This window comes from Puma concolor, chromosome B1, assembly GCF_028749965.1.
Source record: "Puma concolor isolate L17-30 chromosome B1, mPumCon1.1.hap2, whole genome shotgun sequence".
Classification (NCBI taxonomy): Eukaryota; Metazoa; Chordata; class Mammalia; order Carnivora; family Felidae; genus Puma; species Puma concolor.
Window position 1 is genome coordinate 35,336,228 of NC_141670.1, and position 528,176 is coordinate 35,864,403.

The 528,176-nt window shown below is 47.1% G+C and overlaps 8 protein-coding genes, 3 long non-coding RNA genes and 1 other non-coding gene across 40 annotated transcripts; 3 read left to right on the forward strand and 9 right to left on the reverse strand.

Moving 5' to 3' along the window:
• Nucleotides 1–34,269: 34,269 nt before the first annotated feature.
• On the forward strand, nucleotides 34,270–249,944 carry PEBP4 (phosphatidylethanolamine binding protein 4). 5 transcript variants are annotated; one of them, XM_086703479.1, is made up of 7 exons: nucleotides 34,270–34,469; nucleotides 46,923–47,059; nucleotides 54,082–54,208; nucleotides 153,504–153,602; nucleotides 236,450–236,495; nucleotides 238,754–238,867; nucleotides 249,643–249,944. In XM_086703479.1, the coding sequence occupies exons 2-7, from the start codon at nucleotides 46,929–46,931 to the stop codon at nucleotides 249,795–249,797; spliced, it is 672 nt and encodes a 223-aa protein (XP_086559605.1). In that variant the 5' UTR covers nucleotides 34,270–34,469; nucleotides 46,923–46,928; the 3' UTR covers nucleotides 249,798–249,944. The 5 variants fall into 5 exon arrangements, with proteins under 5 accessions (XP_086559605.1, XP_086559607.1, XP_086559604.1 ...); XM_086703481.1 differs by lacking the exon at nucleotides 34,270–34,469 and adding an exon at nucleotides 46,410–46,432; XM_086703478.1 differs by lacking the exon at nucleotides 34,270–34,469 and adding an exon at nucleotides 46,614–46,745.
• On the reverse strand, nucleotides 122,184–132,585 carry LOC147581569 (uncharacterized). 2 transcript variants are annotated; one of them, XR_015250040.1, is made up of 3 exons: nucleotides 132,260–132,585; nucleotides 130,586–130,690; nucleotides 122,184–122,875 (listed from the first exon to the last, which is right to left on the reverse strand). It is a non-coding gene; the product is annotated as an uncharacterized LOC147581569 (long non-coding RNA). The 2 variants fall into 2 exon arrangements; XR_015250039.1 differs by lacking the exon at nucleotides 122,184–122,875 and adding an exon at nucleotides 124,651–125,787.
• Nucleotides 145,796–146,088, reverse strand: LOC147581570 (signal recognition particle RNA). The gene has a single exon (XR_015250691.1).
• LOC147581571 (uncharacterized) lies at nucleotides 224,010–270,690 on the reverse strand. Its single transcript, XR_015250044.1, has 4 exons — nucleotides 270,343–270,690; nucleotides 231,725–231,762; nucleotides 231,461–231,555; nucleotides 224,010–225,213 (listed from the first exon to the last, which is right to left on the reverse strand). It is a non-coding gene; the product is annotated as an uncharacterized LOC147581571 (long non-coding RNA).
• EGR3 (early growth response 3) lies at nucleotides 266,712–272,406 on the forward strand. 3 transcript variants are annotated; one of them, XM_086703475.1, is made up of 2 exons: nucleotides 266,712–267,264; nucleotides 268,585–272,406. In XM_086703475.1, exons 1-2 carry the CDS (start codon nucleotides 267,111–267,113, stop codon nucleotides 269,592–269,594), a joined length of 1,164 nt encoding a protein of 387 aa, XP_086559601.1. In that variant the 5' UTR covers nucleotides 266,712–267,110; the 3' UTR covers nucleotides 269,595–272,406. The 3 variants fall into 3 exon arrangements, with proteins under 3 accessions (XP_086559601.1, XP_086559603.1, XP_086559602.1); XM_086703477.1 differs by lacking the exon at nucleotides 266,712–267,264 and adding an exon at nucleotides 267,375–267,552; XM_086703476.1 differs by lacking the exon at nucleotides 266,712–267,264 and adding an exon at nucleotides 267,615–267,748.
• Nucleotides 272,407–290,319: 17,913 nt separating this feature from the next.
• Nucleotides 290,320–305,371, reverse strand: LOC147581572 (uncharacterized). Its single transcript, XR_015250045.1, has 3 exons — nucleotides 305,082–305,371; nucleotides 296,163–296,274; nucleotides 290,320–293,686 (listed from the first exon to the last, which is right to left on the reverse strand). It is a non-coding gene; the product is annotated as an uncharacterized LOC147581572 (long non-coding RNA).
• Nucleotides 290,593–333,278, forward strand: BIN3 (bridging integrator 3). Its single transcript, XM_025933043.2, has 9 exons — nucleotides 290,593–290,697; nucleotides 313,610–313,658; nucleotides 320,383–320,423; nucleotides 320,856–320,917; nucleotides 324,061–324,197; nucleotides 324,754–324,794; nucleotides 329,180–329,321; nucleotides 329,537–329,671; nucleotides 332,396–333,278. Exons 1-9 carry the CDS (start codon nucleotides 290,690–290,692, stop codon nucleotides 332,540–332,542), a joined length of 762 nt encoding a protein of 253 aa, XP_025788828.1. The 5' UTR covers nucleotides 290,593–290,689; the 3' UTR covers nucleotides 332,543–333,278.
• On the reverse strand, nucleotides 333,209–348,271 carry CCAR2 (cell cycle and apoptosis regulator 2). Of its 4 annotated transcripts, none has more exons than XM_025933026.2 (21): nucleotides 348,112–348,271; nucleotides 347,138–347,232; nucleotides 346,768–346,859; nucleotides 346,248–346,339; nucleotides 345,929–346,043; nucleotides 345,629–345,758; nucleotides 345,351–345,447; nucleotides 341,015–341,134; nucleotides 339,026–339,248; nucleotides 338,825–338,938; nucleotides 338,296–338,459; nucleotides 337,672–337,843; nucleotides 337,354–337,584; nucleotides 337,019–337,240; nucleotides 336,273–336,417; nucleotides 336,071–336,150; nucleotides 335,564–335,710; nucleotides 335,276–335,387; nucleotides 334,989–335,177; nucleotides 334,632–334,837; nucleotides 333,209–334,377 (listed from the first exon to the last, which is right to left on the reverse strand). In XM_025933026.2, exons 2-21 carry the CDS (start codon nucleotides 347,193–347,195, stop codon nucleotides 334,333–334,335), a joined length of 2,754 nt encoding a protein of 917 aa, XP_025788811.1. In that variant the 5' UTR covers nucleotides 347,196–347,232; nucleotides 348,112–348,271; the 3' UTR covers nucleotides 333,209–334,332. The 4 variants fall into 4 exon arrangements, with proteins under 4 accessions (XP_025788811.1, XP_025788810.1, XP_086559581.1 ...); XM_025933025.2 differs by having other exon boundaries at nucleotides 336,071–336,153; nucleotides 348,112–348,270; XM_086703455.1 differs by lacking the exon at nucleotides 348,112–348,271 and adding an exon at nucleotides 347,542–347,625 and having other exon boundaries at nucleotides 336,071–336,153.
• Nucleotides 348,272–349,256: 985 nt separating this feature from the next.
• Nucleotides 349,257–353,952, reverse strand: CB1H8orf58 (chromosome B1 C8orf58 homolog). Of its 4 annotated transcripts, none has more exons than XM_086703471.1 (7): nucleotides 353,766–353,952; nucleotides 352,094–352,605; nucleotides 351,573–351,737; nucleotides 351,329–351,464; nucleotides 351,087–351,199; nucleotides 350,763–350,869; nucleotides 349,257–350,200 (listed from the first exon to the last, which is right to left on the reverse strand). In XM_086703471.1, the coding sequence occupies exons 1-7, from the start codon at nucleotides 353,812–353,814 to the stop codon at nucleotides 350,089–350,091; spliced, it is 1,194 nt and encodes a 397-aa protein (XP_086559597.1). In that variant the 5' UTR covers nucleotides 353,815–353,952; the 3' UTR covers nucleotides 349,257–350,088. The 4 variants fall into 4 exon arrangements, with proteins under 4 accessions (XP_086559597.1, XP_086559598.1, XP_086559600.1 ...); XM_086703472.1 differs by having other exon boundaries at nucleotides 350,763–350,845; nucleotides 353,766–353,951; XM_086703474.1 differs by lacking the exon at nucleotides 353,766–353,952 and adding an exon at nucleotides 353,356–353,705.
• A 5,616-nt stretch (nucleotides 353,953–359,568) lies between these two features.
• On the reverse strand, nucleotides 359,569–373,108 carry PDLIM2 (PDZ and LIM domain 2). 3 transcript variants are annotated; one of them, XM_086703470.1, is made up of 10 exons: nucleotides 372,953–373,108; nucleotides 371,418–371,512; nucleotides 370,545–370,696; nucleotides 367,750–367,819; nucleotides 367,489–367,640; nucleotides 367,254–367,332; nucleotides 363,659–363,747; nucleotides 363,266–363,411; nucleotides 361,707–361,824; nucleotides 359,569–360,135 (listed from the first exon to the last, which is right to left on the reverse strand). In XM_086703470.1, exons 2-10 carry the CDS (start codon nucleotides 371,508–371,510, stop codon nucleotides 359,958–359,960), a joined length of 1,077 nt encoding a protein of 358 aa, XP_086559596.1. In that variant the 5' UTR covers nucleotides 371,511–371,512; nucleotides 372,953–373,108; the 3' UTR covers nucleotides 359,569–359,957. The 3 variants fall into 3 exon arrangements, 2 of the variants coding, with proteins under 2 accessions (XP_086559596.1, XP_086559595.1); XM_086703469.1 differs by having other exon boundaries at nucleotides 372,938–373,092; XR_015250042.1 differs by having other exon boundaries at nucleotides 359,996–360,135; nucleotides 363,266–363,503; nucleotides 372,938–373,093.
• Nucleotides 373,109–376,452: 3,344 nt separating this feature from the next.
• Nucleotides 376,453–406,951, reverse strand: SORBS3 (sorbin and SH3 domain containing 3). Of its 10 annotated transcripts, none has more exons than XM_086703459.1 (22): nucleotides 405,252–406,951; nucleotides 401,200–401,354; nucleotides 395,952–396,108; nucleotides 395,587–395,659; nucleotides 393,675–393,868; nucleotides 392,742–392,805; nucleotides 390,054–390,092; nucleotides 389,530–389,623; nucleotides 387,762–387,846; nucleotides 387,425–387,511; nucleotides 387,272–387,325; nucleotides 386,385–386,471; nucleotides 385,785–385,831; nucleotides 385,242–385,381; nucleotides 384,965–385,017; nucleotides 384,792–384,838; nucleotides 384,492–384,606; nucleotides 382,962–383,087; nucleotides 381,472–381,777; nucleotides 380,571–380,671; nucleotides 379,911–380,017; nucleotides 376,453–377,296 (listed from the first exon to the last, which is right to left on the reverse strand). In XM_086703459.1, exons 2-22 carry the CDS (start codon nucleotides 401,304–401,306, stop codon nucleotides 377,235–377,237), a joined length of 2,145 nt encoding a protein of 714 aa, XP_086559585.1. In that variant the 5' UTR covers nucleotides 401,307–401,354; nucleotides 405,252–406,951; the 3' UTR covers nucleotides 376,453–377,234. The 10 variants fall into 10 exon arrangements, with proteins under 10 accessions (XP_086559585.1, XP_086559584.1, XP_086559586.1 ...); XM_086703458.1 differs by having other exon boundaries at nucleotides 395,587–395,704; XM_086703460.1 differs by lacking the exons at nucleotides 401,200–401,354; nucleotides 405,252–406,951 and adding an exon at nucleotides 400,464–400,483 and having other exon boundaries at nucleotides 395,587–395,704.
• Nucleotides 406,952–409,682: 2,731 nt separating this feature from the next.
• Nucleotides 409,683–512,864, reverse strand: PPP3CC (protein phosphatase 3 catalytic subunit gamma). Of its 5 annotated transcripts, XM_086703465.1 has the most exons (16): nucleotides 512,501–512,863; nucleotides 471,394–471,591; nucleotides 470,945–471,069; nucleotides 458,936–459,047; nucleotides 446,615–446,760; nucleotides 444,587–444,726; nucleotides 438,263–438,340; nucleotides 438,082–438,176; nucleotides 434,224–434,349; nucleotides 433,423–433,494; nucleotides 420,643–420,669; nucleotides 419,645–419,726; nucleotides 418,928–419,025; nucleotides 412,069–412,098; nucleotides 410,509–410,712; nucleotides 409,683–410,085 (listed from the first exon to the last, which is right to left on the reverse strand). In XM_086703465.1, the coding sequence occupies exons 1-16, from the start codon at nucleotides 512,547–512,549 to the stop codon at nucleotides 410,075–410,077; spliced, it is 1,593 nt and encodes a 530-aa protein (XP_086559591.1). In that variant the 5' UTR covers nucleotides 512,550–512,863; the 3' UTR covers nucleotides 409,683–410,074. The 5 variants fall into 5 exon arrangements, with proteins under 5 accessions (XP_086559591.1, XP_025788701.1, XP_086559593.1 ...); XM_025932916.2 differs by lacking the exon at nucleotides 409,683–410,085 and having other exon boundaries at nucleotides 410,210–410,712; XM_086703467.1 differs by lacking the exons at nucleotides 409,683–410,085; nucleotides 412,069–412,098 and having other exon boundaries at nucleotides 410,210–410,712; nucleotides 512,501–512,864.
• Nucleotides 512,865–528,176: the final 15,312 nt, after the last annotated feature.

Here is a 528,176-nt window from a genome sequence, read left to right on the forward strand (position 1 = left end):
TATCTGGGCCCAGCCCCTGACCCCCAGGGCCCTTATTTGATCTGCCTTCGGGCTCTCATTCTGAGTATGGTCCTGGCTTCTCCTCCTCCCTGGTGACTCACTTGGCTTTGGAATTTCACTCACTGTTTTTTTCTGACGCACATCCTGGGAGCCTGGCCTAAAGCCAGGGAACAGCGCTGTTGCTTCAACCCTACCGGTGATTAATTCTGGCAACCTGAGCTGGAGGCTGTATAGAGGGAAGCAAGGCTGGAGAAGCAAGATGGGAGTTGGGGGTGTTGCTGGGCAGTAAGCCTTTCTTCCTGCTTCTGCTCATTTGCACTCAGGTAGAGATCAAACAACAGAAAAGCTATTAGCTTGTAGTGTCAGACGTACCTGGCTGGCCAGCCACGGCACTAAAGAAGATTGAGCAATTAGACTGGCCACCGTGCTTCTTGGAATCGGTTTCTGGACCTCAGTTTACCCTTTTGTGAGTCTTAAAGGTTGATAGCCCCTAACTTTGAACGCTAAGAACAATGGCCTTATAACTCGGTTGGTGGAGCTCTCACAATGGCTGGGACTCTGTTATCTTCCTGTTTTGACTTTGATGGGAGGGGTGGGTTTTGGCTGGGATTGTGGAGAGGGCTGGGATTCATTTCCAGGTCTGCCATCACCTCTACTTGTCCCCATCAGATGCCTCAGCAGGAAAGGGAGAGGATCACCATGGCCTCTGGGTCTCTGGTGCAATCTTCGGTAGCATACATTGGTCCCCTGGGTTCTGTGTGGTATCTTCACTCCTCCAGAAGCTGGTTGCTTTTCCCCTCCCCTCCCCAGACTGTTCTCGATCTCTTATCTTCCACAGCTGCCCAGGGCTCAAGGATTCACAGTCCCACTGTGTCCCTTCCGGCTCCTCTCCTGAGAAGTAAAGGGATCTGTGCCAATCAGATCAGCTGACCCCGGGGAGCCTGTACATGGGGCAGGGCTGGGGGACACCCTCAATGTATTTAGGGAACAAAGGTCTCACCCCTTTGTCGAGCCTCAAAGAGTGACTGCAGTGAAAAGAGCCAAGGGCCAGGTCAAGGGGGTTTGGCCTGTCAGCAAAGACGTCACCTAGGGTTCTGGTGGACACCCTTCTCGCTGCTGGGGTAAATCTTGTTTGTAGGGGGCGCTAAAAAACCATGCTTTTGGCACTACTCAGCCACACTGGGGGGACCATGACCATTTGGGAAGATGTGAAGAAGTAAAGGGTGGGGTTAGGAAATAAGTCTGTACCTTGATACCCATACCGATGATTATAATCAGAATATTTTTTTCAAATTAAAAGCACTGTTAATAAGACAATACATCATGACCAGATAAGTTTAAGAGTTTAGAATCCCAAGTGAGACTGAGTTCAAACCAAAGGAGTTCCACGTACAGGTTTTGGATATCCCATATATTACATTCTATAGTCATTAATATTTTTAAATGATATAATATATGGTGCATTAAAAATCACACATATCCAAGTTATAATAAGGACCCAAACAACTGTGAACCCCTTACTTGACTTAAAAAGTCTAACCCAACACTGAACGGTTGAAGCCACACGTGTGTGACGCCTCATTCCCACTTTGAATCTCTCCACACGGGGACCCCTATTCTGCATCTGGTGTTTGACATTTCCCTGAAGATTTAAAATATTTCCTATCATGTTGTGTGGACATCCCTAAAGATATACTGTTTGGTTTGCTTGTTTTTAAGCCTTGAGAAATGATATACTGTCTGTGCATCATCTTGTTGGACTTGACTTTTCTCAGCTTTATGTTACTAAGATATGGTCACCCTGATGTGTGTGGCCATGGTGCCTTCATTTTCACACCAGTGTTAATTCCCAGGGCAATGGCATGTTATTCTCCTGTCCAGTTTTTTGCTATTATGAAAACTACTCCTTTGAATATTCTTGTGCTTGTTCACATTCATATGTTCAAATATTTCTCATTGGGTAGGTACCTAGAAATGGAATTGGTAGGCGATGGGGTACGTGCATGCTCAACTTGACACAATTGCACTGAAGTGTCTTCCCAAGTGGCTAGAACACCTGCAGTGTAGAAGTGTTCCAACCGCTCCTAATTCTCATCTCCACCTGATTTTTCAGATTTAAACTTTGGACTCTCTGTGGGGTGCCTAATGGTATCTCAGCAGTAATATTCTGTGTTTCTCTGATTACTAAGAAGGTCCAGTGTGTATCTTCGTTGGTTTTGGTACATTTGTGTTTCTTCTGTGAGGTGCCTGTTCATGTCCTTTGCCCATTTTTTTGACACTGTCATTTTCTTATAATCAGCAATTTGTATGAGTTATTTACATAGTCTGGAACTAACATTTTTCAGTTATATGAAAAATATTATATATTATATATTAACATATATTTTTAAGTATCATGTATTTTAATATACAAAAAACATTTCTAGTTTTTCAGCTATACATGCAACAAATATTTTCTCCAGGAGTGTGGCCTATTATATGACTTTCTTTATGGTGGCTTTTGATGAACATACATTTTAATTATATCGCAGTTTATCAAGTTTTCTTTCATGGGTAGTATATTTTGTCTTAACAAACCCTTCCTTATCCTAAGGTGATAAATATAGTTTTCTATATTTTTCCTCAAACACGTTAAGCTTGTCTTTCCTGTTTAGATCTTTCTCTTGTAATTGATATTTATCAGTTGGGGTTTTTGCTAAGAAAAAAGCCCCAGTACTTTATTTTAAAAATATTTCTTTGGGACGCTTGGGTGGCTCAGTCAGTTAAGCGTCCGACTTTGGCTCAAGTCATGATCTCACAGTTCATGAGTTCTAGCCCCTTGTCAGGCTCTGTGCTAACAGCTCAGAGCCTGGAGCCTGCTTCAGATTCTGTGTCTCCTTCTCTCTGCCCCTCCCCCACTTGTGCTCTGTTTCTCTCTCTCAAAAACAAATAAATTAATTAACTAAACATTAAAAATATTTCTTTGGATTAACAATAATTAACAAGGGCTCATTAATAAATAGTAATAATTACAGAAAACTTGAAAAATATGAAAAATTGAGATTTTTTGCCACCAATTGATACAGATATCTAAACTACATAATCGGTATATAACACCATTCATAGAGCATTATCCTCTTTTAAAAATTTTTTTTTGTTAATATTTATTCATTTTTTTGAGAGTGAGAGAAACAGAGCATGAGCAGGAGAGGGACAGAGAGAGAGGGAGTCACGGAATCTGAAGCAGGCTCCAGGCTCTGAGCCCTCAGCACAGAGCCTGATGCAGGACATAAACTCACATACCATGAGATCATGACCTGAGCTGAAGTCAGATGCTTAATCAACTGAGCCACCCAGGCGCCCCATTATCCTTTTTTAAATCTTATTTTTCCTGACTTTATAGGTTCGTAGTAGAACATTTAGAAGTAGAAAATAAATAAAGAAAAATGAGTGTGTGTTTCACACTCCTCTGAAATTGTTCAGTGTGCCTCCCAAACACCCAACCTGGTTCTTCAGGAGCAGAGGTCTCCACTGGCAAGATCATGGCCATGACCCTGCCCATGCAGACTCTTCAGGTGCATCATCCTTGGTCAGGAAGAGACTCATGTGCATCCCCTGGAATAAGCATATCAAGAAGGGGCCCCTATGCCCCAACAGAATTCCAAACGGGCCACTCCAATTCCAAAAAAAAAACCCCTGTGAAATGAGTTATTAAATGATAAATAAGTCATGCCTCCACCAAAACCCTTTTTTCCTTGAGGTAGAAAATAAAAAGATAGTTATAATCACTATCACCAACACCAATTGTTTGTCCCCCACATTTTACTTATACTTTACTATCGCCATATTATCAGCCCCAGAGTTTCAGCTCTTTGTAAAGAAAGCTATCCGAACTCTATTTCATTGGGTTGGTATAAAAGTAGTCTACAAATTAGTGCAAACGTGTCTACCTGGTGTCTGTATACCCACCACGGAGGGGGCAGGGAGAGCTAATCAGTCGAACCAATCACCATACTCATTATTGTTTTTCAATGTTTGTTTGTTTGTTTGTTTGTTTGTTTATTTTGAGAGAGAGAGAGAGCACAAGCCAATGAGGGGCAGAGAGAGAGGGAGAGAAAGAATTCCAAGCAGGGCTCCGGGCTGTCAGCACAGATCCCCACCCGGGGATGGATCTCACAAACTGTGAGCCAAAATCAAGAGTCGGACACTTAACCGACTGAGCCACCCAGGCACCCTGGTGGTACTCACTATTTCTAAACTGAAGCCAGAAGGTGCCTCGCAATCCACAAGAAAGATGGTGCCTGTACCAATGGACTGGAGTTTGCACAAAATCTAGAGTCTAGTTTGTGAGGTAGTTAGTTCCACCTTGGTACATCAAAAAGACTTGAGAATGAAGGAGAGGCAGGAAGGGGTAAGGGACGGCTGGAAAGAAGATACTGGAGCAGAGCCTTGCGCCAACAGGTGGAAAGGCCAGAAGACCGGGGAGAGGTTTCAAAACAGGCATTGCCATCTTGCCCAGGCCCGCCCTGGGCCCGAATGATGGAAACGAAGGTAAGAGCCGCGAGCCAGCAGCCTCTGAGTTCTTCCCGCATATGGGTTAGGTGAAATGCTGAGAGAAAAGAGCTGGGGATCACTGGGAGCAATGGAAGGTTTCTCTCTTTCAGTTCGGCTGCACAAATGCTCAGGCAGGCTCAAGTGATTAGCCTCTCCAACGACGGACATCACCTTCGACTGGGGCCCTTGGAAACCCGGTCGGGAGGCCTGGGGTTGAGAGAGAGTGGGCAGAAGCGTGAGCTGTACCTGAGCACGAAGTGGTCCAGACTTTGGGCTGCCTGCGCTGAGCAGCACAGTGCTGCTGGAGCTGGAGCTCAGCTGACTGGGCTCAGGGCCAAGCTTGGGCCCTAAACTCCTCTGGAGAACCTGGCGCTTTCCTATAAGCACATGCCAGCCAGAGCATGCCTAGTGCTCATTCTGCAGACCCTGGAGAGCAGATAAGAACTGCTTCAGCGGCAGGTAGGAGGAGAGAGGGGCTGCATGGTCGGTACCTACCTTTGGTCCCTTTCCATCCTCGCCTCCCCCCTCCCCGCTCCCCCCTGGTGCCCCCCTACCTTACAGGAAGAGCCTGCACCAGCTGCAGCTGTGAATTCCTGGCAGGGACAGTGGCTAATTCGAATGAATCGGGCTGGCAAAAGACTCAGCTCTCAAAACCAGCCTACTTGGAACAATCTCGAAGGGCCAGCCCTAGTGAGGAGAGCATCTCAAGGCTCCATGGAAGCAAAGAAGAGGGTGGGGGTGGGGAGGTCACTGCATCTCAGGAGGCTTCCGCTGGAGAATGAGCTCCCGGTAGGGTAACTCGCCAGACTTGTGGCGCTCTTTCTTTTAGTGAGCTATCCAGTTAAAAGTATGTGTCAGCACAACCAGAGTTAAAAAGATGGTTCACTCGTATCCGTGGTTGAATCAGCTCCGGCCAACAAACATTTATTGTATTAGTTACGGCAGGCACCGTGCCAGGCACTGACAATCAGCTTTTACAATAGGAAATGAGATTGTAACCAAGAAACATATTCTCCCAAGCAGACCTTTTGTGTATACTGCAGTCAAATTCTGAAAAATACATTTCTAAATTTCAGAGGTCAGTAGATGGTTTAAAATGTGAACAATGTTTGGGGGCTTAAATTTCTGCAGATAAGGTATCACACTTGGAAGAAGGAGCAGCTGAGAGCAATTCTGTGTTTTCTTTTGATGACTTATGGCGACAAGGGAAAGTTAAAAATAGGTGACGTGAACCAATGTTGTCTGGGGGTCATAGCTAGGGGATGAGATGCACTTAATGTAATCATGCAGAAGCACGAAGTTGTAATTTGGGATTTCTCAAGTATTTGGGGACATCACACAAAGCTGTTAGAAGATTGGATTCCTTGGAATTTGGAGCTCTGATTTTAAATATCCACAGAGTTTGTTTTTAAAAAAAACTTGGTATTGGACATTAGTTCAGACTTTCACTTTGAAGCTAGCTAGGATAACAATCAAAATTGTCCTGATGAAATGATCTGACCCTTCTTTTTTTTAGAATTATTAAGGAATTTGACGATTAAATGAATTCTTATTTCTCTTCACACTGGTAAGATAAATACACAATTTTTTCACTGTTTGTCCTCATAAATATTCTAATGTAACAACTGAGCATTTAAAACCAGAAGGATTTTCATTTACCAGCAAGAATTTTAGCAAAAAAAAAAAAAAAAAAAAAAAAATAGGCAAAGCACACGCAAATATAATTTCCTTTTTAAAAGGAAACAAATAGGGAAACAAACATTTTTTAAAAAGGCTTAACCTCAGTTATTTTTAAAAAGTACAAATTAGATAAATTTTTAATCTATCAAATCAGTAAGAATTTTTTTTTTTTTAAAGACTTTTTATTTATTTTTGGGACAGAGAGAGACAGAGCATGAACGGGGGAGGGGCAGAGAGAGAGGGAGACACAGAATCAGAAACAGGCTCCAGGCTCCGAGCCACCAGCCCAGAGCCCGATGCGGGGCTCGAACTCACGGACCGCGAGATCGTGACCTGGCTGAAGTCGGACGCTTAACCGACTGCGCCACCCAGGCGCCCCTAAATCAGTAAGAATTTTTTAATGATAATACTCAACTCCCTCTGCTTGATGGAAGTGTAAGTTAGTACAATTCTGAAAAACAATCAGATTATATATGTGAGGGCCCACTCAGAACCCCTGAGTTGGTATAAAGATTATTTTAAGGTTATTTTGGGGGGTGGGGAAGAGAGAAAGCACAGGTAGAGGAGGGGCAGAGAGAGAGGAAGAGAGAGAATCCCAAGCAGGCTCCTCTCTACTAGCACAGGGTCCGAGGTGGGGCTCAAACCTATGAACTGTGAGATTGTGACCTGAGCCAAGATCAAAAGTGGGATGCCTAACTGACTGAGCCACCCAGGCACCCCTAAAGATTATTTTAAATAAAGATTATTTAATGCATGAAGACATTTGAGAGGCAACAGTTGAATAAAGAAGGCCTCTCAGGGGCACCTGGGTGGCTCAGTCAGTTGAGCATCTGACTTCAGCTCAGGTCGTGATCTCATGGCTCGTGAGTTCGAGCCCTGTGTCAGGTTCTGTGCTGACAGCTCAGAACCTGAAGCCTCCTTCTGATTCTGTGTCTCCTTCTCTCTCTGCACTTCCGCTCTAGTGTTCTGTCTCTCTCTCTTTCAAAAATAAATAAACGTTAAAAAATTTTTTAATAAAAAAAAAAAGAAGGCTTCTCAGAGCTTCCTTTGTCTGACTAAAAGCAGCAGACTCTGGGAAATAAGTCTGCCATAAATTCTTTCTTCAGGGCAGACCTATTCCCAGAATATATCAAATAAAACCTACCAGAAATCTCTTTGCTGGGGCATTTGTATGGCCCTGAAGGAGACAAAGGCAACTCATACCTGACAGACAAACACCATCACAAACTTTCTTATCTCTGAAAGAGATTGTTCTGAAAATCCATTGTCTTTCTTAAAAAAACAAACAACAACAACAACCAAAAAATTTATTCTTCCTGTAGAAGCCTTTTCTCCTCCTTCCCTTTTCCCTAATAAGTTAGGTAGATAAGCCTTTAACTTTAACCACTTAACAAGCCAGCCACTTCATTTGTTGGTTCCCACGTGTACCCCAAAAAACCTTTCCCCCTCTGTTACTCTGCCTTTTGTTGGTTTAATTTGCAGGCTTAGCAACTAAACCTAAAAGGCAGAGGGAAAGTATCTTTCCCCTCTTTTACGTATGTATTAAGAGGCTCAAAAGAACACATATACTTTGATCCAAGAAAACTCTAAGAACAAAATCTAGGGAAATAATCAGAAGTCAGGAAAAGATTTATGTGAAGGATGATCTAGTAAAAGTCCATGTCTCGTGGTTTTTTGGTTTGTAAACACCCATCTTCTCTCTGTGTTCTCATAACAGTGAAAGGGGGCGTTGATCTCTCTGGAGTCTCTTTTAGAGGGCCCAAGTGCCATTCCCAAGGGCTCCTAATCACCTCCCAAAGCAAATACCATCATATTGAGAATGAGGTTTTTGGGCACTCAATCAGTTAAGCGTCTGACTTCCTCTCAGGTCATGATCTCACTGTTGTGAGTTCAAGCCCTGCATCCGACTCTGTGCTGACAGCTCAGGGCCTGGAACCTGCTTCAGATTCTGTGTCTCCTTCTCTCTCTGCCCCTCCCCCACCTCAAAAATAAATAAACATTAAAAAATTTTTTGAAAAAAAAGACAATGAGGTTTCAACATATGAATGGGGTGGTGGTGGGGGAAACATTCAGTCTAGAGCCCTAAGTGCCCTACAACAGGGGAGGTTTTAAAGAACTGATGATATATTCATAAGATTAAATGTTTATTGCATACACACACACACACACACACACACACACACACACACCCCACAGGATGCCTGGTTGTTTATCGGCGTGATCTCAACTAATAAAGAAAAAATCATACATGAGAAAAAGCATGGAAAGAGATATCACCAAATGTAAACTAGTTATTTCTGGATGTTGAAATGAAGGGCCTTAAATTTTTCTTTCTGTATATTTTAGTATTTTCCAGATTTAAAAAATAAGTATGTTAATACTTTTTATAGGGGATGGGGGCAGAAGCAAAAAAAAAAAGTAATTATTAACCAAAATAATAAACAAATCAGTTAATGTTGAGGGAGGAAAGGTAGCACAGAAAGAAGGAGACGTTTTGCCAAGTCTTTCTCTTCAGCTGTAAAATGTCACTAAAGCAATAAATGCAGGTAGTTTTTTCATAAGGTACAACAGTATTTTAATTGTTTTATTGAATCCCATAGGCCAGTGATAAAAGAAAAGGTAATGTAACTCAAGTTGAAACACAAAGTTGCAAGTTGATGTGTTAAATAACTTGGTGCATAAAAGGCTAATAAAATAGGCATACTAACATGGATATAGATCATGACAATAAATAAAGGATATAGGAATTTAGGCAGTGAGTTGCTTATTGCAAATAGCTTTGTAACATGCTTTTCAAAGATAACAAAACATAAAAGGAAGTTAAATAAAAGGTATCTTCCTGGGTGGTTTAGTTGGCTAAGTGTCTGACTCTTGATCTCAGCTTAGGTCTTGCTCTCAAGGTTGTGAATTCACAGAGCTCTCATTGGGCTCTGTGCTGGGCGTGAACCCTACTTCAAAAAACCAAAAATCCAAAAAAAGATGTCTTCCATAATTTCAACATCAGAGTAGCAATTCTTTTCAGTTCTTCTATCTCCATGTTATTGCTTTTTATACATGTTTTGCTTTTTTATCAGTCTTAAAAGATACTAGATTTTTTTTCTTGATTCTAGCCTCATGTTGTATGGTATACGTAATATTTAAAAATTTTTTATTGTACATATTTTCAAACATACAGAAAAATTGAAAAGAAGTAGTTTAATAAATGCTCATCCTCATTACCAAGATTTAACGATTGTTAACATTTTTCATGGGGGTTTTTTGGCCAAAACTTTTCAAAATAACTTGTGGATGTTGGGGAGGAACATCTTCAAGGTCCTTCTAGCTGGACTAAGATCAAATTGACCTGAGACAGATTAACAGGAGAAAATCCTTTTTTTTTTTTTTTTTTTCATATGCTTGGGGAATCCACACCAACACGGAATTTCAAAGACAGGCAGACAGAATGAGGTACTTGTCACCTGAACTTAGGAAAAGGGGCAGGGGTCTGGGACTTCAAAGGGAAGGAATGCAATTCACAGGAAGATGATAAAGAGTAAATGTTTGGTAAACAATGTTGGCTGGGGTGGTGGAGGGGGCGGGTCTGGGGGGGAACTCCGGCCACTCAGAAACAACTCACAGGACTTTGATCAAACAGGCCTTCCAAGGTTCCTCCCTGTCTAGAACACTTGGTTCACATCATAATGTAGTTCTCTATGGTGACAGCTCTCTTCCTCCACCTAAATTCTTTTTAGGCAGTTGAGGGGGAGGTAAAGAGATTTTCCTGAATCTGTTGAGTTTTGATTGCTTTTTTCTTTAATTTTTTAATGTTTTTATTTATTATTGAGAGACAGAGAGACACAGAGCATGAGCAGGGGAGAGGCCGAGAGATGGAGAGACCCAGAATCTGAAGCAGGCTCCAGGCTCTGAGCTGTCAGCACAGAGCCCGACGCGGGGCTCGAACTCACAAACTGTGAGATCATGACCTGAGCCAAAGTTGGATGCCTAACCGACTGAGTCACCCAGGCGCCCCTGGTTTTGATTGCTTTTAACTCAAAATCATCTTCATGCTAAGGTGGCCCATCTTAGGGTAGCTGTCCTTGGCCTCTACATAGACATTATGACACTTACTCTGAAATACTTTAACATGCATTCTGCTACATAAATAACCACAAAACCATCATCACCTTGAAGTAAATTAACAAAAATTCTTTCATATCGTGTACTACCGAGTTGGTACTCATAGTTCCTGAATTGTCTCCAAATATATTTTACAGCTTTTTTTTTTTTTTAATCCATACCTTTTTAACAGTTGCCTAATATTATCACCAATGGATACACCATGATGGAATTAACCAGTTCTTCTGGAGTTAACGCATAACTGTCAAGGAGCTTCTTTCTTTGCAAATTTGTTCTTTCAACAAGTGTTTCTTGAGTGCCGGAATTATGGGGTAAAAGTCATTTTCCTGCCTTTGAGTAGCATGTTGTCGGTGCAAAAGGAGCCTTTATTTCTTCACTGGAACATTTCTAAATTAGCAGAAACAGGAGAAACTGAATCAAATAGTGAGAACTTGCATCTTGATATGTATTTTTTCTTTAAAAAAAAAAAAGTGTTCTACTGATAATGCCGTAACAACAGAAACAATGCTTCTGACATTTACCCCAACTGAAAACGACACTATTCCTTCTTGGGATTTCTCCCTCCCCCCACCCCATTATTTTTCTTTTTAGTATTTCATTGAGTAGAAAATGATATTGCCTGTTCTTTATTCCTTAATGAAGCAAAATGGATTTTTCTTCTCAAATCCCCCCACTGCCTCTACTTGGCTGTGCTTTCAGGGTCCTTTCCTTTTGTCCTTTTGTCGTGGCTTTCCCACCTCCCAGGCATCCTTGCCCCTGGAGAGAGGAGACCTTGCCCTGGAGACCCGTTGGGTGGTCCGCAGTCCTCTGCCTGCCACGGTATCTGTCTCAGCCTGCAGAAAGTGTCTTACTGCCTCCACACTCCCACTCCGGGAGCCCCTTGGGGTAATGGGGGGGGGGGGGCAGGACTTGTCCTGTCCCAGGGAATGGGAAGAGAGATCAGAGGAAGGAAAGGGGCCACCCAGCTGGAAGGATACTTTGGATTCAAGCCTTCTCAAGCTGGCTCCGCCATTTTCTCCCACCCCCCACTTTGCTGTGTTCTTAGAGCATCCCACGTACCCTGTGTGAGGGATGGGCTTTGCCTGACCCTGCCTCTGTTCCTTTTCAGGGCTGTGTCCCTGCCCAGAATGTGCTACCCATTCTCTCCTCCATCCCCAGTTTTGCCACCCCTCAAAGCCAAAAACTCAAGCTTTAAAATTTCCTTTCACTTTGGCACTTGGCTCACACCTCAGCCACCTCGGCTGCCGCAGCCTCTCTCTGTCCCTCCCCCTCCTCACCAAGGCCATCTACCAGCTCTCCCAGGGGAGTGGACTCCCCACTTCCTTCGCTGCTTCCCAACTCTAGGGGGAGTCACCTGATCACTCAGGCGGGCATGCACGACCACTCGGCATCCTGAGGGGAGCCATTGGCTGACTGGATTGCAAGGGGTGTGGGCACAGGCCCAGCTGCACAGTACAAAGCCAGGATTCTTTCCCGGCAGTCCTGAGGGGATGCAACACCAGCATCTCGCCAGCTGGCTAGGGAAGTCCCCGTCGGTGTCCATTCTGCCTGTCAAAGGCAGACACGTGTGGGGCACGTGGGAGACCAGGCGGACAGCAGCTCCCTGGGGTGGGGGCTGACGTGAGTGTGGAGGAGGGGGGCAGTTCTGCTTTGCATTTCTGAATGTGATGCATCAGTGGGACAACTGTTTGCAGATATGGGCCGGACCCTCAGGAGAGAGGAGGTGCCAGACAGGCAGGTTTGGGGATCCGCAGCGTGGTCAGAGCTTTAGACCGTGGAACTGGGCCTCTGCTTCTAGGAAGACAAAAAGAGGTGCAAGGGGGAAAACGGTGGTGCAGGAGATACCCCCATTGAAGAGGGGCAAATGGGGCACTTGGCGAGTTAATCACTTCTGTTGTCATTTTCTCCACAGGCCCTCAAAGTGCAGGGGACGCCAAGCGGTACCTATTTGTGCACAGTGCCCGGCCAGATGGCTCCCTGCAGCCCTTTCTCTCCCCCTGCTGGTCATGTGATTCAATTAGTAACAATTCCCTATGGAGGGGCTTGATGACCAATTACAACTCTACTGGGTACGCTTCACAGGCCAGGACTCTTCCTGGCCTGGTAGATTCTGGGCCTGCAGGGAGCCTAAATTTTTCCCTGACCACTGTTGCAGTGACTAAGGTATTATCTTTTAGCAGGGCCTCAGGGGGACGCAAATCAGAGCTGTGAACTGGGGAAGCATCCCCATGGGGCTGCACTATTACAGGTGGACTCTCTGAGCCTAGAGTTTTCTGCAGCTTGATGCCGTGGTGAGATCCTTGGGCCACTCGAGTCTCAGCTCCAGAGCTGTGGGCACCAGCTTGTCTGGTTTTCTCACCCATAACACTAAAAAAGCACAAAGAGCAAGCAGGCCACCCTGCACCCCGCAACTTGCCTCTGCCTTGTGACTGTGCTTAATATAGGTCAAATGAAAACAGCTCCCAAAATAGACCTTCTCTGAGAAGCAGCTGCACTTGTGAAATGCTCCACAGAAAGGGAAAAGGTGTGGGTGACAGGGGAGTGTAGTTCTCCTCAGGTGTTATGTAACCTGGACCTGAAAATTGGGGCCAAATATCTGTGGAGAAAAATCGAGTGTGCCCCTGTCCCCGCCCCGCCCCACCCCACCCCACCCCACCCCATCCCCCAGGCTCAGGAAGCAGCCCAACCCTTACATACATCAGCAAGCTCGCAAGGAGCTGGTTCTGTCCTGGGCAGCAAGGTCACCCCTCAAAGCATCACTCTGGGGAGCTGTCATGCACACCAAAGTGATCACATGACTCCCATCAGAGCTGGCTGGAGGCCCCAGAGTGAGGAAGTGACTCGCCAGGCAAAGCTGGTGCATGGGTGGGTTTCATCTGTCCCAAGTGGTGGGCCAGAAGGCTGCGGAGAGCAGGACAAGCCTGTGTTTGTTTAGGAACAGAAGCTAAGAAAGAGGAGAAAAACTGCCGTGTCGCCCCTCCTTCCGCAGGTGCAGCCTCTCTAACCCTGCCCCCCACCCCTGGCTTCCCCTCCCCCACTGTCCTCCCCCGAGCCACCAGTGTGGCCCAGTACTCGCCATGGGTCTCTTCCTTTGCTTTTCTGTCTTTGCCTCAGTAGAGAGGAGGCGGTTCTATGATGAAAAGAGTGGCGCCTCCACCATTATTCACTTTCTATTCACTCAGGGATAATTTAGTAAGGGCTGCCTATGAAGGGAGGCGACAGAGGATCAAGACTTCCCTGAAGAAGTGACTTGAAAAGAGACAGGAAGCTGAGAAGGGGGCTAGCCAGGCAGGGGGAAGAAGTCAAGGGTGTTGAGGAAGCACCTGACAGAGCAAACAAGACACACGTGCAAAGGCCCAGAGGCAATAGGGTGAGCATGTCTCCAGGAGACAGTACAGCTATTGCAGTGACTGGGTACAGTCAGAAGCTGGAGTGTGGTGCAGGGTCACAAAGGCCTGGGCAGAGCCCTCTGGGAGCTGTGGAGCTAGGGTGGCCCTTCAGAGCTTTCCCGGAAGCAGGGCAAGGGGAGGGGGGTCGAGCCTTTACCCCTGTATTAATCATGCCTTTTGATTTGCTGGATTTTCTCATGTTTTAACATCTGGCTGATCCTAGAGAGCCCTTCCCACGGCTAGCTAACTCCTAGAGATAGAAAACGACCTTCCTGCGAGCATCACTTCCATATGCAAACCAACCAATCCAGAGCTCACACCCCCAACCACCTCCTTAATAGGACTCTTAAAGGACTGTTTCCCTCAGGGCCATTCTTCCCCTGCCCTAATCGCCTCAGGGTCCAGCACCAGATGACTAGGGACAGCCCTCTGCCCTAGAGTCCAGAAAATTATTCAACGAGCCAATCTTCAATCTGCTTTCATGGCCTTGCACTGCCTTTCCCACGAAGCCATAGTAAAAGTTATCGCCCACATTTCCCCCTATTTCTCCCTTGCTCCCTCTGCCTTCTGATGGAAACTCTCACTTCCCAGTGTGGCCCTGCATGGTGGGTGCGCCTTGGCTCCTGTTTCCAGGGGTCTGTGAGTATAAACTTCTTCCTTGAAGACAGTCCTCTGCATGTCTCTGTGTCTTACCATATCTCAACAACCTTTACGGAAAGATAAGGCAAGAAGGTGGATTCTCCTGGAGTTCTGTCGGCAAGCGTTGTAGTTTTAGAAGACAGGAGACTGCAGAAGACAGTCAGCAGGAATTCTAAGTGGTCAGGGAACGAAGCAGCGGTCAGCGTACGGCCTCAGGAAGAAGGCACACCGAGAACAGCGTGTCCTGGAGCAGGAACAGGACCCTTAGCCGTCAGCTGTAATGCCCGTGCCTGCCGGGAGGTGGCGCTCCCAGCTCCTCCTCCGTGTCTGTACTCTACTTTCCTAAGCCGCGGGTTGCTCCGCCTTGTCTCAGGACTGCAGGTTATGAGGTCTGTTAGAAAAGGGTTGTGTTTCTTCCTTAAAAGGAATTTTAGAGCAAAAGGGGCTTGAGAAATCATATCATTTTACACATTAGATAAATATAAGTGAGCTTGAGATGTCAGCTCACATGAAGGACAGGTGGCTATTTATGGAGATTCTTTTCTCTCTCCTCTGGCGTCTTCTACCCATCTATTCTTTCTCCGATCTACTTATTGAGTGTAGCTTCTGGATTTATGACAGCATGACATTCACTTCAGGACATTTTCAAAGAAAGAAAAGGATTAGGATGCACACACAAAAACAAAACTCGCATGCTTGCCCCCCAGAAATAGCCATGCCTCTCTTTACACACTCAGAATCCAAAAGCAACCCCTGTAAATATTTTGACTTTTTTCATCGAGGCTTTTTACTTCATCTTAAGGCCATAACCTATATACGGTTTTTGGAATGTTTCCCTTTTTTTCTTTTTATGACATTCATTCCATTAAATATATCAAATACATATAAAAGCAAAAACTATCTAAAAATCAACCATAATGTAATCTTACACCCCAGGTATCCCACTAAGTAAAATTTATGTAAAAATGGGCATCAGATTTTAGATAGTGCTTTGGAACTTGCCTGTGTGTTGCTTAACTTTATGTTGTTCTATGGAAGTCTCTGTGCCCCCTTGGATCCACTGTTTCTCTGTCCTGTGGTCTGTCCCGGAGGAGGCCGACTATAAAGCAGCCTTGCCCTCTGGCTTCCAGGTGGGTCTGGTGAGAGGAAGGAAGCCTTGCAGGAAGATGAGACGATGGGAGCAAAGTGAGAGCAGGTATTTTTCTCAGGCAGCCTCTCTGTGGGTCATCTTGGGCTGCCTCCAGCCCCCTGTTAAAGGTCACAGCTCCTCTCCTTGCAGACTTTTCTACAGGATCTTCCTTCTGGATTCCTTTAATAGCTTCCTCCCCCAGGGCCAGGACTAGGATAGGGTGAGGCCAGTGCCTCTGGCACAAACATGTGAGGAGGCACTCACTGTCTCTTGCACGACCCTGAGGGGGAATGTGTCCTCGAATCCTGCATCCTAAGCACCTCCCTGAGCTTGCTCTAGTCCTCACCCTCCCCTCCCCAAAGTCCTTGAGGTCTAGTTTGCTGTTCCTAGGCCCTGTACTTCACCACCCACCCCTTAGGATTCCCTGGTACCCTGCCCTCACCTTTGTAAGTAGCCCCTTTATTAATCCCCCCTTGATTCATCCCAAATAATTTGAGTGTGCCTTCAAGTTCCTCCTGGGACCCTACTATATATAAGTGTGTGTATCTTTCCATAGCACTTGCTATTTTTTACATTATTTTTAATGGTTTATTTTCTACATGAAAGACAATCAGTTAAAAAAAAAAATCTCATGCCCTCCTTTTAAACTTACTTATATGGTTTCCAAACTATTGCTAAGACAAATAATGCTGCATTTCCTTCAGTGAATTCCTGGTAGAATTTCTGGGTTAAGGCTTTTGGTATTTATTATGCATCAAAATGTACCTAGTTTCGACTTTGCGATCTTTGTTGCCAGTGAGCAGGAGCATTGTTTCAGTCATGTTATTTATTTTTTTATTATGATTTTTTTAAATGTTTCTTTATTTTTGAGAGAGAGACAGAGTATGAGCAGGAGAGGGGCAGAGGGCGAGGGAGACACAGGATCTGAGGCAGGCTTCAGGCTCTGAGCTGTCATCACAGAGCTGGACGCAGGCCTCAAACTCATGAACCACGAGATCATAACCTGGGCGTAAGTTGGATGTTTAACTGACTGAGCCACCCAGGCGCCCCAGTCATGGTTTGTTTTTTTTTTTTAATTGTTTGTGACCTTTACTCATTTTTCAGGGCAGTAGTACTTTATTCATATTGATTTATAATGACTCTTTATATATCAAGAGTATTAATCTTTTGTCATTTGTTGTAAATATTATCCCCTACTTTGTTGCTTGATTTTTATCTTGTTTATTTAATAATTTTACGCTTGTAAATGGGCCTTCAGAACTTTCAGAGTTTTCTCTCTTAACAGACGTCCATTTCTTGCTTTTGGCTTTATTCTTTGCTTTAAATCATAACAAGGCCTTTCTCTCCCCAATATCATATAAATATTTTATATTATTTTTTCCTCATTCTTTTATAGTTTCATATTTCATGTTTAATGACTTGAACTGTCTGGAATTAATTTTTCTTCTGAATAGCCCATTATCCTAGCCTCTGTACTTCCCTAATTTAAATCTCAACTTCATTATGTATTAAATATTTACCCATACTTAGATTTGCTCCTAGGTTTTCATGTCTGTCTCATGGAGCTGTTTATTCTTGTAACAGAACCATAATGTTTTAGTTATCCTAGCTTTACAGGAAAAAAATAAATAAGACATTCTCTGTCCCTTCCACACCCCATTAACATTTGTTCAAAAAATTTCTTGACAATACCGTGAGATCATGACTGACCTGAGCTGAAACCAAGAGTCAGATGCTTAACCGACTGAGCCACCAGCCTCCCCAGTAATGGATATTTTTTAAATACGAAACTATTTCAACTAGATATGTAGGTATCTCTCCACAGTCAATTTTCTTTAAAAATTCCAAACTTCCTTCATATTAAATTTTTATAACTTTCTTCACGTATGTGTTGGTTTAACGTAGATCTTATTTTAATATATTTAGAAAGAGCTTCCTATTAAAGGTTGACCTAGATATAGTTGTAGTTTGTTTTTTTTTTAATTTTTTTTCTAACATTTTTATTTATTTTTGAGACAGAGAGAGACAGAGCATGAATGGGGGATGGGCAGAGAGAGAAGGAGACACAGAATCGGAAGCAGGCTCCAGGCTCTGAGCCATCAGCCCAGAGTCTGACGCGGGGCTCGAACTCAAGGACCGTGAGATCGTGACCTGAGCTGAAGTTGGATGCTTAACCGATTCAGCCACCCAGGCGCCCCAATATAGTTATAGTTTTTTAGAGATTTTGTGTTTAATTAAAAAAATTATTTATTTAGGGGCACCAGGGTGGTTCAGTTGGTTAAGCTTCAGACTCTTCATTTAGGCTCAGGTCAAGATCTCAGGGTTCATGAGTTGGAGCCCTGAGTCTGGCTCCATACTGATAGTTCAGAGCCTGCTTGGGATTCTCTCTTTCCCTCCTCTGCTCGTGTGCATGCACGTGCTCTCTCTGTCTCTCTCAATAAACAAATAAATGAACTTAAAATTTTATTTATTTAAATTATGGTAAAAAATATGTATCATAAAATTTAGTACCTTAACCATTTTATTTATTTATTTATTTATTTATTTATTTATTTATTTTGATGTTTATTTTTGAGAGAGACAGAGACAGAATGCGAGTGGGTTAGGGGCAGAGAGAGGGAGACACAGGATCGGAAGCAGGCTCTAGGCTCTGAGCTGTCAGCACAGAGCCTGACGCGGGGCTTGAACTCACAAGCCGTGAGATCATGACCTGAGCCGAAGTCGGATGCTCCACCGACTGAGCCACCCAGGCGCCCCATTACCTTAACCATTTTAAAATATACAGTTATGTGGCATTAAGTACATTCACATTGTTGTGTATTCATCTCCACCATAACACCCCAGATCATTTTTCATCTTGTGAAACTGAAACTCCTTACCTATTAAACACTAACTCTCTATTTTTCCCTCCCTTCAGTCCCTGGCAACCACTGTTCTACTTTCTGTCTCAATGAATTTGAGTACTTATTCTAAGTAGCTCATATGAGTGGAATCCTAAAGTATTTATCCTTTTGTGACTGGCTTCTTTCACTTAACATCATGTCTTCAAAGTTCATTCATGTTGTAGCCTGTGTCAGAATTTCCTTCCTCTTAAAAGCTGAATAATATTTCATCATAAATATATATCATATATATCATATTTTGTCCATCCATTCCTCTGTGGATAGACACTTCGGTCGCTTCCACTGTGGGGCTGTTGTGGATAATCCTGGATGAACATGAGTGTGCAAACCTGTCTTCAAGGTCCTGCTTACATCTCTTTCGAGTATTGCTATTCTGCAACGTCCTCAGGAACTTTCTGGGCGTAATCTGAAACCAGCCTTGGTACAGGGAGGGCAAGGAGAGAAAGAAAGAGACAGACCACTCTAGAGTAGTAGATGGCAGATTTGATAAGCAAGGGAACTTACTTACGAGGCCTTCTTGGGCAGACGCACGATGAACAGATCTCTACACCTGCCTGCCAGGATCTGAAAGGTTTGTATAGAGGATTTAACTGGGTTTAGTCATGTATCCAGTCCAGATAGTCTCAACACCACATTTCTATCTCGAGGTTGTATCCTTGGGGCAGTTTCTGGGAGCAGAGAAGGCAAGTGGAACACACATTCCAAGGACAGGAAAGGGGTGAGAGCCTCCAATTGCCCAGGTCTAGCTTACTGGTCAACTGGTGGTCATGTCTTTCTTTCTTTCTTTCTTTCTTTCTTTCTTTCTTTCTTTCTTTCTTTCAACATATAGTATTATATTAGTTTCAGGTGTACAATACAGTGATTCAACAATTCCATTATGTCACCTGGTGCTCATCACAAGTGCATTTCTTAACCCCCATCATCTATTTACCCCATTCCACCACCTGGTCATGCCTTCTTGGTACACTCCTCAAATGGATATATACCCAGAAGTAGAATTGTTCTATCATATGATGGTTTTATTTTTAATTTTTTTGAAGACCTTCCATACTGTTTCCCACAGTGGCAGCACCATTTTACATTCCCACCAGCAGTGCATGGGGGTTCCGGTTTCTCCACACCAACTTGTTATTTTCTGGGATTTTTTGGGAATATCCTCCTAATGGGTGTGAGATGGTATGTCATTGTAGTTTTGATTTGCATGCCTTTAATGAACTAGTGATGTTGGACATCTTTTCATGTATTTGTTGGCCATTTATACATCTCATTTGGAGAAATGTCTGTTCAAGTCCTTTGGTCATGTTTTAATTGGGTTGTTTGTTTTTGTTGTTGTTGAGTCTTAAGAGTTCTTTATATTTTCTGGATACTAATCCCTTATCAGATATGTGATTTGCAACTAGTTTCTCTTATTTTGTGAGTTTTTTTATTTTGTTGATAGTGTCCTCTGATGCACAAAAGTTTTTTTTTTTTTTTTAATTTCCAGGATGTCATCTCAGCCATATTAAGTCTTCCAATCCATGAACAAGGGGCATCTTTCCATTAATATATGTTTTTAATATTAAGAATGGACATTGGAAATTATCAAATTTTTTTTGGAACGGAGATGATAATTTTTTTTTATTCTTTTTTTAGAGAGAGAGAGAGAAAGCAATTGTGAATGGAGGAGAGGGGCACAGGAAGAGAGAGAGAGAAAAGCTTAACCAGGCTCCATGCTCAGTGCAGAGCCTGACATGGGGCTCGATCCCACAACCCTGGGATCATGACCTGAGCTGAAATCAAGAGTTGGATGCTCAACCGACTGAGCTACCCAGGTGCCCTGAGATGATAATTTTTTTTTTTAAAGATTTTATTTTTAAGTAATTTTTACACCCAACATGGGGCTTGAACTCACAACCCTGAGATCAAGAGTCACATGCTCTTCTGACTGACCCAGCCAGGTGCCCCTGAGATCATCATTTTTAAAGGGATAATTACATTAACAGATGTATTACTATTCAATCACCCTGATTTCCAGGATAAAGCTAACCTGCTTACAGCCAACTATTCTTTTTATTGCTGGGTTTGACCTGCCAGCATATTTGGCATTTTTGCTTTTCTATTCATATGAAAGATTGGTACTTACTCTCTTTTGGACTTGGCTAGGTTTTACTGCCACACTTGTGCTAGTTTTGTAAAATGTATTGGGAAACTTTATATATATTTCTCTAATGGTGAACATTTTTTTTGACTTGGCAAATATCTGTAATCATTAAGTTTTTATAGCAAGTATGAATTTTGCACAGGTTCAGAGATTCAGATATGTAGCTGTCAGCTCTCAATATCAGATAGTTAGTTGAAGATGCTCCATTTCTGCTGATGAGAGAAAACCTAGTCATTTTAGCCACTTTTGTATTGAAACATGTCAATTTAGAGTATAAGCTGAAATCCACTCCCCCCGCCCCTTTCTCCCTTCCCCATGGTGATCTGAATTTTAGGAGGCTGACTTATCTTTCTAGCAAGCAATGAGTTATTTGGTCCTGGAGCCACCTGCTGTCTTTGGTTCCTGTTGCCATGTGTGGGCCTCTGCACAGATGTGCCCAGCCCAGTTCTAGCATCTGCTTGGCAGTGAGCCCACGAATACTGTGTCTCTGTTGTCCTGACACGACTCTCCAGATTTCCTTACCTGCCTACTCACTACTTCTATGGGTCCCTGGGGCTTGTCTGCTTTCTCTCAACTGTCCAGGGTGGAGGGGGCAATCCCCACTTGCCATCCACCCAGATGATCCTCTCAACCATTTGATTTTACCCCCTTTGTTCTGCGTCCTCCAAGGCTTGTTGGGCCATGGAAAGCCAGCCTTTAGGCCTCTTTGCCCTGGGACTCCTTTCAAACTATTCAGGGTTTCTCTTACCCTGCCCCTCGGTTTCTACCAGGAGACAGCCAGGGTGCTGAACACTCTTTAGAGACTCTGTTTGGTGTATATCAATACCACCTTCAGATCTTGGGTGAGAAATCTGTCCTTTTGTGATCCTAAACTCTGTCCTCAGCGATTTTGTCTATAGCCATTGATTTGTAAAGTTGAGTTTCTAAAAATACAAAACAAAATAAAAATAACTTCTATCTCAAAAATCTGGCTCTTGAAAATCAGGTGTTTTTGGCATTCAGGCTCTGTCTCTCCTAAAAAGTAAAATGTGCCTTGAAACTCAAAGCTGAGCAGCTACTTTCTTGTTCCACCCTCCCTGCCCTATCCATACAGCAGTGAATGCCTTTGAGTTAAGGATGGATGATGAGCTCTGGGCAAGTAGGAGAAACTGGGATTTACTTGCAAAAAAAAAAAAAACAAAAAAACAAAAAAACACCGCACCAATTGATGTTAAATAAAATATCCTGCTATTTTAGAAATCATCTTCTCATAAAACCACCTGGCTCTAGTACATGTCCAGAAAGTAATTCTTTATTATCATTTTCAAATTTCCATTACTATTTGTTTCTTTGTGTTTTTAATTTTTTGTAAATTTGAATATCTTCATATTTTCTGAAAAGTTAACTGGTTTACAGTGTTTTCAAATTGATTAGCATAGTGCTATACATGTTACTCATAACCTAAAATACCTTCATATTTATGATTATAAATCATAAATTTATTTTGATTCCTTACATTATTGGTCATTTCTCTCTTTGACCTGCCTCTGTCAGGAGTTCAGTTGCAGAAATACAGTCCTTCTAACTGGGGTAAGCAGAAAGGAAGCTGTGTCAGTGTGGAAAATAACTTACACAATTGTTGGGGAGACTGAAGAAGCAGACTTAAGGTTGAATTCTCAAAGACAACTTCCAAAGACACATGTGGAACTTAGGGAGCCCCTTCTGTGTACCCCATCCCCCCACACCATTTTTTAGCACTTTATAAGAATCACCTAGTGGTATCTCACAAAACCCCATGAGAAAGGATAAAAACAAAAACATTGAGTCCATGGTCTCCATGGTTACAAATAGGCCAAAAGGCAGGGGACCAAGATCTGACATCACCTTCCAGGTACGAGGTAACCATAGGCCAAAGCAGAGTTGGGATGGGCCATCCATTGTTGGTGGCCACTGCAGGCATGTACCTAAGACCTAAAGGGACAGGGACAGCCAGTATTTAATAGCAGGAACCAGAATTCTGGACTAATCTAATTCTGAGATCAAATTACTTTCTTGGTGGGAGATCCTTAATTTAATTCTACCCTAGAAAGATGAAATGTGCTTCCAAGATGTGGTTGGATGAGGCTGTACCTGGAGTCGGAGGTGGAGGGAGAATTTGTTAAGGCAGGATGAAAACAAGGAGGAGAATAAGGAGGCATGTGTTAGTGGCCCTGATATCCTCCCATGCCCAAGTAGTTCAAAGAGAGTAAACAATGGATTCCCAAACCTGGAAGCCAGGCAGGGTCCCAACCATCTTTATACAGAAACTTGAGGACTGGTGGCCTGGCTTGGACCCTCCATCCAAGCCACACACATGTTTACCACGCCCCATGAGCTGCTAGACATCGTGGCTACGAGGTTTGTGTGATGCCGGCCCCCTGCACTCCGGGGCCAATCCAGGATCCATGTACATCCATGTTCTCACAGAACTTACACGTTTCAGACTTGTAGCCTCTTGAGTCACAGATTCCATGCTATAGAGTCAAGCTTCCTTGCTTTAATTCCTAAAATGAACCCCATGCTTCAAGCTCTCCTTACCCGACACTGTGCCTCAGTCCACCAGGTTTTTGAGGAAATAAACAAGTTCATGTTTACCCTATCATACCCTCTTCCTCTCAGACTTCACTGGTCCAGATTGTTAAAAAAAAAAAAAAAAAAAGTTAACTTCTTCAGCTTGTCTTCGTTTTTTTTTAACGTTTATTTATTTTTGAGAGAGACAGAGACAGGGTGCATGTGGGGGAGGGGCAGAGAGAGAGAGGGAGACACAGAATCTGAAGCAGGCTCTAGGCTCCGAGCTGTCAACACAGAGCCCAACGGCAGGCTCAAACTCATAGATCATGACTTGAGCTGAAGTCAGAGGCTTAACCGACTAAGCCACCCAGCCGCCCCTGTCTTCATTTTTTTTTTTTAAATATAGTACTCTACCAGGATCATTTTATTTTTTAATTTAATTTTATTTTTAAATTAATTAATTAAGGAATTAATTAATTAATTTTTTAAAGTAAGCTTAACACCCAGCACAGAGCCCAACCTAAGGCTTAAACTCATGACCTTGAGACCAAGACCTGAGCTGAGGTCAATAGTCGAACACTTAGCTGACTGAGCCACCCAGGTGCCCCTTTATTTATTTACTTTCAATGCGTTTTATTTTTTTAAAGTAATTTCTGCACCCAACCAACATGGAGCTCAAACTCACAACTCCAAGATCAAGAATCACATGCTCCACTGACTGAGCCAGCTAGGTGCCCCCAGCCTGCCTTCATATTTAAAGTTCTTTCCAGTTCCTTCTCATATTTCATATATTATACACCCACACGATACCCCAGGAACAGCATGGCTTCTTTGTGACTGTGGGCAGTGGACAAAAGGAAAGAGCAGGAAGTGTACTTTCTCAGCTGAGCAGCTCAGCAGGGCTGGTGCTGTCAGGGGTAATCAGTCTTATGAAGCCCAATGCAAAGACGAGTTTAAAAAACAACCCACAGCAAAACTTAAGCACAAACAGCATATTTGCATAATCTCAAAGTATTTCCTCACAAATATTTGTAATTACGAAGAGGAAAATAGTAAGTCTACAGTAGAGAATCCTGGAAGACACCACCTTAACCAAGTGACTAAGGTCAATATCATCAGTAATAGATCAGCATCATATGCCCTCTGATCTGATGCACTGACAAGGGCAGGCCACCTCTGTGATCTCCTTCTCAATAGAGCATGACCTCAGTCTAATCATGAGAAAGCATTCTCCAAAGTATCTAACCAGTATGCTTCAAAAAACGTCAAAGTCATGAAACACAAAGAAAAAGTGAGTGTCTTAGTCCTTTGGGGCTGCTATAACAGAATACTAAGACTGGGTGGCTTATAAACAACAGACATGTATTTCTCATGGTCTTGGAGGCTGGAAAGTCCAAAATCAAGTTGCCGGCAGATTGGGTGTCTAGTGAGAACAGCTCTCTGGTTCATAATGGACACCATCTCTCTGTGCATTCAGATGGTGGAAGGGGTGAGGAAGGTCTCTGGGTCTTTTATAAGGACACTAATCTCATTCGTGAGGGTTCCACCCCCATGACCTAATCATCTCCGAAATGCCCCAGCTCCAAATACATTAAGGATTAGGCTTCAACGCATGAATCTGGGGGAGAGACAAAATCCTCATCTGTTGCAATGAGGAGCTGTAATAGACTGGTGCTAAGGAGACATGACAACTAAATACAGTGTGGGGTCCTGGACTGGATCCTGGAAGAGAAAAAGGGCAGTAGTGGAAGAACTCATGAAATCCAAATAAATTCTGTAGTCTAATTAATAGCATAATACTAAGGTTAGTTTCCTAGTTTTGATCATTGTTCTTTGGCCATGCAAGATATTAGTTAACATTAGGTGCACTGGGTGCAGGGTATACAGAATATTCTCTGCACTATTTTTGTAACTTCTCTGTAGTTATAAAATTAATTGGAAACAAACAAACAAAAATCTACAAACTCACAGGAGTGTGTTGAGCTGTAGGATCCCAGAGCCTTTCCTTGGTGTTTGTCTTCATCTGGGAGGGCACCCTCATTGACAGTTAGCCTTGGAGGAGAAAGCTCCAGGAGATGACATCCCTCCATATCCTCAGTTCCAGGCACAAAGTAGGCATTCCGAGATTTGTTGAGTGCAAGAATGAATGAATGAATGAATGAATGAGATCCTAGTTTCCATAATGGAAACAGAATTGGCCTCCACTATGAGAATATTCAGAGTAACTGTAATTGTTAACATCTCTAGCCAGTTTGGTGTCCTGAGGAATCTAGGCAAGGTGGCAGAGTGGAATATAGTTGGTTTTGAGCAAATTTCCAGGTTGTGACATCTCTGGGCTCCTTTGAACGGTTTGAGGTCCTTGCGTTCATCTGAAAGGCATTGGAGGGGCAGCCAAGTACAACTCCCAAGAAATCTGTACTCCCAGTCTCTTTCTGTGGTACACCTGCCCCTTTCTGCTGGCTTATTGGTTTTTTGTTTTTTTTTTGTTTTTTTTTTTTTTTTTGAGAGAAAGAGAGAATGAACAGGGGAGGGGCAGAGGGAGGGAGAGAGAATCTTAAGCAGACTCCATGCTCAGCATACAGCCCAACGTGGGCCTCCATCCCATGACCCTGAGATCATGACCTGAGCTGAAATCAAGAGTTGGACGCTCAACCAACTGAGCCACCCAAGGGCCCCTTATTGGTCTTTTTCTGATTTGAGTTGTAGGAACTCTTTATGAATTTTGCATGCTGAGTTTTTATTGGCTGTATGCAATGCAATATTTTATATATCTGGGGCCTCTTTTTAAAAAAAAAATTTTATGTTTATTCATTTTTGAAAGACAGAGAGAGACAGAGCACAAGCAGAGGTGGGGCAGGGAGAGAGGGGGACACAGAATCTGAAGCAGGCTCCAGGCTCTGAGCTGCCAGCACAGAGCCTGACATGGGGCTCGAACTCACAGACTGTGAGATCACGACCTGAACTGAAGTCAGATGCTCAACCGACTGAGCCACCCAGGTGCCCCATATCTGGGGCCTCTTGATGAAAAAAAATTTTTTTTGTTTAAAACCTAGTCACATGTAGGGGTGCCTGGGTGGCTCAGGTGGTTAAACGTCTGGGATTCAGTCTTTCTCTCTGCCCCTTCCCCCTCCTCTCTCTCTCTCTCTCTCTCTCTCTCAAAATAAATAAACGTAAAAAAAAAAACCTGGTCAAATATATCACTTTTTTCTTATAGTTTGTGTTTCTTCTGTCATATTTCCTTCCTACCTTAAGATCATAAAGATACCCTCTTATATTTTCTTCCAAAGGTTTAAAACTTTCTATTTTAATATTTCATTTTTTTAATCCACTTGAAATTTGTTCTGTGTAAATTATGGTATCATATCTCATTTTATTTTTACATATGGAAATTCAGTTGCCCTGGCACCATTTATTGGATAGCCAGTTCTTTCTCCATTGACTTCAAATGTCACTTCTGTCATGTAAAGAGGTTTGTATAAGCAAACAAGACTACTGAGTGTCTGCAATGGAAAATTGCTTAGAGTACATTCTTCCAGGTTTTCTGTGATTCTGCCTCTTTCATTGACCTGAGCTGTTTTATAACTCCATACATTGTAGATAAGTAAAGACAATGCAGAACAATTCTTGTCTATAGATGTGTAAATAAGTTCTGTGTGGTGGAGGTTCAACTGACTTCCTACTCCCTTTGTGGAAGAAGCCAGTTTGCTGCCATTTGCATGTCCATTTCAATATTCCTGATCTACCAGTGAGTCCATTCTTTGGATTGCCCTTTGAACTGAATGTAAGGTCTTACCAGTTCCCTCATTAATGATGAGCTAAATAAAAATTTTAAGATGTGTTTACTTTACATCTGCACGAAAGTGTTGATTTTACCTTATTTGAAATTTATCCCTTAGCAGTCATATACCAAGGATATAGCTTTAAGCAAACCCAAAGGGAAACCATTACTAGGTAACAAGTATTCACTTATATAAGTGCTTGCTTGCCACATGAGCCTGAGCAGTTGCAGTGGGCTCCAATTCACAAGTGTGTAAACCCTTTTTTCAGGAACACAGCCCTGCATACGGAGGCAGGCTTGTGCATGTGACAGTGCTTTGGGTGGCCAGAGGAAAACCAAACAGAAAACATATTCAGATATGTGTCCTCAGTAGTGCAAGGAAACTTTCCAACACTATAATGATGGTGTAATCAACACTGTGCATCTGGAATGAAGGCACCTGAATCAGCAAAGCAAAAGATGTGAGCTCCCACGTGTCCACTGATTCCTCAACAAATGTTTACAGGCACTCAGTAACACTCAGTGTACTGAGTGTTTACAGGCACTCAGTGCCTAAACAAATGTTTACAGGCACTCAGTAACACTCAGTGTACTGAGTGTTTACAGGCACTCAGTGTAGCACTCAGTGCCTAAATGCAATAAATAAAGAAATGAAAGTCTCTTTGATCAGGTTGAAACTAATCACCTAAGTCCAAAGGTGGAACTAACCCCACGGGCCCTACATGAGGTATATGATATGATAAAATATCATGAAATAATACAATATAAGAGGGGTGGTATATTCCTTAGAAATGAACAGGTCAAAAAACAATTTGTGATGCTGTCTCCTGTCTTGGCCTGGAGGAGAGTAAGGAGTTCCACTTTTCCCCATTGCAGGCAGGGCACATTGTCCCTGCTGGCAGAGAAGGGCTGGCATCCTTCTGGCCACCCTATGCTCTTGGGGCAGTCATCTGTGAGAAATCTGGTGAATGTGGCCAACTGGTTGTCCTACAGAGAAGAAATTCCTTCAAGGGTCTTTGGAGGAAGTCATGGTGTCATCTGTTTATAACCCAAGGACTGTATGCTCTACTAATTGAGTAGGCAATCTGATAACCAAAAGAAGACAGTGTCATTACCAAGTGGCATCTACCTGGGGAGCCCAAGCCACTCAAAAGGAGGTTTTCCCAAGGACCCCTGCCAATACAAAGACACAGTAGCTGCTATCAAGGAATTTGTAGCCTACCTGAGAATATAAGATGTATAGAGCTAGAAAGCCAAATAATGATATGTCAGTCTAAGTGTTGCAGGTCTGGAGGATGACTTGTGGAAAGCTTGAAGAAAGAAATGAGTATGATGTGGGCATTGAAAAGAGGTCAGATTTGGAAGCAGCACAAAAATGAATGGTGGGCATTCCCAGGGCAGGTAGAGTGGAATCCTGGAACAGAGTGAGGAGTAAGGCAGAGGAGGCCCAGAAGCAGGGCAGTGGGTTGGGGGGAGGGGGGGGGGCGGGGAACCTGATTGCTGGGAAGTGTTATTTCTCAAGCTTGAATAGGACCTGGAAAGAAACTCCCCACAGCAGTGCTTTTTCCTAAGAAACGGTGGTCAGACTGGGTCCCCATGTGAACAGTGCTCCTTCCTTAACCAGCCAGGATATCCCCCTTAAAACCCCTAATTTTGGAAGACTTTCCCTCTCACACCTATCAAAAAATACCCAGGCTGTATGTGCAAATGGCCTTTCAGAAAGATCCTTTTCCTCCCATCTGACTGTTCTCCCATAGGATGAATTGGGGAGGTCCCTGGTGACCTGGAGGGAACACTAAAAGTGACATACAAGGGGCACCTGGGTGGCTCAGTTGACTGAGCATCCAATTCTTGGTTTCAGCTCAGGTCATGATCCCAGAGTCATGGGATTGAGCCCCACATCTGGCTCCCTGCTGAACATGGAGCCTGCTTAAGTTTCTCTCTCTTTCTCTCTCTCTCTTTCCCTCTGCCCCTCTCCCCCCCTTACACATGCATGCTCTCTCTCTCTCTAAAAAATAACATTATAATTTTTTAAATGTTTGTTCATTCTGAGAAACAGAACACGAGCAGGGGAGGGACAGAGAGACATGGAGACACAGAATCTGAAGCAGTCTCCAGGCTCTGAGCTGTCAGCACAAAGCCCGACGCAGGGCTCGAACCCATGAACCATGAGATCATGACCTGAGCCAAAGTCAGATGCTCAACCAACTGAGCCACCCAGGTGCCCCTCTAAAATAAAATTTTAAAAATTGAAAAAAAAAAAAAAAAACCTAGAAAGTGGCACACAAAGCTTGGCAGAAGGAGGCTAGGCAATGAAGCTAACTTCAGCCATATTCACAATGTTGTCAAGGAAACATCAAACCCTAGTCCTCAGAGTTGGAGAGGATGGGTCAGGAAAATGTGGAGGGAAAGGGCACAGGCTTAGAGGCATCATGGCTGGCTTCAAATCCAGCCCACCATTTACTAGCTGTGTGCCTTGAGCAAGGTTCTTATATTCTCTGTGCCTCAGGTTCCTTGTCTGAAAAATGCAGCTATCACTCCATACCTCATGAAATATCTGTGAAGATAAAAAGGGATAACACATATAGAGAAGGTGGAAGAACAGATACCAAAGGCTCAGCAGAGATAGGTTAACATCAATTAATACAGTGACATCTTGACTATTTACTAGCAGAATCATTTAAAATGCAGATAAAGGTATGTTCACAGGTTCATGTGATATACATACATGTATACACATATATACACATACATATATATACACATATGTATACACACACACACACACACACACACACGTATATATCCTAAGCAGAGCCCTAATGTAGAAAATAGATCAATACTCCCAAACCTCCCAAAGCTCCTGAAGACCTCCAAAGAATACAGATTGAAAACCACTGATCCAAATCCATCCTTTTATGAGAATGGAATCCCTTCTACAATGGCCCTGGCAGAGCATCATGGGGCCTATCTAAGCACTTTGCTGATGGGTTCCTGTGGTTTTCCAGGTGGCCCAACAGGGACCTGGTCATCCTGTCACTGGGAACTGGAAGCTAGAAACCTGCATGTGGGTAGCTCGGTCCATCTCCCCTCTGGAGCCATGGAGGATGAGGCTTTCCCCAATCCTTTTAACTGAATACACTTGGGATTGCTTTGAGAAATAATCACACCTATAGGTGCCACATATAAAATAAGGCAGTCCACCTGAGTTCCCAAAAGATGCACCTTGATCTTAGCAGGTACTTTCCTTACAAAGACCCCTCCCCAGATAAGCATCCTGGACAAGACCCAGGAGAAGAGGATCTTGTCCCTCTGATTTTTCCTATGAGGTCTCAAATGACTTTCCCAGGGAGCAGCAAGAGTCTGGCCTTGTCCTAGTCCTGCTCTTTATTCCCTGGCTGATGTCTGGGAACACTGAAATATGGGCCAGGCCTCTGGCAGCTCCCTTACCGCCAGAGGTTTTGGACTTAATGACTTGGCTGTCTTTACTGCCCCAGGGGGCAGTCCTACAGCATTCCGCCCTCCAACTAAATCACTGCTCAGAAGGGACTGATCGGTGCTCAGGCTTGTTGGAGAGGCACTCTGGAGGCCCCATCCATGAGCACTGAGCCAGGGGCAGGTGTGAGGCACGTTGGGGTGGTTGATCTAACCAGACTCTACAATCAGGGAAACAATCAGATGTCAGAGCTTGGGGCTCAGGCACGCTGGATGGATGTGATGCATAAATTCCAGTCCCCTCAAGGAAAAAAAAAAAAAAAAATGAGCTGAGTAAGTAGCCCTTGAGACTCACTGAAATTACCCTCTCCACTGTGAAGTCTTCCTCAATCCTAATTGCTTTTATTTCCTTCCAGTGTCCCCACTATTTGGAATATTTTCTTATAGCTCTTCTCACAGGATGCCTGGTTTCACTGTTGGTTGAGTAAATGCTTATCTTTCCCATTAAACCATGGAGGCAAGCATTGTGGTGTATCTATCCTAGAGGAAATCCCCAGAACTCGAACACGTCTTTGTACATGGTTGGGCCCAGTGGATGTTTACATTGAACTGGCAGCTATTCCAGTCACCTTTCCCAGAAGGGACCAAGTAAATCTGTCTTCAGACTCAGATAAGTCCACTTTTTCTCCCTTAATTGTACACAGATGTAGGGGCAAAGATGATGCACCCTTAGAGGTACATAGTACTTGGCCCAGAAAGGACCCCAGTGAATGTCTGTCAACTGAATGACTTAGAGAATGGATGACACATGGAGAAAAGTGTCAAAGAAGGAGGATACAAAATGGCCTGTGTGATCCCTGCACTTTGGGTGAGTTGAGAATCAGAGATGGAGCTTGTTGCAACAAAGGAACGTTTGCATCAATAGGCCTTTGGACTGAAATTGGGAGAGGTAAATGGCCCAGGACATCCTAGTGAGGATAAGAACACAGGATTGGATTCAGACAGTTTTGAGTTGGGATCTGGCTCTTCTGTTTACTAACTATATGACACCAAGCTTCAGCTGTAAAGTGGGGACACTAGTGCCCACATCATAGGGCTATGGGGAGGATTAAATGAGATAGCACTGGTTACATGCTCACACACTGCTTGGTACCTGGTCGGTGCTCAGTCAACGTCATTGGGATAGGCGCGGTGGACCAAGTTGTCCAAGAGTACAGGGCACATAGAGGCAGAGAGCAGAGGTAGAAAAGACCATCTGTTTCTAGTCTTTCCTTTCTGCAGAGTTCAGGAGATAACAGGGGCATCTGAACTCATGTGGCATTTTACAACATCTGTTTACCCTGTAGCTTCCTCTTAAGGCTCTCCTGGGATGTGGAACCAAGAAAGTTCCAAAGTCTCAATTTAGTACAGTAAGATGATGAAAGCTGACACTGACTAAGCCATCCCCTCTACAGACCTACAAGGACCCCCTTATAGGGATTGTCTGGAAGAGACACTCTTACTGACCTGTTACTGGTTGGCCTCTCATGAGATGCTATCTTGCAGTTCTGATGGAACGTGTTTCTTTTTGTTCTCATCAGATCTAGTATGTGTCCTGGTTGAAGGGGGGAGAAAGATAGAAACAAATACATGAAGGGTCAAGTACTGTGTTCCCCCTTCCCTCCTCATCTGCACGACAACCATGAAACATGTATTAGTGTGCTCATTCTAAAGATGGTGAAGTGGGCCAAGACAGTAAGAAGCTTGACCAAGGGGGTAGTCCACAGTTCAGACCCAAAGCCCATGTTCTGTCTCAGGAAGAGGAGCTCTGCCTGGTTCTGCAGTCTGTTCTCTCTTCCTTAGGCTCCTTGGGCTGGAAATGTTGGTGCCAGTGTGAAGGGTTTCTACCATGACCTTGTTAATATCACAGAAGCCCAAACCAAGGAGTGGGTTAGTTGGTGGGGCCTGTTGGAGAGGAGATAAGTGCATAAATTACCTCTTATTCAAGCAAGAATAAACTGCCCAGCATGCTTGGCTTCCCTACCTGCATCCTGTCCCCTCTCCCACCCCACTGGTCACCTGTGCTCAATGCTCCAGCAATTCCATCCTGCTCTAGTCCACCAACTGCTGGGGCCCTTCTATGCCTCAGTGCCTTTATTCATGAGATACCCTTTCCTGCTTCTCTTTCAAAGCCTTATCCAATTCTCACTCCTGTAAGATAGTCATCGCTTCTGTCTTGATTGCACTGTGGGATTTTACTTTTATTTACTTATTATTTTTTTAAGTAGGCTCCATGCCCCATGTGGTGCTTGAACTCATGACCCTGAGATTAAGACTCACATACTCTACTGACTGAGCCAGCCAGGGGCCCCTGGCGTGTTTTATTTATATAGGTGACCAAGTGAGACACAGAAAGGCCAATGCCATTGAAATAATTATTTACCATTTCCAAGAGAAAGGGGCATACCATACCACCTGGAAAAGCATTGGGGCAAATCAGAAGGGGATGAGGGAAACAGCTGTCCCAGAGTCTTTATTATGTTTTCCATGGGAAGGAAGGGGTGAAGCAGGGCAGTTTAGGATTGGCTAGTTTGAATAATGCCAACAAGCTCTGAGCTAGGCAGGTGGTGTCCAGTTGCCTGAGGCCTGGCCCTGGAAAGGGGTTTATTGGCTTACTGGGTGAGGGCTGGATAAAGGAGGTTGTTGGAAGGTATAGACTCAAGATTGTTAGTTTGCATATAAAGGTGTGTTCCAAGGTGAGTTGTTCACAATCTCTAAGAATCAGCTAACCCTGGAAGGGGCCATCTCTCCCCAACCAGCAAGGCCCTCAAGATGTCAAACCATCATAAGATACATAAAATAAAACACATAACTAATACCCCTTCCTCTTTGCCCTAGGGGTGCTTCCATGGCCAAACTCAGCACACTGTTGGCGATTTTGTCATTGCAGTTTATTTGATGCTTATGTTCATTGCTCAGCCTTGAGCTCATCAGAAGCAGGGTCTGAGTCTCATTCATGTTCATACCTTCAGCATCTGGCAAATGCCTACTGCCAATGTATATTTAATACATTGGTTCTCAGGCCTGGTTGCTCATTAGAATCCCATGAGAAGCACTTTGAAAATACTAATGTCTAGGACTTACCCTCAGAGATTCTGATGTAATTCATCTGGGATGTCTAGATTTCCACTAACTCCTTGAATTTCATAGGAGGAATTTTCCAGAAGGATATCAAGGTTGTGGTCCCAGATGTGGTCATTTAAAACAGCAGGAGGGGCGCCTGGGTGGCTCAGTTGGTTAAGTGTCCGACTTCGGCTCAGGTCATGATCTCATGGTTCACGAGTTCGAGCAGCCTGGAGCCTGCTTCTGATTCTGTGTCTCCCTCTCTCTTGGATCCTCCCCCCATTCATGCGCTGTCTCTCTCTGTCTCAAAAATAAATAAATGTTAAAAAAAATTTTTTTAAACAGCAGGAAACCCAAGTCCTGAAAGTTAGGGACTTGCGTTGGGCTTGATTGCCTGTTACAGGAGCTTCAACTGCCCATTTTGGTAGAACATTACCTACTGAAAACAGTCTACACAGTCTTGGCAGCTCCTAGGCTTGAACAAGTGTTGTCCTTCTGCATTCCTCTGAGGCTCCAGGCTACACTCGTTGGAGAAGAGGCTCTTACTCCACCCCAAGTAAGGTTCCCAATTCTGCCTCTCTACTTTCGGTGTCTGTGCCTTTTGCTCTACACTGTTTGTGTCTATCTGTGACTCTGGTCTCAATAGTTTCTCTCTTTATTCTTCCATAGCCATCTCTTTGTGCATCTCTGGTGTCTCTTCAGCCTGTCTCACAGTGTATCCTGAAAGGTAGAAGAAATGGTAAGAGAATTGTCTCCAACTCCATGATTTTTGCTCTTGACTTTAGAATCCTTGGAAAAGGGAATGCTGGAAACCCACCCATTCTTCTTTTCCTATTCTTACCCACTCCTCAGGTTAGCTGCTTCCTGGAACTTCCTGGAACTTTCCCCAACTGTCTCCCCAACCGCCAACTGCTGCCTCCTCTCCTGGCACTCCAGGAGCCTCTCCCAAAACTCCCATACTCTCAACACTGGCAGACCCTGATCACCTTAAGGGCCCAATCTGTGGGGCATCCTGGAGGGAACTTGCTCCCCACCTTGTCCAGCCCAGAAACCTGCCAAGATTTCTCACCTCCCTGCAGCCACTACACTGCTCTGGGTAAGTGAAAGGGGCTCTTCACTCCGGTCGATGCGAGGAAGGGACTTTCCATAAGGACCAGACAGACAGACAGACAGAGACAGAGAGAATGAGAAGTTCTCAGGGATGAGAACTGTGGCCTAGAGAATTTAAGAGAATTAGTGTTTAGGTCATATTTCTGATTTCTTTACCCTTGTATGGTTTGAGGCCATTACTCAGGGCATTTCTGCATGCTTGTGTTTGAGCATCAAACATTTCTCTAACTTTCCCAGAAAGGACTCCTTGGCACATTTCTCACTACTAGAGTCCTGGACTGGGATTAGTGTTGCTGATTTCAGTTCAGCTAGGCCTTACTTCTAACAGACTTAGAAGTTTCTTTCCTTTGCGAGGTCCTGATTTCATCCTCCAAGGAAGAAGAATTCCTCTTTCTTCTCATGTGAAGACATGTGGGCAGAACTAGAAATCCAATCTGTGCACCAAAGGAGGGGAGGAGGGTAAATCTGCAGCTCCAGTGGGCTCTACATTCAATGCTCACCTCCACGAGGACAGACAGAATATTCATTCTTCTGAGGATGATATGGCAGCAAATGAACCTGGAAAATGCTACCATTTCATAGCGTATCTGGGCCTTTCCGTTCTGTGGATGAAGTGAGTCATTAATACATACATCATAAGGCTGAGGCAGTGAGCTTATTAGGTCAACAGTTGGTTGCTGAGACCAACAAGCTGGGGTTCTCAGAGAGGAGACTTCATGTTCCTGGAGTGAAGTGGCCCAAGCCCCCAACTTCTGGTTGGAGGTCCAGCAGAAACCTTGGATAAAATGAGTGTTTGGGTCAGGGGCCAGAGCTGGGTCTTATAGACACTCTTCTAGTCTCCTCACTCTTGGGAAACATAACTGCTAGAAAATTCAACTCTGGAGCTCTCTCTGCCACTGTCCCCTTGCCCCACCCCTGTCAATACCACCAGTTCCTGCATTTTCTGTTTGAGAAGTTAAAGATTTATAGTTCAAAACGTGACTAGAAGGAGAGCAAGCATTTCTTAAAATAACAACAAAAGTTACATTCTGATACTTTTACATTCCAAGACAGTTTCTACATTGGTCATCTGAAATGAAAGTTACATAAAAAGCAACATTTTCTAGTGGAGAACTAAAAGACTTTAGGAGAGTTTGTGGTCCTTTTCTACTCTTTACACATGAAAGACAACAAAAGGCTAGAATATTCTGTTTGCAACATATTGTTTTTGAATGTGCTGTGCTTGCTTATTTTTTAAGTGTCTACTCTATTGAAAGTACTGTGGGGGGTACAGAAACAATTAGGGTGCTCACAGGATGAAATATCTGCACAGGAAACTAAAACAGAAAGAAGATATCACTGAATGCTATTAAGGGAGAAACAAACACTGCCCCTGAAACTGAAGTGAGACACATATTAAATTTGTGGAGGCCTATGTCCACCGCTCTTTCCCTTATTTTCTTCCTTATTTATTTAAAAAAAATTGAATGTTTATTTATTTTTGATAGAACACAAGGGGGGAAGGAGAAGAGAAAGAGTAAGACACAGAATCTGAAACAGGCTCCAGGCTCTGAGCTGTCAGCACAGAGCCCGACGCAGGGCTCGAACACACAGACCATGAGATCATGACCTAAGCTGAAGTCAGTCGCCCAGCCGCCCAGCCAGCTGACTCAGCCACCCAGGCTCCCCTCCTCCCTTATTTAAATGGTAATAGAGCACCTGCTGTTTCTCAGGCACTGTGCTAGGTGCCAGACACAGCACTTCACAGGACACATATGGTTCTTCCTCCGTAAAGGTAACAGTCTAGTGGTAGATAAGCACAAGTAAATGACAAATAAAAATGGCTGGATACATACTATCATGGTGGAAGACTGTATGTGGGTAGGAGAGGATATCTAAGAAGGTTCACTGAAGGAAGGTTCACTGATGTTTAAATAACACCTGAAGGATAAGCAAAAGCCATCTGGGTCATGTGGTGGAAGAGAATGGCTCTCCTTACAGAGAGAACAGCTTGTACAAAGGCCTTAGAGTCAGAGAGAGTATAGCCAATTGGGAATGTGGAAAGTAGTCTACACAGGCTGATCAAGTGGTCTATACAGTGAGGAGAATGGATTAAGTCAGTTTTCTAAAGTGGGCTCTATAAATCACTGGTTCCTTGGTGTATTGTGTGTGTGTGTGCACTAAAATATATATAAAATTTACCATTTTAACTCTTTTTAATTACATTCACAATGTTGAGACTTTATCACCCTATGTATTTCCAAAACATTCATTACCCCAACAAAAAGTCTGTAACTATTAAGCAGTAACTCCTTACTGTGAGAAAATAAGTTTCTGTTGCTTAAGCCACCCAGTCTGTGATATGTGGCTATGGCAGCACTGACAAACTAATACATTCATCTTGTTCCAGATCTTCGGGAAAAATTTTTGAGTCTTTCACCATTGAGTATGATGTTAGCTATGGATAGTCCATATATGGCCTTTATCATATTGAGGCTGTTGAGTTTTTATCAAGTTTTTATGAGTTTGTTGAGTGTTTATCAAGAAAGTTGTTGAATTTTGTCAAATGCTTTTTCTGCATCAAGTGAGATAATCATGTGGATTTTTTCCTTCATTCTGTCAATGTGGTGTATTATATTGGTTGATGTTCATGTGTTGAACCCTTCTTCCATTCCAGGAACAACTCTTACTTGGTCATGTTGTATAATCCTGTTAATATGCTTCTGAATGCAGTTTGCTAGGGTTTTTACATCAATATGCATAATGAATATTGGTCTTTAGTTTTCCCTTCTTGTAATGTCTTTGTCTGGTTTTGGTATTGGAATAATGTTAGCCTGACAAAATTACTTAAGACATATTCCCTCCACTTTAATTTTTTGAGTTTGTAGTGACATGTTTTTATTCCCTTTTTATTTATTTTTGGTATATTCTATGGGTATATTTTGTGGGTATCATGACTATCATATATAACAACTTAAAATTATAACAATCTAATTTAAATTGGTACCAGCTTACCTCCAATCGCAAAAGATAGCTACACTCCCCTACTTTATGTTACTGATGTTACAGATTACATTTTTATATATCTGTACACTAACAAAGATTTATAATTACTTTTGTGCATTTGTCTTTTAAATCCTATATTTAAAAAAAGTGGAGTTACAATGCAAAATTTATTGGCTTTTATGCTTGCCCATATATTTACCTCTACCTGAGATCTTTATATCTTTATCTAACATCAAGTTACTATCTACTGTCCTTTCATTTCAACCCAAAGGACTCTTATTAGCATTTTTTTTTTTTTTTTGCAGGGAATTTCTAATGGCAATGAATTCCCTCAGTTTTTATTTAACTGGGAATGTCTTAATATCTCCCTCATTTTTTAAGGGCAGTTTTGCTGTATATAGAATTTTTGGTTGACAGGTTTCTTCTCTAAATATTTTAAATACAGTTAACCCTTAAATAACATGGGTTTGACCTTCATGGATCCACTTATTTGTGGATTTTTCTTCTCTTCCTTGTGGTTTTCTTAATAACATTTTCTTTTCTCTAGCTTACTTTATTGTAAGATTACAGTGTGTAATATGTATAACATTGAAACTGTGTTAACCAACTGTTTATGTTATCGGTAAGGGCTCTAGTCAACGGTAGGTAATTAGTACTTAAGTTTTTTTGGGGGGGGGTTCAAAAGTTATATGCAGATATTTGACTGCATGGGGGTCAGTGCACCTAACCCCTCTGTTGCTTGAAGGTCAACTGTATATCATCCCAATGCCTGCAGCCTCCAGGGTTTCTTCTGAGAAATCAGTTGTCAGTCTTGCAGAGGATACCTTGTACATGACATGTCCCTTTTATCTTGCTGGTTTCAAGATTCATTTTTTGGCTTTTAACAGTTTGATTATGTGTCTTGGTATGAGTGTGTTTTAGTTTATTCTACTTGGTGTTTCTTGAGCTCTTTGCATTTGCAGATTCATGTGTTTAATCAAATTTGGGAAGTTTTTGGCCATTATTTCTTCAAATAATCCATCTGCTCCCTTCTCTCTTTTCTCCTTCTGGAACTCTCATAATGCATACACCGGTCTACTTGATGGTATCCCATGGGTCTTTTAAGCTCTGTTTATTTTTTTTTCATTGTTTTTTCTTTTTGCTCCTGATCCCAGACTCAATAATTTCAGCATTCTTATCTTTAAATTTATGGATTATTTTTTTTCTCCCTGCTCAAATAAGCTATTGAACCCCTATAGTAAATTTATCACTCAGTTATTTTATTTTTTTATCTCTATAATTTGTTTTGTTGGTTTTTATAATTTCTGTACTTTGTTGATATTCTGATTTTGTTCATATACTGTTTCACTGTCTTCCTGATTTCCTTTAATTGATTCATGTTTTTCTTTAGCTCTTTGAGTATATTTAAGACAGTTATTTTAAAGTCTTTAATAAGTTTGATGTGTGAGCTTTCTCAGGGACTGTTTATGTCAACTTATTTTATTCCTTTGAATGGGCTACGTTTTATTGTTCTTTGTGATTTTTTTGTTGTTGTTGAAAGTTGGGTATTTGAAAGAAGCAGCCACTTTCCCCTGTCTTTTCAGACTGGCTATGTGCCAGAGAAGACCTTCACTGATTAGATGGGCATGGTCTGGGCCCAGGGGTGAGCCCAAGATGAGAACTTTAGACCTTCTTTGTTTTTTTTTTTTTTCTGAGCATGTGTCTTGCCTGGACATGAATGTGGCTTTCTCAATTCCCCCATATACACAGCTTCTTTTAAATGTTGTAATTCCCCCCCCCCCCCCCCAGGAATCTCACCCTAGCTTCTTTTGGGGACTTATATTGTCCTTTAGATGTCTTCATCAATAATGTCTTGCCCCAAGTATCTGAAGATCTGTAGTATCCCTGCAGTTTTCATAAACAATTTCCACTCCTTACTCTCCCTGAGATCTCAGTTAGACAAAACAGAGACCAGTACTTCAGGCAATCCCTAGACAGGTTAGAACACTGCAGTAAGGTTTTCTTTGCTCCCTCTGATTTGAGAGAGGAAATTGGTAACTGGGCTTCAGTGTCCTCTAAACCAAGACTGGATTATTCTGAGGACAGTGTAGGGGCAAAGACAAGTGAAAATGCCATGTAATTTCTTACCATATGGAAGGCAACGCTTCCTTGACTGAGAATTCACTTGGTTGCTCCGATCTTTGACTGTTTTCCAGAGCTCACAGCTCAGCCAGCTTTGGGTTTAATTTGTTTTGTTAGTTAGCTGGTTTGGTTTTGGGTTGTGTGTGCGTGTGTGTGTGTGTGTGTGTTTTGAAGTTTCCATAGAGGAATGAGAGCTTGGAGCTTCCCAGTACATCATCTTGCTGATGTGACCTGGCTGTTTTTTCTTTAAACAGCTTTATTAAGATATATTTCACATACCACACAGTTCACCAAATTGTACAGTATAATTTAAATATGTATAATTTAATGTTTTTTAAAGTGTATAATTCAATGGTTTTTAGTATATTTACAGAAATGTGCTATCACCACTACAATGTTAGAACATTTTCATCACCTCCAAAAGAAACCCTATACCCTTCAGCTATCACCCCCATCTCCCCTATTCACTCACCTGCCCACCCGCAGCTCTAGGCAACCACTAATCAATTTTCTGTCCATGTATGTATACCTGTTCTGGACATTTCATATAAAAAGAATCATACAATATGTGTTCTTTTGTGACAGGCTTCTTTCACTTAGCACAATATTTCCCCACATTCCCCTGCCCCAGGGTGTGTAGAAGGCACAAGGTACTGAGAAGATAAATGGGAGTGGTGAGCGGCAAGGGTACACAGTGGAGCAGGCAGACTGGTTCAAAACTGGAGTTACATCCAACAGCCAGAACATGAAGAGGATGGAAAAAAAGATGGTGGTGAGTGAATAGTAGAAGCAAAGAATCACAGGAAACTAAGCACCAGAGAGAAGCAAGTCAGAATAAGTAAAGAAAAAGGACAGTGGTCAAAGGATTGGAGTTCAGAATAAGATGAAAGACTGAGTGTCGTGGGAATAGCAAAGTGAGAGAAAAAGAAGAGGTTGTTATCAGAATAGCTTCTTGGATTTAAGATTTTAGGGATGGAATGTTTTTTAGTGATGACAGTGTCCAAGAAGTTGCCATCAGAAAAGAGGCTGGAGAGGAGGGCAGAGAAGGTGTTGGAAGAGGATATGGATGTCACCCAATGTTGACATCAAGACTTGGAACAGGGGAAAGTTTCCATGCCAAGTAACAATGTCTTCAGTGAGCAAGGAGTGATAGGAAGGCAGATAATACCAATTAGGATTGATTCAGATGGAGTAAGCCTCAAGAAGTGTAGATTTTGACAAGAGGACTGAAGAGTCATGGTATAGAAGCAGCAATGGGGAATGAAGTGCTAGTCAATCTTACCTCCCAGTCCCCAGACATGTCGGGGGTGAGAAACTGAGCATTCCACACTTTGAAGAACTTCAAGAGAAGCAACTTTTCAAGGGTCAGGGAGATTCGGGTTATGGCAAGAGGTGGAGGTGAAGGGATATCAATGGGGAAAGCAAAGTCGTTTCAGCAAATGATGTTGGGCCAATTGGATAGCTACATGCAAAAGAGTGGAATTGGACCTCTGTCTAACACAACATATAAAAATTAAGTCACAATGGATTGATGATGTAAATGTAAGAGCTAAGATTGGAAAACTTTTGGAAGAAAACGTAGGGGAAAATCTTCATGACATTGGATTTGTGATAATTTCTTGGATATGACACCAAAAGCACAGACAACAAAAGAAAAGATAGATAAACCATACTTCACTGAAATTAAAAACTTTTCTGCATCAAAGTACACACTCAAGAAAATAAAAAGACGACCCATAGAAGAGGAGAAAATGTTTACAAATCAAATATCTGATGAAGGCCTATGATTTTTGGCACCAATCCCAATGTGTGAGTTTTTTCTCTACATCAAGAAATTCTCTAACACTAGCTGGATGTCCTACAATTCAACTCAATTCTGACACTATTTACCTGGAGATACCATTAGATCCCACAGGATAAGGGCTTGGTCCTACAAGACTGTTCCCTTACCCTCAGGTGCCAATTGTAACTCCAGACTATTACCTGAGCTTCTGGCCTACCAGCTGTAGATTAGAGGTTCCGACAACCTCCTACTTGGGTTCAATTAATTTGTTAGAGTGGCTCACAGAACTCAGAGAAACATTTAACGTACTAGATTACTAGTTTATTACAAAAGGATGTAACTCAGAAACAGCCAGATAGAAGAGATGCATAGGTCAAGGTATGTAAGAAGGGACACAGAGCTATTCTCTGAGTTGTATCCTTTCCCCAAATCTCCAAGTGTTCACTAACCTGGAAGCTCTCCTCACCTCTATCCTTTTGAGTTTTTAATGGGGGTCTCATTACATAGGTATGATTGACTAAATCACTGGACATTGATGATTGATTCCACTTCCAGAGCCCCTCCCCTCCCTGAAGGTGGAGAAGGAGAATTAAAAGTCCCAAACCTCCAATCATATGGTTGATTTCACTGGCAACCAGCCCCCATCTTTTTAGGTGCTTTCCAAAAGTTACCTCATTACCATATAATTAGGTATGGTTGAAAAGGGGTTATTATGAATGTCAAGACATCTTTATCACTCTTATCACTTAGGAAATTCCAAGGGTTTTAGAAGCTCTGTGCAAAAAAATGAGATGAATATCAAATATATATTTTTTATAAATCACAGTGTCTAATATCCAAAATATATAAAGAACTTGTCTAACTCAACAATAAAAAGATAACCTATTTGAAAAGTGGCAAAGGATTTGAATGGATATTTCTCTAAAGAAGATACATAAATAGACAAAAACTCATGAAAAGATGTTCTACATCATTAGTCATCAGGAAAATGCAAATCAAAACCACATGTAATACCATTTCATGCCCACTCAGATCACTATAATCAAAAAGAAACAATAAGGAGTGCTAGTGAGGATGCGAAGAAATTGGAACCTTCCTTGCTAGTAGAAAGATAAAATATAATGGCCGCTTTGGGAGACAGACTGGTAGTTCCTCAAAATGCTATACATGGAATGGTCATATGAGCCAACAATTCTACTCCTGGGTGTAACTCAAGAAAATTGAAAGCATATTTTCACACACAAAAACATGTATACAAATGTTTATAATAGCATCGTTCATAATAGCCCCAAATAACCCAATGTCCATCAAATGATGAGTGGGTAAATAAAACGTGGCATATCCATACAATGGAATATTAATCCAGCTATAAAAGATAACGAAGTACTGACAACATGGATGAACCTTGAAAACATGCTGGGTGAAAGAAGCTGGTCACAAGAGAACACATACACAGTTGATCCTTGAACGGCATCGGTTTGAACTGCATGGGTCTACCTATATGTGATTTGTTTACAGTACAGGCCTACAAATGTATTTTCTCTTTCTTATGATTTTCTTAATAATGTTTTCTTTTCTCCAGCTTACTGTACTGTAAGAATACATGTAACACAAGATATGTGTTAATCAACTATTTATGTTATCAGCAAGGCTTCCAGACAACAGTAGGCTCTCGGTAGTCAAATTTGGGGGGAACCAAAAGTTATACACAGATTTTCAACTGCACAGGGGATTGGCATCCCTAACTCCCATGCTGTTCAAGGGTCAACTGTAGTATGATTCCACTGAAGAGTAGATTAGTGACTCGGGGGACTGGGAGAGGAAGGAATGGGGACTAACTGCTAATAAGTTCTGCTTTGGGGCTTCTTTTGGGGGTGATGAAAATGTTCTGGAATTAGGTAGTGATGATGGTTGTGCTACTTTGTGATGGTTGCACAACCTTTAGTGATTTCTATACTAAAACCACTGAATTGTACATGTTAAAAGGGTGGATTTTATGGTGTGTGAATCTCAATTTCTTAATGAAAACGAAAGGAAAATAGCGAGGGGGAATTCAGTTACTGTAGTTCAGAGATTCCAGAGGGCACATGTGGAAAGGTTTTGGAGGGAGGGAAAGCATGAGTGGCTGTCTGGATAAAGAAGGAAGGTAACATCTGGGCAGTGATAGGGGTGAGGGGCTGTTAGGCACAGGAGGCTTGGAAGGATAGAAGGGGGTGGGGGTCAAGACTTCTAGGAGCACTGGCCCAGCAGATTCCTGGGTTTGGAGGGATCAAGGCATCTCAGGAAGTCAACAGCCTCTGCCTACCTGATAGTGTTGGGATGTAGTACCAGCCCTGGTGACTAAAGGAAGAATAGGGGACTCCCAGGGTGGCCACCTCAGGATCTAGAGATGGGAGTTTCCAGAAATAAAGCAGTTGAGAAAAACAGGCTGGCAATGGGAAAGAGACACAGCACCTTCCTGGGCTTGAATGTGGTTCCTAGATCTTGGACTCCACATTTGAAGTGAAGTTCTGTGAATCCCCAAGAGAAAGATCAGATTCGAAAATACCGAGAACCACTGCACTCTGTCAGATCTCTTTGCAAAAACAAGCCAGAGAAGGTTAGATAAATAATCAAACGGGATCTAGGGCCAGGCGCCAACTTGAGTGGTTATTTCCTGCTGATGTTTATTGAGTTAGGAGCTATTAAGTGAAAATAAGACTATCAGAAACAGAGGTGGTGGGTTTGTCAGGCATTCAAACAGTAATTTATTAGACATCTAGACTCGCCAGGCACTGTGCTGGGAATGCTGGATGCAAACTCAGTACAGCCTCCAGGAAGCTTGTAGATTGAGGGGCGGGGGAACCACAAGCAAATCTTTAAGGAAGTAATTACAAAAGAATTCATTGCAAGCATATAAGCACAAGGAAAGGAATAAGGAGCTATGATTCTGTATAAGAGGAATTTAACGGAAGCTAGGCGTCAGGGCATTTCTCTGAAGAAATGGCATTTTGACTATCCACCAAAAGGGGGTGGGAAGTGAGGGCAGTGCAGAGGAAGGCCCTAGGGCAGGAAGGAGCTGGAGGGATGAGCGGGAGTTAAACCTCAAGCAGCGGAGAGTAGAGAGTCACAGCTAGAGAAGCAGGAGGAGCCAGATCATGCAGGCATAGGAGATTCTGGGCTGTGTTCCAAGAACACAGGGAATAGAGGGGGGCAACAGAAGGGAAAGAAGGGCGACAGCCAAGCTCCAAGAGGGGGCAGTAGAGGAGAGTGGTTAATGGTTAAGGAGCAAGTAGTCTGGAGGCAGATAGCATGGGTTCAAATCCCAGGTCTTCCACTTATGACTCATGTGACCAAGGTCCAAGTTAGTTAACCTTTCTGTACCTCAGTCTCCTCCTCTGTAAAATGGGATAAGAATAGCACCTACTCCAAAGGATCATATCATAAGGATTCAATGATAAAAGCTTGCCACATACTGAGTAAGGAAGCATTGCTGACCTGAGCAGACTCAGCAGGAGCAACCCTACCCTGGGGACTCTTCCCCACCTCCAGACAGCATTTTTTGCGTTTTTTTTTTGGTACTAAGAGCTATTGGTATTGAGGAAAGTTTTGGCTTCTCTAGCGGCTTCCACTTTGAAGATCAGAGTCTCTTGGCCTTTGAAGACCATTCTGGCAGCATTGTCCTTGTGGCTCTGGCTATCCTGTGAGCTCCATGAGAACAGGGGCCATGCTGTCCCTACACCATAGAGCAGACACAGGGCCTGGCACATGGGAGGTGCTCAGTACCTGATAGCGAAATGGATTGGGAATGCATACATGATCGAGCATTCCGTAGGTGAGGGTCATCCCCTCACTGAAGGGCTTAACATAATTTGTTCAATTCCATTCTCACCGCCATCCTGTGAGGAGGCTACTAGGAGGCTCCTGTGAGGAGGCTACACCTCCAGTAGGGAAGATCTGGGGAATGAGTCCTCTGTGGGGGAGCTGTAGTCATACATCAGGGACTCTAATTATTGAGAAATGTGTTTAATTTATAGCCCCAAAGAAAGGCTTTTTGCTAGAAGTTGGGATCCTGGATGCAGGAATTCAATTGGAAAGCCAGCTATGCTTAAATAGTTTCTCTAGGGGCGCCTGGGTGGCGCAGTCGGTTAAGCGTCCGACTTCAGCCAGGTCACGATCTCGCGGTCCTTGAGTTTGAGCCCCGCGTCGGGCTCTGGGCTGATGGCTCAGAGCCTGGAGCCTGTTTCCGATTCTGTGTCTCCCTCTCTCTCTGCCCCTCCCCCGTTCATGCTCTGTCTCTCTCTGTCCCAAAAATAAATAAACGTTGAAAAAAAAATTTTTTTTTTTAAATAAAAAAAAATTAAAAAAAAAATAGTTTCTCTAAAGCTTAAGCTGTGTAAACTTTATAGCTATGATCTCATCTTCCTTAGCAAGGCACGGGAGCGACGGGTCATTATACTTGTTTATGAAAGGGAGAAATGGTGCATCTTAGAGAGGCATAGTCCCCACCCCCCTTCCCAAGCAGCCTGGCGGGGCTCAGAGCAGAACACGGGAGTCCTCAGTTCCCAGCTGCTAGAACATTCCCCAGCACACCCCCACACCCCATCTCAGAGAAGACAGAGCACAGATCAACTGGAAAGGCCGTGGGAGAACTGCCTGTGATCTTCCCCTGCCCTCTCTGGTTCCAATCAGAGTCCCACACACAACTTCCTACAGGCTGCTCCCCCCTTCCGCCCAGCCGGCACCTCACTGGCACCGTGCAAGCTGCTCCCTTCCCCAGCAGCCCTGCCGGTTTCTTCTCCAGAGACTATTATTTTGGGAGACTGCTGAGTTCAGCACTGCTGCAAGGTGCAGTCGGAGGAGCCCTTCTGTCCTCAGCTGGCCCTTTGGAGCTGGCCTCGGGGCCAGGGCGGCCCTAAGTGCGGCAGCCCTTCCTGCACAGGGTCACTGCACCCAACCACCGACCGTCCGTCAGCCCCAAGGCTGTCAAGGCAGGTGGCGCGGGAACTGTGGGCAGGAGAAGCAGAGCTGTCTCCGGCGCACAGCCCAGCCCAAGCCCTGCTCCTGGAAAAACAACCAAGGTCTTGCTCTTGCAGGCTCCCCGGAACCCGCCCCCAGCTTAAAGCCTGGGGTCATCAGCTTCCCAGAGTTTGCCTTAAAGCCAAAGAAGCAGGCTGGCCCATGGCCCACTGATCACACACGGGGCGAGTGGTGGGGGACAAGATGAGGATCTGGGTGGGGTGAGAGGCTTATATAAGCCCTTCTGCTTCGCAGCTTGCTCTCTGCCCTGGCAGCCGGGATTAGAGGACAGCAAAGCCTTGCTCTGACAGAGGAGGGGCCTCAGCCAGGACTGCAAATTGAGCCCGGGTTGGAGTAGGCCCAGGTCCTCCCAAGGTATTTGTGTCCGGGTGGCAGATTAGCTGCGGGAGCCCAGGCAGCTGCCTGCCCTTCTCCTTCTGCTTACCAGAGGTCCCTGTTCCTTCAAGTGAGTCCCCTGGGGTGGGGGCCACAGGGTGAGAAGGGCGCCCCCTGCAGAGGGCCCCGCAGCTCTAAAAGTCCCTTGTGTTCCAGGTATCCATGGGCTGGACAATGAAGCTGGCCACGGCGGCACTGTTTCTGGGTCTCACAATGGTGGTCCCCAGAGACGAGGAGGACGGCGACATGTGTATGTACGAGGCCCTGTCTGACACCGATGCTGTCCTCTGCAAGTAAGGCTGGTGGGGCCCGGGAAGCAACCAGGCAGGGCAAAATGGGGGTTGAGATCTCCAGGAGGGGTGTTTGCAGAACCAGGGAACATTGTCTCCTAAGTGGCCTTCGTGGGCAGGTAGATAATCACTGAGCCCTGGAGACCACCTCAATGGAGGCCAGCATTAAGGGAAGAACTGGAGACAGGCTCCTACCTTCCAGACAGTGGTCTCCCGGAGCCAGAGGGTATATACAGATACAGTCAGCTCCCCTTTATACTCCAGGGGGGGCCTCCAAACCTGAGGGGCTGGCCTCACCCTCCCTGCTGGCACCCAAGAGAGACCATCCCTCCCCACAGCCCGGAATGCTCCCTTCCCCCAACAAAGAAGCATTTTAAAGAACAGTGGCAGTCCACAGAGGGTGTGGGATTGGACCCTCCCTGTGTGAGAAGTGGCTGTTTGCTTTTCAGTAAGGAGGCGCTGGGAGTGTGGGGCAGGTGGGCCTTTAAGGAGCGTGGCCACTGGGTGTTGTCTAGAGAGGAGGCTGGGCCTCAGAGGCGGGCTTTTTCCCTTCTGAGGACCCAAGCTCCTCCTGCCTGTGTCAGAGTTCAGCTCTCTCCTCACTGACTGCCCATTAGAAAAGCCAGTCTTAATTGTCCTGGGCTCGTGGCTCGTCCTGAGGGCTGCCCAGGCCGCTTTGCTGCCAACCCCTCTGCCAGTTTGGTGACAAAGGAGCCTGGCATCCCACTGAAGCCATCGGAAGTGAGAGAGGAGGGAAGAACTCTTATTTCCTGCTCTGCCTCCTTGGGTACACTTGAATTCTTACAAATGTTAACTTTTAGAAAGATAAATACATGTTTTCCCTGAAAAAGTTAGGTAGTTAAAACCCCTCCCTCTCCCAAAAGCTAACACACATTTTGCTCTGTGCTCTTATCAGTACATTTCTAAAACTCTGGCCAAACAGTTCTAAATGGAGTTTTGAGTGGGAGGAGCGAACACGGCTGCATCTCACATGTGGGCTCCAGTCCTCTAGGTACTCTGCTGAGAGGAGCCTCCCTGGGGGTGGGTAGCCGCTTAACTCTGGTAGGGCAGAAGATCAAGTCCCCATGAGCCCGGGAGGTCAGCTGGGCAGGGCCACAATAAGGCCCCATTATGGAGTGCCTCCGTGCTTCCCACGTTCACTGCGGCACACTTAGAAAATGACCATGTGCGTGGTCACTGGGGGCGGCCCACCTGGGCCCCGGCTGCCCTAGGCTCTGCCCTGCAGACATCCACACGCTGGTGCCCTGGGGGCCTGTGCACTATGGTACGCCTGAGGGCTCTGGGGCATCCATCGTATGCCAGGAGTTCTGCTGGTGCCTAGACTCCTTGGCTCATTTCGCTGTTATCGCGAACCCACCAGGTACATATCACCATCCTCATATTGCAGACGAGGAGTCCCCAAGATTAAAGAACCGGTCCACAGAGCTCACACACCTCGCCAGTGGCAGAGCCTGGATCCAGCCCCCCTTGTTTGGCTCTACACTCAATGCCCTTTCCCTACCCGCCTTTGGAGCTTCTCAAACTGGAGTGAAGGGGAGCTGTCTCAGGGCACTTGGGCTGTTATAACAAAGTGCTAGGGCAAGGTGCCTTAGGAACAGCAGAAATTTACTTCTTCTCCTCCTGGAGGTTGCGAAGTCCCAGATCAAGGTGGCAGCAGTTTCCACGTCTGGTGAGAACCTGCTTCCTGATTCACAGATGGCTGTCTTCCCACTGTCCCCTCACACAGTGGAAGGCCCCTCCCGGATGCCCCACCTCATAATGTCATCACACCAGGGGGCTGGGGTTCGGCATATGAATTCTGGGGGAGGGGCAACTGCAACTCACTCCATTACAGGAGGTACTCTCAGGACTCCCTAGAGTCCACCAGGAGACCCCCAGCTTGAGAAACACAAACTTGCCACACTAAGGTTGTGTGCTAGGAGATGACTGGTTATAAACTGTCACTGCGAAAGGGGAGGTTTGTCTTTATTACCTCTGAAGGCCTTTGTTGGTAAAAGATCATCACTAACTGAGAACACATCATGGATACATCAGACCCCTGAGGAGAGATCAGGATGTCCTGTGCCAGGGCCCCCTCACCTGACCTCTTCAAGAGATCTCCCCACCCCCCAAGAAGCCACTCCTCTCATCATTAGGTAGAATCTAATAGAGAGAGAGAAAAAAATATATATATTATATATATATTTAGGGGGGGGGCACCTGGGTGTTTCAGTCGGTTAAATGTCCTACTTCAGCTCAGGTCATGATCTCACAGTTCATGGGTTCAAGCCCCGCATTGGGCTCTGTGCCAACAGCTCAGAGCCTGGAGCCTGCTTTGGATTCTGGGTCTCCCTCTCTCTCTGTTCCTCACCCATTCGTGCTCTCTCTCTCTCTCAAAAATAAATAAACATTAAAAAATTTTTAGAGAGAGAGAACGCACACCTGACCACATGCACAAGTGGGGGAGGGGCGGGGGGGGAGGACCTTAAGCAGGCTCCGAGCTCAGTGCTGAGCCTGATGCAGGGCTGGATCCCAGGACTTTGGGACCATGACCTGAGCCCAAATCAAGAGTTAGACGCTCAACCAACTGAGCCACCCAGGCATCCCGAATAGGGAATTTTTGAAGTCAGGCCTTAACACCTGAGGGTATTAATCTAGAAAGGAGGAAGTTCATGTACAGGGACAAGTGGTAGGAAGACACCGTTAAGGGAAAAGCTCTTCCGGGGTTACAGCTTACCGACCCCTGACAAAACCCTGAGATCAGAACTCAGGTTCAGTCTCAGCAGCGAGAGAACGACGGTCTAACCCACACCCTGTGGGTGCGTCTATTCAACAACGCCCTCCCGCTGCGTCAGCTCCCCTGGCTGGGAGCCCCCCCTTCCCCCCATCCCGCCAAAGCCCTCTGGCCTGTGCTGAAAGCCCCCCCCCCCCAGAAGCTGCATCCCCACTGGAGGCAGGGGTTGCCTTTCTTTAACTTCACCCCATCCCGTCTAGTGTTGTCCTGCACACTGCATGGAACGAGTCTAGCTCCTCTTCCTCTTTTTTTTTTTTTAATGTTTATTTATTTTTGAGAGACAGAGAGATAGAGCAAGAACAGGAGAGGGCAGAGACAGAGGGAGACACAGAATCTGAAGGGGGCTCCGGGCTCCGAGCTGTCAGCACAGAGCCTGATGTGGGGCTGGAACCCACGAACTGGGAGATCATGACCTAGCTGAAGTTGGACACGTAACTGAACCACCCAGGCACGCCTAGTTTCTCTTCCTCTTGAGTCTCCTTCAGACGTTGGGGGGTTACGCTGCCTGCCTCCACCCGCAGCTCTTCTCAGCTGGGCTCCCATCTTCATCGTCAGTTCCTCCTCGGGGGGCCTTGGTTCTGGGCCCCACTTCTGCGAGCAGAGGTTGGAGACAGGCCCATTGCTCTTTTCCAAAGGTGGCGCCCCACACTTTGACACCGAGAACTGTGTGCCCACCGAGCCCCCTCGGACCTCTGTCCAGGTAGCCTCACCTCCATGGGCCTGCTTGTCAACCTCGCTTTTAGGCCACTGGAATTCTGAGCCCTTTCCACAGGTATAGCCCGGGAGCCGTCTCTCTCTGATCCGCATCTTACAAAGCTGAGGGTACTTGGGTCACTACTAGTCGGAAGCCTGGAGACACGGAGTGACTCCCTAGGGAAGCTGTGTGGCGCAGCAGACGGCAGACAAGCCGCTGGAGTAGTTCTCCACCGCTGCACAAGTCACCCCAAACGTGGCGGCCACTCACACTTGTGTCCCATTTGCTCTGGGCAGCGCCCGGCTGGGCAGCAAGGGCTCACCCGCGGCCGCGGACTGGCTGGGGCGGGGTGCTCTGCTCCCGAGCTCGCTAATGTGGGTGTTGACAGGCCTCGGGCCCTTGCCATGTGGCCTCTCCGTGGGGCTGTTCACCACACAGCAGAGGCTTCCCACAGAGCCAGGATCTCAGGGGCAGAGCCTGTGAGACAAGCCACAGTCTTCTTATAACGTGATCTTGGAAGTGACATCCCGCGCTGCTGCCGGATCTGCTCTGTTAGAATCAAGTCACTAAATCCAGCCCCCGCTCAAGGGGAGGGGGGCTCCCACTAGGGTGGGAGGACCAGGAGGCGGGGATCTCTGGGGACATGACGCTGGCTGCCTGCCACACCCATGTCCCTGTCCCCGTAGTTCACCAACGATGAGACCCTGTGCTAGTTCCTTAACTTTCTTTTGGGCCTCGGTTTACTCATTTGGGAGATAAGAATAATGATAACAGCCGCTTTGAGGCATTGTAGGAAATGAAATAATGCCCATCATGCCATTCCCTTCCCTCCACCCCATCCCCCACCCCGCCCCCAAAGCGATGTGAGATAGTGACCACGCTGGGACCAGAGCCCCCTGCCCCTTCTCCCGCCCTCTCAGGTGCCTCTTGGTCTTGTGAAGTTGACCAGGAAATGTCCCAAATCTGGGGATGGAGATAGAATGTGTCCCATGTGAAGTACCCCACGAGCAGGAAGGGCACTGCAGGAAGATGGCACAAGGTGTCAAGTGTATTCTAACTAAGTTTAATTTTGGATTCAGTTCATCTCAGGCCTGTCCAGATCTTTCTTTAGGCTGATTTGATCATCTGTTACTTTTTGTTTTTACGTTTATTTATTTTTGAGGGAGGGAGAGAGCGCGAGGGGCAGAGAGAGGGAGACACAGAATCCCAAGTAGGCTCTGGTCTCTGAGTTGTCATCACAGAGCCCGACGCAGAACTTGAACTCATGAACTGTGAGATCATGACCTGAGTCAGAGTCGGACGCTTAACCAACAGAGCCACGCAGGCACTGCAATCATCTGTTAGTTTTTTTTTTTTTCTTTTTAACATTTATTCATGTTCTTTGAAAGGCAGAGAGAGACAGAGCATGAATGGAGGAGGGGCAAAGAGAGAGGGAGACACAGGAACAGAAGCAGGCTCCAGGCTCTGAGCTGTCAGCACAGAGCCCAATGCGGGGCTCGAACTCACAGACCGTGAGATCATGACCTGAGGGGAAGTCGGCCACTTAACCGACCGAGCCACCCAGGCGACCCCCATCTGTTAATTTTAATCAACGACCAATTTGATCGTTGTTATTAATCAACTTTGTGCCACTCACAATTCAAATAAATTTGCCTTCTGTGTCCTGATCCAAGCCTTTGGTAAAACTGCTGAACAGAACAGAGGCCTGCACACGGCCCCCTGGCATGGCCTGCTGTGTGGAGTAACATGTAGTTTTCAGATGCTGGGCTGGCAGCGCCCTGTGGTGTGACAGGGGCTGGCGGCAGGGACCTAATCCCTGGTTCCCTGGCACCTACCCTTTAGGCCCACTCACCAAACGTCAGCTTGCTGATTTTGATTAACTGTTTAAACACTTGCAGTAATTCTACCAGGATAAAATAAGGAAACCCGTTCATTTCCTGGGAAAGGCCTCTGTGTTCCTCCGTTTCCATCCTGCCTGCCCCGTGGCCTTTCCCAGTCCGGGCTATGTGCTGACTCTCCATCTCTCTGCCAGTGGAGGGTCCCCTCTCTCAGCCTTGGGTCTCGCCAGCTGCAGTGGCAGGGAGCTGTTTGGCAGAACAACCAAAATGTTGCCAGGAAGAAAAATGAAAACCCGTCCTCTAAAACTTGTTCAAAAGCCATTCAAACCATGGCCTCCAAAGGAATTACTGTAAACTTGCCAAGAGGTAGAAGAAAGAAGTGTGCTCAGCAAACTGGAAGTTCAGCTAACTGGCCTGAGGCTGGCTTGGGGGGGGGGGTGGTGCTGGCCCACAGGACGTCCTGTGTCTGCTCGGTGTTGTAGGCTCTGGCCCTCAGGAGCCACTGGAAGAGTGGGACAGGAGGAGAATGTGAGTTCCCTCCCACTGGGAGGCAGGCCTTGCCTTTCTCCCTGGGTCCAGAACTCAGGAGCTCCCCCTCCGGATCTACTCCCCCATTATATTCGCACCGGGTCTCCTCCAGGCTTTACCTCCAGCAAGGAAATCATGGCCAGCTCTGGGTGACCACTGGCAGGGTGTGGAGCTGGTCAGCCAAGCTGGACTTTGGGCAAGGCTAGGAATTCACCCCTTCTCTGTCAGCGAATCATCTTAACCCAATGCACCCTATAGAGATCCTGGGTCTTGATGATATAAAGTGACAGAAGGACAGAGAGGAAGGGCAAGGTTTTTGTTGTTGTTGTTGTTGTTGTTGTTATTTTTAAATATCTTTTTGACATCCCAGCCTGGTATACATCCCTGAGGCTCAGATACAGGTAAGCCCTTAAGGCTAACCCTGGTGAAGTTATGGGATCAGCCCTTCCAGTAAACTCAATTCTCAGAGCATTCTTGCTGTTCAGGCCTTCTTTGCAGGGAAAAAAATAGATAAATGGATTCATACTACAGTCTTAGTGACCAGATATTTTACCTCCTAGGAGATATTTGCATTTTGAAAGTGCAGGGAATGGTAGGTGGAGAGCCTAGGTTATTGGGCAATGCTTGACCCAAAGATGTGGATTATTTAACTATTGGTGAGGTTTCCAGACATACAGAGGATCTTGATTTGTTTAGGGTTGACGAACGTCTGTGCCCGTGAAGAAGGATGTGCTAATTTGCTAAACCTTTCTTGATGTAAAGAGAACCTCCCCGAAAAGCAATGTGCAAATATTGTTCTTATAAACACAATCCTACTTTAAAGACACGGACCAGGTTTGTCTAAGGATGCATGCTCTTTTTGAGAAGTCAATACAGATGGTAGTTCACACTTTCTGACCACTGACGACTTGCTGGCTCTGTTGTAAACTTCGATCACCTACTTTACTCCTCACACCAATACTTCAGGGGTGTCCCCATTCTACAGGTGAAGAAACCGAGTCACCAAGAGGTCAAGTAACTCTCAGGTCACACCAGTCACGCTAGTTAGTGACCACTACTAGTTGGTAGCAGGCCTAGGATTCCATCCCACTTGACTCTACATTTCCAATGGGGCTAGACTGAAGGCTTTGAACCTGCCAGACTCCCCCTGACTATCTCCTTCTCTCCACAGGGGCCTTGAAGTTTTCTACCCAGAACTGGGGAACATTGGCTGCATGTTTGTTCCCGACTGCAACAATTACAGACAGAAGATCACCCACTGGGATGAGCCCATTGTCAAGTTCCCTGGGGCCTTGGAGGTGAGTGAGCAAAAGCCTGGAGCGGGAGGGCCGTGGGTCTTGGTTTCCCTCTGAGCTTGCTCATTTGTGTGACTTGAAGCAAGGCCCTCTGGGTTGGGTCTGGTGGTACCAGGTAGCTGATGCCATAGGATGCGCCTGCCTCAGAGCAGCCCCATGGCCTTGGAGGAGGGTGGGGTCGGTTGGAGGGGGCTGCAGACCGGAAGCCTTAGTGGGACTGTGGGGCAGCTCTGCCAGGATCTTTCCCTGCTCCTGCAGCTCCTGGGCCCCAGAGCCTGGCTCGTCAGTTTATGTGGAGACCGGCTGATGTGTGCTTTGAAGTCAGCAGAGAAAAGGAAGAGAGAGGGGGTGTAGGGAGTCCTTTTCAAGGTTCAAGGTGGCTGGCGAATGGGGAGGAGCTAACTAGTAATGAGCAGGGCTTCTCATGTAGCTAAACAAGCAGAACAGTGCGCCTTGACTCCATCGTCGCAGTATGAAACACACCGAAACGTTTGCTCAAACTTGTCTGAAATAGAAGATTGAAGCTCTTTTAGGAATTGGAAATAACTATTCTTTCTTCTAGGAAATGGTTAGTACTATCTTGTTCTGGAAGCTTCCCTTGGTTTGGGGATGTAGTAAGCCTGGGGCAGGGCCATGGAAGTAGAAAGTGGACTGTGGCTGCCGCTCCCACTGGCCAGAGCATGTCCTGGGGGAGCTGCTCCAGTGTTCCGGTCACTGTTTCTCTCTTCATTGATTCCTGGGTCACACTGAGCCCCCACAGTGTCAGGAGAGGATGGCAACCTTGCTTTGTCTGCTGTGTTTTAGTAGGAGATGCCAATATCAACCTACATAAAAGGACTGCGATGTGTCCAGGAACCAGGTCACAAATGGGTGGAGGCTGAAGGGCCATGGTCAGGAGGTGACCACATGCACACCATATGCACAGCCTTCTGGTCCCCTTTGTGCACCGTGGCAGGGAGAGGCCACCGCCGGCTCTTCCCCTCTGTCAGTCCAGGCCTGATAGCAGTGACTACATCAACAACAAAATAACAAGTTCTGGGGCAAGGGAATTTGCAAGTTTACTCAGATGTGGAGGGTAGATGCTTCTCTTTCTTAAACTGTTTTCACTATCAGGGAACCAGTAGATTGTGATGTGTCTCACAATTGATGAGATTGAAAACATGAAGCTTTGACAGGCTATTGTGTTTGCAACCTTGAAAAACATCCTTTCTTCCGGGAGGCTAAGCAAGCAAGTGACGAGAAGGCCTCTGAGTCTCTCTCCCTCAACCCTCCCAAGCCTCACTCACATGAACATGCATGCACGTGAACACACACACATGCACATGTCAGCCCTCCTCCCTTGGAGACCTCTGGCCTGGAGCACACCAGTGGACATGTGGGAGAAGCAGAGGAGATATAGGCCACTGTGATTCTAACACTTGGAACAGGAGGTGGAGGGCTGCGGGGAAGGAGCCCAGTCCTGTAGGGAAGAGTATAATGCTGCCCGGTGGGGACTAGATGCTTGACCTTCACCATTAATTCACGTGTCCTTGGCTTTGCCACTGAAAAGTAATGAGATCAACCACATTCTCAGTCCAGTGACTGTCCTAGGAGAGATTCTCAGTAAAGGACTCCATTCCGCCTGATGTTATAGCATATGTCCACTAGATGGCAGTGCAGACTTTTCTGAGTACCTGGCGTACTTGGTTTGAAGCAAGTTTGGGAAATCTTCATTTGATTCCTTTTAGTTGACACCGATTGTCCTGGGGTGTGGGCATATAATGAAGAGAAAACATCACTCCCTCCAGATCATGAAATTTACCACCCTGTCTCAGTCCAGAGGTGGGGCAGGACAGAAAACCTGGAGACTTATGAAGGGCAAGGACTGTGGTTAAGAAAGCCAAGGAGAGTAGAGATTTCACAAAGAAAAAATTGGTCAAAGTGGTAGAAACAAAGGAAGGAAACGTAATATTCTACTACTATAGAACTAGAGGGTTTTGGGTTTTTTTTTTTTTTTTTTTTTTTTTTTGTAAATTTAACTGACATTTGACAAGGCGATTCAGGGTTATCAAAAAACACCATTAATCGAGTGGTACCCACTTTATGCTGGGTACTATTTGTGTGTCATTTCATTTAAAGTTTTCATCAAGTCTGCAAGTGAAGTAAGTATCTCTTTAGTTGAGACTGTTAGTGATGAGTGACGAAAGCCAACTCTAACCGGCTTGTGCCAAAAGAGGGAAGAAACTATTGGTTCACAAAATGAAAACTCCAGGAATAGCTTCAGGCATGGCTGGATTCAGGTGCCCAAACAATGTCACCAGAAATCTATTTTTCCCTTTCTCTACTTTTTTCTATGCTGGTTTTATGCGTAAATAGACTCTCCTTGTGGTGGCAAAGACAACCCCATTAGCTTCAGATTTGTTTTACTAGTTTATCAATCCCAGTGAAAATAGATTGACACTTTTCAACCATTAAAAATCCCAGGATTTGTCCTGCTTAGATCACATGCCTATCCTTGAACCAGTGACCTTGGGTAACCCCACTAAATCTACAAAAGCTGAGGGCAAATGAGGATGGTTCCCCCAGAGGAGACCACTGGTAAGGGCTCTCAGCAGAGACACCAGGGCACTGGCACAGTCAGGGGATGGGGGCAGCGTGGGGGGGCTTGCTGAATGGAAGCTTTCTTGGGACAGAAAGCAGTGTTTGCTAAGGAGAGTGGTGGTGAAGAGGTGGAGATAGGCCAGGGGTAATGAGAAATGATATGATAGCTAGAGCTTCCCTTAAGGTGTCGAGGGAACAAACACCTCTACAGAGAGAGAAACTGCAACAGTTGGAGAGGAAGGGCTGCTCTCTGGGAATAGGGTCTCTCAAGAGTGTGGGCAGGGGAGCCCGAGTCCTTAGTGACAAAGCATGGGATTGAAGGCATTTCCTCTGGGCCTGGGGCTTACTGAGAAAGGACAAGCAGGTTGTGACTGGCTATGTGGGGATAGTGCCTTGCTTCAAAGTGATTAAAGCAATGCCACCAAAGCAGCAGCTGCCAGTGGACATGTCTTGGGAGCCCCCCACCACCACCAAGCAAACCCTCAGGAGAGGTGCTGTGGGCCTGGGACAGTGCCTCTGTGCCTACTAGAGGTCTTCCTGCCTGTACATCTTTGTTCAGGCCACTTCCCATATTTGGACCCTGCCTACTGGGACACCCTGCCCGTACCAAAATGCTGCTGCATCTAAGAAGACTTCCCTATCTCTCTCTTGGCCCTATCCTCATCCCTGGCTGGTGTCTTCTATCTCTGAACTTTCTTAAAAAAAATTTTAATGTTTATTTATTTTTGAAAGAGAGACAGAGAGACAGAGCATGAGCAGGGGAGGGAAGAGCACAGAGAGAGAGGGCGGAGGGAGACACAGAATCTGAAGCTGGCTCCAGGCTCCGAGCTGTCAGCACAGAGCCCAGGGTGGGGCTCGAACCCATGAACCACAAGATCATGACCTGAGCCGAAGTCAGACACTTAACTGACTGAGCCACCCAGGTGCCCCCTCTCTGAGCTTTTTAAATACCCCCTACCCATCAGACCTAGAGTTTACTTCCTTCTGTCTTGTATTGTGATTGCTTGTTCATATCTCCCATAGCCTTGACAAGTTTGTAAGCTCTAGGAAAGCAAGACCACCCACAGCCCCTACCAGCATTGCAGGCCCCATGTTGACTGACTAGGTGAGGGGGTGAATAAATGAATGAATGAGTGGCTGCTGGAAGGATACCTCCTGGAGTGTGGTGAACTATAAGATGTGTGAGTCCCATGTTTGCCTTTTAAGCTGTTGGGTGTCCGGGGCAGCCTGAAGAAAAGCTGCTGAAGCCAGTACTAGTCTCTCCTCTACCCAGGGTGGGGGTGGGCTCAGGGTTGGGAAGAGGAAAGCCAGGAGAGAAATCCAGTGGGTTTTCCAAAAGGCAAAGTAGTGCAGGGAAATATGGATGGTCCCTGTGCCAACAACCCCAAGAGTTAAGAGAGGTGTTGAAATAAGAGGAAGCTTTCTCCCCTGGTGCTTTGACAAACATTAAGAGGCAAGCGTCTTAAAATGCATCCCTTCTCAAGATGATATAAACCGAAAGGCCCCTGAGAAGCTTCTTGACTGAGGCCTATTCTTCACCTTGAATTTAACCAGCTGGAATCCTTTTGAAGTGAAGAAATTACCTTTAAGTGGGGAATGTGCATTGCATTAGAGAGAAGGAACAAGGAGTCCTGGGGTCCCTCAGGTTTCCAGGCAGGCTTGGCTCCTCTCTCCGTCCCAGAAAGCAGGCAACTCTGAGTATCCTCCAAACAGACGGGACAGGCAAAGCCCTACCCCACCCTGGGCCTGTAGGGTCTGTGTTACTGCCTCCTGGGGGGCCACCTCCTTGCCCTCACGGGCCCAAGGTACACACGCAAGTCTGGACACATGTGGTAGAGTCACAGACTCTCCTTGCTGCAAGAGACCTCAGAGCTAACTAGTCCACTTCCCATCCTTCTCTTTACACACAGAGCAGAAAAATAGGGGCTGCTGGTCACAAAATGATTAGTGGAGGAGGGACATGGGGCTCCTGACACTCAGAGGAATGCTGGGTAGAGCAGCCCATGAGGGATGGAGTAGATTCTCTCCTTCAGGGAAAGAAGGGGCAGAGGAGGAGCACGCATACATGCCGGGGGTGGCCAGGCATAATTCAGCGTTAGGAATACGAAGTGATGCACTTAACAAATATCTATGGAACACACAGACACCATGGTAGTGCCTCAAAGTCAAAAAACAAAAGGCGCCACCATGGAGCTCCCAGCCTAGGTCGGGAGACAGACCTAGTGTTGCGGTGGATGAGCTGCGGTTACCATTGGGCAGCCAAGCCGAGTCAGTCTGGGGAGGCCTCCAGGAGGAGGTACCCGGAGCTGAACTGCAGACAGTGAATAATCAGGGCATGGGGGTGGGGGGGCCCAGATGGCCGGGTGAGGGAGGAGGCTCAGGAGAGGATAGGGCCACTATGTAAGGGGCCACAGACACTGCTTGCCCTGGTGTGGAGTCTGGATTTTATTTTGAAGCCAGGTTGGGGAGGGGCTGGGGAATGTGACCAGATTAGCAATTCAGGATGGTCAGTCTGGCAGCACAGGTGGAAGAATGGAAGAAAGAGGAGGTTGAAGGCAGGGAGAGCACCCTGCTGAAGCCCTCGATGTGAGGGCATGAACTGTGGCATGGATTTGAGAGATAGAAAGAATGGAATCCATAAAGCTTGGTGACTGAGGAGGAGTGGGGGTCGTGGCGGAGGGAGGGTTAGTGTGACCCTTGGGTATCTGTGATGACCGGGCAGGTGAGCAAGGGTGAGGCTTAGCATATAACTCATCCTCCAAAACAAGACGCTCTGGGGAGTGAGGGGAAGTGTGGTTAATAATTACCAGGTATGGTAGGGCACTGTACCATTATTTTGGCTTCCACCAAGGGACACAAGAGAAGAACTAGATCTATAGAGACAAAGGCCAGCAACTCTGCAGATGCTGAATCTGAGGACCCTGCGTGCACCCAGAGGCAGCTGCCCGCTGAGCTCGCTGGGAAGTGAAGGCAGGGCTGCAGGCCTAGATTTGGGTCCTCAGTGTCAGGGGGCGGGGCATGGAATCTTTGAGGTGGTGGGACTCACTCGGGCGAGGATATGGAGTGGTCAGCTACAGCCAGCCTGCAGAGGTCAGGTCAGACAGGCCACAGAAAAAGTGCATCCGACCTAACCCAGCCAACTATTGGGGAGCCCTGGCAGGGAGGGAGGACTGAATGAGGAGAGGACGTGGTAGTGTGGGCCACACACACCAGAAGTTTTCAGGGAGACAAAGGGCACCTGAGCTATTTAAGTGCTGGCAGGAAGGAGCCAGTGGAAAGGCAATGCCCCAAACAGCAGAAATTAGAGATAATGGGCCCATTGGAGAAGTTCATATCTGAGAAGGAGAACCACAGGGATGGTGGAGGTCAAATAAAGGGAACGAGGTATCCAAGTTCCTCAGAGGTCAAGGGTGGGAAGCACAGCAGAAGCTTCCAAGGCCCCAGGCCCCGGCACGTGGGTGAGCAGGAAGAGGAGGAGAGATAGGTGTGCTCGCTGTGCCCCAGGAGGGGTGAGGGGTCTCCCCAGCTGCTGGACCTGTGAGCTGGAGCACAGGTAGCAGAGTGCCTCACACAGAGGTGAGATGCTATCTGGAGGCCAGAAGGGCTTCGGGTGTGAATGCAAGAAAGTTGCACCTTGTGGGCATTTCAGACAGAGGTTAGGAAGGTGCAGGGTCAGAGAGGCAGGAATGGAAAGGGGTGGCTGCCAGGCTCAGACTCGGGGAGAAGCAGCCGCAGGGCCAGGCTGGGGAGAGCCACTGGGATTTGGCAAATTCCCTGGCACTGCTCTTGAGGATGGACAGAAGAGTTCCAGAACAGGGGCCTGGGAGCAGACAGTAAACCCAGAACAAGGTGGGGGGGTTCAGCAATTCACTGAGTGATGATTTAGGGGAGAATTCATGACCTGCAACCCTAACCCAATGCCTAACACGTGACATAAGCTTAGCAAATGGTGTCAGCTGTCATTGGAAGAGACAGATTTGTAGTCTGAAGAGTACAAGGAGTGGAAGGAGGCCTGTGTGGGTTTGAGGCTCAGAGCAGGGAGCGGGGCTGTTGGGCAGAGCAAGACCTGGGAAGGTAGGTGAGGAGGGCACCCGGTGCCCAGTAGAGGAGGCGTGCATGAAGGAGAACCTGCTCATGTGTCAGTTTATCCTTTGTCCCTGGACCAAGTCTGCTAAAATCACCCAGGCCTCTTGGCCATCTGCTGTGGCGATGCCATTGGTCATGACAGGACCCAGTGAAAGAGGGGCAATGCTTGTCACCATTTCCAACCCTTGCAGTCAGATTTTGAAGTTGCAGAGGAACTTCTCAGGTAGGATTTCACACGATCCTCCTAACCATGTTGGGAGTTGGGCAGAGTAGGGATTATTCCCATAACTGCAGATGAGGGGACCTCCCAAGGTCACACTTGCCAAAGTTAGGAAGGGGAAGAGCCAGCCTTAGATCCCTTCCAGTCCACTGACTTTCAGCTACATAGTGTTGCCTCTGGACTCCATCCTGTTACTTGAAAACAGATGGAGTTCTAGGTAGTTTCGTGCATAAGCATCCTTGCTGCAAACATTTTTGCTGCACGACTAATTGGCTAAGGCAATTTTGCTGCAAAAACTAAAATCATGAAAAATGAAAGAGGGACATTCATGAAAAATGACATAATGAAACATGAAAAACGAATAACAAAATTAAAAAGACTATTCTGAAATATAAAATATTTGAATACATTCAAAAGGCATAGTGTAGCTTCATGGCAACTCCACACAAATAACTGATTTTGTGGATTGTACCTAGGTACTTGTCTTCAAAGTCTTTCATTCGTTGTGTTATACATTTTTTTTCTTGTTGATTCGTCTCCTTTTTCAGCATCACACTTTTTTCACTAAAATGTCTTCCTGCATTTGAGAGAGGTATCAGTTTCCAAATACCAGGATGCGCATCTATAACTGAGCTTTGCACGGCGCTGTGACAGCCTTCTACACGGCTGTTAGTTCTTGGCATCTGGTCACATGTGCGCTGATCCACATTCCAAAGTTCTATGAGATATGTGGGTTGAAAACTCTGCGTCACTGTACATACAGGCCACGGTGAGGGCTAAGGTTATATAGTATAAAATGGAGAAATGAAACCAAACTGTCAAACAAACTAAACCGTCGGCCAGCTACTTTTCATCATCTTTTACGGCAAAATTGCCTTACGGCCGGCTGCTTATGCGGCAAAGATGTTTGTGGCAAAGATGCTCGTGGCGAAAATGCCCGACACGGCCTCCGAAGTGCACGCCGGACTTGGGGTGCCACTCACGCATCCGCTCGCTGGGGCGGGTCCTCGTGGGGGCCTCGTCTGTGCCCCTGTGCGGGACGCTGTTACAGGAGCCAGGCACACAAGAGAAAACACATCCCAGCCCTGCCCACGAGGAGCGCCTCCTGAAAGTAAGAATGTGAATGGTTGTCTTTGTAAGAATGAACTCGGAAGCGCTCGTATGGCGATGTTTTGCGCCTGGGTGGCTTCATTGGGAAACTTCTTGGCCTTGACCTTTATTTTCAGTCCTCTTTACCCCCACTCCTGGCCCTCTCCCCCCCCCCCCCCCCCCCCCCCCCACTTTTCACTGCTCTGGGGGTTGCAGAACCCACGGTCAGACCTGTGCCTGACCCTCCCGAGCTTTTTAATCGAACCGCCTATCCCCAGTCCACGGTGGGTCTCCTCCAAGCGCAGGCAAACAGGGTGTTTGCTCAGCGGTGGGGCATCTGATGTCTCCTGAAAGCTTCCAGTCAAGTGTGGGGAAACAGGTTCCAGATGTTTTTCAGATCAAATAATGTTTCTTTGAAAAACAAAAACAAAAAAAACAACTGTGTGGGCCACTCCTCGGGGTGGGGGGTGCGGGGCATGTGGGATCTGAAAGGAGAGTTCACTGGGTTTGCATCCTGGTTTTTAAAAAAAAAAGGTCATTCAGCAAGTGTCTGTGTGGGGCTCTTCATGCGTGTGTGGGATCTGTTCAGAGCTGACTGGTGGCAGTGTAAGCAGAGGCTTCTTGGATTTTAAAATAGCTGCCTGCCCCTGGTTGGAGGCATTTGGAGGGACAGATACTCAAATTTTGAATGTACAATGACTTGTTGCCTGCTGTCACTGGAGAGAAAAGATGGTGGCCTAAAGAGGAGGTTATAGGTGTGGACTTTGAGGTATCTCACTCTCTTTCCAGTGCACCCTCAATGCTGGTCAGTTTTAGGTTCACAGAAAAATTGAGTGGAAATTACAGAGATTTCCTGTATGCCCCTGCACAGCCCCCACTGGAGTGGTACATTTGTTACAGCTGATGAACCTACGCCCCCAGAGTCCAGAGTTTACTTTAGAGTTCCCTCTTGCTGTCATACATTGTATAGGTTTGGACAGATGTATAATGACATGTGTCCATCATTATAGTATCACACAGAGTAGTTTCACTGTTCTAAAAATCCTCTGTGCTCTGCCTACTCATCTCCCAACCCCTGGCAACTACTGATCTTTTTGCTGTCTACATACCTTTTGCCTTTTCCAGAATGTCAGAGTTGGAATCCTACAGTATGAAGCCTTTTTGGATTAACACAGAGCCTAGGCTACCATTTGGGCCTCCTGACTCCAGTGCCAGCACTTTCTTCACCATGCAAGGGTTTGTCCATCTTTGCCCAAGCCGGTGGCCAGTTTTCCTGTGGCTTAGCTTCCCTTTTGGGAATTGTGCTCCCCTCAACCTGACGTTTCTACTGAGACTTTGCAGCGGGCAGGATCCACTCACTCCTGCCCCTGCTGTCATCTTGGGTATTCCTGCTATCCGATTTCTTGTGTGTCTCTCTAACTAGAATGTAAACTCCCTGATGGCAGAGACCTTTGTATGCTCGAAGATGGCAAGAAGGAGGCAGTTTTTGTGCAGTGAGATCTGTGCTACGATATGGAGCTAAGTGCAGCGTGCTGGCAGGGGACAGGGTGGGGGGGGTGTCTCTTGGTAACGAGAGTATAAGTGTTCCAGTTTTCAAAGCACTTTTCCTTGTCATGACAGCTCTTATCTCCGATCAGTCCCAAGAGATGGGCCAGGCAGGTGTCTCTGCCCACACTGGGGATCCTTGGCCCAGGGTTAGCCGGAGAAGGCAGATGTTCAGCCTCAGAGCCCAGTACCCATCTACTTATTGCCTCACACCCCATTTGAATCTCCTCACAGCCTTGTGGACGTTAGCTTGCCCTAGTGCACAGATGTGTTAAGTGTAGTGATAAAGCTTGGACTCAAATCCCTGGCTCTTGTACTGTGCTCTTCTTTCCTGGGCCCCCTGCATCCCTGTCGTCCCCAAGCATTTACTACATAGCCACGTTTACTGACTGTTTTCCACATGGTCAGGCTCTGTGCTAAGTGCCCCACGAGCATTGTGGCACTAAAGCCCTACAGCCACCTAGCACAGTAGGTAGGATTACCTTCATTTTACAGGTCAGGAAACTGAGGCACAGAAAGAATCCAGAGCTCGTGAGTGACAGAGTCAGGATTTGAACCCAGGTCTGTATGGGCTCCAGAGCTCATCCCCTTGAGAGTAGGAGGCAACCTGTAGTATGCCCCAAATGGCCCGAGCTATTTCCCAACTGCCACTGCAGCCACGCAGCTCCAGGTCCAGGGCAGAAGCCAGCCCCTAAGGCAAGCGGGGAAGGAGTAGGTAGAGGAGTAGAGCTCCTGTTGTTCCATCACCTCCCTTTCCAAATGGGCCTTGAAATATCAAATGACTTAGCAAAGGGAGAGATGGGGTTTGGGGAGTGGGGGCGTGCAGGGGTGTGCACAAATCAGAGACCCTTGGTTTCTTCTAGGTCTACAAGTCTGTACTGCTAACCTAAGGGAGAACCAGGGTGAGCCATCAGACATCCTGATTTCCACGTCTTACTTATTTCTATTGCAATTGGGAATGCAGAGGGCTCATACCTGGGGTCTAGAGCACCAGATCTGCCCGGGCAGAGGCAGACGAGGCTCAGACGGGAGAAGGAGGGCTCCTAGGCGTGGCTCTCCAGGCCCTGCATGTATGAAAAGGCATACATAGCCTCCTGCTGTCTCCTGGGGCTGCAGTTGCAAGAGCTGACACCAGAGGGAGATCGGTGACTATCATCCTGCCCCAGGCAAGGAGAGCCAGCACACTGGCCAGGAAGGCATTGCCCCAGGCGGTCAGACAATTGAGACCTATCCGGTAATGGAGACATGCAGGGTCCTGGATTTGGGTTGGCTGTGCACGCCTCTGCACCCCTCGCCCCGTCTCTCCCTTTGCCGGTTGGTTGTGGAAATGCCCTTCTATTCAAATACATGTATCTCTGGACTGGAATTCATTAAACCAGGGGCCACTAACTTGAAATGTCCTCAGGGGCCAGGCCCTAATTAGGTGGATGAAACAGACAGTTGGAAGGAAAGCAGGGCCAGGCAGACAACGCTTACTCTGAGAATCCCCTCACATCCCACTTGGCATTAAAAAGATACAGTTGTGCTTGTGATCTTCTGCTCATCCCCAGTTTTCCCTGACCTGCAGGGACTGTTCAACTTCATGGGTATGAATAGTCCATTGGGAGTGAGAATCCATGGGTGTCAGAGCCATTCCTTTGGTTTAGAGAGCACTCAGAGTCTGAGGGGTTAGTATGAGAAGCAAGCAGGCTGGGCTTTGCATAGACCTTGTCTTATGTTGTAGCTCTGGTTCTCCTAACTCTGTGACTTTGGATCTTCTCTCTAAGATTCCCTTTCCTCACCTTAAAATGGGTATAATATCCATTTCTGGGTAAGACCCAGTGGCCAATTCCCAATCCTAATCCTTCTTGTCTCCCCAGGAGCATTTGACCCAGTGGTCACTTCTTCCTCCTAGATACATCCCCTCCCCAAGCCCCTGCCAGGACCCACACTCTCTGGATTTGCCTTCATCCTTCATGGTTCTTCACTTGTCAGTCTCCTTTGCTGGTTGCTCCTCCTCTCCCCAACCTTTTGGTGTAGGATATCCCAGGTGTCAGTGTTTGGACTTCTCATCTTTTTCTACACTTTCTCCCTTGTGGTCTCATCCAAGGTCATGACTTTAAATGCCATCCCTATGACATTCTACTCACATGGCCACTGAGGTATCTCACAGGCTCCTCAAACGCAATATATCCAACCCCAAGTGCCCACTGTCTACCCTCCCCCAAACCTGCTCCACCTGCTGCCTTTGCCATCTCAGCAAAGAGCAACTCCAGACTTCCAGCGGTGTTGCCTGAACATCTTGGAGTGATAACTGCTCTTGGTCTCCCAATATATATCCAACTCACCAGGAACCCCTGTTGGCTTTGCTTTTAGAGTATCTCTGGAAGCTGACCACTTCTCTTCTCCACTGTTAACACCCTAGCCAGGGCCACACACTCTCTACTGAGTCATCACAACAGCCACCTAACTGGTCTCTTGGCCACCATGCCTGCCCCAGACCCCCAGCATATTCTCAATGTAGCAGCCAGGATGAGCCGTTAAATCTGCAGGTCACAAGAATAGAATAGAATAGAATAGAATAGAATAGAATAGAATAGAATAGAAAAATAAAATAAAATAAAATAAAATAAAATAAAATAAAATAATTAAATTAACCTTCAGGTCACATCAGTTTACTCTTCTGCTTAAAATCCTCCATTTATCCCCAGCTCACCTGAGTAGCAGCCACAGTGCTCACAATGGCTTACAGAACCCTAAAACCTGGCCCATTTCCACCTCTCTGACCTCAGTTCCTACCATTTTTTGCCTTATTCACCCAGCGTCCTTTTTGTTTCTTGACCATAACAGGCATGTCTTAGGGCATTTCCCCTCTTATCTCTATGGCACACATCCTCACCTCCTTCACATCTCTGCTTCAAGGCCCTCTTCTCAAGGAGGCCTTCCCATCTCCCAGCCTTGGTACTCTTGGGCCCCCTAATCTCTCCCCACTTCTTTCTATCATATTTATTACCTTCCAACCTACATATAATTTCTTCATTTATTGTGTTTCTTTGTTTTGTCTATTCCCATCCCCACCCCGCAGCTAGGATATAAGCTTCATGAGGACAGGAATCTTTGGTTTATTCACCAGTCTGTCCTGTGCACTAGAAGAGTCTGTCACATGGTAGGCACTTAATATTTGTTGAATGAAAGTTATTGGATAAAGGTTATGAGAGATCATGTATTTACAGCCTTCAGTGCCGACACAGGGAGCATTCAGTAAATGTTAGTGGTTATAATCTTCTCCAATGCCCAGGTAACTAGTGCAGCCTGGAACATGACAGCTGAGGCAAGGTGATAGCTGGAGGACATGAGATTCAAGATAGAGGGTTGCAGTTTTTTTTTTTAAAGGGGTCTAAGGAGAGAAAATGGAGAGGGGGAGATGGAAGGGAAATATTTTATGCCTGGTTGAAAAGGAGTAGATCTACAAGGCTGAACACAGGACTATGCAAATAGTGGACACTCAATAAACCTGTGGAATGAATGAACAAACCCCTTGCCTTGTTAGCACATGCAGAGTTGACTTCAGAAACTGAGCAGAGACCCTCAGTAAAAAGTTTCAGAGGCTGGATTGAAATAGGGATGCCAGAAGGTGGTAATCACCTGAGGCTGGACCAAGGGGGCAGTCTGCAGTGGCATCTTCCCGGATGCTGGCTGGTGGCAACCACCCTCTTGCTTAGGATGACACCATCCTGCCTGGTACTTACCAACTCTTAGGCCCGTGGGGTGCTGGACAGAAGATACAGTCCATATCTCTGGGGAGCTGAAGTTCCAGGCTCCTTCTTCCCTCAGTCCCTCTTCATGAGAACTTGGTATTCGATGATATGCAATGCCAGCAAAACTGCCTCTAGCTCCTCATCTTGCAAATAGAGTGATGGTTAATTTCAGATTTGAAATCCAATCTCTTGATTTTTCACGTGCTGAGACTGGAGCTGCTCACCAGCTCTTCCTACATCTGGCGCTCCCCATCCTCCACCTCCCCCATCTCAGATGGGAAACAGAGCCACGTGAGGTGCACCTTTTTCAGTGTGTAATCGCGGAACAGCTATTTCCCTCTCCTTGTTCATTTCTTCCATTCACTAGCAAAAACCCTGGGGCCCTGTGGAAAGGTGCCTGCCAGGCTGAGAGCTCCTGAAAGGCAGGAGCGGCAGACAAGTCAATTCCTGTATCTCCCTGGCAACGATCTATCACCCAACTCCAGCCTTAGGACCATTAAACAAGCAAATTCAGAACCCCACCTCTACGTGAAACTCACGGGGTTTAGGGCAGTCCATGTAAAACCCAAACTACACAGTCATAAAATAACTGGAAAGCAACAGATAGGTAAATATTTAAATGATCGCAGAGTGGAGAAGGTCTGCCAAAGCATAGAAATCAAATGACAAAATCATAAAGGAAAAGAAGGAGAGATGTGAGTTACAACAATATTTGAAACTTCTACACTTTAAAAATGCCATAAACAAAATAAAAATCCAATGACAAACTGAGAGAACATATGTGCCACAAATATGGCAAAGGATTATTATCTTTATGCATAAGGAGCTCTTATAAATCAGAGGAAAAGATGAATACCCCATAGAAATAGAGGGCAAAGGATGTTAGTAGGTGGTTATAGAAATAAGAAAATTCATTAAAAATATAAGAGAGGATGCTTAAATTGAAGGAAATGTAATTTTTATAAATTGTACAGATTTCATTTAAACCCAACCAAATTTTCAGTTTGAGGGTATTTTTGTTTTTGTTTTTGTTTTCTTTTTTAAAGAAGAGTCTACATTACAGGTAGAAATACACATTGCTTCAACCTTTCCAGAGGGTGATTTGATAATGTGTATTAAAATCATTAGCATGTTCATTGTGTTTGAACAGTAATCTTAGTTCTGTGAATTTATTCTAATCTGGTTACTTAATCAGAGACATACACACAAATTTATGTAAAAGGCTGTTCACTGTAGTATTATTTAAAATAGCAAAAGAAAAAAAGGAGAACCACCTAAACGTTCAACAATAGATTGGTTAGATAGAATATGTTTTATCTATATGAAAGAGTACCATGAAGCCATTAAAAATCATATTCTCAAAGAATGTGTAAGGCTATTGGGAAGTCTCACAATATATTTTTAAGTGGAAGAAACCAAATGATAAAACAGTAATTTCACTAGAGTCCCAATTTTCAAAAATTGTATCCTTTTATGCATGAAAAAAAAAAAAAACTAGACGAATGGAGAATACATCAAAATGTTGACATTGGATCACCTCGAGTGGTGAGATTAAGGGTGATTTTTATTTTCTCCTTTACACTTGTCTGTAATTTCCATATGTTCTCCAATGAACATGTATTACTTTAATAATAAGAAAAAAATGCTATTTGGGGAGAAAAAGAGTGAATGCTAAGAGGAAAAGCTTCAGCTACCCAAATGGTCTGAGTGCCGGTTGCTGTGGAAACTGTAACTTTGAATTGCCCAACTTTTTGTGAATTACTTCTGTGCTCTGCAGGGTTAGTGCTAGGGCGGGATTCGGCGTTACTGGGTGTGGGCATGTGTCCAGGGAGATGGTTAAAAATGGAGGGGCCCTGCCTCAAATGAGGGTCCCCAAGGAGGACTCTGGGTTTCATTCTGGCTCCCTATCCGCTTCCAGGTGTCCCGCAAGGGATGCTGGGGCACAAGCTATCCTGCACGCACAGTGGCCAGGAGCCACCAAAGAGCTCCTGCTTCCCTGCATAGGGTTCCCCAAGCAGGAATATTTGGTGGTTCTCATGAGTCAGCCTTGTCCCACTCCCAGCCCAGTATCTGAAGATGGGGTCCCAGCAGTGGTGTGGGGAGGTAGGGCAAGTGGCTTTATTCTTCTTTTTGTGTGGATGATAAGCATGGGGATGCAACTGAGTCCCAGGGACATTTTCCTCAAGTGGAGTGTCTAAAGAAAATCCCAATCCCAGCTTGAGCCTTGGCCACTTGCTATCTTTCCTTCCTTCCTTTTGCCACCTGGAGAGCAGTTCCTGCATGGAAGGGGAGACAAGGATGAAGCACTAGCCCTGGGGCCTTCCGGGAAGCTGAGAGGCTGGGTACCCTGAGTGCAAAGTCACTTCATATGCCTATTCTCGGAATGAATGTCTCGCTGCCATTTGTGAATCCTGTTCCGAGCTCTAGGGTGTGGAGAACTGGTTGATTTATAGATCGAGGCAGCCACAAGTTGGAATTTTAAAAAGCAATGTGTCCTTTGAGCAGGAGCCCGGGCTGGGGGCTTTGCAGGCTGTCGCTTTGTCCCAGGGACCAGATGGAACTTGTTTTTCTGTTCACTTGGGGGTTTAACCCTTCGTGCACTCCCTCCCCTACAGCCCCATTCAGGAGTCCCTGCCTTTGAGGCCAGGAGTCAGCCATGAGGGAGAATCCATGTATGTGAGCTTAAGTGACATTTATTGAAAATCTTTTCAATCTCCTTTCTTTGCCGGATCATTTTGTTTTATTTAGCATTCACTGACATGTGCCAGACACTGTTCTAAGCACTTTAGAAATATTAACTCATTTACTCTTCACAATCATTATTATCTCTGCTTTACAGATAGGTAAACTGAGGCACAGGTAGGTTAAGCAACTTACCTAAAGTCACACAGTTGGCGAGTGATGAAGCCCGGATTTGAAGTCCAGCTGTCTGGTTCCCAAATTTGTGTGTTTAATTACAAAATCATGGCTGCCTCTCAGACAGCAGGTAAATGAATCCTATTTGTAACAGTTCAGAGCTCCTGGGGTGATTCTTCCTGCTTAAGCTGTGAGAGCATTGGGGACCATCAGAGTGAGATGGAGTCCAAGTCCCAGGTGTTTGTGCCTGAAATATCACTGCCATTCTGGGTTTGTCTGACTTGCTACCCTGGTGTCTTCTTCAGGCACATCAGGCTGCAAAACCCCTATTTATAAGGTCTGTGCAACGTAACGAGAAAAGTTCAGGGTTCAGTGCCCACCTCTACTCCACCGCAGCTTGTGCAAACCCAGTACTCACCAGTGGAATCTGGGGTCCCTGAGTTTGGATGCTGTCTTCTGCTGGAAGAAACTTTGTGTCATGTACAGCTTCCCTCCAGCAGGGTCCTGGGGTCTGCCTTTAGCCAAGTCTCTTTCTCATTTATGGAGCAGACCCATAAACAGCCACAATGAGCTTTGAACCTTTGGGAACGTTAGAACCCTAACGCTTCCCAGGCAGAAGCTGTTCCTTACCCTAGGGAAGTCAGCACGGTTCTTTGTCCCCTTTCTACAGAGGCAGGATCTGGACAGAGACTGGAGCTCAGCAGGGCCTGGGGCTAGCAACAGAGCTGCAGGCAGAGGAGGGTGCCCAGAGCACCCAAGCTGCTTGGGAAGAGGCTGTATGTAGCCTGGGGAGAAGCTAATAAGGCATCAGAACCTAAACAAAGCAGCATAGGGCTTGTCATCCTCACCAGGGTCTTAAGTGCATACGGGACACTCTGCCTCCTGCCACAAGGTTACAGGGGGCCCAGGGAACTTGTGATGGCCTATTAAGGAAGGATGTAGGGCAAACAATAATATAAAACATACAAATGGCAAACAATAATAGCACCCATGAGAGGGAGCTGTTCTTTCTAAGCTCATCTTCCAGACCATCACACCTTGCTCCTTTACATACTCAGACTTCTTATTTTAATCATGTTTTGTATGGCAGTGTTTCTAAAATTGGTTACATATGACCCTGCCTTCCTAAATCGTCTAGTGAACGTAATTTAACCTCTGTGAAATGACTCTATGTCATCGTTGCGAACGTTTGTCACAGATAGTGCCCTTGCTATGCACGGGCATGTCTTCTCTGTGGCGGCAGGAGCTGGTGAGTCTGTTCTAGCAGGCCTCATCAGTGTGCTCCCATGCAGCTGAGGCCAGGCCCCTGTGGGCAGATGGGGCCTAGCTCTGAAGGGGAGGCAGCCCCTGGTTATCAATCATCTAGGATAGGGAATTCAAACTCCGGTGGCTGCCTCAGTCACTCTGTGCTGTTTTCTCCTCACAATACTCCTGACACCAAATGTGTGGGTTTTTCCCACACCAACAACCAGTTTGTCAGCTCTCGGTCCGCCCCTGTAGCCCTGCATTTCAATTGAATTCTCACACTAACTACCTAGACTTAGTATCAGACTCCACCAGTTAAGGGCTCAGTCCCAAAGACCATCCCCCACTTCAGACGCAAGTCACAAGTATTGGGTGCCCGGAGTACCCACGCTTCTCTCCGACTTGGCTAAATAATTGGGAGTCCCCACTACACCCCCACTTTCAGGTTCCATAATTTGCTAGGACAGCTCACAGAACACAGGAAAACAGTTTACTTACAATTACCAGTTTATTATAAAAGATACAACTTAAGGAACAGCCAAATGGAAGAGATGCATAGTGCAAGTTATGAGGGGCGTTGTGCGAAGCTTCCATGCCCTTTCTGGGAGCACCACCCTGTCAGCATCTCAACATGGTCACCAACAGGGAGGCTCTCTAGATTCATCGTTTAGGGGTTTTCATGGAGGTTTCATTTATAAAGGCATGATTGATGAAATCTTTGGCCACTGGTGATTAACTCGATCTCTAGCCCCCCTCTTCTCCCCGAAGGTGTGGGGGTGGGGCTGAAAGTTCCAACTCTCTAATCATACCTTGGTCTCTCTGGGACCAGCGCCCATCTGGAAACTATCTCGGGGCTCCCAACCGTCAGTCACCTCATTTGCATACAAAAGACTTCTCTCTCTGGAGGCTCCAAGAGTCCTGGGAGCTGTGTGCCAGGAGTTGAGGACAAAGACCATAGACATACCTTTCACTGTGCCCCAGTTGTATTGGACAATGTGGGGAGCGGGTAGGTGGTATTGCAGAGGACTTCAGCTACGTGAAGGCAGGCTGGAGCACAAGGGGACACATCCCTTTCTAGGGCTCACAAGCTGCGGATCGACACAACGTACTCCCTGCAAGTGCATGGGTAGCTCCAGGAGGGCAAAGAGAGTTGGTCGACTAGACAGCTGAAAGCCCTGGCCCTAGAACTGTGCTGGCGCATGGCGGGTGTCAGATCCGGATTTGCTGACCGTGCAGATGCTGAGCACATGGCAGTTTGCACCTGGTTTCGTGCTTTTCTCTTCATCCGCTTGTCTTTGGCTGTCTTGGAGTCTTCAGTGAACACGTGATACATCTCTCATTTCACAGAAGTGCGGAGGCTGAAAGCCACCGTCTGTGTCTGGGCTCTGCCCTGGCTGGGAAGATGCAACAGTGCCCGGGACAGGGGCTCAGAAAGGGGTGAATGGATCTTGGGGAACAGGAGTCTGAGCTGCCAGAAGTCCGGCTGCCCCACCCAGTGTGGAGATTCCTTTTCTGGAGCTAAGTCTGCCTTGGAAATTCACGTCTTATTTTCTTTTCAGAAGGACAGCAGATTTTTTTTGTTTTTGTTTTTTTTTAGATCACTCACAAGTGATATCTGAAGGATCAAAGAAATGTGTAGGGTTATTTGCTCTACACAAAACCACCCAACACTGCTAAAATTATTTTAAAAATGTATTTTCCTCCTGTCATCTGCCCTTTTTTTTTGCTACTATTAAAGACAATTAGTATCTGTATGTCCCTTCTAATCTGTGGCAATATGGGAAAGCTGATAAGCAAGTATGTCAGAATTATTTCTAAACTAAGAGTAAATAGGCTCAAAATGAGGATATGGATCAAGTGCCTGTGTTTTAACCTATGAGCCCTGTGATGTACAAGATGCCTTTGGGTATCGTTTTCCGACGTGAGGAAGCAGCATAGAAGACTCATCGCAAGAGCTGTGGAGGTCTCGAAAGATTCGTGTTCAGATTCCAGTTCTGTATCTAACTAGCTAGTTTCTCAGCCTCTCAGCCTCACCTCCTTCATCATGAAAGTGGATAATAATATCTGCATTGAGAGGATCAAAGGGGAAAATGTACTCAAAGCAGCCAGTCTCAGTGCAGAGAGCTTTTACCACAGTAGGTGCTCATGCTCACTAAATGCCAGTTCTCATCTTCCCTCCTACCCTTTCTGATGCTCAGCTGTGTCCTGGACAGTGGAGCTGTGGGACAAGTGACCTCCAGATCAGTAGTTTCTATTGGCTCCCACATTGGGAGAGCCTGTTACAGGTTTCAGATCCCTCATCCTTGTCTTAGTGGGGATCATGACCCTCAGTTTGCAGTTGAGAAAGCCGAAGCAAAGAGAAGTTGGAAGTTAAGGATCTTGCCCAAGGTCACACAGGCAGGTGGCGACAGAGCCCAAACTGGAAGCCAGGTTTCCTCCTGTTGCCACTCGCCTGGGAACCATAGGTGGGAAGACTAAACTCTTCAGGTTCCTAACTCCCTCATGTGCCATGCCTGCTGTCCCAGGGTTGTTAAGTGGTTTGAGAAACATAAAACCCATGAAAGCTCTTTGAAAAATTAGGAGCAGTAGCCACGTGAATCCTGCCATTTTTATGCACTATTTTAATCCCTCTCTAATAACACTAGGTAGATGGGATGCCTGACACCCCTCCTCCCTCCATCCCTGTCCCTGAAGGGAAAAAGGAACCAGGACCAGAGCTGCTTTTCCCGGAGGGGCTGCTCAGCAGACACCATAGTAACGGGGTGAGTTGCAGGTGCCAGGAGCTCAACATCAGGCCCCGACCCGCAGGATGCGTACAAAGAGCCTTCCAGAGTGGAAAGCTAACAAACATATTTTCACCACTTCCTTGCCCAGACTCTGGCTTTTCAGAATGAATTATTTGGAAGGCCCAGCTGCCTCCTGTAAGCACTTCAGGCTGCTCAGACAGAGAAACAGGCTCCCTGCTCTCCCTGCCACTCCAGGGCCAGGGCTCCCACAACCGTCCTCAGGTTGGGGAATGACAAGGAAGGGAGAATGATGGCCAGATGCCCGGCAGCCCTTGGCTCCCTAGGTCTGGGTCTGGCTTGCTTAGGGCAGCACCTCCAGAAAGCAGGGCATGATAAAAGCCCACTCTACATGTCAGGCGCCGTCTTAAGTTCTTTATGTATTGTCAACCTTGAATCCTCACAAGAATGCTACCAACTAGGTGCTGTTATTACCCCCATTTTCCAGACGAGGAGTGCAGCTCGCCACAGCTAGTGAGTTTCAGAGCTAGCCTTCTAACCCAGGCAATCTGGCTTTGGTGGCCAGGTATTAACTGCCACGCTATTCTGCTTATCTAGAACAATGGACTTTAATGCATCAAGCCACATTTCCTTGGAAACATCCACAGTAGGGACTAGCAAAGGGAGATACGGGTTCAGTTTCTCTGTCTAGTCTAGTTTCCATGGTGAGGGTCATCCCTCTCTGCCTTCCTAAGCTTCTCCCCTCTGGGGAGTAAGGGGGCCTCCTCAGGGCTCAGCCCCTCAAAATTCACCTCTTTATTACCCCACAGAGCTCTCTAGCCTGTCCTGCCCTCTGTTCTGGCTGGTTGTATTTCAACCACAAATTTTCTCTGATGAGCAGAGAGTCTCGTATACACCAGACCCTTGAGAAAGACTTAGCAATGCCAGGAGAGGAAAAAAAAAAGGGGGGGGGGGACAATAAGGAACGAGCAGACATCCCAGGGGCCAACCTAGCTTCCTCCTGGGGAGGCAGAGCATGAGGGAAACATGTAATTCCCTTGGGCAAGGACATCTATGGTTGTCTTTCGAAACTTACCCTAAACCAAAGGTTAGAGAGACTTTTGTTTGAGACCCTTCACAATTGATATAGCTGTTTGATGGCTGAGAGGATAGAACTACCATTTTCTGAGATGGTATTTTTGTCTGCTCAGCCTGCCATAACAAAATACCATAGACTGGGTGACTTAAAAGACAGAAATTTATTCTCACAGTTCTGGAGATCAGAAATCCAGGATCAAGGTGCTAGCCAAATCAGTTTCTGCTGAGAGCTCTCTTGTCTTCTCTTGCAGACAGCTGCCTTTTCTCTGTGTTTTTGTGTGAAAGAGACACAGAGAGAGCTCCCTGGTGTTTCTTCTTATAAGGGCACTAATCCCATCATGAGGTCCCCACCCTGGTGGCCTTATCTAAACTGTACTAACTCCTAAGGGCCCCATCTCCACATGCTATCACATTAGGGGTTAGGGCTTCAACACATGAATGGGGAATGGGGAATATAAACATTCAGTCCATAGCAGATGGGAAAGACTGAGGGAGGAGTAAGTTTAGGGTGTGGGTGTATGAACTCAGGCGGTCTTATCTGAACATGCTGAGATATTGAGTGAGTGTTTATATATGAGTTTGATATTCACGACAGAGGCCCAGTCTGGAGATAGAAATGGATCTGAAAGTCTACCTCTCCAAGCCACAGTTTTCTTAACTATAGATCAAGATTAACAACACCCATCTCATAGGGTTGTTGGAAGACTTGAATAAAAAAAACCAAAATACTTGGTGATGTTTTTGTGCATATTAAAACCAGAGAACTAATGCTTGAGAGTTAAGTGGCTGAGATATCTCTGGCTAAAACTATGGCATAGACAGCTTGTCTTTTATACCTCAACCCTCCACACACTGTGTCCTATCCCACATGTCTTTTCCCCTTGGACATGGCAGCATCCTCTATCTTCTCTGTCTGCTCCCTCCCCCCACCTTGCGTCTCTGTCTGTTCTTCTCAAACACATCACATCCCAGCGTGGTGACTGATAGCAGCTTAAAGTGTTATCTGCCCCAGGGGACTTTGCAAGCGAAGAGACTGAACAGTCTTAAATTAAAAGAAGAAGGAGAATAAAAAGGGAAGAACAAGGAGGAGGAGGAGGAAAAAAGCTGTATTTTTTCAATTAGCAGAAAAAAATACAGAATTTACTCAATTTTAAGTTTTTTCCCATACTTTTCTTAAATCTTTCCCTTTATATCAATATCTACATTAAGCTTTCATATATTTAATATATGTACTTATATATAAATATATATTAGTATATTTAGTACATTGGGATATTTGATTTAGCTATGTATATATTTATATCTATCTATCTATACAGATCTCTATCTATATATACATATATCTAATTTTACATATATATGAAACTATATATATAAAGAGAAAAAGGGAAAGAAGCATCATATACTATGCATCAATTTAAGTTTAAGTTACTATGCTAAAGAAAAGTGACACTAATTGTGGATTGGGGGGCTTTGTATATTTGGTGGCAAGATGGTTGAGGCATTTTGTATCTCTGAAATTCTGCCACATCGTAAATTGTCACTTCCTAATCTCTGTGTAATGCTGGTTCTACCAATGAACACATTATGTTGGGAAAGTCTTATTAATTTCTGAGTCTCAGCTTAAACAAAAATAGAGAGGCCAAGAACAAGTGTGGGGGATAAGAAATGAAATGGGTGTTGTGGTTCTTAGGTATCCAGAGCTAGAAAAATCTCACTAGACAAAATGTCAGGAAAGTTGGTGTAGGAGTGTACCTGAGTCAGCCCCAAGAAACCCATGGTGGGAGGGGTGGAAAGAATCTGATCATTTGGATCGGCAGAGGCAGATCAAGGGAGACTCAACTTAGACTGAGGGTGCTCTCAGCAAGCAGGATGGAACCCTGATAACATCCCCACTAACACTGCAGCCCTCAGGTAGATAAGCCATTAGGTAAGAATTGATGGGGAAGCAGGGGCAAAATTCTGTTAATGGGTGTTAGCTCTGACTTGTACACTGAGCTAGTTCAGACCTTCATTATACCACATTTGGGCTATGACCGTAATTTTCTAAAACTCTCTCTCCAGATTAGCACATCTTCCTCCTCTGGGCTCCCGCGTCACTGTACAGTGTGAGGGCATTGATCTGACTCTCCATCAGGATGTGGTGTTTTGGAAACCTGTCTTATCTCCCCAACTACATTACCAGCAACTCTAAGGCAGCATCACACCACACATCAGACCTGCCCAGGGCAGAGGGAACACTCAATAGGTGGTAATTGGGAGCTCAGGCAAGCAGGCTGGCATGAAGAAATCTGCTCATAGGGAGCAGGGCTCATGCCCCTAGGTTGAGCTCAGGGCTAGGTCTTATGCCCTAGGAGGTAATCTCACAAAAAAGGCAGAGGAACCTCCATCAAGGAAAACTAGACAGGTTTCTGAAACGGAACTTAGGATGAGCTTATCAACAAATTGGGCATAATAGATGAAAGAATCAGTGAACTTGAAGATAGAGAGAAATTATCTAAACACACATAAAGAAAGAAAAGAAGGGTAAGGGACACAACACAGTGTCCAAGAATTGTGGAACAATAGAAAATGGTTTAACCTACTTATAGTTGGAGTCCCAGAAATAAAATACAGAGAGAATAGGGCAGAAGAAATATTTGAAGAGATGATGGCCAAGAATTTTTCAAAAGTGATGAAAGGCAGCAAATCATAGATCCAAGAAACTCAAAGAGCTGTAATCAGGATATAGAAACAAAACAAAACAGAGGAGCCTGGGTAGCTCAGTCATTTAAGCATCTGACTCTTGATTTCAGCGCAGGTCATGATCTCACAATTTCTTGAGTTCCAGCCCTGCATCAGGCTCTGCGCTGACACTCTGCACTGACAGTGTGGAACCTGCTTACGATTCTCTCTCTCTCTCTCTCTCTCTCTCTCTCTCTCTCTCTCTCCTCTCTCCTCTCTTTGCCCCTCCCTTGCTTGCACTCTCTGTCTCAAAATAAATAAATAAACTTAAAAATAAATCTAGGCATATCATGATCATACTGTTGAAAACTCTACTGACTGAGTCAGCTAGGTGCCCCTCAATTTGAATTTTTAAAAAATATATTCCATCTCTTCTGGGATATTGAAGCATCTCTACCTTCTTAAACATATGGAATGTAGTTATAATAACTTTTAATGTCTCTGTCTACTTCTATCATCTGTGTGGTTTCTGAGTCTGTTTCTATTGATTGATTCTTGTCCTCATTATTGTTTCTGTTTTTTGCTTCTTTGCATACGTGGTAATTTTTCTTTAGTTGTCAGACATTGTGAATTTTTACTTTGTTGCATGTGAGATATTTTGTATTCTTATAAATATTCTTGAGCTGTGTTCTGGGTGTAGGTAGGTTTATTGAAACAGTTGATCCTTCTAAGGCTTGTTTTTTTTTTTAAGTTTTTTTTTAAGTTTATTTGTTTTTTTGTGGGGGGAGAGGGGCAGAGAAAGAGGGGGACAGAGGATCCAAAGTGAGCTCTGTGCTGACAGGAGAGAACCCAATGTGGAGCTAGAACTTACAAACTGTGAGATCATGACCTGAGCCAAAGTCGGACACTTAACCAACTGAACTACCCAGATGCCCTAAAGTTGTTGTTTTTTTTAAAAATATTTTATTTCTTTTCTTTTTTCATTGAAAGAGAGAGACAGAGAGAGCATGCTTGAGTTGGGGAGGGGCAGCGAGAGAGGGAGAGAGATAATGCTAAGCAGGCTCCATGCTCAACATGGGTCTCAGTCTCATGACCGTGAGATCATGACCTGAGCCGAAATCAGGAGTCAGACACTCAACTGACTGAGCCACTCGGGCACCCCTGTAGGGCTTGCTTTTAAGCTGTGTTAGGTGGGACCAGAACAGCCTTTTTATAGAGCTAATTTGCCCCACTGCTGAGTGTTCTGCTTGCTGTCTTAGGAATTATGAGGTTGGTTTTTGGGGTATTTTGTTGTTGTTGCTTACAAACTGTTTGTAGCCCTGTGTGATCCCTGAAGATGTTTCCTTTTGTTCCTTTTGGGAGTTCTCTCTCTGGTCTGAGATCATTTCTTCACATGCACGTGCTGATCAGTGCTCAACTGGTCAAGGAGGATGGTCTGCAATTTCCAGAGGTATCTCTCTGCACAGCTCTCTCTCTCTCTCGCTCTCTCTCTCTTCCCTCTGAGTTCCAGGTAACTTGACCTCCTTGGACCTTCAGCTCAGTCTCCTCAACGCAGAGTGACTGTCAGTCTCCACCTGGGCCCCCTCCCTGCACTGCAGCCTGAGAACTGTCTGGGCAGTGATGGGGTAATTGTAAGATTCTCCTCCTTCATTTCCTCTCACTGATCACTGTCCTGCACTGTCTGATGTCCAAAGTCTGAAAACCACTGTTTCACGTGCTTTGTTCAGGTGTGTAGTTGTCTCAGGTAGTAGGGTAAATATGCTCCCTGTTACTCCATCTTGGCTGGAAGCAGACGACTTTTCCCTGTCTTCTAACTAGACCAGGCAGTAACCAACTCTAAATATGAAGGTCTGCTGCCTGCAGTCTTCCCGTTCCAAAATGCTGTCAGTCAGTGTTAAGTTGCAGAAAACTGAAGCTACACCCTAGCTATGTTAAGCAAGAAAGTACTTAATACAAGAAATTCAGTACCTACCAAATTGTTAGCTGGGCTAGAAGAATAGGCTCTGGTTTTGGCTTCCAGGATGATTCTCCCTGGAATAAAACCACCAAATCAGTCTACTGGAGGAGCGGCTTTTCCTGCCCCAGTGAGGAAGCCTGGGAATCAGGAAGCGGCCTCTGGAGGTGTTGACTTCAAAAGCATACCACAGCTACTACACCGGTGATCAGGAAGCTGCCACCATCTCTCAGGAGCCTCTCAGCTCCCATGAATCAGTAACCGGGCTTGAGAATGGTGAGTCTGAATGTCTCTGTCACTACATCTCTCTTCCAAGATTCATGAAGTTACCACCCAACACAGGAATTTTGCTGCAGAGAAGCCCCAAAGGAGTCCCAATTGTGGAGACAATTGCATCAGCCCAGGAAGTAGTAGGCCTGGGCTCCAGGAAGTAAGCCTCTGTCTCCCTTGTTGCATCTTTTTTTAAAAAATATTTTTAAATGTTTATTTATTTTTGAGTGAGAGAAAGAGCACAAGCAGGGGAGGGGCAGAGAGAGAGGGAGACACAGAATCCGAAGCATGCTCTGGGCTCTGAACTGTCAGCACAGAGCCTGACATGGGGCTGGAACCCATGGACTGCGAGATCATGACCTGAGCTGAAGTCAGAAGCTTAACCGACTGAGCCACCCAGGCGCCCTCCCTTGTTGCATCTTATTGGTGAATTTGAATTTCCACCCAGAAACCAAACTACATCGGAGTCTGGGAAATGCAGTTTTTAGCTTCCAGCCCTCACAATTCTGGATGGTACCCTTGCAGGAGGCTGAAGAGGATGCCTGCTGAATGGCGATCAGCATGTGGTAAAGAAGAGCCTGCTTCAGGAATGGGATGAATGTGGGAAGTTGGACCAAAATGCACAGAACCATAACTTATCAGGGCTGGGTTCCTTTTTTCCTTTGTGTCTTGATAATAGTCTCCTTGTGTGGAGTGGGGCTCTCTGGATGACTAGGGGGTTGTACTGTGGAGGAGGTATCCCAGAGATGGAGGAGGTCTGTGGGCCCTGGGCCTTCACCATTGGTGGTCCCCAAGTCCTCAACTGGTGGCAGCACAAGCAGAAATGGCCATATACAGCCACATCCATCAGGGTGACAGTTTTATCAATAATTTCCTAGTCTCATCTCTAGTGACAATGATCTAGTAACCTGATGTAAGTACCAAGCTTGACTGAATAGGGATTGGGAAGGAAGAAAAGCAAACCCTAAGGCAGGAGGAACACATGGCAGGTATTTTATTGCTGATATGCTCAGTTGTACAGAGCAGAGCCCTATCCAGGGCTTCATCTATAGTTGGGAGACCCTGGGTGGGCTTTAGGAAAGTCACAACCCCCCTAAATTATTTGCAAATTTACTTCTGCAAGGTGTTTTCTGGATTCCATACCTTCTTCTTTTTTTTTTTTTTTTCGTTCTCTTTGCGGCTCCATGATTTTAAAAGTTAAGATTCCCTGAGGCGATAGTCATTTAAATTATTTATTATTAAAAATATAATAATAATAATTCAAAAAATAAAAGATGGTGGCGCCTGGCTGGCCCAGTCAGTTAAGCGTCCAACTTCGGTTCAGGTCATGATCTCATGGTTCGTGAGTTCGAGCCCCGTGTTGGGCTCTGTGCTGACAGCTCAGACCTGGGAACCTGCTTTGGATTCCGTGTCTCCCTCTCTCTCTGCCCCTCCCTCACTCATGCTCTGATTTCTCCCTCTATCAAACATAAGTAAACATTAAAAAATAAATTATTTATTATTATTATTATCATCTGCCTCTGCAAAGCAAATTGTCTCAGTAGTTTTTGAAACTGTCATCGTTTCATTAATGTCACAATGCTCTATTATCATGCCCATTTTCAAGCTATGAAAGCTGAAGCCCAAGAAATTTGAATTTACTCTAATTCCAAATTAAACTGGCATATAGCTGGCACTCTGCCTGGAATCTTCTGGGTTCCTCAGGCTTCACTTAACCCATTCAATCATACTTCTTGCCAGCATACTATATCTAGTTTGATCACTCACTGACTGTCAAGACCAATTTTAGAAGCAGAACACAGGCTCCCACCTTTGGCTTGTTTATGGTAAGTCAGGGAAAACGAAAGGGGTCATCCTGTGTGCCAATGACAGACAAAGGAAGGGAATACTAGAATGAATAGCTTGAGTCAAGGAAGCATTCTTAGAAGATCTGAGCCTTTAAGCTACTTGATGTTTACTTGGTATTGTTGTGGATAAGAAAGGGCAGAGTGTTCAAGGTGAAGGTGGAGAGCTGAGCTCGGGGCTGAAGAGACAGCAGAAACCAACATTACTTGAGCACGTACGTAGTCTATGCCTGAATCTCATGGAGTCACCACAGTCCTAAGGGCCTGAGATATTATTGTCTCCAGTTTATTTACCAGGAAACTGAGGCTCAGAGAGTAAGTGGCTTATACACAAGGTTTATATACAAGGCTTAAATACAAGGTAATACACTTATGAATCATAATAAAAACCAAAAACCTGCCTGCAGTGGAGTAATGGAATAAAAAGAAACACCCAAAACTTCAGAAATTTAATCTAGGAAATGTGGACCTGGTTACATGTACCTATTTTATTATTTTTAATATTCTTGCCACTCTAGCAAAATGTTATTTCCTAAATTTCGGAATTCAAGATTGGTATTTTGTTGCTATACTCATAATGATAATAAAAAAATCTGCATTAAAATGTAACATAGAACGATGTACAAAAAATTAACTCAAAATGGGCCAAGGACCTAAACATAAGAGCTAACCCTTAGAATATTCTAACTCTAAGAATAAAATATAGGGGAAAATATCATGCCATTGGATTTGGTGATGATGTCTACGGCCATACCACCCTGAACGCGCCCAATCTCGTCTGATCTTGGAAGCTAAGCAGGGTCGGGCCTGGTTAGTACTTGGATGGGATTTGGTGATGATTTCTTGGATATGACACAAATAGCACAGACAACAAAAGAAAAAATGGACAAATTCAACTATATCAAAAGTTTTTAATTGTGTCAAAGTATTACAATCAACAGAGTAAAAAGGCAACCTACAGAATGAGTAAATAATTGCAAATTGTATATCTGATAACAGATTAATATCCAAAACATATAAAGAACTCCTATAGCTCAAGAACAACAAAAATAATCCAATTTTAAAAATGGAAAATTGAAAATAGACGTTTTCACAAAGATATACAAATGGCCAACAAGCACATGAAAAGATGCTCAACATCACTGATCATTAGGTAAAATGCAAATCAAAAAGACAATGTGATGCTACCACAAACCCACTGGAGTGAATGCCATAAAAAAACGGAAAGAAAAGAACAAGTGTTGACAGGGATGTGGAAAAATTGGAACTCTTATGTATTATTGGTGAGAATGTAAAATGGTGCAACTGCTAAGGAATGGTGAGTTCCTCAAAAACTTAAAACTATAATTACCCTATTCCCTAGCAATTCGACTTCTGGATATGTATCCAAAAGAATTGAAAGCAAGATATTTAACAGGTATTTGTATACCCAATGTGAACAGTATTATTTACAACAGCCAAAAGGTAGAAAAGACCCAAGTGTCCATTGACAGCTGAATGGATAAAGAAAATGTATATTCAGACAATGGAATATTATTCAGCCTTTAAAAAGGAATGAAATTCTTGGGGCATCTGGATGGCTTAGTTGGTTAAGCATCTGATTTCAGCCCAGGTCATGATCTCACGGTTCTTGAGTTCAAGCCCCATGTCAGGCTCTGTGCTGACAGCTCAGAACCTGGAGCCTGCTTCAGATTCTGTGTCTCCCTCTCTCCCTGCCCCTTTCCCCACTTGTACTCTGTCTCTCTCTCAAAAATAAGTAAACATTAAAAAAAAGAAAGGAAATTCTGACATATGCTACAACATGGATCAACCTGGAGGACATTATACTAAGTGAAATAAGCTAGACACAGAAAGACAAATACTGTGTGACTCCACTTATATGAGGTACTTGGAGTAGTCAAATTCATAGAGAAAGGAAGTAGAATTGTAGTTGCCAGGGAGGGGCTGGGGGAGGTGAGAGCAGGCAGTGGTTATTTAATGGGTAAGAAGTTTCAGTTTTGCAAAATGAAGAGTTTTGGACATTGGTTGCACAACAATGTGCATGTGCTAACACTACTGAACTATATACTTAAAAATAGTTAAGATGGGGGATGCCTGGGTGGCACAGTTGGTTAAGCGTCCGACTTTTGATCTCGGCTCGGGTCATGATATCATAGTTTGTGAGTTTGAGCCCCACATCAGGCTCTGTGCTAATGGTGCAGAGCCTGCTTGGGATTCTGTCTCTTTCCCTCTAGACCTCCCCTGCTTGTGCGCTCTCTCTCTCTCAAAATAAATAAATAAACTTAAAAAAATAGTTAACATGATAAATTTTATGTTAGATGCATTTTACTTTAATTATAAAAAACAGACCAAGTAAAAGATGTTACTTAGAAGATTATTTCAAATATCAAATATTTTAGCACCAAATAAGCTGACTGGTAAATTTTCATTTCTCATAAATTGGTTTAATTAAGTATGACTCTTAGTCACTCCACTTTCTTCTTACTTGGTTTTTTAAACTATAAAAGATCCTGATAGATCAGGGTCAGAATACCTAATTGTAATCCCAGCCTCATCCCTTCCCAGCTGTGTGAGGCAGGTCTGCTGGACTGGACTTTACTAAGGGCCTTAGTTATCTCCCTGAGACTGCTCTCAAAATAATTCCCAACCTTCACCTCCATAACCCTGAACTCTACAAAAGGAATATCCCATGGTGTGTTAAAGGCAATACCATTCTTAACCATATTGTCATCCCCACACCCAGACTCCTCATTCCCCAAACAGCATTACTCTCTGGGTGGTAAATAATTCGTGCCAGAGCAAGAGGCCAAAATGAGTATTTCATGCACTTGTACTTGTGTTTCATTGGAGGAAGGTGAGGATATGGGAGCAAACAGTTGGGAATCATGGAAAGCAGGAGGAGCCAAGTTGCATCCCTCCCACCCAGCCCTTTGCCCTGACTGCATTCTATTATATGTTCTAGGATGAGCCACTTATACTTTGTTTGTCTCAGCTGCCTCAGAAGTATTCATTCACTCATCTATTTGGCAAGTGTGTACTGAATAAATACAAAGGGAGCTGGTCCTTCTTGATCTTCTGGTGGTATCAGACTCTCTGTGTATCTTACCCCACTTAATAACAGAGATCTTGAGGAAAAAACTCTAGTCCCAAGTCACTGATGAGGAAGCTGGGTCTCCAGGAGGTAAGTCACTTGCCTAAGATGAAGCCTGCTTGTCAGTAAATGGTGGAATTGGAATTCAAATTCATCCTGTCTAATACCACACTCGCTCTTTCCACCACACTGCATCACTTCCTGCCATCTGCCCAGCAGTATCCAAACATGAGTAGACTCTAGACACTCACTGTCCAGTGCATGGCACACCATGAGGTTGTCGAGTAGAAGCACAAGGGTGCCACAGTGAACCAAAGCCCAGAGGAGGGAAGTAGGGAGTTGGAAAGATAGAGCTAATGGTATTGTCTCCATATGAAAATCAGGGAGTCAACCAGATTACTTCTTGGGTCATTGTCTTGGGATCTTTTCCAGCTCTGAGATTTGTGACTCTATGTCTTGAGGATGCTCCTGGTCTGGAGAATTGCTACCCACAGTGTGGCCCATGGACTAGCCACATTGGCATCCCCTGGCAGCTTGTTAGAAGTGCAGTGTCAGGCCTCATGCAGATCTACTGAATCAGCATCCACATCCTAGCAAAATTCCTAGACTCTAGAGCACCCATTGCTATAGCTTCTCTGCTAGATGTTCTCTTGCCCTCCACCCTTCAGCCTCTGGATGCTCTAGAACACAACTCTTGCTGGAGGCCAGGAGGCCTCTTCTCCATTCACATCTACTTCCATGGCCTTCTGTCTCCCTGACTGTTAAGGGTGGTGAGTGCCGGCTTACGTCTCCTCACTCCTTCCAGGGAACGTGAGGTCTTCCAGGTAACATATGGTAGTGCTCAGTGGCTTGCTCAGAGACCTCAATATTGCTTGGCTCAACCAAAAATAAATTGGAAAAGAAAATTGAACATTGCATCAATTTGAAGCAAGTTTATAAATTCTGCAGCTAAGCAATACCAATAGAAAATGATAGATCGCTGCAGAGCAGGGCGTCCCTGCAGTGATGTATAGTCACATTACCTGAAATACCGTATTACATGATTCTGCTTTATTACCAGTGTTGGTGGCAGACAGAAAAACAGATTACACTTGAGTTCAAATCGATAGGAACTTTATTTACTGGCCTTTTAAAAACATATTTCTGCACTTTATAAAAACATACGGTAGATGCTATTGATAGAGCTTGTCTGCTTGTTAAAAAGCAATTTGCCCAAAACGAGGCTTTTAAGCTGTAATTTACGGCATTACTTTTTACCTCCTTTTTTTCAGGGTCCTGTTTGCCTGGCTGTGCTTTGACGACTTCCTTAGACTTTTCTTGCCTTTAATATTCTCTCCCACTTATCATCTCCCTAAACTCCGAGCTCCCCAGAGCCTTAAAGCAGGAGGGAGAAGGAAGCAGCATCTCCTCTTGATGGAGGCTGGAGTCTCTCCCCAGAGTCCACCCTCCTACCCTCAGCCTCCTTGCTGTTCTGGGTTTTGAGGGGCCTCCTGTGGGTTCAGATGGCACAGCCTCTCCCTCCTTCTGTATTTCACTCCCATGGACCCTCCTTTGCCTCCCTCCTCCCTCTGAGAAAGGCACTTTTCTCCCAGAAGCCCAGATTGCAATCATCCTGAGTAGTAGGAATATCATCCCCATTACATAGCTATGCAAATTCATCCAAAGAAGTCAAACTCAGATCTTGGGACTCAAGATCAAATCGAATCAAGTCATTCTTGAGGCTGGAGGATCCCTGTTCTCTCAAGCTCTTAGCTAGGTGCACTCCCCCCCCCCCAAACTCAGATTGCTGTCACTGTCCCTGTTGCTGCTGGGTGAGGAGTGGGGGATTTGGACCACTAGTGCAGAGTGGTCAGTGCCCCCACCTGGCCACTGCACTGGGACAGGCGTGCTGTTTGGGGGCTGCAGACTTTCCCCAGGGCTGCCAAGCAGCAGAGCCCTGTATGGCTCAGAATAGAAAGGGGTCACACTCATCCTTCCCCTGAATCTTGGCCTTGACCTGAGACCTCACACTTCGGATGTGCTGAATGCTTTGTACACATGATGCCATTTAACCCTTACAATTCTGTGATGAGAAAGCCTGGGGTCAGGAAATTTAAGAGCCCCTCAAGGTACCCCAGTGATCAGATGCTGTGATATTGAGGGCCAAATTTAAATAACTTTTGGCTGCATTAAGTGGCCTCCTGATAACCAGCCTGGATTTAGGATTTGTCTTTTGCTTATTCCAGAAACGTGGCAATTTGCAGGCAAAGAAGGGGGAAATGTAGCCAGGTCATTGATCAGGAACCCTTGATTCCTCATACCCAAGCAGCTGGGTGCTGTATCAAAGTCCATGGTGGGGGGCTGCTTCTGATCAGGTCTATGTGTCTATCTGTGAAGTGCAGAAGTGTCCATTTGCAGCAGAGTCTATATTTGTCTAGTAAGGGCTTTGCTATTGAAGAAATGATTGACAAATGAGTGAATGAGTGAGTCAACAAATAAATACAACTTCCCTCCTTGACCTGTAATCCTATGTTAATGATGCGTAAAGGTCACAGAAGAGAAGCAAGCCTGACTCCTAACAAGGGATGATAAATCAACATCTTACACGATATGTGACTAGAAAGTGATGAGGCAGATTCTTGGAGGGACCCATAAGCTGGCACAAAAAGCAATTCCCAAACACAGGTGTTCCCGCACTCTTACATCCTGGCCATGTGCCTGGGACACAGGACTGGCTTCTCCAGAGGACCCCCAGGTGAACACAAAGGAGTATTCATTAGGATGTGAGTCCCGACTTCATTCAGAAAGTTGTTGTCACCTTTGCCGGAGCCGCTTCCATAGTGACAGCTCTGCAGAAGCCAGAGAGTGGTGGTAATGCCTGTGACTGCCCCATGTCCTTCTAAGAGCGGCATCTTCAGACTTTTTATTTGTTTGTTTCACCCTAAGACTAAAGAGTTCGGTTTCAGTGAAGCGTTTGCTTCAGCGAAAAGGCAAGTGTCAGCTTCCTGGAAGAGTAGAGAGGGCTCACAGCTGTGTCCTGTGCCTGCAGCAGAGGAAGGGGATCAACAGGGACTGGCAGCTGGAATAACTGAACTCCGCGCTCATGTTGTGGAAAAGGCCAGTCACAGCCTGATTTTTGTGTTTGATTTCAAAGGAAAAGGGAGGATGCTGGAGTCAGCCATACCCAGGTTTGAATTCTAATTCAATCCTGTACATCTGTGGGACCCTGAGCAAGTCACAACTCACTAAGCCTCGATTTCCTTGTCTGGAAAAGGGATAAATAAGAGATTGCCTCACAGTATCGTTAGAAAACTAAATGAGATGTAAAGTGCTCAGCTTTCATAAACTCTCCATAAGCAAGGGCTGTCTTACTAATTAGCATCAAGCAAGACCGTGCACATGCCCTAGGGGCAGGTAGTATCTGTTTTCACCATCATCTCAATCTTCACTCTTATTGCCCAATACACCACGATGTGCAAAGACACAATATTCCATTCTTTCTTATAAGAAGTGAGAAGAAGCGTATGCTTCATTTGGGAGAGTGCAGTGAACTCTGTGTTAGATGCAACCTGATCATTATCTAACAGTAAATGTTGCTGTGACTCAGGACAGAGATAGCACTGCAGGGCAGGGCTTTCTGGAATAGGTAAACCTGGCTGCACTTTGAAGGGTGAGTAGAAATTACATGAGCAGAGAGAAAAGGGGAAGACTTTTCAGACATGGCAGGGGGAGGATAGGCAAAAATTCACATCAGAGGATGCAGCAAAATTAAGGAGAGGACATCAGGAGAATATGGAGGTGGGGTGGACTGGAAATGGTTATGTAAAGACAGTGAGAAGCATACTCAGAGGAGTTAAAGGGAAGTCAGAAAGCACTCGGGGCTTTGCTGGGGATGTCCAAGTCAAGGAGACAGATGCTACCCTCAGAATGGATGCTGACCTTCTCCCTCTTCCCTTCCCTGATGTGCTCAACAGTTGTGAACTGAGTGAATCTCATCAATTAGCTCTTCCTTGATTAACCTCCCAGCTGGAGCCTTGGCCATGATTTGCACTTGCTTCCCCCTGAGAGCCAGTGCACTCCCCCATCCCACTGGAATGCACGTCCTGACATTATAATAAGCTCTGCAGAGAAGGAAATGCTATCATCCCGGGTGGTGACAGCGGGCTCCAAGCCCTGCCAGGTAGCTTTAGCAACTTTCTAGTCTTCCTTGTCTTGTTAATTAGGAGAGTCTATCTCACAGATTTGGGCTATGCATCTCAGATAGCAGCTCTTCAACCTTCATAACTGCTCTTAACTAGGTGGTAGAACCAGGTGCATTCCATATGCATTTTAGAGAGGCCCCTGTGTTTAAGATCTGTTATGTGAGCTCTCTCCGTAGTGCGGGAGCTAGAGGAATTGCTGGTGATGAGAAGCAGAGGGACACTTTTTCTACGTGCCTCTGCAGTTGCCTCCAAACTTGTTATCTCTTCAGCCCTTGAGCCAACGTGTGTCTACTCAATCCCCTTCCCCAGCTCCCTTCTTGTATTCAAGGGCATATGTCCAGCTGTCAGGGAGCCTTTGCACTTCAACATACATATTTGTGAACACCAGAGCTGAGAACTGGTGAAATTGGCTGATGGTGGAGATTCCCCCCTCTTTTTGTATTCCCCGCAAATAGTATACAGTGATCAAAGTTTAAGCCGCCCGAGATGAAATAATTGCTTAACAATCATATAAGGCGAAATGATTCAACAAATGACAATAAGGGCCTGTGATATACAGAACAGATGCATGCAGTGTACCATATTATAATGTGCTAGTACAAGATTGACAGCACAATAATAGGAGTGAGCAGCAATTCAGCCTATAATTCCAAACCAAATGTGAGGCTGTCCACAGAACTCAAATTCTAGCAGGCTGCAAAATTAGAGGTAACACCGCGCAGGGTTCAAGACGACTCATTAGCAGGTTGGCAGAGTGTTTCAGGAGCAAATTTGTCTGTCGAAGGAACTAATTTTGTGCCATCTTCAGCTCAACTTTTTTTTTTTTTTTTTTTTTTTTTAATGTGCAGATACAATCTTCCCTGGAGAGAAATTCAGGGGTGGGAATGTGAGATCTGGTTGTAGCCCATGGGGCACAGTGAGGTTGCTGGTGTCAGCTTTTGAGCGGCCACTATTGGACGAGTAGTGTGGGCGTCTTCGGCAGCGGGGGTGGGGGGGTGCGTGGAGCAGACAGCAGTGATGATGACAAACACTATTCAGAGTCATCTCAACATGAGAGAGTAAAGGGACTCCCGCTGGCTCTCAAGGGTTGGTCCCACATCAGAAAGGGTTTGGATCAAGGATACAATTAAGGTGTGATAAAGATCTTTCCACATCTTGAATTTCTGAATCTTTACATAAGCGTCATAATCTCTGCTCTGTACGGGTGCCCTCATTGTTTCAAGGGTGCCCAGGATTTGTTTAAGCAGGTGTAGTAAGGCACAGACCCAGAAACAATGGTCATGAAAGAAAAATTTTTATACCTACACATCCCTAGAAGCAGAAGGCATGGCAGAGGACACGCAGCACCAGACAGGAAAGCACCAGGGTCAGTCAGGAGGCACAGGGAATGAGAGGGGAATGTGGACACGAAACCTTTATTGTGGCTTCCACAGGAGGGTTGTCTGAGGAGGAGTAAATAGGTTTAAGACTGGCTAGTTTGAATAATTGTAGTAGGCTCTGGGGCATAGGGGCCAACCCAAGTCCTGTGTACCGGCCCTGGGGAGATTAGGGTAGGGGATAGTGGCTCAGGGTGTGATAAAGGAGATGGTTGAGGGGTAAGGACTCTAGTTTGGTTGGTTAGCCTATGAAAGTCATGCTCTGCTCTCAGGACTTAGCTAGCTCTGGGAGGGGCAGTCCCCCCAGGGGTAGTGAGACCCCAAGATGTCAAAGCATCAGGACATAGAATAAAAGGATATGATTGGCACACTTTCATAGCCCCATCAGCTACCTTCCATTTCCTACCATTTCCTCTCCCTGTCCCTTGCCCCAGACCCCTGGCGAAAGCAGGGCATGGTGACATCACCATCTGCACAGATGAAGAGCCATGGTATATTCCCCACCACCACCCCAAACCTGGACCTGCGAGGTCAGGAAGGAGAGAATTACCCTTCAATCAGTGGAACCCTTGCTAAGCTTCTTCTGGTCCCTGGCTGCTTGGGGGCTGCCTGAGCGTGGACAGCACCAGCCACATCTCCAGGGCTGACTCAGGGGTCCTCTCAATTCCACCAGTAACAAGCTGTGTGGCAGTGACAAGGCTGCTTCACATTTCTGGGCTTCAGCTACCTGGTCTTCAAAGAAACAGGCTTGATCATAGTTCTAAATGCTTTGTTTCAATGAAAAATTGGGGGAAAGGATAGAAGCAGCAGAGAAGCTAAGGAGATAGGGGCTGGCATGTAATCCTCACATAAAACCAGGGACATCTGCAAAACCAGAATAGCCACTCAAGCCTCCTGAGCTCCCCTCCTCCATCCGTCCTGTGGAACTCAGACTCTCGCAGTGATGGTGACTGACGATGGTAATGATGGTGACCATGATCATGGTGATAATGACAACAGGAGTTCAGCACCTGAGGGTGGCCAGGCTTCTAAAGTACTACCTTGTTTGGGGTGCCTGGGTGGCTCAGTCGGTTGAGCGTCTGGCTTTGGCTCAGGTCATGATCTCACAGTTTGTGGGTTCGAGCCCTGCATTGGACTCTGTGCTGACAGCTCAGAGCCTGGAGCCTGCTTCAGATTCTGTGTCTCCCTTTCTCTCTGCTCCTCCCCCACTCATGCTCTGTCTCTCTCCTTCAAAAAGAAATAAAAATACTAAAAAAAAAAAATTTAAAGTACTGTCTTGTTTAATTCTTACAACCCTAGGACGGAGTAGCCACTCCAGTTTAGAGAGATTAAGTGACTTGGGACTAGGTTAAGTCACTCACTGGCAGCCACACAAGCGGTAAGTGACAGAGCCAGATATCAAGCCCAAAGCCTCATTCCTAATCACTGTGCTCTGCTGCCTCCCTCTATCATGGGCAGATCATCCCAAAAGGATTTCATGAAGTGTGTCCCAAGTAGCAATAGATACCACTTCTAGGAGGGGTGGCCCCAAGGAGGGAGAATGAACCCCAAAGGAAAGGCATTGCCCCATGGGGAGAACCCTGCTTAGATGTCCTTTAGGATGCCTGACATGGCTCTAGGCAGTGAGGACACGTAGCCGTGATGCCCCCGCATTCAGGGTGCTCTCAGCCTGGTGGAAGCAGACAGATAAGAGACAAGTGAACAAATAGATACAGTAGCTGTAGAGAGCACCAGTCTGACAGGCTCTGGTCTGCCCGGTGTCAAGGTCTACAAGTTGGAAACCACCAGACGCCAGAGAAAGGTCGAATCTTTCATCAGGCCGGAAGGCTGCTGCTGCCTTCAGTGACCAGGCCAGCTCTCAGGACTCAGGGAGTCACCAACTGGATCCCATCAGGTCAGCAGGAAGCCAATGTCAGCAAAAACAGAGATTGCTTGTAGGGATTTGGTTATGCAGGTGATGGGGGTCTGAGAAGTCGAAGAGAGGATAGGAAGCAACACCAGGAAGCCATGGGTGCCCCAGGCTGAGGGACAAGGGAGGCTGTCGCATTACCAGTCCAAGAGATGCTGGAGCCCTGTAGGGCCTAGCAGACACAGCCAAGGCCAGAGACATTGCCCAGCACCAAAAGAAGGGGTAGGAATATCCTGGCTTCTCCCTCCTCTTGCCTTCCAGTCTGCCAGTGACTCTCAGTGACCCAGCCAGACTAAATCCTAAAGATATGGGAAGTCTAGGAGACTCCACCTACAGGGCCCAACTTTCATACTCCTTCCCCCTCCCCTCAGCAGAGCAGAGCTGGAAAGGCAAGGGGTGGGTCTGAGTTTGAGCAAGCAGGCCCAGGCCCCACACTTTCCATCACTGTGGGAAACAGCTTGGTCTTAGGGCCTACAAAATCCCTTGATGAGGCAGGGGAACCACTTGCTTTGAGTAGAGTCTAGAGTTGGGGCGTTTCCTCACCCAAGTCCCATTGGGCTTATGCCCTCTCTCACTGCTCCACCTTGGGCACCCCATACCCTGTCTCTGCAATGCCCACTAAAGGCTGCACATAAGGAGAAAGGCCTCTTCTAACCCCTGTCTCTCTGGGACATGAGGAGGAGGGGAAGGGCAAGTGAGGAGAGCTGCCTGGCCCTGAGTGTGAACAGCAGGGGTGGGGACAAGAGCACAGGAAATGGGAGATGTCTCCTAGAGCTGGCAGGCACCTACTAGTGACAGGCACCTGCTCAGTGAAGGGATGCGGACTCCACTCTTAAAAGGCCTCGCCATCAGGAACAAAGCAATGCGGTCCAAGTATAAAACAGAATATAGTGGAGTTAGGAGCAGTTTGAACAGTTTTCCACTCTAAGGTGGCTATACATAGCGCCTATCAGCATGTTTCTTACAGAGTAATAACACCTCACGTTTATGTAGCCTTTTGAGCCTCTCAGATTCACATGTCATTTGACTCTCACAAAACCCCTGCAAAATAGATACGGCAGGGAGAGTGAACAAGTGGACGAGGTGAGCCCCAAGGAGGGAGTGCTCACTGACAGGTGGAGCCAGCATGAGGCTCCTTTCTGCTCAGCTGGGTCATCCCAAAGGCCTGCATGCCCATGCTTCTTGCTCTGTCATCCCCTCCCCATCATCTGCTGTCTTCTGTCCCATCCCATGCCCCAGAGTCCACAGGGAGGAATGTAGCCTTGTAGACAGCTGGCCACATTCTCTTCCTCAGCCCTTTTCCCTGGGCCCATGTGTGGGTGCACCTATTCCAGTTTGCAGCCAAACTTAAGTGCATGCAGCAATCTGAACAATATTTTCAGCTGCAAGAACAAAAAATGATGTTTCGCACCACCTTTTATGCAAATGCAGCCTGTGTGATTTAGAACGTTACCATATTTTATGAAATAAACATACCAGAAGGTATTTTTTCCTTTGTTCTTTTGGGGAGGATGAAGAGATTTTGGTAATTAAAACTTCCATCGATCAATGCTTAGATCTCAGAGATCATTACATTGTGGCTACAGATGTGTGTTGAATCATGCGGTTTTGTTTTCAAGTGTATGTGTACCCCAAGGCCTAGAGTGACACCTTTCCCTGCATGAAGTAACCCTGCACTGCGCTCACCATCTTCCCTGACCAGCATGAGGCTGCACGATAATATGTGGGTGGGAGTCCTGGGCCTGCCCCATATCAGCTGTGTGGGATTGAGTATGTGGCTTAACCTCTCTGGACCTCCGTTTTTCTCTTGGTAAAGTGAAGAGTTGGAACTTGGCAATCTCCATTTTTTCCCCACATCTTTTGATGCTTCATGTTGTTGACATTCCCCTTGAGAGCCGGTCATCTTTGATTAACTAGCTGATTCATGTATCCAAGATACACTAATGGAGTGCCTTGTGTGTATGCCAGGCCCAGTGCGAGGCTTAGAAGTACGAGGATGTCTAAGGTCAAGTCCTGCCTCTGGGGAGCTCCCAGTCTGGTGGGCTAGACAGTCCAGAAGCAGACATATTGCATGAAAGCATGTTGAATGCCTTTCCAGAGATAGGAACTCTCATTGTGTGGCCTGCTGTCTTTCCTCACCATCAGCTGTAATGAGACCATGAGGGAACATTAGCTATAGCAAATCCTTTCCCCCCCGAGGAAGGGCCCAGTTCTCTTTCTGCCCTGAGAAATTGAGTACACGGAGGAAATACCATAGGTGGGCCCATAGGCACACTGAGTTGGGAACAAGAGCCATAATTTGTAGCTCTTGCTCTCACCCATTGTTCTCTGATAAGAAGCAGATCAGTGTCATTCTAAATGGCCCCTTAGAGCCTTTAGGGTCTGCCCATGGTGGCTTGACCATAATAGTGACTACAGCTAAAGAGCAAGAATACTCTGAGAAGGAGGGATATTTTTCCCTGGGCCTCCAGCATGGCCTGGGCATTCACTTCGCTGCTCTATTCCAGGAACTGCGAGCTTCCCGTGATGAAGCCAGGGAATGCCCCCCTGTTAGTTCTGGCATTCCACTCAGGGCTGGCTGGGAGTGAAGAGCCCCCGGGAGCAGCCTAGAGGCAGGAGAGCCTTTTCCCAGCTCGCTCTGACTCCAGGGGCACCAGGCACCCTCCTGTCTGCTCTGTGATCAGAATTGAGCAACCGGATGACTCAGAGCCTCTGCTGGTAGTGATCTCTCTAATGTGGCGTGTCAGGTAAACTGAGCAGAAAATCGAGAAAGTGTGACCGAGAGACAGGTGCCTTCTGCGGCACCACCCGGTTCCACCCCCTCTCAGCTGTCTGAACATCCACTGCCCTCCAGCCCCTCCCCCAGTTGCCATACAGATTTGACCTGCAGTGTAGGTTTTAAGCAGAGGCCCCCAAATGCCCTCCTACTACTGTATTCTCTAGCCTCCTGTTGGAGGGACTTTAACCCCTTCCTCCCTTGCCTACTCACCCCCGCTTTCCGCTCCACCCCTTCCAGGAGTTGCTGGTGCAGTCAGCCTCCTGTACTGGTGATGGGTTTGTCTGTACACACCCAGCCTGCAGTAGTGCTGGAGACCCTAAGAGTCTCCTTCCCCAGCCAAAGCTCATTTAAAAGGGAGTGTGGGAGGAGATAGCGGTGCTGGGGACAAAAGTTGAGCATAGGCCCTTTGATTACACTGCCTTCTTCCCTGCTTCCCAGTTACTGCTGAGGCATACACAGTGGCTGGCTGGCTGGCTGGACGGATGGTTGGTTGGGCAGATGGATGGACAAATGTCCCCCTCTATTGTGGGGTGGGGGAGCTGTCCTCTCACCCTGTGTCTGCCTCTCCTCCACTGAGCATCCCGCACTGCAGGTGTCTCTGAGGCAGTGTTTATGTAAGCAGAGCTTACATGTTCTACAGTTAGATCAAGAAGCTGTTGTCAGTTTGAGGAAAGCCCCTAGCTGCCCACATGCTTAGTTGTGCCCAGCAGGTTTCCTAACAGGACAGTTGCTCTGGGGTAGGTGGGCTCCCCAAACTTGAACTCACTGGGCTGGCCTGGGGAGCCTCAGGCTTTCAGGGCACTGTGTCTGGAACATGTGCCGCTCTTCTTCTGCCCAGTCTGGCTTCTTGGCAGTTTGGCTGTGGAGACTGTAGTAAGCCCCAGATCTGGCCCGCCATGCACAGGAATGTAGTAGCTAGGTTGGGTTGGGTTATTTAAGGGCAAAGAAGCCCAACCTCTTGAAGGCATGACAGTTCCAAGGATTACCATCCAACCTAAAGGCTCAGATGAGTTTCATATTGTCCTTCAGGTTTGAATCTTGGGAAAAACAGCTCTTTGATTATATGCTTGTTATACATTAATAGTCCCTTTATTCCAAAGTCCCCTGACCTCATCAGTATGTACATCCAAGGATAGGGAGGGAGGGAAAAAGTCTTTGAGCCACTAAAACAGTTGAAATGGCTCAGAAACCTATCCCTGAGGTCGAGGGGGCTCAGTTTGGGGTTTAGGGGGGAAAAAGGTTCAAAACATGATGTCCATTTAACATATGTATGGGGCAGAATAAAATCCCTGAAACTCAAACCATAATTAAAATAGCTAATAGGATGCCTGGGTGGCTTAGTCAGTTAATTATCTGACTCTTGGTTTCAGCTCAGGTCATGATCTCATGGGTCATGAGTTCAAGCCCCACACTGGGGGCTCTGTGCTGACAGTGTGGAGCCTTAGGATCCTCTCTCTCCCACTTTCTTCCCCTCCCCCTCTTGTGCTCTTTCTCTCTCTCTCTCTCTCTCTCTCTCAAAATAAATAAACTTAAAAAAAAAAAGATTTAAAATAGCTAATGTTTATGGAGGGCTTCTCTGTTCCAAACACATGCTATGTAATTTACATTTAGATCCCCTCCCAAAGACACTATGAAGGAGGTGCCGTTGTTACCCCATTTTAAAGATAAGAGAGATTAAGTAACTGCCCTAGGGTTACCCAGTGGCGGCCAAAGGAGAGGATCCACCGAGTCTTGAAGTCTTCCTTTCTCCCTTAACATCACAGAAATTTGCTTACGTTTTTTGGCCAACCAAACCAGGTGTTGGCTTTGCTCCCTGGAAGCTGATGTCTTACCTGAGACATCATGTTTAAGTGGTGGAGGAAACAATTTCTAGCTCATTCATTAACTTGCAGTTTATATACTTTGTGTACTGCTTATTTACCCAGCCTAAGTACCATAAGCATACTTTGTCATCAGGGAAGCATGTTTATGAAGTGCCCCTGGGCTGTGAGTTGAGGAAGAGATGGGATGTGTCACCACTGCATCATTGGGTAGTGACCTCCTTTCCTGAGTTTCTGGCTTCTCAAGTGCTCCCAAGTAATCTCATGTAAATCCTTTCCTGGAATGGGGCCTAAAGACAAATCCTGAGAAGCTGGAGAATGAGCTGGATACCGTCTGTTCTGAGTAATTCATTCATTCAATCCTTCAACAAACACTGGCTGAACCTCACTGTGGACACTGTGTACCGGTGATGGGGAAAGTCATTAAGATCTCACTCCTGCCCTGGAGGAACTTGGCAGCATCAGTAGGCGCATTACTGCAGAATGTATGGGATGTATAGGAGCTGCATAATAATAAAAGCAGTGGTCACACACAAGAGGACATTGGAGCAGAGTATTGAAGACCAGGAAGACCACATCTAGAGAGGTTGGAAAAAGCGTCTCAGGTGGAGGGGAGAGTAAATTGCAACAAGATGTGGAGAGCCTGGGGTGTGTTCTGAAGCATAGCATGCGACTTTGGCCGATTTCAGGACAGGGTGGAGGGTAGACGAGCAGGACAGGGGGGCCCTGGCAGCTGGCACAGGGCGTCCCGGCCCCTCGTCATGGCCACCCTCCCCCCTCTCAGACAGCAGAGGAGCAAGTCAAGACTGTGAACAAGGTTCCGAATATTGTGCCACCGTCAAGATAGAGCCGGAGTTTGTAAGCAGCTTCTTGTTTAAAAAGGGATCGTGTTTAAGATTATTACTAAAATAATATCCCACACGATTAGGGACTAGGGGTGGAGGGAGTGAGGTTACCTTTTGTGGGCAGAGAGAGAGAGCGAGAGAGAGCTTAAGAATCATTTTCTCAAGAGCACTGGTGAAAAGGCTGCACACAGCTGGCTCCGAGGGATAAATTCATTATTTCACCAACAGGGTTGACTGCCAACACACTGAAGGGTAAAGATGTAGAGGCTGTGGGTGTATGGCCCAAATGGGGAAACAGGAAAGCAGCCAGAGACCCCACCTAGAAAACAAAATGGGGAGGTAGACCACCAGACCCTCCATTTTTTAAAGCCCTGATGAACAACTGAAAATTACTTGCCCCTGGAAAAAAATAATAAATTCCACATTATCATTTCAATGGTTCCTCACATAAATACCAAAGAATCAGAAAAGCTGGTGCCTCATGTTGCTCCCAGAACCTAAGAAATGGTATCTTTCAGTTATCGGATTTTATTTCTTTGCCGCATTTCATTTTATACATATTTATTCACGCAGAACAGAAGCGCAGCGTTATTGAGGATGCCATGGGAGCGGAAGGAAAAGCTGTTATACATAAGAATGCACCGCATTTACATTGTCGCACTTTGCAACAATTGAACTATATGCAACTGGTTTTTTTTAATAAGAAAAAAACTGGTTTGCATTTAATTTGCTGATTTTTTTTCTAACTCTTGAATTTTCCTATGCCATAGAAATGTGAAAGGGGAGGGGTCAAGATCCTCGCAGATACAGAGGGTTGGGGGCTAGCAAGAGGCAGCTTTCATGGGGAGGGGTTGGGGATCCAGAGCAAGTTTATAACTATTTCTTTTTTAACAGATGCAGTTAACTGAACTGCAAAACATTCATCTTCCGATTTAATAACTCATTCTCCCTGCATGGAGACGGGGGTATTATAGTCCTGGATATTGCTTTTCTGGCTTTTGAGTGTCAATGATGAATCCCCATCTTCTAATAAAATACATTTTCATAGTAATTGAAATAATAATTTTTTGCCTCTTCATTTTCCCAGGTACTTAAAAAGGGGGCTTTTGACTTCTTTCCCTTTCCCTTGTCCTGACCTTATTTTCTTTTAACTGAAATTCCTTCTGCTGTTGAGATGCGGAGTCTGTGCTTCTGCCATCAGTGTCCCGGTGGCCTGCACGCTTCCCTCCCGCCCCCAGAAGCAGCCACAGGATGCAGAGGTAGACCTCCCCCATCAGACCATAGAGCTAATTAGGGGGACTGAGACATCAAGACCTAGAATTCTTGGCTGGGTTTGGCATCTCCATTTGCTTACAAGTTTAGGGGTCTCTATGGAGGGACAAATGTGATAACCAGGCAGCTGAGAGGAGCACAAAGAGGAGCAGGGAAAGGTCCTAGCTCTACACCTCCTGAAGCTCATGCACTAGGCTGCCCCCTAAATCTCCCCCCTCCCTTCCCCCCCCCCCCCCCCCCCCCCCCCCCCCGACACCCTCAAGGTCAAGATCTGGGACTGCCCTTCTGCATTCCACGTGCATCCCTCAGGCTGCAGGTGAACTCATCCTTGAAGAGTTAAAATGAGTATCAGTGTGGGAGCACCTGGTTGGCTCAGTCGGTTAAGTGTCCAGCTTCCGCCCAGGTCATGATCTCTCACAGTGTGTGGGTTCGAGCCCCGCGTCAGGCTCTGTGCTGACAGCTCAGAGCCTGGAGCCTGCTTTGGATTCTGTGTCTCCCTCTCTCTCTGCCTCTCCCCCGTGCATGTGCGCGCGCTCTCTCTCTCTTTCAAAAGTAAACATTAAAAAAAAATTTTTTTAATGAGTATCAGTGTGTTAAGGACAGTATTACTTTCTCAATAAAATTTATATATATATTAAAAATAAATAATATATTAAATATATCAAATAATCTGCAGCTCTGTCTGCAGGGTTACTTTAAATGCTGCATTGGTGAGATTGTATGGAAAAATGTGAAGTTGTGTCCTACAACATCTTTTCATCCTTTCCTCCATGGCTGACAATGACAAGAAGAGGGGGAAAAAAAACATAACTAGGACCGCAGAGGGTTTAAGAAGAACAATCGAGGTATGGCCTCTCTGGTAACTGTACCAGCTTTGGAAGATTTTCCTGGCCCTTTCTCTTCATACCCATCCAGGGAAGAATGATTTTGGTGAAAACTTGCTCAATTTAAGCTATAGTTTAATGTTGCCTGTAGGAATTCTCCCCTTTCTAAAGTGTCTAATCTTTCCTTACTCTAGTAAAAAGAATTTGGAAGTCAGGAATCAGGGTTTGGAGCCAGTCTGGACCAGGAAATCAAAGTAGCTGTCGGGTATATATGGTCAGGGTGACTGAAAGTGTTTGGAGGCACTGCCTTCCTTCGTAGCAACAGAAATAATACTTTTCTGCCTGTTTTCCAACGTACTTAGAAAAAGGCTTTTGACTTCTTTCCGTTTTCCCTGTCCTAATGGAAAACACATGTGGCCCTGGCCTGTCTGGAGGGAGTAGGCTTCACCCGCTCCTTACAAATATGCAGGCTGTGGTCAACACACTCAACACCTTTGTACGAACTACAGAAAGGAGTCCCCCCTTTTGGCCTGATTCATCCCTAGTCCAGGAGGCCTGGTTTGGCAAGGGGAGCACGGGCTGGATTTCAGCCCCCAGTCATGACCTTCCCTGGGGGGGCTTTTGTGTAGTTCACATTGCTTAACTCTACTGGCAGTAGATGGTAGCTTTTGAGTTAGACTCAGGTTCAAATCCTGACTCTACCATTTTCTAGCTGTGTTACCTTTGGCAAGTAGTTTGATTTCATACATTATAGTACCTATATTATAAGAATGGTACAAGGACTAAATGAGATAATATATGTAAATCTCTTGGTGCTAAATCTGTGGTGACTATTATTATTCTAGAGAGGCCTTTTCTGATCCTTCAGTATCCATAAGAGGCAAGAGTGAAAATACGTTTCCTAGGACAGAGATGGGGATGACAAAATGTGGGCCCAGGCCTGGATGTTAATTGTCCTTCAGGCAGAAGTGCTCGGCTACAAGATCTGATCTGGTAAATATCGGAGGGGCAAGAAAGGAGAGAAATCCAGTGGCTTGTGTGACCTCAGCTTCCAGACAGAGGCCAGACTTCCATTCCTGCTTCTGGAGTCATCTGTCCCAGCTACTCTTGCTTTTCTGTTTCTCCATCCCTTACCCCCATGACCCAGCAGCATTTCAGGGGATTAAAGGTTCCTGCTTCTCCTGGGACCTTGGAACTGGGGGTGCAAGAGCAGCCACAAAAAGTCTTTCTTGTATGTCCCTGTCCTCATTCTCTAGTGGAGCAGGAAAGGAACAAGTCCAGGGCATCTGCAGAGCATCTTCCTAAGTGTCCTCCCCCAACCCCCCCTCCCCCCCCCCCCCCCCCATCTAGGGCCATCTCGATGTCAAGATTTTTGAGATGAGGGTAGTTCTAGAAAAAAGCTCCTTCTCTGGCAGTGACCAGGGGCTTCTTTGGACAGGTGAGAAGTAGCCATCCAGAGTCTGTTAATCTACTGCTTGGAAAGACCTGTGGCCCATTCAATATTTTCTGCAGGCTTTGTTTTTTAGAATAGTTTTGGGTCCACAGCAACAGCGAGTGGAAAGTACAAGAAGTTCACCTATACCTTTTCCCCCACTATCAACATTCTGGACCAATGAATGTTACATTCATTGCAATCAGTGAATCTGTGCTGAGACATCATTACCACCCAGAGTCCATAGTTTACATTGGGATTCACTCTTGGTGTTGTACATTCTGTGGCCCTGGACAGATGTATAATGACACATATCCATCATTACAAGATCATACAGAAGAGTTTCACTACCCTAAATATCCTCTAAGCTCCACTTAATCATCTCTCTTCCCCCTGGCAACCAGTCATCTTTTTAGCTGTCTCCGTAGTTTTGCCTTTTCCAGAATGTCATATTGTTGGACTCATACAGTATGTAGCCTTTTCAGATTAGCTTCTTTCACTCAGTAATAGGCACTTGAGGTTCCTCTGTGTCTTTTCATGACTTCATAGCTCATTTCTTTTTAGCACTGAAATAATATCCCATTGTCTGGATGTAATACAGTTTATTTATATATTCACCTACTGAAGGACATCTTGGTTGCTTCCAAGTTTTGGCAGTTATGAATACAGCTGTTATAAATATCTGTGTACAGGTTTCTGTGTGGACATAAGTTTTCAACTCTTTTGGGTAAATACCAGTGAGCACAATGATTGAATTATATGGAAAAGTTACACTGTCTTCCAAAGTGGCTGTACCATTTTGCATTCCCACAAGTGATGAATAAGAGTTCCTATTGCACCACCTCCCCGCCAGCATTTGATATTGTCAGTGTTCTAGACTTTGGTTATTCTCATTGACATGTGGTGGTATCCCATTGTTGTTTTAGTTTACAGTTTTGTAATGATATGGTGTTGATCATCTTTTCATATGCTCCCCCTTTTTTTTTAAATTTGCCATAAGTATATGTTTTTTGGTGGCCTGTCTGTTCAGGACGTTTGCCCACTTTTAAATTGGGTTGTTTGTTTTCTTATGGAGGAGCTTTAAGAGTTCTTTGTATATTTTGGATAGCAGTCATTTATCAGCTATATCTTTTGCAATGATTGTCTCCCAGCCTGTGACTTGTCTTATCATTCTCTTGACCCCATTCAATTTCATGCCCTCTTCCTGCGTATCCAGCAGACCCACAGCTCCTTATCTCCTTGCACAAGCTGCAAGGAGGCCAGACTAACTGGAGGGGCATGGCCTCCTAGGGAAATGAGTGGGCCTGTGAACACCTTTACCTCAAACAAATACATGTTTATTCATTCCCTAAACACTTAACATTGTTTTAACTCCTAGGGATGTATCAGTGAACAAAACGGGCAAAGCTCTGAGAATTGTGGAGCTTACTTTCTGTTAGGGAAGACATATACTAAAAAATAAACATAGGGACATATACTGAAAAATCTACATAACCATATTATATAGCTTTCTGGAAGTAAGTCCAATGTGAAAACAATTTGAGCAGAACAAGGGAGATTGGAGATGCTGGCCTGGGGGAGGTTTTCCATCTAAATAAAGTGGCAGGATGGGCTTCATCAAGAAAGGGACATTGAAGCAAAGAGGATGCCAAGAGGGCACAAAAACCAGGCAGAGGGATCAGCCAGTGCAAAAGGCCACAAGGCAAGAGTGACCAGTGTGTTTGAAGACCTAGGACCTACAAGGAAGCTGATATGGCTGGAGTGGAGTAGAGGCAGCAATGGGAGAGGATTTCCTGATGGATTCAATGTAGGGGTGAGAGAAAGGAGAATCATGACACCAGGATTTTTGACCTGAGCCACTAAAAGGATGTCATTAACTGAGACGGGGAAGAGCAGGTCTCCAGGTAATGGTGGCTGAAGGCAGAGATGAGTAGTTTTTTGGACATGCTGAGTTTTTGCTATTAGATATCTTGGTGGAGATGTCAGGTAGGCTGTTGTACAGATGGGTTTGGAGTTCACGGGAGTTTGTGTACAAGATTCTGGGCTGAGTGCTGTGGGAAATAGGGAGAAGAATAAAACCCAATTCTTCCACTGCTACCTCTGTCCAGGGATCCCTAGAGGGCAGCACATAAAACAGCCACCCCCACCAGAAGGCAGCTCTTTCCAGTCTCCCTGGAGTCTTGGAGGCAGGTGAACAAATCTAAGCTACCAAAAATTACAGTAAGGAGACCACCCCAAACACTGTTACTGCTCATTAATAAGTCAGGAAGAAGGGGAAACCAGGCTGTGGCTTTCCTTTCTCCAGCAGCAGTAAAATAGACACTTGAGAGTTTTGAAGATTATCACAAGAGCTCCTCACAGTCCATTTGCCTTTCCATTCACCTAGAGGCAGGTAAAGGAAGAGAAGGAAGGCTGATGGGGGGGGGGGGGGGGCGGCGGTGCTGATAGCAGGGACAGTCACTTCCCCTCTCCCTGCTCCTTTGGCTGTGCCCCCAGCCACCTGTCAAGCAGCCAGATCAACCCCTGACAGGGCCAGGCTGGGCTGGGTCCTGCTCTCTGTGGTCTGTTTGTGCACAGGGCTAGCTGTTTCAAGAGAGGAGAGCTATTACTATTCACCACATACTAGACCAATATTAGGTCAGATCCCTAATATGAGTAACCCAGGTCCCAGGGTTAACATGCCAGCTGTGGTCCTCACTCTGAAGTATAGTCAGTTGCCCAAGTAAGAGCCATGTTTTCACATTAAACATCCCTGAGTCTCTCTTGTTCAAGTGGCAGATGGTGAATTTCATGCAATGACGTAAGCAGAGGCCCCTCTATTTCCAGCCTGGAACTCAGAATCTGTGGAAAAGCTGCATCTCTGCATCCTGAGCCCTGAATGCTGCAGCTCTTGGGGTCAGGATATGTCTGAGAGAGCTGGGGCCAGGAGTGGGGGGAGCAGCGAACTGGCCTTTGTCCAGAGTTGTCCAGCAGCAAAAGGGGGACCAGGGCGCTTTGGGAGGCCTGGGATGGATATGGAGGACAAGACCTGCCATACAACCTGAAAATCTAGTGCTTTAATAAGCCAAGGCTGATATTGGAACTGGTGTGCCCAGGGACCTCACAGAGATGGGCAGCATGGCGCAAGTGGGGGTTATTGATGGAATGTCTTTGCAGGCTCGGATCTGAGCAAAAGTAAAACTGAGTTATGACACCAGGGCCAGATTAATGAAAATGTGCATGGGAACAGCCCATCCTCAGTGATTTCCACCCAGCACTTGGGCATTTTCTGACCCAAATACGTTGACAAAGTCTAATGTCCTACATGCAGCCCTTTCACTGGCAAAGACAGAAAAAGATTTATAACACAATAATAACCTTCAGGAATTTCAGCCCACTCCTAGGCTGCTTGCCTTAGATCCCCAAGGGAACTGACCCCTCCAGAAAGGTCCTAGGACATTATTCAGGATTTGGAATTCTCTATCTGAGGGGCTTCCCAAGAAATGTGACTTGAGGCCTCATCTCCCACTCTTTCACCCTCTTTGCTCCTGGCACACAGACTTCCTTGCTGGGCTCTGGCCTCTTGCCATGACTTTGCAGCCTTGGGGTACCCAGTTCTCTCCCTTGGGGTGCCCTTCCCATTCTTCCCACTGGACTAACAACTCCTCTTCCATTAGGGCAAACTCAAGCCACACCATTTTTGGAAGCTTTGCATTCAAGCTGTACTTTAATAACATTTATTGCCCTTCTCCTCCTCCTCCTCCTCCTCCTCCTCCTCCTCCTCCTCCTTCTCCTCCTCCTCCCCCCTTCTCCTTTTTCTCCTTCTTCTCCTTCTTCTACCTTCTCCTTTTTTTCCTGAGCGTTTATCTGTATTCTAATTGGGAGCGTACTAATACTGTTTTGTGATCTGCTTTCTCCCTCCCCCTCACTTAAGGCTATATAGTTAAGGGAAAAGGGGGCAGTGTAGGGTAGTGGTTATGTGTGGGTGGGCTCTGGAGTCAGACTGTCTGGGTTCAAATCCTGACCGTGCCACCACAGTCCTGACACCTGAGCAAGTTACTGAAACTGTTTCCGTGTTTAGAACAGTGTGGTTTACACTGAATTTTAATCTATAATTTTGTTTTCTTCTTTTCTCACTCAACTGTGAGTTCCTTGAGGTCATAGAGTGACTCTTGTTCATCCTTCTGTCCTCAGCATCTTGCTCCTACATGATAAGCATCCCCAACATGTTCAATGCACGGAAGACCCCAAAGAATAGGGCCCAGCCCTAGGAATCAGATGGAAGGATCTGATCCCGAAACAGGATCAAAGATTTGCGTCTGAGGGGCCCTGTTTGTTTCCCAGATTAGCTAAACGGGATAATCAATTACGTTTTCTGAGGCTCCCGGTTCACCTTTTGTCGAACGGAGACGACAGCGTGAGTGCGAGACAAGCAGGACGGCTTACGACCCCGCTCCGCAAAGTAGGACTTTGAGATCAGTGAAGTAACTGTTTTCCTGATTTCACGGGGCTTCTCTCCGGCTCCGGGCGGCGACGGGCGCTGAGCCGCTGCCCTCATTTCGGGAGAGGAAGGAGCCGGACGGCAGGCGGTGCGCGGCTGCGGCTCGGAATTCGCGGCGCGCGGGGAGAGTCAGGGGTGCGCCCCCACCCCAGGTCCGAGCCCAGGAGGCCACCCCGGGCGCCGAGGCCACCCCGGGCGCCGCGGCCGCCCAGGTCCCCGTTATCAGCCTCCTCCTCCTTCCCCCAGGGCCCAATGTTGCGCCCACCAGATCCGGTGGGGCGGGGGGGGGGGGGGGGGCGGGAATCCTCTCCCCTTTTCCCGGGGATCCGGGCGGGGAGGGGAAGGTGGCGGTGGCTAGAAATGAGGCTTCCTTTGCCTCCTACTCTCCGGCAAAATCCGATCTTTTCTGAGCAGGATGGGGCGGGGGCGGGGGGCCGCGTGTGCGCCCGGGCGGAGGGAATTCCTTCCCCGGCGGGCGGCGACACCCGCAGCAGCGCCTTCCCTTTTTTTAGCTCTTCCCCGAGGCTCCTTCTCGGCGCGGCCGGGGGTGGCGGCGCGCTCCACCTCGCTCTGGAGAGACCGTCGCCCCGCCAGCCTCCCGGGCAGCGGCAGGTGGAAAGGGCGGCGAGGCGAGGGTCCCATCGCCGCCGCCGCTGCCCGTGGGTGGGCAGCCGAGCGCCTTGCTAGAGGGAGACCCGGGGTGATTCCCATCCGCCCGCAGCTCTTCCAGGGCTGCCCTGAGCAAGGAGCTGTTTTGTCATTTTGAAAAAACACCTTCCCCCCTCCCCGCCCCCCAGGCTGTTTCAGAAATGGCACTGAGTCAGACCTGAGTCACAGGAGGACGTGGGCCCTCTCCCCCCTCCCCCCGCGGTTCTTCCCGGTCCCGCCCCCAGCCCCGCTGTCTGCCCCCGCCCGGCTAAACACCCCCGGCGCCGCGGCCTCAGACACCGCGGGGGCCCCTGCCTGCCTCCCCCTGTCGCTGTGCTACCTGCCCACCCGCCCGGGGTGTGGGCCCTGCCGCGCTGCCCGTCGTTGCTGTGAAGACAGCTCGTCTGGGGACAGTAGTCCCGTCCTCAGACCGTGAAAAGGCCACAGTCTGTCCCCTGCCTCCGGGCACGGCAGGCCACCTGCCCCTGACCTTCTCTAACAGATGGTGTGTGCAGGGGGGTCAGGTTGAGAGGGGCGCTCAGCGGTGGCCACAGGATCTCCCATGGCAGTTCACTGTGATGCGTAACTTCCCTCGAGGACCTGGTCAGCTTTTTCCACCCCTGGCTACCTATTTTCTCACCCCTTCCACCCTTTCCTGAGCTCTCTGTGGAGAAGGTGCTACACAACTCTATTTTTAGTCCTAACAAGCTGCCTGCCTGAGCAGCTTCCATCTGCGGCACTCAGAGCCCTTTACAAATGCTAATGAATGGAAGCTGCTGCCTCCAGAGTAACTTAGATTCATCTTGCTTCCTCATCACCATCCCCCACACTCTCCCAGTGGGGAAACTGAGGCATGAGATTTAGGCTTGGAGAAGTGACCAAGGCAGTGTCAGAGACCCAAGTTTCCTATGGCCTGCTGGTCGTTCTGCCTTTGCTAGTGCCTTCTGACTCCTCTTAACTTCATAATCAGTGCTAGGTCCCGAACTAAGTTCAGAGGTCAGACAGTCCCTGTCTTCACCTGAGCTGAGGTCCAGTGGAAGAGGTAAACATAGAAGTTGATCATTACAGTACAAGTAAGTGGCCCCACAGAGCCGTTTTCTGCGGAGAGGGAGCATTATATGAGCCACAGAAGTCTCACCTAGCCAGGGAGGGAGGAGGGGAGTGGGGTTAGTGCTATTAGTGTCCTATTTTATAATCCAGTAAGGCTTCCTGGAGGAGATGACGCCTGAGCTGAGTCTATAATTGAGAATTGGAGTTAAGCAAAAGGCAGGGGGCATTCTGTGACCAAAGAACAGGGTAGAGAAAGCAGCAGTTTGGAGTTGCTGGAGGTGAAAGTGTTGCACATGGTGAGGTGGGAGGTGAGACTGGAGAGTATCTCTGTGCAAACAGGGAAAGGATCTGGTCGGGTCAGGGTCTTTCTTAAATGCATCGTTTTGGTGGCCAGGATGAAGAGTTTGATGGGAAAGGAGTAGAAGCCAGGAGACCAGAGATGATAAAAGCGTGGATCAGGTGCCAGGGAGAGGTGCCACAAGGAGGACAGGGTGCATTGGAGAAATGTTTGACAGTTACTTTACTGGAAATCCAGGGGGACACAGTCTCCCCGTCCCCGTGGCCCACTGTTGGACTTGCAGGACAAACATCTCCCTAGGACTTCAACCAGATACCATCACCCAGGTGGCATTTTTCCCTTTTTGAGCTGGATGCCAGGAACTCCTGAGGGGCAGGACCTGCCTTCAGTGTCTGCTGTGGCAACCAGCAGCTGTTACAGACAGTCTGTGTTTCTGAATGTTGGCTGAATGAATGGTCCCTTGATGGCATATGGGTCATAAAAAGGAATGGGAAATACTCAGCAGCTGCAGGTGGATGGATGTAGGCTTGCAGCACCCTCACCACTGCTCATCCTCGCCAAAGTGAAAGCCCCCTGCACACTTTGAGGGAAAGCCAACCCTCCCTGCGTGGCTTTCGCTGTGAAACAGAAATTGCTGCCAACTGCAGCAAATGCAGCTTCAGAAGCTGTAGGAAGCCTCCTTACCAGTTTCAGGGCCCTCCTCTCCAACCAAAAAATCATGCAGCCATTTTTGGAACACCTGAAATGTGTTCCAGTTGAAGCAGACGGTGAAGAACATGAGTGTGTGCATTGGCCCCTGGCATGCACCGAGAGGAGGGTGGCATAGAGGGACTCACCCACATTTGGCAAGTTTTGTGTATCGGGGTGGCAGGAATTTGAGGATAGGCCTTTGCTCATTTAATTCTCCATGTTGTCTGTATCATGTCAGGAGATTCCCAGTGCTGCCTTTTGCTGCAAATAGCTTCCCAATACTAAATCCCAGTAGGTCTACCCTGGCAATAAAAGGTCAGCGTGCTACTTAAGAGAGGGAGCTCTAGTCTAGGCTCAAACTCCCATCTCCTCCGGTCCTACTAGCTGTGTGACCTTAGAGAAGTTAAGCGATTCTGCCTTTTGAAACCTCAATTTCTCGTCTGTGGATTGGGTATATTCTAGAGTTACTGTGAAGTTTAGAAGAGTTAATGCCTATTTAAGCACTTAGAACAGTCTCTGGTACATGGTAAGTAAGCCCTCAGTACGTATTAATTGCTATGACTACTGACGGAGTCCTCTATCCTATATTTGGTATGGCTGTCCTTACAGCACCTGTACCAGCTAATCAACCCACATTGCTGTGTGGGTGTCCCATGAAGTCTTACCTTGGTCCCTTCCTTTAAGTCTTGGACACTTAGGTAGAGAAGTACTTACCCTGTAATCTCTGAATCGCTATTCTGGGGGCAAGAAAATATACTCCATTTAGAAGAAAGTCTCATTTGTGATCAAAGATGAGGTCTTCTTGTAGAGAATTGATTAGGACGTAGAATCATAGAATGTTAGAGCTGGAAGACATCTTGGAGGTATGAATTCAAGCTGATGTTTTTCAGAGACCTGGAGAAATTGAGTTACTTGTGTGACTAGTAGAAACTAGAGGGCAGGAACCCAGGTTTGCTCCCTGTGTCCCCTGGTCACCGCTGCTCCGCTTCCCCAGGCGCTTCTCTCACCCCACACCCACAGGCCATCATCCCAAGTCCTCTTGGTCTTTGCTTTTCCCTCTCCCATCTCAAGTCTGGGCCAGTTTCCTTTCCCTAGTCCAAACCGGATGAGTGTTCTGCTGCTGTGTCGTTCAGGGTTCAACCAGGGAGACAGATCCAGTAGGAAATACATAGTAGGGGTTGTTGCAAGGAGCCGGCTTGCGGGATTGCAGTGGCCAGCTAGGCAAACCCACAATCCACAGTGCAGGCCATCAGGAAGGGCAGGTCAGAAACTCTCTGGCAGGGGCTGACGCTGCATTTACTTTCGGGAAAATTCACCTGACTGAATCAGACCCACTCAGATGATCTGAGATGATCTCCTTTTCTCAAAGTCAAGTGACTGCGGACATTAATTCCAATTACAGAATACCTTCAGAGCAACACCAGTGTTTGAATGAATGACTGGATTCTGCAGCCTAGCCTTACTGACACCTAAAACCGACCACCACCGTCTTCTTGTGGTCTTGCTCTCTGTCCTCCTTTCAGCCTGACACACTGCTACTGAATTCATCTTCCAAAAACTCTGTCTTGCTCTCCTTTTCAGTTTTCCACCGTGGTCCCTGGGTTCTAAGAGAAAGCCCAGGTTGCCAACTGTATCTCCCGCTTAAACTGTCCATTCTAGTCAAACCAGTCTCTCCTTGGTCTCTGAGCAATAACCGTGTCTGTGGCGTTCCTTCCTCCCATTGCTTCTCACTGCCTGAGCCCCACCCCTCCCTCTAAGGCCATTCTGTTTGCTTCCTGTAGCCCCCTGAGTTCTGTCTTTCCCTCCTGCGCCCCAGGCACCCATTCTCAGCTTCACTCGCTTGCTCTTTAGCCAAGCAAGCAGAAGAGATAAACTCAGGGTTGGTGGGAGAAGGACAGAGAATCACTGTTAGTGCCCTTCCCTTCCCCGAAGCAGCCAGTACACTGGTCAAATCCTAACAAACTGCTCCTAAGATCTTATTACTAAAGTGAAAGATTGGGTCTAGGTTATTATAAATGGCAACTGAAACCATTTTCTCTCCATTTCTTTTCATTTTCCCTGCCCACCATGTCCACTCCACACCTCTCTGTCAAGAGAAGTTCTTAGTTCTTGCTATCTCTTTTTAATCAAGTCGGCATGCCTCGGACCTAAGGAGATTCAGAATCCAGATGGGCTGCACAACACTGATGGAGCCCGAATGCAAAACAGGTCCCTGACATCAGAGAGGCCTCCTTTTCATGTTTTAAAGAGATTCTCTAACAGGTTCTGCTAAATGTAATCTACATCAAATCTTGCCAAAGCAAGATGTTCATATCAGAACAGCAGAGCATGAAGGGTTTTGCCTGGCTAGGTTTGCGGGCAAGTTTCTGGAAAATCTGATATCACCTAATTTCCCTTATGGATGCAGGGTAAGGTATTTATTTAGCCTCTCTGTGCCTCAGTTTCATTATCTGTAAAATGGAGAGAATAATAGATATTTGTTTGTCCCAGATGAAACCTATCTCTTGGGTTTGTTGTAAGGATTCAGTTAGTCTGTAGAAAGCACTTGAAAAGCCTGGCACATGGAAAGAGCCCAACACACCTTAGCTGCTACAATTATTAGCTGTCACAGAGCAAATTAGATGTCTCCTTCTGCACATGCTGACATCAGCAGGCTAAGGTAAGATACTTTTATAATGTCCCCCACTCCACCATCGGGGGCTTGGAATCTCAGCTTGTGACTGGGCACGCAGATCAGGAAACGGCTCTGGCAACGAGGCAAGCACTGCCTTCTAGCTAGTTGTGTTACTCATCGGTCACTTAGAAGTCAAGAAGCCGAAGCCGGAGCCTTGCATTCCAAATTTAGCTCTATTTGAACAAATATCTATTCATTATTTCTTAATGTTGGATATGTTGTGCTAGGTACTGGGGGTGGTGAGAGAAGATGTGGCCCAGGTCCTCCGGACCTTACAAGGGAGGTAGCCTATGTGGAAACCGTCCAGTAGAGCCCGAGGCAGCGTGGTATGTCATGAATAGAGCCAGTGAGGGCTGTCTTGGAGTCATTCCTGAGAAAGTGCCGGGAAGCTGAGCTTAGACTAGGAGGGAAGACTCTGGCGACTCACCACTCTGTTCCTGTTGCCAGCACAGGACCTGGTGCACAGCAGATGCTCAATAGAGCTTTGTGAATGACTAGCTGTACACAAGGGTCTTGAAAAAAGTTTCATCGGGTAGGTAAGCTTTGAAGGGTTTTAAGCTTTGTAGACAGAGTAAGATTTTGAGAGGGTGAAAAAGATAGAAATGGATAAACAAAATGCAGTATATACACACCATGGAATAGTGTTCAGCATGAAAAAGGGAGGAAATTCTTACCCATGTTACAACATGGATGAACCTTAGGGACATTATGCCAGTCACAGAATGGATGAATAGTGTATAATTCCACCGATATGAGGCACCTAAAGTAGTGAGATTCTTAAAGACAGGGAGTACAAAAGTGGTTGCCAGCCAGGGGCTGGGGGGAATAGAGAGTTGTTTAGTGGATACAGTTTCAGTTTCCGCAAGATGACATAAGTTCTGGAGATCAATCGCATATCAGTGTGAATGTAGTTAATACTGAACTGTACTCTTGGGGCGCCTGAGTGGCTCAGTCGGTTGGACTCAGGTCATGATCTCGTGGTTTGTGAGTTCGAGCCCCGGCTTGGGCTCTGGGCTGACAGCTCGGAGCCTGGAGCCCGCTTCGGATTCTGTGTCTCCCTCTGTCTGTCCCTCCGCTGCTTGCACTCTGTCTCTCTCATTGTCTCAAAAATAAATAAACATTTAAAAAAATACTAAACTGTACTCTTAAAAATGGTTAAGATGGCACATTTTTATGTCATGAGTATTCTAGCACAGTTTAAAAAAAAAAGATGGGGAAGGAAACTGCAAGAACAAAGGAGTTAAAGAAGGTAAAGAGGCAGAGTGTAGGATGTGTTCAAGGAAAGGATGCTTAACTGATAGGATCAGAACTTAAAGTATAGGGAGGGAGGGACATGGTAGGAGATAAGGTCAGATGGAGGCCAAGTGGGCCTCGAATGCCATGCCAAAAAGAGTGGAGTTTAAAATTTTGACTTTGATATCACATATGGCTGAGGTGGGTCTTAACAATATTCTCTTTAACCTTGGCTACTATACAATCTTCATACATACTCCCAGGGCTAGTGTGCCAAGCTGTTATTCCAGTTCTATGCTAACTCAAACTCTTCTGCTAAGCAGACCCCAAGGCTTACCTCACCTGCAACAGTGAGGGCCCGCTGCACCTGGGTGCCTCTTGGTGCTTCCTCTGCTGCCTTTGGTTTGAACTGATCCCCCATGGAGTGTTTAAGCTCCAGCTGCACTAATGGAAACTAGTGACATCTCAGCCTGATTAGCCAGACTCCTTTCAAATGAATATTCGTAAGCATCTTCAGTGTTACAAGCTCAACACTTGACAAATTACTGGGTCTGAATCATAGACTACTTGGATTTCCCACCCCTGACTTTGTCCCGGGGTGCAGGCTCCAGGGTATGTGTGTGATGGCCAGATGATAGGGTTCCCTGGTAGGTGCTGCCTTGTTTTGCCTCATAGGCTGGGCTGTTCTCAGTATAAGAAAAAAACCTTACTTGTTAAAAGTAGAAATGAGTTGGCCTATGACATTTTGGAGTTTGTTTTCCTTTTTAAGTGTTTGGGTGTCATGGGGATACCCATGCAATGCTGACTTCTAGATGGAGCTGTGAACCAGAGGGCCAAAGAGAAGACCTCTCCATGTAGCTCTGTTATTTATTTAACATGCAATTTTAAGGCTCCAGTTATCTTCTCTATGTCTCCATTTTTCACATCTAAAATGAGTGTAATAATTTCTATCTTGCTTTCTAAGGATATCAAGAAGATGAATGGGGTACAGTTGATGACATACTTTGAAATCTGAATCACAGGGTGAATAGTATTGAATGTGAACATAAGACTATGCATTCTCCAAGGATTCTGGAACTAAACATTTGCCTGTGAGGGTGTATTTTGTATGCCCCTTATTGCTACATTTACCAAAATGAGAACAGAAGAAGAAAATTCTTGTTCTGAGATTGATATAAGCCTTAAACTAAGTGGTCATTCATTATAGCCTGACTAATTCCCTTCTTGAGCAGCGGTGCTAAAAACAGTTCAACTCCTTTGATGCCTTACTGTTTTGCTGCCCAGCCTCTGAGAAAGGAACTTGATAAGACATGCAGGAATCTTGACTGTTCCTTTCACCATTTCTGCACCCACACCGTCCTGCTTTGACCAGCTGTATTGTTGGTGCAGTTGAAGCTGCACCTTCTTACTGGAGAGGACCCCTCCTTAGTTATAATTGCAGAACAAAATGTTCCAGCCCTGGTCACCTCAAAGGATTCTACCTTACGGGCCCCGCGCCCTAGAAAATGGTGACAGAGATGGTTGGGATATCAACAAAGAGCTTGCCCCATCCTTAGTCCATTACACATGGCCTATGCACCAGGCACCAGGCACCATGGGGCATCTAAAAGTCAAGCCAAAGGGGCGCCTGGGTGGCTCAGTTGGTTGAATGTCTGACTTCGGCTCAGGTCATGATCTCGAGGTTGACGAGTTCGAGCCCTGCATTGGGCTCTGTGCTGACAGCTTGGAGCCTGGAGCCTGCTTTGGATTCTGTGTCTCCATCTCTCTTGCCCCTCCCCCACTCATGCTCTGTCTCTCTCTGTCTCAAAAATAAATATCAACATTAAAAAATAAATAAATAAAGGTCAAGCCATGAACAACCCCTATTTCAGGTAGTTCTCACAGATGGCTCTCCTCTTATCCCTTATGCAGTGCTTCCTGTTCATCTCCATGGCTCACTGTTCCCTGACTCAATACATTGCTCTACATGTGTACAAAATGAGACAGACAGAAACTCATCAGGAATACTTCAGTATTTGACCTCAGCTACTGGCTTCTCAGCTTAATAACTTACTTCCACCTCCCTCTTTCATTCTGGACTCTGAATCCTACTAGAATCAACTCTAAGTTCACCCAACTTAGGGTTCTCCTGTGGCTTCAGATGAAAAGTTCACCATATGAGTCCTGAGTTCAAGGACCTTACTGAACAGCCTTGCTCCTGATCCGCCATCTTGACTTCTCATTCTGGTTCTGGTATTTACTTGCTATGAATCTTTCTCACTGCACATAGGCCAGAATACCCTGGGCATCTACCCTTCCATTCCTGGTGGTTCTTCAAGAACTTAGCCCTGGCCATGAGTGTTTCTGAAATGAGTGATTGGGAGCCAGAGGCAGAGAGAAGAGTGTAGCCTTTGGTATGCAGTGGAGGCATTAAACCAAAGTTTGTGTATGTTTCTGCACTCAGCCATGCATGTGCATGTGGGCTTACACCACTTAATGCACTTTATTTTTTTTAATGTTAACTTATTTTTGAGAGAGACAGAGAGAGACAGAGACAGAGACAGAGCACGAGTGGGGGAGGAGCAGAGAGAGAGGGAGACAGACTCCGAAGCAGGCTCCAGGCTCTGAGCTATCAGCACAGAGCCCAACTTGGGGCTCGAACTCATGAGTCATGAGATCATGAGCTGAGCCGAAGTTGGATAACCAATAGACTGAGCCACCCAGGTGCTCTACCACTTAGAGCACTTTAAAAGTAACCCAAATATTTAAGATTCTGGATGATTCTGATTTTTTAAAAAGGAAGGAAGAAAGGGTGGGAGAGAGGGAAAGAGAGAGGGAGAGGGATTAAATACCCTTACTACAACACTAAGAGATGACTGGTGTAAATGCCTCCCAACTTTTATATCTATAAATTGTATCTTTATATACTTGTTTATAATTTAATTTTTCACCTAATCGTGTATCTATTTGTGTCATTAAACACTCATCTATTGTTTTTAATGACTGAATGGTATTCTAGGGGATTATGACTCTACCAGACTTCATTTCACCAATTCTCCTTTTTTGGACATGGGGCTGTTTCCAAGGATTTTTTTCCTTTCACTATTGTAAATAATGTGGTGTCGGGAAACTTTGGCCTAAATCTTTGACTACATTTTTTAATTCCTTAGGGTAAAATCCTGTAAGAAGAATTAATAGATCCAAGAAAATGCTCCTTTTCAGGGTTTTAGATATTCAGTGCCAAATCGGCCCCAAGAAAGTTAAGCCAATCTCTACTCCCGTAACTTCAACCCTTCACCAACACTGGGTATTATAAGTTGTGAGAATAACTACCAGTTGGTAAGTGAAAAATAGTATCTCCCTCTTGAGTACAAACTAGGTTGGATTTTTTTGTGTGTGCTTTTTAGCCACTCGTATTTATTTTGTGATTTCTCTATCCATTGTTGCCAATTTTTTTCTATTCAGATGTTTTTCTTCATGATTGATCAGAGCTTTTTTTAAATACATTAATAATATAATCCCCTCTATCATATAAATTGCAAATATTTCCGTGGTCTTTTGTCTACTTTTTACTATATTTATGGTGTTTTTGTTGTTAATGCTTTGGGGAGGGGTTGATGTAGAGGCATTGTACATTTTGGCATCGTCAAATCTATCATTCTTTTTGCTTTATGATTTCTATTTTGATATCATTGTTGGGAAGACTTTCCCCACGGTTAAAGCATTCTTTCCCATTTAGTTTAACTCTGAATTCTAGGAACAGAATACTTCAAGCTATTTTGTCTTCAGAACCCTGACCTTCAGGAAGACACTGCTTCCAAAAGACCCCCAGGATAAAAGGGAGGAATATGGAGAGTGTAGATCTGAACACAGACCCCACATCTAATTGACCCACTGAGAGCTGGGAAGGGAACTTAAACCTGTTCTAGTCTTCCAGTGACAGTCTGACAAGTCCAGACTCTACTTAAACATTTCACCCAGGGATTTTGCTTCTTGTTCAAATCTTTAGAAAAGTTCCCTAGGTTCAGAATAGTGTCAACGTTTCCCCAAGCATCCCTCTCTTAGGGGCTCTGCATGCCACCAAACCATGTGGCCTTTTCCTTGACATGTCCACCCTGTGCAAGGGCAGAGGGAGAGGGGAGGGGCTGCCTGCCCACCACGATGATGGCAGTGCTCCAGTCAGCAATGGGAACACTGGCTGCAAGGCCATGTGCTATTCACACCTGGGCCATGACACCTCTGCTGGGGTTTGAAAATGCCTTTTTCCCTGTGTGTGTGTGTGTGTGGTACATGCTCACTTGTACCAGCTTGCACACACATTTTCCTCTAGTTAAGCCTAAATGGGAAAAACTGTCCCTGTAATTTTGAAGAGGGGGAGGGAGCAAATAAAACCTTCAGTAGAAATAGGAAGAAAAAGATGTGCACTGAGCATGTGCAGAGTAATTTTTCTTCTGCATGCTTTATTAAAGAATTATATGACATAATTACATGTTATAATGTCTTTACACATATTTATGGTAATTACGTCAATGCACATTTGATGTTCTATAATTACAGTAAATACACAACAATCCTGACAAATCACTTGATCAAGAATTCAAATTCCCTAAGTGAAGACGGGGAGAAAAGACATTAACTCTTCCGCTTCCTGATTGCCCCAGTGCCTGATTATTCTTCTGCCTTTTCCTGGAAGTTTTGGAGGTTCTTTATGTCCCTGGGTGTCATCAAGGTACAATTACATTCATTTCCACCAGGGATGTTCCTGAGACTGGTCCCTACAGCAACACCACTTATTTTTATTATAGTTTCCTCTACAACACTGTTGTTATGCTGATTGTGTAGGAGGAGTGGGTGCCAGGCCCTGATAGAGCCCCAGGAGCAGGTAGGTAGGGAATGTGTGTTTGATGCCCTCAGAGAAGAGAATTGCCCTGTCAGATGCGGGGAAATACCAAGAAGGTGCCAGTCAGGATTCATCTCCTGTGGAAATTGGAGCCTTATGGACAGAAACAGCAGTGAAAATGAATACCACAGAAGCAAGTGCCCTTTCCTATAGCCTTTTGTTGATCTCTAAGCCACTTTTTAACTCCGTAAAAACTCCTGAAGGGTGGGACCGTGTCCAATTCCCTAGTACCTGGAATCATGCGTTGAGTTTTTTCATGGTGAGGCTCTGATATCACACACACACACACACACACACACACACACACACACACACAGCATTGCATGCATTAATTATACTAGATGGGTAGTTTTCTTCTCTTCTGTGAACACTTTTCATTGTCTCATCGTCTCTGGATTCAGGTGTTGCAGTGGGTAGGGGATGGGGGGTACTGTTCTTGCTAAGTAGTACCTGTGGCTAGTTTATCAGAAACCATCAGGCATAATTGTTGTCCCTACCAAGATGCCTCTCCTGCAATCTGTCTAATCCCTTGTAAGGTCTGGAGGAAGTGTTTCTTTACCTTTGCCCTGACAAGATAAGAATCATCCAGATAAAAACCATCCATAGATTCAGACCGTCATGTATTTAGCCCAGAGTAGGAGTGTTGGGTCTTCAGGAGGCTATAGAAGAAACCGAGGCCAGGATTTGGGCTCCAGATCCCCAAAGGGACATAACAAATGACTCACCATACTGGGTTTCTTTGGTGGAAGGAACTCGCTTGAGGCAGGTTATAGAATTAAAAGAAGGGCTAGTGGTTTGTGACCCTCTGTCTGGGGGAAAGGGCACCTGCCTACCTACTTCAGGGGCCTTGAACTACTAGATGTTAAAGAGTTTGAAAAGTTAAGAACTTTCAATAAATGTAAGGAATTTTTAGCAAACTCTTTCTTGTGCCTAGCACTGACTGCCTTTAGTATGGAAGCAAGAATAACACTCCTGTATGCGCTCACCGATTTCATCCCACCTCTGTGACCCGGAGAAACTAATTATCCCTGGAACAGGTGGTCTTGAAGGGAAATTGCACTGATCCCCCCAGGTGGAAAAAAGAAATCTGTTACACTGGTTCAGGCCAGTGTCGGAAAGGACTGAAATGAGAGCTAATGATTCATAAAAGTCGCAAACTTATTGACTAATACAGTTCTTAGTCATGAAGTCTCCATATTCCATACGTTCTGAAATCATAGCAATTACAGATTTAAATGAAGCTGGAATCCTTAGTGCGGAAAATGCTTGTTTTAGCCCCAGATGGGGGCTAGAGGTGAGTGACCCGTTACTCCCCTGGTAATGAAAGTGCCTGGCAGCCTGCAGGCTTCTCAGGATGGTAATTGCTGCGGGCTGAGATAGGGATCTCACTGCGCTAATGATGCCCTGTTCCTTTTTTGAGGCCTGACTCCACTTTTCCTGTAGCACCAAGATTGCAAAGGAATGCAGCACGGTAGGAATGAACACATTAACACGCACATCTTAGCATTTTGCATTTTTCAAAAATGTTGCCATCATGTTTTAGTCTCTTTTTTTTTTATTGTTAATTGCTTAGGACCTGGTAAATTTAGAGGGATGCCTCATCCATGTATTTCAACATGTGAGCAAGTGAAATGGAAACAGATGTAGCATTTTCTTTCTTTCTTATTTTTTTTTTTCTTTTCAGTGAGGACTTTGCACGGCCAGGAACCATAATTCATATTTTCTTCACACTCACAAAAGACTCTGCTGGAACCAAGTTTGTGTTGGGAAACAGATTTTTCCAGGCTCTTTCTGGTTGGGCGTTGTTGTGGTGTGTTTCTAACTGCTGTTCATTTACCAACTACTAGAAAAGGTGGGCTTGGAGGGAAAGTAGACCAAGGCTTGCTCCCTTTTACATGGGCTCAGAAAAGAAACTGGGAGGTCTGTGCTCCTTTGAAGGTCTTTGAAAGTGAGAAGGAGTAGGAACCCACAAGATTCATGCTTGTAATCAGAGCAAGGCCATTCATTTCAGAAAAGCAATTTCTTGCCTCAAAACAACGGGTAGGGGGAAAAAGAAGAAAGAAACTCAGCGCTTCTACTTTCTAGGGGTTGATGCTTTGGAGGTGGAGGGCAGGAGTTTGAAATTAAATATTCGGAAGAGAATCAGCAAGAGGCAAAATCTCCAGCTAGAGATGTCCATTAAGTTGTAGTGATGGGATTGCCAATAAAGTCCGTTTCAGCAGTGCCTCCCCCACCCCACCCCCGCCCCGCCATGTCGCCCCATTGCCACCGGTGGCATTTGGGAGTTCAATAATTCTCCCAGAGGGCCTGTGCTCTATCTCTACAGGTCTGTATAATCCTTGGCTGCTGAGCTACCAACTGCAGTCCCTGGGGACTGAAAAATTAATTTCTTTCCCTGCCCCACACTGCTGATCCCAGCTGGCCTGTGGCTCAGCTGGGACCTGGGGTCAGATGCACGAGACCACCAGGTGCTTGGAGTAAATGATCAGGGCCTTGGTCTGAGTAGGCTTCTAACAATACGGAAATGGCATTTTCCACTTAACTCAATTGCTGTGCACCTGGCTGTCTCTCCGCACCAAGATTCAATTATCAGGGCGGGTGAGTGCTCCCCCTTACCCCTTGTCCTCGCCTGCGCTTTCTGAGGAGCTGTGTAGTGTCCTCTGTTTCAGGCAGCTAAGGGTGATGGGATTCCAACAAGCAAGAAAGAGGAAGGATTTTTCTACTCATGTTCAGCTTCAGAACTAACTCTGATGTGCAGTAGGTGGCGCCATGGAAGAGTGCTGGAGCCGTCTACCTTTGTGGCCTTGGGCAAGTCACTAAACCTTCCTGAGCCTCAGTTTCCTCCTTTGTACAGTAACAAAGTGATAGCTGATGATCTGCGATCTCAGCATCCAGTTCTAAAATACCAAGGAGTTTATCCTACCATGTTCCACTGAGGATCCCAAAGTACTTCCTTGATAGGAAGGTGTTCGGTCTCAAAAATTAATTCAGAAGAAACTGGAGTACAAAGTCATGAATAATGGGCATTTGGTAAACCCAGTAATCAGGGTGGCTGGAGCTCAAGCCGGATTGTTGAACTTCCAGCCCAGGGTCTTCTGCATCCCCTTCCTCAGGAAGCCTGGAGGTCTCTGTAGAGTCCTACATGTCAGAACTTACTAGAGGCACCTTGCAAGCCAGACGTGGATGGGAGGGAGGAAGTATAGACTATCACCCAGGGCAAGATGCGTTTGGCATCGTCCCCAGAAAGTTGCCTCCCCAGGTCCCCAGCCTCTCGATCCTGAGTTTGTGAAGCTGTCAATGGAAAGCAGATCCAAGTGTTGCTGGTTCAATGATGCTTGCCCAAATGCTGTTTCCTAAGAACTGTTGGATGCCCAAGATGCCTTCTGAGTCTGTTTTCTTTTTCCAACAAGCCCGTTTCTTTTCCTGGAAGTGGGACATGGCATGACGCCGGTGGAATCTGAACCCAAGTCTATTCCAACTCCTTTCTAAACTTGGATCCCACTGCAATGAGAAGGTTTGGGAACCCAGCAGAGGCCCCTGCCTCCTACTCCTCCCTGAGGGTCCTGGAGGCTGTGGCTCTTAGTAAGCACTGTAGGCATGCAGCAGCCTTCGTGCTTATGAGCTACACACGGCTCCATATTTTAGTGCCTTATGTCATTTTCAAACCACAAAGGTATCAGTACCTCCATGATTGAAATGAAGAACTAAGACCAGAAGTAGTAAATGGAAGACTCCACATTCAGACCAAGGCCCATAACCCTTGTTCTTTTTACCACACACACACACTTGCTATGAAGATATGCTCTTTTTCACACCAAGGAGAACCCTTCCTAGGTGGCACAGCTTTGAGTCACTTTCTTAAAAAGGCAGTCCTGACCCCTGGGACAGATCATAGCTTTTGACTCACCATTGCTTATCTTCCTCATTATTTGAACATGACTTTCTTCTCTGGCTTCCCAGCTCTGCCAGCTGGCTGCTGTGAGGAGGCCGTGGCTTTGTTCTCTCCCAGATGCACTTCAGCCCCTTCCTATCACCAGGCCACCCCTTCTGTCCTGTTACTCTAGTTTGAAATGCTGGCCACTGGTACCAGCCTCTCCTCCCCTCTCCTTCCTGTCTATAGTCACCCCGGCTATCGTGACCCTAAACCAGGGGAGGCTCTGTCACGCACTGGCCCATGTCCTACACCCACCACTTCTCCTGGTTGAGCCGCGGATCTCTTTGTCTTAAAAGGGGGATGATAATAATAATGCCTTCTTCTCTCACAGGGTTTCTGGGAGCCCCATGAGTCAATATGTGTGGGTGCACTTGGTAAACTGTAAAGCGCCCAGTCAGGCCAAGTCCCTCTGTGCCCACTACCCCCACCCCAACATACCCTCTGTTTCTTTCCACCCAGCTTTTATCAAATGGCCACACATGCCCTCTCCTTCTCAGAACATGCTCAGGTCCTTTCTCCCAGCACCACCCACAAGCTGGTCACATTCCACAGCAACAGAAGACAGACTAAAGCCATGGACTCATGAACGTCTCAGCTTGGCTCCATGTGAAAGAAATCAGAAGATTTGATTTTTGACATCTTTTAATTTTTTTTTTTTTTTTTTTTTTTGCATAAAAAGTAGATGTGAAGAGTGAAGAGTTGTAGTAACACCCCAGGCCAAGTAACACGTTCAAGACAGCATGGCAGGTGACACACAGGATGTCAGAGAGTGTGACAGCAGCACTGGGGACGTGAACAGCATAATGCCACACGTCAGCGTTGCCGGCAAAGCCAGTATAACTTGGCAGTGGGCATGGAAGTACCGTCTGGGTCGGAAGATGCCAAGAAGGGCTGGTGTGTTGTCATCGGCACAGGCAGCACTAGATTCAACCAAGGCTGCTGAGCCGAGTTGCGTGTCTTCCACCCACCTCGCTGCCCTCTAACCGACCTCCGGTGGGTAGCTTCTCTTTCCGCTGCCTGTGTGGTGGGATTTCCACCTTCACACCTGCACGGTAAAGCCTCTTGAGAGCAAGGCCCACGTCCTCAATGCCTTTGGTCTCCACCAGACCAGAAAGATGTCTTGCAGGTAGAAGGCACAGAATATCTATTAACCAGTTGATAGCCATAATTTGTTTTTACTCAGTGCCTCAACTTCTTCACTTTTAAAATGGGAAGATGGAAAATACTTCCAATCCTCTTCTAAAGGATGGATAACAAGAAATACAACATCCATGGGGAATGTTTAAGTCAGTCATCTTCATTCCTTTTCTTTTCTATTCTTTTTGAAGGAGAGAGAGTACGAGCCTGGAAGAGGGGCAGAGGGAGAGAGAGAGAGAGAGAGTATCTTGAGCAGGCTCCATGCTCATTGTGGAGCCCTACTTGGGGCTCCATCCCACGACCCTGGGATCATGACCTGAGCCGAAATCAAGAGTCGGACGCTCAACCGACTGAGTCCCGGGCGCCCCTGCATTACCCATCTGTTGCCGCCTAAAGTCAGTGTGGTCCGAAGCACTGGCTGGGAATTATGCTACCTGGTGCTTTCCAGAGCTCTGCCGGCAGACTAGAGTAGGGCGAAGGGGAGTGAGATCCTCTGGCTCTGGAGTAGCGGTGCTGGCGCTTCTGTGAAGAGATCAGAGGTGGGACAGTGCACCTCTCTGCCTTTAAGGGATAGTTCTTAGTGGGAAACTATTCTACCACCTTGACAGTCCCATCTTTTTTTGCCAAACCCTTTTTTTCTTGGTGACACCCATCTTTTCTTGTCCAAAAACACTTCTTCCTTCCTACCTGCCTCTGCTACCACCAGAAAACCAGTGTCTCCACCTTTGGGACTCCCTCTCCTCCTTTCCACTTGCCTATTTTTCTCTGGCTACCAGACATTCAAGATTGATCTGTTTCTTATGGCTCCAAGTGGAATTTGACTACGTGCGTGGAAACAGCCAGGCAGAGCTGACAGCTGTCAGACAGCACAGCCCCTGACATACTACATGCCTTTCTCTGAGCCCCCTCAGGATTCCCCCTTTACGTTCCCTTTGGCTGGTCCCACCTGCTCATCCTCCCACGGTCCAGCTGACCTCGCCACCACGCAGCCCATCTCCACTCCCGACAGCCCTCCCCTGCCTTCCCACTCCTCACAAATCCAGGATGGGGCACCGAGAGAGCTTCACTCCCTTGGATAATGAATTGAGAACTTACAGCCCCTCGTCTCTCTCTGGCTGGTGACTGACACAAATGGAATTCATCTTTAATCATCTGTTAACTCGTTGTCTATTATAGCTCTTTAATAGCACCATAGATATTCTTAATGAAGCATGATTTAAGGTATTTACAGCACATGGACCGACAGACATCACTCACAGTGTGCAGGTAATGAGGCATAAAACGGCTTTTGAATTCCCCCCAAAAGAGAAAGCGACACAGAGAGAGACAGAGGAAGAGCTTTAGCACTGGGCTAAAAAAAATAAATAAATAAAAGCCTGTGTTGTAAGGTTTGTTTTTAAATGTTTAGGCATTTAAAGTCATTTTAGCTCTTTCGAGGTGTTTGGCTGGCAGAGTTCAGCAATTATCCCTGCTGAGAATGGGAGGCTCAGAACCCGGTCTCTCTCCAGCAGCCACCTCAGACCCAGGCATCTCTCCTGGCATACTTCAGGGTCTGGGGGAGGCACCAGGCAGGTCCCCAGGGTGGCCCTGAGTTCCTCCACGTGGAACGCAGGCCTTCCTCTGGTTTCTCCACTGACAGTGTTCCCTGATGGTGTTCTGGGGCACCACGTGTTAGAACAATAGTGGAACAGGTGGCAGGTGACCCCCCCCACCCACGGGAAGGGGTCAGGGGCTGGGGTTGCCTTCCTACCCACCGACATGCAGCCTGGGCTGCACTTGCACTTACACAAAATGAACCCTGAGATAAGTGGAGGACCTAGCCTGTCACCCCATCCAACCCTTCCTTTCACCAATGAGGAGACCTAAAGTTATCCAGCTAGTTTGTGTCCAAACGAGAACCAAGCCCAGGTCTTCTCTCCCTTGGAGATGGAAATCCCCTCACTACACAGCAGTGTTCTTTGTTCCTGCCAAACAGAGCCCACAAAAAAGACCTCACTTTAAGACAGGATTTAAAGGGACTAGAGAGATGGGGTGGGAGACTCTTTCCCAAGGATATGCTTTAAAGATCAGGATCTCCAAAGCAAAAGAGCCCCTTAAAGACTTGTGTGCCAGGGCATGAGAGGGTAGCACTACACACCCCAGCTTCCAGCTCTGAACCCTGCTTGTCAGCTGGCCCTAGAACAGACTTCTAACATTGCTTCTTCCCTTCTCTCTGCCCTAGAGGGATGGGCCAACACACCTTCCCTGTAGACAAGGGATGTTGTAAGGGAAAATAAGTAGCTTGGGGGATGGGGAACAGAGATGAACATCACTCACAGGGATAGAAGCAATGTACTTCTATCTTGAGGCCTGGTTCCCCAAAATTCCCTTCATTACATTGCCTTTGCAACTATCCATTGTCACTGGTACATGCTGTCTATACTTGGTCTGAACCCAAGGGAAGGGCCGAGCAAACACTATATGTCATATGTGTCATTTGCACCAAGTCCCCTTTCTGCAACTACCCAGTGCTGACCACTCGTGGGTCATGGTAGATACAGACAGGGAATAGGACCCCCCAGGCCCATGTGCTCCCTCTCAGGAGGGAGTGGAGTTGGGATATTCTGGTTTGGTGCCATGCCTCGAATCCGCCTTTGGTGGGCATAGACCTAGGCTCTCTGCCACTCTAGCCTTCTCTTCTCCCAGAAAGAGGGCTGAGAATCACAGTGAGGTGACTTTTGTTACCCCTGGGTTACAGCCAAATGAGGGGACTGAGGTGGGGAGGATCTCTCAGGATGGAGTTACAAGGATGCCCATGTTAGCTTAACTAAGGTTACTAGATCCTTCCCCAATCCAGGGTTCAGTGTTTTTAAAAGCAGGAGCCCCTAACTTCTAACTTCATTTTACCTTTTCCACCCTGGAGAAGGAGGCACAGAGGGAAGAAGGGATTGATTCATGTCACGTGGCATCAGAATTCTTGGTCCCAGCACTTCCCAGGCTGTTGCCCTCCTGCTAAACCAATCTGCCTCTTGAGTATGGTGTCTCTTCTTGCATCTCTGAGGGGCCAGTGACGATGAAAGAGTGACATTTTGAGGACACAGAGAGAAGCGGGTCTACTGTGCTCTTCCAAGGATGGAGGTCTGCATAGGGGAAGGGCATTGAGCTCAGCTCAAAGGACATTCCCCCTGGCCTTTCTAGCCGCCCCCCTCCCACTTTTTAATGTTTATTTGCTTTTGAGAGAAGGAGAGAGACAGAAGCATGAGTGGGGAAGGGGCAGAGAGAGGGAGACACAGAATATGAAGCAGGTTCTAGGCTCTGAGCTGTCAGCACAGAGCCCGACACGGGGCTCGAACTCATGGACCATGAGACCATGACCTGAGCTGAAGTCATCCACTTAACCAACTGAGCCACCCAGACACCCCTCTAGCCCTTTTTGATATGTTCTTCCTATCCCAGCCTCTGCAATCCAAGCCAGTATGTCCCAGACCTTGCCGACCACATCATTCATTCATGCATTGATTCATACATTCATTCCATGCCTGGCCAGACATTGTGCCAGGTCCTGAGGATAACCAAACATCTTGCCCAGAGGAACCCTTGGTTTGGTCAGAAGACAGATTCCTAAAGGAATGATATCTAGGGTAGGGTGGGGACAATGAGTGGTGCCTTATGGGGCATGAAGGTAGAATGAATCTGGGTGGAATAATATTTAGGATGGGTTCTCAACCTTAAGTTTGGCAAAGCATTTCCCCTAGTAGGGCACAGAGCTAGATACAGAATGAGCCAGCCTTCTGATACATGTAGACTCATAGAATGGCAGGATTGCAGGAAGCCCTACAGTTTCCCCTATAATATCCCCACCATGTGTTGGTGAACTTATTCTTCTCCCCTACCCTACACTTAGTCCCAAGCAGCCCATTCCATGTCTGCTCAGCACTGACTCTTAGAAAGTCCTCATTTGGGCCCAGTTGAAATCTGTCCCTCCACCTCTTCCACCAAGAAGGCTGCTTCTCCCTGTCAACAAAGAGAAGGCTTATGTTGGGATTTCAGGGCATGGGTGGCCGGCAGACCCCAGATCACCCAGGACTGGAATTCCATCCACATTGCTGTCCTCACCCCTGGACACTGGTCATTCTGGCTCCTTGTGACTCTCACTCACACATGACCCTGACTTCTACCCTTCTTCTACCTTCTGGAGAACCCTGGTTCAAAGTGCTGGGGGAAAATAAGATTGGCCCAGCCCAACTTTTCTTGGGCTGGGCAAACACTAGCTGGTTTATGGACTGCATGCCCCAGCCAACTGCCCACTGTGGTCCAGTCAACTAAGGACCATAGGTGGAGAGCAGAGAAGAAAGCATGGTCAGGTTTCAGGTACACCAGCCTCCTGCTGTGGGCAAGGCAGCAGCCCTGCCAGTCGGTTAGGGGCACACCCATAAAACCCCCTTAGCTAGAAAGGACTTCTCTGTCTCTGAACACCCAGAACCAGCATCATCCCCTGTCAGAGCTAATTTTCTAAATAGAAAAGAGTTGAGAAGTTAGAATGCAGCTTAGTGAAAGGGGGAAAAAAGCATGCAAAACTTTATGGGGAAACTTGAAATTTTCTAACCAGACAAAGCCTCGTGATTTGAGATTTCCTTGTGGCATGGCCTCATAATAATTTAAGTAACTTCCTTTTTCTAAGCTGAAAAACGCCAATTTATACAACATAAGTGTCTGTGGAGCATTCCTGGGGCCTCATCTCCGTGTTTCTTCAGTAATTATTTCTGGGACAATATAAGCACGAAAGTTCATGACTTCTGTAGTGGGCTTTTTCCCCCTGTTTCCTGACCACCTCAGTAAGGACTCTGCCACGAATCAGCACCTTTGTGCCGATTTCTGAGGAGGGTTTGAGATAACTGGTTCTGAAGATGCAGAAGCTGAGGCCCCGAGAGTGAAGTGATTGCTAGAAATGTCACTTCCAAGTGGCCATGGAAGAGACGAGAATGAATGGGGAGACAGGCCTGGGGCTCCTATGAGTGTCTTTTATTTTTTCTTCACAATATTGCCTTCACCCTTGATTTAGCATCCAGGCTCTTCAGGCTTCCCAGACAACTCAAGATGGCCCTTGTCATAAGCTAAAGTCATTACTTAAGAACCTTTCCAATAAACATGTATGTCTGAGGGTGAAACTAGCAAAAGGAGAAGGCTGCCATTCAGCCACAAAACATCTACTTGAGACCAGGCCCATTAAGGCTTTTTTTTTCTCTTTTCCAGATGGTTCTGTTCATGGATTGTCCACACAGCAGGTCATTGAGCAACTCAGGTGTGCCTTAGGCTCCCCTGGGCCTTATTTCTCTCGTTTTATTCCCTGCTGTTAAGAAACGTTTTTAGTAAAGCATGTGCATGACACTTAGATGGGGCCACTAGTTGCCTAGGAAACTGTCCATTCTACACATGTTCCCCTTCCTGGCATCATTTGGATCCAGCTGCCTCGATTGGCCTTCTCCCTTGGTCCTCCTTTGACCCCCTCCCCAATGTTATTATGCCAGCTGAGTATATCCTAATAAGGACTGGCTGTGTAATTTGTGGGGCCCAGTGCAGAACGAAATTGCAGGATCCCTAGAAGAAAAGTCACTGAGAATTTCAAGATGGCAAGGAGAGAGCATTAAACCAAGCACTGCCCTTGTAAGGGCTGCACCGGTTCTAGGCCTGCCTGGCACACACTTGCTGTGGCTCTGAGGGCTGTTGAGATCCTGGCTGGTGACAGAGGCAAGCTCTTTTACTTTATTGTAATAGCTTTCCAAAGCTCCAAGTGCTCAATCCTGAGATTTGTAAGGTTCTCCCTATTGACCTCCAGAGGGCAGGACTCATAATTGTAGGAACCAGGAATTACTTTTTGTTACCGATCTTCACTCTTCTCAGAACATATACATAATATTTCATATCTCCTTCAGTCCAAAAAGAACAGAATTGGTACTTTGGGTCAAAATGAACCATTGTCTGCCCAGCTGTGAATGCCAGCCGCTGTAGCCACTATGCCCAGAGACTTTGAGTGGCCCTGGTCTCCTCTCTGCTTCTAGGATCAAGCTTCTAGGATCTCTTTCTAAAAGTCACAATCTACCCAAGAGGCCATTGTGAATTGAGAGTCCACCAGTTTGTCCAAAACTTTTAAAGGGAAATTTGTATTTTCAAGCTGTGTCACCTCTTGGGTAATGAAGTAGATGAATTTACTGCTCACTGTGTAACCTAGCACTACCTTTTATCTATACTAACTGCTTGCTTTTTCAAGTGTCGAGAGTTCCCTCTAATTCTGCCTTCCAGGATTAGGTGAACAAGGCTGCGTTTGAACATTTGTTCTCTTACTGATTTACATTACTTTGATCATTCCTTATCTCCTTCTCCTGGCCTCATCTGGCCTCTTCCTCCCCATCTCCCCTCCATTATATTTGACCATTTTAGTGGTGCTTTTCTGCAAGATGTAAAACTGGAGACAGTGGCTCCAAGCACACGAGGACTCTACCCAAATGCAATGCACTAGTTTATGCATGTTTACTTCCAGTTGAGCCTGACCCTTTGTCAGGCTCAACTTCCAGGTCACAGAGGCCCCTTGGTGTCTTTAGGGAATGTGATATCCTTTTCTGAGTTGTCCTCCCAGAAGTACCCAAGATTCTTTCTGCCAGGGCCAGCCCGGATTTATCCCCATCCAGTGGCATTTTCATCTGCCACGGGATTTCCCGATCATCTGATTACGTGGGGGTTTCATTGCAAACTTCCTCTCTCACATAATGTACATAAAAGTGTAGAATAAAAGTCCTAGAATTGAGCCCCAAAAGGATTTAGTCTAGAAGTGAATGGAGAAAAATATCCTTCTGTTGCTTGTTGCTGTCTCTAAGCTGTTCCCTATCAATGACAAAATATTTGGCACGAAAGGTTCTTAATTTTGAAAGTAAACTTGTCAAAAGCTTTTGAAAGACTAAATATAATTTCCTTTTCCCGCCAATTTTTTACCCCCTCAAAAAGCTATAACAGATTAACAAAGCACTCAAGATCCCCAGTTTTGGAATCTGAGCTGGGTTGGATTTTTGCCTTTGCCACTTGGGCAAGGTAGTCAATTTCCCTTAGCCTCAGTTTTTTCATCTTTAAAATGTAAATAATAATGCTGACCTTATATGTTGACTCTGGAATTAAGTGAGGCAAGGGATTTGAAATGACTGGCATATAATAAGGCTCAGTTAATAGTAGCCATTATTTTCTTCTTATTTTTTTTTAATGTTTATCTATTTTGAGAGAAAGAGAGAAAGTGCGCAGGAACAGGGGAAAGGCAGAGAGAGAGAGGGAGAGAGAGTCCCAAGCAGGCTCTGTACCACCAGTGCAAAACCCAACGAGGGGCTCAAACTCACAAACCATGAGATCGTGACGTGAGCCGAAACCAAGAGCCAGAGGCTTAACCAACTGAGCCACAGGGGCACCCCATGTATTATTTGCTTGTTAATCTTTTATTACTAATTGCATCAATTTGTACATCTAGGGTTTACTTTTTATGGGAAGAGCATTTGCTTAAAGGTTAAGTCCTTGGCTATCAGCACCAGTGCTTATATATTTCATTCATGCATTCAGAATATACATTTATTGCACATCTCATGTATATAGAAGACACTAAGAGCCCACCACCAGTCCCTGACCTGGAGGAGCTCATACGGAGGTGATGGAAGCAAACGCACCAAAAATTCCTATCATTTTATTCAGCTTTAATACAGACATTCTCTCAAGGAACTGATGCAGATTATCTCCCATCAAGTCTTTAGCCAAAGGAGAAAATGTGGGTTTTTCCAAGATAATTCTGGAATTTTCTGAATAGGCAGGAGTAACTCGAAACCCTTCCCTTTCCAATATCCTAACAAGAGGACCAGGTTTTGGGGGGACCCCTGCCAGCCAGCAGTGCCATATTTTTCTCCATACCTGTGTATTTCAAAAATTCTTAGATAAAGGCCCCTCAGTCTTGATGATTCACTGAGTCTAGTTTTAAAGTAGATCTGGAAAATCCTGATCAGTTTATAGGGTAATCTGAAATGGGAAAGACAAGGAAAATTTATTTAGTACCTGAGAATAGATTTGCACTGTGATCATCATCAGAAGATGGTTCCCTGATTATCCACCTGAGCCTTTCCAGAATCTTTTTAAAATCATTTTATGGGTTTTGAGAAAAGGATAGCATACACAAACACACACAAACACACACACACACACACACACACACACACACACATATCACACAATTTTCCCCAACAAATGTCTACTTTGCAGCTGACCAGTCCCATTCTGTGGGTTTCTTTCAAATCAAAACACTTCCTTGAAATTGGAAGAAGCCCTAGAAATCACATGGCTGTGTTCCCTTAATTCATTTCCTTGTTTCTCCATCAAATTCTTTTTCTTTTTTTTTTTCAAAGTTTATCTATTTATTTTGAGAGAGAGTGTGTGTGCACAAGCTGGGTTTGGGGCCAGCGGTAGTGCAGAGAGAGAATCCAAGCAGGCACCATGCTGTCAGTGCACAGCCCACCATGGGGCTTGATCCCACAAACCATGAGATCATGACCTCAGTCGGAACCAAGAGTTGGTCGCTTAAGTGGCTGAGCTACCCAGCTGCCCCATCCATCAAATTCATTTCTTAAAAACTCAACAGTGCCTTCCTCTTTGGCCATTCCAAAGGGGGTTTAGGCAAGGGGGTAAGACCACTATTCTTAGCTTCAGAGGATGAAATGTGATACGTGGTACTAAGCCCCTCACATAGATAAGCTGGATGGTGGGAGGCAGGCACCAGAACAAAGACCCATTAGGTTGTTGTACTCACAGTTATGTCTTGTATAGCACCCTACAAAAAGATGGAAACCTCACATGCTGTGCTCACAAATCAGAGTGCTTCAAATCCACAAGTATTTGTACTGGGCTTTTAATAGTTAACTGTATTTTGCACACCACATCTTAATTGCCCTTTATACTTCTCCTAGCCCCATGCTAGCAGAATTCTTAATATTTTGTTTTTTTTTTTATTTTTTATTAAAAAAAAATTTTTTTTACGTTTATTTATTTTTGAGACAGAGAGAGACAGAGCATGAACGGGGGAGGGGCAGAGAGAGAGGGAGACACAGAATCGGAAGCAGGCTCCAGGCTCCGAGCCATTAGCCCAGAGCCCGACGCGGGGCTCAAACTCACAGACCGCGAGATCGTGACCTGAGCTGAAGTCGGACGCTCAACCGACTGAGCCACCCAGAACCCCAGAATTCTTAATATTTTGTAGGACTCCTTCATTCTCGTAATAGCCCTTCCAACAAGAGGTCATTGAGAAGATCCCCTCCCATTTTGCGTGTCAAAAGAGGCCCAGACTGACCCAGTCACATCCCTCATAACCTTCTTGATTCCCCAGTATTCCTTCCACACCCGGATACCACCTAGCTCCCTGGAGTAGGACATACCATGCCATCTCAAACGCCTCTGTCTCTTCCTCAGGGCCCCACCCCTTCACAGCACCTCCTCATTGGGTGGCCCGATCGGGGCTCCACCCACCTCAACTGGGACCCTATCCCCTGGTGACCAACACCACTTCCAAAAGGCTGAACCACCAGCCCAGCCACTCACCCCCATCTGGCTGGGCTTGGTCACCCCAAACAAGTGTGAAAACGCCACCTTTGCAGGCCGGAATCCGAAAGAAATTGGAAACCTGCTGTTAGCTTCATTCCCACTCTCTTCTCATGTTTGCTGTTATTTTTTAACACTTTTTTTTTTTTCTCATAAAAGCACTATCCTCTTCCCCAGAGCTTGCCTGTAGCGAAGGCATGGTCTGTACAACTGCAATTATTTCAGAGAACAGATGGAGTGAGGAGCAGAAAGTCTGTTAATAGTAATAGAAATGCTACATGTTAACCTGGACAGCACATGATGACAGTCCCATGACTACCCGTTCTGTTCCCACCAGCTGGGCAACCAAAGTAGGAATGAGATATTCACAAACACAGCCATCAGCCACGTAGCCACCTAAAGTTAGAACTCAAATTCCTTCACACTAGGGGCCTTGGCGACTGCTTAGGCCGAGAGCAGAGGAGGCCAAGCCATAGCTCGGTGCCAGGCCTGGCAGGATGGCCCCAGCTCCATTTCCACGGCCAAGGCTACCTAGGTCAGCCGAGGCCCAGGCCTGGCTTTTAGGCAAATGCTGAATTTGCTGACCCCAGCCAGGAGCCAATCCAACCAGCTCTTGGGAGGAAACATTGGGTCTGGCTGAGCTGATCTTACGTCCTGGGAGGCATGGGTACATGGGAGGCCTGATTCAGGAGCCAGATCCTCCAGCTTCCCCAGGCTGAAGCCAGGAGACAAAGGCAGAAGCTCCACAGAAAGGGACACAGTATCAGGGCCAGCAGTACACAGGGCTTGTCCAGCTATGGGATCAGAAGTCTTTTTCATTCTTCTAGAGCTTGAAAAATCCTGGCATAGGAAATGGATACATTCATTTCAAAGGATCTTTGTTAACCACCTACTATGTCTAAGAAAATATGCTAGGCACTTTAGGAACAACAAAATCACAACAGTCCCTACCTTCAAGAAAATCATAATCTAATAAGAGGGACCGAGACAAGCCCACATATAACCAGATACATAGCAGACTACGATAAGTGCCCAGCAAAAAGGTACAAACAAAATGTTATTGGAATTCAGATACTAAGGGCACCTTGTCTGGTTCAAGGAGCTCAGGAGAAGTCTTCATAGAGGAGATGGGTGGCATCTGAGATACGTCTTGAAGAATGGAAAGGATTTTCTGATGGGCACAGAAGTAGGAAAGCAAGTGTGATCCCTGGAGATCAGAAGGATCACCAGTCTTTGTGGGCATGTGTAGTGCTGTGGTGGGATTAGCCAGGCAGGTTACATGAGAGCAAGCTATAGGAGGCCTCAAATGCCAGGTTACACAGTTTATATTTAAGTCACAAATCTGGCAGGCTGTTCCTTAGATTATTGGGCAGTTGTGTGCTTGCAGGAGCCAATTTTGTGCTTCTGTTTTCAACTCCACATTCTGTGACCTCACGTTGGTAGCTTGGATGGACCACAGTGTGAATATTTACCCACAGAAATGAGGGAGCATTACAAATCAGGCTGGCTTTGTTTTTGTTTGTTTGTTTTCCAGACAACTGGTTTACCAAGCCAGCAGCAAATGAGTAGGAAAGGCGGCAGAGAGGTCAGAAGGCCAGGGAGCCCACTGTTGAAATACTAGAAGCAAGAGCTGGTGCAGACTCACCCACGGGTGTCAGAGAGAATCAGGAGAGGTGATAATGGAGTCTAGAGAGACCCTAAACTTGGAAACTAAAAAGGACTGGGCATGGTTGGAGAGGGAAGAGCCAAAAGATGATTCATATTTTGAATTTGGTGGCTGACAAAATGGCAGTGCCATTCATAGAAATAGGTAAGCCAGAGGAGGAACTGGTGAGTGGGGTGGAAGTGAATATAGCTTGGGAGGTGGAGATATCCTTCTGATAGATTAAAGAAATGATCCAACTCAGTGTTGCTTTTGAGCTCCTCCTTTCCCATTCCCTTCTGTCAATCTCCTCTTTTCCCTACCATGCCGTGCAGATAATATCTCAATTCGTCACTTGATATGCTGTGATTTCTGTGCCTGTATGGCTGCATGTGAGACTTTGGAATCTGAATAAGTTCCTTAGCTTCATTAAGACAGAAAAGTTGCAGTGGACCAGAGCACAGGCTTTGGGAAGTGGAGAGAGTGCAGTGAACTTGCCAGGACTTGAACTCACCACTCTGCCACCCATGCTCCCTTGAGCCCAGAATCCACAGCCAGAATCCCATGAGCCCAGCGAACTTCCTTCCCCCAGCCATCTTGAGCAGGCAGATGCTGTGGAGGGACTGTCCTCCCCAGAGTACTGGCCAGCGCAGTAGCAGAAGGCACTTGATTCAGAGATGCTGGAACGTGTTGCCAACAAATACGTCTTTGTAGTATGTGTGTTTTAGATTACACAAGTGTGCAGAGACCTAGGTGTGGAGGAATCCGTAACACGCAAACAAATACCATATTGTTGTAAATAGAAGTCCACCCTAAATATGCCCCTCTGCCTTCTGACCTGTGCCTGCCCTTCTGTGAAGCGAGAAGAGGGTGGAATTGAGAGACCAGGCACATGGTTTTAAATCCCAGCAAAGCCATTTGCTTGTTCACAATGACTGGCATTTATTGATCACTTGACATGTGCAGGGTGCTATTCTGAGCCATCTATTAACTCACTCAATTTGTGTAACAATCCAAGATAAAAGCATTGTTATTATCATTATCTCTATTTTATAACGAGCCCGAGGCCCAGAGAGTTTAGGCAACTTGCCCAAGTCACACAGCGACTGAGTAGGATTCACATCAATCACTAAAGTGTATTGCCTCAGACAGATCCTCTAATCCCTCTGAGCCGCAGTTTCTCCAAGGGTAGACTCAGAATGATAATCTCCATTTGAAGGAGTTTCCCATGCAGTGGCCCCTTGTTTCCAGTAATGTGACTCTGGCCACACCAAATCATGGCCTTCACTGACTGGGACCCAAGTCACCTGCAGCCTCCAACCCCAGCATTCAGCCCTTGCCAAGTCATCATTTTTTTCAACTACCACCACCACCATGAAGGCTTACCCTCCCACCTCAACCCTTCCCCATTCTGCATGGAAGTATTTGGTCCCTCACCTGCATTCCCATAGCCAGCATGTCACATTGTACTCTAGTTGTTTACACATCTGTCTCCCTTGTTAGTTTGTGAACCGTTCAAGGACATCTTTGTATAGACAGTGTAGGATGTAGCCCCAGGTAGCTGAACTAGTTGAAGGAATGAGGACCTTTGGCCTGAACAAAAGGTATTTGTGAGGCTATGGTAACTGCCTTCAAATGTCTGAAAGGCTGCCATGTGTAAGAAGGACAGGACTTGTTCAATGCAGTTCTTGAAGAAAGAACAGGATCAAGCGTGAGTTGTAAGGGCCAAGTTTTGGGCTCCATAAGACATAGCCCTTTCTATCAATCTGAGCTGTACTTGAATGAGTCATGTCCCCAGGAAGTGAGGGACACCCATCACTGGGAGCCCCATGGAGACACTGGACAGTTGCTGGCTAGGTTTGCTGTAAAGGAAACTCTGCCCCCAATTCGTTTCAGTATTTCAGAGTTCTGTAATCAGTCACATTTCCAGGCAAACATAGTCTCCCTGCGGACAGAGAGAGAGAGAGAGAGAGCGAGCTATATCTGTGCGTGCCCCAGTGTCCCCAGGCTAGACTGGAGGTGCCAAGGAGTTCCATCTCTCTGGGTGCAGGCAGCTGGAGATGGGCTATTTGGAGGAAATCCTCTGCCTGTCAAGGTAACTGCTAGTCCAGAGACCACTGGGAACAAACACTGAAGCTATTTGTTCACAGTAACAAAATTTGACCCATGGACCTTGCTTCACAGTCTTAAACACTTTTAATTCACTTTATTTTTAGAATAACCCTGTTGTGTGAGACACATATTATTGCCATTTTGCAGATCAGTACACTGGACCTGGGTAAGAGTAAATAACTTACCCAAATACATCCAGAGAACAACCGGGGCTAGAATCCAGGTCCTGTGTCATTTACTTGAGTAATTTCACATCAAGATGCCTTTCTGAAGATCAGCCTCTGACACTCACTTTTAAAACCAGCACAGTAAACTGATGTGTGTTTTAGGTAGGAATGTGTTTGGGTCCAAGGAAGAAAATTCCCTCCCACAGGAACTGAACAGGTTTGTTTGTTTCATGCAGCAAGTTGAGGGGCCAGGCAGATTCAACAGCTCAAGGACCCAGATTCTTTCCATCTTTCTGTTTCACCATCCTTACCACATAGGCCTTCAACTTCATGCTTGTCCCCTCTTTGTCATAGGATGGCTGCCACACATCCAACATCACATTCACATTCCACGCGGGAGGGAGGGGAATGGGTAGAGACAAAAGAGCCTGTGCCTTTTATTCAGGAAGATATCCCTGCCCAGAGACTTTCTCCTACATCTTCTTGGTCAGAATATGGCCCCCGCTTAGTGAAGGAAACACTGGGAAATCCAGTATTGCAGTTTTAGAGCCTCTACAGTAGAGAAAAGCAAGGAAGAGGGATAGCTGATCCATAGTGACTACACAACACCTTTTCCAAATTGTATCAAAGCATGACATGAGCCCCAGTTCCCAGTCTGAGGTGCCTCTATCACACAGCTCAGGAAGTGTCTTTGTGAGCAGCTATGGAGAGAAAGGCTGTCCCCCTGGATGCCAGCCTGAAATGTGAGTCTATTCCTGGGGATGAAAGGCTTTAGGCTCAAGGGGCAACACCCGAACTGCATCCTGGCGGGACCATCAGCCCTGGTGAGGAACAGCTGTTACACTCAACCTCCCCCAGGAAGAAGGCTCTTAACTAGATTTCCCATAAAGAACTTTGTGGGGGAGGTTCAAACACAACCAACCCACCATGGGCTAAATTTGTATTCCAACCAACATCATAATGAATAGTGGGAGCGGAGGGTGAGTTGTGTTTGTGACTTCAGCTTCTCGATTTGGTGCTTGAGCCCCTTAATCTTCAGGGCCTCAGGCACAAGAGACTCCAGCAGGTCAGGGGAGGCTGTCCTCTTTACATGGAGGGCACACGCTCTTCTCTGGGAGTGCACTAAGTAAGAGGAAAGAAGCCTGGATTTTAGTCAGTGGCAGATTTGATCAGGGACCTGGGAAACCAGACTTTAGGATTTTAGTTCTCACCCTTAAGTCTACATTAGTATCACCTGGGAAACTTCCAAATTGACACCAATGCCTTGACCCCATTCCAGACCCTTTAAGTCAAGGTCCCAGCCTTGGTAGCTTTGAAAAGCTCCCCTAGTGATTCTAATATTTATTGGGGTAAGAGCTACTGCCTTGGAGAAGATGGGTCTTCACTCAAGTTGACCACAAAACTTAATCATATCAGGTCAGCTCAGTCTCCCACTCAAGGACAAGCAAGTGCTGTATGCAGCCAGCCACATCCATAATCCTATCTGAAAATGACAGAAATGCAATCCTGGTTACTCCCCATTTGCTGTAGTTTCCAGGTGGGCTTGGTGACTCTGAGTCAAGGATTCAAGGACCCTGTTGTAAAATGTACTTGGGATTTGTTTTAGTCAGCTATGATAAGGCATGCAGATGGAAATGATGGTCATGAAGGAAGGTGTTTATACTCACAGATCCCTAGAGACAGGAGTCATGGATCACCACACAGGGCCACATGGGGAAGCACCAGGGTCTGTCAGGAGGCAGAAGGAGTGAGGAGAAAGTGTGGGTGAGAATCTTCATTATAATTTTCATGAAGGAAACAAAATGGGTAAGGGAGGATAATCAGGGTAGATGGGTTTAGGATTGGCTAGTTTGAATAGTTCCAGTGGGCTCTGGGGCATAGGAGCTGCCCCTAGTTGTCTGGTCCCTAGCCCTGGGGTGAGTAGGGAAAGGGGACAGTGGCTCAGCTCGATCAAGGAGGTGGTGAAGGGCATGAGCTCCGGGCTGACAGGCTTGCATTTGAAGAGCGTGCTCTAAGGTGAGTGTTTGCTGTCCAGGAAGTGGCAGCCCCTCCAGGGTCAGCAAAGCTTTAGATGTTAAAGTATCAGAAAAGAAAAAACATGATGAACATAAGCACTGTCTTCTCAGTACTACCAGGACTTGGGACTATCTACCCAAATCTTGTCATTTTCTGTTCAAATACTTTTCATTTCTCTTCTCTGTGAAAGGCAGGCACACATACTCATTGAATGGCAAGGTGGAGGGAGAGGGCCTTGAGACTCAAGGGTGCACCCCCAAATCAGCCCCTTTCCCCAGGGAATCTGCACTACAGAGAGTGTGGCTTGCTGGCCTACTCTGGGAATGACCACTCTTAAGCCATGTGACCCATCCCTCACATGATCAGCTGTTAACCGTGCCCACTCAGATCCACCCTCCCCCCAGCACCTGCAAGCATTTCATCTCTAAGCCCTGTGTCTGACCATGTCACCTCACACCCCCATTTACAAATCTTATTGGCATACGTGACCTTGCCATCTGCCTCATCACCTTTGCTGGCTGCCTCTGATGCCCTCCAGGCCTTGGCCCTCGACCTTGGGGACTCTGGGTTCCAGACACAGAATAACTCGCTCCCCCCCTTCCACATCTCTGTGGCTTTTGTGCATGCTGTTTCTTTTGCCCGGCATGGTTTTGCTCCTGGACAGATCTTCCATTCACCGGGACCCTGCTCAGAGGCAACTTCCTCTATGAGGCTATCTTTGGTCACCCCAGGCAGAGTTAGTCACCTTCTCAGGTTGGCTTCCACAGCACTAGCAGTGTGCCTGCTTAGAGCACAAGGGTACTTACATTATTTGTACATGCGTCCAGTGCCCCTTGAGACCGCTGTCTCCTCAGAGGCAGAGGCCATGTCTCTCTCATCTCTTATCCTCAGCCCCTCTCATATTGCTTAGTACATGGTGAGGGCTCAGTTAATGCTTGCTGAATGAATGAATGAACAAACAAGTGAACAATTGAACCACCTGGACCAGGTGCAATATTCGTTTCATGTATTCATTCAAAAATATTTATTGAGTGTCTTCTGTGTGCCACACATTGTAATCTGGGGGAGATATAATTGAGCAGAGACAGACACCATCCCTGCTTCCAAGGAGCTTATAATCCTGCGGAAGACGTAGACATTAATCAAAACGTGTGCCAATGAATGGGTTATTGACTGTAAACTGCAGAGAGTGTCTGAGGGAAAGAAACGTGAGCATGTTTAACAAAGAAACTTAGCATGGAACAGGAGGAGGGGGACCTTTCTCCAGAGAAGTCACCATGAGCTCTGAAGTATGAATAGGAGTTCACTAGATTAAAGAAGGTGGGCTGGGAGTGAGGAAGCATTCCAGACACAAGGAGAACATAGGCAAAGGCGGTGAGTGGGAGGGAGCATGGCAGACCCTAGAAATAGGAAGGCCCGTGAGAGCAGAGTAGAGTGCAAGGGGCAGGTGCACAAAATGACAAGGAGAGGTGGGCAGAGGTCAGATTATTCAAGACCTTGTGAACACATTAAGGTTGTGTGGAAAGCCAGTGAAGGATTTTAAGCACCAGGATCATATGATCTTCCTTGTGTTTTGAAATGATATTCTGGATCCAGGTGGAAAATTGATTAGGGAGTCAAAGTGAATATGAAGAAACCATTTAGGAGGCTATTACAGTAGACAAGAAGAAAGATGATGGCAGCCTGGGCTGACGTGGTGGTGGTAGAGAAGAGGGGGAGTGGGTGGAGTTGAGAGATGTTTGGAAGGAAGAATTGACAAGACTGCTGGTGGATTGGAAGCTGACTCCTGGGCTTCTGGTTTGCAATAGCAGAAGGGGGTTCCTTCACTCATGCAAACAGAAAACTCTGGAAGACCAGCAGTGTTGTTGGGCATGATTAGCATGAGGTGCTTTGAAACAGCCACAGGGAGAGAAGTGGGTCATGGTGCATAGGGTCTGGAGTTCAGAGGAGAACTGGGGGTCAGAGGATAAACATGGCTGTGGTTTGAGACTACTGTGAAGGAGGTAAGAGTGACAGATCTTAGAGAGCTTAGGATCCAGCCATGAGGAAAACGAGCCATGGGGAAGAGAATGGCATTCACAGAAGGCATTTCAGTAAGGAAGAGGTGGCCCACCTTGTGATATGCAGCTGAGAGGAACGCCAAGTATGATGAGGTTTGGAGAGTGCCCACTGCATTCGGTGACACTAGCAAGGGCTATAGCAGAAGCATCAGGGCAGAGTGGGTTAAAGAATATATGGGAAGTCCCAGGGATGAAAGTACAGCACAGGGAATACAATAGTGCTGTATTAACTCTGTATGGTGACAAATGGTGACCGCACTTACTGTGGTAAGCACAAGTAACGTATAGAACTGTTGAATCACTTTGTTGTACACATGAAACTAATAGAGTGTTGTATGTCAACCATACTTCAATAATTTTTTTTTAGAAAGAGTAAGTGGGAAGTAAGGAAGAAGAGATGGTATGTGTTGACAGCTCTTCCATGGGGTTTGCCTATGAAGTGGGGGAGAAGGTGAGCACAGGGAGATAGTCAATATACTGGGAGCAGGGACAGTCACCAATGGTCAGGATGCCCTTTGAGGTCAAAGACTAGTCCTGGTGGGCATAGTTGAAGAAGTAAGCTGAACAGAGAGGAGGTTGTGGCCAGAATTTGTGAATTTTGGAGATGGAGCAGCTTCGGATGATGAGTTTCAAAGTGTGACTGTTGATGGTTGAGATAGAGAAAGAGAAGATTGTCTGAGATAGGGAGGTGCGGGAACCAGAGTGGCCACGGCCCTGGACGGATGTTCCACAGGTTTGCTGAAGTCACTGTGATGACAGCAGGGTGTAGGGAAGAAAAGATCATGAGCAGGTACCAGTGTCTTTGATGAGTGAGGAGGAGCAACCATGAGCTCATAGGTGACAGCAAACAGGACAGAAAGAGAATGTATGGTTGAATGGCCTGAGCCACAAAGAAGGACGTGGCAACAGGGAGCAATGACACCTCCTGGTCTACTGACCCTGGGATTTGTGGGGCATAAGAGAACACACACCAGTACTTGAGAGTGCTAAGGTGAAGGGGCCCTCCAGGTGAGGTTCAGGCAAAGGCAAGGAAGTAGAGCAATTTATGGAGAGACAGAGGACAGAGGGGAGATGTGTGTTACTCAGTGGCATTTTTGCTGGGCAGAGTGGAAGTGTCTGAAGGTGGAGGAGGAGTGAGGACTGACTCTCAGGCAAAGAAGAAAAGAGTAGTTAGGGCATGATGGTGTGGTAGAGGACCAGTGGCTGGGAAAGAGGTCAGTGGGAGAGGCTTTGGCTGTTTTCAGGATGGGACGCAGGGGAGATTGGGGCTCAACAGTCTCTCTCAGCATGGGCAGTGAGGCAGGGGACAGAAGACTTGGCTCACTAGGCTTGGGGGCGTCAGTGTCAGTGGGTGCTTTCTGCTCACCTGGATTGTGGTGACTATCTGTAAGGCTGACCTTTCCCTGCTGGAAGAATCAGTGTCACCGGTGAGCTACAGTTAGTAGACAACCCTAAGTACAGATGGTAGCTGAGGGTAGAAACCAGAGGTTCAAGGATAAGGCATATCTAGCTCTGTCCCCTGTTCAGAGTAGAGTTCAAAGTCAACAGCCTCGTCTTCTCACTTTCCTTCCTTCTTTTCCACTCTCTCTACTGCTCCCATTTCCCCTAACCCCCGGTTGGGATACACCTATTAAAATTCCTTCTGGAACAATAAGATGAATTACAAAGGCACAAAGCTTTCTACAGACATTTCACCAAAGATATAGGAATAGTCAGTAAGGACATGAAAAGATGCTCAACATCACTGGTCATTGGGGGGAAGTGTAAATTAAAAACATGATGAGATGCCACTTTACACCTGCTAGAATGGCCACAATCTAAAAGACAGACAGTAACAAGTCTTGGTGAAGATGTGAAACCCTCAGACACTGCTGGTCGGGTTGCACAGTGGTGAAACCACTTTGGAAAACAGTTTGGTAGTTTTTTAAAATGTTAAACATAAATCTACCTTATGACCTAGCAATTCTACTGCAGATATTTTCCCAAGAGGATTGAAAACAAATACCTACACAAAGACTTGTAGCAAATGTCCATAGCAGCATGCTTCATAATAGCCAAAAAGTAGAAACAACCCAAATGTCCATCAACTGGAAACATGAGATGCATATCAACATCCATATGATGGAATACTATTTGGCAATAAAAAGGGATAAAGCACTGATAACATGTGACAACATATTTGAACCTTAAAAACATTATGCTGAGTGAAAGAAGCCAGGCACAAAAGATTACATATCATATGATTCCATTTATATGAAATGTTCAGAAAAGGCAAAAAGGAGATTCTAGAGACAGAAAGTAGATTAGTGGTTGCCTAGAGCTGGTTGGAGAGAACAGGGAGTAACTGTAAATGGCACAAGGTTTCTTTTTGGGGTGATAAAAATGTTCTAAATTTAAATTGTGCCGATAGTTGCACAGCTCTGTTAATTTACTAGAAATTTTTGAAATGTATGCCTAAAAGGAGTGAAGTTTGTAGTATGGAAATTATACTTCAATAAAGCTGCTTTAAAAAATTTACCTGGACAAGGGCACCCAGGTGGCTCAGTCGGTTGAGCGTCCAACTTTGACTCAGGTCATGATCTCATGGTTCGTGAGCTTGAGCCCCACATCAGGCTCACTGCTGTCAGCATGAAAGCTGCTTTGGATCCTCTGCCCCCCCCCGCCCCTCCCCCGCTCGCATTCTCTTTCTCTCAAAAACAAATAAAACTTAAAAAAAAAATTTTACCTGGACAAGTACAGATCTAACTCTGCTTCTCTATTGGCACCATCACCTGGAGGCACCGTGATTTTTTTAACGTGACTTCCCACTCCTTGCTCACGTCCTGTGCCATGGAGCCCACGGCCCAGTCCATCAATTGCCCTTGACCTAAGTGCCCCCCCACACATGGAATGAGGATTCCTGAGCTCTCCCTGCTGCAAAGGGACAAGGCCATTACCTCTCAGCCAGTGAGAGAGGGACTAGAGGCTGATATCTCCAAGATAGTACTCTATGATTACTATACATTTCACTTTGTTTTACAATTTTAGTTTATTTTTAGCAGGTTGTACAGTTGGCCCTTGAACAATGCAATCTTGAATTGTGCAGGTCTGCTAATCCACAGATGATTTTCAGTAAGTACAGTACAGGACTGCACATGTATTTTCTCTCATGATTTTCTTCATTGCATTTTCTTTCTCTAGTTTCACATAAGAATACAGTATGTAATACATGTAACATACAAGATGTATGTTCACCAGCTGTTTACAGTAGTGGCAAGGCTTCTGGTCAACAGTGGGCTATTAAGTTGGGGGGCAGTGAGAAGTTATACAACTGCTCAGAAGTCACCCCAACCCCGTGTTGTTCAGAGGTCAACTGTGTGTTCACGTGGATGAAAACCTGAAGTAGTAGAACTGGCATGTATAAGAGACCTCCATCCCATCTCTATATCTCATCTTTCCCATTACCATCACCACTTGCGTCCTCTGTTAGTTTTTTGGGTTTTTTTTTTTTTTTTTTTTTTTTAAGTATCCTGAGCCTGGGTGGCTCAGTTGGTTGAGCATCCAACTCTTGATTTCAGCGCAGGTCATGATCCTGGGGTCATGGGATTGAGCCCCACGTCAGGCTCCGCACTCAGCCTGTTTGGGATTCTCTCTCTTCCTCTCTTTTCTGCCCCTCTCCCTGCTCGTGCTCTCTCTCTCTAAAATTGAAAATAAATAAATAATAAAATAAAATATCCTTCCGGAGCTTGTTTATGCAAATACAAGCCACTGTAAAGAAATATCTTATTTTCTCTTTCTTCTGTAAAAGTGAGCTCCTAGATACACTGCTCTGCAATCCTGCTTTTTTCACTTAATTTATCTTGGAGGGCTTTTCTTATCAGATCTTAGAGAGCTTCATTGTTTTTAACAGCCATAAAGCATTCCATTGTGAGTATGTGCCAGTGTTTATTAACCAATCCCCAACTGATGGACACTTGAGTTATTTCCCACTTTTGCTATTACTATTCAGCTCTGTCTGGAGCTGAAATGAATACTTTATATACAAGTTATTTCATAAATGTGCAGATATCTTTTGGGGCGCCTGGGTGGTGCAGTCGGTTAAGCGTCCGACTTCAGCCAGGTCACGATCTCGCGGTCCGGGAGTTCGAGCCCCACGTCGGGCTCTGGGCTGATGGCTCAGAGCCTGGAGCCTGTTTCCGATTCTGTGTCTCCCTCTCTCTCTGCCCCTCGCCCGTTCATGCTCTGTCTCTCTCTGTCCCAAAAATGAATAAACGTTGAAAAAAAAAATTAAAAAAAATAAAAATAAAAATAAATGTGCAGATATCTTTAGAGGGACAAAAATCATAGACATGGGATTGCTGAGCCTAAAGGTAGATTGCCCCCACTTTGCTTCCCCATAGCAATGCAGGAGGCTTCCCCACAGCCTCGCCAGCAGAGCATACTATCAAAGTCTGAGATTTGCAGAATGTTTGACAAGGATATTGATTCCATCTTGCTTTCTTCAAGTAGAACTGCTTTCTGTTTTATTTTTTAATTTTATTCTGTTGTGGGAAGAACATGAGATCTACCCTTTACCAGATTTTGAAGTGTACAATACAGCATTGTTAACTACAGGCACAGTGTTGTTCAGAGCAGGTCTCTAGAACTTATTCATCTTGCGAACTCAAACTCTGTACCCACTGAACAGCTACTCCCCATTTCCCCCTCCCCTGACCCTGGCAACCACCATTCTACTCTACTTATATGAGTTTGACTATTTTAGATACCTCATATAAATTGAATCACACAGTATTTGTCCTTCTGTGACTGGCTTATTTCACTTAGCATAATGTCCTCATGGTTCATTCCTTTTGTTATAAATGACGGGAACTCCTTTTCTAAGGCTGAGTAATACTCCGTTATATGTATAGACTATAATGTCTCTAGCCATTCATCCACCGATGGATATGTAGGGTTTTATTTACATCCTGGCTATTGTGAATAATGCTAGGACCAACATGGGAGTGCAGACATCTCTTTGAGGCCCTGATTTCAATTCTTTTGGATAAATACCAAAGCAGGACTATTGGCTCATTTAAACAGGATTAGTTTCACATGATATCTAGACACCTCGGAATCCACTGAATGGATGTTAGAATCTGAAGGTGAGTAGACCATCTATTAGTCCCCTCCTTTTCTAGGAATAAGCCAGAGAGGAGAAAGACTTAGCTAAGATCCCAAGCCCGCAGTGCAGCAAGCAGGTCTGCGTGACACCCCCAAAGAAGTACAAAACAGTTTCATCATAGGCAAGAAGACATGTGGCAAGTACAACAATCTCTGGAGACAAATCCATTGTTGAAAGTATTGACTGCACATTCTTCTCTTTAGGCCGCACCTAGAAGATGGACCACCATGGCCAGATGTTAAGGTCATGTGCCAAGAGACTGGTTCATCTCTGTCACCCCACCTTACACCAGCCTGTTGGCTCCAAGGACCGGCAGAGAACAAGCGAGGGCCAAGTCAGACTTCCAAGGAATCTAGCTATGAACCACGCTCTTGAATAGCCTGTTTCCCAGTTTATCTGCTGAACATCACTCCACCTCTTAAATATTTGCTAGGGAGCTTCTGTTGGCAATTGGGGTCTTTGATCAGCACGGGAGTTTTGACCTGCTACATTTCTGACCTGGGCCGGTTCACCCCTCCTTAGGCAACCTGGTGGTCCCCGCTCCCAGGAGGTCATCATATTGCTTCCAAACTTAGTGCGGACACCCGATCAGCATAGCGCACTACAGCCCAGCACTCCTGGGCTCAAGCGATCCTCCTGCTTCAGCCTCCTAAGTAGCCGGGACTACAAGCACAGGCCACCGCTCAGGCACAGTTGGGGTCTTTGAAAGGGCTGAAAACCAGCTCCCTGATTGCACTGAGAGAGAAGGTATAAGACCATCACCACAGAAGCCCTCTCTTCCCTGCTAAGTTTTAGAAGAGGTCTGCTATGGGATTGCTTAACAGGGAGGGGGTCTAGGGTAAAACCTCAGGATGTAACCACCTCCGACAGAACTGTGCAGCAGGGACTCACCCACAAAGACCAGTCTCCTGGTTCACCACTTAAAGAAGCAGACACCAACGGGGCGCCTGGGTGGCTCAGTCGGTTAAGCGTCCGACTTCAGCTCAGGTCACGATCTCGGGGTCCGTGAGTTTGAGCCCCGCGTCGGGCTCTGGGCTGATAGCTCAGCGCCTGGAGCCTGCTTCTGATTCTGTGTCTCCCTCTCTCTCTGCCCCTCCCCCGTTCATGCTCTGTCTCTCTCTGTCTCAAAAATAAATAAAACGTTAAAAAAAATTTAAAAAAATAAAAGAAGCAGACACCAGTGTGGGAGAGCTTCAGGTGGGGGTCCGGAGGGGCAGTGACGAGCCGAGGGGGGAGGGAAGGAAAAGTAGCCTGCCATGGAAAAGAATTCCTCTGGGCATTGTTTGACCAGAAGAAAAATAGGGTTTAATGATGAGAAAATCATTTTAGATGATATCATTCACACTATTCTGCAGCTTATTTCACCTTCTAGTATATTTTAGATATTTTTCCATATTAAAAAATCATTTTTTCTATGTGTAAAAACAATGCATTTTATTGCACAAAATTGGAAAATGCAGAAAAATACAAAGAAGAATATAGTTCGTAATTATCCCATCACTTAGAGATAGCCAACGTTTTGGTTCTGATTTTTCTGGTCCTCTTTCCATGGAGGGGTATATATAGTTTTCCATGGAGGGATATGATACAGTTTTTGGTTAACAAAGACAATGAAATCATATTTTACATAAGATTTTGTAACATACCCATTGTTTCCACATACTCTGGGAATAAATATAAAAAGTATATATGTCCATGTTGTAGGCAAGATAGGATTTTAAAATAATTGGCATATCTTTGATTACTAATGAAATTGAATATTCATGTTTGTTGATCATTTGTGTTTCTTATTTTATGAATTGCCTATTCCTGTTGCTTATGTATACCTCTGTTGGGTTCTTATTCTCTTTCTTATTGATTTAAAAAGTACTTTACATATTAAGGATATTAATCCTTTATCATAGATTTGTAAATATTTTCTCCTAGCATTGTCTTTGAATTTTATTTTGCTTCCTTTTTTTTGTCATATAAAAGTTTCAAAATTATATCTAGTTAAATATATCAATCTTTTCCTTCATGCCATTTACTGTTAACAGTTTGATGTGTACTTTTCCAGACATTTTCTATGCATATGCAAATATATCTATAAATATATATATAGTTAGATATATAAAGTTTTCCTGCACATTTTAGATGATATCATTCACACTATTCTGCAGCTTATTTCACTTACTAGTATATTTTAGATATTTTTCCATATTAAAATATAAGGATCTAATTCCAACAGAGTATTCCATTATATGAATTTAGTAAATTTCATTAAATCAGTTTTTAAAGATTTTTTTTCACTTTCACATTTAAATCTGAAAATTTTTTGGCATATGAGAGAAATAGAGACTGAAGTTTATTCCACATGGTGACCCAGTTGTCCCAGCAGCACTTATAAAATAATCTATCCTTTCTCCACTTGTTTGATAATTTTATCACATATTAAATATCATATCTTTCGTTAAAGCTTGATCACCTATTAAATACACATATATTAAAGACATGGATTTCTGTCTAGCTTTTCTACTTTGCTTCCACTGCTTGTTTGTTCCTAATCAACACCACATTGTTTGAATTATTGTAGCTTTATAATATATTTTAATATCTACAAAATCAATACCACTTCCCTGTTTTTCAATATTGCGTTGGCTAATTTTTTTCTTTTTCTGAACTTTAGAATTATTTCATGAAGTTCCCAAAACATCTCTTTAGGATTTTGATTAGAATTGTATTAAATTAGGTAATTAATTGAAGGATGTTAACACATTGGCAAATGATTATTCCTTTTCTTTCTTTTTTTTTTTTTTTTTTGAGATGGTGGGGGAGGGAGTGTGCAGCACACATGCAGGAGGCGGAGGGACAGAAGGAGAGGGAGAGAGAGAATCCCAGGCAGGCTCCATGCCCAGCACAGAGCCCAATGTGGGGCTAGATGACCATGAGATCATGATCTGAGCTGAAATCAAGAATCGGAGAATCAAGAGTCAGGTGCCCAACCAATTGAGCCACCCGTGCACCCCCTGCAAATGATTATTTTAATTTAAAACCATAGCATGTCCCCATATCTATTCAAGTTTTCTTTTTATGCTTATCAGTAGTGTTTTGGTTTCTTTGTCTAAGTCGTGGATTTTTCATCAGGTTTATTGCTAGATATTTTATAGTTTTTATTACAATTGTAAAATGGCATTTTAAAAGTATATTTTCTGACTGTTATTAATAAGTACTGATTTTGTGTGCATGTCATAAAAACTCATTACTGAATATCAGTCTAGTTGTTTCCAACTGATTCTTTTGGATTTCTCATGTAAGCAGTCATGTCACTTGCAAAATAATAATAATAATAATAATAATAATAATAGTAATTAAAAGACAAAGAACAGGGGCACCTGGGGTGGCTCCGTCGGTTAAGCATCCGACTTCAGCTTAGGTCATGATCTCACAGTCCATGAGTTTGAGCCTCACGTCGGGCTTTGTGCTGACAGCTCAGAGCCTGGAGCCTGCTTCAGATTCTGTGTCTCCCTCTCTCTTTGCCCCTCCCCTGCTCATGCTCTGTCTCTCTCTGTCTCAAAAATAAATAAAAACATTAAAAAATTTTTTTAATAATAATTTTAAAAAAGACAGAGGATAGGTGTTATTTCTTTTACAGTATTTACACTTTGTTTCTTTTTATTTTCTTATTGCTTTGGCTCCCTATTCTTGGGAGTATCAGTTGTACAGTTTTTCCTTCTGGAATTCCATTGGAATCACACACACACACACACACACACACACACACACACACACACACAGGCTCTTTGGGATATGATCCTACTTTGCCCCTAATATTTTCATCTGATTATCCTTTCTTCTGAGTTCTTAGAATTTCCTTGGACTCTATCTTCAAATTCTCTCATTTAATTTTCTATAGCATCTAATATGTGGTTCAGTGACTCTTTAGGATTTTAACACTCAACCGTGTTTTTATCTCTAACCTACTCTTTGGCAAGTTGCCGGATCCCCCAGTTGTTGCAGCACACACTGCTTGTGGTCCTCTCCCTGGATGGTTGTGTTTTATTGATCCCACCCCACTCCTTCTTCAACAGCCCCACCCCTCGGGGTCCCCAGTTCCACCCTACCCATTCTTCTATTCTCACTGTACCTGTTCTCCCTGACAGGCTCATCTGTCGTCACGCCCACTACTCACATGCTTAGTCGTGAGAGAGCTCCTACCTCAGAGCTCCATGTCAGAGATGTCTCTGCCTGCATGTTTTAACACCAAACTCACTGTCTCCCAAATTTGTTACTCCTAATATTCACGGCACCATGGTCAACTAGTTGCCCACGATAGAATGTCAGGGTCGTCCTGAACGTCTCCCTCTCCTCTATCTGCCCTATCCAGTCACTTCACACTGTTGATGGGACAACACAAATGCCTCTTTCTGTCTTTATCACTACCACTCAACATTTTTAAGCTCTTGCAATCTCTCTTCAGGGTATCCCAGTTGTCTTTTTTTTCTCTCTCTTTTAGTTTTTTACTCAGTGTTACCATGCGCCTTCCCAAAGCACACATTTAATCATGTCAGTCATCTATTCAGTTTTGGTGGGTCCTATTGCAAAACAAATTCTAAACAACTTAGGACATGTAAGACTGTTTATTATCTTGTCCCAGTAACCTTTCAGCTTTGTCACCTGCCATTCCTTTCCAGATGTCTTATGTCCCAGCACACCAAGATTCTTGCCATTCCCCAAACATCCTCATGCCTTTGCACAGACCCTTCCCTTTGTCTACAGAGTTGTTTTCTTGACCCTTTACCTGCTTATTCTTCAAGATCAAGTTCAAAAGACAACTCGGTGTGCCTGGGTGGCTCAGTCGGTTAAGCATCCGACTCTTGATTTTGGCTCAGGTCATGATCTCACGGTTTGTGAGTTCAAGCCCCACATCAGCCTCCGTGCTTGTCGTGCAGAGCCTGCTGGGGATTCTCTCTCTGCCTCTCTGCCTCTCTCCCTGTCTCTCTAAATAAATAAATAAATAAATAAATAAATAAATAAATAAAAACTTCTTTAAAAAGACAACTCTGTGAAGGCTGCCTAGACTCCAGAGGTAGAGAGGTTTAGGCTCCCTCCTCTGTACTCCCTTAATAATTGGTAAATGTTTCTCTACTCAAGCATTCGCATGTTGTTCTACAGCTATGTCTGTGTCTGTCTCTCCCTTCAGATCAAGAGGAGCCCCAGCTCTTCTCTTTGTACTTTACTCACATCTTACTCTCCCACTCCCTTCTCATCCAGACTACTGAGCAGTCCAAGTCCCTATCAAGTGAAACCCACCTACCACTTATTTCTCAACTTCACTTTACCAGTGAAAAGCACACAGATGTGGAATGCAATATTACCTAGTAACCTTACGACCAACCTATGGTATAGTCAGTTTCTCACTTTCCAAAATGACTATTTCACACCTTCTTCTTTGTCCCCAAACCTCCTATAATCCCTGTTCCCCTGATGACCTTGCCTCTAATTCACTGAGAAAATAGAAGTAATCAGAAGACAATTTCCCCATTCCTCACCATCACATTTTCCAGTTCCCTTGCATCTGAACCTGTATCCTCTGTGTCTACCAGAGGCTGGTCCCTCCACTTTTGCTCTGGATTCTGTCTCCACCCACCTTTCCAGAGTCTTGGCTTGTGCAGTGATCCCCTTTTTCCTCTGTCATCTAGATCTCCCTTTCTTCTGGATCATTTCCACTGGCCTGCTGACATGCTTGACTATCATCTATCTCCTAAAAAAAATAAAAACAATTAAAAAAAATCTCTTGGCTCTTTCTTCCCATCTAGTAATAGCCACTCCATGTCTCAGCTGACCTTCACACTAAAATTATCATCCCGTCTCATCTCCACCTATTCCAATCAAACCTCAGTCCTTTCTACCTCACTGAAACTGGTCTTGCCAAGTTAACACTGTTCCCAAGTTGTCCAATCACATTGTCACATCCGTGTCTTCATCTTGCCATACCTTTCAGCATCATTGAACACAGTTCACCACCTCCTCCTTTGGGAAACACTTTCTGGCTCGGCTTTCATGATCCCTACTCTTCAGGTGTGCCCCCCCCACCCCGGATTCAGTCTCCTTTGTCAGATTTTCTTCTTTTCTAAACATTCGCTGTTCTAGAATCTGGTCCAGAGACTTCTCTTCTGCCCCATGTCTAACCTACCCATGAAGAATCTCATTATTTTATGGGTTTAAGACTGTCTATATATTAGTGACTCCAAAACTTATATGTCTACTCCTCATCTCTCCTCTAGACTCCAGACTCTAACTTATATACTTGATTATCTTTTCAGAAGTAATTCCAACTTAATATGTCTAAAACAGAAATCTCAATACCCTCCTTCAAACAATCTCATTGCCAAGTCTTTTATGTCACTAAATGACACCATTCACCCAGTTGCTCAAGCCAGAAACTCATGAAACACCCTCAGATTCTCTTTCTCCAGCCTCTACTGCCCCACTGTCCCATCCATCCACAGATTTTATCGATTCTCCCTAAAAATACTTCCCCAATCCATCTACTTGTTTCTAGCTCTATTGCTACTATTCTAGTCCAATATACCACCATCCTTCACTAAGACAACAGCCTCCTGACTGGCCTCCTGGCTTCATCTGTTACCTCCCACTCGCCATTCATTCTTCATCCAGCCACCAAAAAATCTTTGAAAAACATAAATCAGGGGCACCTGGGTGGCTCAGTCAAGTGTGTGACTTCAGCTCAGGTCATGATCTTGGAGAGCTTGTGAGTTTGAGCCCCACATCTGGCTCTGTGCGGACAGCTCAGAGCTTGGAGCATGCTTTGGATTCTGTGTCTCCCTCTCTCTCTCTCTCTCTCTGCCCCTCCCTGGTTCATGCTCTATCTCTCTCTCTCTCAAAAATAAATAAATATTAAAAAATTAAAAAAAAAACCATAAATCAGAGCGTATCACTCTCCTGGTTAAAACCCTCCATTGGTTCTGCATTGCACTTAGAATAAAACCCTCCTCACCCTACCAAGGTCTACCAAGCCTTCTGTGGGCTCTCAACCACCTCTCCAAACCTGCCGTGTCCATTCTCTCCATTGCTTGCTCCTAACCACATGATATTTTTTTTTAATGTTTATTTATTTTTGAGAGACAGAGACAGAGCACGAGTCGGGGAGGGGCAGAGAGAGGGGGGACACAGATTCTGAAGCAGGCTCCAGGCTCTGAGCTGTCAGCACAGAAGCCAATGCGGGGCTCAAACTCACAGACCGTGAGATCATGACCTGAGCCAAAGTCAGAAGCTCAACCCACTGAGCCACCAAGGTGCCTCCCACATGGTATCCTTTCTGTTCCTCGAATGCTTGCTTTTTCCCATCTGAAGGCCTTTGTAGCAGCTATTTGCCCTTCTTGGAATGCTTGCTCCCTCTCATCCCACTCTATTTTGTTTTAATCATAGTACTGATCACAATTGGGCATTTCCTTGTGGTTTTGGTTTGTTTGTTTTTTGAGTTAAAAAAAAAATCTGTGTCTCTTACCGAGAATAAAAGCTTCCTGAAAGCATGGCTCACGCTGTCTTGTTCTCTGTTGGATGCCTAGCCTGTAGAAAAATTTCCGGCACATAGTAGGTGTTCAGAAAATGCTTTTTGAAGGGATGAGTGAATCCTAGTATTCCTTGCAATTGGTACAATTCCTGACACAGACTAAGTTCTCCTGTGTTTGCTGAATTAATAGATAAGTTCCTCCAGCTATACTGTGAACCCCTCCCCCACTCGTGCTCTGTCTCTGTCTCTCTAAAAATAAATAAACATTAAATTTTTTTTAAATTTCTGCTTCCATCACAGCACCTAGCATGATGCTAGGGACTTCTGGATGCTTAGTAACTATGCTTGTTTGATTTATTCTTCTTCATAAAGGGAAAGCCAAACTTTTCAACTATCTACTTAATAGACTTCACTTGTCTGAGAGTAAACACGTGACATAAGAGGAATGGCACAAGAATGGGGATGGACTGGGTAGGGGTTGGTCAGCTCCTCTTGGCTGGAATAGAGATAAAAGGAGAGTGTGCACCTTGCAGCTTTCCTATCAGAATTCTAGTCATGGTGCTACATTTCTTTGTGATGAATCTGTTCCAGGGTGCAACCTACATCCTGGTGATGGTGGATCCAGATGCCCCTAGCAGGTCTTCCCCCAAGGCTCAATTTTGGAGACATTGGCTGGTAACAGATATCAAGGTAAGCAGGCCAGAAGGCGCTTTCTGATTCACTTGGGCTTATAGCTGGAAGATTACTGTTCTGGGCAGTTTTCAGCTCTCATTCAGGAGGGCTGGGGACTCAGGTTGCCCCCTACACTCAGCTGTCACAGCCCCTCCCAGGTTTTCTAACACTTTTGAAAAAGGTCCAGGATCAGTGGTGCACAGGTAAACCGGGTGGGGAGAGCCCTAACTTGTAGTGTTTGCTGATTTCTATAGTGTAAATACTTCCACCACGGCCAATTTCAAGTTACTGATGATTTAACGGTTAACTCAGATTTTCTGAAAATTTAACAGTGGCTCCAGCGCACCACCACGAGGGGCCTGGATTCGGAGGCACAGGGGTGACTGTGTGGTCCAGGTGGCAGAGCCGGCAGGGAGAGTCCTGCAGGGGGTCCTCCTGATGGGCTGAGGGGCAGTCTCCTTTTCTTTGTACAGAAACAAGTGGCCTCCCCTCATCTGTGTCCCTTGGTCATCACATAATTGTGAAGGACTCTGGCTCATCCTTTCTGGAGTAGGTCTGAGGAACACAGATCTGGAGGGTTGGTAACGGGCATTATGTAGGGCAGGGGGGAGGCTGTATTCCCAAACAAGTTTTGGAGACCCCAGGCTACACTGTATTAATCACATTCCTCACTGACGGGTTTTTTAGTGCTTTTAATATTCTAATGTGCACTATATAATCTGCATTTATTTTCCAGCCTCATTTGCCTAGTGAATCTTTTGTTCATGAGCGCCTGGCCGCATACTTTGGGAAAATCCATGCTAGCTTCAGCCGTTCATGCATCTGTGCCTAGAGAGTTCACAGATGGCCTTTGCATAGTCATCAAGCCGTAAGATAGTGGGAACCCAGGGGCACCTGGGTGGCTCAGTCCGTTAAGCATCCAACTCTTGGTTTCAGCTCAGGTCATGATCTCGCAGTTTGTGAGTTCGAGCCCTGTGTTGGGCTCTGTGCTGACTGCACGGAGTCTGCTTGCAAGTCTCTCTCTCTCTCTCTCTCTCTCTCTCTCTCTCTCTCTCTCTGTCTCTGTCTCTCCCTCTCTGCCCCTCCTTCTCTTCCTCTCTCTGTCTCTGTCTCTCAAAATAAATAAAGATAAACTTAACCAAAAAAAGATAGTGAGAACCCAGAACTAAAAGACTTAAGTCTGGATCTAGGTTTGACAGGTTCCCAAATCCGTCATCTCTATAAGTCACTCGGAGTCCCTCCGGGTATTTCCTCTTTGTCTGTAAGATGGGAACCATGTTACCTCCTTTATACGGTTGTCACAAGAATCCAATGAGAGAGCATACTGAGAGCACTTTGGAAAACAGAGAGCACCACAAATGTAAGGAGTTTGTGTTTTTCCTTCCCCCACTGTGGGTCAGAGGAAGGGGTATCGGTGTGAACTATCCATTGATTCTCCTGAGCAAGGCAGGGGCTCTCACAGCCCCTAGAGTCGGGGGCTGGTGGGAGAAGCTATCCTGTCAACCAACCCCTGCCCAATGACCATGGGCCCTTCACGGGGTGCTTAGGTAGACAGCCCATCCTCAGAGGCAGTCCTGGCTACACACAGCCTTGAAGGAGTCCCCTCCAGGGAGGCCTCCAGCAGGCTTTTTGGACAGTGCCTGAGCCAGGCTCCTGAGGGAAAGCAGGAACATTGCTTCAACACACTTCCCCTGGCCAACCACCCGTCAGCCTGATAAAGAGCCTTGGAAACACCATAAACATGCAAAGGGGCAGAGCTGGGGGATTTTCATGCCATCAAGGCTGGGAGAGAAGCTGAAGGCACAAAAGGGAAAAATACTGGATCCTGCCCCAATCTAGAGCATTGCCAGTTTCTATACTTGGGATTCCCAGGCAGTCATAAGGGGGAGAAACTCTCAAGAAAGGAGTACTGCTCCAGACATGACACGTGTAGTGCAGCTCTTCACACACCGGGCTGTCCATAAGAGGGTTCTACTGGGCAGTTCTGAGGCAGATTTCAGAAACTATGGTGGATGGGATAATTTCAGCATTGAGGGCACCTTGGGGCCATAACACTGCCTCTCTTCCAAGCCTGAAGCCCCCCACCCCACCCACTGCCCTCACCCCAGTATGCACTCAGGACAGTTCTCTCACAGAAGCTTTGCAGGGCAGACGTGGGTTCTCAGCAGCCCAGCTGAGAAGCAGAGCAGGTGGCAGGTGGCAGGTGGCAGGTGGCAGCTGTCCGGCAAGACCACTAAGCCACAGAGCTTATCAGGGCCACCTGCCCGGGTGTGGCCCCCAGCCTTCCCGCTTAGACCGGAGGAGGCTTGGGTTTCAGGCACATTTTCACCCACTTTCCCTGATCCAAGTGTCCAGCAGGAAGCAGCAGCTCTTGTCAGCTGTATCCACTCAGCCTGCCCACCAGCCCCCAGATTCCTTTAGCTGCATGGCCAGTATGAAAACCAGGCTCACTTAGGTCTCAGGCTGTGGCCCTTGGCCAAAAAAGGGGAAGGCTCTAATCAAACCCAGAAGCACTTCCTTTGTGTTGGCGTTAGCTGAGGCTGAGTAGGTCTCAGACATTACAGCATGTTCAAATCCACTGGTGAATGTGTTAAAATGCAGATTCCCAGGCACCACTTCCGTCAGTCTGGAGAGAACGAGGCATACAAGCTTAACAGGTTTCCAGAAGGAATTTAGCCAATTGAAGGAAGACCACAGAGTTCAGTCTGAATGCTTTGGTCATTGTTATCACCCATCTGGGAGCAATTTTCAAGTGACAATCATTTTCAACCCTTCCTTTTGATCCCCACGATCAGGGCATGTGAACTAGGCATTATCCCCATTTTATAGGTGGGAAAGCAAAGCCTGGAGAGGTTGGATGATGCAGTCTCTCAGCTAGGTGGGTCTTCATTCCAAGGCCCCCAACTCCAAACTGCACACCCTTCTGGCCATACCACATGGTCTGGTTCACACTACATCTCTCCCATCAGCTCCATGGTGGCAAGAAGCATGCCACCTTGCCCTCTGTAAGATGGCAAACGTAATCTCTGTGGTTCTCCTACCATTCCAGGGCTCTCCTTCTGGTTCCCTCTTATGGACAGATGCTTCCAGGGAACCTCCCCAAAGACTGCTATCTTGGGAAATCAAATACACCTGGCTAACATTCAAACCCTTCAGGAATTCTCATCCTTAATATGTTGGGCTAAATGTAAACCCAGTAGGGTGCCTGGGTGGCTCAGTCGGTTGAGCACCCAACTCTTAATTTCAGTTCAGGTCATGATCTCACGGTTCGTGGGATCAAGCCCCATGTCAGGCTCTGCACTGAGCTTGGAGCTTGCTTGGGATTCTCTCTCTCTCTCTCTCTCTCTCTCTCTCTCTCTGCCTCTCTCTTTCTCTCTATTCTCTTTCTCTCTGCCCCCTCTCCCCTGCTCATGCTCTCTAAAATAAAAAACTAAAAAGTGAGTCCTATATATTATCATTACCCTCAGCAGTAAGTGGCCTCAACAATAAGGCACACCATAAAGTCACTACAGACATAAAGTGATGATGGTCCTGTGATTCACAGTGACCACAGAGGTGGAACCCAGGCTGGCCTTGATATTAGGAACACAAACCTAACTGCGTGGTGGGTGGGCCATGGCCATGGGAGCCCCTCAGTAAGGACAATTTGGGGGCCATCTATCCAGGTGGAAACAAATAATTTCTCAGGAATACAGGAAACATCTGCAGCTCCCTGCCTTAAAGAGAGGCTGGCAAGTGTCTACTATAGGGTGGGATAAAGCTCTAGACCCCTGGACAACTTGTACAAAAACCAGAGAGAAGTCCACCAGGAGGAAGCAGGCATTCATGTTACCCTTTGTTCACTTAATTCAACAAATATGGGTTGGCCATTGTTTGCAAGCATAAAGGCAAGGACTCTGGAGCCAGACCACTGGGCTCCAATCTGACAGTATAGCTATGTGATCTTGGGGGGCAGGGTACTCAACCTGTCTTTCAATATGCTCACTTTAAAAGTGGGGTTACCAGTAGCCCCTGCCTCCTCACCCTGTTGTTATGGAGTTCAGATGAGTTGTTTTAAGTAAAGAGCTTAGAACAGTACCCAGAACACATAGCGAGCTGTATGTATCGTTGGTGGCTGTGATGTCACCCTTACTGCTCCTAAGTCAGGCACCAACACTGGCACTGGGGTTAGAGATGCAAACACAGCAGGGGAAGTCTCCGCCTTCTATGAGTTTCTACTCTAGTGAAGCAGAGGAAGGAGGCTGAGGCACAGGGGCTCTCTCAGGGAGGAGCTGGCCACAGCCGCGGGTTCCTATCAGCTTGGAGACTGAACGTCAGTCCTCGAACCTGGCCCGACCAGGACAGGCAAGGACTGCTGCAAACAGCATGCCGTCCTTCTCCGCCCCCTCTTTGAAAAATCTCTCATTGAACAAAAGATTTCCAACAGAGCATTGACACACAACGTTTCTCTCCCTGCCATGTCCTCAGCTTTTCCTTTAAGATGTTCTTGAGTTCTGATTCAATCGAACTAATAGTCTTCATGCTAAAGCCTAATTAAGATATCAATTAATTTGCATCATTCATTTCAGAAGAAAAGCTTATTGGTTCATCTTCTGTTTGTCTCTGAAATTAGTGCTCAGGGCTTTTCATGCAGATATTTTCATTAGACTTTTTATTGTTAATGGGAATATTGAACACAGGAAGATGGTATATTAATACCTTCCACAAAGAATATCATGATTGGTGACAAAGAACACTAAGAACAATTAAGGAGACAAGAGTGCCTTTTTTCTTCCAAAAAAGAAAATCTTCCTAGAAACCGTCAATGATTCTAAAATTCGCCCTGAATCTCTTTTTTGTTTCAAGAAAGAAAGCGAAACGGCAAGTTCATGTTTCCCTTTCATTCAGTGCCCTCAACCTTTGGCAGCTGTAAGCACAACCAATTCTGGATAGAATTAAAAGGACTTCTAAGGGTCCATTATTCTGTCTCCTTTTCTGTAAGGTTGAATTTTTCCATAATGGGAGCTTGTTTCCTAAAGGACCTCTAAGTGTGTTAGGTGAATAAGATACATGGGAAACCAAGTAAAGCGGGCAAATATCTTAGCCCCTTGCCTTCCAGTTATGCGGTTAGCACAGGCCAGGACACCTCTGCTTGAATCGTCGACCCCACTACTGAGTGATCTCAGGCAACTTACTTGACCTCTCTGAGACTGAAGCTTCTTGTTTGTATAACTGACAAAAATCATTAGGCTTCAGGGTTGAGATAGGAAGAGGAAATTACATATGCAAAGAGGGGAAGCCTCCCTAGAGAGAGGCACTACAGAAAATGGCAAATTTATCCTGCTCCTAACCAACTGAGCAGCAGATCCTGTAGAAATTTGAATATACTCTGTGTGTGTGCATGTGTGTGTGTGTATGCGTGTAGTATCAGAATATTATATATATATATATATATTTATATATATATATAAAATATTCTGATATTATATAGATTCCAATTCCAAATAGATATACTCTGAAGCAAGCTAATGATAATACACGGAAGAAGAATAAACAATCTTGATCAGAACCACAAGTTCTGATGAAGAGATCAAACCAAGGAAATGGAATTAATTAGTTACTTTCTTTAGACCTATATTTTCAGTTTTACAATGATATTTGTGCACTTGTCCATGCGTGCTTTGCCCTGTATTGTGAGGGTCCATTAATTTAAGTAATAAACACCTACAAGGCATGGCTTATGCTCTCTAAAGATCTATGGGCCATAAAGAACATTTGGTGATGGGGACAATACAGGGGGCCCTGGTTATAAAGAACATGGCCACCCTGAAGGGGCAGGGAAAGAGCCTGTACTTCTGGGTCAGATGAACCAGTGGAGCCTCCAGACTCTTCCACGTCCAGATGGAAATTCCTGAGCCTCAGTTTCTTCATCATTAAAATGGGAATGATATTAATATCTTTCTCCCAGTGTTGAAGAAGATCAAAACTCCTGAAACTGAACAGAATAGTAGGTCCTTGATAAATGTGATTCTCTCCCCTATGACCCCCAACTTGGAGATCTGACCATAGCAGCCACTTATAATTGAGCAATTTCCCTTAGGCTCTTGGACTCATCCTTGCAAAGTAAGAATTCTAGACAATGACACAGACCTTATGGTAAAAACAGCTCATCTTTTTGCCTTTGAAGACTGCAGGTGGGTTCAGGCCAGCTTGGAGGACTTGACCTGACCAGGATTTGCTTAGATGGAGGTAGCAGTAGTTGGAGCAGTGGGGGGTCAGTCCCATTATTCAGTCTCTGGGAACTGCCCTGTGTACCCCACCCCCACCAGACCACAGCCAGGGCAGGAGACTGGGCTACAAGTGACAGTCAGGCCTACAGTGTGCTTCCTGCCCCGTCAAGACTGCACTTTTTCCTCGACACCTTCCATTTTTATTTTTCACACAAGCCAGCACCCTTCGGCATTTCCTTATCACTCATAGTCCCCATCTTGCTGTCATTGTCCCACCCCAAAGATGCCTTCGTTCCCATTCAAAGTAATTTAAATAAAATGTTGCTACAAAGTGGAATATTCTCTTTTGATGAATGTTTTTAAAGCCCTTTAGGTTTTCATGGTAATTTGCGGTGTAAAATTATTTGGAGATAAGAGCCAAATTAGCTCTCGTATGCTGAGGTCGCTGTGTCCTGTTATCCATGTGAGCAGTGTTTAAATATAATCAGCCCTCAGACTAATGCAGCATAATTGTTCATTTGAAATAGCTTTTTTTACTCCATTCAATGAGTCATTAAAATATTCAAGGGATAATGCAGTGAATTGGAAATGAATTTATCATATTATCCCATACATACTGTAGTGCTTCAGGTAACTAAGGAGAAAGAGAGAGAGAGAGAGAAAATATGAATAAAATGTGTACAGGCAGGAAAGGGGCCAGTTTATACAGGAATATGGTCAACAAAGCTTTTTAGTTGGTTTATGGAAACTATGTAGAGAGAGGATGACCGGGAGGGTGAAAAAAAAAAAGGAAAGTGCTGTTCTTCGAAGAGCTCGTGCGCTCTCTCTCGCTCTGTCCCTCGCTCTCTCTCTCTCTCTCTCTCTCTCTCTCTCAGCACTCTGAGAATCTGTGCTCCACCATAGCTCCACTGTTAACTTATTTTTATCAAATATGTTTATATCAGAAAGTCGTTATGGAAACCAATTCTGCCATCCAGGAGAATTCCTGGATCAGGCAGAAAATTCTCTCTCTGTCTCTCTCTCTCTCTCTCTCTCTCTCCCCACCTCTCTCAGTCTCTCTCCCCACCCGCCCAACCCTGTCACACACATACTCACACTCACGCACATACACCTCGCTCACACACACCCATGGACACCCCCAGAGGGAACAGCACTGCCTTGCTTACCGATTCTGAGCTCAGCTCTGACGGGAACAGAGGGCGGCACCCTGGCTCCCCTTCATGGCCACTCTGTAAAATGGATAAGACTGAAACAAACAACCCTGCCCTGACACCAGGAACCTGGGCTTGTCACGGTCCACTGGCCTCGGTCCCCCACCCCTGACTGAGCACACGTGCTTAGGAAGAGACAAAGGGGGATGGTGGCAGCACATTCAAAAGAGTGATCCTTGCTTAATTTCAGGAAAGTTCTATTAGCGTGCACTGTTTATATCACACCTGGGAGAATGTCTTCTGTTCTGGCCACACTGTGTTAAGAAAGAGCAGCATGAGGAAAGCAACCAGAACGGCTAGGCTCTGTAAAAGCTGTGTCAGATGAGCAGGACCTGAAAGAGGCAGGGATGGGTATCCTGCTGGAACAGAAAGGGAAGACACAAGAACTGCCTCTACAAATTCCTTGAAGATTTCATTAAAAATTTGAAGGAATCTAGTTGGAAAACAGGGGAGATCCTGTTGTGCTCCACGGGGCAGAATTAGAACCGATGGGTGAAATTTACATGGAAGTAAATTTTGGCTCCATATAAGAAAGAACTTTCTAAGAACTTGAACTGCCTAAGAACTGAGCATATACTCCACAGAGGAGGGAGCTTCTTATCGCTGAAAGTACTTATTCATGGGTAACCCAGGGAATTCCCCTGCTACGTAGAAGATTGGAGCAGATGACCCGTAAGATGTTTCCACCTGCGTATTTCCTCTCCTGGCTAGTGACACTCTTCTTATAGCTTCTATTCATATAGCATATTAACAACAGCAATAATAACTAAAGAAGGAAGAGTAGAAAGGGAAAAGAGAAGAGGAAGAAAGAAAATAAGAAAAAACATCGGCACATTTAGCATGTGGTTTTGGGCACTGTGCTTTATTTACATGAACGTCTCATTTAAATATCTTAACGAAAGCCCTAAGAGGAAGGTAATAAAGACAAGAGAAGAGGGGTTGTGCAACTTGTCCAAGATTGCACAGCAAGCAGTGGCTGATTGGGATTTGAATTTAGAGCCTAGACATACGATCATGACGCTGTATGGCCTCTCCAGAGTTTAGGTGGGTTCTACACCCACTCTCAGGCCTGGCCCATGTGACAGCTGATGTCAGGGCCAGTTGTGGCTGCTATGAGTGCTGGTGTGAGTGGTGTGGTTTGAGGTGCCTGGTCCTCAGTCCTTAGCCTCTGTCCTTGGCCACACCTGCCTCAGCCATAGCACAGCCCTGATTCTGGGCCTTGGGGTGCAGCATGCACCCAAGAGGTAAATTCTCTGACTTATTGGGAAGCAAATTAATTACCTCCCTGAATCTGTTCCCTCATCTGTAAAAGAGGACAGTAGAATCAACCTTGCAGAAACACCGCAAAGACTTGGGAGAAAATGTGTAGAGCACAGCAACACAGCACCTGCCTCGTGGTAGGTGCTACTTACGTGCCGGTTCTCTACTGCTTCTGTCTGCTATCACCCTAAATCCTCCACAGGAAGCTTAGAAAGTAAGGAGCATATGTCACCTCCCAGATATAGGGCAAGGCCTGGCCGGGAGAATGGCCTGTCCATGTGGTTACCAGTTGAAAGACCTTAAGGGAAAAAGGCAACACAGGCATAGGACTTAACAGTGAAGTGTTGAGTCCAACTATTTAACATGCTGTGCTCAGCACTGTGTCTTTTAAATAACAATAATAGATGATAGACAAGAGAGACAGATAGACTTTTAATAAATAAATGTTAGAAGAATTTAAAATGTGATTTCTTTCCTGCTCTTCAGTTGGAAGGACAAGGCTAACATACAGGAAATGGAGAATAGAACTCATAGGGTATAGTGTCGACTCTACCTGGGCTCTTGAGACTCAGAGAGCTATAAAAGTTCAGAGCACTTTTCTTTCCCCTTTGCAGTGAGGCATCTACTCCTCCTTCAAGATTCAGCTCATGATAACCTCCAGCTTTGTCCTTCTTTGGGTTGTTATTATTTGTGAGTCTCTTTTCCTGATTAGACCATGAGTTCCTGGAGAGCAGAATTGTATCTTATGTCTCCAGCACTTAGCATGATACCCGGAACATAGAAGGCCCATAGTAAGTGTTGATTGAATCAATTGATGAAGGCATGAAGGTATGAAGGAATGAATATGACAATGAAGGAAGGATGGAAGGATGGGTGGGTGGGTAGGAGGATGTATGGATAGATAAGGTGACATCACTCTATGATGACTTCACAGTGGAGATACAGGTTGAGCTGGGCCTTCAATTGTGAGCAGGCCTGAAAAGTCAGAGGATACCAGAGACTGTATTCCAGGAAGGGAACAGAATAACTAAAAGCTCAGACATTTGAATGGGATAGGAAAAAAGAAGAATCATAAACATAAAAGCCAAGACACTTGAGTCAATTAAAGCCCTTATCACTTCTCTCTAGATGATTATTACAGAAGTCTACTAACTGGTCCCCCTCCTGTACCCCCCACCTCCACCAAACGTTATCTATTTTTCTAAAATCAAAATATGATGATGTTACTTCCCTGGTTGAAGCCCTTTGGTGACGCCTCAGTATCTGAGGACAGAGTCCTATCTGGCCCGAGTGTTATTTAAGACCTCTAAGGATGTGGCCCCGCCTGCCCCAGTGGTCCCCATTCTGAGGATGTGGCCTGCCTGCCCCGCCAGCCCCCATGATGCTCCTGCTGAGTGGCTTGTGGTATCTCACACCTTCTGGGTGGCTCAGGCCTCTGTGGACCGTTTTTGCTCCCCTCTCTGTAGAAACCCTGTCTGCAACCTGTAAACACTTACTTGCTTTGCACAAGTTAATTTCTCATGAGTTAAGACCTTCAAAGCCCAGAAAGAACTTAGATTTATGATCACAAAAGCATTTCCAGAAATAGGAGAGGAAAATGTAAACTCCCGAATTTAGGCTGGTGAGTGTGGTATCAATCCACACCAAAATTCCATAACCATTTGATAAACAGATGGTCCAAGACAACATAGAAAACAGTGAACACTGGGAGTCAGCATAGGGTCACTAAAAACAAGTTGCACCTCACCACTCAGATGTCCTTGCTGATAAAAGCACTGATCCAGTGGACCAGGAGGAGGTCCACAGCACAGCTTGACTAACCAAGGTGTTAGACCAAGTTCATCCTGGTAACCTTGTAGGCAAGGGGGAGAAATATGGCTTTGGTGACTATTGTAGGTGGGTTTGTGGCTTGTTAACAATCCCTGAAGAGTGTTGACTAATGTCAACCTTACGGGTGGTCCCTGGTGACACAACACAGGACTCTTTCATGGCCCCATCTTGTTTGCTATCTTTATAGATAGCATGCTCACCGAATTTGTAGATCACACAAAGTTTCAAGGAATTGCTGGCATGGTGGCTGACACAAGACAGTTAATTTTAGCAAATTGCAAGGATGGGCCTGCAATGAAAAATTTAAATGTAATAGGGGTTAATCTGAAGTTCTATATTTAGGTTCTAAATCAATTGCACAAGTACAAAATGTGGAAGATCTTGCATGGCAGGAGTTCATGAGGAAAAAGGCTCCAAGGAGTTTTAGTTAATTTTTAAGCTAATTTTAAGCTAATAATAGAATGTTAAACCATAATGCAGGAGTTAAGAAAGTTAATGTCGTCTTAGATCACATCAATGGAAGTAAAGGCTTTTAGATCATTGAAGATTATAATTTCCCTTTTTCTGCATCGGTCAGACCACCTCTGTTCACCCATTCATTCATTCACTCATTCATTCATTCGACATGTGTTCAGCACAGCTTGGGTGATAGTTTTTATTCAGGCACTGCAGAGTTTCAAAACTCTGTTTATAAAAGTTTCCAAAGTTGGGGCGCCTGGGTGGCGCAGTCGGTTGGGCGTCCGACTTCAGCCAGGTCACGATCTCGCAGTCCGTGAGTTCGAGCCCCGCGTCGGGCTCTGGGCTGATGGCTCGGAGCCTGGAGCCTGTTTCCGATTCTGTGTCTCCCTCTCTCTCTGCCCCTCCCCCGTTCATGCTCTGTCTCTCTCTGTCCCAAAAATAAATAAAAAACGTTGAAAAAAAAAAATTTAAAAAAAAAAAAATAAATAAAAGTTTCAAAAGTTTATAAAGTCAAATCCCTTCCAGGGAAGAGCAACCAGTCTGGTGAGAGGAGTAGAGAAGTAAATCAATGACTACGCACAGTACAGAGTGGGAGTGTCAGGGTGGAATTAAGTCCCAAGAACCTGGGGGAAGAGGAGGTGAGCCCCTCAGAGGAGGTGACCCTTGAGCAGAGTAGAAATTCGGCAGGTGAACGGTGAGGAAACAGTATGTAGGCAGAGGAAATAGCAGGAGCAAAGGTCCTGAGACAGAAACCGGCTAGGGGGAGGGGGGGAGTGGTTTCCAGGAACAGAAAGAGGACCAGTGCAGCTGGAGCAGAGTGATCAAGTGCACAGGAGGTGAGCAGTGAGGGAGGCTCTGAAGGACAGAGGGTCTTAACCTTGACCTCTCCCTGGTTAGAATCACCTGGGAGCCATTCTCCAGACCAGCTAAATCAGAACCCCTGGAAACAGAGGCTTAACAGCCCTTAATTTCTGTTAAGCTTTCCCAGATGATACAAATGTGCATCTGGGTGGAGGAGGGCGAAATGGGAGTCACTAGACAAGGAGTACAAAGTTGCAGTTACACAAAATGATTAAGTTCTAAAGATTAATACTGTACTGTACACTTAAAAATTTGCTGAGGGTAAATCCCATGTTGAGTGTTCTCAGCACAATTTTTAGAAATTTCTTTAAGTTTATTTATTTTTTTTTTGAGAAAGAGAGAGAGAGAGAATGCAAGCAGGTGAGAGGCAGAGAGAGAGAGGGAGAGGGAATCCCAAGCAGACTCCTCGCTGTCAGTGCAGAGCCCCCAATGTAGGGCTCAAACTCATGAACCGCGAGATCATGACCTGAGCCAAAATCAAGAGTTAGACACCCAACTGACTGAGCCACCCAGGTGCCCCTCAGCACAATTTAAAACAAACAGGAAAAAAAAAAGGAAGGAAGGAAGGAAGGAAGGAAGGAAGGAAGGAAGGAAGGAGGGAGGGAGGGAGGGAGGGAGGGAGGGAAGGAAGGAAGGAAAGAAGGAAGAAAAAGAAAGGAAAACGTAGGAAAACCTAGGAATGAAAACCACTGTCGCAGGGCTTTGTGTCCAGGCCTGTAGAGGGAGTTTGACACATGGTTATTGGAGGCCTTTAAAAAGAGGTTGATAACTGTTTTGTGTATTTTTGTTGCTGTTTAAGTAGTCTCTACACCCACCACGGGACTCAAACCCACAACCCAGAGATCAAGAGTCGCACGCTCTACTGACTGAGCCAGCCAGGCACTCCTGCTTTGTGTCTTTGAAAGATCACTCTGGGGTGCCTGGGTGGCTCAGTCGATTGAGTGTCTGACTCTTAATTTTGGCTCAGGTCATCATGATCCCAGGCTCATGGGATCGAGCCCTGCATCAGGCTCCACACTCAGTGGAGATTAAGATTCCCTTTCTCTTTGCCCCTCTCCACAGCTCCCATGTGCGCACGTGCGCACACACACACACACACACACACACTCTCTCTCTCTCTCTCTCTCTCTCTCTCAAATTAAAAAAAAAAAATCACTCTAACTGCTGTGTAGGGTGGCAGCAGGGTGGCCACAAAATGTTGTGTCACTCCTTTAGGAGGGATGAGGGTGATTTGTACCACGTGACAGCAGTGGGCATGGCGAGGACAGCTCTGGGGTCTATTTGAGGTTGAGGGCCTATTGAACTTGCCAATGGATTAGACATGGTGAGCGAAGGATGGTCCAAGGATGGCACCTAGATTTGGGGCCTGAGCAAATGGCAGTGCCATTTACTGAGATGGGAAACACTGGAGGATGGGCAGGTTGGGGTGTAGGAGGGGAGGATCTGAAGTTCTGAAGATCTGAAGCAAGCAGTTAATTCTGAGATGCTCTTTAGAACAACACCGGAGATTTCAAGTAGGAGACTGAAATGAGGCTGGAAGTCAGGGGAGATGCCAGAAGAGGAGGCCCGACTTTGGGCTACATCAGGTGTGTTTAGAGCCATGGGGCCTTTTAAGGTGGTCTCTTGAGGAGGGGAGTGAGTATATTGTCTTTGGAGATGTTCAAGAAGAAGCTGCCTGCCAGGGATTGAGCAAAAGGTTGGACACAGTTGGCTCTAGACTGCTTCCTCCAGCTCCCAGCTCCTGGGATTTTGTACTAGAGCCTGGCACCAGCCTGCCTAGAGCAGAGCACTGTGCTGGGAGACGAGTGCAGAGAGGCAGTGGACCAGGGCTGTGGAGGGCCTTGGAGGCCATGAGGAATTGGTTCTAGTTAGCAGAAAACTGGGTGACTCTTTGAAAGGAGCTCGGGATTCAGAGACAGGGGTCCTACACCACTTGCTAGCTGGATGACACTGCTCCAGGTCTCCCCCTCCGAGGGCCCCAGTTACTGCCAAGGAAAGGAGCCAGTTAGGTATTTGGGCCATAACATCCAGCTCGGAGAGTTTAATACCTTACTTGATCCTCTAATCAGCAAGCCTCAACCTTTCTTTCTGCCAAAATGTTGTTCTTATGCACAACACGCCCCTGGGTCTCTGAACACAAAAACCAAGCTCCACGTTCCGGGCAGTTCCCTGTGTGCCTGCTGTCCCAGTCAACAAAGTGTTTCAGAGTGCCGGAGAGAGTGGCGCTAGAGGGAGGATGTGGAAGCTGCTCCAACTGATTGTAAAAGGTAAACCATTCACTGGAGCTTTATTATTAGCAACGCCGGCCTTGGAACCTACGTCCCTAGTGATTTTCAACCCACAGCTGGAACTAGTGTCAGGACAGTGTGCAAACCTCAGCTACAGACCTTAGAGGATCAGAGTGGGCCAGTGAGCAGGGCGAGGCTTAAACAGCTCTGGTTTAGAAGAAAGTCAGCCGCAGCTTGCCGTATCAACTGAAGAAAGACAACCCCGTGGCAGGAGGCATGCTGGGGGCGGCTGCAGGAATCCAGTCATGCCAGGGTGAGCAATAGGCCTTGAGTAGTGGGCAGTAGGATGGGGAGGAAGGTCCAGGTGTTCCTGGCTCTCTCCTGCCAGCCTCAGCCCAGAAAGACTTGGTGGAGTCGGTGTGGGGCGATCAGAGACTGAGGGGCAGGAGACAGCAACCCCCACCCCACCCACCCCGCAGTGGGCGCTGTTGCTTCCCAGAGAGATGAGGAGGAGGAAACCACAGTCCAGAGCTCCCTGGAAGAATCCAGGACTCTGCTTGGGTAGGGGGGAGGGGCTGCAGGGAAGGACCTAAATCGGGTGGAAAGACAGACCCCCCAGAGCTCCTTGGGCTGCTACCCTGTCAAGCCCTTGGCTAAGAATTAGCTTTTTCCTTTCAAAGAGGGTGGAAGTCACTGTTTTCTTGTCTCAGTTGATGAACAGATTCTGGGTGGCAGGAGTCACCATAGAAACAGGTGCTATCTTAAGCAAATGAGCCTTATTAACCTTAAGAGTGGTGGAGTTTTCACAAGATTGCACATATAGGGTAGGAGGAGAGCTGAGTTTGGTTGGGGGAGGGCCACAGTGCTGGGGAGCCATGCTGTGGTGACTCTGGGTGTGGATATGTGTGTGTGTGTGTACATGTGGATGCATGTGTGTGGATGCATGTCTGCATGTGCTTTTGCAAAACCATTTCTCAGGGAGTGAGCTCATGTTCTGCCTTTTCCCTAACAAATAAACACATCCCCAACAGAAACTTTGATCTCCTTAGGAACTGGACTCCAGGTAGCAGAGATGAAGAGCCCAGCCTCCTCCCATAACTCTTTCCCCCACTGCTGTTTCTAGTCCCCACATTTACTGCATGTCAGGAACAGGTGCCTCCTTGAGGACCCGGCCACCAGTTAGCAGGGACCTCTGCTCCAGGATGCAGTGTGGTGCAGTAGTAGACTAGGAATACCTACATCAGGTGAACCTGGGTCCATATGGCTGTTCTGTGATTCTGAACCAATGACCTGCCTTCATGAGCCCCAATCTATAAAAGGCAGAAACACAGGGCTTATGTGAGACTCCAATGAGATGATGTATACTGACACAGAGTGTCCCCCGGTTCTCCCCCTGTGAGGAAGGGAATCTCGCCTCTCAAACACAGCTGTGACCTCACATAGGTTTTCCAAACCAAAGTATCTTTCCCCAGCATTACCTCATTGTACAGGTTTCCACTCATACCTGCTATGCTAGGTCCTGGGGGAGGTCAGGGAACATTAGAACAAAGAGCCTGCCTTCAGGGGGTTACCATCGTTTGGGGGCAGAAGAAAGACTTAAAAACTAAGGAACAAAACCAGGAAGTACTGAATCAGGTAGAGAGAAGAGCTACAGCAGCTCAAAGGGAGTGGGCAGGGAGAGGGTAGGAAAGGTGGGTGGCCAGGGCTCCAACAGCCAGGGAGGGCTAGGGTGGGCAGGGAGGATATGGCCAAGAAAGAGGGGCATATATTCATCTCTTGAGGCAAAGCCAGCCAAATTCTGGACTGCTCCCACGTTGTGAAGGATAAACAATGAGCTGACACTCTCCCACAGGATCTGGGAGATGTGCATTTTGGCTCCAAGAAGCAAGTCTGCTGCCCTCTGCAGCCCCACCTTGGGCAGGACACTCACCCTCCCCAATCTGGCTCCAATTCTGGGGAATGAACGTGAACTGTCATCCCAGGGGCTCTGAGGACTAGTCCCATGAGACCCTGCCATGTATACCCTACAGCCTGAGGTGCCACTTGCCCCAGGAGACAAGATGGAATCAGCCTACTCTGGGAGGGGCACAGCACTGGGGCACCTTTATTTTCCTTTGCCATGAGGAGTAAAGGGTCCCAACACATGCCTGAAGCTGGGATAGGGTTGGCATCATGGCTGAGGGATCCTCCCCTCCCTCACAGATTCTAGATCTCTAGAGCTGGAAGGGCCCTCAGAGTTATGTGATCCTAATCCTCCATTTTATAAATGAAGAAACTGAGGTCCAAGGTCATCTAAGCTTATTGTGCAGGATGTGGACCAGAATTGAGTCCTCCTGCTCTTTCCTTTCACGTCCCAGGTGAACGAGACTGTCCCTCTGGCTAAATGAGAGAGGCCGCCGCCTTGCATGTGCCCTGCGGGCCTAGGGCACTCACTGGGTGACTGACTGGGCCTCCTGCGCTGCTCAGGTCTCACCTCCTTTCCCTTTCCAAATCAAAATTTCGCATTTCATGAGCTTCACCTGGCCCCAGCCAAGGACTGCAACTGTAGAGGCTCTGGGTAAGATCTCCCGGTCCACCCATCTCTGCCTCCCAAACTCTCTCCCCCACTGACTTTAGAAGTGCTTAAAATTCCTTAATGGCAGGGAAAGCATTAGGCCACAATTGAAGGCAAGGCTGGAACGGCTGCTTATTAGGGGAGAAGTCATGGATTGGCTTAAGCCCCAGACTCAAAGTGGCAATAAACAATTCTGGAGTGTTGGCTGGGCCACTCATAGCAATCCAGAGCAGGGGGCCCCTGGGCAGTGAAGGAAAGTGAGATGGGGGCAGAGACAAGGAAGGAGGCAGATCTGAACCTAGCCGTGTCTCCCCAAAAGTTTCTCCTCCACCAGCTGCCCCTTCCCATGGGAGACGACACATAGACATTAATGCCATTTAAAAGAATTTTATTCCTCATAGTTCCTAAGACAAGGGGACATGCCATACGTGCCACACCATGCAGAGCCACCTGGGGAAGCACTGGGATCAGTCAGGAGGCAGAAGGAGCAAGAGGCGAGCATGGTCCACAGTCTTTTATCTGTGGTTTTTACTGGAAGGAGTGGGTGAGGCAGGGGAGGTGAGTTCGAGCAGTTTTAGGATTGGAGAGTTTGAGTAATCTCAGTGGGCTCTGAGCTATGAGAGTGGTCTCTAGTCTCCTGGTACCTGGCCCCAGGGTGATTAGGACAGGGGAATATTGGCTTGGTGTGTGACAGATGTAGGATGTGGTTGGCAGTATGGGCTTTGCATTGGCTGGTCTGCATAATGGGTTGTTTGCTATCTCTAGGAATTAGCTAGCCCTGAGAAGGACAATCTCTCCTGGATTAGCAAACCCCTGGAATACCAAAGCATCATAAAATACAAAAGAAAGAAAGAAAGAAAGAAAGAGAGAGAGAGAGAGAGGGAGGGAGGGAGAGGAGAGGAGAGGAGAGGAGAGGAGAGGAGAGGAGAGGAGAGGAGAGGAGAGGAGAGGAGAGGAGAGGAGAGGAGAGGAGAGGAGAGGAGAGGAGAGGAGAGGAGAGGAGAGGAGAGGAGAGGAGAGGAGAGGAGAGGAGAGGAGAGGAGAGGAGAGGAGAGGAGAGGAGAGGAGAGGAGAGGAGAGGAGAGGAGAGGAGAGGAGAGGAGAGGAGAGGAGAGGAGAGGAGAGGAGAGGAGAGGAGAGGAGAGGAGAGGAGAGGAGAGGAGAGGAGAGGAGAGGAGAGGAGAGGAGAGGAGAGGAGAGGAGAGGAGAGGAGAGGAGAGGAGAGGAGAGGAGAGGAGAGGAGAGGAGAGGAGAGGAGAGGAGAGGAGAGGAGAGGAGAGGAGAGGAGAGGAGAGGAGAGGAGAGGAGAGGAGAGGAGAGGAAGAAAAGACAAGAAAAGAAAAGAAAAGAAAAGAAAAACCTGATTAATATACCTGGAGCCCACTTCTCTCCAAAAACTGCTCTTTTTTAAAGTTCTGCTCAAAATCCACCTTCCTTATTACTCCAGGACCCCTCCCTTTGTCTGGCCTCCCACCTAGCACTTAGTCTGTGCCGCACAATTTAGCACTGGCTTCCACGCTGTCTTGTTTCCTAGTTGTCCCAGGGCACTTGCCCTAGTTTCCTAGCCCCGTGGGAAGACTCTGCTCGCCTTCCTCCTGCCCTGGCACACATCTGGCCCTCTACCCAGAACACAGCCATTCTTCTTGGCATTAGCCCTTCGCAGCCACCATCCCAGCCAGGGTACTCACCCTGACCACCTCACCTTTCATGCTGTCGTCTCCTGGCTAGGCTGTCAGAATACACTGCGTCGTCCCACCCACAGACAACAGCAAGACACTCTTCTCCCCCTCCTCTGACCACATGGACCCCGCAGCGGTCTGCCAGCAGCCTCCTCCAGCAAATAGACACCCTCCACCAACTGAGCACCCACCACTGACCACCGTTCCTGCTCACCACTGACGACTTCCTCCCACCTACAGACCTCTTCTCCTGCCATCCCCCTACCTGACGAATCCACTCCCCACTTCTCTCCCAAATCAATGTCCACTGAGTTTCCAATCTCTGCTTACAGCCCACCACATCCCCTTCAGAATCACTCTGAACTCCTGCCAACCAGTTCACTGACTTTGAGTTGGATAATTCGTCCCCCTGGGCCCTGGTGCCCTCTCAGGGGAAATGAGGAGCTGGCCTGCATGGTCCCCAAAGCCCCTTTCAGTTCTAACCATCTGGGGTGCTGGCATTCTCTGCAGAATGGCAGCATGTAGGCAAAGAATAGGGCTTTTGTGCTTGGCATGTCCTCTCCACAGAGCCAGGGCAGAATGCTGCCTGGAGGAAGCCCCCTTCTTATTGACCAAACTGTCCCTAGTTACGATAGCAAGGGACAGTTCCATCCAACTCAAATACAATTAACTGAGCACTCCTGATTCAAGATTCTGCTGGGCATCATGGGGACTCTAAAAGGATAGAATTAAATTCCTGCCCTCGAGGAACTCAGACTCACTGGGGAAATGAGTTACACACATATATACCATTCAGAATTGCCAGGGGAATTGGGGAACTTGTCATCAATATTTTCCAAGTTAAAAGAGCCAACCTGAGTCACTGCTTTTAATTTTTTTTAATGTTTATTTATTTTTGAGAGAGAGAGACAGAGTGCGAGCAGGAGAGGGGCAGAGAGAGAGAGGGAGACACGGAATCTGAAGCAGACTCTAGGCTCTGAGCTGTCAGCACAGAGCCCAATGTGGGGCTCAGACTCATGAACCGTGAGATCATGACCTGAACCAAATTCAGCCACTTAACTGACTGAGCCACCCAGGTACCCCTTGAGTCATTGCTTTTAATTCTTACTGTGGGTTTGCCAGCACTCAACACTAAGTATCTGACAGTATGCCTGTGTGAAGTCATCCATAAATATCGAGTGTCCACCATGGTGCAGGCACTGTACTGGGAAACTTGGGCTTGGAGACCCATCATACCTCTGGGATTTAGCCACTATTCTTCCAATTTTAAATATTCCCACCTTGTCCTCTTAACCATAGAAATGCTCAGAAATTTCCACATTTCAGCATAAGAACTATACCTCCTAAAATGTCTTTGATACTTAGAAGGATTAAAAAAATCTTTTCAACATGTCTGTTGATTTCGGGTTCAGAAAATAAGATAAATCCATTTATATCTTATACTAATATACAGTATAGAGTATTAATAAACCACCCAATAAATGTAAAGAGTTTCAATAAAAAAACTTTCAGAGAGAGTATGAAAGACTTTAATATATGTAGAGATAACATAAGTTCACACATCAGTATTTTCCAAATTAATTTTTATATGTGCTCTTTGTTGATAAGGAAGGGGTTTTTACTGCAACTTGACAAAATGATTTTTATTGGAACTTAAGGTTACTTTTAGATATTAATACAGGTTATAAAACTGTAATTATTAAAAAGTATGGTACTGGTGGGAGAAGATAGACACATCATTGAGACTGAATAGAAGGATAGGAAACAATTTAAAACAGCATTTGATAAAGGAGTCCTCTCAAAATCAAAGAGAAAAGACTGATTATTTAATAAATGGTTTGGGGATGACTGGCTAATCATTTGGGGGGAAAAATAAGCTCTTTCTCATACCATGATCAAAATAAATTCTAAATGGATTAAATATTTAAATGTTAAAAATTAGACCATAAAAGAACCAAAAGAAAATATAGCTTAATATTCCTCCAGTCTAAGATAGAAAAAACCTTAATATGTATTTGCAAAGGCAGAAGTGAAATGATTGACCGATTTGACCTCATAAAACCTTCAAACTTCTGCAGGTCAAAACCTCCATAGACAAAATCAAAACACAATCAACACAGTGAAAAAAAAGTGATATATAGGACAAAGGGTTACTATCCTCAGTAGATGAGGCACTTACAAATTAATAAGATCAAAATTGTACATAACTCACAGGGCTGTTGGAAGGAATAAACGAAATGAAGCAGTATAAGAAGGTGCTTAGGGGAATGCCTGACATACAGAAGGTACTCAATTAGTGTTCGCTGTTAATTTATTTTTTAATAAGTAGAAAAATGGACAAAAGACCGCAATAGGAAGTTCTTTAAAAAGAAATAGAACATAAACATAGGAAAAATGAAAATGTACACTGTTACAGAAGTCCAGTGAAAACAAGAAATCACACACCAACTGTGGCCATTAAACTGGCAATGTTTGAGTTTTTTTCTTTAAAAACCAGCAATAATAGCATCCGGTGTCCTCTCGTATAATGCTGATGGGCGTGTAAGTTATGGAAAACACATTTGCAGGGTTATTTGGTATGTATCAAAGATCAGATGCTTTCAAAATGAATGTATCCTTTGACCCAACAGTCTCCTAGAAACTTATACTAAGGAAATTATAATGAATGTGAGCACAGTTCATCCACAGTGCTGTTGAAAAACCAGGAACAACCTATCTGTCCAACAAGAGATGATTAGCAAATAAATTATGGCCCACAGAATATTATGCAGCCATTAAAACGGCTGAAGATGAATAGGTAAGGCCATCAGTAAAAATACTTGTGCCAAATGGTTGTGAAAAAATAAAAAGCAAATTAAAAATAATTATACAGAGCGTGACCCACTTTTGTTGCGTGGGAAAATAGGCGTGGCAAAAGGAAGCTGGACAGTATATGCACCAAAATATTCATAGTAGTTAAGTCTGAGTAGTAGGATTATGAGTGCTGTCTTCTTTTTTTCCAAAATGTTCTATTTTCCAAATATTTCCAAATTTTTTCCAAATTTTCTATCATCTATTGTTTTACAATCAGAATTTTAAATTTAAAATGCTATTTGAAAAAAAATTACATTGCACAGAAAAAAAATATGATTATCACAACTATGGGGAATGTAAAGAGAAGTGGGTAAGGTCCCTGTTCACAGGAGCCTGGTTTCTTTTGGGAGCATTTAAGCATCACTTCTGCTGCAGAGCCCCAAGTGCCACACCACCCCATGCCCCCTCCACTGCCTTACACCCCTCCCCACTGTAGCACCCCATGCACACCTCTGTCACAGACCTGGCGCCAGTCAGTACAGGTTTGCTTCCCTTTCCCCCTGCCGGGCTGGGAGTTCCTCACGGGCAGAACCATTGTCCTTCATCTGTGTCCCCAAGAATGCAGGGCCAGGTCCTGAGTGTTCATTGTTAGAGCAACCTAAGCCTAGAACGAAAAGAATGCCTACCAACATAACGTCAAGTGCCTGCTGAGTTGCATAGGCAATACGAAAACTCATAAGAAGGAGACGTTGGTTATGATTGGGATGAATAGGGAAGGCTTCATGGAGAAGGAAGACATTAAAAAACTCCCAGAAGCATGGCTAGGATGTGCTGGTCGCACTTATCCCTACCCCTAGCTCTTTCATCTCCACCTTATAAGCACCAGAAGTATTCCGCCCTGAGCCCTGAGAGGTGGCCTTCCCTGAGAGAGGGAACCCCAGAGCCACCCTTCCTTGCCACTGTTGGCCCCAAATGGTTTGTCTCTCCCGTAATAAGGAAACACTGATCTGTTGACATATCCTACTATCTCACTTGATGGATGTCAATACAGATTTCTGCTCATTTATTGGAAACCCTGTGTTAAGGCTCCAGTGGATTTCAGTGTTAGTCCCCCTAAGGCAGGAGCTTTATCTGACTTGTTCATTGCTTTACTGCCAAGACCCAGGACAGTGTTTAATGAATAGGAAGTGCTAATTAAATGTTTGTTGAATAAATTAAATATGATAACTTAAATATTGGCTTACAGGAGTCTGTGCTGTATTACACATATATGTGATGAATATATATATATATATATACACACACATATATATACACACACACTTCTGTAACTGCCTTGTGAATATGCATTATGTGTTTGTACATAAGTAGAGAACCCTAAAACAAATGTGCATGCATGTGCGTGCATGAGCACGCACACACACACACGCACACACACACGCACACACACACACGCACACACAGACTTTGGGAAAATATCAAAAGGAGAAGCCCACAGCTTTCTCAGGAGTCAATTGCATCCTTTGAGATTCCAATAAAATAGAATTTGGATGGTGTCACAGATAAATTTGCCTTTCTAAAAGCTCCCAAGTTAAAATTTGAGAGAGGCTTGAGCATGAAGACAGGATGGCAATGACTAGATATGAATCTGCTTTATTTGTGTGGCTCAGAAATCCTCTCAGTACCATTTGGGTTGAGGAAAGGGGACAAGATGGGAAGAGCTGAGACTCTTGCCGCCTCCAGCCTCCTCCTCCGCCTCACAGCCTGAGGTTCTACAGAAGCCCATGGGCAGTGCAGCCCCTTCTCTTCCACCCCAGCCCACCCCCAGAAGCCCATGGAATTCAGCGTTCTGGGGGTGGGGGGGAGGGCGGGGGGAGGGGAGGAGAGGGTCTGCATGAAGGCAGCATTTAGATTAATGGTGCCTGTGAAATTACCCAGTTTAGCTGTCTATTCTTCTCGGGGCCTCCGGCCAATCAAACGGTGCTGGCTGCAGCCTCCCCCACCTGCCCCCCCAGTAAAAAAGTTACTGCTGTCATATTGTTCCGACATCTTAAGCCCTGGGGGATCGTTGTGTGTCCCAGTCACTCACAGTTCCCAGTGCCTCGTGCTAAAGACTGTATTTAAGGGTAATATAAACAGTTTGATCTTTAAAGTACCCTGGATGCATAATATCTATACATAGTTCTTGAATTTTTATTCTAAAAACAATTAGCCAAAAAGCCCTTTTTATATGATATTTGCAACTACACTGACAGTAACAGCAATTAAACCCCGTCTGTTTGCTGAGAAAGGAGCCAACTCTCCATTTCTCCAGAAGCCTGTAAAATGTACAAATTCAGAACTAGAAAACTAAGCCTCCAAAGGTAGCCACCAGACCCTTTAAGGTCAGGCCCTAGCCCAGCTTTTCTAACCCTCCTCAACCCCACATGAGCCCATCATTCCAACCAGCACAGCAACCGCAAAACAGCCCTAGTGTTTTCCCCACTGCCAAGCCCTTGCCATGTATGCCTGCCAGGATGTCTTCCTTCCTCTTCCCTCTCTTACCCCACTCAGACTTCAAGGCACCCTTCAAACCGTCCCCCACGATGAAGGCTGCCTAGTGTACTGACCCCGACAAAGTGCTTCCATATGCCTTGTAGGGTAGTCTGTTCTGTGTCTGCTCCCCTTCTGCACTGTGATCCCCTTAAGGGCAGGACTGCATCCGGTTCTGTGCCTCATATGTGGAGAATAAATGAATGAGTGAGTGAATGAATGAATCATCAAACAGTCTGCACAACTGAAGGCTAGATTGGAGGCTAACACAAGGAGGGGGGCTTCCAGTATATGGAAGGAGGACTGTGTTTCTGGGCCTCAGAGTTAGAAATGGGGGGGGGGGTAGGCAGACTTCCATTTAGACATAAATGGAAGTTTTTTTTTTTAACATTTATTTATTTTTGAGAGACAGAGACAGAGCATGAGCGGGGGAGGGGCAGAGAGAGAAAGAGAGAGAGACATAGAATCCCAAGCAGCCTCCAGGCTCTGAGCTGTCAGCACAGAGTCTGATGCAGGGCTCGAACTCACAAACCATGATATCATGGCCTGAGCCGAAGTCAGACGCTTAACTGACTGAGGCACCCAGGTGCCCCTAAACCACAGTGCTTACTTGTATACATTGAGGTGGCTCTTCCTGAACACTGTCTTAAATTTCCTCCGTGTGCTTTCCTGGTAAGGGAAGCGTTTCTAAGTTCTTAACTTTTTCCCATGTTTTGCTTTCATTCAGCAAACATTTTTTGAGTGGCTACCCTGTGCCCCCCTCTATTCTTGGTACTTTGGATGCATCAGTCCACAAAACAAAGATCCCTCCTGTCATGGAGTTTACTTCCTAGAAGAGGGAGACAAACAGGGACAATAAGTAATCTGGTGCGTTAGAAGGTGTAACATAACATCTAAGTAATCTGGTGCGTTAGAAGATGTAACTACTTGGGGGGAATACAGTGCAGGACTGCAGAGCCAGAGTGCTCAAGGAGGGGCTCACGGAGAAGGTGAGATTCAAATGAAGACTTAGAAGAGGTAACGGAGAAAGGCAAGCAGAAATCTGGGAGGAGAACCCTCAGGGAGAGGGACGAGCCAGTGCAAAGATCCTGGGGCAGGTGCTGCCATGTCCCAGGAAGAGCTGGGAGGCCGATGTGGCTGCAGGCTTGTGGGGGACAAGTGAGGATGTGTGGAAGAGGAGATCCAGGAGGTGAGGGGACCAGATGAGGCAGGGTCTGGTGAGGGCTCAGGCTTGTTCTGTGTGTGTATCAGGACACCCTGGGGCATGTGAGCAGACAAGGGGCATGTTTTTTCTTGGGTTTTAGTAGGATCCTTCTGGCCTGCTTCATGTCAGGAAAAGGAGCAGGGAAACCTGTGAGGAGCCTATTGCAATAGTCCAGGCAAGAGATGATAGAGTGACCGTGGTGGTCTGCTGGCCATAGGGCCACAGAAGAAGCCAGGCCTGGCACCCTCTCTCCTGCATTTGGAAGAGGGCCGCAGCATTGAACACCTGAGAGTGCTCAGGGATCCGGTCACCTCGTAAGCATCAACAGGAGGCCATTCTAGGCCTGGCCATCCAGCACCACACTGAACCAGTAACTACCCTAGACTTTCCCCTAAGCTTGAATTTCTTCATCAGAAACGTGAGAAGAATGGGGCGCCTGGCTGGCTCAATCAGTGGAGCGTGCAACTCTTGATGTTGGGGTTCTGAGTTTGAGCCCCACATTGGATGTAGAGATTACTTAAAAATAAAAAAGTTAAAGAAAAAAAGAAAAGTGAGGAGGGTAGGCCCCATGTTCTCTGGGGCAAATTCCATTTCTAAAATTCTATAATTTCAGAATTTCTCCACTCTTCGACTCAGTGACAGCCTACTTTCGATTTTTCTAATGACTTAAAAATTTACATGAAGACACTTAGTGTATAACTCTTTCTGCTTAGTTTTTTGGTTACATTATTCCAGATAATACTCTTCTTGCTTGCCAAGAGAAGAAAAAAATGACATTAATTAAAGATTTGGTCTGTGTCCTAATCAAAAATTTTTAAAATGAATGTATCATACTGTACATTCTGTAATGTAGCTTTTTACTTAGCAATATATCATTAACATTTTCCCATGTCAACACATATTCTTCTAAACCATGATTTTTAGTGCAGAAGTAGTTTACCATATGGATGTACTATAATTTACTCAGCCAATCCCTTACTATTGGACATTAGGTTGTATCTGTTTTTTTATATTATTACCAATGCTACAATGAACAAAGTTGTGAATACCCACTCTTCATTCTCCTGTGTAGTGACTTTTTAGAATAAATTCTCAAGAGGCCGAAGGTTTCACACATTCGAAGGCTTTTTGCCATCCATACGAAAATGCCATCCAGAATTTCGAGATTCTATCCATTCAGAGTCTTGCCGATAGCATAGGAATAACCATCAAGACAATCCAAATTCAGAGTTCAAAGGAGACCTAGCAGTGCTGTGGTACGGCCCCTTCCTCTCCTGAGTGAAGAAACTGAGGCGCGAGAACGTGTGGGATGAGCTGGGGGTCCTGGACACTCCCCACGAGCACATGTGAGACTTGGGACGTAGCTGGGAAGCACCAGACACTATTTGTACCACTGCCAGGCCCTGCCAACCTTGGTGCTGCTGCCAGAATACGGGGGCTCCCAGAGCCCCCTGCCTCCAGCCACAGCCACCCCACCCCTCATCTGTCTTTCCCAGAGCAGGTGGCCTGTGCATTTTCTCCTTCTTGACTTCCTGTTCACCTGTCCCATGCAGACACTGCTCCTCCTTTGACCTTCGCCCTACCACGTCTGACGGAGGACTTGTCATCCTCATCCAGTGACGTCTCTGTGACCATTAGGCTAGAACTCCCATTTTGAAACACGCTTCTGAGAGACTGTGATCTTCCTCCCAGCCTCCCTCCACCTGACTTCCAGTGGCTATTGCTCCCAGGTCTCCTAGCACCCTTTTCCCATCAGACTTTCCCAGGATGGGCTCGTCCATACCCGCAGCTCACAGCACACCCCACATCTCCTCTTCCTGAGCCCCAGACTGGGTGCCTGTTGCCCATGTGTCTCTCTGGATGCCCTTCAAGTCCATTCTCAATGCATTTAAAGTGAAACGGATGCTCTCCCCACCGCTACTCCGCCACCCTGCTCCTGACCCCTCTCCTCCACAGCATGGTAGCCACCCTGGGCAGAAACCTGCGGCTCACCCTGGAGCTTCTCTTCTCCCTGCTTCTCCCATTCTCTCATTCAGCCACTTCCTGTGCCCCCTGACTCTCTGGAGCCCACACTGTCTTTTGCAGGCCCTCCCCCAAGCTCCCGTCTGGAGTAAGGCAGTCACTTCTCAACTGGTCACCTGCTTCTAGTCTCTGTGCCCCCAGCCTGCCCTCCATCCCATCCCTGGAGATGCCCCCTAAGAGCGGCTGCCCTCATCAGACTGGTCCCCTGCTTAACCCCCTGACTGCTTCCCACACAGGGTAAAGCCGCACACCTTGGCATAGCGTGTAAGGCCCTCCCTGACCAGCCTGGCCTCCTCAGCAGCCTCATTTGTCGCCCCCACATGGCCCTCCATTCCCACCCCAGCACTAACTTCCAGGACTCCTCCTTGGCATGTGGTCATTGAAGCTCTTCCCCACCCAGCCCACAGCTCAACCCGCTTGTCTACCTAGATCATCTTTCAAGACTAAGCTTAGGCATCTCGCCCTTCACAAGGCTTTTTGTGGCCTCCCTCGCTTTAGGCAGCATTAAGCCCCCTCTCCTCTTGCAAACTTCCATGACTCATGCATTCCTCCATTACAGAACTGAGCACAGAAGTGCAAGGACTAGTAGTAGTACCGGTAGCAGTGGTTTATTTCTCTGACTCCCCAGCTGGACTCAACTACTTGGGAGCAGAAGCCACGTTAATCCTTACCCTCAGGGAGAGTTTGTTGACTGAATACCAGCGGTAGAGAAGAATGAATGTTATCATTACTACTTAACGCCTCCTTTCCCTTTGCCATCATCAGCCAACTGGGAACCTGGACACAGAATAAGTTTTGACTAAAAGGAGAGGATATGAGGACTACGGACACAAAAATGACCTGACAAAACGCCGGTATCCTCTCTTCCTCTTCCGCCAATTCCCAGATCCGGAGGGTGTCTGCCAGGCGAGATCAGTTCGGGATTTTAAGAGAACTGTGTACTTCTTGCCTCTCTGACCACGTCCGCAGTACAAACTCTTCACCCTAACTTAGCTGTCACATCTAGAATCAGACCCCAACTCTTCAACTTCACTCACTGTGTTCAATTCTCCTAAAGATACTGCCCCTCTGCCCATCTGTGTACGTCCTGCCCCCGACCCCCTGCCAAGTTAGATCCAGGAGTTGTTCCCAGAGGAACCGGCCCCTGAATTAGAAGAGCCCAGCCCTCTTCTCTTGGTATGACTTCCCAGGTATTGATCATCCACTTTCCCTACCAGCTCCCTTGCCCGCAGCCATAGAGCTTTGTAAGAAGTCTGTGCTCTGACGAGTAGCCTTGGATCAGCCGGTTGAAATCCGACTGTTGGAGGAACTGAACAGAAAGAGATGGTTAAGAGATGGTTTCCTCTCTGCACCCTCAAAGCGCCATGGCAACTTTTTAAAAACCACCAAGAGATGGGTTTTCAAAGTCCAGAGACCTAGCCTCTTTCCGTAGGTCACACCATGATTCTCAGGAAAACGTGCCCCAGAATGCCATTCTCTTGTAGAGTACTCTTTCCCAGGTGCCACTAGTCCAGAACCGTCCACAGTGGATGGCTTAGTGGTTCCCTTGCTGGGAGACAAAGGGAGGATGATGAAGTTGGGGGGGGGGGGGAATAAAGGGAAGAAGAGCCAGCATTTATTCTGCCTCTGCCCTGGGCTGGGCACTTTCTGCACCTGCATTATGTCAGTTCGTTGTCACTACAGCACTGTGACACAGAAGGAGACAGGGAACAGAGGATTCACTTACCTTATCCAGGGTCATGTAGTTGGTAAGGAGCAGAGCCAAAGTTTAAACGCAGCTCCAGGATCCACTTTGAGCAGCAGCGTCCCTAGGAAACCGCACTCTGCCGGTGGTCCTGTCGCTGCCCTCTCTACCAGCACTCGCTAATGACTTCTGGATGCCAGGCACCATCTGTAGACATTCTCTCCCTGGCTCCTCACAGGACCCTGTGTGCTAGCTGTCGTTCCCATTTTAAATGAGGACGCAGGCTCAAGAGGGGTTCGGTGGCTTTCTCAGGTCACACCACTAACGAGTGGCCCAGCTGGGGCCATCTGAGTCTTGGGCACCGCTGACCAGGCCTGCCTCCCCGACTGGGCTTCCCCCTCCAGCGCCTCTCCCTAATCACAGGAGCAGCAGCTGTGGCAGGACATCAGGCCGCAGGCTTGTCCCAAACCAGGCTGGACCTTGACATTGGTCCACCTGCATCCTTGCCTTTTATCATCCTACCCCATCCCAGAGATGTGGCCTTCTGCAAAATCGGAGATTGCTCAGGATCCCCATTGGAGGATGCCTACAATCTTGATGTGGCCACAGTTCTGTTCTGGGAGCCGGGTAGGAGGAACCGAGGCAAGGTCTGGGCCAGGTTTCCTCAGGTGCCCCAGGAGGTCAGGGACTATCACTTGAGGAAGTGGCCACTCCCAATTCCACTGCCTAAGGCCTGGTGTCCTTGATGGTGGATGGTCAGAGAGATATTCCCTGGGTGAAGCCAATGCCATGGAGCGGCAGGGCCCCCGTGGGTCTATGCTAAGCTGTTCTGTTGTCTAAAAATGGATCCGAACAAGGTGACAGAGTGTTCTGGGCACACCGGAGCCCCGAGAAGTAGGCCCAGCCACAGGTCACAAGCCTGCAGCGCGTGTTTGTGGTCATGGGGAGGCGCTGCATGGCCCACCTCAGCCCCCTTGCCCAGGTTGTGTCTTCAGCACCCCCAAAAGATAACAGAGCCCCACATGGAGTTCCGAGCATCTCTGATGGTCCTCCCTTCCTGCTCCCTGCCTTTCTCCTGGTGTCATTGCTGTTGACAGAGGATTATGTAACCTCCAAGGAAGGGAGGCCTGGAGTTCTCCCCAAAGCGGCGAGTGAATCCGTTTTTGCTGCCGTCATTTTCTCAGCAGGAATCTGCTTTATGCAGACTGGATTTAGGGGTTTTTCCTGGATGCTTCTGTTTCATTTAACATGCAAGGGCTAATAACTTGTCACAATTCAATAAGGCGGTGGTTACAAACACCCGGGCGGCTGCTTATTTAAATGCAGGTTTGTTAATTAGCTTCTCTTAACAAGGCGTGTGCTAAATCAGGCACCCGGCTGGCAGCACCCAAGCCTGGCATGTCTCCCAAGATAGGAGGTTGGCTACGGGGTCACATCCAGTGGCTGACAGCAGGGCCAGAATCCAAGCCTCCCGGCTTGTCCTGGCCACCCCAGTGCCTCAGTTTCCTTAAAAAACAAGTTATCGATGACAAGTCTTAACAACTGCAAAATAGCCCCAGTTTGTCTCTTCCTGCCTGTCCAGGTCCTCTTTCCTGCCTTTGAGGCCTGAGCCCACCCTCCCCTCTGTGTGTGTTGTTTGTGTTTACTCCTGTTGCTATTCTCCCTGGTCCCCACCTCTTCCACTGAGCCTTCCTTCTCTGTTCCTTTCAGCCCTTTCTGGCACCTGTCTTCTGTCACATATCACTAGGTGCTCAGTTTTGGTAGTGGGGGTTCTGGTGTTGGGGACAGAAACAAAGATGGAGCACCTGCTCCATGCAAGGGTCCAGGCGGGCACTTACCATGAACTATCTCTGTAATCTTCACAACAGCCTGTTGCTGGGGTGCCCTTGGCCTCCTGGGCCCAGAGCGCTTACGTAGCCTTCCCAAGTTCACTTGGCAATCACTCGGGGACTCCTCCGGCCTGGCTCCAGGGCCTGTGCGGTGTCCACTCCTGGTGTGCAAGAAGCGCCTGAACAACAGGCGTGTTAAACGAGTACTACTCATTCCTTCTGTGGTCATGATCTCTTCTCTGAGATCTCATGGAGCACCCTAGCTGAATGCTGGTTGAATCCTGGAATCTGATTCTGCCAGAGCCCAAGCACCTGACCAGCAGCCTCCAGAAAGCAGCCAGGAGCCCCCGGGAGCCTTCAAGGAGTCTCTCCAGGGCAGTCCCAGCACCACAGGCTAGCGAGGACACTGAGGTGGGGCAGAGGGAAGGGGCCATGCAGAAACCCCAGGAGGCAAGCTTCTGCAGACCCTTGTCCTTCCTGCTCGGATGGTGCGCCACCTCTCCTCAAAGGGAAAGAGCGTTGAAAGCATTGAGAGAATTGCTAGGCATTGTTCCTTATGCTCACAAAAGGACTGAGAAAAGATCTAAATATAGAAAGGAAGTCAAAGTGAGGCGGGAATAGGGGAAACAGAGCCCTGAGTTGCCCCCAGATTGCCTACCCCGTCCCCACTGAAGCAGGAGCACCACCCAGCCCATGCCTCTGGACCCACGCCTCAGTGGGCCTGGCTCAGTGGAGAGGCCAGGCATACTCATCCCATACCCTCTGGCTGCGATTGAACCTGAGGTCTGAGCGGGAGGGCCGGAGGGGATCCAGGGCATCTTCCCTGTGATCCTGGGATATGGGCGCTGCAAAACTGACCCCGAGGCATGTTGCATGTGTGGGCTCTCTCCCAGGAGTATCTGAAGACACACTGCTTCCAAAGCTGGGCCAGCCTCTGATATCAGGAAGAATCCTTAAGGATTCTTGGAGGTCACTGACCCCAACCTGAGGAAAGAGATGGGCCTCTCACTAAAGAAGTACACAAAGAGGCACACACAAATGTATACAATTTTGCAATTTCCGGTCTCTTGGAAACCCCTTGAAGCCTGTTCATGAATCTTAGGTTAAGAACCTCTGCTTGAAGAAGACGTTCTAAGAGACCTTTCTCCTAATTAGAACCCCTGTGTGCCCCCATAAGATTTCCTGTGTGTGGTCCATGGACCCTGTGTAAAAAGTGAAGTGTCCTAAAACTCTCTGATGGATGGTTTGGGCCTTTTCATGCCTTGAAGGCAGAGGACTGGATCCAATGGTTTTTCAAGGACTTGTACAATGCATGTAGTAGATTCTCTACAGAATTGTTTTGAATGAATGAGTGAAAGGTTCCTACATGCTCTGTGATTTTGTGCCATACCATTTTTATAGTTCACCCCATCGCCCTGTGGTATTGAACCCCATGGTCGGCATCTTGTGTCATCAGGACAGTCCCTGGGGCCTCTGAAGAGGGAGTGCAGAAGGGCGTGCCAGGTCTGAGCTTCTGGGTCCTCTTCCCAGTGTCTCCAGCACCCACTCTGAGAGAACACCCCCACTCCTACACCAAGTCTGTTTCCCAAGCAATCTGCATCCATTCAAGGCTGACACAGGCAATAGCAAAGGAGCCAGAGAGGGACCGAGAAGACCTCACTCCAAATCCTAGCCCCGTGGGAAGCTGTCAAGAGCAAGGAGGGTCCCAAGGCCCACAGGGCCTGTTCACAGGGTCTGGTGGCAGTGTGGGTATCTCCAGCTCCAGGTTTCCTGGGCCTTGCTGAAATAGGCCCAGCGCTGCCACCTCCCCACCAACAGAGTGAGGAGAGCCTGCCATGTCTAAAGTCCAACATGGGTGCCTCCAGACGTGAGCTGGGAGCTCTGAACCTGAGCCAAACTCCAGGCCTAAAAATGTGAGGGTCTAGAATGGGGGCTAATGCCAGGCAGGGCCTTTGGTCTCCCAGATTTCTCCTGGTGGCTGGGCCACATGACATTGCCAACTGAGGCGGGGAGTGGCTGTGTGGGAGGCCGGGTACAGGGGGAGGGAACTCCTACCCCCGCCCAGGCCTTGGATCATTTGAAAGGCAAATGTGCCGGGTTGCCTAGGGAACGGGAGAAAAGGGACTTCCCTAGCACCGGTGACTAGTAAGGGATGGAGACGGGAGCTGTGATGCCGAGAAAATTGTTTCCAAAAAAAAAGTAACAAGCGGTGACTAAGCAGCCCTGGTTATGTAAAGCGATCCCTGAGGAAGTGTGGGGAAAAGCCTGGAACCCACCCCCGTGTCCCTCCTCCCCACTCCCAGCCCAGTTCCTGCTGCCTCCAGGAGTTTCCAACAGCCCCTCCCCCTTCCCTACCGCCACCACCCCCCCACCCACCTTGCTCCTCCACAAGGCTCTCACTGGCAAAGACGCCCAACATGGGGGTGGGGGGCAGGGCACAGAAGAGGGACCTGCCTTCATTGTCCCACAGGAAACTGCTCCTATCAGCTCTGGGACCACCACTCAGTCAGTACAGGGCACCCAGGGTCGGCCCAACAGGAGGCAAAGGGTCATTTGCCATCTCTGAATCAGAGGGGCTGTTCCACTCCGAAGACAAAGAGTTCCAGACTTGCTCCTGGACACACCTGGTTGCTATCTGTGAGCTTAGGCAAGTTACAGAACCTCTAGGTGGAAGTTACCATCTACCCCACAAGGCCGTGGAGGTAATGAACTCAGATGCTCATGTGCTGATGCAGGCACAGGGCGGATACATATGGGCACTCAACATGTGTCAGTTTCCATTCCCCTTAGCCAGCATACCTTAGAGACCCTCCGGTTCTTTCCTGGAAGGGAAAGTCTGAGGCTGATCATTAGGCTCACTAGGGATCCAAGGAGTTTAACCATCACTTCGAAGCCTTTGTCCACGGTCGTCCAGTGGATGAAGGGTTGCTGATCTGGCCACTTGATCTGCCGTCAGGCCTCATAATTCCCACCCCAGGTAGTTGCTAGGACCCTACCTCTGACTGCCTGAAGGGCATCCTCCTGAGAGCATCCCAGAAGAGCAGTGGGACCTTAAAGCATTAGCGAGATGTTGTCGCCCCAACAACCCCTATGTGCAGCCACTGGCTTCTCAAGTCTTCCCGACTCTGCATCCTCTGGGAAGAAAGAGGACCTGGTTGCTCTGGACAAATGGATTTCAAGGCATGAGCTACTCTGAGCCCCGGAAAGCTATAGAGAGGGTCTGGGAAACAAGGGTCTCTGTCACCAGTGAAGGTGACTGGGCCTGAGTAAGGAATGAAACTGCAAGATGTCTGTGAAGCGACCCCACTTTTAACTACACCCAGCAGACTACCACGCCACCCTGCCTCTCAGGACGGTTTACACAACCAGTCCAGACCCTCAGCCTGGAGTGAAAGCCGTTTCCTCTCATTTGACCTCCTTGGAAAATAAAAATAGCTATTCACCAGGGCGCCTGGGTGGCTTAGTCCATTGAACGTCCAACTTTGGCTCAGGTCATGATCTCGCAGTCTGTGAGTTCAAGCCCCATGTCAGGCCCTGTGCTGACAGCTCAGAGCCTGGAGCCTGCTTCAGATTCTGTGTCTCTTTCTTTCTCTGCCCCTCCCCCACCAGCACCCTCTCTCTCTCTGTCTCTCTCTCTCTGTCTCTGTCTCTCTCTCTCTCTCAAACATAAATAAACATCAAAAAATTTAAAAAAAAATAGCTAGTCACCTTCTGTATGTCTATATTTCATAAGCCCCAAACACAAAGAAAAATATCTTTTAGAGATCAAGGCCTACATTTTCCCAGAAGCCCAAGGGATTGGAAAAGGCCCTTGTTCCTTTTTAAGCACTTCTCTTGGATGGACCCTTAAAAGGTGCCCTGAGTGGTGGGGACAGACTTGCCATGGCTCTGGAGCAGCTGGGCTGACTAGTGGAGACCCCTTGGCCCTGTTGCCGTGTAGACACTCTGCTCCCCGCTGCCCGCTGGCAGATCCTGTTCCACTCTGTCCCACACTGTGCTCACGCCCTGGACTCAGGTGCAAATCCATCTCCTCCCAGGCCTCCTGAGAGGCAGGCAGTAGGGTTTTTTTCTGGAGTCCTCCACACCTCTTTTTGCTCTTGCATTTCAGCTGAGTCTCTTCTCCTGGAGCCTGGCCTTCCTTACCTTCCCCAGTGCTAAGCACCATGCTAAGCCACCAGTAGGTAATGGATAGGCATTTGCTGGGTGAACCAACATGCCCAGTGGAGAGACTGCTCAGCCCCCTGAAGAAAAGCTCTTCCTTTCTGTGAGGAGGCAGTCGGGGGGCGAGGGTGCAGCCCCAGCCCTCATCCCCTGGGCTTTTTAGTGCCCCCATATAATGGCGGGTCGGGGGTACTGGTGGCCTGTGCCCTAGATGACCCAAGACCCTTAGAGCTCTTTGCCTGGCACCTCCATAACACCATAAAAACCCCACTGGTCCTGAGTCAGAGTCCTATATGTATCTAGCCTGATCACCTGTAGCTGGGTGACCTCTGACAAGTCACTTACCTCTCTGTGCCTCAGATTCTTCAGCTGTACCTTGAGGCCGATACCAGTGTCCTCAGGGAGTAGGGAGAATGCCTGAGATGGCCAAGGTCTTCAGGAAACATTCGATAAGTCCAAATGTGGGGCACCTTGGACCCCACAAGGGTGTAGGGTTCTCCTGTGGGGAGTCAGGGTCCCTAAAGGTTTCCTTTCTTGGCATCTCAAACTCTCCTCTAGCCTGCACAGCCCTCACAGAGAGCCAGGCAACTGACTGGGTGAGGAAACCCCGACCCCCACCCCCCCCCCACCACCCCCACCCACCTTCCCACCACCTCCTCAGAGGCTCATAATTGATATTGTGAAGATTAGTCACCGCGCCAGCACAAGGCTGCCTCCCCCACAGCCCAGGCCCCCCACACAGGCAGACTGGCTGAATGCTTAATTGGAGTTCCTCACACCTCCGAGGACAGCTTCTGACAAGATGACAAGACTCAGAGCCCCGTGGCAGGCCCCTACTGAGGGAGGGTACTAACGACGAGCTGACGACCTTGCTTTCCCCAGAAAGGCACCCTTCAGATGGCCTCAGCAGAGAGAGAGAAAAGGCTGGGAACTTGCCTCAGTGCCCAGCACCCCCAACAAGACAGCACTTCCAGAACCTTCTCCCAAGAGGCTTGCTGGGAAGATCTCCACTCACATGTATTCATCTTAGCAGAAACAGTGGTTCCAACCACTTTACCCTCCCAGGATCACAAGAGAGGGAAATGGGGACAACGGAAAGGCTGGGAGAAGTCACTTGGGTGGAGCCACTCCTACTATGTGCAGGACAGTGGGAGAGGACTGGAGGAGGCCAAGGGACTACCCATGCCCGCTCCATGTCCACCCTCCTACGCCCATGCTTTTATGTGCCCCACCACTGCCTCGAAAGAAGACTGAGAGAGGCATCTTGGAGGCAGAAGGACCGGCCTCACTCATATGACTGTCCCTGCGTCATTGGAGTTATTGGGTCAGGGGAGTGAGGTCACTTGTCAGTTATCAGTGCTCAGCTGGAGCACAGCTGGGTGAGGACAATCACTACAGAGCCCAGAAGAACTCAAGACAAGCAGGAGAGCCTGGGTTCAGATGGGCATCCAGCTCCTGAGGTGCAGGGGCAGCACCCCACATTCCAGAGGCAGAAGGCACCAAGCAAGAGGAAAGGAACAGTGGAGGCTACTGCCCAGGGTACACTACTATCCAAAGGGTCCACCACAGGACTCTGTCAGCCCTGAGTGAGAAGGGGGTGAGTGACAGGAGGAATCAGGGTGTTACGGTGGCCCTGCGAAAGGGAGCTGGGGGCTGCAGTGAGGGAGCTGGCTATAATTTCTCTTTTAGGGCCTGGGGAAACCAGAAAGCAAAAAGAAACCTCCCACATGCCCTCAGCCTCCCCAGCCTTGCCCATCTAATTGGATTCCCTCTGCCTCCCACAAGGTTATCCTTAGCGCCAGGAAAATGCCTCATGGTTGGATGCTCTCCCCCCCGCCCCCCACCACCCCTCCTTAAGAGGAAGTCTGGGACTGAGAGCAGCTCTGCCATTCACAACATTTCCCGTGCCCCAGTTACCGCCCCAGCTCTGGGGGTGACAGGAGTGCCGTGCTGGGTGAGTGAGGAGAGGAGTCTGACAACCACAGAGCAGGGCAAGGCAGGCTGGGAGCCAGAGAGTGAGCTTGCCAGCCTTCTCCTTGCTGTGACCTGGAGACCCTGCCAGACAGAGTCTCAGCTAAAGCCTGCCCATCTCCTTCAGGGGCCTGCCTGTCCCCTGGGGGCCTGGGGGCTGTGCCTCCTTCTCCTCCTGCCCAGTTGGGCCCTGGCTCAGGCAATTCTCACAGATGCCACTCATACTCTCAGCCTCCCTGGTGCAAATGCAACCCCACCTGTCTTTTAGGGCTCTCCCCTCCCAGGGTCCACGACGCACGACCACAGTTGTCCTTAGCACTTGTGGTTCTCCAGCTGATCCTGGTGGCCCTGCTGCTAGAGAGTTCCCCTGAGGACAGAGCCACGCCCTGCACCTCCCTCCTATCCCTCTTGGGGTTGGGTTCAGAGAAACACTTTAGTGATTGGTTCTACACACTGTTCTAGGCCCAAGGCCCAGACTTCTTCCCAAAGGGCCTGCCTAAACTGTGACTCAGGGAGCAAAAAAATACAGAGGAACTTTTTCCTACCAAGAGGCATTTTCTCTAGTCTATGAGTTCCTGGAGGGCATCCACACAGCACCTGGTATCACACATCACAGGTGCTCAACAGAGGGAAGTGGGGTGATAAGAAGGCGTTATGACACTGCCTTTCTGCCTCATGGTCTGCACGGTGTCACTGATGTCCACTGAGGACAGCCAACCTCAGCCGAGCTTCTGGCCACACTTACCTGTCCCCGAATATGGCCTGGGGCTATCTCTCCACCAATCCCAGATGGCCTTTTGGGCTGAGCAGGGAGAAGACTCAAATGTCAGGTGAAGGTGCTGGCTACTGCCAAAGCCATACTGCACTCTTCTGTCCCAGCTCTGCCACCAACTGGCTGTGTGACTCTGTGTGACTCTTACGTCGAGTGCTTCCAAGGTGCCATCCAGCATCAAAAGATGTGCTTTATCCCATGGTCACTGAAAAGTGCCCTTTAGCCAATGTTTGCCACACACCTCGGTCTCCACTCTCCTTGCCCTATACCTATTTTAAGGAAATGTTATTAAAAAAACAAACACTTACATATGCCTGGTTTTACCATGTCAACATTCTCAACGCAGATATACCTCTCTCGCCCCACTGGCTCTCCTCTTTTCCTCCTCCCTGCACCCCTCACCTCCCTGCCTCCCTCCTTCTACCTCTAGCTCTTTGCTCTAAGCCACTGTGCCTCTGTTCCAGTCTCTGTAGAGGGAGGTGAAGCAGGAAAGGGGAAGGGGATACAGCAGCTACTGGGGGAGCCCACGTTTCTTCCTGTACAACCCTCATCATTCTGATGGCAAACAGCATTCTGCAAGAGCTTCTTTGGCCTAGGGTGGTAGGTTTTGTCCCCTCCAGAAGTTCTTCTGGAACGCCCACACCGTTTTTCCCTTCTGAAAGTGAGATGGGATTGGGGTGGGGAGGGGAGGTGGGGAGGATGAGGAGAAATGAGAGGTGGGCCAGGGGGGATGTGGAAGGAATGAAGAAAATTAAAGTGCATGAGGAAGGGGGCACGCCTGCCCTGCTGAACCTCTTTCGCAGCCTTTCTCGTGTTTTCTCTGGCCCATGCTGCTTGTCTGCGCAGTTGTCCTCTGGGCAGCCCCTCCCCTCCAGACCTCAGCCGCTGCTGCGCCCTGCCCCGCTCTACCAGCACCCTTCCCTTTCTCCACCCGAGCATGCCCTCCCCAGAACCCGTCACAAGCCATCCGTTTCCCCCACCCACCTGAGCAGTGGCCGTGTGCCACCCTTCAGAGAGCCCTGCCTGCTGGTGTGAGGCCACCTGCCAGGCACCTCCTGGCCCCTCAGTTCAGGTGCTCCGAGGAGGAGTTCGCTGACTGGAGCTGCTTAGCCACCACCTTGGGTGTCCAGATGAGAAAAATGCCCTGCCAACCCTTCTCCGTGTCCAGATGAGAAAAATGCCCTGCCAGCCCTTCTCCGTCTCCTGTTCATAACTGTTACCAAGCTTCTTATGCTGCCACCACCAAGTGATTGTGTTTTAACCAGCGGGGAGGTAGGTGGCGGAATCGGGGCTAGGGAGGAGTCGGTGTTTGTGATAGGGAGAGAAATAGCACCAAGAAAAGACAGGTGAAATCGCAGAGAGCGCTGGCCCCAGCAGGGAAGGGGGCAGAAGAGGGTGGAGCGGCCGCCTAGGTGAAAGGCCAGTAGTCTGAAGGCTAAGAGCTTGGCTGCTGGCCCACCAGGAAGGCCAGCAGACCCTGCAGCCAGCCTAGCTGCTGTTCACAGGGCCTCACGTGCTGGGTCCCCACCGAAAAGCCCCCCCCAACCACACGGTGTTGCTACCTGAAAGACTGTATCAGCCAGCTACAACGTGGATCATTCTTTGTACCTTGAAGAATGTTCATGTTTTCTACCAAATCCCATCTATGAGAAAAAGAGGGATGAAAGGATGGCAAAAGGTTTGCAATGGCTTCTGGAGGCCCATGTATCCCCAGGTCTCTTTGGTGTGATTCTTCCACCTACCACAGGAGCCCCAGCGTCAGCATTTCAGGATTCTGTTCTTTAGAGAAACTGCTGCCCCAAACTGAGGCTTTCTAAGTGCTGATGGGCCATGAGGGTGAAGAAGGGGAGGGTCCAAGTGGCCCCAGGGCCTTCCAGAGGTTATGGTGTCTGCCCTGGGCAGCCCTGGCCACAGACCCACCTACCTCCCCAGTTGGGAGATGCCCCTGTATATGCGTACGGACCCCTGTTGTTTCAGAGGTGAGCCCAGACGACCCTGGCCAGCCCTGGTAGGGACAGATGGGCCAGACAAGCTCCCTGCCAGCGCCTCCAGAACGGGAAACCCCCCAAGAGCCAAGGAGTCGGGCAATCCTTCCTGCCCACTCAGAGATTCCGGAAGCCCTTCAAGTCTGGAGAACCCGCCTCCCCAACCTCTCTCTCACTTCCTCTGTCTGTCTCCTCGCGACTCCTGTGAGTGCACAGGAGGGCTGAGGGAAGCCCCGTGTGCCTGTGATGAACGGAGCTAATTTCTGGTTTGCTGGTATGCCGCAGAGACGCTGCCTCCGTTCCCCTCCTTCCCAGCAAACCCTCTCCCACACACAGACAAATAGGCTGCATATTTAATTGGAATTCCTCACACCTACAGGGTAAAGCCTTGTCAGTAGAAATAGAGCCCACAGCCAGCTGGCTTCCCCCATTCCACCCACCTTGTCTCTTAAAAAGAAATCCCCCCCCCCATACGTGAACACCCACCCACGGGCCCTTGCACGTCCCTCCCAGCATGGTTGTAAAGGAAGGATTCGTTGGCAGTGACGCTCCTTTCCTGGGCTGCAACAGCTGGGCCCACCCCGCAGAGACCACCCAGAGGCTTCTCCCTGGCAGATGGACCCTGACTGCTTTCTCGTGGCCCACCTCCAGAACCCCCTGGCCAAAGCTCTTAGCGCTCCACAGTCCTTGAAGGGTACTGACAGGCACCGGCTGCTTGGCTATCAGAGATCAGGTGATACAGAGAAGGAAGGTGAGGGGAGCCATAAAGTCCTAGAACATTATCCTAGAAGAGACCTGGGAGCCCCCTCTCATGGTACAGTTGGGAAAACCTATCACACAGCTAATTTATGGCAGTGCTGGGCCAAACCTCGTTCCCGATTCCAAGGACGCTGCTCTGCCCCTGACCCTGTGGTGTCTCTTCCCATACAGGGAAGGGGGATGGGACACAGAGGCTACCAGGCCAGAGGAAGAGGGGCTCCTGGGGAGGAGCAGCTGAGAGACTGGGGCCATAGAAGGGCAGGGGACCAAGAAGGGGCTAGACACATCAAGGAGTCCTTACTGGGGAAAGTCAGCTGGGTTTATTTCCCATATGGCAAAGGAGAAAGAGGTCTGGGTGAAGGAGCTGGGGCAACGAAAGTTAAAGGCAGTGGCAGGCCTGAGGCTGCACTCCTTAGGACAGCCTCGGGGACACCCAACTCAAGCTCTGCCCAGGAACCACAGCTGGTGGTCCTCGTGGGGACAGATGGGCCAGAGAAACTCTCTGCTAGCATCTCGAATTCTGAATAGGAACCCGCCCACTACACCCGCTCCTCATGGTGTGACCTCGGCACTCAGGATCAGCAGTCTCAGCTGGGTTTGCAGGGCCTTGGGCCCCCATCAGTGAATATTCTTGTGCCTCTTTCCTCTCTGGCGAAATGCTTCCCGTCACATTGAGCCTGGCACAGGGCCACACCAAACCTGTGTGTCAGTGAGCAGACAGCTGCCTATGGGGCTCTGAGGAGCACTGTGACATCCTCATTCTCCCCCACAAAATATCATCTCGGTTTGCCTGAAAGTTCACCATTAGTGACTCATTTCTTTGGGTTAAACATAGCCCTCCCTTTTTAAACGCAGCTGCTCTAGGAAAGGGTAACTCATTGAGTTCTTCACACCCTAGTGTGAATGGGGATCTACGTGTGGGGCATAGAGGGGAGGAGTGGAGGTAGAGAAGGAGACAGGAGGAAGGGAAGCTACTGAAAGGGAAGAAAGCAAAGAAAGGAGCAGCAAAAAGCGGTCCTGGCTCCACCTTGAGTGCTGCCTTCCATAAGCCATCGCTGCCCCACATAAAGAACCCCTTTCTTAAGTGCTACACTCTGATTTACAAAGCATATTCATGTCCTGCTTGCCTGATCCTCATAGCTCTGTGAAGCCAGAAAGAGGGAGGTTTTTGTGCCCATTGTATGATCGAAGAGACTGAAGCTCTTGGGTCAGGAGGACTTGCCATCTAGCCAGTGAGCTGGAGAGCCAGGACTCTACACCCTTTGTACGGAAACCTGTTGAGTGCCCTCTAAGCTCACCTTCTCCCCAGCTCACCGACAGTCCTCTGGCCAGAACAGGCAAGGTCCCACTGGAAGAACAAGAATGAAAACAGTGCCAGGAAGGGTGCAGGGGACAGAGGTTGTAGTGCAAGGTGCTCCACAATGGGGGATGCAAGCACACCCCGCCTCACATCCTAAAACCCCCAACTGAGATTTGGCATGGATAGAAGACGTGGATGGAGGGCAGAGCCCCCACTCACTCACTAGTAAAAGTCTCATGCCAACATCAGGATGTCCCATAGCTCCTTTTGTTGACAGCCTCGTTTCCCAGGCATCCACACAAGGACCAGGAAGGCCTGGAGAGGGCTTTGCTGGCCTTGGACATGAAAAGGGGCTGGTTCTGGATGGAGTAAGGTAGGTTTGACCCAGAAAGGTCCCTAGAGAGACAGTGAGGGAACCAGGACTCCAGGAGCCCTGCTGAGAAACCCCACAGACTTCCAGGCCCAGCTTTTCCTGCCTCTCTCCTATCCCTTTTTCTATTCCCACCTCTTTCTTCCCTCGAGTCACGGTTCTGTCTTCAAGCTTTCTACCCTGCAGGAAGTGGTCTGTCCGCCATTTTGAAACTGTCCCCTGTGCCTCTCTCTTAACGAGCCAGGTTAAATATGCTGTAATCAAAGTAATAATACACCTGGGCTGGTTCTCGAGAGAACTGCCTTTTGTACTGCGATAGGACATTAATAGCAATTATTCTGCTTTGTAATTGGAGCTTTAAATACTAATTCAAACAGCCAGAGGAAAACCAATTAGTGCTAATTTATCTCTATGTGTTTTCCAGAGCTGGTGTCTGTCACACTGTGAAGAAATAGGTTGGTAATTAGTACAGTTGGGTGGTAGATAGAAGTAATTATCAGATTCTTTCATTTTTCTTTGGAAAAAAAAAATGGGTAGGGGGTAGGGAAGGCCAAGATAGGTTCTGGAAGTCTTTGTTCCCTGAAGTTTAGAGGGAGGGCCCACATTAGCTCTGGATCCCAGCTTCAGCATCCCAACTGTACAGGTATTTGAGAGACAAGTGGACTCTGGTGGAGGCGACTTTGAAGGCCTTAACAAAGACCCTCCAGCTAACAGGCTCATAGAAGTACCACCAGCAATGTTACAGGAAGCAGAGCGTTTCCTCTTTGCCTGGGGGAAACGTTTGTGAGCCCCAAACAGACCTCAGGGTAAAGGGGGCAGTGGGCTCTGGATCCCAGGCCAGCTTCTCAGTCTCCAGCCGTGTGGTCTGAGTGGAGGCTCTAAAACTCTGTGAATGTTGGTTTTCCCATTTGTAAATGGACAGAATGATATTTCGCAGGGTTGTTGTAAGGACTGAGTCAAATAAAATAACGTGCATAACAGGACTAGAACCCAGTAATGATAGATATGAGCTGTTGGGTGCTTACAATCTGCCTGGCACTCTTCTAGACGACCTTGTATGTGTTATTATTGCCAACCCTCCAAAGCCATGCGCTGACCCACTGGAGAGTTTTCTCTCCTATCCATACAGGTCACTAGCTATACAACTCAGGAGACGTTATCCATTTCATTAGGCCTCAGTTTCCTCTTCGACGTAATGGGGGTAATATAGTACCTTCCTAATAGAGTTATCATGAAGATCAGAGAAGACAATGATTGTGAAATCTCTTAGCCCAGTGGCAAGCATGGAGCAGGGGCTCCATTATCGTTATCAATAGTTTAATAGTATTGTTCCATTGCATGTGGCTTTGTTGTCATCTAAACAAACCCTCTATTGAATAGAGGTAGAGCCTGGGTGGCTCAGTCGGTTAAGCATCTGACTCTCAATTTCAGCTTAGGTCATGATCTCATGGTTCATGGGATCAAGCCCTGTGTGAGGCTCTGCACTGTCAGCACAGAGCCCGCTTGGGATTCTCAATCTCTCTGTCTCTCTCTCTCTCTTTCTTTCTCTCTTGGAATAAGTAAATAAACTTAAAAAAGAACAAAGAAAAAAAGAGAGAAGTAAATATGGCACTATAAATACATTTCATTAACTAACCCACAAGGATTTATCAAATGCCTGATATATATACTCACTACTATAGAGAGCCTGCTCACACCATTTAGAAATGTAAGGCCAGCACACCCTGAACAACAGAAGATGGGATAATAGTGGCCTTTCATGGAGCCTCACAGTTTACAAAATGCCTTCACATATGATTTCAATGCCTTTTCACAATTGAGTGAGTTTCAGAATTACTGAAATCCCATTTTACAGGTGGAAAATGAGGTTTGGAGAATTTACGTGATTTGCTCAAGAAAGTGGTAAAATCAAAACTGAAACCCAGGCTTTTTACTACAAAACCTGTGCAGGCACTGGCTGAATGCTTGTTGAATGGACGAATAAGTGCACTTCCCACGAAACCATAGCCTAAACTGCCAACAGGTGTCTTGTAGTCCTGTGTGAGGAGCAAGGCTAGTCAAGGAAAGGGGGGCAGAGACACAGACATCTCAGAGGAGAGGTGGGCAGTGGCAGAGCTGGATGGCTTTGCTCCACCTGGGCAAGGCTTCTTAACTTGTTGAATTAGTACTGACATTGAAAAATTGGGGAATTGCCTTTCATAATCTGGGTGAAGATCTGACAACCCAGGCTGTGTCCCGTTCTCACAGACCCCACCCCCTCACACACACAGGGGACCTGCCTGGACCCTGTGAGCATAAGAGGTGTGACCCCTGGGCCAGGCCTGCAAGGATCAGCAGCAGCAGGAGTGCAGGGAAGGGGAGGAGGGTGTAGAGGATATAGAGAGGGTGTAGCTTCGGCCAAGACCAGAGGAAGAGTGGAACATAACAGTGTTGGAGAAGCAGGGAAGAGACTGGTCTGCTGGGGAAGGGAGGGGCCGTGCTTAATCAGGTTTGCTTTGGCCAGCATGCAGCCGAGGGCATTTTTGCCCCAGACTACCTCCTGCAGTTACTGACTACTCCAGCAGCAGGGGCAGGCAAGGGCTGCCTTGCAACTGCACTCTGCCCACAAGCCACTCTCCCAGTCTGGGAGCTTCCTCCACCCCGCCGAAGGGGAGCCTTCCTTCTAATCACACAGAGACGTCCGCCATATGCTTGCCAAGCTGTGGGCTTCTACCCAGAGGGACTGTGTTTCCTGTGGGCTAGAGGCTGCCCTAGATTTAACGTGTCAGAGGCAATGTCTGAGAAGGTTAGGCTGGCCAAGGGGACAGGGTGGAGGAGAGGGAAGTCAGAGACACCGAGGGGAGGAGAGTGTAGACTAGTACAGCAGCAGGAATGGGAGATATGGAGAGAAGGAAAAGGGTGTAGGTATGTGGGTGTGGGCAAGTGACTACCTGGGTATGTATCTAAATAATGATAGTTACCTGTGGCTGGAGGAGTGCTGGGTGATTCTGATGTTCTTCTTTTTGGTTATCAGTGTTTTCTAAATTTTCTATAATGAGCATATTTCTCTTTTAATACCAAAAAACAATGAAACTTATTTTTAAAAAAGGAAGGGACATATGCTGGAGACATTTTGAAGGAAAAACTGACAGCATTTAATAAGTGGCTAGATAAGGGTGATAAAGGAGAAAGATGAATCAGAAATAACTCCGGGGCTTTGAGCCTGGGTGGCCAGGAAACTGGCAGAGAAAAGTGAGCTAGTTAGGGGAGTGTTACAGAGCAGGGAAATGACCCATTACGTTACAGACTGCGACGCCCCAGCTGCCAGCGAGACATTGGAGGTGTTCATATGGCAGGAGAGGCAGAGCCACCACGCAGAAAGGAGAACTGAGGCACAGAGGCAAGGAGCCATACCCACCAGGCTGCAGGGCAGCCCTGAGGTCAGGAACAGAACTCTGCAAACCCTCACCAGATGCTTGTCCAGAGTGGGGCGGGGCCTTTGAAAGAGAGGCCCCCGGATAGGACCCTGGGGTAGCCCCCGCTGTGGACCAGCCAGCCTTCCCGGCCTTGGAACGAGACCATTTGGTTGTGTGAGGAACATGGGCCTGAGAGAGGCCAGGACAGGCCTATTGCGTGACAAGAGAGCCTGGCTGGGAATGGAGGCTGTTGGGCCTGAGGCTGCAGAAGACAGAACCCCCTGGCTGGGAGGTCCCAAGGGTCCCAGTGTCATTGGTGATAGTGATATAGGGATGGAAAGCGAGGGAAGTCATCTCTGGAGGAACAGAAGCCATTTCTCACGAGAAGGGTCTGCCTGAATCATAGTTTCCAGCCCGCTGTCCACAAATGCCTTGTCAGTGCCCAGAAACCCATTCTGCCTGAGGCTGGCTTGACCGGGCTGCAGAGGCTTTGGACCTGCTGGAGCACCAGAGATCAATGGTCCCAAGCCACACGAACACCCAGCATGGGGAAAGGTTGTTCCCTCTGTCCTCCAGAACCATCTGCCTTGTATCTGCTGGTGACACGGTCTAGGGTGGGTCTCCTAAAAGGCTCTGAGTAAAGAGTTGCATCCTGACCAGCATCATCCAGTGGGCTAGCAGCAAACCCACCAACTCTTCCATTCAAGTCAGCCCTCATCCCTCTTCCTGCAGCCCTGTCCCCTGCCCCCCTGTGCCAGCCCACCAACCCTCCAGCACGGGCTGACACACTGAACCGCCATTGCCTTAAAAGACTCTGCATTGACTGAGCCTGAGGCCCCACCCGAGGCTGCGTCACTGTTTCCTTGGTAACCGAAGGGGTGGGTGAAAAGTAACACACAAAGCAAACAAAATGAGCTCCACCGGGGTGGCCAGGAGAGTCACCTCAGCATCTTGGGGCCACAGATGGGGGTGGAGTGCCCAGCTCCTCTCACTGAGGCTGCTCTGGGGGACTCACGCCAAAGCCCAGGCGAGGAGCACCTTACAACGTGGGGCAGTGGGGTGGGTGCTCTGGCTCTGCGCCAGGGAGAAATGAGATTATCTGGTGAGGGTCCCGCCTCTGCATGCACTGGGCACTAGTGAGGCTGAGATGTCAGCCCCAAAAAGTCATCAGCCAGGAGATAGCTCTGAGGAGCACAGAGCCATTGAGAAGAACTCGTGTCCAGTCACTGCCCACCGGAACTGACCTGATGTGACCCCAGTGCTCCCAGGGCTCCTACATTCACCATCCTCACTCAGGGCCCCAGGCCATTTGGGAAACTTCCAGCAGGTGCCGTTGGGAAAACCCTGACAGGTGTATGCCTGAGACTCCAAAGTGCCTCTCATAAAATTTTTTAATTAAGTTATAAATATATACATCAGGTACCCAGATCGTAAGTGTAAAACTTCAGTGTTTTTTTTACCCATTGTCTTAGTCCACCTGGGCTGCTAGAACAGAATGCTAAGACTGGGTGGCTTATAAACAACACACGTTTATTTATCACAGTTCCGGAGGCTGGGGATCCAATATCAGAGTGCAGCATGGTCAGGTTCTGCTGAGGGACTTCTGGGTTGTGAACAACCAAATTCTGTAAGCGTGCTCACAAGGAGGAGAGCCAGGAGGAGGGGAAGGAGCTCTTCTGTCCTCCCATAAGGGCACGAATCCCATTCATGGAGACCCCACCTTCATGACCTCATCTAATCCTAATTCCCTCCCAAGGCCCCATCGCCTAATACATTGGGGAGTAGGGTTTCAACATACGCATTTGGGGTACACAAACATTCGATCCATAACAACCATGCAACCACTACCAAGATCAGATGTGGAATATTTCCCATAAGGCTCCCACAAGCCTCTTCCCAGTCAATACCCCCGCCCCTAAGCTGACATTTTTCTGACTGCTACCCCCCATCAATTAAGCCAGTTGTTGAGCCTAATGTAAATGGAGCCAGAGAGTGGGTGCTTCTTCGTGTCCGGCTGGTTGCATGCTACCGTATCGTGAGAAGCAGCCAAATTAGCACAGAAGGCAGTGGTTTGTTCTTTTCTTTCGCTCTACGGTGTACCTAGTGTTTCTAAATTTCTCAAAGCCTTTCACGTTTGGGTTCTCCTCCCAAGTCAGCGGCTGGCTGCTGTTATGTCCACTAGGCCGTGAGTGACTGTGGACACCCATGGCCAGGCAAGCCCAGGTTGTCCTCAATTCCAGGAGGCACTGTTTTCTATCCCACTCGAGAAATCACATAGCAATGTGAGTGGGTATGATGGTATTATGGGGATAACCTTGAATTCCCTCTACTTTACCAAACAAGCTGGGGGATTATTCGAAAACTGCGGCACTTTATTATTAGTAACATATTTGTTTGTGATACATCTCACAACTGCTGGTACCACACCAGCGTGTCACAGCTTTTAGGCTGAGAACTGCTAGTCTAAGTGGTGTGAATTCAGAAGTAGAGGAAGGCCATTTCCTGCCCCCAAAATATCTCTTTCCTCTACCCCACTGCTTCCCCAGAAGTTTTCACCCCAGTCAATTTATTGTGTTTTATCAAGTAGCCCCAGTGTCCTCTTTTAAAATGCAAGAACTCCTGAGGGGAGAGAATGCATTAAACCCACAATGTCTTAGTGTGACTTGCAGGGGGGCTGGAAACTCACATGTGCGGAGGGCTGACTGCATGCCTTGCGTTGTGTGGTACAGTTTTCCTGCATTTCATCCCCACAGTGAGGTCATGAGGATGGTATTATTCTCCCCATTTTGCAAATGAGGAAAACTGAGGCATGCGGAGATTAAAGAACTTGCCTAAGGCCATGCAACTAGTAGGTTGCAGAAGCAATAATTCAGACCCAGTTTTGTCTCCTCTGGAGCCCCTGTTGAGGCTGGGTGGACCAGAAGTATGGGGCATTTGTGAGTAAGGAGAAAGAAGGACACAGAAAGGACAAGGGCAAGATTCTGTGCTAAGGAGAAAGGTGATAACCCTGGCCATAAATCAAGGTGCTAGAGAAAAATAGAGTACCTGATACTGGATTCCACATTCCCCCAGGCACTGCCACCCCAGAGCCAGTGGCACGTGCACCATCAGGGCTGTCTGCCCACCATCAATACTGACACCTCCTCCACTCTTGGTGACCACCAAGGCCAGGTGCCAGGTCACATCCCTACAGACATGTTCACAGGTGTTCCTGTCTCTAAGGGGTCAGTTCCTTCATGCACTTTTGGGGTGCAGAAGAATGCCTATTTGGAGACTTTATAGAGTGTTAACTCTATGCCAACCGCCCGAAATGCATTATCCCAATCTCTGCAGCAGCCCAGTAAGAATGGGTATTCCAAGGCCCCTTTTGTAAATGAGAAAGCCAGTGCTCCTAGAGTTCAGGAAATCGCCATGAGGCTGCAAGCTCTGTGAGGGCAGAGGCCATATCCCTACTGGATGTCACCTGTTGCCAGCATCTACCACGACACGTGCCATATACTGGGTGCTGTTACCTCTCAGTCGCTCAGAGGTGTATGACCAGGTCTATGTGACCCTGACGAGCATGTCCTCATCACCAGATGGCCTCACTGCAACAGGACTGGGCAGAGATCAGCATGAGGGTGAGGAAGTCCCCTCTGGAGAAGGAGGCATAGGCTTAGGAGGAAGAGTGTGTTTCAGTTAGGCCAAGGAACTAGCTGCCTAATATGTTGGTGTGAGGCAAGAGCTCTTCCTCAGAAATAGGCACTATATCACTCGTAATTCCACCATTATATGCTTACTCTCTTGGGTCTTACATGTTGAGGGTCGCGATTGCACAATTCACCAAACCCATTCTGTACCAGGCACTGTGTTAGGCTGTGAGATGACAAAATGGATACTACACAGTGTTGTACTCCGGGTCTAGAAAATGAGTGTGCAAAGCCCATGATTGATTGCCTTAGGCTATGGAGAGAGCCCACCTTGGGCTTGGGGCTAATATCTAGAAGGAACTTAGAACAGTACCTGGTATGGAGCACTGATGAGATAGTCACATATGCACATGCATACCCACCAGGGGTCTTGTACGGATCCCAAGATGGGGAATCTTGTGGAATGGGTTTCGGTAAGAGAGTGACAACGTTAAAGTCATTTTCTATTGTGCTAACTTTGGCAGCATCAGTGATGGGAGGGATGGACATATGGAGGGGCAGTGGGCCTGGAAACTAATTTAGTACATTCTGGAAGATTCACATATCATCAGCCAGCACCCTGGCATAGCTCAGCAGAGAATGACCTGGACTTGAGAAGAGACCACTGTAAAATGTGGGGTCGGGACTAGAGGAAAAAGTGTGTTCCAAACAAGTGGACAGATATAAAGGCAGCCTTCTCAACTTAGGTGGAGGTGCACACAGATACACACATACAGACATGCATGCATGCACACACATTAATTGTATTCAAGAACACGGAGCTTAAAAAAAATTTCATACCTGGGCCCCCTCCACCCAGTGGAATCCTGGTCTCAAGTAACAAGCACCACAGGTCATGTTTGGGTAATGGACCCAAGGCGTGCCCTGGACTGAAGCTTGGCTTTGCTGCCATTTTTAATTCACCCCTGGTATATTAAATTTCTTTGAATGATTTCACATAAGGAAAATGGGCTGGAAAAAAGTCAGTTGAGGAACATGCAAAGAAACTGATGAATTTCCCCCCGGGGAAGAGAAGCTCTGAAGACAAACTGTTAGTTCTTCTGGATGTAAACTCTGTGAGACCAGGGAGCAGGTCTTTCCCACTTTGCTCTTCTCACCTGGCAGCAGGGGCAGTGAAAGCTGAGCAATGAGTGAATGAAATAGCTGAAAGCAGTCATGTAGGAGGAAAAAGTAATGTTGGGTTTTTTTAAGTTTATTTATTTTGAGAGAGAGAATCCCAAGCAGGCTTCCCACTGTCAATGCAGAGACCAACGCGGGGCTCGATCCCACGAACCACGAGATCATGACCTGAACCGAAGTCAAGAGTCAGACACTTAACTGACTAAGCCACCCAGGCGTCCTGAGAAAAAGTCATCTTCCCTTTTGGGGCCCCAGGGGGGAACTACAAGCATGGCAGTTATTCCCAGGAAAGAGATGAACTTCCTAAGGACAGAATAGCAAACTTAGTAGATGATGCTTAGAGGTTAGGCTTCATAGGTTAACTTTAGTTACCTTAGTAGGCTGAGCACTGCTTAGCAGGTATCACCTGGTCTCCTCACAAAACCCTGTAAGGTGGGCACTCATTCCCATTTTTACAGATGAGGAGGAAATGGAAGCAAGGAAATGTTAAATCGCTCATCCACGGTCACATAGCTAGGACGTGACAGTATGGGATTTGAACCCAGGCACTCCTGCTCCAGTGTGCACTGCTCTTAAACACCCACTTCTAACCATGAGAGCTGCACAATGATGATCTGACCACTGTGGGAGGGGGTCACCTACCCATTCATCCCGGGAGGAGCCAGAGCCAAGAATGAACAAGTCTTGGTGAGGACGTTGGGTAGGGGATTCAAGCAGCAACCGGAGGGGGTGGACTAGATGACTCTCCAGACTTCCAGCTCTCAGAGAAGATAACTCTGTGTCTCAATCTGTTCGGACTGCTATAACAACTGCCATAGACTGGGTGGCTTAAAAGAAACAAACATTTATTTCTTAGAGTCCTGCAGGCTGGGAAAGTCCAAGATCAAGGTGTCGGCAGACCCAGTGTCTGGTGACAGCTGTCTTCTCCTTGTGTCTTCACAGGGCCAAGAGAGCAGAGAGAGGAAACAGACTCTGGCTTGTCACTTCTTAAAAGGGCACTAATCCTATCATGAGGACTCTGTCCTTGTGACCTAATCACCCCCCCAAAGGTCCCACCTCCAAATACCATGACACTGGGAGTAGGGTTTCAACATCTGAATTTGAGAGGGACATAAACATTCAGTCCATAGCACTCTGTCATTGAATGCTTATGCCCTTGGTCATTCTTGGGAAGGAAGAGTTGCTTGGAGTTAGTCTGTTTGAAGGGGGGAAAAATGCTGACCTGGGGGTCAGGACTCCAGGGTCCAGCCTGAATTGCAGGCAGCACTGTAATATTAGGTAAATTACAAAGCCCCCCTGGCAGAGGTTCCTCCGCTGTAAAACAAAGAGGATAGGAAATCTCTAATCCTTTCCACCCCAAGATCCCACCATTCTTTGATTTGATGTGGGGGAGGAAAAGGACGATTGCAGCAGAGAGATGGTCCCCACTCTGCTACTTACACAGAAGGAACTCTTCCTCTCTGGGACCCTGCGGTTCCTTTTCTCTTTAAAGGCATGATCATTGGAAGCCTGACCGAGAAGAAATCAGTTGGGTCAATATCAGGCCATCCATCCCCATGGAACTTGGCCTTTTCCTTCTTTAGGACTGAGAATCTGACAATCTAGGGCATCTCAAAATTGATCTTGCTTTTTCTCAACCATGGACAAGGACTGATGTCAGAAATACCCAGAAAAACTGATGGAGCAGAATTCTGGCTACATCTGTAGATAGGCATTTTGAAGGGCCACACTGCATTTTTGCTGGAATGATCCCTGCCACATGGTTTTCCACCCCTGTGTTGCTTTTATAGATGTATATTTATATACATATAAATATCTCTTTCCCTGAGGGACAATGAAGCTCAGCCAAGTGGGAATTCAGTGTGATCCAGTAGAATTTGTCACAAAGGAATTTCACTGGGGTGGGGAGCAGAAGTTGTATATTCAGGGCATCACCTGCCTAATAAAAAATTGCACAGCTCCCAAGAACACGAGATTTTTTTTTTCTTTTAAATTAATGTAATGAAGGGTGTGTTGTTTCTTCCATTTTTGCCTATTTAATTTGCTGCTTTTTTTTTTTTGAGACAATAAGCAAACTAACAGTAGGAGTTAAATAATTTGTTAAAGGGTGGGGACTAGAGAGGAGTTGGGGTTTGGAAAGGGGGTTGGGGGACTAGAATCTGCCAGTAGCAGCAATAAATGCAGAGTTATGCCTCAGGCATAATATATCAAAGAAAATATAATGCATCCAGCTTAAAACTAATGATTGCCATATAATTAGATGAGAAGCATTGTGCTATAAATGTGTATTCTTTAGCGTGCTGTGATTTTACTGTAAAAAAAAAGAGAGAGAGAGAGAGAGAGCAAGAGAGAGAGCGAGAAAGGAGACAGAAAAACACAGAGCCCAGCAACATACTATAAAAAGAACCTTCTGTTGACTTCTCTACTGTTTAGTATTCCTTGGCTGTTCTCCCTTGGGAGTGTGTAATTAGTACTTTATGAAGAGTACATTTAAAGCAGTTTAATATTCACCTCATTCAATCTGAAACAATGTGATCCATGCTTAGACAAATCAGTGCTCCTTGCTGACATAATCTGTCAGAACATTACCTCTGAAAAGACCTTTCAAGAGGTTTGGATGTTAATTAGTTGTCTATCATGTATAAACAGAGCAGTGAGCAGAAGGGGCTCCGACAGGCCAGAGGGATACGTTGGGAAATGCATTTTGTATGAACACGGCTTGCAGGGGGGTCTTCTGGCTCTGCCCGCCTCTCCCCACACCCCCGCCTCCCCCCTGTGTCAGCAGCCACATCGGCTTTGGACCTCTTCTGGGTGAGAAAAGAGCTTTCCAGTTGGCTTCAAGGGACACAGCTGGCCCCAGAGGGGACTGTGAATGCTAAAGGGCTTTCCCCACACACCACCCAGCCACCCCTGCCCCCTGAGGTCCTGTGGCTCCCCAGGACAGGACCACCTGCAAGGTGTGACAGGAAGCGTGACCTCACAGACCTGCTTGGGCTTTGGGGCCTGGCTGGGTCCCGCCTCCTGTGGATGGAGAGAGCCACAAGGAGGGAGAAGCCAGGCCTCCTGATCTTCCCACTCACCTAAAAGCTCTCCTCCTCTGGGAAGCCAGTGGGCAGTCCATGGTGCAAGAGAGGACTCGTACACATGGGAACTCACACACATGTAACTTCTTTAACATCCCGGACTCACAGAATGCCAGCAAGGTTCCAAGCCTACAGGGCACGTAGTCCAGGCCCTGCCTCCAGGGTGAAACTTTGGTTAAGTGTGTCCTGCAAGGACCAGGTCCTGCCTGTGTAGGGCTGTCTAGGGATTTGAACTAGCCGTCTTTAATTCTGGACTTAGCCATTCCAGTGTGAAGCGCTTCCTAACATACTGAAGATGCTTACTCAGTAGTAGGTCAGGACATCATTGTGTTGTTTTTGCCAGGCTCGTGATTCCGACATGGTGTGGCAGCTGGCAGCAGGAACCTCCTTACCTCCGACCAGGGGACAAGTGTCCCTGTCCACTCAGCTGTCTCCTTACTCCCAGGCACCCCACCTTCTGTCAGTGGCCTCAACCCCCACAGAGTCTTTATTCAACACCCATTCCATAAGCATCCACTAGCACTTACTATGGGCACTGCACCATGTTACATTCTAGGGCAACACAGATGAGTTCTTGGCATAGGAGGCATTTACAGACCAATAAACTTATCATTACAGTTTGGGGTAATTGTAAGTAGTGTTAAGGGAGGCAATATAATTTAGTGGTTAAGAGGGAGGGCACGGAGTCAAACTGCCTGGACCCAGATCCCAGCCTTCCCACTTAACAGCGAGGGCAGGTGATTTAGCTGCTCTAAGCCTCAGTTTCCTTGTCTGCAAGATGGGGGTAAGAATAACCACCTCATAAGTTTGTGAATATTAAATGGGATAAAGCAGGAAACCACCTGGTGGAAAGCATAGGGTGTAATAAGTATTCAACTAATGTTTGCCCCTCAAAATAGTACAGTAGGAACACAGAATGCCTAAGGTGGAAGAGGGGGCTACCAACTGTGCCCAGGCAGTCTTGGAAGGCTCCCTAGAGTAGGTGACGTTTGACCCGTGTTTTAAAGGACTTAGCAGAAGTTCACCAGGTAAAGATGTGATAGAAGGGCTTTTTCTAGAGAGGAATGTGCACCACTGGCAGAAGGGGCACAGAAATGAGCAGGGTGTTTGGGATCTGAAGACATGACCTTGTGCTTCGTGTCACGCTGCTGAGTTACAGCCTGGGAGGCTGGTCCCAGGTGAGGCTTTCAGAACCAGCCATGGGATGGCACAGGTACACAGAAAGGAGTGCTCCAGGTTCCATGGCTGGGTGACAGTGGGGTTCTTCTGACAGCTGAGGAACCTGTCACTTCTCCTTGTATTTCTCAAAAAGAAGCGTCAAGATCTCCAACACCCATAGCCTGGTATCTAACCTAAGCCTGAATGCCCAGACAGAACTAGGACATCACATCAGAGGAAGCAGGAGCATTGGCTCTGGTCTGTTCTCACCCCACTCCTGCCCCTGCAGTTGAGAGCCGCAGCCCTCTGCAGGGCCCAGGCTTGCTGGGAAGACAGGCACGCAGCCTCCAGCAGGACGCCAGGAATGCAGAAAGCGCTCAGTACGTGGTGGTTTTTATTGTTAATGAAAAGAGCTTGATCAGGTCCACGCTTGTTTCAGAGCTGCTGTTTTACTTGACAAGAAGCCTGGGCTCCGGAGGACCAGGTAGTCCCCAGAGTTCTCTCAGTGAAACTCTGGGCCTCCCTGGACCTCGCTCGGTCTTTGTGGGGTCCCCTGTAGCCCGGCAGACTCCCAGGTCCTCTCCTGCCCCTCAGCAGAACCCCGGGCCACTTCCTCTGAGACCAGGCCTCGTACACCCTGTAAAACATCCCAGACCCTAGGAGAATTCTGTCCCCCTACCACACCAAGGACAGGGCAAGCCAGCTTGAGCTGTATGTTCCTTCCCTCTCTCATTGATGTAACAGTGCTGTCAGCTCCCATCTAGCAGGTGCATGGACGGCACCCTCACCACAGCCCTCTGAAACAGTCACTATTACAGCCACAGGCAGGCAATAAACTAAGTCTGAGGAGGCTGAATGACTGGTCCAAAGGCCTATAGCTAAATGGGTTCTAGGCTTTTCTATTTCCAAACTCCCCTCCACCCACCTCTACCGCTAGATTAGGGGCAGCGGACTACAGCCTACAGGCCAGATCGGCCTGTTTTTGTGGGACCTGTGGGCTAAGAATGGCTCTTACATTTTTAAAGAGTTATATGTAAAGAAAGAACATGTGACCCAAACCGGCAAAGCCTCAAATCCCCACTCCCTGGGCCTTGGCAGAAAGTTTGCCGACCCCGCACTAGAGCCCACCAGGCCGCTCGGGCAACATTCGACTCAGTAGACACCAGAGACTAGGGATACCAAGTGAAAAAGCCACAGTCATTTAGTTAGTCATTTGAGCAGGACGGTCCCACCGTGTGACCCACCGCTTCAGAACCATTTTTTAAAAGGTGCTTACTGAAATGAAGTAGAGCTACAGGGAGCACCAGTAGTTTCTCTCTGTGCAGGCTTTATAATTTATGGTGAAACATTTCATACACAGCGTCTATTTCATGAAGTTATTCATATTTTGTGTGAAAATTGGAAAAGCTGAGTGATGAAATGACTAATTTAGGGGCCTCTGGTGAATCCTCTCCCCTGGCCTCATAACCTCCAGGCCAGTGTTCTTTTCCTCACGCCATGGCTGCCTCCAAGCCCCAGGGCATCTGGGAAGGGAAGCTGGGGTGCAGAGAGGCCATGTGGGGCTGCAGGAACCTGGCCACAAGGGGAGCAACCATCAGCCCCAGCCGCCTCCCTCCCTCATACAGATTGAATTGATATGCATCTCAGATATCTTTTCTCAATACAAGCTCGACTATCTTGGAGCTATTTCAGCCACTGAGTCACCCCTCAAGAAGAGCACCCCAACTGCTGTATCTCATCCATCAAGCCAAATAACTGTCCAAGAGGGCAAGAGTGCCTGGTTTCCAGGCCCAGCTGCCCCACCAGCTGGCTGTGTGATCTAGGGCAGGCCAGCATCCCTCTCTGTGCCTCCCTTTCCTCCCCAGGAAGTGGAGTCAACAGTCCCCACCCCCTCCTTAGCCCACATGGGACTCTGTGAGAGTGAATGAGATCATGTCTGTGTGCTACTTAGTGGAAGGAAGCAGCATGAGTACAAGGTAGTATTATTTTCTGGGGCGGCTTGGGCAGTTGCCATGAAGTTGCTGAGATGTGTAAGCATTTCAAGGCCTCAGGAACCAGTCCCAGGAACGCCATGGGAAGGCAATGTGTCAGAACCAGCCAGGGCTTCCCGGTCACTGAGATGTGAGTTCAAAGCCCAGCTCAGCCACTTACCAGCTTTGACAAACCTCCTTGTCACTTTTGGCCTCAGTTTCCTCACTGATAAAATGGGGATAATCCCAGCCACAGAGGATTGTTTGAGGAGTATATAAAATAATCCCTGGCAATGATTATTATTAATGCTCTGGACCTTTTGTCAGGACACCTCTTCATGTCTCCATAAACTGTCTCCAAATAAGTGTAGAGTCCCTCCACCCAGGTACCCTCAAGACAGCTTTCCATAGCAGGGATGGGCTGAGCTTCCCAAGTACTACCCCCTTTGGACAAAGGAAAGTGAGAGCTCAGGCAGTGAGCACAGGTCTCTCCCAGCATCCCCTAGCAGACTGCAACTTGCAGGGCCAAGGCCCCAAGGCCAGGGGACTGGGTGAAGCCAGATGTGCCCTGGAGCCCTCTCCCCTTGGAGAGTGGTAGAGAAAGGCCCCTGAGTTCTGAACCTACAGGGTCAACCTCCGCAAGCCAAAATTCCCAGCCTGGCCAGCTGTCCAAGGTCAGCAGGCCCTAACCCCCTTATCTCTCACCGGGTACAAAATAAAGGGCTTCAGTGAGCCTCCGGGCAAATGGTTCTTGGGACAGACGTAAATGAACTGTCTTCCTATCCTGTTTTTGCAAGGCAGGAAGGGACATGAAAGTGGGGGCAGTGGACTCACACGGAGAAGGTCTGCGTGGGAAGGAGTAGCGTTGGGGCAGTGGTCGAGGTTGGTGGGACCAAAGCCAGTGAGGAAGCTGAGCTCCATCCAGCAGAGGGTGTGAGAACCAGCCACAAACTGGCCGAGGCCTCATGCGGCTCACAGCAAAGCTGCTGAGCCAATCTGGCCAAGACAGTCTGAATTAGTCACCAGTTTTGACAAGGAGGTAAATTGGTTACATAACATCCTCCCTCACCCTCCATTGGCTCTCCTGAGCTGAGCTCTCTCGGGTGAAGGGCCTAAGGCAGGGAGGGTCCCTTTCTGGGAGCCTAGGGGCTAGGGTTGGCTCACAAGCCCTCCCCAGTCCTGCTCCAGCCCCACAGAGCCAGAAGGAGGCGCCAGCTGTTCACCTCCTGTCTGAGTCTTTGCCTCCCTGCCTCCAAAACAATCCCACGCTAGTCTTGCAACCCTAGGACTTTGGGCGTTAGCAGGGAAAATGCCCCAGCAAAGAGTTACATATGTTTCCCAGCTCATGGCAGCTCGGTGGCTCTCTGAGCACTAAAGCCCACTTCCCTACTGAATTTATCATAAGACATCACAGTGATAATTATGATCAATAAGCATTTAGGGAGCACCTCTTGTTGTGGCCCTGTTGAAGGCACTGTAGGGGCTAAAAGATGAATAGGACACATGTGTGCAGCAGCAGAAGCAGCTTGGAATGAGAATGCCTTTCCTCCACGGAGGAGGGCACTTGCACAAAGAGGAACACTAAGCAAGTGTCCCCATTGCCTGCTGAGCGTCAGATTAATCTCTAGGTAAGGTTTGGAGAAACCAGCCTTGACCTGAGAGACACCCAGAACGGTGCAGGTTTCTGGCAGCCAGATTTTCTCACTGATTTACTCATGCACTGCACACAGCTGAATGAAGAACAATAAATGTTTAACGATATTAATAATAGGTGATAGTGACAATGATGATGAGGAGGAGGAAGATGACAATGATGAAGCTACTGTTAGAGAAAAACATATGAGTCCCATTTTGGCCCCAAGTCCCTGGGCCTTCAGTTCTTCCTCCCTCCCAATCAACGCTCCTGTTACAGTCACTAGAGAATAGAAAACAGGAGTAGAAACTTGAGAAACATTTAAGAATCATTCGTGCACACCTTCTGACTCCAAGCAGAACTTGACTAATTCATCCAGGAAGAGTCACCCATTGCAGCAAAGGGGCAAACACAGGAGCCAGTGAGTGGAACCAGGGGCTTTGGGGCCCCTCCTCCCTCTCCCAACTCTAAGTCAAGGGAAAGTCCCCAGCCCAGGCTCTTGGGGGACAGTGATAACACCAAGGGCCACATTCCCTACTCATCATCCTACAATTAGGAGCTGTAAGAGATCCAAGAGATCATCTAGTCCAGCCTTCCCATGGTACAGATGAGAACACTGAGGCCCAGAGAGGATAAATGACTCACCCAGAGCCACAAAGCAGAGCTGGGACTCAAACGCCCATCTCCTTTCATTACCCTATAAAAACCAGACAGAAAAAGATGATGGGGGGCACAGATGTGGGGAAACTACCAGCCTTCCCTATCTGGAGAGGTCTGAGTGACCCCTACATAATTCCTGCCTCTCTGGCTGATATCAGGCAGCTCACAGCTTTGCACAGAGGGAGAAGCAGTTTCCCCAAGGAGCACGTGCAAACAACCATGATGCCAAGTCAGTCTGTACAGTTTCTAGAACAATGAGCCTTTCCTCTCTGCTCAGAAAGGCTTTCCTCTCCTCCCAAGAAAAGAGCTAAAAGGGTAAACTACCCTCAGGCCTACAGGCAAATTCCCGATGAGAAGTCTGATCCAGCTTCTATCTCCCAAAGATCTCTGTGGGTGTCTACTTGGGATAAGCTTTCCCAGCAATATTTGAAGCCAATTAGAGAAAATTAAGGGATTAAATAAGGAAACCTCATGTCGGTTTAGGCTACAAAATCGTTCACTCATTCAACAAACTTCTGCAGAGTATCTACTCCAAGAGGATTCCATGATGAAAGAGATAGGGCCTCTGCTCTTAGTCTATCTGCAGCCGGGTAGGCAAGAAAAGGGAGCAGCTACCACAGGGACTTGAATCACTACAATGGAGGACACTGGGGGAGCAGCAAGGAGGGAGGACTATCTGGAGTGGGGAGGTGAGAGGTGGGGGCAGCTGCACGGAGGAGAAAGCACCAGACCCTGGGCACTCAGGAGCCACTGCAAAGCCAGAAGCCCATCCTGAGCAGATGCAAATTGACCCATTTGCTTTCATTTTTCACTTTGCCGTTTGTCCCTCCTCTTCCCCAGAGTTCAGAGACATTCTTTTTTCCATGTGAACATACCTCCTCAGCCACCCCTAGCCTCTGTCTTTAGACTGTCCTTGCCCATCATTTTCCCCATTTGAGACCCAAACCCAGCCTATACCCTATCAATGAATAGGTAGATGTGGCATTAGAGGTTGTGGGGAGGGCCGCCACCAGACTCACCCTGGACAGATGTGCTCTGTTCCCCACACAGCTGTCTGGGCAGCCCATCTGTGCTCACTTCCTGCCTCCCAGCTCCAGCCCCTCACACCTCCCACGCTGGGGTGGGGAAGTCTGGTCCGAAAGCCTATGTGGAGGCCAGGCCGCCCGCCAGCACAGCAGAGCCCATAGCCCAGGACCCTGGCGCCCACCCTCCGCCCTCCTCCACAAAGAATGATGCCCTAGGAAGGGCTTCAGCAAGGTGATCACTCTGGAGGGCTCTGCCTTGGAGTTTAACCTCAGCCTCTTGGCAGCTGCGGGAGCTGTCTGGCTCTCAAGTTCGCCCAGCACTGTTTGTCCATGTTAAACACACCGACATCACTGATCTCATGTCATTATTTTGTCAAAACTAAGAAGTCTGCTTCACTCTGGCCAGGTATCTCCAAAGGAAGAAAAAATTATTTTCAAAAAGAGTTTGATGCAAGAGGATGTCCCAGCTAAAAGTCCATCCCAATGCCCTCGAATCACTGACTCCTTATAGAAGTCCTTGTGGCGCCCCACCCCACCCCCCTTCTTTGCTGGGAGGTGGGAGGAAATGGGAAATCGCTGGAAGAAGTGACTTCTCCGTTTCTGGGATGCTCACAACTCCCTCCTGCCCCCTGAGAAGGGTGTGTCTTTCTCTGGGACTATAGTGATAGTGCAGGTAGCTCTGGGGCTCCCATGGGCTGAACACTACTTTTTTCTTTCTTTTTTTTTTTTTTAAGAGAGAGCATGTACATGCAAGTGGGGGAGGGGCAGAGGAGAAGGTGACTCTCAAGCGGGTCCATGCCTACTGCGGGAACCCAATGCAGGGCTTGACCTCAGGACCCTGAGGTCATGACCTGAGCCAAAATCAAGAGTCGGACACTTAACCAACTGAGCCAGCCAGGCACTCCTGAACACTCCTTAACAGCAGGAACTGTAGTCCTGTGGCTCCCAGCCTGGATCTGTGCATGGTAGTGACTTGATAAGAGTGTGCTGAACTGGGCTGCTAAGCTACTCCCTGACCACAGGCCTGCATCAAACAGGCAGGTGAGGAATCTGATTAACCCTTTACAGTTTGCTCATAGGAAACTCAGATTGGCAATCAGGAAAGGAGAGACATAGCAGTGATATATCTACATGATGGAGAATGGGGATGGAAAATATTGGAAGAATGGGAAATTTCAGTGTAAACTAACAGGTATCTCCTACTGAACCCAGAGCCTTTCCCTGAATACTGGGTCCTGGTGCACTGGGAATTAGGCAGAAACCTGATAAATTGCTCCCTTTTCCTCAAAACAGCAATGTCTAAGGAGTATATACAAACTCCAGAATCCTGCGTCTCCTGAACAGTGGGATTGCCTGGGTGGAAACTGACTTCTCCAGGCAGAAATGAGCCCCAGAACAAGGGCTGGTGCCAAGCAGAAGAGCACAGAACTCACCCAGCCTCTCCAGTTGTAAGAGGCGATTGCCTTCCTTGACCGCCATTTTTAAATAAGAGGAAATTCCAATTCACCCACTCTTCCCACCACATCTGCAGACATACATAGATCCTGTATATGACTTTAGGTGAGGGGCAGTGCCGGTCTTTCTGCCAGGCTGGAAACCCATGAGCCATGGGTGTTGATTCTGCTTTTTTTGTTGTTGTTCCATTAAGATGAGCTGCTTCAGGGTGACCAGACAACCATAAACGTAGGTTACTTGCTTTTGAAACTGTTTTGCTAAGTGTCTAGAAAAGAAAATTTCTTTCACAAAGACCTCCATGTCACCACTTTTTCACTTTACAAATTGAGCCACCGTAACTGTGATAGAGTCCCTGAGATTCAGGTCCCAGCCTGAAAACTCTGATCACTTAATAAGTCTGAGCCTGCGTAGCAGAAAGAGAAGATGGATGAGTAAATGGCTAATGATGGATGGCGGCTAGGAAGGAAGGCAGGCTGCTAAGCCACTAAGCCAGAGCAGGCCAAAAGGCCAAGAGCCCCCCTGCTTCTCTGGGGCCTTTGAGGCAAGCTCTAGCCCAAAGGAGGCACTCCTTTGTTTTAAGAATGGTAATTTAGGCTCCTGTGGTTTCAAATACAAATACACACACACACACACACACACACACACACACACACACACCACTTCTCCTCTAAGGCAAGCCGCCTTTCCAGCAGCCCACTAATTATTTGGGGCCTCTCTCCCTACTATAGATTTAAGAGAAAGGTAAAAAGCCATATTCACCTGGATCCTTCCATTAGTTCATCATGATAGGGAAGCCCTAAGATTGTACAGATGTTCCTGGGTTTCAGACCCAAAGTTCCTGAACGCAGCTAGGGCTTGGAGGGAAGGGACAGGGCCTCATTCTGACCACCTCCCAGGAGTTGCAAATTGTCTGGAGGTCCTCAGAGATCCCCAGGTCTCACACAGCATAATAGTGTCTATAGGTTTCTGAATTGGGGACCCCAGCCTTTGCCCTCCTAATCTTGGGATCTTAGTTCAGGGTGGCCACCCTGGCCTACCTGAAGCCTATCTAGGAGCAGGAGGCTTGACCCCGGCAGCCCCTGCAGCACGGATTCCCTGGGACAGATTTCACAACCCAGCACTGAGTTTTACTACAAGTTTCAGACAAAGAAGGTGTGTTGGAGTTGAGAGCATGCTTCTGCCCGCTGCGTGGGTGTCAAGTTCAATACCTTCTTGTCAACACTTGAATGTGTTGAACATCACTCACAAGGGCATTCTTTAAGAAACCTATTAACTTAATTACCCAGGTTTTTTTTCCCCGCTCTCTCCCCCTATCCATGCATCTCATATAAAAGTTTGGCTTTCTTCCTTTCCGAGATATTTTTGATGTAACCTCTCTCCCCTTGGCACAATACCATCTTGTTTATTTCTCTAACAGTCAGAGTGGCTGCCACTGTACAGACTGCCTCCTTTACTCAGGTCTTAGCCCTGAGGGAAGCTAAGAGAGAGCAAAGTGTGACCCTGGTGGTGGCAACTGGGGGTGGGGAGGATGGGTCATCTTGCACCCTTTCTGATTGCCCAGCAGGAGTGGAAATCTAGAGGATGCAAACAATGAAGGGCAAACCAAGCTCCTGCAAGGTGTACCCCTCCTTCCTGCAGAAGGTGAGGGAGGAGTCACCCAGAGACACAGGCCAATCAACAAGCATTTATTAGACACCAGCCATGTGCCCACAACCATTTACCTGGATTTTAGAAGAGAAAATTCTGCCCAGATACATTTTTCCAAATTCTGGCCCCATGTACCTCCAAGCCCCTGGGAAAATGAAATAATTAATTTGTTATAAATCATCTCACGCTGGGAATCAGGAGAACTATGTCCCCAGACCCATGCTGCCTACAAGGGCCCTGAGTTGGTTCCTCAGTGAAATGCAGAGGGTGGGGGTGGAGGGGACCTCACTGAAGGATTTCCCTTTAGAAGGACTCCCTTTCGAACTCACCCTTGGCTCATCTGTGCTTCCACAGCTGCCTGAGGCTACCCACCTATATGGGGAATCTGCTCAAAGAAAGGGAAGGAGCGGCAGTGTTCAGACACAGAGGCAAATGGGGACCATCTCAGAGAGTTAATCCATATACTGTGTTTGGTGGCCCTGCCCTGGATGGTGACTCACCTGTCCAGGGAGGAGGAGATGGACAGAGGCAGGGGCTGGGGCAGGCATGGCTTTCAGTGCTGGGGGGTAGGTGAAGGTCATGAGCCTAGGGAAGGCAGCTGTGCTTCGAGGACAGACATTACACAGAGGGGGCCTCTTGCCCACAGACCTAAACCAAGAAGAGCTACACAGAGACCCATGTGTGGGGAGACGTGTGGGGGAGGTACCAACCAGCCAGACCTCATCGTATCGTGGGAAATCTGGGCTGCCAGCTATGATAAAGGAGGAACACACCCCACAGCTTTCTTGCCAAAACCATGCATAACCAAAAAGCAGTTTTCAGATCTTTCTAACCATCCTCACTCTCTTTCCTATTTCCGGGAAGCAAAAACACTGGAGCAAATTCAGAAATTCCAGCAGGACTCCGTGGTATCTGCCCTCTGTACCCACACCTTTCTCAGTTCCCTGACCCCAGATTGACATATCCCCAACCCCCACAATAGCACCCCACCCCAAACTCTCAGTGGACCAAGGAAGGTCTACAGAGCCAAGAGGCACTGATGTAGTGAGTCCTGTGTGTGGAATTACAGAGTTAGAAGGGACCCACTGGGTCATCTGATCCAGTTTCCTGGCTCCAGGCAGGTCTGCTTCTGAATCATTCTCTTGTAGTGGCCTCTCTGTTCTCCTGTAGTGTAAGTGATGGCAAAGAAAGGCCTGGCCTGCAGTTAGAGCTTCGTAGCTGCCCAGTCAGGGAAGGTTCTCTTTTCCCAGGAAGCTCTTGCTTCTGGGGAACCCCGAGACTACCTGATGTTGTTCCCACCTGTCTCTCTGACTCAGGGCTGATTAAAGTCTGGTGACCTCTGATTCAACCCCCCCATTTCTTCACTCACTCCTAGCGACCACCTCCTTCTGTGTGCCATTTAGTGCAAATGAAAGGTCAGAGAGGGGAGAGCTGGCGGAGACCAAGGATTTGACCCCAAGTTCCTAAAGGTTGGAAGGTTTACATCACAAGCCCTCAGTGCCCTCTCCCCCAAGGCATCCAGCATGCAGTTTCACTCTGATGCAACTCTCTACAAGGCGGGTCCTGTGACCTGAGATCCCCGAGGCTTAGATACCTTCTGAAGCAAAAGAGAAGGCATCCTCTTCTCTTTACACTGTGGTCACACCCCATCATATACTAGCTGGTGGGCTTCTCTCCCCTGCCCTCAGAGGTCTCCTCTCAGTGGTCCCTCTGACCTCAGCCATAGGCTTGGAGCCTCCATCACACGCAAGGAGCCTGAGAACAGCCCTCTCTCGAGGAATCCTTTCCTTCTTTCCAGATGTGGGGAGATCTGCTGTAGCAGAAGCTTGGAAGGAGGGCAAAGCAGCAAAGGCTGATTTATCTTCCTTCTACATACCTCCCTACTCAGTGTATGCACGTGTGTGTGTGTGTGTGTGTGTGTGTGTGTGTGTGTGAGAGAGAGTGTCCAAGGCATTCAAGTTGACTAAGAATCTAAGCATTGCCTAAGCCAGGGCCTGGGTCCAGGTGAAGCCCCTCCTCCTTTCTCCACCCAAGCTGGGACAGACATCCCCTCCAATGCCAGGGCCAACATCGCTGTGGGAGAGCGTGCATGTGGCCTGGGGCTCCTGCTCCACAGTGGCTGTGTGCACACACACTCATTCCCTGAGAAAGCCCCTGGGGCCTCTGTGGGAAGACTTTTCCGGGAGACATTTATGGCAGAAGAGGAAGTCTGGGGCATCATCAGAGCAACCTGGGCCAGGGAACAGGCACACGCCTGCCAGGAGTGGAGTCAGGCTGCAAACTTCCCCTAATTACAGAGCTTTTAACCCCTTTTCTAGTCACAGGCCATTCAATCAGACAGGGTCAGACTGATAAGCGGGGTCTCCAGAGTACCACTGCTGCCCCTCATAGCCCCCTCCGCCACATGTGCACATCTGTATATGTATGCATGTGTGCATGTGCATAGGTGCACACACATGTATGTGTGTACACACACACACACACCACCTGCCCTGCTGCTCATACTGACTCACCCAGATTGATGATAGCAGACTCCTGCCCAAAAGAAGCATGGAACTCAGAGCTGGAAAGAAACCTTGAGGTTTGGGCACCTTCCTCAAGAAATTATCCTCATTATTTTACAGAAGAGGCTACTGAGGCTCACAGATCCAGTATCCATGTTTATCCAACTCCAAGCCCAGAACCCAGGCCTCCGTGGCCTCTTACTGGTCAGGAAGCTGAGCATGGGAGAGAAGCTAGGTCCACACAAAGGCACTTAGGGGATGGGACATGGCCTGGACAAAGGTGGGGGTGCCCCCAGGGACCTCCCCAGAGTCGAGCACTTGGTATCACTTAGAGCTCTGATGTCTAGTTCACTAGCCACATGTACCTATTTAAAATTAATTAAATTTAATAAAGTGCTTAAAAATTCAGTTTCTTTACAGCAGTAGCTACATTTGAAGCGTTCAAGAGCCACATGTGGCTAGAGCTACTATGTAGAACAGTGCAGATCTAGAACATTTCCATCACCGCAGAATATTGTATTGGGTGGACTGTGCTGATCAGGCAAGGCAGACTGCAGGACCAGATGGTCTGAAGAAATCTGTTTCCTGGTGGAGGGCTGAGGTCCCGTTGGAAGGAAGGAGAGGAGGAGGGAGAAGAGGGCAGAACAGAGGACTCAAGAGAAAGATGCTGGAGAGAGGAGAGAGAACAGAGGAGGGGGAGGCTGGCGTAAAAGAGGAGGGGCAGGAAGGAAAGGGAAATCCTGTGTCTGTCCCTGTGGCTGGGGTCTGACCAACTGTTCTAGTCCTGGACGACTGACATATTCTCCCCATTCTACTCCAGAAGAGCCAGAAAACAGAGTCACAGACTGCACAACCAGGGGCCATAAATAGGGCGTCTGATAGCTTTCCAGACCTAAAGAGCCCAACCTGTCCCCAAACGGAGCACCTCTTGCACCCAGGACTCTCTCCATCCCCAGGGTGGTTTGCACCCCTGGGCAACTGGACTGGCAGAGAAATGTTCCTACCCCTTGCACCGGAAGGGCATGCCCTGGGGCCATTTTACAGCTCACTGCAGCAAAAATGTTTCCAGGAAGGAAGGAAGGAAGGAAGGAAGGAAGGAAGGAAGGGGAAAGGAAGGGAAGGAGGAAGGAAGGGATGGAGAATCTAGTGAAATAAAAATGCTTCTCATGCCACAAGCTGGGTGCGTTTTTCAAACCAGGAGACAATACCTTGATTCAATTCCATAGATGCATAATCCATTTTGTCACTTTCTCACACATTCTTCTAAGCGAACATTTGAGAGAGGGAATTGAACCAGGCAAAGAGTATCATGTCTGAAATCAGAAATGCCTGGGTTTACTTCCCATTGTGCCACCTAATGACCAGGACAGGTGGCTGCGCTCCCCCAGCCTCAGTTGCCTGCTTAGCAGGGCCATCGGGCTGATCTAGCGCACTGATAGGTGTGGAGCACAAGGACCAGGCAGGCACTTGTGTGTCAGTCCCTCCTCCTCCACTGCCCCAGGGACTTACCCGCATCCTCCCCCTGCCACAAGAGCAGGAGAGGATGTACAGAACAAGATCCCCTGGAGGAGCTCAGGGCCAGGGGAGAGGCAGAAGAGCCAGCAGCTGCAGATTAGGCTGAGGAGTCCACGCCATGCAGCACGACAGAGCCAAAGACAGTGTGAGGGAGGAAGCCCTAGGGGAAAGGCAGTTGAAGAAGGCTTCACAGACACAGAGAAGTATGAACTGGACTGAAAAGAGAATCTGTGGAGGGCCTCTGACACTGAGAAACCACATGAGCCAAGCTCATAAGGAACCTCAACTCTCCCTGAGAAGAGCCCCCAGCCTCAGATGGGAAAAGCCTCTAGCTTGAGCCTCGGGCCCTCCCTGAGTCACCTGGCCACCCCCATCCCTCCAGGTCCCACTTCCCCAGAGGGAGTTTTCAATGCCTCGTTATAGCCCACACCCCCTCTCAATGGCCCTTGGGGTCCCTAAGTCAGGAGGCTGCTGGAGAAGCAGCCTGTCCCTGTCAGAAGAGCTTCCTGCCTCCAGGCCTGGATGCGATTCGGGAGAGATGTGGGGAGATCTAAACTGGTCTTACAGCCAAATTTAAGCACATCCAGGGTCACCCGAGAAGATTCCAGCAAAGGGGACACAAGTCATCTCTTCAGAACTGATTTCCTTAACACAGCCCCCTTGTTATGAGGTGTAGGCAAAAGAACACTGGGCTATGAGTCAGGAGGTTTGGAGCACGGGCCAGGACACCTGGGTTGCATTCCCAGATATGCCGCCGACTGGGACTGTAATCTCAGGCAAGTCACTTAACCTCTCAAGGGCTTGCGTTCCCCACCTGCAGATTGGGGGGGGGGGGGTGATACTCTCTGCCCTTTCTGCCTCCTTGTAAAAGGAAGATTAGATGATACAGTGGCACAAAGGTGCCTGACACACGTCCAGGATGGTGGTGGTTGCTTTACCAACCATGACACCACCTCCCAGTGACTTACCTTAGCTGCCAGCTCCCTGCTCTCCCAGAGCAAAGACTTAAGACTTGTGCTTCTGTATGTTCCTTTTCTAGTCTGGTGCCCCCAGCTGAGAGGCTAAGTGTGACCTGGGAGCAGTGCTTTTTCTGCCCTACATTGAAAAGGGGCAATTGTGTCCAAAGGGAGGGGACGTGAAAATAGGGTATTGGCGAGGGGCACAGGAACCTGCATTCTTGGGAGTCTCTGCCCTCCAGTGACCTCAATTATCTGCAAATGGCCTGGAGGCAGGGCTGGGCCAGCGCCTGGATGGGAACACTGAGGCTGCAGGCTGACTCACTCATGAGTTTCTTGCCAGTGGCAGACCCTGTCATGGTGGCCCGTGGCTTCTCTGCAGGCTCTGAGCAGAAGACCACGATTAGACAGTTCCATAGCTCTGGGGAAGGCAAAGTGGACTGTCTCCATCCTTGGGGACTGCCCATCCCACCTCCCTCTAATGCTACCAGTCCCGGATCCCTTGACTCCTCCCCACCCCGGCCCCCACCCCCCCGGAGGGGCTTGTCCATGGCAAGTGGACTGCTGGATTGTGTATTTCCACTTCCCATTTCATCCCAAGTGATCTCATGTTCCCCTGACCAATTTCTACAATCAGATTTGGGAGAGGTGTGGGGCTCGGAAAAACTTGAGTCTCTTCATGGAGCTAATGCTGGGAACACAGGGGCAAGTATCTCTTTAAAAATACTCCCTGCATAGCAGGTCACACTGGCCTGCAGCCACAACACCCGGGGCTGTGATCTCATCAAGCTCCAGGAAGCCAAACAGGGTCAGGCTTGGCTAGTCCCTGAGCGGGAGACCTCCCAAGCAAAACACAGGTGTTGCTGGTGATTCAGCAGGCTGAACCCCTCCCTGCACAAGTCTAGCTCTTGTCAGGTGTTGGATGATTCTGTGAGCTCCTATCAGTACCTGGGCAGAAGGGGGCGTGGTGCAGGCAGCGGGTGCTAGACGCTCTTTCCTTGCGCCACGTGTTACAGGTGTCGACACCACCGTTCTTAAGAATCAGGGCGAACATGCTTCCTCCCTCCCCAACCCCTGCCCACTTCCTAAGGTTGGTCAGCCATTGACCTAAATTCTCGCAGCTGTTTCAAACAGATAAGGGATGGAAGAGGAAAAGGCAGCCCCCGAGGGGCTCAGGAACCAACTGGCCCCCACCCCGAACAGCTGGGGTCTGTGGCTGCCACCAGGCTCTGGGTCTCAGCCCTCAGGATGGTCCCTTCTGGTTTGGGAACGGGTGAAGATGAAAGGGGTCCATGAAATGAGGGCGGTCATTAGGCTGTTTTATGAGTACACAGATGTTCATTACACCCCAACCCCATCATTAGAGGCTGTGGCAGGAGAGAGCTTGGGGCCCCTTCTTTATTGCAATAGAAACCGAGGGGTTTCTCCCCTAGAAGGGACCTCTGCTTCTGCTTCTCAGCCAGGGGTCCTGCCCAGGAGGTCAGTAGCCTCCATTCCAGTCCTAACTCACTCCCTCTCCTACTCCTCCCTCAACTCAAGGAGGTGATACGGGCCCTGAAAGAGCCCACGCCCAGTACCTAGAGTCTGGAAATAGGGGCCTCTCCATCCCAGTGCACAGTTCTCCCGCCCCTCCCCCCGCCAAGCACCACTATCAGGTGGGGAGTCTTTCTGCTTCTTCCAGGAAGCCCTCCCTGCCCTCTGTAAATCCTCTTGCTAGCATGCATCACATCTGTAACTACCCCTTCATTGTGTTACTGTCAGACTGTAAACCACCCGCACACCTGCACCGCAGTTGGCACCTAGCACAACAGTAAATGTGGACTTCATTGATATCAGCCAGGAGCCAGGGCAGGTGACCTGGCAGAGAAAGAGGGATTCTCTGTGGCCCCCATCCTTCCCCCTCTGCCTTTTCCCACAGTGCGAAGGATCTGAGAAACTTGCTGCTTTCTTGAGGCCACAGTCGGCAAGTAACATAAACAAACCATCTGCCGTTGTCTAGACAGTGCCCCCACTTACCTCCCAAATGTAACCCCTTTGCACAAATCCCACTGAGCACCCGCTTGCATCTTTCCTTGCAGGCTGCCCCCTTCCTGTAGGGGAGCACCCAGAGAGAGAGTGGCGGGGCCAAACCCACTCCTGCAGGGGTCAGCCCTTCATGCATGACAGGACTGCAGGCTGGGAGGCTTGCCCCTCTTCCCCATTAGGGCTGCAAGCGCAGTGGTAATAGGCTGGAGCCCACCCTGCTGGTGCAGGCCATGGAGGCCGAATGGAGCGTGGCCAGACCCCACAGAGAGGAGGCAGCTTAATCAGCTGTCATTTGCGTTCATTAAAGACCCCTTGCTTGTGCACTGCAGCCTTAGATGCCAGGGCAATTGACTGCTCACAATAAAAAGTTCTGGGGAGAAGTTTGTCTCGGCTCCTTGTGGCCTAGCCTTGGGATCAGCCTGGCATCCTAGAATCGCAGACTCTTGGGGTGGAAGGCCTCTGAGGTCCAGCCACATGGTTCAGGGATAGGCAGACCGAGCCCCGGATCCAGAAGCTTGGGGAGTCAGCAGCTGTGGAGGCCCCTTGACCCTCTTTGGGATTCTTCCCTGTTGTCACCCCATCCCCTTTCCTCCCATCTCCTCATGGCCCTGGGCACTGTCACCTGGAACTGCTGGGCCCTCCTCAAGCTTGTGCAAAGACTCATTTCAACACACTTGGAGACTGATGACAATCCCCATGGGGCAGGAAGCCAAGCACGGCAACTGCCCCAAGCCTAGCTCTCCACCTGCCTTCCCATCAGCCCACGGGGCTCAGCTGAGAGGCCCCCCAATAGATGACCACCCCTAAAGGGACAGCCTAGTGACCCCGGCTCCACTGGCCTTGCCAGCGAGGGCTGTAGATCTCCTTTCTCTTCCCCAGGGTTATGTCAGTCCCCAAGCATTCCAGAGGCAGAGCAACTGTGAGGCCAGGGTGTTTACAGAGTTCAGTCTCGGTTGTTTTTGCATCGTAATTGCCAAGCTCCCCAGATTGGCATTTGCCTGCCGGGCACTGTAAAAGGTGACACAACAGAATGAGAGAGCAAGCCCCAGTCCTGGCAGACCTCCAGCAGGTCACATTCACATTTCCCTTGGCCCAGAAAAAGGAGCCTGGCCTGACACAGACAGGCAGGGGTGCAAAGGCCCACCACACAGGCCCTGGCATGGCCAACGAATGAGAGGGCAGACTGGCAGCTTGCCATGGATGACGGCTTTACTTGGGCATCTCAGAGGGAGGAAACCTGAGGAAGTCACTTAGTGGCAGGCCTCCTACTAGGACCAGGGCCCTAAAGCAGACCCTGACCCACACACCTGGGGAGCCTCATGCAACCCCCCTCTGGTCTACAGGCTACAAGGAAGAACAATGCTCTCTTGCCTCTTCCTTCCCGGGAGGTCCCTGAACACCTGGGGAATAAACGTTCCCCAAAGAGGGTCAGGAGTGAGGAGCATGATCAGGGAGAAAGGAGCTACCATGGGCGTGTCAAACATCCCCTGCTAGTGCCCATCAAACTGCACCCAGGTCCCCCACGCAGGTCCTCCACCAGCAGGAGGGACTGCCCTGCCCAACGCCAGAAACTCAAATGTCCAGAACAGCAAGTGACACTGAGAGTCACTGATCTGGGGCTGTTTCTGCAACTCCAGGTGGGGGTGCTAGAGAGAGGATGTGCCTGGTGTCTTCTCAGTCCTGGCCAAGCCCCAACGCCTCCAGTCCACCCATCTCCTCTGACCGCCCAGGAGTCTGACCAGTCCAAATAGTCAGACTTGAGAGCTGGGGCCACTTCAGGACCGGTCCGTGCTGCCGGGGAAGGGTGATTCCAAAGGTTCCGAAGCCTGAAGGAGACCTGTCAGGGACAAGAGCTGGGCTCGTTCCCACCATTGCTGCCACCAGTCCAGAGACCCCAGGGAAAGTGGGCAGAAAGGTCTGAGAGCAGGACTCTGAGGCAGCGCTTCTCAGACTTTAATGTACGTATGAATCACTGCAGGTTCTTGTTAAAAGGAAGATTCTGATTCACGTGTGTCCAGGGTGGCGCCCGAGATTCTGCATTTCTGACAAATTCCCGGGTGATGCTGCTGCTGTTCTGAGTAGTGAAGGGCTAGGGCAGCAAGGCCAAGTTCACTGTCAGCCCCTGTGGAAAGAGCAAGATGTGATTTGAATGAGACTTAGCATTTCTATTTATTGTCACACTTTCTTTTTTTTTTTTTTTTTTTTAAATTTTTTTTTTTTCAACGTTTATTTATTTTTGGGACAGAGAGAGACAGAGCATGAACGGGGGAGGGGCAGAGAGAGAGGGAGACACAGAATCGGAAACAGGCTCCAGGCTCTGAGCCATCAGCCCAGAGCCCGACGCGGGGCTCGAACTCACGGACCGCGAGATCGTGACCTGGCTGAAGTCGGACGCTTAACCGACTGCGCCACCCAGGCGCCCCTATTGTCACACTTTCTAATGAGTACAGGGTTTCACAGAACCACCAGGTCTTGCCAGCATCTTTTCTTGCTCAGCATCCTGATCCCCAAGCTTTTTTTTCCAGAAAGTCTGTCCGTCCCTCCCTCCCTTCTTTCTTTCTTTCCTTCCTTTCTTCCTTCCGTCCTTCCCTCCTCACTCCTTTCTTCTTTCTTCTTTTTCATAAGGTCTTACCAGTCCTGGGCCCTCTGGCAAGGAAGGAGAGAGGAGGCCCAAAATTATGGATTATGCTTTATCTTCCCACTAGAACTGAGTTTGGAAGCCTAAAGTAGGGCAGAGGAGGAAGAGAAAGCAGAGAACAGAGCCCAGGAGCCTGACTCCCACCACTGCTACCTGCCTTCCCCCAGGAGGCCACAGAGGGCCCATGACTGCTGGGCGCCCCCCTCTACACTCCATGCCCGCAGCCCCCCAGCCCCATTGCCTGCTTCTCTAGGACTACCAGCTTCTCTTAGGCGGCACGTGGAGAGGGAAGAATGGCCCAGAGGCAGCTGGCAGTTTCCTGAGACAGGGTTGGGAGTGGTGAGAAACCTCTCAGGCAAAAAGAGAGGAGATAGGACTAGTGGAATGAGGAGCCAGTGGAGAAGCTGAACCAGGTGCTCTGAGAAGCCTCCCGGCAATTGTGAAGGTGGTCCCCACCCCACAGAACCCAGGGGAGCCCCCATCAAGCTCTCGCAGCCACCCCGGAGTGGTCCAAACACCAGTGCCCCCAATCGTCCATAAGCCCTGGGGTACCCTCTCCAGGCCAGGTGGGCACTAGGGGACTGCTGGGCCCCCTCTGGTCCAGCTGCCCCTGGGAAGCAAAGGTCTGACCTGGGGTCCTCGTCTCAGATTATTGGCCCTCGCCAGTGTCTCCTGTCCTCCCTCCTGGGGTGCAGCCACCATAGATAGGCTCCAGGCCTGAGGATGTAGCTTGCTCCCTCCGGAGGGTGCAGTTTCCCAAGCCCTGTTTATTTGGGGGATTAACTACCCCCATTTCCCAACTGTTCTGCCTCTATACGGCACGGAGAGGCGAGTGGACCACCCTGCAGCTCGATGCTGGAGTGCTGGGAGGGGCAGGGTTGGTGCTCCCCACTCTGCTGACCACCTCTCCTGCTAGGGCTCCCCTTCCATCCTACCTCCCCACCCCATCGGCCCTCACAGGGCAGCACAACAGCTCTGTTCTTACTCACAAACAACAATCCTAATCAGCCATCTCTTTGTCCTGGTCTCCTGCCAGGGGCCTGGAGATTCCCACACCCGCTTGTCCGAATCCTGCAGTCCAGGCTTTAGCCTCACCACCAGCCCCTTCCAAACGCCCCATCACCCTGGTCTTCCCATCATACTCAGCCCCTGACATCCTGACATGCCCACCAGTGCCAGGTGGCCTAGGAGAGGGAGTGTGTGTGTGTGTGTGTGTGTGTGTGTGTGTGTGTACTTTGTGAGTATGTGTGTGTGACTATGTACATGTATATTGTATGTGTACATGTACATGACTGTGCATCTGTAGGACTGTGAATATACATTTGTGAGTGTGCTGTATGTGTGAATATGTGAGTATATATGTCAGTGTGTGAGTACATGTATGTATGAGCACATATTTTATGAGCATATCGTATTTGTGAGTGTGTATATGTGAGATGCGTGAGTGTGCATGTAAGTATGCACGTGTGTGCATGACTGTGAACATGTGTTTATGTCAGCGTGTGTGTGAGAGTGTATGTGCACAAGTGCACAAGTGCAGAGAGCTGCACAGCAACCTGCATGTGTGAGCATGTGAGTGTATGTGTATGAGTATGCATGTGTGTGTGTGTGAGCATGTGTATGTGACTGTGGACATGTGTGAGTGTGGGTGCATGTGTGTGGGTGCATGTGCATAAGGAAGCATGACAGCCGTATGTGTGTGAATGTGTGTGTGTGAGCATGTTGTGTTTATATGCGAGCGTGTGTGTGGCTGTGAACATGTATCTATGTGAGTGTGTGAGGGTATGTGGGAGCACATGTGCCTAAGTATGTGAGTGTGAGGGTCGTGTGCGAACATGTATATGTGAGCATGCATGTGGGGGGCTATGAGTGTGTGAACACATGTATGCGTGAGTGTGTGTGTGAGCAAGTGTGAGTCACTGTTCTTCCCTTCTCTCTCACCCTGCCCCCCCCACCTCCCTGCCAAGACCCAGCCTGCGAATGACCTTCAGACTTCATCTTCTCTCCCTGCTCCCATGAAGGAACCCAGCCCCTCCTCAGCTCCTGAGGCTCCTGGGCTCCTGTCTCAGCCCCTGCCACTCCCCTTCCTCCCCACCAGTTTTGGAAAAGTCTTGCCACTGTTTTGCTTCCCTTGCTCCCATCGCCCAGCAGTTTCTGGCCAAGTTTCCACCTGACAGCAGAGCCCCAGCAGCCTCCTGCCTCCCTCATCCAGGATCCTCTGTCTGCCCCATGAGGGGACTCCCATTGGAGCCCTTCCTTCCCGACAGCTCTCCCTCCTGTCCTTCGTTTTCTCTGTCTGCGTGTGTGTGTGTGTGTGTGTGTGTGTGCGCGCGCACGTGTGTGTGTGTGTCTGTGGGTGGGGGGAAGAGAAAGGAGCGAGGAGTGAAAGAAAGAAGGAAGCCGGGCTCAGATGGTGTCATTAAGAGATATTAATGCCCCTCATCAAGGCATATTAATAAACATTATGTGTCATGCGCTCCACACACCCCGGGTGAGTGCAGACCCAGCGGGACGGGCCCACGGTCACAGCCGAGCAACCTCTGAGCCCACGGCAGAGCCATCAGCCTCATGAGACCAACCCTGCCAGGAGACTTCTCAGGACTGCCACAGCAAGAGGGAGCTGGCAGGATGGGTTCCCGTCCCCTCCCACCCCCTGCCGCCCCACCCCACCCCTAGTGGGCAGCCCCGGGGAAGGGGGACCATGATGACCCTTACACTGGGTCAGCACTGGGAGACCTGAGAATATTCCACTTCCTAATTTCATCTTTACAACAGCTCTGTGGGAGACCAGGGCAGATATCATTATCATTGCCACTTCATAGGTACGGAAACTGAGACACTGAGAAAGTAAGCGTCTTGCTCACAGTCATGTAGCTAATTGGTAATGACATTGGACTGAAGCCCAGGTTGCCCTTTCGGACGGCTGTGTTAACGACTCAGTCACTAATGCGGTGGGGCTGCTTTTAACTGGATGGCACCACTCCCCTAGTTCCTGCCGCTGCCAAAAATCAGACCACGAAGCACAACTCCTTCAGCAGAGCAGGTGGCCTCCGTCCTCCAAGTGGTGGGTCTCCTGAGGGTCACTGCTCCTTAGCAGGAAATGTCCAGGAAGATGGGGACCAGAGGGAGCTAACCTGTGTAAAGACGCTGGCGGAGTGCCTGCGCATTGTAAGCACCCGGCAAGAGGTGTTTCCCCTTTCTTTATGTGGTGACCACGACCACATAAATATTAAATTGTTGGCTCCTGAGGAGGTTTGAGCAGGCGGAAGGCCAAATGGCCCGTTCGTTTTGTTTGTTTTTTAGCATTGCAGTCTGGTGCTATAGCAGGGTGCAAAACTGGTTATTCACTGTGACAACCACAGTGGTGTTTAAAATTACATAAGGTAGTCTCTGTGTGTGTTTAAGAAGATAAGAACTAGTGTTTAATAAGATCACTAACCAAAATAGTTAAGATGAGAGGAGTTGGGGAACTAAAACTATAAGTTTCAAGAAATCAGGGAAATATGCTTACAAAGAACAGCCAATTCTCTACATGCTTCCAGATAGTGGAGGCATTCCAGAGACCTGTTGTTGATTCTGAAAGCCTCGGTTTTTGTTCCATGTATCTAGAAATGGCCATCTTCAGTCTAAACTGACATCGATGCATAATAATTATATTTAGCTACCGACTCATGATATTGCTTTCAAACTATCTAATATGTCTTGTCTGTTTCTAAGTGGAGCAGGTTCAATAAGAACCCATGATCTTTATTCCATTTTCCTTCCCATTCCCCCTCTCTAACCCTGCTCCAGAGCTGCATCCAGAGAATCGGTGATCTGTGGTAGGCAAGGGGCAAAGAGGAGCGGATCTGCCTTCTCCTGAGGTCTAAACCAGTCTCTGAGCTTCAGAGACTGAAAGAGGTTCAGGAGTTTCCTCCACAAGAGGTCAGAGGGGAGTCCAGCCAGTGCAGGCCCCAAAAGGACCAGAGGCTCAAACCTGGTACCCGTGTGACAAGAAGCTTTGGGACCCAAATGCAAGGAAGGGAGCCATGGTGTTCTCAGAACAGTTATCTCTATACAGAATGATCTGGGGGATTCTTTTCCTTTCTAGAATTTTTTTTTCTTTTTTGTGTTTTAAAACTTTTCTACAATGAGCATGTGGTACTTTAATGATCTGAAACAAAATTATCATTTGTAAAAGAGAGGTGTTTGTGTTTGGAGTCCCAGACTCACCTGTTCTGAATGAGGCCACAGTGGTGGAGTTCAGCCCCACGCAGCTCTGACCTGCCACGTGGGTAGTGCTCCAAAGCCCGGCCCCATCCAGACACTTTCTTGACCAGAGACAGCTCCACTGGCCCACTCTGATGACTCTCCTGGGTACACGATTGCTAAGCATATGGAAGAAGTCTTGCCTAGGGGCTGTAGACCCAAAGTGTAGGTTGCTGGTGGTTTTGATCCTCAGGAGCATTGCCTGCCATTCAAACCTAACCCCAGTTTACATTTCCAGCCTTATCTTGAGCTTCTTCCAGACCCACCTGCCCTTTTCATGTCTTGTTTGCATATTTACACATTCTTAATATAGTTCCCTCAAATTAAGCTGCCCCTCCCCTATCTCTCCACTGGAAAACTAAAAAACCCCTACACGTCCTTCAAGGCCCAGAGAGAGTACAGCCTCCTTTCAGTGGATTTTCCTAATCACTACCCCCAGACAGTTACAACTTCCTTTCTCTGTGCTCCTCCAGCACTCCTCACAGACTTCAATTATTTAGGCCTATAATAGAGTTATTTCTTTGTTGGTTTACCTACCTCACTAGACCACGAGTTCCTCAATACCGTAAAATGGGTCTCATTCATATTTCTGTCTCCAGCACAGGGCTTCTCATTCATTGACTCATTTATCTACCCATCTCCCCAGCCATCATTCCTCAGGGCCAACTCCATGCTAGATAATACCACATACACACAGGTGCGAGACACTGTGACTTATTTGGAAACCACATGCACTTCCACATAGCCTGGAACAAAGGGCCTGGACCAAAGGGCCTGGACAGCCTGTACTTTTTAAGCCACAGACAACCTTGACCTTGGCCTTGGGAAATCTTGCCTCTTAACCCAGTGTCATGAAGAACGCTGAACCCCTGGGAAAGGCTCCTCTCTCTCATCTGGGTAACCACTTACTCCAAGAAGCAGATAATAACCCCTCAGCCACACCCCACCGCTCCCCATTTTGGCATCTGGATACCCGAGGAGGTAACTGACTCCAGATCTGAAGCCACACTAGGAGTCAAAACCCAGGGGTCTGTTGCGAGTCAGTGCCAGGATACCAAGTCTGCAGGCTACCCACTGGCACATTATCTAAAGACTGTTCACCACTCAGCCCCACTGCCCATGAAGGTGCCAGGAAGAGGACTATCAGGGCTTTGATGTTGACACTTCTTGAGGGAAACTGGGTACACAAAATAATTGGCCATCCTACACCCTGGAGTCTAGAAGCACTCAGCCCCCAAGAGGGCTCAGGTGAGTGACTCCTTCTCACCACTTCCCACAGACTCCATTTCACCTCCCTCAGCGGCCAGCCCTCCTTTCCCTGGCCTCAGGGCAAAAAAGCAGGCCACAGGATTAATTGATCACAGCCTCTCCCCTGAAGCAGGCACCGGTCTTCAGGGCTGGGTCCTCTCCGGGCTGGTGTTAGGTGGCAGCCACAGCCCCTGGAGACCTCAGAGCCCGGGAGCTGTCAGTGCCTTTTACTTACCCCTTCTTAATTGCAGAATACACAGATTGCTGGGTAGCACTTTCCAATCCTGTGCCTTTTCCTGGATCCTTTGCCACTTGGCAGCTTGCAGGCAGCTGTGCAAAACAGCAAAGGAACTTTCTCATTTGGTGCCCATGTCAGAGAGCCTGGAACTCTGTTTCCAGTTTCCCTTTTTTCTTTCTTCCCCCGCCGCACCCCAAGTACTGTTTCGTTCATTTCTCCCTTCAGTCTCCCTTATCCCCACAACATCTTTCTGTAACTCACCTTTCAAGTTCAGGACTCTTCTGACAGCGCCACCCACCCTGTGATCAAAAGTGAAAGTTACCACTCTGACTGAGGTTTGCAGCCAGGCAGGAGAAGTGATTGAATCTTCCTGTCTAGATTGGAAGAAGTGGGTGAAGCGATTAAATCATCTCCCGCAGACTCTACGAAATGTGCTGCTGACCCTCTACCCCAGGGGTCAGCAGGCACCAGTCCCTGGGCCTCCACAAATGCCCCGGTGGGCGGACAGTTGCCTGTAGGTAATTGAAGGGGAATGAGGAAACTGGGCTGGCCTCCATGCTGGGGGCCCCACCCACCAGACCTCACAACCCGAATCTGGCCACCAGTCTCAAGAAGCCTTTACCTAAGGCTTCTCCAGGCTGGGGAAGGGGTGCCTCTGGACCCTTGATTCTCAGGAAATGTCACTCTCTGGTGTCCCCATGGACAAGAAACAAAAGATAGAAGTGACTTTCATCTAGTTGGCGCATCTGTTTGTGGTACTCCAAGGGCTTAATATATCCGGGACCTCTGGGACCTGGCCCGGAAGGGCAGAAGGATCCAGGTCCAGACAGTAGCAGTGTGGTCCCGTCAGAAGATATGGGACAGAGTCAGGAGTAGAGGCTTCTAGTCTTGGCATCAAGGCCAGCTACCCATGACACCTTAGACAAAGCCTTCATTCATCTCTCTGCTCCTTCCACAAACGTCTGTTGGACTTACTATTTTAGCGTGGGTTCCCCCAAAGCAGAGCCAGAGACAAGGAGTCTAGTGCAAGTAGTGTATTTTCAAAGGGACACAAGGAAGCACCAGCAAGGGGGAGGGTAAGAGAGCAAAAGGAAGGCACTCAGTCAAGGTTCATGAGCAAACAAGTTCCACTATGGGTACCTGGAGCCAGTGTTGAAATATGCTGCTCCATCATTTCCCCCAAGAGATGAGGAACTGCAGTATTTGTGCCTCATTTTCTAGCAGCCATTGGTTAGGAGCTGTTGTCAGAGGATATTAACACCCCCCACCCGCCAGCATGTCTGCCCTATTGTGCAGGTGATAAAGCAGGCTCTGGAGGCCAGAGGTGACGCTGTGACTCTCTGACTCTTGGTCACATTTCACCTTCTCTTAAGCATCTCATATGCCAGCTCCCAACTAATGTCTATAAGCCCAGAAATTCCTCCAGAGTGTCCATAGAGTCAAGCTTCTTCTCTGCATTTAGAATAATTTGTGCCTCTTCCTACACCAAGCAGTTGTGCACATACCCTACATGCACACACATGCACACATGCACACATTCACACATGCAGGTGCACACATATTGGGGACCAACTTCTAAGAAAAAGAGGAGACTGTTCTTATATCCCGGGCATTTAAGGGTCCTACTGAGCAATCTTCCACCTCCACCTCTCCTCCCCTTGCCAGAGGATGCTAATAAGGAGAGAGTTGCCTCCCTAAGGTCATCTAGTCTCTAACACTTAGAAGGGCCCTGGGCATCCTCCTAAACACACTGCCCTAACACCTCAGGTGTTCCTGTCCTGATACCCTGAGAAAGCCATCTTGGGCTTTTCGGTGTTCTTGAGGATCAGAAACCCAACAATTTCTATGCTGTTTGTAATTTCTATAATTATTTCCTTTTTTTAACCTTAGCATTTAGACAAGCTCCTTTTGAAAATGTCAATCTGTCTTAGCTATAGTAAGGGAAAGGAGGTTTTGTCTGGGATGGGCCCATCTTAAAGAGGAGCAGCATACCTGGGGGAGGGGGAAGGCCAGGCAGGAGGGGTCCAGGTGAGGAGGCCAGGTGTCGGGGAGCTCTCAGCAGCCCCTTCCCCACTGCAGACTCTCTTTCCAAAGCTCTTGTCTGCTCAGACTTGACAGGTGTGGGATCTGTTCCTTAAATGCTAGGTTCATTGCCCACCCTCAGGCTCAGTCCTGTCTCCCTAGGAAGTGCTTAGACCCATAGATTCCCACTGCCCACCCCAGCCCCCCACCCTTGAAATATCCCAGAATCTCATCCATCCCCAGGGATTTCCAGCTTTCTAAGGTCATCTCAGGCTAGTTGTGGTACTCTAATCCATGAAGACATTTCGGAAGAGCTCATGGTTTCATATGGGGTTGGAGGGCGGGGCAGGCAACTATTTAACCATTTCCGCTGTGGCCCCAGTCCTCCACGTGATATCTGTGTATTTTAATAATAGTCTTCCTAAAACAGTGCCTCCTGGGGAAGTGATAGGGTCATCATGACGTTGTAGGAAAAGCATAAGATGTCACTGTGGGTCAAAAGACACAAGATCTTGAGCTAGTGGGTCTCAAAGGTCCGAGGGTCTAAGGCACCTTCCTCCTGGAATATTCTGAGATTCTCCCACTCACTTCTCTGTGGCTCTGGACAAGCAGTTTGAGCTCCTTGGAGTCTCAACTTTCTCACCCTTTGAATTTGGTTTCCTAAGGCTCCTACCACGTGTTGATTATATGGTAGAAATTTTGCCCACCCCCAGGACAGACCAATGGGGGAAGGCTTATACCCAAAGGAAGCCTAGCCCATCCTCAACCCAACTTGAGTACTTACCAGCCACACTGACCACATGCTCTGCAGGGGCGCCTCTACAGCCTGGCGCTTCCTTAGAGCCTTCCTGCCCTTCCTTCTAAGGACCAGTGCCTGTCTGTATAACAAGCTCCAGAGAGACCCTGAAAACTCTGAAGCCATCAGTGCCCTCTGCTCGCGCTCCCCCAGCAGCAGCCTCAGCTGAGCTCTCCGCCAGGGGAGGCAGGCAGGAAGGACTGCTGGCTTTACTCAATGAATCGGCGGGTGTGCGGGTGTGCGTGTGTCTGTGCCAAGCTGGCCCCAGTTGATGAGAAAAGACTCCCTGGAGTGAAAGGGAGGGGTAGGAGAGCCTTTCCACCCTGATCAGGGCCACAGATCAGACTTTCCATGCTGCTCTGCACAAACTCCCTGACCTTACAGGCCCCAGCCCCCACCCTCACCCCTCCCTGCACTCACACAGAGGAGAGAGGCCTGTTTATCACTCTGGGTGGGACCCAAGCCTGTGGGGAATTGAAAAGAAACAGCCAGCTTAGGTTGCTATTGTTTTGTTTAAACAAACCGCTGGCTGGGCTGACTTGGAGAGGAGTGAGGGGGAGGCTGGGAGCACAGAGCAGGCTGGGCTGGGCCGCTCTGGGCTTAGTCCCCATCTCTCAGTCGCCCTAGAGCCGCCAGAGAGCTATTTCGGGAGAGTGGGTGCTAAGGCTTGGGCCCTCACGTCCTCTCCTGGGAGAGATGGGAATCAGGGGAGGGGCCTCCGTTCCCCAACCCCTTCCCTCTACCCTGGCGTCCCCTGGCTTCTCAACCCCTGGCCACACCTGGGCCCCCTGCCAGCCCTGGGAAAGACTGCCCGATACTGGGGGAGTCGGGGACCGTGCGGAAAGCCAGCCAAGGCAGAGCTGGCCACGCACGGCCCTGCTGTCCCAGGGACTAAATTTGAAGGCTGCCTGGACGCTCTGGAGCAGACAAGACTGCACGAGGGGGCTGGAAGGGTGCCAAAGGACAGAGATCTCACCTGCCCAGGGTGAGGAAAACCAAGTGGGAAGGGGGCCCAAGGTGGAGGGACCCATTCTTCTGCCGTCCTCTGCCCTTTCTCCCAACCAGGGACGAGTCTGGGGGAGGGGATGTTCTGGCAAAGGAGGCCCAAAGTGAGAACGGTTGGTGGACAAGCTACAGCCCAAAGGGGAAGAGATCAGGGGGCTTCAAGAAGACGGGGGTGGGGCTCTGACTTTGTAGAAGGTAACCCGCACGAGGAGCTGGGTCACCCAACTGACCCCAAGAGTCTTCACAGAGAAATGAGAGATCTCTTAGCTCCGTGCTCCCAAACCCTCATCCTGAGCACCTCTGTGAGGGGAAGGAGCAGAGGCTGCCTCAGGAGGGCTTGGTGGAAAGACAGCCAGGGCACAGTTAGGTGTTGGCAGAACCAGTGAAGAGCCATGCTAATCACCATCATTAAGGCTATAAAACCCCACACCTAGGGGCCCCGAGCTGTGGCACAGACCCAGGGGCCCTGCTCCAGTCCCTTTCATCTGAGCATCTCCCAGTCCTGCACAAACAATAATTAGCACCCGCCCCCGGGATCGCCTCATTATCCCACAGACGCGGAGCAGAGGGGAAAAGGGAGGGGAAGGAAGAAGAGGGAAACTGAGGCCAAAGAATCTGCCCAGAGGTTGTGGGCTGAGTCCCATCAAGACCTTGCCTCAGAATCAGCGGTCCAACCTCCTCCTGCCCTCCCTGCCCTTCTGGTTACTCAGAAGCCACTGGCCTAATATTCTGAAGGCCCCAAAGAGAACCTGAGAGGATGGGCTGGCTTAGCAAGGCTGTGAGGATTGCCAGCCCCTGCCTTAGATCTGACCAGACCCCACAGGCAGAGAGTCGTGTCCTATGCCCAGTCTAGGGGCGCAGATGATGGGAGTGCCCTTCCAGAAGTGTCCTCTCATGTTCAGGGGGTCCGTCCCTCACCTCCAGGCCACCCTCAGCGATGCCTGTGTCTGTCCTCTCTCCCTGGACCCCCTGAGGCACCATTCCAAACCCTATAGCCGGTTCTGGCAACGCATCCCAGGAGCAGCCATACATGTTCCTACTCCTCCATCGTACTCCCTCAGGGAGAGAAAGAAGTCAGCAAAACCTACTTGGACTGAAGTGTGCTGGTATGGCCTTCCGCTGCCCCAGGAGTCTCTCACACCTGTGTCTGTCTCTCATTTCAGGGTGTTGATATGAAGAAAGGGAAGATTCAGGGCCAGGAGCTGTCAGGTGAGTATGACCCTCAAACACCCCTTGCCCCAGCCAGGGCAACGGTGATGACCACCAGAACCATAATGAAGCAACTCAATGTTGAGACTTCGCAGTGTGCAAGTGCCGGCCCAGGAGCTTACTTGTATGCTCTAATGTCATGGTCACAACGGTGCTTTGAGACCCCTGCCACCGGTATGTCTGTTTTAAAGAGAATGAAACCGAGGCACAGACCCACCTGTCCCATGTCTCATGACAGGTAAGGGGTGGGGCCAGCGTGAAAGGCAAGGGTCTTCAGGAGAGTGACTGGCAGAGATTGGTGGGTCCCTCTCTTCCCTCCGCCTGCCTTCCTGTGTTCCCCTGTACCCAGTCCCATGTGATCTCCTTGCATGGGGCTCTGTAGACCCCCCGGAAAGGGCTGAGCAAAAAGATAAATGAGCCTCATAGTTCTGTGAGGCAACGCAGGCCAGATAGGCCTGGCTTCAAATCCCAGCTCCACCGTTTACTGTCCACCTGACTTTACCTCTCAGAGCCTCAGTCTCCTCATCCAGAAAATGGCGACAACACCCATCTTACCAAGTTGTAGTGAGGGTCAAGGGGATATCACAAGGGAAAGCACTTAGTCAGGGCCTGGCACCAAGAAGTGGCTCGCCATGTGTATCCCTTCCCTTCCTCCTCATAATCTCTCGCCTCTACTCTTGGAGGGGGGATTCTTCAGGAAAGCCCTGGTGAGGGGGGTTCAGTCTGCCATCTCTCCTGAGGATAAATTCCCAGTTGCACTGAACCAGTGAGTTCCAACCACAGCCTTATGCACACAGACGCACGGACACCAGTCTTTGGCAGTGTGGCACACACCCACACTTCAGTGAGCTTGGCACCCAGCAGCCCCTGGCCTTGCTCAAAGCTGACCCGGCCGCATCTGCCCTCCACACACCATGCACGTGAAGGACACACGCTGGCACCCACCTATGCTCAGCAGCCTTTCTCAGCGTTGGCAGTGTTTGTGAAAAAAAAAATAATGACCCACATCTGCACACACACTGACGGAGACCCTCCAAAACAGCCTCAGCGAACAAGCACACTCTCCCAGCACTCGCACCTGCCCCAGCACAGACCCCAAGTCATACAAACTCACAGGGCTCCTGGCACACCCTGTGCTGTGCTCACTCTGAACACACGCACGCGTGCACACACGCACACGACACACACGTGTATCAGATCTGCAACCAAAAACTCAGGGAGAGATGAATAGTCAGGAATTCCCCTAGCTGCAAGCATGCTGGAGGCCCCAGTGGCCGGAAGTGCACCATGAGGAACAATTCCAACAGCTCCAAATGGCGAGTCCCTCTTGTCTAATGACCAGGAGAGGGAGGTGACCATAAAGAACCAAGCTCCCTCCCACCAGCATCCTCGCTGCAAACACTCCATCCCCACCCACCCCCAGGAAGATTCTTGGCTCTTTAGAAAGGGAGATGAGGCGAAGGGGAGGAGGCAGAGGCACACGGTTTGGCAGGAGGCCCCACTGGAACCAACCGCAAAAGTCTGGCCCATAAAACCCCTGCATAGACTTGGGGAAAGAATGAGCGATGTCCCCGCCCCACTACCCCCCTACCTTAGAAAAAGATCTGCCTCCTGCACCGAGGGCAAAGGGGAGGGAGATGGGCCTTCTCCTCCGGAAGAGCCTGAGTGGGCTCCCAGTGCCCCGAGCACCCAGATCCTACACTTCCATGATCAAACCTTTGAACCGAGTCCCACCCACCCCCGTAACCACTTCCAGATCCTCCGGATCCAGCCAAGAAATTGGCTTCTTTGGGAATTGAGTTCATAAGGAAATGCTGAAAAAATAAATAAAAATCCGCTGCCAAACACTCTCACAGAGGAGGATGGGTTTCTCTTGAGGCAGGAAATCCATCAGGATAGACTAAAACAGCAAAGGGATAACACCAACACCCACCAGCCAAGTAAGGCCCAGGAATCCCACCAGTGCCCAAGACCTTCAAGCAGCTCACACCTCCTCCTCCTCCTCCTCCTCCTCCTCCTCCTCCTCCTCCTCCCACCACCACCCAAAATAAGGTGTTTCCTAAAGGAAACTACTGAAGGTGAGATCCTGCGAAAGATAAATCCTAGTAGTTTGCAGTGGGGTAAGCCCCCGGCTGGGACCCCAGGAAGGTCAGTGGGGACCATGGAAGGCATAAAGAATTATCTTGAGAGAAAAGAGCCAGGGGGCTCTGGGCTCTGTGGGGTGTGGGGCCCATCCTCTGTCCTTCTTCTGCCCCTAGCCTACCAGCCTCCCTCCCCACCAGCACAAAGTGGCTTCCACCGCTACCAGTTCTTCGTCTATCTTCAGGAAGGACAGAACATCTCTCTCCATTCCAAAGAAAACGAAACTCGAGGTAAGGCCTCCCCATCTGTCAAAGCCAGTGTAAATTCTGGGGTGGAAGTGGATGCTTTGTGCATTAATGGGGAAGCTGGGACCTTGACTCCTTACCCATGAGATTTGGAGGCCGGAGTCAAAGGGTGGTGTTTCTTGAAAGTAGACTGGAATGAGTGTCCTAAAGATTTTCACATCAGATGTGTTCTCCCCTCATACGTAAGTCCCGCAGATCACGATGGTGGCTTTAGCTGGCCCGGAGCCAGGTAGAGAACCATTTCCCCCATTCAGCCTTGAATGGCATGTGCAGGCAGCTACCCCACAGCACTCCTGCAAGTAATTGTACGCTCTAATTGAGTCTGATCTGGGCAAGAGGGCCCTGGAATGCCACCCTGCCAGTCTGTCTTCGTTGGCCATTAATTGTTCTGTCTGCCCAGTATTGCCACAGTGGTGGGGCAAAAACTTCCCAGCCATAACCCTTCCACTAGCTTCTCTGAGCAGCCCTTCTGGCCTCCTGGAGAGGATCCACTCCCCGTAGCCTCCTGATGGCTAACTGAAGGTGGCCTTGGTCCCCCTCCAACCAAAGCTGGGGAGCAGGAAGGAAGACTCATGGACATCTGGACACTGCTACGCCTCAGGCGACTCACCTGACCCTGTGTGAGCCATGACCCCTCACTGAGCTTTAGATTTCTCTCCAGGAAAATGGGAAATAAAGTAATCTCTGTGCACTCTATCACCTCCCCCATTTGGGGGAAGGGAAGAAAATGTGGAACGCACAGATGACATCTTGGGAGTGCAAACAGCACATCCCCCAGGCTGGCAGGAAGGTGAGTGGGCGGGTGGATGTCATCAGCCATTTGCTCTCACCCAGTGACCTTGACCAACTTCCACCCACTGGGAAGCCAGGAAAGGTATTGTTACATGCCTGTTGCCCAAAGGCCCCAGAGGAGAGGAAAGTGGAGCCCCGAAAGGTATTGGTTGAGTGAAGGAGGCCTTCAGGTGTGCTGAGCAGGAGCCACCAATCACAGAAGGCTCCGGGCTGCCCTGAAAGCAGAGTTGGTGCAACCTTTCCGCTGGTGAACCCTCCCCAGGTGCCCTCAGCGTCTTGCCAATCTGTAAATCTGTTTTAAACCGCTTTCCCAAAGACACGCTTTCAAATTTGGATACAGAGAGAAAAGGAAAACAATAATGTGTCTTGCCCAAGCCAAGATGAATTTCTCCAGTTCCCTGGATCACTCTCACCAAAGACATCATGAGCCCCCTTACACCAGTCCAGGCACTGTGCTTTCTGAGGGCTGAGAACTGGCACCTGAGCCCACGACGGTCCCCCAAGAGTACAAGTCTCACAAAGTAAAGCATGCCTGAGTCCCACTGTTAAGACATCAAGATCACAATGCCCCCACCCTGGGCTAGGATAGTGCTCAGACTGTCCCCTGAAGGAGGCTCCGGCAAGATCAAGTGCTTTCTGAGGGGCGGGGTGGGAGGGGAAGGAGAGAGCAGTAGGTGAAGCCAGGAGGAGCATGAAAGGGGGCAAAGGGAGAAAGGAGGTGCCTACCGCAAAGACACTTGCCGTCCACCGTGGCTGGGGTCCTCAGGTTCCATCCTAGCCCGTCCTCCAGAAAACACAGTGGCTGGTGTGCCCTTCCTGTGACACTGGCAGCAAGCAAGGAAGCTCTAAACCTATGCGGCCTGACACCCACCATCAGTCCCTTTGAATCTTTGCCAAAACCACAGTTTCTTGTGCACACCCCCCTCCCTTCACGTGAAAACTTAGGAACTGGACTCCTAAGTTCTGGGCAGGGTCCCTTGGCTTCTGTGCCATTCTGCTTGCCACCAGAAATGGAGGTGGGAAAATCGTCCTCCCAGATGGGCCATCATAGGACACCTTCCTGTGTCTAGCACTGTGCTAGGGGCTTAGGAGAGGATAGGATCCCATAGCACAGGGAACGTTCCCTGCCCTCAGGGGGCTTACAGTCTACTTTGAAAACATTTAAATAACAATGCAGAGCAGCTTCTAATTAAGCACTTAATTGTGTGTTTCTGGCTGTAAGGACAACGGGAGATCAAGTGGATTTAGGGATAGTCCATACCTTCCTAAAATCCCCTTCCCTTCCAGAAGACACACCCTCTTCAGCCGGGAATAGTGCAAAGGTATTTTACTGCAGGGTGAGGAAATCTGTATTTGCAGTCTCCAGCTAGTGATTTGACTTTTGAGCAATTCAACTACCCTCTCTGAGCCTCAGTTCCCCCATCTAGAAAATGAGGGGTTGGATCTAGATGATCTACAAACCTATATGGCCCTGAGGCTACATGGAAGAGGTGAGGCATGGGCTGGGCCTGGGAGAAGGAGGCCATTTGAATCCTTGAGTGAAAGACAAAAGGCGCTCTGGGCTGGAGAACCACAGATGCAACGATTATTTTGGAAAAGTGAGAAGGAGCACCCCTTGTGAGGAGCAAGCCCAGCAGAGGCCTGACCTTGGTGGGTGCCGTGAAGTGCCGGTAGGTCTTGCCCATGGGAGAAGTAACACACGGCAACCCCTCTTTAGAGGTGACTACGCTGGAGTGGTGGGCAGGCCGGAGAGGAACAAGGGCACGGGAGACCACCAAAGGTGCGGAGATGCGTGCCCAGATGAACCCACGGGGCGTGGCAAATGTAGAAGCCGCCCTTGCACACTGTCAGAAGTCCAAGGCCAGGCGCTCTCTGAAGCACCCGCACAGCGCTTGGGGACTCGTGGAGCCCCAGGCTGGACCAGCCCCCAGGAGACCAGGATATGGAGCCAAGGAGTACAGGCCCTGGGGCTCACTTTGGTCTAGTTTTCTTTCCATGGGAAGGCGTCCTCGGAGGAACAGGGGAGTCCTAGGATATGTGTGCTGTAACCAACCACTTGTGTTTTCTGGATGCACAGGCAGGAACAGCTTCCAGAGACTGGAAGGGAAAGTGGGTTTGTAAGAGCCAGGTAGAGAGGCATCCATGAAGGGTAGTTGACTTGAGCCAGTCCTACTGGATCCTTTCCTCCCTAGGACTTAGGCATGGATGACAGTTTAGGTTGAGAAGCATGTGCGACATTATTCTAGTTGAATTTGTAGGACCGTGAGGGCCAGGGAACGTTGCTCAGTGCCAGGGGCTGAAACCCTCCGCAGGGTTTCTCTTTATTCCGTGACCTCAAGACAACATCTATAGGATCAACAAATGGGAGATCTTGACATCCATGTGTCACCTTGGACAAGCCACCTCACATCTCTGGGCCTCAATTTCTATATCCTCAAGATAAGGGGTTGGACTAGTTGGGTCTACCACTGAATGACCCATAACAGATTTGCTCCCAGCTTACCGAGTTCCCCCCACCTTGGAGTTCTGCGGGACAAGTGCAGGGAGCAAGTGACAAGTCTTGAAGAACCTATCCAACTCCACACACTTCTGGATGGAGGCCTTCAATCAGATATTGGCCTGCCAGGACCACAGCACAGGCCCTGGAAGGGCAAGCCAACTTTCTTCTAGTTTATGAAATCCTGCCTTCCTATTCCTCCTGCCTTTACACAGCTCCTTCTCCCCACCATTTTCCCCTCCATGCTGGGCACGATTCACACACGCCCTCTGCATTCGTTGGGATGACAGTAGGTGCCGAATGTGTGTGAGGCAGTGTTCTAAGTGCTGTGGGCACAGAATTGAGCCATGTGGACCAGGTCCGTGTTCCCATGGATGCATGGTGTCACCCAGTGTAACCCTGTGGACAGTTGGGAGTTCACAGAGCTAGTGAAGGGAGATAGTCAGATAGCTCAAGCATGACCACATCCCAAACAGGGAACAAGAGTGAAGCTGAAAGAGCCTGACCTGATGCCCTCTGACCATGGCTGGCCCAGTTTCACTGACATTTGTCCCAAAGGCCACACCGCCCCTTCCTAAATTTGGGCCTGTAACACATTGGACTTGTACCTCTGTCCAACCCCTCTCACCCAGCTCTAATCCCTCTCCCCTCCACCTTGTATGCCCAAAGCCCAATCTGGCCTCTGGGCTCATCTGTGATTCATGACGGTTTGCCTGCGCATCGGCCTCACAGCAGCCTTGGATTCGGCAGGTGGCTTCCACGTTGTAGAGGAACCAACCGAATGAGTTGAGGGGCCATATCTGAAGAGAGCCCGCAGACAGCGCTGGTTCGCACCTCATCCATGCACCCTTCTATACCACACGCTGCCACATGCCCACTAACTCCTGCTTAGTTCCCATCAGTGCCCACCGTGCTCCCCCTTTGCCTGCTGCTGATCAGGGCACACCATTTCTCCCCTTCCCCAAGCCTGGTGGCCCCACCCCCCTGCAGAATACGAGTCTTGCTGATGGCCCCATGGTGCCTTCCCCCGGGGGCAGTCTTCTCTCAGCTGACAGGACCCTGCCCTCCCCTGCTGCTGTCCATCTCCACACGCTCTTTAACACTTGGTTTTGCCTGCTTAGTCACCTGCTTTTATCTCTTTTGTATTACTCAATCATTTTTCACTTGCACAGGCCTCACTGCCACCATGAGACTATAAATTCCTTGAGGGAAGAGCTCACCTCTGCCATATGTTTCCTTTTTACCACCTGTCCCTGTGCTCAGCCCCCTGTGAACTTTCAGTCAATGAGGATGTTTGTGTATGGGACACACCCATGTACACACACACACACACACACACACACACACACAGCTGCACGTTCTCACACCCCCATATTCAAGTCATCATCAGCTTCCTTTAACACCCGGAAAGACAGCCGCCTCTGTGAGCACCGTGTCCACAAATGAGTTTTGGCATTCACATCCTCCTTGTCCCAACCAGGTGGGCAGGCAGGACCACTTGTGCCCAGCCTCTCCACCAGCCTGCCCTGCTCCTCCCTGGCTGGATCCTGTAGGGCGACCAGGACAGTGGCCATTCCTTCCGCCAAGCGAATAAGGAAACTGACGCCCAGAACAGTGAGTGGCTTGGTCAACCAAGGGTCCACAGTTAAAAGCAAATTACCTTTCTTCTGACTCCTGGGGCAAGGCTCTTCGCTCCTATCACTCACTCACCCACATTCCTCACCCTCACCCCTCTCTCTCCTCACCCAGACCACCTGGGCCCTGGTGTGGGGACAAAGAAAGAGCAAGTCCATCTTGAAGTCCCGAGTGTCCTTGGCCAGCAGCAGCAGCCACCCAAGGCAGCGTCCCCTCACACCCCCTCCCTGGAGAAGGTGATAGCCAAGCACTGTGTAGACACTAAAAGTCCTGCCGAGCTATGGCCTGTGTGGTGCCACACCTCAGCCACCTGGCCCAGAGGTGTCACGAGCCGGCCTCACGGCCTCAAGCTCCTCTCTCGAGTGAGTGGGGGAAATCCCCTTGCTGCCCCACAAGATGACATGCCAAAGCTTGTTCCAGAAGCATGTCCAAGGCGGTGAGCCCAGGATGGTGCCACAGCGCCAGGGGAGCTAATGGGCCACACCAGTCTCGGACGCCACCTCACCAAGGCAGCCTTGGAGGCCTGCAGAGAGACTGCGTCTCTGGGAGGGGTCCTTGGGTTCTGGACCAGGCAGCCATAACCCACTCCCCAGCATCGCAGACACCTGAACTGAGCAGCTCCTGGGTGAGCCACCCACCCATAGAGGTCAGAGAGGAGGAATGGGCTGAGGCTTGCCACATGGTGGGATTTAAGGCTTGCTTGTGGCCTCTAAAGGCCTGAGGGGCACCATGGGTGATTGAAACAGTAGGCACTGTGGGGAAATGTTTGAAAACACAGGCCAAGGGCAGGAATGCAGCAGAACTCCGAGAAGTGTCAACAGTAGGAGGCATTGATGTAGAGGAACTGAGGCTGGGAGAAAATCCACAGGCCTGGTGGCAGTGAGCTAGAAGTACATGGTATATAGGCAAACGTAGAAGGAAGAGTGCCCTCCCTGCAGACCATCCCCAAACACGCACACAGACACACACAAACACACACAGCCCACTGCAAAACAGCCCCTACCCCCTGCCATGACCTCCCATGGTGGTTCACCTGGCCAGGCCCCAGAACCCACCCCCCAACCCCCTGCCCCGGGCCCAGCCCCTGAATCACTGTGTGGGCTTGTGTCAGGCAGTGGGGCCCCACCCACCTGGCAGAGCGGGTAGGACTGGGGGCCTGGCAGCAGCCCAGATGGGGCCATCTTGGGAAACTCTCAGACAGGCACCCTGGCTAGGAACTGCCTGCAACCTCCACAGGCCGCAGGCAGCCCTCTTCAGGAAACACGCCCCAGTCAAGCCAAACATCAGTCGTCCAAAGCGGTATTGAACAGATCAGCAGGAAACCACAGATAATCCCCAAATTTCACCCAGAGTTCCAGCCAGCCACCACCAGCAAATACTGGAATGGAGCAGCGGAAGCTTAAACTGACAGCTTTGAGCCTCCTCTCTTGCTCCCTTCCCCACCCCCAGCCCCAGCCCCAGCCCCAGGACCAAGGGGGGCATCCTGGGTGATCCATTTCCCCGGGTAATTAGGAATTGCACTTCCACTCTCCAATCCTCCCGAGTGCTCCAGAGGAGCTGGGTGACCGCTCCCCACCTCGGAACCCCCCCCCCCAGCATCCCCACCCTCTCACTCCTGCCAAAGTCAAAGTGGTCCCCTCTGCCCCATGCCTCTCAAGCCAGCAGGATCAGCCACTCAGCAAATATTCTCCAGGAGTAATTGGATGTGATGGAACGAGGGCTTTTGAGCTCCTGAGTGGAAGTCTCTGGATGTCATTTAGTGGCACAAAAAATAAGAGGCCCAGGCCTCCCGCCTACCACCACCAGGACATCATTAATCTCAGCAGAAAGGCATCAGTGCCTCTATCACTGCAGCCAGCCCTGCGAAGAGCCAGACAAATTACAGACCTGAGCCAGGCACACGATGGGGCGGTTATTAGGCTGGCGTTCAATTTTTGTTTTTTCTTCGGGGCCACTGTCCCCTAGGGGGAGAGTCAGGGGTGGGGGACAGGGAAGAGGGTGGCCACTTTGGTTAGATACATCTCACCCGCCTTGGGAGACAGGGCCACTCAGTGCCAGTAGAGGCCCCAGCAGCTCAACTCACAAAATAGCTCAGAGGAGGCCAAGCCCAAGTCTCAGGACCCCGCCTCCTTGTTCTCCAGCCACAGGAGTGGAGGCCTCCCTCCCAGTGGGGGCTTCCCAGCCCCCACTTGCCAGGCTGAGCAGGAAACACTTGAGGGCCCCAGGAGGACCAAATGGCAAGTCAGGTGGGAAATGTCCCTGGGCTACAGGCAGGACACACAGGGAACACTGCCCTGTGCTATTGGGAAGGCCTAAGAGTAGGTCCGCTGAAGAGACGAGGGCGAGGCTAAGGATGGGACCCCATCCGCCAGGAGCTGCAAAGCTGTGCTGCTGGCCAAGAGAAGGCCTGAGAAGGCCTAGCTTGTTACTAGCCCAGGGTTCATTGTCTTCTGTTATAAAACCGTTGAGGACAGGAGCAGGGCCTCCATCCAGTATACCCCCGCCATGCCTAGTGGACACCGGGCTGCGGCTCCCAGTTGGGCTGTCAGTCTCCCCTCAGCCCAGAGTTCGCACATTCCAGCAGAGGAGTCGCCCATCGCATGCCCACAAGTCCTCCGAGGGGGAGGGGCTGGCCTAGGAGAATATTTCTCAGTCCCCCACAGACTGGGGAAGCTGGGGGCAGAGAGTGACTACAGGACCTGCCCCAGGGCAATTCCCACACATTCCAGCCATTGCTGCCCCTGGGACTCAGGGGCAGAGGATGAGTAACTGAAAGCTTGGAGCCCCTCTCCCAGGTGTTGAAGACACTGTCTAGGGGAGATCAGGCACACAGTAGTGGCTCCGAAACCTCCCCCACCTCTGCCCCACAGCTTTAGGTAAGCTGACCTAGCACTCGCTCCCCTTGGCCCATTTGTGGAACATCTGTAACATCTAACATCCTTCATCGCCAACATCTTCCCTATCAGCCCCAACCAGTGGGTAAGAGATCAGCTTCTAGTTTTTCGGAATGAGAACGGTGTGCCCTACGGTTGCGCAGGGAACAATGGGCACGTCACATGCAGCAGCCCCGCCCTGAGGAGACCCGGCCTGTGTTCCAACCACTGGGTGGTTCAGGAAACAGGCGTCAGACATCCTCCTCCTCTCTCCCTCCTGCCACAGAGCCCTTTGCAGTACGCTCACTACCCCTGCCCTGGACCCAGGAAGAGCCCATCCTGGGTGGCCCCAGGGTCCAAGGGGGGTGGCCTGAGCACAGCCAGCATCACCACCCTCTTCCTGCATGGCAGCAGCTTCTCTGCAGCTCCAGGATCGGAGCAGTGCCATACAGGATGGGACTTTCCTCCAAATGGTGACCACGAAGCCACAGCCTCCAAGCTCCCCATCTCTCCACACACACACACACACACACCCCTGAGGGCCTGACTCACCCCTCTTCCTTCTAGAACTTGCAAAGGGTCAGTTCCTCTTGCCCTTTGTGGCAGGAAACGGGGGCGTGAGGAGTCACAGCCAAACCAGGGGAGGAGGCAGCAGGAGGCTAGCAGCCAGCAGCCTGTACCCACTCTCCTGAGGGACACAGGGCCTGGTTTGAGGAGCTGCCTAAGAACCACAGTGTTGTCGGACATGTGACCGGGAAGGAGCTGTGAGGCTCCCAGGGCACTCCAAGCTCAATCAAGAGAAGTCCTCTGAATTAGGGAAGGGCAAGTCTGCAGCAGGGGAGCGAGGTCTCCCTCGGGGTGCAGGGGATTTCTTTCCACCAACTTGCCCTGATCTCGTGATGAGAGTTTCAATTCCCTCCTGGCCACCAAGGTTTCTTCCTGCCCTACTCAGTGGGGAAGGCCCCCTTGTCCCCATGCCTGCCACACACCAGTTCACCCATGAGCCCTTTTCCTGGCTTGCACATGCATAGACATGCATGCATGTACACGCATACACACCTGCACGCACTTTCCCAGGCTCCCTGGGTGTGAAGGCCACCAGGCCAGTGCCTCCCCACCTCGCCTCCTGGTGGAAGACCCCACAGCACTCAGTTGCCCACCTGTCACCCAGCAGCAGCCTACCCCCAGGAGAGACTTTCCCAGGGCCCAGCATCTCTCCCGAATCCGAGCATGGAGTCACCAGATCGGACCTAAGGGAGCATGAAGAGGCCCTTCCCTCCATCACTGCCCCTAAGAAGCATTCTCACCAGAACCCCATCTTGTGCCCCATCCTCCCATCTGAGCACCGGGGATAAAAATAGTCTCCCCTTATGAGGATTAAGTAAGTGTATGAATATGCGTGGAGTTTCTGGCACATAGGAAGCGCTATATGGATGTGTTATTACTATTATTATTATTTGCATTATCCTTATTATTGTCTTGTTTCTTTGGATTAAAACATTTTGGTTTTCCTTGAAAACCTCTTTGAAATGCAAACATCCCCTGCGGGGTGGTGTGGGGAGGAAAGGATGATAGGTGGAGTAACAGCACATCAAGGGACTTGCTTTCTTCCTTGTTAAAAAAGGGTAGTGGGTGGGGGTACCTGGGTGGCTCAGTCCAGGGTGGCTCAAGTCCAACTCTTGACTTTAGCTCAGGTCATGATCTCGTGGTTCATGAGTTTGAGCCCCGCGTCGAGCTCTGTGCTGACAGTGCACAGCCTGCTCGGGATTCTCTCTCTCTCTGTCCCTCCCTTGCTCTCGCACTCTCTCTCAAAATAAATAAATAAACTTTAAAAAAAAAAAAAGGTAGTGGGTCCAGACAGAGGACCACAGGCGGGTAAATGGGCAGCTCTGTCCAGGCTGCAACCCTCGCCCCTGCGCATTAAAGATTACTCTCCTCCACCTGTCCACTGCCTAGCTCTGCTCCAGGCAAGGTCTTCCTTGAGCACTCCCTCTCACTCAGGGAAGGGTGGTCGATTTACCCCTCACACACCAAAAAGAAAAAAATACAGGATGCCCAGTTAAATATGAATTTTAGATAAACAAGGAATGAATTTTTGAGTAAATTCCATGAGTATGTGGGACATACTTACAAATTAGTTGTTGTTTCTCTCAAATTCAGGTTACAGTGGGCATCCTGTGTTGTAGCTCGCAATCATGCACAGAGGGTGCCTGAGGCCCAGGGTTTGGGAAACAGAGCGTGGGAATATGCTTGTGACCACTTTCCGCAGCTTCTCCCCAGTGCCCCGGGCTGCGCCCTCCTTGCCCTGCTGCTAGGCCTGTCCACACTTGCCCCAGAAGAGGCCCCTCCCCCCCCCCACAACCCTGTGCTCTCTCTCCTTGAGGAGCACCTGGGCACCTGCCCGGGGACTTCTTACCCATACTGCAGGATCCAGGTGCTCAGGAGGAGGGAGAGCCCTAGCCATGTGCCCTGCCCCCCAACCTCAGCCACAGCCAGGGATCTGGGGAGGAGGTTGAAACACTGACGCAGACACTGGGGCCGGTCTCAGCCCCAGCAGCTGGGGTGACCACGTGTGAAGACAAGAAGCCTTTAAGGCCTCAGTCTTGGGGTGAGGAGAGCCCGCAGAAAAAGAGAGGTGGGTGGAGACAGTGGGTAGCCCACCCAATGGGGCATCTTTCCGCATGTGAGAAGGCAGAGTCATGCCAAATAAAGGGCCCTGGGGAAGGAAACCAGTCCAGATTCACTCCTCATTGTTCCCTGGGGAATAGTCTCTTCCCAGACACTCTGCTAACATCCATCTAGGAGCCAGAAGCACCCGGGCACTCTGCCCCCCACAGCCCAACGGCCAAGGTCCTTACTTGCTGAGGCCTCCACGTCCTCAGAGCGGCCTCCCTGTCAGGCCCTGCCGCTCCCAGGCCATGGTTCTCTCTCACGGCCTTCCTCTGGTCTGTCTGTCCTTCCAGGCAATTGGAAAATGGACAAATTCCTGAACCGCTTCCACCTGAGTGAACCCGAAGCGAGCACCCAATTCATGACTGAAAATTACCAGGACTCCCCAAATTACCAGCCTCCCGCAGGAGGAAGCAGTGAGCCCACGGACAAACCCAAACAGAGTTAACTGCCGGCCAGACATCAGGCTTTGTGTTGCAGGTGTGTGTGTCCACAGTGCCCATCAGTGATGGTCTGGGCATGGAACCCCTTCTCTCCCAAATTAAAAAAAAAAAAAAAATCATCCAGGGCTTACTGGCTGGATGTGTTGCTTCCTAACCTGTTCTCTTTCAAAAACTAAGAAGAAGAAATCAATCGATGTCCAGCACTAGGAACCTGGGGCTTTGCTGTAAATGCAAGTGTGTGGGGTGCGGGTGGTGCTGGGATATAGATGGATAGGAAGTGGGGGTCCCTAGGCCTCACCTGTCACTGAGGCACTGTGTGCCCTGGAGCAAATCACCTATCTTCTCTAATCTGCTTCCTCTGTTGTGAAATCGAGGTAGGAAGGAGAGTTGGGGCAGTTGGTTTGTCACCATGGTCCATTCCAACTCTGACAATTCAGCATCATTCATTGAACAGGTATTGGCACCAGGTATGTGCCTGACCTCTCTCACTAGATGCTGGGGATACATATGGGAACAGGGTAGGCAAAACCTAAGGCTTGCTTCATGGAGCTTACAGTCCAGGATGGGAGGGAAAGGTTCATCAGGTGACCACAAGCAAATTACAACAAATGTGCCAAGTGCTATGAGGGCATGAGGGGACCTGCTTTGTGGTGGAGGGGGCATAGTCCAGGCTCAGGTGAGGCCTGTCAGAGGAAGTGGTGTTTAACTTCAGAGCTGAAAAGTGTGGTAGGGGTTAACTGTGAATGGGGATGGGTGCCGGAGACCGTGCCAAAGAGAGGGAACACTGCCTCCGAGCTCCCGTGGCTGGCAGGGGCATGCGTGGCATCTTCCAGGCCCGTAGTGTTGCCACCTGGACAGATGGGCAAAGACCATGCCATGCCTCGCAGCCATGCTAAAGTTTTAAAGTGTACTCTCAGAGCAATGGGAAACCACTGAACAATAAAATAAGTAGATTGGAGGGGAAGAACGAGTACAATCTGATTTGTGCTTTCAGAAAACTCTGAAGAAACTCCCTGGTGTCTGCAAGGAAAGGATTTTCGCCCCCTAACTCCCCTGGATGTCCTCTGAAGGTCCCGTGGCTTTCCCACCCAGGGTCCCCTTGGAGGTACCTCTTTCGCTACGGTCTCGTTCCCAGGCTAAACTCAAGTTCCTCGACTCCCCCACCCCCGGCTCCAGTCCCCTCAGCACCCCCACCCCCTCACTGCGCCTCCACACTCGGTTTCCCTCCAAGAGTTAATAGCCCCCCTGTCCTTGGCCAGAATACAGCAATGTTGGTGATTCTTGTGTGCAAGGTGCCTTGAGATCCCCAGATGAAAGAGGCAGGCTGCAGCTGGACACAGGGCTGTTGCCTTCTTAGAGCCATGCCCCACATTAGCTGGAAGGCAGAGGGGCTCCGGCCAGCCACTCAGCCCAGCTGAGCACATCTTAAGTAGTTGGAGGATTTTAGTGGTGAGGCTCTGAAGGACGAGATGAGGTGGGAGACTGAGGTTGTGAAGGGAACCGGACCATGCTTCCTCCCACCATTGATGGATTTAGCTCCCATCTGGGTGATGGACACTAAAGTCGTGTTCTGTCGAAGGGCCTTCTGAGGCCAGCCCAGGCAGTAGGAACTCCCCGTTCTCCTCACCTTGGCAGGCAAGCTTGTCGGCAGCGCTAAAAGGAGAAGCAAAGGGAAGTGTCCATGTGCAGTGTCACAGCAGGCAGCCTCGGAAGGGACACTCTGGGTGTGTGCGTGAACCTCACACTCCTGAGCCCTTCTCCCTGCAGCCCCCACCCCACCAGGCCTGGAGTGTAATTGGCAGCTCCCGTTGGTGCCCAAGGCCAGGATAAATAGCAGGTCAGCTTGCTAGAGCAGCCCCAAATCGAGACACATCCTCCCCTCTTCTGCTTTTAATTCCTTGTGGCTAGCATGTTTATTTTGGGTGAGGAAAAAAAAATCGGATGTTTATCCTTCGAGGAAATTATCGGCTTGCTTTCCTTCCTCCCCCCCCCCCCCTTTTCTCCTGGTTTTTTGGGCTTTGAGTTCAACTGCAGGAGAGACCCCCACCCTCCTGGCCCCAAAACGTGAAAAAAGAACAAAGCTGGCCCAGGCTCTAGGCTGAAGCCAGCCCTGCCAGATGGCCCCTGAAAGCCACGGAGAAGGAGGTCCAATGCCAGGAAAGGGAAACCTAGAGGCCAGGGACACCTTGGAAAAGTCACCCTTGACTCAGTTCTCTGCCTGCACAAGACTTTGGGCCTCTTCCCCCTTTTCTTTCACTGCCTCCTCCAGGAAGAAACAAAATGAGCACGTAGATTGCTTCGAGATCTCTAATGAAGCAGTTAAGAAAGATGTAAGGGAGCATTAGTGAGCCCTATGCAGGGGTAGGAGAGCTGACATTATTATTATCATCATTATTATCAGATAGTGTTTGTTGAGCACTTTCTGCATGCCAGGCACTGTGCCCTAACAAGTGGCATCGCATTTAACGCATTCCTGCCCTGCTTCCCTGCCTTCACGCAGATTCTCTCCTTCCGTTGTCACAACCTCATAATGTAGCTGTTGCTCTTCTCATTTTATAGATGAGGAAACTGACATTCTGGTAAGTTGAGGAACGCACTCCCTGTTCCGTAACTAGTAGCACTGGTGTTACCTTAAGCCTTCTCACGCTAGGTACTCAGAGAGAAGCAGTACTCTCATTTTGCTCTCTGAGCTACATAAAATAAAGGCCAGACCTTCTATTTTTTCAGAAGTGAGGTGGGGCAGAAGGAAGGCTGGGAGTTTCAGAAGAATTTAAGGGGAGTCTCACCCAGCATCTTGCCTACCCCCAGCTTCAGCTATTCTAGACCAAGTGTGATTTGTGAGGAGGGCCAGCTTCTAGACGCTCATGGCAACAGCCTGGTCTGCCACCCACCCCCCACCACCACCTGCCCGAGGCAGCTACCCCAACGGTTTACCGCCCTCAATGCATTGAATCACCCGTCTCCCCAAGAACCTCACCTGTGTGAAACCTGCTCTCAGGGAAGGGAGAGACGTGGAAAAGGAGGGAAAGCCATATGGGAAGACTTCCCGGTGACAACGATGATGATAATGATGATGGCAGTGGTGGTGGTGATGGTGGGTCCAGGTTACCGCTGAGAAACCACGGGAGAGAAGGAAAGCCTGGTAGATGCTTTAAGTGGTGTAGTTTAAAACCTTTTCTTACTTAGCAGACCTAAATTCACATAGAATCTCTACCATTGATAGCTCTGGGACCTCAGGGAATTTACTCAACTATTCTGGACCTGTTTCAACTGCAAAAAAAACAAAAAACAAAAACAAACAAACAAACAAAAAAAACCAGTATAGTGAAAAAACCATGGAAATAAGTGCCTTTCCTAAAGATCTGTTGCAACAGTTAAATGAGATAGCAGGCAAGGCACCCAGGCGCAGTGCTTGGCATGCAGGCTGTTGAGTAAATGCGTGTTTTCCTCTCCTTCCCTGCCTCCACTCCCCTGCTCTGCTCCCCACCTGGGCCAGAGCAAGTAGTGTGGCTTCGGGTAGTGGGAAAGAGCCACCCTCCCCAGATGAGAGTCCTTCCCAAGAGCCCCATCCGAGTCTCAGTGGCCCCAGGGAAAGGGCTGACTGCCAAGGGATCCTCAGGCCCCAGCCCAGCATCCCCCTCCCAAGCTCAGCGAAACATTGGGAGGCTCGGATCAGGGAAGACAGCCCAGTTCCTTAGCAACTAACAAGCATTTCTCTGTAAAGACAAAGACCCTTCACTCAGAATGCTCCTTCCTACCGCGCCCCCCCCCCCCCCCCCCCGCCTCTCCAGGTGTCTGATGCACTTTGCAGGAATGGGGCTAGGGGCTGCCCACCCCCTGCCCAGGTTTAAGGCCTTTTGCCCCACCTTCCTGGCCATCCTGATATTACCTGTAATTATCCCACAGCACCTTTCATCCTGGTGCTAATTAACCTTCCCATTTACCCCCAGGAGCTGCTGGGAGACACGTGAGGCATCCATACACACACACACACACACACACACACACACACACGCCCTCCTGCATATACATATATACACAAATGCCCATATTCCCCCTTCAGAGACCCTTGCTCCATTTTCGAGATTAGGAAACTAAGGTTCTAGAGAGGAGCCAATTCCTTGAGGGTTCCCATTTGCCTTCTGAGTACTCAGAAGGCAAAACAGGAGCTGAATAGTCTGGCTCAGGGAGAGGGGGAGACAGGGTCCCCCTTAGCATCCTGGTGGGAGAGGGACCAGGAAAGAGAAAAGCCTTTGGAAAAGACTTGAAGAAAACTGAGCCAGGACAGAGGTCTCGGCTCAGTGCCACCTTGGGGCCACCAGACACAAGTTGTCATGCTTAACACAAAGAGGACATTTCAAAGGGAAGAAAGGAAATATTTTGATTAAAAAAAGAAAGGAAGAGAAAGAGGCAGAAAAAGAAGGAAATAGAAAAGAAAGGCATGGCCATCTGGTCGGATGTAGGGACCTGATTTTAGTACCATTCACTGCTGTGTGAGCCTGGACAAGTCAGCTGGCCTCTCTGGGCCTCACTTTCCTCATCTATAAAATAGCTTGGGATGGGTGTTTCCTGAGGTCCCCTCTAGCTGAAAATGCCGCAACTCTATGTGCCTATTTTGGGGAATGGTAGAAAAAGCCACGACTACTGTCCCTTTGGCCGGATAGGAGTGGGGATAGGTGAGAGGAAGCCACCAGAACCAGGTAGAACCTTGGGATTGAGAATAAAAAGGAGCCAAATGCATTTGGCTGCAGAAGTCCCTACCAGGAGGGCCAAACTAAAAGGTTTTAGTCTGAGGAGCTAAAGACCTTGGGATTTCAGGAGAACCTGCTCCCAGAAGCAACAACCAGCAACAGAGCTCATCTTCCCCAGATCCAGGCAGGAGGAAGCCCATTCAGAAAGCCTGGTGGAGGGAAGGTGGAGAAGCACACGGCCCTGTGTCTGCACCCAGTGGCCACAGAGCCTCCTGACATGTTCCAAATGAGGGCAGGACACAGAAGCACTTCCTTGATTCCTCACAATCTGGAGTCTGCCCCACTGGCATAAGTTATCTGGGCAGGGAGCAGAGGGTTCAGAGGAAAGAGGCTGAACTTATCAGAAAGGCAGGCACAGCAAGGTGTTGAGTTCCCACTTTCGTTTCCATTCTCTGAAGAAAATGGACAGTGGGCTGGACCCTTCAGGGCCTGGACGGAAGGGCGAACATGAGCAGCACCTTAAAGGAGCCCAGACGCCGTCTACCCACACACCTACACATTCATACACCCTCACCCACACCACTCACTTCACTCCCTCACATGCCCTCATGTCCGCTCATGTGCTTGCACACTCATTCGCGCGCACACACACACACACACACACACACAGAAACAGCTGGACGTGCACTTTCGAGTCACCATAAAGCAGCAGATCCTTTACAGAAGGCAATGGACGTCAGCCATTCTCCAGCATCGATGGGGGCTCTGTTGTGCGCAAAACAACGGAAGAAACTGAAAAAGAAACCTAGCAGGGCCCTGCTCACTGGAAGGTCTCCCTCAGGAGTCCTGTGATTGGGAGACCTAAGGACCTCAGCTCCGGGGGTAGGAAGGCGGGCTAACAAGTAAGAAAGGGAGAGGCACTGGAGCCAGGAAGAAATAGGGCAGCCTGTGGAAGGGAGAGGGGGCTTGAGGAGAGAGGCCTCACAGGGCTGTGAGGGTCCTGAAGTAAAGCGTAAAGGCACTGGGGGAGACAGAAAACTGGCTGGCCCCTAGCCCATGTCCCCCAGGTACACACTCACGTCTGCAGTTCACTACCCTGCCCTCAAACCCTGGCCCACTGATGGACCTTGTGTGCATTTGCCCACAAGGACGCGGGTCACCATTGTCCAGAGCTCTCCTGTCTTCCTCCCCCTGCACCCCAAGAACCAGGCCAGCCCACCCATACATATACAAACGTGCGTGCGCACGCTTACACACACCTCTACTATCCGCATCCTGCACACACATACTGTAAATATACCAGCCCACGCAAAATCACATGGTGTATGCACCCGCTAGACACTCCAGGGTTTCAACTCTGCCAAGCTCTTTCTAGACATCATGCAAGCTGTGTGTACATGTTGTTCAGCCCGGGCAGTTGTGAACATAGGATTCGCATGTACATGCAGTCTCCATATGTGCACACCCACATTGTTCACAACCTATGTACACACCAGCCCACCAGTGACACAGACACAGCACCCTTTGGAGTAGACTTAGGACCAGACAAATGGATTTGGGGCAGTGGCTGTGGACGTCATGTGTGTGTGTGTGTGTGTGAGCGTGCGCGTGTGCACACACGTTTGTGAGGGGTGGGGGGATTGGAGAAGGGTAAGGGGGAGGTTCTGGCAGAGGAGGGAAACCAGGCCTTCCCCTGAAGTCCACAAGGAAGGCACCCAGACACACACCCATCCTCCCAGTGGCCCTACCTCGCCTGCTGCCAGGCCAAGGAAAGGAGAAGCTAAAAGTGGCCAGTCTGAATTACTAAATTGGTCCTCAGCAGAGAAGGGGAAACGCGTCAGTTCCCTGGGGAAGTGGCCGAGCCCAGGGTGGCCACAGGTCCCTGGGCTTCTACTCCAATGGAAAAAAAAAAAAAAAAGTTGCTCAAATAGATCTGACGCTTTGTTTTCGAACCCAAAATACCCTGTGGTGGCTGCCGGAAGTGTGACCGCGCGGGAGGGAAGTGGGGCAAGAAGGGAGGGTTAGTTCGAGTTTCCATTGCGGCGACTTTTTCTTTCGTTTGGGGTCTAGAAGAAGCTCTCCCACCAATCTGAGAGACGGTTTGTACAAGAGGGGAGTGCAGCTCTGAGATTCGGGGCTGGGGTACCCACAGCCACAGTCACCCTTGGCCCACTGCCATCTCTTCCCCAGAAGCTGCTGAAAACTACTGCGTCCTCTGGAACTGTCAGAATTTTATCTCTGGCCACCTGGTGGCAGGCAGGAAAGCTGACCCAGGGAAGAGGGACTGATGCTGGGGGCAAGGGACCAAGTGACTTTGCCTTCAGAGACCTGACCTTCTTTAGCGGACTTTGATGTAATTTTTTAAAGCAAAGACTGTACTTATTCAGAATTTTTCAGAGGGCACACAATAAAGTAGCCAGACTACAGCACAGACCCACATGTTCTAATTTCTGACTTTATTATCACTGGCACTGAAGCTAGCTCCAAAATGCAAGGATGGGGAGAATTACTACATAAAACAGGATCTCAACATGCACTCCTCACTCTCTCCCTTTCTCCTTATTTTTTCTCATATCACCTACCACCACCTCCTATATTTTTGCTATCGCCCATCCCCACCCTAAACACTCACTAGGCCCCTAGTCTCCCCACAGCAAGGACTTCCCAATGCCTGACACATAGTAGGTGCACAACAGATCCCTGTCAAATGTGGACAGCAATCGGACAGAGGGGCAGAGTCATCAAACAGTTTGTTGCCTCACAGGGACTTGTTAATTCAGAAGCACAGAGGCTACACCTGTAGCAGGATAAGTGGTGGTAGAGGGGGCTGGGCAGGGGGCACATTAGGTAAACAACGCACAATCAGTAGTGGGTGCCTGCCTTTCTGGAACGTTTGGAAGGTGGGAGGGGACGCTCATCGCAGGATGACACAAATAAATGTAAGAAGATATACAGGATTGTGGCAACCTAGAAGTGGAGTTTGGTTATCACCTGGAGGGGGTGTCACAGGGGAGGCTTTCCCGAGTAAGCGGGCGCTGAACTGTCTGTCCCTCGAGGACATCACAGTCTAGGAGAAAACGCAACGCGGTGTGAGAGGTAGGGTAGCGTAGCGACGGGATTGCTTCTGGGAACTCCGAGGCCACGGGCTCCTGGCCCCTGGATACGGAGGATTCCAACTGGTGGCAAGGAGGCCCAGCGGCGCCGCTCTCCGCCAGGGGTGCCTGTGAACCCGGGCCGCAGTTCAGAGGCAGCCGCGCGCGCCCTCGGTCCCTGGGTGCTATTTACCAGCCTTTAATGACGGCAGGGTAATCACCTTAATGAAAAACTCCCTCCGGGCTCGGTGCAGCCAGACTGTGATGAGGAAACCGGGAGGCATTTCGGAGCCGCTGGTGACTCACGCTGAGTGTGCCGTAAGCCGGCCTGCCATTGGGCGCCAGGGACTCCCGGGTCCCCTTCCCGGCTCCGCCCACCACTCCAGGGCCGACCCTGGGCTCATCCTGGGCCTGGGCCGGCTCTCGTGGGCCAAGCCACCAGCACATCTGATTCGCCTGGCCAGGCCCATGGCGGAAACTCCTTTCCCTGCCCGTCCCGGGTCTCCAGCACCCCCTCCTCGTTCATGATCCGGGCTCCCCAGCTGCCTGGGTTTGGGAGGGGGCCACCCTGCGATGTGTTCAAGGCACCCCTGAAGATTCTGGGCTCTGCTGGGCTTTGTATCTAACCAGTTTCAACACCAATGCCTCAGTTTCCCTGGGCTGAGTAGCCTCAGCTCAAGATGCTCCACACCACCCCCCACCCTGCCCCCGGGTGGCTGGAGTATTAATTACAGTTTGTTCCTGACTTTGAAGATGAAAAATGCCAAGGATCATTACCACTCAATTAACGGGGCTATTACCACTTGAGTTTATGTATGATTAATCCTACCCCGCCCCCAACCTGGGATCCATGTTGCCTTGGACTCCCTAGGCTCCTTCTTTCTCCTGGATTTCACACCTGGAGTTATCCCCCTTTCCTATCTCTGCTCATAGAATCAGGAAAGGGGCCTGAAAGAGTGTCTGGCACATTCATTCTCCCACAAATATGTATGGAGCACTACTATAAGCCAGGTTCCAGCTAGGGATAGAGCAGTGATGGTCACAGACCCAAGCCCTTGCTTTTCTGGACCTTACATTCTAGAAGGTGCCAAACATCTGATGGGATCTAGCATATCCAGGCTCAGTACTGTCTCCCTTCTCTCCCTCTGCGGTTCCTCATCCATCTGCACAACACGCCATAATCAGGCCTGGGCTCGGCACTCTGAGAGACAGAAGTCCTGGAAGGACAATGCTAATGCCTTCTAGTGTCAGAGATGAAAAATAATAAGTTGATAGGAAAATGAGGGAGGGAGAAATCACAGCCCTTGGCACAGAATCCCCCTCCCCTACTCTCCCCTCCTGTCTGCTCCCCTCCTCACTATGGGTCTCAGCCCCTCCTCAGGGCCTTAATTAAGCCCCCCTCCCAGTTGGGCCTTCCCCTCTTCCTGGACAAGTCCCTTCTATACGCCCAAGGTGGTCCTTGCACCTCGGAACCCCCTGCCTGTGCCTCCTTTGGGACGCTTAGCAAGATTGCTTGGGCACGCTCACTTCCACAGAGCCTCACTCCTCATTCACTATAAGCTGCCTGCTCACTGACAGCAGGAGCTCAGTCTCAAGTCTGATTCCCTCCACAAACAGTGCCCAGGAAGTGCTCCCTAGACGTTTGCCTCACTGAAGCAAGAGAGCTAAGTCCCAGGCCTAGGAGCACTCCTGACAAAATGGAATTGTGGTGGACAAGGGGTCGCCCACTGTGCAGGGGGCGCTGGGGCAGTAGAAATGAAAGGACCAGGTAGGAAGGGTCAAATGGATCAGACCACTCCTCCAATAGACCATGTTTCAGAATCACCAAGGTGGGCCCTTGAACTGGATCAACAAGTTCTTACAGGAGCCCCCACTGGGGCAGGCCCAAAGACGACTGAGTTCAGTCTCTGCCCTCTGGGAACTTGGATGCCATCTCTTGTCTTCCAGTAACTTTCTGGGTAATCTTGGGGCAAATAATTCTAAACATCCCAAATAATTCTGCAGTATCTGAGAGAGAAAGATCGTGCCCTTTATCTTTTGTCCATCTGCCCTAAGCCCTGCCAGGGAAGCTCATGCCATCAGCCAAGCTGATGGGCAGACTTCCAATGGGCCCCAGCTGGCAGGTATTGTTCCCCCATCCCCCAGGGTGACAGGACAGGGCCTGATGGGGCAGCATCAGTCCTTTACCCCAGTGGCTATAAAAAAGGGTTTCATTTTCTAGGACAGCTAAGGCATGACAAAGGTCAGGAAGCCCTGCCTAAGCCATCTTGGTGAAAGAGGATGCCAATACAACTGAGGAGCTCAAACTCAGGGCCCAAACGTCATTAACTGCTTTTCCCCGGATCCCAGATTTTTGGCTGCATGGAACAGCAAAGAAGAACCCAAGAGTCTATCCCCAACTCCTCACCTTGATGGATGAGGCGAAAGACCCACTCGTCTGAGGCTGAGGAGGGTCCTGAGACAGGGAGCTGGTAAGAGGCAAAGATCTAAAGACCACAGCTCTCTGGTTTCCCAAAGGTTTTCCTTACGGGGCTGGGAGGAGAGGAACCTGCCAGCCTCTTGGATCCAGCACCTGGCCCATGGGTGAATCTGCAATCCAACAAGAAGCTGCTTGTGTGGGGGTCGGTGGGGGGAGAACCTATTCTCAGCTCTCTCCTTTTCTCTCTCACTCTTTCTTTGCCCCCCAACTGCCTCCCCCCCCCACCTCCGTCCCCTCGCAGTCACACATTTTCTGGTTCATTTCAGATGACAAAGTTCCTCTTTCCAAAAAGTCCCATCCCCCAAGAGTCCTTTCTGCTAAGACACCATCCCTCCCACCTGAGAAGGGGGCTGTCCCACAGTGGCCCCCAGGGGCAGAGACAGGCTCTCCGAGCACATGACTCCACTTACCTTCCATGAGCCCCTAAGCTACCACAGCAAAGTTCCCATTACAAGGCCTCATCCCCTGATCTATACCTCCTTCTCCGCAAGGATCCCAGACTTGGTTAGGAATGCTAACCCAGCCCCTCCCAACCCTTTCTACAATGGAATCTGAAACTCATGGGTTAACGGGGCTGGGAAGAACTTAGAGGTGGGTTGTCCGGTCCAGTTCCTACCAGAAGCCCAGGAACAAGAGGACCTGGTCTAAAGTCACATAGATCATCCATGGCAGAACTCAGAGTCCTGATCCCAGGCCAGGGCTTGTACTTTCCACTTACCCATATAGCAGGTTTTTTTCAAATCTTGCCTTCTACCCAAGACCTTCCTTCCCTCCCTGCCCCGGCCTGGCCCTAAAGTCTCATCCTCTTGACCCCTGTGGCAGTTACTCACAACCTTGGACCTGTGCCTAAGGATGGGTCTCCAGGACCACTTGGGGGCCCCTTCCCAGCAAATGTTACTTTGTGGCAAGACTTTCTCCCTTTTGGTCACCAGACTCGCCCCAAAATTGCTGGAAGCTTGATCAAAAACCACCCTGAGTCAACATGACTATAATAAGTTACTTTGAAGTGAGACACAAGCAGGTGTTTAAAATGGAAGCGCATGGTTGACACAGAGAGGCCCCTGTGGTCTCTGAGACAACCTAGGGTTACGGGACCTGAGCTCAGAGTGGCACAGTGGCCATTCCACCTACCGAGAGCCCCGCGGAAACACTGCCCACCCACCCCAATCTCCCTGAGTGCTGTAGCCCCTGACTCTCCCTGAAGCCGGGGCTCCTCCCCTACCCCATGCTGTGTCGAAGCTGGTTCTGGGAGGCACCATTCCAGTTGATCTTTCTTCTCCCCTTCACCTTCTCCATAGACTGTATATACATCCATCCTGTTACCCACCTCTGCCATCTCATTTCTTCCTCTGACAGCCACGAGGGGGACAAAGGCTGGAATGAAGAGCAGTTGCTTGGAGTCACAAAGCCCTGAGTTCAAATGTCAGCTCAGCCACTTCCTGGCCCAGTATCCTCCAATTAACAATTCAGACTGTTTCCAATGCGTTCATCTTTCATTTTTTCTTTAAAAGCAAAATGTTAAGGGCGCAGCCCTAAAAGCCTTTTCACTGGGTTGTTGTATAGAATAAAGACAATGCTTAACCAACTGAGCCACCCAGGCACCCACTAGAATAAAGACAATAAGTATGTCCACAGGGCTCCCATGGTCCCATCTTCTGTGGCTTCGGGAGGACCACCACCCTCAAAAGTCTTCATGGCTGTCAATAATAGTTCCCCTCCAAAAGCTTCTAGGCAAAGCCCACCTAGCCTCAGCTGACTGCCATTATCAGACAAATGGCAATGACCTCTAGAATGCCAGGGAGGGCTGGCCAGGGAGATTCCACCCATGACCCCTCCCCTGTGAACATCCTGTGGGGCACCCCAAAATGGAAAGCAACTGAATACCTTTGAGACAACTGTCATTCCAGAGCAATCCCACCAGGATGGGCCCTAGACATAGGTGCCTGGAATGATGTGAGGAACCGCAGACACTCTCTGTAGCCCAAACCTCCCATTCCTTGTAGTGACAAGGGCCTGGTAGTCCACAGTCAGACCTCATTCCACCAGCATTAGTGCACACCTACCATTTTCCAGGCATCAGGCTAAGCACTGGGCTTCATTCCTCTGGGTTATTTGTTACCCTGACCATTTTCTTTTAAAATGCAAATGGCTCCTGAGAAGAGCAGTACAATAATTGCTAGCACCCCAGATTGGATTAGCTGGGGTGGGGGCGGGGGTCTTGTAAGACAGCAGAAAAGGACTGGATATCTTTAGTGAAAGGGGACCTAAATGAAGTTCAGAGGTGACTGCGGAATTAAGGAGCAAGACAGAGCAACAACCTGGCCTTTTCCAGGGGTGAATTTCCAGGGCCACATCTACTCCTTCCTTTATCCTTCCGCCAAGACAAACACACCTGTCGCCCCTACAAGCAGTAGCAGCCCCCACAAATGTAGCCGGTGAGGCTACCTGGGTTCTGTGGGAGAAAGCAACCAAGGGGCGGCCTTGGCCCCACTGCAGAGGGGCCGGGCCTGCCTTTCACCATCTCCAGACTGAGGACGCCCTGAACCAGTGCCTACTCGCTCCCCGACAAGTCCAGGGCTTGGAGTTCAGGTAATTAGGCCCTTGGCAATCTCACCTGAGCCTGCCAGTAAAACTGAGACAATCACCCTCAGCCCCTGTTTAGGAGGGAGAGAGGAAAGAAGAGGGGGGAGGGAAGGAAGAAAACTTTCCTTCTGTACTAAACTCAAGCCTTGGCAACCAGAAGGGAGAAGGCCATTAGTCTATAAGCAGCCATTCGAAACACCCCACACCCACTTCATACCCAGGGTTGTCCCCTCCTGCCACAGAACCCTGGCCTCTGTCTGCCACCATCATCCAGGGTACCAGGGGGCACCTAGAGGGGCTACAACCTGAACAGGAGCGAGGCAGTGAGGTCCTATGCTGGCAGAGAGAGTCTTTCCCCTGTGTGGCTCCTTCCATGGCAAAGGAGGGACGCAAGAGTCCGCCACCCCACCCCAGGAGCCAGAGCCAGCCTCCAAGAAAGTCTAGAAGGATGCTCCAGAGTGTTAAAGTGCAGATGAGTGACTTCGTTGTACCCTGCCTTATGTCACTCCTGCAGAGTGAGGACCTTTTTTTCAAGCATCTCTAAATTGGCAGAGCGCCCAGCGGGTACCTGGCGCACAAAGAGGACTTTCTTTTCCCCCCCAAATAATAAACTTTAATACTTCTTGTATATGATCACACAGCTATGGGATACCCGGCCCTTTTTACTCCCTATATCATATCCATATCCTATATCCTTATGCTCACTCATAAGAGGGGAAAGCATTTTTCTGTCACACGGTAGAGTCGGGGGAGAATATAGTTCAACAATATTGCCGTTTATGGAATGCTTGCAAGGGGTCTAGCAAAAAGACTCTATGAGGATTACCTAGCTTAATGCTTCCTAAGGGATAGGTACTATTCCAATTTACAAACAACCAAACTGAGGCTAAGAAAGAAATTCAGAAATTTGCCCAAGGTCACACTGAAGTTTTAATGAATACTTATTTAATTGAACTGACGGCTCCCATTCTTTATCTAGAACTAGGAAGAAGGATGGGGCGCCTGGGTGGCGCAGTCCGTTAAGCGTCAGACTTCAGCTAAGGTGGTTATCTCCTGGTTGGTGGGTTGGAGCCCGGCATCCGGCTGTGTGCTGACAGCCCAGAGCCGGGATCTTGCTTCAGATTCTGTGTCTCCCTCTCTTGCTGCCCCTCCCCTGTTAGCTGTACTACGTCCCTCTCTATCAAAAATGAATAAACATTTTAAAAAATGTTTAAATAAAAAAATAAAAAAGAACTAGTAAGAAGGAGGGGGGGAGGCAATCTGTGCCCAAAGACCCTTATCCAACCTCACCAACAGGTAAGCAGGGGGTGCAGCCGGCCGACGAGCTCTGCTACTCGGGTGCAACAAGTCCAGCTACCCTAGAAGTGTTTGAGGGCCATCTCTGGAGTGGCTACACTTCTCCACAGCCTCTGGGGTCCTGGAAGCTTTCAAGGATCCCAAATTCTCCCACTGACTCTGCCTTTCCTAACGTGGGCCCCCATCGAACAGGACTAGGGTTTCCAGCTCCTTACTCCCCTCGCCTGGGGAGAGGTCTCAACAGATGGCGAGGAGGTGCATCAGGGCAGGGTCCTCCGGAGTCGAGCCTGACAGCCTGTAGGTCTCCGGCTTCCTTCCCGCCACCCCCGCAGGCTGAGCTGTGCCTTGCGCGGGGAAACAAGGGCACTGCAGTCAATACTGGGGCCTGCCGCACGCCCAAGGCCGCGGACCTGGTGGCGTCTCCTGGCCCTGGGCAGGAACCCGCAGAGACCCCTGCCACCTCCCGGTGCACGCTTAGCACAAAGCGCCACAGAAAAGGCCAGGTGCGGACGTTACTCGCTAGTCACCGCGGCTCCTGGCCTCTCGCTTACTGCCAGGCTCTAAGGCCAGAGGCCCGAGCCGCTGGCTAATTTTTCACGCCCCCCAGACCGCCTCCCTAGGTGACGCTAGAGTCTGTGCGGTTCCTTTAAAGGCTGCGGGTTCCGTTCCTCTTTCCTTTTCCACTGGATGCCAAAATATGCAAATCCGGGGACCGGAATCAGCAGCCAAATCGAGGAGAAGGGGCGCGGCCGGCGCGTCACCGGATCCGCTCCTTGTATGGCTCTTCCCGGCTTGGCCCGCCGCCCCGCGACCCTCCCTGCAGCCGCCCGGGCCCCTCCCGCGCCCAGCCGGGCTCACACTGCCGCCCACGCCCCCGGGCCGGCCGCTCGCCCCCCTAGGGAGGGAGCCGGGGGCGGGAGGCGCTGCATGCCCTGATTCCGGCCGGAGCCGGGGACCGCTGCAGAGCGCTCTCCCTCCCAGCGCCGCGCAGGCGGAGGAGAGCCCGGGGGCGCAGTGCCTCCCCTGTATAGGTGTGGGGAGCCAGGCGGGAGCGGCGGCAGGGGCGGGGTGAGGGGGCTCGCGGGCGGCGGGAATCCCTCCTTTCCTAAGAATCGGAGAAGATCCGGGGGAGGCCGGGCCCTCCCACCCCCAGTTCTCCGCCGAGCGGAGGGGAGGGGAGCGAGGTTGTCATCCACCCCCACCGCAATGTGCAGCTCGGGAGTTCCTCCCACACGTCCCCGGCCCGCGTGGCCCTCCCACGGAGTGAGGCCCGGGGATCCTCTCTTCCTCCTTGTCAGCACTCCCACTCCCCCTGAGAACTGCACGTTCCCCCAACCCCGACTCCCCAGTGGGGGGGGGGGGGGGGGGACACGGGATTCACCGCGCCCACACGGCCACCGAGGAGGGAATCCTCCCACGCCAAGCCGGTGCCGGTGTGATTCGGGGTCGCTCCCCCACGCTCCCTTTCTCTCCTCCCGCTCTCCCGCGGCCCGGCCGGAGCAGGCCTTTGGGGAACGTAGCAGCCGCCCCCGGAATCTGCTGCCGCTCCGGGAGGTGACAGCGTTCCGGTCGGCAAACTGGAGGCCCTTGACTGCGGGGCGCCGGCAGGCAGCAAAGGGGACAGCCCTGTGGAAGGCGAGGGGGAGGGTAGAGAGAGACTAGAGGAGGTGGTTCAGAGACTGTGGGTTCGGCAGGCTCCTGCTGCAACTCAGTGGCGGGCCCTTCGCAGGCAGCAATAGACAGGGACTGTGCCTGGGCCTGCTGGGCCCTCCTGCCATCCCGTGGCCAAAGGGGGTGTTTTGGAACCGTTAGAGAATTATCAGGGGTTTGGTGCACGTGTTTCCTGTTCCCTCAACTCCATTCCTACTTCTCCACCACTCAAACCGCACATCCTCGACCCCCAAAGTGCGGGTTTCTCGCCTCCCGCGCAGCCGCTCTGCAGCTACGAAGCTCGCGGCCACCGCGCTCAGCTAGGAGTCAGCGCAGGGTCAGGGGCCCGGGGAGCCGCGGGGTGTGGGCGGAGAATCAGAGTGAGGGCAGCTCGAAAGTGATCGGGATGCTGGATCAGCGATCCCTGACACGCTGGAATCCTCCTCAAAGGGACGCGCTCTCTTTCTCTCAGTCTCGGGCAGGGTCCTAGATACGAGACTCTAATGCGGCTGGAGCCGGGTCGAAGCGCACACCTTCCGGGTTCCCCAGAAGTTCCCAGGTTGCAAAGGGACCTCGCCCGGTGTTTCCAACTCCCCTTCTCCCTGCTTGGGGTGTTGGGGGCCACTTGCAAACAACTCCATCCCACCGCCCCGCGCGGTATCAGCGCGCTCTCCTAGAGCGCACCTAAAATAAACACACTGGCTGCTATTGCTTTTTCCACCCTGCGCTGCGCGCTTTACGCTTTGCGTTCAGTTGCTTCCCTCCTTCCTCTCTCCTCTCGAATTTTCCTTCTTTCTTCTCTTCTATTTCTCTCTTTCTCTCATTTTTTTTAAGATCCGCGAGCGTTGCGGGCGCCGCACGTTGGCTGCGGCCCGCTTCCTGCTTTCTAATGTTCCATTGTGAGGAGCTTCCATTGTGACGTCGCGCCCCTTCGGCTGGGCTTTGTCTGTCCATATATGGGCAGCTACGTCACGGAGCTTTCCCGGGGCTCAGATAAATAGGCTGGTGGAGTTCCCTGGCTGGGAGCTTTTGGGCAGCAGTGAGCTTGCTAGGAAGCGGCGGGGCTGGTGGTGGTGGTAGCAGCGGCAGCAGCAGCGGCAGAGGCGGCGGCGGCGGCAGTGGCGGCGGTGGCGGTGGCGGATCGGGGGGCGGGGGGGCCGCCGGCGCGCATCTGTTTGTGAGATCAATACTGAGGCCGCTTCCAACCCCTCGGGCCGAGATTTCCCCAGCCCAGGCCCACCCCCACCCCCCGCACACGCCCCCCCCCCCAGCTTCTTTAAGGCACCAGCTGAGGCACCCAAGAGGATTACCCCCCTTTGCCCTCTCTCCCACCCACCCCAAAAAGAGAAGATCCCCTCCCCTGGCCCACCCCTTCCCCTCTTCCCTCCCCCTCCCCCCGAACTTTCCCTCTCGCATGCTTTTCCCCTGCACCACGGATCGCCTCTCCGATGCCGCTTGCCTGGAAGCTGCGTTAGGAGCGAGCGGCGGCGGTGGCGGCGGTGGCGGCGGCGGCAGCTCGGGAGTGCTATGACCGGCAAACTCGCCGAGAAGCTGCCGGTGACCATGAGCAGTTTGCTAAACCAACTGCCTGACAATCTGTACCCCGAGGAGATCCCCAGCGCGCTCAACCTCTTCTCTGGCAGCAGCGACTCGGTAGCCCATTACAATCAGATGGCTACAGGTAAGGGCGGCGGGGAGGCGGCGGCGAAGCAGCGAGGAAGGAGAGGGAGAGAGAAGAGGAGGAGGGAACGAGCTATCGATGGATGGATGGATGGGTGGATGGATGGATGGATGGTGGATGGATGGATGGATGGATGGAGAGATGGGGGGCGCGCTCGGAATTTTCCAGGGGGCGAGTTGCTTTTCCCACCCACTCCTCCCGCCCTCCCCGATCGGGAAGGCTCGGTTGGCGACGCCACGATAGAGGCTTCGGTTCTCCCGGGTGGGGGCAGCCGCCGACCAGAGGGAGGTAGGTGCGAGCGGCTCTGGGGTTCTCCACTTAAGGGGCGCGATCGCCAGGCTGCGCGCAAGGCGTGGTGCTATCGCCCCCTTTCCCGGGAGGAGCCCAGCGTCCCTTTCACCCGCGCTCCCCCCCCCCCCTTACTCCCTCAGCCTCCCACCCGGGATGGAGCCATGTGCGGCGTGGAGTCCCCGCGGTGGGAGAGGTACTGCGACGCTGCCTTTCCGGGGCGTTCAGCAACGCCGTGGGGGTGTGGGGACGGCGGGGAGAGGGAGGGGGTCCACCGGCGCGGGGGCCGTCACGGGGGGCGATCCCTTGGCCGTAGAGCTTGGGAAGAGTGGCCACTCCCGCCATAGAGGCACGGGCCGGTTTTCCGCCGCCCTCCACCCTCACTAGCCGAGGCTGGGCTTCCCCCCCCCCCCCCCCCCCCCCCCCCCAGCAAGAGCCGAAAGCTCCTTCGGGCCTGGAGAAGGCTGGGGCCCAGGAAGGCTGCGGGAGAGCTCCCTTTGCGGGCAGAACCCCTCTACGCGCCGAGGACAAAGCGTCGGAGCGCTCCGGGTCAGCGACCCGGGCGCGGTGCGCACTGGGGGCTTCGTCGGGGCAGGAAAGGCGCGGCGTCCCGGCGCGGACAGGGCTAGGGGAAGAGGCCGAGTTGTGTGCGCTAGAGAGCGAGAGCCCAGCGCGCTCCGGGTCTGAAACTACCTGTAGCTGCAGCTACCTGCCTGCCCCACCTCGGAAACAACAACAATGCTTCTCGCGCGCGCGCGTGTGTGCGTGTGGTACGTGAGTGTGTGCGCGGCGTGTGCGGTGTGTGTGCGGCAGCCACTCCACACCCCGATCCGTAGTATTTTGCTGTATCCAGGTTGCGCCCGGGAGCGCGGCACCGCCCGCTTTGCGCCGGGGCGCAGCTGTCCTCCTACCCCATGCGCTGTTCACTCCACCCGGCCGCACCCTCCACACCTGAGCAAGGACCCGGGCGCCCCGGTCCGGGAGCCGGCTCGGCTTCACTCACCCCTCCCCTCTCTTCCCCGCTCTCCGCAGAGAATGTGATGGACATCGGTCTGACCAACGAGAAGCCCAACCCGGAACTCTCTTATTCGGGCTCCTTCCAGCCAGCCCCCGGCAACAAGACCGTGACCTACTTGGGAAAGTTCGCCTTCGACTCCCCTTCCAACTGGTGTCAGGACAACATCATTAGCCTCATGAGCGCCGGCATCTTGGGAGTGCCCCCGGCCTCAGGGGCACTCAGCACGCAGACCTCCACGGCCAGCATGGTGCAGCCACCGCAGGGCGACGTGGAGGCCATGTATCCGGCCCTGCCCCCCTATTCTAACTGCAGTGATCTCTACTCGGAGCCTGTGTCTTTCCACGACCCCCAGGGCAACCCTGGGCTCGCCTATTCCCCCCAGGATTACCAATCGGCCAAGCCGGCCTTGGACAGCAACCTCTTCCCCATGATTCCTGACTACAACCTATACCACCATCCCAACGACATGGGCTCCATTCCGGAGCACAAGCCCTTCCAGGGCATGGACCCCATCCGGGTCAATCCGCCCCCTATTACCCCTCTGGAGACCATCAAGGCATTCAAAGACAAGCAGATACACCCGGGCTTTGGCAGCCTGCCCCAGCCGCCGCTCACGCTCAAGCCCATCCGGCCCCGCAAGTATCCCAACCGACCCAGCAAGACCCCGCTCCACGAGCGGCCCCACGCGTGCCCGGCGGAGGGCTGCGACCGCCGTTTCAGCCGCTCGGACGAGCTGACCCGGCACCTGCGCATCCACACGGGCCACAAGCCCTTCCAATGCCGGATTTGCATGAGGAGCTTCAGTCGCAGCGACCACCTTACCACTCACATCCGCACGCATACGGGCGAGAAGCCCTTTGCCTGCGAGTTCTGCGGGCGCAAGTTTGCGCGCAGCGACGAGCGCAAGCGCCACGCCAAGATCCACCTCAAGCAAAAGGAGAAGAAGGCGGAGAAGGGGGGTGCGCCCTCTGCGTCCTCGGCGCCCCCCGTGTCCCTGGCCCCTGTGGTCACCACCTGCGCCTGAGGCTTCGGCCCCCAGATCCCCACTTTTCCCCTCCAGTGTCTCCCAGCTGCTCGCCTGAAAGCAGCGGGAAAGCTAGCCACTGAGGCGCAGGGGCCGCGCCCTGGCCTCTCCATGGACGTAAGGTCCCTTGTTCCCCTTCGATGTCCCCCGTTTCCACCCTTTCACACCGGCCAACGGTCGGGGGCCAGGGCAGGAGGCGCCCTCCCTTCGCTGCCCCCCCCCCCCCCCAACCAAGGCGTGGGGGCGGAAAGGTGGCGTCTAGCCCGCTTTGTTCAGTTCGGATCGTCTTGATCCTGGGGCCGCTGGGCCGCGCCAAGGACCTGCGGGGGACTGAAGGCGGGGCCCGTCCAAGCCTCGCCCGACCCAAGCACCTCACGGTTCCCCCCACGTCTCCCTCGGTTCCCCCTCGAAGACCCGAGAGGGGGAGGGGGTAAGGAGCGCACCAAAGCGCAGAGCTTGCTGCCCGCCGCACGCACGCGCGCCTGCGTGCGGGGATGCGCGCGAGTGTGCGTGCTCGCGTGAGTGTTCTGTGTGTGCGTGTGTGTGTGCGCGCGCGCGCACACACGTGTGTGTGTGTGTGTGTGTGTGTGTGTGTGTGTGTGTGACTCTTGAGCTGAGCTGGGCTGTGTCCACCCCAAACTCTTCCCCACATCGGGTCCCCAGGCCGCTGGGGGAATGTCCCAGGTTGGGGGCCTGCACGTGGCCGGATGAGACGGTCTTCCATCTGCTCGGAAATAATGTTTCTTACAGAAATGCCTCGGATGCCGCCGCCGCGGTGCTGCTACCGCCGTTTAGGGTTTGGCCTCTCAGCACCCCTCCTTTTCCGAGCGCTTCCCTCTTAGGCCTCAGGGCAGTTTGATCTGCGGGGAGAAGGAGCGGCCATCACTAAGCCTGCCTTTTAACCAACAGATTTCCTCAACCCCACTTTTTAAACTCCACGTTCCTGAGTTTGCCCTCTGCCCTTTCTCCCTCTCCACGCCCTTCTCTCTAAGCCTTCTCCCATCTCTTTCAAAATCTTCTTCCGGAAAGGCAGGCCTCAACCAGCCACCTTTTACCATCTTTTTGTTTTCTCTCACTCATACCCATTTCTCCTCCCCCCCCCCCCCCCCCCCCACTGATGGGAAAGCAGGCTCGTGTTTCATCCTTTGCCATCCCCAACACAACAGGTAGAATTCAGATCTATGTACTTGGGGGGTGTGTGTATGTATGTAGGTGTATATACACACATGTATACATATATGCAACATACATACACACAATAAAATCTCTAAGGTACTTGGCTATCCAGTGCAGTGCACCGGCATAAAGAGAATTTGTAGGTATATAAGCTTTAAATGATTTATTTTTTATGAAAAACGTAACTGATGAGATTGTATCTACATAGGTGTGTGTATGTATACATGCACATATATATGTATGTATGTATACCCGCATATACACACATGCACTCATCTCTGTCCAAATTTTCCTCAAAGATATGGGTATTTTTGCATTAATCCATATTGCTGAATGAGGCATATCTTTTCCATACCCCAGTCTCACCTACTCCCCGCCCTACCTCACCTCTTCTCAGGCACCCCCTCCTCCCCAGCACTTCCCCCCACACAGGGGTGACTCTTTTGGAGTAGTAGGGAAGGTTGCTCTCTGACACAGCTTCCAGCACAGTCTTGACTGAATGTACTGTTCCCTCTTAGCGTGTGGTCACTGAGCTGCCCAGAGAGAAGGAACAAAGGTCTGGAGTTTACAGAATGTCTGTTTTTAAAGTCACTTTATGCGTTTCCCACTTTTTTTTTTTTTTTAAGAAAAAAAAAAAAGCACCGGGTTTTTGTTTTGTTTTGTTTTGTTTTGTTTGTTTTTTGGGTTTGTTTTTGTTTTTTTGGTTTTTGTTTTCTTTGGTGGTGGATAAATAATACTAAAAGGAGTCTAGTGAAAGGGACAAAAAAAAAAAAATCAAAGAGCAGGGGGCTTGTGAATTTCCAGGTACTTGGACTTTTTGTAGAAGGAAAGAGAAGAGGACGAAGTTTGCCAGGAGGGCCCATATTTTTTCAGCTGAAGGGTAAAATCTTTCTTTGCAGAGACAGTATTTTGCTGAATACTTTTTATAATGTGATGATTATTAAAAACAAAATTTTTGGTCACTTCAAAGCTGGAAGGAGGAATCAAATATCCTTTAATATTTTTTCCTTGCTCCTTCTGGTTTATGCATGCCACTGCATGATCATCTGAGTTTTCCTTTGTTTTAATAAAACTGTTCTCAGACATTTAAGCTTAAACTAAGAGAAAAATAACTTTGTTGCCAAAAGGTTGTGCTATCCAGATTTTTTATATGTCTGCATGTTTTAAAAAACAACAAAAGAAAATGCACTCTAACTTATGTGAACTGAGAGAAAAAAAATCAGGTTTTAAACAGGAAAACCTATGGGGAATGATATTTTTTGAAAGACTTTTGTATAAAGTTGAGTACTTAGAAAAAGACAAACCAGATGTAATATATTTTGTGGATGTTTTTATTTCTTGGATTTATAGTACCTTATACTAAGGTTAACAAAATATGCTTGATATTGTGAAAAGGTGAAATTCTTCACCAATATTTCATTTGCTCCTTTGTCACATTGTTATGCCAATATAATATAGTTAATGAAAACAGCATTTTTAAAAACCGAAATATTGAAATGGTGTAATGTTGTACCATTTGCACTGTGAGCAAATGCTAATACAGTAAATATATTGTGTTTGCTGACAATCAGCCGGCCTATAAATCTCCTTATTTTATTTCTTGTTTTCATAGTATAAAGTTTTGGTTTGGCCTGTTTTTTGTCTCGTTTTGTTTTTGGCTGATGGTTGGCTCGGTAGCTTCCTATGCCTGGTTTTGCTGTGATTGCTCTGTAAATTCAATGTAAAACAAGGAATTTGGCAATGTTAGAAGTTGGTCAGAATTTTGCGCGCTCCGGTGTTTCAAATCCAGTGTCGAGTGTTTACTGTGGTTCTAGGAGGATAGGATTCTCCTCCACCCTTCTGGGAGTCTCACACTGCCAGAGAGATTAGGCAGATCAGATAAACTCATGGGAATCAGGACTAGTGACTGGAAACTTCTAGAACCTTTCTTCCTGGTTTCTAATGGGTATTGAGGGTGGAAGGGAGGGGATCTCCTGGCTTATGAACTCTCTCTCTCGAGGTAACAGGGGCACCAGAACAGGACCCTATAGAGTCACTACAGCCACACTGAGTAGTGCTCTTGCTAAAGGTTTTGAAGCCTGAAAAACAGGTGGAGACTTGACAGGGGTTCTTCAAGGTTGGCAAGATAACCAGAGAGATTGGAGGCTCTGTTGTGGTCAGATAATTGGGGAAAATCAGATTTAAAAATTATACAACTTCAATCCCACTTGGACAGGACTCTCAAGGCCTCACTGTTTGTAGCTGCCTGAGAAAGATGGTCTTGGCTGAAAAAGCTGCTCTTATGAACTACCCAGGGATCCGATGCTTCTGAGAGAAGAAAGAACATTTGGGATTTGGAGAACATACAGGGAATATTTTATATAGCATTAACCCCTTGCATCATACAACTTCTATCTCCCATAAAAGTGATGCTTCCCTTACTCTATGAGCTTTCTTGCCCAGAACCTTCCCCTTTCATAACTGAGTTTATTTGCCAGCCCTAGAGCTTTCTCTCGTTCTCTGAAAGAGATACATACCCTCCACTTTCTTCATGTGCCCCCGTCTCCATCCTGCTCCCTCACCTTATTTCCCTTTAGGTTTTAGAATCCTCTATCCTCCTGAGACTTGTTCTAGAACAGTCTTTGGACGGATCAGTCCTATCTTCTCCCTTTCTTCCTACCTGCCCTCTAAAACACTCACTCACTTGGACTTCTGTGTCATGTATTTCGCATATCATCTGCCTCATTGAAGCTTAGGGGCTTGGTGTCTGATCCTGGGCTATGTAAATGTAGCACCACGTTGCAACTGGGGGACAGTGTCTCCATGCCTGAAGAAACCATACAGTGACAGGAACTTCTCTTGCCGCCCCAGTCAGGCCCATCACACTGAAAAATGTGGGTGGTATTTCTGTTTGGCTGTAGTTACCAAGAAGTTGAGGGCAGACCAGGGTGGAGGTGGTGGGCTGTGGCCTTAGAAAAGAATGTTTTTGAAGTGAGAGATCAATAAAGAGAATGCAGTATGGAATCTTAAATTTTCTCACCCACACAATTCCAGGTCACTGGCTGCCATCTTGAATTCCCTTCTCTCACCTCATGAAACTTTCAGAATTCCAAACAACTACAGCCCCAAGGAGGTATCCTTTGTTAACAAAGGGCATCCAAGATGGCTGAAAAGTCCTAATGATTGAGCATATAATCCACCTCTATGCTAAACTAGACATTTCCTTTCCAGATTTCTATGTGTTTTTCAAGTGCATATTATCAGAGGAAGATAGCGTCACTGGGTGTCTTCATAGTTAGCATCCAGCCCCACCTGCACCTTCTCCAATCACATCAGGCCTTCAGAGTTACACTTTCGTCAACAGTGTACTATGCTGCATGATTAATAAACTCAGTTCCCATTGGTGCATATTACTCAACCCAACCTGGTTCAACCACTGGGTTACTTGACAATATGGCAGCCCGCCTGGCTGGCACCAGCCCTGTGTGGTGTAATCTCTGATTCATACTTTATAGCTAGATAAGACTGTCCCAGATAGCATCATACCAGCAACCCAACCTGCCTGGGTTTTGTAAATATGGAGAGAGGAAACTCAACCCTCAACCTTAGGGATGAAGTGGGGAGATGGCAGAGGGAAAGCCTTGGCTTGGATGGAGCTATCATGAGAAAGGATCAATGTAAGCTTTGCCTGAAGCAAAATCAAGCATAAAAGTGTAGAAGAGGTAGAGGCACAGCTCCGTCTGAAGCAACCTGTAAGGTGTTGAGGGGTGAAATGGAAAGATCTCTCTCTCTCTCTCTCTCTCTCTCACACACACACACACACACACACACACACACACACACACCTCTGGAGCAGCTTACTGAAGGCAATGACTCTGCAAAATTTTACTCAGCGGAAGAGGGTTGGGTACAAATGAGATACTTTGTGACAAGTGAGGGCAAAGAATGGAGTATGTTTTTAAATGGTGGTGGCAGTAGTGATGAGTGTGTATAAGTGTGTGTCTATGTATTGTTCTCAAGTATATCAAAAGGAGAGCAAGGTGGATTCTGACTATAGCAAAGTGGTAGCTTATGGCCAGTCGCTACTAACCCCCTTTTACTAATCTAGAATTTGCCTGCCATAGGTGAGGGGGTTGTGAGCTGCCCTTTCCTGGCCTTGATTGGCTCCCTTGGTGTTGTGGGATAATAAGCAGAGGGAAAGTAGGAGGCCTCTGTGTGTCCCAAAGACTGGGAGTCATACTGGCAAAATCTTAATGACCGGGGGAAGATGACTTTCTAAAAGGTGCCATGAGGTTTTCAAAATAGGTCATAATCCTAAATCTATCCTAAGTGGTCCTTTTTTAGAAAACCCATTCTTTGTGCACAGAGAGGAATGAGGTCTCCAGAGGAAGAGGAAAGAGCCAAGTGAATCTCAGAGCCCCTTGGCCATACCAGCCCCTGGGATGATGCTACGAACAGTCACTGCTCCATCAGTCATCCACAGAGGCCAGAAACATGTCTGGTCTTGTCAGCTCTCCCAACATCCCAGCTTTTGAAAGTTCACCATTCATTTTGCTTGAAGGTTCCTTCCTACCCCATCTCTCATATTTTCAACAATTGATCATTTTCACAGCCTCTGAAAGAACAGAGGTGGGCCAGGTTTGGGGGCAGTGTGATGAGGCTTTCTCCAACTTGCACTAAAGTCTCTGACATGTCCATGCCAAGGCAGGAAGGGACCAGACCCTGACTCGCTTGCCTAGGATCCTCATTCCCCATCCTCAACATGGCTGCTTCGTCTGGCTCCTGGAATTGGGACACTGCCACCTGCCACCACCTCTGCTGGCCACCGGGGGCACAGTGCTCTTCTGCCCACTGACCTGGGTGTGAAAACATTATTTCTACCCTTCCAGAAAACATGCAGATGGTTAGAAGAAAGGTTTCTGGGCAATCTTACTAAGGAACTAATGCAAACAGAACATGGCCCAAAGCCACGACCAAGAAGAATTAGAGAATACGAGGTTCTAGACGGTGCTGGCTACTGAACAAAACGTTCTCACTTCTAGATTGGGTGGGAGTTTGGCCACCATATGGTTTCTTTAATGTTGCCTGTCCTGCTTCTTGGACTTGTCTCCAGGAAAGCTTCTAGCACATTCTCGTAGGACCAAGACATGGGGCTTTCCTGGTATACCGATATTTTCCTCTACTCTCAAGGTCCTGGACAAAGGACAAAGGAAGTCACTCTCTGGGCCTCAGAATGCTTCTCATGGACCTCAGGCAGCCCACCCTCTGCCTACAGTCTCCTCCTTCAGGAGGGCCTCTAAGACTCTACAAGTGTCCCATCCTATCATTTCCCCCAATGATGTTCTCTGGGCCCCGCTCATTCTGCATGGAGTGTGATCACTAATCCTTCAGGGTGGCTCTCCCTGTGAGGCCTGTCCAGGGCCCGCAGCCATCTTTACCTTGGCCTTTCACAGCGGCATCATGACCTAACCAGAAACAGACTGCCTTTTCTGATGCAGTAAATAGCTGAATGGAGTTCCTATTTGAGTTACCCACTGAGTTCCTAGTTACAGTCTTAGGAACGCTCCCATTCTTCAACTCCCTGGAGGAAAAGACTTGTTTGACACTACTGAGGCTGGGGACACCCCAACCCTCCTCAGGGAAAGTTACCCTTGTCTGTGGACCTGTATTCTCTGGGGTGGCTGCCCACCCAGATACATCAGGTCCCTGTCTCCACCAAAGAGAGATTAGTGACCAGAACAGAACTGGGCCTCCAGGCACATTGGCTTCTTCTCAAGCACACACTGCAAGAGTTCTAGCACTTTCTGCTCCTCAGTGTTTTGCCCCTCCAGGTTGTCTAGGTACCTAAAGTTCGTCCATTTCTCCTTGTTCCCTTCTCTTCACTGCTTAGGAAGGTCAGGCCATCTAGGCAGGAAAGCAGAGAACTTCCAGTGCCTGTGTGACCCAAGAGCACTAAGGAAAGTCTCCTTTGAGGCACTTGTTCCTTACTCAGGTCTCCATCCTGAAAATTGAGAGGTGCTGTGATAACCCAGCAGCTACTTGGCTTTTCCCTTGGGGCCCTGAGCCCGCTTTGGAATCTCCACCTCTGTCTTAGATCTGAATCTCAACTCTGCCACTTGCTTACAGTGTGACCTTTGACAAGTTTCTTAGTCTCTCTAAACCTCAGTTTCCTCCTGTCTTAGCTTTGCTGTTGTAGAGTCAAATGAGGCAATGTGTATGATGCCTGGTTCATTGTGGGTGCTCCACAAATGTTACTTATCTTCCTTGTCCCTTACCCTGTCCCCTTTCCCCATCCTCCAAACACAGATGCAAGAAAGAAGGCTCTGTCTCCACCAAGGGTCTGTACCCAAACTCAAATACAGTCAAGGGAACCTATGTGTCTTCACCACCCGCCTCCAACTCCAGCCCTCCACTGGACATCTGTATTCTGAAAATGGATCCTCTCGACCCCACCCCAATCCGCCCAGAGGACACAAGTCCTGTCCACTCCCGGCCGCAGCTGCTGTTCATTGTTGCCATTTCCTGGCTGGCTCCTGACCCCATCCGAGGTCCTCTTGTCTCTCTCACTTAGATGGGTGGATATAACACCTTCCTGATGCAGTATCATCTGCAAAGTTAATTAATGTGTCATTGGGCTGTTGCCTGCTTCCTGATCCTTATCAGGGATTTAAATAAAACACAGCAGCCCCAGTTCCTCCCGTCTGTCCCTCTCTCTGGATCTGAGGCTTGTTCTTAGTCATCCATCCTTGACCTCAGCCTTCTGGCCAGTTCTCAGCTTCCAGCCTCAGGGCTGATGGAACTGCCCCTGCCCAACCCTAGTTTAGGAGCAGAAGCGCCATCCAGAGCTTTAATGGCAGTGATGTTCTATGAGAGAATCACGGACATCAGTGCCCTTACCTCATCCCATCCCCTTAGGTGGGTTCCCCTGCATTTGTAGAGTCATAAGGGACCTTAAGAGGCCACTGAGTCTAACACCCTCTTTTCCAAGTAAAAAAAAAAAAGTGGAGGGGGGGAGGCCTCCAGAGGTTCTGTGACTTTTCCAAGATCACATCCAATAAAGGAAGAGCCAGGATCTCAGATTCAGACTATCAGTGGGAGGTCCCATGGAAAGCTGCTGATTGCTTCATTTATTTAGTAACTATTTGTTGAGGGATATAGTAGTGAACAAAGAATCCTCCCATTCACAAAGCTTCCCTTCTCCAGGGCAGAAGCAGGTAAAAAACAAACACGTATGTTGGATTGTGATATGTGCTATAGAGGAAAAATACTGCAGAGCAATCGGAATGAGAAGTGCTGGGGAGGGGGTTACAGTGATCTAGGGTGTTCTAGGGTGGCCTCACTGGGAGGGGGCCTTTGTACAGATGCAGGAAGTGCCAGAGGTGGCCATGTGGACATCTGGGCAAGAAGGGACAGCAAGTATAAGGTCCTGGTGGTGGTATTCTTGAACTATTCAAGGAGCCGCATGGGGCCAGAGTGGTAGAAAGAAGAGAGGAAAGGGGTCAGCCACAGGAAGAAGGGGAGAAAGCAGGGTCTATGTGAGGCTGCCAGGCCCTCTCCCTCTGCCCAGGCTGCCTCTCCTCTCTGGCCTCAACACTCCCCCTCCCTGCACCGATCCCTGCGGCGATCTTCTTAACCTTACTTTTATGTCCTCTCAGAGGCCAGTGATGATTCCTAAACCCTGGTTTGGCCAAGGAGAGAAAGAACTGCCTCCTTCAAGAACCCCAGCCTGAGAACCCTTTCTCTTCCTGTTGACATTTGCCCTACTGCTGAGTCCCTAATAAGATGGATGCCTCTTCCTGCTGCCCAGTCTCAGAATGGGACTCCCCCTGGGCCTCGGCTCTAAGAAATTGCTCCTGCGGAGCCAGCTTCCTCCATCTATGGCTGGACTGGCCATGTTTCCTGCCTTGGCAAAGAGCTGGCAGCTGGCCAGTTTCCTCCAATACGGTCATATTCTCACCCCTACCCCAAGCCTTGAATTTACGAGATGGGACAGCCCCCAAATCACTTGGTCCACTGTATACCTCACCATGAGCTCACTGCAAATCCTGGCGCTGTGGCATTGTATCTATAGACTTGTCCAAGAAATTTCATTTGGAAAAGAGAAATTTCTTCCCTCCTCCTTTTTTTTTTGGTCTTCCATGTCATGTCTTTCCAAAAGCCCCCCTCAGTGTCTGTCTTTCCCCAGCAACTTGCCACCATCCAGGGCTTCTTCACATGTCATTCGCTCATCCATTAATTCAGCAAAACTGTATGGAGTCAGGTGCGTGCCTGTCCATGGTGCTAGGAGGAGTCGCAGGCAATACAAAGGTGAACATGAACAGGACACCGCCCCTGCCCTCGAGGGTCTTCCCTTCTGTCCGGGGAGAGGCAGACACATAAACAGATGGTTTCGATATCCTGTGATGGTGGTCTTTGATAGAAAGACACCTAAATCAGAGCCTGGCAGATCAAGGGTCGGGAGGAAGGAAACTTCCCAGAGGGTCTCAGAAAGTCCTCTTACGTGTCTCTCAATCATAATGAAACCACCAAGGTACTGGGCACTCACTACATGCCAAGCGCTGAGCAAAGGTCTCTTCGTAAATTATCCCATTGGACTCTAGGTAGAGTGGATCAACCCCAGGATGCTCACCTGGTGCCCTGTGGGGCTGCTCACTCTCTTATCGCTTTCCCTGAGAAGGAAAAGAAAGTCCCAGTGGCCCATGGGCCCCAGGAAGCAACACAGCAGCTTGGCATCTCTGGAGAATGCCCAGCTGGCTTGGTGGAGGTTGTCCAACCCAGATGACACTTCCCTGTGTTATATTCTGGTAGCTTCTTCTTGCTCCAGGGCTGGGGGAGGGCATATGTTGGGAGATCCATCTTCTGATTCTCCTTGGTCTGCACAGAGCATCCCTCTGGCTGACCTCCTTGCCTGTTCCTCAGTCCAGGACCTGAGACGGTGAGCTGCAAGGAAAGGCTACCGCACATCCTCTTCTCTTTGGGCACTTAGAGTCCTACTTCCACAATTCCAAACACAAACCTCTGCTTTCCTTCCCTCAACCCATCCACTTCCTTCTCCTTTGCTATTCACTGGAGAGCTCAGACCTCTCAGCCAAAAGACCAAAGCTCTAGCTTTGGCCCCAGCATCACTTTTCTCTCTGTGTTAACCATATCAGACCAAGAGATGTGAGATATGACCAAGTCAGTCTCATAACCTGGCCAAGCCTCTGTTCTCCCATCTGTAGAATGGGGTTAATACCCCTATTCTACATGGCTGTTGAGAGGTCTGCTGCAATGTAAAATTATGAAAGAGAGCTATCCTGTCCCAGAAGCCTGAAGAAGAGTGTTGAGGAACACTTTTCTCCTTCTACAGGTGAATATTCCAGGCAGATATTCTAGGCAGAGCTGGGAGCCAGGTCTAAACTAAAGTCACTCTTCTTACTAAGTCAGATGAGGAAACTATATAGGTTCAGATGGGTCAGAGGTGACAAGCCCAGAAATGATCCCTGCCGCACTGTTAGAAACCGTACCTTCTGGGTCTGAAATCTTCCTCCAATGAGAATGCATATCATCAAACAGCTGTACATCTCTGGGACTCCTATATGGTAATCCTGCACTGCACCAGGAGTACCATGGTGCATGGTACCATGGTACCAGTCCATGGCTCCTGATCTTGACTTTGATATTTGGACAAAGCTATATGATGTTTGCAAAGCCATAGTCCCCCTCTGGGTCTTAAAGTTCCCATCAGAAAAGTGAGTGGTGCTAGGGGCGAATCCATATGGCTCTTCAAGCTTAGATGGGACCTTGGGACCTGGGACCTTGGAGGTCCCAGGACCCTGTGCACACAAGACCCACCCCTCCACCTCATAGCTGGGGGATGAGCCCCAGCCCAGCAGGGGCAGGACAAGAAAAGGTCTCTGTTCGTGTCCTCCTGGGCCCAAACTTGATCCTACCTGCCGCTGCTCAGAAGCTCTGACCTCTTTCCATCCCTACTGGCTTCCTGGCCTAAGCCAAATATGTATAAGATGCCATTTAGTGAGGTCCCCTGGTCTGGGACCTGTGGCCTGTGGTGCACGGATCAGCCCCGGGTCCATGGACTGGAAGGCGCCAGAGGGTGGCTGGCTCCTGAACAGAGCCACTGCCCTGGGGAGGGAACTGTGGGATTGTGGAGAACTCAGAGTTCTGCCTTTAGGCCTCCACCCTGGGAATTCTTACTTCTAGGCATCCTCTGTTTTGGGATATTAGCCCCCAAGAGCCTCTGCCTCTCCTACAGGGGCCTCATCTCAGGAGAGGCCTCCCAAGATGTCCTGAAACCTCATTCATTCCTCCCATCCCCAGAATCCAAGCGCGCTTCCCCCCATCCTCCTCCCAAGCAGGCTGCCCGGAACCACTGGCCCCTCCCTGCCAGCTGCCTTCTCTCCTTTATCTTGAGCATCACCCATTTATTCCATCCCTCCCCACATTGGAGCGTCTGCTGGGTTACCCAACCACCCCCTAGGTCAAGCCTGTGTCAGATGGGTTGAGTCATTACCTCCATCTCCTCCCCAACCCTTCCAGGTCCCAGGGCTTGGTCTGGTTTAGCAAGCTGGGAGGGAAGGCTTCATCCCTTCCACGTGGGGAGCCCCCGAGGCCCCCACAGGCCTCTTGGGACCAGGATTTTCCTGGTATTTGGCCTGACTTTGTCTTCCCTGGAACAGTGCCTGGTGGGCACTCCTATGTCCTCAGCACTATTGTCCCCCCAATCACCAACTACACCACCCAACAGATGCCCTGAGTTTGCTTCCCGCCCATCTCTCCACCCCAGCTCCTTCTCTGGCTAGTCATGGAAACTTGGACTCCACGACTAACCTCTCTGGGCCTCGGCTGACACTTCCATAAGATGGGAATAGTAACACTGCTCCCGCCTCAGACGGGACACCGGGCCAGCTGCCTTCCTGAGGACTCCTTCCAGTTTTCTTAGGTCTGCTCACCCTCAGCTCTTTCTCACCCTTGCTCTAGAACACCTCATCTGCCACCACATGGGATTCTTAGTTCACCATGCCCCTCTTCCCCGTGTACCAGCTGTCCTCGGCTCCTACCTCTCTCCTGTCCCCATCCTCCTACCTTCGGGCCTCTGCAGGCTGTCCTGTAAAGGTCTGCAAACAAGTCCAACAAAACCCCTGAGAAAAAGCTCCCAGAGAGTCAGGTCACCGCTTCCCTCTGCACCCTCCCCACATTAGCCAGGAAACCTAGAGGATACAGAACACAGCCCAGTTTCCCCCTGGGGACAGGAAGGCACAGCCTTCTGGTGCCGGTGGGGCCCTGGGCAGTCCCCTCTGGGTGCGGCCCAGCTTGCACAGCCCCCCATCTGTGTGTGTGCCCCCTGCACAAACACACGCAGCCCCCGCTCAATTCTCCCACAGCCCAGGCTCCCCAGCTTCCCCTCCCCCTCTCCGTTCTCTTTCTGTGCTATGCTCCTGGAACACACCCTCCCGGCCCACCAATCCTACACAAGCCACTGTGCCTTACAAGCCTCAGCTCCAGAATTTCCCAGCTCTCCAGTTGCCCAGCCTGCCTTTGTGGGAAGGGTCTCTGTGGTCTGCTCCCTAAGCCTCTCACCCCTTTCCCTTCCCTAGGAGGAAAAGCAGCCCAGGCAGCCCCTTCCCAGCATCTGGTGAGGGGACAAGAAGGAGGAAGCACTGTCGGTTCTTTTCCCTGAGACTCCTAGATTTTGCACCAAAATGCAGGGTGTGCTCCTGTTTGCATTTTTTTTTTGTTTCCTTTCTGAAAATAACCATGAAACTATCATTTCCTCCCACTGCCTTTTCCCTATCTTATTTGGATGAGCAGAGTTGCTGGGAGAGGTGGTTTGGAGCCACTGGCGGTCTCCTTCTCTGACCCGGGTCCGGAGAACTCACAGGTGGCTTTCGAGCAGGTGCTGCCAGAGGGGCGCCAGGTCCCACGGTGGGGAGGGCAGGCGCGCAGACACTGGGCACCGTGGATCCCTGTGAGTGTCTCAGGCAGAGACCTCCGGGACACCAGCTTTTTGCCCTGCCTGGTCCCGGAGTTGGCAAATACTGGGAACAACTCTGCCCTGGTTTGCCCTCAGCTATAGCTTCTGGGTGTGGGGGAGGGACCAGCAGCTCAGCCCCCTCCCTTGGCTGACTGGAGGGGAAATCACAGTGGTTGCAGACTCTCAAAGTGGGGGAGGGGGGTCAACACAGGAGAATCTATCCTTAAACAAGAAGGAAAACGGTATGCACGGCTGGGGGTATATTTCTCTTTGTCCATTTTGTTTCCATCCAGCTCCTCCTCCCATTCAGCCATTCGAAGCGTTCAGGCTGAATGCCTCCAAGAAGCAAGCCTCTAAAGATGCCAGATCCAGGTTGGGGTGGTGGATCAGAGAGGCCCGCAAAGGAACCTGCCGCTCTTTGCACCTGAGTGCCTTGAGGCCCAGCCCACTCCCCATGGCTACCTCCCCCAGCCTGTGCTGTGGAGGCACGGGCCCCACAGGTCTCAAGCCTCCCTAACACCTCAGATATGTGGCAGTGGGGAGAACAGTTAGAAATGAAGGGGCGAGAAGCCAGGGCTCCTTGCCCTGACTACTTTCGCCAGGCACCCCATCCCAAGGGCTCAGGGCCGCCCCGCCCCCCAGGGTTCCAGTCTCCAAAGTCCACTGCTGCTTGCCTTTGTTACTGCTTGAAGACTGCCCTGAGGGAAGGGCCCTGGGGTCCTGGGGGGTGGGGGTGGGGGTGGTTACAATGTCCTCCAAGGCAGGGGAAGAGGTTGGAAGAGGGGCTAATGCCTGGGCAGCACCGAGACCTCGGCCTGGCCCTCTGAGGCAGGGGGAGTCTGTGCCCCCCGAGCCCCCGCACGCTCCACACCCTCCCTTAGCCTCTCTTCCTGGGCACTGCGAGCCTTCTTTAAGAATTCTTTCCTGATCGGTCCAGAGATAGAGCAGGCTAGGACTGGAGGTACACTGGCCTGACCTCAGTGGCACCACTGGTTCCTCTTGCAGGGCAACGAGACCCTTTCTACATGACCCTTCTTGCTGGGCACCACCTTCTCACTGCAGATGTACCCTCTGAAAGGCTAGAGTAGTGGTGTCCGCCCCATCCACTGACCCGCTTCTCTGGGTTGGCCTGCTACAGTGAAGACCCCATCTCTTTCTTTGAGTGTCCTCGACTGCCCAAAAGGCAGAACCCCTGATGTGATGCCCTCTCTACCCCCACGGTCCTTCCAAACACATCCTCCCCATGCACCCCTTTGGTCCTGCCCGATCTTCTCCAGCAGGACCCTTCTCCTCCCCCCTCTCCACTCCCTGTGCCAGGCTGAGCTGCTGGGCTATTTGGGGCTTTGGCTGGCCCCGCAGTGTAATCAGTGCCCAGGGATAATTGCCACCTGCCCTGCCGGTGTCTGGGGGCTGTCTCGGCCGCAGCAGCAGGGGGCGGACACTGGGCAGCCAGGCCTGGAACAAGGTCAGGCTAGGGCAGTCCTCCCCACTCCCTAGATCTGCTCTCACCGCATGTGGGATCTGCAAGGATTCCCTAGGCAACCCGTGCTCTCCTGGGGTCTGTGCTCACCTGGAGCACCCTGTGGCTTTGGCTGAGGGGGGAGGGCTATCCCAGCCAGGGGACAAAAGTCCTAAGGCTACTGTATCACCCACAATCAGCTCAAAGCCTGTCCTCCCTGTACTGGTCTGATATCATTGGGCACCCCTCCTGGCTGCAAGCCGACCTCTGGGCGGTACCACAGCCGGAGTACGGGCTTTGCAGCAAGAAGGACTTCTGTTTGACCATCCCAGGCTCTCCTGTGACCAAGACCAACAAGTTCATTGTCCTTCTTTAGGGAGACAGCAAGTGTTTATGAGATGGTATATGAGTGAGTCTCCTATAAATGCCAGCTCCCCCCACTGACCCCCCACTTTGCTACTTTCTTTTCTACTCCAAGGCAGTTTACATAACCTGGTTTTAAACACCTGTCATTGTCACTTGGCCAACTCTACGACCTTGGGCAATTCGTTCAGCCTTGGTTTCCTCATCTATAAAAAGGATCCTCAGAGGAGCTGCCTCATCAAGTTACTATGAAGAATACATTATCTTAGGGCGCCTGGCTAGCTCAGTCGGTAAAGCGTGGTGACTCTTGATCTTGGTGTTGTGAGTTTGAGACCCACGTTGGGTATGGAGATTCTCTAAAATAAAATCTTAAAAAAAAAAAAAGAATATATTACTGAATACATGTCACATGCTTCACCCAGCACCAGTAACACTCCACAATGATGGTTATTATTATGGAGAACTGCAAAGAGCAGAGAATGGGGGTGGGGAACATGAGGAAGCCAACTTTGCCACACTCGGAAAAGACATGCCAGGGCTGATGGGACAACCCACACAGAAACCCCAGTGCCTGGACATCCTCCACGGGAGTGAGAGGGACCTCCCTCGGGACTTCTCCTTCTTGCAACCCTGTGTGCTCTGAGGTGATGCCATATAAGCTCCTCGCGGTCATAGAACACCCAGCACCAGGGGACATTTTGGTTTTGTAAGAGAATCAGCAACAGCAAAATCAGGATGAAGTAGCTTTGATCTTGGGAAATGTAGAAATAAAATTGTTTCTTCTCCTTTGCTAATATAATCCAAAGGTTATCTGTCCTCATCTTTGGGACTCTTTACATGGATATCCATGAGTGGCTGGCCAGTTGAAGGGCCATTCAGACAAATTCCTTCTTCCCAGGTGGGGAGAATGGGCCAAAGGGCTGAGCCAAAAGAACAGATTCGCAAGGCCGTCCTGTCCCTCATACGGCCCAGCTTCAACCCTCCCTGCCTTAGTGCCTTCCCCAGAGAGGTGCAGAGCTCCCATCGCTGGCAGGACAGCGGGAGAGCGCTTTGGCTCCTCTGCCCCATCGGCACCAAGGCAGGAGCAAAGAAGGCCATGCAAGGTGCCGGATACTGCCGCCTTGAGGATGGAGAGGAAGGGAGAATGCTGGAGTATGGGGCATGGAAAGTGGGACTGTCCCCACCTGCAGGAACTGCTCAACCCCAGGCTGAGCTCTGAGGCCCCAGCCCTAGGCAGCAACTGTCTAGCCCCACCACAGCCTGGGCCCCAGCCCTGTGTCACAGCCATCGTGGGCTCCCTCATCCTCCTCAGCCACCAATGCCCCACCTCAGGGGCTATGTCTCCAGTGGCTTCCCTCTGTCTTCCCCCTTCCAGGTGTACCCTGGACCCACCTGGAGGAACAGCCACCTGGAGCCAACTCAGACCCCGGGGAGCATGGGCTCAATGCTCCCCCTGCCAGTTCTTTCTAGTGGGTGCCTCCTACTACAGGTGAAGCCATCAGGGGGCTGCCCTGGGAATGATGCCTGGGACACGTGTTGTCCAGGGGCACTGTTTCCCCTGCTGGGTGCACTCTTTCTCACTCATGTCTCCTCCTTGGCTTCTGTGAGCTAATCAGGGAGAAGGAGGGGGAGGAGGGGGATGCTGCTCGCCTTCCCCGTTATCTGCAGCAATCCACGGTGACTAATGCTCCCAGTTGGTAAAAAGGCAGTGTAATCAAAACACTTTTTTTTTTAGTCCTTAAAGTTAGTCATTCTCCCAGAGTGGAGGAAAAAAAAAAGCCCACAGCAGGCACCATGAAATGCAAGCTGAGAGGCTCACGCTGCGGGTGGAACTAAAGCATTGGCCATGGGAGCTCCCTGTGGGTCTGAGGCTCGGGCTTTCTTCCTCCTGGCCCTTGGATAGCCTTCCTGCACACCCTCCTTTGTCCTTGCTTTCCTCGACATCTGGGCTGTCTGATCCCTGAAGGACTTCCCTGCCAAGTCAGGATCTGCCCTCTGCTCTCACTCACCCTGCCAGGTGCTGCCACCTGCTGGTCCTCAGCTTGCCAAGCTGGAGGAAGCATATAAAAGCGCCCAGGATGAGGCCGAGCGCCAGTCCCTTGTTAGGTGCCTGGTCTCCTGCGAGCCTGCCCTCCAGCCCCAACCCCACCATTCCATTTGTGTTTCTCCTATCTGCAGGCGTCTGCTGCTCCCTCCCACTTGGCCTTGACAGAACTATAGGTTGTCAGAAGTGGTAGGAACTTGAGGAATCACCAGTGACAGGTGATGTACCACCGTGGGGAAGAGCATAAGGCTCAGGGCCAGGTTGCTTGGGTCAGAATTCCATTTCCCTACTTACTAGCTGTGCTCTGTGTTGATCACAGTAATAGTACCTACTTCACAGGGTTGTTGTAAACAACTAAAACAGAACCACTCACTCACATCGTGAGAGCTCAATTATTAGCTCATAATGAAAACAGTAACAACAACAAAATAATAAAGTGGAATGAACCTTCTTAGTCACCCAAAGCAGACATTGCTAATCAATCACAGAAATTCCCCTCCAATGGCAGACTCCCCAGAAGTCTCAGTATGGCACTCCAGGCAGCCGGTAACCAGCAATTGGAGCTGGCAAGTGGGATGGCACCCATTTGCCATCCCAGATCTAACCTGGACTCTTTATATTACAGTCAAGAAAGATGAGATGCCCCCCAAGGGGGGAAGAGACTCCCTCAAGCTACGTGGAGACAGAGCCAGGGTCCAGACAGTTATTCCTGGTCCTGACTGCTTAGCTAGCGCAGCCTTTGACTTGCCACTCTACCATGACCTTTGAGCCACTGAGGTGTGCTTCCCACCACTGGAAACTCTTACCCTCATAGCTTCCATCTTCCTCCACCCTTGCTCCTCTGCCATGTCCTTGGCCCATGGCTGCCCAAGGAACTCTTGTTCTGAGGCATCTCGCTGAGCAGATACAGAGCCAAGTGGGTAGTGAAGACATATAGAAACCTGAGGGTCTCAGTCATTAATTTATGCTGCAGGAGCCTCCTGGGCACCAAAGACTTTGGGGCTGCAAGGGGGCTCAGCCCACCAATTTAGCCCCTTACCAGTCAGCCCCTTGAATCTCAGCCCTTATGTTGTGATGAAACCCCTAATGGCCCGGCTCCAGTTCTGGAATCCTTGCTCTTAGCTAATTAGAGGCTGGCGTGGTGAGATAATCAAAGAGTCAGGCCTAGACCTCTGTGTGCGGAGGGCATATACGACAAGCCCAGAGAGGAGGGTCAGTGGGGGCGGGGGGGAGGGGGGTGATGCTTACCAATTTCTGAATGAAATGCTCCAAGAAGGAAGGGGTGTGGTGGCACAGCTGGTTCTCTGGCTGCTTTCCCTCTGGTGCACAACTTTGTCTGCCCAGGCAGATCTTTGCCACCTGAATACTCTTTGAACTTCAGGCTCAGACTCTGGGGGAGGAAGCCGTGTTCACCAGGCTTGCAGCCAGAAGCATCCACTTCTACCCAAGATCCTCCACTCTCAGCTTCCACAAAGACACTGAATTTGCTCCTTTTCCACCCCTCCCCTGAAGGGGCAGGATCAGCCTGTGTGGTGCTGCTCTTTGGTTCTGAAGAAGGACATAGCTCCCACCCCTGGGTCTGGAGACCCTGCAGCTGAGTTTTCTAGGGCAGTGGGAGGTGTTTGTGCTTCCTGCTGTTCAGCTGCCCAGGGATCAATGCCACATGGCAAGTCATGCTCATGGAGGGAAGCTTGTGGGTCCACAGGGCAGCAGGGGACCTGGCCATCCATCCTCAGCCTGGCACACCTCATTCAGGCTGAGCAAATGAGCCACAGATGAGAACTCAGAGCAGGGGCACTTTCCTGACAGACTCCTAGGAGGCCAGCATCCTTTCCAGTACCCTCCGAGGTCCTGCAGGCCACATTGAATAGCAGGGATTGGAGGTAAGCAACCCTAGCTTGGCCGCAAGCTGAATCCTTCCCTTCCAGAAGATTCGTGTTTGGCTTCCTCCCAAGATGTCACTGATTCCTCAGAGCTGCTCACTTCTCTCAGCTTGCTTCTCTGTGCAGGCCCCACCCCACAGGCTTTCCCCATTTTCCTATTTCCTGAGGGTTTCTTCAGTCAACAAGACAGTCAACTTAAAACCTCAGAGTGTTGGCAACTTAGGTGATATCCAACCACTCATCTTCTAGACAAGGGGGTCAAGGCCCAGAGAGAGGATGTGATTTCCTGAGGTCAATCCTAGTGTCAAAGACCGAACTAAAACCCAGGGCTCCTTCAGACTCTTAATCCAGAACTCATCATTCTTGTCCCATAGGATGTGTCTTCTACCCACTGCCTTGAAACAGACTTCCCCTGGGACATGGTGGTTGCCTAGGCTAATACTTTTAGAAATTATTTAACACTCTGGGACAATAACTAAGGGATACAGAGTGTGGGGAAAGGAAGAAGCAGGTCGGAGAGCCATCTGCAGGTGTTAGAATGTCAGATGGTTCCTAAACCACAGCACCCACCACACCTTGTACACAGCAGCAGGGACTGTCCCTCCCTTTGCCCACTCTGTGCCCTAGCTGCCTTTTGGTGACTTCTCCTCATCTTTATTCTTCAAGCCTTCTCTAGTGCTCATTTTGGCCTGTTTCCTGAGGAAGAACATGGTGATGAAGCCGATCTGTGTAACACACTTGGCTGGAAAACCTCTGTTGAGTCAAACTCTAGACCCTCAAAGATGGAAACAGGAAACACAAATGAGAGACTGTCTCTTGTGGACGATCCTCTGAGCCCCCTACTCCTCCTGACCAAGCCGTCCACTCTGCCCTGGGAAGTCGGGACAAGTAACACATGTCTTCTGTTCAATGACTTAGCTGCTCTCCAAATGACCCTAAAACACTTAAGATCCATTTGAAGGAAGAGAATTCTCAGAGAGAAGGCCTTTGTGGGCCCAGCAGTTAACCTGTAAAGGCCTCACTGCCTGCTCCTCTCTTCCGATGCAGAGAGGTTCTTAGGGGTGAGGAGGCCAACATGGCCCTGGACCCCAGGCAGCTTCTGAGGCACTAAGGACCTGGATTCTGACTTTGGGAGACCCAAAGTGAGCCGTTTACCTGGAACTCAGTCCCCTTCTCAGCTAAGACAGGTTTCCTCTGCCTGGACCCTCTCCAGCCCTCACCTAGGATTACCCTACCTAGCCTGATGAGCCTTCAGGACTTGGATTACACATTGGTGTCTCCTAGAAGCCTTCACTAAAACCCATGGGCAGCTTGCAGGAGCCCCTTATAGGCAGCCACAGTGCCCTGTCCTTTTCCAACCTATGTTATTACTTAGTTGCCAGTTACTTCTCTCTCTAGGTAAGTAGCTCTGGGAGAGAAAAAGGGCAAGATCCTTACTTCTTTTTCATGGTTGTATCCTTTAGGTTAACACAGTGCCTGGCACATTGCAGGAGCTCAGTGAATATTTGTTAAATGACCAAGTAAAAAGAATGGGACCATTCACATCATCTGGGTTCTGTAGAGGGGAGCAGAGGGAAGGACTGGGAGACGTGGAGCAATCCTTACTCTTTTTTCTCTTTTGTTGGTTAAAGCTACAGAACATTTCCAACCTGAAAAGCACCTATTTATATTCAGAGCCCTATGCCATCTCACAGAAGGGAATAGATCCATTTGTTTCTTTGTAACAGGTAAGGCATGTGCAGGGTACAAAATTTAAAAGATATTAAAGACCATACAGTGAATGTAAGTCTCCCCAGACTTCAGATGACCCCATGGCTCCTTCTCCCATCAACAAATACTGCTACTGTCTCTGGATTAGAAATCTCTTTACAGACAGAAAAACTGAGGCAATAACAAGGTTAAGAGGCACGTGTAGTAAGCGAATGAGAATTTTACAAGCCAGTGTCTCAGGCAGAAAACGCACCCGGGGGTTCCCACGCCGCCGGCACAGGCTGAACCCCAAGCCCCGTGAGGCAACACCCCAGGTCGCGGGCCGGGGCAAGTGCGCGGGACGCCCGCCGCCGCGGAAGGGTTAACTCCCCGCGCCCCGCCCACCCCCGCCTCTTCCGGGCACAGTGGGCGGGGTTTACGTCACTTCCTGGAGACTGGCTGAATCCGGAAGTGATCCCTGAGGACCCTGTAGCGGCCGAGGACCCCGGCAGCAGGGCCAGGTTCAGGACCATGAGCTGGTGAGTGAGGCCGGGACAGCACAGCCGCTGGAGCCCCAGGCCCGCCGTGCGCCTTGCCCGCGCCCACCTGAGTCCCTTCGCCCCCGCTGCCTGCCTTGCCCACACGGACCCTCCACCCAGGGTCGTTCGAGGGCCCTTCCTCTGGTGCTTTCCCGGAGGCTCCGTCTGTCGGCAGGACTCACCGGGATATGGGGCGGGGGATCTCCTTGGCCTGGAATCCTGCGTCTGTTTCCTGACTCTTTCTCTTCCAAGCTCGTCCCGTCTTCTCCCAGCTGCTTGAAGTGAGGAACTTTCCCGTCTCCTCCTCTTGTAAATATCCGCTGAGGTGGAGTAAATGCCTTCTTTCTCCCTGTGGGCATCTTTTCACCGCTCCCGCGGCCCCAGAGCTGTAGCCCTCACTGGCAGTCTGGGCCCAGTTCACTGATCAAACAGCCACTCGCTTTCAGATGACTAGCCTTTGCACCACTTAACAGTCTTCAAAGGACAAAACTTGCTTCTCTTTTGGAAAGGTCCAGAATTGAACACCCACACCCACACTCCCAGTGTGGGATTGGACTAGTTTTAATCATTTCCAGGGCCATTACCCACTCACTGCTTTCTCTTGAAAATAGCGGTTGGTAAGCTTAAACATTATGGGGACTAGCAGGCCATGAGAAAAGATGCTAGGAGTCTCAGAGATGTAGAGTCACGACTCCAGAGTTGGAAGGTACGTTGCTATATGTGCTAGGTTCATGGTGGATACTTCATAATATTTAATGGTTGATTTAGTTTGTAAGACTCAGTTTGCCCAAAGGGCCTTACCTTCAGGCCCAAGGACCTGCATATCCATAATGCGAAACCTCAGAGGATCCAGCCGTAGTTTGCTTGTCTGAATACATTGACCCCCCCCCCCCCCCCCCGGGGATGTACAAGATGAATCAAACCTTTTGGAATCCAAGGTCCATTAGCATCGGGAACATGTTTGCCACTCTGTCCTCATAGTCTAGCTGTTTCTTTACACAAAGTAAATGTGTGATAACTAGTCATGAATGAATGAAGATAGTAGAGTATCCTTCAGGAAGGCTCTTAACGGGCTCACATTTGACCATTAGTGGAGACCAAGCTCTGGCGACAAGCAGCTAATGTCAGTCAGTGTTCAGGACAATTCTGTAATACAAAATTTAAACCATTTCTGTCCCCTCCTCCCTCCTGTTTCTTAGACAAAGATTGATGGACAAATGTTAGACAGTTGGTGCCTGCGCACGAGGGCAGCCTGGAGCAGTGCCCTAATAAGCCCCGGTAGGAACTGCTCCCTTTCCCTCCACCTTAGCTCCAGGAGGCCAATACGGGGCTAGAGCCTTGAAAGTTAGCTAACTTTCCCATCTTGTTATAACCTAGTTAACGATGGGCAAAGTGGCAATCCTTCAGTTCCCTTTCCTAGAGGAATTACTTCCTTAAAATGTCAGCCTGGGTCTCCCAGCCTCGTGATACAGATGTCCTCTTGCCTGCTGCACCTTGAATCGTTGGAGTTCTCTTGCTTAATTTTTCAAGGTAAGAAAGCAGGAAGTTCAGATGCTTTATATTGCTTACATTGGCATTTACAAATTTAAAAATAAATTGACCTTTTCTTCACAAATCGGGAGGAGAACAGAGCCCAGACCAGAGTAGAATATTCTCTTGGTGATCTGAGGCGTGTTGTTCCCACCCATCTTGAAGAAGCTTTTTTCTGAAAAAGTAGTAGCCTATTTCCTGAGGTCTGTCAGGCTGCAGAGAATTGAAATTGACAACTAACTGTTCAGCAAAAGCTGCGATTTTTATCCTGTAGAATTAACTTATTAGTACATGTGCAGCTTGGCACCTCTTTGGACTGAGGGTCAGAACCAAAAGGGCGGCTTTGTCCCTCAAAGCTGAGATTCCTTTTTCTTCTTCTTTAGAGGGCGACTACGTCATCTCTTACGTGGACCCTGACCCTATCTCCCTGAGAGGGGAACAGCACCGGCGCCTGGGCACACAATCACACTCAGTTCCTGGCTCAATGGCTGGCAAAGGGACCAGGGCTGGGTCCTTCTGATTCACTCCTGGAGTGGTTTTCCTGCTCCCAGAATGAATCCATCCATTCATCCAAGACTGGAATTCTCAGTGGGGGAAGAGACCAGAGTGACGTAGAGCCATCATGGGAGGCTGATGCCCAAGGTCGAGTTCACCAAGCACATGGGGTATGCCAAGCCATCATTGAATAAGGCCTAGGGGCACTCAGCCCCTGGTCCCCAGAGGGTAACCATTGTTCTGGGCTAGGCCAGGCTTTCAAAATGTCACAGTGAGAAATGTCCAATATTGATGCCCTTTGCACACTGGATTTTGCATGAAGAGTAAGAGGTCTTTGTTCCTCGCTTCCTCTGTGCATGCAGCCCGCCCACCCCGTTTGTTTTGTGGGTACCTGCTGCCTTCCTGTTCATCTACCCATGCATTCACCCACTGACCACCCACGTGTCTTTAAGCCAGGCTGTCCAGTGGTGTGCCCTGCGAAGAAGGAGGCATTTTATGTTCATATGTCAGATCACTGATTCACCATTTGGGCTTAAGTCAGGTGCTTCCCTCTCCTCTCCTTCTGCTGGTCTCCTCTCTCTTCTTATGTGTATGTGTCTTTATTATTGTATGGAGGGAGAATTCAACAGAATTAAGAAGAATCTGGCTTATTTACCTGGCTTCGCTGTCTTCAGGGGTTATAGCCTTCCCTGGAACCACATGCCTTGATGCTCTTTGGGTTCAATGTCAAGGGAAAAAGTAGTCCTGGAGGAAATCTTCCTATACTAGGGATCCAGAGGTTTGACTCAGAATGAAGGAAATTAGAGTCAGTGCAGATAAATGTGGCTGGGAGGTAGAGGGCTGAGTTCAGGTTCTGGTTCCCTCCTTCACAGTGTGGCCTGGTCAGGCATTTAACCTTCCTCGGTCTTGTTTTCTCCACCTCTGACATGGAATGGATAATCCAAGCTGACGCTGCCACCCAAGCCTGTTGTGAAAAAAATGGAGACTATGCAAATATGATTGTTTTCTGACTCTTCTGGGCTCTTCTACCTCTGTCTGTCCCTTAAATATTGGTATTCCTTGGGACCTGTCCCCCCCCCCCCCCAATGTTCTCACTGTATATGCCCTCCCCATCATCTTCAGGATAAAGGCCTGACTCTGGGCCGTAACTTATAAGGCCTTTCTGGATCTGGCTGTCCACATTACTCCTGTGTCTCAGCTTTCCCTGGCCTCTCGTGCCTCTGCCCCTCTATATGCATTGTTCCTCTGCTGCAATGCCCTTTGCTCCCACCCCTCGCCGCCTCATCCACCAGGCCAAGGTGCACTCATTCTTCCAGAATAAGGGCAGGCTTTGCCTCTTCTGAGGGTCTCCCCTGAACAGGCCCCCACACCCCACTAAACTGAGCCGGGTCTCCTTGCTCTGACCCTCATTAGCATCTGGACTTGAATCGTTGGTTTACTTGTCAGTGACCCCCTAGTCTGCAAGTTACTGAGAAAGGGACTGTGGCTTGGTCATCACTATATCCCTAGTAGTATTCCCAGCAATCAGTGCATGTTTACTGAATGTATGAATGAGCACTTTTTTTTTTCATTTCCTGGCTTGCCTCAGCTCAGGAAAAGTTTTCAGATAAAAATGTGCAGAACCTATAAGCCACTTCCTCAAATGAAGAGCCTCTAAGCGTGCTGTTGTTAAATCAAAGAGGGAAGAAGTGGCCTCAGTGCCTCCCTGAGGCTGTCTCTGATTGTTCTCTCCCCTCTCCTCTCCACCCCCTCCCCAAACTATCCTCTTCCGAACTTGCATAGAACTTCTGTAGCACTTCCACATCCTTCCAGGGACCAAAAACGTGTTCCTCTCCCACACAGACTCCGTGGCGGCAGAATCTACAAGTTCTTCATGTTTGTGTATGCTCACTGTTTGCACATAGTAAGTACCTAGTCAGTAATTGTTAAATGAAATTAATGGACTATAAAGGAAAGAAGGTAAACTGCTGGGTTAGTCTGAACCATCCATTCTGTTTCAAACATGTTCTCAGTGGAATCTCTTTTCCCTCTAGTATTACTCTTGCTATCATGCATTCGTATAGTGCTTTTACCTTTTCAAGTTACCTTCCCATCCGTTATCTGATTTCGTCCTCACATCTACCCTTGGCAGTATGCAGTTCGGGTCTTATTATCTCCCTTTGACAAGTTATTAGAATTCACTCACGGAGTACCTGGGAGAGCTAGAACTAAAATCTGAGTATTCTCTGTGCTTGAAAAGTGGAAGACCATTCCCAAGCTGATTGGGTCCCAAAGGACGCTATTTTACTTTGCTGGTCTGTATGAACACTACCAGGTTGGTAGTGAATTACAGGAAGTTGTCAGTTTTCACATGTAAAGTGAAGAGGAAGTCCTGTGTCCTGCAGACCTCCAGGTGTTCTGGACCATGTCAGCTTTGTGGTACTCTGAGGCCTCCCCGCCTTGGGTGGCCCTCCCACTCACTTCGGACAGGCCAGACTCCCCCCAAGCTTTTTCTTCTATACCGAGCATGGTCATGCCCAGAAGGCAGGGACCCCCTTGAAGAGTCTGTGAGACCCTGTATTTGACGTTGCTTTGGGCACAAATGTAAAACATCTCACTCTTGTTCCAGCTGTTTGTAATGAGAGGGGAAGGGGCTCTTTCCAGATTTGGGAGTAGTTGGAAAGAGGCAAGTATCTTGAATCCCACAGCTTCTTCATCAAAGATGTTTTCTTCTGTGTTACACTCTTGATGTACGTGTGTTGAAGTGGCTTTGGAGTTGGCAGTTAAGCTGTTGCTTCCCCGAACCCACTATTTTGGTAGCTAGCCCATTAAACAGGACCCAGGATAACATGTTGCACACAGATAATGCTCAATAAAATTTTTGTTGATTTAATGCTCATTGAACATTTATAATGTACTAGGGCCTGTGCTGATACTTAATACTGGTGGACAGTCAGAAGGCTGTAAGAATCGATACTTATCTTCAGCCAGTGTCTGGAAAGTGCCCGGGATTCATAGGAATGACAGCCAATAAATGTTGGTGTGGCATCGTCAAGAAAGATTTCAGAGGATGTGATTTGTTACAGTGGGGGGCGAGGGGTCCACATTAGAAGAATAGTGTAGAAAAGGTGTGTGGAGACGGAATGCATCAAGAGTATTTGGGGTGGACGGTCAGGAGACCAGCTTGGGTTTAGCAAGTAGTGATTTGGGTAGAGGCTTTGTTGATGGCAGTTGGGGCCCCACTGTCAGTACTCTGAGTGCCATGCTGAGGGACTGACATTGAGCTTAAGCTTTTGAAATTTGAAGGTTTTGAGCAAGGAAGTGGCATGGGGAAACCAGTGAGTTAATCAGATTAATTTGGCAACAGTCTGTACTTCAGGCAAGAGGAAGAATGGAGCCAGGGGGCTAACTTGGACAGTGGCTTCCAAAACTTTTTGACCACAACTTGCAGTTAGAAATACCTTTGAGGGGCTCCTGGGTGGCTCAGTCAGTTAAGCATCGACTCTTGCTCAGGTCTTGATCTCAAGGTCGTGAATTCAAGCCCCGTGTTAGGCTCTGCGCTGGGCAAGAAGCCTAAAAAAAAAAAAGGAAAAGAAAAGAAAGAAAGAAAAAAACCTTCATTATTGCAGCACACAAAAACATTTATACTTCAAATAAAAGTTTCATATGGTATATGTGTGATGCATTCCTATATTTTCTATTATGTTCTATTTCATTTTTAAAAGAATGATGCATTTCAATTGATCCCATGTCTAATTTGGACCCGGTGTGTTGTGGGCAAACACACTGGAATAACGTATAGCGGTTTACATGATTGATGAGTGATCCCATTTAGAAACACACTGATCTAGGTGTTTATTACAAATATTCAGGCTATAAGCTAATAGCTATGACTCCGTGTTGTTGGTTTACTTAGTTGTTTTTCGTGGGTTATAATAAGAAATACGGAAGGGGCAACTATGAAGAGCACCAGCCATGTACTTTATAAGAACTTAATCCATAGATGTGAAAAACGTCATCACTTTATAGAAAAGAAAACCCAGGGGCGCCTGGGTGGCGCAGTCGGTTAAGCGTCCGACTTCAGCCAGGTCACGATCTCGCGGTCCGGGAGTTCGAGCCCCGCGTCAAGCTCTGGGCTGATGGCTCAGAGCCTGGAGCCTGCTTCCGATTCTGTGACTCCCTCTCTCTCTGCCCCTCCCCCGTTCATGCTCTGTCTCTCTCTGTCCCAAAAATAAATAAAAAACGTTGAAAAAAAATTTAAAAAAAAAAAGAAAAGAAAACCCAAATGGACAAAAGCCTATACCAAGATGTTGGTTTCTTAGTAATCAGGGAAAAGCAGATTAAAGTAACAATGAGATGCCATTTCACAGCCATCTGGCTGGCAAAAATTTTAAAGTCTGGCAATGCCAAGTATCTAAGGATGAGAATCAGGAGGAGCTCCCATCCACTGGCATCGGGTGCAGGGTGGCGTAGAGCGTGGAGGTAAAAATTGACGCAATACAATCACTTTGGAGATTTCTACAGTCACCCAGAGAAACCTGAGCTCTCCTGCAGCAGGTGAGTGCAGGGGAGTATTAGTTGCTTCATTGTTTATGATGTCCAGCCTATATGTGCTGTCTTTACATAATGAAACACGTAGAAGTGCAGCTATATCTATCAACACGGACAAATCTCAGAAACAGAATGCTGGTCATAAAAAGTTAGTTTCAAAGTAACACATTCAATATTGTGCTATTTTTATAAAGTTCAGACCTATAAAACCATACTGTATTGTGCTCACGGATTTAAACAAATGTAGTGAAAGGGTGAGAATAATACATACTAAATTCAGGGTCGTGGTGACCGCTAAGGTCATGAGGAGAGACAAGGAAATGGAATCAGACTGCATGAACAGTATCTGAGCTGTTGCGTTGCTTAAAGAGTAAGATTTGAAGCAAGTGTGGCTCAGTATTAGAAACGCGATAACAGTAGGTGAATACAGGAGTATTTATTATGTATTCTAACTTTCTGAGTGTTGGCAATATTTTATAATACTCTCTGTTAACTTTTGTCATGCCTAGCCTGACTGCCATCACGACTAGAGCTGACCTCACCGCTCATAGCAAGGGAATTATTGCCTCCTACGGCCGGTAGGTGAGGATGTCCCAAGACAGTGGGCCTAGGAGCGAGTTTCCGAGTTTCCATCTCAGCCCTCCTCCTCCTCCTCGTCCGGCCTGCTTCCAAACCTTCAGCAGATAAGAGAAAAGGTAGACTGAAAGCTCTTTGTACAATCCTTCATTGGTAAGAGACAGAAGTGAACATGAGATTAGAGCTCGTGCCTCAGAAGCTAAACAACTGGCCCGGCACTTCGCAGTCTGTGGGCATCTGAGCCACCGTGGGCACATCAGCATGGAAAGCAGGCCCCTGAGGCTTGTCTCCGGCTTGTGGATTAAGCAGAAGACTTTCACCTCGCAATGCCTTCTGTTTCCCTTTTATAACATGGGAGAACCCATTTTCTAAAGAGCTACAAAATAAACAAACAACCTCCCTCCCTGAATTGCCTTCTTTCCTCCCTTTTCTTGACCTTTAGATGCTCCATCAGCCTCCAGACTTCTGTGACAGATCCTTTTACTACTTGGGAGGAAGTCCCCATTCATTGTTGGCAAATGGATTCACTTGGGGGGGGGGGGCTGGCAGTGGCTGATTGCCCCCCAAATAGAAAAGAATTGTTTCAGGTTTCCTAACCATACTTACCTCTGTGTAACTGAGTGTGAGCCACCCCCTCGGGCCTCAGTTTGATCTTCATCATCAAAATATCACCACCACTGCCTTTACTGCCAGTACTTACAGGCTGCTGACCTACGACAGGATCTGTTTTGAGCACTAAACTCATTTGGCCTTCACGGCGACCCCATGTGATAGCTATATTATTGTCCCAGTCTATAGACAGGGAAACTGAGAGACAGAAAGGTTAGGTAACTTGTCCGAAGCCTCACAGCTGGCGGCTGGCAGAGCAAGGATTTAAAGCCAAGCAGTGTGGCTTCAGAGCGCGCCCCCCTATCCAGCGCAGTGTCTCTTGTGAGGAATACAGGAGTGGACCGCTTTAAATGAGCGGATGTTTCTGAAGCACCCAGCCCAAACCAGCAATAGTAGATGCTCCATAAATGGTCACTTTAATTGGATGATTTCTGTGATCTCACGTTCTGTGAGATCACACTGACCATTCTGTGATTCATTCTGTCTAAACTTCTCAGAGGTCAGCCTGGGGAACAGTGGGGAAGAAGGGATCACAGCTGAGCTGGGGGACTGTTCTAGTCCAAGTGACAAGTCAGCCAAGTCACAGAGTTATGCCTTTTATTTTTAAACACACACATACCTCCTCGGACTGGTGGCGAGTAGGGTAGTGTGTGTTGCTCTGGTTTTAGATGTGGCTAATTTCGAGGAAGGACTGCGGTGGGGGGTGAGAGGGGGCGCTGTGGTCAGAGGTGCTGGAAATGGGTATTTTGCAGCTCAGTTCATTTCCCCTTGTGATGGGGTCTCTCACGTCCTAGCTCAGGCTGAACTTTGTGTGGCCGGTTGGCATCATGGCCAGCTGGCCCTGCAGAGGGGATGACACCCAGCAAGCAGCTGTTCTGCCGGAGCCGGCTGCCTCTCCAAAAGCCCTGTCCGGGCCCCCGGCTCTCTGTTCTCTCTCCCAGTGTCAAGGTGGCGATAGCCTTGGTGGGGCCTCAGACCAGGGAAGGCAGTGACCCAGGGACAGGGTAACAGAAGGGCCGGGACGGGGGAGGGGCTTGTCCTTCCAGCCTTCAGAAGCTGCTGCCTCTCGCCCACCTTCCTGCTCTTGCCGAGACAGTGACTCAGGCCCAGACCACTCCCCGGGGAGCCAGGATTTCAGCCACTATCAGCTGCCGCCTACTCTTTGCTCAGCCCTCCCTCCGTTCTCACCTCCCTCACCTCCTCCCTGCCCCCAAAACTGTGATCCATCAGAAAGTGTGGGGTGGCATAGACTGAATCATTTCAGGGTTCTTGCCACCCCCAAGCCAGGCCGAGGCTTATTCACATTCAGCAGAAACGAATTCCAGAGGCCAAGGTGAAGACCAGGGAAGAATGTGTAGGTTTCAGCTTCTTTCCACTCATCTTTGTAATGGAAGCAGAGGACTCTCCAGAGAAGGCGGGGCTCGAGGGATCTGCTGGGGTGACCAGGGGATCCCCACCCAACTGCCATCTGGGCCTGCCTCTTGTCTCTGCCTCTGCAGCAGAGGGGGTGGGGAAGCAAAAGATTGAGAAACCTAGCAAATTGAAAATGCAAAAGAGCTGTTTTTGTAAATAGACATTACACAAGAGCAGGAGCTTTTTTGGAAAGGTTTTACTGAGACAGACAGAATTAGCCAACTGGCATCGTGCTGCTAATAGAGATATTTACTGTTTGAAAAAGTGTATTTGTAGCTTTGGAGAACATCCTGTTGACTTTTCTTTATTGTGAAAGTAAATCTTTCCCCCTTTCCCTCTGTATACATAGAACTTTTTTTCTGTTTTGAGGTGGGGCATGTTGGGGGTTGGAGGAGAGTACGCTTGAGAGAACTGCTCTCTGCATTTTGTTGCTCAGACCAAAATATCCCTGCTCCTGCCCTCCGGTGCTCATATTTACGGAATGGCAAGTAGAACCAAGTGAGGAGTCCTACTCCAGAGGCCGGGACCTCAGAGCCCTCTTGATTTCTTCCAGAGCAGAGACATCCTGTGGGGAGCAGGCCCTGTCTTCTCTCCAGACCTCTGCTTATCCACCGCATGCCAAGGGGAGAGCCTAAGGAAAGCTGTGAGGAGGAGGGGAACTGAGGTCCCGAGGCCCAGTGAGCCTTCCCGGGTCCTGGAGGACTGTCAGCCTCGACCCACAACCCCAGTTGGGCCGAGGAGCCGCTGCGATGCTGTTGCTCTTGCCACACGCCTTCCAGAGGAGCTGTCTGTCCCGAAGAAGTCCCTAGAGCCACAGGGGGAGATCAGGGAGGCAGTGGCAAGAAGAGGCAGAAGAGCGGCTTGAAGGGTGGCTGTTTTGCTCTTTCTACTCGCTTTCCCGTCGCCACCTTTGACTGCTTCAGTGGTGGTGGGGCACCTGCCCCAGTTTTCTGGCCCTTTCTCCGACAGAGGGGAGCATATCGACCATTTGGCAGCCTTGGAATAAGCCCAGGAGACTCTTCTCCCTTCATATTTCCTCTTAAGCTCTTTGAAATGTCGGTTTTCCCTAAACCCACACTCTGATAACGTCACCTGGCTTTACTGTGGACGCCAAAGGCCACCTCCGTTTCCTCAGTCTCCACGAGTGCACTTTCCCCTTTTTAGCTTTTGTTTGAGTCAGATAAGGACTGGGAGACCCAAAGACAGTGATATTACCTTTATTTGTTCTTTCTAAAGCCTTATCTGAGAGTAATTTTTTTCAGGAAACTTAAATTAGAGTATGGTATTATATAGGGCCCTTGGGGCCATGTACTTGTTTATTTGTTGAATCATTTATCCAGTGTTTACTGTGTGCGCAAAACTAGACCATGAGCTCCATGAGATCATAGAATGAGTTCGTCTTGTTCATCCTGATATTGCTAGAACCTAGCAGAGTTCTAGGCATAAAGGAGGCCCTCGATAAATATTTACCGAACATCCATTCAACAAAAGGTTGAAAATAACACTGTACCTTGTACGGTACTTACGGGAGTTGCAAAGAACCGTAACATTCAGTCCCTGCACTTGAGGGGCTTATGTGGCATAATCAGAAAGCAAGATGCATACACAGCAAAGCTAGTTAACCTGACCCTTTACCAAGCAGAATTTTCTTCAGTAAGGAAGCAGTGGCTCAGTCTTAGGAAATACATTCGCACAGTTCATCACCGTACTGAGTCAAAGAGAGCAAACTGGTCATCTAAATGTATGCTGAAAAAGGCACTGTGATATAATTTAAAAATCCAATCTTTGTGTCTTTTAGGAAACTAGAGACAAAAAGATATTTCCTTGCTATTAGAAGTCTTTCTGAATGGAACCAGTAGCCTTCTTCCTATTTAATAGTGAAAGATCAGATTCGAACCATTCTTACTAAAGTCAGAAACATTTTTCTCCAATTTCTGGCCAATGCTATAACACACAAGACAAGAAGTGGGTATGAAACATTGAAAAAGAAAAGGGAAATTTTATCATTATTTTCAAGTGATTTGACTTGTCTATTTAGAAAATCTAATTCTGGGGTTTTTTTTCCTACCTGAGTTTCTCAGGCTATATAGCTTAAGTATATAGGTGTGATGAATGGTTTCAGGGTAAATATTTAATACCCAATGGCTTTCCTGTGTACCAGGACAATAAAATGAGAAAGAGAATTCCGTTTGCAGTACAACCAAAAATTAAAAATCTCGTGGAATGTACCTAAGACCTGTGTAGGGCTAAAAATTTCACATGTAAGTGTTACTTTGGGATCTTGGTATTAAACAAAATAAAAGTAGGGGACCTATATGGAAAAACTCTTAAGACTAAAAGACCGAATAAAAAGACTTGAATAAATGGAAAGAAATGTTATGGCCCTGAATGAGCAAATGTAGTATTTGTAAAAATGTAAGATCTTCAGAAGTTAATCTATAAATATAATGCATTTTCAGTAATAAGTATCTTGATTTTGGAGGGAGGCGCACCACCTATGATTTTGAGGTTCATCTTAAAAAGTAACACAGGGGAGGGGCGCCTGGATGGCTCTGTCGGTTGAGCTTCCGACTTCAGCTCAGGTCACGATCTCATGGTTTGTAAGTTTGAGCCCCGCGTCGGGCTCTGTGCTGACAGCTCAGAGCCTGGAGCCTGCTTCGGATTCTGTGTCCCACTCTCTCTGCCCCTCCCCCACTTGTGTTCTGTTTCTCTCTGTCTCTCAAAAATAAATAAATAAATGTAAAAAAAAGTTAAAAAAAAAAAAAAGTAACACAGGGGCACCTGGGTGGCTCAGGAGGTTGAGCATCCAACTCTTGATTTTGGCTTAGGTCATGATCTTGCAGTTTATGAGATTGAGCCCCATGTCAGGCTCTGCACAGAGCCCTCTTGGGATTCTGTGTCTCCCTCTCTCTCTGCCCCTCCCCCCCCAAATAAATAAACTTATAAATAAATATTAAGACAAATTAAAATAGCCAGTAAATTACCTGAAAATGAAATGTAATGAGAAGAGATCTGTTTGTCTAGAAATTAAGAGCTGTTATAACCCTAAATAATTAAATCTGTGTTACTGGCCAAAGAGTAGACAGGTCTGTGGTATGGAATAGAAGTATTTAACCCTAATAAAATGATTTGTCAAAGATAGTTTATTTTTTAGATTATGTTAAAATAACTAAACAACTGGCTGGCCAACATTCAAACTCTAAATGGAGTGATGATTTAAATATAAAAAATAAACCACTAAAATTCATATGAAAATGCAAGGGACACAGAGTAGCCAAAACAGTCTTGACCAAGTTGGAAGGCTCAATACTTCTCAATCTTGAAACTTACAACAAAAGTCCAATAATTAGGACATTGTGGTACTAGCATACACACGTAGATCAATGGCATAGAATTAAGAGTCCAGAAATAAACCTTTACATTTATGGTCAGTTGATTTTTTTTTTTTACAAAGATGCCAGGACAGTTCAATGGGGAAGGAATAGTCCTTTCGACAGCGTCAGGACAACTGGATATCCACATGCGAAAGAATAAAGTAGGACCCTTACTTCACACCATATACAAAAATTAACTCAAAATTGATCAAAAACCCAAATGTAAAAGCTAAAACTATGAAATCATAAAAGGAAAACATAGGGGTAAGTCTTCATGACCTTGAATTTGGCAGAGAATTCTTAGATGTGATACCAAAAGCACAAACAACAAAAAAATGGATTAGACTTCTTCAAAACCTAAAATGTTTGTGCTTCAAAGCATACCATTAAAAGAGTGAAAAAAAAAACCTCAAAAATGAGAGAAAATATTTGCAAATCATATATCAGATTAGGCACTTGTACCCTAAATAAAGAACTCTTACAGCTCAACAATAAAAGAAGATGGGGCGCCTGGGTGGATTAGTCAGTTAAGTGTCCGACTTCGGCCCAGGTCAGGATCTAATGGTTCATGGGTTCAAGCCCCACATCAGGCTCTCTGCTGACAGCTCAGAGCCTGGAGCCTGCTTCAGATTCTTCCTCTCTCTCTCTCTGCCCCTCTCCCGCTCATGGTCTGTCTCTCAAAAATAAGCAAACATTAAAAAAAAATAATAATAAGTTTTTAAAAAGACAACCCATTTTTAAAATAGGCAAAGGGTTTGAATAGATGTTTCTCCAAAGAAGACCTACAAATGACTGCTAAGCACATGAAAAGATGTTCAACATCATTAGTCATTACAGAAATGCCAATCACACCACAGTGAAATAGCCCCCAGAGTGGCTAAGATAAAAAAGACAATGACAAGTGTTGGTGAGGATGTGGAGGAATTGGAAACTCCATACACTACTGTGGAAATGTAAAATGGCGCAGCCACTTTGGAGAAGTCTGGCAGCTCCTCAGAAGGGTAAACGGGTAAACGTGGACTTACCATATGGCCCAGCAGTTTCACTCCGAGGTATATACCCAAGAACAATGAAAACATATGTCCACACAAAAATATGTACACAAATGTTCATAGCAGCAGCATTCATAATGGCCAAAAAGTAGAAACAACCCAAGTGACCACCGCTCAATGAACGGATAAATGGATAAGTGGATGTGTGGCTAAATGTCGTGTATCCCTGCAATGGACTATTATTCTGTGATAAAAGAGGGATGAAGGACTGATACATGCCCAAACATGGATCATCCTGGAAAACATTTTGCTGATTGAAAGAAGCCAACACAAAAAGCTACTTATTGTATAATTCCATTGATACGAAATGTCCAGAATAGGCAAATCCGTAGAGATAGTACATTACTGGTTTGCCTGTGGGCTGGAAGGAGAGGAGAAAATGGGGCATGATGCTAATAGATACAGGGTTTCTTTAGGGGTGATGAAAATGTCTTTGAAATTAGATCATGGTGATTGTTGCACAACTCTCTGAATATACCAAAAACAACCAAATTGTACACTTGATGAACGTTATGGTGTGTGGATTATACCTCAATAAAGCTCTTATTTAAAAATTAATAAACCAGCTTCGAAGCAAAGATGACAGATTGAATACGTACATGTAATTTATCTCCCTCACAAATCCCACAAAAAAAGCACAATAAAGTGATTTTTTTTTTTTTAAGGCATAGATCTACAAATTCAGGGAGGATAGAGACATCAACAACATTTGGGAATTGGAATGCAGTTGCATGCAGTAACGGAGTTCCAGGAAAGCCAGATCCTAAACTGGCATTTAGGAAAACCACAAGCCATCATGACTTACATCACAGAATCCTCAAAGGGTCAGTAATCGGTGGCACTGGGTACTTCCAGAAGTGGGGTGAAGCCGAGCTCTCGGATCAGAAGAACTGGTTGAAAGCTGTTTCTGAGTAAGTTTAGAGCCCTGCCATCTCCTCTCAAACTTCGGTGTCCCTGGGAGACTGTCCCTGCCTCACCCTAGCAAAAGAATGAAGGGGCCCCACCCCTTGGAGAGTATGAGACAGGGAGTTCCTATACTAGGCACACAAAGGTGGATTTACTATGTAAAAACTATTTAATAAAATTTAAGCTTCAGGGCCCCTTGCTGGCATGGACCTTGTCCAAGACCCAGAAGGAACCTTAGCTGTGTGTTCACATGATCCTGTGTTTTTGCAAACATCAACAATGTGTTTATACTGCATTCAGTTAAGAAAACTTCTGCCTTCACTTCCTCCTTTTGCTACTTGATACTACCCCTCATGTCAGGCAGCTTTGGAGTAGCCTAGGCCTTTTGGGATGCGACTGGAGGGTTGAATTGGAAATATGCTGTTTTAGCTGCAGTTTGTAGACATTTTTTGAAAACTTTGATAAAACCGTGAGAAATTTCAGGTTCCTGAATTGGAAATATACAGAGGGCACCTCTTTTGGTGATCTTTAAATGTATTTAAAAACTAAGGGAAAGGGGTGCCTGGCTGGTTCAGTCAGTAGAACATGCGACTTGATCTCAGGGTTATGAATTCAAATCCCACATTGGATGTAGAGCTTAAGTAAAAAAAAAAAAGTTGTATGTCTTTCACAGTGTTATATAGATCCATTGTATCTCAATAAAGCTGGGGAAAAAATTTTAAAGAAGAAAAAAAACTAAGGGAAAAGTTGGGTAAAAAATAACAACCCAAAAGTGACACAGGTGAGCAGTTAAATCAGGAGATATTATTCTGAAATCAAAGTGCAACAAAACATTTTCAAATTGTACTCAAACCTAGTCATTCATTAAGAGAATGAGATCAGGGGTTTGCCTGGGTGGCTCAGTCGGTTAAGCATCTGACTTCAGCTCAGGTCATGATCTCGCAGCCCATGAATTCAAGCGCCGCATCAGGTTCTGTGCTAACAGCTCAGAGCCTGGAACCTGCTTCGGATTCTGTGTCTCCCTCCCTCTCCGCCCCTCCCTCATTTGCACTCTGTCTCTCTTTGTCTCTCAAAAATAAATAAACATTTAAAAAAATTTTTTTAAGAATATTTCTTAAAAAAGAATGAGATCAGTTTTAAACAGGAGCGATGGTTTGATAATCTAGTTAATAAAGAGGCGCAAATCATTAGAACACATTGATAAAACAATTTAAAGTTCTTAACACGAAAGATAACGAAGATGACAAAACTCATGATGGGTCCTCCTCCAGTGACATCAGGAACAGAGAAGCTGGTTACCCCCATTAATTCAGAGAGTGGTTAAGAGTAGTCATTATACAAGAAACCTTGAAATGTGTCCTGAAATCTTACAGTTTATTTATGAAGGAAACGAGATTTTCCTAAGTTTTACAGTGAAATTTTTATTATATTTATATATTACTGGTAAGCTGGAAAAAAAAGCTTTTCTGAACTGTCAATAATAGAAAACAAGTTTCAGTCAACCATACTAGAGGAAAGGCTGAATTACCTTTCTTTTCTCTACGAAAATGATGTTACCCACTCGGTGTCACATGAAGAGGCAATCATAGACTACGCAGCCAAAAAATGCAGGGAAATGAATACAGAGGTGTGTCAGGCAGATGATTAATAAAATTTTAGGTTATTCTTGAGTTTTTGATTTCATGTTATTTGTCAGCTTTTATAACTTGTAATTTATTATGTTCTTTTCTCTGTCTAAATAAACACTTTCATGCCGATTTTAATATTTTTTAATGTTTTTTTTTTAATTTTTTTTTTCAACGTTTATTTATTTTCGGGACAGAGAGAGACAGAGCATGAACGGGGAAGGGGCAGAGAGAGAGGGAGACACAGAATCGGAAACAGGCTCCAGGCTCTGAGCGATCAGCCCAGAGCCTGACGCGGGGCTCGAACTCACGGACTGCGAGATCGTGACCTGGCTGAAGTCGGACGCTTAACCGACTGCGCCACCCAGGCGCCCCTTTAATGTTTTTAAAAGATTTTATTTTTAAGTAATCTCTACACACAGCATGGGGCCCAAACTCACAACCCTGAGATCAGGAGTCCCACGCTCCACAAACTGAGCCATCTGGGGGCCCCATCCAATTTTGATATTTGTAAATTCATTTTCTTTAAAAGGCATACAAAATCATATAAGCTTCGGGCCCACAAAACACAGATCCACTGTAAGCCCAGCTGAGGGCAGGACTGCCATCCTGAAGGCAGGAGGGTGAAGTGAAGAAATGCGTGGGGAGTGCCGAAACAACCCTTCCCCTCCCCCATGGCACCTGCACGCATGGCATGTGCTCGAGTGACCTCTTCTACTCACTGAGCTCTCGGAACAACTCTGCTGGGCCTTTACTCCCATGGCGAGAGACTGAAAAATTCTCTAGGAAATCTTACCTGCCCAGGAGTACAGATACTGACATCAGGGGCTCCCCACAACACTGCTCAGCCAGGTCACTGCACACAGTACACAGACAATATCTGAGTGCTCACAGCTTCTGATCAGCTGTCTTGTTTCCAGTCCCGTATGTGAGCAGACACCCAAGATTACCACACTCCCAAGGGGAGTGTTTAGTGTGAAAAATGGAGGCAAAAGCAGAAAACAACTTGAGGGGAAACTGAGACTGAAGGAAGGCAGAAGAAACTTTTTGTAAATCTGTCATTAAGATCATCAGAGAGAGATGGGGCGCCTGGGTGGCTCAGTCGGTTGAGTGTCCGACTTTGGCTCAGGTCATGATCTCGCAGTCTGTGAGTTCGAACCCTGCGTCAGGCTCTGTGCTGACAGCTCAGAGCCTGGAGCCTGCTTTGGATTCTGTGTCTCCCTCGCTCTCTGCCCCTCCCCTGCTCATGCCCTGTCTCTCTGTCTCTCAAAAATAAAGAAACATTAAAAAAGAATTTTTTTTAAAGATCATCAGAGAGAGAAGCCATCCATGAAATAAAACAAGATACCATAAAAAAAAGGACATCCTGAAAAGTAAAAAGACCTCTCAGAAATTAAAAATACGATAGCAGAAATGAAAAACTTTACAAGTATTAGAAGATACGAAATGTTGAAAAATAAAGAAACTGGAGAAGCAACCAAGTTGGGTCAGCACTGGAATTACAAGAATTTCAGAAATAAATCGGGCACCTGGGTGGCTCAGTTGGTTAAGCATCCAAGTTCGGCTCAGATCATGATCTCACTGTTCGTGGGCTCCAGCCCCGCACTGGGCTCTGTACTGACAGCTCAGAGCCTGGAGCCTGCTTCAGATTCTGTTCCTCTCTCTCTCTCTCTCTCTGTTCCTCCCATGCTTGCTCTCTCTCTCTCTCTCCTTCAAAATAAATAAACTTTAAAAATTAAAAAAAAATGAATTTCAGAAATGAGAAACAGAGAAAATGGGGGAAGACACGAGCCACAACAAAGTTTTTTTAAGCCCAGAATGAAAGATTACAGATTGCCAAATTGAAAGAATTTGGTGCGTATCCCAGCACAGTGAGTGCAATTAGACCCACGAGGTACATCACTGTGAAAGTTTATACCACCAGGGACAAACATGATTCAAGAAGCTTGCATGAAGAATGGGTAGGTTGCCTACAAAGGATAGAAATCAGAGTGCTTTAGACTTCACCACAATAGCACTGGGAAATGAGAAGCCAGGGAAGCAAAGTCTGTGAGATTCTGAAAGAAATGAAGTCCAACCTACATTCTATACCCAGTCAGACTAACTGGTGTGAGTCAGAGCAAAGAGGTTTTGGTTATGCAAAGTCTCAAAAGGTGATTTCACACACACTTTTACTCTGCCCAAACGAGGAGTAAACCAGCAAAGAGGAAGACCCGGATTCCAGCTGTCAGAATTCCTATAGGAGGCAGGAGAAGGGCGAGCCTGGGCCTCCAGCTCTACACCAGGGGCCGAGGCGACGGGTCCTGACCGGAGCAGCTTGGAGGCTGCCTCGGACACTGCTTCAAGAAGTGAATACCTGACACGAGTGAATGTATTAAGAGTAAATTTAGACAATAAATACATAGAAAATTCAGCACGTGAAAGAAAAATGACAATTTTAGGAGCAAAAGCGTGCAGTGTTATTAGTTACGTATTGCTGTGTAACAAATTCCCCCACAACTTAGCGTCTCCAAACAACAGTACCAGTTTCTGCAGGTCAGGAATTTGGGAGTGGCCTAGCTGGGAGGCTTGGCTCGGAACTCTGCAGCTTCTGAAGGTTTGGCTGAGGCTGAAAAATCTGCTGGCTGCCACATGCAGGAAGGACAAGAAATCACATTATTCTCCCAACAGTTTACTTATTGATCTGACCAAATCACGTAACTGTATCGAGAAGAAGAGGAGATTCGGATGTGCATTTGTGTAACGGGTAGAAAAAAGCCTGCAAGAGCTTGGTCAGTTGGTTGGTTTCGTTAAATCTTCCCCTTGCGAAAGAAAAAGTCAGCAGCTAGTGCCTAAAACCTAACCAGAGATAGAAATAGACGCATTTTTATTTAGAGATGCAAAGGTATGTGCCAAAAAACCCAGCAGAGTCGAAAAGTGCTTGTCTTGGGCAAGTGAGATTAGGGCAGGGGGAGGGAGGATAGGACCTCATGTTTCACTTAACAAACCTTGTTGTCTTATTAAACCATGCACACGTGTAACTTTGATAAAAGCAAACTCAGATTAATTGCACAAAAGGGAAAGGCAAATGCTAAGCCAGAAAAAAAATCCTGATAAACAGGCCAAAGGGCTAGTGGTAAAATGTAAACCATTTCAATCTTTTAAAAAATGTAAACTGTCTCAATCTGCCTCCAGGGCAATTTGGCAAATGTATCAAAGCCTTAGACATGTATATATCCTTTGACCCAGCAATTCCAATTCTAAGAATTTATCCTATGTGACTAATCCTTGATGTACACAAAGATTTAGCTATTAGTGTTTTTAATAATAGAAGAAAAATTGGAAACAGTTGAAATGATCATTAGTAAGTGATGTGGATCACAAAAATAAAATAGGGATATATAATGAAATACTAGGTAGCTCTTAACAGGGCAGGCTGATGACAACCACATCTTGGCATATAGAAGCCTTTATGATATGTTTAGGTTTTTTAAGTTATATAAAGATGCATATGTACACATGTCCATGTATTTACACAAAGATTCAGGGTGTTAGTGTGTGTGTGTGTGTGTGTGTGTTTCCATGTTTTCCAAGTGTTTGACACTGATCAGGTGTTATTTTTGTAGTCAAGGAAAAAAACAAGGGATTTTTTTTTAGTTTATATGAAAAATATGGAAAGTGCAAAGAAGAAAACAGTAGTCACACTCTTACCACCCAGAATTAACCACTATTAACATTTGGCATATTTGCTTCAGATTTTTTTCTTTCTGCAAACTTTTAAAATATAATTAACACCAAAACATTAGCCTTGGTTATCTTTAGATATGAGACCGTGCACTGTTTTGGTTTTTTCCTTCTTTTCCTTCCCTTTCTCCCTCTCTCTTTCTCTCTCTCTCTGTCTCTGACTTTGCTGTATTTCCCACGTTTTCTCTGATGAGTATGTTTTACTTTTTAAATGGGTAAACTTCAATTAATATAAAAGGTAGGCTATTTTTTAATGCCAAATGAAGTCTTAGACATTTAGAAGAAGGTAAGCAAGGTTTTGGACTTGAGAACAGCTTTGATCAAGCTGGGAGAAGGGAAGGCATTCCATGTGGGTGTAATGGCCATGTGTCCCAGTTGCCCTGGACACTCCAGGTTCTTTACCTGTTGTCTCAAAGACATTATCAGTGACGGTTTGCACTCAGCCAACATGATACCTGGAACCTATCATTTGTTCAGACGGAGCCGGGTCAGCACAAGCCTCCTTCCTCCCGATAATGCTGCCCTCCTCATTCCTTGCATTTCCAGTCTTTTCGAGAATAGTGAGCCCCTTTGAAATTCCACAGTATTTTAAGGTTAGGTATTTTGATCAGATGATTTTCCTTAGTTCCTTCAAATAAACATAACAAATTCATGGCAAAGAATAGCTGAGAGAAAAGTGGATTGTTTACTCCTGGTTCAGTCGTGAACCAGCAGAATGACCCTGGGCTAGTCACTGGACCTTTCCAGATTGGTTTTCTCATCTACAAAATGAGAGGGTTGAACTGGAACAATTTCTATGGTAACTTGCAATTCTAAAAATACTGTGATTCCAAATTAAGATTTAGAGAGGCTGTGGCACCACAAATAATGGCATCTAAGTTCTTCATTTCTTTATAGCTAGTCTGTAGTACTAGACTCCAAGTTAGAATCATTGTGAAGACCACTCTGAGAATTCTGTAGAATTTCACCCTGCCCCCATGTTCCTGGAACAGAGATTCAGTTTAGAATTCAAGTTTCCATCTCCTCTGTTTTAGAGTTTAAGAAATAGCTCCAGGGGCGCCTGGGCGGCTCACTCAGTTAAGTGCTGACTTTGGCTCAGGTCACGATCTCACAGTTCATGAGTTCAAGCCCCACATTGGGCTCTGTGCTGACAGCTCAGAGCCTGGAGCCTGCTCGGGATTCTGTGTCTCCCTCTCTCTCTCTGCCCCTCCCTGCTCGCGTTCGTCTCTCTCTCTCCCTCCCTCTCTCTCTCTCTCTCTCTCTCTCTCTCAAAAATAAGCATTAAAAGAATTTAAAAAAGAAAGAAAGAAAAAAAGAAAGAAAGAAAGAGAAAGAAAAAGCTCCAGAGAGACCGTGATTTGTTCGCATCACAAAACTAGTCAAAGGCAGAGATCAGTTTTCTGATTCCTGGTCCAAAGCTTATTATCCCACAACATGCTTCGTGCAGGCTCAATCTTCTCTCAATGCCACCAGGACCTCATTTGCACTGTCACCAAAATAGTCCTTGAGGGCAGTTGTTCACTGTCCAAAACCATTGTGTCAGTCAACTCCAATCCCTGATTTGGGGAAAAGTAACTGGGGACACGAGGAGGGGACTATGGAGCTCAGCTCCCTTAGCCTCTGTTCTTTAGATTTGAGGAGGGGAAAGAGCAATTTCTCCCTTCCTCTTCTTTTCAGTTCCAGAGCTTACCTTTCCCCTGGTAATTATATAGCCACTGATTATTTGTTTACAGAAGCCACGTGAATCAGCCAGCCCCCAAAGGGTTAACGCTCCCAAATTACCGGGCTGGGTTAACAATAAACAGGATGTCCTCCAGAAATTAAATTTAAACCACTGTGACTCAGGCTGGCCCATCCTCTCGACCGGATCGTTGTCTGGGGTTATTATCGGTGGTTAATTATACCATTGGGTTTAGCAACAGTGTTGGTCAGTTTGGGCCAAGAGAAAGCAGGCTTGGGCAGAAGGGGGTGCGGAGGGAAGGGGCGGGTGCAGCGGTGGAAGCTGGAAGCGGGAGGTTTGAAAGGGAGGGACTGCAGCGTCCTGAGCACTGAGAGAAGAGTGGGAGTGGAGTCGTGCCCTGCGGACTCTCCTGCTGACTCCCTGTGCCCTGAGCTGATCCCAGGGGTGCTTCACTCACTGCTACCTTGGGGGCTCTGGGGAGCCTCTTCTTCTCCCAGCAGTTGGCATGCACTGTGTTTGCTCCTAGCAGGACCACGCTTCTCAGAATTGTAGAATCAGAATTTTTCATGCCTCAAGGAAGCTTCTGAATTATCCAGTCTAACCCTGTCCTTTCACAGAGTGGGCAATGAATCCCAGGGCAGTCATTACCTGCCAGGGGGCAGCCTGCTCCTCAGAGCGGGAGGCGGTGGGGGCCAGTGGAGGGGGGGCCTAGATTTAGAGGCTAGATTCTTGACCCTCCTTCTGTTACGCCAAACTGCCTTCCATTTCCAAGTGGAGAACCTGAGGTGCAGAGGGCAGACCTGGGCTAGATTCAGGTCCCTCTTTGAGTTAGCCACGTTTCAGGTTGTCAGTTCTCACCAGAAATAACCCAGCCTGGCTGGGCCTTAATGCCCTGTAGTGTGTCCTCTGTCTCCAGCCACGTAACAAGTCCTCTATAGAGAAGTAGCGAAGCACCTAATACAGACGATAAGTGGTTCTCATGGTGTTTTTAAACGCTTGTTTTCAAGGATGATAGCTGCCCCAGCGAGCCTGTAATTCTGACTTTGCAGCTCCTCAGGACACAGATTTACAATGACTGTCTGTCGTGTGGTATCTCCCCTTCCCTGCCCTCACCTTTGCAACGTGTTTCAACACCCGGCTACTAGTAGGAAAGATGCTCTGGGGCAGAAGGTGGTGCCCAGGACTTCCATCCGACACTGTCCATGGGAAGATCACCCTCCAGAGCCCAGCCTGGCTGCCGACGGCCCTAGATCCACAGGGCATGTGGTTCGAGTGCCAGGAGCAGGCCACTGGCTCTCGTTACCCTCCAGGGAAAAGTGGCCTTGACTTCATCAGTTCTTTTCAGCTACATCCTTCCCCGTTTCTCCTAAAATCCCTCTTTGTCTCTTTCTCTCCTAGGATTCCTTTCAAGATTGGGCAGCCCAAGAAACAGATTGTCCCTAAAACAGTGAGTAACCCGATTCTTTCATTCTGAGACTCCGTCTGTCTCACATGGTCTTTGCAGAGAACCAGAGGTTTGATTCAGCACATTGTGGGGCTGGGGAGGGCAGAACCCGGGCTGCCTCATTCCCAGCCGTGTCGCTCTGGAACCTCACTTAGACTGGGGCTTGCGGAGGCCTCCTGGCCTGGGACATCTTCCTTCTGCAAATCAGGCTGGCTCGTCCCCATCCTGGGGCAGGTGGAGGAGGTGGGTGACAGGTGGGTGACAGCCCATCTCTGCAGTCTGGCGTGGCACTCTGCACTTTCCTGAGTGGGCTCCTGAAACCTAGGCCCCTGCCAAGGACATGTCCCAGGCCTTTATCTCCAGCCACCTTAGGCTGTGTGAAGACCAGGAAGCTTCTCCAGGAGGCTCCAGGTCCCTTTCTCTCCACTGCCAAAGGAATTCTTAGCCAGGACCCAGAGTCAGGAGGGCATGATTGAATCCTACCTCCTTGAGAACCCACAATTTTTATCTCTATTAATCTCCAGAATGGGAGAGGAATCACAGATTTTTAGAAAGTTTAGAGCTGGAAGCCCTTACAGATCATCTAGTCCAACCTGATTTTCCTTACGAGAAAACCAAGGCCCACGAAGCCACCATGACTTTCTAAGGTTGTAAAAAAACGAACACTAGGGCAGCTGGGTGGCTCAATCAGTTAAGCATCCAACTCTCAAGCAGAGCTGCTTGAGCTGCTCTCTCCCTCTTCCCCTCCCCCACTCATGAGTGCTCCTAAGACAAAACAAAAAAAAATAATTTTTTTTTTTTTTTAAAACCCTAATACCGACAGAGCCGAAATTGGAACCCAAGTCGGAGTCTCTGTTCAATGCACATTCCACTGCTCTATGCTGCCTCACTCAGGCTGTGAAGGTCTGCCGAGGTTTGGGAATTCTAGTAAAGAATGGCCTCTTGAACTCCCTCACCCCCAAATCTAATCAGGCTGTTGGTTTCACCGTGGGAACCCATAACTGTACAGTATCTCTCATTGTGACAGTTCCAGCAACTGTCAGCCTGCTGGAGCCCCTGACGGTTCTCCTTGTCTTAATAACCTCGGCCCTCCTTGGCTCAGAACTCAGGACTACAGGAAAGCTCCTGCTTCATTTTGGCAGGAAGGGAAGTTCAGCACACATCTGACCAATGGCTCAGTCTTTGGAAAATCCAAAGGCAGGCCACTTAAAAGGAAATGGGCTGCGTTTCTCTTTCAAGTGAAGGCAGGCCGAGGACAGACTGAGAGTTTACCTCCCATGCAGAGGCTGACCATCTGTGGAGGCTCTCAGCTGAAGCGCAAAGAATCTGGGCGTGCAAATGTTGGGCTCTAGCCGGCTACAGGAAGTGGGAAGGTGTGGCTTTGTGTCTCCAGAGTTTAATCCAGGGCAGATCTGAAAGGGAAGTGGTTTTGAGAAGGGTCTTTTATTCCCAGCGCTCACTACCAAAAAACAAACAGGCAAACAGAAAACCCTCCCAACACCCTTACCTCTATAGAGATAGCCGTTGTTCTCTACAGAAAAGTATAGGTTAGAATTCAGTTTCTAGCTTCTTTGCCAGTTTGTTGACGGAAAGATCTCTGGGTCTTTTAATCTGAGGAGTGGCAAGGACTCCCCAGAGGAGGGACAAATGGACAATCCCAGCACCTATGGACGGCCCTACAGACAAGCCCACAGATGGGCCCGTGGCTTCCCTCTTCCCCTCCTCACGTCAATCTTGTTTGGGATGGAACTGCGGTCCTCTGACTTCTGGAATCTGCTCCCCCAGTCAGACTGGGCACCAAGCAGTGGTTAAGAAGCCAGATGGGGTAGGTTTCCTGCCTGGATTCCCACCGGCTCCGCCACATGCTGTATGTGACCTTGAGCAAGGCCCTTTACTGTCTCTGAGCGTTGGTTTCCTCCTTCGTAAGTGAGGATCTTAGTACCTATGCCACTGATATAGTATGAGTCTTGTGTACATGAGGTCATGTGTATGAACCACTTAACACAGTGTCTAGCACATGATGAGCCCTCAATAAATATTAACTACCTTGTGGGAAGATAGTTGATTTGACTCTTTAGAAACCACCGAGGACTCAGCCTGTTCCAAGCAGCCGGATCCCCTACTACAAGGAAATGGTAGGCCGGGCCTTTGATCTCTCACAAGGAATCAAAGCCGACTTAGGCTTTGGAAGAGAGTTACTTGCTCCCTCAACTCCCCAGAGGCACCGAAGTATAGGGAGCGAGAGCCTGCCTCTTCAATCTCGTTCTCTGCCGCACAAGCCCCTCCGGGCCCCCATCATAGGCCGAGCCCAGGCAGCCGTCTCAGCGCCTCCGGCAGCTGCCCCCAGACAGTGGTGACGCGCTACCGTTCTTGCCCAGGCACCGTCAGAGGCGCAGATGTGGCTGCCTGCTGCCTGGAAGTCATGGCGCCCCCGTCATGGGAAGAAACGCTCACGTTATCTTCAGGGAGTTTCAGGAGGTTTTTGGCTCAAGGTACCCAACTGTCAGACACAAAGAAAGCATTGTGTGTTTGCTCTCACTGTTCTTCTGCACCCAGGTTATTAACACGAATTCCATTGTTGTCAAGGCTCTGGCGAGGGAATGGCATGTTCTCTGCAGGGGCTGGCCACTGGATGGAGGCGGAGGGACAAAAGCTCGCCCACCTCCCAGTCCGAACCCTCCTCACCCTCTGCTTACACCCCTCCTGCCCCACCAGTCCCATAAGGTAGCCGGAGCATCTTGGCATGGCAAAAAGCAGCCGCTTCCCCGTCCGTAACCTTTGAGGAGGGAAGAGCTCTTGGAAGCAGGGGTCACCCTGGGTCTCGCACACGAAGGAAAGCACACTCTTAGACTCCGAGCTAGGCAGGCATGCCACAGCGTCGGGGCAGGGGAGCATCCTGCCACACGGAGCCCCCACTTGAGGACAGTCTCCAATTGCAAAGTGGAGAGCCTCTCAGCCTCATTTGATCATGTGGTAACACATGATCCACCAAAGGGAGGCTGCTTTCCGCCCCTAGCACCCCTCCAAGAGGGGGCTTCCGAGATCACCCAGTGTGCCCTCTGCCTCAGCTCTGATCCGACACGGCTTAGCTCCGGGGCTAGAGCCGGAGCCCTGCCTGCCGGTATCCTTCTTCACTTCACCCCGAGCGTCCGTTTGGGTGAGACCTCAGCCCACTCATTCATTTAACGAATACTGACTCCTGCTCCATGCCAGCCTGACCCTAGGCGCGGGGGGTAGAGCGCTGAGCAGCACAGTCTCACCCCTCCACCTTGAGCCTTTGCAAATGCCCAGAGCAGCGGGCCGTCTGGTGCTCATTCCCCCTTCGCTAACCTCGCCGCCCGGCCCGGCCCGCCCTGACCCGCTGACAGCCGTGCACATGTGTTTGCACTTGCATTGTTGACTGGGGGCTAATCGCCTTTTTGGCAAAAGCATCAAGCATTCAGAGATGTTCAGATCTTCCGTGTTTGGCTGTTTCCCTCGGAATGGAGATACCTTGCACTAGGACTCCAGTGTGTCTCCTTATTCCCTTATCCATTATCCGAGGGGCCAGAATCCTGGTGGTGTTGCCTCGGATCTTTCCCCAAGGGAGGAGAGCGATCTTGAGAGCAACCCACACCTGGCTGCCAGAGGCAGAAGGGGGACACGTTCATGAACATCTCAGGCTCTCACGTGGCCGTGAGCAGCAGCAGAAGGATCGAACTCCACCCTGACATACTTCTCAGCTGCCGGGGTAAGACCTCAAGCGGCTCCCCAACCAGAATGTTCCAGCCCAGTTGGAAACCCGCAGTCGCTCGCTCTCTGTGCAAGTCCAAGCATTCCCAGCCAGGGGGACCAGGTGCTCTCTGACATCCCACACACGCACCAGCACACTTGGGGATTGCAAAAGAGAGTGCCAGGAGCCAAGGCCGGAGCTCTCTGCGCCCGCCTCCCTCTGGGAGCACCCACTGCATGTTCTTCATCTTTAGAAAAGCTGGAGTCTGACCAGGACATCCTTGACTTCGTCTTTTTGGAAAAGAATACTTTTAATACGTAAAGACTCTGCTTAGCCGTCACATCCTACAAAATAAGAGGGGTGATATGTCCAGTTAAGGGAGGCCCAGGTGTAACCCCCGGGCACAGGATCCTGGCTTAGCCCAAATCAGCGTTCATCCCAGCTATCAACTGACCCCGTGCTTTGCCAAAGGGCCACAGACCAGTCTGCACCCCCAGACTTCTCTGGGCACCCCCAGCACCCCAGTGCATGGGAGAAGAACAAGGAAACCCTATCCACAGGCCAGGCACCGAGCTCTGTGCTCTACACAGACTGTTCGGTGATCCTCTAAACAAGCCAACAAGACGGACACTGCTACCCCATTTCCTTGGCAGCCACTGAAAATCTTCCCAGGGGAAGGCCGAATGGAGTTATCCCATTCATCTAGAAAAGTACGTGAGACTCAAAATGTTAGGTAGTGTTTTTAATACTGCACAGCTGGTATCAGAGTCCACCTGTCATCCGTCTCTGCTCGTTCCTGTCCCCCACCTTCCTCGACGGTGTTGGTGGAGAAAGGGCTGGACCGTCCCAGCGCGGGCTTGCTGGGCCCAGGCGAGGCCTCGCTACCCCAGAGCAAATCTCCCGCCTGCATCGCGCCAGACGCTCTTCCGGCCTTTGGCTGAGACTTTGATTCCTGCCCAGCTACACATCCCCTGGGACAGGTAGCACTTTAAGCTTTTTTCCGGAACATACGCTTTAGTGGGAGCGAAGTTTGAGCTTCCTCTTAAGAGCAGCTTTTGATGGATCATAGGAAGGTGATGATGAAAACATTGGGTTCCTGGATGGAAAAACAGGGGGTCTGTTGAAAAGAGGGCAAAGACTGTAGGGTGGGGGAAACCGATGGTGAATTTTACTTCACGACTTTGTGTCAGACCCCAGGTGCTGGGGTCAGAAAGTAAAAGGAAAGACCCTGTGTTCCTGCTTCTAAATTTTACATTTCAGTTGAGGAACGTGAGGTGTGTCCATGCAAGGGCGACATGTGGTTGTGCCCCGGGACCTTAGCTAAGTAGGCTCTCCATGCCATTCTCTAGCCCCCATCCTCCACGGGGCTGTCCATGGTTTAGGTTAGAGGTGTATTTGTTTTATCTCCCCTGCCAGGACCCACATCTGTTTATTCACCAGAGCATCTCTCTCACCTGGCAGATTGCGTTGCACTTAATAGGTGCTCAATAAATGTTTGTGAGGTTATTGAACGTCATTTTAAAAAGGGGGCCGGTGCTGAACTAGGAGTCTGAATTCTAGCCTTGGTTTGCCTCTGACTAGCCCTGAGTCCTTATATAAATCACTCCCCATCTCTGGGCTTCGTCCTCTGTGTTTGTAACATGAAATAATCGGCCTGAATAATGTTTTGCTGTTCTGTGACTGTGTTGAGTTTACCTAAATGCACATGGGCTTTCAGAATGCTCCTTCATGGGGCACTGTGACGGAAGGGTGCGCTAGCAAAGAACAATGGGGCCTTGACACTTTCCACAGCTTTGGGCTCCGTGACCTTCAGCCTGCTGTGAGAGTGAGGACCAGGGTTTAGGGCTCTCACTGGAAGGCATCTCGGGGAGCAGCCAAGAAGGCACCTTTCTTGGGTCGTGGCTTTAATTCATCATGCTTTTACTTCAAAGCAAAAAGGGGCTTTCCCCTTTTTGGTAGAATGCTTGTTAAGAGCACACGCCTTGGAGCCAGGCTGCCTATGTCCAGATCCTAGCCCTGCCACTCACTAGTCGTGTGAGCTGGTGCAGCATACGTCCCCTCTGTCCTAGGGAGCTCCTTGGTGCAGTGAGGGCCACAAGTACACCTGCCTCTGCAGTTGTGGGGGAGAAGCCGTTCACAGAAGCATGCGGCGAGCACCCCGTGCATGTTAGCTGCTCTTAATTGAGCGCCTCAGCCCAGAGGCTCAGCACGCCGGCCAGGGAGCTCTTGCTGCCTCTGCAGAAGGGAACCAGGACAGGCCTCGGTCCCCTCCTCTCAGCTCTCAGGTGTCATATCCCTCACAGGCCACTCTCCTGAGAGGCCATTGCCAGGGCCCCGTTTGACGGATGGAGAAATTCAGGCACTGGACGTGCAAGTGACTTTCTTGGCTTCACCTGACATGCAGGTGGCAGAATTGGGATCAAGACTTACACCCATCTGATGTCAGTCTTGCTGGCATCGGGGAAATCTGGTTACTTATCAAGAATTTTAAGAGAGCCTTGCCGGTCAGTAGCAATAGTATTTGTGCTCGGTACATTCCAGCACACAGAGCGTGCAGACAGGACGTTTCTTGGTCCACCCTGAACCTCACAGTTGGTAAGCCCTGTGAGGAAACCAGGGCCAGGAGTAGGAGGGGACCCGCCTGCTTCCCCCCCTGCGAGTCTCAGTCACATTCACATTCCGAGCACCTCACCTGCCTCGCGATGGGAGGGGTGAGGAGAGAGGGAACGCAGCCCAGCGCCTGGCTCCCTGTGGTAGAGGAACAGAGCCACAATCCGCTGCTACTTGCCTGGCTGGCCCATCTGGGAGGGGAGTCTTGTGCCCTAAATCAAACACTTAATTAATTTGGGAACACAGGGATACTGTGTCGTTAACGATCTGCTGGAGCTTGTATGAACTGAACCGTGTTGTTTTCTGCAGCTGGGGGGAGGGTGGAGAGGGAGTTTCAGTAGGCTGGCAGATTTTTTCCAGCGTGTTGTCATTTCTCCGATGATTGAGTTATCTCTTTGGTTACAGGTGGAGAGAGATTTTGAAAGGGAGTATGGAAAACTCCAGCAGTGAGTGTCAAAGCCCAGAAGGATGGAGGCTGGGGGGAGTGGGGGGGGGGGGGCGAGGGGGGGAAGGGCAGGAGCCTTCCACCAGGTCTCAGTTCCCGCACTGCCCCTTCCGGCACCTCCATTAGTGGGCCGCTCGTCTGTCCCGTAAGTGCCGCGGGAGCAGAGGGCAGCTCAGTTCACAGCCTGCCAGAAATTCTCCCCCAGTTGATGGCTATGTGACAGTCGTTAACTCATAGCCTTTGGGTGCTTGGCCTCATGCAGAGCCGGTAGCAGCCCTTCAGTCGGTGGGAAAACTCCCCATGGAGCAGGGGCCCCCTCTCCTGGCAGGCCTTCCAGGGCATCAGGCTGGGCTTCACTCAGGTAGATGGGAAGGAAGGGGGCTGAAGCAAGCTGACGATGCCAGGTGCCTAAGGCTGTGCCCCTGCCTTGCAGGCTGGAGGAGCAGACCAGGAGGCTGCAGAAGGACATGAAGAAGGGCACCGATGCTGATCTGGGTAGGTGGCATAGTCCAGAGCTGGGCCGGGCCTGGCCGGGTCACGGGTGGACCTCTGCCCCTCCGTCACGTCGGGGCTGGCTCCTGTGGTCTGTGCACAGATGCTCATGTCACCGCTCATCCAGAGGACATGGGTGGGTCTGAACACGACTGTCCCTGGCATCTCCAGACTACGTGTGCAGCGAGCCAAGGGTCTGATTACGGAGCCCATCTGTTATTTGTTTTGTGGATAGTTCCAGGTTCCCTGGGTGGCATATTTATCGTTCGCCACTGCCTTTCCAGTACAGGAGAAGCTGTGACCTATTGCTTCCTTTCTTTGGTACTTCTCCAGATAGACTGCACTGTCAGAGCACAGATGAAGGGAAGGTTGCGTTTTCAGAGTGGGCAGCTTTGGAAGCTGTGGAACGTCAGGGATCCATGAAGTGGAGAGCATGGTTTTCCCCACAAGAAATCAAAATAAATGGGGGACCCCTGGGGCCCAGGGTTCCTGGCCTCGTCCGCCCCCAGTGAGAACTAGAATCTGGGCAGAGAAAGCCCTCCTGAAGCAGTCACAGTCAGTGCATCAGGGTCACTGGAAGGCCCGCCACGAGGCAGATTGTCCAGCCCACCCCCAGGCAGTGCTGAGGCAGCTGGCCCGGGGACCCCATTTTGAGAACCACTGCCCCAGACAATTGAGGGAAATCAACTGCCTGGACAAGATCTAAAATCCCATTCTGTGTTTCCAAACAAGATCATCTGTGCACCGCCAGTCCCTGTTAGGTCTTTGTCGACCCTTATATTTTGAGGTGGCATCAGGGTTCCAGAGACCCATGTGGCGTTGGAGACCCGCATTCTCTTTAAGGTTCAAAGACCACCAGCCTCCCAATTGGTGCTGGGCTGGCCACACCCTCCCAGTCCCTGAGAGTGGAGGCTCTATGGCCCTGCCCTGCGGCACTCACTCACTCACATAGGCCAGTGAGGACTCCCAGCGGGATTCCACACTGTTAATTGATTTCAGATGGTTCGAACAAAGACAGAGGCAGAGGCCTGAAGTGTGAGGCTTTAGGAAAGAAAAGGAAAATTGGGAAGGAAGTCTCCCCTGCCCTACCTTTTCAGGATTTTTTTCCTCAAGTATTAAAAAGTAGTGGAAGAAATTTTTCAAAAACGTTTCCAGTTTTGTCCCAAGTTTCTATCCTTTAATTATACTGTGTGTGACCATTTCATGATCCAGTCCAGTTACACATGATGTTTGCTCCTAAGCCTACAAAGTCACTGCACAGATTTGAAAGAGGGTTCTTAGCTCCACTGCCTCAACATTTCTGGGAAGTATATATTTCCAGGCTTCTCCCATACTGTGCCTGTTTGCTGGGTGACTGCAGCAGGCTACCAGATTAGAGGGAGGCCCAGGACAGGGCGCTGCGTGAGCCAGTCATCCACTGTGGGCTTCTCTGCTGGCATATGGAGGAGCCTGAGTGGAGAGGGACCCGCTAGGCTTCCGTTTCTCCCACCGGAAACAGAGAAGTAGGCCCTTGGGGCCAAGGAGTAGGCACGTGGGGCCAACGCGCTCTTCATATGGCAAGGCAGGGGCACATCTCTGGTTAACTGGAGTGGACCTCATTTCATTGATTCAAAGACATTGTTTCACTTTTAACATCTCAGAAATCAACACACCGTAACATAATTCGCAGCATAGTTTTTCTTTCTCAATGGCTATACATTAATGGTGTGTTACCATCTTAAATTCAGTGGCATAAAGTAGTGAGGAATACATTCAAAAACTTTTCTCCTGAAACCCTCAAACTGGTACAGACACTATGGAGCAAGCATGCCCCTTCACCAGTCTCTCTGCCTGCCCCTCTAGAATTTTTTTGTTTGTTTGCAAATAATGGAGACCCGAAAACTTGGACTGAGAACCCCAAAGCTGCCAATAGATCTCCATCCTGCCTTGGAGCTGCTGCCCTCTGATTTCCAGGCTCCCCATATCCCCATATCCTCTGTCAAACATGGTGTAGAAACATGTGAACAAGGCTACAGCAGGGCAGTGGCCTCCATCTGTGGGGAAATGGTACCAGAGAAGACCTTTAACAACATAAGCAGATACCGCAGCAGAGCCTTGTGGGGCCTGCCCACAGCTGTCTCCAGGCGGATCACCAGGAGAGGAGTGGGCGGCGAGGCGGGTGCCCAGGGTCTAGTCCTGGCTCGGCACTTGGAGCTGTTTGACCTTGAGGGAGTTATAACCTCTTTGGAGCCTCACCCTCCTCATCTGTAAAACAGGGCCAAAATACACTACCTGAAATGTCTCCTGCGTTGTATGAGCCCTGGATAAAACAGTGGGGGCACGGGAACCCTGCAGAGGCAGGATGGAAACCTGTCAGCAGCTTTGGAGTTTTTGGTCTAAAGTACAAGTCTTTCAGTCTCCATTACGTGCAAACAAAAGTCTACAGGGGCAGGAAGAGACTGGGAAGGGGCCGTGCTTGCTCGGTAGGGTCTGTACCAGCTCCAGAGGCTCAGGGGAAAACAAGTTTCTGAGTGTATGTCATTGAAACCAGGGGTTGCCTAGCCACACCAAATCTGGCCTCATTTTGTCAATAAAGGGCCATTGGAACAAAGCCACACCCATTCTTTAGGTACTGTCTGTGGCAGAGTTGAGTAGTTGCAGCAGAAACCATGCAGCCCACACAGCCTGCCATCTTGATTTCTAGCCTTTATGGTATGTTTGCCAGTTCTCGTGGGGCACACTCTTACTCTCGTTCGTGAGAGGGTCCCAAACCAAGCTTCATGCCCAAACCACCTGGAGAGTTTCTTTAAGATACATGTTTCTGGATTACAGACTTACTGAGATAGACTCTTTAGAGCTAGAAAATAGGTATTTTTTACAGCTTCCCGCCCAAAGGATTCTGTTAAAACCCAGAGTTTGGGAAATGAAGTCATTGCCAAAGGTAAAGGTGCTCCGAAGAACTACCCAGAGCAGCCTCAGATGGTCAGGAGCGAACACCATCCAGTAAGGACCGGTGACTTTCAGCTTGTGGTACTCTGTAGCTTTTCTGGCCTGTGGCCGGGGTGGCGGTCAGGGTATGGCCGCTGGACTGAGGAAGGACAGCGTCCTAAGGACAAGACCTTGAAGCCTGTCCCTTCATAGGTTCACCGAGCTTTGACTTCTTACAGCCTTATCCAAATCTGCTGTGAAGATATCCTTGGACTTGCTCTCCAATCCCCTCTGCGAGCAAGACCAGGACTTCCTGAACATGGTGACAGCCCTGGACACAGCCATGAAGCGGATGGACGCCTTCAACCAGGAGAAGGTAGCTGGGGTCTTGCTCTCCCCCTTCCCGTGGCTTCTGCCTGGGTGGAGCGCCCGTGCAGAGTCCTCCCAGGGCTCGGTCTTCCGACGCCCTCAGTGCTCTGACACCCGTGTGTCACGAGTCCCGTGAGCTCGTTCCTGGACCTGCTTCGGCACCCTGTGCTGCCCGTGACTCCCACGAGCTCATATCGCTCACTGTGAGACCCCGAGGGAGGCAGGGCAGCTCTGCTCACCCGGAGCCCCTCACACATCCTGCAGCTGCCCACCCAGCCTGCCCCCTGAGCACGGCTGTCAGCAGCCTGCAGACGGTGCTGGCGGGAGGAGAACAGACCTGGAACAAGAACAGTACTCCCTGCTGCCCTCGACGTCCTGGCCATCATCGTCCTCTCCGCCTGGCTCCAGCTGCGGAGTCAGGGGTGCCCCCGCCCCATCTCGTCCCCACCCAGGGCTCTCAGGACAGCCCTGACTGTCCCCTTTCTCAGGAACGTAGATCCTCCCCTTTTAGGAAGAGTCTGACTTCCCCTTGGTCTTGATTCATTGGGTCTTTCTTTCAACAGGTGAACCAGATCCAAAAGACCGTGATTGAACCCTTAAAAAAGTGAGTAGTGGTCATCTGGGGACCGCAGGCCTGAGGGAACTAGGCTGGGGGCGCTTATTGGAAAGGCAGGTCAACTGGCCGACTGGGGACCGAATATCATTTCCAGCAGCCTAGAACCCCAGACTCCCAGGGAGCTGACCGGAAACTCAACAGGGACGCTGGCGATGTGATCTGTGGCCCCAGAGCACCCGCCCTGCCCAGTGCACTCAGTGACTTGCGGTCTGCCCCAGCAGACAGCCTCTAGTCAGTGGTCACTTTGCCATCTTTCCCTCTGTTCCCGCTGAGAGCCAGAGGTCCCAGAGCTTGCTGAATGAAGCGAGCAGAGCGCTTGGCCAGCCCTCAGCGGGGATGAGCAAGGCCTTTCATCTCCCCGCCGCACCGGGAGAGCAGCTGCCTGCGGCGCCCGGCTTCGGAGATGTGGGGGTGGCTGCACATGGGGAAGGGCGCAGCAGCAGGGTCCTGCCTGGGAAGGTCCCCAAACTCGTGACCCGACAGGGTCAGAAATTCTTCTGCGAGGCTCATCTTCTCTCAGGCAGGCTCTGGGCAGCCATCAGACAGGCCTATCCCCCAGTCCCCTGAGGTGGTGGGCTGGCGGGGGGCGGGGACAGGCAGGAGCATTGCCTTGAAGCTCCACATCACTTCATCTGCCCCCCTAGCCTCTCCCAAACTGACTCTGACCTAGAAAGGCTCCCGCTCCAGCCCGGCAGCTGCACTTTATTACCTCTTCTGTGGTGGTCCCTGGCAGCTGCCTCACCAGGCCTGGGTAATGAGGCTCTGCTAATTACCATTAGGCCTGGATCGGGGCCCGGAGGGAGATGAAGAGAGCAGGTTTTGGTCCTCTAGCCCCTGGCTTTGAGGTTACTGAGCTCTTCACTCCCTGTTCGGGTCCGAGGGGTGGGGTTAGGGAAAGCTCTTTCTGAGCCAGGCTGTCTGGAGGCTCGGCCCACCCTCCTTCCCTGGGCCCCTTCCCCTACCCCCTGCTCGGGCCCAGGTTGCAGGGCCACACAAGGAACTGGGTGCCGAGGAGGCTGGTGGCTCAGGAGGGAGGTGGCAGCAGGGGCTCCGTGGCTGGTGGCTTTCTGACCGGGTCCACAGGACCGAGCGTTCGCAGTTGGGTGGGAAGGACCACGGGCAGAGCAGACCCTGCCCCTGGCGTTCCAGGAGCTGCCACAGAGACACCCATGGCTGGCAGAGCTAGGCAGGGGACACCAGCTCAGAGAGCTAGGGGACTGACTCCAACCTCGATTTCACAACCAAGGAGGCGGCCTTGAAATCTGATGCCTGGCTTCTAGAGCCAAATGGAGAGAAATCCCGGCTGCTTCCCACCGCCCCAGCAGCCCACCACCTGCCAGGAAGGTGGGTGAGTGGCACAGGAGGCGGGCACCATCTCCGCAGCAGATCCGCTGACCTCTGCCTAAGCCCCCCGGGCCTGCTTGCCTACCCGGCCGGCTTCTCCATCCCGTAGCCGACATGCGATCTCCCCCAACCACATAAAACCGGCACTGCCTGTTGCCGCCTCTTGCCAGGAGAGAAGCTCCCAGGGACCCCAGTACCGGAAACAGGAAACTGCAGCTTTCCTGTCCTCTGATGAAGAACATCACCACATGGCCACCCTGCCGCCCCCAGCCTCCCCCCAGGGGGCTCGGCCTCTAATCCCCCAGTCTCTGGGCTGTGTTCACATGGTCGGATGGGGATGCTTTCAATTTCCCTTTCCTGGTGGGTGGAAGATCCCGGCTGTGTGGGCACAGATTGAGGAATGGCAGGCATTCCCCACCAGGGCCGGCTGCTCCCAGCCTACCTCCCAGCCGGCCTCTTTCTCCCTCCCCCTTTCCCTCCTCCCTCTCACTGCCTCCTCACCCCACTGCTTACCCAGGGGAGGCAGTTTGGTTGAACCTTAGGACAGTCACCTGGGCAGAGCTTCAGCGAGGGTGTGGTGTAGGCCCAGCCCTGTTCTGCTTTCTCTGGAGGGCGGACACAACACAGATCTTAGGAGCTTGTGACCCAGTGTTGAAGCCATGATGGTGCTCTCAGGAAGAAAGACCAGGATGGTCCATAAATGCCCAGGGGGCGCTTTGCAGCGGAGTGGGGAAAGTGCTGGGCGGGCAGTCCCAGCTGGCCCCCAGCCAGCCCATGACCCTGGCCAGCGCCCTGCTCCTCCAAATCTGTTTCCCCATCTGTGGAAGGGGAGGCCTGAACCCAACCCCTGCAATGGCATTTAGTTGTCGTTTCTGTGCCTTTGATCCCAGCCCTGGGAATCAACCCCAGGTGACAACTGAGGGCGAGCAAAGAGACGAGTGCTCTGGGGTCAGAGGGCATCCGGAACTGCTCAGCCACCAGCATGGTGGTCGTCCCACCTGGCACCCGCAGAATGCATCCCTCCTAATAGGAGGAAACCCTCCACCTGTTGCTTCCTGCCCCATTCTTGTCCTGTCCGTGCCCACTCCTCCCAGGCCGCCAGCAGCATGGACAGCAGAGGCCCAGGCACTGGGGCCACCTAAGCAGCCCACTTCTAATGAGAGAATGAGGGTGGCCACTGGTGGCCTGTAGTCTGGTTGGGGTCAAGAGGGTGGTGGTGGTGGTGGTGGTTTCTCAGGCTCCGTTGCACCTGCTTCCTTGAGTCACAGGCCTCTCAGCTGCTGGTCACACTCCTCCCAGGCGGGGAGAGGGGCTTGCCTAGCAACTGAGACCCCCTCAGAGCTGCCGCCTGAGGCACAAACAGTGAGGCTGGTCCCTGCCCATGGTCTTATCTGTTCAGACCTACCCAGGATAGGGGACCTTTGTCCTGAAGGTACTGCTCCCCACACCCAGTTCACACAGCAGCAAGGAGGCTCCTCTGCTGGCAGATCAGTCATTCAAGTATCGATTTGATGACTGATTTGTCTAAGGGCATGTCTTACCCACTTCTAGCCTTTCCAGTTAGGTAGTGAGCCCATTAGGTCACCCAGTCAGTTAGAAGGACTCATTTTAGTGTCCTTTCTTGGGGATAAGGCTTTTGTTTGACCAGAACCTACTGCCTGTATCTATAGCCTTGGCTGGGGAATTCAGTGCTTTGGTCAAATTTATGTTCTCTGTTCTCTGGCAAAAATCTTCATTACTCTTATGTCACGGGCACTCGTGATTTGTTGGGGCTTTTAAAAACCAAATTCATGATCATGCTTCTTTGAGAGGCAGACTTGGAAAATTGTTCTTCCTGTGGCATGTGAACTGCCTAAAGATGGCCCTGGAGCTGACAGGCACCTCCGGCCCCAGCATTGTGGAAGGGGAGGTCCCCACAGCATGTTGTCCCGGCTGCTCCTAGAGAAACCCAGTCTTCTGGCCCCAAGTGCCCCCTCTGTGCCTCTCAACCCCGAATAACCACTGTGCCACCATTTTCCTCAGTTGCGGGGCCCGACCTGCAGGGTAGATGCCTCCTGCCGCCTCCTGCCCTGCAGGCTTTGCTCGCCAGGCAGCTCCCCCATCTCTTCCCGTCCAGTTCCAGAAAACCTGCTTGCAGGCTTGCCTTGCCTTCTCCGACACTCCAATCAAGGGAAACACAGCGTCTCTGCCTGGGATGCAGTCCTGCCCGGTGTCTGTCTCAAGACCTCATTGCTCTTCCTAGTCAAAGATGATAGTCATCACAAAGATGATGCCCACAGGGGCCAAAAGTGTCCGCTGCCACTCTTTGTGAGTGGCCCACTCCTCAGCATTTCCCTGTGGTCCTTTTTAGTCCCGGTGGGGCAACAAGATGTCCTTGAGTCATTTTCCTCAAACATCTGGTTCAACGGTTCAGCCATTTCAGTGGCAGAACCCGAGGGTTCCTGCTTTTCTCACGGTCAGCTGATAGAAATAGTCCAAGACTAGGTTTTGACTGCAGTTGTCACTGCTAGTGACACCATGAGGTGGCAGGGAGGTGCCAGAGAAGTGGGATGCTTGAGCTCTTGGCTGGACAGTCACTATCCTGGTTGTGACCCTGGACAAGTCATGTCATCTCTCTGGCCTCAATTTCATTGATTGTGTTAAAGGAAGATGTTGGACAGATTATTCCCAAGAGTCTTCAGCTCTCCCATGTTCTGTGACAGGTCTCTGTCATGTGCGGGGTCATATGAGATGGGTGGGGAAGGGGCAGTGGCCATGCCAGTGGCTTCCTTGCATTCCTGCCCCTGTGGCTCACTCTGATCAGTAGAGTGACCCTTAGTCCTACTTCTCTCCTGTGGCCTTACCCCAGACGGCATTCTCAGCAGTGGGTGCTCCCCAGGGGCCACGGCCTCATCTGTCTTACCCACGTGAAATCCCCAAGACCTAGAACAGGGTCTGGCACTCAGTAGGCACTCAGTATGTATTTTTGAATGGACGCCGAGCTGCTGGGCTGCGGCTCCAAGAACAGCCTGTATCCGACTGTGCGGCAGGTTTAGCAGTGTCTTCCCGAGCCTCAACATGGCGGTGAAGCGGCGGGAGCAGGCCTTGCAGGACTACAGAAGATTGCAGGCCAAGGTGGAGAAGTACGAGGAGAAGGAGAAGACGGGGCCAGTGCTGGCCAAACTCCACCAGGTACCAAGAAGGGAGAGGTGGGTGTGGACAACGGGCCCCGTGGGTGATGTGTGACAAGTTCCTCCTTCACCTGGGGACCAGCTTTGGGGGCTAGGAGACCAAGACACCAGATGTGATCCCCACCCCACCCCCGCCCCCAACGTACACATCGTGCCCCCAGCATACACTCTGGATAAGCTACCAAGAGCTATGACACCCAGTGTCTTGTCCCTCAGGCCCGAGAAGAGCTTCGGCCTGTGCGGGACGACTTTGAGGCCAAGAACAAGCAGCTCCTGGATGAGATGCCGCGGTTCTACAACAGCCGCCTGGACTACTTCCAGCCCAGCTTTGAGTCCCTGATCCGAGCGCAGGTGAGGCGGCTCCCCACCCTGCCCCAACGGACGGCGAATGCTTGCTCCCCTGGGAGATGGTCCTGGGCTTTGTAGACACCCTTGCGCCCGTCCCCACTTCCCAACTGGGAGGGTGGCTTAGCCGTTCTCTGCCAAGTCAGCAGTGCCGCCACCCTGCCCCCGGCACCGCGTCTGCGTCTGACTCTGAGCATTTGCTGGACTTACCGCCTGGGCTCCTCCGTTGCTGTTTGGTGAATCACAGTCCCAGGATGAGACCCCTTTTTGTTGAATGGCTTTTCCCTCAAGTTCTCTCTCTCCTCTCATTGTACCACCAGTGGCAAGAAGAGAGCCACTCTGTCAACACCTCACTTTGACGGGCAGGTTCTTCTTGCCTGGTGTGCTCAGGTCCGGCACAGAGGCCTGCAGGGCAAAGGCCCACACCCCTGCTTCCCCACTCTAGTTGCTCCTCCTCGCTAGGCAGGAGACCACAGGCTCTCTTGACTCCTAGCAACCCTTGGAGGGTTCCCTACATCCTGGGGAGGGCCATGCTCAAGGCCTCTGCCTGGGTGCCAGGCCACAGGGCACCTTCCAGTAGAAAGGCAGGCCGGCCTCTGGCCAGGTGTGCATGGAGGTGCCCGGGGTAGCACTGGGGCCGGGCAGCTGGAGGGTGGGAAGCAGGCTAAGGCCTCCCACCACTCGAGGGTTTGAGGACACAATGTCCAGCTGCATGTAGCTCCTGCGTAGCAACCCCCCCCCCCCCCGCCCCCCAGCCCCGGCCATTCTTCAAACCGTTCGCAGGGATTGTTCTCCCCATTGTAAAAGAGAGGAGGTTAAGGTGCCAAACCAAGAGGTCTCTGCCATGTGGGGCCCCCGCATCAGCCTCCTGCAGGCACTCAGCATCCTGCCACCTTTCCCACCGTTCCCCAGCCGGTGACAAAGCTAAAGACTCGGCCCCCTCCTGCCCACTTCGGTGCTTGGCCTGGGTGTCTGGCGCCCTCTAGTGGACACACTCACTCCTTGCAGTCAACAAGGTGAGGAAGCTGAAAGGCCTCAGGGCACCCAAGGAAAAGCCCGATCCTTACCTGCCCAGCCTATCAGCCTTTGGAGAACACCAAAACCCATGGAGCTGCACGCCTGTGCTCAGAACCCCGAGCAGGGTTGATGTTGGAGCTGGAACTTAGTGACCATGTTTTTGGCCGCTAGGGAGAAATGAGGCAGAGCACCAACATGCACAAGTGAAGGGGGGCGGGGGGGGGGGGTGGTGGTGAGTTTCCACACCTGCCTCCAGAGCATTCTCCTGGAGACGAGGACTTCCTTCCAGAGGCTCAGCCTAGGCTGTGGAGGAATGTGTTTAAGGAGACCTGTGCTTTCCCTCCCTGTGCCACCACCACCCCTGCTCCCGGCCCCCTGCATGCTACCCTGCCCCCTCCATTCTGTTGCTCACTGGAGGAAGCTCCAGGGTGCCCAGACCTGAGGTTAGGGGGTAGGGATGCCCCGTAACCGGGCAGCGGGGTGGATAGGGACTGTTCACTGCCTCCTCAGCACCAGCCTCCCCCTCCCGAGGCTGTCGCTGCCATTAGTCACTGGAGAAGTGAGCATTCCTAGTGACTCAGCCTGCGCAGTGCGGCTCTGGGGCGGGGAGTGGGGGTAGGGCAGGCCATCCCCTGCCCTCTCCCGGCCCTGGTCTACGCCCCGTCCCCTCAGGGGACAGCAGCATTTGGAGACCCTCATTTAGCTCCCCTCAGCCCAGTGGAAATCTAGCTGTGGGGGTATGAGAGACCCCTCCTCAGAAGCAGCTGAGCCACGGCCCTGCCACCAAACCTGCCACTCGGCCTGGCCTTCCCAGTGACAGCACTCTACTGTCTAGAGTGGAAGCAGTGTCTGAATAGAGTTTTGAATAGTGTGGATCACTTTCACGGAAGTGTTTGCCTTTGGTCATGGAGGTGGAGACGAGGCAGTGGCCCCTGGTCTGAGCAGCCCTCAGCCATCGGAGAGTTGCTGAGGGGTCTCCCCTGTCCTCAGCACACCCCCACCCCACTGCCACAGGCCTCTCCCATCAGCCCCGGTGCCTACACACATAGGGACACAGAAACAAGCTGGTCTGCGAACCCTGCTTTCCAGCCAAACAGCCGAAGCGTGATTAATGGGACAGGTTGGGAAGGAACATGCGGCGGGGGGGGGTCACCTTTCTCACCTTTACCTCTAAGACTCTCAGGGTTCTGGGGTCCAGCCACACCCCTTCCCCATGGACAAAGGTCTAGCTTCTTGAAGCACCTCGGGTCAGTGCCTGACTCCCTGGCTTCCCCAGGACTCGAGGAGGGTCCTGCCAGTGCCCTCAGCCAGCCTCAGGCTGCACTGTCCTATATCTCTCGGCACAGGCCCCAACGCCCCTCAGCTGCCTGGAGGGCTCCAAAGTCAGAACCCCCGCCTCCATCCATCTCACCAAGGCCCCCTTGCCCCCCCTCCTCTGCCATCCTGGCAGCAGCAGTGGACGTTCCTGAAGGGCTGGGGTCTGTGGCTTCAGTTTCCCTACTTGCCCTGCAGTTTCAGGAGATGGGCTGAGAGGAAGGGCAGTGATGGAGGGAAGAGTGGAAGCCAGCCCCCTCCACCCAGCCTGAGCGCTCTGCTTAAGAGAACAAGCAGCATGTGGGCCTCTGGGACGCACCCAGGGGGTGCAATGCTGAGGGGGCTTTGTACCCCAGGAGCCCAGCACCTGCCAACCTCCTTCTCCATCCCTGCCTCCAGGTTGGGTACTACTCTGAAATGCAGAAGATCTTCGGAGACCTGACCCAGCAGCTCGACCAGCCTGGCCACACTGATGAGCAGCGGGAGAGGGAGAATGAGGCCAGACTGAGTGAGCTCAGAGCCCTCTCCATTGTGGCTGATGACTGAGTCCCCGCCACCGTTTCAGACTCCTGGGATACAAGTCAACCTTTCTGGTCTTAACCCTTGTTAAGCTTAGGCTCAGGCGACAGCCAGCAAAAGGCTCTCCCCCGAGAGAAGTATGGGGACAGCAGTGGCCCCTGTTCTACCTCACGAGACCTCTGCAGTGAGCCTGGCACCAGGAGCCCCAGGCAGGGTGCTGCCTCCCCACCCATAGCAAGAACCCAGACAGGTAAGCAGCACAGAAACACTCCAAGGGCTTTGTTTCCAAAAGAACCGTCCAAAGGGCAGCCTGGCCTAGGACCTGAGCAAGCTTCCAGCTTTCAAAGGCACAGGCTCTGTCCGCTCACCTGAGGTCTTAGCCTTGCCTGCACGGTCGTGATCTCACCTACCTCCAAAGAAAGACCCATCCTTGGGAGTCCACCCACCCTCGTTGCCGTTCCCCTTCAGACTCTTCTTTTCTGGGAGAGGCCCAAGACACTGCCTCTCCTCTAGCCCAGACTCCCAGCATGATAAAACCTGGTTTCACCCACTTCTATCCCTTAGGTCAAGTGCAGAGAAGAACCCCAAGCCTTGTAGGTTCCCTAGGAAACCAGACTCAGCTCATGTAAATAAGCTGTCAGCCACACAAAATGTCACAGCCTGATTCACAGGCCTCAAAGCAATAACAGTGGGTTTGTCTCACCTGAATATTTGGAAATTTTATTTTTTCAAGTAAAGTTTTCAATAAAATTGCCAGCTGTTACTGTGCTGTAACTGAAGAGAGAAGAGAGCCACCCCAGGTTTGTGTCAGGGTGGTGCTGCCCTCTGCTGAGCTGACAGCACCCCTGTGGCATAGTCTCTTGACCAGCAGGGGGCAGGACGCAGAGCACCCTGGGGCTCGTCTTCCTGCCACCCGGCCCCACCTTCTGGAGATGCTGCACCCTCCATCCAGCAGAGGCTAGGCTGAGGACTGGAAGGAAGGGGGCAGCACAGGGAGACCTAGAAGAGGAAGAAGGTAAGAGCTATGGAGGACACTTAGCTTGTTTTTGACTTTGGTTTATTTAAAAAACAAAAAGCCAAAAAAAAAAAAAAAAAAAAACCCAACTTTATATACAAAGTCAAACTGAAACCACGGATTATGGAAAGAGGCGAGACTTCTGGGGAACAGGGAAAAAGGCTGGGCCAGAGCCAATACCACATTCTGAACACGGGGAGGTGCTGGTTTCTTCTGGCAAGTCCAGGGTGGCTGGAGCACAGTGCTCTCTGGCAGACACAGCCCAACACCAAGAGTTCGCCAGCACAGACTCCATTTCTGCGATGGCCAAGGAAGACCCTTCCCCTAGGAACCTGCTCCTGTACCTGGCAGGACTTGTGCCATCCAGAGGAAGGGCTCTTACCCCCTGCCAGAGTCCACGTCTGTTTCCTCAGTTTATTGGCATCAGACCTTATGACATACTCAAAAGCCTTTTCCTCCCCTGTCTTATTCTAAACTGGAAGAGGACAGGAGAAAAGTCAGCACAAGACTAAAGGGCCCCAGGAAAAATCCCAAGGTGGAGGGCAAAATGACATTCGAGGGGTGCAGAAGGTGTTGGATTTAGTTGTTAAGTGGAACCGGGGTTCCTCACGCATCTGTCCCACATAGCACAGACCCCACCCTGATGGCCTGAGCTCCTCTACGGAGGCTGAGCATAGGGGTCAGCCACCCCTGCCTGTGGCTCCCAGGTCCTGCTCCAGCTTCTTTCTGGAACCAAAAGGGCTCGAACGTCAGCAGGCTCCATCGCTGACCTCACGGGAGGACAGCTCCTGCACCAGGCCCCTCAGTTGTTAGGTGCCGGCTCCTCCTTCTCTACCCAGCTGTCCGCCTAGAACGAGAATCAGGACTCAGGACTCAAGAGAGAGGGCCAAGATGGGAGGACAGCAGCACTTCCTCCCGGGAGACCAGGCTGCAGCTGCTACCAACTGATACCCCAAGAAACCAGTAGGTGGAGAAGGCGAGGCGAGGCAAAGCCCCGCAAGGGCAGGAGGACCGACGTGCTGGCTGGCTGTCACCTGTCACCCCAACCAAGCCTCCCGAATGACGAATGACCGTCGGCCGGCTCTGCCCTTAGAGGCTCACCTTTTCCACCATCCGCTGCATCTCCAGCTGCAGGGGGGTCAGGCGCCTCCGGAACTCCTGGAGCAGTCGCTGCAGCTGGTTCTTCTGCCGCTCGGCCGTCCGCGCCGTCTCCTCGGCCTCGGCCAGCCGGCTCCGCAGCTCCTGCATTTCCGCCGCCAGTGTCTTGTTGGTTACTTCAGTGGCTGAGAAGCGGTTATGGCTCTCCTCTGGGGGGGAACGGCAGAAAGACCGCTGCTAAGCTAAGCACTGCCGCACAGGGCAACAGGCCCGAAGCGTAAGGAGGGACCCCTCTTAATCTCCACACCCACGGCTGCACGTCCTATGCGTGCCGGGTCCCTGCGGCTTCGGGCCACTCACCCAGCTTCAGTTCCAGTGTGTGAATCTTGTTCTCCAGGTAGAGCCGTCCACTGTCCTGCTGCTCCGCGCGCTGCAACAGGTTCCCCACATTGATCAGGCTGCCGTTGTGGGACACCAGGCCTTTGTGTTCCGTGGGGGCGGCGCCCGGCTTTGCGCTTTTCCCAGAAGGAGGTAGCAGATCCAGGTTTCCTAGAAGGGGCCGAGAAAGAGATAGAAGGAAGCGTTCTCAGGAGAAAGCAGCGTGCCCCGCCCATCCTCCACAGAAGGCTACAGGCACCAGGACGCACCAAAGAGCACCTCCTCAGGAAGCCCACCGTCTGTGCCCTCCTGGCGGCTGTACTGAAGGCTCCGGTACTGGCAAATGTTCTGGGTCACCACCCTGCTGACCAGCTGTTTGGCCTGCAGAAGACATACGCCCCAGACACCCACTGATGAGAAGACGCGAGCCCTTGCCCCCATGGTATGCAAGCGCCTAGAACTAGAGCTCTCTGAGCCACCCACAGGAGTCCAGTGTCTGCATGTAACGTTAGGGGAGGCCGTCTTGGAAAGGGCGGAGAGGATGTGAGAGAAGGCACCTGCTCTGCACTGAGCCGGAGCCCAAGGGTAAGCAGGATCCTCTCCAAGTCCCGCCGGTGCAAGTAGCCACACCAGTTGGCGTCAAAGAAGACAAAAGCAAGGAGACAGTCCAAAGGGAGCACGGCAGAGGGGTCCAGCTCCTTGGGCTGCAAGAGAAAAGAGGATGGACAAGATTTACAAAGAGTTCTTTCAGTGGCTAAAGCGCCTAGGACGTAGCTGACCTAATGACACCGGGGCACCCTTCCGCCTGGAGACAGGCCCCCAGGCCACTTTTACACACAGAGGAAGTGAGTGCGCTCCTAGATCAGATACATCACTCAGGTTCACCCAGATGGAGATACTGAAGTGCCCTCGATCCTATGAACACCCCACTCCATGAGCCAAGAACCACATTCTGGTTTTTGTCAACCGGAATCAAATGGTAAAAGTTTCCCTCTCCCAGGAATGAGTCAGAGACCTCGCTAATAAGCCTCACGGACTCTTGGGGGATGGAAGAGAGGTCTCACCATGTCCTGAAGAGAAGAGAACTCCATCTCCGATTGGTTTGAGGCAACCGACCGGACCTCAGAATCCTCCAGCTTGGCTCCTGCTGCAGAAAGCCTGAGATAAGCTTGGAACAGGGACCACACGGGCCCAAATCCCACAGCCGTAACAGGAGAGCAGTCCAGCCACAGAGCCAGGAGGCCACTGTGTGGTGCCCGCACGTACCGAACTCCTCCTCTCCGTCGTCCCTCAGGAGCAGTAGTTCCGGATCAAGCGCCATCTCACAGAGGTCCTCAGATGCCTCACCCCGGGGTTTCTCTTCTTCCTCTCCCCCAGAAGATGGAGGTTTGGGCAAAAGCCCATCCTCCTTCTAGAAACAGACCCGGACGAGAACGGTCATCTCTAACTGCTAACAATTAGAACAGCCAACAGTTGAGCATCAACCGTGTTCAGGCACCGTGGTAAGGGGTTTATACACACGCTCCCATTTACTGCACTTCATTACGTGGGGTTCAGAGCACACCAGGGCGGCTCCAGGGCACCCGGAGTTTTCTTTGGGAGTCAGTCACGGTCCCGTAAGAAATTATATGTGTATTTGATGGCATCAGGCAAGAAACAGACCTATGTGCTTTAGAAAGGGCTAAGAAGATGCGGCGCTCTAGTTAACCATCAAGCAGCCCAAACACCCGTCCTCCCCACAGCATTAGTAACCGAGGCTTCTGTGCCACCCTGGCAGGTCAACCACGCCGCCAGGCCCGCCTCCCCTCTCCTCAGCACACCACCTCCTAGCTGCACAGCCAGGTGGGAGAGCGAGGTGCCCTGCTCCCGAGGACGTGCCAGGTGGCAAGGCACACACGGGCAGCGAGAGGAGTGGTGAGAGGAGCCCCGTGAGGCCCCCCAGCAGCACCTGGTATGGCGCAGCACTACTGTGTGCAGCCCCAGTGCCCGTGCAGGGCAGCAGAGGTACTCACCGGTGGGGCGTCTGACTCGGCAGCTGTGCCCTCACTCTGTACCTCATCCTTGGTCTCCTTGGCAGCCTCTTCCTTGACTGCTTCTTCTTCCTTAGCTGCCTCCTCTTTCTCAGGTTCAGGTGGGGCCACAACCTTTTCAGGAAGGCTCAGCAGCATCTTATAAATCCTATAGCCAAAATCCCTCTGCAGCATCTCCAGAAACAGTTCAGCCAACACCATCACCTGGTAGGAGAGTCAGCAGAGGTCCACAAGCATCAGGAAAAGGGGAATGTTCAAGCCCTGCCGTCCCAGATACCCTACTGCACAGCCCCCCCCCCCCAGACTCCTACACTTACTTCAAAAGAGATCCTTTCTTTTGGCCTCCGGTCCTCCACAATACTGTGGAGGGACAGGTTTACACAGCCAGGGCGTGCCATGACAGCAGGTTCTAGAGGGGGTGGAGGGGCCTCTGGGAGATCGGTGTCCACTTCCTGCTGTGTGGTGGCCTCTGGGTTCTCTGCATTCTGTTTAGAGGCGTCTGCTGCTTGCTCTGATACATCAGCTGCCTGTTCTGTTGGCTCTGCTTCCTGTGACAAAAGCCAAGAGCAGTGACCACCTGGGCCCAGGGGTCAGGGCATCTACTCTGCCCCTTTATTTGTAAGGCTCAGTCTTACCACGGACACCTCTTGGGGTGGGGGAGCTGCCTCTGCAGCTTTCTGCTGGCACAGGGCCTCCCACTCTTCCAAAGTAGGCATGATGGTCCAGACGTCTGGCAGGTACACCACCACAGTCTGGAGCCGCCTCGGTGGGCCCGGCTGCAGGTACTGAAACTCAGCAAAGCGCCACCTGCTCACAGCAAAAGGAAGAAGGAAGAACTGACCCATGACCTTCACAAGCAAGTGCTTCAGTCAACACTTAATGAGCACATACTGCATACGAAGCTTTGAAAATACAAAAACAAAAGAGACCAAGTCTTCAAGAAATGGTTCATCAATGGAGAGACTTGCAAATAAGGAGACAATTACTATCCAAGGTGCTACAAGCAACAAGGACCGCTAATATGGCGGAGGGATCACATCTGACGAGCCTTGGAGGGTCAGCTGGCCCTCAACACACATACACATTCCTAGTCATGCTCATGACCAAGGTGACCGTCACTGAGGGCCAGAGGGAGGAATGAGGTAGGACTAGGACACAGAAGAGAGCTAACAGGTCAGAAAGGCACAGGAACTTGACCTCCTGAACAGTCTCCCCAATACAGAGGGCCAGCCACAGACAAGCCCAGGGCAGCCACTCACCACTTTGTGCAGGTGCTCAAGTCAATGCCGGTCTGGGCTTGCGCACAGCGGATAGCGGTGCGGACTAGCACCTGCGGGTCGCCCTTGGGGTCGAGGCCATCCAGAGAGGGAGACCATTCACCCCCAACCAGCACCGCCTCTTCTTCTTTCCGGCCCAGCAAAAACTGCAAAAATGGATCCAAGATTAAAAACACAAAACAAAAACAAAAACCCAATTACCTGGATCTCCCGTGAGGCAGCCTACACCCCTGAGAGTGAAAGCAGCAGGATGTGGTGAAGAATCCCCCACACAGGGTGGGAAGCAGGGAGGGGTGGATCTCTCTACCCATGAACGTGAACCAGCCATGTAACTTTTTCTGACAAGAAGATCCTGAGCCATACGGTCCTGGTGAAGTGAGTGGTAGTGGTATTTCAGTTCTGAGACTGCTGGTTTCTACAAGTTCGCGAATAGGAGCCAAGCTGCCGAAAACCTGACAGGGCCTGGACATTATCAATGACTGCATCCTGCTTCACGGACACCAGCTCTTACCTTAATCTGCTTCAAAGGATGTTCTGGTGTCTCCCTTGGCTCAGCCATGTCATCCACAAAGAGCATGCAACAACGATACAATTCCTCCAGTCCCGGGGAAGAGAGCAGCAGTACCTGTGCAGGGGCGGCGTGAAGGACACACTCGAGAGCTTTCTCAGCCTCCGACAGCGGGACAAAGCGGCAGGACCTCAGCCCACTTACCTTGGAACTATAAGTGGGATCGCTGTCTGCAGGGATGGGCTCAGCACCAGTGTCTGGAGCTGGCTCCTTCTCAGAAGATACCTGGATACGGCTTGGATGATGGAGGGAAAAGGGCTGGCTCAGAGGAAAGGCTGACAGCCAGCTCAGACACACAGCCAGAAAATCTGAGGGAACCAGGAGGCTGCGGTAGCGGCGCTGGAGTTCTAAGAAGTCACAGGTGGGGCTGCAGGAAGAAAGCAAAGATCCAGACTGGGCAAGGCTAAATTATTTTTAAAAATGGAACCATATCATGAGTTTAGGCCCCACGTCAGGCTCCATGCTGACAGGGTGGAGCCTGCTTAGGATTCTCTCTCTCCCTCTGCACCTCTCCTGCTCTCTTTCAGAATAAATAAATAAACCAAAAAAATAAACAATAAAAAATGGAACTATAAAAGACTTGGAGGGGAAAGGGCAAAATATTTTCTAACCTGGGAAAGAAGACGTCTCTGAAAAGAAAAAGATGGAGATTTGACCACTAAAATGCTTCAACCTCTAATTGCAAAATAAAGTCGAACTGGAGAAGAAAAAACAGAAAAACATTTACAATCCACGACAGCTAAGGCTCAACCGTCTTGATATGAGGAGCCCACAAATGACTAACAGAAAGTTGACAAGTCTGAGAAAACTGACATCAACAGATACTTAACAGAAAAAGAAAAGAGACTTAACAGCCTGTGAAAACATGCTCTATCTCACTTAAAATTAAAGAAATGCAAATCAGAGGATCACTTTTCACCTATGAGACTGACAAAGATCCAAACGTTTGACAAGGTACACCGGCTGCAGCAGGAGGAAACAAGTACCTCATGCCCCACTGGCGAGAACGTAGATCAACACAGCCTCTTGGACAGAACTGGCAATATATGTCCAAGTTTAAAATCAGACCTTTGAGCCAGCTACTCCAGTTCTAGGAACTGATCTCAACAGAATACTTGTGCCCGTTCACACAGATGTTTGTACAAGAATGTTCACTACAACAATGTTTAGGATAATTAAAAAGTGAAAATGGAGAACTGGCTAAATAAAGTGTCTGTCCATTCAGTGGAGTATTGTGTAGTTGCTGAAAAGAATGCAACCCCAACCTAATAAATGTTAACATGGAAGAAATTCCAAGATGTATTAAGTGAAAAAGCAAAATACCAAACAGTACATACAAGAAGCTTCTATATACATTCAAAAAGACACACTGTGTGTGGCAAATTGTTCGCAGTCACATTTGGACTGATGTGAGGAGGCTCTACATGCAGCCCTGATGCAGGGCTGATGCAGGGACCACACTGTCTTGTGAGGCAGGTGGCTCAGCATGGAGCACAGGAGAGGTCCTGCCTGGCCCCGTGGACAGGAAGCGGTGATGCCAGGTAGAGCGGGAACAGCCCTCTTTCCCTTCCACCCTGAGCAGTAGCCAGGAGGCCACCACCCACCTCAGCTCGGGCTTAAGTGAACTTTGCTACTGGGGCAGTGGCTGGAGCCCTGACTCTCCACTGCTGGATGGAATCTGGAATCGCTCATCTACCTCTCTCAGTGAGTTGCTAAGTGAGATAGGTAGGCTTGCAGGCCAGAGTCCTCATACACCGTACAGCACTTGAAAAAGGATTGAGAGGTTCCCTGGAAAACGAGTCCCAGGGCTCTTACGATCTGTAGTTTCCACTTGAATTAGAACTAGTACTGGGTACCCGAATTTGAATTGGTAAGCCTTAACGATAACCTGGCAGAAGTATTTCTGGTGATCAAATCACAGAAGTTCTATCAGGGAACCCATGTAAGTGGTGCTACGCTGGTCCAAATTTGAGACTTAGAAATTAAAAAACTGTCACATTAAAAAAACAAACAAAAAGGTCCCAAGCACATGACCCCATATACACACAGTCTCTTGCATAGACTGTATTTCATTTACACAAGAAGCTGTTACCAGCTGTGAGCCTCAGCCCCCACCCCAGCCTTGCCACTCACCTGTCCACAGTATAGGGAGTGAGATGGACCCGGTAAGGAGGCAGGTCATGCCGTGGTTTCTTAGCACCCCAAGGCTCTCCACCAGCCCGCTGTTTGCGTTTCTTGGAGTCATAGTCATCGCTGGAAGTTGGCCCGTCACCGAAAGGAAGAAACCACACTGTTACATTAAGATTCAATACACTGGCCTGACAAGGAAACAGTCTGAATCCCCAACATCAAGGAAATGGATAAAGAAGCCATGCCAACAGCCCTATGACACATAGCTATAAAGTTATTAAAATGAGTATTTAAATATTTCTAATAGCAGAAAACCACCCATGATAAGCAAAGACTAGTACACAGTAATATGTATACAGTAGTGCCTCAACTGTGCAAAATAACCTTTTAAAAACTGAAAAGAAATAAAGTATTGGGGCACCTGGCTGGCTCAGTCCATGGAACATATGACTCTTGATCTCAGTGTTGTAAGTTTGAGCCCCACATTGGATATAGAGATTACTTAAAAAAAAAAAAAAAAATCTTAAAAAAAAAAAGTATTAATGATGAATGCCTCTGGTAAAACTTGTAATTTTATTTTTTATATTTTCTGAACTTTAAAAATTACAGTGAACATATAATTTTTTGAAACGAGCAAAGATTTTAACTGATTTCTAACATGAGACACATATATGCTACCATGCAAAGGGTTCTATAAAGCAAGTTTTATTAAGAGACCATTCTCGTAACAAACCCTTAACAATACACATTAAAGTCAGAAAAACACTCAAACCCTTTGGTCCAGTAATTCCACTCTTGAAAATTTATCCCAAGGAAGTTAATTCAAAAGAAAAACAGAGGTTATAAACAGTGGAAAAAATTCAAACCAAGAGTAAGAAAACCATATTCACATCCAGCAACACCTGAACTTTTATAGTAAATAAATACAATAATCATACAGCCGTTAAAACAATCGTGAGGGGGGGCGCCTGGGTGGCGCAGTCGGTTAAGCGTCCGACTTCAGCCAGGTCACGATCTCGCGGTCCGTGAGTTCGAGCCCCGCATCGGGCTCTGGGCTGATGGCTCAGAGCCTGGAGCCTGTTTCACATTCTGTGTCTCCCTCTCTCTCTGCCCCTCCCCCGTTCATGCTCTGTCTCTCTCTGTCCCAAAAATAAATAAACGTTGAAAAAAAAATTAAAAAAAAAAAAAAAAAAACAATCGTGAGGATTAAACTGCAATATGGAAAAAAATGTTTAATCACCTTAATCATAATGTATAAAAATAATTTGGACTCTAGGGCACCTGGGTGGCTCAGTTGGTTAAGCATCCAACTCTTGATTTCGGCTCAGGTCATATCATGGTTGCAAGACCAAGACCTGAATGGGGCTCTGCACTGACAGCATGGAGCCTGCTTGGGATTCTCTCTCTCTCTGTGTCTGCCCCGCCCCCACACTCACGCATGTGCGCTTACTCGCGCTCTCAAAAAAAATACTTAAAAGATAGTAATGTGGACTCTAAAATTAAAACTTTTTAATTTTTTAATTAGAGTCATAAAAAGTATGTTTCTCTATAAAGACCAGAAAAGGACATAGGGAAAAAAGCAACCGTAAATAATTTCTCTTTTCAAAATTATTTTCTAAAGGTGTTTAAGAATGGTTATTACCTCTAAAGGGAAAGAGGAAATGACTCATTTTTATACTATTTTGGCTTTATATAATAGCATGTACTACTTTATACACTTCTATGATATAATACTTATTATAGTATCACTACGTTATGGATTCAATAAATAAAAATAGAAGAGGGGTGCCTGGGTGGTTCAGTTGGTTAAGCATCTGACTCTTGATTTTGGCTCAGGTAGTGATCTCATGGTTGTGAGATCTGGCTCCTGCTTAAGATTCTCTTTCCTCTGCCCCTCCCACCTCTAAAAAAAAATAGAAGAGAAAAACCTTTAGACCATTAAAAAAAAATGCCAGTTTGATGAGGGGAAAACAAACTCCTGTGTCTCTAGAGAAGTAAAGTCAACTGTCAGGTCTTCCTGCCCAGGTAACTGGGCTGCCTGCAGTCTATTTGCCAGAAGGCCTCTGCTCTTCCCCTCAGACCTGTCTGCATTGTTTCCCTTGTCATTACGGCCCTGAGCATCTAAGTTCATTACATTTAACACAGAGGGTTTTTTTCTTTTCTCTATCTGCCTGGCTCATTTCCCTGCTCATTAGCATCTCCATCCAAAAGCTGCCTTCTAATCTCGCCTTTACAGAATGTCAGCTTCCACATTTCTAACACAGTAATTCTGACAGCTCTCTCCAGCTCACCCATGACTGGAGTGAACTCTGGGAAATGCTGTCCACCCCTAGTGAAACCGGACGTCCCACTGAATCCTGGAATCAATGGCCAGTTTTCTCTCCTTACTGTGAATCGTCAGGAACACACTGGAAAGCAGTACCAGTGAGAGACATCTCTGTAACCTCAGCAGGATACTGAGATGGCATATCCCGCTGGACACACCTGTCCAAAAAACCTCAGTAGTTCAGTACTGGCAGTCCAACGGAGACACTGTTACCTCCATCCCAGAACCTGAAATTTAAAATAAAACTTGGCTTCCAGCCAAAATGCTAACACAGCCTGACTCCTTTGTAAACTGCTGTTGTCCCAGAGTGACCGAACTCCCACTGCCCCCTTTCCTACTTTGCAAATTCTCTGCACTGACTAATGGTGTATCTCCCTGCCAGTGGTAATGTCTCCTTTCTCTAGAAACCATAACACAGAAGCATTATGGCAAAAGTAATACCAACAGGCCTTACACAGGGCTTAGCATGTCCAGGACAATCAAATGCATATGACTGTACAGAAAGACTGAATTTGAACCTAAAGCAAAAAGTCAATAGCAGCCATTGATTTCCACCCAAGCTACATTATCCCTGAGGGCACTTGCTGGGATTTGGTAATAAAGGCTTTAATAAACTCACAGAATGTGACAGGTAGAAACTCCTTGGAAACTGAAGACCAGGAAAATGCACAGGGACAAGGAAGGGGTGCAGGTGTATGCAAAATATATACCAGTCACTTGAGAACAGGACAAAGTGTTTCATGTAGTGGGGACATGGTGGAGAACAATCCTAGATCTATGAGAGAACCATCCTCCTCCTCCTAGTTAGAAATCATAATGACCTAGCCCAAGGGAACCACCACTAGCTTCAGCAGACTATGCCCTCTGCCTAAACTTTTTCCCTGAGTTATTCCACGCTCCTTTTAAGAGTTCACATTGGAGTTCATTCTCAGCCCTCGTCATGTAATAATCTACTGGCATCTGGAGATCTTCCTCATCAGTAGAGTTCTCATTTCTAAAAAGAACCTGAATATGAGAGACCTTTCTGGAGTGACGGAAATGTTTTATATCTTAACTGGGGTGAGGGTTACATGGGATTTCCCATTTGTCAAAACTGGTTGAGATTTGTGCATTTCAACCTATATAAAATTTGCCATAAAACATTTTTTTAATTAAAAAAAGGTAGAAGGCAGGGAATAGATGGACATACAGATGAAAAAGAATGGAAAATATTGATACTTGTTGAGGCTGGATGGTGGGTATATGAGGGTTCACCATCTTTTCGTTTGTTTTACCTATATTTACAATTTTCCATAATAAAAAATTAAAATGAGGACCAACAGAAGAACTAAAACCAGTCTTAAGCAAACCAGTCCAGAGCTTAACTCTTAAGGATAAAAGCGAAACCTTTTAGAGAGAGAGTAAGGCGGGATAAGGACACAGGAGCTAGAGGGAATAGGCAGCATGCTCTCGCAGTCCCTGTAGCTCACGGATGACAGAAGATGGCCTAGGACACCTCCAAAGTCCCAGAGTCACTATGCCGGCTGCAGAGGGGCCATGAATCTATCTGCATGTTCAAGGCACAGGCCTGGGCTTGAGGGCAGAGTGCAACATACACATTCTAACACTACACTGATGTGTAGCATATATAAACAAACACATTTTATATCAGCAAATAAAACCTACACTATGATGTTATGTTTTTTGGACAATTATCATTTTCTTGATAGTTTTGATTTTTTGACACCTCAATCTTAAGGACTAAAAATAAAAGAGAAAATTATGTATTTTAAAAATTCAATATGGTATTTTGAAAGCTGAACTACATCAAATCCCTGCTTGCTGAACCAGTTTATATAGTTCTAATATTTGCATATACATCTCAATGCATCAGCCTGTTTCAGGGTAAAGGGCCTAGCTAGAAAGAGAAATCTTAGCTGCAGAAAGAGAATGTTAGCGTCAACAGGTGGCAAAGAAAGAGACACTGTTCCTAGGGGCAAATAAAATATCTTCCCTGCTTAATCATTCTCTTACCTTCGGCCCTGATCCAATCGTCCATGAGGGCCCCGAGCAGGAAATCTGTTCAGGTGGCTCAGATGAAGTGTGTGGGATGTTTGGAAGAGACTCAGAGCTGCAGAGAAGAAATGGTTGGTGACTCAAAAACCCTAAATATCTGCCCAACTTCCCTGTCCCTTTCTTCCAGTGACAGAAGTACCCACTTCCATTCTGAGAGCAAACCTGAGAGTTACAGGCCCATTCAACCAGAGTACCCTATAAAGCCAAATCCCAACATCCACGCCACTGGTACGCACGCTTCTGAGGAAAGAGCGGGGGAATCCGGTGAGGCTGGAAGATCAGCTGGGGCTGAGCTCCCAGAATCCCTTGCTTCTGGCCCAGGGCTGCCACATGTAGAAGGGGAGGTGCTGGGGATTTCAGCAGGGGCTGCAGAACAATAACCAGGAAAGTCAGGGCATCCCATGGTTGATCTGCTCACCACCTTGGAAAGATGCAGCCCCACCTCTTGACAAAAGTAAGGTTCTCGCCCAGCTTTCAGGGCACAGGGGCTTCCCTCCCTCCCCTTTCCAACGCACATGCCGAGGAAAGATGGATACCTGGTTGGAGAGCGTTTGCACCTTGACAGCATTCCAGGGCACTGCCTGGCCTGGGTTGTATGCAGCCTTCACCAGCACCTTCTCACCCAGCTGGGGCAGCCGGCCCTTCACCACACTGCCAGCACACAAGCCAGGAGACCCAGTCAGGAGAGAGACCCTGGCCAAGCCACCTTGACTGCCCCTATGAGGCCCTTCCCATCAAGACTTCTCACACCTTGCATAAAAACAGCAAAGCAATGGCTTCAGAGGGGTCCCACCAGCATGGTGACAGAACTGAACTGAATAAGCATTTCCAGAAGGGGACTAACCTCAAGCCTACCTTAGCTGAAAAAAGACCTCTTCATCCACCACCCCAAAGTAGTCATGCAAGCTGGTAACAATGCCAGTGAAGACCCGCTGCTTCTCCCCACCCTGTAAGAGAATAGTGCAGTTTGAAAGTCATAGAGAGCATCTGTCCAAACTCTGCCATTAGCATCTCCTCTCCAGCCAAACCGCACCGGGCTCAGCAGAGTATTGCATCAAGGTTCACATGAAGGAGGCACGCGTGTGCAATAGTTATAATCTACTGTGGAGGAATGGAGGGAGATCACGCTGATTCTAAGGTCACCAGCTGCTTCTAGGATTTCCAGTTTTCTAATTCCCAGAAGCAGCCTAAAGATCTCCCTAGAGCCAGGACTTCGAACTCCCCAGTCAGAGGTGTCTAGTCACCTCCATCCTGGCTCAGGCCGGGAGTGTCAGGAAGGACGAACATAGCAATGCAAGAATGAAAGCACCAGGCACCCATGCATGCTGTAGTAGTCTTGAGTGTTGAAACTCACTAGAAAAAATGCCCAACCTACCTGAAGGTGCCTGGCATTTTGGGACAGGTCTGTGGCCACAGGAGGAGTGAGCAAACCAGGAGGAGGACCCAGAAGAGATGTTGAAGCTGCGCCTATGTGGACAGAGAAGCAACCTCCAGGAAGTGCGCCTACCATTTTGAGCACTGGAGTCAGCTCAAAGATACGGGAGGCCCAAAGAGCAAAGTGGCTCTAACCAACTCCTCCACAGGGTTTCACTGGCCACCACTGAGCTCATCTCCTAGTTTCCTATGAAACGCTGGCAACCAATCACACTCTACCAAGGAAACCCCAAAAGCCACATTTTAAAAGACTATCTCCAAAGCACGAACTACTACCCAGTTTGAAGCCGAGCAGGAATAAAGGTGATCACCTGAGAAGTTGCGTCCCCCTGGAAGCGGGTTGATCCGCTGGCGCTTAAACTGGGACATTGGGAATGCTGTCCTCTTTCAGAGTCTTAGAAAAAACCTTTAATTGAAAAAGCAGTGTTAACAGCTTAGAGGGAAATTTTCCACCGAGCCCTCCCCCCGCCCGCCACAAAAGTAACTGAGATCTTAATAAAGGTGAGGTGGGTACTGAAAATGAATGGAGATGGAGAGAACATAAAGATGGGCAGGAAATGAAAAAATTACATTGTTCCAGTTTGCCTTCACAATAACTTAGTGGTGGGTGATACTGTCAAGCTATCTGAAAGAAAAGGAAACTGAAGCTCAAAGAGATTAAGAGACTTGCCCAGGGCCACACAGAACCAGTTGGTGACAAAACTGAGACTCGCACCCAGGTCACCAACAACTTAACGCTCCTCTCACTATGCCACACCACCCGCAGATGCTTGGGGAGAGTGGGGGGATTGGAAAGAGCCCCAGTGACATTCATTCATTCAAATACATCCGCCAAAATGCTCCACGCAAGGCCCGGAAAAATGGAGGAGGCTGGTGCTGGAGAGAAGGTGTGGGCCCTCTCCCCGGAAGCCCGGCCCGTTGTTCCCCGGACGGGCTGGTAGGAAGGTAGCCCTATGGCTCGGCCGAACGCGAATCCGGCAGCGCGCCCGCCCGCGCTCCTGCTCCCGTGCTCCCTGGGCCTCCGCTCCCGCCTCAGCAGCCGCCGGCACCGGGCCTCCCGGGCCGGGCCGCGGCGGGGCCACCGTGGGAGGACGAAGGCGCGCGGTTTCTCCTCCTCCCGCCCGCCCCCAGGGCCGAGGCCGTTGCCAGGGAGACGGGACTTGCAGTCCGAAGGGGGGCTCGGCCCCTTCCGCGCCCCGTGCATCTTTGCTGCCCGGCCCTCGCAGCCCCTCGGCCGGGGGAGGGGCGAAGGGGCAGAGGGGCGAAGGGGGCCCCCCCAACCCACCTGCGGGCCAGGGCCGCGACACCGGGGGGACAAAGACACCCGGAACCACCACAGCCGCTGCTGCCGCCACCACCGGAAGCGCCTCTCCGGAAGCGCGACCACTGGTCGGAAGCTACCACTCTCCCGGATATGGTCCCTCCCTCCTCTCCACCGACTTCTCCCTTCCCCCACGCCGGCCTGCCATCCCGCTCCAACTGTGGAACGGAACTGCACTTTCCCCGATCGGATGCGCGTGAGGAAGCTGGGCCTCCGCGGTGTCCTCGCTTAAGTGTCCCATTAGAAAAGCAGGCTTTAGAGCATTGGTTCCTTGTCCAAAGACAGCAGGAGCTGGACCCCCAAGTGGAAGAGAGCACCTACCACCCCACATCTGGCCTCATTCTGGCAGACCCCAGGGCTGCAGCCGCCAGAGAACCAGCCCCTCATGAGTAAAGGAGGAGAGTGCCTGATCAGTGTCATTTCTAGGAGACGCCAGGTTTAAGCCAGTGACCTTATCCCTGTCCTTCCCTAGCCCTGTCCTTCCATTGATAACACACACACACACACACCCTCCTCTCCTGCCCTCTGAATATCTACAGGAGACTAAACTTTTGCCCTTTCTCAATTAGCAAACATATAGGAACCTGCCAGACTGTAGTAAATAAACTACCACAACATTTTGGTAGACATTTATAATGTTCTCAGAAAGATTTCCTTTAGGAGTGCCTGGGTGTCTCAGTCAGTTAAGCATCCGACTCTTGATCAGGTCATGGTTTCATGGTTTGTGGGCTGGAGCCCCACGTCAGGCTCTGCTTGGGATTCTCTCTCTCCTCTCTCTCTTTCTCTGCCCCTCACCCTGCGTGCACGTGCACTCTTGCACTCTCTCAGAGAGTTTCTTTAAAAAAAAAAAAAAAAAAAAAGGAAATATTTCCTTTAGTCCTCCCAAGGCTGGAAGATTAGGTCAGGAATTAGTGCCCTAATTCCCAGGAAACCTGAGACTTCAGTAAAGTGACCTGCTCTAAGTCTTGCTGCTAATCACTGGCCGTTTTAGTCTCCATTAGCAACCCCAGTCCTCCCTTATCCTCTGGCCTTCCCATCATCCCTCCAGCTTGGCCTTCTTCCAACACCCATACCCTCCCCCTTCCTGTTCACAAAGCACTCTGAGACAGTTTCATCTCGTTTTATCTTCATTAATAAGACTGTGAGGTAGGCAGGGCAGGTATCATTAGACCATTTGGAAGATTAAGTAGGAAGCTATGAGTCTAGAGTCAAAAGCTAGAATGAGTCTCTGGTTTCAACTCTGATGTGTTAAGGTTATTAGGGACCAAAGCAGCTAAAGGCAGACCTTGAAGATTACTCTGCTATTCTCCATGTTGTCCCTGACCTTTCTATTCCAGGTTCAGTCTTCAGGGACTCTGCTCCACAGGCAAGACTCAATGCAGAGGAACCCAAGATAGCACCCTTCTCTGTCTTAGGGCTGCCCACGAGGGTGTGAGGAGGAAAGCAAGATTCCAAATCAGTAACTGCCCACTGAGGAATGAAGGTGGCCATCCTTTACCTCACCCAGACCAACCCTTTGAATGCATGATTCAGAAGACATGGTTGGATCCAGCCAGTTCACAACAGTGACAGACTTGCAGAGATACACGTATCACTTTGCATAAATACACATCTGCGACATGCTAGGCCCCAATAGATCACCAGGCCAAACATGCTCCATGGACTCCTGATAAATAAGTTAGTTCACATTGTCTAGGCCCAGGGATTTCTGGCAACCAGCAAGGCGCCCAGGGGCTGCCACACCCTGGGGCCACTCAGGGAACCAGGGCTCCTCTGCCAGGCTGCCCAGAGGAGAAAGGTCCAGCCTTCTCCTCAGAGAGAAGGGTGAGCATCAGCAGCTTTTCCTGGCAGTGCCCAGAAACAGTAACAGGGCAAAGGGCGAGGAAGATGACTGCACTGCACACCCCTCCACCCAAGGTCATGTCCCTGCGCCAGGAATTCTCAGCATACAGAAAGGTTTTTGGCTCGTTGCTTCTTAACCACAAATGATGGCATAAAGGTCTTCCGGAGGGGCTGGAATGGAGGTCTTTCAGGGACACCTCTTGACTCAATCCTGTGAAAAAGGAAAGGAAGCATTAGGCTAGGAGGAGGAAACAAGGTAACAATGGCCCCAGAGTTGATGGAGCATTGCTTATCTGCCGTGGGGAGCCTGGGGATGTTGACGTAGTGCTTCTTATCGCCACAGAATTATTCAGCATTATCCCCCATCATCTCCTGTGGGATCCTCTGTGTCCCAACCTTGCTCTCCCAGCAAATCCGGGAGCTGGCCTAAGGTTCAGCTGTGAGGGGTGAAGGCTTTTGCTGGGCTTGCATGAGGGAGACTCCCCATATGCTGGTCCTGGCTCTGTCACTGACTTGCATGCATGTAGATTCAGAAAGCGACTTCCTTCCCCAGCCCAGTCCCCATCCTCTTCATCTGTAAATGGGACACTTTAACTACTTTGTTTCTTCCACCACCCTCGCCAAGACTGTCTACACCTCTCAGATTTCAAAGGGACAAAAAAAAAAAAAACAAAAAAAAAACAAAAAAAACCCACAACTGGCACTACAGTCTCAGCTTCTGGCTTCATCGGCTCCTTCCTTTGCCCTAACCTGGGCTGGGCCGCAGGACTCACCTTGGGGCAGGGCCATCAGGAGGGGCAGAGGACTCAGAGTGTTTCGAGCTTCTCCAACGGATCCGGTTGAGCAGGACCTTGACCTTGTTCCAGTGGGAGAGATCCCGCTGAGCAGAGCGTGAGGGGATCACCACAGAGTTCCTCCCCACAACATACCCCTGCCTGAGCTCCCAGAGATAGCAGTCGCCACAGCCAGGACTGCTCCAATCAGGAATTCTGTCATTTTCCCAGAGTTTCTGGCCTTCAGGGTATCTACAAACCCAACCACCCCCTACCCCCGACTCCATCCTGTATCACCTGCCTCCACACATACCCATCACCTACCTTGTGTCCCTGGGAGGATGGAAAGATATGAGCTGGCTCTGCTGAAGCCTCTAAAAGCCTGGGAGGGTTGGCACCGGGAACCCCTACCTTTAGGGGTGAAGCTGTGTTGGCCCCTTCAGAAAGAAAATCCCATTACCCAGGGCCAGAAACAGGAAGCCACCCATCGAAACCAGGACTGAGGAGGTCTGGGGTGGGGGGCCCTGGGTTGGCAAGACACACAGGGAAACACAATTGGAGCTCACCTGTCTCCTGGGTCTGGCTGAGCAGTTCCTGTACCTCACCGCCTGGGGCACAAGAAGGTGGAGGCGAAGGGTCCAGGGCTGGTGGCGGTGGCCGCTGCTGCTGCTCCCCCCACTCCCCCTCCACCGCTTCAGGATCCTGTACACAGGAGAGACGGGTACTCAAGACCTGACTAGATGGCTGAGCCTGTTCTGAAGGCAGTCCTGCTCGCAGGGCTCCCAGCCCTCCTCTGCCTCCCCCACTCACCTGCCCGACCTGCAGCTCGCTCGCCCCTGGGGGCCTCTGGGTCTGCAGCTGCAAGTAGAGCTGCTGGAGCCTTGCCATTTGCTCCAGCACTAGGCACAGGTGTTCCAGATAGCGGAGACCCTGCCCTGGGAGACAGGCCCAGGCCTTAGGCCCCAGGCCCCCCACCTGTGGGACAGAGTGAGGTAAGGAAGACTTCTGAACTCAACCAGACTCCCATCCTAGGCAGTCAGCAGATGGGAACAGAGGGGCCAGGGAGAGGAGGCACACACCCCTAGCTGGCTTCCCAGTGCCCGGCCAGGCATGCTGCCAGGCCGTCCCCCATACTGCTCACCTCCACACAGCTGGGAGTGGGCTGAGGGAACAAGCCGAGACACAACCCATCAATTAGAGGCAAGGAATGCCCCACCCCAAGAGAGCTCCAAGGAGAAGTCAGGGAGGACCCACCAGCCAGCAACCCACCCCTCCGTGTAAAAAGACCGTTTCCACTGCACTCTTCACCCAGCCTGAGAGTTGACACTCACCACCTCTGCTCCTTCCAGACCTGCCTCTAGGTCAGTTTCTGCCTCAGTGGCCTCCTGTTCCCCTGCTCCAAAAGGGGGCATTTCACATTCAGGCTTGATAGGTGGCTTCAGGGAGTAGTGGTGTTGTGACATGCCGACAGGGGAAGTCGGGAGCTGGCGGGACCGCTCCAGCACCTGCTCCAGCTTACGGTTGGCCAGGAGCCGGCTCAGGTGGGCAGGAGGCTCCATGGCAGCAAGGGCCCGGGGATCAGGGCTCCCTGTGGGCTCAAAGTCCAGAGAGTCCTGAGGAAGACCTGGTGAGGTGGCCAGGGGGCTGTCCCCAACCACCATCTCCACTCCAGAGTCCCGAGAAGCCAGTTTGAGAAGTGGCTCCTGCCTCCTGACACCTCTCAGCTGGCCATCCCCTTTCCAGGAGTCCAGGGAGCAACCTTGAACAGCGTCCGGGATCCTTCGGTAGGTGCTGCTGACTCCAGGTACTACACAGCTGCGTGCCAGGTCCTCGCCAACCCCATCTGCAAGGACAGTGAGTATCAGGCTGGGCAGGCTGCCCTGAACGCCCCCAGCATTCCTGGAAGCTGGCAAAATTCCCAGGGGAGGAGTGTCCTGGGCCAGAGGTGAAGGGAGGGGCCGGGACTGGACAGCCACAGCCACGGCCCGCCCAGATATCTCCCCATCCCTGGCTGGAGAAGGTAGGACAAGATCCCTTCACAAATAGTCTTTGTTAAGGATCACAGACCCAGGATATGGGCAAAGCCTTGCAGGTCCTATTTATCAACTCCTTATATGGCCACCCTCCTTTGAGGGAGTAGCTGCTTTCTTCTGGGGAGCCCTTGTGCTCTGGAGCCTAGGGTCAGCCCAAGATCTCCAGGTCATGAATGGGGAGCCCCAGTCTCTTCAACTGCTCCCCACCGGGCAGCATGGCTACGACCTCCACCCCCACCCTCCAGCTTTCAGGGAGACGGGAAAAGGCACAAAGCAGGAAGCCTGGGGTCCAAACTAGCATCAGGATGCAAGATGAAGTCTCTCCTGGAGCTCCTGGGGGAGAGTAATAAAATAACAACAGCTATAACCATTGCGGGCTTCTGTTCTTTTAAATGGGAAATAGTGAAGATTTTGCGGAGAGTTGGGGGGAAAAAAACACACCCAACTGGAATTAGGAGGGGGTAGGAGGAGAAGCAGCGGCAGGGGTTACCCACGCGCTGGGTCCCCAACTGTAATAATGATGCACAAACTACAGCTGGAGAGGATGGAGGGCCGCCCACGTCTCACCGCCGGCCACGCAGGAGAGCTGGGTGCCAGGCCAGGACCCTCTGGCCAAGGAGGTCAGCCAGGAAGTCTACCTCGGGAACGGGTCCGCCGCCGCCGCTGGGGGGGGGGGCTTTCGGACCTGCCGGCCGGGGCAAGGGCTGGGCGGAGAAGGATCCAGATGGGGAATTAGAGGGAAGTGGAGCCCGAAGGGAGTGGGATGGAAGGTGGTGGCTGATTTAACGCCCAAACCAGAGAGTCTCCAGAGTGAGAGGCGCCATCACTCAGCCCGTCCGAAGGGAGGCGGCGAGGACGGGCGCCTCCAGCGGGGTGTGCGGGCTGGGAAAGGGGACACAGACCGGGGCCCGGGCGCGGGAGTCGGCTCCAGGGCAGGAGGCCCGGGCCAGCCTGGGGGTGGGCGACTCACCCCGGCCGCCGAGCGGCTCCACGGCGAAGACGCGCCGCCGGCCCAGCATGGCCCAGTTCCCGGCCCCGACGCGGCGCCCCGGCCGCGGCCGCTGCAGCCGCCCCGCGATCCCGGCCCACGTCCCCCAGCCGCTGTCGGGCGGGCGGCTTCGCACGCGCGTCCGGCCCCGGCTGGGCGCGGCCCCCGGACACTCCCCGCGGGGGCGAGGGGAAGGGGCGGGCAGGGGGGAGGGGCGCGCAGGTGTGCGGGCGGCTGGGGGTGGGCGCGCCGAGTGGGGCCGTGGGGGGCAGGGGCGGGAGCTGGGAGCCGGGTAGCGCCGAGCGCGCGGGGGAGCCGGGAAAAGGCCTGGGTCCCCGGTCCTTCGGGCCCCGGGCAGTCCCACGCTCCCGCCCCTGGCCGGGGAACGGAAGCCCCCGCCTGGGGACGCTGTCTGGCTCGAGGTGCGGGGTTACCGGGCACCCCCCACCCGCGGTTCACATGCTGGTCTGTCTTCCTGCCGCCGAAACGAAGCTGGGAATGGGGGTGGAGGGTCGGTAGGGACTGGACAGCCGCGCGGAAGGAAATGGAGTCCCACGGGCTGGCTGCACGCTTGTCCCTGCACTCCCTGCTGTGTGCCTGGGGCACGTCACTCAGCCACTCGGAAACCTGACGCGATAGAAGGGGGAAATGATTCCTGTCCACGTGGAAATCCTTTCCAACAACTGCAGAGCGCCTTGTTACTAGATCTGATCCCCTCCTCGTCCCGTACCTCTCCCGCACCCGAGCACCCTAAAGCTGGGGCCTGGGGGGGGGGGGCGGGGGGGGGGACTTCACGATATAGGGAAGTGAGCCAGGCGAACAGGGAAGCAGCCTGAAGGCGGTGGAAGTGTGAATACTTCCCTGTCCCCCAACCCCAACCCTCTTTTGGCCCTTGGGATTCCACCAGCCCCCCACCCTTAAAGGGTCCCAGCCTGCTTTCAAGCTGGTAGCCTAGGGAGCTGCCGAAGGTGAAACGGCCTGGTGACCAGAGGGCTGCTGGCCTCTAAGAAAACCTCATCCTCCTGAGGAAGGGGACAGGGCTGGAAAAATCCCAGCGGGACCCAAATCCCCTGGAGGCAGATAAAGAGACTGGTGGACGTGCAAACTTGCACCTGAGCCTCTGGGGGAGGGGCTGGAACCAGAGCCCTTGGGAGGAAGCAGCTGTTAACTGGGAGGGAGGAAACAGTCTGCCCACCCCTTCTGCTCCATGCTCCTTCATACCCTTCCTCAAATACCTTACACAGGAACCTTTGCCAGAGAGCCACAAACTGTAAGGTTCTGACTGTAGAAGATGGGGAAACTGAGGCCTATAACCAGGTCTGAGAAAGAATGAGAGCCAAGTGCCTGAATTACCTGACATCTCTTAACACCTTGATTTTCAGGCCAAGCCCTTCTCTGCTAGCCACAGGTCGTCTGGGTGGCCTCCTCCTAACCCTGTCCTCCTAGACAGCACCCCCGCCCCATTCCTCTTTCCCAGATACAGACAGGGAAATGAACGCAGGGCCTGGCAGGAACTGCTTCATGCAGGTCCCACAGGATGTGTGGCACCAAACCCCGCAGGCAGTGTCATACCCTACCCCAGCCCTCCCTGGGTCGGGGAGTTGGAGGACTGGCCTATCAGGTGGCTTCCTTCCTCCAAAGTGAGAGGGTAGGGAGGGAAAGGGAGGGAACCTTTGTCGGATCTCGCCCTGAATTTGGAGAATGTGGGGCCAGATTCCAAGCGGTCTCCCTGGTGACTCTGGGGCAAGAATGCATCTGGAACAGGAAGCCCAGCCAGCAGGAATGTGGTGTCTCAGCACAAGGCTTTGTGTGGGCTCAAAAGAACCCCCACCCCCACAACACACACCCAAGCACACTCCCTTCCGGGTGGTGGGCTCCTGCACTGCCTGACCCCCATGTAGATGTGCCTGAGCCCTCATCGTGCTGGGGATCCCTCGCTGGGGGCCACACCCTTCCCTCCCATCTGCCTTCTGCGGCCCTGACTGGAGCGGCCCTGACTGGAGCAGCCGTGTGCCCAGAGCACAGCCACACCCTCGCTGCCCACCTGATGGGTGAGCAGCTGCCCTGAGTTCCTGAGATGCATGGTGGCTGAGCAGAGTCATTCCCTAGGCTGAGGCCAGGGATGCCCAGCTGCCCCTCCACCTCCATGGGGAAGTCCCAGCTTCAGGAAGCACATTTCCTGCAAGCTCAGCACTGAGCTATGCCCTGTGGGAGGAAGGGCAAAGCCAAGAAGGCAGAGGGCAGCTCCTGCCAGAGCAGAGATGGCTGGGAGCCATGGTGACCTCCCTGTGGCCTGGAAGGCAGCCTCTGGTGATGGAGGGCCAAGAGCCCCCACCCCACACCAGAAATTCAGAATTCAGACTCCAGGTTCCTTCCCCAGCATGCACACCCCCTTACCAAGTAGGAGTCCTCGGACCAGTCACTTTCCTCCCTGTCCGCAGTTTCTTCATTTACAGAACAAGGAATACCTACCTCTGTAGGTAGGTGATTAAAGCACTCAAAATTTCGTGCTGTTAGAATTATCTACCTTTGTGGGGCGCCTGGGTGTCTCAGTCAGTTAAGCATCCAACTTCAGCTCAGGTCATGATCTCACAGCTCGTGAGTTCGAGCCCTGAGTCGGGCTCTGTGCTGACAGCTGGGAGCCTGGAGCCTGCTTCGGATTCTGTGTCTCCTTCTCTCTCTGCCCCTCTCCCACTCATGCTCTCTCGCTCTCTCTTTCAAAAATAAATAAACATGAAAAAATTATTTAAAAAAAAGAATTATCTACCTTTGTAACTTAGGAATGTCACCTTCCCATCTCTAACTGAAGGTGGCTATCTTAGATGCTCTCCCTGGGAACCTCTAACTTGAATCTGTCATCATTTCTGAGGTTATTCCCCAAAATGCCAAAAAAAAAAAAAAAAAAAAGTAGAGGGTACAGTACTGGATAAATTGCAGTCATATAATTAGGTGGTCTCTCAGGGAGCCCAGGGGGTTCAGTCAGTTGAGCATCCGACTTTAGTTCAGGTCATGATCTCACAGTTTGTGAGTTCCAGCCCCGCATCAGGCTCGCTGCTGTCAAGACAGAACCCACTCTGTCCCCCTCTCTCTGCCCCTCCCCCACCTGCACTCTCTCTCTTTCTCTCTCAAAAATAAAGGTTAAAAAAATTAGGTGATGTCTCCCCCCCACCACTGGGACACAGGGGGTGGGTGCTCACAGCTGGCTTGGGGTGGGGTTGAGGGCAGGGGTAAAAGATCAAAGACTGCAAGCTTCTTTGACAAATGGGTTTGACTAATAACTCCCATCTCCCAAAGAAGTTTGCCCCCAAGCTCGAGCTGGCTGTGTAGCCGCAAAGCACTCTGAAACCCTCCGACCCCTGGGAGGAGAGCTGCCTGCCACAACTAAAGAGGCGGATTTCAGCCTGAATCCGTCCAGCCTTCGAAAGGCATTCAACAACTCCCAGGCATACCCATTTCACAAGGGTCTTCATTCCCTACTTCTTCTCCTCTACTCCTCAGAACACCGCTGGCCCACCATGTTCATATTCCAACCCACCCTTTCCAACCTGTCACTTGCCTGCTTAAAATTTTCAAAATGTTCCCTGAGCCTCAAGGTGAAGTCAAACCATTTCTTCTGGCATTCAAGGCTCCCATCTCCCTTTCCAGTCTTCTCTTGGTACCTCCTTCAGCCGCTGCCCTAAACTGAGCATTCCACCTGCACTCACCCCTGGCAGTGGATGTTTGTCTCCTCCACCTGCCCAAGTCCTGTTCGTCCTTACACACAGATGGTCTCTGCTCTGTTCTCACAGGGCATAGGGCATGCCTGAATGTGCCGCATCCGCTCTTAGCACTCATTGCCATGTAGTATTATTTCATTCATGCCAGCTCAGTGGCTGCCACTTGACTATTACCTTCAGGAGTAGATTTCTGTATTCTCACTGTGCCAGGACCCAGGTGTTTCCAGAGGGGTGAATTCCCCTTTTGCAGGCATTCTCCCCGGCCATGGGCTACATCTGACACTAGGTGGCGTCAAGGAGACTATCCCATTGCCGACCAAAGTTCTGGCCCCACCCACTCCTGAACCACAGAAAGCCTTGATCTTTTCTATGAAAATAAAGGCAGCCATCCAGGCAAAAGGTGAGACAGTTAAATCAAGGTGTAAATTATATCAACAGGTGCCTGAGGAGCCGACACCAACAGTCCACCGAGATTCCTTCCCAAAAGAACCAGACAGCATAAACACCCTCTGGAGCCCAGCTTTGATCTTTTCTGTGAAAATAAAGCTGAGGCTGTGACCCATTCCTCAGGCTAACTGGGGAACAGGGTGGGTCTGGAGTACTCATGCACCTTTCTGAAATGTCTCTGAGATTAGGACTGGGGGTGGTGGGTGAATCAAGCCTAAAACCTGGTAGGGGACCACTGCCCCCTGTGTCAACTCAAACATACCTGAGGGCAGGCACACCTAACACTAGTCACCCATTATTTTTGTTTCTGGGTTTTTTGTTTGTTTGTTTGTTTGTTTGTTTTTCAAATCAACTACCACTGAAGCCAGCAGGGTCTCCCAAGGAAGGGACATACAGAGCAAGCCTGGCTTGGATGTGAGGACCTTTGGGGGGTAGGTCCTTCAGGGTGGGGCTCCTCTGGTGTATGCTTCCCAGGCAAGACTAACCTGCAGCCCAGTTCAAGGTTATTGCTGGTGATTATCTTTCTTAAGTGCGTGCAGACAGCCTTGGGGGAGTGCAAAAGATACTCTACATGTTGCCCCCTCTCCTGCCCACCCAGCTCATCTGGGTAGGTCAGCTGGGCTGGCAGCATTCACCCCAAGTAGAGCGAGGGGCACCGAATGCCAGCCCAGCCAGTGCTGGTGGAGCATGAGACTGTCACTGAGCCAGGCCTGGATAGCATGGACATCTGGACCTGCCTCCTGTTTGCTGCCTGCCCTCTGGCATTCCTCCTCTTCTCCAGGCTCCGGATAAGAAACTCATTCCTCTAAAGTACCAGAGATTATCCCAGTAAAACTGGCATCTTTATAAAAGAGTCCAGGAGGGGCACCTGGTGGGCTCAGTTGATGGAGCATGCAACTCTTAATCATGGGGTTGTAAGTTAAGCCCCACACAGGGTGCAGAGATTACTTAAAAATAAAATCTTTAGGGGCGCCTGGGTGGCTCAGTCGGTTAAGCATCCAACTTCGGCTCAGGTCATGATCTCGCGGTCTGTGGGTTCGAGCCCCGCGTCGGGCTCTGTGCTGACAGCTCAGAGCCTGGAGCCTGTTTCAGATTCTGTGTCTCCCTCTTTCTCTGACCCTCCCCTGTTCATGCTCTGTCTCTCTCTGTCTCAAAAATAAATAAATGTTAAAAAAATAAAAATAAATAAAATAAATAAAATCTTTAGAGGCACCTGGGTGGCTCAGTTGGTTAAGCATCTGACTCTTGGTTTTGGCTCAGGTCATGATCTCACAGTTGGTGGGATTGAGTTCTGCGTCGGGCTCTGCCAGTGCAGACCCTACTTGGGGATTCTCTGTCTCCCCCTCTCTCTCTCTCTGTGCCCTTTCCACTCATGCTGTCTCTGTCTCTGTCTCTGTCTCTCTTAAAATAAATAAACTTAAATAAATAAATAAATAAATAAAATAAAAAATGCAAGCCTCTTCATTAGAGGGTGTCATGTGGTGAAGCACCTGGTAAGGTTTGGTAAGGTTTGGGGATGTGGGGAATAAAGGGGGAAAATTATGTCAATAAAAACTCTTTGCCCAGTGGTAGACAGAGTTCATCCCCAGGGGCAGAGGCAGAGAAGAAGAGGAAAGAGCTACTTTGTTTCATCCATATATGTATATTTATAGAGTTCATATGCTGAAAACTTTACAGAGTGAATACCTTTAACCTCTGACCTATCCCTCTCTTTCTACATATTTATCTCTGTATCCCAACCTGCTTAATCCCTGTTGCACAAAGATATCCAATGCAGTGCCCACCTCACACTTTGGTGTACAGCCTGTTCTACAGGAGGAAGTGAGTATCTAGCAGAGGCCTGGGATGGTGAGGCTGTCCTCATCCACAGCCCATCACAGGTCCCAGGCTCTAGCCTCACCCAGCCTGGAGGCAGGGGCCCCACCACCAACCACCACCCTTCCATGCCAACTTGCTATTGGTGTACAGGTGCCTACGCGGTCTAGAGCAGGTTGAGAACCTAGCCGGGTACTCAGGCGTGGGAGCTGAGGGCGGGGGGCGAGGAGTAGCGCTGACGGGCATGCTTCTCGCAGTACAGCTCGTCTCCGACCCAAAAGTGCCCACGCATCTTCAGGTTCAGCCCACAGTCCGCACAGGTGTAGCAGCCTGGGTGGCGGTACCGCCCCTCCTGGATGCGCACAGCCTGGTTCCTGCAGGGGCAATGCAGAGGGGAGAACCATTAGCCTGGGGGAGAGTGGGGGTGGGGGAAGGCAGGGTGATAGCATGATGCTGCCATTCTCATTCCCGGGGAGCCTAGTTCCTGGCCAGTTCCAGGCCCACAGTCAGGACCTGGAAAGATCCCCAAATCTCAGACACTGGACTCCCCAAGCCTTCCTTCAGGAATCTCACTTCAATAACCCCCAACCACCACCTCTGGGACTTCTAATTTTTTAAAGAAAAGGGGGGCACCTGGGTGGCTCAGTTGGTTGGGCATCCCACTTTGGCTCAGGTCATGATCTTGTGGTTCATGAGTTTGAGCCCCATGTTGGGCTCTCTGCTGACAGCTCAGAGCCTGGAGCCTGCTTCAGATTCTGTGTCTCCCTCTCTCTCTGCCCCTCCCCCTCTAACGCTCTCTCTTTCTCTTCCTCTCTCTCTCAAAAATAAATAAACATTAAAAAAAAAAATTTTTTAAAGCTGTTTCTCCTTTACACAAAGGCAAATAAACTCGTCCTGAATTATCTGGGCTGTTAATGGAGCAGTGGTCCTCTGGGTGTGGTCCCAGGTACCGGGACCATAGCACTACATCACCTGAGGACAAGTTGGAAATGCAAATGCTGGGGCCAGAGACCTCCTGAAGAGGAAACTCTGGGGTACAGGCCAGCAGTCCCTCTAACAAGTCCTCAGGGACTGTGCAGCTGCTCTTTGAGAACCACCACATACAACACTTCCCTTGTGTCTGCACGGCAGGCATGCATAGTATCCCATTCTGGAGCTGAGACAGTAAAGCCTGCAGAGGCTAAGGGATTTGCCTAAGGTGAGTCATCTGACCGTCATCATGGCATGTAAGAAATTTATGGCGGAGCGGGTGGACTTTCAGCACTTTTCCAGAGAATGTGGCTGCATTACAATGCCACCCTGTGAGGAAAAATGAACCTACCTCTGGAAAAGTCATCCCTTTCCAAAGGGGGTGAGGAAGGGGCAAGAGCAAAATTTTCCAGGAGGAGGCACCGCATCTAGAGGCAGATCTCTAGAGGCCTTGAGATTATTGCAGAGAAATCAGAAGCGTCGTTTCTTACTCCTCCCAGGAGGGAGGAAGAAATCAGGGAGAAGGGGATACGGCAGGAAGAAGCCAGCAAGACATTTTAAGAAGGATTAAAATAACCAACATAGGGGCGCCTGGATGGCGCAGTCGGTTAAGCGTCCGACTTCAGCCAGGTCACGATCTTGCGGTCCGTGAGTTCGAGCCCCGCGTCGGGCTCTGGGCTGATGGCTCAGAGCCTGGAGCCTGTTTCCGATTCTGTGTCTCCCTCTCTCTCTGCCCCTCCCCCGTTCATGCTCTGTCTCTCTCTGTCCCAAAAATAAATAAACGTTGAAAAAAAAAATTTAAAAAAAAAATAAATAAAAAATAAAATAACCAACATAGCCCATCACAGGTCTGCTGTGGAAACACCCCTCCAGGGTCCCTGACTGGTGTTGACTCCCCCCGGGGGCATCCCGTGCCCTGCCCCGCCCCACACCGCCCTGTCAGGGTGTGCCTGCCTCCCAGGCCGTAGACACTCACACAATGCTGGTGCTGCACTTCTCACACGTGTGGAGCTTGGGCGGGGTGGCCAGGGCCCTGGAGGTGGGCAGGGAGGACTGGGGGCTCAGCGAGCTGGGCAGGAAGGCAGGTGTGCCACCTGGGAGGGGTGGGGGCAGACGGACACATCAGAGCTCGTCCACTGGCCGCGGCACCCGGGCTGTGTTTACTCACTCACACTCCGCTAGCACGGTTCCCAGGAGACTTCTAAAAGGTGCGCTTCCATGCAGACCCCTGAAGTGACACTGGGGGTGAAGGCGGGTGGGTAATGGAGGAAGGGACTGATCATGGCAGCTCCCTGGCTGAGGCTGAGTTGGCCCAAGCTGGGGCAACCTGAGGAGTGTCTGCGCGGTGCCTCCCACGTCCCGCCAAGCAGGCATGGTGATATTGATTAAAAGATGCTGCTGATAGATAGTAACAGCGCCACAACACCTTTATAAAGTTTTCAAAGGGTTCTTATGGGCACAGTTGCATGCGAGCCTTGGAACAACACGAAGATGAAGCACAGATGTTACTGGGCGGTACGGTCCCTGTTTGCAGCCAAGGGCTCCGGGACTCCAGCGGTGAAGCCACTGACCGTCTGCACTCCCCTCACCCCGGGGCCTCTCCCGGGGCCTGCCAAGGCCTCCGGGTCATGATGCGCAAGGTCTGCTCCAAACCGTTTCACCCTGACCCCAGTGAACACCCCCGGAGCTAAGTGTCAGAGTTGGAGCCAGCCACCAAATACTGTGCTGGCGAGGCTGCTGATCCCGTAGTCCTGAATGTCCCATCCTCTGCCTCCCGGAAGCCACTGCCCAGGCCAGGCTTTCTCATCTCTCCCCTGGACTAGGCCGGTGCCCCTCCAACACACACAGTACAACTGCAGCACTGACCACACCTCAGGCGCTGGGTGGGCCTATCTGTCTGCCCTCAGCCTCCACACTCTGCACATCACTGGCCCATCAGACAGGCACAGTTAATGTCTGTCGAGCGAACAACTGAATGGCTGGCAAGAGCCCATATCTCTTATGCACTTCAGCCTCTGATGCACTGCCTGGCATCATTTAACCAGCCCTTCTAGGTGAGGGCACTCCTCAGCCTGGCACGTGAGGCCAGGACTTAACCTCTGAGACCACCCTCCATGCTGCCAGGCCCCTCTGTTCTCTCTCGCTCCCATACCAAAGCCCTCCAGCTGCCAACCACTGCATGCCACGGCGCTCTCTGCCACCATCTTAAGGCCCTTTGTTAAAATCTTGATCTTTCTTCAAGGGTCAAGTCAAATCCATCTTCCTCTACGAAGCCCACCCTGGAGACCCAGCCCCCACAGGGCCCACCACCCACCTTTCTCATTCCCCCTTGGCACTTTCCTGACCCCAGCCAGCACCTCTGGGTCCACCCCTACAACACCCACCAGACTGAAAGCTCCTTTAGTACAGGGACTCCCTTGGAGCCTATTCCTATGATGAGCATTTAGGAAATATTTGTTCTGTATCATGTCCAGTCAGGGTCCAGGGGTATCCTGCAGGAATCTCCTTCCTGCACCAAGCCCCCAAGGGGCTCACCTCTCTCTTCAGCCTCCAGAGCCTCCTGCAAGAGCCGAAAGGAGCTGGACTGTCGGGGGGCCACCCGCCCCTCACGATTTTCCTGCAGCATCTTGTAGACTTCTGAATCCTCCTCCAGAAGGCGGCTTCCCCCCTCTGAGTCCACACTGCAGGGACAGGAGCGGCCAGGAGTGAGGGTTCCTTCCCGGGTATGAGGACCAGCAAGAAGGCAGGGAAAGAGTGTCCAGGGGAAGGCATTCTGAGGGAATTCAGAGGATTCAGAGGAAAGCCAAATGGGCTTAAAGTGGCCGGGGACCTCCCCCTGCCCAAATCCCTCTCTGGAAAGCCAATCTGTCTCCTGCCCCTCCCAGGCCCTCCAGGATTCCACCCCACCCTCCGGAGTCCACCGGGTACCTGAGTCTGGGACTGGAGGAGTGGGGACCCGGGGAAGGCGGCAGCACCAGCACAGCCGAGTCACCAGCCGCGGCGCGGGTGAGGCTGGCCTGTGGGACAGAGAGGCACCAGGGGAGGAGTCAGTGGCTGGAGCCTTTGGCCCGCACACCCGTCTGGGCTGCCGAGCCAAGCCCGGCTGTTCCCCAGGCCCGACACCAGAGGGCCCCCAGCTCTTGCTGACCAACAGGCCCTCAGGCGCAAGGGCCCAATACACCAAATCCTACCCTCGGGGCACTAGGGAGTGTTCTGCTCATTCCCAGAAGGGGAGAGAGGCCAGCACCCAACTATGGAGGTGTGAAGTTTCTGCAAGGAGATTGGGCAAGGGGCAGAACAAGCAGAGAGGAAGAAAGCAGATGCTTTTGCAGTGAGAAGAAAACACAAAGGGATGGAGTGAAGGGCCCAAGGACCTGTCTTGGAGTCAGGGATGGGGCAGCACAAGGGACCTCTCTCCTACACACACTTCCTCTCCTAAGAGGGCCCCGGGGTCTGGGCTGACCAGCCTCTTCTGGCTGCCCTGGAGGTCTAATTCTGCCCCATGGAGCCTTGGGGGCCAGGCCCATTCTGGACCCACACCCCAGCAGCGGCTCCCCCTCCCCAGGTGTGTGCTATCCATCTTGGGCTCTTTTCACTTGCCGTCTACCTGGAAATCTTGCCTTCAACCTCATTGTTGCTCTGCTTTCTGGCATGCACCTCTGCACCCTCCCCTACTACCCTGCCCCCTCTCCACAGCCATCCCCCACGGAAAGGGGAACCCCAGAGACAAAAAGACAGGCCACCGTGCACTAGCTGAGGGCACATTTCCCTGGAAAGCCAGCTTTCTTCCATTTTAAAATTCAAAATCAAGGACAAGTTATGGGGTCAAATGGTAAAACTGCATGGATTTTAAAGCTAAAAACAGAAACTGCAGAGTTTTGAGAAGAAAGCCCCAGACCCTCACTCCCCCAGCCGTCTTCCCCCAGTCTACATTCCTCCTACACTTGGTGGCCTGCGGTCAACTGACAGACGGTAAGATAATTTCCTCAGGAAGGACAGTCAGCACCAGTTACTTAAGAACGACATCCCATCTCGCTGTCCTGAGCCAGCATGTGCCCTGCACAGGGGCAGCGGCTCGCAGGGAGAAATCCGCCCAGGCTCCCTTTGTAAGCCAAGTTCTCATGCCAGCCAGAGGGGTGCTGTCTTCACATCTGCTCAGCAAGGCGTGTACCTACCCAGAGGTGGCAACTTCCAGTTTCCAGAAGGGTACTATGGAGGCTGGTGGTGTCCTGTGCCTTGGACTGAGCGCAGCCTCAGCCAGCTCGAAAGCCAGCAGCAAAATCATGGCCACGGCAGACACCTCATCTACACTCACCTCTAACCCCCTTCCTCCTTCCAGACCACTGTGCCCTGAGAGAGAGGAGCCCAACTCCCTTACTGGAGAAAGTTCTTCCCTCCCTCCATCCTAGTCAGCCAGGGATACCTGCCTTCACAAAAGGAACCTTTCATCTCCAAGTCCAGCAAAGCTGTCCACCTGCCCAACAAGAGCTCATCTGTGGCCAACACCCTTCAACATGTGTTCTGGGGAACACAGGGATGTTAATAAGTGAGTGGCAGGTTGGGGTGGGGGGATTCCAGGAGAAATTCTATAGTTAAACAAGTTTAGACAACTAATAAAATTAAATCTATTTCTCATGGGACTTCTTAGAGTCTTTAAGGTGCTAAAAGTACACAGTGACTCCCAAGAGGGAAGTGTGGGACCCCGACACTCCCACACCATCTGACCACAGCCTCACTGGCAGACCAGAATGCAAACTTCATTGGATTAGGAATATCTGTTTATCCACCAACGCATCCCCAGAGCCTGGGAAGGGTGCCTGACACAAAGCAACTGCTCAATAAAAATTTGTTGAAGGAATGATCACGGTCCTTGGGGCCAAAGAAGGGAACCTGGTGCATGGGGACTGCTTATCCAAGGTTAGATGGTAGAGTGGGACTAACCCAAGTCTCCCTGCCACCCGGCCCAGGGCTCCTGTTTACACCACATGGGTGGTCCTCGAATCTTTGGATGCATCAGATCCCTGAAGCCTCCTTAAAACACAGACCGGTCCCCCTGTCCACACCCTCACCCCTGCATCTGATTCAGTAAGCCCAGGCTGAGGCCTGGAAATTTGCATTTCTAACAGGTTCCAAGGTGTTGCTGCTGCTTTGGGAGACACTCCCTGTACCACCAGCATCTCCCCTTTGCCCAAGTTTGGGACACCACAAGGAAGAAGGCCAAGATGGATGGGCCCTCTCCAGCCACGCCCTGGGCCAAGCACATTCCCCACTGGTCTCAGCCCAAAGATCTCCCAGAGAAGCCCCCCCTCACCGGGCCCAAACACGCCAGGTCTTGCTTACACACTGCTTTCCCGTCTCCCTGGCTTATCATTCTCTAATCTAAACCCTACCCGGTCCTACCTCTGACGTCCAGCAAAATTCCTGACAAAGCCTTCTCAGGCCACCCAGCCCACATTCATCTCTCCCCTCCCAGAATGCCTCCTGCTTTTATAATTAAGACCACACTGTTTAGTACTTAATTGTTCCAAAACTGCTTTACATGTTTGTCTTATCTCCCCAACTGCATTTTAAATTCTTTAAAGACGGGGATCTTATTGAATGGATTTCTATGCCCACATTGCCTGGCAGGCCACCTGGTGGGCCCATAGCAGGCCACTGGGGAGCCCCTACTGTGCAGCCCCCAGTGAAGCCCACTCCTTCCTTCTCCAGAGCCCCCAGTTTCTAATTCCCTCCCCCAGCCATCTCCAAAGACTCTGCTTTCTGGAATGCAGAATCAACCGGAGGTAGGATTCCAGCAGCTGGGCCTCATCCCTTTCACCCCAAAGGCTGGACATGCCCCCCACCAACTCTGCCCCCAGCAGCTGTGGCCCAGGACTGTTGGCCGACTCAGTCCCTCACTTCCTCACCACCCCTGCCCTTAGAGAGGAGAAATGCTAAGGGAGGTGGAGGGGGGGGGGGAAGGCTGTCACTAGTTCACAGTGGGACCTGAGAGGGGGGCATCCAGGGTAGAAGAGCAGGGAGAGGGGCAGACAGAGAGTAAGCCAAGTGCTACTTGAGGCAGAACCACAGTCCCATTGGTGGTTCTCTGGGCTGAGTCAGACAAGGAGGAAGGGGGATGGGTGATGGGAGTTGGGGGCAGGCATGGGGCTTGGAATGGGGAGGAATGTGTTCAAGAGATGCAGCCAGAGCCAGAGGGAACCATCCCAACAACAGCAGCAAAACTATTTCAGCCCTGGCCCAAGAGAAACACTCAGGAAGGGAGGAAGCTAGCAGAAGGGGGGAGGCGGCAAATGGGAGTATAAGAGGTAGAAGGCCACCTGGGACTGGCAGGGCAGGGCCCCAGGCACAGGAAGTGTGGCCTACCACCAGACACAGTGGCCTTCTGGCTCAGGAGAGGGGCATGCTTGTTGCTAAGAGATGAGGCGCTGGTTGCCCAGGTGGGACCCGCCATCTGCAGCCCAATGGGTGCCACTGGCAACCAGCCAGGACGGGAGGATCTATCCTCCCCACCAGGTATTCTCACCGGTCGACTTCTGGGGTGGCCCCCGTAGGAAAAGCGGTCAGCAGCAGCCAATCCCGGGGAATGTGCCAGGCTCTGGAAACTGAAATGGGGGAAATGGATGATGTGTGTGCCGGGCGTCCCACCCAGCCTGCCTCAGGGAAGAGGAGGGTACCCTCAAACTCCCCTAAACCCAGTTACTCAGCCTGAGAGGCCTGGTCCAGACCCTGTGGCCGTGGTGCTCACCCCCTGGGCTCACCTGCGGCTGACAACGGTCTCTCCAGGGAGGGCCTGCGGGCTGGTGGGGGGCAGGGCAGAGAACGGGCTGCCGGGCTGGGGGCTGGAAAAGACTGGGCTGGAGCAGGAAGACCTCAGGGAGGACTGGCTGTCAGTGTGCGTCCTCACGGAGCCCTGTGGAGAGAAGGACTGAGAAGGGGGTACCCGTCCCCTACCAGCCCTGCCCCTCAGGTCTCCCCTCATTTTGGGGTGCTGGAGTTCCCCGCAGAAGGCACCATCCTACCTGGAAGCGAGTCGCCAGCCCTTCCACAGAGCTTTCCCCATTGGTCTCCTGGGGGGAAGCAGCCCGAGACCTGAGGAGAGGGTAGGGGGGGAGGCAAGTCACAGGGGTCCTGGCCCCCCACTAACAGGATAAGGGCCACAGATTGCAGCTGTTCCCGCAAGATTCTCAAGATTAGTACGAGGTTCAAAACATTTGGACATCAGGCTGTCAAATTTCAACTTTGCCAAATTGAAAACAAACAACTATTGTTAACAACTACCATCATTTCTCAAAGGAATGGAAGGTTTAGCATCAGTATGTAGAATTTCAGCGAAAAGTTCAATAAATTCAATTTTAGTAAAAACTCCTATTATCTCTTGTCTTTTTTTTTTCTTTTCTGTTTTTTAAAGTTTACTTATTTATTTATTTTGAGAGGGAGGGTGCAGGCGGGGGAGGGGCAGAGAGAGGCAGGAGAGTCCCAAGCAGGATCCATAGGCACTATCAGCTTGGAGCCTGAAGTGAGGCCCCATTCTGGGCCTTCACACGGGGCTCAGACTCATGAACTGTGAGATCCTGACCTGAGCCAAAATCGAGAATCAGATGCTTAACCGACTGAGCCACACCGGTGCCCTTTTTTTTTTTTTTTTTGAAGTAATCTCTGTGCCCAATGTGGGGTGGGGCTCAAACTCATGACCCTGAGATGAAAAGTCACATGCTCCACTGACTGAGCCAGCCCAGAGGCCTTTTTCTTTTCCTTCCTTCCTTCCTTCCTTCCTTCCTTCCTTCCTTCCTTCCTTCCTTTCTTTCTTTCCTTTTTTTTTTTTTTAATTTCATACAGACTTTGTCACTGGTCAGCATCAGCTTGTAGATCAACTTTGGGGAAGATTGCTGATTTCACATAAATAATTCTTTATCTTTCACCCATAGAAAAACTGAAGCCTAGAGAAGGAAAGTGAGTTTCCTAAAGCCCAACAATGGCTGGGCCAGCTGCTCACTCTCCTCTGCCCAGCCAGAGGCTATTCCCCACCAGCTTTGCTGCTAATGGCTGGAATATCTTGGGGAGGATCATTCCTGGTCCCTTCTTCTTCTTCTTCTTTTTTTTTTAATTTATTTATTCTTGAGTGAGAGAGAGAGAGAGAGAGAGAGAAGAGAGAGAGAGGGAGGGAGCACGTGTGCTGCATGAGGGAGGTCAAAGAGAGAGGAAGAGAGAGAGAATCCCAAGCAGGCTCCACACTGTCAGTGGAGAGCCTGATGTAGGGCTTGAACTCACTAACTGTGACATCATGATCTGAACCAAAATCAAGAGTCAGATGCTTAACCAACTGAGGCACCCAGGTGCTCCATGGTCCCTTCTAAACATTTCTCCGTAAAACAAAGGGTGGAGCCAGCCCCCCTTCCTGCAGGACCTGGAGAGCCAGGGCAACAAGCAGGCCCAGCTTTCCACCAATCACCAAGGCAGCCAGCAAGAGAAGAACCCCAGGAGACCCCCTTCAAAGCCCTTCCCACTGGAGCCTTGAACAGGAGGACATTGGAGGGCTGGTACTAGCTGAGGGTGGAGAAAGAGCCTGCCATGTCCCAATCCCACTATACCGATCCTGGTTGTCTGGCCACTTCTAGAGAGGTCAACAAGAACCTCAGTCACCACACACACCAGCCTCAGCCTCCCCAGGGAGGGGTGTGGGATCAGAGTGAAGGGAGCTTGGGCCTTGGCTCCAGTCCAGAGCACTGCTTCCTGCTACAGAGCTCTGGGTGCTCAAGAGGCTTCCTGAGGTGGGGAAGACTAGGAGGGTTTAGGAGCAGGCCGGGCAAGGGAAAGAAGAGGCAGAGAGTCTTGACCTGCCCAACATGGAGCTGGAGGCTTGGAGGGACTCGGCCAGGCCCACTCCCTGACGGGACTGGATCCCTCTAAGAGGGACCTGAGAGGAAATGGTGGTGTCAGCAGCTCCCTGTCCCTCCCCCACCCGACTCTGCAGTCTCTTGTAGATTTTGGTCCCCTTCCCAGCTGCCATGAGGTACTACTCTCCACCCTCCTCGTCTGGGTCCCACTCCTGCAAACACTCATGAGTCTGAGTGGCATGAGGGAGTCACTAAAGGGGCCGGGACATCATGGGAGCCAGCTTCTACAGCACTGTGGGATGGTAGAGGTGAAGAGAGGGCATGGAGCCAGGGCCCAGAGAGCCCAGTGGGGAAGGGGGGGGGGCAGAGAGGCAGGAGGTATCTGACTCAAGTTCAAGGCCCGCCCAGAGGGTTCTCCTGGCTGGGGGATCTTCCAGCATTCCTTCCCTGTGACTCACTATGATGCCCCACCCCAGGGAGCCACCTGTTCCCCTCCCCAACCCAGGCTTCTGGACTGAAAACCCAAGCCCAGGAATCTGCCTTCACCAACACAGCCTGGAGAGGCAAAGGGGAAGGACAGAGGGGTTCTTTGGGGAATGAGCCTCCAAACTCCTCAACCTACTCCCCAGGACGTGAACAAAGGCCATCCCCTCTTGGAGGCAGGGGCCCAGGAGACCCAGCCTAAGGCACACCTTTCCCCTCTTCAACCCACTTCATGCCCACACCCTGTGCCCTGCACACTTGGGAACCAGTCAAACCCGGGCATCCAGGTGGCTGATGCCAGCCTGCCCTGCCCATGGCTACATGCCCAGCTAGGTACAGGGACACCCCTCAGCCCACTCTAGACCATCTAAAGATGAGCCAAAAGGGCCCAGGAAGGCCGGGCTGGGACTAAGAACAGGGGGTGAGGGCAGCCACTGTGCAGCAGGCTGGTGAGGGGAAGAGAATGCTGGCAGGCCCAGCAGTGGTGGAGGGCCTACCGGTCTAGCTGCAGCCTCAGGGGTGAGGGGCTCTGGCGGATCTTGCTCTGGGCCTCAGCATGAAGCATACCCTCAGCACTCTCCCCGTTGATGGCCACAATAATGTCTCCAGGCCGGAGGTCAGCAGCCTCAGCCTTGCTCCTCTCAGTTACCTGGAGGGGATGAGAAGCAAGTGGTCTGAAGCACCCCTGCTCAGACAGTGATGACATTCATGTAGGGATGGAGGAGAGGGGATTTCTCTCTGTTCTGCCCAAGAAACACAGAACCTGGTTTGAACCAGACTGGCCTGTGTCCCCCTTTGTCTCTCTGCACAGCAGTGTCTGCCTAGCTTATCAGCTAATCCCCTCCAAAAGCTGGAGTGGAACCCCACCCCCCACCCCAGCACTGACACTCTAACAGGGGCCTCCAGAAGAAATGGCAGAGTTTCAGGGACTGTGCTTGGAAATACTTTTGGATAGAGAGCCCTGCCCGTGCAAATCACACCATGCAGGTGGCTGCCTGCACACAGGCCTTCTGCATGAATGCTCCCTGGCCTGGGCCTGGGTCAAGAGGAAACTGCCAAGAACTTGGGGCTCCTGTTCTCGTAACCTCCCAAAATGGCTGCCAGCAGGTATGGGGTTGGTGAGCAAGGAGAAAAGAGCAGGCCCTGTACTTGGACCAGCTCCCTTTCACTCCCTAGTAGTCTGCTCCTGAAGTGGTCACCACATCCCCACGGCAACAGGGCCCAGGAGCCTGGTCCTCCCCAGGCTAACACTCCCAGAAGCAGGCCTTCTGGATCCACAATTAAAAAAGAAAGGTGCCTGTGGGGACCAGGTAGACAGGGTAGACCCTAACTCTGGCAGTACCGCCTTAGCTCCTGGAATTAGCCCTTACCTTGGTCACCATGATAGGTGTGTGGAAATCCCTGCCCCCGGTGATCCGGAAGCCCCAGGGCCCTGGCCCCACCACATCCACTGTTAGGGCCATATCTGAGGAAGAAGGGATGGAGACACTGTAAGGTGATGGAAGAGGTAAAAGAGAGGGGATGACAGGTCCAGGGAGCAGCCAGTCAGGGGCTGGGCGGGTGAAGGGGAGGGTAGAGGAAGTGACTAACTCCCTCCCTCCCCCCCCCCCCAGTTTCACTTCCCCCACCCTGGGAAGCCGTGACTCTGAGTTCCCCCTTCACCACCACCATCTTCAGCAAAGCAACTCCCCAAAGGCAGGCTGTTAGGGTGCCTCACAGGGCCTTTTGCCACAGAACAGGCGGCAGGGGCTAGCAGGTGGTAGGAGATGTCATGGTTTCCTGCCTCTCCCCCTCCCCCACCACAAGGTTAAGTCCCACCAGTGCTGGCTTCCGGTCCCCAAAACTGACTGCACAAGGTACTTCCTCCCCACTCTGGGGGAGGGCAGCACTCTGGGAACAGGAGTGATAGCAAACAAGGGGGTGATGCCACCACAGACTCTTCAAGTAGTTGGCTGGATGGGGACTGGGCCAAAGTCTTCAGAGGGGCCTCCTGGCTGCCTGCCTGGCCCCTGGCGATGTGATCCAGATAGGCAAGACTGGGCTTCCCACCTCCTCCAGGGGCCTGCTGCCCTCTGAACAGCCCCGGCCAGGAGGACGGGCTCATCTGCCAAGTTGGGCACACCCACCCCCTGGCAGTGGCCAGCAGGTTGAGCTGATTGATGCTGCCTGCTAGCTGGGGCCACAGGCCTCCCATTCACTGCCCCCTCCGCTGGGCAAGGGAGTGTCCTTGCACACCAAGCCCTTGTAGGATTTCCTGAGCCTCTAGTTATGGAGCTGGGAGCCAACCCAGGCAGGAAGCTGCAATGCCAGCCTGGGCCACCACCCTGCCCAGCACCCACCCTGGGGCTGCCCCTGGGGAGGCCCAGTGACTGCAAGTGCTGCCAATCAACATCAAAGACACTAGGGCCACTTCCCGTGTTTAGGAACCTGGGCAGAGGACGCCCAAGCAAGAGGAGCTGTCTGCCCTCTCCCCAGTCCTTGGCTTCCCCTTTTGCTCCGGACTAGCCCCGGTCCCTGCCTAGGTCCCTAGGTTGGCCCTGGCGGTTCATAGACGCTTTGGAGTCTCAGACCTTTGAGCCTGCCTGTGGACTCCGCGCCCGGGGCCCCGGGGAGGTGCCCAGCCCGTCGGCCCGGCTCTCCCAGTTCTGGCACCTTCTGTGCTCCGAGGCCAAAGTACCCACGGGCCGGGGGCTGGAGGAGGAGCGCCCGGGACCAGGAAAGCTCAGCACGCGGGGCGCACCAGCCTCTAGGGAGGCTGCAGGCCGTGGGCGGAGGAAAGAGCCAAAGCTCTGAGAGCTGCGCAGAGGGGACGCGGCGCGCAGAGCTGCGAGGTCCCCGGAGCCGGGAAGCTCGTCGGCCGTGCGGACGGTGCGCAGGTGGGCGCGCTCACCTGGCTCCCGCTCACCTGGCTCGCTCTCACTCGTCGGGCTGGGAGGCCAGGCCCGGTAGGGAAGGGAGGGGAAGGAGGGAAGGTGTGGAGACACCGCCGCTCCCGCTGCCGCCGCTGCCGCCGTCTGCCCGACTCTGGGGAGAGCCCGCCCGGGGCTCCAGGACCTGCCTCCGCCCATGTGATCCCGGAGCCGCCCCTGCCGCCGCCCCTGGCCGGGGAGGACGCCTCCTCCGCGCAGCCCAGCCCCGGCGCTGCCACCTGGCCCGCGCCCCGCGGGGGGTGTGCGGGTGGGGGGAGGGTCTCTCCCTAGAGCCCCCTGAAGGCCGCGGTCGTCGTCCCCGAGGTGCCCTTCTCCTCCCGACTGCCCCCTGAGGGTGCCGCGGAGGCGTTCCGGTGACGGGTCGCGAGCCCCACTTCACAAACAGCTGAGACTGGCGCCCTCCCCCCCAACCTCCCCCAGGCCGGTGGCGCCCACCCGCCTTCGAAGGGCCCCTCGAGCACCCCCACACCCGGGGCTGGGGCGGGGCAGGGCCGGCTGGGTATGTCTGCGGTCCGCCTGGCATCTCCGCCCACTCCGGGCTCCGACACAGGCGAGGATGCAGCCCCGACACCCACAGATCCTCAGCCCCGGCCGCCCCTCGGACCTCTTCAACTCCGTTCCCCAACGGCCGGCGCCCCGGCTAGTCGGTGGTGCAGACTCCTGGGGTTTTCGGGCTGCTCAGAGCTTCCCTGTTTGAGATGCTTCTCAAGCCTGCTCCGCTCAGGGAGACCTTCCAGGCCCAAAAGATGGAGAGACTGCTGGCTGGAGGGCACTGGGCACTCTCCCGGGCTGATGCTCTTTCCGTTCCTAGCTGCCCTCCCCTCACGCTCTCTGCTGCCCCGCCTGGGGTGGGCCAGCCCCAACAGTCACCACTGGCCCTCGCTGCCCATGTGGCCAGCCCTCTGCCAACCACCTGGAACCCAGGCTCTAGGGCTCTGGAGAGGACAGCCGAAGAAAGGCCCCAGGCACCAGCTCAGTACCACCTGGCAAATGGTTCCCCAGAGCCATACCTGGCAACCCTCACCCTGGAGACCTCGGGGCCCACCAGAGCTGGCTCTGGCATCTTCCACCAGCCTCCAGTCTGCACTGTCTCTGTCAGGCTGGTTTGTTTTCAGGGAAGCACACCTGTGGGCACAGCTGTAACTTGCCTGCTTCAGGTATGAGTCAGTCCCTCCAGGTTCCCTCTGCAAGGAGTGCCCTCACCATCCCTCTCGCCAACCTATGCCCTGTGTCTCGTCCTCTTTGCACTCACAAACCCGGAGACTCTGGGTCTCCCTCCCACAGCCTCTGTCCTCTATGTGCTTAAGCCACTCTCCCACCAACCACTCCTGGGCCTCCTGGAATGGCCACTTTGCCTGGTACATCTGCTCTACCTCCCCGACTAGGCTGGAAGCCCTTGAGGGAGCAGGAAGCTGCAGGACAGGCAAGCACAGCCTTGGGGTCACACAGACCTAGCCTCAAATGCATGATCTGCTTCTTATTGTGGGACTTTGGGTAATTTCCTCAGTTTCCCCACAGGTAAAGTGAGCATAATGCATACTTTAGCCTCCTGTTGCATAGACTGTCCTCTCATATAAAGCTGCTGGCATGCAGATTCCTCTTAGGGCAGGGTGGGGGGATTGGTTCACTGCTCCATTCCCAGAGCCTAGTACAGTGCCTGGCACACAGTAGGCATTCAATAAATGTTGAATGAATATTGTTTGAAATGATTGAATGGGTTAATTTCCCTTCCTTCACCCCCAATTTGTGGCAGGGCCTCTGTTTTACACCTCTTTGTGCTCCTGACTTTGCACTGGTCTCTAGAAACATCTACAGGTTAATCTACAGGATTTCTGCTCTGTGGGCCATGCAGTCACAAAACTCATGACAAAGACAAAGTCGTCCGACCTAGGGACAAGGATCCTGTGGAACAGAAGGGAGTACTGTCCTGCTCTAAGCAACTCTGTGGCCCTGGGCAAATCTATCAGCTCACCTCTCTAATGGCATGAGCATACCCAGTGGCCTACAGCCCTTTCTGACTCTGACCCCACAGGTCCCCCTCACCCCTCAGGCCTGTGATCCTCCAGTGACCTCCTGCCTCACACCAGGTCAAGGCACAGAAGTAGTCATTGTACAGGCAGGTCTGTCGTGGCAGGCAGCCCAGGGGCGTAGGGTTGGCTTGCTGGGGAGGTTTCAGGGATCTATCAAAGAGGGTGTGGATTTGGTTTCTGCCCCAGGGAAAGGAAGTCACAACCCTGCTATCTTTGATGAGGGCATCAGGGAATGTGGAGAAGCTGGGACAGGGGATGAGGAACAGGCCAGTGGGTTCCTGGAGAATAATCATTTGCACAAGATGGGCTGGACCTACCAACTTAGAAGCAGATCGCAGTGAGGACCAGGGTGGACAGAACAGATGGTGTGCACGTAGGTCTTGTTCTTCCAGCTGCTGTTTAACCAGTGTTGGGGCCCAGGCCACACCCAGGCTATGGCCCTGTCATTCACAGGTCTCCCCCACCCCCATCCCAGCAGAGCAAGGCACCAGCACCTCTTCCCACCCACAGGCCTGGAAGACAGGATTGCCAGGAAGTATATAAAGGAGGCCCAACCTGGGGCGGCCCCAGGGAAGTCCTTGGCCTCCTGCATGACCTTCCTTCTCTGGGACAAGGACTGCCTGGGCATTTGATACACTTTGTGCAGACAGGTGGCAAGAGTCATTGGACCTGACTTCACATTCATGTGGCCCAGACAACTTAATTTCTCAGCCTCGGTCTCTCGTCCTATAAAACAGAATCATATACCTGTCATTGAGACGCTTACGTCAGAGAACACACGTGTAGCACCTCATGCCCTGCTCAACTCCCAGCACCTGCCAAGGACTGGAGTTTTCTTTCTTGGCAGAGCAGCCGGCCCAGACGGTGCCACTGCTGTCACCTAGCAGGATCCACCAGGCCCCAGGACTCTGAAACCTTGGGCGAGAAGAGTTGCTTCGGGTAAGCTGTGCCCCACCACTCCCAGCTTCCCGCAATTGATTGCTCAAAAACCCGAGCTCAAAGAAGAAAGTAAACAAACACACGAGAGCTTTGGTGTGGAACTGGAGCACACAGAAGGAAAACATTAGGAGCAGAAGAGCTAGAAATGTCATCTAGTCCAGCAACCCCATGGCCACTCCGGAATCAAAACAGCCTGCACACAAGGCCACATTCAGCTCCCATCTCTGGTTTCTCCCCATAATCAGGCCTTGCCCTGGGCCCTATGATGTGAGTTCTCTCTCAGCATTGCTTATCAGACTGCTGTCTGGTCCTGGGGGCTGCCCCATTCTGCCTGAGACCCGGGGGCTGAGATCTTTAGAGACAATGATGGTGCTTTTCCAGCCTCCCCTTTCACACACACACTCAACATCCCACCTGGTTCCCAGCACAGCTGACAGCAGAGAGAATTCCCACAACGCTAAGCAGGAGGAGCCCTCTCCTGCCCAGAAGGAAAAGGACTGGCAAGGTCCCTGGTATCCAGATTTATTTGACATTCTCTTTCAGAGGGGACTTGGGGGTTGGAGGAGCTGGGGAGGCTGGAGGGCAGCACATATCAGTCTTCTGGGAAAACACCTGGAATAGGCCAGTCCTCTGAGGCCCAGCCCTTCCTGGGCACTACAGCAGCAGGATGGCCCACACAGCCCAAGCCCAGGGCTTGGCAGCCTTTGGGAAGAGGGCGCCTTCAGGCAAGACCTCTTACCAGGCCTTGGGCATGAAGGAGGTGCTGTGTCCCTCTCCCACCTCACTCCCAAGCCCAGCTGGAGGCAGGAAGGCAAAGGGGGCAGCAGGTAAGCTGGACTGAAAGAGGAGGAATCTCCTCTAGGCAGAGGCGGCCTTTGGTCTCTGTTAGGTTAGGAAGCTGGTCCTTGTTAGAAGAACCCCATGGGGGTGAAGCTGGGAGCTGGTCCCTGTTAGAGGAAATGCCATAGCAGGGCGGGGTGGGGGGCTCCAGGGTCTGGTCTCAATAAGGCCTGGAAACAGTCTCCACTTCAAAGCAGACCTCTATATTTGGGGAGTGTGGTAGGGGAGGAAATAAAAAGGCTGTTGGAGGAATGTTTGTGAGTTGTGGGTGGGAAGCAGTCCAGGGGGCTTCGAGGGGGCTCCAAAGAATGGCTGCTGGAGTTGTCTGCAGATGCCAGCAGGTCAGGTCTTGGGGAAGGGAGGAGGGTGGATCTTCTCTCCCTCCTGTAAGTGCTACCGCTCCCCACCCCATCCTGGCTTGGCTCTGAGTTGCCACGGAGACCACCACTCAAACCGGAGCTACATAATTTCCAGGGAATGTCCCAAATTTCTGGGTCCTCCGGGAGACACCTGAAAGAGAAAAAGAGAAAAGGAATTCCCTAAACTTCTTTATTTAGTAGGAATGTGGGGGTGTGGGACCTTCTCCCTACTGGCAGTGCCCGGAACTGCATGTGGAGTCCCTGTCCCAGAGACGAAGGATTTGCTTTCCTCATCTCTGCCCCCTAGCGGGCATCTGGGCAAAGCTACACTTCCTAAATTCAATGACTCGGAGTTTGAGTACTCTACAGTGTATAACTTTGCACACAGCACTGAATTACCCAGCCTTCCTCAGGAAAGTAAGCAGGAGGATGAATTCAGACCTTAAATCTGAGATTTAGCAGACCTTAAATATGGAGGAAACTCACTGTTCTCACCTTTATTTTTAAAAACAATTTAAAAAACTTTTTTAATGTTTATTTTTTGAGAGAGAAAGAGAGTGCAAGCGGGGTAAGGACAGTGAGAGAGTGAGACACAGAATCGAAACCAGGCTCCAGGCTCTGAGCTGTCAACACACAGCCTGATGCGGGGCTCAAACTCAAAGACCACGAGATCATGACCTGAGCCGAAGTCAGACGCTTAACCGACTGAGCCACCCAGGTGCCCCTAAAAACAAACTTTTTAATGTTTATTTATTTTTGAGAGAGAGAGAGAGAGAGAGTGACAGAGAGACAGAGTGTGAGTGGGGAGGGGCAGAGAAAGAGGAAGACACAGAATCAGAGGCAGGCTCCAGGCTCCGAGCTGTCAGCACAGAGCCCGATGCGGGGCTGGAACCCACAAACCGCGAGATCATGACCTGAGCCTAAGCTGGATGCTTAACCAACCGAGCCATTCAGATGCCCCACCTTCAATTTATTTTTTTAAATGTTTATTTATTTATTTTGGGAGAGACAGAACCCCAAGTAGCCTCCACACCCAGTGCAGAGCTGGATGCAGGCCTCCATGTCACCACCATCAATGACCTGAGCCAGAATTGAGTCAGACACTTAACCCACTGAGCCACCTAGGCGTCCTTCACCTTCATCTTACAGATGGGATAGGCAGGCAAGGCCTAAAGAGAAGGCCGAGTGAGTTCCCCAAAAGCACTTAGGGGTAGAGGTGGGAGTAAAATCCAGGCCTTGGGTCTGCTACAACCCCAAAGAAACCCATGTTCTGGGGGTGGAGAAGGGGGAATGCTAGAAGACACAGGAATATAAAATGAAAGTAAAGTCCTGAACCTTCCCCTCCTAGCAGGCTGGCATCCTGACTTCCTTATGAGCAGCCTATGCTCACCCTGTCCCCAGCCCTTGCCGATACTGTTCCCCTACCTGGGATGCCTCCCCTAATCCTTCCCCTGCCCTTCAAGGCCTAGCTCCCCAACTTCCTCCAGGAAGCCTTCCCCGTCCAAAATGATAACCACTAGCCACATGTAGCTACCGAGCTCTTGGACTGTGCTAGCGTGACTAAGATACTGAACTTTCCAAGTCTTTCCTCTAAAAGCACTTGTGGCTTATACCACAAAAGTGGTGCTTTTTCTTCTTGTCTACATTTGCAAAGCTTTATTAGTAGTAAAAAAAAAAAAATTCAAAAGCAGGGGCACCTGGGTGGCTCAGTCGGTTAAGCATCCAACTCTTGATTTCAGCTCAGGTCATGATCTCACAGTTCGTGAGTTCAAGCCCCGCATGGGGCTCTGTGCTGTGTGGAGCCTGCTTGGGATTCTCTCTCTCCCACTCTCTCTGCCCCTCCCCTGCGCTCTCTGACTGTCTCAAAATAAATAAATAAACTAAGTAAATCCAGCAAAAGCAGAAGTGTACAGAGGAAAATGAGGATGTGCCCCCCAAGCCCACCCCTCTGAGGCAAGCGCTGTTAACATGTTAGTGCTCCGTGATTGCTGGTGTGTCAGAAACTTGGTCAGCAATGAGGTGCTAGGATTCAGATGAGAAACGGTGGGTTGCCAGGTCAAGAGACTGCCCCTGGGGCCACCAAGCAGCCTTGCCACCCTTTAGGCTCGGCAGCCTGCTGTGGGAGGGGGCTCTGGCCGCTCGCTATTCTCTGAAAACGGCCCCTTCCTCTGAAGCTGAGGCCTGTATGGCCCTGCCCACTTGGAGGAAACAGGCTGTGTGAAGGCTGCTGGGTTGGTCACCTTGAACCAGGCCAAGGCCAACTTGAGGCTTCCTGCTTTAGTCCTTTGCCTGAGCTGCCCTAGGACCAGCCCTAAGGGCCGGGATCTTTCTCTACTCCCTCTTGTGGGCAGGGGAGCCAGCTGCTAACTGGGGGTGGGGGTGGGTATATTTGGATGTGAGACTTGGTCCTTCCCATCAGAGACAGGTGTGTGGTGGGAAGGACCAGGGCTGTGAGGGTCAGGAACGCTGCTGTCTTGAGTCCATGCTGACTTCATTAGTGACCCTGGGCTTGTCGGTCAGACTGCAAATCTTTGCTGAATCGGCACTGGCAGGCCGACAGCCCACTAAATCTTCCCAGGGACCCCAAGATACCCACTCTGACCTGTCCCTTGGGTCATCCCCCAGGACCCTGAGATATTCCCCAGCTATCCTGCCCAGAACTCACAGATATCCCCTTCTGGTCTGCCCCTCAGCCCATCTCCCTGGGACCCTGAAATACCCCTTCCAACCTGCCACCCCCCAGCCCACCTGCCAGGCCCACATACCCACAAACCAGCCATCATCACACTGCTGCATGACGTCTACCCGATCCCCCTCCCGCAGCTCCAGCTCATCCTCATTCTGGGGCCGGTACTGGTACATCGCCCGATACCTGTGGGAGACAGCATCATGGCAACAACTAGAGTCTGGCCCCTGCCTCAGATCAGGCCCAGAGAGTCTAACTCAAGTGTTGCCATGTCCTCTGAGTTTTCCAGATAATCCCATTGGCCCCTGGCCCAGCTTCTAGAATGGCAACTCTGTCTGGCTTCAGTGCAACCTTTCCCAGGCCTGCACCCTGTGCTCCAAGCCCTAACTACCCCAACCCCTCCTCCTCCGAGCTCCCAGTGCCTTCAGGTCTGTTCTACCAGTTCCCACACTTCACACATACACGCACTGACCTCAGGGCTGGAAACACAGTGAGGAGACTGAGGCCAAGGGGCAGAGTGTGGGAAACTTGCTTTAAGGACAAAGGGCTAGCAGAGACAGGTCAGGACCACCACAGACAAGTGGCCCCCCAGCAAATCATCCATCGGTGCCAAAGGCAGGAGTTTACCAAATCTATCTTAGTGGGAAAAGGGCAAGCTGGGGGGGGGGGCGTCACTGTGCTCAGCACTGCCTGCAAGCAACACTCCACCCCTGACCAAGCACCCCCAGATGGTACTCACGGGGTCCAGTGTATCTGAGTGGTGTTGGGGGAGGTCCCCAGGTCCACGGGACGGCTGGAGCCTCCAGGATGGGACAGAGCTGACCCAGAGGTGCCGAAACCCTGAGGGTCCACAGGAGGAAAGGCAGGCACATGCAGGCATGAGGGAGGGGAAGTGCAGTGGGCCCTCCCACTTTACCTCCTGCCCCCATCTCATCCTCTGAACCCCCATGGCAGAGAGGTCTGTCTGAGCATTGCACTTCACAGGGGCTGGGAAGCTGAGGCCCAGCTAGGGTAGGTGGCCGATTCTAAACGCCAGCACAAAGCCAGGCATGGGACGTGCCTCATGCTCACATGTTTGCTGAGTGAATGGATGAGCACAGGAGTGAGCGTACCTGTTTGTGGACTAGGTCAGCGTAAGTACCAATGATATCTTTTCCCCATCAGCTACTGTAAGCTTTTAGTTCAAACCCACCCGAGTACCCTCTCCAGTGGGAATTATTATCCCCATTCCACAGCGGAAAAAAACTAAATCCAGAGACTGTATGTCATCTGCCTAAGGTCAGACGCAAGGGAATGGCAGACCTCTGACTCCCACATGACCCTGTGCTAGAAACTGATACAGGCAAATCACAAGAGTGGAGTCTATATGGTCAGGAGGTCGGGGCTGGCTTTGGGGTCACACCTAAAACTAGCTGGCTGCCCCATGCCTTCCTGGGCTGCAGCGCAAGAGCCAGAACCAACTTGAGAGGTCTGTGGTCCACAAGGCCAGGGTGGCTCTGCCGTGCAAGGTTCTGCCCAGCTATTCCACTGATCTGTCCTGGGGCAGACTAGGAAGGAATCCAAAGGATTCTGTCAAAGGAATGGAGGAAATAGTGTGGGAAGCAGGGATCAGCTCTCTAAGCTGAGGCAGGTCACCTTACCTGGCCCTGGGCTCTGGGCTCCTGGGTGGGGAAGGAGAAGCCAGTACGGCGGGGGGAGGTCTGGCTCCCCCAGTCAGGATCGACTGGGCTGTGTGGTGCTAATGGGGAGCTGGAGTGCCGAGCCAGACGGGCGGTGGTCAGACGGGGAGATGCAGGGAGCTGGGGGCCATCGTCACAGATCCGGACCCGGGGATCACGGCACACCTGCACGTAGCTGGCAGGGAAGATGCCCTGGCGCGCTGTGCCGGAGATGCGCCCCTCGTACCAGTTCTCATTCACCTTGCGGATCAGGCAGATGCGCTCCCCCTGGGGGTGCAGAAAAGCATCAGCATCTGCGAGGCCCTCCTGGGCACCATGCCCCTGCGGGTGCCCACGGGGGCTGTCTCATTTAAACCTAATGCCTTGCACAGAGCAAGTTCAGAGCAGGTCAGCAGATTGTGCAGTCACGTCACTAGAAGGTGGTGGAATCAGGAGCCAAGCCCCGGCTGCCTGGGCTCTTCCCACAACATGCCACACTGGGCACGGATCAAGTCCTGCCTCTTTGGGAAGCCTATGTGACATGTACCCCTCTGACTCCAAAGCACCCTCTCCCCGGAATTCCAGTCACGGGGGAACCTGGTGGCTCTGCCAATTTCAAGTTGTGTGGCCTCGGACAAGTTACTGTGCCTCTCTGAGCCTAGTTTCCTCACATGTTAAGTGGGGATAGCAATCGTGTTGCTGTGAGGAGCAAGAGAGATCAGTGGCCGACTGGTAAGAAGCACTGGACAGCCATCAGTCGCCACTGCCGTGACACAGTCCTGTCCCTGCCTCTTCCCTGGGTGATCTATCACCAGTGCATCAAAAAACAAACTCCCAGGGACAGCCAGTGTGTCCTCAAGCCCACATGCTGACTGACATTAGGCAGGGCTGCCCTGGGGAGGATGGTCTCCAGCCCTCTCCCGCCCCCCACCTCTCACTACCCAGCCAGCTCCTTCCCTCTCTCTCCCTGGGGCTAGCTCTTCTGGAGGACCTTCGCTAGGGGCATTCAAGGTCTCTGCCCCCAAAATCAACCAAAGCGAGACCAGCTCCCACTTTCTAGGACTTTTTCAAACTTCCTTATGATCTATAGTAAAAATTAACATTCTAATAACAACCCAGTACGCACACACGCACATGAGTACATATGTAAGTGCCTAAAAGTTTGGTAAAATACCCTTTCTACATGCAAGGCATTATAAGATTTCCATTCTGTTCTTATAAAAATGCTGATTATGATCCTCACAGACTACCAACCTGCAACTGAAAAAAGCACAACTACTCTAGAAATTTCAAACTTTTAAAAAATGGGCTAAATTAGGGGAAACATATGCAAAGAGATTAGGAAAATTTTTAAATACTGGGAGAAGATGGGTACACTTGACTCCTTAAAAAAATGTTTTAGCTACACATATTTACCCATGTCCTCACCGGCCCCTGACTGCCCCCCCCCCCCACTTCCTGCCTGGCCGCACCTTGCGGAAGGACAGCTCCACCTCCAGATCCCCCTTGAAAGTGTACTGGGCCACTGCTTCTCCATATTCCAGCACCTGGTAGGTTGGAGGCTTGATGGGCTTAGGGATCTCATCTGCAGGCAGCACCTAGAGGAAGAAAGGTTAAGCCTGGGCATCAACTGGGCAGACCTGAGGCTCCCGGGAGGGTGAGGTAACAAAGAGAAGATGGTATCAGTGAGATGTGCCCCAGAAGCCAGCAAGGATACAGACAGCAGACACAAGCTTTGGGGTGGCCAGGGTGAGCACAGCCAAGGGGTGGTTAGTCCCAGAAGGCTACTGGAGGAAGAATTTCCCCTGTGGTATGTGGAGTAGGCAGTGGAAGAACAAAGATGGAAGTCAGTCCTAAGAGACAGTTTAAATTAGAGTACAGAAGTAAATGAAGAGTTCTAAAAAGCAGGGAACATCTTGCAACCTGATCTAAAAGTGAGGATCTAACACCACTGCCGATACCAAGTATCCTTCTTCCCTGTCCCTTCTACCCCACCAGGTGCCTAGAATCCCCACATTCCCTTTGCTTCACCCTATTCATAAAAAAAAAAATCAAGAAGCTAGTAAACTATTTCATACTAATATGTAAATGTCTAATAACACGGGATACTGCATATATTTGGTGGAGTTTCAGAATCACAGAGACTGTTCTGAAGGTAAGGGAGGCCTACTGATTCTTATCAAATCAAGAGCCCAAATTAAACAATAACCCAATCCATGGGTCAAAGAGGAAGTCACAAAGGAAATGAGAAAATACTTTGAGTTGAATTAAAAAAAAGCAAAACATCAAAACCTGTGGAGCATAGTTAAATCAGTGCTTACAGAGAAATTTATATCATTAAATACTCAAGGAAAATAAAGTTTTCTTTATTTAAGTAAATTCTACTCCCAATGTGAAGCTCAAACTCACAACCCCAAGATCAAGAGTCACATGCTCTACCCACTGAGCCAGTCAGGCACCTCTGGATCTTGTACTTAACCCCTTGTCTCTGAACCTTACAAGGGCATCTGTAAAGTGGGGATGACTGATCTCTTCTCAGGTTAATGAGAGAACAAGGAAGGTACTACAGATGAAGAAAGTGATGCATGTACATGTGATGTGATTAGAAAGCTGTCACACACTACATGCCCTTGCCAGTTGCCCTCGGGATCCTTCCCAAAGACAGCTTGAGAGAGCTGCTGAATGGTGAAAGTCTGGGCACAGGGATGGGGTCGCTTGGTTCTCCTCCATGGGCTGCACTCTACCTTTAGTCCTCATTTAAGAAACATGTCCTGAGTACAGGCAAAGTACTGGGTGCGGCCCTGTGGGGGCCAAGGGCATGAATGAGGCTGACCAGGCCCCTGCCCCTGGAGTTCACAGTTTTACCTATCAGGAAGCCTGTGAGATGTGTGGGAAGCAGTCAGCTCCAGAGAAGGGCTGTGGAGGGGTCAGTGCGTCTGCACCCTAAGTCTCTGCAACCCATCCGCCCTCCAGGCCGCACTCCTGCTTGCTCTCCTGCTTACTTCCACATAATTGGCAGGGAAGATGCCCAGTCTACCATGGTGCTCCCCTTCCAGCCAGTTCTTGTCCACCTCCTTGTGGATGTAGACAATGTCACCCTTCTTCAGAGTCAGCTCCCTGCAGGCCAGAGTAAGGACATCCAGCAAAGTGAGGCCCTCCCAATCCTCCTTCCCTTCAGATCCTGTCTAGTGCACCCAGAGTCTCACCCACCTCTGGGGAGGCCCCGGCAGCCCTGTCCTCCCCTCCTCCCATAGGGTGCAGAGACAGTCCTGGGGGTGGGGAGGAGAGAGAAGGGCACTTACTTGGGGGACTGTGCCTGGAAGTCAAACTTGAGTCTGGCGGCCTTCCTCTGGGCAGGAGGAGAGGACAGAGGGAGTCACTTCAGTCAAGCAGGCGGCGGGTCTGAAACAGCCATCACCGGGACCCACCCCAGACCCTCTCGCACCCTGACCCTAGTGCTTTCACCCCTCCTTACCTTCTTCTCTTCCTTCCTGGCTGGGCTGCCCCCTCGTTCAGAGGCACTAGGGTCTGTGGAGAAGCGCTACCTCAGCTTGGGAACGCCACGTCTGGGGGGGCGGAGTTGGGATGGTGTTCCGCTCCCCCCCCCACCCCATGACAGGGACCAGTGGAAGCAGGGGGCTCTATGAACGTCCTGCCTCCCCACCCCCACCGCCCCCCACCCCCAGCCCAGGCACCAGCATAACTGGTGCGTGGCGGCGGGCGTCTGGGTGAGAAAAGGAGCTGGTCCTTACCTCGGGCCGAGGTAGGGTAGACAAAGTCCCTGCGACCTAGGAAGGGGCTTGTTCCATCCGCCATTCTGTGGGGGCTCAGGGGCCGGGAGGAACCCTGGTAAAGTGCATTCGGGTAACTGGAGCTCCAGGCGGAGGCCGGGCTGCGCGGGATACAGCGAGTGAGCCACCTGTCCGGGGCCTCACACCCTACGCCGCTCACCCCTGCCCGCCCAAAAGTCTCTCCGCATCTCCCGCCGCCTCCTCCCAAGGCGTCTCCCACGTCCCGGGCTCTGAACAGGATGTCCTACTTCGCCAGCGGTCGCGGCCGGGAAAGGGTGCGGCCTGGGGCCGCGGGAGGGCGCGTGGGAAGCGCGAGGCTCCCTCGGCCTCGCTCCGCCGCTGGCCGCGGCCACCCAGTCCTCGGACGGGGACAGGTTTCCCTCCGCGGCCACTGGCCAACCTCCCAGGCCCCTCCTCCCGCGCCCTCCGCGGGGCTCGCCCCCCTTCCCAGCGCGGCCGCCCCCTCCCCGCGCCACGTCCCCGGCGCCCCGCCGGGCCACTCACCGCGCTGGAGGCCGCGGCTCCCGGCACCGTCGGGGCACTTGGGAACTCTGTGCGGGGAGACCGGGCGCGGTCAGGGCCCGGGACGCCGGGGCCCCGCGGCAGCCGAGGCCGCCGCCTCCGGAAAAGTTTGCGGCTCGCAAGGGCGGGAGGGGTGGGAAGGGGCAGGAGGGACGCGGGGTCCTAGAGTCGCCCGCGCAGGCGGTAGGGCCGGGAACCCGGGAGGAGCCGACGAGCCGGGGGAGGAACCGTGGGGTGGCGGAAGAGGGGAGGCCGGCCCAGGAAACTGGGGCCGGGTAGGGGTTGGGGTCCCTGCGGGCCGAGGTCGGGGGCCGGGGGGGGGGGGGGGGTGCGGGGCGGGGCGAGGCCGGGGCGGGGAGCCCCCGGCACTAGGACGTCAGGCTGACGTGGAGTCCGCCTGGAAGGGTTCTTAGGGGTCATTTGGAAAAGTCAACGCCCTGCATTTTATAAAGGAGAGAGCAGACAGGGATGAAGTCCGTCCAAGGTCGCGCTGGAGGCAACATCTCTGGTCTGCCTGCCCCTCCCACCCACGCTCAGCTGCTGCGGGCTCAGGGTCCCAGGAGGGGACTGGGAGGCCGGTACCTTGGGGGATGGCTGCCGGGTCTCAATTGACCGCAGGTCCTTGTCCAGCTCCGCACTCAGCTTGGCCAGCTCTCTCTCCAGCAGGACCTGGGGGCGGGTTATGGGGAGAGACTTCGGCAGTAAAGGGGGTGGGGAGAGGGAGGAAGGGGCGGGAGCGCGGGGTGGTGGAGGACACAGTGCGGGAGCGCTGATCGAAGGTCAGATGTGAGAAACCCAATGGGCAGCTGGACAAAGCACGCAGTGCTTGGGTAAAGGGCAGGCTCCCTGCCTGTGGGCCTGCCCAGAGCTGTCTCAGGGTATCAGGATGGCCTTTCCACAGCTTCTCACCGGCCCCTCCCATCTGACCGGGCTCGCCCATCCCTACTCCCATGATAGTACCTTAGTACTTCCTGATAGTGTCTGTTGTCTTGTTACTTCCCTGCTCCAGAGCCTATAAGGCTCCCTATTTCCTCTCTGATCAGGTCTTCTGTGCTTTCCACAGCCTGTACTCCACCTGCTCTCCCTCCTGCTGCCCCTCCAGCCTTTGCCTCTGTGTCTCCCCACACTGAGTGCTCTCTCTCTGGCTCAACAAGCTCTCCCAAATCTTGAGAGCCCAGCTCCACCTCCAAGAACACTTCCTGACAAGTCCACACTGACCACTCCCTTCTCTGGTCCTGCTTTGGTCAATAGACATTGATTCAACACATATTTGAGTGTATACTTTATGCCAGGTACTGTCCCAGGTGCTGGGCGTACACAGGTCAACTCTATGGGACTGGAGAGGGTCAGAGCTTTGGGTCTCTGGCCTTGCCCACGGTCACTGGGGCCAATACCACCCAGGAGTCTCCCTCATTTGTCCCCCAACATAGCTGTCTCTCTCCTTCACCAACCTATCCTGCAGCACTCACCTCAATGGGCTGGGAGGGCTTCTCAACAGGGTCATCCACTAGCGGTTTCTTGGGCTAAGGGTGGGAAAGGTAAGTCAGAGGGGGTGAATCCCCTTTCGTAAATGCACTAGCTAAGGAGTATGACCACTCTCAGAGGGCCAGGAGGACACTCACCTTCTGCCCACTCTCTAGTTCTTGCAGAAATTGGTTCCAAGAATCTTCTGTCCAGACATTTTCCACTTTCTCTTGGCGTCTGAGCACCTGCATGGAAGTTGGTGGGCATCAGCTTGAGTAGAGGGGTGCCAGGAGACTGTCCAGGCTCAAAAAGTAGGCTTGTAGGCCACTGCCTCACCCCTGTGCCTGCCAGTGCCCTCCTAAGGATTCTGGGCTTTCATGGCTGCACAGGACAGGCCCCAAACTGAAAGGGCATTATCTATACTCTTTCGGCAGAGGGGACTGGCCAAAGGGCACAGCATTGGGGGTAGTGTGGGGAGGATGCTGGGAAGGCTACCTGATGTGGGGTCTGGTGTAGGGAGGATGCTCCAGGATTACAGTTGAAGGTGCTTCTAGAAGACTCTTCAGAGGGGTCCCAACTTCTAAAGACAGGGGAGGACATCTCTTCAGTTTCCTTTTAGGGAGACTGAGGCATACGTGAAAACACAGCCCTGCACATACACACATCACCCCTCACTACTGGCTCTAGCCTGCGAAAGCAGTGTTACATACTGGAAAGTTACGAGCTCTGAGTTCAAATGCCAGCTCTACCACTTAGCTGTGACCTTTTGGCAAATTACAGGGCTCTCAGAGCCTCAGATTCGATACCTATAATATGAGTAGGATTCCCACCTTCATGAGGGTGTGGTGAAGCTATGGCTAGACCTTTCCTACTGACCTTGGTGAAATACTCTACACTGGTGTTCAGTCTGGCCCCATGACTGTGGCTATGTATGTCTGTGCAGCTTTGATGAAGCTGGTCTTTCTGGCTGTCACAGCTGAGCGGTCTTACACACATACCTGAGTGTGGGACCACATCCTAGTCCAAGGAGAACCCAAGGCAGGGGAAAGAGCCTGTGGCCCTGACTCAGGAGCCTGGGTAAGCTATTTCTGTTCCCTCAGCCTCAGTCCCTTAAGGGTTCTGGATTCAGTGATGTCATCTGTGAAAACACTCCAGCCACCAAAGCTCCACATGGTCACATTTGCCCTAGTTCCCCTCCAGGGCTCCTTTCTTGGCTGGCTTAAATGTTCCAGCCTCTGTTGAGTTTGAATGTTTCCACCAAGTGGATTCACTGTACCAAGCTTATCAAATGATGGAATGTCTGACCGGAAGGTGAGGATTTATTGGCTGTATGACTCTATTCTCTATTTTAGAAATAATGATATTAGTAATAACAGTGGTAATGAGAATAGAATACACCATTCCTAATTTAAGGGAGCTCTAGTCATATTTACTCCTGTATATTAGTGATATTTGTGGAGACTTGCTATGTGCCTTTATACTCACAACCACCTTGTGGTCCCCACTCAACAGACGGCTGAGATTGGTTAAGGTGCCCAAGGTCACATGGCTAGTGTCAGCACAGCAGCTTGAATCCAAACTCTGGGTTCAAATCTTGAGCTCTTAGCCTCTATCTTACTGATGACACCAAGAGCCACAGGCCAGTTATGGCCACGCTAATGAGGGTAATCCCTTCCTATAAAGGAATAAGAAACCCCTTGATTTCACTGTGAGCAGAGCTCCTGATTCTCAAGGTCTGGCTGAGCCCCTCCAGGACCCTGGCAGCCTGGGCTGGGCTTGTGTGGTTTGTGCAGAACAAAGGAACTACAACCTTCACTTATGTGGAAGGGTGCCTCTCTCATCCTCATCTCCCCCGACTTGGGAGGAAACTTGGGATCCTCTGCACCCCTTGTTTTCTCTAAGGCTGTGGAGTGAATGGCCACAGGTCCACGCCCAGCCTGTGGGCCACTCCACTCTTCACCCCATATGACCTGTGGATCTTTGGTGTGATGAGTTCCTGCTACAAACCACAAAAGAATCACAGGCATTCCTGACCAGGAATGGGTGCGGAGTCCACCCCTGCCCGCCATTCCCCTTTGGCCCTGGCTGCGAGGAGGGTATCTGGAGTGGTGGGGACCCTAAGGAGGAGCAGAGCTGTGGGGTAGGGCAGAGGGAGGGGGGCACGGGGAGGCTGCACCGGCCATGGCCACCAGGGGGTGCCAGTCCCCACAAGGAAGCTAGCACCCCTCTGCAGCACTTGGGCCCCTTTCCTAGGATGGCTCACCCACTCAGAGAAGAGGCCTGGCCTGGCCTGGCAGCCGGTCTTTGCTGGGGCGTTGGATGCCTTGAGTCTGCAGAGGCCGCACAGGAGGAAGCCACTGAGGGTGGGAGAAGACAGGCCAGGGGAAGTGAGAGCTGAGCTTGAGGATACCTGGGTGACCATTGAAGGCTCTGGCACCCACGCTCACACATGCTCATGGGTGGCTTGTGGGAACAGGGTTGGGGTTTGCACCAAGGGCTTCACACTCTTTACTAAATCTCCACAACTCTGGGGTAGGTAGTGTCCCCATTTTACAGATGATGAGAGAGAAGCCCAGAGAAATCAGAGCCAGGGCTAAGATGTCGACTGGACAGCGAAGCTGAGGTTTTTCATCGCCACCTACCAGGGGATTTGAAGCTCACTGAAAAAGGGCTATAGGAACTTCTCAAGTTGAAGGAAGCCAACGGGGGAGCCTCAAAGCCAGGCACGGCTTACGAGATGGGCAAATGCAGGCACTGAGTTGGGGTGGGCCACCCGCATCCCCTCACCTTTGGGTGATTCCTCAAAGGTCCAGTCCAGCTGCAGGTCTGCAGGAGCAGAAAGGACCAGATCAGGGATGGGGCCTCAAGTGAGGACACTGAGCCCTGTGAGGCTCCCTCAGCTGCTCCCAGCCATCCTCCTGCTAGAGCAGGGGACAAGGGGCTGAGTCAGGGCCTGAAGAATGTCCCGAGGGAGGGAAGGAATTAGGAGGGCAGTTCTCTGGAGGGCTTGAAATGCCTCTGGCAGACCTCGGGCCTGAGTGAGCCAACCCAGGCAGCGGACTTGCCCAAACCCTCCTGTTCCTCCCTCCCCACGTTCCCACACACACCCTTTCCCTGACCTTTGTAAACCTGCCCTCACCATGTCAGGTTGGGGAAATTCCACCTCCCCTTCTCCCTCTTTCCCTTTCTGCACCCCCTTCTGAATGCCTGTCCTTTCCCCTTTGCCCAGACCCACTCCTCATGGCGCTCATGACTTTCCGGGGCCTCCTAGGAAAAGCTGCTGACCAGCCAACCCACTTGATCCCCTTGGCATGCAGACGTGCCACAACAGCACTTGTCTTAAATGCAAACCAAAATGCCTCTCCCCAGATCCCATATGTCCTCCAGCTCCTAGACTGTTTGGCTTTCCTTTGCAAGAAACAGCTGTGCCATCACTAACTCACTGTCTCCAATGCCCCTTTTTGGTAAGCAGATTTCAGCTCCAACAGATTGCCCCCAACTGCTCTTATGAAAGACCCCAGTGACCTCCATGTTACCAAATCAAAATGGTCAGTGTGCCTGGGTGGCTCAGTCAGTTAAGCCTCCAACTCTCGTTTTCTTTCAGCTCAGGTCACGATCTCACAGTTGGTGAGTTCCAGCCCGCATCAGGCTCCCCTCTGACAGCGTGGAGCCTGCTTGGGATTCTTTCTCTCCCTCTCTGTCTCTGCCCCTCCCCTGCTCGCTCGCTCTCTCTCAAAAACAAACTTTAAAAATATTTTTTAAAATGGTCGATCTGTCACAGTGGATCATTCCTCCTGGAAAGTTCTTTTTCACTTGGCTTCCCTGCTGTACCTTCTTTGTCTGCTTGGCTGATTTCTGCTCATCTCTCAAATCTCTGAACATCCAAGTACCTGGGGACTCAGTCCTTGGGCCTCTGTCTATCTCCCCAGGTGATCCTGTCTAGTCTCCTGGCTTAAAAAAAAAAAAAAATACTGTCTATTGCAGGAATTCACATTGGAATTAGTTGGGGGGCTTTAAATCAAAAAAAATTTTTTTTTAATTTTTTTTTTTAACATTTATTTATTTTTGGGACAGAGAGAGACAGAGCATGAACGGGGGAGGGGCAGAGAGAGAGGGAGACACAGAATTGGAAACAGGCTCCAGGCTCTGAGCCATCAGCCCAGAGCCCGACGCGGGGCTCGAACTCACGGACCGCGAGATTGTGACCTGGCTGAAGTCGCTTAACCGACTGCGCCACCCAGGCGCCCCTAAATCAAAATATTTTTGAGTGAATCCCAGGTATTTCCATCTGTAGCTTAGGCCTCACCCCTGAACTGCCGACTTGCATATTAACTGCCTGCTTGACACCCCCAAGCAGATGGACCTCATCTAAAACTGAACACCCCTTAGACTGTACCTGTCTCACTTCCCTGTACTTATAAGAGGGGCGCTCTTTGACTTGCTCAGGTTTCAAGTCATCCGTGACGTCTCTCCTTAATGCCACATCCAGTCCATCAGCAAATCCCCATGACTCTGTCTCCACAATCCCACAAGTCCCACTGCTACTGCCCTGGTCTGAGACACTGTCCGTCTCTAACCTGGATTAAAGCCAGGCCCCCTAAGTGGTTCACCGCATCCTGCATCCTCGTCTCCTCCCCACCTGGCAGCCGGGCCTCCAGAGTCTCCTCCCCACCCGGCAGCCGGGGCCAGCCTCCAGAGCAGGTCACTCTTCTGCTCAGAACCTCCCAGTGGCTCCTCAGCTCTTATGGAGTAGAAGCCAAAGTCTGATAATGGCCCTAAAGGCCCACCGCGACCAGATCCCATCACTCTGCCTCTGTCTCCCACCAGTGCCCCTCTCACCCCAGCCCAGCCTCTCCTTGCTGCTCCAGAAAGGCCTGCTTCTGCCTCTGGGTCTCTGCCACTCCCCCTGCTGCCAGGCTCCTCTCCTGGCTCTGCAGGGCCGACTCCTTCCCTCCCTCAGCTCTGCTCAGATGCCACCACCTATCAGGGCCTTTCCTGACCAGCCCGCACTGGGCACTGACCTTTTCTTTTCTCCCTTGCCCTTACCACAATCTGCCATATTAAATATTTATCTGTTCATTCTGTGTCTCCCTCTGTCTTCAGCTTCACTGCAGCAACGACATTCTTTTTTATTCCCTGTTTTATCTTCAGCACCCAGAATAGTGCTCAGCACACAGTGAGTGCTCAATAGGTGACCAGGGGGCTGATGTGACAAATGAGTGACTGCATGGCTTCCTAGAACTCTCAGAGGATACCAGGGACAGTGTCTGGTCATCGTCCCCCCTCCCCGCCCAAGGACAGAGAAGACTTTGGAGGCTCCAAACCCTTTGGCCTGTTTTAGGGACCGCTCACCACAGAGCCTGGGGTGGTGGAGACCTCCCTGAGCAGGTACGTTCCCTTTTCTGCCCATCCCTCCCCCTGCCTCAGGGGTGGAGTACAATCAGGCAGAGAGAGGGCCCTAGAAGCATGTCTCACCTGGCATTTTCCGGTGAATCTGCTGGAACATTCTTCGGTACCAGTCCCTGGGGCTGTCAACACTCTGGGGTCAGAAAAGACAAAGTCAGACCACCCTCTTGATATGAAGCCACAGGAGTTTTTCCACACTGGTCATTTCTCTGGCCACCCTTGAAGCCCCAGTGGGGGGGCTGTTGTGATATGTCTAATAACAGTAACTTCATGTAGCACATTACATATGAATAAGGTATAGGGAAGGATCTCCCTCAGTGATGGTCCCGAGGCTGTGAGATTTGGGGTGTTTTCTGTTTTCCCTCTTTGCTTTTCTATATTTCTGGTATTTCTACAACAAACATATATTTGCACACAATGAAGAATAAATGCAATAACACAGGCTGTTATTTCATGGCCCCTGCCTCACCGGAGGCTGAAAACAGCTGTGGGAAGCATGTTACCAACTTCAGTTCCAGGTGGAGAACTGAAGGCAGGTGGCTGGCTCAAGACAGGCATGCAGTGGAAGAAGGGCAGGCTCCTCAGAGGCTGGGCCCTGGATCCTTCCATGCCTGCCACCGTGTGAGGCCTTCTCACTCAGAGGACTCTCGCTAGCTCATTCAGCCCAGTCATTCACTCCTTGGCTGTGCTAGGCCCCGTGGCTATGAACAGAGGGGATCCCTGCCTCGCTCAGCCCTTACAGCAGGAACTCTGCTCCTCTGAGAACCTGGGGGCATTCTAGATCCCCTTTCCCCCCACAGACCACTTGTGCAACTCAGACACACAAGAGCACCTGTAATTTTATGTGGCTTATGACCCCCCAAAACCCATCATGGTTGAGCCCTGCTTTAGTCTGAAATGGTTTGGGTGCATTCTTTGTGGCTCCCACTTTAATTCACAGAAGTGGAGATCAGCGCGGGTCCCTAGGCCCCATCTGTCAGTGGCCTCCAGCCCTGGACTCACAGATCGGGGGGCAATAGGCATGCCGCTCTCATCCACGGGCCCGATTCCTTCATACTTGATCCAGCGCTTGTCCCGACGCTTGTTGTCCTTGGTCCATGTGGCTGACCAGTTGTGGGGGTGCTGGGAGGCAGGGGTCTTCTGGCTCCCAGGGGGCTGGCTCCCAGGACCTGGCCAGGTCTGATACCAGGCAGGGTCTGTGGGGAGTGTGCAGTAGAGCATTAGCAAAGGGCAGCGGCCCCACCTGGACTTGTTTGTCCCTTTGCTCTTCAGAACACTGATCCTGTGGGTGCAAAAAATTTAAACATCTCCTTGTTTGTTTGGACTGATGGCTTGGACTCTACAAACTTCCCCATCCCCAGCAAGACCACAGGCCTTTGTTTATTTTTTAAGTTCGAGTGAATGAAAGTGGATTTTTCCCGAGAAATCTGTGCCCAAGTCCACCCTATCCTTTCCTCGGGCTGCCCTAAAAGTCTTCAGAATGAAGGCTGCGAATCATTACTGGCAGAGAATACTGGGGACGGTCCCAGCTGGGAAGGCAGCAGGGTGTGGCAGAAAAGGGGTGGAGGGGACAAAGAATTCAGATGCCAGCTTGCCACCTACTGGCTGTGTGACCTGGGGCACAGCAAGCAACCTCTCAGTGACTCAGTTTCCACTTCTGTAAAACAAGGGTAATCATGGCAAAAATCCAGGGAGATCCAGTGTGTGTGACCGTGCCGAGCACAGTGCCTGACACACACTCACAAGGCTCTTTTTTCTTTTAATGTTTGTTTTTATTTTCGAGAGAGACACAGAATGCGAGTGGGGCAGGGGCAGAGAGAGAGGGAGACACAGAATCCGAAGCAGGCTCCGGGCTCCAAGCTGTCAGCACAAAGCCCGACGCGGGGCTCGAACTCATGAACTGCGAGATCATGACCTGAACCAAAATCGGACGCCTAACTGACTGAGCCACCCAGGCGCCCCTCAAGGCTCTTGATAAGGGACAGAAACTCATTCACCAGACGTGGCTACGTCTCAACAGTGGCTACCATCCTCAACTTCCCCAGAACCTTCAGCCCCCAAGTCACCAGTGTAGCAGCAGAAGGTCTTCAGGCCTGGAAGGACCAGGGTTTGAATCTCGGTTCAGCCTCTGCAACTGAACATCCCTGAGACTCAGGTTCTTACTAGGAAGATGCTGATAATTGTAGCTTACCTTTCCAGGACTTCAAGGGATTAAATGAAATAAGGCTTGTGAATGTGTCTTTTCAGTGTCCTACAAGCTCTAAGTGTTCAACAATTATTTGTCAAATGAATAAACTACTTGACACAGAGCCTGCCTCAAGAGGATGCTCAATGAAGGAGGTTCCCTCCTCAGGAGAGGGGCCTTCAGGGTAGACCTGCACCCAGAAGGTCCCAGGATCTTCTGGACCCCATGGCCCAGACTCTGGTGACTGGAAGGAGCCTAGGAGCTGACGGGCTCTCAGAGCTGCCTCTCCAAACTTCCATTTGGCTGGTGAGTACAGACTGAAGCAGCCCCTAGGCCCTGCTGTGGGGTTTGGCCCCCACACTTTCAGCAGACAACATATGCTCACGTTCCTCCACACTTCCATCCCAAATCCAAGCTATTCCATTGTCTGCTAGAGGTTCCCCAGCCTCCCAAGACTGTGTCCCCTGCATACTTCCTTCCCCTGGCACTGGGGTACAGGAGGAGGAGAAGAGATGCGTCGGTCTGCTCTCCCACAGCACATTTTACACTCACAGGACACCAGTGCTCACACAGAGAAGGGCAGCTAGCTGAGCTTGGAGGCCCAGGACCTTGAGAGTCCTGCCATTGCCTTCCTGGCCCTCCTGCCCATCACAGGGTGGTACCAGGTCAAAGGCCCACGAAGCTCTGATCCCCCCCACCCCCAACATGGGGATCTTGGAGCAGACCCACCTGGGTGCCGGGAAGCATCTCTCCTGGAGGGTAAGTACCCATTGCACACGGTCCTGGGCGCAGGGTCATGAAACTGGAAATTAAGGGTGTTGGAGCCACCATTCCGGATCACAGGCACCTGTGGGGAGGGGCCAGGAGCAGCAGCTCAGGCCCGAAGTTTCCGCAGAAGGGCGGGAACCATGGACAAGGTTTACCCCATGGTGAGCGCTGGAGGGTCAGCCTAACCCCTTTGTAGGTAGCCCGCAAAGCTCTCTAGAGCTATCTTCTGCCCCTTCCTTCCCTTTAATCCTCCTGCTCCCCCACCTGTCCTTTGAGGTCCCCATCAACTCTGGACCCACAGTAACCCTCTCTTCACTGTCACTCACCCGTGCCCCCTGGGAGGATGACCCTATGTGAGCCCGGAGATTGCCAGGGATGAAGTCGTCCAGGCTGAGCCCAGCGGGGAGGCTGCAGGGTGGAGCCTGCATGCTTGGATCAAGGTTGGAGGGCTCCTGGTGTGCCAGCTGCTCCTCTGTGTGCCCTCTGTGGGGAAGGAAGGAAGAAGGGAAAGCCCTGCTGGGCTCGGGCTGCCCATGCCCTCTGGGCTCAACCTTGGGGTGGGGGGTTGGAGGGGACAGCTGTGGGAGGGGGTCAGGCCAGCTGGGTGGGAGTCAAGGACCCAGGAAACAGGCCTCTGCGGGCGATCGCCTGCAGGCTGCCCGTGCCTGCTCTCAGAGCCACAATGGGCTGCTTGTTAGGCCCGGGCCAGGAGCTCCGGGTGGGAGTGGGGGAGGGGGAAGGCAGGCAGGGAGGAGGGGAGGTTGGCCAGGAGCAGGCCTGCTGGACAAAGCCTTGGGCACACGGGCCTGCTGGCCAGCCCCTCTGGGGCTCTCACTGCACAGTGCAGCCCGCTCCCCCAGAGGGAAGGATGAGGGAACTGGGGCAGCTGGCAGAGGAGGGCCTGGGCACTCAGGACTTTGTTTCAGTTCCCTCTGTCTCTTCCAGTCCCTCTGTGAGCATCGGCTTGCCAGCAGGCACAACAGGTTACTTGGGCTGCGGGAGAGGCCCTGAACAACAGCAAGGCCACCGGCCCACTGCCCAACGGGGCCAAGGTTATGGGAGGGGGAGAGTGTGGGGGCCTTTCCAGGCAGCAGGAACCACTCCTTCTAGGCTCAAAGGACTATCCGCTCCCTTCTTTGGCCTTCTTCGCTGGGACTGTAGCCTCAGAGGGCTCAGGGTGCTGGTGAGGGGTGGGATGGAAAGCAAAACTGTGGATAAGAACAAAGTGGGGGGTGCTTATGATGGAGAGGTGGTGTTGAGTGCCCCCACCCCCATACACCATTTTCTTTTACATCTCCAGGCTGCTTTTTTTTTTTTTTTTAGGATTTTATTTTATTTTTTTAAAGTAATCTCTACATCCAACATGGGGCTTAAAATTACATCCCCAAGGTCAAGAGTCGCATGCTCTACCGACTAAACCAGCCAGGTGCCCCTATCCTCTAGGCTGTTTTGTTTTGTTTTAACATTTATTCATTTTGAGAGACAGAGCATGAGCAGGGGAGGGGCAGAGAGAGAGGGAGACACGGAATCTGAAGCAGTCTCCAGCTGTCAGCCCAGAGCCCAACGCGGGACACGAACTCACGAACCGCGAGATCATGACCTGAGCTGAAGTTGGAGTCTTAACCGATTGAGCCACCCAGGTGCCCCTATGCTGTTTTTTGAACAAGCCAAGGAACCTTGACTGATTCCTCCTTTTCTGTCCACATTTAGGGACACGAATCCCTCCTAGGAAAAGTGGAAGATTAAGTAAGGGTGGGGGGAAGTAGCAAAGTCCAAAGATTTAGCCAAGAAACAGGTATCTGATTTCTCGACTCTTCCCTCCACCCTCAGTTCTGCTTGCTGCTGGCTCAACCCCACAGACAGCTGGCATGCTTTAGGGAGAGGCTGAGGATCCAGAGAGCTGGGCACACCTGACTGGCCAGCCTAGTTCTTCTGCCTCATGCAAAGGCTTGGTCAGGAGAAGGGGACTCCAGGCACCCAGGAGATGAAGGTGGTCAGGCTGCCCAACAGGGCTGTCCCTCCTCACGTGTGCTGTTGGACTGGACCAGAGCTAGGCCAACCTCCACTGCCGGGGCTGGACCCATTCTGGCCTGTGTGTTCGAGTTAGGCCTGTGTGTGCCTGTGGAGCTTGGGAGCTCGTGAGAAGGGCCAGGGGGCCTTGTGAGGTGCTGTGTTTGTGTGTGGTGGAATGTAAGTGCAGAGCTGTGATTGTGAAGTGTGGGAGGTACTGTGGGGGTGGGACACATGTGAGCATGGGGTGGGGGTGGGTACAGAAGGATGTAAGCTGAAGGGTAGCTGTGGGGGGGGGGCTGTGCAGCAGGGGTTCATAGGGGTAGCACAAGGTCTACAGAGACTAGAGGGGATGAAGATACAATAGGGGGCTGTGATTACATCCTGTGCCCTGTTCCTGCTCAGGCCACAGGGGCTGGAGGGTACCGACAAGGCTGGTGGCAGGTCCCTGTCTCTGTTCTGAGTGGGGATTTCTTCTACCGTTTGAAAGACCTACTGGGGACAGTGCTCTTCCTTGCCCATCCCTGGCTGTGGGGGGAGTGAGGGCTGAGGCTGGAGGAGGGGCAGCTCCCCAGCTGGATCCAATTAGGACTCCTACCAAAAGCAAAACATGCGGACACACCCCAGCTCCGCTGTTCTCCCTCCCCTTGAGGGGGAAATTGAGGCAGGGGAGAGCAGGAGATCCAGAGGCCTGGGGCAGGCTGGGTCCTAGCAGCAGCCCCTCCCTTCCCAGCTGACTGCTTGAAACCAAGATGCGAGGTCAGCATCTGCAGTCCCAGCCATCAGCTGACCCAGGCCTCCTTCCCCCTCCTGCCGTCCCACCCTGCTGTGCTCAAAGAGAACTGCCCTCTGGTAGGATGGGGAGGACAGGAGGTCGCCCCCTCCCCGCACCCAGTTTTTCAGGGATTGCTGATCCTTGGTGGTGGAGCAAGCCACTCCCCAACACTGTTGCCTGTGGCAGGTATCCTCTAGAGATAGGCAGCTGTGGGTGGGGAAGAGTGGGCTGAGTTTTTTCTCTCAGTGGCTGTGCCAGCAGAAACTAAGAGCGACCTCTCATACGGAGATGGGGGCACGGAGGCACTGGTCCTGCACCTGGCAGAGGACAGAGAGGGTGCCAGGAAACCTCTGGGGTCCTCCCAGAATTCTGGCAGTCCTTCACCCCAAGGGCTGCAAGAGGTGAAGTAGCTCCCTGTTTGTAGTTGACAGACTCCTTTGCACCTCCAAGTACGGACCTGACCTTGGGGGCTTGGCCCTAGGCGTTTTTCCAGGTATTTCCCAGATACAAGTCCACGTGGACAAGGGCAAGTTTTCTCGAATTTCGCCTTTTCTAGATTGAGGAGGGACTTCTTCACCTCTTTCCACCCCAGAGTTGGGGACGAGACTCTAGGGGGAGGGGCACGCTGCCTTGCCTTCGGGTTGGGCACTGGTCCCTCCCCGCCTGCGGGGCCCCCGCCTCCTCGACGCCCCCTCCCCTTAGCAGCACCTACCTTTCCCAGCAAGCAGGTGGCGCGGACCGAGGACGCCCGGGAGGGCAGGAGCATCTCTGCCCGGCTCCTGCCTGGTGCGGCCGCGGCGGGCTCTCGAGGAGGGAGGGCAGGGAGAAGTCTGGGCTGTGCCACCCGCCCTCGTGACCGGGTCAGGACCGGCTCCGCGAGGCAGGGCGCGGGAGGAGGAAGAGGGGGATCGACCGGGCCGAGGGCACGCGCAGGGAGGGAGGACCGCGACAAGCGCGCGGGCGGGCGGCGCAGTCTGTCTCCCTCCAATCTGGGCCTCTCCAGCCTGCGGGGCGGGGGCTCCGGCCGGCCGGCCGGGGCGTGCGAGTGCCCTCCGTCGGAGCGCGCCCGCGGGGACGCTGTGGCCCCCTGCCGAGGGGGCCGGGCCGGCCGCGGGCGGCGCCGGGAGGGGCCGCCGAGGGTCCCTGGGGAGCCCGCTCTGGTTTCCCAGCTGCCTTCCTCGGCCCCCACCGCAGGGCTGGCATCGGGCCGGGGGGGGGGGGGGGGGTGGGGGGCGGGGGTGGGGGGGTTGGCGAGCGCCACTCAGAGTTTCCAGCGACATTTCCAGCGTGTGGGAAGGCAGCCCCGCACGGCGGAGCCAGGACAGGGGGCAGGAATGATTAAAGGTCCCGGGTCAAGCCAGCAACTGATACCGAGCCAGCAGCCCCGGAGACAGGACCGAGATGCAGACAGGCTGGGGCCGAGATAAGGGCACCCCAACAAGTGGAGTAGCTCAGCGGACCGAGTTAGGGTCCCGCCGCCTCCCTCCCTACTTGGGGAGACAGACTTTGTGCTTTCGTAAGCGCGTGTCCGGGCGTGTGCAAACAAACACACGCACACAGGCGCGCGTGCACCAGCAAATGGGCGGATGCTCACACACGTGCAAGCACCGCCGAGGGCGGTGGCGGGAGGAAATCGGCCTTAGGGAGCGGCCCCCTGGGCGCGCCGCACCCCTGAAGAGGATGAGGGCGGGGTCCCTTTGGCGGGGATGGGGTTACCAGGGTCTTGGTGTTCCCATACACCGTTATTTGTTTTGATTTTGCTGCTTTTCCGCTGTTCCCGAGGCTCTGACACCAGTCCCAAGAGCCCGCGCCCATTGGCTCCCAACCCCTCTGGCCATCCCTTCTTTCCCCTCTCCCACAAGCCTCTGTGTCCCCACAGAGGGTGTAGATTTTACTGCTAATGTAAAGACTGGAGTACTTCTTAGCCCTTAGCTTGTGTCTAGGACCCCAAGCCCCAAAACAACCAAACAGCAAGTAGTTATTGGGCAATTTCAGATCCATTTTGAGAGTAATCAGTGATAAATTATAAAAATAAGAAAACATTTATGTGTACCTATGGGTTTAAGATTGGTGCCCTGGGGCCACCATGCACTTTAGAGTGTTTTCCAAGCACATCGTTCCACTCCAATTTGAGAAGGGAGGGAGAATGGAGAAAGATGAAAAAAAAATTTTAATCCCACCATTATTGATGCTATTAGCTTTATCTTTTCTCAATTCAGTTAAAAGCGCTATCCCAGTGTGATGAACCAGCTTGAAACAATATTGCATGTGAAAGAGGAAGGAGGGATGTTTAGGTTGTGGAGAAGCTTGAGAGACAGGCATGCTATGCTGCTAGTTTCCAGTGTTTGCGGGACTGCTGTGGGGAAACAGACCGGCTGCACTAGCAGAAGTGAGACCCTTGGGTGCATACCTGGAAGCAGGCCCAAGGTTTCCAAAGAACTTTTAGAATGATTACAGGGGTTCCAAGCCTACCGATTATGGGGCATCTTTATAAAAGCAATTGCTGCACCGAGCAGGGAGCTGAATGAACGGGTTCACCTTTAAGGCCCCTTCCAACAATCCATGGTTCTCCGGGAAAGCTGAGGGGAGGGAGGGGATGGATAGCCCCGCCCACAGAAGACAGCTGCAGAAAGGAGCATAGGCCTTCTGGGACTTCTTGAGGACAAGCAGCAGGGCATTTTCCTGCCCCTAAAGCCTGGATCCTTGCTTACCCACCCTGGGCAGCATCCTCTTATCTCCCTCAGGGATAAAATATGTGCCCATTTCCCTTGTCACCAGTCTTTTCCCACCTGTCAGAATCCTTGCGACTAAGAAGGGCCACATCTCGTTCACGTTCTTCCTTGTTCTCCGAAGATGGTGAAGCTGAAGATCTTCCAATTCCAGGAATCCTGGCCATACCCTCTCTCACTAGCAGCGAGCGTCTCTTATTCTCTAGGGCTCTGACCTGGACTCCAAGATAAATATTTAATGTAGACGGTGCAGCTGAGCTGACAAAGGTCCTCACTTCCTGTTTCTCACAAAGGGAGGTAGCCGCCAGGGGCAAGGAGCTGGGGACTGGCTACCAGTTTCATCTCTATGGGAATAGGGAGTCCAGTAAACAGCTTTGTAGGAGGAGGCCTGGTAGGTCCCACTGGAGACCTGAGCCTTTCTCCCCAGTTGCTCTGACTTCTACCTGTCTACTTAGGCCCAGGCTCTACTGGGCTTATCACCTCTCTCAGATCAGAACCTGCTCTGCCCTTGATCCAGTGGAAATTTCTCTCCTTCTGAGCCTTAGGCCATGTGCCTAGACCAAGGAGGAGCTAGAATAGGATCCCTGCAGGTTCCCTGGTGGCCATCCAGCCTCATGGCAAGGAGGATGAGAGATTGGTGGGAGCATAGAGCATAAGGAACCTTGACTGATTCCTCCTTTCCTGCCCACATTTAGGGACAAGAATCCCTCCTAGAAAAAGTGGAAGATTAAGGGTTGGGGGGGGGGGGGAGCGGGAAGTAGCAAAGTCCAAAGATTTAGCCAAGAAACAGGTATCTGATTTCTCGACTCTTCCCTCCACTCTCAGTTCTACTTGCTGCTGGCTCAACCCCACAGACAGCTGGCATGCTTTAGGGAGAGGCTAAGGATAGAGAAGGCTGTCCCAGGTGACAGGCTGTTGTCAACAACAAAAAAATTCTTTTCATCCCAATACACTGTCTCCTCTGGTGACTCCCTTATCTAACAGGGACCTCCCTCCCTGTGACTCTTCCCAGTCTCTGGCACTGCCTTCTGTCAGGGGGCTGCCTCTGCCTTCTCAGAGTCACCTGAGCCATAGTAAACACAGTTACATAACTACTCTGTTTTTCCTAGCTATCTGATCCTGGTCAGGAGTATGCCCCACCCCCACCTGATCCTCCAGCCTGCCACCTTTTGTTCTGTGAATTATCCCATGACACTCATGTCAACAGAGATCTGTCCATGCCCACCACCCTGATTAGCCAAGAGACTCCCAATAGATCTGGCTCTTCACATGCAGCCTCAGGAGAAGAAGGTGGCTCTTCATACAGAGATATGGGTCACTCTGAAAACCAACCTGTGTCACCAAGAGGAAGGATGAGTGGAAAGAACCCTTAAGGAGCTTTTTATTGTAAGTAAGTGAGCAGAGAGAGTTCAGTTTTAGTTCTCAAGTGAGGAAAAAGAAGCCAGGGATCCCAGAAGACATACACCTGAAGTCCCGTTTCTTGAGGAGTTTCCTTATCTAGTACTGGGAGTCTGGCATTTGAATGTGGCACTCAGATCCACCCTTGAGCAGCTAAGTGGCTTCCTGGCCCGGTGCCTCAGTCCTTCCACATTAGGCAAAGGAAGGGCATCTGCTATTCCTTCTCTTCTCCTCCACACGGATAAACTCTAGTATATTCTTTGGTTAGGCTTTGAGCAAATTTATTTGTACTCTCAGAAGAGTGTTCTCTTCCTGCCAGGGGAACAAAGCCAGCAGACCAGAGCGGAGTGAAAAAATACCCACCACAGGTCAAATATGGTCAGTGCTGGGGCCCGGCGGCTGGGGCAAGTGAGTGGACCTTCACGGGGATGGAGGAGGCGGGTTCCAGGCCTGCCTTGCACAGATCTCCCCCTAGCACACACAGGACGGAACAGGCGACACCTATTCAGGGTCCTCTGAGTCAGTCCCATTCCAGCCCGAAGGCTGCGAGAGAACTCAGCCCTTTGTCCAACTGTCTAGTCTATATTCAAGGAAGCCTTTACAATGACATCACATCAGAGACTGTTCTCTCTCCCTCCTTTTATAGATGAGTGAACAAGTGTCACGTGCAGATGTGGTGCCTTTGAGAAGAGCTGAGCTGGAGGGACCTCTTTTAGTTCTCAGGAAAGAAAGAGCGAGCCAATGGCTGTCAGCTCTTTAGAAAGCAGGTTTTATAAGGGATGGATAAATAAATGATGACCTCAGAGGGAAAACCCAGCCAAGTTAACTCAGCCACAAAGAAGGGCACACAGACCAGGAGCTGGAAAAGTAGGTCTGCATCAACCTTCTCTCCTAGTGCAGGTAAACTGAGATGAGGAAGACAAGACGGTTGATATGTTGATCAGAGCACAATTTTATGGTGTCCACTGGCCTTCAAAGTAGGACTTTGTCTTCCCACTCCTTGATTCTATGATGAACCTTCCCCTGAACTGCACCAACATTAAAAAGCCTAATTTCCCACTGTTACGAATCTACTAGATCAACATCAGTTTCTTCCTAAAACCTGCAAGTCACGATAGAAAAACCAGAAAGACCATGTAATTACATAAAGCAGGCAGCCAAGTAGGGGTTGAGTCTCCATGTAGTGGGAGGTAAACATGAGCTTGCATTTTAGCTCTTAATTTCCAGTATTTTAAATAATTTTTTTCACAACTCTGGAAATAAGGGCAAACACTGCCTCATTTTACTCAATGTTTAGCTGCGGTATAAGGACATTGCTAAATCAGGATGCTATTGGGGAATAACGAAGATCCCAAAATGCTTACCCAGCTTATTAGAAATCTGGGCTTGTTTTTAGGCCTGTAAACTGCACTGTGGCCCTTGATGTGGCCGTACTTTTGGTAAAACTGCGTTACTTAGGCCTGGCAGGGCCTCGATTTAGACTTTCTGCCTCTACTGCCAGAACTGATAAAACTCCTTCAGATACGTTTTCCTCTGCAAGGGCCCTGGGTGCTTGCCCTACCCTCAATCCTCCATTTATTTTCCCTTCTGAGTCCATAGCACCTCAGGGTAGTTCTACTTTCAAAGGAATCAAAGGCTGGTCTTACACTTCCTTTTCTTGTTAGTTCAGCTCCACATTCAACGCCTCTCTGGCTCCTTTGACTTTTCCCAAGATGGAACTCATGCCTGTTATTATTAGGATCATATGCAGAGTTATTAAATTACTACAATAAAAAGTATTTTTAATATCTTTTGTAAAGACTACACATTTTCTGGGATGTCTTTCTTCCTTTTCTACAAGTAGTGGCCTCTGCCAGAGAAGCAACAGAAGGAGCTGGAACTTGAGTTAGTGGTGGGCAGAGTGCTGGGAAGGAGGCTGGGGCAAGGCAGTGGATTCTGAGTGGGAGAGCACCCTGCAGCCACCAAAGCCTGTCTAAAACTAAAGGAAGGGCTGAAGAGGGTGAAGGAAAGAGGTCTTTTTTTTATTGTGATGAGATTCCTTTATCAGAGACCAGACCAGACATCAAACACCAGGCCTTCCCTTGACTTCTGGAATTATTTAATGGATAAGAGCCAAATATAAGTGCCTCTAACAGGAAATAAAGGAAATAAAGACACAGGAAGCCAATAAAGTTATCATTTAATTTTAACAGTGCTCTTTTTTTTTTAAAGATGACTTCCAATTTACAATAAAATTTGAACAGATTAATTTCTTGATCACAAAAAAGACTTGTTCACTTCTGCCAATAAATAACATTTTCACCATTTTCTTAAACATAACTGAAAGCAAGAAAAAGCAAGTAATCTCTCAGCACAAGCACATAATCTATCATTCAGAAGAGCCTTTAAAAAAATGACCATCACCAGCTACTCTTATGTCTGACCACCTCAGGAAGCGAAACCAGGATCCTTTCTTAGAAAATGCCTGCTGACATTTCTATTAGGAAAAAACAATATTGGTCACAGTGCACTGAGAAAGGAAAAGGTGCTCATGATGGCATCTTCAAAAAGGTTCTCTGACAGACCAAAAAATGTGTCTTTACTGCCGCAAATCAAAATCTGTGGTAGGCCTCCTTATTACATGCACTTCCACTTTAACATGCGAAACAAAACACAACAAGTTATTTGGAGATAGCTACGTCAAGGAAGTGAAGGGAATCTGGGCAAGAACTTACAGGAAGGCAATGTGCATGGCCCTACTTTAGAGCTGCTCGGAGGGATAGTCCACATCCATGTCCTTGCTTCTTGATCTTAAGCCACCTTGACTTGTCATGAGGGTGTAGAAGAGGAGAACATGCATAACCCTGTCTCAGACAAAGGTGTTATTTAGCCAGTCTGGCCGAGGTTGCTGGGGCGTGAGGCCAAGGCCTCCCAGGAGGGAATATCCTCTCCAGTATCACCTTTACCTTTGTGACTGCATAGATGAAGGCAGCTAACCCTGGCCCCATTCACTCTGGCTGGCTAGACATAGGCAGGGCAGGTCACAAGTCTCAGAGTAACACAGGTAGCCTCTTTCACACCCTGTCAATGGCACAAAGCTTTACTGTTAACGCAGTTCTCTGTACAACTCAAGAATAACAACCCTGTTTTTCAACTACACAGCTTTCTTCCCCTACATACACATCTGCTCTCTCTTCAGGCTTTCCTATGAGCATTTGATCACAGCAGTGCCGAAGAGGGGCTGTGGCAACACTGCTTTGGAACTACCCTCCAGGTCATCCAGACCCTCCTCCAGCTCTTGTTGGGGGCCCCCAGGCTGCCCTTTACTCCCTCTTATAGCAGACTTCAGGAAAGCTGTGGACCAGGTGCCAGACAAGGTGGTATCTATCCATCATTATAACCACAAATGATTTAGGAAATTGGAGCCTCATGCCCACAACTGCGGCTTTGGGTTCACCTTTCCCCTGAAATCATTTCTGCCTACATAAGAAAAACTGAATAATGCTCTGAAAAAAAAAAAAACTTGGGTTCCACTGTTACTATAACAACTATAATAAATAGTGGGGATTCTAGAATGATATCTTAACAAGTCTTTATGGGTTCAGGAATACCTTTCAATAGAAAAACTGGAGGAAAAAAACTGGTAATACAAAGAAAAACTATAAATTAGTCAACCTGGGGCAAGCTCTTCCTAATTATTTTAACTTAAACGGTTAATTCTCAAGAACTTCAATTTTATATTTATAGATAAAGCATGGTCAAAAATTCTGGAGATCAGCTACAATATGTACATAAAACAAAGGAGGGTGGAGGGAAGTGATTTTAGCCTTGCTCCTTCAGAGAGGCTGGAGAAGACCCGCGAGTAATGACCATGAGCAGTAAGCCCAGCTGTGTGTCATGTAAGCATGGTTTGTAATGTTCTTACAAAGGGCAGCTGCTTCAAACTTTGTTTTAAAATTACTTAGAAGAGGATCTGTGAGACAATGACAAGGCTGAAAGGGCCCCAAAGTTACCTAATTTTAAAAACTCCCACCCTTGCTCCTTAATAATATTAAATAATAATATTCTGTTGACAAAACAAATAAAAGGATTTTTCTTTTCCTATTTTGAACAGTATCAGGAAGTCATACCTAAGTTATTAGGATAAGAAATCAACTCTTTGTTATTGACAGGAACTTGTTTCATTGAACCGCAACTGTTGTGTAGAAACAGAAAAGGCAATATAAATGTAGATAAAATTTACCAATGTTCCTGGAGGGCCTGATTTTCTATCTCTAGGCAAGAAGCCAGATCAAGCCCATCAGAGAGTGACAAGCAATTTTCACTCTGCTGGTCAATATCTAGTCACAAAAGGCCAGCAGACCAGCAATGTCAGACCCATAACCATGTGTTTGCCTTGAGGTTTTAAAAGAAACTGAGGTGGCATTTGTTTTAGTATTCCTTTTTTTTTTTTTTTTTTAACGTTTTTATTTATTTTTGGGACAGAGAGAGACAGAGCATGAACGAGGGAGGGGCAGAGAGAGAGGGAGACACAGAATCGGAAACAGGCTCCAGGCTCTGAGCCATCAGCCCAGAGCCTGACGCGGGGCTCGAACTCACGGACCGCGAGATCGTGACCTGGCTGAAGTCGGACGCTTAACCGACTGCGCCACCCAGGCGCCCCTGTTTTAGTATTCCTTTAAACACACACACCCCTTGGCTTATGGGGGGGGGGGGTTTGCTCTTAAATATTCAGAACACAGAGATTTAAAAAGGATGTATGTTCTAAACTTGTGTTAGATGAGTTTTTAAATTTTTATTTAAAAAAAAATGGTCACCTGATCGATTTGAAATTTCTTATGATGCAGACGTAAACACAAATGGAAAAATTGGTCCTTGGGAAGTGTCATTTTTAAAATGATATTTCAGTAAAGTATATAAAAGAGTCCTCCAACATGTCTAGGGAACTGATGTAAGAAGTGTTGTTTTTTTTTCCCCAGATAAAAGAAGTTGAAGAAAATAAGGTCCCTAAGGACCTTAAAGTAAAAGAGAACAAGAGAAAAGTATTTTTAGTATCTTTAGAACCCGCAGGGGTATGATTTACTATAATAGAAGAGGCTTTGAAAATGGGAATACTGCAGAGCTCTGACAGCAGTGAAAATGTTTGTTTGAAATGATGGCCTTAGGCAAACCCAGAACAGGCAGCCAGCCATCTTGGGAGCTACTGTTTAGATGAAAACATTCGAAAATATGTTAAAACCCTCCAACGAAGTCTAAAGTGAAGAACAAGTCCTGTTACCACAATATATATATCCATATATATATATACTTCCCCAAGGCACATGCCTTCTAAACCATCTTGAGTCACAGGTGTAAATACATATAAAGTATAGACTGACAGTCTCACTTTCAGAAGCTGTGTGTATTACACAGAGACACGTTTACCACACAACTTTCTCAACTGCTGAAACACACACCCCAGCTTTCTACAGAACATAAGAAATACCTTTATCTTTAGAATTCAACAAAATTTGAATTTTTAAACCTAACTTCCTTGTTGCTTTATTTTCAACTCACTCTGATTTTCTTGAATCATGACTTCTTACCCCCTCTGGCTGATCCCTCAACAGCTCCCAGGGTACCTGTAAAATACATCCTCCCCCCCCCCCCCCCCCGCCCCATCTTTTTTTTTTTTCTTTTTCTTTTAAGTATAGTCGATACACGTTACATCTCAGGTGTACAACTCAGTGATTTGTCAAGTTGATACATTATGTTATGTTTACCACAACTGTAGCTACCATGTGTCCTGTTACATCGTTATTATAGTATCACTGATGGTATTCTTTATGTTGTGCCTTCTATTCTCATGATTTACTCATTCCATAACTGGAGGCCTGTATCTCCCCCTCACCCATTTTGCACCCCCCCCCCCCCGCCCCCCGCCGTGCCCTCTGGCAACCCTCAGTTTGTTCTCTGTATGTATAGGTCTTTTGCCATCCTCTATCAAGGAAACTTGCTTTACTGTAAAGCTTGTTTTTGAGAAGATAATGAAGACATTTCTCAATAATCATCCTTTTTACTAGTACAGTATCTTTTGCTTGTAAGGATTTGTAGTAACTATTTCACTACTTACTTGCTGACTGAAGCCCTTAAGAGTGGTTTCTACCTGTGGATTATATATGTATAACAATAGCCTCAGCTAGAAGAAAAGGAGAAAGGGGTAAGGGATTCCATCCATCAACTGTCATGTGGACTGACCTTCTTATTAGGTGAGATTTCCAAAACAGTGTCCCTTCTAGAGTGGGACTCGGGGAGGGAGGAGTACGAGGATATGCAGATGATGAATTCCCTCTTTGAATATAAAGAAATGACGATCTGTAAAGGAAACTATTCAAGACTTTGTCTCCCTCCTTTCACAGGTTTTACTCACAACCTAGTAAGAGGTCTTTTATCTCCTTCCCCCATATCCTTCCTATCTTTTTTTTATTAACAGAGTAATCCATGCCACCAGATCCCAAGCCCCAACATGCTTTCTCTCTCATAAATTGGGAACTGTTATTAGCAAAAGGTATACGGAAACATAGATAGATGGGCTAAATCCTCATTCTTCTAGTGAAATTGTGGGTTTTTCTTTGAAAAAGGTTTCTGGTGTCCTTTAAGCTTACAACATCAAATACTACTGTCTGAGATGCTTGCTTCAATGCTGGACTCCTACATGCCAAATGATATTAAGAGCTGTGTAAATATGCACTTTGGTGTAGTATTGCCCAGACACAGACATTCACTGCAAAGCTGACAAATGAGCATTACAACATGGTACCTGTCACCAGGCTAAACCAAAAATGGGAGCCCAAGGATCACCAAAATTTCTTTCACTCACTGGTTGTTGAAAAGACTATTCAAACACTGTATCTGAACACTTGTTTTTGTTGATGGAGACTGACATACAGTTCAACCTAATGAGTGTGTAAGGTGGAGAAACATCCCAGTAACCGATACAGAAAATAGGAAATCCTCACTTGTCCAATGTCCTTTAGCAAGACTCCCAATTCATAAGGGGATCATTCTACCCTAGTCAGTTTCCTTTACCCCAGTTGGTTTTTAAAATGCTGACACAGGAATATAAGGACAATGGGGAGAACAGACGCAATAGCTGATACAATCGCACAGAAGGACACAAATACCTCTTATTTTTGAAAGTTCTACGGAGGACATTTATAAAATATTTAGAAATGTAGCTTCCTTTGCAGTTGGGTAAATTACCTGGGCTTCAAAAATGAAAGCAAAAGGATTTGGGATAAGAAACCTCCAAAATTCTAAGGGAAGTTTGAACCAACCATGCCCATGGTTGGAAGAACAGGTTTTGAATAATTCTAAGAAAATCTCTCATTGCTTTTTATTTTGTCTTACTAGAACATATTAAAAGGAATTGAGAGTCCAGAAGAAAGTAGGTTATATGGAAAACATTCTCCTTGGCCCTCAAAATCACTGGGTTTGGGTTATTCACTGAGAAGTTTGACTATAATCAAGTTTTCCATAAGAAGAGTAGTTTTAGCCAGTGAAATCCAAGCCATCTTCTTCAACAGTACCCTGTAGAAAGGGAAAAGAAAAAACCCTCTTATGTTTGAAAAACTATTATTAGTCTGAAATGAAAGCTATCACCTTCCAAACGAACAGGAGAAAAGGCTGGCTAGTTCAAGTCAGAAGCCCAGTGTGGAGGTTTCCAAGGCCCTTTTATTAGGGGAAGGTCCCCTGTGTAGCACAAGACTTCACATATGTATCAGACAATCAGATCAGTTCCTAAAAATTAGGAAGAAAAGGGAAAAACAAAACAGATTCTCTTTTTATATATATTAAACATAAATTAAAAACAATTTATAAAATGGTCACCTTTCTTACAGCATAAATGCTAAGTATATATGAATGCACCTCCAGGTTTAAGTTGTTGAAGTTGGTTTTGTTTTGTTTTCCAATAATAAATAAATAAAATTTGTTCTTAAGTTTTCGATCCACCTGTGCCACAGCAGGGCTCTGTGTCATTGTTGGCTCTTCTCCCCCTGTCGCTCCTGTGCGCAGCGCTGGGCTGTGCCGGCAGTCTCACTGGCCCGTCAGGGTACTGGCTGTCTTTTCGGGGTGGCATCCGTTCGTTAATTCGGTCCAGTCCTCGGGCTTCTTCAAAACTCCGGATCCTGTGCTGAAGCGAAAACCCTCTGATGGCTACAGGAAAACAGGAAAGGGAGGAGCTCAGTTAGACAGCAAAGCAACAAGCTTAAAGCATGCTAGCACACAGCAACCTCCTAGAGAGTACCATACAGGGTTGGAGCAGACGTCTGGTGAAGGTAAATAGGCAATATTTGATCTGAATCAGACTTGTCTGAAGCTACTGCTTCCTTAAGGCTCAGAGGGCAGCTGACACTGTGGAAGTACTTTTCACAGAAGCTCTATGTAATTAATCATGGCAGAAGCACGCCTGACAAATGGCTAAGAGGTTCGTTCCCAACCGTAACACATTTGAGAGTTTCTTATGGGCCTAAAACATGCTGAGTGTCAGGAAAAAAAGGCAATGCTAGAATAACAGAACAAGTTAAACAGAGTAGTTAACTTTAGCACAAATACCATATTGGCCACAAAAAAAGTACCAATAAGAGCTCATCTTTTTGTTTAGAAGGACAGCTTTTTGTCTTGCACGACCAGGAGCTGAATGTAAGTTAAAAGCCATCTGAAAAAGAGCTTCTGGAGATCTTTCTAATTGAATTTTTGTATCACCAAGGGAAGGCCTTCCCATTTTCAATCACCTTACTTAACAGAACAATTAAATTTATAACACATGTTTATCAATTCCAATGATTTTCACCATCAGATTCATAGAGGATTTGTTACTTGAAACTTGTTTTCTTAGAAACAAAGATAATTTAGCCTGACTGCCTTAGTGCAACCTCAGAAATGAATTAAACTAAATCCCTGTCTACTTTTGACTCTGTTCTTGATGTCCTTTAGAATCATTAGAAAAAGAAGCTGACCTGTTTGAGTCTCTAGTAATCAAATAGAAATCACTTCTACAAGGAGGGGCTACTGGATTAAACCACTTGATCCCTCATGACCACTTGCTTAAGCTTCAGCCATCGCATTAAAATTGATGGAGCCCAAGGGCACCTGGGTAGCTCAGTTGGTTAAGTGTCTGACTCTTGATTTCAGCTCAGGTCGTGATCTCAAGGTTCATGAGATCGAGCCCTGTATCAGGCTCTGTGCTGTCCGTGCAGAGCTTACTTGGAATTCTCTCTCTCCTCTTTCTCTGCCCCTTCCCACCTCTCTCAAAAATAAACATTTTACAAAAATAAAAAACAAAAACTGATAGAGCCCAGAGAGGACTTCAACTGTGGAGAAAGTCATTTAAATTAACACCAATACAGGACACAGAGGAAACACTTTATGAGCATGCCTAGAAATACTTAATTCTTTTCTCACTGTTACAGTTCTGACGATGCAATAATTGAAGATTTCAAATGTTGACACAGCTCTTTAAAACTAGTAGACAGACACATGATCACATCTAACACAGGAATATGGCCATACCTTCCCGGGCCTCTACCGCTTCTACTGTGGCTGTAAGAGGCAGGAGCAGTGGCATGCAAAAATGAAGACAGAAAAAGAGTGAGTAAACCAACAGCATTGCTGCCAGCACAGACATCCCAGGCTCCCACCTCAGCCTATTCCCATTCATAACAAAAGTCAACTAGAGAAGCGAGGATTGCTGCGAGAAACTAAATTGTGGGGAAATGTGAGGCGGGGAGAGGGTCTATTATTTTTAACATTTCAGGTGGCATGGGAACCTTTTAAACTAATGGCATCCATAGCTAAGACAATGGGTCAGTCAAGCTGACTACAAACAACCAAGAGTTATGTTGCTTTCCTTATTTTAAATAGCCAACTGCTAATTTACGTCTTGACATTCACGTATCAAAATAGCTTGAATCAAATAATTTAACGTTACAACTGTTCTTTAGTTTCTAACAGCTCAGATGGTATTAAATGAGCTGTTGCTGGGACCTATTCAAAACAGTTATTTAAAACTACTTCCTGCTCTTAAGCAATTTATGTGGGGTCCAACTGTCCTTTTTAATTACTTAATAAAAAAATGAATGGCCTTTGAATAACAGACTAGCATTTGGAAGGGAACGGAACGTGGGTTATAAGTGAGCGATTATTTCTTGTCCCAGGGGTGGAGTACTAAGCTGGCAAAGGCATAAAACTACTCAATCCTGGATACAAATTCACCTGCCATCTGGGATTAGAGATACAGCAGAAGCTGACATTTCCAACCCATATGGCTTCCATTTACTGTGCAGGAGGGCAGGCCAATTATTAAGGCCTTCTCCTTCGGTGATGGAAAAGGAAGCAATTTAAAGATTAGTGCCAACAGGTAAGTTTCCTAGTATCATCTTTTTAAAACAGTAAAAACTTGAATATATGAAAAGGTCACAGGTTGTAGCAAGAAAGATCCTACTAGAAAAACCCTCTCAGTTCCTCCAGTACCAATTTTTAAAAAGAAGTCAGGAAAGAATAATGAACAGTAACAGTTTGCTGTCCTGAAGTTTTATGTGTCAATAAGAGAGGAGAAACTGGAAGAACTGACAGTTAACTTCCTATCACAATGTGAGAAAATGGAAACTTGGAATCAATTTATCAAGTGCTTAAATATGTCAGCCATTTGTAGGCCTGTGGTAAAGCAATGTCACACCCTCCCTAATCTCCTCAAATAGAATAAACTTCCACAAGAAAATGATAGTGCCTTCAAACAGTATATCACTGGTGCTATTACAAAGCTGACGAACAAAGTGCAGCCTGAAACTGTATACAGATTGTTGTTCTAATTGGAGTTTAAAAGCTATGTGGTAAAATATGTACTAGTATTGCACTGTTTTGGGTCCTCCTAGAACTGCTTTTTGCATTGGGTATTTAGATACCAGCCTGCATTAAAGGACATTATAAGAAATAGTCCCATAAAACTGAGAAACTGATTTTATTTATTCATATTTATATATATTTTTCTTATTTTATTATATTTATTGAAATTTTATTTCTTTGTTGAAATACCTTTCTCTACTGAAATATAATTCATACACCATAAAATTCACTTGCTTAAAGTGTGCAATTTGATATAGAGTTGTACAACCAACAGGACAGTCTGTGGTCAGAACATTTTCATCACCCCAAAAAGAAACCTATTTACCTCCCGCCTCCCTTCCCCTGATCCTAGAGTCAACCAATAATCTACTTTCTGCCTCTACAGATTTGCCTGTTCTGGACATTTCATATAAATGGAATCACACAATATGTGACTTTAGTGACTGGCTTCTTTCCTTCAGTCTAATATTTTTAAGGTTTATTTATGTTGAAACCTGCATCAGTATTTCATTCCTTTTTATGACTGAATAGTATTCTATTCTGTGACTATCCACCTCATCAGGTGATGGGCATCTGGGCTGTTTCCACTTATTGGCTCTAATGAAAAATGCTGCTTTGGGGCACCTGGGTGGCTCAGTCAGTTGAGCATCTGACTTTGGCTCAGGTCACGATCTCATGGTTCATGAGTTCAAGCCCCACATAGGGCTCACTGCTGTCAGTGCAGAGCCTGCTTTGGATTCTGTGTTCCCTCTCTCTCTGCCTTTCCCCCCTTGTACTCTCTCCCAAAAATAAATAAAACATTTTAAAATTAAAAAAAAGAAAAAAATGCTGCTATGAACATTTGTGTACAAGTCTTTGTGTGAATACGTTTTCATTTCTCTGAGGTATTCAACTACAAGTGAAACGGCTGCTCATAAGGTCAACTGTATGTTTAATCATCCAAAGAACTCCCAGATTGGTTTCCAAAGTACCACATCATTTCACATTTCCACCAGCAGCGTATGAGGGTCCCAATTTGTCCACATCCTCACCAACACTTGTTATTATTCTACTGGGTGTAGTGGCATCTAATTGTGGTTTTGATTTGTATTTCCTTAATGTCTAACGATGTTGAACAACTTTTCACATGCTTATTGGCCATTTGTATGTCTTTGGAAAAATGTCTACTCAACTTTTTTACCCATTTTTTAATTAAGTTGTCTTTTTTTTTTTTTTTTTAGAGTTAATCCTCTCTTTTTTTTAATTTTATTGTTTTAAATTTACATTCAAATTAGTTAGCATATAGTGCAACGATTTCAGGAGTAGATTCCTTAATGCCCCTTACCCATTTAGCCCACCCCCCGCCCACAACCCCCCCAGTAACCCTCTGTTTGTTCTCCATATTTATGAGTCTCTTCTGTTTTGTCCCCCTCCCTGTTTTTATATTATTTTTGTTTCCCTTCCCTTATGTTCATCTGTTTTGTCTCTTAAAGTCCTCATATGAACGAAGTCATATGATATTTGTCTTTCTCTGACTAATTTTGCTTAGCATAATACCCTCCAGTTCCATCCACGTAGTTGCAAATGGCAAGATTTCTTTCTTTTTGATTGCCGAGTAATACTCCATTGTATATATACACCACATCTTCTTTATCCATTCATCCATCGATGGACATTTGGGCTTTTTCTATACTTTGGCTATTGTTGATAGTGCTGCTATAAACATGGGGGTGCATGTGTCCCTTTGAAACAGCACGCCTGTATCCCTTGGATAAATACCTAGTAGTGAATTGTTGGGTCATAGTGTAGTTCTATTTTTAGTTTTTTGAGGAACTTCCATACTGTTTTCCAGAACGGCTGCACCAGCTTGCATTCCCACCAACAATGCCAAAGAGATCCTCTTTCTCTGAATCCTCGCCAACATCTGTTGTTGCCTGAGTTGTCTTTTTATTATTCAATTATAAGAGTTCTTTAAATTCTTTAGATACCAGTCCCTTATCAAATGCATGATTGTTAATATTGTCACTCATTCTATGGCTTGTCTTTTTACTTTCTTCATGATGGCTCAGTTTGCAGCACAAATGTTAATTCTGATGCAGTCCAATTTATACCTAATCTATTTTTTTATTTTATGGTCTTTGTGAATCTGTTCAGTTCTTGGCACTCCTCTTTATTTTGGTATTAGGAAGCTTGTAGTAAAAGTTGTGGCTATTGGCTTGTTTTGTTTTGTTTTCCTTTGTGCTCCAAATTCCCAGCTTCTTTACTTTACTTTACTTCCCTGTATTATGTGTGTACTGTAACTTACTCAATTCCCTCGTGGAACAAGGTAAGATGTAAGTGAATGCATGTTATAAGGCCATATGGGATATTGTTGGTTGAAAGGTCTCCAAGTAAAGTTACAGGAACAATAGGGTAGAGGAGAGCGGAGAATGGGTGATGGGCACTGAGGAGGGCACTTGTTGGGATGAGCACTGAGTGTTGGATGCAAGTGATGAATCATGGGAATCTACCCTTAAAACCAGGAGCACACTGTACACACTGCATGTTAGCCAACTTGACAATAAATTATATTAAAAAATAAAATTAAATCACGTAAATAATTTTTAAAAAAGTTACAAGAACAATAAAAGGTCTTTTTTAGCTAATGTTCCAGTTTGCCAATGAACCTACAGAACTGAGACTCTGATGGGAAAATGACAAAATAAGCTCAGTTCCTGTCAATCAGTGAGAGAGATAAGGAGGTCTAAAAAGCTGGCTCCACCTTCAGTTCTGTTCTTACACATTCCTGAAGATGTCTATCAATGAAAAACCTTATGTGATTAAAACACTAATATTCCAATTAGGAATGAAGAAAACAATATACTTGGGACTGAGAACAGAAGGCAGATCAAAGATTATAAACAAACAAATCTCCAAACAACACATCTATAAAATTCTCTTCATTATTCATCTCTGATTGGCTCTTTCAAGGTCCAGATTAAAACAACAACTTTGTGGATCAGCAAGTTTCCAAAACTTTTCAAGAAAGGCTGTAGAAGACACTCCCTTCTTCTTCACCCATGGTGTTTCCAACTAATTCCAACCTACCAAAACTGCTCTCAGAGTAGCTCACATGACTAATTACCAAAGTAACAGTGGGAAGTATTGCCTCACAAGAAACTGCACATTTATTTGAGAGAAAAAATTCAATCTAAAATAGTTTACTGATCCTTTTTATGAAACTAAACAAATTAAGAAAATTAGTTATATACTTCTAAGGAGAAAATGTTTATTTCCTCCTTCTAAATAGCTGAACTCTAACATTCCAGTATTTAATTTGAAAGAGAAGGAGAAAATCAATCCTATAAAAAGAAAAGGGAAAAGGGGGCTTGTTCCTAGTAATCAACATCAGTGGACTTTCCACAAAATGGAAAGGATTCCTGTAAGTAATGGGATGACAAGAAAAAAAAAAAAAAAAACTTAAATAGAAACAATTCAATAAAATAAGGGGGCAAAAAGCAGTGAAACTCTAAGTTGCTAATGCTTCGACTCCAGTTTTTGTGCCTAGAATTAATTGTCTTGCTTGACCAGATCTATGTCTATTCTGACAAATATTGATCTTTTCATTCCAGGGTTCCATAAAGCCCTCTCCTTACAAGCCAGCACCCACACACTTTTTAGAACAGACACTCTGTTTGGATAGGTGACATGGCAGTGGAGTAGAACATGGCTTGTAGGCAGAGGCAAACTCCCTCTCTGAGACATTCTAACACCCAAAATTAAGGTATAAAATATACATTAGGTGAGGCATATCATGTGCACGAATCTGAAGTGCACAGCTCTATACGTTTTTATGTATGAATACACTTGTGTAACTACTACCCAGAGAGTGATACAGAACACCCCCACTACTCCAGAAGTCCCTTCTGCTCCTTCGGGGTCAATTAGTCTCCCACCAGAGGAAGTGCCATTCTATTCCGACTTCTATTACCATTTGGCTAGTTTGCCTATTCTTGAACATTCTGTAAACCAGACAGTCTGTGCCATTTTGTGCCTAGCTTTTTGAGTTTACCATAATGTCTGTGAGGTTCAACCCTGTTTTTGCATGTATTCGTAACGTGATTTTTCATTGCTGTGTAGTATTCCATTGTATAAATAGAACACATTTATCTATTCTACTATTGCTGAACATTTGGGTTGCTTCCCGTTTGGGGCTATTATGAATAAAGCCACAGTGAACATTCTTATGCCTATCCTTTGGAGGACATACGCACTGATTCTCTTCAATATATACCAGGTCTTATTGCTGGGTTGCAGGGTAAGACATATGTTTTTGCTTTACTGCCCAACAGTTTTCCAAAGTGGCTGAACCAATTTCCAAGTACACTAACAATGTATCTAGTTCTCTTGTCCATAAATTCACCAACACTTAGTGTTATTAGACTTTTAATTTTAGCCATTCTGGTGAATATGTAGTGGCATCTCACTGCGATTTTAATATCTATTTCCCAGATAACTTTATTAAGCATCTTTTCATATGCTCATTGGCCATTTTGATACCCTCTTTTGTGAAGTGCCTGTTAATATCTTTTGACATTAAAAACATTAGTTGTGTGGGGCGCCTGGGTGGCTCAGGCGGTTAAGCGTCTGACTTCGGCTCAGGTCATGATCTCACGGTTTGTGAGTTCAAGCCCCACGTCAAGCTCTGTGCTCAAGCCTGCAGCCTGCTTTGAATTCTGTGTTTCCCTCTCTCTCTGCCCCTCACCCACTTGCACTCTGCCTCTCTTGTTCTCTCTCAAAAATGAACATTAAAAAAAATTACAGGGGCGCCTGGGTGGGTCAGTCGGTTAAGCGGCCGACTTCGGCTCAGGTCATGATCTCACGGTCCGTGAGTTCGAGCCCCGCGTCGGGCTCTGTGCTGACAGCTCAGAGCCTGAAGCCTGTCTCAGATTCTGTGTCTCCCTCTCTCTGACCCTCCCCTGTTCATGCTCTCTCTGTGTCTCAAAAATAAATAAACGTTAAAAAAAAAAAAAAAATTTTTTTTTAATTAAAAAAAATTACAAAACAAAACATTAGTTGTGTTTTTCTTATTGAGTTTGTAGTTCTTTATATATTCTGAATTCAAGCCCTTTGTCAGACATACATATTGCAAAAAATCTTTTCTCAGTTAATGGCTTGCCTTTTCCCTTTCTTAATCATATATTTTTGTAAATAGAAATTCTTAAGTTTTTTTTTTTTTTAGAAATTCTTAGTTTTATGGAATTTAGTTGATTTTTTTTCTTTTAAGGTTAGCACTTTTTGTGTCCTATATAAGGACTTTTTATCTACCCCAATACTCTCCATCCTTTCTTCCAGGAGTTTTATTGTTTTTATCTTTTATATTTAAGTTATAATTCATTTTGAATTAATTTTCATATGTAAAGAGAAGAGTCAAGATTCACTTTTCCCCCAGATGGATGTCCAATTGCTCCAGTATCATTTCTTCAAAGAAGCCCTAATTTTAGATTTTATGTTGACTGCTGGGTAATGGGAGCACATATTCCATGAAAGCAGTATTTCTCAGACTCACCTGTCTCAATAGTCTGCTTTCCTCCTGAGAGGACACCTAGAGGGAGTGTCCCTGTAGGCGTCAGGCCCTTGAGAGTCAGCACACTCTCACTCTCTTCCCTGCAAAGGAAGGTGAAAGTCCTGCATTAACGCCAGGGTGTCCACCACTCAGCAGTTCAAAGATACTAGAAGGAAGTTAAGAAAGGATGCACAGAGATGGAGGACAGGTTCTCCTTCTTCCTACCCCTTCCCTGACCCAAAGAAACAGATGTTTTATGAAAATGTTCCAATTTTAAACCACCAGCCAGTTCTTGCTTCTCAATTAGAGGTACTTAATAGGCAGCCGCTGTTCTAATGTTTCCCATATATCATACCATTTAATCCTCCTAATAACCGTATAAGGCAGGTCTTGTTATTGTCACTCTATTACAGACAAGGAAACTGAGGCTCCAAACCATTCAGCTAAGAAGAGGTAGAGCCAGGATGTGAACAGGCAATCTGGATCCAAGAATTCACACTAAATCACTCCATTCACTATACCTAAGCTTGTACCAAATGAATGTTTGCCAAAACATTTCTAGTCACTTTAATAGATAGGTCAGATTCAATCTGCACTCCGCTTTGAAGACCTATCCAATTGTACTACACTTTAATTCTAAAAAAAACTGTTCTAAAATCAGCTTCTAATTGTCTCTCAAAATACTTTTATCCCATACTGTAATGATAGATTTATCCTCACCGCAGAATTGAAAAGACCCGTGCCATCTTCCCAATGGCTCTGATTTTATTCTTGATGATCTCCTTTCGAACTGTAGTGCCTCCTTAAAGAATACAAAGAATAAGTGAGTTAAAAGAATGTGTTAACAAGGTTAGTTTTAAAATATGCAGGATGAAGTATCTTTCTAACTTAAAGAAATTATTGTTTTAAAAAAAGAAATCAAGGCCTAAGTTTGTTTAAACAAATAAAAATCCCAGGAAGTTCTAAGGAGCAAGAGAGAAAACAACCCAGAAGAAGGGGGGAAAAAAAGATGGAAGTAAAAATGGAGGGGTCACAACAAAGACAGACTGGATGGATCTATGAAGGGTAGGAACTTATTTGTGGTTCTGAAATGTAGAACACAGCAAAGAATGAAATATACACATAAACAAAGACAGCTGCTACAGCAAAGACCTCTTTTGCAAATGCTGTGGGCCACCTTAGGATGCAGGGTTTGGCCTGCCAAATGGCAAGTGATGATTCAAGCAGTTATCTTCTGCATATATACAGTTAGCTCTCCTGAACTTAGTGAGGGCTACTTTCATTCTATAATCCTCACTTACTCACAGACTGGTGAGTTACTGCCTACCATAGACAACTGTGTGGTACAAATCATGATGATGGGTAAGGTCTTTATAAAGCAACATCAAAAAAAGTTACCACAACATTTTATGGCCTTTTCCCATCTATGATTCAGGAAACAGCTCACGTATGAGAAGCCAAGGTCCAGGCATGCACCAGGTGACCACATTCAAAAGTCAGAAAGAGAAACATGGTCTCTCCTTCCTCACCCCTCCAGCTCTCAATATCCTGCAGAATTATATGGCAGGTCCAGAGAAAACACTCACATTAAAACAGAAAGGGAGGATGGAGAGCCTGTCTGAAATTACTCAACTACAACTAAAAAGATCCAATAAAATTAATAGACTGTGTGTGACAGACAGCGAGTAGTAAGCTCTTAGCACATTTTAGTCGGATACCTTTCCGATAGCTTGAAATGTAGTGATCTTCAGGGAGAAGAGACACCAAGAAACAAGGAGATGAAGATAGAAATATGAGAAGAGAAATTTAAGTTTACATGGAAGAGAGAAAAAAAAATCAAAGTGAAATGCAATGAGAGAAGCAGGCTACTATCTTTATCAGCTCAGAAGAGACATCCTTGGTATCATGATAGAACATTAAATTACAAATTTCTTGTCAGCAGTTTTCCACTTCTTAAAGTTTATAGTTTTACATAATTTCACATCTGTTTTTATCTAACATATCCCATCCCCACAAATCATGAAAATAAAATTAGACAAAGAAAAAGATACTACTTAAGAAACAAAACGATGCTGAAAACAAGGAACAAAAAACAAAGGACAGAATGAACAGCCTACAAATCTCGTAATAAGAGCAATATGTTTTTGTTTAATGGATTCACTATGTTCCTATACCTTTTTGGAGATATTATAGGTTTTCCTTTTTTAAGTTTTATATTTTCTTGAGAATCTCAAGTTCATTCACATTGTTTTTTGCTGTTTGTATTGTTGTTTGACTGACTCCAAGACTTTCCTGAGGTGGATGGTAATCCTTGGTGTTGGCTCCTGATTAGGAATGAGGGCCTAAAAGGCTCTCAGAGTTGCCAGGTAGACTGCAGACTTGGAGCTTTACAGGTTGTGATCAGGGTGAACTTTTGTTAGGGAATTCTCTTTATCAGTATTGAGGATGCACATGGCTGCTTAATTCACTGGTTTGGGGCCAGGTAATGATGCCCTCAGCTGTATTCCTAACCCAGAAATTCTTTGGTTACACTTTTTTTTAGAGATTTGCCTCCAGACCTGGAGGAGAGGCAACTGCCCAGTGGCAATTAGGATTTTAACTGCCTTTGAAACAGCTTCCACCTAGTCTTTTTTTTTTTTTTTTTTTTTTTTAGCTCAGTGCCCATCCCCTTACTCCCCCTAACCCAGTCCCCAATTCTAGAAATTGTACTACCAATTCCTTTGCTTTTTGAGGATTCTGTGCTATAATTCAGCATTCCACATTACTTTAGCTTTCTTGAATTAGCTAAGTGAGGAACACAAATTATTCATGTTTCCCAGCTTCTAGAAGTTCCTATAAAAATCTCCACATTTTTCTAGGTTTATCACTTTTTTATTGTGAGGTATGATAAACATACAGAAAAGTGCACAAAACAAATGTAAAATGTCTCTCTCTTCCCAAAGAAAATCACTCTCTTGACCTTTATTGAAATCACTTTCTTGCTGTTCTTTATAGTTTTACCATGTAAGCGTGTGGGTATCCACAAACACTATGGTTTTCATTGTGTTTTAACTTTCTGTATTTAGAACAATCAAATATGTATTTCTGTGTCTGGCTTCTTTTGCTCAACATTATGTTTGTAAGACTGATCCATGTTTTGCCCATTGTAGTTCACGGTCATTATTGTATACAATTCTACCATATGAATATGCCACAATTTTCCTTTTTACCATCAGTGGTTATTTGGTCTAATTCCAATTTTTGGCTATTGTGAATTCAACTGCTATGAATATTCCTATGCGTTTCTCTTTACTATTTCTGTTAAGTACATTCCTAGAATTAGAACCATCAGTTACAGGGTATGTATATGTTCAACTTTGGATAAGTTAGATATTATCTACTAAAGTGGACGTACGAAGTTATATTTCAGTGTATGAGCATTCCCGCTGCTACACGTCCAGGCCAGCACTTGGTGTCATCTTTAATTCATCTTTAATTTTAGCCAATCTGGTGGCTGTATAGAATCAGCCAGTGTGGTTTTAATTTGCATTTTCACAATCACTAATGTGGATGGATATCTTTTTATATCTTCACAGACCATTTTGATATTCTCTTTTGTGACGTACTTATTCAAGTCTCGTCTAACTGACCTGGAGTTCTTCATATATTCTTCAAGTGAACTCTTTGTTGATTGTGTTGCAAATACCCTCTCCCACTCTGTACCTTGACTTTTCACACTCTTAAAAGGGTCTTTTGATAAATATAAATTCTTACTTTTAATGTAGTCCAACTTATCAATAGTTTTCATATGGTAAATGTTTTCTGTGACCTGTATTTAAGAAATTGTCCTTGGGGCGCCTGGGTGGCGCAGTCGGTTAAGCGTCCGACTTCAGCCAGGTCACGATCTCGCGGTCCGTGAGTTCGAGCCCCGCGTCAGGCTCTGGGCTGATGGCTCAGAGCCTGGAGCCTGTTTCCGATTCTGTGTCTCCCTCTCTCTCTGCCCCTCCCCCGTTCATGCTCTGTCTCTCTCTGTCCCAAAAATAAATAAACGTTGGAAAAAAAAATTAAAAAAAAAAAAAAGAAATTGTCCTCTTCCCACAAGGTCATGAAGATTATAAATATTGTATTATAAATACTAGAGGCTTTATTTTTGTATTATAAATACTAGAGGCTTTATTTTTTTGCCTTTCATATATGAATTATTAAAAAAAACCTTTATGTTCATTTATTTTTGACAGAGAGACAGAGCATGAGTGGGGGAGAGGTAGAGAGAGAGGGAGACACAGAATCTGAAACAGGCTCCAGGCTCTGAGCTATCAGCACAGAGCCCGATGCGGGGCTCGAACTCACAGACTGCGAGATCATGACCTGCACTGAAGTCGGATGCTCAACCGACTGAGCCACCCAGGTGCCCCTCATATATGAATGTATTAATCCGTCTGGAATTTATTTTGTGTTTGAAATATGATATGAGTCAGGTTTAATTTTTTTCTCAGATATCCCCAAAACACTTATTAAAAATACCATCATTTCCCCACTACTCTGCAGGACCACCTCTGGTGTAAATCAAGTGTCCACAAATGCTGTGATGTTTCTGGATTCTCTACTCTGTTTCAGTGCTCATCTGTCCTTGCACTAATAATCCTAAATGCTCTAGCTTTGCAGTAAACCTTGATCTTCTTCAAGACTTAAACTATTTCCACACTAATTTTACAACCTATCCTCAGCATTTTCATACAAATTTTAGAATCTATCCTCAGTATTTCCATATAAATTTTACAGTCAAATGGTCTGTTAATAGTTGACTTTGTACTGAATCCACAGATCAATTTGGGAATAACATATCTTTATAATATTGAGTTTTCCAAAACTCAATGTACATTTTATTTCTTTCCATTTATTTAGATCTCCTTTAATTTCTCTAATAATGTTTTATAGTTTGTTGCTTAGAGGTATCACACACCACTGGTCAGATTTATTGTTAGGGAGAATACTGTAAATGGCACCTTTAAAATTTCATTTTGCTTGTTGCTGGTAATAGAAACACAAATGATTTTTGCTTATTAACTTTGTATCCAGCAGCTACATGCCCTTGTTGATTTTAACAATCTATAAATTCCTTTGAATTTTCTCTACACACAGTCAAATCACCTATAAATAATGATAGCTTTGTTTCTCTCTTTCTAATCTTTATACCCTATGATGCTTTTTCTTGCCTTATTATACTGGGTATAACTTCTTTTTTTTTTTTTTTTTTTTTTTTAAACATTTATTTATTTTTGAGACAGAGAGAGACAGGGCATGAATGGGGGAGGGTCAGAGAGAGAGGGAGACACAGAATCCGAAACAGGCTCCAGGCTCTGAGCTGTCCGCACAGAGCCCGACGCGGGGCTCAAACTCGCGGACCGCGAGATCATGACCTGAGCTGAAGTCGGACGCGCAACCGACTGAGCCACCCAGGCGCCCCTACTGGGTATAACTTCTAATGTGGTATTATATGGAGGTATTAATAACTGACATCCTTACCTGTTCCCAATCACTAAGGAGAACTTTCAACATCTTGCCATATGATGTTTGCAATAGGCTTTTTTTTTTTCAACGTTTATTTATTTTTGGGACAGAGAGAGACAGAGCATGAACGGGGGAGGGGCAGAGAGAGAGAGAGACACAGAATCGGAAACAGGCTCCAGGCTCTGAGCCATCAGCCCAGAGCCTGACGCGGGGCTCGAACTCACGGACCGCGAGATCGTGACCTGGCTGAAGTCGGACGCTGAACCAACTGCGCCACCCAGGCGCCCCTAGGCTTTTATAAATATGTTAAAGAATTCCTCTCCAAGCCTAGATTAATGGATCTATTGCAAAAGAAGGATGAATCTTACCTAAAGCTATCTCTACATCGATGGTTTTTAATGCAGTGAATTATACTGATTTTTTAAATAAAATTTTTATTTTAGAATAGTTTGACATTCAGCAAAGTAGTGAAGACTCTATGGAGTTCACATACACCCCTCTCGCAATTTCCACTAGTATTAAGATTTTACATTAGTAATACTGATTAAATTTCTAATGTTAAATCTTCCAACTTGGTTGGGAGGCAGAATTCTTTTATGTATATTGCTAGTTTCAATTTGATGATGTTTTGTTTAGGATTAATGTCCTTTCACATTTTAGGATCATAGTTATACTAACCTCACTAAATTATAGGGGAGCATTTCTTCTTTTTATTTTCAGGAAGAATTTGTTTAAGATTGGTGTTGTTTCTTAAATGTTTGGTAAATCTGTTGGTGAAGTTATCTTCACCTGGAATTTTCTTCATAAATTTTTTTTTAAATTATAGATCCTGTTTCTTGGTAGGACTGTAATTATTAAGATTTTCTATATGGTGTCAGTTTGGGTAAGTTAGGTTTTTCAGGAATCTGTCCATTTCATCTAAGTTTTAAAATTCACTGGTATAAATTTATTCTCATTATTTTTTTTAAATGTTTATTTATTTTTGATGGGGGGATGGCACAGAGAGAGAGGGAGACACAGAATCTAAAACAGGCTCTAGGCTCTGAGCTGTCAGCGCAGACCCTGACAAGGTGCTCGAACCTATGAACTGGGAGATCATGACCTGAGCCGAAGTCAGATGCCTAACCCACTGAGCCATCCAGGCACCCCTATTCTCATTATTTTCTTAATGTCTATAGGGTCCGATGTCTCCATTTTGTTTACTTGGTAAGTCTTACCAGGGATTTATCAATTTTATTAAGTCTCTTTTAAGAGCACAATTTGGTTATTACTGCTTTTCTGTATCTTTTTTCCTATTTTGTAACAATATTCTTTTTATTTCGCGACATCTATTTTCTTTAGGTGTAAAGTGCTATCTACCCTTTGTCAACTTTTTGAGATAGATGCTGACTTTCTGCCTTTCTCCTTTTCCAAATATGTATTTAAAGCTATAAATTTTCCTCTAAGCATGGCTTTAGATACACCCAATTTTTGTTCCCCCCCAAGTTTAAATCGGTTTGAGTTTAAGCACTGATTTTATACTACAAATGTAGTATAAGATGAACTAAATTTACAACTTAATTTGTTCGTGGAAGATGCCTTACAAAACATTACAACTAAGACATATGCAAGATTTTATATGCATTTTGGAAGAACTCACACCGAAAAAGCAGCTGATTAGTCATTAAGCTTGACCACTTTCACATCTTTTGGTCAGTTCTCCACAGTCATGACAGAGGAGAGTCACTCGGACCTTGCTGTACACACTGAACCATTCTGGGTGATGATTCATCTTTTCTGCTTCAAGGGCAACTCAGGACATGAAGCCAAATGCCTGATTAAAATTTTTGAAGGAGGGGCACCTGGGTGGCTCAGTCAGTTAAGCGTCCAACTCTTGATTTTGGCTCAGGTCATGATTCCACGGTTCTTGAATTTGAGCCCCGTGTGGGACTCTCTCTGTTAGAGGTGTGGAGCCTACTTGGGATTCTCTGTCTTCCTCTCTCTGCTCCTCCCCCTCACACATGCTCTCTTTAAACAAACAAACAAACAAACAAACTTAAAAATAAAAATTTTAAATAATTCTTTGTAGATGGCATCTCTTTCACTTAATTCTGACCATCCTGTTACTTTAAGGTCAAGTATAACTTACTTCCTCTCTTCTGCTGTCAACCAGTTAGCATCTGCTGACATGGCCACAAAGTTTAGGCTCCAGCCCCAAACCCAGGCCTGCCTGGTGTGCTGCCTGTCCTCAAGTTTTAATATGTACTACTTTTCATAGTCATTCAGCTCAAAATACTTTCAAATTTTCAACGTCATCTGCTATTTGATTCATTGGTTATCAAGTGTGTGTGTGTGTGTGTGTGTATACTTAAAAAATTTTTTTTCCCAATGTTTATTTATTTTTGAGAGACAGAGAGAGACAGAGCACAAGCAGGGGAGGGGGAGAGAGAGAGGGAGACACAGAATCCAAAGCAGGTTCCAGGCTCCGCACTGTCACCACAGAGCCCAACATGGGGCTCAAACTCAGAAGCCATGAGATCAAGACCTGAGCCAAAGTTGGACGCTTAACTGACTGAGCCACCCAGGCGCCCCGTATACATTTTTTTTTTTTTTTTTAAGTAAGCTCTAGGCCCAACATGAGGCTTGAACTCATGATGATGAGATCAAGAGTCACATGTTCTATCAACTGAGCCAGCCAGGAGCCCCTATCATGTATATTCTTAAATCTCCCAATATTATGAGGGTGTTCTAGATTATCTTTTTGTTACTGATTTATATATTAACTGCATGTGGTCAAAGAACATAGTCATTATGATTTTAATCCTTTGACGTCTGAAACTTGCTTTTCGCTCTGTAAATTTTTGTAAATGTTATGTGTATTTGAAAAGAAGGTGTATTCAGCACCTGTTGGACGCAGTGTTCTTTATATGTGGGTCAAGTTCATTAATTACATTGTTCTAATTTTCTACGATCTTCCTAATTTTGTCTGTCTGCTTATTCCATCAATTACTGAGAGGTATGTGTTAAATTCTCCTACTACCCATTGTGAATATTTTTATTTCTCATTATACTTCTGTTATTTTTCATTTTATATATTATGAAGCCATATTATTTAATTGCATATACATTTAAAATTGTTACATCTTATTTTTTAGATTCTACTTCATGTAATATTACTCTATCTGTAACAACTTTTCTTTGGTTTGTACTTGCATGATATTATTTATTCTTCTCCTTTTACTTATAAACTTTCTGTATCCTTATGCTGTGAACTTGTCTCTTATAAAACATAAAGTCTGGGGTGCCTGTGTGGCTCAGTCAGTTAAGTGTCCAACTCGTGATTTCAGCTCAGGTCATGATTTCATGGTCATGGGATCAAGCCCCTCAGTGGGATTCTCCTGGGATTCTCTCTCTCCCTCTCTCTCTGTCCCTCCCCTGCTCGAGCACATGCCCTCTCTCTCAAAATAAATAAATAAAGTTAAAAAACAAACAAAATTAAAAAAAATCCTACTTGATAATTTGTCTTTTATCCATTTACATTTAATAAAATTTCTGAAACATTTACCATGATAATTTATTCTATTTATCTTACTGTTATATGTACCTTTCCTCCCTTCTTGCATTCTTCTGGATTATTTTTCTATCGTTCCACTTTTTCTAAAACTTGAAGGTTATATACTTTTTTTTTCTAATGTTTATTTTTGAGAAAAAGAGAGAAAGTGGGGGAGGGGCAGAGAGAGAGGGAGACAGACAATCTGAAGCAGGCTCCAGGCTCTGAGCTGTCAGCACAGAGACTGACGTGGGACTTGAACTCACGAACTGCAAGATCATGACCTGAGCCGAAGTCAGATGCTTAACCAGCTGAGCCACCCAGGTGCCCCTTGAAAGTTACATACTTAAAAAAACTCTCTTTTCTTGAAAGTTACTCTAAATTGTAACACCATTTCTTACCAAAGTATGAAGTGTTTTGTTTTGTTTTGTTTTAGAAGTTTATTTATTTACTTGGTAATCTCTACATCGAACTTGGGGCTTGAATTTACAACCCCAAGTTTTTTTGTCATCCAAAGTACTTTTACTATGATGCGTTTAAGATGGTATTATTATTTTTTAAATTCATTCTGCTTTGGTTTACAGAGCTTCTTCGACCTGCAGCTTAATGTCTTGACAAATTTAGAAAATTTTTATCCATTCTCTCTTCAAATAGTGATTCTGTCCCTGACTCTATCTCTTCTTTGGGACTCTAAACACACAGATGATATGCCTGTTCACTGTATCCTCTGTCTCTTAGGCTTTCTTTTTGGTATTTTCTTTTTTCTTTTCATGATTCATTCATTCTAGATTGTTTTTTTCTGACCTCTTACCTAGTTCATTTATTCTCAGTTTAAGCTTTATTCAATCTGTTAATTCATCTGTCCAGAGTTTTAAATTTTATTTTACTTTTCCTTCCTAGCATTTTCTTTTGGTACTTTATCAACTCTGCTACATCCCCTTTTATAATTCACAATTCTTTGCCAAAATTTTCAGCCTAGTTTTTTTTTTTTTTTTAAGTTTATTTACTTATTTTGAGAGAGAAAGAAAGCACAGGTTGAGGAGGGGCAGAGAGAGAGAGAGAGAGGGAGGCAGGGAGGCAGTGGGGGGGGGAGAGAAAGACAGAGAGAGAGAGAGAGAGAGAGAGAGAGAGAGAGAGAGAATCCCAACTAAGCTCTGTACTGTCAGTGCAGAGCCTGATGCAGGGGTCAAAATCACAAACTGTGAGATTGTGACCAGAGCTGAAGTCTGATGCTTGACCAGGTGCCCCTTCAACCTAGTTTTTTATGATCTTGAACACAGTAATCATTGTTTTGGTTTTGTTTTTAGCACAGTTATTTTATTTTAAATGTTTTTTATTTTATTTACTTTTGAGAGAGAGAGAGAGAGCAAGCAGGAGAGGTGCAGGGGGTTTGGGGACAGAGGATCCAAAGCAGGCTTCTCACTGACAGCAGACAGCCCAATGTGGGACTTGAACCCAAGAACCATGAGATCATGACCTGAGCCTAAGTCGGACACGCAACTGATAGAGCCACCCAGGAGCCCCTAGCATAGCTATTTTAAAGTTCAGTCTGATAAAGCCAATGTCTGGAGAATCTGGCATCTGTTTTTATTTTTTGCTGTTTCTGCTGGTTCTCATTCATGTTGTTCTATCTCCTCATACGCCTAGTTATTTTGGTTGTGAGCCACGTATTATATTTGAAAGGCTATTTGTAGGAATTTAAGGCCCTACATGACGTTATCTTAGCCTAGAGAGGTTTGCTTTTGCCAGGCGCCTGGGGCTACTTTATTTAAATTTCATGGATTGAAATGATTTGAGGGTAAGCTGTAGTCCCTTTGAGGGCTGTTCTATTTCCAGTTCACCCTTACCTTTACTTACATGGATGAGACCTTCTGGGATCCCAAACCAATGAGGAGAAACTTACCAGCACTCACATCATCCTTAGCAAGCCATGAGCCCTAACTTTTTAGCTTCTATCAAGAGGGCTGCTCAACCTCTTTCCCTCTCTTTTGAAATTCATTAATATCTCCAGAGACAAATAGTCCCAAATGTTGGTTTTACCTCTCTGGATTTATGCCTTTTTCCAGATCTCAACTTGGTAATTATTTTACTTTGTTAGCTTTCTGAATGCCTTTAAAGCAAATTTTACAATCCTGTGTGTAGCTTTTGCAGTGATCTTAAGTCAGGGTTGATTTACACTATCTAGTCTGATATTACTAAAGTGGAAATCCTTAATTTATATCACTTAAATAAAACCAAAATTGCACTGTGGTTTTAGTGTGGTTTCAGGAAGGAATGGAATTAGAGGTGTGTTCAATTCACCATTATAACCTAGATGGTTATTCTTTGTTTCCTTTCAGAAAAAAAATTAGAAAGCATGTATCAGCTGATATCTTTATACCCTGTAAAAAATGAGAATGACAGGATTCTGTTCATTCACTTTTGCACTTAACAGAATACCTAATAAATTTTCCATATTAGCACTGATAGCCTTACTCCATTCTTTTTTTAATAGTTGCCCTTCATATCACTGAATCTAACTCAACAAATATTTACTTTACCATGCTCACTGCACTACACTTGGCTTTAGGGCTATACTGGTAAGCCCTAAAACCAAAAACCAATTGTGTCCCAGCATTCAGGGAATTGACAGTTGAGTGGGAGTAAAATATATTAATCTTACAATAATATAAATAAATGCAAAATTACAACTCTATCAAATGCTAAGGAGAGGTACAGGTTGATATGAGACAGCATGACAGGGGTACTGGATCTAGTCAGGGAGGTCAGAAATGTCTTCCATGAAGATGTTACAATAAGCTGAATAAGAGCTGACTAGAAGAGAATGGGACAAAGGAGGTTTACATGAAGAAAATAATATTCTATGTAGAGAACCAATCATATGGATATATCATAATTGAATTACCCACCTCTCCACTGAGGGACATTTAGATTGCTTTGAATCTGTTGCTATTATAACAATTCTTTAATATGTATATTTGCAATTTTGTAATATATATATTTGCAATCCTTTTATATATATATATATATATATATATATATATATATATGCATGCAATTTTTGGCATAATTTTATAAGCATACCTTTATGATCATCAAGAATCCTTTCTTTTTTTTTTTTTTTTAATTTTTTTTTTCAACGTTTATTTATTTTTGTGACAGAGAGAGACAGAGCATGAACGGAGGAGGGGCAGAGAGAGAGGGAGACACAGAATCGGAAACAGGCTCCAGGCTCTGAGCCATCAGCCCAGAGCCTGATGCGGGGCTCGAACTCACAGACTGCGAGATTGTGACCTGGCTGAAGTCGGACGCTTAACCGACTGCGCCACCCAGGCGCCCCAAGAATCCTTTCTTAATACATATAATAGAGTTCACAATAACTTCCATGTCCACTTAAATTTGAATATAAATTCTACTAGATCTATTTCTTCCTCTTCCTCCAACTTAAATTCTTTATTTCGTTTTAATTTTCCTTGTCTGTACTCTTCCCTCACAAAGAATTGGTTCCTTCTAGTGATCTCTTATCTTACATAAAGGTACTCACAAGCTATGCTCCATCTGCTCCTCACCTTCACTGTGGAATCTAAAACATAAATATGTTTAAGACTCTATCTGCACAAAGTAGGCTAGGCTTTCCCCGACGTAGATAATTTATCCTAACAGTTGAGTGAATCACTTTAGCACACAGCTTGGAAAATGAGACAGCCAGAGTTTTGAACTCAGGTACCACCATCTTTCCAAAATCTTCTGCATTCTCAGATAAGTTGGGACCTAACTTTAAAATCAACCCTCAGGGCGCCTGCGTGGCTCAGTCAGTTAAGCGTCCAGGTTGAGCGTCCAACTTTGGCTCAGGTCATGATCTCGCGGTTTGTGAGTTCGAGCCCCACGATGGGCTCTGTGCTGACAGCTCAGAGCCTGGAGCCTGCTTTAGATTCTGTGTCTCCCTCTCTCTGCCCCTACCCTGCTCACATTCTGTCTTTGTCTCTCTCAAAATAAATAAACATTAAAAAATATATATTTAAAATCAAACCTCCCACAACACCCTAGGAAAAAAATACGTGGCTATATATATAACAAAATGTTACTACATAAACGTGCACATAACCCAGTAGGAAAATGGGCAAAAGGTATGCATTGACAAATTCACAAAAGAAAAACATATATGGTCAATAAATACAACAAAAAATGTTCATTAGTCATCATAAAAATACAAATTAAAATATAAAAAGCACCAGATTATAAAAACTATAATTGGAGAGAGCACAATGAACTATGCATCACACACAAAAAATATAACCTAGTACAACCTTTTAGAGGTTATCTGTATCTGATTTAAATTATAATTTCTAGAAATTTATCCTATGAAAATAATCAAGAAAATGTTATTCTCAACATCCTAATATTGCTTCCTTTCTTTCATACCATATATCAACATCTGACTTGCACTTATCTATTGTTTCTCTTTCTTCCACTAGAATATAAGCTTATTGTTTTGTTTTTTTTTGTTTTTTTTTTCAACGTTTATTTATTTTTGGGACAGAGAGAGACAGAGCGTGAACGGGGGAGGGGCAGAGACAGAGGGAGACACAGAATCGGAAACAGGCTCCAGGCTCTGAGCCATCAGCCCAGAGCCTGACGCGGGGCTCGAACTCCCGGACCGCAAGATCGTGACCTGGCTGAAGTCGGACACTCAACCGACTGCGCCACCCAGGCGCCCCGAATATAAGCTTATTGTATGCAAGTACCCAAACAGTACTTGCCATATATTAGGCATGTGATGAATAGTGGTTGTTGACAGAATGTATAAAGATTTATCTTTAAGAATTTTCCAAACTGTGTGGTTTTAAAACAAAAATGTTGGAAAAATCCAACATCCAACAGCAGGGGACTGATTAAAAAAAAAAATTATCAACAAGGACAACTATATAACTGTTAAAAATTAGTCTACAAAAAAACTATAGGGGCACCCGGGTGGCTCAGTTGGTTATGCATCTTGACTCTTGATTTTAGCTCGGGTCATGATCTCATGGTTTGTGAGTTCAAGCCCCACATTGGGCTCTCTGAATGTCCAGTGCAAAGCCTGCTTAGGATTCTCTCTCTCCCCTCTCTCTGTCCCTCCCTGCTTGCACTGTCTCTCTCTCTCTCTCTCTCTCTCTCTCAAAATAAGTAACTATAAATGTTTGTGATACTATTATATGACCTCATTTTTGTTAAAAAGAAAAAATGGGAAAATATATGCAAAGATAAAAGACAGGTAACACAATATCACATCAAGATGTGAACAGTGGATATCTATGAGATGGCAGGATTATAGGTAACTTTTTTGTTCTTACTTACGGTTTCCTGTATTTTTCAAATTTAATTTTTCTGGAATGAACATAATTCTTTTTTAATAAGTCAAAAAAATTATTCAAAACGAACTAAAACCAAAACCAAAACTTCTTCATTTCTAGTTCAAATGAGAAAAAGGCAAGTTTACCTTCAATTTCATCTTCGGAAATCAATTCATCATCAGAGCATATGTTGAGAACGTTAACCAGCATCTCTGTGACTATACAATAAGACAAAATAACCCAAAATTTATACAATTATTAAGGTACTTTCTCTATAATGATGTGGCTGTCTAAACATACACATTAAATAAACATAGACAAAAATGATTTGTCATTATGCTACTAAGAGTATTCATAAAGAGTAGCATTAAATCTAGACCTTTGGGTTTATATAGAATTTGGGGAAATTACTTGCTTCAATGAAAGTTCGGTCTTGATGATTCTATTGCATTAATTACTTGATTTCATGAGACTGCTGTCCAGAACCTTTTCCTCACTGATATGTACATGAAAAGATTTCTTCCCACTTTACAAAGAAGTTAAGCCACCATGTCTATGTCCAACAGACTTATTTTATATTTGCATAGCTTATTTGTATAGGTGCACAAATGAAATTCTAAGGACAGTATTTTCTTTTTAAATATCTTTACCACTGAAGAAATCCCTGAAGGAATGGTGTAGTGACTTATGTTATTTTAACATCTTGATCACAGTAGGATAGCTATTTTAAGTTGATATTTACAATAAGAAGAACATAAACGACTAGAACTTTAACTTAAAAACCAAGTACCATTTAAAAACCTTTGTAGAGAACAAAGAAAATTCGAAAATACTTCTTATAACTTTAAGAAAAACATTTCTGAACCATCAGGAGACTCATGCAAATATAAAAGTGTACTCCATTACTAATTAAGACAACTGATAGCCCAGATGCTTTAGTTCCTTACCTTTTTCCCCAACAAAAGGCAAAGACCATGTGAAAACATCCATAAAGTTTGGAAGCCAGTAGGGGTGTGGAGAACAGTTAAACTGCCTGATATTCATGACATTGTTTTCATATTTTAACACAGCAGCTAAAAAGGAAAAAGCAAGAGAATCTGGCACAGAGGAACATGACACAGCAACTGGCATGCTTCATACAGCTGCATACCTACTAAACAGAATTCAGGAACTTACTCTCCATTTGTAAATTCAGGCCTCGGTATTTAAGAGCAGATGGAAAATCTTAAAGCATTTTATACACCTCATTCTTTTAAGAATTACCCCAAGGAACAAAGTCACCTGAAGATCCCATATAATAAAAGTACAAAAGAAACTGAGCTCTGAAACTTCAAAGGGCCACTGCACAGTAACCATCTATAGAAATCTCAGGTTCCACATTAGAAAAATGTTGTCATAATTTCCCTTTATAGGCCAAATGGTTACAATTACAGCTCTCTTTTGAAGGCAAACATTTTTCATTAAATGAACACAGCCTATTTTGCTAGTCATTATCCAGAGCCAAAGATTTTATAAACTCTGGGAGTTTATAGCATAGCAATTATCAATTCACAGTGGGGGATACAGATGGTAAACTTAGAGCAATTTACAAGGCTCAAAAGTAGATTAAATAATCTACATATATAAAGAGGATTAAAACAGCCATCTCTCCTATACACAGCCAGTATATTGCTAGCACTGTATAAATGTTTAAATTAACCAGTTTATTTATTTGTACACATACTGTGGTACCAAACTAATTTTCTTTATATTTTAAAAGTTTTGAAATCCAATTTCTTGGACTTCACCATGAGCAAAAGCACTGTGATGTTGTTTGCATTATTCTCTTTACTCTTATTGTGATCATAAATAGAATCGGGTATGAAGTACTCCAGAAATGAGGTACAGGTCATTCCCTGGTTCCCGTTTCTTTGCTTATTAAATGATTGCCTAGTGTGCTCAAAATGTAAATTACTGGCTGTCTAAAATGTACATCATGAAGAAAATACATGAAAGTAGGATTGCCTGCTCTTAAAAACCTGCCACTAGATACAATGTTTTCATGTATATGTATTTTATTATGCATATATTTTACTCAATAATTCCCTCAATCTACACAGGAAAAAGAGGTGAAAGGTGGGTCTTTACAGTGGATAATTATAAATGAACGGATAAAAAAAATTGTTTTTGTGTACGTTCCCAGTGGAAACAAAAAAATAGGAATAGAAATCTTTATAAATTATGACTTAAGGACCTTTCACATAATCATTGGAACTAAGAATTACTTGTTGGTACCAATATGCAAGAAAGAAAAGCAACAGAAGAAGAGAGAGAAAAAGAAAAGGGGAAGTGAATTGTCTTGCAAGACAAGTGGTCTTGTCTTTCAAGAAAAGAAGTACTTCTGTGGGGAGTAATTGAGTACCAGCAGACATTGGTTCAGATGCCACATTTTCTTTTTCCTAAAAAAAAATTTTTTTTGAGAAAAAGCAAGGAAAATAAGAATGTTTCAAGATAAAGTTACCGGTTATATCAAAGTCAAGAGAAAATTCCAGTAAACTGGACTGTGACTTTAAAAGTTTGCTAAAGGAATAATCAAGATCAATACCAGGTTAGAATGGGCCAAAAATGAGCTGGTGTTCAGTGAGTCAGTAAAATGACTGCTGTTTTGGGTGGCACGTTTTAGTTGAGCACACCGATAAATCCACCGTGCAATCAAGAGACACACTTACCAGCTGAGGTCTAAAAAGGGAGAAGGGACAGTCTTCATCACAAATATGAGGACTATAGCCACTAAGTGTCCTTGAAGAAGTTACCAACACAAGCAACACACACCATTCACAATGGAAGAAACAAGAACAAAACTAAGTCTCTAATATATTGGGCATATTAGGAAGAAGGAAATAACAAACAATGGAGTCAGGGAGAAGCTGAGTGTTGTGGCTAGACAGCTAAGACTCAGAAAAGAATGACGAGATGTAAAGAACTATATGGCTGGGGGAGAACTTAAGCCAAAGAAGTGTTTTTAAAAATGAATAGGAAGCCACTGAAGGACACACTAAGATGACTGATTCAAATCAGATTGAAATGAGATGTGCCATTCCATAGTTTCCCTTTACACAGGCTCAGGTTATGTAGTGAGTATACTGTGGACTGCTTTTAAACTTGACTCCCCACCTGCATATACAAGGTATGACTATAAAGTAATGAGACTTAAGAAACCACCAACTACAAACACACCAGACCTTATATATGAGATGAGTGTGGCCCTTTGACATAGTCATACGAGGCACAACTGTAAAATGTTATAGTACTACAGCAATGTGGAGTTTCATGGATGCTTTTTAATATTTATTTTTATTATTCCAACTTATCTTCAACAACTCTATATGGCAGGTATTTTAAAGATACACTGAGGCTCAGAGAAGTTAAATATCTTATTGATGTGAAATTAAGTGTCATGTTTACTGTAGACTGAAAAGTGAAGCAGGGCTAGACTAGATTTTCTGACTCAGCTTATTAGTGCTCTTTTCAATACACCTTGCTGCCTTACCGTATATTTAATCCAAAGATGCTGCCATTACTCAAAACATTTTTGGAACTCCTCTTGTGGAATTGCCTCCAGACCCATTTTATAAGCAACACAAGAAAAACCAGTCTCATTACCCTATAATCATACCTTGTTTCTGACCCCAAATGGTACCATCTAGCTTGATCACTCACCTTATTCACCAGTCTTGACTCCGAATAACTTTTGGCTGTTCCAAAAATCAAATCCACCCTCAAAGGACGAAGGTTTCCCATCACTGAGGATAATCAAAAGAATGTGTCGCAGATTCTGAAGGCAATGCCAAAAGAGGAGTTCCAAAAACGTTTTGAACAATGGCAGCATTGTTGGAATAAGCGTGTAGCTTCCCAAGGTAACTACTGTGAAGGGACAATACTCACTTGGATATATACGTTCTGGCATGTTTGTATTAAAGTTCTATTATTTTATAGTCATACTTTATAAACAACAAAATAGTTACAGAGGATGTTACAGAGGATATTACAGAGGAAGTCTGCCGTGCTACAAAACTTAAAAACTATGAATCTTAAAAAATTAAAAAAAAAAAAAAAAAAAGAAAGAAAGGAAAAGAAGATTTCAGGGCACCTGGCTGGCTCAGTCAATAGAGCATGTGACTCTCAATCTCAAGGTCATGCGTTCAAGGCCCACATTGGGCATACTTAAAAAGAAAAAATTTCAATAGGATAAAGTCTTAGAATGAGAACTTCTGGACTGAAGGCATATTTATACTTAATCCTCTTTTTTAATATGGGAAATTGAGGTTTAGAAAAATTACATGACAGACCTAAAGTTACACTACTAGTTTCTGGCAGGGATTGGACTAAAATGATTTTTCTTAATTTTTTATGGTATTCACTCTGCCTGTACCATTCCTCAAGAAAACCAAAAACAGCTTAATAATGTACAAACATTAAAACACCAAACAGTGACATTTTATTGAGGTACTGTTACAAATGAATTCACCAAAACTAATAATTTATGGTGACTATTCTAACTTGAACCTGAAGTAATTTATTTGTCTTATATTTTGATTCAGGAGTACAAATCAAACCTATTATTTATTTACAGAGCCCAATACTTCTTAGGAAATGAAAACCAAGCAGGAGCCTAAATTCTAAGTTTCTTGGCCTTTGTTTCAACTAAGACCTCTTTTCTTTTTATTTAAAATTTACATATGTTTTAAAACCACACACACATATGATTAAACTAGAGCTCACATTTACTCACAAATTCAAACTCAAATATCGCTGGACTCTTTTACCTTTATTGTTATAGACATCTAGGTAATTGGGGGCAGAGAAAATTGTAATGAGTGATGGAAAGCCTGTTGTTTGGCTCTTCCTGTACATTCGATACCTGGAAGAGAAATAACAGTCCGTCTGTCTTAATAATAAAGGCAAAAACTCCACAGTGATATCTGGTACAGTATAAATCTAACTTACCCAGCATCTTGGGCTTCATGGGCTCTGATTATTGATAACAAATTATTGTTCTGCAAAAATTCACAAACTGCAGGGTAACTGGAATAGAAAATTAGAAAATATAAATCCAGAACTAAAACAACTGTTTTTTAATAGGAGGAAGGGGAAAAGTCAAGATGACATTAGTTGAATTTGTTTCAAAAAGACAGGTTTTTGACATACCACTGGACTTTTATTGTTTGTTTGATTGTTCATTTATTTGAGAGACAGAGAGAGAGAGAGCAAGCAGGGGAGGGGCAGAGAGAGAGGGAGGGAGACAGAATCTGAAGCAGGTTCCAACCTCTGAGCTGTCAGCACAGAGCCTGGCGCAGGGCTCAAACCCACAAACCTCAAGATTATGACCTGAACTGAAGTCGGATGCTTAACCGACTGAGCCACCCAGGCACCCCACCACTGAACCTTTATTTATGGCTTAGCAATCATCACTGTTTTTCTACTTCATGAATATAACTCATTCCAGATCAAATATACAGGTAACAGATAACCTTACGACAGAAAAAAAGCTCCTTTACCTTTTAACTGTCTTTGTCTTAATCCATAATAATATAAAACCAAAACTTTTCTTTGTGTCTTGATATAAAAAAAGTACCAGAGAGAGGGGAGAGAGAGAGAGAGAGAGAGAGAGAGAGAGAGAGAGAGAGAGAGAGAGAGAGAGAGGTGTGAGAGAAAGACAGAGAAAGATTATTAGTTGCTAAAAATTGAATACACAATTTTCAAACTGTCAAATGGTTTGAAAAGTTAAAGAATCTACTAACAGCTTCACAGGTAATATCTATGCCAAATTAATATTATACAGGAATATTTTAGGAGTAAATACAAATATTACACCCAACCGTATTCTAATGAAAGGTCTGATATTTACATCTGCTCCTAACATTCTCTTTCAGTAATGTTATCTTTCTACATTTAGAAATACCTGATAGGAAGAACTGGAAAATACCAAATTATCCTGGAATTATCCAAGTGTTAATTATTTACTTTATCATTATTTATTTTGAGAGAGAGAGAGAGAGCACTAGCATGGGAAGGGCAGAGACAGGGAGAGACAGAATCCCAAGCAGGCTCAGCATCGGCAGTGCAGAACCCAGTGCAAGGCCTGAACCCACAAACTGTGAGATCATGACCAAGAATCATGAACTGAGACCAAGAGTTGGATGCTTAACCGACTGAGCCACTTAGGTGCCCCAATTATTTACTTTATGTTTAAATCTTTGTTTCTTATGATGCTCATTAGAAAATACTAACTTTTAAAATAGATTGTACATTCATTTGGTATAAAATTGAAGATACAAATGATTATACAATGAAATACCTCCCTTCTCTCGTTTTTTTTAAAATTTATTTATTTATTTTTAGTAATCTCTACACCAAACATGTGGCTCAAACTCTCAACCCCAAGATCAACTGAGCCAGCTAGGCACCCCAAATGCCTTCCTTCTTCCTACATATAGCTTCCAGCTACCCTAGAAACAACCAATGTTCCTAGTTTCTTTGAGTATTCTTTTTTTCCCAACGTTTATTTATTTTTGGGACAGAGAGAGACAGAGCATGAACGGAGGAGGGGCAGAGAGAGAGGGAGACACAGAATCGGAAACAGGCTCCAGGCTCCGAGCCATCAGCCCAGAGCCCGACGCGGGGCTCGAACCCACAGACCGCGAGATCGTGACCTGGCTGAAGTCGGACGCCTAACCGACTGCACCACCCAGGCGCCCCTCTTTGAGTATTCTTTAAAAGATGTTCTACAGGCATGCCTTGGAGATATAGTTGGTTCTGTTCCACACCACCACAACAAAGCAAATATCAAAATAAAGTGAGTCAAATGAATTTTTTTGTTTCCCAGTGCATGAAAAAGTTACGTTTACACTATACTGTAGTCTATTGAGTGTGCAATAACATTATGTCTAAAAAACAATGTACATATCTTAATTTAAAAATATTGCCAAAAATACTAACCATAATCTGAGATTTCAGTGGTTTTAATCACTGATCACAGATCACCATAACAAATATAATAACAATTTAAAAAGTTTGAAATAGGGGCGCCTGGGTGGCGCAGTCGGTTAAGCGTCCGACTTCAGCCAGGTCACGATCTCGCGGTCTGTGGGTTCGAGCCCCGCGTCGGGCTCTGGGCTGATGGCTCGGAGCCTGGAGCCTGTTTCCGATTCTGTGCCTCCCTCTCTCTCTGCCCCTCCCCCGTTCATGCTCTGTCTCTCTCTGTCCCAAAAATAAATAAACGTTGAAAAAAAAAATTTTTTTAAAAATAAATAAATAAAAAATAAAAAGTTTGAAATATAGGGAGAATTACCAAAATGTACACAGGGACATGACATGAGCAAATGCTTTTGGAAAAATAACACCAAGAGACCTGCTCAACACAGGACTGCCCCAACCTTCAATGTGTAAAAAAACTCAGTATCTATGAAGTACAATATAGCAAAGTGCAATAAAACAAAGTATGCCAGGATTTTACATCAGTGTACAAAGTTTTTTGTTTTTTGTTTTTTTTTCTTTTTTAAAAACAGCTTCACTGTATAGTCTGGCACGTTCCATTGTCTGAATATACCACAAGGTATTTAACTAGTCTTCTATTGAACATCTAGATTGTTTTAAATCTTTTATCATAAATAATACAGCAGTGAGGGGTGCCTGGGTGGCTCAGTTGGTTAAGTGTCTGGCTTAAGTGTCAAAATTAACAGCATGGAGCTTGCTTGGGATTCTCTCTTTCTGTCCCTCCTCTACTCATGTTCTTTCAAAATAAATAAACATTTAAAAAGATAATAATAGGAGTGCCTGGGTGGCTCAGTCAGTTAAGCTTCCGACTTCGGCTCAGGTCATGATCTCGCGGTTCATGAGTTCAAGCCCCGCGTCGGGCTCCATGCTGACAGCTCGGAGCCTGGAACCTGTTTCAGATTCTGTGTCTCCCTCTCTCTCTCTGACCCTCCCCCGTTCATGCTCTGTCTCTCTCTCTCTCAAAAATAAATAAACGTTAAAAAAAAAATTTAAAAAGATAATAATACAGCAATGAATATAACCTTGAACCATTGACCCTTAAATAATGTAGGGAGTGCTAACTCCCTGCACAGTCAAAAATCTGTGTAACTTTTTATAACTGTGCAACTGTATAACCTTTTTTCACATGTATTACTCTTTTGAAGTAGGCGCCATGCCCAATGTGGGGCCTGAACTCACAACCCTGAGATCAAGAGTTGCAGGCTCTACTTACTGAGCCAGCAAGGCACCCCTCATGTACATAACTATTGACTCCCCCAAAATTTAATTACTGGCCTGCTGACCAGAAGTATTACCCGTAACAGTCAACTGACAGATATTCTGTATGTTGTATGTATCATATACTGTATTCTTATACTAAAATAAGCTGGAGAAAATAAAATGTTCTTAAGAAAACCATATGGAAGGGGGCGCCTGGGTGCCACCGCCAATTGAATATCTGACTTCGGTTCAAGTCATGGTCTCATGGTCCATGAGTTCAAGCCCCATGTCAGGCTCTGTGCTGACAGCTCAGAGACTGAAGCCTGCTTCAGATTCTGTGTCTCCCTCTCTCTCTGCCCCTCCCCCACTCACACTGTCTCTGTCTCTCAAAAAATGAATAAACATTAAAAAAAAATTTTTAGGGGCGCCTGGGTGGCGCAGTCGGTTAGGCGTCTGACTTCAGCCAGGTCACGATCTCGCGGTCCGTGAGTTCGACCCCCGCGTCAGGCTCTGGGCTGATGGCTCGGAGCCTGGAGCCTGTTCCCGATTCTGTGTCTCCCTCTCTCTCTGCCCCTCCCCCGTTCATGCTCTGTCTCTCTCTGTCCCAAAAATAAATAAAAAACGTTGAAAAAAAAATTTTTTTTTAAATCATAAAGGAGAAAAAATACTTTTATAGTGCTGTATTATATTTATATAAAGAATCCATGTAGGGGCGCCTGGGTGGCTCAGTTGGTTAAGCATCTGACTCTTGATTTCAGCTCAGGTCATAATCTCATGGCTCTCACGATCTCTGTGATGACAGTGTAGAACCTGCTTGGGATTCTCTCTCTCACCCTTTCTCTCTGCCTCTCACCCACCCTCTCTCTCTTAAAATAAATAACTAAACTTAAAAAAAAATCCATGTATAAGTGGACCTGCATAGTTCAAATGCATCGTGTTCAAGGGTCAGCTGTACATACATTTTACACATTTGCACATTTATATAGTTGATTCTTGTTATTTGCAGTAGCTATGTTCTATAAAGTTGTTGCAAAAACGGAATTAGTCAAAACTGAACCACTGCTCCTAGAGAAAATAACATAGGGTCCTGGAGCCTCTGGTCACATTTTCATTAATCAATCAATACATAACCTTGTTTTATGTGTGTTTCTGTTTAAGGACATCTTATTTAATACATACTGTTGATTCATTAACATGGAACTCATGGACAACAATGTCACAAATCATTCCTGAATTAGGTTTATATAACATACACGTATTTTCTCTGCAAGGCACATCACAGCCTTCTTACACATAGAAATACCAGATAGCACTTAAGCACTATGCTTGGGGGCCATTTTACACAGCAAAATTGCCAACAAAAAATGTGAAAAATGTTGCACTGAATGGATCACAGAAAGAATGGTATAATGGTAGTCTTGTAGTATGAAAGCTGGAAAAAGAAGGCAGAGCAGCTCCTTGTTAACCTCAGTTAGGAACACACATGGGGTGACTCGAATTTTGCATCACTCTGCATGTGTGCATGTCTGTGAATGACCACGAAAGTGTTTAAGTGGTGACCTTGCAGTTACAAGTAATTCTTAGCAAGTAGGCAAATTTACAGCTCAGAATTCATAAATAACGAGGATTGACTTATGGCTATAGGATTACATTTTAGAAGGACAACTCCTGGTTCAAAGGCCCTGGGTGGACATTTATAATTGAGAGATATTATCAAGCTGATCTCCAAGGAGACTGTACCAGTTTATACTGTACAAACAATAACAATAAAAAAATAAATGATGCTCTTTATTTTAAGCAATGTAAAGAGAAGTAAAAAAAATTTTTTTTAATGTTTATATTTGAGAGACAGAGACAGAGACAGAGAGACAGAGCACGAGTTGTGGAGTGGCAGAGAGAGAGGGAGATACAGAATCTGAAGCAGGCTCCAGGCTCTGAGCTGGGAGCACAGAGCCCGATGTGGGGCTCGAACTCATGAACCACGAGATCATGACCTGAGCTGAAGTTGGACGCTTAACCAACTGAGCCACCCACGTGCCCCAAGAGAAGTAAAATTTAAATGACTCAAAAAGGAATAAAACAAGGTTGCTTAGAAAAATGTTAAAACTATGGCAATTTTGAAGTTCTTTACTTTTTGTATGTGGATTTCACTTCATGAATATATTATCTTAGGCAATTAACAGATTTTTTAGGGGACTACATTTATGCATTACTTGTCACAGTAAAATATTGGAACTAAAAATATTTAGACTTCAAACCTCCCTCTACCTCCCTATTTTTGAACGGCAGAACACAATAAAAGCTCATGTGAGATTTAAGACAACAGCCAACTTCCAGGAAATGTCCTGGGCTTAGTTCACAATGTCCTGTTCTTTTTATATCTTTGCCTATAGCAGTGGTTCCAGAAGTTGGAGAGCTTTTAAAAAAATAACAGGATTTTCCTGTCTCAGACCTACTCAATCAGAATCTCTGGGGGAAGAGTCAACAAACCTTTATTTTATTTTATTTTTTTTTTTTAATTTTTTTTTTTCAACATTTATTTATTTTTGGGACAGAGAGAGACAGAGCATGAACGGGGGAGGGGCAGAGAGAGAGGGAGACACAGAATCGGAAACAGGCTCCAGGCTCTGAGCCATCAGCCCAGAGCCTGACGCGGGGCTTGAACTCACGGACCGCAAGATCGTGACCTGGCTGAAGTCGGACGCTCAACCGACTGCGCCACCCAGGCGCCCCAACAAACCTTTATTTTTAAAAAAGCTTATCAATGATGTTTGGGAACAAATAATCAAGATTATCTAGAGTCTGAAAATAACATTTAAGCACTGCAAGATACTCTGTTCAATCATGTTCAGTACATTACACTTAAGTATCATGAGGGTATTCATATATGAGGGCATAATGCCAATTAAGATATAAAACACAAAACAAACAAGAGTTTTCTGTCTTCTGTTAATTAAAAAATTAAACAGAAGGTCCGATACTATACAAATTAAAGATATAAAATACTTAAAAATAATTTGATGAAACATATTGCAATTGCCTTTCCTAATTTTATAACTTTGAGGATTAGCTTACCTGTAAAAATAAGAGCACCCTCGGACAGTGTTGTGGGTATAGTGCTCCAAGGTCTTTTCACTGCCATAATCCTCTGAGGGATCAGACCAAAGCAGGTCACACACTGGCCCAAAGGCTGGAGGTTCTTTAAACCTGTCTAACTAGAAGACACACAAGAGCCAAAAGAAGAAAAATCATGAAAGCAAAAGCCCTTTTGGAAACTGGTATGCATCAAAAACCCAAAAGCCAAAAACCTCCCACCCACAAGAATGTATTAGGGGAAAAAGCAGCAAGCACCTTAAAGAACTGTTCCTTTAGGAAGAATACAAACACTTAACAAACTTGGATATACAATTTTTATTATTTTCTTGAAATGAATTTTTATAAATATCTCTGTCATCTAAGAAAAGGACTGCTTTACATCCTAATACTAAAAGCAGTACTCATTTAATTCGAATGTGAAATCAACCACTATAGAGATATACTATTATTGAGAAAGGCTATGGAAAGTCTTCATTTCAACTGCCTAGGTAAGCTAAGGTTACCATCAAAGGAGCAAAGGTTTTACAATGGTTCTGTTCATTTTTTACCTCATCCCAATGGAGATTTCTAGTTTTATTTTGTAAAGGACTTTCATCCTTTCCATTCTATGCAGTGGAGGCATTTCAATGTAAGTTATCAATTTAAAGCCTTTAGTCACTGCTGCTTTGGTTAGCAGCGTAAAAACCAAGACAAAATGAGTAACTAAAATAGCTGAGGACTTCTACTAAGTGAAAGGAGAGTGTTTTTTTAATACAGTTGGTTCAGAATTGTGAAACTCAAGACTTACAATGTAAAAGAGAAATTCTGGTTATTTTAAAGATGATAAGGCAGCAGAGATGTAGGCATACCCTCTTACCCTGAGGAAAGTAACTTAATTCAGAGAAAAGTTTTTTTTTTTTTAATTTTTTTTTTCAACGTTTATTTATTTTTGGGACAGAGAGAGACAGAGCATGAACGGGGAAGGGGCAGAGAGACAGGGAGACACAGAATCGGAAACAGGCTCCAGGCTCTGAGCCATCAGCCCAGAGCCTGACGCGGGGCTCGAACTCACGGACCGCGAGATCGTGACCTGGCTGAAGTCGGACGCTTAACCGACTGCGCCACCCAGGCGCCCCGAGAAAAGTTTTATAAACAGAAAAATCTTTACTTTCAGTACCTACATAGACAGGTAAAAGAATACAAAGGTAGAGAAAAGAAGATGGTAATGTAGAACAACAGAAGTGAAAAAAGATTGATCATCTTTTTTTGAAGTCCTGAAAATAATAATCACCAACTCACGCAAGTATAGCAACTTAAACTCTATCATTTAAAATGTCAATGTCGGGGCGCCTGGGTGGCACAGTCGGTTAAGCGTCTGACTTCAGCCAGGTCACGATCTCGCGGTCCGTGAGTTCGAGCCCCGCGTCAGGCTCTGGGCTGATGGCTCAGAGCCTGGAGCCTGTTTCCGATTCTGTGTCTCCCTCTCTCTCTGCCCCTCCCCCGTTCATGCTCTGTCTCTCTCTGTCCCAAAAATAAATAAACGTTGAAAAAAAAAAATTAAAAAAAAAAAAATGTCAATGTCAACAAATTTCAGAGCTGGAAGTCCTCAGACCATCCATTCTAACTTCCTTATTTCCCAGAGAAGAAAATGTGACTAAGACTTAAGGGATTTGGTCAAGATTGCACAATTGACTGCAGGACAGGGATTAGAATCCTGATTTCCTTCCTTTCGTATTGCTACACAATTTATTTAAAGTCTCAGGACTGTACCCAAAATATGTTATGTTTCTACTTGGTAAAAGTACAGATTTCATTAAAATTTACAGAAATTTTCTGGAATAGCAAAATATTATCAGTAGTTATCTCCCAATAATGAGATTGTAGGTGATTTCCAGTTTCTTACTTTTGATTATCAGTATTTAAAAATTTTCAGACGGAGGCATATTAGCTGACTGCAAAAAAACAAAAAACCAAAAAAACTGAACTAAAGATATATATACTCCATGAGACTAATGAAAGATTACTTACTTTCCTAATGTCATCTAAACTAGTAATTTCAGGCGACATCCCTCCATGTACACACAGAAACTGCTGGTTTAAGAGGGCAGCAAGAGGAAGACAGTCAAATGTCTCCATACACGCATCATACACCTGTTCAGAATATTTGATTCGACCTATCAAAAAAGGAAAAACAGTCAAAGGAAGAAAAGCTAAAATTTACCATTATAGGACAGAAAATTATGAAGCTACTTCAAAGCCATTTATTTCAGGCAAATTTGAAATCACAGTCATCTTTATAAAAATACTCTTGAGAAGTTGTGGATAAAAGGTAAAAAAAAATCTCCTTAAAGACAAGTGTGACCTTGGATTAACTTTCTATCTCTTTTGCCCTGGAAACCTGATAAGGTGAATGTCAGCTGTGTTACTAGGCAACATTGCTTATGGTAAAAATCACTCAATTACCTGGTGGGAAGCTATAGCTTTGAACTTCTGAGTGGGATGACTCAAGGTATGTCCCTAGGGGACCCTGGAATCTATACCGATAAAGCTTCTATGGGAGATATTAGCAGTTGTACTATATGAGGCTTCTAACCCATGGTGGCTCCCTGATCTGCACAATGTGGATGTTGTTTTCCTGCACCTGAGCTGTGACTTGGAGGAGGTTGGGGAAGGAAGAAGTGAAAGGCAGAAAACCTTTGGACTGCTATACCCACTCCTATGAGGACTACTCCACTGAAAAGGGATGCCTAGCACTGCCCCTTCCTGGACTGTATCCTCCTAAGTAGATGAATGCCAGTATGGCCCCTGGCAGTCCTGTAAGCCTGAATATTTTGTTGGGTCTAAAAAGACTCCTTGGGGGTACTGAAGACATGCAAGTGAAAACTGATGTTTTAGGAGTAATCAACAAAAGGGGAGCCTGGGTGGCTCAGTTGATTGGGTGTCTGAGACATTGGCCTAGGTCATGATCTCGCCATTCCCAAGTTCGAGCCCAGCATCGGGTTCTGTGCTGACAACTCAGAGCCTGGAGCCTGCTTTGGATTCTGTGTCTCCATTCTCTCTCTGCCCCTCTCCCACTCATGTTCTGTCTCTCTCTTTCTCTCTCAAAAATAAACATTAAATTAAAAAAAAAGAGTAATCAATAAAATATCAATAATCTTTGCTCATGATTTTTAAAGTCTTTAAGTAAATTTTGTCCTGATTCTATTTTATGTAAAAATGCTCATCTTAATGAATTGTATTTTGATGTGGTTGTCATGTTGGTGCTAAAGAACAAGGAAATACTCCAGTGAGCAGAGGGTAGGGTCTCCACAATTATCCAGAAAGAATCCATCATGAACTAACAGATGAGAAACTGAAAGATGGCTTTAGTTTAAAAAGAAAGGGAATATTTTCTTCTTCTTTGGCCTTGGATTTCAGAGTCAAGTCATGCTTGGAAGGGCATGTTGGTAGAGAAGGCCAAAGATCATACAGGCAGGCAGCCCTACAGAACTGAGCTCCTCCTCTTCCAAGATTCTGTGAAGATGAAACAGAGCCTACAGGACCTAGAGCTACAAAGCTACAGCAAGCGAGTTAGATTATGCAGTTGATAACTATTTGTGTATTTCCTTCTTGTATTTAAGTATCAGCGCCTGGTTGTGGCAAGCCATGGGAGAATAAAGTGAAAGGTAATGGTCTAAATTTGGGCCAGAGTACAATGCATGGTTGACAGACATGTCTGGAGAGACATTCCTAAAGGGAAGGTATAAACCAAGAGACCATATTTGAGGTTATAAAGCTTTCTATCCTTGAATGTGAAGATTTTCTCTTTATTGTCAAGATTTGAGGACACTAAGGGAGTTTGTGGGTTCCTTTAAATTTTTTTTTTTCAACGTTTATTCATTTCTGGGACAGAGAGAGACAGAGCATGAACGGGGGAGGGGCAGAGAGAGAGGGAGACACAGAATCGGAAACAGGCTCCAGGCTCCGAGCCATCAGCCCAGAGCCTGACGCGGGGCTCGAACTCACAGACCGCGAGATCGTGACCTGGCTGAAGTCGGACGCTTAACCGACTGCGCCACCCAGGCGCTGTGGGTTCCTTTAAAAACTTTCAGAGCATTCTCTATTACATGACAGCAGTTCGGATCATCTATTTCACAACATATGCTAACTCTATTATGACAACCAAGTTAATAGGAGCCAGATCTTAGGCATCTTTACATCTCCTTACAATTACATCCTTATATTCTTTTTATTTGAACACTATTAAATTTTGGCTATTATGAAAGTAGATTCATATTGGCCATAAAGTCTATGTAAGAAAAAAAATCAAACAAAAAATCCTTTCATTTGTGGCCAGTGATTGACTTTTTCTCCTGAAAATCCTTGTAGCCAGAGTTCCCTCTGTTGTCAATGTCAATAAGAAATTCCCTTATAAGGGGCAGCCTGCGTGGCTCAGTCAGTTGAGTGAATGACTCTTGATTTCAGCTCCAGTCATGATCTCGCAGTTTGTGGGATCAAGCCCCGCACTGGCCTCTGCTGTGACAGCACGGAGATTCTTCGTGCTTGAGATTCTCCCTCTCTTCTCTCTGACCCTCCCCTTACTCCTGTGAGCACGTGTGCTCTCTCTCTCTCAAAATAAATAAACTTAAAAAAAAAAAAAGAAATTCCTCTGTAAGAGTCTTAAGCTTGCATATAGGCAGGGATTTTTTTTAAATTGAAGTACAGCTGACATGCAATGTCATATTAGTTTCCGACGTACAACAGGGTGATTCAACAATTCTACACATTATGCAATGTTCACCATGATAAGACTAGTTGTCACCTTCATCATATAGTTATTACAATATTATTGACTATATGCTCTATGCTATACTTTTCATCCTTGTGACTTATTTATTTTCTAACTGGAAGTTTGTATCTCTTTTTTTTTTTTTTATTTATATATGAAATTTATTGTCAAATTGGTTTCCATACAACACCCAGTGCTCATCCCAAAAGGTGCCCTCCTCAATACCCATCACCCACCCTCTCCTCCCTCCCACCCCCCATCAACCCTTAGTTTGTTCTCAGTTCTCAACGGAAGTTTGTATCTCTTAATCACCTTAACCCATTTGGTCCATTCTCCCATTTGTTTCCCCTCTGGCTACAGATTTGTTCTATGTAATGAGTCTGTTTGTTTCTGTTTTGTTTTTCAGATTCCACATATAAGTGAAATCATGGTATTTGTCTTTCTCTGTCTGATTCTCTGATTCATTTCACTTAATATAATATCCTCTAAGTCCATCTATGTTGTAACAAATGGCAAGATTTCATTCTTTTTTTTACGGCTGAGTAATATTCCTGTGTGTGTGTGTGTGTGTGTGTGTGTGTGTGTGTGTGTGTGTCTGTCTTCTTTATATATTTATCTTATCAAGGGACACTTGTGTTGCTTCCATATCTTGACTACTGTAAATAGTGCTACAATAAACATAGGGGTGCATTTATCTTTTTTTTTTTTTTTTTTTAATGTTTATTTTTATTTTTGAGACAGAGAGAGACAGAGCGTGAAGAGGGAAGGGGCAGAGAGAGAGGGAGACACAGAATCTGAAACAGGCTCCAGGCTCTGAGCTGTCAGCACAGAGCCCGACGCGGGGCTCGAACTCACAGACAGTGAGATCATGACCTGAGCCGAAGTCGAACGCTTAACTGACCGAGCCACCCAGGCGCCCCTGCATTTATCTTTCAAATTAGTGTTTGTGTTTTCCTTGGGTAAGTATCTAAGTGATAGAATTATTGGATCGTATGATACTTTTATTTTTAATTTTTTAAGGAAACTCCATAGTGTTTTCCATACTGGCTGCACCGATTTACACTCCCATCAACAGAATCCAAGGGTTCCCTTATCTCCCCACCTTTGCCAACACTTGCTATTTCTTGTCTTTTTGATACTAGCCATTCTGACTAGTGTGAGGTGATATAGCTCATTGTGGTTTTGATTTGCATTTCCCTGATGATTAGCGATGTTGAGCATCTTTCCTGTGTCTGTTGGCTGTATGTAGGTCTTCTTTGGAGAAACCTCTATGAATGACTCAAAAAATTCCTTAGCTTACTTCCAAAAGAATACCAAATCTAGAGAAAGATGGCAAGCAATACAGTATCTTACCTCCATTTTGTACATTAAAACAGGAGGTTACACAAGAAATAAGTGTTGGTGAGGATGTGAAGAAAAAGTAACCTTTGTGCACTGGTGGTGGGAATGCAAACTGGTGCAGCCACTGTGGAACACAGTATGGAGGGTCTTCAAAAAATTAAAAATTGAACTACTCCATGATCCAGTTATCGCACTACTGGGTATTTACCCAAAGAATACAAAAACACTAATTTGAAAGGATATATTCACTCTTACATTTACTGCAGCATTATTTACAATAGCCAAATTATGGAAGCAGCCCAAGTGTCCATCAACAGATGGATAAAGATGTAATACACACACACACACACACATACACACACACACACACACACACACACACAGGAATATTATTCAGCCATAAAAATAAGGAAATCTTGCCATTTGCAATGACATGGATGGAGCTAGACAGTATAATGCTAAGTAAAATAAGTCAGTCAGAGAAAGAAATATCATATGATTTCATTTATATGGAATTTAAGAAACAAAAGAAAAAAGAGAGAGAGACAGAGAAACAAACCAAGAAACTGACTCTTAACTATAACAAAGAACAAACTGATAGTTTCCAGAGGGGAGGTGGATAGGGGGATGGGTGAAACAGATAAAGGGATTATGACTTATCAGGACTCCTGGTGGCTCAGTTGGTTGGGTGTCTGACTTCTGCTCAGGTTATGATCTCATGGCAAATAGGTTTAAGCCCCACGTAGGGCTGTGTGTTGATAGCTCAGAGCCTGGAGCCTGCTTCAGATTCTGTGTCTCCCTGTGTCTCTGCCCCTCCCCGACTCGGGCTCTGTCTCTCTCTCCCTCCCTGTCTCTCAAAAATAAGCAAACATTAAAAAAATTTTTAAAAAGAGTACACTTATGATGAGTACTGAGTAATGTATAGAATTGTTGAATCACTATATTGTACACATGAAACTAAGATAACGCTACATGTTAACTATACTGAAATTAAAATAAAATAATTTGATAAAATTTTTTCAAAAACCCAGGAGATGATGAATCAAATTAAGCAAAAAGGAGTTAATGCTGTATTAACACATGACCAAAGTAGTTTACAAAATGCTATTTTCTTTAAAAAAAACTTTTTTTAAGTTTATTCATTTTTTTTTCTGAGAGCATGCACACAAGCAGCAGGGAAGGGCAGAGAGAAGGGGAGACACAGAATCTGAAGCAGGCTCCAGGCTCCAAGCTGTCCGCACAGAGCCCAATGCGGGGCTCAAACACACAAACCCACGAGATCATGATTTGAGCCAAAGTCAGACTGAGCCACCCAAGTGCCCCAAAATGTTATTTTCTTAAAGTATATGAATAGGTATATAAATACCAACATAGACTGAAGATGATATCTATATATTTTGTTTACTTCGTTTATCTGTATTTTCTCCAATGAATATATAACTTTTATAGTAACATTTATTATTATATTACCTTTATTATTGAAATTTGTTGAAGGCTCACAATTCATCTGTGCCATCAGGGAGCTATGTGTTCTACACAGCATGGTGGTCAAGAAAATGCAGTTTGGAACCTGACTGCCCTGATCTGAACCTTGGCTTACTAGCTGTGGTACTCAGCACAAATTACTTCATGCCTTGTGCTTTGATTTCCTCATCTATAAATGGGCATAATAACAATACATATCTATGTTACAAGACTGCTGTAAAGATTAAATGAATTCATATATGTAAAATGCTTTGATAATGTCTGGCACACAGCAGATACTATGTAAGTGTTAACTAATAAAATTATTTTATCTTCACAGAAACCCTATGAAACAAGTGCTATTAGTATCGTCCTTAAAAAACTGAAGGAACTGGGCCTACTTGCCCAAAGTTGCAAGCTAGTAAGTGGCAGGACTGGAAATTGAACCTGCTTATGCTCTTAATACCATGTGATACTCCTCCCAATCATTATTTGAAATGAAATATCTACTAGGAGAATTTAAATAGCCAAATATGTAATTCCCAAACATTAAATTAGTTGACTCAGTGTTTTATTTTCATGACAAATTTTAAGCTACATCTCATAAAACAATCATTTCTATAATAAAGGAAAAATGTACCTCAGTCACAGGGATCACACAGATGATACAAGTTCTAACTAGTATCAATAATATAACATGCACAAAACAAAATTTCGACAATATTCTCTAAAGTGATTTTGAGGGGCTTCTGGCTGGCTCAGTTGGTGGAGCATGTGACTCTTTATCTCAGGGTTGTGAGTTCAAGCCCCACTTAAAAAAATAAAATCTTAAAAAAATTTTTAAAAAAGTAATTTTGAGAGTCAGCACTATTTGTAAGAAACCATGACCTGGTCTAGCCACTGATTATACACTTGTCTTGATTTTCACTTGCTTTCATTATTTAAAAAAAAAAAATTACATTTACATGGTTCAAAAGCAAAAGTCACAAAAGATTATATGGTGTCTCCTACTCCTACTCCTCCTACCCACTCCCTGAAGGCAACTAGTGTTACTAGTTTTCTGGGTGTCTTTACAAAGATACTGTATGCAAACACACAAGATGTGTACATTTATTCTCTTTTCAACATCCTTTTGCTTTTTACATAAATGGAAGCATACGTACACTGCTTTGCACTCACTTTTTGTACTTAACACATTTTGGAGAACATCTTTATACGGAGAGCTTTGTAATTATTTCTTTTATATCTACAGAGAATTTCACTTTAAGGATATACCACAATCTAACCACACCCATCTCTTACTACTATAAATAATACTGTAATTAACGACAAACAATATTTGTTTATTAAAAAAGAAAAAACTTGTCCAAAATATAAATTGTCATAACAATACTGTTTTCTTTTTAATGTTTATTTAATTTTTGAGGGACAGCACAAGTGGGAGAGGGGAAGAGAGAGAGGTAGAGAGAGTCCCAAGCAGGCTCGCACTGTCAGCGCAGAGCCTAATGCTGTGCTTGAACTCACTAACCCCAAGGTCATGACTTGAGCCAAAATCAAGAGTCAGACACTTAACTAAGTCACCAAGGCACCCCTATTTTTTGTAAATATTTATTTATTTTGAGAGAGAGCACAAGTGGGAGAAGGGCAGGGAGAGAGAAGAGAATCCCAAGCAAGCTCCACACTGCCAGCACACAGCCCCATGTGGGGCTCGATCCCAGGAACTGAGGTAAAATCAAGAGTCAGTCACCTGACTGACTGAGCCACCCAGGTACCCTGAGAGGAATATTTAAAGACCCCTGCAATATAAAGCAATTCAAAAATTGATGTAAGAGGGGCACCTGGGAGGCTCAGTCGGTTAAGCATTCGACTACAGCTCAGGTCATGATCTCGTGGTTCGTGAGTTCAAGCCCCATGTTGGGCTCTGTGCTGAAAGCTTGGAGCCTGGAGCCTGCTTCGGATTCTGTGTCTCCCTTTCTCTCTGCCCCTCTCCCACTTGCACTCTGTCTCTCTCTCTCAAAAATAAACAAACATTAAAAAAAAATTTTTTTTAAAGAATTGATGTAAGGAAAAAACAACTCCTCCCTTACAAAATATTCTAACTCCCTTAGAAATACTCTCAAGACTACAGCTGCACAATCTGGAACTAAGCATCACTTAGCAGTAATTATAAGGTGCTGATTCTAAAAGCCATGGTGGCCCTTTACGAGAGATCAGCTTATCACTGAAAATATCCATGCAAAGCAGCACACATGCTCCTTGCTTATAAGAACAAAATTTGAAATTATATTCGTGTATTTGTTCCAAGACTTATTCACATTTCAGATGTAGCATTAGAAGGAAACAGGAGTATGTCTGTAGGTAAGAGAAGAAAAGAAACCTGGTTTAAAGCATGTGAAAAGTAAATAAAAACCGAAGATAAGAAATTCTGTGAAAAAATGAGAACACTTAAAATGTTTCCCAAACCTATTGTTCCATCTTCTAAAAATAGTCTGAACCAATTTATACTAGTCAAAAAAAGAACTCTGATAAAACAGAGGAAGAACTGGATAAAATGTTGCCTAAAAAAACCTAAACCTTAATTCAGAACAGAGGCATCCTGAGGCAGCTTTCTTATTACTTATCTATTGCTAAATAGTAATCATTCTAGGGCCTTTGTCAACTGCTTGATATGCATTATTTAATTTTCCCAGGTAAAGAAAGAGAAGTGTAATGAGTAATATCCCCATATTTGGCTTAGAAAAATAATACAAAATAGTTGCAATTTTTCAACTATTTGGTGAAGTGGTTCTCAAATGAAAAATAGTAGATATTTTCCAAACCTCTGGAGCAGGTGTGCTAAACTGCTGCGTGCAGGACAATTATCTGGGGTCTTTAAAAAGCCTCTTAAATGCTTGGCACCCATCCAGGTGGTTTTGAAGTTACCAGTTTAAAAGTTTATTACAGTAGTAGTACACGGTGGTGATGAAGCACAACTCCAGCAGCACCACAGGAAGATACAAAATCAAAAATACAAGTCCTGCTGACTCAACTCCCCACAGATAATCACTATCAATTTCTTCTGCTCTCTCTCTCTCTCTATATATATTCCTCGTGTGTGTGTGTGTGTGTATGCCCCTACACATTATGTATTTTTAATTTACAAAGGAGCACATCTAGGCCCACGGTGATCTTTCAATAGCTGCCTAGTATTCCATTTTTTAAAACATATTATCACTTATTTAAGCAGTCCCTTATTGATATTCAAATTCTCTCTCTCTCTCTCTCAAGGGCGCCTGGGTGGCTCAGGTGGCTAAGCATCCAACTCTTGGTTTCCGCTCAGGTCATGATCTCACAGTCAGTGAGATCAAGCCCACATCTGGCTCTGTGCTGACAGTACCAAGCCTGCTTGGGATTCTCTCTCTCCCTCTCTCTCTGTCCCTCCCCCACTCACATGCATATGTGTGTATGCACGTGCTCTCTCTCTCTCTCTCTCAAAATAAATATTTAAAAATAAATAAGCCTGGGGCGCCTGGGTGGCTCAGTCGGTTAAGCATCTGACTCTTGGCTGTGGCTCAGGTCATGATCTCACAGTTTAAGGTTCAAGCCCCACATCAGGCCCTGAACTGACAGTGTGGAGCTTGCTTGGGATATTCTCTCTCTCTCTCTCTCTCTCTCTCTCTCTCTCTCTCTCCCTCCCTCCCTCTCTCTGCTCCTCCCCCATGCTCTCTCTCTCAAAATAAGCTTTAAAAATAAATAAACTTTAAAAATAAATAAACAGCTAAATTTGTGGTAATTTGTTATATAGCATTAAAAAACCTATACAATCCAAAAAAAAAAAAAAAAAACAAAACCAAAAACAAAACACCTATATAATCTGCATGATAAATTCCTAGAAGCCAAATTGCTGGGTCAAAAATTTTTACAGAAATTCCAGAACTGCTGTTCAAATACTTTATAGCAATTCAAACATTCACCAAGAGATCTAACTTTAAAAAAAAATTTCCTGGTTATTACCTACTGATTTGAACTGTTTATTCTAATAAGTCCCAAGGGCTGGAATGATCTGTAGGGTAAAAGCCCACGTGTAGCTGACTGTTCTGTCAGAGGAATTTTTTTTTAAGTGTTCATTCTCTAAAATTTTTTGTAATAAGAATGACCTTTCCTTTCAGGATCTACTAGGAGAAAGGCCATCATTACAACTGTCAACTTCAGTGTAGGAAGCTATGGTAACAAGAGTTAATATGAGCATATGAAACACTACCAAGTTGTATCAATTAAAGGGATTTTGGGGCCAAGGATTGGATAAACTCTTGAGTCTCAGAAAACAAATTTAAAAGTTGTTTTTTTTTTAAGTTTATTTATTTATTTTGAGAGAGAAAGAGAGAGTACACAGGAGGGGCAGATAGGGAGAGAGAAAGAAAATGCCAAGCAGACTCCGCACAGCGACTGAGTGGAGTCTGATGTGGGGCTCAAACGCATGAACTATGAGATCATGACCTGAGCTGAAATCAAGAGTTGCTCATTTAACCAAGTGAGTCACCCAGGATCAGTTTTTTTCAACTTTGAATATTTTGGGGGGAATAAAACTTTAAATATTTTATAATAGATTCCTCCAAGATAATCATTGGAATAGGACACAAAGTGAAATCCGATCAAACCATCGGTTGTATGACATTAAAACATTTGTATATATTTATTATTATTTGAGGAAAGAAGCAGATTTTAGAGCCAGACAATATCCAAGAATTTAGTTCAGCTTCCTTATTTTATACAGAATATACTAAATTTTAGGAATGAGAAAAGGTAAAATTTTGTGGTTTTTATTTCAGTATTTTCTTTTCACCTTATATAAAAATATAAAACTTCATTAAAATATAAACTGATAGGGGGCGCCTGGGTGGCTCAGTCGGTTGAGCGTCCGACTTCGGCTCAGGTCACGATCTTGCAGCTCGTGAGTTCGAGCCCCGCGTCAGGCTCTGGGCTGATGGCTCAGAGCCTGGAGCCTGCTTCTGATTCTGTGTCTCCCTCTCTCTCTGCCCCTCCCCCATTCATGCTCTGTCTCTGTCTCAAAAATAAGTAAACATTAAAAAAAATTTAAAAAAAAAAAAAAAATCTACAAAAAAAAAAAAAATATATAAACTGATATATAATCTTTTTGGAGGGCTATTTAGAGTATGTATCAAAAAGTCTTTTAAAATGTTCATGCTCTCTGACTTAGTAATTCTCTTCTGAGAATTTGTGCTAAGATACAAATCCTAGATGATCATTCATTTAACAAATTAATTCAACCACTATTTTTAAACATCTCCAATGAGTTATTAGATACTATTCTGGAAAAATAACAGTGGATAAAACATGTCATCATGGAATTTAACTTACGGCAGGATAGAAAAACAACAAACAAATATATTTTTTAAATATAAATTTAATTTTTTTAAAGAATGCTAAATAAAAAAGTTTTAAATGATTATTTATTTTTGAGAGAGAGAGAGAGACAGAGAGACAGAGTGCAAGAGAGGGAGGGATAGAGAGAGAGGGAGACACAGAATCCGAAGCAGGCTCCAGGCTCTGAGCTGTCAGCACCTAGCTCAAAGTAGGGCTCGAACTCTGAACCACAAGATCATGACCTGAGCTGAAGTCAGACACTTAACCAACTGAGCCACCGAGATGCCCCTTGAATATAAATTTTATATAAAAATATATATATATAAATTTCAGGCGTTGATGGATACCATTAAAAAAAAGACAAGGTATGAGAGTAAAATGATGAGATCTTTAATTTAGAAAAAGGAACCAGGGAAGAAAGTCTCTGAGGAGATGACAAGAATGAAGTAAGGATGTAGGTCTTATATATAAACAGATAGCTATCTGGGAAGACAAGAAACAATAAGCACAAATGCCCTGGGGCAAGTTCTCTCAAACAAGCCCAATTTAGTTACCATCACACTGAATGTTAAGAGTCAACTGTGAGTGCTGGTCAAAGAAATGTGCCAGTTTTTTTGTTTTTTTTTTTTCAAATGGTTTAGCAATGTTTTGCCTTTCAAAAAAATTCTACCTTAATAATAAGCTTTTTTTACTAGTACAGTATGATTTATAGTTGGAAACAACAGAAATGTCATACAGCTGTTACTAAATTGGCTACATATATGATAGTGCATCAATAAGATGAAATACTTTTAAAATATTATAACATTTTAAAATCATGTTCAAAGATATTTAATGGTACTTAATGATTTAATTAGAAAAAGTTATTATATAAAATGTAAAGAGCAATTTATTAAACAGTACATTTAATAGTCTAATTTTTTTGAAAATATGTATAGATACATATGTATTTCAACTATTTCATGATAGGTTTTTATATATGCAGAAAAGAAGACTATATCTCAAATAGTGAGATAATAGTTATTATTTTTAAGTGGCGTGACTGTGGACAACTTTTATCTTCTTTGGACTTTTCTATGTTTTCCAAATATCCCAAATGTATTACATTACATAATAGGGAGAAACCACAAAAGATATTTTCAAAATAAATGTCTTAAAAGGTAGAATCTTGGTTCTTATCAGAAAATAAACAACAGAAACCATTTGGGTTCCATTAGTTTCTTTATTTGGTTTCTGTGCGATTCATTTTGGGACTGACAAAAGGGTAACTAAAAATGTTATGGGGCGCCTGGCTAGCTCAGTCGGTAGAACATGGGATTTTCGATTTCAGAGTTGTGAGTTCAAGCCTGTGAGGGGTAGAGTTTACTTAAAACAAACAAACAAAAAGGTTCTGGAAAAGTGATCATACTTACATTCCTGTTTGAAGGTGAAATATTCTGTAAGATGCCTGCACTCATGATTTCCTCGAAGCAGAAACACTGTTTTGGGATGATTAATCTTTAAACTCCACAAAAACAGCACACACTATAAAAAGACAAACGTAAGGATAAATTTTTATTTGTGACCATGACAACGCACAAAGACAATTTACGTGAATTCAAATGACTTAAATGACTTGTTGTAATGGCATATCTAATTGTCATTCCCAAACTGAAACATGAAACCTTCCAGCTTTTTGAAAGGAACAAGCTGTTGCCCTAGACTCCAACAGAGCATAGAGTAGACTTGATAGATACCTTTCCTTAATTTCTATTTCCATGGTTTTTCCAAGTATCTAGAGCTCCATGACAAATCCATATATATATATATATACACACATATATATCCCCATATATAAATATATATACATATATCTTAAAATCTGTATTCTATTTAATGAGGAAACACCAGAGAAATTTCCACTAAATAAGGAACTAGACAAGGATATCCACTATCTCTGCTACTATTCAACACTATATTAGAGGTATTGGCTAATTGAATTAGACAAGAGAAATCGATTAAAAGCTTAAGAATGGGTAAAGAAAAAAATAAAACAACTCTATTTGAAGATGATATGATAGTATACCTGAAAAACTCCAGGAAAATCAATGATTAAACTAATTCAAAAAATAAAAGAATTCAGTAATAAGGCAGGATATAAAATTAACATACACAAACAATAAATAGGACACATGGTGGAGAAAACTCCATTTGCAATACCAGCAAAAAAGACTAAACACACAGGAATAAATTTAGTAAGAAATGTGCAAAACTAATACCAAGAAAAATTTAAAAATCTCCTGGAAGACACAAAAGTAGGCAAAAACAAATGGAAAAACATTCCTTGTTGTTGGATAGGATGATTCAGCATCAGTTCTTCCTAATTTATAAAACCACTGCAATTCCAATACCAACAAGTTATTTTATGGAGTTAGATAAGTTGATAATAAAATTTCTGTGGAAAAATAAACATGCAAGAACAGCCAGGAAACAGCCAGGAAAAAACAAAAAACACTGAAAAAGAGAAATATAATGAGGAGGGGGGCCTAGCCCTACTGGATATTAAAAGATACTGTAAAGCTTCTATAATTGGGAGCACCTGCGTGGGTCAGTTGGTTGAGCATCTGATTTTGGCTCAGGTCATGATCTCGAGGTTCAGTTCCTGAGTTTGGGCCCCAGCATCTGGCTCTCTATTGTCAGTATGGACCGGACTTCAGATCTTCCCTCCCTCTTTCGCCCTGCCCCTCCCCCTCTCCTGCTTGTTTCTCTCTCTCTCTCAAAGCTAAAGATTTAAAAAAATTTTTTTTTCATTTTATTTATTTGAGAGAGAGAGAGAGAGAGAGAGAGAGAATACGAGTTGGGGAGAGGGGCTGAGGGAGAGAGAGAAAATCCCAAGCAGGCTCCATGCTCAGCACAGAGCCCATAGCAGAGCTCGATCCCACGACCCTAGGATCTTGACCTGAGCCGAAATCAAGAGTCAGATGCTCAACCAAGTGAGCCACCCCCGTGCCCCTAAAAATAAATAAACATTTTTTTTTTAAATCTTAAAAAAACAAAACAAAACAGTAGTACTGGCACATATAGAAATAAATATACCAGTGGAATAAAACAGTCCAGAAATTAATCCAAGTACATACAATATTGGTATATAATAAAAGTAGCATCCTAAATCACAGGGGGTAATGATGGACTTCTCAAAAAATGCCTCTGGGACAATTAGTGGCATTTCAAAAAAATTAGATCTATATTTCTCACATAATACATAATGAATGACAAATGGATAAGGGAGATAAATGTATCAAAAAACAAATATGTCAAAATGAAGTCATACAAGTTCTAGAAGAAAAAGTGGTGAGTTCTTTATCCTTTAGTATAGGGGAAAACTTTATCACTAATGACAAAAAACCAAATGCTTCTCGGCCTTTTGGCTAAGATAAAGTGTACTAATGACGAAAAACCAGAGGCAAAAAATGGATAAATTTGACTATCTACAAATAAAAATAATTTGCACAGTAAAAAAAAAATATGGCGAAAACTGATAAAACAACATATTCATTTAACTTTTGACCACTTCTAGAAGCATACCCTAAAGATACACTTCCAACAATAAGAAAATACATATGCACAAAGTTGCAGTGTTGCTTATAATAGCAAAATTTTAGAAACAAACTAAATAACTATACATAGGATGTAAGGCTGAGCAAACACAATAAAGTACCATGAAGCTGAAAGAAAGAAAGAAAGAAAGAAAGAAAGAAAGAAAGAAAGAAAGAAAGAAAGAAAGAGAAAGAAAGAAAGAAAGAAAGAAAGAAAGAAAGGAAGAAAGAAAGAAAGAAAGAAAGAAAGAAAGAGAGAAAAAAGAAAGAAAAAAAAGAGAGAGAGATCTCTATAAACAGATTTGGAGCAATTTCCAAAATATACTGTGAAGTGAAAAAAAGCAAAGTACAAAAAAGCATGCTACTGTTTCTGTAATAAAGAAAGGATATAAGAGATCCACATGTATTTACTCATTTGTGCAGAAGAAATACAGGAAGTATAAATCAGAAACTAGAGAGAGACATCAGTTACCTACAAAGCGCACAGAGAAAAGGGGTGGAAAGAAGGGAGCACTGAGAACACTTTAAGGGGGATGAGCAGGGTGCAACACTTCTCAAAGCATACCTTTTTGGATAGCTTTGATTTTCTACAACAACAGTAATGTTCTACATGTGCCTCTGCAAAACAGGTAATCAACCAGCATGTGAAAGAAACCCAAAATAGAATGCAAACAAGTAATAAACCTAATTGTATTATAAATGAAAAACAAAGCAACAAAGGAGGATATGCGGAAAAAAGAACCCAAGTAACTTTGGAAAACAGCATTTTGACTGCATACTGCAAGGCAAAGACACAAAGAAATATACACAAATACTGTATCTCTAGTTAGTGAATCTGTTTTCAAAGCATGATTTGGCTGCTATATACCTACTTTGTGAGTATACTAGAATTGAACAGACAAGTGAATATATTATAAATCATGAGAGTAGGAAAGAGGTAAGGTTAGGCTGAATCTTGTGAATTTGGACTGAAATCAAAACTCACCTTTCTAAGGGTATATACAGATAGATAAAGAAACAGATAAAAATGTGGGTATATGTGCAGCTTAGTATGCTTATATGTATTTCCTAGCTCCTGATGAAAGGTACTAGAACCTCAAAATCACTATGTGTATTGATTTTGGGACTACAAATAAATTTTAGCAGGGAGGCATGTATGCAAAACGGAATCTGCAAATGAAGAGCAATCATATATACTAATAATGAAGTATACATATTGATGAAGTTTTGGGGTGATGGTGGGGTGGTCTGGAGCCAACAGCCAAGAAATTCTTGAGGACATCTTTGGTGCAAAAAGGTGATTTTATTAAAGCATGGGGACAGGACCCATGGGGCAGAAGAGCTGCACTGTGGTTGTGATGGGTTACTGATTATATGATTATATACCCTCAAGTTGGGAGGGGGTCGGGTATAGAGTAAGTACCTAAGGTATTGTGGAAGCAAGGTTTCCAGGACCTTGAGAGGCCAGCTGTTGCTAGGGAAATGCCATTTATTACCATTTAGTAAAACCGTAGTCATGAGACCTTTCAGATGTATGGGGGGTGGGCATTAAGCTTGGAGTATGATTGCCAGCATATATCTTGGGGCACTTGAGATAAAGGAAGTAGATTTACAGGATCCTGGAGGTTGAGATAAGGTTAAGCTAAGATTCTCTTTTGCCCCTAGCAAAAATGTCATCCTTAAGGCAGCTGGGATCCTAAACGGAGGTCACTCTGCTGGTTTCAAGGACTTGTCAATGGGCTGCAGGCAGCATGGAATTTAATTTTTCATTTGCCTTTGCTTCCCACATTACCAAGGCAAGCCCTTTAACCCCTTTCCTTTGTTCTTGGGTAGCCAGGAGTGTCCACAGAATATCACGCATACTCCACCTGAGGTAGGAGAGGGGGTGCTTTAGCCTGCATTTTGCCCTCAGCTTGCCACACACTCCCTCATTACATATCTCACAGTTTCAAAACACACGCAACAACTGACAGGACTATGGTAAGAATCAGTAATAACTGTAGTTGGCTCTTCTGAAACACCCAAAAAGTAACTCCTAGTTCAAGCAGACAAAAGTAATGAACGTCACAGGGAACAATTCAACAGAGAATGCATTAAGTTTCAAGTATACACAAGACAGTCATAAAGGGGTGGTTGGCTGGCATAGTTGGTAAAGCATGTGACTCTTGATCTTGGGGTCATGAGTTCAAGCCCCATTTGGGTGCAGAGATACTTAAAAAAAAAAAAAAAAGATAGTGACAAAAATCTACTAGGTATCTCATCACAAATAGAGTCCCCATAAATTCGAAAGAATGAATATGTCCAGGTTATGTTCTCTAATTAATTACACTAATAAAATCAATAACAAAATATTAACTTTATGAAAAAAATCTTGCATGACTAGAAACAAAAAACATACTACTTCGTTGTGTTAAGGTTAAAGAGAATCCTAAAATATAAAATACTGAATGATAATAGAAACAATACGGGTCAAAATCTGAAGGACCCAGATAGAGCAGCACTTAAAGGGCAAATGTACACTGATAAGTACATTTATTTTTTAAAAATAGATATGGAAATATGCTGGTAAATGCTTAACCTATATCTTAAAGGTCATATAAGAAACTCTTAACAGTGATTATAAGAGTGGAATGGCTAACATGTAAGGAGATGCTTAATTTCATCAGTAATTGGAAAAATACTACTTGAAACATAAAATACTATTTTATACCCATCATTTTTCTAAATATTAGAAAATGAGATAAAACCAAATTCTGGAAAGAGGGCTGTAAGGAAATATGAACTCTTAGCTGCTACAGGCAGGCGTATAGATTAGTACAGCTATTCTGAAGAGGAATCTGTGATGGTCAGTTCAAGTATGGAAGGTATATACCCTTTTCTCTGTCAATCCCACTCTTGTACATAAACCACAGAGAAACTAAAACATGGTACCATCACTAGATTTATATTTTTATGAATATTCATAACAGTAATGTTCATAGAAAAAAGAAACTGGAGGCAACCTAGGTGTCCACCATTGAGAATAAAGAACTAAAATGTCATAGATGTATACTATGAAATACTCTACAGCAAGCAGAAAGCAATGACTGAGAGACAGCAACTTGGATAGATCTTAAAAACATCATGATAGATGAAAACTCAAATCAACAGAAACAGGGCCATAGTGTGGTCACATTGATCTCAAGTGTAGTGCATTAGCATCACATGGGAACTTGTTAGAGACAGAGATTTTCAGACTCCAGGAATTCTGGGGTGGGGCCCAGCAATCTGTTTTTGAACAGGTGCTCGAGGAAATTATGATGTATGCTTGAGTTTGAGGACACTGAACACTACCATATTTATGTAAAATTAAAATACTTTTATCCACCAAAACCTTACATATTATAAAATTAGCGTAATGTATTATATGTCTTCTGAGGCATATACCAAATATAACAGAAACATATATAATGGCAAGAGGGGGAAAATATTAATAGAGATCATAGATAAGAAAAAAATAAAACAGAGAGGGACTTTGCAATGACTAGTAATAAATGTGTCATGATCTGAACAGCTTGATGAATTTAACTGAGATTTTCCCACCTCCCCAAAAAAAGGTTTCAAAATTCTAAATCCAGATGCTTCCCAAAATGCTTAATTTAAATCACCAACGTCTCTTGCCCATGCTTACAGGATTAGATTCCTAACTGGCCTCCCTGTACCCACTCTTAGGCTTCCAGTTTACCATAAAACAGCCAGAGTGACTGTTTCAAAACATACATGTGAATATGTCACTCCCACCTCAAAACAATCGCCAATGGCTTCCTTTCGCATTCAGGATAAAACCCAAACTCCTTACTATGGTTTCCAAGGCCTGATATCATCTAACCCTTGCCTATCCCTCTGACACATCGCCTACATCTTCCCCCCTACTCATTTTTCCATCTAGCCAAACTGGCCTTGTTACTATTCCTGGACTGCATTACGCGTGCTCCAGCCTCAGAGCTTTAATACTTGATGTGTCCTCTGATGGAATGTACTCACCCCTCCCCCACCTCCCATCAGGTAAGCAGGGCTCATTCCCTCAGGTCATTCAAGTCTCTCTTCAGATGTTACCTCCTCAGATAAGCCTTCCCTAATCTCCATCTAAATTAGCTATCCTTGCGGGCTCTTTTAGTCCCTTACCCTGATTTGATTTTCCTAACACTAAACAAATACACAATGCTGCCCCTTTCACTAGAAAACACAGTAAAAGACTTGGCTTTGTTTGTTCACACCCATCCCCAAAATTTAACAGTGTTTCCCAACAGAGGTAATACTGACTATGTGAAAAGCATGATCCTTTGTTGTTTAGGAGTTTCTGCATATTGCAGGATGTTTGTTTCCCTGGACCCAGCCCATTAAATGCCAGTAGGACCCGGACATCTCAGTGAATCAAGACAGTTGAGCATCCAATTCTTGATTTCGGCTCAGGTCAAGATCTCACGGTTCATGAAATCAACCCCCACATTGGGCTCTGCACTTAGCATGGACCCTGCTTAAGATTCTCCCTCTGCCCCTCTCTCTTGCTTTCTCTTTCTCTTTCTCTCTCTCTCTCTCAAAAAAAAAATCCCCTTTAGCCCTTTCTCTTATTGAAGAATCAGTTAAAAGAAACTAAAATTTAGCTTGCCCTACCTCAGAGTAAGTAGTTTATAATAGGTACAAATGAAGAAGGGATGTCAAAAAGCTCAGAAGTAAGTGAACCTTTACTATTTTGTTTTGTCAATGACATTTGGATCAGTCCCTAAATGCCAAAAGTCCTTAGTATTTGTACTAATCAAAGTTTGCATTGCTTCAGGAAAGACATATGCTTGCTCTGGGCATGAAAAAAATCATCTTGCCTTGATTATTTCACATAGGCTCAAGGAAAACAATTATTAAGTATAGAAAGAAAATATAAATACAGTGAATAAAGTTCTGTGAAAACAATTAGGCAATATGTATCAAAAGTCTTTAAAATGTTCATAGTCTGGGGCACCTGGGTGGTTCAGTCCATTAAGTGTCTGACTCTCAGCTCTGGCTCAGGTCATGATCTCACGGTCATGGGATAGAGCCTCATGTCGGGCTCTGCCCTAACAGCGAGGAGCCTACCTGGGATTCTCTCTCTTCTTTTCTCTCTATCCCTCCCCCACTTGCTTGTGCACTCGCGTGCTCTCTTGCTCTCTCTCACAAAATAAATAAACTTTAAAAAAATAGAATGTTCATAGTCTTTCATCCACTTCTTTTACTTATAAGAATCTAACCTAAGTAAATATCAGAAATGTTATTAATTCAGAAAGGTGTAGCAATATGCAGAAGTAACTAGAAAACATCCACTTACAGTACGAGTGATAAATATCCAATTAACAATTGTTTAAGCCATAAAGACATTAAGTATCTCATGAAACAAGAAATCTGGAGGTAAGATGTCCAGATTTAGTGTACCAGCTTAATGCTGTCACCAAGAAACCATGTCCTCTTTCCCTCTATGATCTGTAATTCACAGGTCTGCTTTTCATCCTTAGCACCTCCTCATGATCACAAAATGGCTGCTATAGTGTACCCACCCACATTTGATATGATGTAGTTAAACAGGGGTTCAGAAACTTTCACCTTGCTAGTCTTTTCATCTGGAAACGAAGTGTTTCAAAGTGTGTGTCAGCATGCATGCGCATGCACGCACACACTCACACACCTAAAAAGCACCCAGCAGAGTTCCCTTTATATATTACTGGGCAAAACAGAATCCCATGTTTATCCCTAGACCAATCACTGGTGACAAGGAATGGGTTTATATGACTAGCTCAGACCAATCAATTCATTCCCTGGGGCTGGGTTAAGGGCTTCCCCATACTGAAATCAAAGGTTTTCTCTGAAACCCCAATCTCACTTATCTGAAAAAAATGGAATTTTGATAGTAAGGAAGAAGGAGAGAAAAGATAGGCAGCAAGCAGTATCAACAAACCAAACATCCAAAAATAAAGAATTGTGAAGTAAATTCTGGTATTTTTACCATTAACCACAGAGAAAAGTGTTTTCAATACAATGCTGAGTGGGGAAAAAAAGACTACAAAAGGAAATGTCCAAAATGATTTCAATTTTCTTTAAAAAAGGATAAATACAAATGTAAAAGAAGAAAAAGGACTGCAAGAAAATACAAGATGTTGGGGCACCTGGCTGCCTGAGTCAGTGGAGCATGCAACTCTTGGTCCAGCGGTTGTGAGTTACAGCCCCACATTGGGTGTAGAGATTACTTTTAAAAAATAATTTAAAATCTTAAAGAAAAAAAAAACTATGATATTAACAGTGATTATATGTGATTTATACAAGTTTTTGTTTTCTTAGAGTCTACATTTCCCAATTTTTCTACAAAAATGAACTATTTACAACAACAAAAATGTAATAAGGACTCCATTACCTTATTTTCATCCATTTGACAAAAACAACATACTCATGCTTATCAAGGACACTGATAAAAAAAAAAAACTGTGATCAAGTATATACCTATATCATGCTGGACTAAGCTGTAGCCTACAGAAGTTTATAACCTTGGTAGTTTATAAGTAGGTGACTTCCAACTAACACTATATACACCCTGAATTTTAGTTTTAAAACTGGTATAAAATAGCATTGTCACTTTAATGTTTTGATCCATTTACCTCTTAAGCTATTCCAGAAAAATCCTTTAAGTTAGTCAAATGTCAAATAACAGGATAAAGCCAAATACAAACTATGATTTATTAACATTCATTCATTGAGCAAATATTGAGTGCCAACTATGTGTCAGGTACCATGCTAGTATGCTAGGTCTTAATATGAAGAATATTGCAGAAAATTAAACAAGCACTTTTATACTGTATTGAAAAATCTAGTTACAAGTGCATCTTTTCTAACAGACTGTCAGCTCCTATAGAAAGCATTAATCTTAAAAACAAACAAATAAAAATAGAAAGCATAAATCTTATTCATTATTTTATCCTCAGAGCCTGCCATAAAGTTGGCAATCAGGAAACATTTGTTGATGAATGAGGAAAAAATATGTAACAGAAAATATTCTGAATATAGTATGTGTGTACAAAAATCATTATGGAGTTTTTCAGTGTGTGCTTTATATTGAATGTATTAATGCATTGAAACTATTTGTAAATATGTCAGTTAACAACAACCTGAAGATGATTTGGCATAATATTATCTTTTTAAGAAGTTGTTTCAGGGGCGCCTGGGTGGCGCAGTCGGTTAAGCGTCCGACTTCAGCCAGGTCACGATCTCGCAGTCCGTGAGTTCGAGCCCCGCGTCAGGCTCTGGGCTGATGGCTCGGAGCCTGGAGCCTGTTTCCGATTCTGTGTCTCCCTCTCTCTCTGCCCCTCCCCCGTTCATGCTCTGTCTCTCTCTGTCCCAAAAAATAAATAAAAAACGTTGAAAAAAAAATTTAAAATAAAAAAGAAGTTGTTTCATTAAATATAATGACTAATTAAATATTCAGTAAGTTCTGTATTCTCTTCAGCCTCTAAAACTTCTTCATGCTGGGGCACCTGGTGATTCCATCGGTTAAGCATCCAACTTTGGCTCAGGTCCATGATCTCATGGTTTGTGAGTTCCAGCCCTGCTCTGGGTGAGCTTGAGCCCAGCTCTGGGCTCCGTACTCTCTCTCCCTCTCTCTCTGCAACTCGTGGAATTCTCTCTGACCCTCGCTCACTGGCTCTCTCTTCTCTCAAAAATAGATAGATAGATAGATAGATAGATAGATAGATAAAACCTCTTCATGCTAATCAATACCCAAAGAAGTAAACATTCAATGTGTCTTTCAAACATCCATATTTTTGATTGTCTCTTGAAACATGATGTGAATAGGAATTAGAAAGCTTTTCCTTTTTAGACTATGTTTGCTTCCCTTTTTATTTTATTTATTTATTGAACTACAGTTGACATACAATATTAGTTCTTGGTGTACAACATAGTGATTCAACAATCCTATATATTATGCAATGCTCACCACAATAAGGATAGTTATCACCGTCACCATATGACGTTATTACAGTATTTTGACTATATTCCCTGTGATGTACATTTCATCCATGACTTATTTATTTTATAACTGGAAGTCTGTACCTCTTAATCCCCTCTACCTATATCCTGACTTCCTACTCCCCTCTCCTCTGGCAACCACCAGTTTGTTCTTGGTGTTTATAAATAAGTCTGCTTCTGTTTTGTTTGTTCACTTGTTTTGTTTTATAGATTCCTTACCTGAGTGAAATCATAAGTATCTGTCTTTCTTGGACTTATTTCTCTTAGCATAATATCCTCTAGGTCCATCCATGTTGTTGCAAATGGCAACACTTCATTCTCTTTTATGTCTGAGTAATTTTCTATTATATTATATCCATTATATATATTTATTACATCTTATTTATTCATCTATCAATGGACAATTTTTTAATTAAAAACTTTTTTTCATGTTTATTTTTGAGAGAGAGAGAGACAGAGCATGAGCAGGGGAGAGGCAGAGAGGGAGACACAGAATCCAAAGCAGGCTCCAGGCTGTTAGCACAGAGCCTGACTCAGGGCTCAAACTCATGAACCGTGAGGTCATGACCTGAGCTGAAGTCAGACAATTAACTGAGCGACCCAGGTGTCCCTATCAATGGACACTTAGGATACCTGGAATAGAGAAGCATTTCAATGATACAGTCTGCAGGTATCATCTCCACTCATCCCAGGTACCTACTTGGAGACCTTGGGAATTTACTGAGCAGCGGGGCAAGAAGATAATTTTCTTAGCTTCTACCATTAACCTTTGTCCTCACAGATGGCACTAAATTAATTTGGGGCACTGGCACATAACTCTGAACTTCACTGATTCATGAATAGACACATCTATTTAACTAAAGAGTTTCTTCCAGCTTTAGAATAACCACTGCTTCTTTAAGCACTAGGTGAGATAGTTGACTTGGATTTAGGAGTGATGCTGCACAAATAAACCTTTAACCACTAGAAACACACTAAATACACTGAGACCGTCACACTATGAGGGAGAGGCAGGACTAAAGACTACAAGAACAGCAAGCGGACTCAATTTCTCATCTCATGCTTATTCTTGGGCACATTATAAATTCAATTACCTGTACTATTTCAAACGTTACTTGCCTTTTATTTGCAAAGCATGTACAGCTAAATCAATTGATATTAAATATGAATATGGTACCACTGTACTCAAGTCTTTGCATGATGTTCTAAAATAGTTTTATTTTTTATACACAACAGCTTATACTTTAATTCCAATCATTTTTTTCTCTTCATTCAGTTTTCAAAATACATGAAAAAAATTTTGAGTTTCCATTAACTTCATTAATTTTAAACATTTTTTATTCAATGAACATTTATTAGTGCTTACTATGCATAACAGTATCAAAAATTATTCCTACAGTAAACTAAGTGCCTGGTGGTTTAGCATCGGAAGTTAATCTAAGAGTAAATTACAGCCCACCAGCTTGTGGTTTTAGAATTAGTGTCTGCTAATCCAAACCCTGTTTAGGGTGAATAGCAATTTATGCCATTTATATACAGCCTGTGCACTATCTTCAAAGAGGAAAGGTTGGTAAACATTTGACTTACCTGCAAAGCTGGGTTTAATATAGCCCCTTCTATATGTCTACCACATATAGAAGCTACAAGAAGGAATAGAACTTTCTTACACCAGTGAAAACATTTTTCTAACACCTTAATTACTAAAAGTAACAAGGTTTATAAGTTCTGCCAGTGTTCTCATTTTAATTTCTTCTACCGAAGAGTAGAAAGCAAAGTTCTAAAAAAAGGTAATGAAAGTTCCCACGTATCCAATTTAATTTTTACCTCTATACTGAAATAGCCTCTGTCCACATAGTCACCCAGAAAGAGGTAGCGTGTGTTAGTAGGTGATCCTCCAACTTCGAACAACTTCATCAAGTCAAAGAATTGTCCATGAATGTCACCACACACTAGGAAAAAAAGGGCATAAGGTGAGGTGAAAAATGATGTCTTAGAAGAGAAAGGACAGTACATCAATAAGATCACAGTTTAACTTTTAACTGAAATCACTTTAGCTTTTGACTGGGCTGTTTTATAATTGTAGTCAATCTATCAATACTGAATAGTCCTATAGGAAATATGAGATATTTTAAGTTGTATTTCTTCAATAAACAACAAACAATCCTAAGACTACCTCATAATTCCTAGAAAAATTATCACACATTTTAGTTGGTTATTTGTAATAATTTTTCAAATAAGCTCAAATCTAAGTGCCACCCAAATATTTCTCATACCTGTGATTGGAGAATCTAGTTCTATCATAGTCTTCTCTTGTCTCAGGATAGCAGCCCCATCATTGATTATCTTTAAGGCTACTTCCTCTTCCAGTCGCCCTTCCTTCACCAAATGGTTTCTTAAGATATCAATTTTAGGTTTCCCATTCTCAAATACTTCCTTCAAAGTAAGCCGTTGGGTTGGAGGAAAGGGGACAGCTAGAAAGAGAGGAAAAGTAATTCAAAATACTTAAATGCATAAAGAACTGTGAACCCATTTTTTTTTTTTAATGTAACAAATTAAACATAATACATCACCATGATTTCAAATCCACAGCAACAGAACCATGTGGGGGAAAAAAATCTAAGATACTATATGTTACAGAAGATCAATTCTAATTTTTAAAAAGGCCACAAAGTCGAAGTCAGTGTGTGGATGTATGAATTATACTGTTTTACATATAAACGTCAAAGACTTGAAGCTGATTCAGAAAATAAACTAAAAAATAAAGAACTAGATGATATGAGTTATCTTTTACTTATAGAAAAAGTATTAAAACCGAAACTGTGGTTAAAGAAAATGAAAAGAAAGAAATTTCAACACTAAAGGGTATTTATTTTTCCAAAGAACTGGCCTAATGGAATTGTGTTTTAAAAGTCTGACTTCAGCTCCTGATCGGGGCAATCATAGATATATACCTTATTGTTAAAAGGTAGCTGCTTAATGGGAATGCAAGCTGGTGCAGACATTCTGGAAAACAGTACGGAGGTTCCTCAAAAAAACTAAAAATAGAACTACCCTACGACCCAGCAATTGAACTACTAGGCATTTATCCAAAGGATACAGGGTGCTGTTTCGAAGGGACACATGCACCCCCATGTTTATAGCAGCACCATCAACAATAGCCAAAGAATGGAAAGAGCCCAAATGTCCATCGATGGATGAATGGATAAAGAAGAAGTGATATATATACACAATGGAGTATTACTCGGCAATCAAAAAGAATGGAATCTTGCAATTTGCAACTAATTGGATGGAACTGGAGGGTATTCTGCTAAGCAAAATTAGTCAGTCAGAGAAAGACAAATATCATATGACTTCACTCATGTGAGGAATTTAAGATACAAAACAGATGAACATAAGGGAAGGGAAGCAAAAATAATATAAAAACAGGGAGGGGGACAAAACAGAAGAGACTCATAAATATGGAGAACAAACTGAGGGTTACTGGAGGGGTTGTGGGAGGGGAGATGGGCTAAATGGGTAAGGGGCACTAAGGAATCTATTCCTGAAATCACTGTTGTACTATATGCTAATTTGGATGTAAATTTTAAAAAATAAAAAATAAAATCAAAAATAAATAAATATTAAAAAAATTTTTTTAAAAGGTAGTTGCTTAAGGGGCGCCTGGGTGGCGCAGTCGGTTAAGCGTCCGACTTCAGCCAGGTCACGATCTCGCGGTCCGTGAGTTCGAGCCCCGCGTCAGGCTCTGGGCTGATGGCTCAGAGCCTGGAGCCTGTTTCCGATTCTGTGTCTCCCTCTCTCTGCCCCTCCCCCGTTCATGCTCTGTCTCTCTCTGTCCCAAAAATAAATAAACGCTGAAAAAAAAAATTTAAAAAAAAAAAAAAAAAAAAAGGTAGTTGCTTAAAATATTACTGATAATAAGCAAACACTAACTGGATGGAGCTGTTTCTGAGAATTACTTGCTATAGTAACACAGCATAAACTTGAGAAGAATAGATAAAGAAGGTCTAGTTGTGTTTTCTAATCTGAAAATGCTAAAAACTAATTTCAGTTTATGCTGGGTATAAAGTTAATCTAATATCATGGTGAATTACCAACTTTAACAGAAAAAACCTTTGACATTTTAAACTTGACCATCATTTCATTTACCTAATCTACTGTATAATGTATTCTAATTCTCTATGATCTAATATCCACAAGCCTATAAACTATACATTTAAACAAGGGGTTCATTTTAATTTGTGGTTTATGCCTGATGGTTCCACTTCTACTTTTATGAAAGTGTCATTAAGAACCAAGTTAGGGGAAGCAAAAATAATATAAAAACAGGGAGGGGGACAAAATATAAGAGACTCTTAAATATAGAGAACAAACAGAGGGTTGCTGGATGGGTTGTGGGAGGCGGGATGGGCTAAATGGGTAAGGGGCATTAAGGAATCTACTCCTGAAATCATTATTGCACCATATGCTAACTTAGATGTAAACTGTAAAAAATAAATTAATTTTAGAAAGAAAAAAACATTAAAAAAAGAAGATACATGAACAGTCAATAAGTCAATAAAAGATCTTTAACATCCCTAATCATCAGGGAAATGCAGATTAAAACCACAATGAGATACCATTTCATACCAAGTAGAATGATTATAAGAAAAACACAAAAACAGAACAGAAAATAAAAAGTATTGGAAAGGATGTGAAGAAATTGGAAAAAAACAAAAACAAAAAAAAAAACCCAAGTTGGGGCACTTGGGTGGCTCAGTCAGTTAAAGCATTCAACTTTGGCTCAGGTCATGATCTCACAGTTCCTGAGTCCAAGCCCACCTACACTGGGCTCTGTGCTGACAGGGCAGAGAGAGCCTACTTGAGATCTTCTTCTGTCTCCCCTCTCTCTCTGCCCCTCCCTCACATGCATATTCTCTCTCTCTCTCTCTCTCTCTCTCTCTCTCAAAAATGAACATTTAAAAAACCTAGAAAAAAGAAGAACCAAGTTGAGGGGTGCCTGGGTGGCTCAGTCAGTTAAGCAACTGACTCTTAATCTCAGCTCAGGTCATGATCTCACAGTTCATGAGTTTGAGCCCACATTGGGATCTGTGCTGATGGGGCAGAGCCTGCTTGGGATTCTGTCTCTCCCTCTCTCTGAGCCTTCCCTGTTTGTGCTTTCTCTCTTTCAAAATAAATAAATAAACTTAAAAAAAAAAAAAAAGAACCAAGTTGAGGGCACCTGGATGGCCGAGTCTGTGGCGTGTGTGGTTCTTGATCTCAGGGTTTTGAGTTGAAGCCCCATGCTGGGTGTAGAGGTTACTTAAAAATAAAATCTCTAGGGGTGCCTAGGTGGCTCAGTTGGTTAAGTGTCTGACTTTGGCTCAGGTCATGATCTCACAGCTCATGGGTTCAAGCCTGAAGCCTATTTAGGATTCTGTGTCTGCCTCTCTCTCTCAAAAATAAATATTAAGCCATCCATTGATGAATGGATAAAGAAATTGTGGTTTATATACACAACGGAATACTATGTGGCAATGAGAAAGAATGAAATATGGCCTTTTGTAGCAACATGGGTGGAACTGGAGAGTGTTACGCTAAGTGAAATAAGTCATACAGAGAAAGACAGATACCAAGTGTTTTCACTCTTAGGTGGATCCTGAGAAACTTAACAGAAGACCATGGGGGAGGGGAACGAAAAAAAAAAGTTAGAGAGGGAGGGAGCCAAACCATAAGAGACTCTTAAAAAAACTGAGAACAAACTGAGGGTTGATGGGGGGTGGGAGGAAGGGGAGGGTGGGTGATGGGTACTGAGGAGGGCACCTGTTGGGATGAGCACTGGGTGTGGTATGGAAACCAATTTGACAATAAATTTCATATTAAAAAATCACAATCAATCAATCAATCAAATAAGTTCAAATTAAAAAAAATAAACATTAAGAAAAAAATGCTTAATAAAAATTAAAAAATAAAACCTCTCAAAAAAAAGAGAGAGAACTAAGTTGAGGGGTGCCTGGCTGGCTCAGTCACAGGAGCATGCAACTCTTGATTTTAGGGTTGTGAGTTTGAACCCCCCATTGAGATTACTTAAATAATAAAAAACTTAAAAAGAAAAAAAAAACAAGTTGAAATCTACAGGCACTATAAAAATTTTAGACTTGAGGGGCGCCTGGGTGGCTCAGTCGGTTGAGCATCCGACTTCTGTTCAGGTCATGATCTCACGGTCTGTGAGTTCGAGCCCCGTGTCGGGCTCTGTGCTGACAGATGAGAGCCTGGAGCCTGCTTCGGATTCTGTGTCTCCCTCTCTCTCTGCCCCCTCCCCTGCTCATGCTCTGTCTCTGTCTGTCTCAAAAATAAATAAAAACATTTAAAAAAATTTTTTTTAATTTTTAGACTTGAAAATTCTATGGTAAGTTTCATCATGCTCCTAGCTACAACTTGACTGATTTAGGCAATTCAAAGCTTATTGAAAAAATGTAGCTATCCAAACAGCAAATATTACTTTGAAAGAGAGGACCACATATATCCGAGTTTAATCAGGACAGTCCTAGATTTCCACTGCTGTCCTAGCATAACTGTTAATAGCACCCCCTTTCACTCTCACAAGTATTCCAATTTGAAAGATAAATCAGTTTAATTTGTGTTAATTTGTATAAGATATTATGACGAATCTTTTATTTATTTATCTGGTGAGTCTTTAAGACGGAGTGAAAGGTAAGTCCTAAACAGACTTACTTAAATTTTTACTAAAATGTAATGGCAATATGGTTGTGTTTAACAACAAAAATCCTTTATAGTTTAGAGATTCTTACTGAAATATTTTCAGATGAAATTATATGCTATTTGGAATCTGCTTCACAACAGTGAGAGGACAGGGAATAAGCAGGGGTACAGATGAAAAAAAAACTGGTAAGGAGTCAATAATAACTAGTGAGGCTGGATGATGTTTACTTGGAAGTTCATAATACTATTCACTCTACTGTTCCAATATGGTTGAAATACTTATCATAAAAAGGTGGAAAAGTTGCCCAAACTAAGAGTATATCTTTTTTTTTTAAGTGTATTTATTTTCAGGGAGAGCAAAAGAGAATTTGTATATGCATGCAGGCATGAGCGGGAGAAGGGCAAAGAGAAAGGGAGAGACAGAATCCATAGTCAGAATAAGGCCCGACTCTGAGCTTGATCCCATGAGCCATGGGATCATGATCTGAGCCTAAATCAAGAGTCAGACACTTAACTGACTGAGCCATCCACGTGCCCTTAAGAGTGGAAGTCTTAGAGAAACTTTCTTTAGAGAAACTTACATGAGGTTCAATCAAGAGATATACTTAATCACTTGTTTGTGACTTCAGAGAACCCTCAGTCCTATGAAATCTTGATCCAGAAAAACAAATGGAAGATACCACATTTAATCATTCCCCTTTTCATACCTAGTTTACCTTTTTCGGTTTTCAAACTCTTACTCTCAATTTCTAGCTAGCCAATCTGCCCTTCCCCAATTTGAAATGAACCCCATAAGAAGCCAGCTTGTTTTTAGTCCCCACTTTGTAAATAATTGAAATTGGTTAACAAACTAAAAATAAAATGAAATACAAAATCAAATATATTGGAATTGACAAAAAAGGTATTATATATAGAGGTAGCTCCAGAGACAAGAGATCCACAAAATATTACTTGACTTCTACCAGTAGTATTATACCTACTAATAAAAATAATTTTCCTCCATTATTGTTGCAATCAGGTAACAGTTTACAAAATAGGAAACCATTTTTCTTATGTATCATATAAGTTATGAAAGAGATAAGCAACCTAAAGAACTTCCGAGAAAAAAAGTTAGAAAGATATTTTTTCTTTCTTTCAAAGTCTCTAGTTGCAATTTACTTAAAACAAGTAAACAAGTCACCTAATTAAATGAAAGCAAAAGCAAGGTTGAAATGGATCAAGGGGATTATGCCCAGCTAAGAGAAATGGGACACAGCTGATCCAGGAACACTAAGAGGAATTAAGATTGGCTTGAGACAACATACATAACAGAAAGTTCCAGAAGAATCCTAAGTTTTTAGGTAAGGGCAAATAAATTCAATTTCCTTCAAATCAAAAGAAAAGAATCTTCAACTTTAAAGGAGTGGGTCCTATCCCCTCTCAAGTTACTCCTAGCTATGTTTAGAAGCCCTAAATTACAACTTCCTTCCTTTATTAGATAGTTGTATACACAATATAGTTGAGGTTGATTCATAGAAGAATGGGAAGACTTCCTGAGAAGACTAAAGGGACTAAAGGGAATCTAGCTAAGTTTGGTCATGATAGGAAATAGCAGGAATTTTCCAATTAAATTTTAAAACCCTATTTTTAAGGGCTTCTGGCTGGCTCAGTCGGTTAAGCATCTGACTCTTGATCTCAGCTCAGGTCATGATCTCATGGTTCATGAGACTGAGTTGGGCTCCTAGTGACAGTGCAGAATCTGCTTGGGATTCTCCCTCTCCCTCTGCCCCTCCTCCACTCGTGCTCACTCTCTCTCTCTCAAAATAAATAAACTTAAAAATAAAATAAGTTCTCGAGTGAAATTTTAAAACTCTATTTTTATTTTTTTTAATGTTTATTTATTTTTGAGAGAGAGAGAGACAGAGAGAGAGAGAGAGAGAGAGACAGAGTGCGAGTGGGGAGAGGGGCAGAGAGAGAGGGAGACACAGAATCCAAAGCAGGCTTCAGGCTCTGAGCTGTCAGCACAGAGCCTGACTCAGGTCTCGAACTTACAAACTGAAATCAGAAGCTTAACCAACTGAGCCACCCAGGCACCCCTGAAGTAAGCATTTTTAAATGAAAGAACCAAAATGTCACTAGTGTCAGCGCTCAAGTTACTTACTGCTTTACTGGTTATATTATATCCTAATTTGGGGGGGGAGAGCAGTCCCTTCATCTTTAATATAGGTCTGTTATTTTATAAACTACAACCCTTACCAATGAGAAAGGAGACTTAACAGAGGGTTGAAGGGTCTCAAAACACCACTACACAGTTAAAAAAAAAAAATGTGAACCGAAACATCACTTATCCAGAAATGTAGTAATTCATGGGTAATAAAACTACAGTATTTTTCTTTTTTTTGAAGAGTAGAGGAGGTACTTGTTATTCAAAGATGACTGGTACTAAGAAAGGCCACTTAAAGTGTATCCACATAAAATAAACATACACAGTAAACTGTGGGGGAAAACAATTTGGCATTTTATCTTTAAATACGAAACTAAGAATTATGAAAATGTTTCATTTCATAATACAATTTACAGCATGATCATAGAGTTGTTTTTACAAATACAGCCAAGGATTTCATCATAAAACTTCTAAAAAATGATTAGCCTAAATTCTCCTTTGACTCTTAAATCCAACAGCCTATTTAATATCTGCTTGGAGGTTTAATAAGCATTTAAAATTTAACATGTCATGGAAACAACAAAAAAGTGGACTGATGGATGAATGATAAAGAACTTGTGATACACACACACACACACACACACACACACACACACACACACACACCAGAATATTATTCAGCCATAAAATATGAGGAAGTCCTACTATTTGTGACAACATGTATGGACCTTGAAGGACTTTGCTAAATGAAATAAATCAGACAGAGAAAGACAAATACTGTATGATCTCACTTATATGTGGATTCAAATCAAAACAAAACTCACAGAAAAAAAGAACAGACTTGTGGTTGCCAGAGGTAGTGGCTGGGGCAAGGGAGGTGAAAATGGAGGACTATAATCAAAAGATATAAACTTCCTGTATAAGGTAAAAAAGTACTAGGGATATAATATACAACATGATAACCACAGCTAATACTGCTATATGACAGAACAGTTGTTGAGTAAATCCTAAGAGTTCTAATCACAAGGAGAAATTTTTTTCCTTTTTTTTCTTTTTATTGTATGTATATGAAAAGATGGGTGTTAGCCAAACTTACTGTGGTAATCATTTCAAAATACAGTGAAACCTTGGTTTATGAGCATAATTTGTTTCAAAAACATGCTTGTAATCCAAAGCACTCATATATCAAAGCAAATTTCAAAAACCATTGGCCCAGTTGTGATCATGTGATATTGAGTGTCACGTACTACTCATTATGCAAGACACTGCTACTTTATCAAGTTAAAATTTATTAGAAATGTTTACTCGCTTTGTAGAACACTCACAGAACAAGTTACTCAAAATCCAATGTTTTACTGTATATCTAAATCAAACCATCATGCTATATGCTTTAAACTTATACAGTGATGTATGCCAATTATTTTTCAATAAAACTAGAAAAAAAATAACATGTCTAAAATTAAACTTATAATTTCCCAGACTGCCTCTAATCTTTTCCATCTAAATATATGGAAACATCGTTAAACCCAGGTGCTTAGGCCAAAAACCTGTGGGATCTTCCCTTAATCCTGACTTCCCCAGTTCTCCCCAAATCCCAATTTATCAGCAAGACTAGCTCTTTTTTTTTTTTTTTTAATGTTTATTTTTGGAAGAGCACAAGCAGGGGAGGGGCTGTGAGAGGGGGGACAGAGGATCCGAAGTAGGCTCTGGAATGACAGCAGTGAGCCCAATGTGGGGCTTGAACTCTCAAACTGTTAAGATCATGACCTGGGCTGAAGTCAGACACAACCAACTGAGCCACCCAGGTGCCTCTCTTTTTTTTCCTTTTTTAAAGTAAGCTCTGTGCCCAACATGCAGTTTGAACTCATTACCCTGAGATCAAGAGTCACATGCCATGCCGGGATGGCTCAGTCAGTTAAGCACCCGACTTAGGCTCAGGTCATGATCTAGCGGTTTGTGGGTTCAAATCCCTCATGGGGCTCTGTGCTGACAGCTCGGAGCCTGGCGCCTGCTTCAGATTCTGTGTCTCCCTCTCTCTCTGCCCCTCCCATCTTGTTTGATCTCTCTCCCTCTCTCTCTCTCAAAAATAAATAAATGTTTAAAAAAATTTTTTAAAAAGTCACATGCCCTACCTGATCTCTATCAACTGAGCCAGCCAGGCACCCCTAGCTGATTCTACCTTTAAAATATACTTTAAATTCAGAAAGTCTCCAGCTAGCCCTCATTTATGTTGGGAGTACAGTGTAGGCAGGAGTTCCAAGCAGATGCAGTCACACTGAGTTTCTGTCTTTTGAAAGTGGGGGGAGGTTTTCCAAGGTGTATATTTTTTTGAGGCAGCAGTTTTAATTGCTTTGAATAAATATTCCCTAATAAAATAAACTCTGGATTCAATAATTTTTAACACATCCATCACTACCACCTTAGTCTAGCCATGACTGTGTCTTCCAGATTACTGCAACAGTTTTCTAACTGGTCTCTTTTTCCACTTCTCTATTCTTGGCCTTTTACAGCAACTGAAGCGACCTTTCTCCCCCAGCTTCGTTGACACAATTAACATATAACAATGTGTAAGTTTAAGATGTACAGCCTGTTGATTTGTGGTAAGAATGTTTAAGGGGTGCCTGGGTGGCTCAGTCTGTTAAGCGTCTGACTCTTGCTTTTGGCCCAGGTCATGATCTCGTGGTTTATGGGATCAAGCCCCACATCAGGCTCTCTGCTGACAGCTCAGAGCCTGCTTGGGATTCTCTCTCTCTCAAAAAAATAAACATAAAAAATAATTTTAAAAAATTCATGTAGTGGCATGTTTAAAAAATAAGAAGAGGGGCGGCACCTAGGTGGCTCAGTTGGTTAAGCATCCAACTTTGGCTTAGATCACAATCTCACAGTTCATGAGTTTGAGCCCTACTCGTGCTCTCTCTCTCGCTCTCTCTCAAAAATAAATAAACATTAAAAAAATTTTTTAATAATAATAAGAAAAAAAATAAATGGCTGTCCTATATTTTCCAAGCTATTACCAAATGAGAATATTTATTCACTTATTACAGGGAAAACATTAAAGTAGATATATTCCTAAATGTTTCAAAATAATTTAGAGTGCTATATTAGAAGTTGCATAAACTAGGGGCGCCTGGGTGGCGCAGTCGGTTAAGCGTCCGACTTCAGCCAGGTCACGATCTCGCGGTCCGTGAGTTCGAGCCCCGCGTCAGGCTCTGGGCTGATGGCTCAGAGCCTGGAGCCTGTTTCCGATTCTGTGTCTCCCTCTCTCTCTGCCCCTCCCCCGTTCATGCTCTGTCTCTCTGTCCCAAAAATAAATAAAAACGTTGAAAAAAAAATTTAAAAAAAAAAAAAAAAAAGAAGTTGCATAAACTAAATATTTTCTGATTAGCCAGTTGTTTAAAAAAATCAAGATTTTTTTCCTTCTAAATAAACAGAAGGGATAAAAATGCAAAAATAAACTATCCATGTAAAGTATACATTTTTAAAATACTTGATTCAAAATAAAATGGCAAGTTCCCAGTTTAAAATGAAGCTATCATGGTACTAAAGATTTTCAAGTCTAGCTTTTATCTACTTTGAACCCTAGACTCAGAAGTCCAGGTTGATTTCAAGATTATGCAACTCTGAGATCAAACTTCTCCTCGTGTGCATAACAACTTCCATTTCAGTTCCTTCCCAGTCCCAGAAAGGTGTTTCTGGAATGATTTTTTTCATCCCATTGTTAAAACAGAAACTCTCTTGACATGGTTGATGACCACATCCAAATTACATTTTGGACACTCTGCAAGGAAAATTACATAACAAAATATCTGTCTTTCCCTCCCCTCTCTCCTCAAAAGCAGAAGCACAGTAAGTAATAAACTATTTTCACTGCCAAGTAACTCAAATAATGATTTTCCGTATTATTTAAAAACTCACATAGCAAGACGGGAGCCTGGGTGGCTCAGTTGGTTGAGCCTCTAGCTCTTGGTTTCGGCTCAGGTCATGATCACATGGCTGGTGACTGCAATGACAGTGTGGAGCCTGCTTGGGATTCTCTCTCTCCCTCTGTTTCTGCCCTCCCCCTGCTTGTTCTCTCTGTCATAACTAACTAACTAACTAACTAACTAACTAACTAAATAAATAAATAAATAAATAAATAAATAAATAAACAAACACATAGCCAAGAGAGCCCAGTCTAGGGGCACCTGGGTAGCTAAGTCAGTTGAGTATTGGACTGTTGATTTTGGCTCAGGTCACGATCCCAGGAATATGAGATCAAACCTGAGTTGGGCTCTATGTAGAGCCTGCTTAAGATTCTCTCTCTCCCTCTGCCCCGGCTTGCAGGTGCTCACTCTCTCTATTTCTAAAAGAAAAAAAAAAAAAAAAAGCAGCCCAGTCTGTCAGTGTTTCAGCAGAAAGACACTGCACTGAGAACTGATATCAGTCAGTACCTTCAGCTGAGACATTCTGGCATGATAGTCAGTATAAGAAACCAGGAGAAGAGGTGAGAGGGGGCACATAGTGCTCTGTTTTACTAATTCTGGAACGTTCTTTTGAGAAATTTTTTCAAAGCGTTTTTTTCTCCTAAACTGCTGCCCCCACAGGGATGCCAGAACCAGGGGAATCTTGTCCCAAGGAGCAAGAGGGATGTCCCTGGCCCATTGATAATAATAATAAACAAGGTACAGTGAAAACTCAGCTGTCAGGGACCCTTAGGGAGTGAATCAATTTGAGCAATGGAGTTTTTTGTGTGTTCTTTTACTATTTCATTAAATACTGAATTATGAACCTATATCAATACAAATATATACAACAAATATATACAACTACAAGCATATATAAAATTTTAAAAATAAAAAGCACATTTATGAATCTAAAACAAACTTATACAGAATCAATGAAGTTGTTTTAATGGTTAGGACAAAAAAAAATGACTAGGCAGTAAGTAATATGTCAAATGCCTCTTATTTAAAATCTACAAGTGTGCCAGTGTTAACTCTACTTAAAAATAAATCCATACAGGGGAGCCTGAGTGGCTCTGTTAAGTGTCTGACTCAATTCCAGCTCAGCTCATGATTTCATAGTGCATGAGAAATAAAAACATTTTTAAAAATTAAAAAAAAAATCCATACAATAGGATCTAATCTGTGACCAAGGAATGCATTAGAACAGGCACTAAGGAAATATACCCAAGTATTAGTGCTGGGTAACAAGATTCTAAATTATTTTATTTTTCTTATTACTTTCCTATTTTTTTTAACTTTCTCCAATGACTGATTTTTATTTTTTTAATGTTTATTTATTTATTTTGAGAGAGAGAGTACACACCCAGGGGAGGGGCAGAGAGGGAGAGAGAGAATCCCATGCAGAGCCTGACCTGGGACTTGATCCCATGAGCCATGAGATCATGACCTGAGCCAAAATCAAGAGCTGGATGCTTAACTGACTAAGCCACCCAGACGCCCCTGTATTACTTTTATAATCAGAAAAAAACATATACTTAGGAAGTCAGTATATATAATTATTTCATATATACATGATTATAATAATATTCTTTTAATTGAACAATAAAAACTGGAAGAAAATGATAAAAGTATAAGGAAGAGTGTTTGGACTACAGGTGATTTTTGTTATTTTTCTATCTGCTTTGCCCTACATTCGAGTTTTTCCAAGTTTTTATAAACTTTATTGAAAGAAAAGTAATAGACACTAAGGGGAAAAAAAAGCAATCGCATTGGCAATAACTTTCCTTCTGTTATTCAGTTTTATGAATAAGACTTTTCTCATATCAGCAGAGCTGTATCCCAAGCTGACTCTTACCAGTAACATTCAAAAATTCAACCTCAAATTTAAGTTACACCTATAAACCACCAAGAGTTACTAAGATGACCCAGAGGCTTATGCTTAAAATGTTAAAAAGACATTATGGTAGGCTGGAGGTAGGCTCCCCAAGATTCATGGCCCATGATATACACACATCTCATCCCAGTTATTCCAGCAAACAGTGATGTAGGTACTGCTGTGAAGGAAGTCTACACACATAATTTAAGTTCCAGGGGTGGCTGGGGGGCTCAGTTGGTTAAGCGACCGATTTTTGGCATCAGCTTGGGTCATGATTTCACCGTTCATGAGATCAAGCCCTGCATCGGGTTCTGCGCTGGCAATGCAGAGCCTGCTTGGGATTCTCTCTCTCCTCACTTCTCTCTGCGCTCCCCCCCCCCCATTCTCTTTCTCTCTCTCAAAATAAATAAACATTTTTTTTAAAAGTCCCAAATCAGGGGCTCCTGGGTGGCTCAGTCGGTTAAGCATCCGACTTGGTCTCACAGTTCTTGAGTTTGAGCTCCCTGTTGGGCTCTGTGCTGATGGCTCAGAGCCTGGAGCCTGCTTCAGATTATGTGTCTCTCTCTCTCTGCCCCTCCCCCACTCATGCTCTGTCCCCCCTCTCTCTCTCTCAAAAATAAATAAACATTAAAAAACAAAATTTAAAAGTTCCAAATCAGCTGACCTTTAAATGAGGTTATCTAGATGGGCCTGGCCTAATCATATGAGACCTTTCAATCTGGATCTAGAGGTCAGATATGTAGGATTTCAGAGATTTGAAGCACAAGAGGGATTTCATGTGCAAGTTCTGCATTGTTGGCTTTAACAGAGGGGGCCATTTAGCAAGGAATGCAGGTGGTCTCTGGGAGTTGGGAGTGACCCCTAGTTGACAGACAGCAAAATTAGGGACTTCATTCCTACCACCACAAGAATTGCCAACGACCTCAATGAGCTTAAAAGCAGATTCTTCCCCAGAAGCTCCACATGAAAACTCAGCCTGGTGGGCACTTTGACTTCAGCCTTTGAGACCCTGAGGAGAGAAATCCATGTCATGATTGGACTCTGACCCACAGAACTTTGAGCTAAAAATTGGCCATTGAGTTTGTGGTAATTTGTTACACAGCAATAGAAAACTAATGCAGAGGCACCTGGGTGGCTTAGCTGGTTAAGCATCTGACTTCAGCTCAGGTCATGATCTCCCAGCGTGGGTTCAAGTCCCGCATCAGGTGCTGTGCTGATAGCTTGGAGCCTGGATCCTGCTTGAGATTCTGTCTCCCTCTCTTTCTGCCCCTCTCCCACTCTCTCTTTCTCTCTCTCAAAAATAAATAAATATTAAAAAATAAAAAAGAAAGAAAACTAATGCAGAATTCTTTCAAAATTATTTTCTACGTCCCTTCAACAATTATAAACACAGTTTTAAATACACAAGAAACTAACATGGGCTGTCTCTTAGAACTGAAAACAGAAGCCACACCTTATAACTGTACTATGACTCATAAAACAGATAAACTGAACAGAACTAAACCACAACATGCAACACAGACTATCTATGCTCAAACTTGTTATTTTTCCATTTTTCTCCTTATCTATTTCATCCATTCCCCAACCTATCTCCTCTCTGGCAACCACCAGTTTGTTCTCTGTATTTGAGTCTGTTTTTTTGTTTGTTCATTTGTTATATTTTTTGAACTTCACATACAAGTAAAATCACATGGTATTTGTCTTTCACTGTCCAACTTACTTCACTTAGCCTAACACCCTCTATGTCCATCCATATTGCCTCAAATGGCAAGGTCTCTTTTCTTTTTTATGTCCAAGTAATATTCCACTGTATGTACGTATATATGTATATAGACATACACACACACATATACACACACCCCACATCTTCTTTATCCATTCATCTATTGATGGACACCCAGACTTAGACTGCTTACAATATCCTAACTAATGTAAATAATGCCGCAATAAACATTGGGATGTGTATATCTTTCTGAATTGTTTTCATTTTTTGGGGTAAATGCCCAGTAGTGGAATTATTGGACCACGTGGTATTTCTATTTTTAACTTTTTGAGGAACCTCTGTACTGTTTTCCATAGTGGTTATATCAATTTATATTCCCACCAACAGCACACAGGGTTCTCTTTTCTCCACATCCTCACCAACACTTGTTATTTCTTATGTTTTTTATTTTAGCCATCTGACAGGTGTAAGGTAATACCTCACTGTGGTTTTGATTTGCATTTCCTGGATGATCAGTGATGTTGAGCATTTTTTCATGTGTCTGTTGGCCATCTATATGTCTACTTTGGGAAAATGTCTATTCAAGTCTTCTCCTCTTTTCTTAATCAGATTTTTTTTTTTTTTGTATTGAGTTCAAACTCCTTTTAACACCAGATCCTTCAAATCCATATGTTCCAAGATAAGACCTCACACAAACTAATTTAATAGTAATTGCACAACACTACATCTGATCTTACACTAGAACTTCACAAGTTCTACCAATTCATCTATTACACAAATTCTATCTAATCCTTGCTCAGATTACAAACTTCCACCCTAAAATCTAACAACAGTCCCTAATCTAACAACAGTCTCAATGAGCAGCCTTTCTTAACTGTCGTCCCATTTTGAGAAGATCCCAAGTTCCTCCACTTCTCTCTGCTTGTTGCAGCAGGTTAAATAAACCTAACTTTTTTTTTCTTAACTACAAATAAATCCTGGATGATCTTTAGTAGGTGGTTTATGGGTGTCCTACTATTTAACAATTGGCATTTCCAAGATTCAGCCGACCTCCTTTTCCTGGGGAGACATATGACTCTCTGCCACAGTGTGCACGTATGTGACCACTGATTTCTACCTGCTCAAGGCCATCCTGCCTGTGACAGTGAGGTATCTGAGCCTCAGTAATTTTGTTGAGCACTTCAGGATTGAGGTGATAGTTGGGTCCTCTGACTTTAAGTCTTATCGATTATACTGTTCATGAGTGAAGTTTGGCTTCTGCCTAATTAACAGCATTCCTATCATCTGCCTACTTGCTCAGTATCTTTTTTTAAGTAGGTTCTATGCCCAACATGGGACTTAAACTCACAACCCCAATATCAAGAGTCACATATTCTACTGCCTGAGCCAGGCAGGCACCCCTTTTTCAGTATCTTGAGTGTCATGCATCTGTAAGACGAACTCCACAGCATAGGACAGACATAGGCCTAATATGTACATCTTCCAGCCAGCTCCAAAAGCTGACAAGTCCAGGAGGTCTTATCAGACCAGTGTCTTTACATAAACTTTGTACTGGGTCACATTTCCTAAAACTTCTTAAGGACTTCCTTAGTCCTTATAATCTTGAGATATGTTTTGCTTAGTTCTGTCTGCCTGGAGCTGAGGTTCTGCTAAGTCCTCAAATGATGACAGCCAATCTTTGGTGTCACTTCATGTCTTCTGGAGACAGGTGGTTGCAAAAGCCCCATCCTCACCAATTACCGTAGGTCACATAAGAATCTTCTCAGTCTAAATCCACGCCTACTCTGTGCTTTCTCTATCTACTTCTTTCCTGTTTTCAGATTATGAATATAACTCAACAATAATTTCACGAAGGAAAAATTCTGAATTACAAATGTCTTCTTGGGGAAATTTTGACATGAACAAGATTGTTTGAGAGGCACCTCGAAAGAAAAAAGGAACCAGAACTCTGATATCCAATGGTTTGCATTCTTTAAATGCAATTCAAATTCTAAAACTGCCTCCCTGAAAGAATTCCCAAACCCCAGGGTAAAAAGCAGAAAGTTTACTGAAAAAAAAAAATCAGCCTTGCATAGGCCTCCCAAATCAATTAGTCCATACTTTGATGTGCCTACAAGATGCAAAACCTGGAAAAGGCTAGTTGGCATCACCCTAGAAAGAATTTCAAGATTAATCCTTAAGAAACAATTAAAAGCCCTTAAAATTTTTAACTCTCTGGGAAGCTATGAGATTACTCAGTGAGAGCAATTCCTAACACCTCCAGAGTTTCCTTCTCACTTTAATATTGTCTTGCAGTTACAGTGATTTGGGAGGAATATAAAAGAATGTGTGTGAAGACAAGAGAATATGAATGCATAGTATCAGAAATGCTTTTGTTTATCTAGAAATAAAAAGGATAACTTTGTCTTAAATAAGTAATGTATGATTTACCACAAAAAAGAAATGGTAATTATGTGGTGTTATATGTCATTAGCTAATCCTATGGTGGTAATCATTTTCCAAAATATATAGCTGTATCAAATCGACACACTGCATACCTTAAAATTATGCATGTTATATGTCAATTGTATCTCCATAAAGCTGGAAAAAAAGAGAAATTTCTGGTTGTACCAAGATGTGAAAGAATCTAGTGAGAAACAAATTTGACAATACACTGTAAGGGAAGAAGGTCTAAGAATAAGTACACTGTATTTGTCTGGGTTTGTAATAGTTACAAAAAAAAGAATGTGAAGGGAGAAATACATTAAAATTTTTGACAAAAATTGGTCAAATATGAGAGGTTTATCATAAAAAAATAAAACCTTATAAATCCTTTTAATGTAGCTTCTTCATGAATAATAGACTAAATCTAGAATTTAACTTTCATTTTGTTTTTTAACAAGAAAAATTAGGGGTTCCTGGGTGGCTCAGTCAGTTAAGGGTCCAACTCTTGGTTTCAGCTCAGGTCACGATCCCACGGTTCATGCGTTACAGCAATGTTCAGCTCTGTGCTGATGGCAAAGAGCCTGCTTGAGATTCTCTCCCTCCCGCTGTCTCTGCCCCTTCCTCTCTCTCTCCCAAAAATAAATGAATAAACATTAAAAAATATAATAAAGGGGCGCCTGGGTGGCGCAGTCGGTTAAGCGTCCGACTTCAGCCAGGTCACGATCTCGCGGTCCGTGAGGTCGAGCCCCGCGTCGGGCTCTGGGCTGATGGCTCAGAGCCTGGAGCCTGTTTCCGATTCTGTGTCTCCCTCTCTCTCTGCCCCTCCCCAGTTCATGCTGTGTCTCTCTCTGTCCCAAAAATAAATAAACGTTGAAAAAAAAAAATTAAAAAAAAAAATATATATAATAAATAAATAGCTTTGCTTTGTTAAAAAAAAAAAAAAGCAAATGTTTTGTGCCCAGATAAAACATCCCTTACATCATCAAAATATTCTGTTAACTCTCTCTGCTTTTTGAAATAGTCTAGTCATAAATATATATATTTTTTAAGTTCCTTACTTTTAGGGAAACGTTAACTGTCATTTATCGCTGTTTTTGAAATTACTGCCTGGGGGCACCTGGTTGGCTCAGTCAGTAGAGCAGGAAACTTGATCCTGGGGACTTGAGTTTGAGCCCCATATTAGAGGTAGAGATTACTTTTAAAAAATTAAAAAATAAAATTAAAAAACTGCCTATAACTGTTTCTTTGGATAGTCATGACTTACATTTTGTCAAATGAAAATTCTCTTTGATTTTCTTCTTCTCCAAATTCAGAATAATAAAACTGTTAAGATGCTTCTGACACCTATGACATCTTTGGGTTTATGCTAAATGATCATTAGGCAACATAAAGATTTGGTCCTTCATCTTATTAAAAATGTTTTTAGGGGCGCCTGGGTGGCGCAGTCGGTTAAGCGTCCGACTTCAGCCAGGTCACGATCTCGCGGTCCGTGAGTTCGAGCCCCGCGTCGGGCTCTGGGCTGATGGCTCGGAGCCTGGAGCCTGTTTCCGATTCTGTGTCTCCCTCTCTCTCTGCCCCTCCCCCGTTCATGCTCTGTCTCTCTCTGTCCCAAAAATAAATAAACGTTGAAAAAAAAAATTAAAAAAAATAAATAAATAAAAATGTTTTTAAAGGATTACAGGAATTATTAGCTTTGTTTGGCATTCTCCAATTTTTAATTAACTCAAAACTATTATGAGAGCTTTTTTGCTTTATTAAAATTGGGTTAAAAGAAAAAAAAAACCTGATAAAGAGTTCAACCTTCCTAAGTTAATCATGTGTGAGTAAAATATGCTTCAATGTTTGTGTATCTTTCAGGTTAAAGGAAACAAACCTTCATATACAAAGACTGACACAACAGCTGTCTACACAGATTGTATCTCCAGGCTTAAATAAGTTTGTACTGGTGAAATTCATGATACATTTTATAGGGTAAATAAAAGGCCCAGAGATTTGGCATAGCACATTCTTACTTTCAGGATAATCAGTGACTAACTCCTTATAAAACTGATTATGGGGGCACCCAGGTGGCTCAGTTAGTTAAGTGTCTAACTCTTGGTTTCAGCTCAGGTCATGATCTCATAGTTGGTGAGATCGAGCCCTATGTCAGGCTCTATGCTGACACTGTAGAGCCTGCTTGGGATTCCCTCTCTCCCTCTCCCTCTCTGTCTCTGTCCCTCTCCTGCTTATGCACTTGCTCTCTCCTTCTCTCTCTCAAAATAAATAAACATTTAAAAAAAAAAACCTGGGGCGCCTGGGTGGCGCAGTCGGTTAAGCGTCCGACTTCAGCCAGGTCACGATCTCGCTGTCCGTGAGTTCGAGCCCCGCGTCGGGCTCTGGGCTGATGGCTCAGAGCCTGGAGCCTGTTTCCGATTCTGTGTCTCCCTCTTTCTCTGCCCCTCCCCTGTTCATGATCTGTCTCTCTCTGTCCCAAAAATAAATAAACGTTGAAAAAAAAAGTTAAAAAAAAAAAACAAAAAACCTGATTACATACATCAGTAGAAGATTCTGGTTAACAATGCTGGTTAATATAATAAATTAACTACAGCCTATAGCTCAATATCCACAAGTGGTTTCTGCTTTTTCCTTACATTCACCTAAAGTTGCCATCTATAATCTAAGATCAAGTATTGAACTGTGTGGAGATATATCGAAAGAACTTCTATAAAGGTATGCATCATGCACTTACAACTATTGAAGCTGCAGAGAATGAATTACATGTACTGCTGACATCATTGCTGCAGACAGACCTTGTGGCTGAATCTGGGTTTTCAGAACAGTGTTGATCCAAAAGAAGACAACAATGTGAACAGACCACTTATTTCCAAGATCATCAGAACACAACTTCTCAGATGCTCAGAAGCCACTGATTACCATGTACTTTGCATGATTTTGTCCTTTATCCTCATGGCTATTTTCTTCTCTGCTGGTTCAAGATTACAGACTGTCAGGCACCTGGGTGGCTCAGTAGGTTAAGCGTCCAGCTTTGGCTCAGGTCATGATCTTGCAGTTCATGAGTTCAAGCCCTGAATCCGGCTCTCTGCTGTCAGCACACAGCCCACTTCAGATCCTCCGTCTTCCTCCCTCTCTGCACCCCGCCCCCCGCTTGCTCTCTCTCTCAAAAAAATAAAATATTAAGAAAAAAAAAAGAGGGGCGCTTGGGTGGCTCAGTCGGTTGGGCGTCCGACTTAGGCTTGGGTCATGATCTCACAGTTCGTGGGTTTGAGCACTGCATTGGACTCTGCACTGACAGCTCAGAGCCTGGAGCCTGCTTCATATTCTTTGTCTCCCCTCTCTGTCTACCCCTACCCTGCTCACAATCTCTCTCTGTCTCTCAAAACTGAATAAACATTTTAAAAAAAGAAAGAAAAAGAAAAGATTCCAGACTGTCAACAAACACCCTGTCCTTTATTCTTAGTACTACCAACACCTTTATCCTTGACAATCACTTTTACATAAAGGACGAATTCTTCAGACACTGGTAAGGCAAATAATCCACATTCAAAATTAAAGGAGAAAAATTTACTTGGTTACTAAAGGAAGATCCAAATAGATAATGGTACATATAGGACATTATTTCAAACTTTAATAGTAACTCGTGGGGCGCCTGGGTGGCGCAGTCGGTTAAGCGTCCTACTTCAGCCAGGTCACGATCTCACGGTCTGTGAGGCTCTGGGCTGATGGCTCGGAGCCTGGAGCCTGTTTCCGATTCTCTGTCTCCCTCTCTCTCTGCCCCTCCCCCGTTCATGCTCTGTCTCTGTCTGTCCCATAAATAAATAAAAACGTTGAAAAAAAAAATTAAAAAAAAAAAAAAATAGTAACTCGTTTGAGGTTTTGTTTGTTGCAGAAACCATGTATGTGTGATGTCCAGGGTCTTAAATGCTACAGTCAGATATTATCATGCCAGATGATTTAACACATGATCATCTAAGAAACAGAACAGGGTTGTGGTGTTTACAGAGGTCAAAATTCCTACCATCAAAAGCTTGATAAACATTCACAACCTACCTAACAATGATATAGATCTTGACTGATCACTTCCCCTAAAAGTTAAATCCTCTAGCTTAGAAAAAAATGATCAAAAGCAGAGACTAAGAATTGAAAGAGAAACCACAAAGTGCTCACAAACACTCTGAAAAACACCATGACTTATAAAACAGATAAACTGAACCAAACCAAACCACAATGTGCATCACATACTATCCAAGCTCAGATTTCTTTAAACATTAGCTCATTATGTTCCAATACCATAGTCAAAGTGATCTAGCTATAACTTCTCAGGGACTCTTGTGTACTAAAGATAAAACCACTGCCTATTCCAGCAACTCACCTAAATTACAGATTTTAGCCAATCCCCGCTGAAACTAATTTCCACCCTAAAATCACTTTATAACTAACCTCAGCTCCTAAAACCCTGTGTATCTTCTTTGCTAACTGCCTCCTTCTGAGATGCCCCACAGTTATTCTGGTGTGTGTCATTCCTTGCTGTAGCAAGCTAAATACACGTGAACTTATTTTTTATTACAGATATGTTCCTGGTGGTCGTTGGCTGTGGGCTTTAACATTCCCAAGGCAGGCAACTGGGGGCCCAGAATTGGGAATAGGAAGAAGACTTTTTGCTGTATACCTTTTTATTATTATTATTATTTTTTTTTTTTTTTTTTTTTTTTTTTTTTTTTTTTTTGAGAGAGAGAGCAAGAGACAGAACAAGAGACAGGGCCTCCGAAGCAGGCTCCAGAATCCGAGCTGTCCACATACAGCCTGACCCAGGGCTTGAACTCACAAACCATGAACTCATGACCTGAGCCAAAGTTGGTCACTTAACTGACTGAGCCACCCAGGCGCCCTTGCTATATACCTTTAAAAATTTTTATACCATGTTATTATATTATTTATTTAAAAGAATAAAATGAGAATCTACAAATATATATAACTCTTATCATAAATGAGTCAACCAACAGTTACACTACCAATATACAATCAGTAACAATTCATCCAGGAATCATAGTATTGCTGGCTGTCAGCAGACAGGAAAACTCACTACCTGTTTCTATAAGGCTAAGAGGGATTACAGAACATTAACAGATCATCAATATATCATCAATAGATCTTTATGTCAAAATTCAAAATCTCAGGGCACTTAGGTGGGTCAGTAGGTTGAGCAACTGACTCTTTTTTTTAAAAAATTTTTTAATGTTTATTTATTATTGACAGAGAGCAGAGGAGGGGTAGAGAGAGGGGGGAGACACAGAATCTGAAGTAGGCTCCAGGCTCTGAGCTGTCAGCACAGAGCCTGACGTGGGGCTCGAACTCACAGACTGGGAGATTATGCCCTGAGCCGAAGTCGGTCACCTAACCAACTGAGCCATCCAGGCACCCCAAGCAACTGACCCTTGATTTCAGCTTAGGTCATGATTTCGGGGTTTGTGAGATCAAGCCCAGCGTCAGGCTCTACTCTGTCAGCACAGAGCTTGCTTGGGATTCTCTCTCTCCCTCTCTCTCTGCCCCTCCCCCACTCTCTATTGCACTCTCAATCTCTCAAAATAAGTAAAATTTATTTTTTTATTAAAGATTTTAAGTTTATGTACTTATTTTGAGAGAGTGAGAAAATGTGAGAGAGAGAAAACAGGGGAGGGGCAGAGAGGGAGGGAGGGAGGGAGGGAGGGAGGGAGGGAGGGAGAGAGAGTATCCCAAGCAGGCTCCATAGAGTCAGTGCAGAGCCTGACTTGGGGCTTGGCTTGACACAGGGCTCAATCCCTTGGACCGGAAGATCATGACCTGAGCCAAAACCAAGAGTCAGACGCTCAACTGACTGAGACACTCAGGTGTCAAAGCAAATTTTTCTTATAAAATGTTCAACAGCATAATGAATGCCCATGTAGTATCAATTATCAACCTTCAAACTACTCTTTGAAGATTTCTTTAAATCAAAGATACTACATTATAACTCAATGCAAAAGAATTTTTTAAGACTAAAGAGCACAAAAAACAGTAACTACCACAAGACAAAAACAAATCTCTTAGAATGTCAAAGATAACCATTTAAAATTTTGGTATATATCTTAACATTTTAAATATTTAAATATATTATTTTATAAATAGTTATACTATACAATCTTGTAATCTGTCTTTTGTTAAATTTTGTAGTAAACTACTAAAATCTTCTCATAACAACAAATGTTCTTCTATAATTTTCAGACTGCATCATGGAGATAACATAATTCACCTAACTAATCTGCTTTATTAAACATTGCAGATTTTTTTTTATTTTCTTTGCTCTTATGAATAATGTAGCAACAAGTATCTTTGTTCATACATTATAAGCTCACCTGTTTATCAGCCATTTAAATGTACTCATTTATAAATTATCTATAAACATTGTATCCTTTGCTCATTTTTCTTTTTCTCTTTTTCTGTGATTTGCAGGGAAGTATAAAAGATCACTGAAAACACACTCACATATTAAAGCTAGCAATAAAGAGCAGATATTTTTTTCGCTATTTAAAAGGCATTTCAACTCTAAGCAATGTTTATTTTTTAAGTAATCTTTGAACCCAATGGGAGACTTGAACTCACGACTCCAAGATTGAGAGCTGCATTGTTTTTCCAACTGAGCTGGCCAGATGCCTTAACTCCGGGCAAAATTTTATTTTACTTATGTTTTTAACATTTTATTTGCAGGCAATCTTTACACCCCATGTGGGTTCTGTGCTGAGAGGAGAGAACCTGACGTGGGGCTCGAACTCATGAGTCACAAATCATGACCCGAGTCAAAAATCGGACATTTAACCAACTGAGCTACCCAGATGCCCCTACACTGAATGATTTTCAAACCAATTTTGCATTTCTGGGATATACCCTAGTTGCTAATGATGTGTTACTCTTATAATTCATACATTCAATTTGCTTTAAAAAAAAAAAAGTACATTCAATTTGCTAAAAAATATCTGATGCTAAATTATTTATATTGTGCTAAACTGCTAAAACTACAGTATCCACAAAGCCTTTTCAATATAGGTTTTAGATTTCAATTTTCTTAACTGGATTTGCAATAATAATAATGACCATGATGTTTACTGTTTGTGTGCTAACTACACAACAGGCATTATGCTATGTGCTTTATATATACTCTCATTTAACCTAATAACACTCTATGAAGTATTATTTTCTCTTTTTGACAGGTGTGGCAACTAAGGCTTAGGAAGTTAGAAAATTTGTCTAAGACCTCACAACTAGCAACTAGAGGAGCTGGACCTTGATCCCATGTCAGTGGAGTCCAGAGCCTAAGTAAGCTCTTCTCCCTCTTTCGCTACACTGCTTTACCAAATAATCTCTAATACTTTTTCTTAATATACAAATCAACATGATATAACATGGGAAGGAATGAAAATAAGCCAAGTGGCCACTAAAGTGTAAGTCCAAATGAGAACTATGTAGGCATAACACACAACAAATACACAAAACATACTCTCATGGAAAACAAAAAGATTGTACACAATTCTAGATAAATTAGCTATAACTGTCTCTTTTACATTAAAAAAAAAAGCCCACACAACAAAGTGAGTGACAATAAAGTGATTATTAGTGGTCATCTTGAATCCACTCTAATTCTCAGACAAATATACAAAGTCATTCAAAAACTTCAGAACTTCCAATGTTGTTAATAACAACTTCACACCGGGATTGCATAAGGAGTACTAAGCAATCTGTGGCTCTATTATAAAAGAGAACAGAGATTTAAAAAAAAATTATTAAATTTACCTTTCTAGTGTCAACTTCAATATGTGAAGTCTACACATGCTAAGATTGCACTGTTCTTCATAATAATGAAGCACTTCATACTCTTATCATTCTACCTACTATTGCTATTTGTTTTAAAAGTAGCAAACTGGGGCACCTGGGTGGCGCAGTCGGTTAAGCGTCCGACTTCAGCCAGGTCACGATCTCGCGGTCCGTGGGTTCGAGCCCCGCGTCGGGCTCTGGGCTGATGGCTCGGAGCCTGGAGCCTGTTTCCGATTCTGTGTCTCCCTCTCTCTCTGCCCCTCCCCTGTTCATGCTCTGTCTCTCTCTGTCCCAAAAATAAATAAACGTTGAAAAAAAAAATTTTTTTTAAATAAAAAAATAAATAAATAAAAAAAAATAAAAGTAGCAAACTTAGAAGAATTCACTATCTCTCTTCCTAATAATTGGAGCTAGGAAAGATTGGATACAATCACCAAATCTTTCCTGTTTCTTTATGAAACTCTGGCATTTTACCTTCATCTGCAATTTACAATTCAAGTCTAATTATCCAGTGTCATCCTTGTAAAAGCTGAAAGACTGTATGATAGTAAAAAACAAAACATTCAATAACTGAATAGATCTAAGTTTCTATAGCTAGCCTTCCTGGAACTGGATAATATCTGCTAAAGTCTAAAGTTCTGAAATCTATAGGATACAGAGAGCTGGAAGGGTTCGTTAAGTAAAATTCAAAAATACTAGGGAAGTAGTTATATTCGGAGTTAAATAATTCAGTATTTATCTGGCACCTATTACATGCTCACATTGTGTAAGTCATTTATAGATTACACAGTTTTAACACATAGCAGCACTTTATGCTCTACTTTTTTTTTTTTTTTAAAGATTTTATTTTTGGGGCACCTGGGTGGCTCAGTCAGTTAAGCATCTGACTTCAGCTCAGGTCATGATCTTACAGTTTGTGGGTCCGAGCCCCACATCAGGCTCTGTGCTGACAGCTCAGAGCAAGGAACCTGCTTTGGATTCTGTGTGTGTGTGTGTGTGTGTGTGTGTGTGTCTCTCTCTCTCTCTCTGCCCCTTCCCCACTAGCTCTCTCTCTCTCTCAAAAATAAATAATAAATAAACATTAAAAATTTTTTTAAAAGATTTTATTTTTAAGTAATCTCTGCACTTTTAAGTGATTATTTTTAAGTAATCAACGTGGGGCTTGAACTCACAACTCTGAGATCAGGAGTAGCCTGCTGCACCGACTGAGCCAGTCAGGTGTCCCATGTTCTATTTAAGTAGGCAAAATAATTCACATAAAACAAGATTTAATATGAACACAAAACAGTTAAACAATACATTGTATGGTACAGGCTCTTAGCATGTAAGAATATAAAGGGGATGTCAGCTGTAGCTACAGAAATCAAGGAAGGACATCAGAAACTTGAGACTTGAGCTGGATCTTCTCAAAGTTCCAAAGCCACTTCCACACTTTTTAGGTATTTGTTATAGCAGCACTCGACTCTTGGCACCAAAATAAAAGTATGGATTTTTTTAAATCTTTTTAAGTGTATTTATTTATTTTGAGAGAGAGAGAGAGAGAGAGAGAGAGAGAGAGAGAGAGAGAGAGAGAGTGTGTGAGCAGGAGCAGAGAGAGACAGAATCCCAAGCAGGATCTGTACTATCAGTGCAGAGTTCAACGTGGGGCTTGAACTCACAAACTGTGAGACCATGACCTGAGTAGAAATCAAGAGTCAGATGCTTAACCCACTCAGGCACTGAGGTGCCCCTGTATGGATATTTTTAATGAAATATTTCAAAAATAATTTTACATAAAATGGTATAGGAAATAATATTAATAATTCAAATGTTGCTACCTACCCATATACCTAACATGTAGATTTAAAATATTAAGTTTGCCATATCTGTTTCAAATATTTTTAAGAGCTAAAATGTTGCTTGGGGCACCTGGATAGCTCAGTCAGTTAAGTGTCCGACTTCGGCTCAGGTCACGATCTCACGGTTTGTGGGGTCAAGCCTCACATCAGCCTCTGTGCTGACGTCTCAGAGCCTGGAGCCTGCTTCAGATTCTGTGTCTCCCTCTCTCTCTGCCCCTCCCCTGCTCACCCTCTGTATCTCTATCTCTCTCTCTCTCTCTCTCAAAAATAAACATTAAAAAAAATTTTTTTAAAAAGAATAAAATGTTGCAGATATAATTGAGCAACCTTCATCCGATTCCTTCCTCTCCAGAGGTTATTACTACATTTAAGTAGTTATATATCCTTCCCACATGTATATAATTTGTTGTATCTATACACAACACAGTATATTTTAAATTTTATGTAAACGGTATCATACTGTACATCCTTTTGTAACTCACTTTTTTTTTTTTTTGGAACTTACATTTTTATACTTGACACTGCTTTCTAGACTTATCTAGAATGGGGCCACAGAAGCCATTTTTCTGCATTTTTTTAAAGCTCCAGAGCTGATTCTGATTAGTTGAGGACCACCATTCTAAGCCTATATATATTCATCCAAGAAACTTTTTAGTGCTCTCAAATTGCTAACATATTATTTTTTTTAAGTAAGCTCTATGCCCAACATGGTGCTTGAACTCAAGATCCTGAGATCAAGAGTCAAATGCTCTGGGGTACCAGGCTGGCTCAGTCAGTAGAGCATGTGACTCTTGATCTCAGGGATATAGGTTTCAGTTCCACGTTGGGTGTAGAGATTACTTAAAAATAAAATCTTAAAGAAAAAAAAAGTCACATGCTCTACTGACAACCAGCTAGGTATCCCTGCTGATACATTTTAACCTAGCTTTTTACCATGATTCAGTTGTTGTTAGATTACCTGTATTTCAATAAAATTTTTTTTGCAGTGCTTCCAACTCAGAATCAAAAACCCTAATCCAACCAAGCGTACACATGATTTAAAACAAACAAGGGGGGGCGCCTGGGTGGCGCAGTCGGTTAAGCGTCCGACTTCAGCCAGGTCACGATCTCGCGGTCCGTGAGTTCGAGCCCCGCGTCGGGCTCTGGGCTGATGGCTCAGAGCCTGGAGCCTGTTTCCGATTCTGTGTCTCCCTCTCTCTCTGCCCCTCCCCCGTTCATGCTCTGTCTCTCTCTGTCCCAAAAACAAATAAACGTTGAAAAAAAAAATTTTTTTTTAAATAAAAAAAAAAAAAAAAAAAAAAAAAAACAAGGGTGCTTGGCTGGCTCAGTCAGAAGAGCATATGACTCTTGATCTTGAGGTTGTGAGTTTGAGTCCCATGTTGGGTGCACAAATTTCTTAAAATAAATGAAATTTTTATTTTTTTAATTTGTATTTATCTGTGTATTTACTTTTGAGAGTGTGAGCAGGGGAGCGGCACAAAGAAAAGGAAAGAGAAAATCCCAAGCAGGTTCCATGTTGTCAGCGCAGAGCCCCACAGGGAGCTCAATCCCAAAAACCATAAGATTATGACCTGAGCCAAGATCAGGCTGGACACTTAACCTATTTAATTGGACACTTAATCTACTGAGCCACCCAGGTGCCCCATAAATAAAACTTTTAAAGAACATAATAAACAATATTGAGTTTCCTGAAGAGGATGAGTGTGGCTACAAAGAGGCAGTAACACAGGAGTCTTGTGGTCAGTTACACTGATCATGGTGGTAGTTATGCAAGTCTACGCAAGTAAAATTGCACAGAGCTACACATACATGCAGGCGTGCACAGGTACATGTATAACTGGTGAAACCTGAATAAACTCTATGAATTGTGCCAATGTCAATTTCTCGGTTTGGTACAGTGCTGTGGTAGTGTGGGATGTTGACACTGTGGAGGACAGAGACCTAGGGGAGGATGCGTAGGACCTCTCTCTGTACATTCTCTGCAACATCCTATGAATCTATAATCTAAAAACAAAAACCTCATAAAATTTTTAAACTAAGTTTCTAAAGCACACTGAAGAAATTCTACAGCCTCTTCACAGGCAAAATCAGTTCAATATCCTGCTACAATATAGATCTACTACATAAATGATATTTTTAGGTAAATATCCCTAATATCAGGTGCAGAGCTGTATACAGAGAAAGAAAACATTGGTGATGACCACTTTAATACAGCAGCAACTATGAAATATAAACCTTAAAAGCTATTGGCTTCTATAAGCTTTATTTTTAGATTATTGTGTGGTCTTAACCCCCATGGGACACCAGGATTTACCCAAATAGCTATCTCTGTTCACTACAAATAACCCTGCTTTCATTCCTATTTTAAGCCAGCAAGCCTGCCCTACTTTTGCAGACTTAGTTCCTAATCTACTCACCTGCTTTTCCAATCATGAACCAGTTAAACACCACTGAAGAGGTTATGTTAAGTATTATTACCGAAAGTCATATGTAGCTTTCAGATCCTTTCATAACCTACTAGAACAAGTAGTTTTATTTCAATGATCTGACATAGCTCTTTGAGATCATTCCTCTATTCTCTGATAGTCCCAGAGCACACTTTCAAAATATTAGGAACTAGCCCTCCCAGAACCAATTAAGTAATAATCACTATCAATGATAATCTGATAGAAACAGTAAGTTTATAGTGACATTCATAGTTTTTAATAAAACAGCATGCAATAGTGAAAAATAACTAGCTTCCTTTTATGGATAAATCTACCAATTACCTTTATTACTCTGGCCATTCACTGAAACTCTTATTTTATTTATGGTTTTTTCTTTTAATGTTATTTAGTTTTTTGTTTTATCCTATGTTATTTTTAAACCTCCACAAACCCTTAGGTCACAAGAACACAATGTACCTATGGATACACACAAAAAAAACCACAAATTGAGTCTTACTTAGGCTACTGATCAATGTCCAAAGTTTAAACTTGAAAGGAGTGTCAATTTGTAGAGTGAGGAAGCAAAGATTTCATATCAGATACAGTCTACCATTTAGATGTCTGCTCTCCATGGTGGTATTAGTCCTAGGAAGCTCCATACTTCTAATCTCTGTCACGCTTTTGGGAAGCTATTATATGCTGAGTACTTTTCAAGACTGTATTTAAGCTTAAGAGAGAAATGTGTTTCTTGTGGTAGGAATTCATCAAATATGTTTATAAATTTATTATTTATGAAATTCTATCTATACTATAGAAGGAAATTTCCTTATTTTTTTTACTATATGTTTATTTTTGAGAGGCGGGGAGAGAGCACAAGCAAGGGAGGGGCAGAGAGAGAAGGGGACAGAGGATCCGAAGCAGGATCTGCACTGAAAGCCTGATGCGGGGCTAGAACTCATGAACCCTGAGATTATGATCCAAGACAAAGGCACAAGCTTAATTACTGAGCCACCCAGATGCCCCAAAGGAAATTTCCTTATCAAGCATTTTAGGTTTAAATCCTTTCAAAAGTCCTAAGGAGACTACAGTTGGGAAACATAAAATACAACACTCTTAAACATTCATTTCACATATGCCACTTAAAGTCAAACAGATCTGCTATCAAATCTCACTAAGACTCAAGATTAACTCCTTTAATAAAGAACAGCTAACATTTATTAAGCACCCACTAGAGGTACTATGCTTTACATACAATAGGGGAGGGGCAGAGAGGGAGACACAGAATCAATCCAAAGCAAGCTCCAGGCTCTGAGCGGTCAGCACAGAGCCCGTCGTGGGGCTCAAACTCATGAACTGCGAGATCATGACCTGAGTCAAAGTCAGACACTCAACTGACTGAGCCACCCAAGCGCCCCGTTATCACTCATTTTAAACTCAAAGCAAGGAAGGGCACCTGGGTGGCTCAGTCAGCTAGGCATCTGACTCTTGATTTTGGTTCAGGTCATGATCTCAAGGTTCATGAGTTTGAGTCCCACATCGGGGCTCCACTCTAACACTGCAGAGAATGCTGGGGACTCTCTCTCTCCCTTTCTCTCCCTGCCCCTTCCTCTGCTTGCTCTGTCTCTCAAAATAAATAAACTTAAAAAAAAATAGTAATAGAGGCACCTGGGTGGCCCAGTCGGTTAAGCATCAGACTTCAGCTCAGGTCATGATCTCACGGTTCATGGGTTCGAGCCCCGCGTTGGGCCCTGTGCTGACAGTTCAGAGCCTGGAGCCTGCTTCAGATTCTGTGTCTCCCTCTCTCTCTGCCCCTCCCCTGCTCATTCTGTCTCTCTCTCTCTCTCTCAAAAATAAATATTTTAAAAATTCTTTTTAAAAATAATAAACTTCAAGCAAGGAAAATAAATAAAAAAGTATCAGAGCTAGTAATTAGCAGAGCCTGTGCCCTTTTCTACACTATCTTCCATAAAATAAGCTTCTTAAGCTTTCACTTACTTAAACATTTACTAAGCATTTATGTGCTAGGCACTGTATCCAGCATTAATAATGCACAGTTCTTGCCCTTGAAGAGAATAGTTTAATGTAAATAAATAACAAAAATATTTAGAGAAATTTGAAAAGCAATGAGACTGTTCATAGGAGCAATATCTAACCCTTCATATATATATTTTTTTTTACATATACATATATGTACACAAATATATGTACACATACATACATGAACCCAAAGCAGGGCTCAAACTCAGTAACTTGCGAGATCATGACCTGAGCCAAACTCAAGAGTCAGATGCAGGGCACCTGGGTGGCTCAGTTGGTTGAGCGACCCACTTCCACTCAGGTCATGATCTCCTGGTTCATGAGTTCCAGCATCACATTGGGCTTGCTGCTGTCAGGCTGTCAGTGCAGAGCCTGCTTCAGATCCTCTGTCCCCCTCTCTCTGTCCCTCCCCTGCTTGCACTCTCCCCAGAAATAAATAAATATTAAAAAAAGAAAACGAGTCGGATACTTAACAAACTGAGCCACCCAGGGGCCCCAGTATCTAACCCTTCTAATGATGATGATAGCAGCTAACATACATTGAGCACTTACTAGGCCCCTATCACTGTTTGTGGAGTTTATTTAATCCTTACAACTATCCTGTAAAGTGGGTTATATTATCCCTTTTCTTCAGATAGAGAAGCTGAGGAAAAACAAGATTAAGTGACTGGTCCAAGGTCATACTGCTACCAAAAGACGCAGCATTTGAATCCAAGTATGTCTGACTTCCAAGCCTGTGTTCTAAAAACCATTATTCTAGACAGCCTCTTAGTAAAAGAGAAAATGCTTCTCAGATGTCCTCTTAGCTAAATCTTGAAAGAGAAATAGGAGCTGGTCAAGTTGGGGCACAAGAGTCTATATAAAAATAATACAAAGAACCCATTCACAGATATAAAATTTCATGGCATTCTAGGGACCACAAGCAGTAGTAAAGTTTGGGAACAGGGGTATGAAATGAGAGGAGAAAGTAACACACAGTTTAGCATGAGGGGAACTATAGATCAACAGAGTTTAGAGTTCATTCTGTGGGCAGAACAGGCTCATGAAGGATTTCAAGCATAAGAATAATCCTTTACATTATCTACAGATCATGATGGCAATATGGACATTAGATTAAATAGCCCTAGCACAAGGCTACTGCAATGGTATAAACAAGAAGTCAGAGAGGGAGATGAAGTAGAAGGCTATGTGCAAACCAAAAGTCCATAGAACTGAGTCTGGAAGAACTGGATGTGAAGTGCAAGGGACAGGACAGGGTCTGGCCTGACTCCCAGGCTTGTCATCTGAGCCAGTGACTAAATGGGTAAGTGGTGTGATTAACAGGGATGGGGAAATACACTTAGAAAATCCTTTCTATCTCCTCTGCTTATTAGTGCTTTTGAATATTTGTTTTATCCCTATGCCACCTTTTCCCACTTTTTTCATAATCTCTTCAATAAAATTAAAACAGATCTCACTTTCCACAATTTCTATTTGTACGATGTTTCAATTGTCTATAATTCTTTTAATTTTTTTAATGCTTTATTTACTTTTGAGAGAGAGACAGAGTACAAGTGGGAAAGGGGCAGAGAGAGAGGGACACACAGAATCCAAAGCAGGCTCCAGGCTCTGAGCTGTCAGCACAGAGCCCAGCGCGGGGCTCGAACTCACAAGCCGTGAGATCATGACCTGAGCCGAAGTCGGACACTCAACTGACTGAGCCCCCAGGCGCCCCTCAATTACCTATAATTGAGTTACATTTATAAGCCAATTAAGCTTTGGGTTTTTAAAAACATATAGCCATCAAAATAATCTTGTTATTCCCTTAATAGAATCACCATCAATTGCCCTAGTAGTTTTCAGCTATCTCTCTTCCTCTTTTTTGTTTTACCTCTTTCAATTCTTTGAGGTTTCTAGTTTTACCCACCCTGTCTACTCCTTAATCAAATACACTTTGTTTTTCTCCATCCTCATTTCTGCATGTTTTTCCAAACCCTATGTAACTGCAATAACCTCTTGTTCTGCTAAAGAAGTTACCTCTACTTCACATCAGGTATAATATACTTTAAAATTTTCTTCTTTTAAGCTTTCCCTAAGACACTACTGAATCCTTAAATACGATGGTAGCCTTTCCGAAGCCTTTCTCTCCCCAACTTTGTATTTTGAAAAACTGAAATCCTATAAGAAAGTAAAAGATTAGGGGTACCTGGCTGGCTCAGTGGGTGGAGTGTGCAACTCTTGATTTTTTGTGAGTTGTGAGTTCAAGGCCGCGCTGGGTGTAGAGATTACTTAAAAATAAAATCTTGGGGCGCCTGGATGGCGTTTGAGACCCATGTCCGGCTCTGCGCTGGGGGCACAGAACCTGCTTGGGATTCTTTGTCTGCTTGGGACTCTCAGTCTCCCTCTCCCTCTGCCCCACCCCCTGTTCAAACTCGGGCTTTCTCCCTCTCTCTCAAAACAAATAAATAAAAGCTTTTTAAAAATCTGGGGCGCCTGGGTGGCGCAGTCGGTTAAGTGTCCGACTTCAGCCAGGTCACGATCTTGCGGTCCGTGAGTTCGAGCCCCGCCTCAGGCTCTGGGCTGATGGCTCGGGGACTGGAGCCTGTTTCCGATTCTGTGTCTCCCTCTCTCTCTGCCCCTCCCCCGTTCATGCTCTGTCTCTCTCTGTCCCAAAAATAAATAAAAAACGTTGAAAAAAAAATTTTTTTTAATTAACTAACACCTTAAAAAAAAAAGTAAAAGAATAGTTAAATGAATACACATTTGCTCCTTACCTTTTCAACATGGTGAACATTTTGCTACTTTTACTCTCTCTCAACAAATACATAATTTTTTTTTCTGAACCATTTGAAAGCAAATTGCTGACATCATGACATTTCAACATAAATACTACATCAGGTATTGGCTAAGAATAAGAACATTCTCCTTTATAAGCACAATACCATTATCATCAGATCCGGACATTTAACACTGACATGTTATTATCTATTATATACTCCATATTCAAATTTCCTCAGTTGTCTCCAAAATGGCCTGTACAGCTTTTTATTTTCCCAATCCAGGCTTGGCAATATACTTGTCATTTCTCTTTCATTTTCTTTCATCTGTAATAGTCTCTCTGCCTTTTATATTTTTTATCACCTTGACATTTTCGAAGAGTTCAGACCAGTTGTTTTAGAGAAATCCCACAAACTGGATTTGTCTGATTGTTTATTATAACTTGATCCAGATTAAACATTTTTAGCAAGGATTATATAGGTGATTGTTGAATAAATTCTTAAATTGTCTCCCAGTATCTATTTCATTTGTTTCCGTCTGTTGGGCTAACACTATCTAGACTGCACAAAATCTCATGAATTGTTCACATTCAATAAATCTAATAATGATCATAGGAAATGCACATTGCCTTGGCCAGCTTATACAGCGTATCTTTCTGTCACCAGTTTAGAGATCTAGTTACCAGGTTGTACGCTTTTCTAATAATAAAGACTCAAGAAACAAATTTCTTGATAAAAATCTAGTTTGTATCAAATAAATAAAACTAAAAGTACTCTGTGCATGTATCTGAATAATTACGTAGATTATAAAAATACCTAAGTCAGATACCACCAAGGATGAGCTGAAATTTTTACATCTCAGTTTTGCAATTTAAAATGCGGCTAAGGGGCACCTGAGTGACTCAGTTGGCTAAGTGTCTGACTTTGGCTCAGGTTATGATCTCGCTCTATGTGAATTTGAGCCCCACATCAGGCTCTGCACTGGTAATGCAGAGCCTGCTTGGGATTCTCTCTCCCTCTTTCTCTCTGCCCCTTCCCCACATGTGCTTGCTCTCTCTCTCAAAATAAACTTAAAAAAAATAATAAAATGCAGCTAAAATTTAACATGAAAACTTTAAAACAGAGTATAATAGTCTATTAATGATCGCACCAAAGGATGATAATGATTACCAGACACTCCTTTATTTCCATTAGCCCTTCCAATTAAGTAGCAGCAAAGCTCCAAAATGACTACAAATACCAAGAATTAGCTGAACAATTTTGTCTCTCATAGATATGTCTAAAAATTATTTTTTTTCCCAAAATGTTACTTTAATGGTAAGGTATTTTATTACCAAATACCACTTAAGAAAGGTTTTCAATTAATTCTTTAATTCATCTTAACTACTGAATCCTTAGCATTTTTCACTCAAATGATCCAAAAACTTTATTTATTTATTTATTTATTTGAGAGAAAGACAGAGTGGGAGCAGAGGAGGGGCAGAGAGAGAAGGAGACAGAATCCAAAGCAGGCTCCAAGCTCTGAGCTGTCAGCACAGTCCAACGCAGGGCTCAAACTCACAAACCACAAGATAATGACCTGAGCTGAAGTCGGATGCTTAGCCAACTGAGCCACCCAGATGCCCCAATGTTTATTTTTGAGAGAGAGCGCACACAGGCACGAGCAGAGGAGGGGCAGAGAGAGGGGGTGGACAGAGGATCCAAAGCAGGTTCCATGCTGACAGCAGGGAGCCCGATGCAGCTTGAACTCATGAACCACGAGATCACAACCTGAGCTGACGTCAACGCTTAACCAACTGAGATAACCAGGTGCCCCCCAAAACATTTAAGTTTTATTTATTTATTTTGAGAGTGGGAAAGGAGCAGAGAAAGAGGAAGAGAGAGAATGCCAAGCAGAGAGAGAGGGAGAGAGAGAATCCCAGGTGTCCCCAAAAACATTTTTTTAACTTTACTAAAAGTGATAATATGTTGCTTTATAGAAGAAAGATTTATTACCACATGTGTTATAAATAAAGCTTTAATCACAACCATTAACATACAGGTAAGAAAGAACACCTTATTCCTGCTCAAAAAAGATTTAAGTGTTTACATTAAGATGTCCTTTCCAAGGTTTGAGACTTCCACTGAGAGGTATGAAACTCAAATAGCATAGATTTCCAGTGTTTAAATGTTGTGGTGGGGGGTGCCTGGGTGGCGCAGTCGGTTGGGCGTCCGACTTCAGCCAGGTCACGATCTCGCGGTCCGTGAGTTCGAGCCCCGCGTCAGGCTCTGGGCTCATGGCTCAGAGCCTGGAGCCTCTTTCCAATTCTGTGTCTCCCTCTCTCTCTGCCCCTCCCCCGTTCATGCTCTGTCTCTCTCTGTCCCAAAAATAAATAAACGTTGAAAAATAAATAAATAAATAAATGTTGTCGTGGCTTGCTAATTACAATGGTAAACTAAGTATAACTTAAATGGTGTTGATAAATTCAACAGATATGTACTATATGACTTGACCACATTAAATATTTATACTTAAAAATGTTTCTTCTAGGTTGGCACTGTATCAAATGATTGAAAATACAAAGGACCAAAATATGAATACAAGCACTTTCAAACCGTTTTCATATTGGTTGAGATCATCATGAGTATTTAGGTAAAATTACAATATTTGTGTTAAAATAATATGAAACATTTGCCAAGTACAAGCTTTAATATACGTGATCCATTCTTCTTTGAATTCAAAATACACTAGCAGATAGAAATACATGAAAAGTATTAAGAGAACTTGTTTCTGCAGGGAAGAAATATGACACCTTTGTTTTCTTCCCTTTCTGCCTTTCAAATGTTATAATAAGCAGGATTGAGCTTACATTGAAAAGAAAAAACTTGGCAGGCGCCTGGGTGGCTCAGTTAAGCATCTGACTCTTGATTCTGGCTCAGGGCATGATTTCACAGTTCAGAGATCAAGCCTCTTGTCCGGCTCTGTGCTGACAGTATGGAGCCTGCTTAGGATTCTCTCTCTCCCTCTCTGCCCCTCCCCTGATAACCCATGTGCACATGATCTCTGTCTTTCAAAATAAGTAAATAAACTTAAAAACAAAAACAAAAACAAAAAAACCTTAGTAAATCCATTCTCCTAATAATAAAAAAAAAAAAAAAAAAAAAAAAAAAGGCAAGAGAAGACAAAGAGATGTGGAAATAAATGAGGAATAGGTACCAGAAACTGAAACAGGGTTCAGGGTATACCTGAGAAAACAGCAATTTCTGTCCATACTGTTCTTAAAATCCTGTAAGAAAACCACAGCCACACTATTCCAATTGGCAGGATATTAAAGAACCAGTAGCCTCCAGTGTGTGCTACCAAGGACACAATTCTTCCTGTGAATATACAATATACTTGAATTCCAAATGAATGGGAGCAATATATCAGCATCTTATTGAAAAGAAGTCAGACTTTTCTGTAAAACACCATTTGGCCACCAACAATGGATTCTCCACATCTGTCATGTAATTCCTGATGAAATTTCCTTGCTGCTTCTGAAAAGATTCAGCCTAGGGGAAAAAACTGTTTTTATAACAATCACTGTCAAAGAAAAAAATTCCCTCAAACAGGAAAAGAAACTTGGAAACCGGAAGAAAAAAAAAATCAAGCTGAAAGATTTTCACAATTCAGTCATTTGAGTTTCTGGGGTTTTCTGCTCTCGATACCAGTCACCAGGAGTGATACCCCAATGCATATGGACTATTCTAGAGACACTCAGAACTGTTACTTTAAAAATTTAAAAAAAGGGGTGCCTGGGTGGCTCAGTTGGTTAGGCGTCCAACTTTGGCTCAGGTCACGATCTCACGGTTTGTGGGTTCGGGTCCCACGTCAGACTCTGTGCTAACAGTTCAGAGCCTGAGCCTCCTTTGGATTCTGCGTCTCCCTCTCTCTCTGCTCCTCCCCAACTCACGCTCTTTGTCTCTCTCTCAAAAATGAATAAACAATGGGGCACCTGGGTGGCTCAGTCGGTTGAGCGTCTAACTTTGGCTCAGGTCATGATCTCACAGTTCATGAGTTCGAGCCCCGCGTCGGGCTCTGTGCTGACAGCTCAAAGCCTGGAGTCTGCTTAAGATTCTGTGTCTCCCTCTCTCGCTGTGCCTCTCCCTCATTCATGCTCTGTCTCTCTTTCTCTCATGAGTAAATAAAACATTAAAAAAAATTTAGATCCAGACACCTTCAACTGCTAGGGAAGAAACCAGCTGTCAAGAAAGTACTAGGCAGAACTGTACTGGTCTCTCTTCACTTTCTTTCACATGGGACTCCACCCAGACAGATACCCTCTAAACTGTAAGAGAGAATGGGGCACCTGCCTGGCTCAGTCAGTACAGCATGGGACTTTTGATCACGGTGTTGCAAGTTTGAGCCCCACATTGGGTATAGAGATTATTTGAAAATAAAACTTTAAAAAAATAAAATAAAATAATAAATTATAGAAGAGATATTTTCAGTTTTCTAACTTATAATTTCATATACTTTCTAATTCTGGTGTTTTTCAAATGTTAACGGTTTCTCTACCTACCACTTCTGTAGAAACTGATTTATTATCAAACTACTATCATGTTTCATAATACTACCTTGTCTTTATTTATTTTGAGAGAGCTTATTTATTTATTTTGAGAGAGCGAGAGAGTGTGCAAGCGAGCAGAGGAAGGGCAGAGAGAATCCCAAGCAGGCTCCACTCAGTCAGCGCAGAGCCTGACACGGGGCTTGAACTGGCAATCTGTGAGATCACGACCTGCGGCGAAACCAAGAGTCAGACGCTTAAGCTACTGAGCCACCCAGGGGCCCCCATAATACTACCTTGTCTTAAGCTTTTCATGTCAGTTATATCATTTGCATGGCTCAGATGCCTGACGAAGAAGGTATCATTAACCCTACTATGCAGATGAGATTGTAGAAAAAAGAGAGAGAGAGAAAGTTTCAAGGTTACAAGTAAGTTCCAGAGACAGTAAAATCTAGGTTTTTCTGATGATCAGCCTAGTCCTTCATTTTAGGCAAGTTGCTTTTCAAAGGACACTTAAAATACTAATCACTCCCTCCTACCTACCCACTCTTCTCCAAGATTTGTTCAAACAAAACAATTAAGTAGACTTTTAAGTTAACAGGAAATGACAGAACCAAAAATAACTCTGGTGTGGTCTCACCTCTGAAAAAGATTTCCAGCTGTGAATAACTGCAGACAACTCTGGCCAGGCAGGATAACATCCTATCAGGATTTAGTACCCAGTACAATGGATCTTAGCTATATTATACATACAGTGACACCTTACTTTCTTAGAACAAACCTCAACTATTTCAAACTCTGGAAAACCCAGAAAAAAAGCAACATAAGTCACGGAGAAGCCAAAATTGCTGTGGTCAAGTTCTTATACTAAAGTGTTTGGTTGTTTTTTTTTTTGTTTTTTTTTTTTTTAATGTTTATTTATTTATTTTGAGAGAGAGAGAGAGAGAGAGAGAGAGAGAGAGAGAGAGAGAGAGCTCAAGCCAGGAAGTGTCACAGAGAGAAGGAGAGAGAGAGAATCCCAAGCAGAGCTCCAAGCTCACCTCGGAGTGCTACGAGGGGCTCGATCTCACCACCTCAGAAGAGTCAGCTGCTTAAAGACTGAGCCACCCAGGTGCCCCACACTAAAGTTTTTATATACAAGATAAATCCATACATTTCTAAGGGCTTGAAATCACTATATTTCATTTATTTAAGACTAATCTTATAAGTATACAACATGCATTAATTTATAAGTTCGCCAAAAACCAAACTTAAATGATACAGACTATGAGGGTGTTTTCTTAACTATGAGCACGCCTAGCACTAAGACAGCACCTGCCTTTTAACTATGTTTTATTTTACTTTACTTTTATATTTTAAGGGTCTAAGAGGGTTATTTTAATATCTCTTTTATATCTTATGATGGAAATTACATGCAAAATGGCGATCAGAATTTGATAATACCTGAAGGTTTGAGGACTGCCACTAAGCTTCGCTCAGATCCTATTTATTCTGACTTGACACACAATTCTGGTTTATCTGGTTTCCCTACCTACTTCAGCTTAGAAACAGCAGATTAGAAGGGCATATTTTGACAGATAGAAAACAGTCCTGGAGGAGATAAACTAAAAACAGACAAAAGCATTAAATGGTATAGCAGTAAGGAGTCATTTTGGTACAGGAAGAAACTGCCAACACCCTTATTCGGCAGAATGCACCAGCCATGTTAAAAGCACAGGACAGAAATTAATGTACACAACTGACCTTGATTCATCAAAAAAGGTTATGTTTAGTATATTCTTTATCTTAAGAGAAGATTTATACTTTTTATGGGCTATATGCTATATAAACTGACATTAAAATGGTCAAAATATTTAACAGTTAAAGGGCTGTCAGTTATATGAACAATTCACTTAGATCCTTAATAAAACCAAACAAACTGACAAATCTCAAAAACCCATTACCTTTACTAAACATTATGTAGTGTATGTTTATGATCATCACTTATGCTCCTGGCTTTTTAGAGGGGAAAAAACTAAGTTACACACTAGAATTATGTAGTGTAGAAAATCAACATTTATGATGATTCATGTTTTAGGAGGGAAAAAAATCTAAGTTAAACGCTAAAATTCTCCCCCTTCACTGAACATTCAAGAGACTTTTCCATTTATATATGCATTCTTGTCACCAATCTTAGTTTCCTTTCTCCTTCTAATTACCAAAATGAAAAAATAAGAGCATTTTAATAGTTTTCCCCTCTTACAGCTAACCCCTTTATCCAGAAGCCACTAACACGGCTTGTCGAGGTATACGCCCTTCTTATAAAATCGTGCTATCAAACCGATTGTTAAAACTCGGGCGAGAAGAGTTGTAGTTAACTGTTAACGCTAAACAAAAGTGCATAAATTAGTGGTTATGTTTAAACCAGTATTCTTAGTTTAAGAATAGAAACAACAATGTAAAATCCCACAAGTATTAGTAAGGAACAGTTTAGTTTTGGTTAGACCTCTGAATCAGAGAACATCCTTCTCCAAGTCTCTTTGGCCAAAAAATAAAACACCAACATCATGTCAAGAGATCTGTGAATCCCTTTCACACATTCCCAAATGGATTTATTTGTATTTATTTCACCACACTGTTTCTTTTAGTAACAACAGTGACTTGTGATGATCTCTAGAAAGTGGGCCAAAAGGTACGCGTAAACGTCCTTTAAAAAAGGTGGGGGAGGGGCGAGATAATCAGATCCTAAAGACGGGGAGCGGAGCGGCAGAAGATCTGACTTGGGAGAATCTGCTAAAGTCCCTGCCCACGCCACTCTAGATGGCTTCACCAGATACAAGACGAGAAGAAAGGAATTGTTTCTTTTTTAAAAAGATGGGGATCCTGGCCCTTTGGGGTGGTGGCAGAAGAAATCCCCACCCCACCTGCAAGTCCAGCTCGACCGGAGATAAATCAGCAATCTCCAGCAAACTACGGGTCAAGGCGCAACAGAAAATGCCCGGGGCTCCGCGGGGAGGGGATCCCCCTCCTCTGTCCCATAGCCCCTCCAGGTCCTCCTCCTCCCGGACGGAAGCAGCCTGGGTCGCCGCCGCCCTCCCTCCTCGGCTCTCCCCCTCCGTTCTCCCGCCACCGCCCGGCCGAGGGCCGTTTCCCGCGGGTGGACGAGGAGGGCCCAGCCCGCCCAGCACCTTTGATGACGCGTTCGGTGGTGGAGAGGTGGAAGTTCCTCCCAGACATGGTCCCCTCAGCCTCCTCCCGGCGCCAGGCGACCGCCGGACGTGCACCTCCGTCTTCGGGTCCAGCAGTCTCAGCTCCCCGGGACCAGTCAGCCCGCCGTGACCCGGCCCCGGCCCCTCCGGGAGGCTCAGGCACCAGAAAGAGGTGGCCGCGGCAGCCTGGCCTCAGAACCCCACTGACAAGATGCTAGCCCACTGGCCGCTCCCTCCTGAGGCGCCGAGTCCCGAGCACACCGGGCTAAGGGAGGCAACCGGGGCGGCCGCGGCTGCTCGCGGCCCGGGCTCGCGTGCGCGCGCGCGCGCGCCGCCGCACGCCGCGCTCCCAACTTCCCGGCGGCCCGTGCGCGCGCGCCGCCGCTTTGCCAAAGCCCAACGCGTGGTCCCGCTGCCCCGGCCGAGGCGGCCACCTGACTTCCCGCCTCCCCACCCCCCCAGTCGTTGCCGACCCCACTCCTGAGGCCCGAGGGCTCCGCGTCCGCTCTCCGCGCTCGCGTGCTTCCTTTCTCCCCTCCTGCTTCCAACGGTCCGTCTTCCCTTCTCCTCAGCCTGTCCTCCCCGCAGCTGACTCCATCTGGGCTGCCTGCCGCTGCCCGGACCTGCAGCACCTAACACCAGCCCCCGGGTCCTGCACGGAAAGCCGCAGCAAAGCAGCAGCCATCTTGTGCCCCGGCCGCAGCGACCCAGCAGCAGCTCGGTGGAGGTGCGAACCTCACCCTGGGCCCACCTTGCCGAGAGCCCTTGTCTTCCCAGACCTTCCCCACGGGAGGCCTCCCTCTTTTTCTTCTGGTCTTCCGCCCACTCTGTCTGTGGGAGTCCCTAACAATTTGACCACGCTCCTTCCCATAGTTTATCTCCCCCGATTCATCAAACCCATTTAAGACCTGATTTCAGTTTTCACATTTGTTGAGTGCAGTTAGTATTGTAAGAAGTACGTTCGTGTCCGTGCCAGTTCCAGTCCAGGACGGGGGGAGGGGGGGCGGGGACTCAGATTCCAAGTGGCCTGAGAGGAGGCTCGGTGGCCTCCTCACTTCCTTGCCACCTCTAACAGAAGGAGGGCAGCCGCTCCAGGGAGCCCCTGAGCCAGACCTCCACTGTGCAAGGAACTGACCTTATAATTATGCTCTGCGTGTCCCCTACTCTGCTAGAAGCAACACCTCTTCCCCTTTGACACAGTGACACAGTACCTGTTTGCCCCGCTCATGCTTACTGTGGAACACGATGGGCAAGTCTCTAGAGTCTTAATAATCTAGCGCATCTCTGGGTTAAAAACCGACCTTTTCTTTCCTTACATTGTAAGTCTAGAGTAGAAACTATGACCGCCTTCCCTCACTGAGTATAGCTTCCAGCAAGGTCAAAAATATTTTGAGTTTGGCAATGATAATGCAATATTGAAACCGAGATACAAGAAACAGAGTCAAACCAGTCTTAACAGTTATAATGGTGGCCAATAAGTCATTTGTGGTTATACACATTTAAGTTACATAGAATTAAAAATTTGAATATTCATTTCCTCAAGTGCATTTCAAGCGCTCAATAACTCTGTGGCTAGTGGCTACCCTATTGGACATGGTAGCATAGTACATTTCCATCATAGCACAAAGTCTTTTTGGACAGCCTCTAACTAAAAGATTATAAGGGTTAAAGCCTAAATCTCCATTAATATAGATTTATGTATTGGGAGGAGATCTGGGGGGTATACATTGGAGGCATCCCTTGAATTATGCCTGGCAGTTTTGACCTAAGGCCATTCATAGCAACCCCAACAAGGTAGGAGCACTTTGGAAGCTGGATTTAATTTAGTACTGTTTTCTTGGGTCTTAACTTAAGGCTTTCACCCAAGAGAATTGTTCAGATATCCTGAGAAGTTCTTCATTTAAGAAGTAATGAGTGGGCCCCCTTGGTGGCTCAGGTAGTTAGGCGTCCAACTCTTGGTTTCAGCTCAGATCATTTTTTTTAATTTTTGTTTTTTTAAAGCTATCTTTTTAATTGTTAAAAAATGTTTATTTATTTTTTAGAGAGAGAGAGAGCACAAGCAGGGAAGGGGCAGAGAGAGAATACTAAACAGCTCTGTCCTGTTAGTGCAGAGCCTGATTTGGGGCTCAAACTCACCAACCCTGAGATCATGTCCTGAACCAAAATCAAGAATTGGACACTTAACCAACTGAGCCACCCAGGCACTCCTCCGCTCAGGTTATGATCTCATGGTTCATGGGTTCAAGCCCTGTGTTGGGCTCTGTACTGACAGCAATGGAGCCTGCTTGTGATTCTCTCTCCCTCTCTCTCTGCCCCTTCACCGCACACTCTCTCTCTCTAAAAATAAATAAACAAAAACCTTAAGAAAAAAAAAAGTTGGAGCACCTGGGTGGCTCAGTCGGTTAAGTGTGTGACTTAGCTCAGGTCATGATCTCATGGTTTGTGGGTTTGAGCCCTCCGTCAGGCTCCACGCTGATGGTGTGGAGCCTGCTTGGGATTCTCTCTCTCTCCCCCCCTCTCTGTCCACCCCTCCCCCACTTGTGCTTTCTCTTTCTCTCAAAATAAATAAACTTTTAAAAAATCATTAAAAAGAAAGTAATGAGAACACCACACTTCTATCAAACAGAGCAAATCTTTAAAGGTCAAAACTAAAGTGGTGCCTGCAGCATAGTAGAGGCTAAAATTCATCTGAAGAACATAGCTAAAAAACAAAAAATGGTAAGAAAACATTGCAAACCAATGTGAAGAGATGGAGTTTTCAATAATAATAATAGTAGTAGTGGAAAAGTTACCATTTGGATCTCAAGTTGGAGCCACAACATAATATCAAAATAAAGTGAATCTTGTTTAAAGAGTTACGTCGAAGGGCGCCTGGGTGGCTCAGTTGGCTAACTCTTGGTTTATGGCTCAGGTCCTGATCTTACAGCCCCATGCGGGACTCTGCACTAAGGTGGAACCGGCTTGGGATTCTCTCTCTCTGCCCTCTCCCCCTGCTTGTGCGCGCTCTCTCTCTCTCTACCTCTCTCAAAAACAGATAAATAAACATTTTTAAAAGAGAAAGAATCTTTAAAAAAAAAATAGTTACATGCAAAAGTAAAAGAAAAAAACCTGGAAGAAAATGAAGAAGTTATCCTACTTGGTTGATTGGCGTAACTCCAGAGCTAATAGATGCCAACAGATACTGATGCTCCCTCCCCCTATTTATCAGATCAAAAACAACTTAGTTAATTCAGATAAGGACTTTCTAAGCTTAAAAGTACTGAAAGGAATCACAAAGGAATGTTACGTTTGACTACTTGAAAAAGATAAACACAATTAAAAGGCACAAAAGCAGGAAGATATTTGCATCTTGGAAGTCAAGATAAAGAACTTTCACTATTCAAAAGAAGAACTCGACAAGTATGGGTAAAGGCCATAAGCAAAGAGTTTATAAAAGAATAAACATTAAAAATGTTCAACTTCAGAAGAAATTAAAAAAATCAATTTAAAACAAGATGCCATTTTTCACATAGCAAATAGGAAAACATTTTGAAAAGGTGACACTGTTAGCAGAATTACAAATTAGCACAACTTCTCTAGAAAGGATTTGTCAGTATCAATAGAGAAGAGATTACATATGGCCAATGAAAAGATTCTGTCAACATCATTTGTCATCAAGAAAATGTAAAATAGGCCATATTGAGATACCACTTCACTAGCCAACTAGAGTAATTGAAACTAAAGATTCTCAATACTGGGGTGTCTGGCTGGCTCAGTCGGTAGACCATATGACTTTTGATCTCAAGGTCATGAGTTAAAGCCCTTTAAAAATAAATAAAATACAGTTTAAAAAAAATTTTTTTATTTATTTAAGTAATCTCTACACCCGACATGGTGCTTGAACTCATGACCCCAAGATCAAGCATCGCATACTTTTCAGACTGAGCCAGCCAGGTGCCCCACCAAAAAAAGATTCTCAGTGCCAAGTGTTGGGCAAGGGTGAGAGCAACTGCAACTTTCCCACGTTACTGATGGGAAAGTAAAATGCTATACCTACTTTGGAAAACCATTGGGAAGTTTCTTATAAAGTTAAATATACACCTACTCTATGACTCAGTAATTCTGTTCTTAGGTGTTTTACCTGACAGCAGTGATTATTCAAACAATGAAATACTACTCAGCTAATAAAAGAAATAATTACTGGTACATACAACAATATGGATGAATCTCAAAAACATTGTGGGGAACAAAAGAAGCGAGATACAAAATAAGACATACTATATTATTTCATTTGCATAGGAAAATGGTTAAACGAAATATGATATCGGATGGAACATTATGTTTTAAGAAAAACCAACATATTTAAAAAATTTGGGGGGAGTGCCTGGGTGGCTCAGTCGGTGACTTCGGCTCAAGTCATGATCTGGCGGTTCATGAGTTCAAGCCCCGCATTGGCCTCTGTGCTGACAGCTCGGAGCCTGGAGCCTGTTTCAGATCTTGTGTCTCCCTGTCTCTCTGAGCCTCCTCCACTCGCACTCTCTCTCTCTCAAAAATAAATAAACGTTAAACAAATGAAAAAAATTTTTTTTGTTATCTGTACATTGCATGTGGGACTTGTACTCACAACCCCCGGGATCAAGAGTGGCATGCTCCTCTGACGGAGCCAGCCAGGCACCCCCAAAAAACAGCATATTTTAGACTACAAAGATATTTGATATGAGAAAAGCCTCAGGAAATAATAGAATATAATAATGTACAGTATGGACCCCCTTTGTTAACAAACAAGCAAATGTATGCATGAAAAGGCTAGAAGGAAATATTTGTTCGTTCAATAAACATTAATCAAATGCCAACTGTGCCTGCTGGCCCTATGCTAGGCTGTAGGATACAGTGATGAACTAAAATTGACACAGTTCAAACCCTCACGGAGCATTGTCTGTTGTGGAAAAGAATGTTAATTGTAGCCATCTCTGGGTAGTGTGACTTAGGAGAAGGGTGGCTTAGGAGAAACAAATGAACAATAATTTCTGCATTTTACAAATTGTCTATGCTGAGGAAGTATTACTTTATAACTAGGTGAAAATAAAGAGCTCTTTTCTTTCAAAGACCTATTGTCCTGGCCTATTTCCAGTAGTGTTACATACTCATTTAGGGGATTTTCTGACAGATTTCTCTGATCAGAGCCACTCAATGAAAATATGAAAAGAAAACTCTAAGCTCCTTCCCAAATAATTTTTTTAAATAAATGAGATTCAAGCTTATTGGTAGTGGTGATGCTTTTTTTTAGTCATGACATTAAGAGTTTCCAGCAACAATCGAATGTTCTATTTCATTCAGTTTGTACACCCATTCACCTGGCCAGGGTATGTGGTATTTTTATCTAACTAGCAAATCTGGTTCTCTTTCTTTTTGCTTTCTGCATTGGTTATGATTGACTATTAGAAATCACCAAGATCCAGGGCCCCTGGGTGGGTGGCTCAGTTGGTTAAGCATCTAACTTCAGCCCAGGTCATGATCTCACAGTTTGTGAGTTTGAGCCCCGCATCCAGCTCTGTGCTGACAGCTCAGAGCCTGGAGCCTGCCTCAAATTCTGTGTCTCCCTCTCTCTCTGTTCATCATCTGTTCATGCTCTGTTTCTCTCTCTCTCTCCTTCAAAAATAAAAACATTAAAAAAATTTTTTTTTAGAAATCACCAAGATCCATGTGTAATTGGCATTTCTACTAATCTCTTCAAATCTAGGTTTCCATTTTACAGAGCTTGTGAGATTTGGTGTATTTCCTTATGAAACTCCCAAGGCACTTCATAAATCTTAATTAATGACCAGCCCTTCTGAGAAATAATTATTAATGCTTTCAATTTAACAAATGTACAGGGAATCCTAGTTTCCATTGTTGTATAAAAGTAACCTGGTTTCAGTTTTGATTTGTATGAAGCCATTAAATATTAAACTTCTGTGTTAAATGCAGGTAAGAGAACTATAGAATTTTTTTAAAATTAGAGTAAAATGAAGCTTTCTAAAATGGCTACACAGGGGTGCCTAAGTGGCTCCGTCAGTTGAGTGTCCAAATTCAGCTCAGGTCATGATCTCTTAGTTCATGGTTTTGGGCCCTGCATGAGGCTCTGTGCTGACAGCTCAGAGCCTGGAGCCTGCTTCAGATTCTCTACCTCTCTCTCTGCCCTCTCCACTCATGCTCTGTCTCTCTCTTTCTCTCAAAAATAAACATTAAAAAATATTTTAAAATGTCTACACAGAAAAGGTCTTTTATGGTGTATACTTCCTAAATTTGTATGAAAAGCACTGCATAATTTTTTTAAAGCAGTCTCTATGCCCAATGGTGGCTCAACCTGAGATCAAAAATTGCATGCTCTACCGACTGAGCCAGCCAGGCACCCCAGTTAGTAATACATATGGTATAGACATCATATACTGTATTATATTTAATTCATATCTTCCTGAGTATGCTTACTTTCGATTAAATTACCTTGGTGTGGAAACTCCACAGTCTTGATGTCTAAAAAAATTAGTGAATCAAAAAATATATATATTTATATATTTTGTAATGGAAAAACACAGTCCAAAGCAACATCCTACTAATTATGATAGCCTGATATCAAATTAGGAATCCCTCTAGACAGTTGTAAGTAAAATCTCATGAAAGTTCTGCTGGCTGTATAATGTGTAATATGTATTCATAGGTTGATATTCAGCCCATTTTGGGGGGCAGTATGCAAACGTCTTAGCAGTGGTCTTCCTGGACCAAGGTCTCCCTTGGTCTTCCTGGGAGACTCCAACACTGTGAGAACTGTGATGTGACAAGGAGCCCCAAAGCTGCCATCATTCCCTATTACTTTTGTTTACATCATTACAAAGCAGGAGATAATGGTGATAGTCATTATTGGCTACATAATACAATCGTCTAGGAGAGCGGAATTTAATACCTCTCTCACATCTGGGCCCCACAAGGGAAATGACACTGACATTCATCAAGTCACTTGTGCCAGAAATGTAGAATGGGCGGGCTGTTGGAGGAGGAGGCAAGATCCCTCACAAGACATATCCTGTCAACTGATGCCCTCTACAGTCCATTTTGCCACACAACAAATCTTCCCAAACTGAAAACATAAATCCGATTTATGTCATTCCTCTGCCTGAAACCCTCAAGTGCTTCTTCCTTTCTCCAAAGTGGCCTGTCTCTTTGAACTCAGCTCCAACCTCATTCCCTATGGCTGCTGAAGTTCAAACATGGTGGCCTTGTTTATACTGTATATACTAGATTTATACAAACCGGCCTCACACAGACCAAGCTCCTTTCTGTCCCAGAGCTGTTGCATTTGCCATCTCTTTTGCTTAGAACATTCTCACAAAGCTGCCTCTTCATTGTTTATGGCCAGCTCAAATGTCTCCTCTGATTATGGCTAGCTCTAATGCCCCTCCTCTGATCGCTGTGCTAACTAAAGCTAGGGCACCCCCACCACTCTCTTACCTCATTACCCTAATTTACCTGTAGCACTTGTTTCTTTGGGTCTACCCTCACTCCTTAAGGGAAGCGCCTTCTTCTGTCTGTTCACTGGCACTGCCATTGTCATTGCTGTGTCTGGCATGAAGTCGGAGCTCAGTAATTTGTTGAATGGGTGGATATCTTACTCTTGCCTGGAGCAGAAGTTCTTTTTTATTTTTTGAAGCTTATTTATTTGGAGGGAGAGAGACAGAGAGAGAGCAAGCGGGGGAGGAGCAGAGAGAGGGAGAGAAAGAATCCCAAGCAGGTTCTGTGCTGTCAGCATAAAACCTGATGTGGGGCTTGAACTCACAAACTGTGAGATCATGACCTGAGCCGAGATCAAGAGTCAGACGCTTAACCGACTGAGCCGCTCAGGCACCCCTGTAGCAGAAGGTCTTAACCTGTGGTGCAAGGCTTTCAAATCATTCCTTCCCAACTGTAAATGAAATTAAGGGTTCGAGTACATTTGCAAGTGCTTTTGGGAGTGTGTGAGAAATGTTGGAAAACCTTTATTTTTCAGATTCTCAGAGGAATCCAAACAGCAAAATGTTAATTACCACTGGTACAGAGTTATAATTTATAAAGCACTTTTTCATACGTTTAGTTCTCATTCCATCTATGGAGATAGATAGGATAGAAATGGTAGTTTCTACTTGACAGATAAAGGCATTGAGGTGCAGTTCACATAGCTGGTCAATAACAGAATGACAAATCCATTCTTTTGGCCTAAACATCTTGTGCTCTTTCACGTGACGACAAAGACAGAATCCAGAATCCTGGGCTAGTAGTTTTGCATTCATTCTTGCTCATCTTCATTGGCTTTAAAAAGCACCAAACTTAACGCTTTTTTAAAGACTTCCTTATTTAAACTAGCATATGAGGCTGCATTAAAATTTTCAATGAAAAATTATTACCATCAGCTAGATCAAGGCAGTTTTCAGGGAAAATTTTAATGTATGAACCAAGGAATGCAAAATAGTTTTCTGCTAGGCTAAGTAGAGCACAATTAGGAAAATCAGTTTGCAGGAATAAATATAACAACCCTTAAAATCAAATGAAAACAATGTTGAGATCTCTAATGTTTCAATTTTATCTACTCTTTTAGTTATGATACACAATTGAACCATCTATCTTGAAAAATCAGTTTAATCTAATTTTTTTTTAAATCAGTTATTCCAGGGGCACCTGGCTGGCTCTATCCATAGAGCATGTGACTCTAATCTCAGGGTTGTGAGTTCAAGCCCCATTTTGGGTGTGGAGCCTACTGGGAAAAAAAAGTCAGTTTTTCTAGAAAAAAGGCAAATCTGAATTAAAAATTTTTTCAACGTTAATTCATTTTTGAGAGACAGAGAGACAGAACACAAGCGGGGGAGGGGCAGAGAGAGAGGGAGACACAGAATCCGAAGCAGGCTCCAGGCTCCGAGCTGTCAGCACAGAGCTTGATGCAGGGCTCGAACCCACAAACTGTGAGATCATGACCTGAGCCGAAGTCAGACACTCAACCAACTGAGCCACCCAGGTGCCCCAGGAAAATCTGAATTTAATCTCTTTTCTGCTCACGCAATTTTCAAGAGAAGGGGTGGGGATGTGGAAACTACATTATTTGGAGAATTAATACAAAATGTTTAAACTATGTGAATTTAGCAGCCTGAGAGAGTTCTTCTCAGGGGCCACGAGACGATGCAACCAGCCACTGGCTTCAAAAGAGCTTGTTTTATTAACCCCAAGAAGTTATAGAAAACATGCCACTTGAAAGAATTTCCTATTCTGGGAAGATACACTAGATCAAAGAGACTTTTTTCCCTCCTCTCTAGCATCTGTAATTAAAGACCTAAACCTTTATTTTAAGCAACAATAACAAGAAGTCTTTATTGAATTAGTTGTTTCCCTTAAAACCCACAGGGTTAACATCATGTTTGGCAGGAATTTTCATTTAACCGGCTTGGGTGTCATTCTTAGATTTTGTTGCATTTTAAACGGTTAGTCAAACAGAACACACGTTCTTCCCCTGGGCCCTGCCCCGCTCTGTGTCCAGTCTCTGCTTTCCGGGCAGCCTGAGCACAGCGCAGGACTCAAGCAGGACACCCCCATCTTCCATGTTGGCAGCCATGGAAGGGAGAAGACCAAACCTGCCAGCTAGCAGCAGCAGCAGCAGCATTGTGGTAGCAGACAACCACCACCAAAGTATCCAGATTTTCTCTGGTGAAGGCCAGTTCTGGGAAGATGTGCTCTGGGATTTGAGAGCATCACCTGGGCAGCTTCAGTGCCTTCTAGCTGTGGCAGTGGACACCAAGGGAGATGGTAGTGTGGCTGTGACAACCACTGGGGCAGCATCTTCATTTAAGACAAAGATCAGAGCTGGCTCACAGGCCCCCGGAGTGGCCACAGCATCGTGGCCAGCAAGTTCTGTCTTTACCTCCCAGCCCAATGGCACTTTGTAGGGCCCCATCTTGTAAACAGGAATGCAGTTGTAGTGAAGGATTTCCAGTCATTCAGTGGGGGTGTACAGTGCCAGTGGAGAGTTCCTTTTCAAGTTTGGCTCCCGTGGGAGTAGCTGTGGACCCCAGAGGGATTGTGGCTGATCCAAGCATTTGACAGCTCCTTCTGCTCCTAGATCAACAAGACTGCAGAACCAGTGCAGGGGCCATCGGGATAGGCACTGGCCACATGGTGGTGGCTTCGGCTGATGATCACTGATTTAAGACCTAGTAGCTACATCGGGGTCCTGCCTGGCTCCAAGGGATGGAGGTAGGGGTGGCCAGTCAAGAGGGTCTGGCCAGGAGGTGGGCCAGACCCGGCAGCACTGAATGTGGGCTGCACATGTGTCCGGTGCCTTCCCTTTCCTGCCTCCCAACACCGGGGTTGCACTTGTTGTATTCGATTCTTGCTTCGGTGACAGAGTGGGCCTGGACTGTGGTCCAAGGATGTGTGCAGAGCTTTACCACCCTACCCACCCCGTCCCCTCAGTCCGCATCCTTCTCCCCAGCCTGGGGCCAGAACAGCTTCTTACTCTCTGGTTGTCTCCCTACCACCCTATACACACTGACAGAGACAGTAGTACCCCACTCCTCATATTAAATATGCACACACAGAAAACCAAATGCAAGGCAATATATATTTTAAGAGCACATCTCAGTTACAATTACTTCATCAAAAGAGGTCTTGTCAGGGGTCTCCAATAAGAATTGCCTGATGGCTTTCTAGGATGTGTATAGTCTTTGTAAAAACCCTTATGGATTATTGCCTGAGTTTATTCTTAGTGTTCCAAAACAACTATAAACAAACCACAGACAGAGAAAAAAATCGAGAGCCCAGTGGAAGAAAGAACTACTTCTTGGCTTGTGATTGCCAGAGTCAGAACACTTTTGGGTTATTCCTTAACTGTAATTGATGCTACCATCATGGAATCCCACCTACTGCCAGGGTCAAAGATTGCTGTTATACAGGGCGGATAGTCTCTGTTAACTTCCTTCATTTAAAACAAACCATGAGGGGCGCCTGGGTGGCGCAGTCGGTTAAGCGTCCGACTTCAGCCAGGTCACGATCTCGCGGTCCGTGAGTTCGAGCCCCGCGTCAGGCTCTGGGCTGATGGCTCAGAGCCTGGAGCCTGTTTCCGAATCTGTGTCTCCCTCTCTCTCTGCCCCTCCCCCGTTCATGCTCTGTCTCTCTCTGTCCCAAAAATAAATAAACGTTGAAAAAAAAAATTTTAAAACAAACCGTGAGTGGGGGCACCTGGGTGGCTTATTTGCTAAGCATCCAACTCTTGATTTCTGCTTAGGTCATGATCTCACAGTTAGTTCATGAGATTAAGCCCCACGTCAAGCTCTATGCTGACAGGGCAGAGCCTGCTTGGGATTCTTTCTCTCCTCCCTCTCAAAAATTGTTTAAATAAACATTACAAAAATTCTAGGTTGAAAATAAATAAAAATAAACCATGATGGGTTCCTGGCTGGGCCCGGTCAGTAGAGAATGAAACTCCTGATCTTGAGGATGTGAGTTCAAGTTCCACGTTGGGTGTGGAGCTTACTCAAACAATTACAAAACAAAAAAACAACCACGAATGGGCATCTGGCAAGAAGGTGCTGTGATGTTGGTAAGAAAAATGATTTTTTTGACCAGCAGTTCTAAACATACTTAGCCAAAGGCCGATAAGGACCTATGAATCTTTTCCAACCACTAATATTTTTTGCTGTAAATGGAATGTTAACCCATTTTATTCCCGAAGGATGAAAGGGATTCACTTCTGCTGGTATTTGAATCTATCATTCTTCATAAGTTTAGGTATTTCACACTAAAGCATTAAGAATAAAAAAAAAAAAAAATCTTAAAAAAAAAGAATAAAAAAATCTTTAAAACAGATGAGCATTGGGGTATCTGGCTGGCTGGAGCATATGACTCTTGATCTCGGGATTGTAGGCTTGAGCCCCATGTTGGGTGTAGAGATTACTTAAAAACGCTTTGTCCACATTTGGTGTCTCTATTATTTCTTAAAGGGGGCTTTGCTCAGATCACATCTCAGCATCACTGCATGATAAAGAGTGTGCTTCTAGAAGCAAGGCAATAGAAAAGCATTTACCTTCCACCAAAAAGGTCCCAAATGGCCTAGCTGGTTAAGAACATTACAAAGAATGGTCTAATATCTAACTTTTAACCTCCTGAAGGACTTGTTTACTCTGCTTAGCTCTGTTCCACCTGGGTCACAAATTCATCTCTCAAACTTGTTTCTAAATGAAGGAGGACCAGGGGTACCTGGTTGGCTCAGTTGTTACAGCAACTCTTGATCTTGGGGTCATGAGTTTGAGCCCCACATTGGGCATGGATATTACTTTTAAAAGTAAAAGCTTAAAAATGTTAAGGAAAAAAAAGGAGGGGGGACCTGGGTGGCTCAGCCTGTTAAGCATCTGACTTCGGCTCAGGTCCTAATCTCGCAGTTCATGAGTTCGAGCCCCACGTAGGACTCTGTGCTGATAGCTCAGAGCCTGGAGCCTGCTTCTGATTCTGTGTCTCCCTCTTTCTCTACCCCTCTCCTGCTTGTGTGATCTGTCTCTCTCAAAAATAAATTAAAACATTAAAAAAAAACATTAAGAAAAAAATGAGTAATAAGAAGACAAAAGCAAAACCAACACTAAAGATAGAAAAACACCAATGGAATAGCTGTTGGTGGAAAAAGATTGTTTTCACAGACCTTTGAGACGTTTCTTTTTATTTTTTTTTTCCCATTCATTCCTCCTATGTGGCAGGTGCTGAAATCACAACAAGAAACCAGATATAGCCTCCACCCAGTAGGAACTTGGTGTCTGAAGACAGATTACAGCGCAAGCCCACTGACTGGGATATGTACAGGGAGGCACCAATGCCAACCCAGGAAATCTTTCCACAGGAGGCATACAAGCTGAAGAGTGGAGTGAATGTCATTTTGAAGAACTCTGGCAGATGGCAGCCCCATAGAGTAGCTGGTTAATGCAACTTAGAAGACCAGCATGAGCTACATAATTTTTGAGTTTTAAATAATGGAAGGGTTCAGCAATAGGCATTTGGGATTTTCTAGTGTGGTAATAAGGTCACATCAATTCTCATACCTTACTGCTCATTTTTGTTGTGGAAGAAAAACAACAGCCCTGGCCCTATGACTAAACTGGAGAACAGGTTTAAACTTTTAGGTCCCATGACAGGATTTTTCCCTGTTAAGACATACAGGAGGTGTGGTCTAAATGAACCAAGCATACTCTATGAGTTTCAAATCGTAGAATTACACATGGGGAAACAGCATTGACAGAAAGTTCTTCTTAGGAAACACAACAGTTCTTCTATCATGCAACAGCAGTCAAGTCATAGGCTCCATAGAAGATAAATTAAAAATTATTTTTTAAGATTTTAAGTAATCTCTACATCCAACATGGGGCTCAGACCTACAACCCCAGATCAAGAGTTGCATACTCTATCGACTGAGCCAGCCAGGTACCCCGCCTAATCATTTTAAAGTGAGCAGGTTATACCTAAGGTTCCTCCTAAAATCTCCCCTCCAAATGTAAGGTGGGGCAGTAAAACAAAGCTTTAGAAATCAGTGAGACACCATCGCCACCTTGTGTCCCTCAGCCTCCATTACACCCACATTCCTTTAAAAAATCACACTTGGGATTCAGCAGTATAGAATATAGCTTTATTTATAGAATCTTACAAATAAAACATTTACAGTCCACATAAGTTATTTTCTTTTCTAATTTATTTCATAACACCTGAGTTATTTAAAAAAATACTGTGATGGAACTGCAGAACTGTAAAAGGAAATATGAATAAAAACCTCACCTCTCTTTTGCAAAAATCAGACAGCTTTTAGTCTTTTAAGCAGATTTCCACAATACTACCATCTCTTTGGAAGAGGACTTACCAAAAACAAGTCTTAGGATACCCAAACAGAGATGCATTCTCTTTTAAACCCAGGGTGAAGGACCAAACGAGGGAAAGCCCCAAGCTGACACTAGACACAAAAGACACTGAACACCTCAGGGGGCAAGGACAGAAGGCAACCCGCACTCCAGGGCAAGAGTAAGAAGCAGCACAACTCTGCTCCTGGGTCACTGCTCCCGCATGGGACATGTGCTTTCCTTGCTGATGTTAGGAGCTGGTCATCTGGGGAAAGACGCTGAAGAGGACAATGCCGGGGGCAAACAAGACCTCACAACTTGCTACTCCTCAGACTTCTAATATGTACAAATGCTTAAAACAGCAAATCTAACACTTAAAAGTCAAAAAGGAATCGCCACAAACTTCTACGCCTGAGGCAACTCTGCTGCCAATGGCAACATTTGCTCGCTTGTACTAGCTTGTACTATCCGAGCGCCTCCACCCCTGAGTTCCAGCCAGCACTGGCCTCTGGGCCAACTACAGTTTAAAGAGAATTTCCCTTTGAGGCAGCGGTCTATAAAAGGAAAGTTCTTAAGTTAATATGGATGTGCACGAAAAGGGAAAGCACCCTACTACTTCGTATTTTATTTTTTAATTTGTTAAAGATTACATTTTCAAGCTCTTCTCCTAAAACTAGAAACCCACTAACTCTAACTTAGTATTTTACTCCAAGAATAACAGTATTTGTTAGGAATTGCAGATCTACAGGGAATGCTAAAATTATACATTTCATCTATCAATGTGAATTAGGGAAAGAAAAATCTTGTAAAGTCTTAAAGTTTGAGTGTTATTTGCTACTAGCTCCTGAAAGCAATGTCAGACACTGAGGAAAATAAAACAGAAGACAAAGAACCGTTTTAAAACAGTAACAACAATAATAAAAATAATGATAATATAAAAGTTAGATTCCAACATTCAAGGAATTGGTTCTTTGGTAAAATTGGACCATTAATCCTATCAGGAGTCAGTCCTGATATTTACTCTAGAATCTTGAGAACTCAAGTTTTCCTTCTTCTTCTTCAGCCCATTCTCAAATCTATCAAAGTCAACAGCAAGAGAAGGAGACAAACTTATAAAGCATCACCAGCAATTTTCCCACGCATACTCTTTTTCAAGACTATTCCTGGTTTGAGGGCCATTTCCCAGGAAGAAAAAAAAAAAAAACAAAATAGATGCTGCTTTTAATTACTGTATAGTGGAAAGTCTTCCTGTGTAAGAACAGAAAAACTCACAGGTGTTGGCCACGACCAGCACTCGTCAGTCATGCACACAAATCAGTCAGTGAACACAGCCCCTGGGCTGCAACTGTGGGCACCACTAAGAAAGGCTTCTGGAGAGACTGGCTCCCTAAAGTGGCTAAAGAATCTCACATTATCAATATGATAATAATAAATCAATTCACCTAGTGAACCTGGAGATGAGCTCCCCTTGAAGCCAGAGTTCTGAGGAGAGGGCTCCACAGTGCCTGAGGCTGGCCTACAGTCTCTCGGACAAGTCTAAAAATCCATCTTCTGAAGAGGGTTAGAGCAATTAATATTCAGTTCGGTACAGGACCCGCCCTTTCTTGTTCAGGGTGAGGAAGGAAGGGGAACCCAGGCCATGCCGCTAACACGTACTCTCAGCGTCATCAGGAAGCCCCTATTCTGCAAGCATCTGCAGTGCCCCACCCAAGTTCTGGACCTTCCATCTCAGAATTCTATTGCTTATACTTTTATTTATATAATTAGCAGATCCTAAATTGTGCCCACACCAATTCCATTGCTGATCACCT

Excerpts from the sequence above, each read along its gene's own strand:
- PEBP4 (XM_086703479.1), top strand. The coding sequence starts at position 46,929 with ATGGGCTGGACAATGAAGCTGGCCACGGCGGCACTGTTTCTGGGTCTC. Across the intron at positions 54,209-153,503 it reads AGTTCCCTGGGGCCTTGGAG|GGTGCAACCTACATCCTGGT; the intron begins GTGAGTGAGCAA and ends AATCTGTTCCAG. Across the intron at positions 238,868-249,642 it reads CAAAGAAAACGAAACTCGAG|GCAATTGGAAAATGGACAAA; the intron begins GTAAGGCCTCCC and ends CTGTCCTTCCAG.
- EGR3 (XM_086703477.1), top strand. The coding sequence starts at position 267,375 with ATGGTGGATGGATGGATGGATGGATGGAGAGATGGGGGGCGCGCTCGG. Across the intron at positions 267,553-268,584 it reads CAGCCGCCGACCAGAGGGAG|AGAATGTGATGGACATCGGT; the intron begins GTAGGTGCGAGC and ends CGCTCTCCGCAG.
- BIN3 (XM_025933043.2), top strand. Across the intron at positions 320,918-324,060 it reads GGGCACCGATGCTGATCTGG|CCTTATCCAAATCTGCTGTG; the intron begins GTAGGTGGCATA and ends GACTTCTTACAG. Across the intron at positions 324,795-329,179 it reads GTGATTGAACCCTTAAAAAA|GTTTAGCAGTGTCTTCCCGA; the intron begins GTGAGTAGTGGT and ends ACTGTGCGGCAG.
- CCAR2 (XM_025933025.2), bottom strand. The coding sequence starts at position 347,195 with ATGTCCCAGTTTAAGCGCCAGCGGATCAACCCGCTTCCAGGGGGACGC. Across the intron at positions 346,340-346,767 it reads AAAATGCCAGGCACCTTCAG|GGTGGGGAGAAGCAGCGGGT; the intron begins GTAGGTTGGGCA and ends ATTCTCTTACAG. Across the intron at positions 345,448-345,628 it reads CCCGCTCTTTCCTCAGAAGC|CTCTGAGTCTCTTCCAAACA; the intron begins GTGCGTACCAGT and ends TCTTCTCTGCAG.
- CB1H8orf58 (XM_086703471.1), bottom strand. The coding sequence starts at position 353,814 with ATGCTGGGCCGGCGGCGCGTCTTCGCCGTGGAGCCGCTCGGCGGCCGG. Across the intron at positions 350,870-351,086 it reads CATCCTCCCAGGGACACAAG|CGGGATCTCTCCCACTGGAA; the intron begins GTAGGTGATGGG and ends CGCTCTGCTCAG. Across the intron at positions 350,201-350,762 it reads CCTGATGGCCCTGCCCCAAG|GATTGAGTCAAGAGGTGTCC; the intron begins GTGAGTCCTGCG and ends CCTTTTTCACAG.
- PDLIM2 (XM_086703470.1), bottom strand. The coding sequence starts at position 371,510 with ATGGCCCTAACAGTGGATGTGGTGGGGCCAGGGCCCTGGGGCTTCCGG. Across the intron at positions 367,641-367,749 it reads GGCTGGCGACTCGCTTCCAG|GGCTCCGTGAGGACGCACAC; the intron begins GTAGGATGGTGC and ends TTCTCTCCACAG. Across the intron at positions 363,412-363,658 it reads TCCTCCAGTCCCAGACTCAG|TGTGGACTCAGAGGGGGGAA; the intron begins GTACCCGGTGGA and ends CTGTCCCTGCAG.
- SORBS3 (XM_086703456.1), bottom strand. The coding sequence starts at position 399,690 with ATGTCGCTGGAAACTCTGAGTGGCGCTCGCCAACCCCCCCACCCCCGC. Across the intron at positions 386,472-387,271 it reads AGCCCTCCCAGCCCATTGAG|GTCCTGCTGGAGAGAGAGCT; the intron begins GTGAGTGCTGCA and ends ACCCGCCCCCAG. Across the intron at positions 380,018-380,570 it reads ACTCAGATACACTGGACCCC|GTATCGGGCGATGTACCAGT; the intron begins GTGAGTACCATC and ends TGTCTCCCACAG.
- PPP3CC (XM_025932916.2), bottom strand. The coding sequence starts at position 512,549 with ATGTCTGGGAGGAACTTCCACCTCTCCACCACCGAACGCGTCATCAAA. Across the intron at positions 438,177-438,262 it reads CATGAAGCCCAAGATGCTGG|GTATCGAATGTACAGGAAGA; the intron begins GTAAGTTAGATT and ends TTTCTCTTCCAG. Across the intron at positions 410,713-412,068 it reads AGCGGTAGAGGCCCGGGAAG|CCATCAGAGGGTTTTCGCTT; the intron begins GTATGGCCATAT and ends GTTTTCCTGTAG.